The sequence below is a fragment of the Dermacentor silvarum genome, chromosome 1 (genome assembly GCF_013339745.2).
Source record: "Dermacentor silvarum isolate Dsil-2018 chromosome 1, BIME_Dsil_1.4, whole genome shotgun sequence".
NCBI lineage: Eukaryota > Metazoa > Arthropoda > Arachnida > Ixodida > Ixodidae > Dermacentor > Dermacentor silvarum.
Window position 1 is genome coordinate 190,513,090 of NC_051154.1, and position 513,368 is coordinate 191,026,457.

At 46.5% G+C, this 513,368-nt stretch overlaps 1 protein-coding gene and 2 long non-coding RNA genes across 6 annotated transcripts; 1 reads left to right on the plus strand and 2 right to left on the minus strand.

The window, feature by feature from the left end:
- Window positions 1–5,423: 5,423 nt before the first annotated feature.
- LOC119436549 (E3 ubiquitin-protein ligase UBR4-like) lies at window positions 5,424–471,088 on the plus strand. Of its 4 annotated transcripts, XM_037703422.2 has the most exons (72): window positions 5,424–5,578; window positions 12,256–12,353; window positions 35,660–35,763; window positions 57,081–57,219; window positions 60,103–60,290; window positions 63,659–63,840; window positions 81,787–82,054; window positions 85,024–85,083; window positions 85,379–85,575; window positions 98,769–99,030; window positions 103,538–103,658; window positions 113,842–113,997; window positions 114,084–114,271; window positions 114,368–114,447; window positions 114,531–114,604; window positions 121,785–121,903; window positions 122,499–122,591; window positions 133,047–133,182; window positions 134,281–134,404; window positions 136,350–136,452; window positions 141,265–141,409; window positions 165,145–165,224; window positions 169,475–169,612; window positions 175,199–175,381; window positions 186,770–186,892; window positions 191,381–191,515; window positions 193,052–193,143; window positions 197,345–199,292; window positions 199,539–199,568; window positions 211,722–211,892; window positions 213,057–213,239; window positions 218,717–218,785; window positions 237,934–238,023; window positions 246,019–246,111; window positions 246,867–247,154; window positions 253,145–253,564; window positions 255,330–255,467; window positions 259,919–260,188; window positions 266,130–266,381; window positions 277,914–278,134; window positions 289,929–290,136; window positions 300,285–300,486; window positions 303,586–303,782; window positions 313,198–313,405; window positions 318,040–318,377; window positions 318,459–318,656; window positions 323,961–323,999; window positions 331,788–332,078; window positions 350,512–350,808; window positions 356,737–356,970; window positions 360,378–360,773; window positions 363,245–363,721; window positions 371,478–372,332; window positions 383,801–384,031; window positions 385,329–385,573; window positions 392,463–392,852; window positions 395,631–395,803; window positions 404,262–404,635; window positions 408,255–408,495; window positions 411,923–412,485; window positions 416,911–417,201; window positions 419,872–420,165; window positions 430,145–430,368; window positions 433,220–433,369; window positions 435,751–435,949; window positions 442,771–443,009; window positions 446,196–446,321; window positions 446,841–447,035; window positions 456,533–456,617; window positions 462,554–462,787; window positions 464,888–465,047; window positions 470,971–471,088. In XM_037703422.2, exons 1-72 carry the CDS (start codon window positions 5,460–5,462, stop codon window positions 471,033–471,035), a joined length of 16,299 nt encoding a protein of 5,432 aa, XP_037559350.1. In that variant the 5' UTR covers window positions 5,424–5,459; the 3' UTR covers window positions 471,036–471,088. The 4 variants fall into 4 exon arrangements, with proteins under 4 accessions (XP_037559350.1, XP_037559352.1, XP_037559353.1 ...); XM_037703424.2 differs by lacking the exon at window positions 323,961–323,999; XM_037703425.2 differs by lacking the exon at window positions 113,842–113,997.
- Window positions 449,602–451,858, minus strand: LOC125941436 (uncharacterized). Its single transcript, XR_007464288.1, has 3 exons — window positions 451,370–451,858; window positions 451,124–451,306; window positions 449,602–450,847 (listed from the first exon to the last, which is right to left on the minus strand). It is a non-coding gene; the product is annotated as an uncharacterized LOC125941436 (long non-coding RNA).
- An 11,083-nt stretch (window positions 471,089–482,171) lies between the features above and the next one.
- On the minus strand, window positions 482,172–483,480 carry LOC125941428 (uncharacterized). Its single transcript, XR_007464272.1, has 2 exons — window positions 483,314–483,480; window positions 482,172–482,305 (listed from the first exon to the last, which is right to left on the minus strand). It is a non-coding gene; the product is annotated as an uncharacterized LOC125941428 (long non-coding RNA).
- Window positions 483,481–513,368: the final 29,888 nt, after the last annotated feature.

Genomic DNA, 513,368 nt, shown 5'->3' on the forward strand with positions numbered 1-513,368 from the left:
ACAACAACAACAAAAAATCCCGAACAACACGAGACACGTATCTGAGAGAGAAATTCGAGATACGGACCTCCTTTTTTTTTTTTTGTCAATGCGCGAGTCTTAATCAAATCAGAATTGCGTCGCAAGCGATTCTCAACTGTAATGCGGGCGGGTTGGCAAAGATCAAGGTTGCCGAAGATGACTTAATTTTGCCCCCGAAAGCCGTGACGCAAAGGCTGAACGCCGCTAATGTTTGCGCTTGGGCGCCACTTCACAAAAGCGCGGAATGACATCTGACTGTAAATGCCAACCGAAAGAGCCCGCCGCTTAGTGTTGTCTAAATGCACTCGGCGAAACGAGTACCACATTTTTAAAGCACAGAAGCGGTTCTAACAAAAAATAAGAAACTCACGCGAACGACATAAAAACAAAGGTGAATCAAAATTATATACTGGCACTTACAACTAACGCGTACAATACAAAAACCAAGTCATAATCGAAATTAAGAATTTAGGCTTTTCCTAACCTAGATATACGAACAATAACAAACAAATGAAAACACTGACGTTTTCTCTACCTGAGAGTTCAGGAATCAGGCCTCAGTAAATTAATGATCAACAAACTAAAACATGTCGGTGTCTCGCGAAAAGAAAGGACCAAAGCAATAAAAAATGCGCTCTTGGCATATCCACCCTTTCCTACGCTCAACACGCGACTCAACTTTAACGCAAAGAAACACACCAAACAAAATGATTACTAAAAGGACAAATAATAAAATCGGCTTTCAAAGTACCATGTTCACAATCACTTGGTGCTCGCAAGCACACCCTTTCAGACGCGCTCGAGCGGGTCGCCCATTCTTGAGCGTACGCGTTGTCCACTCGCGACACCAGAACAAGGCTGATTTGCCGGTAGCCGTGACTTTCAAACTGCTGCCTCTAAACACTCGGGGAGGGGCGCATCCACGGACCCGCGAGCGCGCGGTCCCTTTGTCCGCTAGGGCGTCGCCTTTCCTTCCCCCAGGAAGGGAGCGGCCATTGAAGCAGACTTTCGAGCATACCCGACGCTTCGCTACGTTGTTCTGCTTACAATTCATTGATATCGCTGAGAACCGACGGAATTTGCTGCGTCTGAATTTCCGCGAAATCCTGCCTTTACCGACGCGTGTCACGCCTATTACAGAACGCAGCAGCCGCCTAAGCTTCGGGTTCACCATGCTCCGCTTTTTCCTAACGGCTTGGCAGTTGGAGCATTTGACCTGGCTCGTATCGCCGCCCGAGTCCGACTTTCTCGGCTTGCGCCTTCGTCGTTTGCCCTCGGCGCGGCTCGCAAAGCTCGCGGTCTCGGCACTCGTACTCGCAGGTGCCCTGCCTTCTCGTCGCAACGACATAGCTCCGGGCGGCAAAACCAAGCTAGCCTCGTGGTCGTCGCTAGATGTCTGCACTTCTAACAGAACATAACTGCATCCGACGCCATCTGAGCTAGCCGGCTTGCCCTGCGGTCTCTCCTTGACTAGCCTGAGCGTATCGCTGCCTTCTAAATCAAAAGAGCCACTGTCGGCCACTTTTCCCAAAGCGGCCTCTCTAGACGGCGAAACAACATCGTGTTCGTGCCTGTCACCTAGCGTGTGCGCCAATGGCACCACATCGTCTCCTGGGCTAGTAACCATTTCACTAGGCGGTCTGTCTTCGACAAGCTCGGTCTTGTCGCTACCGCCTTGGCCTTCGCAGTCGGCCTGACTTATAGCTTCAAAATGCCTCAACAGAGCCATCTTTGCCTCATCGTAGTCCCGCCTCTCCTCATCAAGCAGGCGTTCCAGAACACACGAGAGTCTACGAGGAAGCAACAGGATCAACCGCTCGGACCAGAGGTGCTGGTTGACACCTTCTTTCTCGCAAACCTTTTCAAAGTCCGCAAGAAAAGTAACAATGCTATCGCCCGCCTTGAAACTACAAAGATGGTATCGCGCTGTGCGCCATATCCATGTTTGATTCTGTCGACGGCTCTCTCGTCTTGCCCTTTCCTCGGGACTTACGTGCTCTTTCGCTTCAAGCTCGCGCCTCTCACGTCGCTCGCGTTCCTTTGCCTCCAGCTTTCGCTCAACAATCATCTCCCAAGCCTCTTCGGCTTCCTCGGTCGTCACGTCCTCCGCTCGCATCACGTCGAGAATCGCTTTCCTTGCCTTTTCGGAGCCGGCGGAAATGCCCAACTCCTCGCAAATTTGAATGAGGTCCTCTTCTTCTTTCTGGGGTTTTACGTGCCAAAACCAGTTCTGATTATGAGGCACGCCGTAGTGGAGGGCTCCGGAATAATTTCGACCACCTGGGGTTCTTTAACGTGCACTACAACGCAAGCACACGGGCGTTTTTGCATTTCGCCTCCATCGAAATGCGGCCGCCGCGGCCGGGATTCGATCCCACGATCTCGAGCTCAGCAGCGCAACGCCTTAGCTGACTGAGCTACCCCGGCGGGTTGAATGAGGTCCTGAACTTGGAATTCCTCCATCGCGATCTCGTTCCTCGTGTTGCTGCCCACAAAATTTACCTTACTTCAAACTAGAATCCACTATTTAAAGAAGGCAAATTAATAAATCATAGTCTACCAAAAGCAAAACACTCTACTAACATCTGCCTGTGCTAGAGAGGTCTGGCGACATGAAAAGCAAACATCGGGCACTCACCCAGCCAAAGTGGTTGACGCCGGTCGGCCTGGTAGCTGCCATGGAGCGGTGTAGCAGTCGTCTTCGGTCCTCGTATCTCGCAGCTTGCCATCCGCTGTTCAGATACTGGTTCGCCAATCCCATAGCTGCCATCCACTATTGCGACTTCGGGGTGGAGGACGAGAGACGGAGTCTTGAAGCAGGCGAAGATGAGATTAAAACTTTATACAATATGTACAAATATGTACAGATATAGCAGGAATAGCAGGTAATAGCTGGTAATAGCTGCCATTAGCTGGTGATAGCTGGTCAAAGCAGTAAGAGCGCACCAGACCGACGGGGCGGCCGGTGGCGACTCTCTCCTTAACAATGGGCCAGTTCCTCCTTAAATCCCCTTGGCGGCGGCTCCTCGTCGACAGGAGGAAGAGGGGACGGTTGCTGACGTCACTCGCGTCGCATTGTGTCGTCGCGTCACCCTGGCGACTCGTCGACAGGACCCCGAGGTGGCGATGATGGCCGGGGCTGCTTGCACGTCGGCAGGACACAGACGGGGCAGTTGCCGAGGTCCCCCCGCGCCGTATTGTGTCGTCGCGTCCCCTTGGCGACTCGTTGACCGGATCAAGACGGGGCGGTTGCTGAGGCACCCGCGTCGCATTGTGTCGCCACGTCCCGTTGGCGACTAGTCGGCAGGACCCAGAGGGACGGGTGGCGATGATGGCAGGTGCTATGGCACAACAATGGATAACGACCAGATGTTCATGCTCGAGGCTGTCCGATACCACCTTCTGAGCTTTTGCCATTGCGTCAACCATGCACTTCCCTGACTGGGCCTCCACCCTCACCCGCCCGTCTGCCTTCACTGTTGTAAGGACGCCCTCCTTAACCCTAGCTACGTTGGAGTCCCCCACCACTAGGACCCTTCGCTCTACACGTTTGCCTCCCGCCTGCGATTGTCGTCCTCCAGTTCGCGCTAGCTGGTTCTCCACCCGCCGTGCGCCACTGACACGTGACGATGTGCTCCCTGCCGTTCGTCCCTTCCCACCCGAAGCCTGCCGCACTACCTCGCTGTAGAGTTGTGGAACCGCCGTGTTGCCGTCGGCTCTCGCCTGCTGTTCAACGGCCCCTAGGCGTCCCTCCCTGCTCTCATGGCATGCCTCTGCCTGAGTCTCCGCGCTGTCCCCGCCGCCCGCCTGAGCTGACCCGGGATTACGCGCCGCCTGTACCATTAGCGCCTCCACCCGCTCTTCCAGCACGGCCCGCTTTTCCCGTTCTTCTTGTAGCTCGCCAGCTAACTCGCCGATCCGAGTTTCGAGCTCAATTCGCCGCTCTCGCTCCACCTTCAGCTCACTTTTGAGCTCTTCCACACTGGCTGCCCATTCCCCTTCCATCCGCCGCACAGCTCCCTTAAATCCTTCACACGACCTGCACGCGAAGTTAGCCTCCTCAGCGTCGGGTAAACTGGCGAAGTGCGTCTCGTCCAAATAACACCAACGTTTGCACTCCTCGCACTGCACCAGCTCGTCATCACCCCTGTCCTTCCTAGCCTGCCGCACCATTGTCCACCCGTCCACCTAACAGGTGCGTCCACCGACAGGTGGCGCTCACACTGGGAAGTCGCTAAAGAAGTCGCCCAGTGTGAGCGCCACCTGTCGGTAAAATCGGGAGATAGGCGCGACAACGGCATATGACCTCTGAGATGGGAACATTTCGGAGGCGATGGTAGACGGCTTGTACTTTAGTGCCTAGAATATACTTGTACTGCTTGTCTGTTTCGCTGCAGTTCGGAGGACATGGGAAGTAAAAAAAATACAACGTGCTCCTGTCTTCCATTGCGCTGCCTCTCGCACTTTCCGGACGCACACACACATAGACTTAGGTGCCCTATGTATGCGAAATTCAAAGTGTAATCTCTACTTAGATTTAGGTGCACGCTAAAGAACCCCAGGTGGTCCAAATTTCCGGAGTCCCCCACTACGGCGTGCCTCATAATCAGAACTGGTTTTGGCACGTAAAACCCCCCAATTTAATTTTAATTTTAAAGCGTAATGGAATAGCGTCCTGCACGTAAACTACGCTATCACGCTATACTAAAACTCTCTGCAAAGTTCGTTTGCGGAACGGTAACGCTATTTCCATTAACCCCGCTATTACGCTAACGTTAAACTAAAACCGTCTATCGTCTGCGCGATTCTTTTAAATTTCCTTGTTCATATCAATATATCAAGTTCTTTATTATTGTATTTCATTATTACTCCATTGTACTATACTTTATCCTATGAATCTTCTGGTAATCAGATTTTTTCCCCTGCTGCGAAGGAAATGGGAGGAAATGTTATCGTCTGCTGGATGTACTCGTTGTTTTCCTTTCTTGCACCGCTCTTCCTACTGTATCTCGTGATTGAAATGAGAAGCAATCATTCGCAAATTTTGTTTTATTTTTTTATTTTCGTGAATTTATGCATTTACAAGCAATGTAAAGTTGTAAACGATCTGTGGCTGCCGAAATAGCGGCACAAGCGCTGGAACAGATCGCAGAAGCAGACGACAGCGAACAGGTTATAGCTAGCGTCACTCTGCTAGTATGTTCTATCACTAGCGGAAAAATGGGTGAACTAGACCATGCGTGCTGGAGCAGAGAGATCTGTGCAGGTCTGGAGTTCAGTAGGTCGTGCTGTAGACACCTATACCGAAACCGCATTTAAGCCATAGCCATAGTTATGAATAAATACTGGTGAAGCCAAAGCCAATGCCAGAGCCGTCAGCTGTCGATGTGGAATTTGGGTTAGAGAGTTCTTCACACCGGTTTGAGAGTCGGATAAACATGGCGTCCGCTTCGTCGGGCCCTGACTGGTTTTCGAACGCAATTGCAATATTAAGTTCAAGTCAGACTTCACTCAACAAATCTGACCTTCAGATAATTGTAAAGTCTGTCATACAAAGGTAAGTGAATTTTTCTATTATAAGGCTGTGTGTGGTTTCCTGGCACGTCGCAAGCGCGAACGCAGAATGATAAGGCGTTTCTGTTGGCGCATGTTTCTTTTCTTTTTCATCGCTGCAAAATTTAGCTCGCGCAGTGTAGCTCCAAAAATAGGATATGAATAGAGTTTGCACGTGTTTTCCTTTCACAGAGTGATTAGAAAGGTATTGACTTGCTGCGCGTTCTGTGGTAAAAAAAAAAAAAAAAAGGTGCTGAAACCTGAGCAGTAGCAGCTTATAGTAAACAGCTTTCAACGTGATCCGTTACTCGTCAGCGTTGCGTTTACCTTTATAGAAATGTTCGCGTAAAACTTAGATAGTCTAACTGCTGCCGAAGTTCTCCTGCGCCGGTTGTGCTATGGTTCGTCGTGAAAGCAATGGTTACCCGGCGACTGCGTTCCATTATACTTATCTGCATGTTTGCTCCTGTTAAAAATTTTTCCATTTTGGTATTGTAAAACACTAGCAAATGCGCAGCTACTGCTTTTGTTATTGCTCCCTCCAAGACGTCTTCTAATGCAGCGGACTTCTCTCGTTCACCTTCTTGTGAAGTGCTTTCGTCTGTCAATACTGTAAAACAGTTGTCAATTTTCTTTGCTTCTAATGTTTCCATAGGCCATGACTATACATACTTGCCTGTCCTGTTACTCCTATTATTTTTTGGATATTTATGCGTTTTGTTCTGCTTGGACTAACGTTATAAAAATTAGGGACATCGGCTCCTGTTTCCTCCTCAACCCTCATGCAGAAACCATTATTGCCACTGTTGTTGGCAGAACAGTTGTTGGTAGTATTTTATGCAACTGTCATTCTGGCCGTTGCTGGTGATGTTAAGCCGGCGCACAGCGGAGATCACTTGCTCCCGCGCTTTCCGAAATAATATTAGGTGCGTGTGGAAGGATTAAAATTAACGTTGTGTTTAAAGGTACGTCGGACAGACTTTCTCCCGTCTATGGCGCTCGTGCTGACTCAGTCATGCTGGATTATACCTTTCTCGCGCCTTACGGCGCTCTACCTTCAAAATAACAACTGATTTTCCTGGGAGAGCAGTAGGGGCTATAGTAGAGACCGGGCCTGCTCTCCTGGAGCAGTGTCTTCGCTCGTGCCAGGCTTTTCGTATGCTGCTCTCCGGGACTTTTCAAAAACATTTTTGATGGACCCCTTTCAGTTAAATAAACGTCCTTCCTTCTGCAAAAAACGTGCAGAAATCGGTAGACTGGAGCCGCGGAGCTAGTGAAATGGAAGCAAAGCAGGTATGTCCGACATATCTTTAGCCTGGCACGAGCAAAAGATACTGCTCTAGGAGAGAAGGTCCGGTCGCTACTACAACCCCTACTGCTCCCCCAGGAAAATCAGTGATGTTATACCTTTGTCACATGAGCACGCAAAAACTCTTTTACGCAAGTGGTCTTTTACCAAGTTGAAAGACTTTTTAATAAAGAGGTGTTTCGCAGCAGACACACGGCGCCGACGATCCCATTTTAGTGCTTATGGACACACTACCGAAAGCGTGGCGCTAGCGTTCAAAACAAAATCGGCCAAAATACACTGATGTATAACGAAATATAAAGTGAAAACTTATTGTATTACACGTTTTTCAAATAAATTTGACAATGCCAGATTAAGAAACATTAATGTAAAGATTTATTGTAGTAGTTTAATACCTCTGTCACACGAGCACGCAAAAACTATTTTAATTAAAAGACTTTTTAATGAAAAGGTGTTGCGCAGCAGACACACGGCACCGACGATCTCATTTTAGTGTTTCCTTCTGGAAACACTACCGAAAGCGTGGCGCTAGCGTTCAAAACAAAATCGGCCAAAATTGTGGGTGCATTGTTGACAAGACAGCAGTTCCAATCTGTATTTTAAAAGCTTATATTTTGTCTTTTATTAGAATTTTCTCCAGGCACCACGATAAATATATTGGTCTGGCCAAGTTTTTGTATCTTGGTGTCTTGAGAATGTTGCTACTATTGGTGGTACCTCTGGCCTATGGGCATTTCCGAGCCTCATAGACCTTGATCTGCATTGAGTTTTTATAAAGTATGCGCTCTGCTTGTCAAGTCAGTTGACCTCCTGTGCACTGTCTGGTGCTAGATGCATCTGAAGCAGTAACCTCTAGCCTACAAATGTGGTGTGACACAATAAAGACAATATAGGAGGCAACCTTGTAACATGAATTTCATTTGCTTGCTACGAATGTTATGGGGTCTGCATTATTGTGTTCATGTCAGGCTAGTGATAAATTTGCATGATGTAGACTACAAATATCAGCTTACAAGTTCATGCATTAAGTAAGCAAATCCTATATGTATGATTCTATGGTTATTTACACAAACTAGTGTCCTGACTTATTGTCTCGCCCCTGTTTTTTCCCCTCAAAATATCAATTTCCCAGCATGCACCATGCTGCCCACCCCTGTAGAATTCCTTATTTCTGCACATTGAACTACCCTTGGTGACTTATGCAGAAAAAGTTATGCTTAGTTGTCTAAGAACACACACACAAGCTGAAGTTTCTGCCTCTGCAAGTGATGCTGCAGCAATTGCAGTGCTTAAAAACAGTTGTGAAGCCACCTGTGATACATTTTACTCGTATGGTGATGGATTTGGAGGTTTAACAAATGATTTCTGGTGCAGTATTCAGCCGATTGTCAAGCATCTGGGCAATTCATTATGTCTGCATTATGTTGAAGTTTTCTTTTTTTTTTCCTCTTACAACACAGGCATGCATTGCCCACCCAATTATTGGTGCAAATTATGGGTATTATGAGAGCGAGTTGTCTGATACTAAGCTCTTGTTAATTCTCATATTCATATTAGGTGACAGTGGCAGCCTTCAATCATCTTTGAGAATGCTACTGGCAATTGTCAAATTTTAATTTGACTTTAACGGAATGATAATGAAGTGTGTCCTTGACATTGGCTTCCTAGCAGCCTGCATTTATTCTGAGGCATGATCATTAGTGCTTATGTGACACAGGTATAGCTTGTATTGTGGCATTGAGTCCTGCCCCCATTTATTTTTCTGTACATGCAGATGACTTGTTAGTGAATCTTGTATGTTGCCAACTGGAGGCTAGCTGTACATGGCGGCTGACCCTAGACAGCCAGGTGCAGGTTGCATTAGCCACTTCGCAACACATTCAGGGACATTTACAAGGGATATGAATGCATTGTTAGCTTCATAAATGTGATGTTTCTAGCTGCTACAGATAGTGAGGCATTCTCTGTAAGGACCACTGCAACACAAAGCTACTGTTCGAGACACCGTAGAAATTCATTTTCTTTAATCTGAAGACCACATGCTGTGATGTTCCATATAACAGTGAATATCAGTATACATTACGTAATCACTCCCAAAAGTTTTTCTTGCAGGAAAAGAAAAAATAGCAAAATAAATCCTAGTGAGTAACTCCAGGTGATGTATGCACTCCATGCTACAACACAAGGTTATAGATGCTGGAACTCATTCGCATGAGGGTAAATGTGCACAGTGTGTTAATAGTGGTGTAGACAAGTGAATAACTGAGGGAAGATGGCTTCGTCACACTTAGTGTGCAAACAATCAAATGTGGCTTTTATTTACTTTTAAATTTTTTTATGATTTACTTGTTTATTTTGCTCCCTGTTTGACAGGAAAAGCCTATGAAACAGGAGTACAAGGTTCACTCTTAAACGGAATGCACAAGCACATGGCATGTACTTTGTAGGTGTTGCAGTTGCCGAGTTGTATCAATACGTTGTGCAGACAGGCAGGCAGAAAAGAACCTGTGCCATCTGCCACAGTTCTGTAGAGCCAGAGGCTTCCAGACTAGGCACAAAGAACATTCAGTCATGCCACACCCGTGAAAATTCACACGAAGAGGACTGTATGTGAGATACATTCACAGCGTAATGAAACTTTTTCTTTCTGTTGCATTTGTACTCGGCTGCTGTTCTAGCTGCCACTCTCATTTCTTGGCATGGCTTGTTTTAACAGTAGACACATATGAGAAGAAAGTCTGTTGGCTATCGTTGAGAATGCACTATAACTTTACTGAGAAAGTGTTCACTCAAGTGAATGTTAACTCATGTAAAGTGTGCCTACATGAGCTCCCTAATATGGCATTGCACTGCTGAGCTAGAGCTTGTAGGTTCTATCCCGGACGTAGTGGCTGCATTTCGATGGGGGTGAAAATGCAAAAATGCTCGTGTACTTGGATTTAGGTGCACTTTGTGCATCTGTGACTGCATCGCCTTCCAGGGCGGCTCAAGTTAACAAAACTGGTTGTAATGTTTCTTCACAGGAGCACGAAAAATCAATGCTCATGAAATCGCACTCATACTAATGTCGTCTTTCTCTTGCTGCTTTCGGGACACATGCTCACGTCACACACGCACACAGTTGTTTGACATACACAAAACCATTGGTTCATTTGGTAACGCATTGCAGAACCCCAAACTGGGCTGTATAGCTACCTGCCTGCAAAATGCTTTGCATAACACCGATTCCCGCGGTGCGTGATATCTGCATAATTTTTAATAAATTTTTCCATGTCGTCCTTTAATACAAAATATTTCTTACTGGCCTTGCACACTTGTTTAGAAAAGAAGATGGATGACAATGTGAGGAATAGAATTTATCAGGTAGCAGTTTGGTCTTTGGTTAGTTTTGATAAGCTATTATGTTTTATGCTCATAGCTTATATATTGTTACGGTGGCCCGTGACAATATTTTACACAGTTTACAGTGACCCAATTAAGCCTCTTTGCAGTCACATTACATTTACCATTTGCAGCCCATAATACATAGACAATTTATTACCCTATGTCATGGTGCCCTTGTGCCATTGAATACCATACATCATCGTGGATCACGACCATTTTTTGATGATAAATCAGTATTAATTTTTTTACGTGATGTTATGTTATAAGTCCATTAGATTCGAAGTACATACTCTCACCAGAGGCCACCAGAGGCTGCTGCTGATATAGTAGCGTCTTGTATGGCACATGTAGCCAGGCCCTTGTGCTATATAACACTGCATAACACTATAATATAACACTATATATCATTGTTGAGGGATTAGTGCTACTTACAGTGACATATTTTAGCTTGGCTGTCGTTTTAGCGCACAGTGAAAAGATTTAGCTTGGCTTTGACAATTTAGTGTTCCTGTACCTATTGTGATTTTACCACAGACCCATCCTAACATACTTTATTGACCCTTTTCGCAGCGCTCCCGTGGGCGCTGCCATGTTTGATCACTTGGTGACGCGTCCATTGCTTGCCTCAGCCGCCTCCGTTGCCTCCGCGTTTACAATGCAAGCGTGTGACGCTGGCGCGGCGTCACGCGCGCCGAAACCGCTGTTTCGCAGGTTGATTCTATTCATTAATATGTGAATCACTATTTTTGCAGCGAACTACCGCACACGTCTTCCCTTTATCGTTACACATTTTGCGGTATGAATTAAGCACAGTGCATTAGCGCACACGCAGTTGCATTTTCGACAGCTGATTGCACAGTAGAAAGGTAGATGCAGTAATGGTTTCGTATTCGTGCGCATTCGCTGAGGCAACGTATGGCGCGCGGCCGAAAGCGCCATCTCGTTCCTGTAGAGCAAACTGCTCCGCGAAAAGGGTCAATAAGATAGAAAAAGAAGACTTGAGAAGGGGCAAATGCGAATACCAGCAAACTCTTAGCTTGGCAGAATTCATGCTGCCTACGATTTGAGTTTCAAATGATTGTCATTGGGCATGTAAAATCTCATGTTCTGTGAAACAAGGTGAAGGGAGTTTCATCAAATTACCCACTTGAATTATAATTTATATATAATATAATTATCCACTTGATATAATTACCCACTTGAAAGTAGCACAGAGTAAACTTGCATGTCTAGCTACTTTCAAAGTGGATGACCATTTTCTTTTTCACAATGAAGCATTGTAGCTAAAGGGCCTCTCACATTGCTAACAACGGTAGTGCATTGACCATGGGGTGGGGATAATGTCTGCAAAGTACAGTCGAGTGCCTCTACAACGAATGCGTCAACAATGAAATGATTTGTATGATGAAGGAATAATTCTGTCCTGGTTGTATTGTGAGCTGTGCAATGCATGACCTTTACAACGAAGTGACCTGTGTTACGAATGATTTCTGAGGCCCCAAGCACTTCGTTAAAGATATTCAACTTTATTACGCTGATGTTGCTAAAAGTTTTAATAACAACCTGTGAGTCCTTCTTGGAAGAGCCAATCTTCCTGCTACCACAGGTGACATCACAGCTCATAGCTCCATGGTATAGGTGCCAACTTAAGCTCATAAGGAACCAACAGCCACTCATGGATTACCATGAAACACGGTGTGCTTAACTACCACTGGAAATGTACTTTGCAGAAAGAAAGGATGAGGGAGAGAAAAAGCAACTGGAAGGTTGGTAACGGGCCATCTTGAACAGCACCACTTAGGGCAGAGACGAGCAAAGAGAGCATGGTACAGCTTATGTCCCATGTTCTTTTTGCTCCTCCCTGACCTATGTGGTGCTGTTGACGATGAGAAGTTATGCCATTAATAAGCTTCTGATTGATGTGCACTTTGTATGAAATTGTCGCATATGTTCCAGGATACTTTGTTGATGTTCTTTTCTTATTTCAGTGAAAGTGTGCTTGTGGTGGAAGATGAGGAGACCAGAGAGTTTCGTGAAGCTTTTGTTGCTCTCAGTGCCCACTTCATTGGCACTAGTGCAACTTCATGTGAGTACAGGTTGCCACTATTTAAAGCCAGCCTAAATCATATTTGGTTGGTTCTATAGAAGATATGTGCTGGTGGATAACTCGATCTGCCGAGCAGACTGGCAGCTTGTGTTTGTTCTCTTTGATTTCTTCGCTTGTGAGTGTTCTCTATGAGGTCTCTTCGATTTGGCTGCACTTTCTGCATTAGTTCATGGAGTGCAGCACTTTTGTCCCCGATTTGACAGGGCAGTGTGTACCGCTTGCACTATGTTCATGTTCACTTCGTGCAATACCACTTCAGCACAAATTCATTGTTCTGCTACACTCACTTTTTTGGAAGTGGAGGCATCGTGCATACTCTTAGGAGACGACATGGTGCAGTGCTAGTTGATTTAAGGTGCGCATCAAATCAAATAGGATTTTATTCTTCTTCAGTTGGTACTTGAGTTTTCATTTCCTGTCCACCCTAAGCACAGCGTGCTTGTTGGTTGTTCAGGCAGCACGGTGAATCACCGAATGTGTACCACAAAACAATGAAGTAAGGCACACTAGTACATATGTTGCATAATATTGACCCTTTTCGCGGTGATCCCGTGGGCGCTGCCATGTTTGATCACGTGGTGACGTGTCCATTGCTTGCCTCAACTGCCTCCGTGTTTACAATGGATGTGTATGACACCGGTTTCGGCTTAGCAAACCTCTCTTTCAGGAGATGAAGCTTTGGCCACAGATTCAGAGAACATGCAAAATGCTTTTGGAGCTGATTAACCTATGTCCAAATGGCACGAGCGCCGTATATGGTGCTTGTTCTAAAAGCGGGGCTAAATATGTATACCAAACTATCCAAACTTTCCACTCATGAAGTGAATCGGGATTAGCGTGTTTTGCTCTTCATTCTTTATTTGGTAAATGTTTTGAAGCATAAACTTGGACACATTGGCTTACTAACTGAGTGAACAATCGTGGTGTCGGCGCACACAAGCAAACATGAATAGATCACACTGAATGACCGCAGACAACGACTGTCAACGCTGGCAGCAAGCGCAGGTTCGCGCGGTCTATCGCTTCAACGGAAACTGAGCGCTGAAATGCGACAGGCTAAAAAAAAGATACCTATCCGAGCCGTTTGCACTGAACAGGAATGATGGAAGAATGACATGGAAATTGGCAAACTGTTTAATGGGCCGGGTCAAACAGGCTATGATTTAGGAGCTCATCGACAAAAACTATCCGAAGAACTGCAGTCATTGTGAGAACTGTTCAACGAGACGTTCGTTAACGCAACAGATAAGCTGCGCATTGCTCATGGTACGAATCGTCTAGAATATAAGCCAATACTTTCATGCGCACAGACAGCGTACCTTCCTGAGATAACAGAAGCATAGCATCCATTGCGATAGCAAATTAGTAGAGCTATTCGGAGTAGGGATAGTAGTTTTATCGGCTGCATAAACTTGGACACATTGGCTTACTAACTGAATGAACAATCGTGGTGTCAGCGCACACAAGCAAACATGAATAGATCACACTGAATGACTGCAGACAACGACTGTCAAAACCCTGGCAGCAAGCGCAGGTTCGCGCGGTCTATCGCTTCAACGGAAACTGAGCGGCGAATGCACAGTGCATACAAAGGTCAGAGCCGTGTGGAGATAAGAGACGGTGCGGGCGACCGGCACCGCCGGGCAAAGTGCAGAGGAGTTGTTGGCAGAGAAGAAGCTGCCCTCCCTCCCGCGCTGCCTTCCCGATTTCATGCTTTCGCGTGGGAGATTGAGTGGCCAGTTCCCCTTGTGCTCGGTTGCAAGATGAGCACTTGGTGAAGCAGCACAGCGTCACCCTGCCTCCCTCCCTCCCTCCCTCCCATACCCCCACGGCCTTTCGCACGACGGTCGCGTTTGCTTTCCGCCGTGCGTTTCCTCTCTGTGATAGCGTGCCTCCCCCGCGTGCTTTCGCTCGCGCATACGGCGCGCGGCGACCATTTTATCGCCCTTGGAATCTATACGGAACCTCACGGCGATGGCGACGGCAGAAATCCGGTTGAAGTGTTCATATAATTGCTATCGCAATAAAAAAAACGATGCTAGCACTGCGCACTACCTCACTCAAACGCTGCTTTCCAGCGACTGACGCTATAGGCACCGGGCAGCCGTTGTAAGGCGCCAGCGGCGCGCCGGCGATATGCTGGCGAACAGCGCCGCGAACGGCACCTGTCAGAGCACTGGCATGTGAAGCAGACGACGGGACGAAGGCGCCCGGTGCTTCCAGTGATTTGGCACTGCCGGCTTTAAGGGCTGACGCACCGGAAAACACATTTTCGTGTGTCTGCTTTTGAGAAAGGTCGTCGCTTGTACGAGGCAGATCACATTCGTGGCATCAAGTAGTATATAAAGCAGAAAACGAGCGCAAATTGCGATGCAAATGCACCACGCGAACGGAGCTCACCGCGGCAAGATAACACGTGTAACTCCAGCAGTTATATTCCAGATGTTATTTTGCTCTGCGCGTTAACATTCTCGCGTATTTAATCATGTAAATAGGCGAAGAACACAAAAATTATGGAGAGAAAAAAAAAGGAGACATACGTCTTCCTTATTCTGTTTCTTGAGCTGCTTCGCCGATCGGACATGTGTCAGTCGTTCTCTGTCCGTTGTAGTTCTTTTATCTTTGCAATGCTTCCCCATTCTTAATTGCTTATAAACTAGCCCAATCTTCAGTTACGGTCCATTTTATATAGCTTAGCGCGACGGGAGCCGTCGGTGGCGGCGTGTGTGAACACGCCACTGCGTTGTCGTTCGCCGTCGATGCACAGCACAGTCATGTGCCGGACTCAACCAGAGTTTGGAATTGCTACGAAGGAAAATGTACATTAAAAGAAAGACTGATACACTGATAAGACGGCAAAATAACTACAAATCTGAGTGTTCGCCTTCGGTGCCCAAGCTCTGGAGCCGTTACACTGTGGAGGCGAAGACAGGCAAGTGGGACACGAAGCTCTTATGAACGGCTCTTTTATTAGCGTTAGAACAACTAGACCATAGCAAATCAGCGTCGGAAATGTACCAGTGCCCAGCGATTGAAGCGCTGGCAGCGCGCGGCTGCCGCCGTTTTTTTTTTTTTTTTCTCGCCACAGGTGAGCGCCGTGGGACCAAATGCAGTCATAATGCGTTACTAAGGTTCTGGCTTTCACTCTACACCACAATGCATCAGTTTGGCGTCCCCAGCGCTTACAGTCAGTGCAAAAAGCGCTGGCGACCATGCGATTCGAGTATCGCGTTATTGCTGAGCACTGCATACGCTGTTGCCTACAAACCGCACATATACAGACTTTCCCCCTGAAAAACGCGATGCCGCGATGAACAACGATTGAATTTAATGGCCTAAACAGTTTCAATCATGTTTCAGTAACTGTTGGTGCACCCAAAAACGCAACATGTTTGATCAGACTTGGTTTCAAGGCGGCGCCTGCTGCGCGCGGCCCGGCCGCCACATGCCATACATTCGCGGCGCAGCCGCATGAAGGCGCCACCGGTCCAAATTCATCCCGCGCCCGGTGCCTATTGGCAGGCGGGAAAACATTCGCGCATGCGCCTGAAGGTTCAAGGTCGGCTGGTGCAAGCGCGCTTGTTTCATATCCATCAGGTGTTCGCAAAAAAAATTAAGGTCAGATACTTTTCTAACAGACCTCGTATAGAGCCGCAAGCTTTTCAAGCATGATATCTCCTCCATCTTTAATTAAATCAACTGTTATTTCATCGTGCATGTATAGTGCACATATATTCAAGTGTGCGCCCATTCACTTATTCTTGACATGTTGGCAAAAGAGTGGGTGTAAGTTTCCGTGCTGGTTGGGGTAGATGTGTGTAGATACTGTGTGTGAAACCTACTACGACAGGAAGCGGCGCTACTCCCGTTATCATTGTTTAACGAGCGGTACTCACTCTTGCCGACGTACCAGGGCTGAAGCCCTTTCTTTGAAGGTTAGCAATACAACGGTGGCGGATGAGCAAATTTTTGTATCCTCGGGGAAAGCCGTACATCTAGAAGTGCCGGAACATACGGACAGTTGCAGCAGCGGTCCGTGAACTTGGCCTCCACATATTCATTACATTCGTTAATATGCCAGTCACTATTTTTGCAGCCAACTACTGCACACGTCTTCAATCCACATGATTCAAACCAGCTTGAATGGAGCAAAGTGCGTTAGCGAAAACTCAGTTGCATTTCCGACAGCTGATCGCACAGAAGCAAGGTAGAAGCGGTAATGGTTTCGTATTAGTGCGCGGTCGGTGAGGAGATGTATGGCGCGCCACCGTAAGCACCATCTCGTTTCTCTAGAATAAACTGCTCTGCGAAAAGGGTCAATACAAAATTATGTACATATGATACAAATACAAATACAATACAAATACAATACAAAATTATGAGCAGTTATGAATACATCTTGAGCAAAAATTAAGCTAAGTAAATAGATAAATAAAGGACATCATAATACAGTGCAGTCCACTTATAACGATACCACATATAACGATATATCGGTTATAACGATGAGTCGACCTAAGAGTATCAACTTATGCATTAATGATTAGGGCTATGAGGAAAAAAACCCCATATATAACGATATATTATTCACCGCATATCGGATATAACAATAAATCTTGCTTCTGGGCAACGTTTTTCATCCAGAATAATTGCGAAATTTGGGTTCCTAAGTTGGGGGGCCTGTTCCTAAGACGGGGCAAAAGTTTGCCTACGTGAGTTCCTATTTTCCGCCATTACCGCGCAGCACATCCCACCCGCGCGCCGATTGCGAATGAAAGCCAAGGAGAGCATCGCAAGTTGGCGCAGCATGCACAAGATGGCGCCAGCTGCTTTGCGTCGGCGGTGGTCGCGCGAGCGTTCAGAGGAGAGGGGGGAAGAAAGTGATAAGCGAGCGGTGCCTGCGCGGCCTATGCTGCCTTTACAATCTCGCGCTCTCAGCGAGCACGGAAATTCGCTGTGGAAGGAGCGGGAGGTGCGCCGACAAAGCGCCAAGCCATGTCTCTCGAAACGAAGCTGCAAATTTAGCAAGACTCGAAGAAGTACGAGCTCGCGTAGTTGATATCGACAATTATGAAAACCGTTAGCGCCATGGTCACGAAGGCTAGAAGCAGTGGCCATGCCGATCAATGGAAAAAGCGGGCTTTGTGCGCCAGGACGAAACCCTCATGGGTGAAACTAACACGGTGGAAGCCGCTGACATTACCAAACTGTGGGAGCACGTCGCTACTGACGATGAAATAGGTGGTGCTTCTATGGAGGAGTTTCTAAGTGCAGGTAGTGCTGCCTCGTTCTGCGAAGAGATCTCCGCCGGGGCGATCATTGTCCCGACAGACGGCGGCGTTGTGCGACAGAGGCGACGACAGCGGCGACGACAGCAGCGGCATTGACGACGAGATTGACAATGGCCCGTCATTGACACCGACCCCGATGTTCAACCAAAGTGCAATGTCGTCGATCGAGTAGTCATTGATTTGACGCACGCTAAATTATAGCCGCCAGTGTTCGCGCAGCAGCTGGACGCGATGCACACGGCGGTTGTGAATCCGAAACTTCTGCGAAAGCAAGCGCAAATTTCTATTTCAGCGCGCCTAACGATTGAGACGCTATTTAGAGGTATAAATAAACGTTTTGTTTTTCCCAGCCTACTTTCTACAACGTAAATTTTTTTACCACAAGTGGCAAATTTGGTTTCGGGACTAACATGCATATATTCGTTTTTTTTTTAACGGCAGTCCAGATATAGCGATGATCGGTTATAACGATCGGATTTTTCGTTCTTGATATCGTTATAAGTGGACTGCACTGTAACTTGAAATGAGCCATATCACAACAACTCACAGGACATCTAAAGTGCAAACAAAGAAAGCAACCTTCAACATGCAAGAGGCCATCAGTTATTTATCTGCAAAGATGAACACCATTTCCTTATTGATTTAGTCATTGTTCATTTAGTTTTGAAATTGTCAAACGCTTCGCCAAGCTCATTAAATATCCGTTGCACGTAATATCCCCTTATCTTTTTCCCATAATGTGTAAAGCATCGTGGCTTAATGTACGTTTGTCTTTCTTAAGGCGACGTCTGCTGCAGCATAGTTTCATAGGTTATACTGTTTACTATTCTTTTAATTATGTGATTTATGGCTCCCATTTTGTAATCAGAACAAGTTCCATACAATGTAATACTGTAGGTTATATAATAGATTCAGCCAGTGCCATGTATATGATGCGCCTTGAGTACAGCCGCCCATTTTTTTAACCTGAACCCGCGAGCGTCGACCACCGAGCTGATCAGCGCCACAGAGCGGAGCGCGGCGTTGAAATGAATGAGAATATGCGCATGCGTGCTTTGAGCAGTTCTGGGCAGCTGTCATCTGCTAGGCTTTTCTGGGAACCGGACACCACGCCCGCTTTTTTTTAGCACCGCGGTCGTCATTCTTTTATTTTTTTTTTCTATTCTGAACGCTGCTATTCAGTTGTAACGGAAAGGTCAAGTGGTCGTGCTTCCGATGGATGAAATATGATTGTGCCCACTAACTACGCTGCATCCGCGTCAGCATTTTTAGACCGGAGTGGTTAAGCTTTTTAGTTATGTCATGCGGAGTCGACAAGAGACTCATCAGCGGCTGACGCGCGCTCTGGCTCTCTTTGCCTTCTTCTTCATGGTCTTAGTTCATGCTTATTCAAGCCAATTAAGCCTACCCGTTCTAACGTCATGCTAATTAAGCTATTTGATGTCATATACATGCTAACTAAAATCGCAGTAATGAGGTCATCACTAATTAGATCATTGCTAATTATGATCAAGTTAATTACGATCTTACTGTTAGATCCTTGCTAATTAAAACCATGCTAATTAGGGCCTTGCTATCGAGGACCTTGCTATTTCAGAACTTTTCAATTAAGATCACTGTAATTAAAATTATGCTAATTAGGATCATGTTAATTAGAAGCTTGCTTATAAGCTAGGTGAGCCACAAGCTCCGTGGTTAGTCCCGTTTTGCAGTACTAGTGCAAGCTGCTTACATTTTTACATCCGTTATCGCTTTTTGCTGTGTCTTCTAAATATCGCTGAAAAAAGAATGGAAAGTGCAACATGATCCGACCTTCCTTTGCTTTGTTTGCTGAAAAGTGTGAGCTGATAAGCGAGATATTCCGATCCTACGTCATTGGTATATCGCACTTCGCGGTTATAACGCCCTTCACCTGCCTTCTCAAGAATATGGTTTGCGTAGTATTAATGATGATGATGATGATGATTAAGGATGATGAGGTTAGAAAATTCGCAGGCGCAAGTTGGAATACGCTAGCGCAAGACAGGGGTAATTGGAGATCGCAGGGAGAGGCCTTCGTCCTGCAGTGGACATAAATATAGGCTGATGATGATGGTGATGAATGATGGTCTCCTCAGGTCCCTGAGGAAAAGAGAGTAGCTGCAGTACGGATGTCGTTGAGTGGCACATCCCAAAGAAATATCGCGAGGGTTTTCGACTTGCATCTAGCTACTGTAAACAGAATAATTTGTGCGTTCAGAGATGAAGGGCGCATATGTGATGCGGCAAGGAACTGCGTGCGGAGGACGACAGCAGAAGAGGATGCTGCATTAATCCAAGTAGCCGAGGCTAATTCATTCATGACTGCTGGACAAATTAGAGATGTGGTTGGCCTGGATGTCAGCGAAGAGTTGGTCAGAAAACGGCTCTTGAAAGGCGGTCTGAAAAGTCGATGTGCTGCCCGAAAGCCGCTTCTTTCGGACGTAGCAAGAGCAAAAAGACTGGCTTTTGCCAAGGCTCATCTTCACTGGACGGTAGATGAATGGCGAAATGTCGTTTTCACCGACGAGTCTACAATCTGCACGCAGTGGGACCAACACCACAGAGTATACAGACCAGGCCTGACAAGGTTCATTTCTTCCTATTATAAATATGTGGTTAGTTTCTGGCCGTTTCTGCTTTCACAGTATTATTCCTGCAAGTCTTTTTTGTTATTGCTATTTTCGCAGTGCGTTCGTGGTATAAGTTATCGCAGTTTTAAATTTACTGATTGTTCCCCACTTTTGTAGGTATGCCCCCCTATACGTTCAGCAAGTAAGAGCCAGTGAACGCAAAAGTGTCAACATTTGGGGGGCAGTAACGAAAGAGGGTCTTGGACTACTACACTGAATAGAGGGCTGATTTTGTGCAGACTCCTACTTAAGCATCATAGAACAGGAGCTCCTGCCTCATGTCCTTGACGGTCCTTTTCCTGACGGCTGTTTCATATTGCAGCAGGACTTGTCCCCCGTGCACACGTCTCGCGCTGCCAAAGATCGCCTGGAAGAACTCTGCATCATGGTTGCTGACTGACCGCCACTGGGAGCGGATATGAATATTATTGAAAACGGTGTGGGGCATAATGAAGAGTAACCTTTCAAAAAAGGGACTTCACAACGCAGGCTGCGACGAACTATAGCGCAGTGTTCAAGCCAAATGGGACCTCTTGAAAATGGACCGCGACCTCATACCAGCGCTGTACGACTCTCTTCTGCGACGCGTGGCAGCAGTTGTTCAGGCTGGTGGAGCCTTTAGCAGCTACTGAAAGACAAGCAAGCTGCGACACGAAGTCCCCAATTTTTCAAGCAGGTGAAATGATAAAAATCTCCAATACGCCGTGGCACCACTTCCAGCTAGGGCATCCTTATTGAGGCTTTGTTTTCCCTTTTTATTTGCTATCAAGAAAAGCAATAAACTTGTTTCTTGTAAGACAGTGACAAAGCGTCTGTGCTATTCTTTGGAAGACGGTTGTTTCTAATCAGCTCGGCTTGCAGTGACAGATATCTTTTATGCCTCAGAAAAGCGCTGCGTGAACCACAGAAAAAAAAAAATGGGAAGCTTGCAGTAGTGCTGCAAGGCGGGGCTAACCACGGAGCGTGTGGCTCACCTAGCTTATTAGCTAGCTTTTAATTAACACGATCCTAATTAGCATAATTTTAATTACAGTGATCTTAATTGAAAAGTTCTGAAATAGCAAGGCCCTAATTAGCATGGTTCTAATTAACAGGGGGCTAATTAGCAAGGATCTAACAGTAAGGTCGTAATTAACTTGATCATAATTAGCGATGACCTCATTACCATGATTTTAGTTAGTGTGTATATGACATCAAATAGCTTAATTAGCATGACGTTAGAACGGGTAGGCTTAATTGGCTTGAATAAGCATGGAACTAAGACCATGAAGAAGGCGAAGAGAGCCAGAGAGCACGCCGGCCGCTGATGAGTCTCTTTTCGACTCCACATGATATAACTAAAAGCTTAACCACTCCGGTGTAAAAATGCTGCTGTGGATGCAGCGTAGTTAGCGGGTGTAATCATATTTCATCCATCGGAAGCACGACCACTTGACCTTTCCGTTACAACTGAATGGCAGCGTTCAGAATAGAAAAAAAAAATAATGATAGCGGTGCTAAAAAAATGCGAGCGTGGTGTCCGGTTCCCGGAAAAGCCTAGCAGGCGACAGCTGCCCAGAAAATCTCAAAGCGCGCATGCGCATATTCTCGTTCATTTCAACGCCGCGCTCCGCTCTGTGGCGCTGATCAGCTCGGCGGTCGACACTCGCGTGTTTAGGTTTTAAAAAATGGGCGGCTGTACATCGAAGTTTTACCTCTTAAGTTGTACATCATTGCAGACACAGCTCTAAACCTGTTACATATATACTGCACATGATCATTCCATGTTATATGCTCATCAGATATTATTCTTAGATGCTTTATCGCATGTTCAAATGGTATTACATTACTTGTGCCCCGGATGACAATGTGAGCCATGTAAAAAGAGGCTCATTTAGGAGCATTTGTTTGTGTAAACAGGTAAGCTTTGTTTTTTGCTGATTTAATTATATTGAATTTTGCGTCAGCCAGTCTATATTACTCTGTACATATCCCGTTGAAACATTTTGCACCCTAAATCAAGATCAGTGAATCCTAGTGCTAATGCTGTGTCATCTGCATATTGGAAGACTCTTGATCCTAATTTCAAAAAACCCAGTTCAGAGACATAGATATTATAAATAGTAATGGGGCCAGAGTACTTCATTGGGGAGCACCAAATTTTATTGCTTTACACTGTATTCGTCCTCAATTCTAACACACTGTGATCTGTCTGTAAAATATCCCTCAAGGAATTGATGAAATTGGCCCCCTGAAACCTATGTTGTCCAACTTTTGCAACAATCAGGCGTGATCAATGGTATCAAAGGCCTTGGATAGGTCTAAAAACAGTGCTAGCATAATGTGGTTGTTTTCAATTGCAGTGTTATCGTAATCCGAGAATTCTTCTAAGAGTGTAGTTGTGTTCTGGTCCTTTGTGAACCCATATTGTGCCGGGTTGTTTAATGAATATTTCTCGCAGAAAAACTGCATAACGGATGCCATGTGTTTTTCCAAAATATGTGCCAGGGCAGATATAATAGAAATCGATCTGTATTTTGCGCAATCACTTTTCTTTCCGCTTTTGTACATAGTCCTCACTATCGAAATTTTCAGTTCTTTGGGCATCATTCCGGTCTCTAATAATCCATTTAGTATTTTGAGAATCACTCCTTTTAGTTTGTTGAAGTTGTAATAAAGATCTCGTACACGGATCTTATCAAAACCTGGTGGTTTGAACACCTTCATTCTACCTATGATATTCCATAGCTATGCTTCTGTTATCTCAGGAAGGTACGCTGTCTATGCGCATGAAAGTATTGGCTTTTATTCTAGACGATTCGTACCATGAGCAATGCGCAGCTTATCTGTTGTGTGAACGAAAGTCTCGTTGAACAGTTCTCACAATGACTGTCTTTCTTCGGATAGTTTTTGTCGATGACCTCCTAAATCATAGCCTGTTTGACCCGGCCCATTAAACAGTTTGCCAATTTCCATGTCATTCTTCCATCATTCCTGTTCAGTGCAAACGGCTGGGATAGGTATCTTTTTTTTAGCCTGTCGCGTTTTGGCTGTTACAAGATTTCGCAATATGCGAAATTCCTGCCTAAGTGCAGTAAAGTGCGGTATTTTCAGGCTCCTTTCTACAGTTCTGCCAAGCTTTATGATATTCTCCATGATATTCTGCGTTATCCAGTTGTCTAGTTTTCTTTGCTTAATTTCGACAGCTTTGGATAACGTTGTGTATATAAGGTGGAACTTTTGATAAATTTATTCTATAGCCTCATGTGATCCAGAGATAATATAGAATTCCAGTTTGTGTTCTGAATAGCTTTGTTTATATTCCTGTTGTCTAAAATGTTCCTGATTCTAGGTCTGATGTTCGCATTGTCTTTGTGGTTGCAAGTTTCTTTCATGGTTACTAGTGCCACAAAGTAGTGATCTGCAAGTTTCAATTTAATTACTCCTGGTGAACAGTGTTTATTTGCTATGTAGACGATTATATGGTCAATGCACGATGTAGTTATCTTGGAACCTAAAAATTCCTCTCTTCTAAGTTATTAATAAGATTAACTAAGCTAAATTCAGCCAGTAGGTCTAAATAGTCTCTAACTACCCTCTTTGAGTGTTACATTACATCTACCATATTTTCCGGCCTATAAGTCGCACCTTTGTATAAGATGCACCCCCCTCAAAACAGCAGTTTTTCCGAGAAAAAAAGTATATAAGACACACCTGTTTGCTCGGTAAGCGATTTAAAAAAAAAAGTTTCGCTCCATGAACACTGGTCACGCGCAAGCGTATGGGTGCCGTATATTTCCACTCCAGGCGCATTTCTGTCATCGTTGCCGCGATGTTCCGTATAAAGTCCAAGGGCGATAACAGCATCCCCGCGCGCCGTATGCTGTATGTGCGAGTGAAAGCGTCCGATGGTGAGCCGAGTCGCGGACAAGGGAGGAAAGTGGGAAGGCAGCGCAGGAAAAAGGGTGGAGGGCTTGTACTCTGGTAGCAACTGCGTAGTTTGCTCAGCAGCGCGCGCCGTATCTTGACACTGCATATGCGACGAATTTGGGGTCGGCCGACTCGCGGTCGGCCTGCCACCGCCAGAGTTGCTGCTCCATCCTTCTCGGTGCTCGAGAACTCGATCACGAGAAGAACGTACCCGGTACCTCGATAGCGCGCACAGAACCCGTAGCAATTAAGTCAACCAACGCGCGCGCTTCACGTGGCCATAACATCGAATCCGATGTTGACGGCACTTTTCCCGAAAAAAAAAATGTGCATAAGTTGCACTGTTCTATAAGACGCACGACGAAAAATTCAGGAAAAAATGCATCTTATACACCAGAAAGTACTGTATATTTAGATCTCCCGCTAAAATAAACTGCTTCTCGTTCATATATATATTTTTTAGGAGGGAGGTTAGTTCGAGGAATAAAGAAAATTCTTGCTGGGTGGTCTGTATATTGCAAATGCAGTATAAGTTGTATCCATCTTGCTAAGGGAGACAACCACCATTTCTGTGTTTTCTATGGATAACTGAATTTCATATGACAACCAGGCTCACCAATACGACCACCCCTCCTCCTTTTCTGTTTTCCCCTCGCCAAGCCGTAACGAGAGTACCCAGGAAGGCTGTAAATGTTTTGTCGAGTTGCATTTACATCATACCTGCCAAGTCTCCCGGATCACCCGGGAGGCTCCCGGATTTCGACCGTTGTACGGTTGGCACGAAAATCTCCCGGAAATTGCAGTTGTGTCCCGTTTCTATCCGCGTCCAGCGCTTTGTGAGGCCACATTGGCAAAATCAATCTAACCCAATCCAATCCAGTTGGAAGTTTATTGCAGTAGCGCACCCAGGATCTCTGCCAGGGGGGGGGGGGGTTGACAGTTTGCCAATACCATCTAAACAGCACTAATTTCGATTTATTTACGGGACATTGCCAAAAAATGTGCTTTTTGCGAGTGCGCAGACGATTGCGCATCTTACATTTTAGTTGCAGTACTCAAATGCGTAAGGAAAGAAAAGGGGTTAAACAAAAGGGGGGGTTAAGTCGGCCTCGGGGGGGGGGGGGGGGGTTCCAACCCCCGAATCCCCCTCCGTCGGTGCGCCACTGGTTCATTGTGCAAAAAAATGTTAAGAAAGTAGTAGGGAAACCCTATACATGTGCTATTTCGTTAACCGCAGAGCTGCTCCTTACGCTGACGGGGTTGTTGGGTGCCCTAGTGGTCCTAGCCTCATTAAGCTAGCGAGCGAATGCCGCGTTCCGCAACTAGCAACACTAGACTCTGCATCGTTCTCCTCAGCGTCAGCTGCTCTGGCATTGCGTAGGTCTACGGTCAGTAATGGCTTTAAAAGCAAGGAGCGCTAGCTCAAAAAGTGTCAAGTATTTTAACGTAGTGCTCAGCCGAAGTGATATTGGGTATTTTGTTGATACCACAGAGGCAATGCTGAGTGTGCGGCAATTTAACATCGGGAAAAATACGAGGACGTAGTGCCGCTCATTCATGTGTCGCTCGTCTAAGACGCTGGAAAACGTCATCCTCGCAAAATGTGAAAGAAATGGAATTTCTTACAATCAAACATTATCTGAAGAATTTTTGAACACAAACCGTGGTTGCTTAGTGGCTTTGGCATTGCGCTGCTAAGCATGAGTTAGTGGGATCAAATCTCGGTCGCGGCGGCTGCATTTAGTTGAGGGCGAAATGCAAAAACGCCCGTGTGCCGTCCATAGGGTGCACGTTCAAAAACCCCAGGTGGTCGAAAATAACATGGAGTCCCCCAATATGGCGTGCCTCATAATCAGATGGTGGTTGTGGGACGTAAGACCCGAGAACTTCATTAAATTTTAAAGAATTTTTTAAGACAGAAGTAGCGACAACGAAATGCTTGCAAAAGTGAGACGTTGATGTTCATGTGGTCATTTGTATATCTGTAAATAAAATTGTAATGAAGTTCTCTTGTCAGTACTTGAAAATATAGACGTGGGGGGGGGGGGGGTGTAACCGACTGACCCCTCCCCCCGGTTACAAGATCTCCTGAATTTAGTTTCTTCGAACTGCGCAGGTATGCTACATTAACCTCTGTGAAGACGATTACATCTTCTCTATTCTGCCGAATGTTTACATAAGCACATAACTGGGCCCAGTTTTTCCTTATGCTTTGTATGTTTCTATGTAATAAAGTTAGCTCCTGTTTCAACTGTTCTTCCTTAATGAACTGATTTGCATGAGAATCCCACTCATAAAAAGACATCAACTCTGCTATTCGTTTATTTTTTCCAAATCGTTTTCTGTTGCAATGAACATAGCAGGACTTCCTTCTTCCTACCTAGCAAAAATTCTACCATTGCGCATCCAGACAAATTTATTAGCCCTGCCGTTTGCCCCTCTGTCTGCACTGCCAAAACAACTTCTTTTGCGCTTGTGTCAAGTTTTTGGCTATGTATATGCCATCAGACTAAAGTGCATATTTCTTTGAAGTCCACAGGTTGCGATCAGCCAATTCCTTAAATCTGACAATGATTGGCGGTATCTTATTTATCTATTTATTCAAGTTACCCCTAAAGGGGGGGTGGGGGGGCCGGCCTCTGGTTGAGGGTATTACATAGGGGGGTTTTTGTACAAATAGATTTATAGTAGTTCGAATATGATTCCAAGAAAGCTCTAACAGTGCAAGTGGTTACAAAATTCATAAAAATAAATAATAAAAAATAATACAGCAGAATAGGTACAAAAAATGGATATAACTAGTGCATATATATTTACACGTTACATAAATAACACACACGGGTAATAGCTCTAGTTATTGGTCGTTTAAGGAGAACGAATAAAGAACATAGTCAAGCAAAGGGGCAAAGTTCGATATTGAATAAAGTACAGAGTAAAAGTATTAATTACAGTAATTTGAATAAAAGTGCAAAATACATTAAACGCTTTCCTTGTTACAATATAGAAAAAAAAACAGCTAATTAATACACACTGAGAACAAAACCAGTGGAATATTAATCAGGGATGGTTGCCTGTACGTTATCGTGAATGAGGTCTTGAAATTACTGGTGTTTCTGTAGCGATGTGTGATGGCAACTGGTTCCAATCCTTTGATGTGCGTGGTATGAAAGATTCAGCGTAGTGTTTAGAGCGGCACATTGTTTTTACTTTGTTAGGATGGTCTCGGCGAGGAAAGATAGCTGCTGGTTGCAGGAAAAAGTCATCATGGAGGGATGTGTGATGATAAAGTTTGTGGAAAAGTGATAAGCAAGCAAGTTTACAGCGATCCAAAAGTTCTTGCACTTGAGTGCAATTTTTTAAAGCAGTGACACTAGCGAAAGGTGAGTATTCAGAGTAGGTGAAGCAAACAGCATGGTTTTGAAGGGCTTCGATGTCGTTAATAATGCAGTGTTTATAAGGATCCCAGATGGCAGATGCATATTAAATTTTAGGTCGCATTAACGTGGTGTAAGCAAGTTTACGAAGGTGAATAGGCTAATGTTACGTTTAAGACGGCCGAGAGAACAATTAGTGGAACCAAGGGTTGTGTTGATATGGTAATCCCATAATAAGTCAGATTGTAAAATGAAGGCCAAGGTACTTGTGCGTTGATGTTAGTTCAATGGAGCTATTGTTTAATTTGTAAGACGATGGTACACGGCAAACACGGTTCGTAAATGACATAGCCTTTGTTTTACTGTGGTTAAGTGGCATTAGCCAGGATGAGCACCATGAACTTATCGTGTTAAGGTCGAATTGTAATGTCAGCTGGTCGATGATGGAGGATACATTACGATATATGATGCAATCGTCGGTGAACAGTCTAATTCTGGATGACAATGTAGATGGAAGATAATTAACATAGATTAAAAATAGTAACGGCCCAATCACACTGCCCTGGGGGACACCAGAAGTGACGTGTCCTAAAGATGAGGTAGTGTCATTAACAAAGGTGGATTGCACGCGAGATAAGAAATCTTTTATCCATGCTAGAGCGTTAGGGTGAATGTTAAGCTCTTCCAATTTGGTCAGTAGCCGGTGCTGTGGGACGCAGTCAAAAGCCTTTGAGTAGTCTAGAAAAATTGCATCTACTTGCAAACCCGCGTCTATAGTGTGGGGTCTCACATGTGCTCTTGGGACAAAGGAACGACAACACAGTAGTGCAAACAATCAAAAGGGCATTTATTGCACCTTTCATACACTAATGCACACTAGCCGAATTACAACCAATAGAACATTCACATGCGCACGACAAATCAAGTAAGTCCGACTCACCGCGACCCGATAGCAAGCGAATACGTTCGCCCCATGCAATGACACCATCGCCTAGTCGTTCACGTGTACGGTCACGCGAACGGTGGTGCGTTCGAACGATCCGTGTTCGTCCATACCGGTGCCCCGCTCCGAGCCACGTGAGACGTCTCGCGAAGCGTGGATCGGCGTACGCGCGGGACGTCCGCGTCGCTCACAGATCCCCACCCAAAGAGGAAGCGCCGTTGACCCCTTTCTCCCAAGTCACCCCGCCGCCCGGTGGCGCCAGCATCGCGACACTCGTGCCATCTCTCGCAATGCGCCGCAACCACCACGACCGCCGTCAAGCTACGCGGCGAAGCCGTATTATGGGAGCCATGCGGGGAAAACAACATCAGGGGACGCGTGAGAGTCGCGCATCCCCACAATAGAAGAATGAATATCATGAATGAAGCCAGCAAGTTGCGTGTCACAAGAATATCCTCTTCAAAAACTGTGCTGGTACAGTCAAGTCTCATTAATTCAAACATGCTTAATTCGAACTTCCGGTTTATTCAAACTGACACTGCGGTCCCATCAAAGTTATGTCAATTGCAATGGGCAAAAACGCCTGGTAATTTGAACGCGCAAGCATTTGTGATGGTTAATTCGAACATACCGCGCTCCAACAATAGACAGTAGTTTTAGTTTAGCGTGTTTACTGTATTAGTGAGCCTACTAGAATAGCGGGATCGAAATGCGCATATGCAGAACGCTAAACGACTCATACCGTTTAGCGTACGCACACTATTTCTCAGATTTCTCAACCACGTTCTCCTTTCTGCTTCCTCTATTTTCTGGTCACGTGTTGACCTTGAACCCTGCGGTCAAGACGGAAGTAGCAGCGGAGGCCTAGTTTGGCCAACAAAACTGCCCACGCCGGCCAACGCTCGCTTCCCGATAACGGCAGAAAACGAAACTTAAGGGAGCGTGCTAGGCTGGCGCCGGCACGCACGGAGACAGTCAAAGGTGGGGGAGTTGAGAGGGAAGGCGAGGGGAGCCACCGAAGTGGCGGAGTTGCCGAGGAAGGACAAGTGGTTCGGCATGAGTAAAGGAAAGGTTGGGGCAATCTTCTGCAGCCCTTGAGGGCTTGAGGGAGCATGGCTCAGCGCCAAGTTTCCGAGGCTGTATCCGTGTCCCTCCTCCCCCACCTTTGACGGTCTCCGCGTGTGCCCGACGCCATGCCGGCACCGTCGGCCCCGCCGGCCCAGCGCCAGTTTAGCCCGCTCCCTGAAGTTTCGTTTTCTGCCGTTATCGGGAAGCGAGTGTTGGCTGGCGTGGGCAGGTTCGTGGTCCTCGCTCGCTGTCTGCTTGACGCGCCACGATATTTCACGACTCGCACCGTTCGCGCATCGTGCTATGGTGCACGAATACTTCAAGAATAACTCCTTCTTTTAATTCGAATGTCTTTTACTTCCAGCAAATTTTCGGGCCCCTTCGAGTTCGAATTATCGAGATTCGGCTGTATTTGAATATGTCATGTTATTCGAGGTAGTGAATGACCGGAGAATGTATAATGTGTTCTAGAAGTTTACAGACAGTACTGGTTAGGGAAATGGGACGATAGTTGGCAGGAGAACACCGATCACCGGACTTAAATATCGGGATAACTTTAGCTATTTTCCAGTCATTTGGAATGGAACCAGGTGCTAATGATTGTGTAAAAAGTGCACAGAACAGTGGACATACACCAAAGGATAGACATATTTTTCAGTATTTTATTGTGGAAACCAATGTGATCTGAAAAAGATGAAACTTTTAGTTTGTTTAGTAAAGAAAATATCCCAGCTTCAGTGATGGTTATCTTGGGCATATGCATAGCGGTAAAAAAATTTAAGCCAGGGCATGAGGCGATGTCTGCGTTAGTAAAAACTGATACAAAGGTATCGTTAAAAATTTGCATGCATTCTTCAGAAAAAAACATTATCATCCCCTGTGATGCTAATATGAACAATTTCGTTCGGGTTAATGATGCGCCAGAATCTGCAAGGGTTATTAAATAAGTAAGCTTAGATGACAGGTCGTTGTTAAAAAAATGGCATTGTGTGGTTCTGAGCAACAACTGATATTCTTTATCGCATGCTTTGTAACGCTACCATGAAGCAGAAAGTTGGTGCTTGTTTGCTTGCCTGTACAATCTGTTTTTCTTATTGTTAAGACGCCATAGTTTAAGATTAAACCATGGTGCATTATTGCGTTTTTTTATGGATAATACTGGTATGAACTTACCTAGTAGGTTAGCTAAAACATTCTGAAGTAAATTCCAGTTTTCTTCAGCAGTGCGCATTAAGTGGCCAGCGAGGAAACGGTCTGAAAAACGAGAGTTCAGAATTGATTGCTTTCAATTGATTATCTTGAGAATTGATTCTTTCTTCTCTTTTAGCCTGTGAATGGCTTTCAATGAGTGATGTTCGAGTGTCTGTATTTCCAGCTTGGCACTCCGCCCCACTAGAACCTTATACAGATCTTTGCCGTGTTTGTACTGAACGCCATGTAGCTCGGATGTTTTTCTGCCTTGAGTACTGTTCAGCACTCTCAATGCTTTCCTTCAGCCTTGCAATTTCATTGTCTTTTTCTGCCATCTTTCGCTTCATCCCTGCTGATGTTATCTTTAATTCTGAAATGTCCTTTCCTTGCTTGCGGTGGTGGCCATAATTTCGTCATATTTGTGCGACAGCAGTTCCATAGATTTTTCTATTCCTTCTGTTGTGGTGCTCCGTATGTCTACTTTTTTTTCCCCATCTCTTCCAGTTAGCCCAAGACTGCTACCATTTTTTGGCCAATGTCCTCAATCAGTTTTGTAACATGATTCATTCAATTTATCTTTCCTCCCATCCTTCCACTCTAAGTTCCACGTCACTGATTTCCGTTTCTTCCTCGAGATTCCTGCTTTTTACAACTATTACACATCCAGCTGGAAAACAGCACAGAAAACAGACAAACAAGAACCTAACAGTTGCAAGCCATAAGGAAATGGTCACGGGAAACCTGTTTTGTTCAAACTGCAACAAAACTTAACGTTTGCTACAGTAAACGCATTGCCATACCGGTTTGAAGTGGTTCTTTTTACGAAACTGCCCGCTGCAACATCTCAGCGTCAGCTCTCCCAGATGTCAGCCATATTTGGTAGAGCTGACGGAACAAAGTAAGCGCTCAACTTGCTTGCTGTCCTCAAAAAATGCATATGCCCGCTCCGGAAAATGCATCTTTTTTCGCTCTTGAATAAATTATGTAATTCGCATTAATGTTTAAGTGTTTTTCTTTTTTTTTTCAATATTCAACAAAGTTCTTCATTTAAGAAAGCAGTTTTCATGTCCCATTGAATTTGATAAATTGAGGTTTTAACTATTTATTTTACTAACTCATGCTGTAAGCCTTTTCCGGATTCTTCCAGGTAATTGGTGCGAATACAGTGCAGTGATCACAACATGAATAAAAATGCAGACAAGACAAAGTACTGAGTAGATGTGAACAATTGCCTGTAATGAGAGAGTAATCCCTGATCAACTTTCACATAGCAGCATCATGGCAACATGATGGCACAGCACAACACTACAGCATATTACGTCAGAGTTCATGCTGCAGTTACAAAAATAACTTTGTGAACAAACACAAGTAACATGCACAGCATTAGCAGCCATATTTGGCAACAAAGCATTCCACATTTCAATTGACTTAGGAAGAAAGGAGTGACCAGCCGTGATTGCTTAGTGGCTATGGTGTTGGGCTGCTAAGCACGAAGTCGTTGGGTCAAATCCTGGCCACGGCTGCCGCATTGCGATGGGGGCGAAATGAGAAAACACCCGTGTACTTAGATTTAGGCGCACATTAAATATCCCCAGGTAGTCAAAATTAACCTGGAGTCCCCCATTATGACATGCCTCATAATCAGATTGCAGTTTTGGTGCATAAAACCCCAGAAATTCGATTCTCTGTGCTTGAACACCGGTCTGGAGATTTAAGATAGGCGATGGTTTTTGTTACCATGATAGAGTAAAAAAAATGATCAAGGTCAGGATGCGTGCTCTAATGGGCAGTATAGTCACACTGATGTGATGCAAGTATTTGGAGTATATAAATTAAAGTGCTAATAATTATTTACTTTTTCTAAATGTTTAACAAGCTACACTTGGTTAGGCTTCTATAATTTATATTGGCTGTATTTGATAAGATTGTACTGTGGATTTCTAAGCAGATAGTTTGACATGGGGGGGGTACCCTTGGTAATAGCAGAGAAAACAGCTGCTTGAAAGCAGTGCCACATATTTAGTTCGTTTGCCCATCCCCTTGTAAGTTCCATGGAATTGACTTCCAAATAATTAAATTTTTACTGTTTGCATCACATTTTGAAAAGGTATTGTTGAAAATGAGCACTTCTTTTTTTGTTGGGAGGAGTGATGTTTGTCTTGTTAACATTAATTGTCATGTCTCAAGTTGTACACCATTGAACATTTTTATCCAGTGAAGAATTCAGCCTTTTCTGTCCCCAGCGTTGGGCACAATGGTGTAGATCATGTAGTCATTGGCTAGTAATCTAATTGTAACCCCAGGGTCAACACATATATGAATGTCAATTATATACACTTCTAAAAAAAGTGTGATGTGACCTTAGTTATATGGAATTTCTCATATAATACTCGGAATATAGGTACAGTGATAACTGTTATTTGCACTGTATGCTGACAGCAGTACATGGAAATGAGCATCCAAAAGGTGATAAGTGTACTCATATGTAACATAACTACATAAGTTACATGTAAAAAAAAATGCAGGATACAAAAGGTCACATATAACAAGAAACAATATGAAACCTTTAAATGGTATAAAGTACACCTGCACATAAAATTTGATGTAGGGAGTTGGTGTGTGGCACACATTTTTTCCCATAATTGTGGTTCTTGTGCAAGTAATGTACCATGTATCTGTGGGGTCTGTGTTATAACTGCTGCAGTTTGATGACTGGTCATTAGGTGTTCACTTTTTTTTTTTTCCATTGAACCGTTTGTCAATCCTTTTATCAGTGCAATGATAAAAGGATTGGACACATTGTATACCGAGGCCTTGGAAACGATGTTCTGTATGGTCAAAAAACAAAAAAATTAAGGATACCAGACAGCTTTCTGTTTAAATAGTACTTTACTGATTTTAAGCTAACACATTGTGTTGCCTGAGGCAAGTTGACTGTTTTAGTGAGGAACCTGTTCTAAAGTAGCAATTTCACATTCACCATCAAAAGAAATCACAGTTTGGTAATTGGTTAGTGCTCCCACAATATTAACAATCTTGATGGCAATAAGATTGTCATTATTACAAAGTGAGTGTACTTTATTATTTATGGAAACTTTATACCACTTCATAATTTCATAAAACACAACATTTAAGGCCAAACTATACATAGAATTGCCGGCGTGCGGAAAGCTCGCGCATGCGCAGATAGTGCAGGACAGATCGTATGTGTCGAAGCACGGCGCGAGCCCAGATATCTTCTCCAGACAAATATTTGTGCTCTGGCTGCCTCGCAAAAATACGAAACAATGTCTACCAAGGTGAAAATAGTGAGCCAAGTGGGCGTGTGTGCGTCTTGTAGGTTCAAACCGCCATTACTTACAAGGTGTGGCAAATTCAAGGCGCGTGGGCACGAGCAGTCACACGACAGCTAGTGTACATGTAGTTTGGCCTTTAGTTGTCGGGCTATTAATATGGATGCGAAAATAGCGAAATTTTAAATTGGTGCCTGCATTGTATCAAATACAGAATTTGTTTCTATTTTTAAAAAGCAACAAGGTAGTGAGGTGGATAGGGCCAAAGGCTTAATAATTCATCCATTCCCTATATGGCTGTCATACTGTTCATTAATAATAAAGGAGTGGTAGGTCAATAGTCACCACAATCTGAATTTGGAATGTGTAGTTGTGGAATGGTGCAAAATTAAATGTTGCTATTATCCTATGGAAAAAAAGCAATTGTTACTGAAACCAGACAATCTGTTATTGTTAGAAGTAATTTTTACCATGGGGAAAAAAACTTAATTATGTGTTGAGATAATAAATCGCCAGACAGCCTTGAAGCATGCTATTCATTGCTACATAATTTCAAGTTGTAAGGAAGGTTAGGTAGGTACAACTTTATTCTACAAAAGGTGTCGTTCAAGGGGGGAGGTAGTCTGTCAGGTCATGCCTGCCAGCCACCTCCCCGGCTCTGTCCATGGCCCGGAGCTGATTCTTCAGGCTGGTCCCGGCGAGGATATTATTCCATGCCCGGGATGAGGGAGCGGCCATGAGAGAGTTGGGGGGGGGGGGGGGGGGCGGTCCTTCCGGCAGTCCCAGATAATGTGGTTGAGAGTGGCGATCTCTCCACATAGCTTACAGTGGGGGTCGATTAGCTCCGGGTATATGTAGGAGAGGATCTGGGGGGCAAGGAAACGAATGCATTTGTAGGCGACACTAGGTGATTTCTTGACACTTAGTCAATTTAGGGTGAAGTGGTGGTGTCGCTGTATGAGGTCAAATGTTCCTTATTCGAGTCCTCCGGGTCGGAGGCCTGTCCCAAGAATATCGTGCTTCACATGTGCAGTGGCATTGTATCTTCCAGTCTCTTAGCAAAATAAAATACTCATATTTGTGGCTGAGTTGGTTAAACTGTGGCCACCTTTTCCAAGGAAATTTGCCTCATCCGGGCTTCTGTATATCCAGATTTGTATATTAGGGGATAAATAGATATTTAGAAATATTGAATATCAAATTGCCAAATCAGATGTAAATAAACAGGAGTCAACAGTTGCTATTAGAGCACTGACGTTCATTAACCATAGCAATATATCAGCCAATGTTAATATTAAATAAAGGCTTGCTGTTTCCTATGTGGCTAATTTCAGCAGATCTTTTTTTCTATACAAAAGATATTGAAGTTCCTTTGATTGTTACAAAGGACTGGTAACTCTAGTTTCAAATAGTGCAGAGTGTTGCATTGTCGCATTAGTTTTTCCAGGCAGTTAGCACTTGCCGCATCTGTTTAAAAGTAGGTGCATTCTGATAATTTTTGAATAAATAATGCTTGTCATACTTTTTAAATTGTTCAGCTGCAGTAATGGTGAATTTTTCTCTTTCAGTGTCGCGGAGTCAGATAACAACTGCAGCCCAGGCTTGCAGCATTCTCCTGCGGATGCTGCTGAGGTGGCTGAAGGCACACAGGGAGAATTCTCTTCTGCAGCAAGTAAGTTTTTCTGCATGTCTTCACTTACGCACATTACAGCCACTCTATTTTTTAGGCCTATACAGTAAAATACCACTTGAACGAACGGCAGTTAAGCAAACTACAGTGGAACCCCGGTTTTACGTCCCCCGGTGTTACGACGACCCGCATTTTACGACGGATTAGTCCTGTCCCGGTGAAAACCCCATAGACGCAATGCATTAAAAACCTCAATTATCCGACGCGATTTTACGCCGAACCCGCGTTAAGGCTGTTTCACATGGTGCGATTTTGCACTGCGATTTTCGCAGATGCGAAATTCGCAACGGCCATTTCACATAGTGCGATGTCAACAATGGGCGCGTTAAGTTAAGGCGCTCGAGCGCACTCTAGCCAGCAGAGCGCGCTCTTTTAAACTTAACGGCTAAAAAGCGACTTCCGGTGCGTGATTACGGAGCGCGCTCTGCGCGCTCCATCCTGGAGACGGTGCGCGAGAGCGCGCGCCTGCTACGACTTCCGGAAAAATGACGTATTTCCGACTCTTTCCACTTATACAAGCCGTGCTCCTTGCCCACTCGTTCCTGCCGCCGCTGCGCAGCCTGGCGTCTGCTCTAAGGCATGATCGGGAACTTCGCGTGTTGGCGCGGTTTGAGCTTATCACGAACCGAAAATGACGGCCCGATCATTACTTGCCAGACGCTCAGGTACGTAACCGAAGAGTCGCAGTTTGGCGCCTTCTCATCGCTACGTTCATGTGTATGACTTCTTCAGGTCCTCATGTTATCATGGAAGATGTTGGGGCACTGCTCTTTGAATTATGTGTCCGTGTCTCTGGGCACAAGGTTGATCACATAATCCTGGATGCGTCGGATCATAAGGCTTTCCGTCCTCTTACGATTGGCAATGAGTCATCAGTCAGCATACCGCGGAGCAGAAATAAATCCTATGATAGGGTACCTCTGAGAACAGCACGAACAGCTTGCATCGTATACATAAGCCACTGCCGCTGCGTCCGTCGCCGCACGTCAAGTTCTTCTAGCTCTTCATCGTCTATCAAGGATTGCAGGAGGGTGTTTATCGGCGGCGCCATCTTCAAAAAGCGCGCGCAACACGATAGCGGTCGCGGAAGCAACATAACATACGCCAGACGGCGCGTTCGTGCGTTCGAAAGCAGTCGGCGAAAATCGTCGTTAAGTTAAGCTCCGACGGCGTCGCACTCGAGCGCACTCGAGCGTGCTCCTTTGGAGTTCGGAGTGCGCTAACTTAACGCACCCAATGCGATTATGCGACGCCCAGGGTTGCTTGCTGCCAGATTTTGTCGCACACGCCGCATAAATTCGTTTAATGTAATGAAAAAGACGTTCGCGTTATAATATAATTGACCTCTCTTTATTAGGACCAAATAATACTTGCGTTTTGTAATTTATAAACGCTTCAAAGTTTAGTTTGTTTTGGAGTGCGCAACAGCGGTTTGTGAAGTTCAATACGAAGAGAAATGGCGGACGTAAACAGCTGTTCGCAGGTGGTCGTTCAGCGTTGTGTGCTGTCTCGTGTGTGTTTTATGCCTGTGTCGTTCTACCTGCGGTTAAACAAATTACAAGAGGACCTATCAACAAGCCCCTATAGCTGTTGTCATCGCATATGCAGTATTCGGAATTAGCTGCAGCGGAGTCGTCATGTCAACGCAGAGACCCTCGCGCTACCCGTGATTATCGTCAGCTTCTGAAAAACGGATGTGTGTGTATTGCTCGTGATTGCGCATTAGCGGTTCCTGCTCCTAGCAATATTCTTGCACCAAACTTAGCAGCAAGCACCAACCCAAAAGCTCACGTCTGCCCCTGAACAAAGCCGCAAATGATCTGTGCAATGGAATTTGTGTTGTGAACGTTTATCTTAGCGCCAGCCTGGCTCGTCCGTCTCGGCGCCTGTGCTGTAATTATTCATACAAGTGCTCTCTGAATATTTCGAAAGGCGTAAAAGCCGACACCACATTTTTTTTTAGGAGCTGCAGTCACTTGTGTACGTAGTATCGTATCATTCTGGCAGACATGGGCGTCGTCTATTTTCTCGTCCTGTTTCTTGCGCTGTTAGTGTGCTGTGAATCTGTATCAAGAAGCTTAAGTTAATATGCTGCAGTACGTAGCGCAGCCGCGTAGCCACATGGCTAACATTAAAATACCTTGTTAGGAGTACGTTTGTTTAATAACAAAATCGAACGCTAAAATTTTGTATTCATGGTGGCAAGTGTAAGGTAAGAAGCTATCGAAACTATCCGCTAATGGCACGCGTGTGCTTCTACCTGCTTCAGCACGTTATCCTTAAAGTGAGGCTGAATACCCCTGATAACCAAAAACATATGCAACTGGAACAGGTGCTATGATTCCTTTCCTGGAAATGAAAGCCAGCATCCCAGTCTGATAAGCTAGTCATGTACTTAACCTATATTAGACCAATGTTAGAGCATGCTAACTGGAGCTATTTCAAACTGGGTTATTTGACCAAAATAAGAAAGTGCAAGGAAAGTGTCAAGGTACAGTCTAATCTGGTATTCCCGAACCGATTGTATTAGCAAAACTTTATGCCTCCCTGAATTGCCTGCATTAACCCAATGCTGAAAACAGGGGAAGCTGATTCCCTTTCTTGCTGTTGAAAAGCTGCTAGAATCTCAATAACAGACTACTTATGTTCTGAGAAAAAGTGAGGGGCACTGACAATATCTAATCTTTTGTATGAGCCTTCACCTTGAACGAAAATGGAATAAAAATATTTACCTTTGCAAGCCTCAGAATCCAAATATTCTCAAAATTTTGAGGAGCCACATTAAATTTTTGAGATACAGACAATAAAAAGTGTGCCTAAGTACAAGTGCACACTGAACACACTTGAGTGGTTGAGTGGCCAGCTGCGAATTCAAAAGCGTCCGTAGCTGCTACCTCGAGGTAACTGCTAGGTTGCACGTGTGTTTCTCCTATAGCCCATGTACCTGGCAAGGGGAATGGTTATACGTAGTCTCTGTGCTTTTTCTTTTTTTTTTTTTCAATAGGTGGTGGCTAGCTGATTCCATCTGTTTATGTATTTATCATTTGTGTGCATCTTACGTACATGTGTTTGTGTCATGTTCTGATTGTTATACGTGCAGTGATTCAAGCATCTTTTTTTTTAATATATTGCACTACAGTCATTTATTCAACTTTGTGTTGAAATGTAATGGCTAGGACAGCCAGCAGGATTGGCAAAAAATATAATGCAGATCCAATGCACTTGCTTGAATCGACATGAGGCAAAGCTTTCACGCTTGAAAGCTTTGAACTCTAGAAAACTAACTGCAGTGTTTACAGTTGTCCTTATTTCACCCGATGCAACACATACTCATAGACAATGTTTGCTTATTCACCGCACAGGTCACATAATGTAATGTATATATAGCACGGTGAACTCACTCAAACGTCGGCTCACTAAGACTTCGAACTAACCGTGAGTCTGAGTTCGTTTGAGCCTGACTGAGTAGAATTTTGGTGAATACGAGTAAGAGCAAGCTCAGTTGAGTAAACTTTTAGTGAATATTGTCATGTGGTAGTCAGGGAAAGCTGATACAAGTATAATTTTAGTGAATATGAGTCAAAGCAAGCTCGGCAAGTAGATTTTTGGTGAATATGACTCAGTGCAAGCTCACTTGAGTAGAATTTTGATGAATATAAGTCAGAGCAAGCTTGGCTAAGTAGATATTTGGTGAATATGACTCGGTGCAAGCTTGCCTGAGTAGAATCTTTGTGAATATTAGTCAGATCAAGCTCGGCCAAGTACAATTTTGGTGAATATGAGTCGGAGCAAGCTTGGATAAGTAGAATTTTGGTGAATAGGACTGAGCAAGCTCGATTGAGTAATGATGGGATATGGTTATACGAGTTTATGCAGTAATACATGTAAGTGCAGACTCATTAGCAACATTGCCTCCATTTTGATGGGCAATACCTACGCCTCGTGATGAGTCTGCACACTTTATGAGCTGTGGACATGCAAGACCCACCCACACTTGAAAAGATACTATCATTCACACGAAGGAATGCAACCGGCTAACTTCACTGCACAATTTTGATCTGCTTTTGTTTAATGTGTTATCTACTACTTATAAAAACCAGATGTCTGCCTGCTTTTCGCATTATTGCATGTGTTTTACAGGAAGCAGAGACAGAGAAGCAAGAAAAGGCAAGGATGTTTATGGCTAAGTAGTTTCTTAGAGTACTGCGATATGTTACAACCAGCATAAGCAAAAGTAATTCGATGCACTGAAGTAAGCGAAATGTGCAATTACCTTTTAATGTGAGGGTTAATACAGATGCAGTAAGGATACAAAGTCTGTAACACACTGAGGTTTATTGGTTTTTTTATTCAGGAGAAAAATGATGCATCAGAAAAATTAGAAAAAAACTGTTTAAATATTGCTTCGAAAATAAATTGGCAATACTGCTTATTCCCAGTCAAAGCGTGAAATATGCTATTGTAGAACATTCATTACGATATCCAGTTTGCACGTTCGCTTTGCGTCTCGCAGCGGAAGCAACAGAACCTTGAAATGAGATAATTCATTGGGGAAAATGCGCATGAAAGCCCTAACCAACCGACGGCAACTAAATGGTCGCGCGTATAGCGTGACCTATTGACCACAGTATTTGTCCGTAGTTGCATATTCTTTAAATTGTTCCGTCCGTAAAAGCATACCGCGATAAAACTGTGGCGTTTTCGTATATCGCGAGTTGTCTCCAGAACCAGAAAATTGGGACGACATCCGAAGGCCATGCCTTCCCGTGAGGGACACCTGTAGTGTTTACTAACTCGCAGCGCGTGTGAATAACGGAAAATCACGCAAAAGTACGTACTATCAGCACCCGAAGCCAACCTAAAAAAACAGCGTCGCCAGATTAGCAACGTAGCGTGTCAACAAACTCGTAGAAATCACAGAACCGAATCTGACCTACGAGTTTTTATCTGCACTGTTCGCGTGTCGGTGCTGATGTTACGTACCGATTGCGCAATCCAAGGCTCCACTCAATTAGTTGCACTGTTCGAGGCTTGTTGATCCAATATTTATAGAGAAAAAAGTATCTATAAACGTTGCGTTGAGCGACCGCCGCCATTTTCCAAAACAGACCGCGAAATACCTCTCGGCGCAATTTCGGCGGAAAAATCGCAGCGATTGCTGCGACGTTGCGACGCTGCGACCAACCGGTTGGTCGCAGCCGAAATTCGCAGAATCGGCCCTGCGACTGCGATTTTCGTCGCATGCGACGGAAATCGCACTTCCGGTGCGATAATCGCAGTGCAAAATCGCAGTGCAAAATCGCACCATGTGAAACGGCCTTTACACGACGATCCACGCGGAACGGGGGGGGGGACCGAACGGCGAACAAGAGGGAAATGATGCAGGCGTCTTTCGTCGCGACGGCTCTTTCAGGAGGGCACGCAATCGCGGAGGGCACCCCATCGCAAGCCGAGCGCCCAGAAAACCGGTTCATTCCGGCTTTCCGCTGCCGTTCGTTTTTCCCCTCGTCCTCCTAGCGGCCGTAGAGTCGGTGGAGTGGCGAGGTTGTGGTATTCCCCCATTCGCTGTACCCTTTCTGAACTCTCTCTCCCGCTCTCGTCGCGTAGACGCCGCCGGGGAAGCGTTTCTTTCTTTGTGAGCACCCGTTTGAAAACAACGTGGTCGTCGCTCGTGTTGTCCGCGATCGTCTCGACACGCACGGCTGTTCGTGGAGCGCAGTGTCGCAGAGCACAATTGCGAACTCGTTTAGGCATTGTGGCTTTGTGCGAGAGACTGCCTCCACTGCTGACGCCTCCACCGCTGGCGACTCCACATCCTTGATGGAGGAGAATGCAAGCACCGTCGACGACGACGACTTCGAGCGCCTGCACCCATCTACAACCTTCGCCGAGTTCGTGGAGGCCGACGACGACGTTGCCGTCTGCAGCGAACTGTCGCTGGACGATGCAATCGCGGAGGCATTGCCCGATGCCGACACTGCGACATCAGACGAGGACGACGCCGCCGCTGCCGACGCCGCAGATGTTGCCGTCCCTACGTCATTTGCCGATATGCTACGGCACATAGATGGCATAAGGAGCTACGTTTGTACACGCGAAGCCACGGAGGACGTTCTTTCGGACGTTGCCAAACTTGAGGGGAAGCTTTTGCGGTTGGGCTCCAAGAAAGTGCAAAAGAAGCTCACGGATTTTTTTTAAGTGTGTGGTAGTTTGCGCAGAAGTTTCTCGCTATTACGTCGTGCTAAACAGTGTTTTTTGTACGCATAAATTTCTGTGTTCGGATTTTACGACGCCCGCATTTTACGACGCTTTTCCGCGGTCCCGAGAACGTCGTATAATCGGGGTTTCACTGTATTCAGTTGTACGAACTTATTTTTAAATCTCCCGCCGAAGCGCCATTGGTCCCAATGCTAACGCATTTCAGTTAAACGAAATATAGTGCATAGCGCATTTCAGTTATACGAACATATTTTGCGACACCATCCAATGCCTCCCACGTCATATTGATCGTAAGTGCAACCGCACTTTCTGTAGCATAGCTTTACCGTGGCCTTTGCGATAAGTTCCGCCAGTGGCCACCGGTGCCCATTGCGGAGGCCATTATTTTACTCTGATAGCGGCGCTTCATACCGCACAACGAACAGTCGGACCCCTTTGGCTTTGAACTGGATTGGCTGGCTACGTACGTATTTTCGTAACCAAACGGAGCCACAGTCGCAGTGACAGCTGCAGCCTTCGCCCTGCAACCTCGTGCTCGTTATGAGTGTCAAACGGAAGCGTCAAGCAATTGTGGCCGCATCGGAGAGTGCGCAGCTCGGGCCCGCGCGCAAGAGACTGTGCACTGGATATTTCAGTAAAGTAGACAACGCTGTTGCCACATGGCCAAAGAATTTATGATCCAGAAACGTTCCAGTTTCAGGACCCATGATTCAAGAGAAGGCTGTTGAATTCGCAGCACTTTTCGATGTCACTGGCTTTGACGCAAGCAGTGGATGGTTGCATCGTTTTCGGGCGCGTTATGGAATCGCATGGAAACAGGTGTGTGGGGAGGCAAGCTGTGCAGACATCGCTGCTGCAAGTACGTGGCGAGAAGAGAAATTCCGCGACGTGATCAGCCACTACAGCCCGGACGATGTGTACAACACAGATGAGACCGGTGCATTTTACCAACTGCAGTCCTAAGTGCACAAGTGCAGCAAAAGATTACTGCATTCTTCAAAACAGGCTAAATAAGCAGAAATTCACATTCAGGTAAGCAGCATTACAAATGAAAGGGTTCAAATTTCATTTCAACAACTAATGTTTTCTTTAGCTCCTGATAACAAGTTGCAACATAGCTATTTCAGTTCAGCGAACTTTCACTTTAACAAACTTTTTCCTGGGGTCCCTTGATGTTCGTTCAAGGGAGGTTTCACTGTATACAGCCATGTTCCATCTATGCTTTGTAGTTCATTGTTCCATTAAATACTCGTAATCACTTGCATGGCACTCTTTGGCCAGACCTGGCCCTTGTGTCATTAAACACCACTTATCATCATCATCTGCATGTCCTTAGGGGACCTATTCACTGCATAGATCATGTTATGCTCTGTGAGCACCTAGAATGGCAGATAATGTTTTGGTAAACTTGCCATGTGTTGGGAACACAGCCTGAACATTTGTGTAGTGGCATACAATTTGGTTGCACCAAATGGCTGTCAGCAGCTGTACAAAGAAATGCTGTAGAGTCTGAAGTACTTTTGGTAATAAAGGACATGACACGCAGTAGGGTGAACATACAAAAAGTTATTGTTTTTTTTTTTTTTTGCACAATGCGAGCTAGCCAAAATACATACACAGATCGGAACATGCTGATTTGTTATAACGTCAAGGAATCAAGGAACTTTGACTCAACACACAAGGATAGAGCAAATAATGTTTGCCCATATTTGACACTACCGCCTAAGTCATTCATGTGTGCGGTCCCATGGAAGCGTGTCCAAGCGATTGTGTTCGCTGGTGCCGGTCTTTGAAGGTGCGTGGGAATCCTTTCGTGAGCTAGTCCTGTGAAGTGTTCTGACGAACGTGAGATCTATCGGCACATGCCAATGTCCCGCAGCCAAAAAGGAGGAAGAAAGTTTCTCTTGCAATTATCCTTGCCATCAGATGGTACTTGCATCGGAGCACTCGTGCCATCTCTAATTGTAGATGCCACACTGACTCCCAAGATTACATGTCACATGGTGAAGCTAAACATTGCAAGACGTGAGAGCCGTGTGGGGAAGACAGGACTTTAGGGGACGTGAGAGAGTCAAGCACCTGCATAATGCATGAAGCATTTATTTACATGAGCGCACATTAGCCCATATAGGGGGAAGTCTGAGGAATGCAAATTGTTTGCAAGCATTAAAAGTTAGTACAGTCGAAGCAATTTATAATAATGCTGATTTTAAAATGTTTTAAAATTTTGGTAATATACTCGAAATTGTTAATTGCCCGCTAGGGGAGCGTTCTCCCACAATCATTTTTCAAATTGGTTCCTTATTGGCAGAGATAGAAATATTTGAAGTGTCACGAACCCATGATTTCAGGAGGCGAGCTTCACTGCCAACGTTGACACTCTCGCCAGTTGCTCCATCTAGACTCTGCAAGCAAAATTCCTTCCCTGCGTTCTCCCATACTGGAGCCGGAGGATTGCATCACATACACATCATTGTCCCTACCTTCTTTTTCCTCTTTTTTTTTTTTATTGCGTTTTTGCTGCGTGGCGCTCTTCCAGTGACGGTCTTGTGTATGAGCCTATGAACTGTTGCGCTTGTTTGGTTTCACTCTGAACATGATCTTGCGAGCTGTGAACGAGAACGCCTGCGTTGTCTGGCTGCTTCTGCGAACTGGATCTCTCCGGGTGCGCACATTTGCAGAGGCCAGCCCGGCTCATGGACCCTAACCACGATACACTGCGTCGTCGTACCGCTCGCACCAGATTAGCGTTATTATAAGTCAGTGCCACATAAACAATGAGGTAGATGTGAGTGCATCAAAGAGTATGACCATGTGCTGTAGTTCTCTGCGCGTGTGACTGCACGATGTAGGAACAAGCAGACAAAACGGAAGTAGTACATTTCTCTTGCTGCTGTGTGAAATAAAACAGACATGCAGACATTTGGTTTGTTTGTTTTATTATTTGTCTAAACTTCAATTCGTCTATTGAAGCCACAGGTCAAACAAATAACTGCTGTTTCCTTGAATAATTCTCAGTCATGTGTCACTGGGAGTGACGGCACCGCACTGCTAAGTAAGCACACTTGTTAAATGATATCGACTCTTCTGCTGGGAGCGGGGCGGGGCCTGCGAGGAGAAGGGAACACTGTGTTTGGTTTGAAATTTCAGCTGTTTTCGCAGCGCATAGCAGTGTAAGACTTTGCAGACACAATCGTTAGCGCGCATTGTATGCACTGTGCTTGTCAGCTCAAAATAGCCAGACCGGGTGTGGGGCCCCTTTACAATATATCGGATATAACAACCAGCAGCCGATGTTAAGAATAATAGAGAGGTGCTGACATTCTCCCCACAAAGCGCGCGAGAGTGCCGCCCGCTTGCGTCCAGATTATGTTCAGCTCGGTCGGTGCCGTCATAGAGGGCGCTTTAGAATGCGGTCCCAGCCTTGGCAGCAAGGTGCCTGCTGCTGCTGCTGCTGTGTCTGCTTGCTTGCATGTGCGGCCGCGCTGTTTTGAAGGCACGCATTTTGTTCGCATGCGTTTCATGAGCTTGTGCTTGGGTATTTTCGCCACGGGCCCTCGACAAAGGTGGCAGTGGCCTTCTGAGGGGGTTTGAAATGGGTAGAAAGTGATTCGTTCTGAACTGCAATTCTGAATACCGGACTTGTGCAGAGCGTGTGCCTTTATTCAAAGCGCCATCCCACAGCGGTTGTCCAGAGCAGTGGCGCCGTGAAAATCTGAAGGCAGACCAAACTCTAATGCCTACCGACCATGTCTGCAAGCATTTTTCAGAGGATATGATATCGACGGCATATTACGCGGAGCTCGATAAAAGGGTGCTACTTGACGCGCCAAAGAGCCCTGTTCTGTCTGCAAATGCAGTTCCCACCTTATTTCCGAACTGTCCAAAGAACCTCACACGGTCAAATAAACCTTGAAAGCCGCTGCGGAAGATAGAACCTCCTGTATGCCACAAAAACTGCTGTGTGCGACGGTAGTTTATGCAAATTTTGCTGCATGTACAGTATAGACCACTTATAACGTAACCGCTTATAGTGCACGACCGGATATAGTGCGGTCTTTTCAGACTCCCGTTAATTTTCCCATAGCACTTCCATGTATTGTGAGGGTGAGGCTGGGGCGAGATGCTTGAGGCTTGACACGAAGGCAGTAACATCGACGCAGGTCGACGTCTTTATTAATGTTGGCAAGGCACACGGTACAATACAAGGGCTAGCGCGCGCCAGCGCGACTCAACACAACAGTCCTTCATGGCAGCGAGGCAGACACTCACTCAGCTCTCCTCTCCAAGCTAAAGGCAGGGAAAGCAGGGGAGAACGCCAGACAGGTGCTGCCATCTGTCGGGCGGCTGGCGAAGTGGACGTGGCAGTCTCGAAGGCACCTCACATCCGGCCCCACTTTTATGATCAAAGTCCTCTTTGATTACAATTGTGAAGTAAGGCTGGGCAAAGGGGAGAAAACGCTAAACATGGACAACAGGCAATGTATGGCAATACTAGGCATGAATGGCGAAACAGGAAAACAGAGGCATATGACAGGCAAATAGCAACAGACGAGGCAAGGCAATAAATGTTCTACATGGATTAAAGTCAAAATCAGGCAAAGACAAACTGTATAAAGAAATTGCAAGGGGCACAAGCACAGCACTTTCAAAGGTCCACTTCATAGTCCTGAAGATGGGTGGGCAGTCTGCGCTGTCTGGCTGGACACTGATCGTTCAGCGGCAAAGCAGATGCAGTTTCTGAGCTATGCGACACACTGACGGTTGATTGCTGCAGGCTGGGCGGTTCGCACTGCTGAGAGCAATAAGGCAAATCTTGTTCAGAGGACGAAGACAAAGTTGACGCTGTGTCTTCCAGGCACATTACAGGCAGTGGCGGCACATAACGTTTGAGTTGTGAAATGTGCACTGTTCTTGGCTGAGCAGAGTGCCTGGTGGACGGACTTGAAACCTGGATGGCCCTAAATGTCGCAGGCGTAAGAGGTTCTGCTAGGCGGTAGATGCCTCTGAAGCGAGGGGACAGTTTCTCAAGCCCTAGAAGCACAGGTTGTTGGCGACGGATCTACACAAAATCGCCCACACCGAATGTATGCGGACAATGTGTTCTGTCATAGATGTGCTTCCCAGGATCTTGAGCTTCGCAGTTAGCCATGGCTTCAGTATGATGTGCTTGGACATCCAGAAGACGATCTGTGAGCGAGGAGTTGCTCACTGGCCGGTAGCGTTCCGCTGGTAGCCTTGGGATGTACCCGTAGAGTAGCTCAAATGGACTAAAGCCAGTGCTTGCATTGAGTGTAGTGTTTACAGCGAATGCTGCTTCCTTTAACTTAGTTACGCATGACTGATTTCTGGGGAGGCCTTGTGGAGGACAGATAATAATGAGCCCTTGCTGCTTACACAACTGGAGAAGAAAAAGTACAGCACTAGCAATGCAAAAAGAGAGGCAAGTCGACATGGACTTCGGCTGTACGGCACGGCATCGGGCACTAAGTTTATGCAATGTTCCACACCTTTGAAATGGCCCATGTCATCCTCATCATGAGCAAATGTGAGATGATGATCTGAAAGGGCCGTAGCCAGAGCTACTTGCTGCATCTCTGATAAGTCCTTTGCCACAAAAGCGGGAGGACGATCAGGATGAATTGTTATGGCTACTGTACCTTCTGGAGCAACAGTGGCTTGTTCTGGCAGGCTTTTGCACAAAGGCTTCCAAAGGGGCTCCATTCCTGGGAGAGGTGCTTCTTGGAGACAGCATGAACATGGCACTTCAGTACATTGAACTAGGAATGACTGCCGAAGAATTACTGCACATGAGGCACGTGGATACAGCTTCTGGTGCGCTTGTATGACTGTACCAGAGGCCAGATGGTGGATTTCGGCTGGATTTGGAGGTGCGAACACAAGTCTTGTATTGCTGGCACGAAACCAATCTTCACCCAGTGTCACTGGAAAGACATTATTGCTGATCACAGCGGCTTCCACTAGAGCTGTTATGGGGCCCACTGTAATCTTCAATCTTCAGGCAGACCGTGCCTTCGGGATGCACACTCGATCCACCAACAACGATTAGGGGTTCGTGTGTCCAGGGCATCAGTGGAAGATTCTTGATTGCAGACTTGGTCACTATACAGTAAAAGCTCGATGATACGATCACGGCTAATACGAATTTCCGGATGATACGAATTTTTCTGTGGTCCCGGCCGAGCCCCATTACTTTGTCAACGTGCTAGAGAACGGTTGTTACGAATCGATTTTCAGCCTGCGTCGGTTGATACGAATAAACGCCGCCCCACCGACGGCCGCGAAAGAGAACAGCGCGCAGTCACGCGCTTTCTCTCCTTCTGTTTTGGTGCGGAGGCGCGGCGCCGGACAGCGCGGACTCCGCGACTGGGCGCGAAGAGTTTGAAGCGGTGGCGCTTTTGGTGCTTTTGTACTTTTTCTCCTTTTCTGCGAGCCGTCAGATGGAGTGGCTGCTGCGCTTCGGGCCGCATTCTTCGTGTTTGCGCCATTTTGCTTAGTCGCAGCGAGCTATGTTTCGCAAGCGGAAAGCACTCTCCTTTAAAGAGAAATTAGACATTCTTCGAAAGGTCGATGAGGATCCCAAGAGGAAGCAGACGGAGTTGGCTAAGGAGCTAGGCCTCGCAACGTCAACACTGAGCACAATTGTTGCACAGCGAGACTATCATGAAAAACGTGCTTTCGTTCAACGTCAACGCGAAGCAAGCGAATTCGAACACGCTTATTTCGAACATACCGCGCACCGACAATGCTCTTAGCAGCGCGCCAAATCACGCGGCGGCGCCTCCGACCGGCATTGCTCCGACACCGCCATAGAGCAAAAGCTCAGGAGAGACCCCTCAATGCCGCGCGCGAAGGAACGGGGAAAAAAAAAAGAACCCGCGGCGGAAATTTTCTTCTCTCTCAAATTGCAAGGTCGCCGTTTCTGCATCGCGCCGGAACAAGCGTGTACGTGCCGACTAGGGTTCTAGACAACCGTATTCTAGCACACACTAGTGCCGACGTCTCAGCCACGCGGATAAAATGGCAGTGAACCCTTCTCCTCTATTTTCTAGTCACATGTTGACCTTGCACGCTGCGGCAGCAGCGCAGAGGGAAGCAGCGGCGAAGGCACAGTCGGGCCAACGAAACTGCCACGCCCGCAAACGCTCGCTTCCCGATAACGGCAGAAAACGAAACTTCAGGGGGCGGCTAAAATAATCTGGCGCCAGCACGGCGGCGGGCGCGCACGGAGTCGAAGGTGAGAGAGCTACGAGGGAGTTGAGAGAGAGGGCGAGGGGAGCCACCGAAGCGGCGGAGTTGACGCGGCCAAATCCGCTTCCCTGCCGCCCTCCTCCCTCACCTTCGACGACGGTCTCCGCGCGCACCCGTGTGCTGGCGCCGCCCACTCGCTCCCTGAAGCTTCGTTTTCTGTCGTTATCGGGAAGCGACCGTTAGCCGGCGTGGGCAGTTTCGTGGCCCGCGCTTGCTATGCGCTTGCGCGCCGCGATATTTTCATGACTCGCACCGTTCGTGCATCGTGCTATGGTGCACGAATACTTCAAAAATACGTCCTTTTAATTCGAACAAATTTTCGGGCCCCGTCGAGTTCGAATTATCGAGATTCGACAGTAGTTTTAATTGTGTTTCGATGATACGAATTTCGACTAATACGAATATTTTTCGTGACCCCGTGAGATTCGTATCATCGAGCTTTTACTGTAGTTATCTTAAACCCTGTGTCCGGGAAGGCGTCGTAGGAGCCCAAGATTACAATGTCAGCTGTAAAGAAGGAACACTTCAGATGGGAGCCATGGACGTCTTCAAAAGGGCTTGTGTGCAACGCAGGGGCTGCTGCATGAAGTGATGTTGACGCTGTGGCTGGCTGCTGTGTGACGTTCTCTTGCTTTGTTGGGCACTTTGATGCTAGGTGGCCCTTTTCGTGACACTTGAAGCAAACAGCTTCGCACAATGACTGTCCTGGGCGAAACGCAGGGACACCATAACGCTGTGACAGAGCCGAGTACCGAGCTTCCTGCTCGGCAGGCGGTAGATCTGCTATGCGACGGCTATGTGGAGGACTGGCAGGGCGAGACGGGGGCACACGACTTTCCCTGAAGCTACCGACTGTTGGAGGTGCCACTGAAGGCAGTAATGATGCAGAAGAAACTTGTCTCAAAGGCATAATCCCGTTATTTTGACTGCGAAGAGTCTGGTCAGGACGATCAGTCAGGTTGCTTGCGATCTGCATATGGATAGGATAGGAATAAACTTTATATGTCCAACGGTTATGGCTGTTGGTGCCCGGGGCTAGGCTGCCAGCGGTCCATCGCCGGAGAAAAATCTCTCGAGATCCTCGGCAATAGCCCTGGCCTGACTATGCAAATGCATATGCTATGCATATGTTGCATAGCCCTATCAAGCTGCGTGCATATATCAGTAAAGCTGGATACTGACGACGGGCCTGCTATGCTTGGTGCGGTTCCCGCGCACTGAATGCCGTGCAGGAGATATTCCACCTTCTGAGGCTCTGTCAGTGGCGCTGGACATTTCTCGATTACTCGAAGCATAGGCATAGTCGCGAAGTGACTGAGAGCTGGACTGTACATGGGACATAATTTGCTGCTGCCATTGCAGGAGAGTCAGCTCGTCGGCGAATGCGTCCAGGAAAGCTTTACGCCACGTATCCCAAGTAGGGAACTGCGGGCCAAGAGTCAGGTGCCAGTTTTTTGCAGTGCCTCTCAACTTGCTTGCGGCGATGAGGCGGGTTGTTTCTGGCGACCACGAAGTTAGCTGCTGCGTTCGTTGAATCTCCTCAATCCACAAACGCGCACTTTGCTTGTGGCAGTTCTCGAACAATGGCAGGGTAGACGATACGTCGGCCATGGTTTTCACTTACAGCTGTGGCAAGGAAGGGGCCTGGTACTGCGGTGACATTGGCGAAAATGTCGTCCCAAATGGTGGCTGGGGGTATCGTGGAGCCGTTGCAAAGCTGGGTGTTGTTACAAAAGGCTGCGGTTCCTGTGGCGGCAAAAAAACTTCATGCGCTGGCATGGCTGTATCGTCGCAAACGAGCAGCGGCGTTGGGTAGGACCACGGTGGCGGTGGGACGTATGAAGTGGGCGCATGCACTTGCGACGTTGCACCTGGAATTGCTTGACAAACTGTCGGAGTAAGGGGCGAGGCAGGGAATTGCACTCCGGTCGAGGAAACTGGCGCTGAGGCCGGTCTCGGTGCTTTCGGAATCGCTGCACGAGCTTCCTCCAGGCACGCTGTCAAACGTTGAATCAGGTCGTCTCTTGACCCGGTAACGTCTATTCCGCGGCGAATGAGCTGGTGCTGAAGCATGCGACGGTGGCAGCGTCGACTTTGGCCCAATTCAATCCCGGCATGGCGCTTACTTGGCGGGAGCAAGGAGGCAGACAATGGTGGCGACTAGGCGGGCCTGGCGGGAGCAGCGGCACGGCGTGAGCGAACGGCGAGGCGAGATTCTTGATCGACTGCGCCAAATGTGAGGGCGAGGCTGGGGCGAGATGCTTGAGGCTTGACACGAAGGCAGTAACGTCGACGCAGGTCGACGTCTTTATTAATGTTGGCAAGGCATACGGTGCAATACAAGGGCTAGCGCGCGCCAGCGTGACTCTACACAACAGTCCTTCTTGGCAGCAGGGCAGACACTCGGCTCTCCTCTCCAAGCTAAAGGCGGGAAAGACGTGGGAGTCTCAGAGGCACCTCACAGTATACACGTATCGCTTATAGTGCAGTTGCGGGAAACGAAATACCGGTTACAGTGCGGCTGCCTGGGAGTACGGAAGTCAACGGAGACGGCGAACGCTCCCCTCAAACGGGCATCCCAAGGAGTGCTCAAGGAAGAAAGAGAGACGAAGTGGAGGAGAAGGGCACGTGGTGCGAACGAACAGCCAGTGAGGCTGAAGCCAGAATCTTGAGTGCGAGTCGTGAAATATCACGGCGCGCATAGCAAGCGAGGGCCATGAAACTGCCAACGCTGGCCAACGCGCGCTTCACGATAACGGCAGTAAACGAAACTTCAGGGAGCGGGCGGCGCCGGCACAGCACGGCGAAGGGCGCACGCGGAGACCGTGGAATGTGAGGGAGGAGGGCGACAGGGGCGGATTTCGCCTCAACTCCGCCGCTTCGGTGGCTCCCCTCGCCCTCCCTCGTAGCTCCCTCACTTTCGACTGTCACCGTGCACGCCTGCCGGCCGGCCCTACGCCAGCTCCCCGAAGTTTCGTTTTCTGCCGTTATAGGGAAGCGGGCGTTTGCCGGCGTGGGCAGTTTCGCTGGCCAGCCTGGGACAGCGCCACTGCTTCCCGCTTCACCATAGCCGCGCATGCAAGGTCAACACGTGACTAGAAAGTAGAGAAAGCATAAAGGAGAAAGAAGGGTTCACTGCCATTTTCTACGCGTGGCTACGGTAGCGTGGCTGAGACGTCGGCACGTACACGCATCTTCCAGCGCAACGCAGCCTCTTTTTCACCCTCTCTCAGCGCCATTTGAGAGAGGGTGAAATTTCGACCGTGTTTTTTTTTTTTTTTTTTTTTCGCGCGCGACATTGAGGGGTCTCTCCTAAGCTTTTACTCTATGGCGGTGCCGGAGCAATGCCGGTCGGAGGCGCCGCCGCGTGATTTGGTTCGAATTAACGAGATTCGACTGTACATTGAATGCAAACGGTCTAGCCGCATTCCTCAACAGTCGCATACGCGTGGCGGCTCGGTGCACATGTTTTGCATATGTGCGGGCATTGAAAACTGTTGCTTTGGTTATAGTGCGGTACCGCTTATAGTGCGGATATTCGTGACTCCGGCGACTTACGTTACATGCGGTCTACACTGTATATGATATATACTGGGTGTCTTAACTATCATGCACCAAGATTTAAAAATATGCATATGTCACGTAGCTGGACAGAACCAAGGTAATGTTGTCTGCCGTCACTTGGAGCTACTCAGATTATTTTCTTGCATTCTGCCTAATTGCATAATTATTTTCATAAGTGATTAATCAACTTTTCTAATGCTATAATTAGATGCATAATTAGGCCACAAACTCCGTGAACGGTGCACTCGTGGGTGTGCAGCGAGCGAGTGAGCAGGCCAGCCAGATAGTATGGACGCGCATGCGCACTGCGACACTCTCGACTGCAGGCATCGAGCCGCCAGCGCATGCACATGGCCACGGGCTCGCATGGTCTCCAAACTTACAAGCACAACTCTACAATCAACTTTTGTATGTGTTCTAACCGAAATAAACTGCTTACTGCAATGCTCCCAAGTAGCGTTACTGGTTATAACAATTAAATCCAGATACTGGGTTTGTCCATCGAAAGGAAAAAGGAAACATCCTTGAGAAAAAAAACCTTGGAGGACTCTTGAGCTTCGCCTTTAACAGTGGAACGCGATAGCATTCAAAGATCCCTGACTGCTTCTCGCGCTTCCCGGCAACTGCAGCTTATGTAACCGTAATGTTTACTGGGAAACGCTGGTGGTGAACGCTATGAACAAAGGCGAGCTTTTTGGTAGAAATGCGGCCTCTTGCGTGAGCCAATCCTGGAGGCAGTGCACAGCTGCGGCAAATAAAATTTTGGATCATTTTCATGTTTGTTATTGTTTCACACTTTTAATATTTCAGTTTCAGAAGATTTAACATAAAAGGCATGCACTGTCGGTGTTTTGTTTCATGATATTTGTTTGTGGGTTGTCATTCTCAAAATTCTGAGGACTAACTTTGTCAAGAACATGAGAAGGTATCAGCAACTTTTGTGATAGAATGGTGTGGCAATATAACCCGCATATACCGCATGTCTCATAGCAAGGCGTGGCATATTGCGCCAAAACCGCAATATATGTTGAAATTGCGCAACGCTGCGCCAAAATGCCCGACCTGCCGCGAAATTTCTCGGTTACGCTACCTAAATATACGAAGTGTGTTCAAAAAGAAACCAAACTTTTGCTATAACATCTTTATTGCTTATTATACAACAATTTAAGCACTCCCCCCCCCTCAAAGTAGTCCCCTCTACTGGAAATGCAGTGTTTCCCTTGTTTGTTCTATTTTAGGAAAGCCTCCTGCAATGCATTTTCTGGGATGGCGTGCAGGTCTCTTGTCGCATTGTCCTGAATCTCCTCTATGGTTTGGAAACGATGTCCTTTCAACAAGGTTTTATATTTGAGAAACAGGAAAACGCCAGCTGGGGCTAGGTCCGAATCATACGGTGGATGGGGCACAACAGGAGTGTGATGTTTCACTAGATAGCTGCTGTCAAGGACCTGCGCATTGTCATGATGCAATTCAGGCCTCTTACAGCGCACAGCATCCCTCAAACGCAGCCACTGCAAAGACGGCACCTTCGTTCAATATCATAGCCAAAAACCCATGTCTAATCGCCTGTTAGGATGTTCTTAAGGAAGTTTTCATTGTCGTTGGCAGTGGCTAGCAGTTCCTGGCTTAATTCAACATGGGTCTGTTTCTGATTGTCTGTCACCAAACGTGGCATGAATTTTTCACTGACACGACACATCTCAAGTTTGTCATTCAAAATTTCATGGCATGACCCTACGCTGATGCTCACTTCGTCAGCAACTTCTCGAACAGTTAAACGACGATTTCCACGAATCGCTGCACGAACTCTCTCAACAGGTTCATCATCTGTTGACGTGGAAAGTCGTCCAGGCTTGGGATCGTTCACAACCGACATTCTGCTGTGATCATAATGCCTAAACCACTCGTAGCATTGCTTGAGACTCATGCAGTCCTCCCCGTATACTTAGCTAAGCAATTGAGATGTCTCTGTGAAAGTCTTGCCAAGTTTGTAGCAAAATTTCAAACACACACACGTTGTTCTTCAAGCTCTTTCATTGCCACTTTGGCACTAATCTGACAAACAGCTTGTGTACGTGCTCACCTCAGCGGCTGTAGCTTGCCAACTAACAATCAGAGCGAAATGTGGCAAATGACAGTTTGTTGTCTAAACCTGCCACTACGTGCGCTCAGTAGACGTAGCGCACTCCCTCTGCCGGTTGGCGCGCTGTTTTGAAAATTTGGTTTCTTTTTGACCACACCTCGTATATACGGAAATTTTCGCTCACGGCCGACACCCACGCTGACACAGGATTTTCTGCTACACAGGGCCCTTAACACTGTTGCCAGGGGTGCAACAGCTGCGCCAATTGCGCCATTTTAATACAATTTCGTATTTTTGTGCTGAGCTGCGCCAAAACCGCAATATATGTTGAAATTGCGCAACGCTGCGCCAAAATGCCCGACCTGCCGCGAAATTTCTCGGTTACGCTAGTTTTAGCGAGAAATAAAGGCCGCGTTTGCAACTTGCAGCTTGACATGCCATTACAGTACCAGTAGTAGCCACTGTACCAGTAGCGCAGACGAGATCCAAACTGGAGTGCCTAGACGAGACATTTGAATGTTTGGTGGTGAGCGTCGAAGTATATTTTCGCTGCTGGTTGCAGGGCGGCGTGCTGTATATGCAGTAAAATCTCGCGGAGACGCGGAGTGCGCGCGTTGCTTGCAGTAACGAAAGCAGTTCGCCATTGCCGCGTTGGCTCAACAAGATCCTCGCCATATCTGTGCCATAGTTTCTCACTATATTACTCTATTATCTGTGCACGCAGTCACGAGCGGAGCGAGTACGAATACTCCACGGGAAACTTGCTTGTACGGTACAGCAAGCGACCCGGCACAGACGGCGTGAGCTTGCTTTGTAGGCGATGCAATGCACAAAACTAGCAAGGGTTCGGTTCCATGCAGCAGCAGACACCGCGTTAATGAAACGGTGCCGATTTTCGCTCTACACCGGCGAAACACCAAAAAATTGTCACAGTCGCTGCATGTTTAGACTACCGCCTGAGCGTCGCGACATATCATCAGAAAAAAACAAAACTAAAGGGAACCACTCGCGAAGAAATGCATGTGTACTTTCTGCGTGTTTGGTGGAAAAAGTTGCGTGCAGTGCACAGCTGGGGTGCGATCAAGGTCGTTGTTCGTAGCACGCGTTCAATTTCACCGGGCGCGGCCTAGGTCAACCGTGCACGGCGAAACTGAACGCGCGCTCCCAACAACGATCTCCGATCGCGCCCCTGCCATCACCTACGCTGCTAATGTGAATTACCGTATATACTTGCGTAATGAACGCACTTTTTTTTTCCTCCAGAAATCCAATGCAAAGTTGGATGGTGCGTTTATTATGCGGGGTAAATTTTATGGCGTTTTATGAGTAAGCGTTTGTGAAACTGCCCCAAATTTGGGATGTAGTGCTCCAAAATGGTGTTTTTTTTTTTTTTCCCATAACCTGCTCTAAATTTGGATTTTCCTGCTCCAAAAATTGCTCCAAATCCTATTTTGGCTGTTGCACCACTGCGCGTTAAAAAGCTAGCTGCCACGCACCCCACACAGCACGCCTTCGTCGCATCGCCCTACGCATTGCCGGCCTCGCATGCCTCTCGGCGGTCTCTCTTCCACCTCTCCAATGTCGGTGCAGTTGACTTGTGTATTGGAGAGGTGGAAGGGACAGGGGCGCAGGCGGCTGGTGATGTGTAGGGCAATGCGACGAAGGTGTGCCTTCCCCATGTAGCATGCAGGTGGGTGCAGCGGGGAGCCTTTTTTCTTTTTTTCCTTTTCCTTGATTTTGTATTCCTTTTCTTTCTGGCGCACACTCAGTAGCCAGATTTGTTATAGCCAGTAATGTGGCATGGCAACATTGTAGTAAGTGGTTTATTTTGCCATAGAACACACACAAAAGTACTGTGCCAGGGCTTACTCATTGTTACTACCGAATATTGTTAAAACAGGTAATGCAGCAAGTTGATTTGACTGTACCTGTTTTTGTCTAAATAAAATTTTTACATGTTTGTCCTCTCCGCTTTCTTCCCAACAATTATCGGTTATAACAATGGGATTTCCTTGGCACTTGAATATTCTTATTAGTTTGACTGTATGAAGATTTATTATGCAAATTAAGTTTTCATAATGATGTCAAAGATTTTTATACATCAATTTTCTTAGCACAGTTGAAGTATATCTTCAATTGATGTTTTTTCTACCACTTTCAGAGCCAAATTATGGTACTTATTGGTGGCCTGTCTCTCTCAAATGCGGGTACGCCATCCAAGTCTGAGTTGAGTTCTCTTTCCTCTGTGCTCAAGTCTGCCCAGCTTCCTCCCAGCTTGACATCAAAACCAGATGGGACTGGTAAGCTACCTTGAGTGTGCATTAGAATCTGTGGGAGGAACTTTCTCCCTGCTTACGACTGCTGATAGATGCAGCATTTAGCACTTTGCGTATTCACCCACCTTAGTGGCTATTGCGTTCTGAGCGATGTATGTGAGAATTGTTGCATTCGATGCGGCCACGGTTGCCGTGGATCTAACAGACCTTGCGTGCGCCAACGAAAGGCCATAGCCACTGAGGCACTGCATTCTTTACATCAAGGGTAGAGATGCACATATACTGATATTTGAATTGGATACTAATAGCTCTAATTGATTTTTTTACTTTTAAATGCCTATTACTTTTGCTACAAGTAATTTATACTATTTAATAGTTATCCATTGCAGCCTCAAACATACAAATGCATCTCAATCACAACATTATGGTAATTTTGACATGAGTCGCATCAAAGCTACTTCTTTGAATGCAAAAACTCACATGACGTGCTCCACACTTTCAGTGGCACTTATGTGGTCTGGTGCAGCTTTGTTAGTCGTGTTCAGCTCAAACAGCGTCCAAATAACAAAAACACAGTAGGTGTGGCAGTAACCTAGATGAGCTGTGACAATGTTAATTTAGATTACAAATGAAAGTGGAATTGTGTGCTAGAAACGAAGGTATGAGTGTGCAGCCGGCATTGTACCATCTTGCGTAGGCTGTGCAATGAGTGTGCTGAGCACAAAGCACACTTATAAGCCTTCTTTATTCGAAGCAACATTTTGATTGTTAGACAGAGGTAATGCACTCCCAGTTTTTGCTGTGGCAGAAGTCTGTAGTGACACAAAACTGTGTCGGCTGGCTTAAAAATTTTGCCTGGCCAAAATGCATGCAAGAACATGCAGTGCAGCTCGTCCTTTGCATTTTATTGTGCAGTCATTTTTGGAATGTTGCATTAGTCATGTTGCATCATGTAAATAAAGTTTTTAAATGTTTCCACAGGATAATATTGTCTGTTTTTTTTTTTGCAGCTCAATGCTACCACAATTTTAATAATGGCTACATTACAGCTAAGTCTATACAGCTAAGTCTCAACAATAAAAAGGCATACATTTGGCATAAAAGTGGTTATACAGTGCAGTCCACATATAACGATACCACATATAACGATATGTTGATTATAACAATGAGTCGATTTAAGAGTATCAACTTATGCATTAGTGCTATGAGAAAAATATTATACATAACGATATGTTATTCACCGCATATCGGATAGAAGGATTAAAATTTTGCTTTTGGGCGGCACTTTTAATGTAGAATAATTGTGAAATTTGCATTCCTACATTGCCCTTAACTGAGACGGGGCGAAAAGTTTGCCTACGCGAGTTCGTATCTGCCGCCATTACCGTGCAGCACATCCCGCCCGCGTGTGATTGTAAAAGCCACGGAGAGCATCGCAAGTTGGTGCAGCGTGCACAAGATGGCGCCAGCTTCGTCGCCGGCAGTCGTGCGAGCGTCCATAGAAGAGGAGGGGGGCGGAAAAAAGCGATAAGCGAGGGGCAACTGTGCCCCTTCCCGCTCTATCTCTCAACGAGCGCGGAATTGTGCCGCGGAAGCAGCGGGGAGGACTAGCCGCTTCAGACGAAACTGCAAGTTTTGCAAGACTCGAAGAAGTACGAGCTCGTGCAATCGATATCGACGATTATGAATACCGGGAACGCCAGAATCATGAAGGCTACAAGCAGTGGCCATGCCGATCAAAGGAAAAGGCGGGCTTTGTGCACCACGATGATACCCCCATGGGTGAAACTAACATGGTGGAAGCCGCTGACAGAGTTAGATTAGGGGGCCCCAACGCTTACATCCCCATAATCTAAAACTCTATTATCGAACTCTGGGAGCGCGTCGCTACTGACGATGTAATAAGTGATGCTTCGATGGAGGAGTTTCTGAGTGCAGATAGGGCTGCCTTGTTCTGCGAAGAGATCTCCGACGGGGCGATCGTTGTCGCGACAGATGGCAGCGTTGTGCGATGGAGGCGACGACAGCAGCAGCGACGCCGAGATTGACAATTTGACACCAACCCTGATGTTCAACCAAAGTGCAACGTCGCCGATCGAGTCACTCATTGAATTCATGCACGCTAAATTATAGCCGCCAGTGTTCACGCAGCAGATACGCGATGCACACGGCGGTTGTGAATCCGAAACTTCCGCGAAAGCAAGTGCAGATTTCTATTTCAGTACACCTAACGAATGAGACGCTATTTAGAGGTATAAATAAGTTTTATTTTTCACAACCTGCTTTCTACAACGTCTATTTTTTTTTATCGCAACTGGCAGTTTCGGTTTCGAGACTGCAAAGGTATATTCGGCATTTTTTTTCGGCAGTCCTGATATAGCGATGATTGGTTATAACGATCTGATTTCTCGTTCTTCTCGATATCATTATAAGTGAACTGCACTGTATTGAGAATTTTGTCAAGTTCTGGTTTCAGTGCTTCAAGAATCTAAAAAACTTTGTATTCTTGCACACTTATTTTGACTTTTGAGATCATGTAGAAGAGCCGTCTTTTTGCGTGTTATGAGCTTAACATGTGATTTAGCACACAGGCATGGGAAAGAAATTTAAGCTGGAGTATGGGCCGCACCTAGTGTCTGAAGCTGCTGTCAGATGGCACTGTACATATAATCTTCGCAGGAGAACCACAGAATAAAGACAAAAATAATGAGTTGGGTGGCATCAGCCGTCTTGTTTTCAGAGGATGCTTGAATACCCATCCATCTGCAGCCAGTGCTAGACTTGCTATCTTTTGAACTTATCTGTACACTTGGTCTTACGTATACCGTAATTACGGGTTGACTAGTTATGGTAAAGGTAGAATCAATTCCACTGGTTGATGGGGAACCATGAACCTCCCTTCAATAGAACGGCGTCGAGATGACACACGAGAGCTGCGGCAGCTGTGGCTGAACCCTAGCAGCAGCATCCTGGAGCAGCTGTCCACCCCACTGCTGGAAAACCCCTTGGGGCCCAAGTCGGATGCTAGCACGGATCTCGACAAGGACTTGGACCTCAGTGCCAGTCACATCATCGACCCTGGAATGGAAGCTAAGGTGGCTCTTACCACTGTACACTTTTCTGCAGCAAACATTTGGGAACTGAAGCCATTGCATATCCTTAGGCCTGTTTTCTGTTATACTCACAATGTGTCTGTGAAGTGCAGTATGAAGAACTTTTACTTGGAGGAAAGGGCACACTGGCATGCAGTTTTAATACACCCTGCAACACTTTTTAAAGTTGCCATTACACCATAGTTGCGATGCAACTCTTTTCTCATTGTGTTCATTCTATATCAAATGACCACTCTGAAGGATGAGGTGATGTGGTGGTCTAGATTCTCTAATGAATTTTTTTTATTTACTTGCCAATTTCTTGCTAGTCTGGCAACTCTGGTACATTCATGGATTTTGACATAAATTGCAACCCTCTAATTGTGTTGTCTGCTGTTGCGGCTCAAAATGTTTCTTTCCCTTTAGCTGCATTGGAGTAGTCATGACTTGTTGTTCGCATGACATGAAATGCAAACAGCACTCTGCCAAAAATAACTACCATACCAACTTAGCATACCCAAGTTATACTTCACTGTTAATTATGGCACACAGAGAAGCAAGCACTGTTGGGTGTTACTGGTGGTTACAAACCATTGTTGACACTGCTGGTGCTTTCTGCCTTTAGTGCACGCGCTCTGCAAGTAACAAATAGTTTATTTCACAGCATCATGACCAATGCTGAAGTCAAACGTTGCTTGTCTTCACTAGAATTGCTTACTGTGCTGCTAGAAACAACTGCTTGCCTGTGCACAAACTCAATGGGTGTGCTAAGCCTGACGTTAGCATGATGGAGATGGGAGCGAAAGTGTGTGCATATGCAGCTGTAGTTCGTATGTTTGAGCATCAGAAGCTTGTTTCAATTTATTTCTAGCACAAGTAGATAAAAATGCTGGCATTCAGGCATAGTTAATTTTTTGCAATGTGTTGCTCAGCAGTTGATCTCCCTGAGGATGGTTCTATAGAGATCAACAGTGTGTTTTTGTTGGCATTGTTGTTACAACAGCTGGCCAAACTTTGACTTCAACTTGTAGGCCATATAGACATCATTGTCGGTGTACTATTGCAGATTGGTATTCCAGTTACTGTCTGCAAACAACATGACTGATTGTTCACATCAGCAATGTGTTGGCATTAATGTTATGCTTGCCCAGAGTAAGTGTGGCCATACAAGGCTAGCACAGTCACACTTGGCAGCTGCTGAAAAAACAAACTGCTGAAATAATCACGTTTGTTGACAAACTGTTTACATGCTGTGACAGCAGGGGGTAATGTGCATTATAGAGGTTTTGTGCGGCCTCCTGTATCCTGCACCCAATGTGTATTACAAAATGCATTCTTGTAAAAATGCCAGGTTTTTGGGCATTTGGTTAGTCATTGCAAGATGGACAACAAACTAATGAGGTGGGAGAGGCGCTTATTTCTCTCTTCTGTTACTTCTAAGTAGGGGTGTGGGAATGCCGAATAGTAGACTTAAATCGAATATCAAATTGAATCAAGAAAGAAAAGCCAAATATCAGAAAATGTTGCACAAAATTGAATGCTTAAAAATTTTGGGCAAGAACATATGGGGCTGCACATGCTCGGGAGTCTCCTAGCATTGCATAACAAGAATGTAGCAAGCAGTGGCATAGCCAGGAGGTGGCCCACCAGGCACGTGCACCCCCCTCCCCTCCTGGAATTTTTGTGTTATGCTCGCTTCCCAGTGCTCCTCTCCCCTTCCTCCCCCTCCGCAGTCAGGTGGGTGCAACCCCTCCCTAAAATAAAATTTCTGGCTATGCCACTGGTAACAAGCTATCAGTAACTTGGGTACTATCAGCATCAAATCAAATGTAAACAGCAGAGTGCATGGCCGAAGCATAGCTGAAGGTATAGTATACGCCATCCAGTCATCATCATTGACGCACACATCTGGTTTGACAGCAGTGCTATCATGCTCCCCCTATACTGTGATGTTTTCGTTTCTGTTGTGGTTCTCTTATACTTGCAGCAACTGTATTGCAGTGTAAAGTTTAAGGCAATAGATCCATTTCAATATAACTAAACAGCACAATCGCTTGCATCGAACAGCCTCAATAGAGCAAGGAACTGTGCATGGCATTGGAGCCCCCCCACATAAGGGCACACACTAAAAGGCATCACTCAACTTCAGGCTAATAATACTAAGCCAGTATAGACAGCATGGAGAAAAGATTGTTTATTGAGAGCAACAAGTCTTCTCATGTTAGTGAAGCAGAGCTATTTGTCAAATTTATTACAATAAGCATGATGTATTATCGAACTACACCATGCAGGCGCATGTTGGAATCAGTTAGCGCAAGACAGGGGTATTTGGAGATCGCAAAGAGAGGCCTTCGTCCTGCATTGGACATAAATATAGGCTGATGATGTTGATGATTATCTATACATGGTAAAATGTATAACAGCAGGAGTCCCAGAGTTCAAAAACAAAAAAACTAAGACCTTGAATAATTTCAAATATATGGATTAATTATAAAAAAGAACGAGAGCAGTAATGAATGTGGCCATGTGGTCAAGCATTGCTGACATGAATGGAATGTTAGTTTGAATGTAAAGTCGAACCGGGATATATAGATCCCACATATAACGAAATATTGTATATAACGAACAGCTGTAAAATTCCCTTAAAAATTTTGCATAAAATTTTTATTTGTTTTATTGAATTACTTATATATCAAATTTTTGGGATCTCCTTGAGATTTGATATATCCGGGTTCGACTGTAGTACAGTCAATGTCAGATTTTTCGGACTCCCTAGGGGCTGTGAAAGTGTCCAAAAAAATGGACACTTTCTCAATGAAAAACACACCACCGAACAGCAAGAAACTTGGTAGTGAACGTCAAAGTAGCTAGGCCTAGCATTGCTGCGGTGGAGGCTATGACTTCCAGCAGATCTGTGTGTGAGAGCGGCATTGGTGGTTTCAATTAATGCTGTTTCAGACCTGCGGTCATGGCAAAAAGTCCGGAAAATTGGACGGTGAAGGTTTTTTGCATCCGAAATTTCAGACGTTCTTATACATTGACTCTATGGGGTACATGGCGGTGCCGCACAGGTGTCCGAATTATCGAGCACATTCAAAAGATCTGTACTGCATTAAGGTAGTGCTACACTGCAATGTTGGCATCATTGGTGCAGTGTCATATGTTGAAGCTTCTGATTAAACACTGCATTGAATTTCCTGATTAAACAAGGATTTCAGCTCAAATATGCTGTATTGGTTATCTCAAATCAATCCTATATAAAAAAAAGAAGTATTGATGCATCTGGTGTTGCTAGCTTCGACTGTTTTTCTGCATTAGCTCTTATATGCTGCTGTTGCTGATCTTTGGCTATGTGCCATGCTTGCATGCAGAACTTTTTGCTGGCCAAAAATGTGGCAAGCTTGCAACGAGAGCGAGCAGGTGACATCCTTCTTGACGTGTGCCTGGCCCTACCCTCCGTGGTGCAGTACACGCAAGGCTTAGAAGATGTACTTCTCTCAGGCGGCACTATGATGCTTGACTGCCTGACAAGCAGCATTGTGTTGTCTGGATCGTAAGTTTGGTCTTTTCTTTTATTGGTGTTTGACGTTAAATTTTATATCTTTGGTTGCTTTTTGTCCTTCTGGTATTGGTGACACTGTACATCAGGACCAGTATGTTTTAATTCTTTGTCCAGTATCTGTTATTTTAAATGGGGTATTCTTGCCAATTTAAGTCAGTGTGAGAGGCAATGGTATAAAGCTGTTGAAGTAAAGTTTGTGAATCTGACAATTCTTGTTACCCATACTGGTACCCAAATTTTGTGCATTCAATCGGGTATGTAATTTGAACCACCCCTAAGTAGACAATTTCCGTGGATAGAGTGTGAAATTGTGAAAGGGGGGTCTCAGGCGAGCTTTGTAGTTGCATGTGGCACGTGGAGTTAAAAAGCAGAATGTAAAGATAGCTTTCCTTCTTTTCGAAGAGAGGGCTCTTCTTTACCATTTTCTGTATTGCCAGCCGATTACCAGCTGACGTCTGGTGGTAGGAGCCCATAGACACCAGCCATAGGGTGATAATTTTGACCATGAATTACTGCGTTGCTTGAGGTCCTGTACACATGCACACACTTCCAGATGAGCTGCAGGTTACTAGGAAGCGGGGAGGCGCTACTAGTTGTGAATGCATTCCATCGATTAGGACACCGCTCCTTCATCTCCTGCAGGGGTGTCTGCGTCAGCAGGCGTTTGGTGTGTTGCGACACCACGGACCTGAGCACACAGGGGTCAGACCCTCCCGCGCTTAACCATGCGAGGCCTAGCCGTGTCCGGGAAAAAGGGGATCCTGGCGGTTGAGCCGATGCCGGGAGTTTGAATCTTTATGGCCCTTCGGCAGAGGCAACACACCTCTATGACCTCTGCTTATACAGTAGAACCCCGCTGTTACGTTCCCGGGTGCTACGTTTTCCCGGCTGTTACGTCGTTTTTGGCCGGTCCCGGCACAGCTCCCATAGAACCCAATGCATTGGTAACCCCGCTGTTGCGCCACAACTGTGGGACTGTTCCCGCATCATACGTTGCGAACTGCCACCTCGCGCCGGTCCCAGCAGCCATTTTGACTTCATGTCGCTTGGCTTGGTGGCTTGACGATGGCATTGGCCACCCAAAGATCCACGGGCGTCACCTATGGCGTATTGTCGGTTTTCGCCAGCAAAGTAGGGCCCTTGATATAGAATAAATGGTCACGGCCTATGGTGAAACACAACTGTATTTACATTATGTACAGTAATTGGATCGAATGCTGTCCATGGTGGACGCTGTCTCTTTCTTCTACTTTGTTGTCTTCGTGCGTCCGTGCTCCCGCGTGCTGTGCAGTTGGCTTCTTCTTTTTCTTTAGCTCTTCGAAGAAGGGTAAATATTCAATATCCTCTGCACCCCGGAAAGGTGCCCAGTTCGAGTCTGTTAGAGTGAAGAATGTTCAATTGGGTACAGAAGTTGGACGGGTCGGTGTATTACAGAGCCGTTTGGAAGCTTCACGAACAAGTTCTGATATTTTCATCACGTCCTCGATGTACTTCTTGGATTCGTCCCGTCTTCCATAGTTGACGTGGTGCATTTTCTTTGTAAAGAAGCACAAGATCACCAGCTTTCAGATTGTTCGAAGCTTGAACATTGGTATAGTGCGCTGAGCGCAGGCTAAGAAGATATTCTCTCCTCCATATTCTCCAAAAGTGCTCCAGTAACTGCTTGCGATGAAGCCACTTTCTTGTGACCGTACATCTTGGCCCTGAAGTATCGACATCTTCTTTGTGGTAAGGAAGGCTTGTTAGTCGTTTACCGGTTAAGAAATGACCCGGAGTAAGTATTTCCAATTCTGCTGGTGATGTTGACAAGTAAGTGAGAGGCCTGGAGTTTACTACTGCCTCTACTTCCTACAGTACCGTCGTTAATTCTTCTGGCGTAAGCTTTGCCTTGCCAAGGATCTTCCGGAGGCTGGTTTTCACAGTTCTTATCAATCTCTCCCAGAAGCCGCCCCACCATGCAGCTCTTTCTGTGATGAATTTCCATTCTATTCTTCTTTGAGAGCAATAGTCTTGAAGCTCTCCACTGAACAATACTCTTGCCAAGGAGGCGATTTCCTTTGACGCTTTCTTGAAAGCCTGCACGTTGTCTGTGTATATTACATCAGGCAATCCACGACGTGATAAAAATCGCCGAAACGTGAGCAGGAAGCTTTCTGCTGACAGTCCGGTGGTTAATTCAAGGTGTACTGCTCTTGTGACGGCACAAGTAAATAACACTATGTAGACCTTCGACGTACTGTCTTTCATATAGAGAGGTCCAGCAAAATCGATTCCAACCGCTTGAAAGGGATCAGATCGGCGTGCTCTTTCACTTGGTAATGGAACAACAGGTGCGCTGCTGGGCTTAATTTAAGCGTGTTTTGATGCAAGGCGTTGCATCCTCTGATGACTTTCTTTACAGTTTGTCTTCCGCGGGGTACCCAAAATTTCTCTAAGCTCGGCAAGGGTGTCTAGCAGACCACCGGGGAGTGTACGCTTATGGCAGTCTCTTATGACAAGTTTTGTCAGTTGGTGAAGCGGAGGCAACAAGATAGGATGTTTAACTTTTTCTGCTTCCTGTGAGAATTGCAGTCGTCCACTTACACGCAACCGTCCTTCCATGTCGAGAAAAGGATGAAGCATTCTCAGGTCTGAATTGCGATTCAGCTGTAGTTCATTTTCAAAGCTTGCTACTGTTTCAAAAGGCACCCTTGTCATGCGCCATTCCTCTATTTCAGGATCTGGTTTTCTCTTAGAAGGTATATCCTTGAACCATAGGAATCTCAACACATCTCTGTCTTCTATTTTTACGCTAACCTGGAGAAAGGCTTTCTCTATGTCAGCCGTTAGAGCAATACAGTTCATACAAAAACGTATGAGAACAACAACCAAGTCGGCTAGTAGCTTTGGTCCTTTCTCTAGATGGTCATTGAGGGACAATGAATCAGGATCGTGAGAGGATGCGTCAAAAACTACTCGTACTCGAGTAGTTGTAGGCTCACTTCGCACAACAGCGTGATGCGGCATGTAGTAGACCTTCGAGGGTTGCGCTTTAATTTGGCTAGGTACTCTCTCGGCGGGACCCATCTTCATATAGTTCCTGATGGTGGTATCATATTCTACGGCAAACTCTGGATTGTTCATTTTCTTTCCAAGACACATCAGTCGCTTCCGAGCTTGCAATCGGTTATCTTCTAGTTGTCCACAGCTTTCTTTACACGGAAGGGCTACTTGGTAGCGACCGTTGACGAAGGCAATATCGTGATCGAATTTTTCTAGCACAATATTAGGTTCTTTATTTGAAGTGTTGTCGACTGGCGTAATCCCGATGCTCTCTAACTCCCAGAACTTCCGAAGTAGATCGTCGATAGAGTCGGTAGATGCACTTACTCGCAATACGCATGTGTTGAGTGCTGCTTCCAAAGAGGTGTTAAACAAAAGTGGTCCTTGTAACATCCAGCCAAATGCAGAACCCAGCGCCACTAAGTCTGCCTGGCCATGGTATCGTTTCATTTCTCCGGACATGAATTGCCATAGCTGGTCAGCACCAATTAAAAGGCTAATACCAGGAACAGCTGCCATGCCTGGTAACAACAGCTTATCAGCAATGAGGTGTCCGTCGCTTTCAATGGTTGTAACAAAGTCATGCTCGAGTGGTACTTGAACAACATCCTTGCATACGAATGGTACTTCAATGGACTGTAACACGTATTCCCGAGTGGCATACTGACTGTGAAGTTTTAGTTCGACAAGGCGATATTGGATGGTAACCGAGCTTGTCTGTCCAAAAGTATTTAGCTGTAAATTCACAGATCCCAGTTCTTTCAAGCCAAGTGTCTTGGATACGTCTTCACGAATGAATGTGCGCTGGCTTCCGCTGTCTACAATTCCACGAATGTAGGCCCTCTGCTTTTTACCGATAATCCATGCCTGAAATGTCTGCATTAAAACCTCAGCATCCACGAACGATCGTACGAGAGCTGGTATGAGGACTGTTCGCAGTTACGAGACTTCCTTGTTCCGTCTTCTTAGGTTTCCACTTGGGATCGCACATTGAGGAGACGTGTCTTCCTCTGCATGTTCCACACTTGACTTTTCGATAACACTCTTTGGCAAGATGTTCTCTCACGGTGCATCGATAACATCAGTTCTATGTAGCCAATTTCTTCAACTTTTCTTCATGGTTCATTCTGCTGTCACAAACCAGAGTTGAGTGATTTGAAGACCCACAGAAGAGACAGTCCTTGTCTTTAACTTTCGAGGAAGATTGCATGACAGCTGCTGTTGGTAAGTTGGAGTGCAAGTTTCTTCTCTCCTTAGGTGGTTTAGCGCATTTCTTTCCTTTAAAGTCATGAACTCCACTTCTTTCTCGGCTTTCAACTTCCACGCGAAGATAGGTCAAAAGTTCTTGCAACTCCTCATCGGCTGTCGCTGTCGTTGAATCTTGCTGTTGTACAGAGCCTGAACTGTCGATAGCAGACGGTGATGACTTTGCACTGGCTTCTTTTCGGTAATAGCCAATGACGATGTCTGCTGGCAATGCCTTCAACAGAATGTCTGTCATCATAGTTGCATAGCTGGCAGGACTGATGTTTAGACCTTTCAGGCCTCTGATATGGCATTGCACATAATCCAATAGCCTTCGAAGACTGTATACATCTTCTGAGGAAGCAACTGCTGGTAGTGTGCGCAGACGGCGTAGATGCTCCTGCACAATGCGATGCTTATCGCCAAAACGACTCTTTAGAATTTCGATGGCATCGTCGTAGCACTCGCCTGTCACTTGTAGACCAGAAATTGAAGCTGCTGCTGTACCGCTAAGAAGATTCTTCAGATATTGAAATCGTTCTCCTTTCGTGAGATTTTCGTTTTCATGCACAGACGCCTTGAATTGCTCCCAAAAAGCAGGCCAGTGATAAAGCTGTCTGTCGTATGTTTGCAACTGTAGAATTGGAAGCTTGATTGATTCGCGCGGCGCGATCATCGACTGCTTTTGATGAACCTGCAGCTGCGGAAGGGGCCGCCGTAGAACACTGATTTTTACGGAGTAGCCTCTCCCGAGCCTTCAGCTCCCCCAACATTCCTCGCGCAGCATCTTGATAAGTCAACACAGTTTCAAATTCTGTCGCAAACTCGTCCTCAGGGATAGCTTCTTCTAGATCGGCGTTAAGCTTGTCCAAGTCCTCATTATTTGCATGTAGTCGTTCGATCAAAGATTAAATCTTTGCACTGTCAGCGCTTTCAATCACAGCTTTCGCTTCATTGATGAGACGCGTATTCATCTGGCGTCGCACCGTTCGCTTTTCTTTAAGGACCTTGAGGCAGTTCATCTTGTGTTTCAACAATGTGTGACCTCGCTCACCTTCTCAGATTGACGCTGAGTTGGTGTCTTGTCACGGCGAAGGGTAACGGCGGATGGTTCAGTCAGGTCATACCGACTGGCTTTCGGAGGAGGTTTCCGCTGTCCTTTCAACGTGCTGTCTTTGCTTTCAATGTTCCCAATGAGCACTCCAGACGTGTAGAGTCCCAGCGAGCACTCCTGGGGGGTTTTGGCACCAGAATATAGAATAAATGGTCACGGCCTATGGTGAAACACAACTGTGTTTACATTATGTACAATAATTGGATCGAATGCTGTCCATGGCGGACGCTGTCTCTTTCTTCTACTTTGTTGTTTTCGTGCGTCCGTGCTCCCGCGTGCTGTGCAGATGGCTTCTTCTTTTTCTTTAGCTCTTCGAAGAAGGGTAAAAATTCAATACTTGAGATTCAAATTTGCTATCTAATGATGGTGTCTATGATGCGTTGTGGCCCTAAAATTGGTTTGGCTCATAGATATTCCGTATAAAAGTCCAAAGGTGATAACGCTGTCGCCGCGCGCCGTATGCTGTATGTGCGAGGGGAGCCAACGAACGCGTCAAAATCTCGCGCGCGCAAGAAAGGCAGGGAGGAAACGCGCCTTTCGAGGGAGCGAGGGGGGGAGGATAGCGGGCCTTGTACTCTGGCATCAACGGTGTACTGCGCGGCCGTGCGCGGTCACGCCGGCCGTATCTTGAAGACGATCTGCGTGGCCATGTAGGTGCGTCGGCGGCTCGCAGCTTTGTGCGTGCTGTGTGTTCTCGGCGCTCAGTTTGCGTTGAAGTGATAGACAACAGCACGAAGGACACTTTGCTCGCTTCTGCAGCGGTGCTTCCTCACGCCAGCGTTTGACAGCGCGTGTCCGCGCTCATCGAGTGTGATGTGTTCATGTTTGCCTGTGGGCGCTGATACTATGCTTGTGAATATAGTTAATAAGCGAATGTTTACAAGTTTATATGGACAATAAAACTACTATCCTTACTTTGTATAGCTGTCTACTAATTTGCTATAGCAATCGATTCTTCGGCTTTCAGGCGAAACTACGACGTTTTTTCACCTGTAAGAATTAAAAATAATATTGTGTGCAGTTCACCACTATTATCATTTCTCAATTTTTCCTCTTTCTCGGCTCTTGCATTTCCCGGCTCTTACAGTCCCGTGAAAAACGTATCAGCAGGGTTCTACTGTATTAGGTTATACAGTAGAGAACCCACTTATAACAATATTCAAGTGCCACGAAAATTTCATTGTTATAACTGCTAATTGTTATAACCGGTTTGCATGAAAAAAAATCAAATTAGGAGAATGGCAGAGCTGTTGTGAGAAAACTATAATGGTGGGGAGGCCAGTGTCCCTCCCCACCACCTTCCTTCATCCGGCTGCTGATGGTGTTGACTCGTTTAACTGTGTAACTCTGCTTCCTGGGCACACTCATCGCGCAATGTTCAAATTTCAAAAAGTACCGTGAGAACACGCTCTCCTTTTATTGCTGCGATCACTGGCACAATAGGACCCAGATACAAAGTTACCAAAATGGTGAGTGGCATCCTCCTACTTGAGCTCCCCGCAGACTCCGGCATAGGCCCAGCCCACAAAGAGTCTGGCCGTGGTTGTCACCAGCCCCCTTGGCGATAGCAGCCGGCGTTGCTTCGCCGTATCTGAAGGAGGCCCCATTCACCTGTGGGTTGGTGGGCTCCAGTCTCGTTTCTCAAGGTGGGGCTTTCAAAGCAAACACACCGCTCACAAGAGCAGCAGTCCAGCACCCGCAAGAGGCGATGGACATATCTCCCAGCCAGTTGGCACAACCAGCGTCTAAGGAGCGGTAGGATTCACTTGACCGCTCCAAAAACACACCGTGCATCATGGTGCCCAGAAAGGGCCCTGTGAGCTAATCTTTCCTTTCCTAAACACACAGTATAACACTCCTTCAAAATGGATACACAAATTCTACAGTGGAATGTGAAGAGGTCTTCTCCACAATCTTGATGACATTAATGAACTCTTACACAGACTTAATCCAAAGGTGCTGTGTGTTCAGGAAACACATTTAAAAGCTACACAGGCAAATTTTCTCTGGCCATATCCTATTTTTCGCAAAGACCGTGGCTAGGTTAGCACCTGATGTGGCAGTGTAGCCATAGTTGTCGACAACACTTGCCCCTTGGTACGCCCCTTGAGGCAGTTGCAGTGCAAGCAGTTCTGTTTAATAAATTGGTTGCCGCCTGCTCCATGTACATACCTCCCAGCTATCACTTGAGCACAACAGAATTCTATGGCCTTATTGACCGGCTTTCTGAACCTTATCTTCTCGTCAGGGGCTTTAATGCTCACAACAATCTGTGGAGAGACTCCTGGTATGACACGAGGGGTCGACTGATCGAAAACTTTGTCGTGACCTCTGGTGTGTGCCTGTTTAACAAGAAAAAGCCCACCTACTACAATCTTGCACATAATTCTCATTTTTCAATCGATCTAGCACTTCGATCTCCCATGCTTTTTTTCAGAACTAGAATGGAGCGTATTCAAAAATCCGTTTGGGAGTGTCCACTTCTCGATTACACTGATTCTAAAACAGCAACAAGATCTCCTCCACATGTCTCTCGATGGAAACTAGGCTCCGCTGATTCAAATAATTTTAAAGAATCTGTGTACTGATCATGAGATTTTATAAGCGCTTTTAGCATTGAAGACGCAATCGCGTGTTTTATCACTTTCTTTATAGACGCTGCAGAAAAGTTCATTCCGCAAACAAATGGCCCGTCATGCAAGGGATGTATTCCCTGGTGGAACGATGAGTGCAGAAATGCATGAAGGAAACAAAACAAAGCTTGGGGCACACTGTGTTGATACCCAAATAGGGAGAATCTTATCGTATTTAAACATGTTAAATCAAAGGGAAGGCGGATGCGACGACAGGCTAGGAGAGCAAGCTGGTAGTGGTTTCTCTCCAGAATTAATTCTTATACACAAGAAACAAAAGTATGGAATGGGCTCGGAAGGCTAAAGGAGCAACCAACCCATCTGTTGCCCCTGGTAAATGACCAAGGGAAAAGTTTAAAAGATCAAATAAACGTTTCGAACATGTGTCTATAGTCTGATGCAAGTCAAGAGAACTGCGGCTTTTCCCTGTCAAAGGACCCCCTTCCAGCCAATGGTGTCACGGTGTCAACGTGACGTCAGTCACGTTTCTGTCGCGCCGAGGTCACGATAAAAAAAAAGTCGCGGCCAATGACACGTTTCTTTCACGGCGCGGTCGCGAAAAAAAAAAGCGTGTTCTTTCGCGCTTACAATCTTTTATCAAAATGGCCACCTCCGCTGTTCGCGTCTGCCCATCAGCGTCGTCAGTGAGATCGTGCTCCCTCAAGCTGACTTTAGTGCCATTCAGTCATATCCCAAGGTGAATTCCGTGAAAAGCCTCGTTTGTGGGTTACGGGCAGTGCTTATAACACACTCGGTAACAACGATCGCTCTGACGTTTTGTCTTCTGCGTCACCGCTCGGCACCATCGAGAAACAGCTGCAGTTTACTGGAATTCAACTCACGGCTCCAATTGACAAATAAGCACTTTCACCTCATGTGTAGTAACGGGCAAATAAAGAATTTGAGCTTAGATTTTATTTTTGCTCAAAATAAATGCGTCCATCGGAACTACTTATGCGTGCGGTTGCACTCGGGGAGACCTGGCTCCAACAACGCTACTCGTAGGTGTAAGGCGGTCGGCCACGACGTCACGTTCAAGCAGTGACACCATTGGCTGGAAGGGGGTCCTTTGACGAGGAAAAGCCGCATTTCTCTTGACTTGTATTGGACTATAGCTCCAGACACTATTCAGAATCATTCCTGAAAAACAGTTAATCATTGACATAACGAACTTCATTGTAACGAAATTCTCAATATAACAACGTACTTTACTTTTTCTAAACTTCTTTTCCATAGAATACCATGTATTTCGAACCTCAATAAAGCGAAGTGTTTTTATATGCGATTTCAATTTACCAAAGTTTTCCTGCTGCTGCGATAGACTATCGTGGCAAGAAATGGAAACTGCCACGAGCACGGGTGCTCAAATGGTTGAATTATATTTGGTTGGTTGTGCACGCGCGGCTCAAATCGCGCGCCGTGCGTGAGAGCCGTCGCTGAAATGGGGCAGCGTCTTTGCTGGCAACGGCGAATTCAGCTGGTCATGGCCTCTTAAATCCTTGCTGAATTGTCGCGCTGTGCACTGCCTGATCTCGGAGGTCTTAATTTGTGAGTGGGGTGCCCCCTTGAGCAGACGCACTAGGGGGCACACGTATCAGTTAAGTGTATTGCGCATTGTACGCCATGTATACTTCTGTATTCCGAGTGTGCATTGCGTCAGTGCCCGATTTGGTGTTTTATAGCGCATCTCTTAAGTGGATGTTCCTGCGTTAAGCATCGCCGCATCTCTCGGCGTCCCTCGTAACCGAGTGAACGAGCACAGCGAAAGATCAAAGTCAACGCGGAGCGCAGTGGGAGGTGAAAGAAAACGTGAGGCAGAACGCGGAGGGGCAGCGGAGGGCAGACGGCTGAGTTGCCCGAGTTGCTGCCGCTGTGTTGCCGCCTCGTGGGCGATCTCATCTGCGCTTCCAAGAGGGATGGGGAGGGCTATGCTCGTCCGCGACGTCAGCTGCTGAGGTCATTCTGTGGTACCAGTGTGTGTGACCGGGATCACTGTTCCTGCAAGGGGTGATGGGGAGTGGCTACGAGTAAGGCTGGATGTGACATTCCCTTAGGTGTGGTCGCCGCTGACATTGGTGGCAGGACTTCGCTGTGACAAAGGGCTGCTCTCGTCGGTGGTGGAACGAAAGTGTGCGAAGAAAAGCACAAACTGTTTAATAAAATATGCAATTCTTGTGCTTTTGATACATTAACTATTGTGCTCTGCAAGGATAAAACCAATAGCTGATCATTTTTTCATATCTTTTCATTAAGCGAGAGAAGGCTGACAACGTATGTATAGATTTTTAATACCCTTAAGGTGAATAATAATCAAAGGGAGGCGCAAGAAAAGAAGAAATATAACAGCTAAACAAGAACTTATTTTTAAAAATAGAGCATACTACAAGGTGAAAATGCGCAAAGCACACGAAAATATAGTGAAAAATTCAAGGATGTTACAAAATGCACAATCGAAAACATAAGGCGGCATTGTAATGTTCAATGAATTTTTAAAAGAAGGATTAAAAACTGTGAATCTTCTAAGTGTTATTCGAAAAGTGGCAATAACAAATGACTGAAACAAAATTAAGAGCTATTTTTCCTCTTTATGAATGATTAAGGCTCATTATGCAAGATTTGGCCCTCAGTACGAATTATAGTATGCCAGCTGAGAGCCGAATTCTATACATGTTGTTATACTAATTATGATGTGCCTGAGAGCTTGAAATTGATTAAATGCTCTCCACTGCATTCGCGACCTGAATCTGTGCAGCGGTGTTTCCTAGTATCTCGGCCGTTTTTTAAGCTGAATGCGTCTGCCATAATCTACTCTACATTGAAATTTTCATAATCATATAGGGTCTCGCCGCAAGAAATGCAAGCAAAAAAAAAATAATAAATCACGGCTACACGAGACTGTACGCCGAGCGCGCCTCCGACGCAATTCTGCAATAGCACATTTGCTTCCCAACCTACGAAAACCTTTCAGTTTTCTCTGCTGGCCAGGAAAACGGTCAGTCAAAGTCAACGTTTATAGAACCTTCATCAAAGCTACTCTTTTTGTCGTTGCAAGCGGTCGCAAGGTGCATTTAATCAGTGAGCAACGTTGACCCTTGTCGCCATGCACTTGACGCGAGCCTGCGCCAACCGAGCTCCCATTACAAGTGCCGAACAGTCCTGAGATATTAACTGCATGACTGTCTGAAGGGGGAAATTATTGCTTGGCTAGGCAATTCAATATTTGCACGCGGATAGTTGCAACTGCAAGTGAGCCGCCGCCTTCGCTCGTATTCTGTCGTCTGGTACATAGAGCCTGTTGCTGTGGTCGCGCCACCTGTACCGGAAGTCGTTCTTGCGCCGCTTCGCGAGTACAGCTGAGGCGGAGAGTTTGGCAACTGAAACAGGTTCTATAAACGTTGATCATCACAGCCCACAGCTTCCGCCACCACCCCCAGGGGGCACCACATACTCTTCCCCCCCCCCCCCCCTCCCCATGGATGGATGTCTGCAGCTGCCACCACGCCCAGAGGGCACCACGTACTCCCCTCCCTGTGGATGGATGTCCTCACAGCATGTATAGAGCTGCGCTCAAAAAATTGGCCGCCAATCCACCCTGTGAAGGTGGTTGGAAAGCGAAGCTTTTTACGCCACCCTCACGGTGACTGCGGCACACTTGATATTTTGTACGTCAATGGGGACGTTGACGACTTGGCCCTTTATCCCAAACTGTCCGCCTCCGTGAGAGAGACGTCGGATTGACATTAACGGAATCCTAGGTGCCACCAGACGTTCCTCTACTATGTTTAGCGGAGGCAGATGTGCGGGGATCGGAGGATATACATATCCGTTAGTCTTGGAGAGTTGAGGCACTTTACCTTCGAGTAACGAGTCTTTGCAGGCACCACACACTTTAAAGTTCGCAACGTCTGCTCCCGAGAAGTTACTCGATAACACGCCGAGTGCACTTTTCTTCTTCGCTGCATTCCTAACGTTTGCGATGCACGTTAGATCGTGTTGAAACCACAGTCGATCGCACACGGAGCAAGTGAACCCAAACTCTACGTCGAGAAATTTCTTCTTAAATTTAGAATTAGCTCCCTTGAACTTGGCCAAATGATCAGTGTGGTACTTGCGCCGTTTCGCAGCGTTCTCCGCTTCGCACCTCGTCGTCCTTGTGGCGGGCGCTCCTCTTGCGTTCGGCATCTCTGACGACGTATGTTGGGTCCTGCTGCCTGGCCTGACGCACACGTTCCGCTTAGCGGCATATGCTGGGTCCTGCTGCCTGGCATGACGCATACGTTCGGCATCTTGTGCGAGAGCTGCTGGGTTTTGCCTACGACGCTGTTGAGCGAGACGATTTTGTTCTTTCCGCCGAGCCTTATATTCACGCTCTTCTTCTGCCGTCTTTACTTTCCATGGTCTACCCATAGTGGGGTAGTCTAGAAAATGAACCGAAGCAGTTACTAGGCTGGAAGGGTTTCGAATGACGTCAACCCTCTTTCAAGCAGCTGCATAAGCTTTGCAACAGCTGCAATCTAATCTTACGGACCGCGCCGAGCCTGTTTCCGTTGTTTGCCCGCAGCCCTTATCATCCATTATGTTGGCTCATCACTTTGAAGCTTGTTTTTTGTGGTTTTTCTTGCGAAAACGAGTGCTTAGTTGTACGCTGAATGCCTGAATTCAAGTAAGCTATACTGCTATACCTGCAATTGTTAGCGGTTCGTCGGGATCGTTTTTTGATTACAACGACGGACACGACAGAACCCTTGGCTGGTAGAGGTACAAAGCTTCGCTTTAATTTCGTATTAGGGAGTATCGTAATTGTTGGTGAATTTTTTTGTGGACGATTATCCCAGCCTCGTGTGAAAATAACACTGGTAAACATGAGCAGTGGTACTAGTACTAAGTGCAAGACCCTCTCGCATGAGGACAAGGCAGCCATCTTGGAAGCGATCTCGAGTGGAGAGAAGAAAAAGGATGTCGCCGTTTGTCTCGGAATACCGCAGAGCTTGCTCTCCGTGATTTTGAAGACGAAAGATGCGATCCTCGACTTGCTGAAGAAAGGTACTAATTCTCAGCGAAAGCGATTAAAAGCATCAACATACGTAAATGTGGACAAAGCCATCTTTGTGCGGTTCGTGTCAACGCATGCGCAGAATGTTCCTTTAAGTGGGGCTGTCCTTCAGCAAAAGGTGAAAAATTTCATGTGTATGCTTGGCTGCGACGATTTCAAAGTGAGTAGCGGATGGCTGCACTGATTTAAGGCTCGGCACGCTATTGTCTGGAAGGTAGTGAGCAGAGAGTTCGCATCGGCCGATGTGTCGGAATCTGCTGCCTGGATCCAAAATAAAATGCTCCAATTTCTGGAGTGGTATGAGCCGGCAGAGGTTTACAATGCTGATAAAACAGGTTTATTTTATCAAATGCTTCCTAGCCGGACTTAGGCCCTGAAAGGTGACCACTGCAACGGAGTCAAACATAGCAAGCTCCGCACTAGCGTCCTGCTGTGTGTTAACATGGATGGCAGCGACAAGCACATACCACTTATAAAGTAGTGAGAAGCCACGTTGTTTCAAGAAGTCAAAACAGTTGGAGATATGCTACACTTTCAACAAGAAGGCATGGATGACGCGCAAGATCTTTCATGGCTGGCTGCAGAGATTCAGCGAGGAAGCAAGGAGTGCTGGCCACCATGTATGCCTCCTTTTGGATAACTGTGCCGCTCACTGCGTAAAGGAGATCGAGCTGACGCATGTGGAATTGAAATTCCTTTCCCTCGAACTGCACGTCGTTCATACAGCTGGTCGACCAGGGCATCATTAACAGCGTGAAATGTGCATACCACCGGCGCTTGATTGACAAGCTCCTTGTGGATCTCCAATTGAAACGCCCAACCAAAGTGGACCTTTACCAAGCATTGGAAATCTGTCTGCATCTTGGAAGGCTGCATCTCGACAGAAGATAGAGAATTGTTTTAGAAAAGCTCGATTTCAAAAAGAGGTCGTCTGTGATATGTGAAGTGCGCGAGGCGATGCAAACATGGTGCGTGGGATGGCCGGGGAGCAAAAGACGATGACAAAGATGAAGTGCGGCATGAGTTTGGCTGAAGCGCGCCGAGCGTCGTGAGCGTCGCAAGGAAAAAAAAGCAACATCTAAAGAAAAATCCACGAGAGACTAGGAGAAAATAAGAGAAGAACGGAAGAGCGGGTACGTGCCACGGTTTAAGATCATCATCATGATCATCAAGGGGGAAGACACGTTGGCGGTTGGAACAAGTGAAGGCGGCTAGGGTGCAGAGGTGTGAGCTTGACGGGTGCTTGGACCTGGGCTCACGAGGCCTCTACCTGGCCGACTCTGCACTTGCCGACGACCTGGCGTCTTCCCACAGCAGGCTGCGGCTTGCTCGACAGTGAGCGCTCTCCGGAAGCTGGACGACGAGGCGTGGAAGAGTGGGCTGCCAGGTGACTGGGCCTGGATGCCTAGGCCTTTCACTCGATCACAGCGCACCTGCTGGAGAAGCTCGAGACGACAGTGTCTGACCTCGTCTTAACGGCAAGACCTTGGTTGAGCCAGCGTCACATCGGCCGTTCGAGACTTGCTCCCTTCCTCTGACCCCAGGCTTCATTTTGCTGGTGCCATCTCAACATGGACTTCTGGACCATCATCCCCGCCTATAACTGGTGAAAGCTTTACTTCCACGCGTCTCCGCTTGCTTTGTTACCCCTAGGTATCTTATTGAACTCTAACTTTGTTCTTGAACTTATCCGTGTATCTCGTGCTATAACTGCCATTGTAGTTTCTTTGATTTGTTATTCGTAGTCCGTGTTTATAAGAGAGTGTTATTTTCTATTGATAAATTTATCCTTGCGTGTGGTTTGCTGCCAGCCTTGTCTTTTATTGGAAGCACCAAGGCGCAACACCTTGGATGTGTTTTCTATCACACTCTAAAGAACCTAATTATCACGTTGTCACAACATGTCTTACAGAAGATAACAGCAGTGAATAAGGCGCAAGGGCATTGCGTGCGCTTGAGGGCACGCAAAAAGACCAGGAAGCCCTCCAGTTCGGGCCACACACGCTGAGATCGGGCTGCACACGCGACCCTTCCAAACGGTTTTGTGACCGATACACTAGGGCAGGGCGCATGCACCATTACGCCGTGAAAAAGGCGGATTCGTTCTGGTCTGGGTATTGAACCCGGGGCAAACTCCTTTTAGAAGTGGGAGGATGGTTATATTGCTAGTTATACAGTCAAACCTTGATATAACTCTAATATAACGAAATTCTCGATATTGCGAAGTATTTAACATTTTATAACTTGTCCATAGAAGACTATGTATTTTGAACCTCAATATAACAAAATGTGTTTATACCCGATTTCAATAAAACGAAATTTCACTGCCGCTGTGAGGGAATACCGAGACAATAAATGAAAACCGCAGACGCAGGTGGTGAAATGGCTGATGTACAAGCTGCTACCATCGAAAGCAGCTCTCAAATCATGAAAACCGCAGACGCAGGTGGATCATGTGCTTTGGATCATGTGCTGTGCGAACATAAGCAACCACCAAAGTGGAGCAGCGTCATGTTCCGTATGAAGTTTAAGTGCGATGAGATCCTATCACGCCCAATGTGCTGTATGCTTTGGGTGCGAGTGACAGCATGCGAGGGTGAGCCGGGAAGGATGGTGGCTTGACGAGCACCATCTTCTCATTTCGAGCATGGAGAAAGAGGGGGAAGGGAAGCAAGCTCATGGTAATCAAGCGTGCGCAAGGGCGGGAGGGTCAGGTTGGTGCATATCTGTTCTAGCATGGCTGTGGCAGCCCATGCGCCCTATTTTAGAATCTTCCACTTGTGCAAAGACTAGGCACTGTCTTCCCCCGCATTTAGTCCTGGAGGTTGTGTAATCTTGAGTTTCGGAGATGTGTTGCTGCGAGAGGCAGATGAAGCATTTGCTCCCCGTTCCTGTCGCTTTTCATGATAGCGTCGTCTTCCTGTGGGTGACACTATCAGCCATGGCGACGAAGTTGACATGAAAGTGTGGCTGGCTTCGCTTTGTACTGCCAATTTGAAGATATCACCGATATGACATGAAACCATGTTTTTTGTCGCCGACTCTCGCATTCAACAAAATTTTTTTCTCATTTAAACTTGCTTTTAATGCGTTCACATTTTTTGGGTACTTCACGCACTTTCCGGGGGCTATATCATCTATCTATCTATCTATCTATCTACCTTATCTATGTTTGCACCTAACTGGTTTCCCACCTGCTTGGCTCACTGGATAGTCTTTAGTGCTGAGGTAACAGGGTCCAAAAGCAACCATCTAACCAACTTGAGTCACTCGGTATGTGCTAATGTGTACATATGTGCTGCTCTTCAACAAACCTTTCGCACTGACATGGGTCACTATAGATGTGAGACTGAGTAGGCACCCCTGTTCGAAAAAACTCTTTGATGCTGACTTGGAGCACTGGATATGTGCCACTAGGTCTGTGCTGGTCTTCAATGAACATCTTTGATGCCAACCTGGATCACTGGGTATGTGCCAGTAGGTGTCTGCTCATCTTCTTGTCTCGGAGGCTACGCACGGACTTCTCGGCAGTGCCACTAGATGGCGCAGTGTGTCCAGAAAAAAAGTGCGAGAGAGGAACTCGGTTGCTGCATGATGCGTTTCTCAGCGTTCACATGCACCGGCGTGCCATGCACACGCTTCGTGGCGGTGGGGCTAATTGGCGCCAAAGTGTTCTTGGGAAGTGTGAGAGAAATATTGCTGCAGTGCAAGCCTCATGTGTGACTCGTTTCGATGGTGGCGATACATGTGTTACTATATCGATTCAATGCTAAACGTATTACCGTCGATAGCCATCGTGAGATGGATTCCGCCGCATTTTTGTTTTTCCGATTGCCCGATAACTCTGAATATTTTGCAGCCTCTTCCGTGTAAGATCAATCGATAACTAAACAAAAAGTTAAAGAAAAAAGTAAAAAAAAAGCCGATGTGCTTTGTAGCCTCGGGTTCTCTCAAGCCGCCTTTGTGCGTAAGGCTTAGGCTTGACAGCCAACTCTCTTTCGCATGCCTTGTCCGGCCGGGCTTCGGCGGTACCAGGACAAGCAGAAACACGACAACACATGATATAACGAGCACAACAATGTTTATTGCTCCAGAGGATTCCATGGAAGCAGGCTAGTTACGACTACGACGTTTGCCGGGGTCGTTTGTTGGGGCAAACAATAGCAGGGCGTGACAAAGGATGGGAACGAGATGTTTACCTGAGCTCCTTTCTTCGTCGTGGCTCGCACTCTCCCCCCATAGTGGCGTTCGCCGGTCGCGCCGATCTCGACCGCCCCGCCTTGTTCTTGGCTCGGTCTAATGGGCGCGGGGCTCCACGTACATGTCACCGCTACGTTTCCAACCGGTTTCCAAGAGGGTTGCGCCACCACACGGAAAGCTATCTGGCTCCCCTCACGGGAAGAGGGGGAAAAGGCGTCTGCTCTCCTCACTTCCGTGGCATGCGTAAGGGCGCAGGAAAATATGAACCTTCATAATTCCCACAGCTTGACCCGCAGATCAGATTTAGATGATCGAGTGGGCTCGCCGCTATCATAGTGCAGAGTGTTACTTGTTTGGCTGGGCATAGGTTTGCCCAATAAACAGTTAGTTTCATGACTTGTATTGTGCTACTGTGGTTCTTCACACTCACTACAAAGTGACAGTATTGTGTCTCAGGAGAGCCCAGGCCATAATTCATTTATATTGAGAAGCAGACTGTGATAGTTCAGAAAGAGAACGCTTGCAACGTTGTAAGCTGTGTGTGAAGCAGCCATTTAAGCATCCTATTTGATGAACTACTAACACCTGTGGAAGTTGAACCAGTGGCGGTGGTGTTAGTAAGATACTATGTTTTATGCCATTATTTTCAGGAAAGCATTGTTTGCAGACATAGCTCTAGTGTGCAAATGCCTGGGTCTTCCCGTGTTGGAGCCACTGGGTGAAGTGCGGCTGCAGCGGCTCGTGCGGCTGGCCCTGGGGTGTGGACACATGGCAGTGGCCGTGACACAGGCTGTGTGTGTATTGGGCGTGTCCTCGTCTGGAGGGAGCAGCCAGCCTGCTTCGGGCACTACCAAAGGAGTTCCGTGCTGGGATGATGAAGGGCACCTGGCACTTGCTGCCCGGGTCGTTGAGGCCTGTGTTAGTGAACCTTTTATTCTTTCTGTATGTTGTAGTGGGCCATAAAGTTGCCGTCTGTAAATTCATCCCGCATGAAGCAGGTTATGCCATCTCATTGCCTAGACCACAGGCCTTTTGTGCAGTACAATAGGTGACTTATTTTTCAGAAAAGGTGCGATATTAGTTAAAAATATGTGTGGGTCATCGCAGAAGTTTTTTAGGCATGGATGCCACTTAAAAGCAGATTCTTCTCGCAGCCTAAGCACGCTTTCATGCCAATGTTTTAGCGAAGCTACACCATGGCCGGTATTTTGTAGCGATGCCTTTAAAGTAATAATGCCTTTTCGCGCTCATCGCGCTTTGTCAGTGGTCAGAGCGACGGTCCGCTCGCGTTATCAACGTTGATATCGTGAGCGGACCTTCGCTCTGACCACTGACAAAGCGCGATAAGCGCGAAAAGGCATTATTACTTTAAAGGCATCGCTATAAAATACCGGCCCATGAATGCATTGGGTATGTGCCGCTTTTTAATGAACCTCCCACCAACTTGGGTCACTGAGTATGGGCCACTGAGTTACTCAAAAATTTAATATTTGTACTAAGACTTGAAAATTCAACCTCGTAGTTCTTCAAGCAGATTTTAAATATGTCATTAGTTTTTGTGTAGCTGCTATAGTTCTTGAGTTATGCCCTACACATTGGCAAAATATAGGGATATTACGGGCGCTTTGTTATGTATTAAATTTTTAGAAAACGCATTGGACTGTAGTATATTTAGCTTTTTGTACACTGCAAAGTGCCGATATCAAAACAGTGTGTACAATTACTAGAACTATTACAAAATAATTTGGACACTTTAACTAATTTTTTCACAATCCCATGAAAGTAACCTTGTACACACATAATTGTCCTATACTAATGTAATTTGGCATACATACGATATCAGCACTGTACAGATATGTACAGTGCTGATATCTACTCGAAATTGCAATATCTCCCAGCAGTATTTTCAAAAGTACAAAATTATATTTCAGGGAACTGAGAAAAAAAAAATTGGTGGAAATGTTATAATACTTGTGCATAGTTCCAGTAATTGTACACGTTGTTTAGCTAGATATCAGCACTTTGTAATCTACAAAGAGCTAAACAAGCTATAGCACAATGCTTTTTGTGAAAATTTAGTACGTAAAAAAGGGCCCATAGTGATGACTATATCTTGCCATTGTGCATCACGTAATTCAAAAACTAACAGCTACACAAGAACTAATGACATATTTGAAGTCTGCATAGAAAACTAATTGACTGAATTTTGAAACCTCTAGTATAAATATTGAAACAATAAAAAAAAGTTGTTTCAAGGAGCGTATCCCCTCAACTTGTGTGCAACTTGTGTTGCGTGGATCTCCCCTCCATGATTCCTGTGCCATAGAAGCGCTCTTTCAACAATGGAACTTAAGAAATAAACTTAGTGGGAATGAGACGTACTGCCTTAAAGCAAGCCACTGTGTGCAAGCCACTGTGTGCTTGACCATTGCTGACTCCTGTTTATCAACCACTCTATCCTTTCTGCTCGAAAGCCCTTTACCTCCACAGCTTTTCTGCGAGCATGACATAGAGTAGGACGGACCCGACAGCGCTTGTGCTCCTAGTGACTTGGTTTCTGTTCAAAATAGCTCTACATGGCACTGTTCATTCAAAAATATTGAGCAAGCAAAATTCCACAAGCATTTTTAAATTTTGTTATTATCCAAGCTATTTCTACATATTCTATCAGATTACACTAGCTAGATACATTTTTATTCACTCTAGCTGCTGATGCTTTGGCAAGAAGGTACATTTAATATTTAGTGTGTAGTCTTTCAGAAACATGTACCCTTGGAATTTAATCTGATGCCTGGCTTTCTTTTTTTCTCTACTATTTAATACTATTCACTTTGAATTTTATTAAAGTGGCAGTTTTTGTTTCTCACGGTAATGTAATTCCTTAGGTTAAGCCCAAATGTTTTGTCTATCCCAAACTTGGGCATCTCAGAATCGTGAATTTTGAGTTCGAAGCGAATTCGAAGTGAATTCGTTGAATCGAAGTGAATTGGGACATATATTTTTTAATGAAATATCGAATAGCTTTGTGCAAAATTGTATGCATAGGAGCTGCTGCATTTTAAAATTATTTACTTGTTCTGTCGAAGGACAGGGTAGGTTTTAACCAATGCACACTTCTTCAGGTACTTCACCAACTGCTCTGTGCACGTTTTCTCCTGATGCTTGTGTGTGCCTGGCTTGTGCAACTTGAGTTGCTTAGTGGAAATTTCGGTCACTTGTAGCAACATGCGAGAGGAAATTTACGTGATTACCGGGTTCAAACGCAATGTAAGATGTGGTAACATTACAGTATGGCGATGTACCAAATGACCGCAAAACCGCAACGTAGCAGCCGGGAAACCGTTATAGGGGGAATGTATCAGTGGAGCTTCACTATATTAGACTTCTCAGTGCTCATTCTGTGGCCGGAGACTGCATGTGCACACATGTGTAAATAGCGCATACTAGTCTAATACTAGGCTTCGTTACAGTGCCCCATGTGCAATGAAACAGCACTTATGAATGGGACAAATGGAGACTCTGTCTTCGCATAAGTATGTACCAACCAGCCCAAGTTACCACACTGTTGACTTACAGTGCCCCCTTTCTACTTTTTATGTCCTTCGCCGCATAGCACAACTGTATTGTGGCAGAGCCGAATGTGAGGAATTGATAATTATGTAATGCAAAAAAGACCCAATTGTCGACTTTGGCAACGCTTCAAAAAGTCTAATATTACATTTAAAAACATTTTTTGAAATAAATATAGAATAGCACAATATTCGAAACTACTGTTTGGAAATTCGAATATTCGCATGACGCTACTCAAATTGTATGCCTAAGAATGTTTCAAATATAATTGTTTTTTTTTTTTTGTGCGTAAAGGGGTTACTTTGACTTCTTTTCAGCTTGACATCTACAATATTATTGCATCTACCATGAGATCGTCAACAAGAGCTGGAGGTCATGTAAGTGAGCCTTTTCATGTGACATGGACGTAAAGTTAAATAAGAGTTGGCATGCATTGATTGTAAAAGTATTTGTGTAGAAAACATGACATACTGTGGAAAGAGTATGCCTGCTGTGTGTGTAGCTATTAAATGATTATTCTGAAAAACTAAAAGTACAAGGGAAAAAATTGGGTTATTTTTAGGGAGCCTTAGACAGCATGGTTACTGTTTGCCGTTTGGCGTTCAGTACGACTGCTCCGCAGTGCAGTGCATCTATAACTGATCCTATTTTGCTGCTTACTGGTGTGCTCAGGTGCTGCAGAACTTGCACGTGTTGACATCATGGCTGCTGCTCAGAGGCTTGCAAGTGATTTTGAGCTTGAACACATTCCTCGATCGAGGTATTTGCAAGGAAGGTGCAGGAGCCAAAAGTAGCCGAGGACCCTTGGACCAAACGCCTACCAGGACCAGGGACCAGTCAAGTGGCCTCAAACAGAACCTTCTGCGCATGTGAGTGGAGTACTCATCACTGCCGTACACAAGCTGACTTGTTTTGTAATATTGTTTCGCGAAGGACCAGTCAGTAAGACAACCAACTATTTACAGGTTGTATTTACAACAGCGGTTGCAGCGCTGACGGGTTAAACTCGCAGCGCGAGCCCAGCTCCTTCTTCCTCTTCTTTTCTCGAGTGATGGCGCCCGCGCGCATCGTTCAAACAACCAAATACCAGACGCGTGTAGCATAATCCCCCGGCGGCAGAAGCAACGTCCCGGAGCGTCTAAATGTCATCACTGGGAGGGTAATACTGCTTCAGTCGTGTAACGTGCACGATATCACTGGACTGGGGAGCAGTTGGGACATCAGGGGCCATCTCGTAGGGGACGGGAGTCACGGCACGAAGCACTCGGTAGGGGCCCGTGTAACGAGACAGCAGTTTTTCGACAGGCCGACCTGACGCGACGGAGACCATAAAAGCACCAAAGAACCAGGCGGGAAGTGCACGTCTCGGTGCACGTCTCGGTATCTTCACCTGCAGTGGTAGTTCATTCCAGGGAAGTGGGAAGGAAGCGCGCTGTCTTCCGTTGTGCGCAACGCTGTTGGGGGTGAGGCGGGGGGAGGGGGCACATTCTACTCCAGGCCGCTTTATCTTGAAAACCATCTGCGTTGAGGACACAGTCCGCCGTGCACTGTGTTTTCGCACCATAGTTCGCGTTGATGCGAGACGCAGCACAAAGGTCAATTCGCTCGCTGCTGCTGCAGTGCTTCCTCACCCCAGCGTTCTGACATCGAGTTTCCGTGGTCATTGAGTGAGATGTGTTCATGTTTGCTTGTGCATGTGTGACACTATGCTTGTTAATTTAGTCAGTATGCCTATGTTTGCAAGTTTATACAGCCGATAAAACTACTATCCTTACTTTGTATAGGTGTCCACTAATTTGCTATCCCAGTCAGTGCTTCGCCTTTTGGGTCAAACTGCTACTTTTATTATCATTTGCGAATTGCTGCCGCAGTTCCGGGAGCAGGTCCCGGAACTGGGAACGAGTCAAGGCTAAAAAAGAAAGCTCAATTTTTAAATCTTTTTTTTAGGGGTGTGCAAATACCAAAATGTTCGAATACTTAAAGGGACCCTGAAACGATTTTGACGATTTTGTACAAACGTACTGAGTCATTAGGGTAGGTCCTTCTGATCATTAATTGGTGCATCTGAGTGCTCCACGTAAAGCGTATAATTTATTATAAAGTTTTAAAAAGTACATTGCTACCGATCGCAGCACGCCGATCGGCTGAGTTTTTAGCCGCCCTAACCAGGTGAGGCGATTTGGCCACATGACGTCAGTACGGCAAGCTATCCGATTGGATGCACAGGGCTTTGTACAAACGTACTGTATAAACGATTGGATGCACAGGGGTTTTGTACAAACGTCCTTCTGATCATTAATTGACGCATCTAAGTGCTCATTAGCTATTCGATTGGCTGCCCAGGGCGCGTCATCGATAATTTTTCCAACATTATAGTTAACAAATGTTATTTGTAATAGTTGAAATGTTATTTAATTTGTTTCTGTGAAAAGAAAGTAGCACAAAGAGAATGCACAAGGACAACGTATCACTACAACCTTGAAAACATTTCCGGTACACAGCAAGTGTCGTCTACTTGTGTTAGAATGTGCTCCGTATTGAATCGAGTGGCGCGGTTTGTGTTGGTCTCTGTCTTTTCGCGAGCACCATGGTTCACCCTTGTGTTGCGGGCTACAAACATAGCGATCGACGACATGTCAAGCTGCGACATCCTGTCCTTCTGCAAGGCAAACATGCGAGTGAAGTGGCTGCAGCGCTGGTTGTCGATATCTGATCTGCGCCAGCATCTACACATTTGCAGCCGTCACTTCACACCGAAGGATTACTACGTATATACCACTGTAGTGTTTCGTGTGTCCGGTATTCGGGTAAACGAAAGCACCAGATGACTGCACCTGGGCGTTTTACGGGATGAGCAGAGGTGCAAATGTGAATGGCCTGGACAGTGCAGCCACCTGGTGACACAGAGCTCAACCAAACACAGAACTAATGTAGCAGTAATCAAGTGTATTCTGCTTTGCTGCTGCTGTACGTTTTGGCAGGAGCGTAATCGTGAAAACAATGCTTTTCGAAATGTTTAATATGTTTTACATTTTACACTTGGTTACACCAATATTAGCTATTTGTTTGGCTGGTTAAGCTCTGCGCCAGCAGGTGCCTAGACCATGCAGACCGATCAGGCCGCTCAAGTACGTCTGCATTGAAGCTCCTTCATTACAGCAATAGTAGTACACGCTCGGCGCTGCTACAAAGCGCTCACAACACACGCTGCTTGAAGAGCTTTCGCTTGTGATCGACGGCCAGGCTGCTAGCAGAGAGATTGGAGAGGCTTCGCATGCTGGCTCCAAGGCAACTGGCAGTAGACGTCACGACGTCGCATCATGACGCAGAGCCAGTGAAGTTCGCTCGGCAAGTGAGTTGAGGAGGAAAAGCATGGCTATGGAGGAGGGTAACTTGTAATCGTCCGTAGGTCTCTTAATATGAGATGCTTCACACAAATTGTGGTGCGAATGTTTTACTGTAGCTGTACCCTACGCATCTAATCTACTGAATTTGTCCGAACCGTTTCAGGGGCCCTTTAAGCTTTGTTGGGTTTGAGACTCGTGGTCTATCCGAGTTCGACGTAAGACTGCGGGTCTTGCCTACGCAGCCGCTGCTACCAGTTGTTGGGGTTGACGACGGATTTGAAGGCAGGAACATGTTCTCATTGAGAACGAAGAGTACAAGGTTTATTTACACTATTTACATCACGAGTATGAGAACGAGACGGTATGTCTCATCAGTCTAGCTTGACTGGGTCGGAGCATACTACATCGAAGCACTCGCTACATCTCAGGGCCGATGGGAGAGCACTCGGCAGATGGGAGAGCACTCTCGATGGCCCCGAAAGTCTCCCTTAAAACCCCTCTGTCCAAGCTGTGGTCCCACCATCCTCCAATCGGAGCGTCGAAAGTCACCGATGGTCTGCGTAGAGGGCGAGGGTGCGCATAATCCCCCGGTGCCCTCGTTGCCGGACCACATTCGGAGAAGTGCCCTCGGGCACACACTGCTCACTTCCCCACAAAAGGGAGGGGACACTCGTGGACAGGTGGCTTCGCACCTGACTTGAACTGACGCCTCTGTTCCTGGAATGGGCCAGCTGGTCTGTCGAGCGGCCGTGAGAACGCGTCTACTTTTCCAAGAGCCTCCTCTTCCTATAGTGTCGAGACACGTACTCTTTGTACAAGGTGTAGAGACATGGTGGCGCCGCTGATCTTTTCCCGGCGGGACGGCTTTTCAGCCTCCCGCTGGTCGCCGAACGTAACAGCTTCGAATATTGAATCGAATATTGAAGAATGATATGCACATGCATTTATTTGCAAGCTGGGTTAATTTGATATGTTGGAACATTGCAATTACATTGTGAATGTTACAAAGCTAGACTAGTAAGCTGTTATACTAAAACATTGTGTATTTGGCTCTTGTTAACTTGGAAAATTTAGTAATTCCCACTAGCTGTCTTTGCCAGCCTGTGCCTTATTATACCGCATCAAATGCCCGTAAACTCGGAGGCATATCACCCTGGGCTACTCATCACTCATCGCACTTGCTGTCAAGCAATAAACTCAGAATTGAGGGTGGCGCTAAAAAAGTAAAAAAAAAAGGTGCACCCTCGCTGTGGGCAAACCTGGGCCCCTTGCTACTGAGAGGCTGGCTTTCCCGCAAAGTTTAGACGTTCAGTGGCTAAGTGTGCTTTACAGGTGAAATTTCGCCACCAGCACAAAATTATCACAAACTTCGCACAATGTCGCCCCAATATTCTTAGATAGAAACAAATGCTAAGAACGGTGTTTGCTCCCGCACAGCCAACAATATGTTCGATTTCATTAGAATATTCGTATCCAACCGAATATTGAACCATTTTTGAATATCTATTTTTCAAATCGAATTCGAATATTAAAAATTAATATTAGAAAATATTCAAGTATTCGCGGACCCCAGGGAGTTTGCGGTCCCCCATTTGAGAACCACTGTTAAATAATACATCTAAGATGTACAAAAGTGATGTATGATACACCTCTCTAAAATATTCCGCTAATTTGTGAGTAGCACTTTTGCAAAACCCTCGTTAACACTGTAATAATTCCATGTAAGCTGTAAATTCGTATGTAAAATTTGTTCATTTCAGATGCTATAACATATATATAGACGCAATTTACAGAACCACACTATGTTTTTTGGTGCAGAGTTATGGTTTTGTAAACTTCGTGTTTCTATATTTTTTTCTGACTTATCAATTTTCGGAATAAAATTGAGGTCCTAAATCAAAATTCTGCTTCCTAGAGTTGCTGGAGTTTAACTCTTTAAGGAGAACACATTTTTATTCGAATAGGTCCAGCATGTGTCTCATGATAGCATTTCTGCGTTTTACTTGTATTTGAATAGCAAAGTTGGACTTGATCCCAAGCTAAAGCTTCCTCTCAACCGCAAAATATTTATTTAAAGGGTTCCTGAACCACCCCTCGGACTTGGCAAAAAAACACAATCCGCAGATAGCACACACTGCTGTGAACATCTCAGCCAAATGTTGCAATCATGCGCGGCGCGTGGAGCTCGCAAGAGGTGCATGAAGTGACTTTTTCTTAAATGCTCTTTTCAGCAGAAGCCTGCTCCTCACTCTTTTCGGGACGCTTTATTTCGTAATATAGCCGATTCCGATGCGCAGCTGCTATTGGCCAGTAGCTGACATCAATCAAGAAAGGTGTTTGGATCAGTGCGCTTCCTTCTACTGTTACTGTCTATATTTATTGATGCAATTTGAAGGGGCCCTGAACCACTATTTATCGAAGTGGAGGAAGACATTTGAAGTGAAAATAGGCTATTTCAGGAATACTTTGCTGCAAAAAGTACTTCAATGCATTCAGCAGAAGCGGAGTTATTGGCAATCAAATACGACCTCCACTGTGCTCCCCTTCCTCCTTCAATGCCTTGCACTACAAAGGCTACGGTGGAGTGGGGCGGGGCCACAATGCTCCGGCTTCGAAATGTCACTGTGGCGCGCCGCTCAAATTTCATTTTGGATGTTAACGTAGACGACACAACTTCCGATTTTTGTGCCTACGATGCACTAAACGTAAGCCAAACGCCAATGTCCACAGCGAGTTAACCTAGACGGACTTCCGATTTTGGTGCCTATGACTCGCTGAACGTAAGCCAAACGCGGTTGTCCACAGCGAGCAGCCAGTAGACTTGTGGCGGCCTCCCGCGGCGACCAATCACAGCCGTGTATTGGAATGTGCTTTATTACGTAATAGAGCACACAGAAGAGAGTGAGGATCATGGCATCTGTTAAAATGAGATCGTTTGAGAGAAAGGTGACTTGCGCTCTGCTTGCGAGCTCCAAGCACCGCCTACGACAGCAAAACTTGGCTGAGATGTTCACAGCAGCGTATGCTACCTGTGGATTATGTTATTTCACCGAGCCTGAGGAGTGGTTCAAGGCCCCTTTAATAAATGGGCTGCAGTAAGAGAAGATCTGCGTTTGAATTTCGTTAATTACACGCTTCCGGAAGAAGCCAACTATCATCTGCTCACACTCGGCCACGGCCACCCGCCTAGGAATTAAGCTTTGGCTACCCTGCTTATTGGTGTCATAGCCGTCAGGTCTCGCTAATTTTTGTTAGCTTTGAACACTCAACTAGCCTCGAACCACGCAAAGCTTAAGGTCAGACCACACGCACGCTTGCCAGTGCACACTCACTCCTGGTCACTCCTGATCCCTTCTGGTTAGACGCCTTAGAAGGCTTCGCTTCGCATTGAGCTATTGATAGGGCTTCAAAATGTGCAAGTTGGATGTGGCTACTATCCATCTGTCAAGCTGGTGCAAGACAAAGCCAGTCCGCACCACGTAGCACGACCAGACTAGAGCATATGAGCGTGAGCGCACACTCAAGCCCTGTCATGCACAAAGCAAATGCTGCCATATGCACTACAGTTGCATGTAGCTGTGAACGGTTGCGTAGCGTAGGTACCGCGGCCACCGTGGGGTGCCACATCAAGTCCGCTTGCTCAGTGCACTGTGGCTTTCTGAGGACAATCGCGTTTGACGCGTCATAAGCGCCAAAATTGGAAGTAGTGGCATCTACGGGAACATCCAAAATCAAATTTGAACTGCACTCCACAGTGATGTTCAGCAGGTGAAGCGTTCTGGGCACGCCTCGCTCTGCCGTAGCCTTTGCAGTGCAAGGCGTTGAAGAAGGAATGGAAGCACCGCTAATAAGCTCATACGTGACCTTTGATTGCCAATAATTCCGCTTCTGCTGAACGCATTGAAGTAGTTTTTATGGCAAAGTATTTCTGAAATAGCCTAAACTTCAAATGCATTTCTTGACTTTCTATAAATAGTGGTTCAGGGCCCCTTTAAGGTGATTTCTGACCAAGTATTCATGAAGTACAGTGGAACCTTAATTGTTGACCCTTTTCGCGGCGATCCCGATGTTTTATCACTTGGTCACGCGTCCAGGCCTCAACTGCCTCCGTATTTACAATGGATGTGTATGATGCCGGTGCGGCTTAGCAAACCTCTGTTTCAGGAGATATCATAGACTGTGACTGGGTAGACGACACGAAGCTTTGGTCACAGCTTCAGAGAACATGCAAAAGCGCTTTCGGAGCTGGTTAAGCTTTGTCCAAATGGCACGAGCAGTGTATATGGTGCTTCTTCTAAAAGCGGGGCTAAATATGTATTCCAAGCTATCCAATCTTTCTGCTCATGAATTGAATCAGAATTGGTGTGTTTTGCATTTCGTTCTGTATTTGGCAAATATTTTGGAGCAGCGGCTTGTCATGTTTCAGACTCAGTAAAGTTCCTCGGGGTGGTCACTATCCAATTATTTTCGGCCTAATTGCTGGCGGGTGTTCTCAGTTCCATTAAATTTGTTCTTGCTGCTCACAAGGCTTGAAACATAGCTGTTCTATACATTGTAATACCTTGTACCAAAGACGTATTATCGCTAGTAACTCGCTTACTCTTGTAGACCGTCACGAAACATTAAGCTTCGACCATTCGTGTATCTATTGTTGTAGTACAGTCATTTATTATGTGTATATAGTGCGCATATGTTCAAGTGTGCGCCCATTCACTTATTCTAGACACGTTGGTGAAAGAGTGGGCATAAGTTTCTGTGCAAATTAGGGTAGACGTGTGTAGATACTGGGTGCGAAACCTACTATGACAGGAAGCGGCGCTCCTCCCTTTATTATTGTTTAACATGCATTACTCACTCTTGCCAACGTACCGGGGCTAAATCCCTTTTTTTTGGTTTCGTACTCGTGCGTGGTCGCTGAGGTGACGTACAGCGTGCCTCCGAAAACGCCATATCGTTTCTTTAGAACAAAATGCTCTGCGAAAGGGTCAATACGTCCTCCGGTATGCGACAATCTGCATTTTATGACAAATTAGTTTGGTCACGGCAAAGTGCCCATGGAAATAATGTATTAAAAACCTTGATTATATGACACAATTTTATGCCGACCCCGCCTTGTACAAACGCCTCTCTGGTACCGTCGGAAAGAAAAAAAAAAAAGGCTAAGCAGACGCAGGCTGGCATGTGTGGGGATGCCCGACTCCCACGCATCCCCGATGTTGTTTTCCCCACATGGCTCCCGTCTCCTGTATACCAGTTTCCCCGCATGGCGTTACAGCGGCAGCGTATTACGAGAGATGGCGCTAGTGTTGCGCGCTAATGCCACCTAATGGCGGGCTTACTTTTCTTTTCGGGTTGGGGTCAGTGAGCGATGCGGACGTCCCGTGCGCGCGCCGATCCACGCTTCGCGAGACCGTCTCGCTTGGCTAGGAGCAGGGTACCGGTATGGACGAACACGGATCGTTTGAACATGCCACCGTTCGCGTGACTGTACACGGGAACGACTAGGCGATGATGTCATAGCATGGGGTGAACATATTCACTCGCTATCCGGTCGCGGTAAGTCGGACTTCCTTGAATTGTCGCGCGCCCATGTGAATGTTCTATTGGTAGTAATTCGGCTAGCGTGCAATACTGTACAAAAGGTGCAATAAATGCCTTTTGATTGTTTACACTACTGTGTCGTCATTCCTTTGTCCCAAGAGCATGCGTCAGACCCCACATCTGGCTGCCCAACGTGGACCTCTTGGGGCATCGGACGATAATTTTGACAGTTTTGCTCGGTTCGAGACAACCTTTCTTTGAACCGAAGCGTATTCCTAGCGTGGATTTAGATTGCTAGCGTCAGCGGCGTGCTTTCTTGAGCGAGGCGACGGTTGCTGTAGCATGTTTGAACTTTTCAACATGCTAAGCCTTTTCGCGAGTGTTTTGTTGAAGTACACTCGTCGGTACGAGAGCCACGTGGTCTGCATCCTAGGAAAGCGAGGCCTAGCGCTCGCGGAGCATTGGCAAGCCTGAAGCGAGTCAGTACGGAAGCCTCGTGGGTGGTCCGAATTTCTTATGTAAATAGCTTCTTCCATCTCTTTGACTTCGGAAGTCGCGGCTCAGGGAGCCGGGTGGCCGCTGGCCTCAGGTGCCGCTACGGGCTGACTGGTATTGCGGCCTGGCACCGGGCGCTCCGACACAGTCTAGGATGGTGGGCTCCGTCAACTTGGATGCTGTGTGCACCGAGCGGGGTAGGACCACCTCACAGAGCTAACGTCTCCTCGTGGCTGCCTGTTCTTGTTCCCATTTTGGGTGTTGTTTTTTGTTTTTGGATGCCGGTTGTTGTCAGCGTAGCGACGCATTAGATCTAAGGCTTTACAAAGCCACCTGTCGCACGTTGATTGACACAACCTGGTGGACCATGGTGTTGAGGTGTCGTACTTTGCTTCCCCTCATTCTAGTTAGCCTTGCACGAATTGAAATTACTCGTTCGACTCAAGAAAGCGAGCTTTGTTCACATGAACTTAGCATCTGAATAGATGCCTGAAATTTTGCTAGCCGAATTGAACATCGTACCACGTGGGCGATGCGTATGCCGAATTCCTCTCCCTTGCACTACTTTAGTGTTTGTCGAGTGCATAGAGTGTACGCAGCTTGAGCAGAGTCACCCCTGGTTTGCTGTCACCTGCACATCGTCTGTGCTGCTGCCCCGGATGACAATCGAGCTACCCCAGGCGATGCAGATGCCTGTGACCAGTTTGGCGCAGCGATTTCGTCGGCCGCCTGTGTCCGGCTCGCCTCCCTCGGTGGCTGGGAAAAGAGCCGGCAGTCACCAACTGCTACTGTGGCTCTCGCCAGCAGGGCGCGTCGGCGCGAGCGACACTTGCTCGTGCCAACTTCTGCGCCGCCATTTCCGGAGTTCTGGCCTGGAGTCAGGCCATCGAGTCTGCAGAGTTGCTGCTGTGACCAACAGACGCCAGCGGTGTACCCCAGAGACAATGTCGGAGCACATGTGAATTGTGGATAGCGCGTGGACATTTCCTCAGCGTGGCCACTGCTGCATGTACTAACTTTTGTTCGCGACCACGCATTGATAGACCATGTGACATGTTTCGCCAGAGTATGTGTAGTGATTTAAGGTTGGGGGGATGTGGGGATGCACGACTTTCACGCATCCCTGATGTTGTTTTCCCTGCATGGCTCCCATATCCTGTAATCCGGTTTCGCCGCGTGGCGTTACGGTGGCAGCGTATTACGAGAGATGGCGTTAGTGTTGTGCGCTAACGCAACCTAACGGCGAGGTTACTTGGGCACAAAAGGTCAGACTCTTCCTCTTCGGGTTGGGGTCAATGGGCGATGCGGACGTCCCGCGCGTGCGCCGATCCACGTTTCGCGAGACTCTCGCGTGGCTAGGAGCAGGGCACCGGTATGGACGAACACGGATCGTTCGAACATGCCACCGTTCGCGTGACCGTACACGTGAACGACTAGGTGATGGTGTCATAGCATGAGGCGAACATATTCGCTCGCTATCTGGTCGCGGTCAGTCGGACTTCCTTGATTTGTCGCGTGCCCATGTCAATGTTCTATGCGTAGTAATTCGGCTAGCGTGCAATAGTGTATGAAAGGAGCAATAAATGCCTTTTGATTGTTTACACTACTGTGTTCTTCCTTTGTCCCAAGAACATGTATCAGACCCCACACATGTGAGCACACTGCAGCCGGCTGATGATGGGTGTGCAATACCGTATTTACCGGAATGTAACGTGAGGGGCGACTTTCCAGTCACGCAAAATAAAAATAAAGCCGTGAATGTAACGCGAGATGAACGAAAAAAGAAATGGTACCTTTATTCGAGGATTCACACTTTAGAATCTAGTTCTCTTCACTCATCATCGTCATCTGTAGAGGAGACGGAGCTTTCCTTGGACCACTTTCGTAAATAGTTTCGCGCGAAATTTCGTTTGACTTGGCACTGAAAGCGTCCCTGGGGAACAAGTGTTTCTAGCGCTGTCCTAAGCACATTATCAGCGCCAAAACCCTTACAAGCAGAGTCTCGCGAAAGCAAAACTATCTCCAAAAGTGATCGCCCGAGAATCAAGTCATCGTCCGTGCCGTCGAGCTTGTTTGAGATTTAAGTACTTAAGAAACCGCACAACCATTTCAATCGTGGTAAGTACCAGGGCACTTCAAGTTACTGAGTCTTTCGGACTGGCCTCGCATTTAAGAGGGCCTGCCGCTGGTCCCGCCATCCGCAAATCATCCACTCGTTGACGTCGAGAAACCGAGCCGCGGCAGACTTTCTCGGCCGTCGTACCGAATGTGCTGTGTCGCCATAACGTCGCGAATAAATGGAGTCCAACCGCAAAAGGCCGTAGGGTATTGCAGCATCGTAACCAGTCACAAGAACAGCGAAAACAGCGTCGATTGCAACCAAAAACAAGTTCCGACTTCGGTCTACTTGTCTATAGATTGGGTTGAGACGTAAAGTTACAGGTTGCTAACGTAACGCTAAAAATTGCGGGATTTAAAACATTTGTTTCAAAATGGTCAATTTTGCCATTATTCGGTCGAGTTCAAACAACGAAAATCATGAAAAATATGCGCGTTACAATCGAATAAATGCGGTAATGTTTTTTATAACTTAATTTATCTTTCTTGGAGCAATGAAGGTTTGTGCCGTGGGCTCGTTCAGGCGTTCTGTACCCATTTTTTGGGTAAGACTGAGCGTCACTGCCTATATTCTTAGCTTTTCGATTATATGACGGTTTTGTGTGGCCCCCTGACAGTCGTACAATCGAGGTTCCACTGTACATATATACTATATAGGACACACATTCGAACTAAGAGCCCTGAACAACACTTTTTCTGAGCGACTGTTGCAGAGAACGGAGACAGTAGTAGAAAGTTAATTCATAGAAAATGCTTGCCTAACTGTTCCTTTTACACATAATTATTAGTGCCTACATTTGATGCACCAAGTTTCACGTCAAGAACTTTGTAATGCAAGGCTGTCAGAACGGGCTTCACGCGCTCGCCATCGCGCTTGTGCCTCCCGGAAGTCGCGTGACAGCCGCTGATGCGGGGGACAAATGAAGATATGCCGAATAGTTGACCTCCTGGTGAAATCAAAGTTAACTGATGGGTGCTAGTAAACCACTGAAGGGAGGTTTCTGTTTTGAACTTGCTGTTCTTGCAAATTGTTATCCTAAAATGCATTTGGTAGTGATCTAGAGCAAACAAACAATGTTAAAGGGCTGTGAAGTTTTTTAAACAGTTTCTTGCAAACTTCACAAACACTTGCTGATGTCTGCAGGTAGGTTATTTAATAATGACATACCCAGGGAAGCGCCTTGAATTCTGAGTGACAAGATTACAGCAGTATGCATGTCGAGAAAAAAATGCAGCGGGTATATGGGGCTGTCTAAGGTTTCCGGCTCGAGGAGACACAGCTCCCCGCCGTGGGCGAGTTCAGGGAGGGGCATGAGCACTCTTACCCCCCCCTCTGTGATCGACACTTATGGTACTGTGTATATATCATTGTAAATGAGCTGGCCAATGTCATTGTCCATTGTTAATATTAGAATGGTGGTATTAATTGAAGCAAATTTAATTTTATGCTTACCTACAGACTGTTTATTTCACTTTATAAATAATGTAAACCTTCCACTGGACAAAGATGAGACTGTTTGTTGCATCTGCCTCCACATATGACCTCTGCATGAGCCCTGCATGCACATTACAGAAAATGTAAGGGAAAGAAGAACCAAGAAATCATTCCCACAGTTGCTTTTGAGTGGCGATTACACAAGCACTGTTTTCACATTACTCATCACCACTCAATTTGGGAAAATCTGTGTTCACTGCACTTGGTGGTTCAACCAGATTAAATAACGTGCAGGCAGATGCTTCCAGTTTAATGGGCATTTGATCCCAGAAAATAATGCATAAGCTTGCTGGCATGAATCACGGAGCTCTGGCTTTTCTGATCTCTGGTTCCATTTTTCTACCTGGCTGAAATCTGCGTGCTTTTGCTATAAGTGCCTTATTTGGTTGCTTTTAAATGGATTGGTTGGTCAAAATTTTGGATAGTTTTAAACAGGGTGTTGCAGATTGGGTAAGTTGGTAACTTTGCATCTTGAATGTGTTTACAGTGTACACATACTTCAGAAAAACTGAATAGTATATACATTGGCAAAAAAGAACGAAACAAGGCACGGGACTGATAGTTTATATATCAGTCACTCTCCTTATATACCAGCCCCTTGCCTTATTTCCTTCAACATTATTTTGCCAGTGTATATATTCAGTTTCTGATAAAAAATACAACTAGTTGGACCGCATTTCGGTGGGGGTGCAATGCAGAAATACTCATGTATTGTACATTGGGTGCATGTTAAAGAACCCCTGGTGGTCAAAATTAACCCGGAGTCCCCCACTACGGGGTGCCTTATAATCAAATCGTGGTTTTTGCTCGTAAAACCCAGAATTTAATTTTTTAAATTTTAGCACTAGTTGGAAGTCGGCACTCTTTCACTCTGTCGCTTTTCCTAAGTATGTATGTGTGCACTGTTTCAAGTTTAAACCAATGTGGACATCCCCCACAAAGTCAAATTGGTTAGTTGCAGTCTGCTGTATGCAGTCTTGGGCTTTCGTAGCAATATCTGTCATTCAGTTCATGCTGCTTTTATCAGAGCTTCACTCAGACTTGCTTATTCTTTCTTGGGCTGCAGCCAGCAGGGCTTTGGAGTCTTGCCCGTAGCACTTGCCAACCAGGTGCTGTCACTTCTGACCAGCGTGTTTGGTGAGCTCCGGCTGGAAGCCGGTGCGGCACCTGAAGAGAGCGACCGGGAGGCCAGCCGTGCAGATGAGCGCATCCTCACTTTCCTGGGCAATATCAATACACCTTTCTCTGCATGGAAATGTGTCAGGGTGCTCATGCAGCTAAACCTACCTGCCCTGCTCTTCGACCTCGTCTCAGTTTCTTACCGCAAGGTAGGGCATGCTTCTGATTTGAAAAGTTGGTAGCTCCTTATACCACAGGATGGTTTGCACCATCATGTTCAAATTTTCTTTGCATGAGCAAAATGCAAGTGTTCTTCCCAAACATTTTGCAGGGATGGACATCTTGCAATGGCAGGGGAAGGGGCTACACTTCCTGAAATAAGTTCTGTTTTGTTTATTGCGATAGCAATTATACACTCAAGGCACAGCTGCCGTCATGCTGTCACAGTATTGATACGCATGCGCGGCCCGCATGTAGAGGACTTTGGGGTCTCAGAGACGTGCAGTGTATTTGGCAGCAAAAGCGACGAAGCTAAGTGGATGCACCATCATACACTGCTCAGTTGGCGCTACCAGAGCCAGGGCAGCATTCGGGCTTCTGCGGCTGGCATGAGGGTTGCGTGCACACGCATTGGCATTCCTGCTGAGCAGCTGTGTACCCGCCGTGGTTGCTTAGTGGCTATGGTGTTGGGCTGCTAAGCACAAGGTCGCGGGATCGAATCATGGACACGGCGGCCGCATTTCGATAGGGATGAAATGCGAAAACACCTGTGTACTTAGATTTAGGTGCACATTAAAGATCCCCAGGTGGTCCAAATTATTCCGGAGTCCCCCACTATGGCATGTCTCATAATCATATTGTGGTTTTGGCACGTAAAACCCCATAATTTCTTTTTGGAGCAGCTGTGTGCATATACACCATGGTGCAGACTATACTGGTCCGAGTAGAACGGACAGTAAGTGTCAAGGTAAATCTGTGTAGAATCCTTTCATAGGGCACTCACAAATGCCGACAGTTTTTTGTTGGTCTCATCTCATGCACCATTGAAGCGCGACGCCTGTAGGGTCGGAGCCAGTGTTGTTCATCGCACCAGCATTGTGACACCTGTTATCTACCAGGGCGTTGTCCCTGATACACAGCAACATTTGTCTCGCATGCTGCATTGTGCCATGTTGCCTCCGAATGTTGTTAGAACACATTGTGAGGAGCTTGAGCACAGCACAAAACCTTGCTATCACTTACAATGCTTTGCCTTCAAGTGAAACTGCAATTTTTTTATTTCTTTTTTCGATACCACTCTGCTATTTTGAATGGTACATTAAACAATACATATAAGACATCAACATTGAAGCATCATCATCATCATCAGCCTATATTTATTTCCACTGCAGGACGAAGGCCTCTCCCTGCGATCTCCAATTACCCCTTTCTTGCGCTAGTGTATTCCAACTTGCGCCTGCGAATTTCGTAACTTCATCATCCCACCTGGTTTTCTGCCGTCCTCGACTGCGCTTCCCTTCTCTTGGTATCCATTCTGTAATCCTAATGGTCCACCGGTTATCCATCCTACGCATTACATGGCCTGCCCAGCTCCATTTCTTCTGCTTAATGTCAACTAGAATATTGTCTATCCCCGTTTGTTCTCTGATCCATACCGCTCTCTTCCTGTCTCTTAAGGTTACTCCTTAGATTTTTCGTTCCATCGCTCTTTGTGCGGTCCTTAACTTGTTCTCAAGCTTCTTTGTTAACCTCCAAGTTTCTGCCCCATATGTTAGCACCAGTAGAATGCAATGATTGTACACTTTTCTTTTCAACGACAGTGGTAAGCTCCCGGTCAGGATTTGGCAATGCCTGCCGTATGCACTCCAACCCAATTTTATTCTTCTGTAAATTTCTTTCTCATGATCAGGGTCCCCTGTGATTAATTGACCTAGATAAACGTATTCCTTTACAGACTCTAGATGCTGACTGGCGATCCTGAATTCTTGTTCCCTTGCCAGGCTATTGAACATTATCTTTGTCTTCTGCATATTCATCTTCAACCCAATTCTTACACTTTCTCGATTAAGGTCCTCAACCATTTGCTCTAATTCGTCTCCATTGTTGCTGAATAGGACAATGTCATCTGCAAACCGAAGGTTGCTGAGATATTCGCCGTCGATCCTCACTGCTAAGCCTGCCCAGTCTAAGAGCTTGAATACTTCTTCTAAGCATGCAGTGAATAGCATTGGAGAGATTGTGTCTCCTTGCCTGCACCCCTTTCTTGATTGGTAACTTTCTACTTTTCTTGTGGAGAATGAAGGTAGCTGTGGAATCCTTGTAGATATTTAATATATTCACGTACGCCTCCTGTACTCCTTAATTGCGCAATGCCTCTATGACTGCTTTTATCTCTACTGAATCAAATGCCTTTTCATAATCTATGAAAGCCATATAGAGAGGTTGATTGTACTCCACAGATTTCTCGATTACCTGATTGATGACATGGATATGATCCATCGTAGAATAACCCTTCCTGAAGCCAGCCTGTTCTCTTGGTTGGCTGAAGTCAAGTGTTGCCCTGATTCTATTGGAAATTATCTTAGTGAATATTTTATACAATACTGAAAGCAAGCTAATGGGTCTGTAATTCTTCAATTCTTTAACGTCTCTCTTCTTATGGATTAGTATAATGTTGGCGTTCTTCCAGCTCTCTGGTACACTTTAAGTTGTGAGGCATTGCATATAAAGGGCCGCAAGCTTTTCAAGCATGATATCTCCTCCATCTTTGATTAAATGTACTGTTATTCCATCTTCTCCAGCCGCTTTTCCCCTGGTCATGTCTTTCAAGGCCCTTCTAACTTTATCGCTAGTTATAGAAGGAGCTTCTGTATCCGGTTCATCACTATTTCGAATGAAAGTAGCTTGGCTGTTTTGGGAACTGTACAGGTCAGTATAGAATTCTTCCGCTGCTTTTACTATGTCATCGAAATTGCTGATGATATTACCATTTTATCTTTCAGTGCATACATCTTGCCTTGTCCTATGCCAAGCTTTCTTCTTACTGATTTCATGCTGCGTCCATATTTTACGGCTTCCTCAATCTTTCCCACGTTATAATTTCGAATATCCCTTACTTTCTTCTTGTTGATCAGTTTTGACAGTTCAGCAAATTCTGATATCTTGAGTTCGAAGCTTTCATGTTTTGTCGTTTCTTTATTAGGTCCTTTGTTTCTTGGGAGAGCTTCCCTACTGGTTGCCTTGGTGCCTTACCTCCCACTTCAATTGCTGCTTCTGAGATCAGCCTAGTTACAGTTTCGTTCATTACCTCTATGTTATCTTCATCTTCTTGTTCTAAAGCTGCATATTTGTTTGCGAGCACCAGCCTGAATTGAAGCATAAGGATGGCTTATTTTAGTGTAGAGTGAGTACAAGAAAGCATGACATACATTTATGAGAGGAGCTATTACACTCTTGACTTCTCACTAGCTATAGTTGTGACATTCCTGTGCACAAAATAAAATGCCATCATGCGTGTGGCTTTGTTTATAGTGAATTGGGCTTATCACAGCAACAGCAGGGTTGCCTCATGCTTCACGTGCTCATCAGGGTGCATCTGCACACACTGCATGCCAATGTGCACAGCATGTTTCATGTCTAAAAAATAGTTACTGTGGTCCAGCATTTTCATAGCTTGCAGAGACTAACGTGCAATGGTGGAACAGCTGCGCCAAGTGCACCAAATTGCACAAAGAGTTAACCTTTGCGCCATCCTGCTCCAAAACTGCATTTTATCTGAAAATTGCGCGGAGTCTGCGCCAAATGAAGCATAAGAACGAAAACCTCCTCCCATCGATGCTGCCTCAGTAGTGAAAATGAAACCAAAACCTAAAGCATACCATCATCGTCATAATCTTGAACAGAGCTGCCTTAGCCACGGATATAGCTAATGCCCACAGTTCTCTGTTTGCTGTTTTTGTGCTCTTCTTGCATTTCTCTCCAGTGGATGTTTCATTGTAAAGTAAAACCTCGGTGATACGATCCCATTTTGTACGATTTTCAGCGCCAACGTTCACGATCAAGAATGCAAGAAATAACCCAATACAGTTTTGCTTTCTTTTTTTACCGGCTAATACGTTCCTGGAAAACACAATCTTTTGGCTCCACTGTTTAGTATAACATCAAACTGCAATCGTGTGATATCTCTTCCGGCCGCTAGATCCGACATGAACAAGGAAAAAGTCAGAGGCATACACAATCAAGAGCGGTCGCCCAGCGTGCAACAAACTGGGCAGGTTTTTCATTATTCAACCTATCTGAGAACCGCACCGTCGTGTGGTTGCAATCAATGACAGCGCAGCTGGGGTGTGATATTTGCTGCTGTCGCCTCCGCAGAGGGTGCCTTCGGGCCGGTTTCTCGCTGCTCCTATCACCCCGGTCGAGGTGTTCGCCTGTATCGCCACTCACGGCGTCATAAAATATAGGTACAATTTGTTTCTGACACGAAGTAGTTACCGTATATACTCGTGTAATGGCCGCACTTATTTCCCGCAATTTTTACAAGGTGCGGTTTTGCAAGGTATCTGCAATTGTTTCATGGAACTCTACTCTATTCAAAAATGCTATATGTAGGCATAGTGGTCATTGCACAGAAGTGGCCCATAGTGCACATCTTTAACTGTAGTGTTGTCGTGTATGGTCTATATGTGCTGCTCTTATCCATTTTTTTAATTGCAGGCAGGAATGCTGAAGAGGATTCAGAAGCACCCAACAGATGGCGACAACTTCAGCACTTCAGATTCAAACACATTCTATGAAGAAGACTTCAGCACATCAGATGATAGCAGTGCTGATGAAGGTGATTGTTGTGAAAAAAAAACGTTACCTGTTGTTTTTGTTTTGTTCCTTATTCTAAAGAATTCAAACCTACAGTCGAGCCTTGTTATAGTGAACATGGATACCGTATTTACTCAAATCTAGGCCGGCTCCGATTCTAAGCCGACCCTTTTAATGTCCGAAGCCAGAAAAAAAAAAAAAAACTTACCTCGAATGTAGGCCGAACAAAAAAGCGAGGACCGGGTTCATAAAATGAAAACAGCATTTATTGAATATGAAAGTGCCGAGCTCATTCTACTTCATCATAGCTTGTCGCTATCTTCCTTATCGCTACCATTTTCAAACAGTGCACTATATTCAGTACCATCAAGCGCATTAGAGATGCTGCACTTTTTGAAGGAGTGCACGATCAAAGTTCCTGGGCAAATGTCATCCTCCTTGCGGTGCACGCAAAAAGCTTCTCCCGTTGCCCCCTCCAACGACAGACGTTTTTCTCATCGATGCAGAAGTCCCGCCCGGCTTGAACGTTTGACGATGCCTCTGCAGCTAGCAAAACTGTTAGTTAGAAAGCGACACTATAGAGGCATCGCCTGTTCGGTGCCATTACGATAACACCATGCCGCGCGCCGATGCTACACCATACCGATACTACCGATACGACACAGGTCAAAATGGCGGCGTCGCCCGTGTACTTCAGTTGGCTACTGGCGCGGCTAGTAGCGGCTGCGAAACTGACTTCTAGATGGCGCTAACTATGCATCATATTTATCTGTTTCAGTTAAAAACTGTCGCGTTTTTGAAATTCTCGAATCTATGCTGACCCTAGAGTTTCGTATATGATTATTTGAAAAAAAAAACTATCGGCCTAGATTCGAATAAATACGGTATATTAAATTCCCCAGTGCTGGAATAGGCACATACTGGATACACATGTCAGGCTTCTCCACAGCACACCAGCCAGAAGTGCTGGTGCAACAGCTGTGTGCAACTCCCTGATGTATGAATCCAGCGTGCTGTAGGCTCCATGGTGTGCATACCACATACCAGTATTGCAGCATGATGGTTCAGCTATGGCCTCTAAGATTGTACCATCAAATGTAGAAGACCTTGGTAGAATTACTGTACTGACTGTATCACCAACACACTTGGTAGTGGTGTGTCATCTTTTGTGGGTTGCCATGTCTAGCACATAGTCTCCTCAGCAAATGCTGCCTGGCATGCTGATTTTCTGGTCATTGCTGCAGCAACCACTGTAGCTATGCAGGCATAATGCCAAGGAACAGAGCTCCTGTTCCTATGGTATGGATGTACAGCTTAACTGCCAGAAAAAAATACTTTGGTTGGTGCCTCATGACACTGTGTGGGCTACAGGAATGTTCAGCACAAGTTGAAATGTGAAGTACTCAGCCGTATGATCCCTGATATAGAAAAATTACCAATCAGCTATGGGTGCAGGATCAGCTTCAATCAATCAATCAAAAAATTTATTTCCTGATATGCAAACTGCAGTATTTACTACCATCAGGGCCCTTAGCAGTCATGGATAGACACCGGCTCTTGCATGAATGTCATGCAAGGTACTGTGAACTGAATACGGATGGAGCAATGTTGAACCACACTCAGTGCAAATGTTGCCGATAACTCTTTACTTATGGTCAAACAGAGCTGGAAACTCTGAGCACACATTAACATTTGCAGTTGCTGTAACCAGCAGCATTCAAGCACAAAACCGTAATACTGAGTATGTTGGGCTCATTAACCCCTTTGCTTTCACTCGTTCGGTTCTCCGCCGCGCTAGGTGTTCCACATTGCATTTTCCTGCTTCGTTCAGAAAATCGTTCTAAAATCTGCTTCATGCATTTCATTTACAAAATGTCTGGCTAATTTTGTTCACAATAAGCTTCCACTTCAGAAGCAGCAAAAGAAAAGAAAAAAAGTATAAGATGAGTATAAAAAAAGGCATCTAGGGAGGCAGCGCAGCTTTGCGTTTTTTTCAATCAGAATGCCTCTTAAACTTTCTGACGTGGCCCTTGAAAACTAAGCAGTGCTGAAATAGAAGAGCCCACTCAAAAGCCTGTATGCTTTTTTTGAACCTGGTTCTCTAGTTGTAACGGCTACAACAGAGCAGAGTTTGGCAAACGGGAAGCTTTCCATTGTGTTGTTATCAGCTCCTGCTGAAAGTGTGGACAGGTATGTCCATCTAGTGTGCGAAACCCAAAACAACTAGAAAATAGCCTGCAGTGTGCTGCCATCTATGAAAAACTTGTCAAAACATCCACTCTAAACGTGGCCGGCACATGGCCGGAAGTTTGGCCTCTTCTGGCCTGGCCAGCTCAGCGCCAGCTGCGAAAGCAAATGGGTTTTAAATATTGTATTGCATGCAGTTGTCGCCGCTAGTTTGACTGGCAAGTGAAGCATTCACAAAAGGGACGAGTGTTGCATTGCATAGTCTCTAGCTCACTTCATCGCCCACATAGGGCTCCTTCTATTTCCATGCCAACTGCTGATAAAAGCTTATCAATCTCTGGTGAAGTTTATGTAAATTGAGTAAACCCATATCATAACGAAATCATTGGGACAGGAAATGAACTTTGTGTAAGTGGTACAGTAAAAGCTCGATGATACGATCACGGCTAATACGAATTTCCGGATTATACGAATTTTTCTGTGGTCCCGGCCGAGCCCCATTACTTTGCAACGTGCTAGAGAACGGTTGTGTTACGAATCGATTTTCAGCCTGCGTCGGTTGATACGAATAAACGCCGCCCCACCGACGGCCGCTAAAGAGAACAGCGCGCAGTCACGCGCTTTCTCTCCTTCTCTTTTGGTGCTGAGGCGCGGCGCCGGACAACGCGGAATCCGCGACTGGGCGCGAAGAGTTTGAAGCGGTGGCGCTTCAAAAAATAAATGCTTTTTACGTACATGTGCCTGAGTGAGTTCACCTCTGACTCTTTAATTTAGCTACAGTCGAATCTCGTTAATTCGAACACGCTTATTTCGAACATACCGTGTACCGACAATGCTCTTAGCAGCGCGCCAAATAACGCGGCGGCGCCTCCGACCGGCATTGCTCCAACACCGCCATAGAGCAAAAGCTCAGGAGAGACCCCTCAATGCCGCACGCGAAGGAACGGGGGAAAAAAAAAAAAGAACCCGCGGCAGAAATTTCCCCATCTCTCAAATTGCAAGGTCGCCGTTTCTGCATCGCGCCGGAACAAGCGTGTACGTGCCGACTAGAGTGTTCTAGACAACCGTATTCTAGCACACACTAGTGCCGACGTCTCAGCCACGCGGATAAAATGGCAGTGAACCCTTCTCCTCTATTTTCTGGTCACATGTTGACCTTGCACGCTGCGGCAGCAGCGCAGAGGGAAGCAGCGGTGGAGGCACAGTAGGGCCAACGAAACTGCCACGCTCGCTTCCTGATAACGGCAGAAAACAAAACTTCAGGGGGCTGCTAAAATAAGCTGGCGCCAGCACGGCGGCGGGCGCGCACGGAGATGTGCGCACGGAGTCGAAGGTGAGAGAGCTACGAGGGAGTTGAGAGGGAGGGCGAGGGGAGCCACCGAAGCGGCGGAGTTGACGCGGCCTAATCCACTTCCCTGCCGCCCTCCTCCCTCACCTTCGACGGTCTCCGCGCGCACCCGTGTGCCGGCGCCGCCCGCTCGCTCCCTGAAGCTTCGTTTTCTGTCGTTATCGGGAAGCGACCGTTAGCCGGCGTGGGCAGTTTCGTGGCCCGCGCTTCCTATGCGCTTGAGCGCCGCGATATTTCACGACTCGCACCGTTCGTGCATCGTGCTATGGTGCACGAATACTTCAAAAATACGTCCTTTTAATTCGAACAAATTTTCTGGCCCCTTCGAGTTCGAATTATCGAGATTCGACAGTAGATTTAATTGTGTTTCGATGATACGAATTTCGGCTAATACGAATATTTTTCGTGACCCCGTGAGATTCGTATCATCGAGCTTTTACTGTATTTTGCTAAAAGCCGAGGCTCTTATAGTAGAGCCATAGTAATACGGGAAGTGCTCTCTAACAGTCCAGAGGCTTATAAAATGTACTTTCAAGAACATATAGAAACGAGAACAAATTAAAGCAAATTAAAACGCATTATTTTGTTCCTGTCTCCAAGACTTCGCATGATGTCAGCTTGTACAAAATTACACTCGTGTCACTTGTAAAAGGGGTTCTACTTTACAATTTCTTGTTCATGTTTCATTTGTCCTCAATGGTACATACAAACTGCGTTCAGTAGGAGCGACATGATTCCAACGTGAGTCTGATGTTTATCAGCAGCTGCCTTGTTTATCGGTTATGATTATGTGATGCAACTGAAGTCCCAAGAAGCTGCCACCACGTAACAGAGTGGCCTTCGCAGTGCTCTTTGCCTGTCTGGGTTGACACAAAGAAAAGCAAAGGGTCATTGTGTACGCTGCACCAAGCTGCCTCGTGTGGATTTGCGGAAACTTTTTATGATTATTTTAATAAACGTTCTAACAACAACAACACTTTATACTAAGTGACGTCTGGCACGTCTCAACTTTGAATAATTTGGTATAAAAGGCATGCACTGTGGTTGGGACCTCGTAGAACTTTGAATAAGGAGATTTTGTTTTAAGGAGCGTTCACTGTAATTTGGACTATATCGAAGTAATTTGCTTGATTTGTACTGTTCACTACTGGTTTTGGCATGTAAAACCCCAGAAAGAAGAATGTACTGTTCACTATAATGAGGTTCCACTATAGGTTCAGCTATAAGCAGTTTTTTTCACATGCATCCTTTTCTGTTCAAAGGAGGAAGGTCTAGACTAAAACACATGAAGAAAAGCATGTTCCTATATGCATTTGAGATTGACACCAGCAAGCTTGTGGCTGCTCGTGGCAGTGTTAATTTGTTTATGCAAATATGTGTAGCTAGTGCAATCAACCATTAAAGGGAACTCTGGTATGTGGGCATACATTGGGCCTCTTCGATTTATGGGGCCCGGATAGTCCGCAGACAGCCCGAGGATTCTTTTGGACAGAGCTACATCTTGGGTCATGGGTGTCAGCGATTTGGCTTACCTACAAGCACAGCTGTCTTCTGACTGCAACGTCAGCTGTTGCAGTGTCTGGCTCGTGCAGTACTAGTACTGTCTAATGGAATAACTGTAATAATGTATTTGGCATTCAGAGGAACCAAAGCAAATGTGATGGCCTTTTCAGGAGCTTGTCACGTGTGCATTTTACATTCTCTAAATACCGTGTTTACTCATGTAAGGCCTGCACTTTTTTTTTTTTTTCTCTGATGATATTGCTGTGCAGAATAACACAGCCATTAGCAGCCGACTATGAACACTTCTCTTCAGTCGTCCTCGTCACTTCTGCTTGTCGTTTGGCGAGCTTGGCTCATCGGCGCTCTTCCAAAGCTAGTCGTCCTCCGTGCCATTCATTATTGTTTGAAATTCCAGTCACCTTGCTCTTGACAACAGCCTTGAACAAAACCGCACGCCATGTGTTCAAAATTCACATGCACACTTCTTCAGCGATGCAATTTTAATGCGGCCAAAAGCACAATGCCAGCAAAACCGGCTAAACAATGCACCTCAGCACAGCTGACAAGGATGAAGCACACTGGATCTATCCCATGTGATAGTGATAGCGACCCTTTGAGATACAGTGACAATGCTATTGCAGGCAGCATAGTTTCCTATAGCAGGACAGTAACTAGTGCCATCTATACTCAAAGCAATTTGCAGTGCATCGAAAGCTATGAGGCGTGCTAAGGCACAATCATATGCTCTGTGTACACCGCATAATACACAACAGAATGTAGTTCCATGCTTCGCAGTCGGTTATAGTACGGGTACATAGGTTTCTTATGGTCAAGTGCTACCTTAGTGTTTGTATTGTCCTTCAAGAACCTTGCTGATTGTTGACCACGTTTATAATATCCATGGGAAAGCCTTCCAAATGAGCAGTAAAATGAACTGTAAAAAGGGGCACAGTTAACTAATACTTCACCGTTAACTTAAGAAAGAAGTCAGCTCACGGACTTCTTTGCTGTGACACGGTTGGTGTTGCGCTGTGATTGTCACAACACATTTGCTCCAATACTGATCATCTAAAAAAACTGTGGCACAGAGTCAGCAGGACGGCGCTTGTATATCCTATCTGCTACACATTCGGGCCCAGGGCTTCTCATTCAAACAGCAACCAAACAGAAAATTTCACTGGTAGAACCAAAAAATTAAAAAAAAAATGTTTGTTTTTGTTTTTCTGCAAGCTTCAATGTTAATGAAACTAGACGAAAAAAATTAAACTGCATGAAAAGGCACAACTGACACTCATATTCCATGTCCAAACGTATGCATGGAAGAATTGTGCTGTTAACGGATTGGTGAATGTGCTGTGAACTGCCTTACTAGCAGTGGAGCTGGCGCTGCTGTCTTGCTCCGTGGTTCTGTCCTTTCTGCTTTAGTGGAGTGCCCTGCAAATGTGCCTTGAATGCATTTGCCAAAGTGAATGTTTCCTTGGGGTATCTGACATGTTTAATGCTGCTTTGGTCGGGGTGCATGGTAGAACTATGTGCAGAGCATGGTGTAAGATATATACTCTTAAGGTGGGGACACTGCTCGGCTTGCTTGCGAGACGCAATCGACTAAAAGTAGCAACGGCGCGCATCTATCGGCTCAGTGACAGCAGCGGATACCTATCGGCGGAACGACGCAACTTCACTTAAAACGCAGGTTAGAGCTTGCGTGGACAAGGAACTCGCGCGTGCCCTCTCCCCCACGCTGTCCACTGTGTGGATGCGCGACTCTCACGCGTCCCCTGATGTTGTTTTCCCGGCGTGGCTCCCGTGGTCCGGCTTCTCCGCGTGGCTAACGGCGGCGGTCGGTGTGGTTGCGGCGCATTGCGAAAGATGGCGCGAGTGTCGCGATTCTAGCGCTGCCGAACGGCGGGGTGACTTGGGAGAAAAAAGGTCGAAGGCGCTCCTCTTTGGCTGGGGATCGGCGGCCAACACGCACGCACGAACGCTTCGCGCGTGCGCCGGCCCGCTTCGCGCGACCGTCGCGCGAGGCTAAGAGCAGGACACCGGTATGGATGAACACGGATCGTTCGAGCGCGCCACTGTTCGCGTGACCGTACACGTGAACGACTACGCGATGGTGTCATGGCATGGGGCGAACGTATTCGCTCGCTGTCGAGTCGCGGTGAGTCGGACATCCTTGATTTGTCGCGCGCCCATGTGAATGTTCTATTGGTTGTAATTCGGCTAGTGTGTGTTAGTGTATGTAAGGTGCAATAAATGCCCCTTTACTTGTTTGCACTACTGTGTTGTTGTTCCTTTGTCCCAAGAGCACATGTGAGACCCTACACCACCACTCACCACGTGGTGACCTACTTTCACGCGTCACTCAATCATTTCGGATTTCCCGCAAAGCGCAGGTTGCTATGCCGACGGGAGCTAAGACCTTTTCTACGTTGAACTTGCGTCATCCCACCGATAAGTATCTGCTGCGGTCACCAGGCTGATCGGCGCGCGCCTTTGCTACTTTGCCTAGTCGATTGCTTCTCGAAAGTGCCCTCACCTAAAGAGTATATATCTTGCACCATGGTGCAGAGCAATCCGTTGCTTCAGTGTGGTCCCACTCTGGGAGTGGCTGTGAAAGCTTTGCTTACATCAATTCCCACAGTTGGTGGGGTCTGCATTATCAAGTTTAATGCGTTTGTGAATGGTGCTGCATATGCGCTAATTATTTGTACACGTCTGTCATGTCACTTGATTGTGGACATTCGGGCCATAGCTTCCTGTAGGCTGTGGTCAGGTGCACCACTTATTGCTGCATTGTCTGCTCCACATCTCCTCCATTCTCCTCAGAGAAAGCACAGATATGTCCCGGAATGATGCAATCTGCACATTGGCTCCTCTGATTGGCTCACGTGCCCTGTAGCTTTCATTGCACTGCAAGTTGATTTTGAGCCTGAGTATAGTAGTGGCTTGCGTAATAATTAAGATGTGGGCGATGCCTCCGTGATCGCAATGGCTCACCGGTGTTATCTTGGAGGCGACGCATGCATATACCCACATAATGCATAGGCAAAAAGTTTTATCCAAATTTTCACCCTCCAACACGGGGATGCGAGTCGTGCATGAGGCCAAGTCTTACATGTGTAAATATGGTAATTGGGACTTGTTACAGCTGTGCTGAACAGTTCTTGGCCTGACCCAGAGTGACATAGTACTACCATGGAACTAGTAGAATGTTTGATGCAGTCACCACAGCGTTGAATGCACTTGTTTATTTTCAAAAATTGCACCAAAAATGCACCAATCTGCGGTCCAACACAATGCCGAATTGACTCATGTGCCTACATGGCACAATGAAAAAACTTTAGCATCATCACACGCTCCTGACTGTATTTGTAGACTGCCGGCGACTGCCAAAATCAGGTAGCTTGCAAACTCCACACGTTGTTGCGCTGTGATGACACGTTTGGGATTGTGCATTTCGGAACACAATAAAAACTGTTAGCTCAGCTTATCAGTGTTTTGTGAGCAACCCAGTGAAGTACAGCCGTCTTGTGATTTCATACAGTGCTCGTCACTGAATAGAAGTATAAACAACAAAATCAGTTTCATTGCACTGGTGTTCAGACCCACTGTGGTTGCTTAGTGGCTTCGGCATTGTGCTGCTAAGCACGAAGTCGCTGGATCAAATCCGGGCTGCGGTGGCTGCATTACGATGGGGCGAAATGCAAAAATGTCCTCATAGTTTGCATTGGGTTCTCATTAAAAAACCGGATGTGGTCAAAATTAATCCGTAGTCTCTTACTACAGCATGCCTCAATCATATTGTGGTTTTGGCACGTAAATCTGAACAATTTCATTAAATTTTTAATGCTGGCATCCAGGAATGAGTGTTGCACGAAATAAACGGCTTCTCGCCACTCTGCTGGCAAGTTCAAGAAATGCCAGCAAGCCAAGCAATCGTTAAAAAGAATGAGAGCTGAACCAAAGCCCATAAGGTGACTGCGCATATCAAGCAGGTTATTATGACTGTGGTTACACTGTGCAGCATTTACTGAAAGCCATGCACTCTGCTATTCAGGTTTTATTCTGGTGTGATAATAAAATGACACTCAGCCAAAGCAAAGCATGTTGTGCACACACAATATGGGAGTCAGTGGCAATCGAGTGGCTGCTACTTGGCCTTTGAGGCCTTCAGTACACATAATGGAACCGTCCATTCTCTCGAGGCCATGGCTGCTGAGGCAGCATGGCTGGTTTGGCACACCAGATGGCCGGAAATTTGCAGTAGTATTGAATTTCAAGGGGAATTGCAATTTTCACTGCATTCATTAGTTCATTATAACCTCCTTCATTTTAATGTTTTCCTTTGCACAATTTCTTGATGTAGTGCGACAGGCCTTGTCATTAAAGTATTACGTTATGAGACCGTGCATATTTTTCTTGCACATTAGTTTTTGCGACGTGGCAAATAAATGGTGTCATGAACTTGGAAATTTCTTTTGCAGGAAATTTATGTTGAATGAAGCCTCAGTGTTCAATGCCTGCAAATTGTTCAGTCATTGCTTACATGGCTCAGTCCATTTACCATTGCGTCCCAATCAAGCTTTGAGAAGCCGCCCTTTGAGTCTGAGTAAGAAAACAACGCAAGCGAAATATGTGAAATTAAGTCAGGCTGAGAACTGTTTTTGCACCCCTGTATTTCTTTTCTTTTTCTTTTTTGTGCACACAGTCGTTCAGTGTCGTCACACCCACATGCCTGTAATGTAGACATACAAGTGCAAAGGCAGTCTGCAGTATAAAGCAAGCAGACAGTTAAAGTACAAAGAAAAGGAAATTTGGTGTGTTCATCATGGCTGGGCCTAGTAAAGATTTGTTCACCTGGCCATGATAGGTTAATTATAGCATACGTGGGGAAAAAAAGGGGGGGGGGGGGGTTGAAATGAAGTGACAAGGCGATGCTTCTTGTTATGTGATGAGCTTGCAGTTCACTCTACAACCAAATGTATGGAGCTAAAGCTCTTAGAATACAAATTGCATTTATTAGGCCTCAAGACCAGGAAAAGCAGCATGTAGTCTTTGGAAGTGTGCAAACTAACGTCCTGCGGAAACGCAAACTACAGACGAGAGCGCATGGAGCCTACCTCAATATGGCCGCATACTTGCGCGTCTCTTTATCACCTGCTAGCTGCTGGACCAAAAACCTCCGGGCAACTTGGTGAGTCCTCAGGGCGTCCGAGGCCTTCGCTCCGAAAAAAACAAGCGCATTCCAGCAACCCTCGGACTGGTGCGCGGTGCCACCCGAGAAAAACGAACGCCGGACTGGCGTCTCGGGAAGTCCGCGGTGAGTCCGGGACTGATAATCGAAGAGGCCCCCAGTAAGTATGGCATGCACATGACATCCTCAAGTTTGGTTGCGCTGTAATGCAGATGATGACAGCGAGCCCATCCTGGGCCACTGGTATGAACTGACAACTGCCCCACGAGAACATAGCCCCGGCCCAGGTCCACTGCAGCCGAAGGGGGTTCCTGAGGCGGAGGTGACAGAGAACAGGGGTGTCCGCTGCTCCCTGGCTGATGGCCGGCCGCTCATTCCAGACAAGGAGGAACCACATGGAGTAAGCTTTTTTCCACCAGCATTAGAGAGATGTCATTCCACTCACGTTCGGTTCATAACATGCTCCACATGCATTGCTTTCTTCTTGACATTTTAGTATATCCAGTTGTCAACAAAAGTTCTCAACTTTGTGAATGCCTACCTAGTCAACTTTGAGCCAGTACAGGCATATCTCAAGTGAGTTTACACTCTTCTCTCTTAATGCCTCTTTTCTTGAGTAAAAGTATTTGTGAGAACAAATCTTGGATGTTTTTTCTCAGATCTGGAATAGGCACGCCACAGATGGTTATCCTTGCGGGTATTATCAAGGACTTGGATCGGGAGACATGCAAGAGTGAGCTGGTTTTTATTCTCTGTTAAAAGCTGATTGTATTGGATGTTGTGCTGTTGAGACAGATTCTGCATGACGACAGCAATACCCTCCTGTGACCCTAACACAATATGGGATATAATCGCTCTTCAAGGTGGTTTTTATTGTCTACTGTTATGTTATGAGCTTGAAAAACTACTTTGGAATTTAAGTACCATGGTTAGATGCCAAGCGTTGCGTCTCCATGTATGTGAAAAAAAAAAAAAAACTATGTCCATCATCTCATGTTTGCTGTGGTAAAAACTGCATTTCATTGCTTAAACGCAGAGAGGAAGATGGAACTACGTGTAGTGCATTGCCATGTTGCTGCTGCGTCCGGTATTTTCACGCAATCTCGGTGATTTTGAAGGCGGCTTTTGGCCGTCAATTGAGTGTAAAATTTCTCGAATGCGGATGGCAAGAATATGAGGAAACCACTTCGTTACAGTTACACATGCACCGTGCTTCATACCCAGAATGAATATTTTGTGTAATTACTTTCGAATGAATTTTGAAAAAATTTTGAAGTCAATGTGCGATGTATTGTACAAGGGGTCTTAGGAACATATAATTGGCCGCAATGTTAATTAGGCCAATGTTGTTAAAGTGCACTATTATGTATGCTACAAAAGTAATTTAATCAAAAGCAGCAAAATTTTTTGTCAGGTTACAAAAGCCTTTATCCTCAGCTGTCATGCTCGTCATGTACCCAATAAAACCAAGCACTGGGGTCTTAACAATGTGCTGGATTAAAAGACATTCACTACCCACCGTGGTGGCGTAGTAGCTATGGCATTGCGCTACTAAGCTCGAGGGCACAGGATCAAATCCCAGCCGTGGCAGCCGTCTTTTGATTGGGGTGAAATACAAAAATGCCCGTGTACCATGCATTGGGTGCACGTTAAAGGGCAGCTGAATCACTTTTCAAAAAAAGTGAGCTTTCAATGAATTATTATACTTTTTCACTCCCTGAATACGGAAAGCATAGTTTAACAGGCCAGAAGTTGCCACTAGTTGCTTAATTTAGCAAAAACAAGCCGTAGCATCTGCAGGAGACACCGCGGGTCGTTTAACGGGCTCTGATGGCGAAGACGATCGTGACATCATCTTAGGTATCGGCGAGGAGTGTCTTTCACTGCTACGCTCAGCACGTGAAGGGGGCGGAGCTTCAACCAAATTTTAAACCGTGATTGCAGCACTGCTACATGCTTAATCAAGAAAATAACTTGCATAATCAAGAAAATAACTGCCAGAGTTTAATTATACTGTGTTAGACTTCCATACCCCCGTAAATCTTCCAATTCTAAAACCTCTTCAAGATCTCTTCAGCTTCCCTTTAAAGAACCCCAGGTGGTCAAAATTGATTCAGAGTCCCTCGCTACATGCCTCATTAGCAAATCATGGCTTTGGCACTTAAAACCCCAGAATTTAATTTTTAATTTAAAAGACAATCATTAACTTAATTGCCTTGCTGACATTTGTATGTAAAAATTTGCAGCAAAATATGTCGATATATCTGTGTGTTCTCGTTTAGGCTTTCGAGCTTTTTTCTCTTCTCTGGCAAGAGGTGTCACTAGGGTAAAATAGTGCAAAATTGGCTTGAAAGGTGACCAAAAAAGGAATATCAATACATGTGCATATTTGTATAATTAATTATATTATAATAACAATTATATTATGAATTGTTTATTTATTTAGGCAATGTGTACAGTGCGTGCAGAATTGAGAATTGCTTTGATAAGTTGAGCAAAAAATAAAACAGACGTGGTCTTGCTGGAAATAAGCTAAAGATGTATCCTTTTACGATCCTCTCACTTTGCAAATTTTATTAGCCCAAGAATGTGCTGCAACACTTCCCTCATTTTTTTCTTTAATAGATATAGCTGTTGACTAGTAATCACAGTACAATACCTCTGTCTTCGACGTGTGACATGCAGTTATAACATCCATTAATCTGACTGTTTCAAAACAGGCATTCGTTACAGTATTGCTTCATGGGTTCAAGTGACATAATGGCATAATATTATTTGGTAGCATCACAGATGACTGGTACATAACCCCAGTCATCCCACTGTAGTGGACTCAGGCCACACTGTGCTTCCGAAAACCGATTGTGTTTAAGGGATACTAAAAATAAATATCCCCATCAGGTGCCGATTCTGTGTATTGAAAATTTAGTTTCACAAAAATTTCTTGCATCTTCAGAATCATGAAAAGTGTACTGCTGCAAAATGGATTAAAAACATTTAACTCTTCAATTAGTGTTTAAGTTTATATATTGTGGACTCAATGCAAGAACTCTCTACAGGAATATCAGATATGAGAACATCAACTATTTCATGTGTAGCATGCTTGGAAACCACTCATCCAGCCGCTTGAAATGTATGCTGGATGTAAAAAATTCTGAAAAAGGTAAAAAAGTGAACTCTCTACAACATTATAACATGCTGATACTAGAGCAGGCACCCTGATGTCTACCTTCGTCTTACTAAAGCACCTAATTCATATTATTCCAACTTGCAGCACAGGTCCAATCAGAACTGTTTCAGAATGTTTGCGACACATTTTAAATTTCATTAGTTTCATCAGTACTATTGCTTTTGATGCACTATTTTGGCATGCCCAATTGTGCACACAGTGCCTCAAGGAGGTCTAAGTTAAACTAAATTGGTTCTTTACACTTCTGGAGCACCAAGACTGTCAGTCTTACTATGAGCAACTGACTTGGTAAACCAAAGAAAATGCAATAATGGGACTGGTGGCCATGCCACCAGTCCAAACCAGGGGATTATTCTGTAAATGTCCACCTAGTGGACATGTCCATTTCGTCTGCTGCTGAAGTTCTGATTGGCTGGGCAGTGGTACGTGTCAGGAGACAGGCACACCCAGCCAATGAGCACTTCAGCAGCAGACGAAATGGACATGTTCACTAGGTGGACACTAGGTGTAACAGGGTGCGTACAGGTCCTTGAAATCTTTGAAAACCCTCTAAATTGAAAAGTGCGTTTTCAAGGCCCTTGAAAGTCCTGGATGTTTTTTCCTTCTTTGAAAATCCTTGGATTTCATGAGCAATGCACTCTGATATCGACATTGCAACCTCCTTTCTGTGGTAGATCGGCGTGGAACTCCCCATTTCAGAAACAATACGCTGGTGCGAGCACACATGGTTCTGTTTTGCAGAACTGCGCGGAAAAAATAAAAGGCTTCACCGCGTCAAACCGCGAACGGAGCGAGAGACCCGTGCCGCGCTTCGGTGCTGGCTCGGTTGGTAGTGTTTACGCTGCTTTCCTCACCCTATCGTTCGTTTCATTCCTCGCCCGTCGGTTTGCCTTGTCCCACTTTCACTCTTGCACGCGCGAGGTGAAGCTAAAGAGAGCTATCGTGGAGCAACTTTACCACTGATGCTCAGTGCTTTTGGGTGGCGGTTCGTTATATTATTTATGATAATGTAAATGCAATAACATTACTGTATTTCCCCTTCTAGAAGTCGCACCTTTGTTTAAGACGCACCCCCCTCAAAACGGCAGTTAAAAAAAAACATATATAAGTTGCCTGTTCTTTCGGTAAGCTATTAAAAACGTTAGTGACATTTCGCTCCGTGAACGCGGGTCACGCGCAAGCGTAAGTATGCCATATATTTCCACTCCAGGTGCATTTCTGCCGTCGTGGTTGCCGCGATGTTCCGTATAAAGTCCAAGGGCGATAACATCGTCCCCCCGCGTCATATGCTCTATGTGCGAGTGAAAGCGTGCGACGTAGAGCTGAATCGCGCACAAGGGAGGAAGGCGGGAGGGCAGCCCGGGAGCGAAGGGGGGAGGGGGGCTGCCTGTACTTTCGTAGCAATTGCGTAGTTTGCGCAGCGGCGCGTGCCATATCTTGACAGCGATCTGCAGGTGCGACGACTTCGGGGTCGGCCTACCGCCGTTTGCGTTGCTGCTCCATCCTTCTCGCGCGGCGCTCGGGAACTTGATCACGAGAACACGGCACCTCGATAGTGCGCACAGAGCCCGTAGCAATTAAGTGAACGAATGCGCTTCGTGTGACCATAACATCGGATCCGATTTGGACAGCAGTTTAAAAAAAAAAAAAGATGTACTACATAGGTCGCACCGTTCTATAAGACGCACTGACGAAAAATTAAGAAAAAAAAAGCATCTTATACACTGGAAAGTATGGTATGCTGAATGTTTTGGAAATGTTTGATCAGCCAACCCAGCTAATGCTGCAGAAGCCTGAGCATCCATTGTGAGTGTTCATTGTATTAACTTTTAATATTGTGGACTTGAGAAAGGATCAAGACAAGGCATGCTTTTCAAAATTGCAATATAGTACATTTATTTGTTATAATATAATGTGTGTAGCAAGACTACACCGAATGATTAGGAAATGTTCAGTAAACTTGCCCAGTTAATACTGAAGTCAGAGTAGCTGTTGGGAGCATTCATTGTGTTTTGTTAACTGTTTTTTTTTTGGTATTCATGTGAACTTGCAAAGTGATCAAGGCGAGACATTATTAACATCATTGGGATATACATTTATTTCTTCTTATTCTAGTGCAATAACCCTATGGTGAATGTTTTGAATATTTTTGGTGAACTTTATCTAGCCTATACCGGAGAAATCTCAGCCGCTGTTTTAAGCGCTCATTTTCTGTTGTGATCTTGAGAAGCTCGAGTTCGGCTGGAATAAATGGTTCCTTATAAGTGGTGGACCGTACTCTCAGCAGCTTTGAACCTCGCTGCTCGGACTGCACTTCCGTGCACCAAACATTTTTGCTGTCTTGGGCTTCGTTGCCAGCATCGCATGCGACTAAGAAGCTGAAGGCCACGAAATTAATCAAAGAAAGATGAGAAAATAATCTCAAAGATAGTGCAAGCCGAAGAACAGCTCGCCAGCAAATGTCTGCCGAAGCAGATGGAGCTAGGATCTGTGAGGCGAGCAGACGCGCGGCCAATGGCAACTGCGCTTTAGTGCGCGGGATTTGAATGCGCCACTCTGGCCAATCAGCGTTCCGCATCTCACCGCGGGAAAACGGCAACCACGCCTCGATCACGCCGCTGACGCCATTTTGCAAGGCGGCAAATGAGAAAGAACTTACGTTCAAAACAACACCAAGATGGCGCCAGCCAGCCATGTGCGCTGGGAATGGGGTGCACGTGAAGTTCGGATTTATTTTGCCATTTGTGCGAGATTTGTAAGCCACAGTTTCCTCAATAGTGTTGTTCTTTTGGTACTTTGCCGTAGAATTAGGTGCTAACAATTACAGAATAGGTCGTTTACGAGACATAGAACCCAAAATTAAGGTTTTCCAAAAATCTACATTGTTGCAATTTGTCACTGGTGCCCCAACTTTGTTCAATGCATTCTATTTCTTCGTTCAATGCATTCTTGATTTGGTGCAAGATGTAACTAGAGCAGTGGTGCCACATGGTATGCTGTGCATGACTAGTGGATGCCCAAAGGCTGCATTGCACAGTGTTGCGACTCGGGGTCAAGGACGAGAGATGAACTCTTGTAGCAGACGAAAAGGAGATTGAAAGCTTTATACATTATGTACAGATATAGCAGGTAATAGCATACAAGTAGCAGTAAGAGCACATCAGACCGACGGGGCAGCTGGCGGCGACTCCCTCTCAACAATAGTCCGGTTCTGCCTTAAATCCCCTTTTCGGCTCCTCGTCGGCAGGAACGAGGCGGGGCAGATGCTGACGTTACCTGTGTCGCATTCCTATTTCGTTGCGGGATTAGTCTAGGTGCTCAGAAGAACGTGGGGGGGCAGATGCGGTGTATGTCAACTGTTCTTTATTCAGAGCGATAAAGTATACAAGTACACTACAATGTCTGTAAGCATATCATCTGTGTGTTAAATTTTTCCTGTACTGCTTTGAATAAAAATGAGTTGATAGCACATTTCTCTTGCTCGTGTATCTCCTGTCCCTTTGTATGAACTGATCACCATGTTGTGCACTAAAACATCAAAGATAGTACTGTCATTCAATCCACATTTGAAAGAAACCTTCAGTCACTAGGCAGTATTAGGCCTGCACCCATAGAGACCAGCTGTATAATGCATTGGAAGTACCATATTTACTCAAATCTAATTTGACCTCAAAAGCGATATTCAGAAATCAGAAGGTGTTAAACTTTTCGTGTTTGTAAGAGAACTGAAAGAGGAACAAAACTGAAATGCTGTATATTCTTGCCTGTTCCATGGCAGTCTATAATGTTTTAGGGGATTGTGCATGACACATTTAAAGCTCAATTCGTGATACAAGCCCACTTACCATTGTCATTAACATTGTCAGGTGATTGCTTGTCACCTCATTACTTGCGCAATGGGCTGTCCTCGGTTCTCTGCATTGCTTTTGTAATGCAGCACTTTAGAGAAGGTCATGAAGTCAGCAGGGATGGTTTTACACAAATCCACTATCTAGTTCACCACCTATATTTAGCGATATGTGGTTGGTGGTACTTACGGTACAGGCCAGGTTTAACAGGTGCGCTACGTACCTCGGTCAGCCTTTTAATTTAGTGACAGCCACAGTTCTCTAACGGATTGAAAAGGGGGACATGTGCAAAAAATGTGTTCAGTTTCCTGCAGCTTTGGGTTCCTCGACTATACAAAGATGCGAGCAAAAGTTCAGCCACGTCTGTGCAGTAATAAAGCGTGAAGTCATATCTTTAGATGGTGGTGCCTCGGATAAAAGAAATTTGCCCTTGACCACCATTTTGGAAGTGCATTCGCAATGCAAGGAAAGTGCTTAGCATGAAATGGCTACCGTCATTGTAAAGTTTGTTTTCCTCTTGTTCTATAACCATCAAGGGTACAATAGGATCTGTGCAAAGGCTGATGATGTCAAAAGCAACCAATTTTTATTAAAATTGAGCCAGCGGTCCGAAAGTTCACTTTCATGGGCTGTGTCCCCGCATGAATACGCTTACTTGAATCCTTGAACTGCAACCTCGATTCTAAGCAGACCCCCCCCCATGAGTTTTTACCAAGTCCTGCAAAAAAAAAATCGGCTGAAGTTTGAATAAATATGGTACTTGAAAGCAAGTCTCCAGACATTAGAGCAGTTGAGTAATGCTTTGTGTCATGACATCTACATGTTTGGCCAAAACGTATAACAAATCCCAACTGTAATGTATGTGTTGCATTGTGCAGGCACAATTGGTCTTTTGTTTGGAGCTTCTCTGGGCCAACTGTATGAGGACTTCTCAAGAGCACTGGCCAGGTTCATCCATAATGTATTGGCCACTGGATTGTTGGATGATATCTACCAGGTAAACTGTCATGTTTGTTGCTGGGTTATAGAGAAGTATTATGCAACATTCTGTAAGATTTTTCCTATGGCTGCAAATTGCCGGCCAGATAGCTGAGCATGGCACTTAAAAAAGAAATTGAGCAAGCCAAGCCTTGCACACTACAATGAAGGAAGAACAGTATGTCGGAATGTGCACTTTGCAATGTGCCTAATTCTAGCATGACCACCCTCTAGTGTATGCTGTAATTGACGCAGAGTGGCCAGTGTAGAATTTAACATGTTATTTATGTATGCCTGTTTTGATTCTAGTTTGTACTTACCAACATTTCAAATAAAGCCAATTCTTGTAAACTGTACCCATGAATAAACTGAACAGCTTTAGGACTTTTTTTGGACAGTTTATTGTATTTTTCTTCATCATGAACGAAAGACTAGGTAAAGTAACTACAGATTGATAATACAAGTATTGAAAATTTAATATTGAAAGAAAAAAAATATTTTAACACTTCCTGTGTTTTATGCCTCAAATGTGAAACTCTGCATGGTTAATAGCTTTTTGCTTGATCCTAATGGCTTGCTTGTGTTTGCTTAAATACTTTTTTTTCTGTGCATAGGATGGCTTGTTGACCCATCTAAATATCAACCCGTGGATTCAGAAAGAATGGCCATTGCAGATCTACTGGCGTACATTGTCGGTGCTGGCGCAGGCAAGTATCAGTGTGCTGTGCTAAAACTGCCTAGAGACTGGAAGCCTGTGAGAATTGGACTGGTCGAGTACGATAGGCATATCTAATGTAGCTCCACAATAATGGGCACTATTTAAAATTGTTTGCTTTCGAAATCTCTGAAATATCTTTACTTTGCCGTGAAAAAAATTTTTCACATATACAGGTGGACCCCCGGATACAGTTAAACCTCGATATAATGAACTTCAATATACCAAAAATCTTGATATAACGAAGTATTTAATTTTTCATAACTACTTGTCTATAGAACACCATGTATTTAGAACCTCGATCTAACTAAGTGTGTTTATACGCGATTTCAATATAACGAAGTTTCATTGCCACCGCAGATGAATACAAAGAGAATAAACGGAAACTTCTGTGGACGCAGGTGGTCAAATGATTGAATTGCAAGCAGCTGCTTCCGAACGCACCTCTCAAATCTCGTGCCACACAACAAGAGCGACCGCCGAAATTCTGTATAAAGTCCAAGTGCGATAAGATGCTATTGCGCCCCGCGGATTGTGTGCTTTAGGTGCGAGTGAAAGCATGTGAGGGTGAGACAGGAAAGATGGCGGCTTCATGAGTGCCACCTTCCCGCGCAAGTGAAGGGAAAGAGGGAGAGGGGAGCGCAATTAAGCGCGGGCACCTCGATTTCTGGCGCGCGTCATGGCCGTGGCTGCGCATGGCTGTAAGCGCGGCTGAGCGCACACGCAGCCGCACACCCCCTGTTTTAGAGGTAATCTGCGGCGTGTGAAAAAAGTGGGCGTGCCGAGACGGGCTTGGCATTGTGTAAGCTGTCTTCCCACGCATTTAGTATTGGAGAAGGTTGCATAATCTCAAGTTTCAGAGACCTGTTAAAGCAAGAGGCAGACGAAGCATTCGCTCCCCCTGCCAGCAGTTTTCATGATAGCGGCGTTACACTGCGGGTGACGCTATCAGCCGAGGGGGGGGGGGGGGGTGGAATGTTCGCGAAAGCGTGGCTGGCTTTGCTTAATTTGTACCGCCGATGTGAAGATATTGTCGACGTGGCATGAAATCATATCATTCGTTGCCAACTACCAAATTGAACAACAGAATTGTTGTCTCATTCAGATTTGCTTTTTTTTTGATTGCCTGATAATTCGCGGCCCCTTCCCGTGTACGAAAAATCGATCGGCGACTGTACTTATTTGCATAAAAGGTCAAATTTCCATACAACTAAGCAAATTGCCGATTTTACCGGCTTCGCTATATTGAGGCTTAACTGTATATCGAACCAGGTATATCGAATTATTGTCTATGTCGGAACAATTGTAACATCCCCTTGAAAATCCCATGCAAAAGTATAGCGCTGTACTATGTGTGTATCGAAATGCCGTTCACCGCCACATTCAATATATTGAACATTGCGTGGCGCGGCGCCCCTGCAAGTGTGCTTCTCCTAACTGGTACACAATCACTTCTTGCACTGTCGGAAATATTTAATGCGACAAATTTGAAACATAACTATTTTGGCAGGGGCTCTCAACAAGACATTGAATCTGATGGGCTGTACATGTATGGAGGAAAAAGCACGGTATGTGTGCAAGTTTTGCTGGCTGCACACATGGATGGCTTGATTATGCAAACCGTGGCCATCCGTTATTGGCTAGAGCAGATTGCCCCTCTGCTTCAAGAATGCGAATGACCTCTTGGTCCTGTACGTGTTCGACAAGAAAGTGTGGATGACACTCAATCCTTTCACTGAGTATAGCTCTGGGCATGGGTGTCAAACTGGAACTAAACTGCGCTGCCGAGATCGGCCATGTAGGCCAGGGTTTTGCGTGAACGGCATTTGACGTTTACGCGGGCGGGCAAAACGAATCCGACCCCAACCCCGACTTGGATAGATTTTTACATTAGTGTTTGGATTTAACAAAACAGCTGCACGCCACATACGCACTTCGCCGAAGGACCATCGCGGCACTGGCGCACAAGACTCACATACACTGTGCAATTCGGTCTCTGCTGACCGTGTTTTCATTGTTCTTTCTACAGTTACATGTGAATGGACTCGGATATTCTGCAAGCTGAAAGCCACTTTCAAATCTAAGGGTGTCTGTGTAGTGTCAGCAGTCGCCTATCATTGCAGCGGCTATCGGGAAAGGGCCGAGAAAAATGGGATTGTGAGGCATCGGAGCGCTAAGTGGCACACAAGAAGAGACAGGTGGACTTAGGGCAGTCAAGATGCGAGTAACACGAGGACAACTGGTTCCAACGAAAAGTTGATTCAGATACCGAAACTCAACACAACAGTCTGCATGGATTACCCCTTGGCTACGTATGATGATTGGCCGTTTAAGTGGTGTATGCACGGCCTGGCACGGGCATATCCATACAGGCTGGTTTGCTTCCTGCTCTGCATAGAAACGTGAAAAAAGCACTCCAAGGCACACGAGACGCACTGTGGTTTCTTGTGTGGGTGACGTAGGTTTTTAGGGTTAACATTGCGATCAGCATGTGAGAGTACTCTACAGTGCAAGCAATTTAATTGTGACATTTGTGCACAAAAAAGTTAACATTCTTGAGTTCAGCACGGTCTTGAAGAAGCAAATTGGTAAATTCCTGCATTTCACAATCTTGGGAAACTGTCCGAGACGTGCGGAGATCTGTCAAATATGCTTCAGATAGGCATATTTTATATATCGAATTATCTATGTAGTATCTAGCTATTTCATGATCTCCTTCGAGTTTGATATATCCATGTTCAGCTGTATACAATGTTCTCTAAAGGACCCTCAAACGATTTTGGCAGTTGGGTACAAATCCACTCAGTGGATTTGTACCCAGTGATGATCAGAAGGGTAGACCCTTCTGATCATCAAGGGACAGATTTAATTGCTCTGCATAAGGCATGTAATTTATTAAGTTTGTGAGGGTCTCGTATTTCACAATAGTATCAACCATCGTGGATTTGGGCTTAGCAGACTGCAGGGCCTCGTCAGCTGTCGCCTCGTGTAAACTAGTGCGCCACTCGGCCTGCAAAGAACGCTGAGCTGTGCACTGCACGAAGCACAATATTGCCCTAAGTTAACTAAAACAGGTTCATTTGCCTCTGGTGACGCCCAACACTGCACGAACACCCTGTCCCCGTGCGGCCCTGGAAACGGAGGCTCCCATGCCATGTGCGAAAGTACAGAAAGGCACCGCTAGCATGTTGCTCTGGGAAGATGGCTCCTTGCAACATGACGTTAAGGGAAGAGTGTCCCAGCGGCTATGCTGCACACCCCCACGATGACCAGTGGGCCTGCTCGTAAGAGCATAGGGCAATCTCCTTTGACTCCATTAAGATCAGCTCAGCATAGTGCAGTCGAATCTCGATAATTCGAACTCAAAGGGGCCCAGAAATTTGTTCGAATTAAAAGAAGTTCGAATTATAGAAAGGACGTATTGTTGAAGTATTCGAGCACCATAGCACGATGCACAAACAAGTCGTGAAATATTGCGGCGCGCAACTGCCCACGCTGGCCAACACTCGGTTCCCGATAACGGCAGCAAACGAAACTTCAGGGAGTGGACGGTGCCAAATGGCAGCGTGCGGGCGTGCACAGAGACCGTCGAAGGTGACGGAGGAGGGCGGCAGGGAAGCGGAGGGCAACTCCGCCGCTTCGGTGGCAGTGGCTTCGGTGGCTCCCCTCGCCCTCTCTCTCAGCTCCCTCGCAGCTCCCTCCTCTTCGACTGTCTCCGTGCGCGCCAGGCGCCGCCGGTACAGCCAGCTGGCACTCCCTGTTTTCTGCCGTTATCGTGAAGCGAGCCTTTGCCGGCGTGGGTGCCGGCGCTGCGGGTCCAGCCGGTCCGGCGGCAGCTTAACCCGCTCCCTGAAGTTTCGTTGTCTGTCGTTATCGGGGAAGCGAGCGTTTGCCGGCGTTCGTGCCGGCGCCGCCGGTCCACCAGCTTAACCCACTCCCTGAAATTTCGTTGTCTGTCATTATCGGGAAGCGAGCGTTTGCCGGCGAGGGTGCCGGCGCCGCCGGTCTGCCAGCTTAACCCACTCCCTGAAGTTTCGTTGTCTGTCGTTATCGGGGAGCGAGCGTTTGCCGGCGTGAGCAATTTCATTGGCCGGACTGGGCCTCCGCCGCTGCATTAAGGAGTCTCTCCTAAGCTTTTGCTCTATGGCGGTGTCGGAGCAATGCCGGTCGGAGGTGCCGCCGCGTTGTTTCGCGCGCTGCTGAGAGCATTGTCGGTTTGCGGTATGTTCGAATTAACAGTCGCAAGTGCTTTTGCGTTCGAATTACCGAGAATTTTGCTTATTGAAATGCACATAACTTCGACGGTACCACAGCGTCAGTTCGAATAAACCGGCAGTTTGAATTAATTAAGCATGTTCGAATTAACGAGATTCAACTGTATGACCACACACAAGTGCCGTATATGGAAGAAGGAAGTCGCGTGGGGACAATAAAGTGAAGATGATGATGTACGTGCATCGGTTGCATCATTCTTCTATGTTCTTCTGAATACAACACATTGGCGATGAGGATTCAGCCCATGCAAGGGCAAGTTTGCTGGTGATTTCCCCTGCTAGGTGACCACAATGAGCGTTCCGGGATTACAACAGCCACTGCCCTTCCTGCGTTCACCTGATCATTCGGCTGTCCCATGAGACCAGTGGAAGCAGGCCTTTGAGACGTGTATGGTGGCTTCCGGAGCTTGTGGGTTCTTGGTGTCTCACAGGAGACCAACCACCGCGGGTTCGAGCTTAGCGAGCCACAGGGCCGCGTCAGCCGTCGCCTCCAGCACCGCTCGCGCGCGAGCTCAGAGGCCACAAGGGGCTACCGAGCGACGCACGCAAAAACACAGTAAAGCCCTGAGTTGACGGAAACCGTTTACTGAAACCGTTGGCACCAGCACTGCACAAACGTCCGCGCGGCGGGGAGCCAAAGGGGTCCCGCACCAGGGCGAAAATACAACAGGCGCCTATAGCACGTCGCGGCGAGAGCACAGGCTCAAGCTGGGACACGCGGCTAGGAAAAGTCCCGGCGGCTATGCTACTTGCTCTGGCGATAACCAATGGGTCAACTCGCGAGAGCACGGGCAATATCCTTCGGCTTAGGCTTTCGGCAAGTGCGACTCGGCGGGGTACGACCTCACGCGAGCACTAATGGCACCGCTCGTCGGCTTAGCGTCGGGAAAGGATCAGCACAAAGTACGCGCTCCCCGCACGGGAAAAGGCACCGTGCGCGAGCTCCAGTCCTAGTCACAAAGGTGTCGGCGGACGAGAGGAAAGCATGAACGTACCGTGCGCTGGTCCCGGAGAGAAGTCCCGAGCAACGCTCCGCCGCTAGCAGCCGAAAAACCGGCCGCCTCGTGACGTCAGCGCCCCTGCCCTCAGCCCAACCGCCGCGTGCGCAGCGCCACCAGCGGGAACTGGTTATGCGGAGGACGGGCGAAACCGGGGGACGGAGAAAACCGGGGGACGGCAGAACAGGTGTTAGCCCGCGCCATGACGCCGGCGCAACACTCAATCCCCACATGCTTCCGAGCTTCCAGCCGAATGCCGCACAGCAATTCCGCTCACTTGTCCTGGCAGGGAGGGGCAGCGGATTTTCTCTACACTGAAGTCAGCGGACTTGCCGTCGGGCTCTGGTACGGCTACTACCGCTACTCCTGCTGCCGGCCCTTCGTATGCAGGTGACACCTTGTCGATGAAGGACGCATATGACTCTGCAATCTCCTTGCTTTCTGACCATTTCAAGCGTTCAGTCAACTCATCGCGGCTCGACAGCAGTTCGGTCGCCGTGCTCAACATGCAGGCGAGACAGTGGAAAAATACATCGCTCCTTTAAAAAGCCTCATTGCCGACTGTAATTTTGGAAGGCTTACTGATGAAATGCTACGTGATCAGCTTGTCTCGAAAGCGACAAATCATTTACGTGAGCGGTTGCTTTTTGAAGGCTCCTCACTGACGCTCTCATGAGCTCTCACGATCGCAAATCAGTATGAACAGGCCGTGAGTCAAGCTAAGGAATCTTGCGATGATGCCTCAGTTCATCCCGTTAAAGAAGCACAAAGTTTCTCTCAATCATCAGACCAGACAGATCAACAAGTTCGTTGTGACAAGTGCAAAGCCAAAGCTTGCAGGCATCCAATACAAGGTGCCATGAACTTTGAGCATGCTATCGGTGTGGAGCGACTGACCGTCTTACAAATAGCCCTGCATGTAAGGCACGCCCTGCATGTAAGGCACGCCCTGCATGTAAGGCTCATATGAGCAGATATGTGTGTTTTATTCTGCGTTTTGACATTCTTTCATATCAGCGCCTTTCCCCCATTTTTTGACGCTAACAACGATCTGTGGCTGTAGATGCTGATGTAACCAATAAAGTGCATCGCTTTGCTAAATCCAACGCGGAAGGCTGCGCACTCGAAAACATCTTATTTATGCGAAATCTCTAAAGAATGTGTAAAAAGAATTACAAAAAAAGCGAGGTGCAAGTGCAGGAGTTAGCGACAACAAACTCCAAAGCAGCCGCGACGGCAGAGGGAACTCAGCGTGCCTTTATCGGCCGCACTGTAAAAAAAAGAGCACACTCAGGCCTGCTCACCCTACATGTATATAGCTGGTGAGTGCTACATGGCTTCCAGGAACGACATGCTGCCCCGCAGAAGCCATTAATAATTATTCGCGATCCACGAAACGCACAACTGATGCGTACTTAACACGGGCGCAGGTTCACAAATCAACGAAAGCCCCAGCACCCTTCCAAAACGTTTCCAGCGGCGCGCGGCAGAGGGCAGCACAGGAAAATGAAAAAGGCGGTTTGTAACGCGCAACCGTTTTCCGTTTTCGTCGAAGCACTCATCTTTCGAATGTCACACCAGGTACATGATGCGTGGACGCGTGTCGTTTCGCACAAGTGCGAGGCATCGGAAATGAAGAGCAAGCATCATGATGGCGTCGTAGCGTCGTATAGTGTTACAGTAGAACCCCGCTGTTACGTTCCCGGGGGCTGCGTTTTCCCAGCTGTTACGTCGTTTTCGGCCGGTCCCGGCACAGCTCCCATAGAACCCAATGCATTGGTAACCCCGCTGTTGCGTCGCAACTGTGGGACTGTACCCGCATCATACGTTGCGTACTGCCACCCCGCGCCGGCCCGAGCGGCCATTTTGACTTTTCATGTCACTTGGCTTGGTGGCTTGACGATGGCATTGGCCGCCCAAAGTGCTGGGGGCGACAACTATGACGTATTTTCGGTTTCCGCCAGCAAAAGTATAGCCCTTGAGATCCGTGTTTGCTATAAAGATGGTGTCTTGACGCGTTCTGGCCCTAAAATTGGTTTTGGCTCATAGATATTCGGTATCAAGTCGAAGGGCGATAACGCAGTCGCCGCGCGCTGTATGCTGTATGTGCGAGTGCAAACGTGGGAGGGGAGCCGACAACCGCGTCTGAAATCTCGCGCGCGGATGAAAAGCAGGGAGGAAGCGCGCCTTCTTCCGTTGCGCTCGAGGCACCGGTGAGGGAGCGAGAGGGGAGGGATAGCGGGGCGGCGTTGTACTGTACTCTGGCATCAACTGCGTACTGCACGGCGGCGCGCAGTCACGCGGGCCGTATCTTGAAAGTGATCTGCATTGGGGCAGAGTCTAGCAGTGTAGGTGCGTCGGCGGCTCGTAGGTTTGTGCGTGCTGTGTGTTCTTGGCGCTCAGTTTGCGTTGAAGCGACAGACAACAGCACGAAGGTCACTTCGCTCACTTCTCCAGCGGCGCTTCCACACGCCACCAGCGTTTGACAGCGCGTGTCTGCGCTCATCGAGTGTGATGTGTCACAGCATGTACCAGCGCATCGGCAACATCAACTGGAAAAGAAGACAGTGCCGGCTTGGCGGGCTAGACCAGCTGCAGCAAGCGGCAGGATCAGGTTTGAATGAAGGGAGGGGGAAAGGTCACGCCCGCAGTGGCAAGATCGCCGGGTCGAGGGATGCAGGCCCGCCTCGCACACGTGCGCTCGCTTCGCGTTCCATCGTGGCGGAGAAGGTGCTTCCGGTTGCTGCTTTCGCAAAAATGACAAAATTTGGGGCGAAATCTCTAGTTTGTCGGAAGGGGAACGAGTTTTTCGGGCTGTTTGATTTTTTTGGACAATTTTCTGGTCCGTGCGACGTCCGGAAAATCGGTCGGCGACTATTTAGATGTTTTCTCAAACCACTCTCGTACTTCTGCATGAGAATGCGGATCATCTGCTACAGCTGTTACCTGTACATGAGCATTTTAGTATTTGCGCACGCTTGTGAGGGAAGGAGTGGAAAGCAGTAACTTCTGAAAAATTGCTTTGTGGTAGTTTTGTGAGGCTGCACCGAGGCGAGAGGTGAGGAAGAATGTGTCAAAGGTTAGCAATAGTTCAGTGGTGAGGCAGTCAATTTGGTTTGAAGGGGTTCCTGTATGAACGAAGGAGTTCTCATAGGTGTAGAGATATATTCTTTGGCACTAGAAACATGAATGGTGCAAACGCTGCGTTGTGCTCATCTTGCACTGTAGGTGTGTGTAGAGAGTAAAATGCAGTGACCGCACACTGTAAAAAATGCGACTGCTGCATGTAAACTTCATTTTGAGGCCATAATTTTTACGCTATACAACCTAAACATTTACAAATGTCTGCACTGTGGAGAACTTGTATCATTATACCAACCACTTGGGGAATGCCCCTACACACCGAACACCCCTCTCATTACCAACCCTACACACACAGTGGGAGGCTGTGCTGTCCAGGTCCGCGATTGGAGATCGTTGCTCGGAGGACGCGTTCGGTTACGTCACCCACGATTGGCCTAGGCCATGCCGACGTTGTCAGCTGCGAGGCGCGGCCACGTTTTTGGTGACGTCAAAATGATGACACGCTCCTTTTAATCGTTTTGAAACCGAGCACGTTGTCTGCTAGGAGCAGAACGCGATGACATATGTGAAGTTCGAGCGGTCATGCGCTTGTTACGAGACTGGCTTCGCATGGCACATCTGGTGGATTGGATCCAAACGGCGGCTGCGGCTATGGAATGGCATGTTCGGATCCAATCCATAGTCTAATTTGAGAAAATGATGCTTGCAATGGGAGCTTCGGTTGTTGCGTTGACGTTGCTTGAGGAGGGAGCAGAGTGGTTGGAGGTGCAAAATACGTTTTAAGAGACGGGAGAAATAGTTTCTAGAAACGAACTGTGTGTTAATTGTGCGGCGAATTCGACCGCATCACCAGGTGCCAACAAGCCAGAGGAATGTTGTTGTTGCTCTTGAAAGTGCCACTGTTCCCATCGCTCCTTTTTTTCCTTCTTTTTTTTTTTTTTTTGTGCATGACACCACTTAGCGTCCACGCAGAGAAACTAATAGTTATAAATTGTAGAAGTCATATGTATTACTATTTGAGGACGTGTTGAAGCTTGAGAAGAAAAAATATATTTTTTATATAAATATTTTATTCATTGGAAGGCGACAATACTTCGTTTTGTAGTACATTGTCTGCAAGCAGACAATCGAGGCACGTAAACCTATGGGTAGGTCACTGCTTGCCGATAGGCTACTCTCTCCCTCCCGTTCTCCCAAATTTTGCATACTGCCCACTTTGTGACATTGCATCAACTGAACAGAACGCGTTTCGAACAATGATCTCCGATCGCGCTCCAGCTCGGACTCGTGTGACCAGCACAGACTGGTTTGGCGAACCCGGCAGACTGGTCAGGCCGCAGAAGTCCTGAGCTTACGACCCCCCCCCCCTCCCCCCATTGGTGCAAGTAGAAAGAAGCATTTGTTTTCTTTTTCCCGAATAAAGTTTGTTCCTCCTCCTCCTCCTCCTTGGCACTAGAAACATGAATGGTACAAACGCTGTGCTGCGGTGTGTGTAGTGCCTGCAGTGCACACACCTGCAGTGCGCAACACTGCAGGTGTGTGTAGAGAGTGATTACACACTGATGAAAGTGCAAGTACTGCATGTTATCTTCATTTTGAGGCCATCATTACTACAGTAATGAGAAAATTGTGGTAAATATGCAGGAGCACACTCGGTTCAAACCAACCGGAAATAGATAACTCATGTCACTGCCCAACATTGTGCACATGGAAGCAGGACATAGCCATGTCTGCACGGAATAAGAGTTGAGGGGCAACACTGGCTTGAGAGAAGTATAATGTTTAACCACTTGTTGCTCTTTTAATATTACGTGCTGATCCAATTCTTGTGAGAAAGCATTCCGTTAAAGGTACTGTTTGGGGGGAGCTCTTAGATACGACAAAAATTCTTTTATGGATCATTTTATCAAGTGTCGCAGGATTTGCCTGAAAATTGTTCCTTGGAAATATTTTACAATTTATGTAGTGAATGACATTTACATTTGATGTGTTTCATAGTTTCAACAGAATGCAATAGATAGTGGCAATGATAGTGTGTGCTTTGCATTTTGAAAAACTTGACAATGCAAAATATTGTCTGTATGCCCTCAGGTTCTTTTGCTGAGACAGCAAAAAGACAAGGATGACCTGAGGAGTGAGAATGACACAGCTTGCATACTCATCTTTCGCCTGGTGCTCAACACCATGCAGAAGGCCATCCTTTCATCGCACGTGGACGAGAGTGAAGGCATGTGCTTTATGAGCTTGCCCTCCATCACTTAGTTTCTTGAAACTAGCATATGTGTTAAGCCGTAGACATATAGCACATAACAATTGTTGCGCTCTGATATCTCTCAACTTAATTATTTTTTTTAATAAGCTGTTGTATTTTAAATATGTGACAGGGGTCTGAGAAATTGTGCAAGCTGTTCAAGTAATGTTTATGCATTTGCGCATTGTGTGTGGATGTTTCAATTGTTACCACTGAACAGCAGCAGTGCTACGCATCATTACATACCTTTGGTTCCGACTACTGTGTAGAATTTGTTCACTGTAGTTTAAATGTTGTAATGCTTTTCTGGGAAAGCTACCTTCTTTAGAAAAACCCATAGGTTTTTCAGCTTCACCTAACTTATTAACTATGTCTGTGCTGAATTTCTTTTAAGAACACCAAAACTTTTCTATTTATTTCATGACCTATTCATTGTGCACGGCTTTCGTAATTGTAATACCAGCAGTACATTAGTTATTTTCTCTTGTCTGTTGCTTTCAGTTTATTCATGTTTTAGAGTTGACAGAAAAGCATGGCCACACAAAAAGGCTAAATGAGGCTTGACATTTCTTGGAACAAAAGTGAGGACTTGCAGCACTGAGGACTCTCAGTGCGATGCATCATTTATGGTCCTACAAGGATACGAAATTGCAGAGAGGCAGGCAGCAAAATGTTTTCATCTATCCACGTTGACATGAGAGAGGCCACCAGAAACTCTGCTCTACTCTTGCAATCATCAGTACCAAGCTGAAGCTTGAAACATGAATCGCTGGAGCTTTCCAGACCTACTTTTGCACTTACGGTGAAAAAATATCCAAAACAACATGTTTCTGGCGTTCAAAAGGCTGGCCATCAAGTAGACAGGCCACTTTGATGTCTGATTCGTGTTGTTAGATTCCCATTGATGCCGCACAAGTTATTTTGCAAGTAAACAGCACATTTTCCACACCTCCTATGCCACATATTCAAATTCGTAAAAGAATTTCCACCACAAAATGGGCATTACAAGTGTACTATTTGCATATTTTGATTTATAGTATATGACTATACCTGCATTCTTTCTTGTCTTTTCAGACATGAATGTGGAGCACACCCAGCTGCTGCTTTTTTTGTTTCACAACCTCCAGCTAATGCAGAAGAAAGTGGTACTACTGAGTGTTGCCAAGACAATAATTAATGTGGCCCCAGTGTCCCAGAGGTAGGAAATATGTCATTTCTATTGCATTTCTTTGGCCTGTTCCCCATTTGTTGCTTTGAAGTCCCTCTGAGGAAACTTCGTCAACTTGAAGTGTTGGCATTGTCATGGAATTTCGTATCCTGGCACATCATTGCTTGCCCCATTGTGCTTCCCCCTGTGCATGTGTGTTTGTGTATTATGAGAGCCCATGCTGTTTTTCATACATGTTTTGCATAAGTGCAGGGCTTGAAAATCGTTGTTTTGGTTATAGTGCGGTACCGCTTATAGTGCAGATATTCGCGTCTCCGGCGACTTACGTTATAAGGGTTCTACGCTGTATTCGCCCATCCCTACCTTATGTGATTGGACTTTTTCTACATCTTGTTTTAATTCGACCCACTAGATAACTAGGTCAATTCTATCCATACAATCAAGATTGAAATAACTGGAGTTGACTGTATTGCTATAGAGGAGACATACATGTGCAGTCCCTAGTTAATTTTTCTTTGTCTAAGAAAGCACATGCTTGTTGGCTTATTCCAGCGCATGCAACGGTGCTTGAACCCTTTTGCATATCCTTTTCGGGTTTTAGATCCCTTCAGTTATCATTTGTGCAGACATTGTTATTTTAAACTCACATGTGATGTGTGTTAAAGGCAAACTGTTTATTTCAGGACGAGCTTGCTAAATATTCTGCGGGATTATTGGCAATAAACCATACAAATAATATGCTTGAACCTCAATATGACGACTGAATGAATGAAAGACTTTATTCAAAAGGAAAAAAGGGAATCGGTCATAGTCTTATGGGTGGGGCCCTCCATCCAGGGCTCCACTGGCCTCCGCCGCCCGCCGGACTTGATAGTTGCACTCCCAGGTCCGAACTGGCAAGCTGTGCCTCCCACTGCTCCGTACTAAGTATTGTACAATTGCCTAAACTAGAGTTCACGTCTCTGGGCTTCCGTGCGCATCCTCACGAAACGTGGTAGAGTGTCGGCCTACCTCCGCACCACGGACATTTAGCCGGGTAAAGCGCTGGATGTATAGTGTGCAATTTTAACAGATGCGGATATACGTCCGTCTGTATCCTTCTTAGGCCAGTCGCCTCTTCTCCACTTGAAAAGCTGGTGAGCAAGAATCTCTCTGGCTAGAATTGGAACGGGCGACGATTGGGAACGTCCGACGTTCGGGAACGAATCTCGGTGGCACCGGTACCCAAAAACATGCACCACGACTACCACGAGGCCAGACGTACAGGCCAGACGTCTAATGGCTCCATAAACAATTCAGAACCGACTCCAGTGCCATGTACATCGACGCAGCCAGCTACGATAGGCACCGCCATGTAATCACAGCCGTAAACAACGATTTGCAATTAATCACTAGCGCTTCCTTGCGAACCACCTCGGCTACGAAGGCAGAGGCCACGGGTATAGTCCTAGCTGTGTGGTTTCAGGAGCGTATGAGAGTGTCATCCGTAATATTATCGAACTCGCAGGAAGCCTGCCGGCTCTTCATGGCCGGTAGAATACCTGCTGCAGCTTTAAGGCTGCTCAAACCCACACCGAACCAATGCCACAGGTTGATTTGGTGCCCAGGCCACGCCGGGCTCGAGGGTAACTTCGCCCAATATGACGAAGTAAATCTAAAATTTTTCACACCGATATCAGCATGTATAACAAATATTGAATATAGTGAAAGCATGTCAGATGCGGCTTCGCTAAAATGAGGTTTCACTATATATCTTTGAATCAGGCTAACTTGCAGAAAAATTTGGCAGAAGGAGTAAAAAATTTTTCTTTGAATACAACTTTGGGGTTAAAAGGTTAAAATGTGGTAGGATTGCCTCAGAGAGTTTGAAGGGCAGGAGATGCCATCATATTATCTTGGAAGTTTCATGATTTGAAATTTTAAGGAGCTTTATCTTTTTTTCTATACTTGCTCTCTTCTTTCTCTTTGGCTGCAGCCCATTGAAAGACATCCAAATTATCTACATTGCAAGACTTCTGCACATCTTTGAGTACCTAATCAAGAACTTGTATGATGCTCCAGCCTCCCTCGTGGACCAGGTGAGGAACAGAGATGGGCTGTATTTAAAGCATACCATTTTTCTTTCTTTTTTTTAATCTAAAAACTATAGTGTTTACGTGCATGTGGTCAAAGAGGTGGACAGTGAACTTGTCCAGCTTATTTTACATTGGTGCACTTTCTTCCCTACACTCCCAGTTCCACTAGAGATCTTTTCCCACTTGATGTTCCTTTGGTTACCTGCCAGGGTGGCTTAGTGGCTACTGCATAGCACTGCTAAGCTCAAGGTCACAGGTTTGATTCCCAGCTGCGGTGGCCACATTTCGATGAAGGCAAAATGCAAAAAAGTTTGTGTACTTAGATTTGGGTGAACGTTAAAGAACCCTATGTGAATCGAGATTTCCTCCATTACGGTGTCCCTCATAATGAGATCATAGTTTTGGCACGTGAAACTCCAGAATTTTTGTTTCTTTAGTTATATTGTGTGAATTAATTAAATTCTAGGGTTTTACGTGCCAGAACCGCAATCTGATTGTGAAGCACACTGTAGTTAAAGGGTTTCGTAATATTTTGACGAAACACGCAGAAAAGAGGGATACAGATGTGCTTCGTCTAAGCGCTGGTCATGTGTCTCATGTTCTTCTAAACGCTGGGCATGCGTGTGCTTTGTGTAAGCATTGGTCTTCCAGAATCTTAACTATGCTACACCAACCGGCTGAAGTTATGTGATATCACAACTATGAGGAGCAGTGACAACTGGTCGGTGCAGTATTCGTTGCCAGGTTAAATTTTAAGTTTAGCGTGACAGCCAGATCAAATTTGTCGCAGTTTTATGAGCTCACACATTAGAAAAAAATGTTTAGTGGCACTAGCTGCGCCTTGTCTTGTTTTCTTGTTTTGATAAATTCTCTGTGGTGTTCTGTACCTTGTTGTCATCCAGCAATGGTCGTCTACAGTTGTCTTTCTTGGACACTCGGGGGGGTGACCAATTGGACAGTTGTCGGGATATGGGGGATGCCAACTGCCCTCTGCCTCGACACACCGAGCCCCGCGGTTGGCGCATGCCTGCGCATCAACCGCGGTCTGGTACAAGCTCGAGGAAACAATAGACGACAACCACGTGTACACTCGGACAGCATTTATTACGACTGCAACTAACACTTCGAGCAGGCCAGCTAGCTATAGTTGACATCGCTGAGGGTTCCGTCGAAGAGAATAATACACTAGGTAAAGAAGGGCTTCCGACTTACCAACTGGGGAATACGGGGGGGCCTCGGCGATTGCCGCGGCAAGAACGCGGTTGACTAACCACGTGCGGGAATATGGGAGTGGCGGCGGAGACGTCCGCCGTCGCCGCTTGCTGGGGACCAAAGAGACCCGGGCGATGTCCGCAGGATCTCACATGACCCACCCGGTGGCGCTGCTAGCGCTTGCGATTCCCGTGCGCCGCCTGCGCAAGGAAAGTTTCCCCTCTCCCAACTCTCCCTGGCGCGCATGCGTCTGCCGCGACGTTCGCTGCGCGTGCGGCGGTCATGGGACCCGAGGGTTCCCACATCCCTCCACCCTTCAATATTGCCCTACGGTGGAGAAATCGCTGGAACGACGGCATTGACAAAGTATCTGGGCAGATGCGATGGTAAACTCCGGCAGGAAATGTCCGAATCCACGTTGATAGGCAGCACAGTCCTGTGTGGTGGCCGCCCACATGTGGCAGCCGTCACAGTGGTTGACGATGACGGGAACTGAAGATGGCTTGCCCTCAAGATGCCCGCCGCAATGTCCCCTCGGGAACAGTGGGTCAGGACTTTCTTGAAGCGGCGCGCGCGCCTGCTCGATGAACCTCGCACCGACGCATCCTCGTGGGAGTGTATGATGGTGGGCTTCCCTCATTGTGGCAGCCATGTGCTGCTGCATCGGGCCGCGAACAGGGAGGGGCCAAGACAGCAGGCAGGGACGTAGACCATAGCAGCAATTGCAAGTCGAGGTGGCTTCACTCGTTCTGCGAAGTCGCTCAAATGCACTCCGCAAACACTTAGAATTAACGCAGTAGAGGCCGCCGCAGCGTCTGCCGTCTGACACGATGCTGAACCACCCGTCTACCGCATAGCTTTATGCGGCAACTAGAAAAAAAAACAATCCAGTTCGTTTGAATGAAGTTATTCGCTTTGACCGAATTTTTCCAGTCCGATACAGCGCGGAAGTGGGCGATGCTCATGTGAACAAAGCGCTCTCTGGTCCCCCGAGATTTCGGTTATTCCGCCCGCAAAATATTGAGTTCATCTGAAAAAAAGTTTTGTATTTCGAACGAGGTTTCTCCGCTCGGGCGAGTGTAGTAGAACTAGCGAATCCGGTTGCACCCGCTAAATGTCACGGCATGGTCGTCTTCGAACATGCGACCGGCAGCTCCGCAGAGCCTTAGGCCTAATCGCGTCCATGACGGATACCAATGCCACAAAAGACCCATAAAGGGTTCCAATGAGCCGCCGCGAGGAGATGCAGGCCTAGCTAAGTGGTCCCCGCTCCCTGCTCAACACGTAGCTTCCGAGCAGACTCCTGGGACTGCGCCCCACTGACGTCCTAGCCAGCGTTTCCGGCGCCCAGCTCCCAGAGCCAAAGATACAGAAAGGAGGCTATTTACATATGTACAGGGAAAATCGACCACCGTGTCGGCTGCTGCACTCACTCGCTTCGGGCGTACTCTTAGGAGAGAACTCGCTGCAAATATCAGCGTCTACACGAGTTCGGTGACACTAGTGCTGCGTTAACTCGCACTCAAGAAAGCACATGCCCAATCTAGCTAGCAATCACGCCTTCGGTTGAGGCCTAACGCTGGTCCGGACAAAGCCTTCAGGCTTCCTCGCATCCGAACCAATCGTCGTCCCGTTTTCCAAGAGCTTGCCCCACGTTGGGAACGCCAAAATGTCGGGATATGGGGGATGCCAACGGCCCTCTGCCTCGACACATCGAACCTCGTGGTTGGTGCATGCCTGCGCATCAACCGCGGTCCGGTAGAAGCTCGAGGAAACAATATACGACAACCACGTGTACACTGGGACAGCATTTATTACGACTGCAACTAACACTTCGAGCAGGCAAGCTAGCTATAGTTGACATCGCTGAGGGTTCCCTCGAAGAGAATAATACACTAGGTAAAGAAGGGCTTCCGACTTACCAACTGGGGAATACGGGGGGGCCACGGCAATCCGCGGCAAGAATGCGGTTGACTAACCATGTGCGGGAATACGGGAGTGGCGGCGGAGACTTCCGCTGTCGCCGCTTGCTGGGGACTAAAGAGACCCGGGCGACGTCCGCGGGATCTCACGTGACCCACCCGATGGCGCTGCTAGCGCTTGCAATTCCCGTGCGCCACCCGCGAAAGGAAAGTTTCCCCTCTCCCAACTCTCCCTGGCGCGCATGCGTCTGCCGCGACGTTCGCTGCGCGTGCGGCGGTCATGGGACCCGAGGGTTCCCACACAGTAAAAAAAAAGAACTTCAAATGAAAAGTATTTGATGCGTTTTTACAGTTGCCAGCAGTACGGAAAATTTGTTTGCAGAGTGTTGCTTAATGTTGTGCTTCAGTCTGTGTAAAATTTTGGGATGGTCTTGTGGCATTGCAGGGGCATTTCACATTTGCCCACCGTACAGCCCAACGTGCACCACATGCTATTGCAATGCAGGCCATGCCGTCAAGTGCAAATGTTGCATGCGACCTTGACTGCACACCGCCGGCTGTTTAGGCACTGTTGCACAAATTCAGCATGAATTTTTCTGGCTACATGCGAGCTTAACGTGTTCCCTCCAGTAAGTGCACAGATGAACTGGTAGGCACCCTCACAGTAGTTGCCGCCTGGTAACCTAAACACCAATTCTGCATTGCCCTCAGTCTAGCCCAGGCATGCGACTTCAGGCCCGATCACTCAGTCCTACGAACATATTGGCATAGTATCATCCAGACATCTTGCTGCTTTTTCATGCTGTGGTTACAAGTGGAAGGTCACAGTTGAATATGTTTGGCATTGATGCAGCGAGCAATACTTGGCACCAAACCACTCTTGAAGCTTTCGCAACCAACTGTTGTTTCCTTGTTATGTTGAAGCATAACACAGGTGTTAGAAAGCAACACGAGCCGTAAGAGCAATGAAATTGCAAGAATAAACTGCCTATCTAGCTTCAGGCGCAGAGTAAGTGGTGCCATGTGGTGTTGTTTTCTGTGCAAGAACAGCAGCATTGCAAGTCACCAATGTTGGAGTTGACACCCAGTTGAGCTACGTGGAACATTGCCTGTGTCACTCTGTCTAGCCCTGTGCGGCACAGCTTCTGCTGCAGAAAGAACAACAAAATGGAAGTTGATGGTTGATGGATGGAAGGGGCAGAAGGAGCAGTATTTAATTGCCGATAACTCTGCTCCTACAAGGTGCATTAGGAAACTTCTTATTAGAAACGCTCCATTAGGTGATGTTCTTAGTTCCAGATGTTTTCTACACCTTTCTTAGATGGTGTTGCAAGGCTCCTTGAGGCTTTGTTTTTGTTGAAGACAGCACTATGAGACTTATCTGTGCTTTATAAGGAATAAGGGTTGATGGCAGAGGTCTTAGCCAATGCTGCTTGTGCCACTTTTAAATTGTACCTTACTATAAATCTGTTTTGCATTGTTCTTTGAAAATCGGTGTTTGTTTAATGTTAGGTTTCTTGTGGCTATTGTTTAGATTTGAGGTTGCAGGCTTTTTTTCTTCTTTTCTTCTCATTCTGTGTTGATACCCAGTGATACATTTAGACTGTCTGAACTAACAATGCCACCACAACAATACTGTAATGGTAACCGATTATCTTAGTGAAGCCCATGACTTTTACAGGTGCAAGGAAATTTGTTCAACATCCATGGCGCTGCTTCTGTGAACCCCGACGCTGAGAATACCAAGCAGCATGGGAAGCTGTTTTTTCCTTGCAAAGAAGTTGAGGACAACTTTGCCAAGAACTCTCTCTCAGATGTGGTGCAAGGTAAGTTCTGAAAATGCCAATACCATTTACTGTAGATAAAGTGTTGTCTTATTGTGTTATCTGCATGAAAAGTCATTCATGAGCTTTTATCTACAGGGAGCCAACCTCCACAAGTCGTAGCAATAAACATTGAATACACATAAACCTCATGTCACGTTAGCTTGTGGCCAAACAGACATAACCTTTGATCGTTCAAACCACAAGAAACACAATGAAAAGATAATCTGGCACCCTCAAATCACTGGTCTTCCTGAACTTTGCGTTGTGCTTTCAAGCCTAGTTAACTCTTTCTTTACTGCGCCTATAGAAATCGATCAATTTGATTGACAGTTTTTCTACACGTTAAAGATTTCCGTTGAAATTCTTCTACAGTGTAGACCGCTTATAACGTAAGTCGCCGGAGTTGCGAATATCCGCACTATAAGCAGTACCGCACTATAACCAAAGCAAAAATTTTCAAGGCCCGCACATATGCAATACATGTGCACCGAGCTGCCACGCTTATGCGACAGTCGAGGAATGCGGCTAGAACGTTTGCATTCAATTTACAGTCGGAATCTCGTTAATTCGAACCAAATCACGCAGCGGCGCCTCCGACCGGCATTGTTCCGGCACCGCCATAGAGTAAAAGCTTAGAGAGACCCCTCAATGTCGCGCGCGAACAAAACAAAAAAAAAAGGAAAGAAAAAAAACGCGGCGAAAGTTTCACCCTCTCTCAATGGCAAGGTCGCCGATTCTGCGTTGCGCCGGAACATGCGTGTACGTGCCGACGTCTCAGCCACGCTACCGTAGCCACGCGTAGAAAATGGCAGTGAACCCTTCTTTCTCCTTTATCCTTCCTCTACTTTCTAGTCACGTGTTGACTTTGCACGCTGCGGCTACGGCGCAGAGGGAAGCAGCGGTGCTGTCCCAGGCCGGCCAACGAAACTGCCCACCCCGGCAAATGCCCGCTTCTCGATAACGGCAGAAAACGACACTTCGGGGAGCTGGCGCCGGGCTGGCTGGAGCGGCGGCGCCTGCACGGCAGCGGGCGCGCACGGTGACAGTCGAAAGTGAGGGAGCTACAAGGGAGGGCGAGGGGAGCCACCAAAGCGGTGGAATTGCAGCGGCGAAATCCGCTTCCTTACCACCCTTCTCCCTCACATTCCACGGTCTCCAAGTGCGCCCTTCGCCGTGCCGTGCCGTGCCGGCGCCGCCCGCTCCCTACAGTTTCGTTTACTGCCGTTATCGTGAAGCGAGCGTTGGCGGGCGTTGGAAGTTTCGTGGCCCTCGCTCACTATGCACGCCGTGGTATTTCACGACTCGCACTCAAGATTCTGGTTTCAGCCTCACTGGCTGTTAGTTTGCACCACGTGCCCTTCTCCTCCACTTCGTCTCTTTCTTCCTTGAGCTCTCCTTGGGGCGCCCGTTTGAGGGGAGCGTTCGCCGTCTCCGCTGACTTCCGTACTCCCAGGCAGCCGCACTGTAACCGGTATTTCGTTTCCCGCAACTGCACTATAAGCGATACGTGTATACATGGAGTGCTACGGGAAAATTAACGGGAGTCTGAAAACACCGCACTTTATCCGGTCCTGCACTATAAGCGGTTACGTTATAAGTGGTTTATACTGTACTAGCAAATCATGCATCGTCTAAAATGATGCCTGACCTGTAACTATTTGTCAGGTTTGACAGTTTTTGGCAGATTTGGGAACCAGGAAAAATAAAACCTCGACTGGAGGTATCGTCCCAACTAGCCTCCAGTGTTCCTAGCAGTTCTTCAATAAAAAGGGGCAATATTTGTGCTTTGGTTGACTCGGCAACATAGTTTTTAAATGACAGCAGCAGTGAAGACATAGAAGCTTCTCTTGGGTTGCCAATTTTCCAATCTTACATATAGGCTGTTGTAGCGATGTCTCAGACAACGGTAGATCCTTATGAGTGCGCATTATTTTGATAATTGTGTTCTACTAAGGTCAAGTACAACTTTATTTTTCTCACTGTGGGTTGCTTTTATCTATCAGCGTGTGCACAAATTATTACGAGCAATCCATTTCGTAGTGGGGTTTTTTCTACCACAAGAACACGCAGTCAACTTCAGACCGACCTATGGCCATAACTTTACTAGCTGTCTAATCTCTTGCACTTTGAACACTGCCATTGCAAGTGCCCTTATTCATTACTGTACAATATTGTGCAACACTCCTCATTACTGTGCAGTATTATACAGGAACTGAATAAAGCATGTGGAAGCTCCAGCACCAGTTGAATGCACAGTAGATCCACCTTGCTTGCACAGAAAAGCTGATCAAACGCAGTAACCAAGTATGAGGAGGCTTTTGCATCATCCCTGACCTGACAAACATTTCTTCGCAAGCCTAAAGAATGCAGTAAAAAACAAACCACATGCCTACTGCAATGAGTAAAAAACATGCAGCACAGTCACAGTGTAAGCTGCAGGAGCTGCTTCCTCGTAGCTCGTCGCCGTGGCAAAATCATTCGTTTTTTCTTTTTCTTTTTTTTTTTTTTAGCACAAACCACACTGTCCGCCCGGCTGCGACAGCGAGCTACGGTTTGTGCTGCTGTCCGCACAGCGGTCTGTTGTGCCTGACGTTGCCTTGCTGCAGCCATGCACGTAGCTCTACGCTTTGCTTCTTCAGCATCAGTCCGCACTTTGCGAGAAGGCGCCATTACTTGCATCGAAGAGTCATGGCAGTCTGTGTAGTGATATCAAGGCTATGAAACTACCTCGCAATCAGTATGCGCAGTTTACATGGTGTAATACCTGGTGTTACAGTATGCAACTGCAACTTGTGCACGCAGCTAGATAGCTGCACACGAGACACCTTGTGCTTCACAAGAGCTTCCTTTTGAAGCTGCTTGTGAAGCTGCTTGTGAGCACTGTAGGATTCGGAAGTCTTGGTCTCGGAGTCTGGCGTCAACTGAGGGTCGCTCCTAGCTTATGTCACCGGTGCGTCACATAACAGGTAGCGGGCCTATGCTACCAGGGCGTCACACAGAGGCTAAGCGGGCCCACGCCATAGCCCGAGCAGACTTGACTAAGGGTTGCTTCATTCATGAACAGTACGAGGTCAAGAGTTAAAGGAAACGGAGCAGAGGATTTATTGACACAGAAAAGGCATACTAATTTGCATAACAAGGGGATACTCGTACTGACCAGACTACGGCGCGCAGTACATCGTAGCATGTCAGCGCGCTATTACATCTGAGTCGACTACATCGTTCTAGGAGAACACTCTCCAGATGAGCCGAAAAGGTTCGCTTAAATGCACTTTGTCCTCCCTAGATCCCTAGGCCATGGAAACCTGCGGTCACACCTTCCTCCAACCGGAGCGTCCAAAGTCGCCGAAAGCTCCGTCTTGAAGACAAGGGTGCGGATAAACACTCTGGCACCTTTGTTCTCTGAACACACTTGGAAAAGTAGCCTGGGGCGCACACGGCTCACGGTCACAGAGAACGAAGGGAACACTCATAGATGGGACGTGTCATGTTTGACCCAATCTCGTGCATCTCGATTCCTGGGATGGCCCAGCCATTAGCGGGTTCGTCTGTCGAACGGCCTTGGCGGCTAGCTGCGGCCACAACAAAATGGCTTCTAATGCACTTTCCCAGGCATTCCTTGGTCCCAGCATCGTGGTTGGCGGCCGGGTGACATCCAGCAACCGCAGTATTTGTTGAAACATGTCTCACCATGGTGTCGCCGCTGGTCTTTCCCATGAGACGTGTTTTCAGCTTCACGAAAAGATCACAAGCTCTCGAATAAAAAATAGTGGCTGTGCTTGCAGTTTCGAAATGTACAACGGCGCATTTCGTTCTTTAGACGAACGTTTCTAACTAAAGTTTGCTGCTAGGTGCTAGGAAGCACCAGGAACAAAAATGACACTGAAAATTTGTTTTTCGGACCATCGTGCTCCCAAATTGCAACTGCTGATGCCAGCTGCAATGCGGCTGTTTTCTTTAGCGTTTTAAGGGCGAGTCCATATATAACAAACTATGGATATGACGGCCGCTTTTTGCAGAACTATCGAGTTCGTTATAAATGGGTTTGACTGTATCAGAAAATTTAACAAAAATTTTTGTGCTTCCAAATTTTTTTCGCTGCAAATCCTCAGGAGGCTAATCACATAACTTAACAAGAATCTTGCTAGCTATCAGTAACTATGAATTGAGATGCATAGTATGCTCTACTTTTATTAAAGGGAAAACCAAAATTAGTATGCCAGGGCTTATAACTCAGTTTGTATAGGAAGGTCTGGAAAATATTTTTTTATCGATGGAATGTCCCTCAAATAGAATTAAGTATTTTTTTTCCCTCTGAAGCTGAAGAAATAGCAAAGTTGCCATAATTACCAATGGGGTTTTCAGTTTAATAATGGGCAATACTGTGCTTAATGGCAATCTTTTATTGCTTAGAAATTATTGCTTTCCAGTTTTCTTCCAGAAAACAGGAGAGCTTTTTCATCTATATGGCAGGTGGTTTCTGTGGGTTATCGTTAAGCTCGTTATAAGGACGATCTGTGCGACAGACATAGGCGGGGAATGCGCATCACGTCACTCGGCATTGCTGTGCGCTGTCTTCAGCATCGCACGTGTTGACCACGGTGGGCGCTGACGACCACGGCAAGCTCGCGCAAATTTTTTCATCTGCATCCATCTGCCATCTGTGTAAATGCGTCTGCAGTCGGGAGTCAGTGCGCTGTCGCGTATTTTCGAGCCGTCCGTCTGTATGCATATGTATGTTCTGTTAAGTTGTTTCAACGCCGTACGTGTCGACTAGGGTCTCATTACTTGATGTGCCCGGTAGAATCGGCACCAAGGTATTTCTAGGGATATTTGGGCGATAATATAACTGCACGTTACAATTGGAGAGACACGGTACGATTCTGCGTCTGATATGGCATCCGGTGGGTACGATTGTATCGGACGCCGAATCGTACCGTGTGTCTACTTTTATTGCGATAGCAATTATATGGACACTCAAGGTGCATTTCTGCTGTCAGCGCCGACGATCGGGGCTTAATCTCCCGCGTTCAAGGGAGGAAAGCCGGGAGGAAACACACTGTATTCCGTTGCATGCATGGCGTTAAAGAGGGGAGGGAGGGGGGCGGCGCAGCAACTGCGCATTGCGTGGCTGCGCGCGCCCTATCTTAACAGCAATGTGCGTCAGGGGCTGAGTCTAGTTGCAACGGCGGCTTATACCATTGTGTGCTCCATTCTCGCTGCCCAGTTTGCATTGAAGTGATACACAGCACGAAGGTAACTTCGCTTGCTGTTGCTGCCGCGCTTCCTCATGCCAGCATTTTGAGAATGGACGTCCGCAGTCATCAAGTGTGATGTGTTTGTTTTCCTGTGCGTGCTGACGTCATGCTTGTTAATTTACATAGTTAGCGAATGTTTCCAAGTTTATAGGGCTGATAAATGGTTCGCCTTTCAGACAAAATAGCTGTGTGCTATTGTGCAACGACTAATATCATATTGTGTTGAGATACTGAAGAATATTTGTGCTCCTACATAGAAATATACATGCATGTTTTCATACTAATACATGCACACAGATACGAGACATTTTGAGGTGTGGTGTTTTAATTGTTTGAGTTTTTTGGTATTGCAAGATTTGTAGTTGGTACTTTGGAACAAGGCATGTAGAGAAAGTTTATATGTGGCAGTAATAATAGAAGTTGAGTTATTTTATCTCTGTTTCCTCTGATTGGTAATTTTTTTCTTTATAATCAGTCATTTTTTTACATTAGCAAATTTTCTACCATACGCTTATTTCTCATTTCACACTAGTGTAGTTGCCTTGCATTTCCTTTACCCTTGAAAACACAATGGTGCATCCTGTAGCCAAATTTTCACTGCAGCAAAATACTAATAAAAGATTGACAGTGTCTCAAATGTTATCCCTAAGATGACTTGAAGGCGAAAGCCCAAGTCCCTGATGCCTTTAATTCGCTTTGTCTACTTCGCTTAGTCATCCTTTTAATTCGCTTATTCATAGAAGACCATGACCCACACACCATCAGAATTGTTGCGTGAGCATTTGCATGTAGGTAAGACACGATGCCAGGTTGGTGTAGTAAGTCACTGAGAAATCTGACCTCAATGGAGCATTTCTTGATGTGTTTTTACTTTGCTTACTCATAGAAGACGATGATGACGGTGACCCACACAGCATCAGAATTGTGTGAGCGTTTGCATATAGGAAAGACATGATGCCGGGTTGATGTAGCAAGTCACTACACCAACCCGGCATTGCGTCTTTACTCTTTGCGCCGTCGGCCATTTTTGTACGATTTCGTGTGGACACTGTTTTCGCTCAAGGATGTTGAAGGATGACTGAACGATCAGACATACTACAGTATAGACCACTTATAACGTAACCGCTTATAGTGCAGGACCGGATATAGTGCGGTCTTTTCAGACTCCCGTTAATTTTCCCATAGCACTCCATGTATACAGGTATCGCTTATATTGCAGTTGCGGGAAACTAAATACCGATTACAGTGCGGCTGCCTGGGAGTACGGAAGTCAGCGGAGACGGCGAATGCTCCCCTCAAACGGGCGCCCCAAGGAGTGCTTGAGGAAGAAAGAGAGACAAAGTGGAGGAGAAGGGCACGTGGTGCGAACGAACAGCCAGTGAGGCTGAAACCAGAATCTTGAGTGCGAGTTGTGAAATATCACGGCGCGCATAGCGAGCGAGGGCCACGAAACTGCCAACGCCGGCCAACGCTCGCTTCACAATAACGGCAGTAAACGAAACTTCAGGGAGCGGGCGGCGCCGGCACGGCACGGCGAAGGGCGCACGCGGAGACCGTGAGGGAGGAGAGCGGCAGGGAAGTGGATTCGCCTCTGCAACTCCGCCGCTTCGGTGGCTTCCCTCGTCCTCCCTCGTAGCTCCCTCACTTTCGACTGTCACCATGCGAGCCCGCTGCCGTGCAGGCGCCGCCGCTCCACCAGCCCGGCGCCAGCTCCCCGAAGTGTCGTTTTCTGCCGTTATCGGGAAGCGGGCATTTGCCGGCGTGGGGGAGCAGTTTCGTTGGCCCGTCTGGGACAGCGCCGCTGCTTCCCTCTGCGCCGTAGCCGCACCGTGCAAGGGCAACACGAGACTAGAAAGTAGAGGAAGCATATAGGAGAAAGAAGGGTTAACTGCCATTTTCTACGCGTGGCTATGGTAGCGTGGCTATGGTAGCGTGGCTGAGACGTCGGCGCGTACACGCATGTTCCGGCGCAACGCAGGAATCGGCGACCTTGCCATTGTGAGAGAGGGTGAAATTTCCGCCGCGTTTTTTTTTTTTTTTCGTTCTTTTTTTGTTTTGTGCGCGCGCGACATTGAGGGGTCTCTCCTAAGCTTTTACTCTATGGCGGGGCCGGAGCAATCTCGGTCGGAGGCGCCGCCGCGTGATTTGGTTCGAATTAACGAGATTCGACTGTAAATTGAATGCAAACGTTCTCGCCGCATTCCTCGACTGCCGCATACGCGCGGCTGCTCGGTGCACATGTTTTGCATGTGCGGGCCTTGAAAATTGTTGCTTTGGTTATAGTGCGGTACCGCTTATAGTGCGGATATTCACGACTCCGGTGACTTACGTTATAAGCGGTCTACACTGTATAAGGTTAATGAAGTTGATGCTGGAAAATGATTCTGCGGAAGCTCACAAGGTGGAGGAAATACAGAAAGCCAGTTGGTATGGAGTCAACATGAAAGACGGGAAGGTGTGCAGACCTGGACACGGTTGTCTGGTTCTCTTCTCTTGTGTTCGTGTCTGCATGCCTTCCCTTCTTTCAAGGTGGAGGAAGGTTCATGAAAGAGAAAATTGTCGTCTACCTTACTGTAGTACGAAGCTACAAATTAAATTCTTTTTGAACAGCCAGTTTTATTTGAGTGTGATAAGTGAGCAGCTGTACAAAAAATGAAATCCAGGGTTTGACAGAATCCTGTCTGGTCAGGAAGAGGCATGATGAAAAAAGGGAACACCGACCAAGAAAAACTTTTTCTTGTTCAGTTTCCCCTTTTTTTTTTTTTTTTGTCCTGTACAAAAAATATGTTGTGTCAAAGCCTGCACAAAATAGCGCACAATTCATTTTTTTTTTTTTTTTCACTTTATGAGTGCATTGCTTAGCTGCAACAGGATGTTTGTACCGCATTTATTCACTTGCCATGCAGCTGATGGAATTTAATTACCCCCGCTTATCCGTAGATCACAGGCTGACCTGCGGCCAGTAAGTACACAGTTGAAATTGAAGAGACTGTTCAGCTCACTTGCGTTTTCTCTATGGCTTCTGCTGCCAAATGTTGCCTTCAACTACATTTCTTCTTTTAGATTCCAAGATATATTTTTTCTGAAGTTATTTTGTATATTTTGCATTTAACTATGCATTAAAAACTAATTACTGGCTGTTGTGATTGCATTGAAAAGTGCTGTCATGATTGCTTGGCTTTCCAAATTCTAGCTAAGTAGACCAGTGTTGCTTAGAATCAGATTTTTGAAACATCATGCAAGAGGTCTCCCTCCTGGCTGATAAGTACACTGGAGTACAAAGTAGCAGGTGGGGGATAAAGCTGGCCGTCTGTGTAGCTATTACTGTATGTTTTATGTCGTTCACCAGCAAATGAACTTGCATTATTACATGCAGGGGCATCAGAAGTGATGGCTGCCGTCACTGCCATTCACTTTTTATTTATTTTTTTGTTTCTAAAGCATTGCCACCAAGTTTGCTCCACTGGTGGCACTCTGCATTTTAAACGTCTGATTATTTAAATTGGCATAAACTGTTGATGTTTTGCAGTAGTGAGCAGTGAGGTGTCTCGCCCCCCCCCCCCCCCACCCCCTCTCTTACATTTTTTTTTTTTTTCAGCTTAAACTTCTTATCCCTGACAAGAGGCATTTTTTTTTTCTTTTCTTTTTCTTCTACATAGTAAGCGATAAATCTAATGGGCCAGATTTTTTGTACCATGACGCGTCTGTTGAATAAGTTGATCTGCACTTTGGCCTGCTGTTGGATTATGTTTTTGTCTTCAGTAAAAATTAAGGAGTACATTTTCTGATAACATAATTTCTGAATGTATTTGTGATAAATGAGATCACAATGGCTACAAAACTTTCTATGAGATGTTCAAAAGCACTCACCATCAGCAGCAAGTTTGGAATGGAAACCATTACATAATAGAGCAGTGCAGAGTAGTACAGTCAACCCTACCTATTGTAAACCTGGGTATGTCAGATTATTGCTGGTGTCAAAGGATCTCCCTAATAAATATACCACATAACAGTACTGTATTTGCAGAAATATACCAAAGAGGGCTTTTGAGAATTTATGTTACATTATGATTATAATGCAAACAAACAATTTTTAATGCAGCTGTAGCCATGGGCTTCAGAAAGAAAATTTTAGCCCACTGCAGTGCATGATATGCTGCAGCAATGCCCACCAATGCTTATGTAGGTATGTTTTGGTATAAGTATCAACCTATTGGTCTGTGCTAAAATGTTTCAGCACAACTGGAACATTTATGGGCAGGTGGGCTGATTGAATCTCCTGGCCCCATCTCCTCTTTTGTGCTCACTTTATCACAGATCTGCATGCATGTACTCCCCCTAAAGTATTGGAAGTTGTCTTTTCTGCAAAGCTGTCAACTAACTGGTAGTTAAGCTCACTGCATCTTCTAGCAATAAATCTCGGGGGAAGAAAAACCATAATTGAAGCATTGTCCCAGATATATGATAAATGCAAAATGTTTCCCAAGCTAGTTGTTATAGAAAAAAATGTTATATTTGTAGAAAAGTGTGTATCCACATTATATGCCTATTATATGCCACATTATATGCCACAGGCACATTTGGTGTAATGAACAACTGGTCCCTCCAAAGTGAACTTTTTTTTTTTCTTAGCATTGTAGCATTGCCATGATTATGTTTTACGTAGCTCTTGTGGCTGGAGTAGCTGGGCTCTTAGGCGCAGAGGTGCTATAATTGAAAACTGCTTTTGTGATGGCATGGAACCAGTTGATGTTTTTATGCAAACTTTGAGTTTGTGGGGTCTCACACATGTGCTCTTGGGACAAAGGAACGACAACACAGTAGTGCAAACAATCAAAAGGGCATTTATTGCACCTTTCATACACTAATGCACACTAGCCGAATTACAACCAATAGAACATTCAGACGGGCACGCGACAAATCAAGGAAGTCCGACTCACCGCGACCTGATAGCGAGCGAATACATTCGCCCCATGCTATGACACCATCGCCTAGTCGTTCACGTGTACAGTCACGCGAACGGTGGCGCGCTCGAACGATCCGTGTTCGTCCATACCAGTGTGCTGCTCTTAGCCTCGCGCGACGGTCGCGCGAAGCGGGCCGGGCACGCGCGAAGCGTTCGTGCGTGTTCGCCGCCGATCCCAATCCAAAGAGGAAGCCCCTTTGACCTTTTTCTCCCAAGTCACCCCGCCGTTCGGTGGCGTTAGCATCGCGACACTCGCGCCATCTCTCGCACTACGCCGCAACCACCACGACCGCCACTGGCACTTAGCCCCGCGGTGAAGCCGGATTACAGGAGACGCGTGAGAGTCGCGCATCCCCACAAGTTACTTTTATGCATTTGGCTATGGAGAAAGAATTTATTGGGAGGCGAAACAGTGCTTGCTTTGATGTCCCAATAAAGTCGAGGTGGAGGGCACAGCGCTTGCGGCGCACCCTCCGTCGTTCAAGTTGGTTGGTGGAGAACGGGAAAGCGCACGCAGCCACACTTGCCACAGAGGCTCGCTGGTTCAAGGTGACACCCTCGCTAGATGCTTCTACGCGTGAACAGAGGCGCTCATTTCTTGCGCCTCTTCCCCAGCTCCAAATGCCTTTAAAGATTTACGAAACAAGTGCATGGTTTACAGAGCAACTATACATGAGATTTTGTTTTGAATGGGAAATGTAGTATTTGGTAAGGGGACCTTAATATTTTGCACTGCTTATGTACATTGTGATGGCAATGGTTTTCAGGGGCAAAGTACAACTTATTTGCCTTGGTTACTAAATTATCTTCGATTACAGCATAAAAAGTCACGTATCCGTTGTTCTAAGGAATGGTACAGTCAAATCTTGTTAATTCGAACACGCGCAATTCGAACTTCTGGTTTATTCGAACTAATGCTGTGGTCCTGTCAAAGTTATGTGTATTCCAATGAGAGAAAACGCCCGGTTAATTCGAACATACCACGCTCCGACAATGGTATCAGCACCGTGCCCAATCAGGCAGCGATGCCTCCGACCAGCATTGCTCTGACCCCGCTATAGCGAGAAAAGCTTAAGAGAATCCCTCAACGTCGCACGTGCAAAGAAAAAAAAATGTCAAATTTTATCCTCCCTCAAATGGCAAGGTCTCCGTTACTGCGTTGCACCGTAATGCCCAGCCACACTGGAGGAAAAACACGCGCCGCCGGAGGGATCGGTCTAGGGCTGATTTTACGCGGCTCAAGCGAGCCAGGAGCAGAGGAAACCAATAAGAGCGGCCCCTTCAGTGACGTATGCGCAGGAAACATGTCATGCGGACCTGCCCGACCGCTCTGTTCATACTCGCATCTGGTTCAGCCGGACCACTTGTTTCACACTATCATCTGCTCATGTCAGCTCTCGCTTGTGCTTGTTTTGGTTGGCTTGGTTTGGTCGCGTTAGCTCTTGTTTTGATTGTCATGGCTTGCGATTGTTTTTTTACAATGACGAGTCTAAACCGAGACGTCCCAGTGGAAAGGGCTTTTGAAGACAGTGCGCCATATTCGATTCTGTACCACAAGACGGACCCTGAATACAAGGATGCGAAGGCGCACCCAGTACCTCATTCTCATTATCTTTCGAACGTGGCGATGCCGCAACAAAAGGGAGCACACCAACATGATTAGGATTAGTGGCAATGACTTCATCATCGACGACCCGCCCCTCCTTGTAACTCCGCACCCCTCACCCTCCTTCGACGGTCTCCGTTCCGGCACCAGCTTAGCCTGCTCCCTGTAGTTTCGTTTTCTGCCGTTATCGGGAAAGCGAGCCTTGGCCGGCATGGGCAGTTTCATGGTCCTCGCTCGCAGTGTGCTTGCACGCCGCAATATTTCACGACTCTCACCGTTCGTGCATCGTGTTATGGTGCACGAATACTTCAATAACAAGTCCTTCTTTTAACTCGAATTTTGGGCCCCTTTGAGTTCGAATTATGGAGATTCGATGGTACTTACTCTAGGGGCTTTATTATGTTTTCTTTTTACAAGTGGTACTTATTGCCATTTCTGTGTGCCTTAGATGATTGAAAGAATTGTTAATGGCCAGTGCCTCGAATCATTAACTCCTGTGATAGTATAGCTTCATGAGAAGCTTAGGGTGTTTTACAACAATCCGTACAACGCTGGTACAAAGGTGAAGTCCATTGAATGTGCTCTGCCTACTTCTGTAGTATCCTATGACCAAGTTTCTACACAAACTGATCCATTTTCTTCGTTCTTGCTTGCAGTCTAATTAGGCATAGCGCAAAAAAGAAGTGACTTTTGTCCGAAGCTTCTTCAGCCTGCAATGCACCACATTGCTGGTCGAAGTCTAGAATATTTCAGCACCAACCTATTATGAGCCTTCTTGGTAACTGCATCAGCACGTCCATTCAGAAGTCCTTGTCCCATGCAGAAACACTACCTTGAGAATATTTAAAGCACGAGCACATCTGACAGTGGACTAGCACAACCGATGTGAAGGAGAAAAAAAAAAACAATATTGCATCTTGATCTTCGACAAATGCATAAACAAAAGAAAAAAGAAAAAAAAAGAATCGCACTATAAGGCTCGTCAAAACAGCTACCTTGCTGACAAACCCATCAGTCATTCACTAGCCTCGACAACTTCTGTTCGTGTGCGTAGCCACTGTTGCAGTTTGGCACAACACATTACCGCTCCATCTACAAATGGCACGGATAAAGCGCACGTCTTTGTGGTAGCATGAAAAGTATGTGCTGATTGTGAGAAACCGGTGCTGCCGGCAAAATGCAGAAGCCAGCTAGAACAAGAGATAAAAAGCCTGCAAACCGCGGAGATAACCATGACAGTTTGCTCGTTGGAGCACATCGCGCACTAATCAGTGTTATGCCTCCCAATGTCACCAATGCACGCACACCGCATGCAAGCGAGTGAATTCGTGGTGTCTGCAGACGTCTTCTGCTCAGGGACACCGCTGGTAGCTCTTTCAGGGGCAGCACGGGATGTTATTCGGGCAGTATTAAGCAATTACTACTGCTAAAATGTCTATCACTTCTGTTTATTGACATTATTGAATGAAATCTGGAAAAATTCACAAAATATGGTACGGCACCGCAATTTTTTGTATGTTGATCCATAGAAGAGCAAGTAAACAATGGGAACATGCCTACGGCATAATCTGTTGGGCTACGTCAAAAACTCCTTTTTCTACTCGCCCAACCGTGACGCTATCGGGCTACTCGCATGTGCTGCTGTGGCCAGACAGATTCCCTTCCTAAAATACTCTGTGGCCTTTGCCACATTCTTGCTTTTTGTGTGGATGAATTTTGATAGCTGTGTCTTGTGTGCACTTGAGGTCTATCCAAATAAGTAGAATCACTTATGGGTGTTTCATGTGATATACAGAAGTGCTAGTGCCTTGCGTTTGAGCATCAGCATGCGATACACTGCTGTTGCATCTTGTACCACAGCATGACACGTTGAGCCCAGTGTGAACGTAGGACAGCGTGATCAATTCAAGTAGTATGTTCATCATTTAAGTTCATGTAAGGGTCACCTCCACAACTCAAAATGGTGTGACGTCTGTAAGTCACACCATTCTATAAGACGCACCGACAAAATAATTCAGAAAAAAAATGTGTCTTATACACCAGAAAATACGGTAGTTAGTTCTATTTTATATTTCTGGATTAACTCTGTGTTTAGACAGACTTCAGACCTGAAATGATGATGCCATAAAGATTCATTAACTGTGGAGCACAGCATCTGATTGAAATTGTTATCCGTTTTCTCAGAAGCCTTTGATTAGGGAGAGCGGCATGCCATATACAGTAGAAGAGCGTTCACATGATATTGTTTTGTACGATTTCCCGGCACTAGCGTTCGCAATTGAGGACACTACAAATTACCCTGTACGGTTACGCTTCTTTTTTACCTAGTAATACGTTCCCGGAAAACAATCTTTTGGCATCGATGTTCAGTGCATCACCAAACTACAATCATTTGATACGTTTTCCGGTTGCTACATGAAATGCATTTCCGGCATGAAATGCATGTAACATGAATGACGTCATTACATAAATAGTATGAATAACATGGTGCTGTTGTCATTTCCTTACCTCATTATACAGGGTGTTTCAGCGAACACATTCAAAATTTATTTAAGGTTGCCTGTGGCAGATAGCCCAATTCTAGTTAATGAGCTGGTCAACTCGAAGAGGCGGACATTACTTACACAAAAAACTGAAATGCATAATCGACTAATCAACAAAAATTCACTAAGTCAGTTTTTAACTAATTACCTCATGGCCCATGTTGCAATTTACTAATTGTAGCCTTGGAGTTCGCAAGGCGGGTCCACTTGGAACGAATTCTCGGGATGACACCAGTTTCAACATAATAATTCCCAAACATAGCAGAGAAATGCATTGGCGTTCCAGTTAGTTTCTTAACAAAACATTGCTTTATGAATTGAGGCACAAAATTAACTGGAACCGCTCCTCCACCAGAATGTTACGTGTCGAAAGACACACACGAAAGAGGCTATTTACACTATATTTACACTTGAACCAGACAGCCAGGCCGACACTTGCTCGTGCCAAGAGCCCAGGCTGACTTCTTCATCTTTCTCACAGCGACTCGTCTCTTGAGCATCTCGATGATAACGTAATAATGTCTCAGGCAGGGCCCGGGACCCCCCTCCCTTCCTCCATCCGCTAAGGTCTGTGGAGAATGTGGCAGTGTCATGGGAAAATCTGAATAACCACAGCAAGTGCAAAAAATCAATCAGTGGTGGACATATTGCAATAGGACCGATACTTTATCAAGTTGGCTGGAGGGCAAGGTTTCTATTTTTTTTTTTTTTTTGCATTTATTGACGCCTATTTGTCACCGGTGCTATCATATGGGGCAGAAACTTTGGAGGTTAACAAAGAAGACCGAGAACAAGTTAAGGACCGCTCAAACAGCAATGGAACGAAAAATGTTAGGCCTAACATTAAGAGACTGGAAAAGAGCGGTGTGGATCAGAGAACAAACGGGGATAGCCGATATTCTAGTTGACATTAAGCAGAAGAAATGGAGCTGGGCAGGCCATGTAATGTGTAGGGTAGATAACCGGCGGACCATTAGAGTCACAGAGTGGGTGCCAAGAGAAGGGAAGTGCAGTCGAGGACGGCAGAAAACAAGGTGGGATGATGAAGTTAGGAAATTTGCAGGCCCAAGTTGGAATCGGTTAGCACAAGACTCACAAGCATTGGAGATAGCAGGGAGAGGCCTTCGTCCTACAGTGCACATAAATATAGGCTGATGATGATGATGGTGATTTGTCACTGTGTGCACTTCCGTGGCACATGATTTCTCACTATAAGTGCTATATACAGTAAAACCCCGGTGATACGAACCCGGCTGGTACGAATTTCGGTGTGATACGAATTCGTAACATTCCCCGGCCGAAATACATTGCTCACAATACGAAAAAAATCGGCTGTTCCGAACGTGTTGCCGCGCCGCTACGGATCATACGAACGCGTGAGCAACAGCGGCGGCGGCCGAGCCGGCGGGGCCACCGGGACAGACAAGCCGGCACAGCGGGATCTGGGCGGGATCCATAGTCGCGAAGCAACCCACTACGTCACGCGGCTGCGCAATCTCATTGGGCCCCATGTCGAGCGGACCGGACCACATCACAGCCTAGCCGATGCTTAGCGAGAAATTAGACGAGGACCAATGCTGCAACGACGACCGCGGCGCAGCCTCGACGGCCCTACACTCGACTTGCTCAGGCGTTCAGTGGCGTGCGAAAACATTCTCAAGATCACGTGCGCGCACTTATACGCCTTTCAGAAGGCGATCGTTGACGATTTGGACAAGAAGAAAACGTCCCGTTGATACGTTTTTCAAGGGACCGCGAAAAAAAAAAAGAGAGAGAAAAAAAGCCGCAGTTTCGCCCGAAATTAAGGTGAAGCAACGGTAACGCAGCAGCAGCTGCGAGCGAATTGACCTTTGCGCCGTCTCTCGCTTCAACGCGAACTAAACGTCGAAGGCACAGCGCATACCAAGCTACTGGCGGTAGGCGCACTTTGTCAACATCGCAGATCATTTTGACAATAAGGTCCGCGCGGGCGCGCACTATGCGCACGTCGCAGATCGCTTTCAGGATACGGCAGTAACGGCACCGGCGCGGGTGCGTCGTATCTGCAACGTGCCGGTCGCTTGTTGCTACTTACACCGCGCACCGACAATGCTCTCAGCAGCGCGCCAAATCACATGGCGGCACCTCCGACCGTCATTGCTCCGACACCGCCAGAGAGCAAAAGCTTAGACGAGACGAGAGGAAAAAAAAAAAGAACCGCGGCGTCACGCCACGGTCGCCGTTTCTGCGTGGCGCTGGAACACGCGTGTACGTGCCGACGTCTCAGCCAACGCTGCGGCTGCAGCGCAGAGGTAAGCAACGGCGGAGGCCCAGTTCGGCCAACGCTCGCTTCAACGGCAGAAACCGAAACTTCAGGGAGCGTAAGGGAGCGGGCTAAGCGGTGCCGGGCCGGCGGGAGCGGCGGACGCGCACGGAGACAGTCGAAGGGCTACGAGGGTGATGAGAGGAAGGGCGAGGGGAGCCACCGAAGCGACAGAGTTGCAGAGGCCAAATCCGCTTCCCAGCCGCCCTCCTTCGCCACCTGCGACGGTCCGCGCGCGCGCCCGTCGCCTCTTCACAACCACAATCTCGTTCTCCCGCCGTGCCTGCGCCGCCCGCTCCCTGAAGTTTCGTTTTCTGCCGTTATCGCGAAGCGAGCGCGGGCAGTTCCGTGGCCCTCGCTCGATATGTGCTTGCGCGCCGCGATATTTCACGAATCGCGCCGTTCGTACGTCGTGCTATGGTGCACTAATATTTCAAAAATAAGTCCTTTTAATTCGAACAAATTTTTGGGCCCCTGCGAGTTCGAATTATCGAGATTCGACTATACATGGAAGTCAGTGGGATTTAGGTCGGGACCGCGAAACGCGACGTAGCAGCCGGGAAAACGCAGCGGCGAGGAAGGTATCAATGGGATTCCACTATTAGAAATCTTTTCTGGTAAAAATAAATTCATTTTTCTTGATATTGTGTATGTTTCGATGATACGAATTTCGGGTGATACGAATATTTCACGCGACCCCGCGAGATTTGTATCACCGAGGTTTTACTGTATTTGCAGTTGCTTCGTGATCTATTTGTGGTATCTAGACGCTTTTGATTAATGTTTTACATCTGTTGTGTGTAGTTTAGAAACAATTATTTTATATAATTATGGTGACACAACTGTGAGGGCACAGCTGCTCAATAGGCCTTTGCGTATGGACAATTTTATGCTGCCCGGACATGGAGGAGGAGGAAGAACTTTATTAAAAACACCAGTCAATGAACGTCACGAGAGAAATCCTTCTCCCCCGTCGCCCCCTAGCCATCGGCCAGAATATCTTAAGACACAGCAGCAGCAAGGGCTTGAGCGATGATGTCCTGCTGGACGTTGGTGTCTGGGCTGCGGAGCAAAGCCTCCCAGGATTCTAGAGTGCGCGAGCTATCATGCTTAGACGGACATGTGCACACTATATGAACCAGATTTGCAGCCTCATCACAGAATTTGCACTTTAAACCGAATACTCCTGGATGCCACTTGCTGTAGAGTACGAGGTTGGGAAAAACCCCCGTCTCTAATTCCCTCCACATAACCTCATCTTTCTTACTGAGTGTTCTGTCTGCCCGGACATGGAAAAAGAGAAAATATGACAACGGGACTAGGAAATAGACATGAACACATAAGCTACACAACACATACGCTATTCCATCTATAATCTATGCCTGCGAGGACAACTACAAAAATAGCTTCCTTCAATTGGGCGGCTGTACATATCAACTTGTGGACATGAGTTTAGTGGATGAAGCGCTTTGACAGATAAGTATGTAGCAGATGAAAGGGATAGCTTAGCCAATGACAACTTGGGAGGAACGAGCTCTTCATTGAAGTGCAGAATTAACTGTGAATTCAGGTTCAATCTGCATTTATCTTACCCTTTTTGTATAATATGAAAATGGAGCAGCAGTTTGAAGAAAAATGTTGCATCCTAGTACAATACATAACGAATGCAATTTTTCAGAAAGTACTAACTCGTACAGCGTCATTTTCCGATAACTGCTTGTGGAGCTTCCTCTTTGCATCAGAGCAGCAAGTTACTGCTCCAGAGCATTGTTTCCTTGCTTCATAAGCATGTTTCTGCTCTGGACTGCAATTTATCTGCTCCAAAAAGGTGAATGACATGACCTTAATGGATTAAATGACTTAACATGCATTTTTTTTAACTGGATATATTCATAATATGCATGTTATGTCATGCATGTCATAACATGATTGGCATGAATTCCATGAGTGAATATCATGGCTTGTCTGTCAAGCCATGACATGATTTCTATGAATGTCATGACATGCATGAGAAGAATGCTATAAATTGATGTCATGCATGCATGGCACAACATTATTACCATGACATGAACTTATGCCGACCCAGAGGACTAAGTTGTCTACTAACTTGCGCCATCTTCGTGATGTCGTGATGGTCATTGCCTCGTCATTCCAGCTTCGTAATCCGACTCGCCTCTGATCCTTCATGCTACCTGCGTTCAAGCCAGATGGCCTGCGTATGATCTCGGCAGCAGGATACCGGGAGGTGATTGCATCTGTTCAAACAGTGATTGAAAAGCAAGTTCCCCACGAGTGTTGATTTCCTAACGCCGGACAGCAATGCGCCACCTCCTCGTTCCTCCCTAAGCTCATACCGGACTTGCCCTTGTCTTCTTACCGGATTGCTTACTCAAGACCTGGTGCACCGAATTTCACTATCGCAGCGTCGTCGCGGCTTGGCCAAGGCAAGCAGTGCACCACACCACTCGTCTGAATGGCTATAAGTAGACACAGGCTTCAATTTGTGCTACAATTCTACCATCAAGTGATACCATATGCTGCCGTCCATCATCATTTAGTTTCTGCATGTCTTACCCACTTCTCACCTCCATGCTGCACGTTCACATAAATTCAATCGTTTGTAGAAATCATGCAATTGTCGGTATCGTGGTCTTGCTGCTGTCTTCACACACATGCACTCTCGCATTAATTCTAGTTCACTGCGCTCTCGTCACATAAACAAATACTAAATTTACACTAACACATTGGTCAACCTGGTAACACTTTGCCGAACCCCAAACAATGCTGCATAGCCAGCTGCCTGCAAAATGCTTCGCATAACGTCGATTCCCACATTGAGTGGGATCTGCACAATTTTCTTTTTGTTTAGTGTCTCTTTAAGCACCAAACATACTGTCAATCATTAAATCTGGTTTTGCAGTTACATCTTTTCATATCAGCCAAGTTATCTATGATATTCTGTAATGCAGTTAACTGCTTCAAATAAACCCTCCTTGCATGAAATATTGCTTAACTGCTAATTTTAGTGTTTATCGTTAAACAGGATCTGTCTATATTCAGTTTTCATTTTTCAAAAAACCATTACGTGGTTGTTTTGGGGAAATGTCATAAATCAGTAATTATTGATCAAAATAAAATCTCCAATACATGCGTAGACCATTTAAAATTAACGTACTCATCTAATTTGAAGCTTCCATACCCTCTTTGTACATATCAATTTATAGTCTTGAAAAAAAAAATGTTTGATGGAACTAAAAAGGATATTGCCGCATATATCAATTTATAGTCTTGGAAAAACATTTCGATGGAACTGATAAGGACATTGCCAAAAAATATAGTGCAAAGTCAAGTTAGAACCTCATGCAATATTTTTTAAATGCCCACTGGTTCATCTCCTCATTCGTTCTATGTAAATTTTTCATCACAACCATACAATGATGTACAAGTAGGGTCAAAAGCTTACAGGATGCGAGGTCTGAAAAAAAAAAGGGGGGGGGGGAAGGAATTGCGTGAGTCTTGTCACGCAACCTGGATTTCAAATGTGCTTTGTGTACTCGTGTACCTAGCATAGTATTGTGCTGTTCTGATTATTACTTGGTTACAATGGCTGCTGGTCTGACATTTGACTTTTTTGTGGAACCCACATCTTCTAAACTTTTGACTCTGCCTGTACCATGACCCCACAGTACTAAAGCTCTTCTAGGGGAGAGTCCAAGTTTCTCCAAACTTTCATGGCTCCTGACGGAAATGAGCTGAGTGAAATCATGGGCTTACATTCCTTGTGTGCTCTGGCTGGCAAAAAAAAAAAAAATTGCTCAGCAGTTCTGCCTTCTTTAAGTACATCAGAGAAAAAGTAAAATGCAGGATTGCATCTTAAAAAAAAATGTTTTCTGCTAACTTGATGAAAAACAATAAATGCAAGGTCAAAAGGTCATTTGGTTGCCTGGAAATTTCTTTGAACTATTTTTTCTTAATGTATATATATAATGTTATATTTTTTCTTAATGTAAAATTTAGCTTTAATAGCAAGGTCACAAAGATAAAGTTAACTTTATTGGTATGTATTGTCTACCATAAAAAGTTTCAAGGCTATAGTGCCCATGGTTGAACCAAGTGCTGGGCCATATAGTAGTGCTGCGGTCACCGATGTGCAGCTGTTTTGAGGTTATAAAGAGCAAGGAGAAGTATTGTGTTGGCTTTCCATCTCTCCAGCGTAGGTGATGTAACTGCAGCTGTTCATATCTTCACTTGAAGGTAATGATGTCTTGACGATTGTGTGCTGCACAACTCCCCATCATACATTTGGTATTGTGGCTAAATGAGGGTGCTTCATGGAGCACCTGCTGCAAAGTAGCTGATGAATTAGCTCCACAGAATATTGGGATGTAATTTATGGTGTTCCTTTTGCCTTTTCTTTAAATGGTCAGAATATTCTTGCTGTTCTCTTTGAGGCTTCTTCTGTGATACAGTTTACTCTAAAATGCCTCATTTTGTGAAAGTTACTAATTGAAACACCATTTTGAAAGTTAATTCAATATTGGATCCTTTTCTTGTATCCTCTCTGAATACAGAATCACAAATAGGTCAGGAAAATATGTAGAGAAAGTTACTAAAACATTTCTTGTTTTGAAAAAAACTTGCGAAATTCAACCTGATGTTTAATTTAATTATATCCTGACTAGTCAGGTCAGTGTATGTTCTGTTTTATTGTGATAGCAGTTATACAGACACTTGAAGTGCGTTCACACTGTGAGCGTCGTCGTCGTGCTATCGTAGTATCTGCAGCACATGTGTGGCCTGCACGTCGAGAGTTGGGAGGGTCTCCGAAGCATCAAATGATGCAAAGTGCATTGCGCTGCAAAAACTATGAAACAAAGTGGACGCACCATCATGCTCCACTCAATCAGCCCTGCAGCAGAGCCAGGGCAGCGTTATGCATTCTATTGCTGGCATGAGAGTGCACTAGTGTGCACACACACTAGTGTTCCTGCTGAGCATCTGTGCACATACCAAATTGTGTTTCATACAGTGGTCCGAGTAGAACGCGCACTAAACTTTTAGCTTAAACGATCTAATTCTTTAATTCAGTGCTTAGAAACCCTGGTGGTTTTCTATTGGTCTTAAGTCTTGCAACGCCTGCAACATTGCTAGTGATGCTCCACATCACGGCAGAATTGTGGGAAGCGTGGTAGCTGCCAGTGTGCTGTTTCTGCTGTGCAGCATTAGTTGCCTAGCACACCACCTTGCGCCAACACGTTGCCCCTGCGTATTGTTAGAACATTGTTCAAGAAGTTTGAGTGCAACGATAAACTACCTCTTGCTTTCAATGGGCACAACTGCTATTTTTTTTCTTTTTTATTTGTCGTAAAAGTTGCATCTCTTTTATTGTTGTTGGTATTGTGTTGCAGCAAATCTCAGCTCTGCACATGTGCTAGTCTCTGAACATTAGATGTGCTGGACTCACATTGAGAATGGAGCTATAAACTTGTGCTAACTGACCTTAACAACTCGCTACCATCAGCAGCTGGCAGAGTCTAGCTAATTGAGTCATTTGAAAATAATTTAATTGCATGTGGGGGTAGACAGAGGTTCTACCTGCAACTTAACTTTAAAAAAAAAAAAAAAAGATATGTGTGAACAGGGCACACACTGAGACAGCATGGCACAAATCATAAAAGCTTCCAGTGCCGGCCAAAATTTTATTATCCAGTGTATGATAAACATCTAAGAATCAATTTTGCTGACAAAAGAAAGGGAAAACCTGCAAGTCGAGCCTTCAAAAATGGCTATAATTTGTCCAGGCTGTCATATGAAATGTATGTGACATGTTAAATTTTGTCTGCATATAATGCAATTGAAAATGTAATAAATTGTTACACTAGTGAGAAAGACGTCATCTTCATACAGAAAATAATATAAAAGTAGCAGAACTATTAATAGGTATTTATATTTTGCCACAGAAATAGCAATATGTAAAAAAAACTTGCAAAATGCTTGAGAGTAACACAAATTATGTGGTATATGGATCGGGGTCTATCAGAGCCAGAATAATTGCAAATGGACTGTGTTTTCACATTTGTTCACCATAGCTCAAGTGCTGAACAGCTATGTGTTGAACTGAAATGTTTTTCAGATAATGCCTTTAGCGATGCCTTGGGCTAGAAACATGTCTCACTGTAGAAAACATTGATACCTTTGATATGAGATGCAGTGGTTGCCCAGTGAGTTTGTGCCTTCTCCTCGTGTTTACATATAAAAGTAAGATTATTGAAGCATCTTGACAACATAATTTGTTGTACTTCTCTATTAGTCTAGCTTCTCGTTCCATATCCATGTGGCTGTGGTCTATCAGTCATGTTGTGACATGATGGCAACACCCTGTACCAGTAACAGTATTCACTTTTTGTTTCCAGTTTGAATTGTACTGGAGATCTAACAAATTCTAGTTCAGCTTCTAAAGTCCTTTTTATCTACCATCTAACAGAACAAAGTACTAAAGTATAAAATACAACAGTGTGGAATTTGTTCTTTTGGACAGCCGCTTTTTGGTCTACTGCTGCTGGTGTGACCACACTCATGTGGCAGCTCCTGCCATTAAAGCAGTACTTCACGTGAATAGTTCATTTTCAGCATGGTTATTTTTGATACCTTCAGGATCCAGACAGGGCATCGCAGAATATTTAGATTGCAGTGCACTGGGAACAATATGAAAATATATAATGCTTAAATACTCAATATGCAAATCAGTGACCATACAGAATGGTGACTTCAGTGACCATACAGAATGGTGACTTTAAGTCATGCAGAAAGGTCAGCAGTTAGGATTGGTGCGTTTCTTGACTGTTTTGAAAGCTCCCTTTCGCGGTTGCTCCCTGTTACAGTTGCCAGAAGGGTCACGACTTCTTTAATGTTTTTCTGTTGGAAACCATGCTTTCTTCGTAATAACCTAGTACAGCTGCTTCTGTTCAATGCCGTGCCAGTTGGTGTGGTGAAAGGTACAATTTTCTTTAATGGTTTAATGAATTTTGCCTAATGTGAAATGTGAATGGTGTATGCACAGGTTCACACATCAAGCCAAAGTTTTACCACCTCATGATTCTGGAATCTGGCACACAGGATGTCCCAAAACTGGATGGTTTTGTAAGTCAAGCATTCTGTACATTGAACTCTTTCTGTTGCTCTGTATTACCAGTTTTCTTTAATGTCTGTACCTATCTTGGAATATCTCGTCCACACTATGGGTGAGCTAGCGCCCTGCTGAGAACTAGGTCCGACTGAGTGCATCATTGACTAAGGAACAATTTTCGTTGGGCAGAGGAAGGAGGCTTACTTTTGCCGAAGTCTTCATGCGGCCAATGATTGAAGGCAGTGCATTGCTTTAAAGGCATATTGAGCAGGAGATGTTTATGTTGCAGCCATCTAAATTTGCAATTTATAGGGACCAATTCATTAGTCCTGCATATTAAGTAGTTTTGGTAGTGTTGCAAAAATGTGGGCAAAAAGAAAATGTGGGCAAAAAGGAAGCTACGATGTTACATACCTTTTACGTGCAGCTGATAAAAGCTTTCTAGTTGAGTGTTCCTAATCGTAAAAATTAGCAATGTGATGCGTGAATAGTTAATGAAATTACTGACCATAGTTCCTAAACAGTCAGTTGAAGACATACGTAACAAGGGTGGCACTTCACAAACCATTTCTGATGACTGATTTGGTGAGTGACAGAGAGGATTAGGAGCAACCACACATTAGCATGAAAAGCATTGAAGGACTTGGGTATAAATCAGGGTGTCTACCAACTGGGAAAACAGAAGCAAGAAGCCGTGCCACTTTGCATATTAGCTCATCTGAATGAGCTGTTCTTAGCTTGTATTTTAGTGAAGAGTGTTTTTCCTGTGTAGGAATCAAAATTGGTTGTGCTGCTGTAGCAGCTTATTGGCTTGATATTTAAGTCCATTGGAATTTTGCAGTTTAAGTTGGAAAGTCTCTCCCAAGTGGAACAAACTGTGGAAACAATTTGACTTCAGCTGTGTCATGGAAAAAAATTAAGGAAGCTGAGTACTTCAAGTATTGTTAAATTACTGCTTTGAACTTTTGTAGACCTTTTTTATGCAGTCATTCATGTTCTTTAGAATTGCGCATGTAGCCATCCAGCATCCCACTTTACTAGTGTGTCATCAGTTCAGCAGTGGTAGAACAGCTGCGCCAATTGCGCCAAATTGCTCTGTGCCATCCTGCGCCAAAGAAAGCAAAAGAATGAAGGCCTCGTTCCCATTGATTCTGCCACACTGGTAAAACTCAAACCAAAGACTAAAGCGTGCTATCATCATCATTATCCTGGAAGTCAATGGAGTGGCCATAGCCGATGTCGTTTTTGCTCCATTCACTGTTTTCACCAGTTTTCTCTCCCTTGTTGCTTTTCACTTCAGCATAGGTTTCTACGTACTGCCACTGTGCGGTTATTTGTGCTGTTTGTGCTGCAGTTGGTTACCCCTCATACTAGCGTGCCACGAAGCTTGCTCTAGGAGGCTGTTGGATCAAAAAGAAGCCTTGTATAATATCCAGTTGCACATTGTTTGGCATAGTTCTTGATGCAGTGACACTTTATAAATGTCTTGTAATATGCGTACTCCATCACTGACAAATAATTAGCATATTAGGGGAACTTTTCTCCAACCTTGCACGATCAGAAGAGCAGATTCCAGAGTTGTAATATAAAATGCTTTCATGTGATCCAGGGCACAGTTATGCAAGAGAGATTTTGCATGTTAGCTCAACTGTAACTTCGGTTAGGAGTGCACGTCCATGGGCGTCGTCTTCCTTATATGCCCTTATTCCGCAATCATATGTTTTTCTTGCTCGCTTGAAATGTCATGGACACACAAATGCCTGTTGCAAGTTGAAATGGTAGAAGCTGCTTTATACCGATATGCGCACAGGGAAGTCGTTCAGTTACATATTATAGAAACTAATACGGTAAGTTTTATTTCAAATGCCTCATTGATTTACATACAGCTGGCTCCATTATAGTTATTGGCTATTTCAGTTGAAATTGAGACCATCTGGTGTATAGATTGTTCTCCACTGCAACCAAAATGGTTTATGCTGTGCCACATCAGCATTCTGCCTGCACCAGGATGTTTGCCAAAGGTCAAATGGCTGTTCCACCACTGGTTCAGTTATTACACACGGAATTAGTGTCCAAGTGCCATTTTATAGCTTTGATAGTACTAAAATAAAGAGTACTGTTTGGCTTCCTATGCTAAGTATCACTGAGTGAATTATGTTCTTAATGTGTAAAGTGTGTTGTTACTGCCATGAAGGGTGCAGTAAAGGCCAAATGCACTGGTATGTTGGTGCTACCACTCTGACAACTAGCGCCACCTGCGGTGTTTATTGCCGTAATCAGGTTGGGCCCTTCCAAGGCACACGGACTCAACGGCAGCACAGGGGGAACAACGCCTGTTGCTTTAACATCATTGTATGCTGCAAAAGGACCATCTTAACCGTGTGTGTTGCCTGCGCACGATAGTGATATCCATGATGAAAAAAAAAAAAAAATGGCCAATGCTCCAGGCCACATGTATATTCGATGTAACTGAAAAATGCACGGCATAAGTGAATAGCGGAGACACACTTAGTAGTAAGCACCGTTTTTACTAATATTATTATTCCAAACACATGCTTTCTACACATTTACTTTTTAGTTACCATTCCAAAAAACTATGCACAGTGCAAGCTGCAGACAAAACACAGAATGTTACACATGCAAACCTGCTACATTGACACCAGTCTGTGTTTAGCTGCCATGTGTCATGCGTAAGGTCGCTGTGTGTTGAATAGCTGCAGGCAATACAGCTGGCAAAGGAGTGTACGATAAGCTACCAATGAATCATTTTTCGGATAGTAACCAGCAATACTTCTTTCCTGGAGAACTTTTCACGTGCCAGTTCGTGGCATTGTCATTTTTAAGCAAACATGGTGGTAGATCATAGTTTGTGGGGGTCTTCCCCAACCCGTAGCGCGTGTAATTGCAGCTACGCAGGGTTCGGGCGAATAAGGCAACAAGCGAGTCAACTCAACGACGTTTATTGCTGTGGGCAATAAAACACACTTGCAGAGGGAAGTCCGCTCTGTATAATAAGTAATAAAATAGGCTTGCCTCGTTGCGTGTGGTAGTCACGCAAACGAGGTCACTCACGGCTTTCAGCAGGTAAATCCGTACGGGCAGGTAAATCAAGCAAGGCCAGAGAGCCGGGGGTCTCTCGGTCGCGCTCTTTTATGCCTTTTTACCTTTCCGCGAGGGGAGTGTCCTCCTCGCCCGCCGGATACTTCCCCTCTTCCGAGAGGCGAGCGAGAACTGGGAGAGGGCAAAGTGCATTTCTCCCGTGTCCGCCCGGCTCCCGCAGCGCGCTGTGCGCGTACGAGATTTCCACCCGGCTGCCGCCGCGTGCGCTCCGTGCGCCAACGACGGGCGAGCGCCCGCGGGAGAAGGTGGCAGCGTGTGCTCCCCACAAGTTGAGAGCCAATTCTTAGATCACAGCCTATTAAAACATGTCTTGGAACATGAACATAGTCGAATTAACAAAAGGACGTGGTACTTTGATGTGCTTCAGAATTCGCACTGCAGAGCAAAATTAAAATGTCACTTGAAGGAAATGCATAAAACACCTAAAATGTGAGCCATTTCACCATCACGAAGAAATGCTGTCCATTTTAGCGGCACATGAAAACGATTAATAAAGAGGTGTTGACTTTCACTAACTTCCATGAGGTTAATATCGTAGTTTGCTTAGTAAACGGGAAACAAAACTGGTCCCACTGGTTTGCTTATGAACTGCTTGTTTGTATAATTTTTCTAGTTGAGTTTGAGTTTATGTTCATAAACTTGTACAGGCTGTGAAGACAGATTTGGGGATAAAGCTGCTCGCGATGGCTTGACAATATGTAAATGCCTCCCGAGTGGTACTAGAAAGACTGACGTCGGCAGCTTTGACCAAGTGCTGCCACCTGTCGTGCGACTTTATGGAAAAATTAGCCACATTCAATATTTTCCCTACTGCACTACTTGAGCTTTTGTGGTACTATGCAGGTGAGAGTACATAGCTATGATTTCTTTTTCTTTTTGAGGAATTTAGCTTGCACAACATGTTGGCCCCAACTGATTTTCACTGCTACTTTGGACAGGTGGTGCTGGGTGTTTGTGTCAAAGGCAAAGCGCATGAAGCCTATAATGAAGTCACCATGCTTTACATTCTAATGCCACAGCTGAAAACCAGCTGAATTTTCATATTCCAGATTTTTGCTTAAAAACTCTAGATGCAGTAGTTCAGGGAAAACATCTAACCAATAGTCAGTCTTATTTTTTTCTCTTGTTCACTTTACATATGCAGGCCTGCAGCTTTCTTCTAGCATCACCAGATGCACTCAATTACTCTGACCTCTATGGAGCTGTGCTTTCACTTTTGTGGATCGGAGCTCAGTGTGATGCAGTGGAACGGCCTTCTGATAGTCCTAAGCTCTCATATCTGGTAAGGGTAACTTTCAATTCTAAAAAAGGAATTTTTTTTAAGAAAAAAAATTTATGTTTGGGACTTTGCAACGTGTCGTGGTGGTTTTAAAGGGACTGACAACCAATCTTTAATTTGTTTCGTAGATTCAGTGCTTTCAATGTGCATATTGCATGTTTGAGGTTCATTAGACTCACTCTAAAGTCTATTCAGGTGAATGAGTTAAGCTGAGCAGTTTAGAGAACTTTTAGTTCTCCATAGATTCAATACACTTTTGTTAATTGAACTTCTGTTAATATGAGCAAATTTCCCAGCTCCCTTCGTGTTTCTCCTGAAGATGCACTAAAAGAAAAAGTTAGTCCTCCTGTATTGATAGATTATTGTCCCAAGGACCTTGGTATATGTTCTGCACTAAGAGTTACCTTAGCTGCTGGTCACGATTTTGATTCCCAGCTGCCACATCTGCATTCTGATGGAGGCGGAATGCAAAAGTGCTTACGTACCGTCCTTTGGGTCAAAATTAATCCAGAGCCCTCTAGTGTGGCATCTTTTATAGTCCACTGTGCGATTTCAGGATGTTAAACTCCCAAATTTGATTCAGCATTGGTGGCAAAAAAGTTGCTAATTGAAATAACGCACTTTGATGAGCTAGTTGGTACACGACTTTGAAGGCAAACAGCGCTAAAAACTGGATTTATACCAGTGTGTGGCCGAACTAAATCAGTCTTGTATCCTTCTGTTTAATCACGTTCTTTAGCGCGGTTTGCTTTCGCACTAATTGAAGATGATACATCTCCTGGAGACAGCAGATTGTTTGAGAAAATTAATAGCAGTGCATCATCCACATGTAAGCGCAGCATAAGAATCTTGCATTGAGCCAGTTATCTCCGCCACAGTACTCTGTCGGGCATTGCCACCCTTACTTTAGTCAAGGCCACATATGGAGGGCACGACAAGTGCTGGCAGAGTAGAGAGAATAGTTTTGTAAAAACCTTTTAAAATTGGCCAAACTGTATATTGTTACTTGTTGAAATGCAATGTAGGTTGTTGATTTTTTATTCAGTGTTTGACTACTGTTTAACATATGCGGCATGAAACTTAATCCAAAGCTGGATTCATGTATTCAGACTGATGGCACTATTCCTGTTTTATGTGAACATCACCTTCTTTTGCCAGTAAAAATTGGTTCATGGAAAAAAATTACGATTCAGATATTCTAGCTTGACCTGATGTTTCCTTTTAGTAAGGGTGTGCGAATATAAAGCATTTGAACGAATAGAAAATATTTCTTTTCGATCCGTTGCTTGAATCGAATAGTTAATATTTGAAAACAGAATATTTTTCTAATAGTTTTAGAATAATCAGCACCGATGAGCAAGCGGGGGGGGCTCGATAAAGGAAAAATTTAAACATAAGAGTGGTTCATTTTTCTTGCCTCCCTCCTTGTACTACCAGAAACTAACGCATAGCCCAAGTTTTTATACCACTGTGGGCACAGTATTATTTTCTAGGCGATTTTATTGCTTAATGTGTGTGGCACCTATGCTCATGTCCCTCCAATCTGTTGTTATTGTCATATGGTTAGGGGCTTGGTTCATCTATCACATTTGTTGGGGTACGCTCTGCGTGAGGCTAGGGCTGAAGGCAAGCTCCCAATCTAGCCAAACACAGTCGTTCCGTCGTACTCCCCAAGCTGGAGCGTGTGTAAGTGCAGCTACGTTGGGTTTGAGCGAATAAGGCGACCAGCGGTATCAACTCAACAATATTTATTGCTGTTAGCAATAAGGCATGCTGGCGAAGGGAAGTCCACTCTATAATAAGTAATAAACAGGCTTGCCTTGTTGTCTGTGGTAGTCAGGCAAACAAGGTCACTCAAGGGTTGCAGCAGGTATATCCTTATATCCTTATCTGACAGGTTCGAGTTTGGGGCGCCACCAAGAGGGAGTCTCCCGCAGTGGCACTCTTTTATACCTTTTTACCTTTTGCGAGGGGAGTGTCCTTCTCGCACGTCGAATACCTTTTCTTTTCCCGCGAGCCAGGCGGGAAGGGTACGCATATTGCGAGAGGCGAGGGCGAACTGGGAGAGGGCAAAGTGCCTCTCTCGCGTGTCTACACTGGCTCCTGCCGCGTCCGCAACATGCGAACGTGATGTGAGTACGCGGGAGAAGATGGGCACATATGCTTCCCACACCTTCTATCGCAAAGCTTTCTGTTGAGCATGCTCTCAACAACGTTCTAGTACTACTCGCTTTGCTCATGAAGCTGCCTGCCTATTTGCTTAACGCTATGGCTAATTTTAATGCCTGACTTTTCTGGTGACAAAGTACCACCTTAGATACTATAGTCTGCTACTATAAATAACTTATTTCACTGCACAGTGACCAAATAACACCTCAAATACACTATTGTCACTTTACTGTAGGAGCTTATTTCAGTTCAAAACTTCGATTTCTTTGTGTTGTTGGTTGAAATTATGAATGCTTCTAGTAAAATTTTGCGAAAGCACTGTATTGAGAGGGGTTGTCTTATTATTCAAGAAGTATTCGATTTGGTGGTGCCACTATTCGATTCGGTTTTAGATGTTATTATTTGCACACCCCTACCTTTTAGTATCCCTTAAAAGGGTGTTTAACACACTTCTGGTTTTGTCTAAAGAAAATTTAACATTTTTGTTACTTGTTTTCCTGGTGACTATTTGTCAATTTACTGGTTTCATTGATGGTACTTGGTCTAAGGCAATGTAAGTGACGTGACTTTTTAATGTCAATAGCATTCTTAACATATTCTAGCCTCTCGAGGGTCTAGAGTCTGGCAGCCTTGATGTCATTAGGTAGCATGCGAGGGTTTCTTAGCCACGTGCCTGCTCTCCCAAGATCACGTGTTACATAACGCCATTGGGCTAGCTAAAAAGGATGTTCCACATCCCCCCACTATGGTTCTGAGTGGTGCTGGCTAACACTCCTAGGGCTAGATCTAGTAAACATAAATACCCAAGTTAGTGGACGAATCGATGGCCATCGGCCGTAGCGCAATTGGTAGTGCAACGCACGTGTAAAGCGGAGCTTGAATGTTCGGCTCCCGCCAGCAACAAGTTATCTTTTCATCCACTTTCAATTCCCTTTTCTTAATTATTTTTTACATTCCAGTTTCACCCAAACTTAATATTCCCGGATGGTTTCCGTGGCTTCATTGTCTGTTGGCTTTATGTGGTCATGATTAAGAAAATCGAGGCCCTTGGTTGCCCTTTTTCTCTCGTCTAGCCTCTTTATGCCACTCAGTGAAAAAAAAAAAATTCTTAAGAACTTCTTTGGTGCTGGGCGGAATCAAACCCACGGCACACGGGTTCCTCAGGCACAGCAGCCTGACAATTTCACACTACGCCATGAATGCGGGCAGGCAACAACGGATTAATTCTCACCATCGCATTGGCATGCCACACCTCTCAAATGTCACGCAGAAGGAGAGGGGGACTTGGCACATGCTGCTAGATGGCACAGAGTGTCCTGAGGGAAGCACAAGAAAGAGATGAGCACTGCTTCAGTTCTCCCTCATACGTGATGCGTTCCGGTGGTGGAAATATGTGTGTCACTATATTGCTTGAAAGCTAATCGCATTAACATAGACAGTCCTTGTGGGATGGATTCTGCCACAATTTTTTTTTTTTTTTTGCTTAAGTTTTAAAAAAAATGCAATTCCGGGGTGTTACGTGCCAAAACAACACTATGATTATGAGACTCGCCATAGTGGGAGACTCGAGATTACTTTTGACACCACCTGGAGCTTTTTAACGTGCACCCAATGCATGGTACACAGGCGTTTTTGCATTTTGCCCCCAATCGAAAAGCAGCCACTGGACGGAACTTGATACAGCACCCTCGAGCAGTTTTTTGTTTCTGATGCAAGTTGTGCGACCCGTATAGTTCCATTTGTGTGTGCACATCGTACATATGTGTATGTGTCATTGATCTGAAATAGTAACCTTTTCTTCACCTAAAACTGTATTAAAACAAAAAATTCAATGTACTACTTCTTTGTACTTCCAGCTAAATATGCTAGACTCATAAAGGAACACATTATGTGCTGTTGTTTTGCTGTTTCTGCAGGAGAAGCAGTGTTTTTTAATATAGTCATTAGCAAGTTTTGTTTAAAAGCAAGTTGGGTTTCAATAATGAATGCATCTTATTTTGAAGCAAGTTCGAAGAATAAAATCTGTAAAGGAAACAGCTCCAGGTACCTGACAGCATTCTTGGCAACATCAGAAAGATCCATAAAATATTACTCATATTTATGACAGTATATATATATACACACATACAGGGTGTCCCAGCTGTCACGCAGCACGATTTAAAAAGAGGAACGGCATTACGTGAAGCAAACCTAGTGCCTATTGTTTCCAGTACAGTGGAGTAGCCGCCAGTATTTTTTTCGTTACTGAGATTTAATTAATTGTAATTAATTATCTAACTTGAAGTACTGTCCTAATTATCAAAGTGTCAATGAAAAAGTTGTGGAGCAACATGAAAAACTCCTGATAAAGCTTTCTGTTGCTCAATACGTGCTATATAAAAGTGTTTTTCCGAGCATGAAAGAAGCCCGCGAATACACGCAAAGTGCCTCGAGCGGCCAGTCGTGCGGCAATTCTTTGTGTATTTGCGGGCTTCTTTCACACTCGGAAAAACACATTTATGTAGCACGTATTGAGCAACAGAAAGCTGTATCGGGAGTTTTTCATGTTGCTCTACAACTTTTCCATTCACACTTTGATAATTAAGACAGTACTTCTCGAGTTAGATAATTAATTACAATTAAATAAATCTCAGTAACGAAAAAATGACTGGCAGCTACTCCACTGTACTGGAAACAACACGCACTAGGTTGGCTTCGCATAACGTCGTTCCTCTTTTTTTAAATTGTGCTGCGTGATAGCTGGGACACCCTGTATATACACACACACACATGCCGGGTGCTCAGAATTAAGCTTTAAAGAATTTTTAAAAATTGCCTGTGGCAGGTAGCATAATTCCTAGCGTTGAGCTGGGTTATTCGAAGAGGCGGACATTAGTAGCGCGAGAAATCGACACACATATTCAACTAATTAACAAAAATTGACTAATAAACTTCTTAGTTAATTACTTTACGACACATATTGCAATTTACGAATTGTATCCGGCGAGTTTGCAAGACGCATCCACTTGCAATTAATTTCTTGGATGACCCCAGTTTCAAGATATTTCCCAAAGTGTGGGATGAAATACATGGCCGTTCCAGTTACTTTTGTGCTTCAATGTATAAAAAGCATTTTCGTAAAAAAGTGGAATAGTGCATTTTTACGGCGAGTTTGATGGCGGATATCTCCAAACTGGTGTCATTCTGGAAATTCCAAGTGGATATGCCTGACAAGCTCATCGGCTACAATTCGTAAATTGTCATGTGTCGAAAAGTAATTAACTAAGAAGTTAATTAGTGAATTTTTGTTAATTAGTTGAATATGTGTTTAGATTTCTCGTGCTACTAATTTCCCCCTTTCTGTCTACTGTGCTTTGTTCATGCTATCTTACAATGTGCATAATATGATTGATAACAGCACATTTGTCTTGTTGGACATAGGGTACAGCAGCAGTGCAGTACTGCTTCGGTGCGGTGTGGCGCTTGTTGCTGAGCCTGCCACCTTCCATTCAACTGTCAGAGGCTTTGGCAACAGGCAATGCAATGCTTGACCTTCCCCAGATCTTGCATGCCATTGTCTGGGTTTCGAGATTTGGGCATAAGAACTTCAATGTCTGGATCAAGGTATGAATGTTACCGTTTTTCTTTTCCTTGACGTCAGTGTCTGTTTCTGATTGTCTTTGTTTGTAGCTGCTTGCTTGTTCTGTTGTCTCTAGTAACAGTTGCCGACCGATAATTCGAACTCAGTGGAGACTGCATAAAAGTCCAAATAAGCGGGAATCTGAAATAACAGATAATATTTGTATTTGATAATAATATTTGTATGCAGGGATGGAACTGCTGCACTAATTATGCCATCTTGCGCCAAACCACCGAGCTGCGCCAACTTGCGCCAAAGCACTAACTTCGAATGAAGTCGCTAAAATTTACGGGATGTAAGTGTTCAGTGGCAACCACATAGCCATATGCTGGCTAGCATTTAGCCATAAAGCCACGCTAAAGCAATCCATTCCAGCATTGGCGTCTTTGGAGTGTGAGCGTGTTTGGTGGCGCATTGTAATTTAGCCGCATGAAAATGAAAATCGTTTGTGCTATACAATACATTAGGAATGTTTTATATAAGTCTTGCGCGTTTGGCATAATGTGCGGACCAGCTAAAGACGATTTGAACTGGCGCTCTCTTTATGGGGCATTCGGGAAAGAAAGCCGCGCTTGCAGTTGAATGTATAAGTCGTGCAGTTTGTCGTTGTACATTTTAGGGCTCGCCTGTATGCCTTATTAGTAAATCCGCATCGATTAATAGGGAACGCCATGAGTGTAACGCAAAAAAATATTTTGCACGTGCACCATGTCAGGTTACCGGGATGGTAGTGCGGCACGCTGACAAACGAGCTGCTGCTTTCGAGAAACTTCTTGACCAGAAATATCTAATGGCAACCGTAATCGTCACTCAAGTTTGCACTCTGAGTACTCTATATTCTGCACAACCACACCATACAAAATCGGACTTTTGCAGCAGCAAAACACATTATAGGATATAAAGTTTTGGTTTTAGTGAACCATAATGGCCGAATGGGGGTCGGGTCGTAAAGGGTCGGAGAGTACGCGAACGACAGAAATTGCGTTCGTGGCAATGTTGTTCACGATGCGAGTTGCGCAGATGGTCCGAAAAATTTAGGACACCATTGTTTGGCCTACAAAATATTGGTCACCGTTTTACATTGACTGTATGGGGCAGCCCTAATAATCGAGCTTGTGCAAAATATCGGTCAGCAATGCTGATCGGAAAACCCCTGAACACTTTTTTTTTTTCTTTATTCTCTTCATAAATGTCAGAATTTTCTTTTTTTCTTGTTGCCAAGTTATGTGGAATAATGGCAAACATGCAATGACCAACAAAGTAACTTCCCATTTATTCGGTGGTACTTTGCTATGCCAACTGAATGTCACCAAGGATTTCAAAAATAACTAAGGGCATCGGTGTTCACTCTATGTTGATGGGTGTTGTTCATGGTTGTCACAGTCAGTATTTTTTGTTCATTGTGCGCGAATACGTATAATTAGTGAACGATTTAAACATACTAAATCGACGAAATGTCAGTGAAAAAGTTGCAGAATATGTTGAAACATGAGTGATAACTGCATTTAAAGCCACCTAAGATATGCAATAATTATCTAATATCCTTCGTTATCCAATATTGATGTAATTAATGTTAGCTAATTAAACCTAAATATTAGTTACTTGTGCACAACGAAAAAAAAATACTCTTAACCCTTTGTTTAACAGGCGTTGAACATAGTGCAAGTAACAAAAACTGGTATTTTTAGGCTGTTTTTGTTCAAAGTATGTCGGGATGCGTGACTCATGCTTCCCCTGATGTTATTTTCCCCGCATGGCTCGCGTATTCTGTAATCCGGCTTCCCCGCATAGCTAAGCGGCGGTCAGCGTAGATGTTACGAGAGATGGCGCGGGTGTTGCGCTGCTAACGCCACCTAACGGTGGGGTTACTCGGCACACGAGGGAGCAGAGTCTTGCTTTTCGGCGTGGAGTCGGCGAGCAGCACGCACGGACGCGTCGCGTGTGCGCTAGCCCGCTTCACGGGCCCATCCAGAGAAGGCTCAGGAGCACGGCACCAGAATGGACGAACACAGATCGTTCGAACTCGCCACCGTTCGCGTGACCGTACACTTGAACGACTAGGCAATGGTGTCTAGCATGGGGCAAACGTATTCACTCGCTATCCAGTCGCGGTGAGTCGGACTTCCTCGATTTGTCGCGCGCATGTAAATGTTCTATGGGTAGTAATTCGGCTACCACGCATTAGTGTATTGAAAGGTGCAATAAATGCCCTTTTGATTGTTTGCACTACTGTGTTGTCATTCCTTTATCCCAAAAGCACGTGTGAGACCTCACATCTGGCTGCCCAACGTGGACCTCTTGGGGCATCGGGCGATAATTTTGACAGTTTTGCTCGATTCGAGACCTTTGCTTGAACCAAAGCGTATTCCTAGCGTGGATTTTGATCGCTAGCGTCGGCGGCGTGCTTTTTTGAGCCAGGCAATGGTTGCTGTAGCATGTTTGAACTTATCAACATGCTAAACCTTTTCACGAGTGCGTTGAACACTCGTCGGTACGAGAGTCACGTGGTCTGCATCCTGGGAGAGCGAGGCTTAGCGCCCGCGGAGCCTTGGCAAGCCTGAAGCAAGTGAGTATGGAAGCCTCGTGGGTGGTCCGAATTTCTTATGTGAATAGCTTATTCTTTCTCTTTGACTTCGGAAGTCGCGGCTGTGGGAGCCTGGTGGCCACGGGCCACGGGTGCAGGCTACGGGCTGTCTGGTGTTGCGGCCTGGCACCAGGCGTTCCGACGTCGTCTGGGACGGCGGGTGCTGTCAACTTGGATGCTGTGTGCACCGAGTTGGATAGGACCACCTCACAGAGCTAGCGTCTCCTCGCGGCTGCCTGTTCTTTTGCCTAATTTAGGTGGTTTTGGATGCCGGTTGTTGTCAGGGTAGCGACGCATTAGGCCTAAGGCTTTACGAAGCCGCCTGTCGCACTTGGAGGGACACAACCTGATGGACCGTGGCGTTGAGGCGTCGCACATTGCTTCCCTCATTCTAGTTTGCCTCGCACAAATTGAAATTACTCGTTCGACTCAAGAAAGCGAGCTTTATTCACGTGAACTTAGGATCTGAATAGCCGCCTGAAATTTTGCTAGCCGAAGTGAACATCGTGATACGTGGGCGATGCGCATGCCGAATTCCTCTCCGTTGCACTAGTTTAGTGTTTGTCAAGTGTACGCAAGGTGAGCGGAGCCACCCTGGTTTGCTGTCACCTGCACATCGTCTGCGCTGCTGCCCCGGACTACAATCGAGCCACCCCAGGCGACGAAGATGCCTGTGGCCAGTTCGGCACAACGACTTCGGCGGCCGCCAGTGTCCAGCTCGCAACCTTCGGTGGCTGGGAAAAGAGCTGGCAGTCACCAACGGCCACTGCGGCTCTCATCAGCAGGGCGCGTCGGTATGAGCGATGCTTGCTTGTGCAGACTTCTGCGTCGCCGTTTCCGGAATCCTAGGCTGGAGTCGTGCCGTCGAGTCTGCAGAGCTGCTGCTGTGACCAACGGACGCCAGTGGTATACCCCAATGTCGGCGCGCATGTTGTGGATAACGCATGGACATTTCCTCGGCGCGGCCACTGCCACATGTACCAACTTTTGTTCACGACGCACACGTTGATAGACCGTGTGACATGTTTCTCCAGAGTAGGTATAGCGATTTAAGGTTGGGGGGATGTGCGACTCTCACGCATCCGCTGATGTTATTTTCCCCGCATGATTCGCGTCTCCTGTAATCTGGCTTTCCCGCGTAGCTAAGCGCCGGCAGCGGTTGGCTTAGATGTTACGAGAATTGGCACGGGTGTTGCGCTGCTAACGCCGCCTAACGGCGGGGTTACTTGGGCGCAAAAGGCAGAACGCGCTTCCTCTTCGGCATAAAGCAGCGCGCACAGACTCTTCGAGCGTGCGCCGGCCCACTTCGCGGAACCGTCCTGAGAAGTCATAGGAGCACGACACCGGAATGAACGAACACGGATCGTTCTAACTCGCCTCGTTTGCGTGACCGTACACGTGAACGACTAGGCGGTGGTGTCTAGCATGGGGCGAAAGTATTCGCTCGCTATCCGGTCGTGGTGAGTCGGACTTCCTCGATTTGTCGCGCGCCCATGTGAATGTTCAATGGGTAGTAATTCGGCTAGCATGCATTAGTGTATGAAAGGTGCAATAAATGCCCTTTTGATTGTTTGCACTACTGTGTTGTGGTTCTTTTGTCCCAAAAGCACGTGTGAGACCCCACAAATATCAGCCAGAAAAAAAACGCACAGGAATACATATACATTTTATAGAAGTTTTATTACTGCCACATATGTGGCATTCAGGAATGAGAAGTTGAAAATATGAAAACCGGTCTTGATTTCTGGCGGCTCTCAGGAGGCATGGAAATTTTCAATGCACTTGATCTTTTCAGTTTGTACGCACAAGACCGCATTTTTTGCCGAAAATTCGGGTGTGCCTTGTACATGAGCTCAACTTGCACATTTGGGTGTTTTTTGAGCCACTTTCACTGAGGAGTGGCCAACATTGTCATGCCTCACAGACAGCTCTACGTGATGAGCTCTCTTTGATACTGCAGCGGTACCTGAGACTGGTGCCTTTGGTGAAGATGCCGCTGAAGGAACTATGACGGGTGAAATATCAGTACATTCATTGGTCGATTCGGGCATGCCGTTTTGAGAGCACATCAAATCAAGTACAACTGTTCGACTCAAAAATGAGGAACTCAATAATGTCATGATCAACAAGCATCAGAAACATCTTGAACGGGCTTCTCTCTTTCTCCCAGCCATCTGCTGGCCTTAGAACGCTCTGTTCTTCACCGCAGTTGGTGTTGATGTCCTTTTTTACTCAGTGCCATTATTTTTTCTGCTTGTTCTTCTGAGTCGATGTTACCTGCATTTCTTGCTCACGGTCTGTGAAGCTTTCGCTGTCACTGCACAACTCTCTTTGTGGCAGAGTGTACTCTGTACTCTTCGTCACGGTCAGTTCTCTCCAAGTTTTCATTGTTGCTTCCACTTGGATATTGAGACTCAAAGATAATTGCTTGGATTTGCTCCTCTGTAATGCGCTGCCTGCATAATCAAAAGTTTTTAAAAATGTTAATGTACACTAAAATAACCGCTAACAACAAGCACAAAATATATTTACTGCAAACTAATGAAAAAGACAGAACTACACAGCACGAGAAACAGCGTTACACTCATTGTTTATCCGCCAAACTGGACCTCGTGGTCCTGAGTGCCACAAACGTGTATGCAAAAAATAAGCAACAACAAGTGGTGTAATAATAAAACTACCTTGGCGCATTCCACATGCTTCATAGAAGATGATGTTGGTGTTTTGAACTTTATATTACAAGAAATAAACACAGATAAGCAAGAAAAAGCCGCACACTCAGTCTTTGCAGGCCACACGTGGAATCCATGTTTGCAAGACAAGAAACGCCCTTCTGTAGTACCCGTAGCGTCATCTAGAAATTGTAAATGGAAGCATCGACTTCCATGTTAATGGCAGCTAGGAAATAGGGGTTATGCGATTGAATTTTTAAGATAGGAAAATTCTTAGCAGAACTGCCACAGACGTGGCACCTGGGATACAAAGGGTTAACTGGCATTCACAAAAACCTGTCAACATACAATGGGGGCTGTTTTCATAAATCCCTTGGTGATTTTCTTTTTCTTGACCACATTTAGTTGGCACGTCCGGTAAGCAACTTCGTAGTGGAATCTGAGGAACGCATATGGATTTCCTTTGTCGGGTGTATTACATTTTGTTCCTTTAGTGAACTTTCCTCCACCTTGCAGGCTTTGCAGAACTGATTTGCCGTACCCGCCGTGGTTGCTCAGTAGCTACGGTGTTGGGCTGCTGAGCACGTGGTCGCGGGATCGAATCCCGGCCACGGCGGCCGCATTTCGATGGGGGCGAAATGCGAAAACACCCGTGTACTTAGATTTAGGTGCACGTTACAGAACCACAGGTGGTCCGAATTTTCGGAGTCCCCCACTACGCTATGCCTCATAATCAGATTGTGGTTTTGGCACATAAAACCCCATAAATTAATTAAGAACTGATTTGCCGTAACTAGGGATGGGCGAATATTCGGTATTGTCGAATATTCGATCGAATAATTCTATATTCGTTATTCGTTTCAATTCGAATTCACGTATTCGATATTTTCGAATTATTCGGCGCTCCCAAATAGACAGCCAAAACCCACGGACGGCCGGTACACATCTCGGAGGCTATGCTTCACATCAAGGCTTCCATACTTCAACCATGAATCTCGAAGGCTATACGTTTTTGCATTAAAGAGCCGGAGATGTGCCACGTAAAAGAGTAGAAACAGCGCTAGCGTACAACCGAAATGAAGCGGCGGAGTCCGTATCGCCATAGTCATCAGTGAAAATCGTACATGAATGAGAGCAACGACGGAACGCTTCAGGCCTATTTGTGCCTTTATTGCGTTTACCGCGGCGCATAACGCGTTGGCCGCGGGATTTCATAGTCGCCATCCATGATCGCGTCGATAGCTGCCGCGGTTTCTTCCGCAGCAGTTGCGGCAAAAAGTAGTTTCGTTTTCATTCAATACGCACGTCAGCTATGCGCGTGCCTAAAAAGCTGCATAGTGGCCATCCATGATGGCATAGATAGCGGCCTTGATTTTGTCTGCAGTTGTTGCAGCGAACGGTAGTTCGTTCTGACTCGGTGCGTGCGTTGGCCGCGTAGGGTACGGCCACGCTAGCGGCAAAAACGCGCGTGTCAGTGCCTTGCCACGAAGTCCACCGTGGTACAGTGTACTAGAAGGGAGCAGTGGGCTTACTCGGCCGCTCCTCTGACGCAGTCAGCATCGCATCCAAGAGGTGGCGCCACAGGCAACTTCAATGGAAGCTTTGCTTGCAGAAGCTTTCATTTTCCTTGCGTTTCTGTCGGTTTCAGTTCGAAGCAGTTCACACGCTTATTTCTTTTTAATTTTGGCATACTTGAGAGTCTTTACATATCTTTTGTTTAGGCCACATGATATTTGCCATAATAGTACCTTGTACTTAGATTTAGGTGCACATTAAAAAACACCAGGTGGTCCAAATTTCTGGTGTCCCCCACTATGGCTTGCCTCATAATCATACTGTGGTTTTGGCACGTAAAACCCCATAATTTAATTTAATTTTAGTACCTTGAGGTTAATACAGACTGCAACTCTTGGGCAATTTGCTGCCTATCCTAACTCTTAGATCTTTTGTGCAAAGAGCTCGTCGCTGACGAATTTCGCTTATGCGGAAGGGGCCTTCGAATTTTCCGAATTATCGGGTAATCGTAAAAAAATTTTGAACGATAATTTTGAATTAAAGTGGCGGTGACCAAATACACGGTTTCATGCCGTGTCGACCTAATGTAAAATGTTGTCAGACAGAAAACAGTGCGCGCATACTTCACAGCTGGGTTCAAAAAAAAAAAAAACAATCAGGCATGCTTACCAGATTTGTGCCTTTGCTTAGCCGAAATGAATTTGTATATATGGCTTAAATACATTGTTCCACTTTAGTTGTTCCATGCTTCACAGTAGCCTTCTGCGTTTATTATTAACCATCATTATGCCGGCACACATTTGTTAAATCAAATCAAGTTTATTTTTTCCATAAAGAAATAGAGGGAAGCCTGAACAAAAAGTGAAAACTAGTTCACTTGACAAAGGCTCAGGCCTATTCTTATGTACAGCTATATAAGGGTCAGCAAAATGAAGATAACAGGGCTGTTGCTGACACAAAGCTTTTATTTGCAAGAAGTACAGCAAGCCATTGTTTCATGCACTTCAACTCATGTGCAACGGCAACAACAGCTGCTTTCCTGCCTTGTCACAGTTAATTCCTTTCACATAAAAATGCAGACGTGTGACAATGTAAAAACTAATTATTTTACCTGGGAGGCTAAGAGCGTGCACATTGCAGCCAACTTCGAGGGAAAGCTTACTCTTAACAACTGCCAGCATATCTATAAAGCTGTCAGAGTGTAGCTCACTCTGACAGAATCATTCTGTGAAAATATCCTCTAGCTTTTTCAGGAAGCCGTACAGCTTACTGGAAGGATAAAGGAGGCCTCCTCGGTGACAGAAGTTTGTTAGCCGGGCAAGTTGAAAACTTTCGCCTGGTGGCGTCATAGTAAGCAGCTTTATGCATTCTTGGCATTTTGTGCTGGCATTGACAATACACTTTCGCGCAACATAGCCCGCAATGTGGTAAGTGAGCCTCAAGTCGCTTCTGGCCACGTGCTGGTTATGGTCGTTTGAAACCCGCAAGCCCGTACAATGCTGGGGTACCACGTTTTGTGTGGCCTCTGTGGCAGTAGCGCTAGCAGCAGTTTGAGTGCACTCATTTCTGTCACCTGATGCTTCGAGAGAGTCAACTTCCAGTAAGGAGGCCAGTGTACCTTCCTCGCAGTTTCCTTCACTAACTGACCTAACTAGACCATAAAAAGAAAGACAATTCACAGTGATCAGGAACTGCGTTGGAGTTGAGCACAAAACGTGGCTCGAAATGGAGCTCGCATACTGCGCTCGTGTCGTCCAGGGGCTTGACAGCTGTGTGGAGGTTCTTTTTCCACTCTTTCCGCCTATTTTTATCCTTCGGGACACCAAACAAGGACAACTTTGGCCCATCCTTCACCTAAACATAGCCTGGTTGGCACCCATGCACGTAACAGTGGTTTTGTCGATGCCGCGGCATGGCTCGGTTACTGCAAGGCATACTAATCTCTTGCAGGCTATGTGCGAAAAAGAACACTCAAGGAAAAAAAAAAAAAAACCACGCGACGACGTCCACAGAAAAAACAACGCAGCTCAGCAACTCCAACTAATATGATCGGGTACTGGGCGGGCACTGGGCAGCTGCGCCGTCGCACCCACGTTCCATTGAAACCGACGCCAGCGCCGCCGCTTGGGCTATCGGAGAAGCTCATATCGGCGACATTCGTGGAGCCACTGCATCGCATAGCCTCCGCCGGAGAGTAAGCCCACTGCCCCCTTCTAGTACACTGTAACCGTGGCAAGCGTGTCTCGCCGCGCGGCAGCGCGATAAGATCTCGCGCGCTCTCGGAACGAGTAATCACCGTGTGCGGAAAGGGCACGATCGGACAGCGTCCACAAATCCCTCCATGTAACCGCGAGAGACGATAATCGCCGATTGGAAAGCCGGTGTGGAGCGGCGGCGGTCTGGTTACCATGGCTCCCTGACGTCAGCCTCGACGCTCTTGATTGTTTATTCATCGCGCGGCACGCCGTAAAACCCCCGATTCCTGCCGCTTTTGCCGCACGCGGCATGACGCGTTGCCGCTCGTGGCATGGACGCGCGCGTTCTTGCCGCTAGCGTGGCCGTGTACCACCGCAAAGTCGCCGTTCATAATCACGTTGATAGCGGCCGCAGTTGCAACAAGCAGTTGTTTCGGTTTGACTCTGTGCAAAGCTGTCAAGGATGAAGAGCATCGGCTACATCGCGATGGACGTGCAATCTGCTGGCGGTCAGCTTACTGGCGAAAAAATAATCGGGATGTGCAAAGCCTGTCGCAAATAATGGCGCGCGCCGCGGCCGTTCTGCGAAGGAAGTCGCGAGGCCCCGATAGCCGCTGCAAGAGCCAATCAGTCAGGAGATGACAAGAATTGCAGCTTCCGCACTGCTTTTGTGCAAAATAGCAAAAGGATTTGCTCATCCATTACACTAATAAAATCGGGCTGACGTAGTAAGCATTTGCTTATTGTTTTCTGGATACCCTGATAATTCGGCATTCGGTTAATTTGGACATTTTTTTTTTTTTTTCAGTCCCGTGAAATTAGAATTAACTAGGTTTTACTGTAATATGTTATATATACTATTTGAACTATTTCATTCAAAATTATTCGACCATATCACTATTCACTTTGAATTAACTTCGAACCTCAAAATCACTATTCGCCCATCCTTAGCCGTAATCTAGTAGTGTTCTGCAAAGTCTTTTTGCAAAGTCAAATAAAGAGCATTTTTTCTTCACTGGTCTGTATTTCAGTCATGTTAATCCTTACCTAGCATGCTCCAAAACAAACAATTCCTGCTCCAAACCTGCTCCAATGGTCCAAATTTGCTGCTCCCAGAGCTGCTCCAAAACACCCTTGGCCGCTTCCATCCCTGTGTATGTGTCTGCACAGTTTTATGCATTATAGTATGGAAGTTGTTTTGGGGCAACAAGGAACAGTGAAGTATTGTTAGCACTGCTTAAAATTAAGGCTTCTTGCTGCCAGGCTCTGCATCTGAAAGGAAATAGAAAGTCAGTGATTCCAGTCCTGCGCCAACTGCGCCAAAGTGCGCCAAATGGGATTTACAGCGCCATCCTGATACAATCGACGAAAATTGCGCCTAATGCGCCAAATAGTCTCGGATCTGACGGCGTCTTATTGCCAACAATTGCACCACCGGGGAATTAAAACGTGCAATGTGATGATAGGGCGAGCCTTAGTTGCAACCTTAGTTGCGAACAGGAGACGAAACAGCACTAGTGCGTGCGTCCGGATCACCTTTTGGACTTTATACGGAACATCTATGCGCCATAACCAATTTTAGGACCCCAACGCGTCATTGACACCATCTTTAGATAGCAAATACGGATTTCAAAAGCCATGCTTTTGCTAGTGTAAACCGAAAATACGTCGTAGGTGTCGCCTCCGGCACTTTGGGCGACCAATCCCATCGTCAAGCCACGAAGCCAAGCGACATGAAAAGTCAAAATTGCCGCTCGGGCTGGTGCGGGGTGGCAGTTCGCAACGCATGATGCGGTAACAGTCCCACAGTTGCGATGCATTGCATCCTTTTTAGAGGTATGCCACGACCGGCCGAAAACGACGTAACAGCCGGGAAAACGCAGCACCCGAGAACATAACAGCGGAGTTCTACTGTATCTTGTTTGAAGCGCAATAATAACTGCATGCCGCCAATGTGTCCATCATATCCGTTTCTGGATATCCCAAATGACATCTGGGAAAACTGGCAATATATGAAACAATATCAATTTGTGTGTGTGTGTCGCATGCACAGAAGAGCATTTTTTTTCTCCACGAGATCTGCAATGGATGGAAATGTTTACCAAGCTTCTCGTAAGAACGTACGAATTAAGTCCTTGAATGTAAATTGCAACTCGCTTTTTCGAAATACTACTTCAGGATGTGAAAAATCAGCTGCTCCCAAATGCCAAATTGCCTGCTCCAAAGTGCTCCAAAATGAAATTTCTGGTGCTCCAAAAATTGCTCCAAATCAGAAGTCTGCAGTAGCATCACTGGAAAGTGGTAACACAAAGCAAATGCTGAGCAAACTGCACGTATCATTGTCTATAGTTTCTTGAAGATACTACTTATTCTTCCTCTCTGCAGCAGCCCCCTTTTTTGTTCCAGGATTCTCTAGTGAAGCAAGGCATGACACAACAGCGGGCAGAATCCACTGTGCATCAAGTCACAACAAATGCCAGCCAGCTTCTGTTTGATGTGAGAGTGTTCAAGCAGCTGGCCAGCAAGCAGGCAAGCATTACTAGACGTTCTTGTTTTCCTCTCGCTCTCTCTTAGACAGGCTCTTTTCCTGCATTTTTGTTGAACTTCTGTTGACACGTGAATGGTAACTAGGCCCAAATAGGTTCACTTATTTGGACCTCCTGATAAATTTGGTGGGACTAACTAGGCGGTGTTTCAACATGCACCTTAAGGAAGACAAGCGTACACTGAAAAGCAAATGAATAACTTAGCAATGCATGGTTGTGACTGCAGATGTGCCACAGAATTAGAGTGGCCACCAGTTTTATACCACTGCCCCAATCAACGCATACAAGAAATAAGTTAAGCTTATCACATACAAAGAGCAAGATCAAGCTGTGTAATCCAGTCCTCTGGAACGAACAACAGTAGAACATCATTTCTACGTTCTTGTGTATTATGATTTCCCAATGCTAACATTAGCAATCAAGAATAGGGGTGTGCAAATACTCGAATATTACCGAATCAAATCGAATAGTTGCGACATTTGCTTTGCCGTGACCCTCCCGACTTAACCCCTCAAGTGTTTTATTTTTTGGAAAATTTTCTAACCAAAAGTGCCTTTTTTTTTTATTGCTGATTATGAATCCATACTGTACTAAAAAGCAACTATGTGTGGAATCTCGATGATACGAATCTCACAGGGTCACGAAAAATATTCGTATTAGCCGAAATTCGTATCATCGAAACGCAATTAAAACTAGCCAAATTGTAGACGTGGGGATCAGATCGCGAAAATCGCAAGAAAAATCTATTTTTGAAAACCACCCGTTTCGGTGTCTGCAACGCCTAATCTACGCTGCATCAAAATGGTTTGTTCGAAAACGCACTAAAAGTGCCAGAGAAAGATTAATTCTTCAGTGCGCAGGGTGAGAAAACAGCTTTAAATCGCGCAAAATCACTGCAGTTCACGAAGACATATCTCGTATTTCCCGCCACCGAGTGCCGCCATCTTGGTATCGTTCGAAAGCTCAAAATTTCGCCGTTCCGCTTCTCAATTCGTCCGTAGTCGCCATCTTGTAACAAACGCACAAACACAAAAGAAGCACGGATCTGCGATAGGTAGTCACATGGGCCCTCCGTTGAAAGCGGGCTTTTAATTGGCTGCCTTGCTGAAAGGCATCTCTCCATTGGTTGCTGCTGTGACAGGGGCAAGATGGCAACCGCAGTTGTCTGCTTCGTAAACCACGCTGGCGTCTTCACTTGGCACGCATAATTCGGATTACTGAGAGCTCCCAGGTTAGTGATGGATTGTCGCTCGTTGGAGAAGAAATTTTGGATGAAGCACGCCTTCGGAATACGGAAGCGCAAGCCTCCTACGGCAAGAAAAATACGTCAATTAGCGGGAGAAGCGGAGGAGCGCCCGACTGAACGTGCTGCGCTACCTTGCACCATGGATTACGTGCCACGCTATCTTGCACCTTGTGACTCTGGCAGCGAAACTGACAATCGCCCTGTGCCATCGGCACCGATAACGCAGTCGACGGAAGACGCGCCAACGGAGGCTCCAGCGCCTCGGCGTACGGCCGCGCGAATCAGCCGAGATCGTATCTTGGTAGACATAGCTCTCTGCGACCAGACAAAATGGCGCAAACACAAAGAACGCAGCCCGAAGTATAGCAGCCACTCCGTCCGGCCGATGGCACACGTAAAAGGAGGAAAAGCACAAAAGCAACAAAACCACCACCGCTTCAAACTCTTCGTGCCCAGTCGTGGCCTTTGCGCTGTCCGGCGCCGCGTCCGCGCCTCCACACCAAAAGAGAAAGGGAGAAAGCGCATGACTGTGCGCTGTTCTCTTTTTGGGCCGTCAGTGGGGTGGCGTTTATTCGTATCAACCGACGCGGGTCAAAAATCTATTCGTAACAACCGTTCTCTAGCATGTTGCAAAGTAATGGGGCTCGGCTGGGACCACAGAAAAATTTGTATCATCCGGAAATTCGTATTAGCCGTGATCGTATCATCGAGATTCCATTGTACTCGATGTTGAAAAAATATTTGCACCACATACTAAGTCAAATCAACCCAATACAGTTTATTTCTGAACATTACATTGGAAACTAGCTGCCTGCTGCTAATAAAAAATACAAACCGCATTAAGAAATCAGTTGCAAACGCTTCATCATTCTTTCACGTAGGCTAATCAACCTAATCAATCTACCCATTTTTGAGGTGGCAGTGTCAACTGGAACGAGAGTATTTTAGCTTTTCAGCCACGCTGCTATTAGTTTCTTTGACCACTAGTGTAATCAGCTCATAGTCGAGAAACTGCTGTACAGTATAGACCACTTATAACGTAACCACTTATAGTGCAGGACCGGATATAGTGCGGTCTTTTCAGACTCCTGTTAATTTTCCCATAGCACTCCATGTATACACGTATCGCTTATAGTGCAGTTGCGGGAAACAAAATACCGGTTACAGTGCGGCTGCCTGGGAGTACGGAAGTCAGCGGAGACGGCGAACACTCACCTCAAACGGGCGCCCCAAAGAGTGCTCGAGGAAGAAAGAGAGACGAAGTGGAGGAGAAGGGCACGTGTTGTGAATGAACAGCCAGTGAGGCTGAAACCAGAACCTTGAGTGCGAGTTGTGAAATATCACGGCGCGCATAGTGAGCGAGGGCCACGAAACTGCCAGCACCGGCCAACGCTCGCTTCACGATAACGGCAGTAAACGAACCTTCAGGGAGCAGGCGGCGCCAGCACAGCACGGCGAAGGGCACACGCGGAGACCATGGAATGTGAGGGAGGAGAGCGGCAGGGAAGCGAATTTCGCCTCGGCAACTCCGCCGCTTCGCTGGCTCCCCTTGCCCTCACTCGTAGCTCCCTCACTTTCGACTGTCACTGTGCGCGCCCGCCGCCGTGCAGGCGCCGCTGCTCCAGCCGGCCCGGCGCCAGCTCCCCGAAGTTTCGTTTTCTGCCGTTATCGGGAAGTTGGCGTTTGCCGGCGTGGGCAGTTTCGTTGGCCGGCCTGGGAGAGCACCGCTGCTTCCCTCTGTGCCGTAGCCGCAGCGTGCAAGGTCAACACGCGACTAGAAAGTAGAGGAAGCATAAAGGAGAAAGAAGGGTTCACTGCGATTTTCTACGTGTGGCTACGGTAGCGTAGCTGAGACGTCGGCACAGTCGGCACGTGCACGCATGTTCCGGCGCAATGCAGACTCGGTGACCTTGCCATTTGAAAGAGGGTGAAATTTTCGCCGCGTTTTTTTTTTTTTTTTTGCGTGCGACATTGAGGGGTCTCTCCTAAGCTTTTACTCCATGGCAGTGCCGGAGCAATGCCGGTCGGAGGCCCCGCCGTGTGAATTATTTCGAATTAACGAGATTCAACTGTAAATTGAATGCAAACGGTCTAGCCGCATTCCTCGACTGTCGCATACGCGAGGCGGCTCTGTGCACATGTTTTGCATATGTGCAGGCCTTAAAAATTGTTGCTTTGTTTATGGTGCGGTACCGCTTATAGAGCGGATATTCGCGACTCCGGCGACTTACGTTATAAGCGGTCTACACTGTATTTACTCCAGACGGTCATCTGGCCGTATCAGATTGAAAATCTTGCCTGGAATGGCCAAAAATGCAAACCGAGGAGGCTTCACGCCAGGATTGTCGACATCAAGCTACGCCCATTGACGAGCACTCGCAATGTTCGCTTCAGAGGTGTTCTCATCATCACCAGAAGTATTGCTTAATTCAGCGTCATCGCTGTCTTCTTCACTTCCGGGCGCAAGATAAACATCGGTATCCGAATTATCTTCATTGGAAAAAGATGACGAAGATGAAAACCTTATCTTTTGAATTGAGAGGCCAGCTATGCATCTCTCGCCGCCACCTGACAGCATGTTTGCAAAAAAAAAAAAAAACGGCACTACTGTTACAGGAGAAACCGAAATGTTCTAGTGCTTCCATCTGGTTGGCGACATGCGATCTAAGCCATAGACGAGCGCTTCTCGTTCTGAACACTCAAGAGGAGAACCCATTCTGGTGTCGCCAAAATAGTTTGGGGACACTTTGGCTAGGACGAGTTCTGCTCATCCGAAACACTTAAGGGGTTAAAAATGACAGTTAGGAAATTACGCCGAACCTGACAATAAAGAAGCCGGCAGATCCCACGCCCTGTGGGAATCGATGTTATGCGAAGCAGTGTGCGGGGAGCCTACCAAGTTAATGAAACGACCATGAGAGCACCAAGACGTAGGTGGCTGCCTCATGACCTACATGACATGCATGTCATGGCCTATCATTTATGTTCGTCATACACTCTTGTCATACCGTGCCAATTTCGGTACCTACCAAGTTAACGAAACGACCTTGAGAGCACCGACGTAGACGGCTGTTTCATGACCTACATGACAGGCATGTCATGACATTCATTTCATGAAATATCATTTATGCCTTTCATATAAACACTGTTCCTTTTTTCTGCGCGTCTTGTTTTGCGGGACAATCGAGGTAACCAGTGCACTCACTATGCTCATACTCGTTACAGCTGGGTCAAGGACCAGCCGACCTGTCGGGCCCTGTCAGTCGCACTGAGCTGCCACATCTCATGGACTTGTTTGTACTGGAGGCCCTTATTGCAAAGCTGCAGGTCTCCTTGGATTTCACCCTCTTGAAGCCTACGGTGGGTGCAGCCTGTGTACTGCAGAAGTGTGAAGGCGTTAGGAAAACTAGTGCACTGTGCTACAAATGAAAATTAAAATAGAGAAGCTGTATAGTACCATCCTTTATTCGACAGTCAGTATGTTTTGCCACTTACTGGCAACATTTGCATGAGAAGGGACACATGCAAATTGATAGTCACTGTCAGACAATGTTCTTTTGCTAGTCACAAAGGCTTCAGGTACATGCCTACAATGTTCGTGAACTTCATTAAATCAAAACTTGGGAATAAAGTTGCTTTGCTATTTTACTCATTATATTACAACCTGGCAGTGAAAAAAGTTTGTTATGACACTGATATTGCTAAATTGGGGTTTGTTATACTAGGTTTAACACTATATGATGTACTGCATTGTAAACATGTAGTTCCACCTTTCATACATAAAAGGGAATGTATGCAAAGTTTCTTCGTCGCACAACAATGTTAAATGGGCAAAAGTCTACGCAGTACATAAAGACTGGCTAGTATTACTAAGGTTGCTACTTGGGCCTGTTGGTGTACCATTCGAACATATAACATTGTGTGTAAAAGACACGGACAAAAGCAAGGAACAAAGATACACACACAGATTCACACACAGCGCAAAGACACACACATTTGCTCTGTGTGTATATCTTCATTTTTTGCTTTTACCTGTGTCTTTTATGTGTAACATTATACGTTTCAATATTACAGCACAAGGGGAACAAACTTGATTCATAGGTATTGAGACTCGATACAAAAATGTGTCTCGGGACTTGTTTTATTATAAGTATTTTCCCTGTATGCAAGATGAATCAGGGAAACTAAGGTGTTTAATTATTGCTAGTAACAACAATGTGAAGCTAACAATAAAGCTACGGAAAGCTCCCGCTGGCGCAAGGCCCCCGCCCCCCCTGCCTGCTTTCATTTCGCTTTGCCTTTTTATTCCTGCATTTTCAATTTAAAAACTGTTCATTTCTGCTATGCTTTGCCTGGCTTTGTCTTTCCTAAGTATGTTTATTTTTTTGCCCGTCGTCACTGCTTGTCACATACGGCTGTTTGCTGGTTATAGTGATATCGGCTGCTCAATGCGACGGAGAAAAGATCAGAATCAAGAAGAAAATTTTCAATACAGCACCTCTTTTACTGTTGGTTATTCTTTTGGGGGGGGGGGGGGGGGGGGATTGGAATACAAGATTAGATGCAAGCTGCACTTGCAGCCAGTGTCCATTTGTCATGCGGAGGATGAAGAAGCCCCAACGAAGTTGCAGCTGCCAAAGTCACTGAGTGTATTGGACGCATTTTCCACGGCCGGCTAGCCTAATTTTTTTCTTTTACATTCAAACTTCTGCATGTCAACATAATTTTAGATGCAAAGTTCTCAAGGGGCATTTCTTAGGAGGATAGAATTTACCTTCTTCACATTAAAGCTGTCATTGTAGTCATGTTGTTTAGCAGTGTGTGGCTTGTGTGTGTGCTTTTTTTAAGAACAGTTTGTAAAATATGTTGACCTTTTGTTTTTGTATTTTCCTTCAGAATGAAAATCACAGCCGGGATGTGAAGGAGTTTTCATGGGAGATCTTTCCAATTCTTCTTCGTCTCGTCAAGCTCTACAACACATGCATCAGGTGCGGGGATATACTTTGCCTTGTTAGAACTTATCCCCATACAGACTGGCATATTTAGTGACATTTTGAGCTAGTGCACTTCTCTACAGCGAGTGTCACTTAGGCAGCATGCTGCTAGACGGGAAAGGAAAGTGTCCTTTGGAATTGATGGCAGTTTCGATCGGTAAATCAGCTGGCACATTATATATTGTTATTTTTAGGAAATATTTACGAAATAACATTGCCATGATCAATCTTCACGAGTGAAGATGAGATGGCATTGCAAGGAACACCCAAGAGATGTGTTGTGCATGTAAAAGTTCTGAGGTGTAAAGCGTTAGCACCTAAAAAATAAGATGGCTGTTATTGCCAGAGGAAAAAATGGTGGTTTATATCAGTGTGGACACCTCTAACATTTTAAATCACAAAGATGTCAGAATCACAAAAAAGTCATTTTAGAATGAGTGCTGACCCAGCATTGAGTATTTGTTAGTATATATTTTTGAAGCACCACTATCGAAGCTACACACTTTGACGTAGTGAAGGGAGTTCGATGAACGCACTCGCTGGCGAATGTGTTCTTCAGCTAGTGTCGTTAAACCTTTCCATCTGCGAATTACACCAATGGCAAAATGTACTCACTCAAAGTAATGAATTTGCCTAACACAGCAGTATTACCTTGCCTTGTCAATTAGCACTCACCACCTGGTCCCAGAAAGTCTATGCGTTACAATGTGGCATGAAATTCTCAATAACTTTTTTTTTCTTCTGATTGCTGAAAAATGAAATAATTTCAGTGGGCTATGTGTTTCCATTTGAACAAGTGTTAGTTGCAGCTACTGTAATACAGTTGAACCCACTTATAACATTATTCAAGTGCCAAGAAAAATCCCAATTTTATGTTCAATAATTGTTATAACCAGGTTCCATGAATAAAAGCAGAGGGGACAAATATACAAACATTTTAATTAGACGGAAGGAAGTGCAGCCGGGAACCCACTTATAACGACACTGGTTTTAACAATACAGGCGAACCCACTTATAATGATAATGTTACGCGAAAGATGAGTCAGTTAAACCAGAAACTATTTACAGATTATATTTACAGCAGCGGTTGCAGTGCTGCCACAGCGTGGCCACAGCGATCCACCTGTTCCCAGAGGTAGATAGAGGAAAAGGGCAAGGGGCATGTGTGCCTATCCGCCCTCTCCCCCTAGTGCTCGCGTCTCCTCTCTATCCTTGTTGCAGCTGCTCATGGCTGTTCATGTGCAGGCCACGTGCCGCATCTTGGAGGTAATCTACGACGAGTGCAAAGGCCGAGTAGAGATGTTTGGTGCCTTCACGCACATTTTGTTCCTGCACTTCTAGTGTTAGCTGTCACGTAATTTCAAGTTTCCAAGGTATGGTGCGAAGCGTTCGCTCATGTTACAACAGTGATTGTTCATGTTCATCGAGTGATCTTTGCCTTAGCGCGCGTGACACCGATAAAACTATGAACCTTTCTTCATGTAGTTGTCTCTTTGCTATCGCCATCAATGCTCTTGCCTTTCTGGTGAAACTGCGACATTTCTTCTTTTTTTTTTCTCTCAGAACGAAAATCCGTATCTTTTTGCACTTCGCCATCTGATGATCGTTGCGGGCACTAAGTGCGGTCAGCCTTGGCGTCCAAGATTTACGGCGCTGTGAGCCATGCCGCTGCATTGATCTCTGCACGATCTGCACCGCGAACGCTGATGCTCATAACCACGCTGTTATGTCTCGACCTTCTTGCGATTTGTTTATAAGCGAGTACTGACAAGATACAGTATAGACCACTTATAACGTAACCTCTTATAGTGCAGGACAGGATATAGTGCGGTCTTTTCAGAATCCCGTTAATTTTCCCATAACACTCTATTTATACATGTATCGCTTATAGTACAGTTGCGGGAAACGAAATACCGGTTACAGTGCAGCTGCCTGGGAGTACGGAAGTCAGCGGAGACGGCGAACGCTCCCCTCAAACGGGCACCCCAAGGAGCGCTCGAGGAAGAAAGAGAGACAAAGTGGAGGAGAAGGGCACGTGGTGCGAATGAACAGCCAGTGAGGCTGAAACCAGAATCTTGAGTGCGAGTCGTGAAATATCACGGCACGCATAGCGAGCGAGGGCCACGAAACTGCCAAGGCCAGCCAACGCTCGCTTCACAATAACGGCAGTAAATGAAATTTCAGGGAGCGGGCGGTGCCGGCACGGCACGGCGAAGGGTGCACACAGAGACCGTGGAATGTGAGGGAGGAGGGCGTCAGGGAAGCTGATTTCGCCTCGGCAACTCTGCTGCTTCGGTTGCTCCCCTCACCCTCCCTCATACCTCCCTCACTTTCGACTGTCACTGTGCGCGCCCGCCGCCGTGCAGGCGCCGCCGCTACAGCCGGCCCAGCGCCAGCTCCCGGAAGTTTCGTTTTCGGCCGTTATCGGGAAGCGGGCGTTGGCCGGCCGGGGACAGCGCCGCTGCTTCCCACTGCGCCGTAGCCGCAGCGTGCAAGGTCAACACGTGACTAGAAAGTAGAGGAAGCATAAAGGAGAAAGAAGGGTTCACTGCCATTTTGTACGCATGGCTACGGTAGCGAGGCTGAGACGTCGGCACGTACACACATGTTTCGGCGCAACGAAACATGCGTTTTTTTTTTTTTTTTTTTTTTTCGCGCGCGACATTGAGCGGTCTCTCCTAAGCATTTACTCTATGGCGGTGCTGGCGCAATGCTGGTCGGAGGCGCCGCCACGTGATTTGGTTCGAATTAACGAGATTCGACTGTAAATTGAATGCAAATGTTCTAGCCGCATTCCTCGACTGTCTCATATGCGTGGCGGCTCGGTGCACATGTTTTGCATATGTGCGGGCCTTGAAAATTGTTGCTTTGGTTATAGTGCGGTACAGTAAAAGCTCGATGATACGATCACGGCTAATACGAATTTCCGGATGATACGAATTTTTCTGTGGTCCCGGCCGAGCCCCATTACTTTGCAACGTGCTAGAGAACGGTTGTTACGAATCGATTTTCAGCCTGCATCGGTTGATATGAATAAACGCCGCCCCACCGACTGCCGCGAAAGAGAACAGCGCGCAGTCACGCGCTTTCTCTCCTTCTCTTTTGGTGCGGAGGCGCGGCGCCGGACAGCGATGTGCCGATGTCTCAGCCACGCGGATAAAATGGCAGTGAACCCTTCTCCTCTATTTTCTAGTCACATGTTTACCTTGCACGCTGCAGCAGCGCAGAGGGAAGCAGCGGCGGAGGCACAGTCGGGCCAACGAAACTGCCACGTCCGCAAACGCTCGCTTCCCGATAACGGCAGAAAACGAAACTTCAGGGGGCGGCTAAAATAAGCGGGCGCCAGCACGGCGGCGGGCGCGCACAGAGATGTGCGCACGGAGTCGAAGGTGAGAAAGCTACGAGGGAGTTGAGAGGGAGGGCGAGGGGAGCCACCGAAGCGTCGGAGTTGACACCGCCAAATCCGCTTACCTGCCGCCCTCCTCCCTCACCGTCGACGGTCTCCGCGCGCACCCGTGTGCCGGCGCTGCCCGCTCGCTCCCTGAAGCTTCGTTTTCTGTCGTTATCAGGAAGCGACCGTTAGCCGGCGTGGGCAGTATCGTGGCCCGCGCTTGCTATGCGCTTGCGCGCCGCGATATTTCACGACTCGCACCGTTCGTGCATCGTGCTATGAGGCACGAATACTTCAAAAATACGTCTTTTTAATTCGAACAAATTTTCGGGCCCCTTCGAGTTCGAATTATCGAGATTCGACAGTAGTTTTAATTGTGTTTCGATGATACGAATTTCGGCTAATACGAATATTTTTCGTGACCCCGTGAGATTCGTATCATCGAGCTTTTACTGTACCGCTTATAGTGCGGATATTCGCGACTCCGGCGACTTACGTTATAAGCTGTCTACACTGTACTATCCACCAGGAATGCCCTGGGACTTCGAGAAATGTTTTTTCTACTGAAACTTTAAAACCTCAAATTAACGAAATGAGCAATGTAATGAAGTTTTCCGCTGCAAGCACAACTTCGTTATACCGAGGTCAACTGTATTTAGGTGCAGTTTGGAATGATAATTGCATTTTTGTAGATCACCCTTGTTAAGACAAACATATTTTGATGAACTGCATTTGAGAGCTCCTATTCCTAACTTCCTGCTTTTCTTGCCCCCCCCCCCCCCGTCTCTTCTTGTTTCTTTAAAGGTGGGGTCTTCTGCTTCAGGCCATAGAGTTGTCACCAACAGGGCGCTCGGAAACAAGCCTGCGTGCTATGGATGTCGTGCTGCGAATGACCTCGCGACGCTGCTCTCAGGTGTCCAGCACCGTTGCTGCCATTGTGTCGCATCTGCCACCGCAAGTGGACAGCACCCTTGATTTCTGGAATGCAATGGCAGTGAATGTCTGCAACTGGAGAAATGACTTTGCCAATGACAGCCTTCCATCAGAGAGCTACATTGCAGCTGTGCAGGTTGCTCATTTCTCCCCTTTGTCCGCAAACTCCACATTCCTGATCAACTCCAGCTTGAAGCGCATACTTCAGTGCATTGTACGCTTTGCTCAAGATGTCTACAGCTGGTCTGCGGAAGGCAAATTTTCTAATGACCTTTTGCGGGCCATGCTGCCGCTGCTTCTAGACGCTACCACAGAGTCACAGACTGACTTTGTAATGCTGGCTCTTGAAGGCATCATTGGGTCATCAGACACGGAAGAGTTTGCACAACATGTTTATGAAGAGATGCTGGCAAACTGTTATGAGCTGGTTATCAATTATTCTCATAAGGAAAGTGAACTCAACGAATTAGTGTTTCATGAGTGCCTAAAGTTTATGGAGAGCCTCTTGGACAAGCAGCCTGGCAAAAAAGCCCTGGAAAAATTTTTTTGTGATAAAGACATCTGGAATATCTTCTTGTCTGCAGCAGAAGGAAACCTAAGTCCTGCATATGGAACTCGCGTTCTCAAGTTTTTCAGCAAGCTTTTCACGCAAATTGACAAGAATCCAGGGGACCCAAGCCTTGAAAGGTTAAATGCAACACTCTCCAGAATGAATCGGTTGAATGAACTAGATTTGAAATCTCTCCAGAATTGGCTGAGCAAAGTTGTAACTGGTTCCAAGGGAGCAAACTTCAGTGAGGATTGTAGTCCTGTTCAAGAAAACCGGCTTCTGCTTCAGAACCTGACAACTTATATTGTCAAAGAAAACAACAAGGTGTCAACTCAAGTGGCTGGATCTTTCTTAACTGCACTGATTGAGATTGGAACCCAGCTTCTGTCTCCAGCATCCGAAGGCATTGGCTTCTCTGACCTCATGGTTGTCATGTCCACTTTGGCTAGCGCAGGTTCTGGCTGTGGCCATCTGCAGCTTTTCAGGGCAGCAACAGAGTGGCTTGAGACCTGCAAGAAGTATTTGTCCCAGAAGGATGTGCTCGAGAAACTGGAGGACAATATCAGTAGTGGGCGGCACCAGGTCATTATGAACTCTGCTTGCTACTTACTATCATACGTAGCTGACTTAGTGGGCTCTCTCAAGCTTCTTGCTGAGAGACCGCTCATTGTTGGCCGGTGTGGAGCTGCCAGCCCACCACTGGATGGGGATGCACAACACCCAGAAGCGGACTCAGATTGGGCTGATGAGCTAGGCCCTGAGGATGATGAATCTGGTGGTGAGGATTCTGATGAAGACTCTCTTTGCAACAAGCTGTGCACTTTCACGATGACCCAGAAAGAATTCATGAATCAGCACTGGTACCACTGCCACACATGCCGTATGGTGGATGGTGTAGGTGTATGCACCATCTGTGCAAAGGTGTGCCACAAGGACCATGATGTCACATATGCCAAGTTTGGCTCCTTCTTCTGTGACTGTGGTGCCAAAGAAGATGGCAGCTGCCAGGCTCTAGTCAAACGCAACCCACAGATATCATCAGATACGGGCCCTGTGTCTGCATCTACGACAGCAGCATTTTCACTTCCGTCAGAGAATGTGCTGCCCAGCTCAATACGTCGTAGGGTCTCATCACCTGTCCAAGGCCCTGGCTCTGGAGCTGGTTCAAGTGCTCTTGATGCCCGCCCACCTGTGGGTACATCAGCAGACTCTAAAAAGGCTACTGAAGAGACTCTGAAACACCGGCAGCAGATGGCAAAGAAGTTGGAGGTAAGATGCATTCAAGCACAGAATATTCTTCTGTATTGTGATTTCGCAGAGCATTGTTATATATCTTGTATGGTGTACTAGCTCTGCTTCTTTATATTGAACCTTCGTGTTATAGCGCAGTGTCAGTACCCCAGTGGAGCTAAACAAGGCAGCTAAGCCTGTCTTGCACATGCTTTATAATAAAATATTATTGCTTTAACAATTGAATTATTTTAAATAAACCCGCTGAAATTTGTTTCTTTCCAGGCATTTCGAGGAGCCCTTGTTGAGCACATGGTAAGTCTTCCTATCCCGTATTTATAGCCATTTTGTTTGCACTAGTTCTCTGTGAAAGTTGTTTGCAAGTTGTAAAAGTAAATTAGTAGGATGAAAAATTTCAGTGCCAACACCATAGGTTTAGTGCTGGGAGGCACTGATGTGCCATAGTTTCTTGGGCAACCTTGACAGCATATTGGCCAGCAGCAATTCCTTTCCTGGAACAAATTGAAGTGAATAATCATGCTTCAACAAGCGTAAAAAAAAAAGTCACAGGCCTGCGCGGCACACGCAGCACAGTCGCAGCGTAAGCAGGTTCAGCGGCGCAAGATTAGCTCCAATTTCGGCACCACGCACAACAAGGTCTTCGCGGCAAAGTGTCTTCGCATCGATTATGACGAGAATGATCTGAACTGTCCAGCCGGCGTCGGCGGCGAGCTGCGGCTTCTAATGCTCTCTGCACAGCAGTCTCCTGAGCCCGATGATGCCTGGTTGTAGCCGCGCACGTAGCTCTACGATTCACTTCTTCAGCAGCGGTTCGTACCTTGCAAGGAGACGTCATAACGTAGAGGTGCCCAGAATACGTGGCGCACAGCTAACATCGGGATAGCGTTGATTGCGCGCCTCGTCTGAATCGCATCTCGTCGCACGCGGTGGTTGCAGGCACGTTAACTAGATGGCGCCAACATACTGGCGGAGGCTCGGGTCGTCTGCGCTGCGTGCCTGCCTGTGCGCGCAGGCGCAGAGGCGTAGGGCGCGTAGAAAGGGAATTTTTCTTCCGCGTGATAGCAAGCGCTTGCGTGGCTCAGTGGTAAAGTATCCGACTAACACACAGCAGGCCTGGGTTCGATCCCGGCGGAGAGCAGGTACTTTTTTTTCGCATTTCCAGCAATAGCGGCTACGGGGCGGCGGCGGCATCATCGCGACCAGAAACGGCTATTGGAATGAGCCCATAACAGCTTTCGCTGTAAAACATTGAAGCCTTAGTGGCATATCGCCAATTCCTTTCGACGCAATCCGCCTTTTGCATTTCCCGAGTGCGCATGCGCTGTACCCTAGCGGCGAGTGGCGAAAATGTTTTGTATGGCGTCGGTGGTTCATGCAGCTGACGATGCACGCTTGTGCAATAGCGCGTGCAGCCTGTAGCATAGTCGACAAGGACACAAACTTGTATATTGTCGGCACAGTGCCAACGACGCAGTATTTCCACGGTGTTTCTGTAGATACTTCAGCTGTTCACAACTATATTCGGTTAATGTCCGGTACAACACAGTATATGCCGACACGACACCGATATCTATAAGAAGTCGACCTCACACAGGTGCCAACATTTGGCCGGCTGTAGTTGGCAGACTGTGTCAGTCGGAGGCCTATATTGTCAGTATGACGAAGAAGTGACCGATGACAGCTAGTCATCGTATAGTGTGATAGGCTTCCATGCCAACGCCTACGACAAAACCAGTGTGCTGATCGCCGTGCGAGCGGCCACCGATTGAGAACATTGCACCGCCAACACGAATGTCGCAATGACTGCGCTTGTGTATGCATTTATTGACACTCAAATTGAGTTTACGCGTGCTTCCTAAGCTTAAATTCACGATTTCCAGCCCTCCACATCGAATTTGAGGTGGTGTCGATCTCGTTCAGCGCTTCATTAGACCTAACACAGCCTACGAGATCGTCGGCTACCGGCAGACTTGAAATATAGACGAAGGAAACTGTTTTTATAGTTCGGTCCTGATCATACCGGCTTGATGTGAACCACGTGTAGCATAGTACGATGCACACACAAACAGTGGGAAGCGGCGACAGGGTGCAGTGCCAACACCACGGTACATCACCGTTCTTGATCGAAGGCTGTCAGTCGCACTCGCCAGCTCTTCCATGAACGAAGTGCAACTACGTAGATTGGTAGATCTGTGTGCATTGTTATCCTGCCAATTAGTTACCGAAAACACAATTTGCTTCTTGTTCTAAACAGGCATCAAGTGATGGCCCTTTCGATACTGCAGCGTAAGTAACATCGCTCGTTGCCACGCGAGTACAGCAGGTATCGGCGCTTTCGATGTGCCCATGACGCTCATACCTTCTCGTCTCCATGTGATACAACGCTTCTAATATGCGCATGAGAAGTGTTCATATATGCTTTCAGCATTTCGTCATTATTTCGTGTGAGCGGTGCATGATTTCTACTCTGCTTGAAGCGAACAACGAGCTGTGGCCGTACACGTGCCGATGTAAACAAATGCACCGTTCTTGTGTTGCATAAATACCCTGCGCACAGTATCGCCCCTTCAAAGAGCTATGACCACTATGGTCAAGACTGAGCTATAAAAGCAATTTTTATGATCCTATCAGCTTATGTTCAGTGCAGGTTGGCAAATGCATGAACTCGGCTGCTGCGATACGGCTAACCTCCGCTGAGCGGAATCGATCCCAGCTTGAACTTGATGTGGGCGGCTGGTGAGTCTTCAGGTTCGTGCATTTCAACTTCCGAAGCATGTTTGGATTCATATTGCGTACGACTAAATAGGAAAAATACGAATTCAAGCGTAGGCGCTGTGGCAATCGTGTTACGGTGCGATGTATTCGTTCAGAGGCACATCGCACGGTGACCTTTTTTTTTTTTTCGGCGTAGCTGCACGAAATCTCATCATCATATTTCGACGACTTGCGGAGTCGCACCAGAGTCGTTGCTGGCCTCGGCGCCCTGTCAAGGAAGCGGCCAGTCACACAAAACGAAAATTACGACTGCCAAATGCACAAAACCATTTCAGTTCTGTCACGAATTTCGGCGCTGCAGAAATGGACAGAGACAGAAAGCAAATATGTAGAAGAACATTTATCTCAAACAGAAAAATTGTAATGAAGAAAAACAAACAGCACACACGACACACTCCAAAAACTAGCTATACAAATAAGTGAACAAACAAGCCTTCACTACATATTAGTCCTCCGCTCGACTAACTCACGCGAAGTCACAAACAAAGGAACGTTCTGACCGTCGCCAGTCGTGTCTGACTCCGGCTTAGCGTGGCAAAAGACGTTGGCCTGCGTGGTTCCAACGCAGCATGAGCGTCAACCTCCGTCGAAAGCGATGATGTTGCGTTCTTGCACCAAGACCCGTGTGGCACAGGTCGCCGTCTGGGCCAGTTGGCCTTTGTGCCGCTGACGTGGCCTTGGCGATTGCTTTCGTGGCACAGGACAGCAACCGGTTACGGCAGCGTGGGGCTGGACCAGGGCCGCGGAACACAGCCATGGCGACACAGTCGGGGCTCAGGAGCTGGCGTTGTCGCTGGCCAACTCACGAAAGTTCTGTCTCCAGTCTCCGGTCTGTGGTCCCCGAAGCTGCTGCCTCCCGTCTCCAGAGCACAGCTGGAGATGCAACTGCTTCTCGACGTCAGCAATGCTAGCTCATCTCCGCCTGCGTCTCCTTTTTCTTCATTTCTTGTTTTTTCTCTCGCGCTTCACGTGCTTCTCGCCTGTGGGTCCCTTCTCTGTTTCTTTGGCCAGCGTCTTCGTCTTTTTCACATTATCACATGTCTTGCCGGTGACAAGTTTGCTTCTTGCAGCGTGCCTCTGAGTCCTGCGGCGCGCCGACGCCGTACATTTTGTTTCTCGCTGAGCCCGCTAGGTGGCACTACAGTGCAATGCAAAAGGCGGATTGCTAGGGGTGAGCGGTGGTCCGTCTCGACAATAATTATTCGGCCGTAAACAAAATAGGGAAATTTTTCATGCCCAAATGTTATCCCCATTGCTTCTTTTTCTATTTGCGAGTACCTTTGCTCCGTCTCAGTCATGATACGTGATGTGTAGGCGACAGGTCACCAGCTATCTCCATGACGCCGCAACAGTCCTACCCCTAGCCCATTTTATTGCGATAGCAATTATATGGACACTCCAAAGCAGATTTCTGCCGTTGCCGTCGCCGTCACCGTGAGGTTCCGTATGACGTCAAAGGCGATGAAATTGTCGCCACGCGCCGAACGCTGTATGTGGGAGAGAAAGGGCGCGAGGGACGCGCGCTTTCACAGGGAGTGAACGCACGGCGGAGAACAAACGCACGTTCGGCGCCATGCTCCCTTAAGGGCTGGAGAATTCAGCGTCTCTTTCCTCCTTTACAAACACCATATATGTAGAGCAAATGCGACTTCTTCAGACACGCGAAAGGCCGTGGGGGGGGAAGGGAAGGGAGGCGACGTTTAGCTGCGGCACAAAATGCCTATTTATAAAAAAGATGAGGCGAGAAGGTGGTAAAGACTTCCGACGCTGCTCGACGAGTGTCCCGTTCTGATCTCGTCGAAAACCTCCGAGCCGCCCCCAGAGGCTCCGGCAACAGTCACCAACGCCGCGCGCATTTTGTGCGAATGCGGGCAAAACGCCAACGGCGTCGACAACAGTTCTGTGTGTTGCCGGTGCTGCTGCATGTCCAAGTTTGTACAGCTGATAAAACTGCTATCCTTACTCCGTATAGCTCTCTACAAATTTGCTATCGCAATTGATGCTTCGCCTTTCGGGTGAAACAGCGACACCTTTTTCGATGCGTCTGAGCTGATTTTTGTTTCCTTAGCAAGATCAAAAGTTGCCAGCACAGGTGTGCTGCTTAAAATTGTGCAAATAGTAGCCCATTCGGCGGCATGCTTGTCTTTTTTTATAAACCTCGCAACAACTTGGTCTTTTCAGCAAGATGAGGAGTATACTTCCCGAAATAATTGGCCACACCAAGCATTCGCTGAACCGCCGTCTTCTCAACCAGGCTCGGCATTTCGCCGATTGATGCAATGAATGCGGGATTCGGTTTTATCCCGTCTTGGCTGATAATGTCACCCAGGAACTCAACCTCGTTTGGTTGCATTGAACGTCAATCCTGCCTGCTTTGCTAGTTCCAGTGCCCCATAAAAGCGCTTGTCATGTTCTTCCCGGGTGGCGCCCCATACCAAGACGTCATCACACGTGCACGCCTGGTGTTCGATCAAAAATCAAGCTCAACGTCTTCTGAAACACTTGTGGCGCTGAAGCGATCCCAAACGGCAGTCTTAGAAAACGGTAACGCCTAAAAGGTGTAGCAAATGTCCAAATGGTTGATGTGGCCGGATCCAACGGAACCTGATGAAACCCTGAGTTGCATCAAGGCATGAGAAGTATTTAGCGCCTGCAAGTTCTGCCTCAGTATCGTCTCGTTTCGGCATCTGATAGTGCTCTTGCTTCAGGCACTTGTTAATGTTTCTAGGGTCCATACAGACGCGGAGTTTGCCATCTTTTTTTCGGACAATGACCAGCAGACTCACCCAATCTGTTGGCTCATTGACTCATTGAATGATGTTGGCCTCTTCTATGCGCTGCAGCTCCTCTCGCAGTGGTTCTTGCAGTGCCAAGGGGACACATTACGCCTTTTGTATTACTGGGATGGCATCTTCACGCAGAACCGTCCAGTATGGGCGGGCTACACAGTCGGTACCTTGAAAAAGGTGCGAGAATTCGTGTGGTAATTTGTCAGAATTTTTGATATCCACTGCATCGACCGAACGAACCTCAATCCCATCGCCTCCATTGCCTGTAGTCCATGTATCGCCTGTTTGCCCTTCTTCACTATGAAGAATGTGAAGGTGCTGGACGTCATTTCGTTCATGACCACTGGTAGGGTCGCCACGCCAAAGTGTTTAATTACATCTCCACTGTAGGACCGAAGAATGGAGCTGCATGGTTTCAGTTCTGTCTGTGCTTTGCATTTGCGAAAGACAGAATAAGGCAGCAAGTTTGCCTGGGACCCAGTGTCTACCTTCAAAGCAACATTCTGGTTTGCCACTTTGGCTGCAGCTGTCCAGTCAGCCGTCCTTTCGACCGTGCACACCCTGACATTGAGGATGTCGAAGTTTTCCTCGTTGTGAACTACTGCACTGACTGCAGGCTCTTTCTGGCAGCAGGTCGCGAAATGATTAGCCCCTTTGCACGCACAACATGTCTTCCCGAATGCCAGACATTTGTTCCGCTCGTGCGTTCGGTTGCACGTGCCACATCTGAACCGGTGACGTTTCACTGACGCCACATGTCGTTCAGTTTAGCTCCACATCTCACTTTCGATAACAGACACATCAGCAGCTTTGCAGATCTGTTCTGCTTTTAGCAGCGTGAGGTCTTTCACTTTGAGCATTTTCTCACGTAACCAGATTATTTCTGCCGAATCCAAGCTGGTCACGGATTATCGAGTCGCTCAATGTTGAGAAGTTGCAGCTCTGGGCAAGCTTCCGCAGTTCGCGTAGAAATTGTTCAAACGGTTCTCCTTCTGCTTGACTCCTTGAACGAAATGCGTACCTCTCGTAGGCTTCATTCTGCTGCTCCTGACACGCTTCATACTTGCTCACAACCATTGCCTAATCATCTTTGCTTTCTTCCGCTGTAAAAGTGAAGTTGTTAAAAACCTCAAGAGCATCATCCCCAGCCACACTCAGCAGCAATGCCGTCTTAGCAGCTTCCGTCCTTGATTCGTTACCTTCAGGAAGAACTCAAACTTCTGTTTCAACAACGGCCACTTGTTTGCGATGTTCCCGGGCAGAAGTAGCTGGTCGAGCTGCTTCAGTAGCTCCATTTGTCCTGACGTGTTGGTGCGACACCCCTTCATTTGTTCAAGTGACTGCTTGAAAGGCCAACGGTTGGCCCACCTCTGACACCAAGTAACAGTCAGCTGATGCAGGAACAGAAAAGAACCTTTATTAATACAAGCTGTTTGTTTATATAGAGTCTGGCCCCTGCAGGCACGTGTTGGCATCAACAGCAGAAATCAGTGTGGGGTGGGGCTGGTACGAACAGCGCATGCATATCTTGTACGATACACCACGGGAGTATGTATCAACAGAATAGCAAGTACGCTCTGAGTATACAACGCGGCACAGATGAACACATCTTGAGGGACATTCTGCCTTCTTATTGGCTGAGGAGTCCTGCAGCTTCCACAGTGCTGCAAGGAACTACACTCAGATAAAGTATAGGTACTGCACGCCATAAACGGCGTCTTGACGTAAATGAAGTGTCAGGCACACAGAAGTCTCTTATTTTTTAATGCAAATGGTCGCAAGTCACCAGCGCTGCAGAGTGGTTTTCGATTTTCGATATACCAATCATAGTGCTAAGCCTAATGTTGCGCAATTTTGCGCAACAGCGTTTGTGAGCATAAATGAAAAGTGCTAAGCACGGACACCATGAGCCCACAAATCGCACCATGATGAGTCTTGTGCGCCACTGCCACGTGGGTCTCTCGCACAGACTACCGAAAGGCGCATGGGGTGTGCAATGGCTTCATTAAACTAACATGCAATACAAAATTCCTTCCCTAAATCGAGAAATTATAGAAGTGAACGGGGAAAAGCAGGATCAGGTCGGATTCGTTCTGACTGCTCAAGGAACCCTAAAAGGACGTTCGTCGAGCCCCTGTGTTCTGTGGAACCGAGTTTGAGAACCCCTGTGGCTGACATGTGTGACATGCATTTCAACTATGGAAGGCAATGCTTTTTGGATGGATGGATGGATGGATGGATGGATGAAAAAACTTTATTGTGGTCCATTTGGTCGCGCTTGTTTCCTAGCCCGAAGCGGGCCGCTCCCATGTATCGGCCCCTTCGCGGACCTGTTGGACTGCCCATAGCTGTTCATCTAATGTGAGACTGCGTAGAGCTGCGTCCCACCGCTCTTCAATGTTGTCCTTGTCGCTGCATAACGCGGAGCAACACCAGACCATATGACTACATATAATTTCCGCTCTACATGTAATTCTACATGTAATTTCCGCTCCAAAAAGCATGCTTTTTGGAGCGAAGTAAATTATATGTAGGAATACTCACACAAAAGGCCATTTGTCGTAAATGGTCTTAGTTTGTGGGGTCTCACACGTGCTCTTGGGACAAAGGAACGACAACACAGTAGTGTAAACAATCAAAAGGGCATTTATTGCACCTTTCATACACTCATACATGCTAGCTGAATTACTATACATAGAGCATTCACATGGGCGCACGACAAATCGGGAAAGTCCAACTCACCGCGACCGGATAGCGAGTGAATATGTTCGCCCCATGCTATGACACCATCACCTAGTCGTTCACGTGTACAGTCACGCGAACGGTGGCATGTCCGAACGATCTGTGTTCGTCCATACCGGTGCCCTGCTCCTAGCCACCCGAGACGGGTCTCGCAAAGCATGGATCGGCACATGCGCAGGACGTTTGCATCGCTCACTGACCCCAACCCGAAGAGGAACAGCCTTCATCCTTTTTCGCCCACGTAACCCCCTGCTGTCAGGTGGCGTTAGCAGCACAACACTAGCACTATCTTTCGTAATATGCTGCAACTTGTGGGGGTCTTCCCCAACCCGTAGCGCGTATAATCGCAGCTACGTAGGGTTCGGGCAAATAAGGCAACAAGCGAGTCAACTCAACAACGTTTATTGCTGCGGGCAATGAAACACTTGCAGAGGGAAGTCCGCTATGTATAATAAGTAATAAATAGTCTTGCCTCATCGCGTGTGATAGTCACGCAAGCGAGGTCACTCACGGGTTGCAGCGGGTATATCCGTAGGGCACGGTGTAAGAGGCAACTTAGGTGAGCGAGCGCGGTCGGTGGGCGCGCTGCGGTAATGTTCTGCTTCCAGATAGCGCCCGACAGATGGCGCGAGAAACTGATGCCCTTTGGCTCTGCCTCCCGCATGCCCTGTGCCTGCGTCCCGTTCACGGTGTAGAACCGCTCTGCCGAGGGCAACAAAATTTTCCTACGTTCACACTTGGTCTCGAAGCAGGCGGAAGCGGCAAAAACTTCGAAAAATCCGCCCGCCTAGGCGGCAAAGCAGGCGGAAAACCAGGCGGCGAGCAAAATCGGTCTCAGATTGATTTTTTCGCCATGGCGAAGCGGAAACGCGCCGGAAAGTCTTTCCGCTCGACCAGAAGCTCGACCAGTCGCGGGGCGCTTTTTTCGTTGCGCGGTGCTTTTCTCGTCGCGACAATAGATTGGGAGCATAGGTCTCACGTAGGACGCGCAGGCTTCGGCGAGCCCCAACACAAGGGCCAGCCTGGGTTTTAGCTTTGGTGTACTGGAGGCGCCGCCAATAATACGAAATGAGGAAATGTTATTACAACCTGTAAATAAAACCTATTAAAGAAATATAATCACACCTAGCCACCAACCTGTGACTCAGCGCTACTGTGCCCGTGTGAGGAGAGTTACGGAACGCCAATGAGGAATTTACCGAAGGTCGCAGATGACACGCGAAGTTGCGCGAAATGAACTTTTGATGACGGGTGGGACAATGAATGAACGTACCGCTCAAAATGGTGCGATAATGAGCGCCACCACGCCGACAAACGTACGCAGACTAGATGGATGTGGGTGAAAGCGGCCGCGGCGGTAGCAAAACAAATGTGAACAACTTGGATATTCGCGGAAAAGATTTTCCGGCCGCTTAGGGCTTTCCGCCCGCTTGCCGCCTTCCAAGTGTGAATGTACACTGCGCTGTCAAAGACCTACGAGTGGCTTGTACGTATTGTGAGGCCTAGTCAATGAATTATTGTTCATAATGGGTTGCCCAAATTGCAATCCACGTGCAGTGAGAAACAAATTAGGTTGAGGAACAATTGCCGACGTGTGGTTCACTTTGGCTGGAGACTGCATATAACTGATTAATTTTTCTTAACGTAAGCCGAATCCTGAGCAATACGTTGGAATTGACATTAAGTTACAGGATCATGGAACAGCTTCTGGTGCGACCGCGCTCTGTCGCAATCGCGTGATTATACAAGTTAACTTTTTTTTTTGTTTCTTTTTTTTTTAATGACGTATGTGATGTTTTTTCATCAACTTTACCTGACAAAACACGGCGCGCAGCAACAACGTGCCATGAACAAAGCTGCAATCGGTTAGTGCTGTCTGAGAGCGCGAAGCGAGTGGGCGGGCACCAGTTTCTGGCGCCCTCTCTTGACGAGCGGAGAAAGAACTCTAAGCCTGCCGCAGTGGCTCTCGCCTAGCGCGTGCCGTTCAGTCACCTAAGCTACTTCTTACCTTGCCATAGGGGCAGGTCAGGTGTAGCGAGGTCAGAGAGCCCCGGGGGTCTCTCAGTCACGCTCTTTTCTACCTTTTTACCTTTTCGCGAGGGGAATGTCCTCCTCGCCCGTCGAATACTTTCCCTCTTCCCGCGCGGGTACGTGCGTCGCGAGAGGCGAGCGAGAACCGGGAGAGGGCAAAGTGCATCTCTCCCGTGTCCGCCCGGCTCCCGCCGCGTGCGCTACGTGCGCAAGTGACGGCGAGTGCCCGCGGGAGAAGGTGGCAGCGTGTGCTCCCCACAAACTCTGCGCCGTAAAGCTACACGGCGAAGCCAGATTACAGGAGACGGGAGCCTTGCGGGGAAAACAACATCAGGGGACGCATGAGAGTCGCGCATCCCTACAAGTTCATTGTCGAACTCCTGCAAACCGATATGTGGGTGCTTATGCTGATACTATGCTCCAAAGCTGGACAAAAAACTTCTACAGAGTATTCCTGTACAAATGACTGAAGTAGGTGCTATAGTTCCATGTTTACCTGAGCGAAAAGAGAGTTGGTACCTCATGGCACATCCACGCTACACCCACCATGAAGTGTGATTACGGAGTTGAAATGCAGAAACTCTCGTGTACTTAAATTTAGGTGCATGTGAAAGAACTCAAGTGGTGGTCAAAATTAATCCAGGAGTCCCCCACTACAACATGCTTCATAATCAGATCATGGTATTGGCACGTAAAAACCTAGCTTATTTTTTTTTTCCCCTCTGTTAGCACTACCATTTCTTGTAACTGCAGAACTATGACAAACCAGTTACCACTGGCAGCATGTTATGCAGGAAAAACATGTCGGAAAACATAATACAACCTTATGTTTCCACATTTTATGGCTTCTTCATTAACGCCACACGTCATCTGCCCAGTTATACTTGCAATAACTTACATCTTTGTGTATGATGGCGCTGTAAAATAGGAATTTGAAATACATTTAATTGTGGAGTGCCATCTTCAGGTGACGCTGGCTGGGCATGTTTGAGGGACATTATCTTTTTTTTCTTTCATTTTTTTTTTAATATAAAAAGTATGTATACAAATGTGCAATTGTTCTGCATGATACTCACCACTGTGGCTCAGTGGCTGTGGCCATTAAGCTGCAGTTTTATATTATAAATGCTTATGCTTTAGGTGTTATGGTAGTTTTGCAAAAAAAAAGCCATTGGCAGATACTGGTAGTTTTTTCCCCAGAAATTTCTGTTCCAGAATTGAAAATTTGTTTAATCTCTCATCAAAATAAAATTCGTCCTAAACATCATTTAAGATTTCACAGTCAAAATCACTTGTGTGTTGCAATAATTGCACTTATTGATAGACTTTCATAATACATGATAATTTCGTAATTCATAAATTCATAATTTCATGATACACGTGACAGCCAAGTGCATTAGACATATGCAATTTTCCTCAATACATACAGCATTTGTTTTTTGTAATATTGTTACTTGGAAGCTTGATCAATATCTTTGATCACATATTAGATCTTCAAAACAACAAAACACAGGTTTGATGGTATTGTGTTTATAGTACCTGGTCAAGTCAACTATTTGTTTTAAGTATTTATGTACTCTAGTAAATATGCCACAGATACAGTATCTGCAAAGTCTGGTGTGTGTGTGTGTGTGTGTGTGTGTGTGTGTGTGTGTGTGTGTGTGTGTGTGTGTGTGTGTGTGTGTGTGTGTGTGTGTGTGTGTGTGTGTGTGTGTGTGTGTGTGTGTGTGTGCACGCGCATCAGGTCACAATGGCTTGCTGGTTTTACAGTTTTCATAACTGTCATTTAAGCTCAAGTCACACATTGTGATAGTCTTTAAATTTTTATTAGCTTAATTGTCGCCTGCTGGTAATCAATCATTTCCTGATATCACTGCTTGTAGCAGTGATATCCTCCACAACACAGTGGCAGTGTGAATACTAAGATATGCACACATGTATAATTACCATGCTTCAAGTGTTCATCTAGTATATATAATTTACTGTTTTGTTTGTGACAAGGTCTTGTCTGATCATTTTGAATTTGATCTCTCATAAACTTGAACCTTTTTTCCTCATATACTTTTTAGTTGTAACAATACCTGAGCAAAGAATATGACCTCTTCTTCAGGTTTCTACAAACCTGGTTGGCACTGTTCTGGAGTTGATCCAGTTTCTCATGCCTGCCATTGTGGAGACATATAACCGAAACTCACCCATTGGCAGCTCAACTCGAGCACAGAAGGCACTTGCTGAGCTCCACACACAAGAAAAGCTGTTTGAACATGTTGACCAGCTTATGGTAAGGCTTGTTTACAGTTTGTTGTTTTTGTTGCCTGTTTACAGTAATAGAACTGTTGCTACATTTGCTCCTAACTGCTATAAAGATTGTTCTTGCTACGTGCTACTATAAAAACCTCCTTTTGGCAATAATTGCACCATGTCTGCTCCAAAGACTCCTGCTGGAAGCCTGGTGGCAATGATGGGAAAACGAAATCAGAGCTTGTACTTTAGCTGCTGTGTAGCCTATGTGGAGTGGCACATTGGTATTTCCGGTTATAAACCTTCTTCGCATATTTAGTAACGAGAACTTTCGAAGTGGTTTGCATTGTCTCCAGCCTCTTGAGTGTGATGGTGCTACTAAGCCACTAACTGCTTGCAGCAGTAAAGGTCACCCATGAGCAATAGCAGCAACTAAATGTGGAGGCATCAGTAGGGAGTGCAAAATGGGAACAAAGCTGCGGTGATTATGATGTGCCTTGAAAAATTCTCAATTGAGGAGAATCTCCCAAATCAAAATCAAATCAGCAGAAAGGATGCTGTACTATACTGAATTCCTCATTTCTGAAGGGATGGAGGCAAAATGTTTCTCTGACATTTAGAAGTGTCAGACACTGTTGCAGGGCCAGAAGAGGTTCTCAGAAGCGTGGAGTCTCTCCAAATTAAGAAATAAAACCATATAGTACTAACTTTGCATGCAAGGTTAGATTCCACCTTCTGTACATAATTCGTCATTTCGTTATTGCCACAGTCTTCTAAACAGCATGCTACATGGTGCATATTAAAACTTTGTAACTCATCACATGCTGTCTTTAATTAACCTTATTTTATAATTGCTTCTAAATGCTAGTGTATACAATTTTTATGCCCAGATAGCTTTTTAACTCTTTTTTGCATGCTGTCCTCTACGGTAGACAAATTTCAGTGATTTTTGGAGAAAGTTTCGGAGATTTTGGAAAACATTCTCTAAAATGTGTTTTGCAAGAACATATTTTTACAAACCAAATTGAATACTGTATGTAGCAGGTCTGTAGGCAGAACATATTGGCATCAGATGAGTCTTTTGCATTAGTACTGTAAATTTATGTAGGAATGAGGAAATTGTGAGGTACTGTAATTTCAAACAAGTATTGCAGTTTTTATATTTTGTATGAGCAACTCATCTAGCATTCTTCTTTCACTGCAGGTGCCAACTCTGGGCTCTCAAGAAGGTGCCTTTGAAAATGTGCGGATGAACTTCTCTGGGGAGCAAGGACAGACCATAAGACAGCTTCTGAGTGCTCACATGATTCGACGAGTAGCCATGTGCTGCCTGGCGTCGCCTCAAGGAAAGCGCCAGCACTTGGCCGTCAGTCATGAAAAGGGAAAGGTTGGCTTTTTGGTTTTACTATTTCTTTTTTCTTTTCTTGATGACCACCATGTTTCGACCCCACTCTCACCTTTCTGTTAAACACTTTCTACTGATGTAAGAGCAGTACTATGAAAGAGCCTTGTATTTATGTCTTAATGGCAGGCAAGACACATTTTTTTATAATCCAGGCTGTCCATCACGTTGGCAGCTGCAGTTACATTATTGTTACATTACTTGTTACTTTATTTCCAGCACAGTACTCTAAATGGCTGTGACTGTGTATGTAATAACTAGAGACAAAATGGCAAAACTTTAGGCAAAATGCACATGCTGTGAGTCCTACCTTATAAGTTTAATATCACCGCCACGCTCTGCCTACTTAATGTCACCGTGGCGCGCAATTCAAATTTGATTTTGGATGTTCACGTACACGAGCACTATTTTAGATTTTAGAGCCTACGACGCGCCAAATGCAGTTGTCCTTAGCGAGCCGCAGTGCACTCAGCCAGTGGACTAGTCGCAGCACCCCGCTGCGGCTGCGCTATCTACGCTATGTAGCAGACCGCAGCTACATGCAACTGCAGCATTTGCTTTGTGCAGGACTTTGCTTGAATGCACGCTGCAGCTCATATGCTCCGGTCTCGCTGTGCTATGTTGTACTGACCGGCTTTGTCCTGCACCAGCTTGACTGATGAATATTAGCCACATCCAACTTGCACATTTTGAAACGCTATCAATAGCTCAATATAAAGCGAAGTCTGTCAAGGCGTTTAACCAGGAGCAGCCACAGGAGTGAGCGCACGCTGCAAGCATGCGTGTGGTCTGACCTTAAGTTTCACGTATTTCGAGGCTAGTTGAGTGGTCAAAACTACCCGAAATTAGCAAGATCCAACGGCTACGACACCAGTAAGCAGGGTGGCCAAATTTGATTCCTACGCAGGCAGCCGCGGCCAAGTGTAAGCCGCCGATAGTCGCTTCTTTCCGAAGTATGTAATTATTATAATAAATTCGAAAGCAGATTTTTGCTCATTTCAGCCTGTTTATTAAACTGCGTCAATAAATATACATAGTAACAATAGGAAGAAGTGCACTGATGCAAAAACCCTTCTTGATTGACGTCAGCTATTTGCCAATAGCAGCCGCATATGGGAATTTGCTATACAGTTAAACCTGCTTATAACGAACCTCCATAGAACGAATTCCTGGATATAATGAAGTTTTTCTATTTCCCGCCGTTACTCCATAGAAGCACATGTATTTGAGACCTCTACGTAACGAAGTGGCAGCGGGAGACTCCCTCGATATAACGAATTTTCCCCTCCAACAACCTAGAGGTTTCGCCCCAAATTTTGTCATTCTTGCGCGAGCAGCAACCGGAAGCACCTTCTCCACCGCGACAAAATGCGAAGCAAGCGCCCGTGTGCGTGCGTGCGTGTGCGAGGCGGGCTTGCATCCCTCGACCCGGCTATCTTGCCGCCGCGGACGTGACCTTTCCCCCTCCCTTCATTTAAACCTGATCCTGCAGCTGGCCTAGCCCGCCAAGCCGGCACTCTCTCCTTTTCCAGTTGATGTTGCCAAGGCACTGGTACACGCTGTGACACATCACACTCGATGAGTGCGGACACGCGCTGTCACACGCTGGCGGCGTGTGGAAGCGCCGCTGGAGAAGCGAGCAAAGTGACCTTCGTGCTGTTGTCTATCGCTTCAACGCAAACTGAGCGCCGAGAACACACAGCACACACAAAGCTACGAGCCACCGACGCACCTACACTGCTAGACTCTGCCCCAACGCAGATTGCTTTCAAGATACGGCCCGCGCGACCGCGCGCGTTATCGTCTCTGGACTTTATACGGAATGTCTATGAGCCAAAACCAATTTTAGGGCCACAACGCATCATAGACACCATCTTTATATAGCAAATCAAATCTTTATATAGCGGATCTCAAGGGCCATACTTTTGCTGGCGGAAACCAAAAATACGTCATAGTTGTCGCCCCCGACACTTTGGGCGGCCAGTGCCATCATCAAGTCACCAAGCCACGCGACATGAAAAGTCAAAATGGCTGCTCGGGCCGGCACGGGGTGGCAGTTCGCAACGTATGATGCGGGAACGGTCCCACAGTTGCGACGCAACAGCGGGGTTACCAATGCATCGGGTTCTATGGGAGCTGTGCCGGGACCGGCCCAAAACGACGTAACAGCCGGGAAAACGAAGCCCCCGGAAACGTAACAGTGGGGTTCTACTGTAACACTATATGACGCTACGACGCCCTCGTGACGCTCGCTCTTCGTTTTTCGATGCCTTGCGCTTGTGCAAAACGACACGCGTCCACGCATCCGGTACCTGGTGTGACATTCCAAGGATGAGTGCTTCGACGAAAACAGAAAACGGATGTGCGTTACACAATTGAGAGCGCGTTAGAACCGAGTAAATACGGTAAGCGTTTCTTTTTCGAATTTTCGTGCCGAACCTGCATATAACGAAATCCTCTTTATAATGAAGTTTTTCGGGAATTTGTCAATTTCGTTATATCCAGGTTTAACTGTATGTATTATGAAATAAAGGGTCCAAAAAAGAGTGAGGCGCAGGCTTCTGTTGAAAAGAGAATGTTTGAGAAAAGGTTAACTTCACACTCTGCTTATGAGCTGCACATGCCTCTCACGACTGCAAAATTTGGCGGAAATGTTCACAGCAGCGTATGCTATCCGTGGACTGTATTTTTTCACCAAGCCCGAAGGGTGCTTCAGAACCCCTTTAAGCACTGTAATAAGTAGGCTTATGCGAATAGTCAATGATTACAATTATTCTATTGAATATTATTCTATTCGATATTCGCTTCAACTTGAATTTCAGTATTCGAAGTTGTTGAAGTATTCAAAACGAACAAATATAACGTTTTCTTACAAGAATATACAAAAACCTGGAAATCTTGAGATGGTGCTTGTTTGTTACTGCTTTCACAACTTTTCTTGTGGTGTCTAGTCCCACTAAATTTCAGATAAATGTTGTAACCTATGCAACTTGCCTTATTCCATTTTATTGAGAAAATAAGGTGAATTTAACAAAACAGGAGTTTAGTAGGCTACTTTCTTTAGAAAATATAATTTATCCTTAGATGCACAGTGGTAGCTCTTATTTATTGAGCGTATACATGCCTAAATAACAGTATTTGGGGCCTATATATGCCTTAAATGACAGCCTTAGTACTAAGACTGTTATAGGCACCTAAAGCAGCATTTCTTAGTGCCCAAAGTTCCGGTTTCTACTACTAATTAACCATGGAGCGTAAGACAATAGACATCAGAGAGACACTAAATAAAAAAATAATTTTGTCTGTATTAGTAAATTACCCTACTACAATATCAATAAAGGCACTTTTATTATGAGAAGAGGCTTGGCAAGCCAGAAAAGGCACAAGAATAGATTTGGGTGGCGACATCACCTTAAATTTCCCTGGCCAGCTCACTGTGATGTCGTGGATATTGAGGGGATCTGCTCATGCCTAGTTATCTTTCCGTACCGCACCCATTGGGCATCATTAGCCCGCTATTGATGATTTGAAACGCCGCTTTCGAGAACTTCCGCGTCACTCATGGACAAACAGCGCCATCGGACGTGAAGGAGGAGAACTATATTTTTGTTTTGGAAGCAGTTCGCTTTTTTCCCGCCAGGTGTTAATTCTTGGAACGCGGTCCGAAGCTTTGCAATCATCAAGTAAAAAGCAAGAATGGCTGCCTCCGAGAGTGGCGCGTGCGCTTCGAAAGATCGCAGATCTCGTGATTCTGCTGCGTCTGCGGCTGATTTTATTGATGGATCGAGCAGCAGCGAGTCTGAGGATGCGGCTTTTTCATCAGACTTTTGACTTTGAGACCGATGATGACGCAAACCAGCCTGGAACATTGGCAACTGCAGCCCGGCACGCCCAACTGTAGTGCTTGCAGTTAACTTCTTTTGCGGAATACCTGTTCAATAAAATTTTTTAATTTTTTGGGAGATAGTGCCTGTTAGACAATACTTTTGTATATCTTATAATCTTCATTATTTTTTTCTCAGTAGATACAAGCGTGTCTTTACAAACTTGGTAAATTTTATCCCACAATCATGATTCTGGCAATTGATATCTTTTTATCACATCTCATTAATAAAGTGTTTATGCGTGACAAATGCATTCATTCTGCTTTTTGTTTATGTATTGCATAAAAGATAGAGTGCAGTAGTTCCCTCAGAAAAACAAATGTGGCGTAACCTACAAAGCACCTATTTTCTCATGATGGTGAAAGAGTTAAAATTTTGTTGATAATGGTGGAGAACATTGTGTTTTAAAATATTCAGAGACTGGACTTCACAAGTTTCATGAACTTTTACTGAGCCACAACTTCCAAAATGTGAAAAATACTTCGGGATCCAGGACGTCACACTGATGCACTGGCACTGTAAAAATAATGAAACTTTGCTCTTCATTTGAACTCCCAGTGCCAACAGTGCAATGCTCTTTTTAGAGCGAGAATGGGCTAATTGTGCCCTTCTATAGTTGCAGATAATCTTCTGGTGCACCACATCAAAAAATGTGAAGCTTTTATAGACGGGATATAAATACCAGAAAAAAAATGATTTTCTACTTAAATGTGCAAAATACATTGTGAGTAAGCATATTCAACAATTTTTTCAGCAATTAGGAGGAAACGCCATGCAGAAAACTGTAATTGGTCTTCACCCCAACTTTGTTTGAAATTTGTACAGACAACACTCATGATATATGAAACGTAGGTGTAAATTTGATTTGCTTCACATCGTGTGGGACACCACTGCAGCCCAAAGGTCCTCGGACCGTGCAAAAAAAAAAACGTAAGGCGTGTGCCAAACTTCTTGTACCTCATCCTTTGTTCTTGCTCTAAATCAAGAAATAGTGTTTGCAGCCTGTGACTCAGTGTTGCCTGAAGGCATTTAGCCAGAAACTTCGTCCTCAATACCGAAACTGGGCCAAAAAAAGATTGTTCCTGATATGTTACCTCTTGGCAACATTTCATAAAGGGTTAACGCTTTTATCTCCTGCCTTGTCTGTACAGTCGTACATAAATTTAGTGTCCGTATCTAGTAAAGTGGGAGAAGATGATCCATAAGGAGGGCAAAAGGAAGGTGGACGATGGACTTATTGTGTTGCTGCTGTGTTTGGGTAATGTGTGAAATGCATTGCAAGGTAGGAGAGTTGGTACTGATATGTTTTTTCATGGTATTACACTTTTACTCCACGGTATTGCACAGTATTACATTCACTGTGCGGAGTCCAATGTTTCCACACATCTGTCGTAATATAACAGTGTTATGTAAGAACGTCGCCCACATTTTTTGTAGAGTGCCACAGACAAAAACAGAGCTTTTGTCATCATGCTTTGATGACAGCTGGAACAGATGTCAAACATTTTTGTTCATGGGCCTTTCCTTTAGCTGTCTCATTCTTCACATTCATCTAATCAATGTTTCATTTTTGTTTAGATAACGCTGCTTCAGCTCTCAGCACTTCTCAAGCAGGCAGATTCCAGCAAACGCAAGTTAACCATCACTGTAAGTTTGACTTCTTTCTCAGCCATTATGTGTGCAAAATTATTATGTATTATGCAAGGCAGTGCGCATTGCAGGGAACTACTACTTTCTTTGTTTATTAAAAGCCCCTTGAAGCAGTCCCTTCTTGTTTCTGTGGTGTCCATATGGCTGCTCGATCAATTCTACTTGTTGCTTTGCTTAGTGCTGTTTTAGGACTTCACAAAGTTCTGACTACGAGCCTGGCCACAGGTAGGTCAGGCTGGTTGTCCAGTTTATCATAGGTATTACTGAAGGCTTGTTGCTATTAGGGGGGTGATTTGCTTTGGATGGCCGAGCAAATGTTTTACATTTCAACCCTTGTAAAGTCTTCATTTCATCACTCGAGGTAAATTTTTTAAGTTAGCTACAACGACTGTATTTTCCGGTGTATAAGTCAAACTTTCTTTTTTTTTCTTCAATTTTTGTCGGTGCGTCTTCTAGAATAGTACGACTTATATATGTTTTTGTTTTTTTTCCGGAAAGACTGTTGCAAAAATTAGATTGGGTGCTACTATGGCCACGTGAAGTGCGCTGGGTTGTGTACGCGCTATGGAGATAACGGGTTCTTCTCGTGATCGAGTTGCTGAGCGTCGTGCGAGGACGACGGAGCAGCAACGCAAGCAGTGGCAGACCGACCGCAAGTCTGCAGATTCCGTCTGCAGATCACTTTCAAGATACGGCGTGCGCCACTATGCAGTTGTGAACAGAGTACAAGCCACCCCTCCTTCCTGCGCTGCCTTCCCGCTTTCCTCCCTTGTGTGCGATTCGGCGTACCGTCGCACGCTTTCACTCACACATACAGCATACAGTGCGCAGGGGACCATGTTATCACCCTTGGACTTAATACGGAACATAGCGGCAACCACGACGGCAGAAGCACGCGCGGAGTGTCCGTATCATTGCTATCGCAATTGTATAGGAAATATATGGCACCCATAATACGCTTGTGCGTGATCAGCGTTGAAACGTCACTAATTTTTTTAAATCGCTTACGGAATGAACAGGTGCATCTTATACACCGGTGTGACTTACATACGTTTTTTCCGGAAAAACTGTTGTTTTGAGTGGGGTGCGACTTATACAAAGGTGCGACTTGCAGACTGGAAAATATGGTAGTGTTAATTTGACCCCTATGAGAGTGCAAGAATATAATTATCTGTTCGCGCACATAAAAATGAAGGGCTGCAAACATTCTAACATATAATTATATGTAGAGCAGTGGCGTAGCCAGAAATTTTGTTCGGGGGGGGCTTAGGTTGCAGCGCGGCCTCCTCCTTATAGAATTTGTCGAGGGATAAAATGCATGAATAATAACTGCATTGCCAATTCCATTGTATAATAGATGCTGCAAACGAATTATTGAACGCTATGCACTGTCCGTTAAAAATATGTATGTGTTCATAAAAGAATATATTCGTATGCCCCAAAAATTGTGGCAGAAATAACTGACAGTAATGCTTCCGCATTTTTTTGTCTAATTAATAAGTAAAGAAAACATTACATGAACTTTAAAACTATTGACCCTTTTCGCGGAGCAGTTTGTTTTAGAGAAACGAGATGGCGCTCACGGCGGCGCGCCATACCTCTCCTCAGCGACCGCGCACGAATACATTACCGCTTCTACCTTGCTTCTGTGCTATCAGCTGTCGGAAATGCAATTGAGTTTTCGCTAACACACTGTGCTCCAATAACGCTAGATTGAATAATGTGGATTGAAGACGTGTGCAGTAGTTGGCTGCAAAAATGGTGACTGGCATGTTAAGGAATAGAATGAATCTGTGTGGCGAAATTCGCGGACCGCTGCTGCAACTGTCCCAAAGTGTTACCGGCACTTCGTGATGTACGGATTTCCTCGAGGATACAGAAATTTGCTCATCCGCCAGCCTTGTATCGCTAACCTTCAAAGAAAGGGCTTCATCTCCAGAACGTCGGCAAGAGTGAGTACTACTCGTTAAACAATGACAAAGGGAGTAGCGCCGCTTCCTGTCATAGTAAGTTTCGCGCATGTTATCTATACACATCTGTCCCGAATGGCAGGAAAACTTACGCCCACTCTATCGCCGACGTATCAAGAATAAGCGAATGGATGCACACTTGAATATATGCGCACTGTGTACACACAATAAATGACGGACTTCACATATGGCGCACCAATGGTCAAAGCTGAATGTTTCGTGACGGTCCACAAGAGTAAGCAAGTTACTAGCTGTAATATATATTTGCTACAAGGTATTACAATGCACAAAACAGCTACGTTTCAAGCCTTGTGCGCAGCAAGAACAAATCTATCAGATTCAGAACTGAGCACACCCGCGAGTGATTAGGCAGAAAATAATCAGATAGTGGCCGCACCGAGGAACTTCACTGAGTCAGAAACTGACAAGCCACTGCTTCAAAATATTTGCCGAATAAAGAACAAAGAGCTAAACACACTAATGCTGACTGAATTCATAATCGGAAAGCTTGGAATGCATATTTATCCCCGCTTTTAGAAGAAGCACCATATACACTGCTTGCGCCGTTTGGACATAGCTTAATCAGCTCCGAAAGCGCTTTTGCATGTTCTCTGAAGCTGTGATCAAAGCTTCGTGTCGTCCACCTAGTCACCGTCTACGATATCTCCGAAAACAGAGGTTTTCTAAGCCGTGCCGGCGTCATACACTTTCATTGCAAACAAGGAGGCAACGGAGGCAGTTGAGGCAAGCAATGGACGCGTCACCACGTGATCAAATATGGCAGCGCCCACGGGATCGCCGCGAAAAGGGTCAATATCAGTTCGAAACCAGCAAAGCAGTGCATGCAGCTTATATGAAAAACGCAAAGGCCATGAAATGAATAAGTTGAGGAAAAATATTTTGATGAATCTTTGTCATTCAATAACCTTGTTTACATTTTTCTACATGTGCAACGGCCAGGAAGAAACCTCAATGACGCTATCCCTCGTTGCAATCGATTGCGCAGGAGCAGCTGTAACTCGTCGTGTATTGTAATTACAACGAGATAATACTCGCAGCAGTGAGTACAAATAAAAAGTGGGAGTTCTGCAAAATATATATTAGAAATGCGAAGATAGAATGGAATATACAAATGCGAAGATACAACTCGCTTAAGGGCAAAAAAAGAGTCGCTGGAAACAAAGTTCACTGCTTGTATACACAAAACCTCTCAATAAGATATTTAAAAATACGTATGAGTCTCCAATAAATCTACGTATTTAAGCAAACGTCAGTGTATATAATGCGTCAAATAAGACAAATAAACATGTTGCTCAGTCACAGATAGTAACTTTGCGCACAGAAATACAGATGATCTAGGCAAGAACATAACTATGATCCCAGAAATCGTGTTATGTACTTGGGCCATGCAGCGGTCGCGACATCGCCATGTGGGTAGAATAATAGAGGAATAATGCATAAATCAGTACGAAAATGTGTAATTTAACTGCCTCCACAACGTCAACAATTATTCTGCACCCAAAATTAAAGGAGGGTATTCCTTCGTTTCAAAAAAGAAATAAAAGCATGTAGCTGAAAATGAAAGAAAAGAACAAACGAAGGCCACAGATGATGCGGTAAGTTGAACTACCCAATATCCGAGTGTGTTTTTGGCGAACGCCGCGTGGGCGGGGCTTTCAATGATCAAGGTCGGTCAAAATTGGTTATTGGTATTCTCGTAATTTTTGTATTCGCGTGAAAATTTCTGCGGTTTTAAAAGCTAATGAACAGTCATACGTTTTCATAATTAAGAACTTATGAACCTGAAGGAACAGTGCTTTTTACTTGCATTGATTTTTGCTGCTTCGCTATCTAAAGGACAAACTTCTCTCGGCGGGAAAGTTGAGCGAAGCGGTCAATGACTTCGGACACGTTGATGCCGACGTCTCTGTGAGTGTATAGAAGCGCCAGCCTAACCATGCGTTCCAAAGACATTGTAGAGCGCAAGTAGTTTTTAGTAAACTCTTGCTAAAAAAATATTCTCTCTGCGCTGGCAGTGGTCACTGGAAGGGTGACTAGAAGCTGCAGCAGTATTTACACATTTACATAGAACCTGCTGTCGCAATGAGAGATGGGCATCTATTCCGGTATTAAAACATAAAACGCTCCCTTGATGTCGTTGGCATACTTGTTTAGGTACCTTGCAGAAACAGTGGGCTGTTCGATTCCAGCGATGTCCGTCGTTTCGTCAGGAAGTATGGAGAAGCAGCCTGCTTTTGAATCTAGGCTTTCTTTGATAATGTCACCACAAATTTCTATTTGGTTTTGTGCGTCTGGGCTTAAATACGAGGCATTACTGGGGCAACTTTCCAAATGGTTCTTCAGATATGTATCACCACAATCAGCTCACATGCAAAGAAGCACTCTGAAAATGCCTGAATTTTCAGCAGGGGCATTGCTTAAACCCATAGGGCCACTGTATCTGTGGCATGGAGAGCCAGACCTTGTCGCCCGCAAAAAAAAAAAAAAAAATCTCAATAATAGGTTGTTTGCTTTCTTCTGTTTTCTCATATTTTACTTTGCCTGCCCTGGTCCAGCTGATCCATCACATTGGGCACGCTTCCTGAAAATGTTTGGAGAAAAGTATCAGCTGCTAGCTGACAGTCCCGGTGATATTTAGTATTTTCGTGTGTGTGGAAGATTGCGAGCGCGTGCTTCTATTTCTGGAACGGCTAGGGCAGGAGGGCTCCAGTGCGCGCATTTTGGCCCAAGTTTATAAGAACATTAACCACATAAAGTTCTAGAATTGAAAATCTTTTAAAGCATGCCTTTGGAAATGTCAGCGCACCTTTCGCGTCAAAAGTTTATGAGAACTTTACACCCATAAAGTTTCGTAATTGAAATCCATGCGCTCCGTATATTCCGCGGCCGCTGCGAGATGCCGCAACGCGTGCGCTCGCTATCGAAAAGCCGTTGAAAGTTTGTGCTCGGATGGCGCTCCTTGCGTTATGTGACTCCAGGTGCATGGACATTGTCGCGAAATCTAGCCCGAGTTCGCAATGTTCGTGCGGAAATGTATTTTCGAGCGTGAAAAAGACATTGTAGGCAGAATCCAGAATGATTCCCGGCGTCGGTGGTAGTTTTGGTCGGCGGTGCATGCCAGCACGAAAAAATTTCAGGGGGGGGCTGAAGCCCCATCAGCCCCCCCCCCCTGGCTACGCGCCTGATGTAGAGGTAAGGACGAGATGAGATGTGACAGAATACATGTCCTTGCCTCCGTCCTTGTCTGCTTGTGCTTTATGTACTTGCAATGACACATTAGTTAGTCCACTGATATGTGCTATCAACATACCATCGCTTTATTTGCTAAGATAATTCACGATTCTAAACTGCCATTCACCCTTTTAAAAATTCTTGAGGTAGCTTGCCGCACAATATGACAATGCTCCTCTTGTGCATTGGCCTCATGCGAGAACAGCACATGCAGTCTTACATCAACCTGCTGCTGCAGATGCAACCATAGAATATTTTCAACAAAATCGTTGTGGCTCTTGTCATCTGCCAGTCACTGCCATTGACGGTGCACAGAATGCCATCACTTTTACAAGACCATGAACTCCCACTTCATTGTTGACATTGACAATATCTTCAAAAAAGGTGGGGCTGCCTTGAGTAGGTCAGAAATTGGTGTCATCAGTTGAAGATATTTCTTTACATCAGCAGCATCTTCGTGTGTCATTTAGATAAACTCCCTATTGCAGTTCTCCCCTTCTGTTGTTTTTCTTTCTTTTCTTTTATCTCTCAGCAAATGTCGCACACATATGCCCAGACCTGTTTTCACTTAAAAGAAGTGTAAATATGGTGGCTGTTACAGTTAGACAGGCAGGAAAGAATCATTCTTGCCAAATGTAAGAATGACTCTTTTTGTTTTACGTGTTTGTGTTGAGAATTAAGCTAAATCACTGTGCACACATTCTTTATCAATGTCTTTACTAGAAGCACACTGTTCAGGTCGCATCTTTGTACAGTAGAACCCCGCTGATACGTTTTTCACAGGACCGTAAAAAAAAACGTAAGAACCGGGAAACAGGAAAAATTTTGAAATGGGAGTATTGTTGAACTGGACACAATATTATTTTAATTCTTACGTGTGAAAAAAAGTCGTAGTTTTGCCCAACAGCCGAAGTATCAATTGCGATAGCAAATTAGTAGACAGCTATACAAAGTAAGAATAGTAGTTTTATCGTCCATATAAACTTTTAAACATTCGCTTATTAACTATATTAACAAGCATGGTGTCAGCGCCCACAGGCAAACATGAACACATCACACTTGTTGTGCGCGGACACGCGCTGTCAAATGTTGGCGTGAGGAATTTAAGCGCCGCTGCAGAAGCGAGTGAAGTGACCTTCGTGCTGTTTATCGCTTCAACGCAAACTGAGCGCCGAGAACACACAGCACGCACAAAGCTACGAGCTGCCGACACACCTACACTGCGTAGACTCTGCCCCCAACGCAGATAGCTTTCAAGATACGGCCACCGCACAGTACGCAGTTGATGCCAGAGCACAACGCTGCTCGCTATTCCTCCCCCCTCGCTCCCTCGCTGGTGCCTCGAGCGCAATGGAAGACGCGCTTCCTCCCTGCTTTTCTTTCTATCCTGCATGAGATTTAGACGCGGTCTTCGGCTCCCCTCGCACGCTTTCACTCGCACATACAGCATACGGCGCGGCGACGGCGTTATTGCCCTTGGACTTTATACAGAACATCTATGAGCCAAAACCAATTTTAGGGCCGCAACGTGTCATAGACACCATCTTTAGATAGCAAATACGGATCTCAGGGGCCATACTTTTGCTGGCGGAAACCGAAAATATGTCATAAGTGTCGCCTCCGGCACTTTGGGCGGCCAATGCCATCGTCAAGCAACCAAGCCAAGCGACATGAAAAGTCAAAATGGCCACTCGGGCAGGTGCGTGGTGGCAGTTCGCAACGTATGATGCGGGAACGGTCCCACAGTTGCGATGTAACAGCGGGGTTACCAATGCATTGGGTTCTATGGGAGCTGTGCCGGGAGCGGCTGAAAACGACGTAACAGCCGGGAAAATGCAGCAACCGGGAACGTAACATCGGGGTTGTACTGTATAATATACGCCTATTTTATTTGATGGGTGCTATTCAACATAACTTTGTGCGCATGTATTCTCATCACAAAATGCCATAATTGGAGCATTGCAAGATCCTTTGCCATGATGCTTGGCCTTGAATCATGTGAGCATGCACTGGGAAAGAATGTGTGGAAGCTTGTCTATGCACATCTCACAATGCTACAACGTTTTTTCATTTGGGTGCACTCGGCTTTCTGAAAAACAGTTCTGATGTGCTGCCCACTCCAGCAGAAAAAAAAATTCAAAGGGCACCCCACAAAAATGCAGAGGAGATAATGTCATTTAGTCATACATTGCAGGCTTCGTTTTTTGTTGCACTGCAGGAGTTTTTCACAGCTCTAATTTTCTATTGCATATGCAACAACAGATAGCTTAAGCTTCACTATATTGATTCCAAGGGTGGCTTGGAGGCTGCATGTTGCAGCGCGTAGCAGGTGTCAGTCGAAGGAGACAGTCGAAGGTGAGGGAGCTACGAGAGAGTTGAGAGGAAGGGCGAGAGGAACCACTGAAGCCACTGCCACCGAAGTGGCAGAATTGCTGAGACCAAATCTGCTTCCCTGCCGCCCTCCTCCCTCACCTTTGATAATCTCCGTGCACGCCCGTCGCAATGCCGGCGCCGTCGGCCCGGCGTCAGCTTAGCCTGCTCCATTAAGTTTAGTTTTCTCCCGTTATCGGGAAACGAGCGTTGGCCGGCGTGGGCAGTATCGTAGTCCTGACTCGCTGTGTGCTTGCGTGCTGTGATATTTCACTACTCGCACCCTTCGTACATCTTGCTATGGTGCATGAATACTTCAAGAATAAGTCCTTCTTTTAATTAGAACTTCTTTTAATTCGAACAAATTTTCGGACCCCTTCGAGTTCGAATCGTTGAGATTTGACTGTACTCATATCCCCCAAAATTACCTGCCATTCTCATGATTTCCAAGAGTAGTGGCATATGTTGTGCACTCTCCACATGCGGCCTGCTAGCTGACATATTAGTTCTCTGAACACTACTGTCACAGTTTCATTGTTAAAAAAAAAAAAGGGTAGGGGGGGGTTTAGTGTCTTTCATTATTACAGATACTGTACAGTTATGAGCAGCATTGTTTGTGACATTGGCGTGCTTTTACCTGCACAGACAACATCAACCAATAATGCCTGGTTTGAGATAGTTTGCATCCGAGCGTACACAGCCACACTGGTGGGATTGCCTACGCCAGTGAAGGCACTGCAGGGCACTGGAACGAAAGCAGAGATAAAACATATCTTGGCACATGCTGCTCTGAAATTTGCATTTGCATGCATTCAGTGTTGAACTTGTCTTAAAGCATGAAATTTAACTGCAATGATCAGGCTCATCCCTTTCTTCATGCTATTCAACATAGTATCAGGTGATATTGGTTCCTGACACACTAGTTGACGGCAATGTTTTGAAGATCCAGCTGTCGGCAATGGTGACAGGTTGCCAAGTTCTGTGCTGAAAGTAATGCATGTTGTACACAGAACAATAATAATAGTTTGGTAGAGCGGAGCCAAAAGTGATTGCTCTACTTCGAAGTTTCTGCACACAACTTTCAGGTCACTATGCATCAAGACTTGTCTCTGCTTTTGTTTCAAGGCTCTGCAGTGCCTTCACTAGAGATCACTTGACTGCAGCTGCGGAAGCCACGGTGATCGGCAAGGTGAAAAACGTGTAGGCAGTCCCATCAGTGTGGCTGCGCATGCTCGTATGTAAGCTATCTCAAACGAGCTGTTATCAGTAGGCACTGCTGATGACTGTACAGTAGCGTAGAAAAAAGAAAAAAAAAGCAGTCTTGTTAGTAGCTTCGTTAAAGTTACATAGTCATTAAGGGGGGACATGGGTCTCGGACTAAAATTTTGTAGAATATTTATTCTTTGACGTATAGTGCTGAAAACTTTTATATATATGTAATGTTATGTGCTTATTACGAATATAAGGCCAATTTTCATTTATCTCTTTTGGTTCAAATTTCACACAAGTTTCCTTTAATTATCTTCCAGAAAGATTTGCCAATTATGTGTTTTCTAGATATCACTAAATAGGGCATCAGTGGCTTCTGTATGATTCAAGGAGTGCAACAAAACCAACCTTGTTGGTCTGCCGCACCTAGAACACGAGTTACGAGGTATTGAATTAGTCACCAGAAAAACTTTTTCGAGTTTCAAGCTTTGAAGTCTCGCAACTCTTGTTCTAGGTAAGGCAGAGCAATAAGATTCATTTTGTTGCACTCCTTGAATCGTACAGAAACCATTAATACCCTGTTTAGTGATATCTAAGGAACACATAATTGGCAAATCTTTCCGGAAGATAATTAAAGAAAGCTTGCATAAAATTTCAAACCAAAAGACATATACGAAAACGGACCTTATATTGGAAATAAGCACATAACATTACATATATGTACAAGTTTTCAGCACTATACGTCAAAGAATAAAGATTCTACAAAATTTTTAGTCCAAGACCCAGGTCCCCCCTTAATTGGGTGAGTTGATGATTCATCATCTTGGAAAGGGAGTGCTAACGGATGGGACCACAAGAAAGTAAGGCAAAAGACAAAGTTCTGATTCGCAACTGAAATTTCTGATTCGCAACTGAAATTTTTTATTCAAGGAACACACTTACATAAAGAACCCACAGGCACCACGTGACAGTAGCGTGAAACAAATCGAAACAGTGAAGATATTTCACCTATCTACACACACATGCCACAGACACAGGCACACGGCAGCCTTCAGGACAGGATGGTAACATCACCAAAAGCAACCAAGATTCCTTTAAGCAATATTGGCTACAAACGAAGCGGCGCAGTCCGCATCGCCGTGGTCCTCAGCGGCAATCGCACGCGGCACGTGACTGACAGCAACGCCGAAGCGCTTCGTGCCTAATTGTGCCTTTAAAGCCTTTATTCTTGCGTTTATCGCCGCGCGTAACACCGCGTTGGCGGCTCGCCACGTGCCTCCGTAAGTGCGTAGTCGCTATCTCTGATCGCGTCGATAACCACCGCAGTTTCGTCCGCAGAAGTTGCGGCAAATAGTAGTTTCTTTTTCACTCGATGCGCGCGTCGGCTGCGTGCCTTCACAACTGCGTAGTCGCCTCCCGTGGCAGCGTCGATAGCGACCGCAGTTTCGTCCGCACTTCTTGCAGCGAAAGGTAGTTTCGTTTTGACTTGGTGCGTGCGTCAGCCGCCTGCCTTCTGAACCGCAAGATCGCCGTCCATGATCGCGTCGACAGCGGCCGCGGTTTCGTCGACAGCGGTTGCGGCAAGCAGTAGTTTCGCTTTTACTCAGTGCAAAGCTGTCGAAGATAAAAAGCACCGGCTACATCGCGATGGACGGACAATTTGTTGGCGAGCAGCTGAGTGGCGAAAAAATAATCGGGATGTGCGCCCGTTGGTGCAAAGCGCGTCTCAGATGAAAACGCGCGCCGCGAAGGATGTCGCGAGGCCTTCGCCGCTGCTAGCGCTAATCAGTCATGAGATGAAGAGAATTTCAGCTTCCGCACTGGTCTTGTGCTAAATAGAAACAAGATTTGACGATTCATTGAGTAAATAAAAGCGTGTGGACGTAGTGCAGCATTTGTTTGTTTTCTTGATACCCTCGATAATTCGGTTAAATCGGGGGGGGGGGTTCCTTGGCACTTTGTGGAGCTTAGCAGGGTTCCCTGAGATGAACGTACCTGAGACTGAGAACCCCTGGCGTAAAGGAAGCTTGTTTGCTAGAGATGTTCTTTGATTATTGTTGTCTAAATAAGAAATTTTTCCACTGTTCGGTTTTGTTTCATGCTGCTGGGGGGTCACATGGTGCCTGTGGGTTTTTTATGCAGTGGAATCTCGTTGATACGATTCTGCATAATATGTTTTTCGGGATAATATGTTTCTATTTCTTTTCCATTTAATACAATTTAGGTGGATAATATGATTTATTTTCCGATTCCCGTGAAGATCATATCAACAAGATCCCACGGTACAGTATAGACCACTTATAACGTAACCGCTTATAGTGCAGGACCGGATATAGTGCGGTTTTTTCAGACTCCCGTTAATTTTCCCATAGCACTCTATGTATACACGTATCGTTTATAGTGCAGTTGCGGGAAACGAAATACCGGTTACAGTGCGGCTGCCTGGGAGTACGGAAGTCAGCGGAGACGGCAAACGCTCCCCTCAAACGGGCGCCCCAAGGAGTGCTCGAGGAAGGAAGAGAGACGAAGTGGAGGAGAAGGGCACGAGGTGCGAACGAACAGCCAGTGAGGCTGAAACCAGAATCTTGAGTGCGAGTCATGAAATATCGCGGCGCGCATAACGAGCGAGGGCCACGAAACTGCCAACGCTCGCTTCACAATAACGGCAGTAAACGAAACTTCAGGGAGCGGGTGCACGCGGAGAGCGGGTGCACGCACCCTTCACGGCGAAGGGCACACGCGGAGACCGTGGAATGTGAGGGAGTGTTATGTGTGTTACGCCTTACTTTCTTGCGGCCCCATCCGCTAGTGCTGCCTTGCCAAAATGAAGGTTGCGCAGGTTAAATTTTCCTTTTTTTTTTTTCCTTTTCTTTTACGAACTTTTAACATCCCAAAGAAACACAAGGGCTATGAGAGATGCTGTTGTGGATGGCTCCAGATTAATTTTGACCATGAGTTTTTTGTAATGTGCACCGAGAACTTGCTACATAAACATTTTTGCTTCTCTCCTCACTGGAGTGCAGTCGCCAAAGCCAGGAATGCGATTCCCAGCCTCATGCTCAGCAGCAGAATGCCAAAACCACTGAGCCACTGCAGCAGAAAAAAAAAAAGTGGGGGATCAATGGGATTCATGTGATAGTAATGCATCAGCATTAGTTTTGCCCCATTTTGCCTCATTTGCGCATAATGATGCAATAAAAAAAGGAGGCTGCACTCGCAGCGCGTTGCTTTCTCCTCTCCCCTCCAGCCATGCTGCATCTGTGCTCGCCTCTCTGCAGCACGCTTTCTCTTGTGACGTCAGGTATCTCCTCCCCTTTCACCTGTGTTAGCCTTCTTTCCTCTTTTTTGCCACACACAAGCCAACTTACTGATTTTCGCTTGCATGAGTGCTCTAACGCTAACGCATTAAAAAGTGCATTGTTACTGAGCCTATAAAATTCAGTATACGTAGATGAACATTCTTAGATAAAATTTAGCCAAGTTTTGTGGGTGATTAACAAATTCAAGTTCACTGGCTTTTCTTCCTCTGAAGACCTGATGAGCAAGGGTAGATATAAAAGACTGAAGATAGGTATGTGCCCTCGAGGATGAACGACCATCTTTCTTTATCACTTTACATTGTTAATGGATGATTTTTTACCTTTACTTTCAATGAAAAATGTCTCGCTTATATGACATTGCACCACTAGCTGTTTGAGCCATGCCTTGCACACACATATTCACCTTTATTAAAGCATGAGCGTGTCCACTTGAATCAAATAAAAGGCACGGCGCAACTGCCTCACAGTTTCCTGGCATTTGAGACCAATAACAGGCCTTTCAATTTGATAGGTCACTGTTTACACTACTTTAGGCTTATAGCTGCACCAGTGAACTTAGCTGTGCACGGTGGAAATGAGCCCTGTCCTTCACATAGGCTGAGGATATATGGACATGCATTAGCTGCATTAAGCATGCCTTGTCTGCACTTATTGTCAGGTTTGCTTCGAAATCAAATCGGACACAGATCTGGTTGTCATGGTTAGCTCTCAGAAACATTGGACATGTTGCCATTAATGGAAGCTCCTTTACGTAGTTCCCTTCAAGAAACTCGCTTGCTTTCACTATTGTTTCTATTAGTGGAAGCAGACACAAGTTTCTTTTGAGGTTTAGGAAGACACCAAAACTAGACGAGAGAAAGATATGTTGAATTGGAGGCAGCACTATCAGTGATTGTTCTTTGGCCCCTTAAGAGCTGTTTTTTTAGTCATGCAGAAAGGGACTGACAGAGAACATAGGTATTTCTTTTCCTTCCTTTACATTTGCCTTACATATTGACACATGTGACATTCCTGACTTTTATTAGTTCTCTCTCTGGGGTGCTTTTTCTTGTGTTGATATTAGATAGTTATAGCAAGTCTGGTATTTCGGTAAACGCAGACGAGTTAAGCGTTTTGCCAGATGGGTGGAGGTGTAAACGTGAGCAGCCTGCATGGTGCCAACCACCTGATTGTGCTGAGCACAACCAGCCAAACAGTTTAGGCAAGCGTAAAACATTTTAAACATTTAAGAAGACATGCTCACGATTACGCTGCTGCCAAAAATTTACACAAGCAGCAAAGTAGAATACACTTGTTTACTGCTATATTAGCTCTGTAATTGTCCGGTTGAGCTCTGCACCACCAGATGTTTAAGCCTTCGCCCAGGGGCGTAGCCAGAAATTTTTTTCGTGGGGGGGGGGGGGGGGGGCAAGCTTCTGCTTTCCTCTATGTCACATGATCAATAATAAATATTGGTAGTTTAAGCAGACTCTATACATGTATATCAAAGACATGGGACCGCCCCCCCCCCCCCCTTGTGTGTGCATGTGCTTGTGAAGAAATTCAGGAAAAAATAAAGTAAGCTCAGTAAATACAGTAATACGACAGGTACCGTGGGCGTTTGGAGCGATGGTCTCTCATCACGCCACTGAATGGACCAGTCTTCGAAAACGCATCATTGAGACGACCTGTGCGATCGTAGAAGACATCATTAATTGTTAATTTCCGTCAAGCGTAGATGGCGTCGTCCTCGTCGGGGCGAAGTGCGTTTCACAAGTCAAGGACGCGTGAAAATGCACATGTGACCAGGCTATACCTACTTCCATAGCAATAGCTTGTTCGCGCTGGAAAACTTCAATACGCACAAAAACGCGTAAGGCTTTTTTTTTTTTTTTTTTTTTTTTTTTTTTTTCCCGAAGCTTTCGGCGCCCTGCTCCCTCATACGAGAGGGTTGCATCTCCTGCGGCAAGTGCATGGGCCGCTGTGTCTTCCGCTGTGCGCGAGCGTGCAGCCGTCAATTGCCTTTACGTCAACAGATTCAGAATTGTACAGAATATTTCACCGCACAGCATAGATATGGCATGTGTACGCATTTTAAGTAGTGCGTGCAACTCGTTTCTGCTTCACTTACGCCGGTGCAAACAGGAAGCGGCCTTGTACCTCACAGAATCTCGACTGATTGGTGTACTAGTGATGCAGGAATGAACTCCGGTCTTGTTCAGTGCATAGTGCACATATTCAATTTCTCAGGACGCGTGAACTCCGACGAGAACTCTCAGCGCCTGCAACAAGAGTTTACTTACGCTGTACTGCGCACAGCAGTAATTCATGCTTGTCGGCTGTGTGTTTCATGCATTCTGTTGCGAGTCGGAATTTCACTGCTGTCATCAACCCCTTCGTGTGTACATTGCTGGTTTGGGATTACACAACAAAACAGCAACTACCAGCCTTCCGTAATTGCTGGTTTGGGATTCAACGACACAACAGTAATTACCAGCCTTCCGTAGGGGCGCAATCGCAAACAAGAGACGTTTCTCGCGCAGACTAAGCCTACGTTCACACTTGGGAAGCGGCAAGCGGGCGGAAAGGCCAAAGCGGCCGGAAAATTTTTTCCGCGCCTGTGCAAGTTGTTCACATTTGTTTTGCTACCGCCGCGGCCGCCGCTGCCGTTTTCGTCCAGATCCATCTCGTCTGCGTACGTTTGTCGGCGTGGTGGCGCTCATTATTGCATTATTTCGAGCAGTATGTTCATTCTTTGACCCACGTACCGTCATCAAAAGTGATCATTTTACGCAACTTCGCGTGTCATCTGCGACCTCCGATAAATTCCTCGTTGGCGTTCCGTAATTCTCCTCACACGGGCGCGTTAGCGCTGAGTCACAGGTTGGTGCCTAGGCCTGATAATATTTCTTTAATAGCCTTTATCTAGAAGTTGTAATAACATTTCATCATTTCGTATTGTCGGCGCCTCCAGGACACCAAAGGGGCAACGGGAACACCACAGCTAAAACCCGGGCTGGCCCTTGTGTTGGGGCTCGCCAAAGCCTGCGCGTCCTCCGTGAGAGCTACGCTCCCAATCTATCGTCGCAACGAGAAAAGCACCCCGCGACTTCTGCAACATACCGTACACGTGCGAGGAGAATTATGGAGCGCCAACAAGGAATCTGCCTAACTATTGTCATTGTCTGCCGTGGAAGTGGAAGAAGAAATGGCTATTATACTTCTACCTACTTCAGTACAATGCGTTGGCGGGCTAGTTGGTGCGAATCCATAATTACTTGTTTAGCGCAAAAACAACGGACACGTGAAAGACGACAGGACAAGGCGCTACTCTCAACTGACATCATTTCATTGTATCCCTCCTTTATATAGAGCAGAAACAAGAAGAACATGCGCAGTGAGCACCATGCGCGGCAACCACCACAACATCTGATTGCCAGAGTGCACTCATGACACATAATCCAAAAAACCATATTCAGCGCTGTACAAGCTTAAGGAAGGCACACTAATGCAATGCGAACCCAGTGACTGTATGAAAAAAGCTTCCGATAATTCTCGGGCGGTGGTATCACGGCTCTTTTTCAAAATCGTAGTGTCATGGAACATAGCTTTGCACCTGCATATTTTGCAATGTTGAGCTAAATGGGAACCTGTGCCTGTCGGTATAGTTCGCTCGTGTTCTCTAAGGCGCTCGTTAACACAGCGGCCTGACTGCCCTACGTACACTTTGCCACATGACAACGGAATCTTATATACTACACCGACGCTACAATCTACAATCTTCTCGTGGTTCTTTTCACAAACTGGTTTCTTACTTGTTTTTGAAATACGGCTGCACAACAATGACAATTTCTGAGGAGCAGAAAACACTACTGGGACATTGTGTCTAGTGGCGACATTCTTTAGATTGTGAGCCACTCTATGGCAATACGGCACAACTTCAGGCCTCTTCTTTTGAGTAACACAGTTGCTTTTGTGACACTTCCCTTTCAATCTCTGAAGCAATACCTCAGAGACCGAGGTCACCATCACACCTGGGTACCCCGCCGCCTTCAGCCTATTTAACTGTGCAATGAAACTCTGGTTCGCATTGCATTAGTGTGCCTTCCTTAAGCTTGTACAGCGCTGAATATGGTTTTTTGGATTATGTGTCATGAGTGCACTCTGGCGATCAGATGTTGTGGTGGTTGCCGCGCATGGTGCTCACTGCGCATGTTCTTCTTGTTTCTGCTCTATATAAAGGAGGGATACAATAAAATGATGTCAGTTGAGAGTAGCGCCTTGTCCTGTCGTCTTTCACGTGTCCGTTGTTTTTGCGCTAAACAAGTAATTATGGATTCTACCTACTTGTTTTCTAGAAATGGACAATGAATAAACGGAAGACGCGGACACCTCGGAAACGGCGGTGGTGGGTTCGCCTGGCTTTGCAAAATCGCGAGAAGTTGGGTCCACGTCAAGGCTTCGTTGCCGCATCTCCGGTCGCGCGATGTTGAATACTATCACGAGTATTGCTGACAGTATGTTTTAGTGCCACTCTTGTCGTAGAGCAGGGGCTGGTTCTTGATCGCGTCGATCAGCATTACAGCCTACACTTTTGGTGCCATGTTCAATTTTACGACCGGTTGTTTACATGCGAGTGTAGCTTCCAGTGAAGCAGAACGACTTTCCGCCGCGTTTCCGCTTCGCCATGGCAAAAAAATCGGCCCTCGATCGATTTGGCTCACAGCCTGTTTTTCTGCCTGTTTTGCCGCCTAGGCGGGTGGATTTTTGAAAGATTTTGCCGCTTCCGACAGCTTCGAGACCAAGTGTGAACGTAGCCCAAGATCCTGAGCGAGCGCGGCCTAACCGGCACCTGAAGGGAAGCGGCGGAAATGTATACCGGAGATTTCGACCGCCTGGGGTCTTGAACGTGCACCTAAATCTAAGTAAATGGGCCTCGAGCGTTTTCGCCATCATCTAAAATGCGGCTGCCACATTTGTTGATTCATTTGTTGCGCATTTCTTGCTTCAGAATGCGGCCGCCACGTTCTCGCCGAAAACTTCACAGAGTGTCAAAGCCTTGAAAAACACCGTGACAGTTTTTTTCCATATGCAGACATGATTCGCTGTAAATTACCAACCCAAACGGAAGCGCCCAGGAATGAAATGGTGATAGTAGCACCGGTTTCATGAATTATGTCAGCGCGAAGTGACGAGAACAAAGGGTGGGTAAGTGGGGGGGGGGGGTTGAACCCCCCAACCCCCCCCCCCCCCCCTGGCTACGCCCCTGCCTCCGCCCATCTGGCAAAACGTTCAGTCAACCTGTATTTGCCAGAATACCGGACATGCTAAAACTCTCTATTTTGTCTATCTTTTTGTTTCTTGTGCTTGTCATTATCTCTGTGTACCGTACAAGTGTCATATATCCTACCAGATAGCCCAATGAAATGGGTTAGCTTGCTAGTGGAATTATTTTGGTCTCACAGACCCTTTACCAAGCTGAACCTTATTCTGACTAACAATGGAGTGTACCAGAGCTTAGATTTTACCTGAACTTATTTTTATTGTATAAAAAAGAGCATTCATTACAGCCCATTTTTTAGTAACTCTTACTAGTCATGCACTGCACTAGTAGCACATTGCTGGTGATATCTCTGTTGCCACAGCAAGGATAATGTGCTTGTGGCATCTGCCATTTAAAACATTTCATATGATGCAACAACATTTAGGAAACTACGTGAAAGCATCCTGCAAGGCCAGATTATACAAGGCGTTCATTTGTAAGTTTTCCAAAGATTTAGAAATTGCCTGGGGCAGATAGCATCATGCTTGTCCTTGAGCTGGATTATTCGAAGAGGCGGACATTACTAGCACAAGAAATTGAAACACATATTCAACTATAATTAACAAAAATATCAGTAATTATCGTCCGCAGCCCGCTTCTGGCTGACCAACTCTGGGCTGTCCAGCAGGCCCGCGGTGTGCCCGAGAGGCTTGGCCTGTCAGTCCCTACATGGGAGCGGCCCGCTTCGTGACGAGTCATGATTTGCAGGACTCAATAAAGTTTATTCCATCCATTCATCACTAATTTTCTCTTTAATTACTCTACGACACATATTGCAGTTTACGAATTGTAGCCAGTCAGTTTGCAAGACTTGTCTGCTTGAAATGACTCTAGAATTACATCAGTTTAAACATATTTTTCAAAGCGTGGGATGAAATACATGGACGTTCCAGTTACTTTTGTGCTTCGATGCATAAAAGAGTGTTTCTTTTAATAAAGCAAGTGGAACAACAGTGCATTCTTACGGCAAGTTTGATGGCGCATATCTCCAAACTGGTGTCATTCTGGAAATTCATTCCAAGTGCATACGCCTTACAAACTCACCGGCTACAATTCGAAAATTGCCATATGTACCTTAAACTAATTAAGAAATTAATTGGTGAATTTTTGGTAATTAGTTGAATATGTGTTTCAGTTTCTCGTGCAAGTAATGTCCACCTGTTTGAATAATCCAGCTCAAGGACTAGAATTAGGTTAGCTGCAATAGGCAAATTTTAGGAATTCCATAAAATTTAAAAATGGTCACCCCAAATAATGATTGCTTAGGCTTTTGGCTAAAGTACCGACCCCCCCCCCCCTCCCTCGTCAGAAAATCTCCCGGATTTGAGTTCTCCGAACCTGGCAGGTATGGTTTGAGTTTATTGCTTCTTGATTCGAACTCGGTACATTTTCAAAGAACAACAAAGAAAGGAAAAGGGGGGGTTTGGGAACAAAGATTAGACCTATCGTGATAGATACAAAGTCACCTTTTTGCGCAGTAGCACTGATGGCATGTTGTTTCACATGTCTCCTTTTTTTTTTATCAAAAAGGCTCCAAATATGTCTCTCCTCATGGTAGTTTCGCACAATGCAACCTCTGTCGAAATCTGGATGACACTTGCACTTGCTACAATGCTACAATGCATGGCGAGATTGCTTCCAATCGAACCCTTCAAAGAAAATGTGTTTATATAATGACCTCTATGGCCATCCTTAAGTTAGTGTTCTGTATTCTATTTTCAGAGACTGGCATCAGCTCCTGTTCCATTTACAGTGCTCTCAATCACTGGCAACCCATGCAACGAAGACTTTTTGGCAGTATGTGGACTAAAGGTACAACAGAAATGCTCCCTTGGTCTTTTTTTCTCATTTGTTGTCACTTAATTTCATTCGCATAAGTTGCACTGTCTCCAATAAAAGGGTAAACTGCAAGCAATGCTACTTCAGACTAGCAGTACAGTCGTTCCCAGAGATATCAAACTCAGGTATATCAAATTATTGTCTATATCGCATAGTTGTAAAATCCCCTTGAAAATTCCATGCAAAGGTATACCAATGTACTAAGTGCACATCGAACTCCCCAAATATTTAATGCCAACAAATTTGAAATGGCACTGTTTTCGCAGATGCTGTCAAACAAGATATTGAATCTGAAAGCATGGAGGAAAAATAAGCAAGGTGCTCCAATTTAGCTCGCTGCACATATGATTAGCTCGTGCAAATTGCGGCCATTGGCAAGAGCAGATCGCCACTCCGCTTCAAGAATGTGAAACATCCTATAGCGTTTCACAAGAAAGCGTGGATGACACTCAACCTTTTCACTGGGTGGCACTGCACATGGGATGCCGAACTGGAAATGCTGAGCCGTGTGGTTTGTCTTCTTGTAAACACAGGCTTTCCGGGAACAGCATTTTAGGATTCCGCGAGTAGCCTAAATTAATCCTACCCCAAGTTCCACTTGGACAGATCTTTACGTTAGTTTGAATTTAACAAAACTACTGCATGCCACATCCGCACTATGCAAAAGGACCCGTGGCACGCAGCCGTGGCACGCAAGACTCGTTGCTGTGCAATTCGCGCGTGCCCACCTTGAATTCATTTCATTCATACATGCACAGTTTAATGTCAGTGGGAATGGCCTTGAATCTCTTGGAAAAGTTGAATGGCACTTTTGAAACTAACAGCGTGTATGTAGTGTCGGCAGTCACCAATGCAGGAGATGGAGAAGGTCCAGAGAAGGGCCGAGAACGAAGGGAGTGCATACTGCCCGCGAGGCATCGGAGTGCTGAGTGACATGCAAGAGACATGCAGATTTTTAGGATAGTTGAGAAGTGAGGACGACTGCTTCCAACACAAAATCTGCTCCGAAACACAGCACAACATTCCACCTGGCTCGTTGCCCAGGTATGACAATCAGCCATTTAAATGCTGCATATTGTAACACACGCAGATAGGCACATTCACGCGCAATTTGCAGTACAAGTGTGCTGATGGCAGCATACTTGTACTGTACCATACAGGCTAATTTGCATCCGCAGTGCATCTATTTCGACCTTTTCTTGAATAAAAATGCACAACATGCACTTCGACGCGCTCGAGACGCACCGTGGTCTTGTGTCTGGGCGACACGGGCTTTTAGGGTTGGCATTGCAAAGACCATTCCACAGCGCAACTAACTTGCAACGTTCATAAGCAAAAACTAAGCCAACTTTTGTGCGATTGACATTGTCTTGGAAAAGCAAAATGGTAAGTTCTGGCTGTTCACGATATCAGGAAACTGACGGAGAGCTAAGAAAAGCTACAGATAGTCATATTTTATATTTTGAATTATTAATATATCGAACTATTTCGCGATTCCCTTCCAGTTTGATATATTTGGTATTGACTGCAGCAGCCAAGGAATACTAGTAATATATGGGTCTGTGCATGTGTGTGATTATAATGCAAAGAAGTGATGTGTAATGCAGCCATAGCTATAGACTTCTATTACAATCTTATACTTAGCATTATGCACACTAGTTAGCATAGCATTGCCTATTCGCAAGGTGCCACACAGCAATGAAACGCCACAAGGATTATTAGCAGACTGTATGGGCACATTTTCCCATGTGGCTGGTTTGGGTTGTGCCAACATCTTGTGTGCTCTGTACTCTTCTTTACCTCTTTGGCATGTGCAGTGGTCATGTGCTACGTGCCCTAATGGGCCAGATGGGTTGTCCCTCGACGAGATGAGTCTCCATTCTTCCCGCAAAATCTGCAGTAAAAGAAGGAATGGGTGTTGAGACTATGGATCAGCAAGCCTGTGATGGCGCCAATGAGAGTTGTGGGGTCTCACACGTGCTCTTGAGACAAAGGAACGACAACTGCAAACAATCAAAAGGGCATTTATTGCACCTTTTACACACTAATGCCTGCTAGCCAAATTACTACCCATAGAACAAACGCATGGGCGCCTGGCAAATCGAGGAAGTCCGACTCACCGTGACCGGATAGCGAGCGAATACATTGGCCCATGCTAGACACCACCGCGTAGTCGTTCATGTGTATGATCACGCGAACGGTGGCGAGTTCAAACAATCCGTGTTCATCCATTCCGGTGTCGTGCTCCTAAGCCTTCTCAGAACGGTCCCGCGCGAAGCGTCCCTGCGTGCTGCTCGCCGACTCCATGCCGAAGAGGAAGACCCTGCTCCCTGGTGCACCCAAGTAACCCTGCCATTAGGTGGCGTTAGCAGCGCAACACCCGCGCCATCTCTCGTAACATCTACGCCGACCGCAGACTGTGCTTAGCTACGCGGGGAAGCCGGATTACAGGAGACGCGAGAGCCATGCGGGGAAAACAACATCAGGGGACGCGTGAGAGTCGCGCATCCCCACAGAGTCTGCAGTGCACATTTCACTTCCAGTCACTTCTTCCCTTGCATAGTTTATGACTTATGTGCCTTTCTGGGAGGGAGTGGCACAAACTTTTTTTACCTTTATTTATTGTCAACACACCAGTTGTTTGATTTTTATCAATCAAATTAAGCAAAGGTTCTTGCAGTATATTTATAAAACTCGTGCATACTATCAATTGTTCAACACATTCTTACGGTATACTACAACGAACCTATTGTGTAGTGATATTAAGTACCTTTGGAAAGCTTAACATTTCTTACAAACTCCCTTAAAGACCTTGAGGCATTGAAGCAAAAAATATTCTCCAAGACACTGCAGTTTTTGTAAAGGTAATATTAGTCATATTGCATGTTCATTGCAATACATTTGTCCGGAGCAGAAGTGGGCAAAAAAGCATTTGAAATATTGACTGTTCATACAGCGAAGGGTACTACGAACACAGGTGAATGATTTTTTATCACCTGCAGGATGTTTATGCTTGGTGGTGCAACAATTAAATCCTAACATATTTAGGCTTTAAGAACGAAGTGGACCTGTAAAAGCCCTAATGGAGAAACAAGGATGAAACAGATTTCAAACTTTCTGCCGATCCCAGCATAGTGCAGGATGTGGAAGTGTTAGGTAGGGTAAAGTGCAGTGACCATGGGTTAATCAGATCTAGGATTTCTCTCAATTTGAAGAGAGAAAGAATAAAATTAGTCAGGAAGAAGCAGGCCAACCTAGACGCTGTAAGTGCAAAAGCAGACCAATTCAGGCTGGTGCTCGCAAACAAATATGCAGCTTTAGAACAGAAAGATGAAGATAACACAGAGGCATTGAATGAAGCTGTAACTAGGCTGATTTCAGAAGCAACAATTGAAGTGGGAGGTAAGGCACCAAGGCAACCAGTTGATAAGCTCTCCCAAGCAACAAACGACCTAATAAAGAAATGACAAAGCATGAAAACGTCCAACTCAAGAGACGAGATAGAATTTGCTGTACTGTCAAAACTGATCAACCAAAAGAAAGTAAGGGATATTCAAGTTTATAATGAGGGAAAGATTGAGGAAGCAGTAAAATGTGGAGGCAGCATGAAATCAGCGAGAAGAAAGCTTGGCATAGGACAAGGCAAGATGTATGCACTGAAAGATAAGCCGGGTAATATCAGCAATTTCGATGACATTGTAAAAGCAGCAGAAGAATTCTATACGCACTTGTTCAGTACTCAGAGCAGCCAAGCTACTTTCATTCGAAGTAGTCATGAACAGGATAGAGAGCTCCTTCTATAACTAGTGATAAAGTTAGAAGGGTCTTGCAAGACATGACCCAGGGAAAAGCTGCTGGAAAAGATGGAATAACAGTCGATTTAATAAAAGGAGATATCATGCTTGAAAAGCTTGCGGCCCTCTATACGCAATGCTTCACGACTTCAAGTGTACCAGAGAGCTGGAAGAACACCAACGTTATGCTAATCCATAAGAAGGGAGACGTTAAAGAATTGAAGAATTATAGACCCATTAGCTTGCTTTCAGTATTGTATAAAATATTCACCAAGATAATTTCCAATAGAATCAGGGCAACACTTGAATTCAGTCAACCAAGAGAACAGCCTGGCTGAGGAGGGGATATTCTACGATTGATCACATCCATGTCATCAATCAGGTAATCGAGAAATTTGCGGAGTATAATCAACCTCTCTATATGGCTTTCATAGATAATGAAAAGGCATTTGATTCAGTAGAGATACCAGCAGTCATAGAATCAAGGAGTACAAAAGGCTTACGTAAATGTCTTAGAAAATATCTACAAAGATTCCACAGCTACCTTGCTTCTCCAGTAGAAAAGTAGAAAGTTACCTATCAAGAAAGGTATCTCCAATGCTATTCACTGCTTGCTTAGAAGTATTCAAGCCATTAGACTGGGAAAGATTAGGAGTGAGGATCAACAGAGAATAGGTCAACGGCGAATATCTCTACAGCCTTCGGTTTGTAGACATTGTCCTCTTCAACAACACTGGGGACGAATTACAACAAATGATTGAGGACCTTAATCGAGGAAGTGTAAGAGTGGGGGTTCAAGATTAATACGCAGAAGACAAAGGTAATGTTCAACAGCCTGGCTAGAGAACAAAATTCAGGATCACCAGTCAACCTCTAGAGTCTGTAAAGGAGTACATTTATCTAGGTCAATCACTCACAGCGGACCCTGATCACGAGAAGGAAATTTACAGATGAATAAAAATGGGTTTGAGTGCATACGGCAGGCATTGCCAGATCCTGACTGGGAGCTTACCACTGTCATTGAAAAGAACAGTGTACAATCATTGCATCCTACCAGGGCTAAAATATAGGGCAGAAACTTGGAGGTTAACAAAGAAGCTCGAGAACAAGTTAAGGACCGCACAAAGAACGATGGAACGAAAAATGTTAGGCCTAACGTTAACAGGCAGAGCGGTGTGGATCAGAGAGTAGACGGGGATAGCCGATATTCTAATTTACATTAAGAGAAAAAAATGGAGCTGGGCAGGCCATGTAATCCATGGACCATTAGAGTTAGAATGGGTGCCAAGAGAAGGGAAGTGCAGTCGGGGAGGGCAAAAAACTAGGTAGGAGGATGAAATTAGGAAATTTGCAGGTGTAAATTGGAATCAGGTAGCGCAAGGGGAGGGGTAATTGGAGATCACAAGGAGAGGCCTCTGTCCTGCTTCATAAAAAACGACCAACAGCGCAAGGCGCAGGACATAAGAATGAGACAGACAAAGCACGATTTCAGCCCTTTGCCGGTCTCCTTCTTATGTCCTGTGTCTTGCACTGTTTCTCGTTTTTTATACAACATGTACCAACCAGCCCAAATTCGCACTTCATTGCTTCATGTTTAAAAGTATTGCAGATAGTTCAGAGAAAAAATGCTATTACTTGTCGTACGTTTAAAATTACAGCTTATTTATTTTTTCTCTTCTGTGGGACAAAGCTTGGGTAAGGCATGAGGGGTAGGGGAAGTATTCTCTTCTCCATCCTCCCTTGAAATTTGCTTGTGGCACCATCACAGCTCATCAAATGATGTGGCAGGTTTTTAATTAATGCTTATTTGCCTTCGGTTTGGTATCTAATCCTAGTTATTTCTGTTTCGATGTGGCTCATAATGTCATTTAATGAAAGCAGCTTCGTGTATACCTAAGGCAAGATGTCGCCCATTTGTCACGAAGTGGTACAACATGCGTTCGATTCCTCCTCCTTGCCATACTCCTCCTGAGAGCCGCCTTGGTTTACCTTGCACACCACCTATAAGTTGCCGACCTTGCGAAGATTGCCTATCGCCTATAACGTTAAACCCACTTATAACGTGCGGGGATGCGCGACTCTCGCGCGTTTCCTGTAATCCGGCTTTACCGCGTGGCTAAGTGCCAGCGGCGATCGTGGTGGTTGCGGCGCATTGCGAGAGATGGCGCGAGTGTCGCGATGCTAACGCCACCGAACGGCGGGGTGACTTGGGAGAAAAAGGTCAAAGGTGCTTCCTCTTTAGCTTGGGATCGGCGACCAACACGCACGAACGCTTCGCGCGTGCGCCGGCCCGCTTCGCGCGACCGTCGTGCGAGGCTAAAAGCAGGACACTGGTATGGACGAACATGGATCATTCGAGCATGCCACCGTTCACGTGACTGTACACTTTAGCGACTAGGCGATGGTGTCATAGCATGGGGCGAACGTATTCGCTCGCTATCGGGTCACGGTGAGTCGGACTTCTTTGATTTGTCGCGCGCCAGTGTGAATGTTCTATTGGTTGTAATTCGGCTAGTGTGCATTAGTGTATGAAAGGTTCAATAAATGCCCTTTTGATAGTTTGCACTACTGCGTTGTTGTTCCTTTGTCCCAAGAGCATGTGTGAGACCCCACAAACGATACCACTTTTAACAATATATCGGTTATAACAATGAGAAGCTGCTGCACCGTCAACTTTTGTATGTATTCTAAGGTGAAATAACCAGTTACTACAAGGCCCCGTGCCGCATTATTGGTTATAACGATGAAGTCTGGCTACTGGGTGTCTGTGCCAAAAGAGAATGGAAAGCAAAATTCCTGAAAAAAAAGATGGCCCGCTGCATGCTTCCGTGCGCTGTTTTCCAGCCTCGCGCGTCTCTCTCCCATCGTCCTTCCGCCCCTCCGAAGACGAATGGGCTGCGCCCATATCTTTATGCCGCACCACCCTCCGAAACACGAATGGACCGTGCCAAATGCGCTGATAGCGCTCGCTGTGATTGCTTGCTGGCTGCTCGTATGGCTCGTACTGCACAGTTCTGCCTACAGATTAATGCGGGTGTCGCACGGCGTACTTCTGATCGTGATCAAGCCCGATCCGGATCAAATTTCTTGGTCATGATTGACCCCTTTGCGCAAGCAGCGCGAGGGAGCCAGTCGTAGTAGAAAATTTTGATCCGGATTGGGCTTAATCCATGCCATGTCTCGTTTACTACGCTGCGTCGTCTTCTTACCTCTCCACCTATTCTTTCAAAATTGCGCCATGTGACACCGGTATAAGTCGTTCCGGACCACGTGATTTCTCAGCCGCTTTTGACTCGCCGCAGGAACGGAAGATGGCAGTTCCACACGCGGATCATCGGCAATGCACAGCGTTGCTAGTGAATATAAAGCGCATTGCTATAGATTTGAAGACGATGTACTTCTAACCGATGCGTCGATCGTCGCGAACATATTTGCATCGGATAGCGATGGTGGCAGCGATGACGCGGTAAGGTGGGCTGCCTCAACGTTGTCCTCGCAGGAGGCCCTGCAGATGATTCAGTCCCTCCGGGGTTTCGTTTTTGCGAGGGACCTTCGCGAGAAAAGGATGTCGGGAAACTTCGCGTAAAGTAAGCAAAGCTGACGGACATGCGTTTTCTCGTGCAAGCCAGATGCTTGTGGCGATCTTGCCCCAGCTTTTCCTCTGGATTTCTCAAGCTCGGACTGCCGCGGCAACCTTCTCGCATTTTTAAAATGCCCCTATTGAGGCCACCAAAACGATGCCAAGGCGAACACCCCACGTCACTTGCCGCCCGTGACCCCGCTTTGAAGTTGTTATAGCAGTGCCATTATTGAATGCCGACAGCCGCGGCAAACAGTTAAACAAGTCAACAAAATCAGCAGCCGGATGGAGGAAGGTGACGGGGAGGGGCACTGGTCTCCCCTGCATTATAGTTTTCTCAGAACAGCTATACAAACCCCCTACTTTTATTTCTTTTTTCATGCAACCCAGTTAGAACAATGGAATTTTCGTGGCACTTGAATATTGTTATTAGTGGGTTAGACTGTAATGCCATGCTAAAAGATTCTATCAGGACGGCATGTGCTGCCTATAGGGGCCACATGCTACATCAGTGCAAGCGTAGTACTCGCAAGACTCAAACAGCGTGCTCATATTTATGAGGTGTTCCTTTGTTGCCTTTTCTTTTTTGTTTAGGACTGCCATGTGCTGACCTTCAGTAGCAGTGGATCGGTATCTGAGCATCTTGTTCTTCATCCTCAACTTGAGACAGGCAACTACATCATAAAGGTAACACAATTTACAATAGGTTTTCGGACACTGCAATGTAGTTAAGTATTCTGGAACAGCAGAGCAAGAACTTGGCAGGGTCGCGGGATCGAATCCCTGCCACGGTGGCTGCATTTCGATGAGGGCAAAATGCGATAACACCACTGTGATTATACACTTTTGTAGAGCACGTGCCTACAGGCCCTTGTGTTCAAGGGTCCTGCTGAGGCATTAGTGCTTCTGACACCCATACATTTTAGTATATCACCCCCTCTTTGCGTATCTCTTATGTCCATCGCACGTCTCGCACCTCAGGTGTCATTATTATAGTTTTAATACATATATATTTTATGCACTTAGTAGCAATTGATTTTAGGCCTCTATTCAACCATGTTACATCTACCCTTCGAAAGTCACAGTTCATGCACCACTGACAACCCATTACCGCAGCCTTGGCGCGCTTTGGCCACACCTTGCCCTTGTGCCAATCACATCCAGTAATCATTGTCGCACTTTTAAAAAATTCTTGTTGTAGGACACTTCCTGGTCAGTGCTCTGCAACTTCTAGAGTATAAGGAAAATTTACGACGAGGCCTGGTGAGGGGCCCTTTATAGAAAACTTGCGTTTGTGTTGGCCATGATGAGGGAAAGGGTAAGGGACTGTACTATATCTCTTAGCCACTTGTATGTAAGCATGCTTATTTGGTGCATTTGGTTACTGCATGCGTTGAATGCAGTGTTGAAGACTTAGTTGCTCTTTTCTCTTATGCTTGTAGGCCATGTGGCTGCCGGGCTCCCAAACAGAGCTTGCCTTGGTGACCGCAGATTTTGTCAAGGTGTACGACTTGTCAGTAGATGCCCTGAGTGCTCAGTTCTTTTTCCTTTTGCCAACGGGGCGACTACGGGACTGTTGTTTTGTCTGTCCCGAGGAAGGGCCTCGGCATCTGCTGCTCATGTCATCAGCTGGCTACGTCTACTGCCAGCCTCTGATTGAGGAGAGCTCGGCACGTCATGGACCCTTCTACGTCACAAGTGTTCTCGACATCCAGCATCCTGACATCAAGGTGAATATGTGATGACCATATGTGATAGTTTGCAACATTGTGCATGGCACCATGAAAGCAAAGTAAGGCTTGTGAAATAGTCTTGCTCTGTGGGGTTTAAGTCATAAGGTGAAGCATTAGGCACCCATTACAATTCGAGTTGTGCTGCATGTAAAGTTCCATGAGACCGTATGCAAAATTTCACTAGCATGATTCTACACACATCTGAATAGGCACCAGCCTGACTGCCCACATCTTGTTTCTACTTAAAGCGTGTGGCTTGTTGTTCCAAATAAGATGAGGGGAGAAGGTTGCTTGCAGAATTCTGTATAATTCATATTCCATGCATGTAACAATGCCAGACAAAATGTTTATTATTTGACGCTAAGCTGTCAACTGTCTTCAAGTACTAGTTGAAATGGTGGAGAAAAGAGTATAGCTTCGTAGGTGTCCAAAGCTTCGGCAGAGCCATTTGTTTGGTTGCACTGGTGGCCCCATGCTTTGTTGAGTTTTCAGTGATGCCTGATACTAATTTCCTGGAGCATCAACAGCCTTTTATTCCTTCAACTGCCTCATAGAAAATTCTGAATAGGTTACCTAAGTATCGGCTCTTGTTACAGCGATAAAGTGTGAGTGCGACCCATGACTGACTCTTCTTCATCTCTACACATCATCATCACTTGTACAAATTCCTTATCTTCATTTATCATCATCAGCCGCCCATCATGTTATTCGTCGTAGCTCGAGCTCGGCTGGAATAAACGGTTCCTTATATTATATACAGTTCAGACCACTTATAACACAACTACTTATTGTGCAGGACTGGATATAGCACGGTCTTTTCTGACTCCCTCCCATAATTTCCATGTGTACACATATTGCCTATAGTGAGCTGTGCAAGGCGAAAAACCGATTATAATGTGGCTTCCAGAAAAACCCGCAGACTAGTGTGGCAGCAAGCACGCTTCCCAACGAGGTGTACTGGCCAAGGGGAGACGAGAATTGTGACGAGAGCAATGCTTAAGCAATGCAGAGGTGGAGAAGCATAGCAAACAAACAAGGAACGAAAAAAACTCACCATGGCAGTGTGCTGTATGTCATGGTATGTGCTTCACAAATTGCGGGGTTAGCCAAGGTGATGGAAAAGCCTCTGCTCTGGCCAATTGTCAGTGGTGTGTGTTCCGCACAGAATGCATGCACATTGCCGCTTGTGTGGAAAAGTAAGTGCTGTCGCCGACCAATATTTTTGTCGCCGACCAATATTTTGCTGACGGGGTCGCAAAAATGTCCAAATAAGCTGGCAGGCCGAAAAAAAGATGTATTGAGACAGTAAAAAGCACCCCAGAAAGATTTACTGAAGTAATACGTATTCGAAATTTTATGATAGTCGAGGCCTTGGGTGCATTCCGCATTTGCCCGTCATTATTTGCATGGTTGCAAAGTGCAGGTATTGTGCGACCTTGACACCGCAACACTGTCGTTCAGGCTGTGTTCGGGAATTTCAGATCAGAGCTTTGTCTACTTGCGAGTGTTCACCAATTCCTATCACTACACGTACATACAAGCTTGGTAAGCATTCACTGTAGTTACCGGCCGATCACCTGCAAACCCAAACTACACTTCATGCACACTACCATGAATTCAACCGTGCGCGTGATCGCTCATGCCCGATCTTCATGTACAGTAAAAGCTCAATGATACGAATCTCACGGGGTCACGAAAAATATTCGTATTAGCTGAAATTCGTATCATCGAAACACAATTAAAAATACTGTCGAATCTCGATAATTCGAACTTGAAGGGGCCCGAAATTTTTTTCGAATTAAAAGGACGTATTTTTGAAGTATTCGTGCACTATAGCACGATGCACGAATGGTGCGAGTCGTGAAATATCGCGGCGCGCAAGCGCATAGCAAGCGCGGGCCACGAAAATGCCCACGCCGGCTAATGGTCGCTTCCCGATAACGACAGAAAACGAAGCTTCAGGGAGCGAGCGGGCGGGTGGCGCCGGCACACGGGTGCGCGCGGAGACCGTCGAAGGTGAGGGAGGAGGGCGGCAGGGAAGCGGATTTGGCCGCGTCAACTCCGCCGCTTCGGTGGCTCCCCTCGCCCTCCCTCTCAACTCCCTCGTAGCTCTCTCACCTTCGACTCCGTGCGCGCCCGCCGCCGTGCTGGCGCCAGCTTATTTTAGCCGCCCCCTGAAGTTTCGTTTTCTGCCGTTATCGGGAGGCGAGCGTTTGCGGGCGTGGCAGTTTCGTTGGCCCGACTGTGCCTCCGCCGCTGCTTGCCTCTGCGCTGCTGCCGCAGCGTGCAAGGTCAACATGTGACTAGAAAATAGAGGAGAAGGGTTCACTGCCATTTTATCCGCGTGGCTGAACGTCGGCACTAGTGTGTGCTAGAATACGGTTGTCTAGAACACTCTAGTCGGCACATACACACTTGTTCCGGCGCGATGCAGAAACGGCGACCTTGCAATTTGAGAGAGGGGGAAATTTCCGCCGCTGGTTTTTTTTTTCCCGTTCCTTCGCGCGCGGCATTGAGGGGTCTCTCCTGAGCTTTTGCTCTATGGCGGTGTCGGAGCAATGCCGGTCGGAGGCGCCGCCGCATTATTTGGCGCGCTGCTAAGAGCATTGTCGGTGCACAATATGTTCGAAATAAGTGTGTTCGAATTAACGAGATTCGACTGTAGCTAAATTAAAGAGTCAGAGGTGAACTCACTCAGGCACATGTACGTAAAAAGCATTTATTTCTTGAAGCGCCACCGCTTCAAACTCTTCGCGCCCAGTCGCAGAGTCCGCGCTGTCCGGCGCCGCGCCTCCGCACCAAGAGAGAAGGAGAGAAAGCGCGTGACTGCGCGCTGTTCTCTTTCGCGGCCGTCGGTGGGGCGGCGTTTATTCGTATCAACCGACGCAGGCTGAAAATCGATTCGTAACAACCGTTCTCTAGCACGTTGCAAAGTAATGGGGCTCGGCCGGGACCACAGAAAAATTCGTATCATCCGGAAATTCGTATTAGCCGTGATCGTATCATCGAGCTTTTACTGTAATCGTCTGTGGGTACGACCATATCTAGGGTGAGCTTCCCGCAATGACATGCCGCCAGACACCCTCACCAACTAAGCACAATCAGCGCCCTTATCAGGAATCTGCAACCATAGTTGCGGTTTGGTGCTAAGTTGACGAAACTCCTCGCAAAGACTCTATGGCACTCGGAAAAGGAGAAGCCACCTTGACAACGAAAGTTATCACGGGTGACAGCCTGAATGGTGACAACTTTCTGTCATATTATCGACATTGCGCACACACATCACTGTTTAAAAACTAGCAAGACACGTACAGTACGGCATCTGAAATTTCGTTTGCCATTCTGAATCGGTGGTGGTGATGCCACGGGGAAGTCCAAATAATCAGATAGGTCCAAAAAATAAGGCGTCCAAGGACCTCTACTTTCTTGTACACTACAGAACTTTTGTTTTTCTGTTAGTTTGTCCGCTTCAATGCAAAGATCGTGGGTCCTTGGACATCAACCTGTCATTGTTAATTAGTTTTGAAGGGGCACAAAAAGGAAAAAAACAATTTGAGTTGTCTTAGCACAAAAATACCCTACTACAATACCAAGAAAGTCACTTTTACTGGGAGAAGAAGCTTGGTAAACCAGAAAAGGCAAAAGAACGAAAGACTGGTGGCGACGACGCCTTGGAAGTTCCCGCACCAGTCAGCCTTGACGGCGTCTGCTCCTGCCTAGTTTAGTATTTATCCGTAAAGATCGAGTTCATTGTATTATTAATGGTCCAAATATTGAACTTAGCAAGTTTTAAGAACTTTAACTGTGCCACAAACACAGATATTTTCATGTGTTTTTTCTACTTAAAATTTTATGGTGGATCAGGCTGCGGGAGCATTTTGCGTTGGCCCATTGGCCCATTGTGTGTCATCACAATGCTGTTGCGAAGTGCAACTTAGACTACACAATGTCAGCAATCTATGCTGCATTGCGCAAATTCAGCTTGATGCTTTCCGTCTGCACGCGAGCTTAACCCATTCCATTCTGTAAGTGCATAGACAAACTTGGTAGGCATGCTCGCTGCTTTCTGGTCCTCAGTCTAGCCTGCGTGCCTGATCTAGGGCCCAATCACTGATAAGTGGCAAACTTCCCGCGATGGTTTGCCGTGCACCACCATGCCTTCCTTGGCGGGCGCTGTTTCACCAGGTGTCAGCCGTCAAAGTTACTTTAGTGCCACGATGCAAATCTAGTCACAGTGGCCAGTAAACTGTAAGGCCGCTACGAATAAACCATTTGAATAATATATTTCGATGTCTAGCAAGTGCAGAAATAAGTAGGCGATGTTTACCCCATGCTATGACACCATCGCCAAGTCATTCACGTGTACGGTCACGCGAGCGGCGGCGAGTTCGAACGATCCGTGTTCGTCCATACTGGTGTCCTGCTCCTAAGCCTTCTCTGGATGGTCCCGTGAAGCGAGCCGGCGCACGCACGAATAGTCCGTGCGTCCTGCTCGCCAACCCCCAACCCAAGAGGAAGTGCCTTCGTCCTTTTGCGCCCAAGTAACTTTGCCGTAATGCCACGCGGCGAAGCTGGATTACAGGAGATGGGAGCCATGCGGGGACGGGGATGCGCAAGAGTCGCGCATCCCCACAACTTCTGAGATTGCATTGGCAATGGTGCAATCTCGGAGGCCACGAGCCAGCTGAGCCAAGCCGGCACAGCAGCGTTCGCCTGCTTCCTCGATCACACAATGAAGCGCTGTGTTGTGTCGTGCTGCTCGACCACGACGGATATGTCGCAGTTTGCAAGCTGTTGTCTTCGAACCCATCGCTTTTTCTCCGGTTTCACAGTGAGCCAAGCATAAAGTAAAAGCAAAAGACCATCGCATTGGAATGGAAGGCAGCTATTGTAAAGGCTGTCGCCTCATGTGCAGAGTCGCATGTTGGTCACACTGAAGATACTTTTGCTGTTTTAATAAAATTTCATCGCACACATGGCATTTTAGTGGTTCCACATTCCGCAAGCCGTCTTCTTATTTCCACGAGTACAATTTTGCTCATTGGGCATATATATTGCAGTAAAGGGCAATAATGAATATAATGAAGTAATGGATATAACAAAGTAATTCTGGCTCGCTTTTCAACTTGGTTATAATGAAGTTCAAGTGTATTTGTATGTATGTAGTAAAAGAGAATGTGTAAACATCATTTTGTCTCTTCTCAAATGCACTTATCGAATGCATCACTTTCTTGCTTGAGTTTCCTTAAAAGGACGGAGTACCGAGTCAGTCACCATCCTTTCAATGACATGTCCAGGCTTTGCAACAATGCTGGATTACTTTTATCACTTTATGCATAGTAATAGCAGCAGAAGAAATGCTACTTTTATGTTAATCTGTTTAGATATTATGGCTGCACAGCTAAGGTCCATATTTTTAATCCTTCAGGACAAATTGCCATGGTATCTCTCATTTGATAATGTTGTTGCCACACCAATGAGTGCAGAATTTCCTCAGCTTTCTGCATTGTGCTCGCTCTTTCACACATACAGTACAAAAATGCTATGAATGCTGAATGTTCAGAGGCAGAAGCAAAACTCAGGAGCAAGTCATAAGGCAGACGCCAGTTTCGGCTTGGCAGTCCAAGCAACTGATGCATGCTGACAGCGATGCGAAGTTTGCAATCGGGGTAGGTAGGCACTATGGTATTTGTCACATGGTGTTTGGCAGTATTTTTTACCGCTTAGTTCTGGCTAAAGCTAGCGTTAGGTTTATCTTTTGTAGTATGCCCACTTTCATTTGTGCCAAAGATCTCGATGGAAAGATTGTTGTTCTGAATGCCTTCAAGGAAGCATATTTGAATGCCAGCCTGAATGTGCAACAAAGGGACATATTTTGGCAAATCCCCGCAATCACACATTGGTCCTGTACCTTATTTTAGTCTATGTATTGTGTGCAGACACTAACAATTGTGTGTTTCTTTTTCCTCCCCCTTATTATTGCACAGGACTCTGTAGGCACAGTGGCCGGTGGTGGTGTGTCCATCTACTACTCACACGTGCTGCAGCTGCTGTTCCTGAGCTACGCCAATGGAAAAAGTTTTATGGCCTGCATGCCGCAAATCACTTCAGAAATAACTGACCCTGTGCTGATCCAGCTGAAGCCAGCAGTCAGCAGTAATGGCGGCTCAGGGGGCACCACTGCCACCAACACAGGAAGCAGTGCACCCACAGGTACAACCACCACAACCACCACCTCGACAAGCAATGCAACTGGGGGCAGCAGCAATACCTCAAGCAAGCCCACACCCCAGCCTCTATGCCAGTGGTCTGAGGTGCCCAATCACCCTGGCCTTATCCTAGCACTCATGCAGTTCTCCAATAACCCCTTAGTGCTTATGATCAAGCCTGGCACTGTCCTTGTCCAGGTGAGCATGCCATTACATGTTACTCAATGTTTTTCAAACATTGCACTTCATTTTTTAAGCATGTAAGCGCGTATTTGAAAACCTTCTGCGCATTTTTGCCGAGTTGTAACAGTTGCCGAGTTTTGCCGAGTTGCCGAGTTGTAATATGTAACACCTAAGGTGTTCCAACAACTTTGATGTTATACCTCCATAAAAAAAAAAAAAACTTGAATATCATGCAGTCTTACATTAACAGCCGAGTGGGCTATAGAGATAAGAGCCAACTCTGTACAGACACGTGATATGTTGGGATTTATTTTTAGATTACGAGGAACAGAAATATGCTCACTAGCACTACCTTATTGATTAAAATTCCATGCTACACAAGCTGGTTCACTGAGAGCTAACATTGTCTTCAGCATGAGGAATGTTTGCACATGGATGTGCTCAGCTCTCAGTTGTGCAGTAGAGAAACTGTAGGCTCAGAAATTAAGACATTTCCAATGTTTGCTTCATGTCTACACTCAGCCTAGTGTTGTATGATTTGTGATGGCCTTCACTGTCCTGCATAAGTAACTGCAGATATAGTGCTCTCAAGTCACGGGGACGTTGGATTTGGACAAACTGTTGTAATTAAATAATTCAAAATTAATTTTGTAAGCACTTCTCTGGGTGCCCTCCATGTCGCCGACGGAACGAGAATGAAAGGAAAACGGTGGCTGCCACACCAACTAGGCAACAGCGCTGCGTCTCGATGCCATATGTTCGAGGCGTCAGAGAGACATTAGCTCGTGTGCTGCAAGAGGCAAGGGTTGACGTCGCTCACAAGGCTCTCTCTATGGTCGGTAGCCTCTTCCCTCATCCAAAAGACAGCGTTCCTGTCGAAAGGGCGTAGGGCGTTGTGTACAAGATTACCTGCAGTGAATGCCCAGTATTGTATATTGGTGAGACTGAAAGCTTCCCGGGAGGAATTCGTCAATGCAAGAATGACCTTCGCCACCTAAACGGAGAAAGCAGGGCTGTGGCAGAACACTGCGAGCTTTTTGATCACCGGATTAGCCCCGCGGTGCTGTCGTCTTGGAGAGAGAAAACAACCACCGGCAGTGGCTCCTTTTGGAATCCTGGCACATCCAGAAGACGCCAGGTAACATCAACTGTTCGTCAGGAACACTTCCCGCCGTTTACGCTCAAGGTCTACAGAAAGAGTCTCCACCCCTGTCAAAGTGCCAAAAACGCATGCAAGCATTGCTGCGCCTCACGCCATCTCGCCCCTGAAGAAGGAGCCGGTCAGGCTCCGAAAGTTTGGGTTTTTAAAATAAATGTTGGTTGGAGTTTTCCTTCTCTTTAATTAGTTGGTCCCCAACCAGGCTGATATCTGCCGAATGCTTATCTTTGATTGTATGAGCTACACACCTTTAGTTGGCATTATGCAGTTGTCACTGATATGGCTGTATTAGAAGAGAAAATCTAGTTATATTTTTAAGACATTTCTTGTCATCTTGTATGTGTTATTCCTTATAGTTGGCACAGATTTTATAATTGGACATCTAAAGTGGATCAAGGAGGCAATGTCCTGATTGCCGGAGTCTTCATTCTGGTCAGTCAGTCGGTTATGCTACCAGAGTTCTTCATCCCTTTGGTTGAATCACTATGGTCCCATGAGCCTCTGACACACAGCTCGTCTAGTAAACATGTTTGCACCTGCACCAATTATAAAGAACTGTTTTGAGCTCGTTGGTCTGAGTCCTGTAGTATTACCTAAGCTCTTCATTTCTTTGTTCCACAGGAGATCAAGATCTTGACTGCAAAATCCAAAATCACAGACCTGGTTGCTATTCGGCACCCAACATCTAGTGGCGAGATGCGCACTACCTTGATCCTGCTTTGTGAAGATGGCAGCTTACGCATCTATATGGCCTCTCAGGTATACAGTAAAACGTCATTTATTTAGTACTCAATAAATGGAAAATCTGGTGAACTCTTGCATATGGCATGGTCCTGTTAAACATGTACTATAGAGACATATGGCATAAGATACTGGTTAATTTGACACTATTTGGGAGCACATACGTTATTGGGACACACTGTGTATGCAATGCAGTGTTTCAGGGAAGGCAGGCAAACATGCGTCGACAATGTGGTCTGCAACATTGTGACTTTGTCAGATCATGGCAGGGCCAATACAATCCAGGGCATTTTGCACTGCAGAATTACAGCATGTGAAAGACATGTTAGGAAGGACATGAATAGTGGTTTTTGTGCCTCGTGGCTCAATCCTGGGCCACTTGCGCTCACACACAACGCAGCTCTCTTGAACTGTCTGCACTGTTACCTGCGTTGGTTAGTTCCCATGCCTCGGGATTGAGACATCATGTGCAAAAGCTACTACAGTTGAACCCGTTTATAACGAACTCGAGAGTTCTGCAAAAAAGTGGTTCTGGTATCAGTAGTTTGTTATATGTGGACTCGTCCTTCAAAATGCAAAAAAATGACACTAGCTGGTGTTGGCAGTTACGATTCGACACCACTTTGGTCCGAAAGTAGGTTTTTCAGTACCTTCATTTTTGTTCCCAGCACTCTTCCTCATTTAACTGCAAGTTTACGTTGAAGACATCTAAAGAAAGAAATGCGGCATCATAGCCCCTTCGAAACAGCGTCTGGCCGGTTCTGATCACCTGCCATTTGGAAACCATGACCGCACCTGCCAGCATTTTTTCAAGAGCTTGGGATATATTTTACGATCAGTGGGAGACGAGTGAATTCTGCTTACGATAGCGAAACGTTCTAGTTGCCTGGAAGCGGAAAGTAATGCAGCATGCCGGCATTTTGCGAAGATGCTGCCATTGCGGCTGCGGCATTGGGTACACGCGCACCAATAGCTATGAAGTGTCGGGATAAGGAAGGGATGCCAACGGCCCTCTGCGGTTGGCGCATGCCTGCGCATCAACCGCGGTCCGGTACAAGCTCGAGGAAACAATAGACGACAACCACGTGTACACTCGGAAAGCATTTATTACGACTGCAACTAACACTTCGAGCAGGCCAGCTAGCTATAGTTGACATCGCTGAGGGTTCCCTCGAAGAGAATAATACACTAGGTAAAGAAGGGCTTCCGACTTACCAACTGGGGGAATACGGACGGCTGCGGCGTTTGCTGCGGCAAGAACGTGGTTGACTAACCACGTGCGGGAATACGGGAGCGACGGCGGAGACTTCCGCCGTCGCCGCTTGCTGGAGACCAAAGAGACCCGGGCGATATCTGCGGGATCTCACGTGACCCACCCAGTGGCGCTGATAGCGCTTGCGATTCCCGCGCGCCGCCCGCGGAAGGAAAGTTTCCCCTCTCCCAACTCTCCCTGGCACGCATGCGCTTCACGCGACGTTCGCTGCCCGTGCGGCTGTTATGGGACCCGAGGATTCCCACAGAAGTTACGTTTATTATCGCGCTTCGGGCGAAAAAATGCGAAGTTCGAAAGGCAGAATGCCATTGCGAACCATTATCAGCAACAATGTAAACGAACTGTCAACGAACCGTAAACACCGACTCTTTGCAACTTTGCAGGGCAGTGGCATGTCATACTGCATTATTGCCGACTCAGGCCGCGTGAATATCGATAGCAACGCTTGAGCAGCTGTTGGTTCAAATCGGGCCAAGTCATCCAAATAGTGTACCTAACCTAGTGAACGCAGTTCCGCATGGAGAACTGTGCTAGAGTGAGTGTCGCCCCTGTAGCTTCCGAGATGGTGTGCGCACGGTGAACTTTGTGCTAGTGTGCTGCCGTGATTGCCTCCAAGATCGGAGGCCACGGCCGCAGCACACTGTACTGCTTTGCCCGAAACATAGCCTCCTATGTACACTTCTGTGCCTGCCGGATCGGCGAACCAATGGGAAGCAGCTGACGTTTGAACTATTGCGGTGGCACCACTTACATAGGGTTATCTTGAGCACACTTCTAACATTTTTGGTGCTCGGTGCTGACAGAAATAAAGCATGTGGATGAATAAAAGAGAAGCAGCACACTTCTTGCTGAATAATTAGCAAAGCAATAAAAAGCGGCCGCCGTTGGAACTTCTGCCTTTATGTAGGAGTCACTGGCGTGCGATTTGAGTTTGCGATGTCGTACTATGCGCTCGTCACGCTCCTTTATCTCCATTTAGACACAAAAATGTATCAACAAAATAAGAGTGATTGTGGTGCTTTTGATAAGGACGTACATAGTGTTCTTTCTTTTTTTTTTTTTTCCAGTCGGGCAGGTCATGATGAGCGATTGGCGTACATTAACCATTTTAGAATCTTCACATTGTACGATCCTCGGCAGATGCCCCACTCATCTGAGCCGTTTACATTTAAGCTTTGGAACATGTGTTTATTCATTTTTATATACAATATAAAAGTGCTTCCCTCCTCATAGTAATTACGAAATAAAATTGTGTGACTGTAGTGCTGACATGCTGGTTACATACCAGCAATAATGCCTTATACAAGGTCGATCCGCGACGTTCTTCACTTCGTGCACTTCTGGTCAGCACTTCCTTGCTAGCTGAGCTCTGTTCACTAAAGGCCTGTTTTCTGAAGAGAAAGACACTAAATATTCAGCCGGCTTGGTGACGTTCTCACTGGCATTTGTCGGGATAAGGGGGGATGCCAATGGGCCCTCTGCCTCGACACACCGAGTCCCACGGTTGGCGCATGCCTGCCCATCAACCGCGGTCCGGTACAAGCTCGAGGAAACAATAGACAACAGCCACGTGTACACTTAGAAAGCATTTACTACCACTGCAACTAACACTTCGAGCAGGCCAGCTAGCTATAGTTGACATCGCTGAGGGTTCCCTCGAAGAGAATAATACACTAGGTAAAGAAGAGCTTCCCACTTACCAACTAGGGAATACGGGTGGCCACGGCGTTTGCCGCAGCAAGAACGCGGTTCACTAACCACGTACGGGAAAACGGGAGCGGCTGCAGAGACTTCCGCTATCGCCGCTTGCTGGGGACCAAAGAGACCCGGGCGATGTCGGAAAGATCTCACGTGACCCACCTGGTGGCACTGATAGCACTTGCCCGCGGAAGGAAAGTTTCCCCTCTCCCAACTCTCCCTGGCGCGCATGCGCCTGATGCGATGTTCGCTGCGCGTGCGGCGTTCATGGGACCGGAGGATTGCCACACATTATACTGCAAGTTATGCTGCTGTCCGCCAACATAAATAACAGTTCTCAAGCATTTCTTGCGTTGATGCGGTAAACTGTAGAGGTATATAAATGTGTAAACACAAGGTGGTCATAACTGTAAGTTCATAACTATGGGAGATGTGTGGCGCTGTTAAAAAAATTGAGTAGATGTGCAAAACTACAGTGAACAGCTTTTTGTGCCATACTTTCACTTCACTGCTGATTTGCCGTTGCTTTGTGAGCTGTGACATGGTGAGGGCAGCTATATATACCACTTCTCTTCTTTCACTTCCCTTCTGTGAACTTTTTATGGAATTAGGAACTACTGCGCAAAGTACAAAGGGTGACCCATGCTAGCCATTGCTGCTCGTGCTTGCATTTCGTCAATATAGAGGAGGCCCCTGGTTTCATACCACTATAGCGGTGTCTCCTTTCCTTTGAAGTTTTGTACTTCTTCGTCATCATAATTGTATACAAGTTTGTTGATGATAATTTCTTGTTGCTATAGGGGGTATATGGCTCGACGTGAATCAGGAGAACCGCGGTTGTCTTAACGCCCGTGTTGCCTGCACTGTTTGACTTATAACTTTAAATATTTTTATGACAATGGTTTGAAGTCTTTGTGAATGTCACTCGTGCCAGTTACTACTGATGCATAGTTACTGAGCAGGGGCTTCATGAACTGTGAGCACACAAGCGTCGCGAAATCCTGGCAGTGCTGGTCATCGCCCATTGAACCCTGGAGAAGGGAGCCCGGGTAAACCCATATTCAGTAGTGATGCCAAGGGCCTTCGGAGATTCGGTGCCTACTGCAGTGCGCTGTGTCCATCCCATATGCACCAGTACCCCTCACCACTCCTAAAAAGAATACCTAGCTGGTAATAAAACTAATATAACTGAAATACTTTACCAAGAGAAAAATAAAATGGCTTATAAGATGCATTACGCTTGTCTGTAATTTGTAGCAAAGTGGGCCATTACTGCCTGGGCCAGTAACTTCACCTACATGGTGTGTCTGTGATGTTTGTCATAGGTCAATGTTTTAATATTCACTTTTAATGAAAACCACCTTTACAATTAATTTTTTTATTACATATTTCATAAAGTGTTGATTACTAGACCATTCTGTACTCTTCACATTTGTAAGCTTGCTTCTCTGCATACCAAAAAACTTGGACCAAAACAAATCTGAGGCATGCTTTACAGGAACAGACAGGCTACTGGCTGACCCCAGCATTCCAGCCTGCAACCATTGTGGGGCTGGCAGGGACAGCAATTTCTGGCCCCCCCTCAGGGGCAGCTGGAGTCAGTAGTGCAGCACCTCGTCCATCCAGAAGAAAAAAGTCAATACGAGGCCGGGTGGGACCAAGCACAGTGCCAGTGTCCTTTCCTGTGGACTTCTTTGAACACTGCACATCCATTCAGGATGTGGAATTTGGTGGGAATGACCTGCTTCAGATCTACAATGCACAACAGGTGAATGTCTTAAAATTGTGCACTAGCGTGTGCATGCTGGACAGCTGTAGTGGAGCTTTCCTTATGCAGCACTTGCACTCTCAGTGGCACATACTTGGGTGAGGAGGAAAACTAGTGTGTGGTACAATCTGGAATGCCACTTTCCTCCTTTCGCTGAACTTGCAGCGGCAACTGATATACTGCACAGAAATTTTGATTTCAAATGGTATAGAGCCGACTGGCGAAATAATTTATATTCAATTTTAGAATTGCTAATGTATTAGAATGCCAGCACAGCCTCCAAGAACCACATGTGGCCACACCATAATGTACCTCAAAACTCGTGGCATTGCAACAATGTTTAGGTTAATTATGGTGGACGTTTTCTTTTTCGTTTGTAATGTGAACATTTTTTATGCAGCACACTACAGTAAAAGCTCGTTAATTCGGATTTCACGGGACCGAAAAAAATGTCCGAATTAACCGAATGTCGAATTATCGAGGGTATCAAGAAAACAATAAACAAATGCTTCCTACGTCAACACGCTCTTATTTGCAGTATGAATCAGCAAATTCTGTTTCTATTTTGCATGAACACAATGCAGAAGCTGCAATTCTCGTCATCTCACGACTTCCTTCACATCGCGGCCGCGGCGCGCGTCATCTGAGACGTGCTTTTCACTAGCGCGCGCACATCCCGTTTATTTTTTCGCCTATGTCGCCGGGTCGCCACCCATCGCGATATAGACGGTGCGCCTCTTCCTCTTCACAACCACAATCTCTCTCTCTTCATCCTCGACAGCTTTGTACTGAGGAAAAACGAAACTTTTTGGCTCAACCGCGGCCGCTGTTAACGCGATCATGCACGGCAACCTTGCGGTTCTGAAGGCGCCCGGCCGACGCACGCAGAGTCAAACCGAAACTACCGTTTGCTGCAACTGCGGACGAAACCGCTGTCGATATCGACGCGATCATGCATGGCGACTACTACCGAGTTATGAAGGCACGCAGCCGACGTGCGTACCGAGTCAAAACGAAACTACTTTTTGCCGCAACCGCTGCGGTTGAAACCGCGGCCGCTATCAATGCGATCACGGATTGCGACTACGCAGTTTTGAAGGCACTCGGCCAACGCGGCACTATGCGCGCTGGCAAACGCAATAAAAGCTTTAAAGGCTCAAATAGGCATGAAGCGTTCTGGCGTTGCTGTCATTCCCGTACGATTTCCACTGATGGCTGTGGCGATGCGAACTCCGTCGCTTCGTTTCGGTGGACGCTAACGCCGTTATGGTAGAGTGCACTCTAGTTATGGCTTGTTTGCGTCGCACATTTGCGGCGCTCCGCGCTCGCCGAGCACCGAGAGTTGTCTGAATTAACCAATGTGCAGCCAAATACGTCCGAATTAACGAGAGTTTCATTGCATTAAATAATGCAAACGCCTGCCAGGACCAAAGGACATGTCCGAATTAACCGATTTTCCGAATTAACGAGGGTCGAATTAACGAGCTTTTACTGTATCATGGCTGCTGCAGCAGCATGTGACACACAAATTAGCAGTATCCAGCAGTGCAGTGCATCTTGCCACCAGTCATCATGTCACCACTTGGTGAATGGCATCCTGCAAAATGCTACAGGCACAGCAATAATTGAGTACATACATAGTGTCTCTGTCTTACAATAGAAACCTTGCAACTTGTTTTCTTTCAGGCCATTAATGAGTGACCGAAAAACTAAGCCTAACTGTGCTAAATGAACAGATAACTTCCGTGTGGAGAGCCCTACATAACTTCAAGAGGCCCATGTGTGCATGCAGTGCAGCACACTTAGTGACATGTCAGTCTTGATGCTGTAGACACACATTCATTGCACACACTTATTGTGTCAAGTAGAAGTCAGGGGTGAGGTAAGTACTATATACACATAACTGTTGTAGAAATTTCTTCAGGTGAGTGCATGCAAAAGAAATTATATGGGCTGTTGTTTGCCTGTAGTTTTGTTCGGAATTCACTGTTGAGAATTTAAAAAAAAAATTTAACAGGGAAGTTGTTTAAGCCAGCCATAATTTGTGGTGCGTATCAAGAAACTACCAAGAAAGAAAATAAAATAAACTTTCTTGCCAAGGTGGGATTCCAACCCGCATACCCCCGGTCCCAAAGCGAGCGTCGTAACCACTAGGCTATTAGCCACGCTTGCAGAACATGCATTTATGCGAACCATATGATTGCATTCGAGCATCGTCGTCTTCGTCCACAGCTGGCGCGTTCGTACGCTCGTGCTCTGCGAGGTGAAGAGGTTTTGCGCTCTATGAGACAGAGAGAGAGAGATGCGTTCATGGAGCGGATCTCCTGGAACGCGGTGTCAGGGTTGCAAGCTGCGCTATACAACGTGCAGTGACGGCCGTAAGCTCAAGACACGCAAAAGGAAATTATCATCAAGAGTAATAAGATTAAATGTTCGCGCGCACTTCAGGAAAATGCTGGGCTACGATCGCCCAGCTTGCGCGTTGCGTGGCCAAGTGCAAGGTTATTTTTTGTGGCTGCAAATTTAATCAGAGAAACAATAATTTCCATGTGCTGTTAGTGTCTCATGTTGCACCTTGCCGCTGCATTTTTTTTTTGTGTACTATAGATGACAATACCTTTGAAGGGGCAGTGATTTCCATGAATGCTGTCTTTTCTTCAAATTTTGTATCCTATCTAAGCGAAATTTCATGCTTCATTTTTTTAACCTGTGTAATGTGATACCACTTCCATGGTACTACAGTCAAACCTTGTTAATACGTAGTTGGCTGGGAACGATGTTTAGGTACGCACTAAACAATGTACGAATTAACCAACAGTGCCAGTTTAGCGGCTATTTACCGGCCAGAAAAGAACTAAGTCACAATGCTCTCAAACACACGGACTCGGACAGGCTTTATTTGCAGGTAGGCAGCAAAATATTGCAAAAAAAAAAGATGCCGTCATCACAGCATGGACGGCATCTTCGAACTCGATAAGCCCGCTAGCCAGTTTATCCAGGAGGCCCCGCTTACTAACTAAATTAACAAGCTCGATGTAACGCATGCACAGGTAAACATGGAACGCGTCTCGCTCGATGACCGTGGAAATTCGCTCTCGGAACGCTGGAGTGAGGAGGCGCGGCAGGAGCAGCGAGTGTGCCGTCTCTCTATTCAACGCGAACTAGGCGTCGAAAGCACAGCAAATACGAAGCTACCAGCACTAGTTGCACTTTGTCTGCAGATCACTTTGAAGATGAGGCCCGCGCGAGCACATACTTTTTCCACGTCGCAGATCGCTTTCAAGATACGGCCGCCGCCGCCAAAGTAAACTTCTCTCTTTCTCGCCTGGCTCGCCGTGCCTCGCACGCGACAGAAGCGCGCTTCCGTCCCGCCTTACACCCTCACAAGCTTTCACTCACACATACAGTGTACGGCGTGCGGCGACGATGTTGCCGTGTTTGTACTTCATACGAAACCTCAAAGTGACATCCACGGTGACGCAGAAATGCGCTTGACAATAAAATGTGCTTCTGCACGGTTACTACTTGAATTGGATTCGATGGCAACAACGAATTCGCACCCCCCTACCGGCAGCATCTCTGCGTTACTGGGAGCTAATCTCGAAGGTCATGCTTTTGTGCGCTGCAATAAGCAACAGCTGTATGAGTAGGAAATACGTCATGGTGGCCATGTTTTAAGTTCACTACCTCTGGTTACTGTTGTCCGGGCTTCGCAACTCAAGAATCGAACGTCTTTGCACATGAGATTTTGCCGTTTTTGTGCCTGTGTAGAACAAGGAAGAAAAATAGTACGCACTAACCGTTTGGTGGGCAATGAGTGACTACTGCTTAAGAGGTCAGCCAATACATGGGGTTCAATGGGGGCTGGGTGGGGGAATCTTCGCGACTACATTTAAACCGAAATTACACATTAAGCGGGTACGTATTAACGAGGTTTAACTGTAAATGTATTGTTGGATTTAGTAAATATTTCTTTCGCATACTCAGTCCAGCCACTCTAGCTCCTCTGCCATATCATTGCCCTTAATTTACATTAAGCAAATCCAGCTTTTTTTTTTTTTTTCAAGAAATTAAGTACCGTATTTTTCGGTTATAAGTCGCGGTCGTCTGCTGAATTTTTCGGCTATGCGTCTTATAGAATGGTGCGACTTATGTACGTTATGGCCATGCGAAGCGCGCTGGGTTGACCTCCTCTGCCACTTAATTGCTATGGGTTCTGTGCGCGCTATCGAGGTACCAGGTTCTTCTCGTGATTGAGTTGCCGAGCCCCATGTGAGAAGGACGGAGCAGCAATGCAAGTGGTGGCAGGCCGACCGCGAGTCGACCGACCCCGAAGTCGTCGCATCCGCACATTGCTTTCGAGATATGGCGCGCTGCTCTGCAAACTACGCAGTTGCTACCAGAGTAGAAGCTGCCCCTTCCCTCCACGCTTCCTTCCCGGTTTCCTCCCTTGTGCGCAATTCGGCTCACTATCACACACTTTCACTCGCACATACAGCATACGGAGCACAGGGACGATGTTATCGCCCTTGGACTTTATACGGAACACTGCGTCGACCACAACGGCAGAAATGCGCCTGGAGTGTCCATATCGTTGCTATCGCAATTATATAGGAATGGCACACATACGCTTGCATGTGACCCACGTTCACTGAGTGAAACGTTACTAATTTTTTTAAAATCGCTTACCGAACGAACAGGTACGTCTTGTACACCGGTGCAACTTATATACGTTTCTTTTTTTTTTTTTTTCGGAAAAACTGCCGTTTTGAGGGGGGTGCGACTTATACAAAGCTGCGGCTTATAGCCTGGAAATACGGTATTCACAACTTGTTTAGCTTTTTATACCACTATTTGTAACTATTTTGTTCGAATTGAATTTGGCACTTGAGCCAGAAAATATATTCCCGAGCACAGGCTTTGTTTATTTGGTATGTCGCAAATTCACGACTACCAGTGTTCGAGGGTTAAAGATGCAATGAAAATAAAAAGACAGGTACAAAAGAAGATGCAAGAAGTGATCAACCGTTGTCGAACAAGGGATGTCTCTGGAATCGGCATTCTGACAAGGAGAGTCTGACAAGGAGACTTGTCTTTGTTGCAATAAGTTGCTTCATCCAGCAACTTAACAAAGAACCACTTGACTACTTTAACTTATGTTAGACACCTTGTTAAGGAAATGACCCACTGTACCGAACAATTTATTCACTTGAGCATGGACGTTCCAACAAGAGAAGCAGGCCTGAAATTCATGTGGAAAGCCAGTAAAATGTGATATCTTCTTACTAATTCATATTTTATATGGCTAGAAGACTCTGCTTGCAGCCAGCATGTGCCAGTCAGAAGTCTATCATACGGCTTTGTTTATGCCATGAGAGGATGATAAGTTTCGAAACCTCGTGATTTTTTAATTTAAAAAAGTTGGAGCTTGTTGAATGCAACCTTTCTCGGCCTGTGCATATCACACAGTAGCAATAACATTTTCCCTAGCAGGCTTGAATATTTCAAAATAATGTTTGTTCACAAAGCTAGCAAGAAATTTGCAAAAGACTTGGCTCACAGCCTCTGTCACGTGGCAGCTGGACCTGTCCAGACACTAGACAGCACTGATTTTCAACCTGACCTTACTTAGTAACATCTCATTAGAGGATTTTGTCTATCAATACGAAGCGTATATGTTTGGTCATGAGTGTCAGTGACAAGGAATGGCATTGCATGCACATGAGCAGGTTGGGTAAGCAACCTAATGTGATTGCCTTGCCTGGAATGTGTGAAATGAGCAAAAGCAAGTTTGCATAAAGGAAGTCCACTAACTTGGCAAGACCACCCGTTGGATGGTTCAATAGTAGTAGGGCTTAGCTCTACGCATTGGTTTTTTTTTTTTTTTTTTTTGTGTCCTGAAACACTGAAAGTCATGAATTAAATGGGGGCTTTCGTGCAGGTGAAGCACCGGCTGAACACAACAGGCATGTACGTGGCCTGCACTAAGCCTGGTGGTTTAACACTCGAGATCACGAACACTGATCCCACCTTGGTCATGGTGGGTGTGCGAGTGCTGGTGGGATCACAGGATGTGCAGCGGGCACCTTCAACAGTGGAGCTATTTGGGCGCTCCCATCCGCTGGTGCTGACGCGATCACGCTGGTATGACCTCCCTTTCACCCGTGAGGAGTCACTAAGTGCTGATAAGAAGGTGAGAATTCAGACTAGTTGGTGCTTATTCATTCTGGCAGAGACAGCAGTGAAATATGACCACAGCCGTCACTCATAAATAAACATTTTTTAGTAAACTCGGCATATACCATACAATTTCATATATAAGACAAGGTTTTCCAAAAGTCTTTGGCACATCCAGTTAGTTTTTCGTATTTGGGTACCAAAGTTCTTAGGTGTGTTTTTACAGTGAAGGTGTTCATACTGCTAGAATCATTCTGTGCATCTGGCGAAAGCATGAACAATAAATATTCACAACAATTGCAAGTGAACTAAGTCAAATTTTGAGGAAATTTTGTCAACATACATTAGAAACTGGGTATCATCTACATTGGAAGCTATGAAGATTTGGTTTGTTGTGGGAATCGCAAGGAATTAAAACCTGATGTAGTAGCTACAGCACCTTGCTACCGAGTGCAAGGTCAGATCTAATTCCTGGCCACCGCATCTGAATTACAATGGTGGTGGAATGCAAATATGCTTGTGTACCAAGAATTGGGTGCACGTTAAAGGACGCCAGGGGGTTAAAATTATTCTTGAGCCCTCCACTATGGCGAGTTTCATTAAATTGAGATATCAGTCTCATTAATAGCTGATAACACTCATAGGGATGTTTTGAAAGAATTGTTGTGGGAACTAAAAGTCTGATCAGAATTAAACATTGAAGGAATGGCGTGGGTGCATTTGTGGGGTCTCACATATGCTCTTGGGACAAAGGAACGACAACACAGTGGTGCAAACAATCACAAGGGCATTTATTGCGCCTTTCATACACCAATGCACACGAGCCGAATTACTACCAATAGAACATTCACATGGGCGCGCGACAAATCAAGGAAGTCCGACTCACCGCTACCCGATAGCGAGCGAATATGTTCGCCCCATGCTGTGACACCATCGCCTAGTCATTCACGTGTGCGGTCACGCGAACGGTGGCACGTTCGAACGATCCGTGTTAGTCCATACTGGTGCCCCGCTCGGAGCCATGCGAGACGTCTTGCGAAGCGTGGATCGGCGCACGCACGGGATGTCCGCGCCGCTGACTGATCCCAACCAAAAGAGAGAGCGCCTTCGACCTTTTTCTCCTAAGTCACCCCGCCGTTCGGTGGCGTTAGCATCGCGACACTCGCGCCATCTCTCGCAACGCGCCGCAACCACTACGACCGCCTCCGGCGCCCAGCCACGCGGTGAAGCTGGACCACAGGAGACGCGTGAGAGTCGCGCATCCCCACACATTGTAGAACACATCAGAGAAGTTACAAAGATGTGTAATAATGGCAGATTTACATGAAAATTATTTGATTTGCACAAATTGGAACACGTCTCATAAATCACTGATAACCTAAAACAGTAGCCATGTAAAAACTAAAAGTTGGAATGGATTAAAGCTTTGCAGGGGATTTGCCAAGCACCTATGGGAAAAATTAAGCTGTTTGGGATAAATGATAAGAACAGCCGCCATGGCAGCTCAATGGTTAGAGCGTAGCACGCCTAATAAAAAAGATGTGGGTTCAGCTCCCAACTGTAGCAAGTAGTTTTTTCATCCACTTTCATTTCTCTTTACCTCCTCATTTCTGCGTTTAAATTAAAATTACTTTCCAGATGATTTCCTCTGATTCATTGTCAGTTGGTTTCATGTCCATGCATTTGACAACAAAGGCGTGCACATCAGTGCAAGGGTGACTGTACTACCCACACACTTTTGTACTACCTATGTTACACCACCGAGGGCTACTTCATCTCAGTGTTGCCAGGTCCGACGTGGCGGCGTAGCTAAAAGCTAGAGAAGTTCAAAAGTGCAAAAAGTGCAAAATATTTCGTAGCCAAATATAGCCATCTTTATTTGCAATTTTATTTGTGTATACATTTTCATATTCGGCTACGGCAATATTTTTTTGCAATACCCGTCGTAACAAAATGTCTGTGCCGCCGTGACGGTCGCCCTTATACATCAACAACAGCGACATCATGCTTGCACAGAACACTTTTTGGTTGGCCCCGGAAGGTCTTAAGTTCCAGCGAATCGCTGCAGAGGGCGAAATCAGTGCTTTTATTTTATGACAGGTAGTAGTAAGTTATTTTTAGTTAATAATAGTAATAATAACTATGAACTGATTTTTAGCTGTCGTGAACAGAAAATAATGTTCAGCTTTATTGATCTCTCACGTTATCTCTGCCTACGGTGTAGAAGTTCAGCTGTCCAGCGATCTGCGACGGCGACTTGCTTGCGGCTTCTTTTTTGATGAGCTAAAACAAGTCTTTCTCGCTATGATATCTCGCGTTATTTGTCTCATCGTCCACTCTTGTTTTCTCGTTTTTTGTGTTTATTTTCAATTAGCTTGGCCCAGATTAGCTGGGATACACACTACCTATATAGTGTCAATTTACATCAACCTGGCCGCCATCCTAGGTCTTTAGTACGCCAAGAACATGCGTTAAGAAAAGGGACAGGGAACAGAGGCCACTCACTGTCTGTATCGGTGTAAGGGGAGCTTTAAAAGATTACTGCGCAAACCAGCACACTGGTGTAAGAAGCGCGCAGTCGTTTTCGGCGACGAGCACGTCCCGAACTAACTCGCTCAAAGTGGTAAAAGCCGCGACGGCGCACAAAGAGCAATGGTAAACAACAAATTGATAACAGTGGTAATGGTGGGAAAATCGGTTACTGTCAAAAAGCAAACCCTGTTGATGGCTAATAAAGTTTTAGAATAGGGGCCTCTAAAGTGTGGGGCCCCAAAGAGCTTTGCGGGTGTTAGCATTGGGGCATGCAGGAATGATGAGTTTTGGAATAGGCGTTTTGCGTTTGCGGATAGCGTGTTGCGTTTGCAGCATCACTACGGCGTCAAAAAGAAAAACTGTTATAAATATTAAAATAAAATACACCATTTTATGATAAGAAAAGTAATTTAGACTTTCGTGTTTTCGCCTTCATTTACAATTTAGAACTTATTCAATTAGCAGCGTGCAGCTTGTTGCGCTTAGTTTTGACTAACCAACTTTACGTACTTTCACCCAACCAAGTCAATCTATGATAGGCCTACGAGCCATGAAATCGGCAATTGAATTCGGAATCAGCGGCGTATAATAGATCAATCTTGATTACACATGTTAGTTAAGAGAAAGCGATAACCGCAATCACTTCTAGCTTACAAACTTCACGCGTTACCACGAATCGAGCCCAGTTTTGTGCTAGGTTAGAGCCGTCGCTTCGGTGGGCGCCGCCATTTTTGTTGACGAAAGCTTTTGGGGTAGCTTTTGGGGTTCCCACTAAATCGATGAAATAACGTGCCCGACGCAAAACCAAAACACGGTTTCCGTCGTGCGCATGCGCAGCGGCTGCGACGCAATTTCTTTGGTGCCCCAATACATTTGAGGCCCCTATTCTAAAACTCTAATAATTGGTGGGGTTTTACGTGCCAAAACCGCGATATGATTGGGAGGCATGGCGCAGCCGGGGACTCCAGATTATTTTTGGCCACCTCGGTTTCTTTAACGTACACATAAGTACACGGGTGTTCCTGCATTTCGCCTTGATCGAAATGCGGCCGCCGTGGCCGGGAATCAAACCCGCGTCATCGAGCCAGCAGCACGACACCTCACAAGCTAAGCTAACACGGTGGGTGAAGTTCATGTGGCGTGGTGCACTGACGTGATCGTGGCAAACATGTTTCGATATTGGCAAAACGAGTATCTGCATCCATGACGTTACGGGCAAACCATCTAGAAGTAAAAGCACCAGAACCCACCTTTGGGTCGGGGTCTTGCTCCCATTCTTTTTTATACGTTCTCGCATACTTGGCCCACTTCCCCTTGTTTGGATTCTCCTCCCTGAGGAGGATCCGATCTTACGTCCAACCTATCGAAATGAATCTCGAATCTAAGCACGGAAGAAAATTTCATCTAGCAAGAAAAGGGAAATGGCAGCAAAGCTTCGCGCCAGAAACGTGGGGTAGGTCGAAAGCTGTGCCCGGCGTGATACTTCATCCAGAATACATGGCGATGAACACACTGGAGCGTGTCATCCACCCGTGCTTCCCTTCTTTCATGTTGGCGCCATGATCGCCCGACGGCCTCGACCTTATGTTATTGCTCTCCCTTCCTGAGCATAGCCATGTTAGTACAGTGTACTGTGAAAAACCCATTACTCCCAGGTTCATCCCGATGCCAGGGGATCGGATGCCTATAACAGTCAAGCAGGGTGTAAGTTTAAGTGCATCAAAGATCAAAGCCGCCGGCTCAGACAACAGCGCAGAGAGGGAAGGAAAGGCGGAGGAGGGGTCATTTCGCGCACGCACATACGCACAGCCACGCGGCCGGCTCCGCCAGCTAAAACACAGCCTTCGAGATTTGCTTCTACCCGATCAGAGCCACCGCTGGAGCGTGGATTAGGGCGCCACTTATAGCCCAAACACAGCCAAGCCGCAGATTTTCAGTAGCCCAAATATAGCCATATAGCCAACTCGTCCATGTCGACGCCAAAAAAATTTTCCCGTAGCCCAATTTGGCTATATATAGCCAAACCTGGCAACACTGCTTCATCTCATTTGGTGGAATTGGAGGAATTTTTCTCTTAAGGTTGAAGTTATGTTTTCTCCTTTGAAAGAAACATCATGCTTGTTTACAGTGTTACGCAAAATCCTATCTGTACCTTAATGTCAGCACAGGTTCTCATCAGTTGTCCATCCCTTTTAGGTTAAGCTGATTCTGGGGAGGTGGAGGTGGTCTGACACTGTCTGTTGTACAGTTTGTTGATGTGTATGAATGACTAACATGTGATTTATTATACATACCAGTCTAGTTATAGTAATTACACTCACTGTAGAAGGCCAAACGAAGAATGACTTTTTCTAATAATGTATCTGCCTTCCCTAGAATTTATGCAATGACATACTGCCATTCTGGATTCATTAGTGTATAGAGTAAATGGTAAAGAAGCACCTTCCATCATCTTTTGTTGCCAGTCAAAGCTTTTGTGCATCTGCATTCAGTCGGAAGAAAGAATGTATAACCAAAATATCATACGTCTTTGTTATTAATGTGTGGAGGCAGTTGAGGAGACGAAGGCACTGCAGCCACGATTTATTGGAGCCGGCCAGCCATTGGACCGTTGGTTTCAGGGAGTAGTAGGAGGATGTGACCACTTGGGATGGGCGCGTTAACATCCGGGATTTGAACTGGATAGCGTGAATGTTCCAGAGGAAGTAGTGCAGTACCTCGTCAACAAGACAGACGAATCGCCCATTCAGCGGGAATAGGTCGCCTCCCTGCTGCAGCAACAAGTGATGACCGTCACCTTGACTACCGCGCTGGTAGGCTTAGGGGTGCCAGGGGCTGTGTCGTGGCCACCTGCCGTGAGTTGCACGCCGTACGTGGCAACAGAGCTGCCGAATTCTCGGGTTTCAATGACCTACAGCCGCCGGAGGTGCTCCTCAAACGTTTAGAAAATGTTTGCCTCATGTCGGGAATTGACTCTGCCAAAAGGCTCAGTAACGTGGTGCTGGCCGCCTTGGAGGGCAGCGCTAAGCTGTGGTGACGTCTTTTTGCGCACACAATCGACACGGACACAGTGAAAGGGGGACACACGAGCGCTTCACTGTGTCCGTGTCGATTATGTGCGCAAAAAGATTTCACTATGAATTCGTACCAACTCGCCCAACTATCAGTTCTGTGGTGACGCTTTGTCGGCGTTTTCACCACATGGCAAGAATTCACGCAAGCGTTCCGTGCGGAGTTCACTTCAATCGATTCGAAACGCCGGCTGAAGGAAGAGCTCCAACAATGCACTCAGCACCCAGAGGAGAACCTGAAGGAGTTAATCTACGTGATATTGGCATACTACGACCGCATCGGCGAAAGAGTACCAAAAGAAGAAAAGGTCCAGCGGATTCTCCACCAAATGCACCCACAGCTACAAGGCCTCGCAGAAGGGTCAACATTTACAACCTTGAGGGAGCTCGCGACGGAGGTGGATGACTTGATGGAAAGAGCGTGGCACCGATGGCAGTACAAACCACCGCCGCCACCAACAAATCAGGTTGCAAGGGATCTGGCATTCCAACATCGCAGGGCAGCCACTAACGCTCTCAGACCGCGGCCCATGTCGGCGGCTGCCACCGTGAGCACAACTACGTCTGTCACAATGTCTCCGGCATACCACTGGCCACTACACCCCACAGTGGTGCAACTGTCCTATCTCCATGATCAAATTCATCCAGCCCCCACCGTCCCTATGCTGACGTCGCTTATCGCCCACGCCTCGCAACCGGCCGCTCATTGGCAGCGGCCCAACACACAAGTCCACTGCCTGCGCTGCGGAGGGATCGGCCATGTTGCCTGCCAATGCACCACAGGTAGGCAAAATGTGCCGCCCAGGTGTTTTCAGTGCCATCAACTGGGGCACGTGCGGGCTGAATTCCCAGAGAATCGGTACTCGGGAAACATGCGTTGGTAGATGCTATGCCGGTGGGCATCTACAATGGTGCGCTCCAGGTTGCCGCCACTGCTGGTAGAAAGGAACCCCTTCTCGACATCCACATTGTAGCAACAACATTCCAGGTGCTCGTGGACATGGGGTCCAGCGTCAGCCTTCTGGGACAACAAGCGATGGCGGCCGCTGAAGCCACAGGAGCCAGTCAGAAAAGAGAGGTACGCACGCTCCGCCTGGTCATGGGCTTGTCTCAGTCTACTACCTCGCTCCAATGCAAGATCCACTGGGCAGCAGGCTTCGCCGGCAGCGTTTTCTGTTTGTGCCCGAACTCTTTAAGGACATTGTACTCGGGAGGGACTTCCTGACAGTGACTGGATTATCACTTCACATTGCACTTGGAGGTTGGACAATTGGGACTGAACCGCAGTGCATGGTACCCTTCGTCAAAGAAGAGCAGCAGGTTAAAAGGGAGCTAGATAGCGAAGAATCCTACGACCTTCAAGCAATCTTTGCCGAGCAACCTGAGTGTATGGTCAACTCCGAAGTCCCAACTGTGAATGACCCTGCTCACGTTGCGGCTCAGGTGAATGTAGACCCGTGTCTAGCGCAAGTGCTTGAGATCTTCAGCCCAGTTATTACAACTACCCACGGGCGCACGACGTTTCCTGAACATCGAATTGACACTGGGGACAGCTTATCTGTATGTTGCAAGCTTCACCCTGTCAATGCTAAAAAACAGGACATTATGGATAACTGCATCCGTGACTTCCTAGAACAAGAACTCCTACGCCCAAGCACCAGTCAGTGGACCAGTGCTCCCGTTTTGGTTCCAAAAAAGTCTGGCGGCTTCCGTCTCGCCATTGATTATCACCCACTGAATAGCCGAACAATGGTGCCTGTTTACCCCATGCCCAGGACTGACTGGCTCTTGGCACAGCTGGGTCAGGCACAATGATTTTCGAATTTTGATCTTTCACAAGGCTTTTTCCAAATCCCAGTGTGCGAACAAGATATCCCCAAAACCACATTTATCTGCCACCAGGGCACCTTCGAATTCACTAGATGACAGGCAGGCCAGCAACCTTCCAAACATTGATGGACAGAGTTCTGGAGAGTGGTATAAATCATAAATTAGCAATGGCATTCCTCAACAACGTCCTGGTTTATTCAGACACTCTGGACAACCACGTCGAACACATCTGATGTGTACTAGAGCAGATCAGAGCTACAGGGCTCACCATTAACCCAGACAAGATCCAACTCTGCCGCCATTCACTCAAGTTCCTTGGACATGTCATTTCACCTGGGCAGTGTAGACCTAATGAAGGCAAAGTGCTTGCTGTGTTGCATTACTCTCGACTAGCAACAGTCACACAGCTGCAAGCCTTCCTTGGCCTGGCGGGGTATTATCGAAGCTTTATACCTTGGATTTTCTCTCACAGCCCACCCCCTCACGACTCTTTTGAAGAAAGATGCACCCTGGCAGTAGACCAACCAGCAAGAGTGCGCATTCCAGAGACTGAAGCAATCCCTGGCCCATGATGCCGTGGTGAACCTCCCTGACCTCAACCGGCCCTTTTTGGTGGAGACAGATGCCAGTGCTATTGGAATAGCAGCTGTGCTACTCTAGGCAAGCCCTGAGGAATTCAGACCCGTGTCATTTATAACCAGGGTCCTCACCGACGTAGAAAAACGGTACGCTGTTCAGGAATGGGAGTGCCTGGCAGTGGTCTGGGCAGTCGATAAATTCAGGCCTTACTTCAAATTCACAAAATTCGAAATCCGTTGTGACCATTCTTCTCTGTCATGGATGTTTCAGACAAATCAAGCTTCACCAAGAGTCAAGCGGTGGGTCCTTAGGCTGCAAGGCCTTAACTGCAATATCAAACACATAAGGGGACTTGCCAAGATTCCAGCAGATGCCCTTAGCAGAGCTCCCTTGAACTGTCCAGACAACCCAAGCCAGATGTTCCCGATTACCGTTCAAGAGCCTGAGCAACACATTACGTTCAAGACAGTTGCCCCTCTGTCTTTGACAGATGATGTCCATTTTCTCCACAACAGTATAGACTGCTTATAACGTAACCGCTTATAGTGCAGGACCGGACATAATGCAGTCTTTTCAGACTCCCGTTAATTTTCCCATACGTAGCACTCTATGTATACACGTATCGCTTATAGTGCAAGCAGTTGCGGGACACGAAATACCGGTTACAGTGCGGATGCCTGGAAGTTCGGCAGTCAACCTAGATGGCAAACGCTCCCCTCAAGCCACAAATACCGTATTTACTCGAATCTGACGCACACTTTTTTTCCGATAAAACAGGTCCAAAAATTGCGTGCACGTTAGAATCGAGTACGACCCCAAATCTGCGTTATCATATAGCCGTCGGCATTTCAACATGCCCGCTGGTACAGGACGGGACGGGAGGTAAGGAGGGGAGGCAACGTTTAGCTGCGGCACCAAATGCGTATTTATATAAAAATGTTGTGAGGCGAGAAGGTGGTAAAGACTAAGACTTCGGAGGCTGCTCTACGAGTGCCCTGTCCTGATCTCGTCGAAAACCTCCGAGCCACCCCCAGAGGCACCAGCAGCAGTCACCAACGCTGTGCGTGTTCGGTGCGAACGCAGGCAAAGCGCCGATGGCGTCAACAATAGTTCTGTGCGTTGCTGGTGCTGCTGCATGTCCAAGTTTATACAGCTGATAAAACTACTATCCTTACTCCGTATAGCTCTCTACTAATTTGCTATCGCAATTGATGCTTCGCCTTTTGGGTGAAACTGCAACATTTTTTTTAACATGCTTACTTAAAGAGTGACGGCATCAGGCAACATGGTGTCAGCCCGTCTTGATATAAAAGAAAGTTCCATTTCACTCAGGGAATTCAGCAAAATCATTCGAGGAAAACCTGGAAAACTCGGGGAATCTGAAAATATCAACTTGGTAGACACCCTGTTAAAGCAATTTGAGACGGGGAAAGTCCGCCGCGCGCCATGTTTTCGACGCTTATAGGTCGCATTGAAGCAAGGCATGATAGCACGAAGGTCAATTCGCTCGCCCCGCGCTTCGTCACTCAAGCGTTTTGACAGTTCGTTTTCGCGGTCAATGAGCGAGGTGTGTTCATGTTTGCTTGGGCGCGTGTGACACCGTGCTTGTTCATTTATTTAGTAAGCAAATACGGAACCTAGAGCACGGTGACAGCGACGGCAGAAATGCGCCTGGAGTGTCCATTATTGAATAAAATAGTTGTTTTGGTTATAGTGCGGTATAGCTTATAGGTGTGTAAGGACTGACCAGCTGACAGCGTGTTATGAGTGCCGACTGGACATGCCCGTGACGGGTTCACATTCTACAGGGAGGGGGGACATGTTAGGACTGTGGCGGAGACAACAATCGCGAGGCCGAGAGATGGCGCCACCATACAGGGCAACATCGTCATCCCCGACACGGAGCAGTGAGGGGGCCAAGGGGAGAGAATAAAGAGTTGTACTCGTTCGAGATGTGGTGTGCACGTTTCCTCCCTGACATGGTGCAGTATCCATTGCGTCGCACCACCATACTATCATAAGGCACCTCCACATCCTTGAATTTTTGCTCCAAGTGCTTTCTCATCACAGTTGTCACAATCCATGGCCACTGCCACCTGTGTTTATGTGCACTCATTGCATGAAGCAGGCTGTAAGATATGTACTTGCAGTCTCATGGAGTAGCTCCCACACAGAGCTGTACTGTCTTCTGCACAATGTCGACAGCCCAGTGCATCAGTGTGACAGACCATTTTTTCTATCTAGGCACACCACCGAAACACTGACTCTTAGCCGTTTAGTCATTTTTTCTCTATATTTGATACCTGGTGAGCAGAAGGCATGGATACTTAAGTTTTGTTCATCCTTCGTTGGATTTCTTGATTCCATTTGTGACACATCTTTAGTGAATTTGGAAGTTCTTCTGGTTATACATGTACACCCGTGAGCAAAAGTATACGGACAAGGGATTGCGCGATAAATCCAATATTTACAACTGCCTGCGAATGCAACATCAAATTGAGGGTTGCAGTTCAATCTTGACATTGCAAACTTTGCAGTGCACTCGTCAATTTTAGTTTTTGCATGTTAATTACAAAGCAATTCTGTTTCTTCGCCAAACCTGTGGTCCGCATACTTTTGCTCACGGGTGTACAGACATCAGTTGCAATGATATCTGTGAGAGGGATCATGCCTCATAATCAGATCGTGGTTTTCGCACGTAAAACCACATAATTTTATATCTGAGAGGGATTGTGATAGCATACTGCAAAAATTGTATGCAAAGTAAGTGCAGCCTTAAGAAAATTAAGCGATTTCACATTTTCTTTTTTACCAATTCGATGAAGTCTTTAAACATACCTACAACTTGTGACAGGCTTCTACACAATCTGATAACCTAATACGGAGATGTTTCCTTTTTTTATTTTTTGATATACATTTAGAACATTGTGGCACAATAAATTAGGAGAAAGAGTGGGAGCATTTTCTGAGCACTTGCATCACCAATACAGGCATTTGGAGAAAACCAATAAGACAGAAGAGTAGTAAAAAATGTTTGATAGAGCCAGAATAGAGGAAGCAAACGGGAGGGCTGAAGTGCCAGGTGAACAATAATAGCGACTTGTGAGTACTATGGAGTACTCTCCATAGTACTCACAAAACCATAAAACCAATAATGTAGCTAAGAAATGGTAAAGGGCCAATACTGTTGTACTTGTCATCGATTAAGGCGTATATATTTTGCATGTGATAAATGTCACATCTACCTTTTCCATTACAAGATTTCACTATAGAATGTTTTCCTGTGCCATTTTGCAAAATTTTTTTGTGCTAATTTAAATGAAATGATTCCTTCTTGAATATTATGAATTTTACTTCTTTTATCATTTTCAGAAATCCTTCTATAGAAACCGTTGTTTCAGGCCATGTTCCAACCTATAGCAATTTCTTTAAGCCACTGAGAAGTGTGCTCAATGTGTAGGATTTTTTGTTTATGAAGCTTTAAAATAATCATCACTGTCTGCTACATATAATCTGTTGTGTTCTGTGTCATGCAGATAAGCCTATTCTTTGGACCAAGTAGTGACCCATCTTGTGTGACCATGGTGGATTCTGTCAAAGTGTATGGCAAGTCAAAGGAATCTTTTGGTTGGCCTGAGGAAAGCGAAGAGTTTGCAACAGGGGTAGGTGTCGCAGCACAGTCCACTGCAGTAGGAGCTGTTGGAATCGACTCTGATGGAATCCCATCTGCACCATTACCCCTGACAGCTCTTGACAGGCAAGTAATTCTTCAATTTGGTCTGTCCTTGTAACAGAGTTCGTACACCTCCTTGAAACCCTTGAAAAGCAGTGAATTTAGAAAAACATATTCAAAGGCCCTTAAAACTCCTTGAAAATGTGCTCTTTGATTTTCTTGAAAACTGATTATACAAAGTAATAAACTCTGCATCGGCGCTACGCTGTGGACACACTCTATAGGGAAATGATCCTTTATATTGGGGGGTATCCAGACGTGCTCTTGGGACAAAGGAACGACAAAACAGTAGTGCAAACAATCAAAAGGGCATTTATCGCACCTTTCATACACTAATGCACGCTAGCCGAATTGCTACCCATAGAACATTCACATGGGCGCGCGACAAATCAAGGAAGTCCGACTCACCGCGACCGGATACTGAGCGAATATGTTCGCCCCATGCTATGACACCATTGCCTTATCGTTCACGTGTACGGTCACGCGAACGATAGCACGTTAGAAAGATCTGAGTTTGTCCATACTGGTGCCGTGCTCCAAGCCACGCAAGACGGTCTCGCGAAGCGGGCCGGCGCATGCACGAAGCGTTCGTGAGTGTTGGCCGCCGATCCCAAGCCAAAAGAGGAAGCGCCTTTGACCTTTTTCTCCCCAAGTCACCCCGCCGTTCGGTGGCGTTAGCATCGCGACACTCGCGCCATCTCTCGCAATACGCCGCAATCACCACGACCGCCGCCGGCACTTAGCCATGCGGTGAAGCCGGATTACAGGAGACGTGTGAGAGTCGCGCATCCTCACATCTGCTACACGTGAAGCCGATGCCAAGCCCGCCATTGCAACCGTCGCCATCACCAGCGCCCACCGACGAGGAAAGCGAGATGCCCTGACGAAATTTTGAAGCTTCTCCCTTCTGCGTCGCCCGCCGCGTTCAGTCACTTAGTCGCCAACGGCACGTGCGTTTAGATCCATGCTGCAGGCCAAGATGTGGTTGTGTGTTATTTGGAGTGCTTCGTTAAACGTGCCTGCATGTGCTTTTGTGGTCTTCAGTGATAAATGGCTCCGTCAGTCTCCGGGTGAAAGTGTCTGACTTTGGAGCAGAAAGTTCTGTTGATAAAAGAAGTGGAAAAAGGTGGCTGGCAGAAAACTGACATCGCGAAGGAATTCGGCATACTGCCGTCTGCTTTATCAACTATGTTGAAGAACAAGGACGCTGTGCTGGATGGCTTTGAAAAGAGCTTCTCGGTGAAGAGAAAGAGGAATCGCGATTTGAAATTGTGGGGATGCGCGACTCTCACGCATCCCCTGATGTTGTTTTCCCCGCATGGCTCCCGTCTCCTGTAATCCGGCTTTGCCGCGTGGCTTTACGGTCGGTGTGTTTGCGGCACATTGCGAGAGATGGCGCGAGTGTCGCGATGCTAACGCCACCTAATGGTGGGGTTACTTGGGCACAAAAGGTCTAAGGCGCTTCCTCTTGGCTGGGGGGTCGGCAAGTAGCGCGCACGAACTGTTCGTGCGTGCGCTGGCCCGCTTCGCGGGACCGTCCCGAGAAGGCTTAGGAGCAGGACACCGGTATGGACGAGCACGGATCGTTCGAACGCACCACCGTTCGCGTGACCATACACCATGAACGATTAGGCGTTGGTATCATAGCATGGGGCGAACATATTCGCTCGCTATCCGGTCGCGGTGAAGTCGGACTTCCTTGATTTGTCGCGTGCCCATGTGAATGTTCTATGGGTAGTAATTCAGCTAGCGTGTATTAGTGCTTGAAAGGTGCAATAAATGCCCTCTTGATTGTTTACACTACTGTGTTGTCGTTCCTTTGTCCCAAGAGCACGTGTAAGACCCCACATAATACCCCAAAGTGGAAGGTGCACTTCTACAGTGGCTGAAGAAAGCCAGGAAGCAAATCTCCCCGTACATCGACCTGCACTTATTGAAAAAGCCAAAGCTCTTGCCCTCCAAATGGGCCATAAAGATTTCAAGTGCAGCAATGGCTGGCTTGAGCGGTTCAGGAAACGATGCGGCGTGACCTCGAAGTGTATCGTTGACGAAAGCCCAGCCGTGACACAGTAGACGTATGGCGCCAACATCGGCTCCAAGCTCTACTTGAAAAGTATGAAGACGGGCATCTACGACCTAGATTAGGCTGCATTTTTCTACAAGATGCTACCGAATCGCATGTTCACTACCACTGGCAGATCCTTACTGGAGGAAAACAGAGCAAGGAGCGTTTAACGGTGCTGTTTGATGCCAATGCAACAGGCGAGGACAAGCCTCCCTTCTTGATAGTGGGGAAGGCGGAGAAGCCCCAGTGCTTCCGAAATGCAACTATTCCCAAGGAATGAATCTCCATAAGTAACAAGCCAGCATGGACGACTACTGATATTTTTCAAGACTATGTGCGCCTTCTGGATAGACGGTTCGACACGAAGAACTGGCAAGTGCTTTTCATAATTGACAATTGTCCGAGCCACGGCAAGATCGACAACCTCAAGGCGATCGCTGTGGAATTTTGCCTGCAAACACAACCACGGTACTGCAACCAGTGGATCAGGGCATCTTTGAGACCACCCGGAAGCTGTACCGCAAGGCACTTTTGCAGCCCATGCTCATAGCGTATGATGCCAGCAAGAGGTACAAGATTGATTTGCTTGATACGATCCATCTGCTAAACTTTTCATGAAAATAACTCGCACCTTCGAAGGTTGCCAACTGCTTTGCGCACGGCGGCTTTTCCCACACCGTTGTCAGCAACCCTGACGATCAGCCTGATGATGACCGGACTTGCAGCGATCCTACGAGGCTGTTATAAAAGTGGGGGTCAAGAGGTAAAAGGCGACTTCGAGACATTCGTGTTGGCTGACGCTGCTGCTCCCGTGGTCGCCCTGACGAGGACGAAGAGCCAGCGGATGAAGAGCCCTGTGAAGTGCCAACTATGGTGCAGATGCGGGAGTACCTATGCCTGCTTTGAAATAAGGTTGAATGCATGGGCGGCGACCATGGCCTCGTGCAATGCTTCGTCAAATTAGAGCAGGGGTTGCTCGCGCCCGGTAAGAACTTGAAACAGCCAAAGCTCACTGCTGTTTTTGCAGCTGAATAAAGTTTTGCTTCACTGAATACATTGTATTTAGACTTCCTCGCAGTTGTGGTGCAATTAAAGCTCAACTGCTTTAGCTTTTCTCGAGTGGTCGCTTATATCGAACTACCGCTTATAACGAACTTTTTCGCCGTCCCGCTGATGTCATTATAACGAGGGATTACTGTACTACTGCTGCAATAAAGGGCCTTTAGTGTAAACGTGAGCGGCCTGAGCAGACTGCACGGTGCAGCCACCTGGTGACGGAGAGCTTGACCAGCCAAACACAGAGCTAATATTGCTGTAGCCAAGTTGAAAAGATTTTAAGTATTTAAAAAGACAATGTGTTCACGATTATGTTGCTGCTGAAAATTTACACCAGCAGCAAAGTACAATACACTTAGGGCGCTATTGGAGATCTTTGTTCGTCTTGCATTCCATTCAGTTGCTGCAACATCACAAAGTGGCAATATGCAAAATTTGTGACAATGGAAGGCAGAGAGCAGCCAACTGGCACGCAGTGAACTCCCCGGTCGACGAACGTCTGGGGAGTTCGTCATTTTTGGTTGACGTCAAAATGACTACTTGCTCCAGTCAATCATTTTGATTACGAGCACGTCTCCTAGGAGCACAATGCGACGAGAGATGTGAAGTTCGAGCGGTCATCCGCTCGCTACGAGACTGGGTTTGCATGGCACGTCTGGTGGATTGGATCCAAACGGCAGCTGCAGCTACGAAATGGTTCACTGTCACCTTCTACTTGGGAGGCGGAGAGTTGCGTACATGCGCTACTCTCGATGGAGGAGAGACACGACCGGCAGCACAGCAAACGAGGATTCAATATGTACAGGGACGGTAAAGGCACAAGGCACACAAAACTCAAACCATAACTCAACCAAAATGCTTACTCAATATAAAATGCAAAACTCCGACTAAATACACAACTACCAAAAAATGCTCACGTAAACAAGGAACGACTAACACTCTTATCTTGGTTTCGGAGCCTAGCTCCGCCTTAAAGTCTCTAAGTCAGTCTTAGCCCTGATTCGTCAAAGCCTGGCCACCCTGGCCCCGGCCTAACTGCGTCGGAATATAGAAGTGCGGGTTCTTAAAGACCATCGGTTTGAAGTTATTGTTGAGTCCGTGCCGGGGCTCGTCCGAAGCGTTGCGGGTGCTGTAAGTGCCGACGCCTCGCGGTTCCGTCGACCTGGCTGAGTACGTGGCTGGTGCCCCGGTAGCTGCCGCTGACGTGTCACTCGCCGGGTTAGGCCTCACGACTTGTTCGTTCGAGGTGTCGCTGATGCCGTAAGTGCCGACGACTTGCGGTTCCGTTGACCTCGCCGAGTGCGTGGCTGGTGCCCCGGTATCTGCTGCTGACATGTCACTTGCTGGGTTAGGCTTCTCGAAGCGTTCTTCGCCTTACGTCGATCGGCATGGCGACCCGGTAGCACGGTGATTATCGGCTGAACGGGCTTGGCCGAGGAAGAGGGATTCTCGAGAAGAAGACTGGAACCACCGTGAGCAGCAGCGGCCGGTCGCAGGAGCTTCACCCGGACGTCTCTGAGGACTACAGCTACGCCTGGGCCTTGCCAGCGTCACGAGCTTCGTGGCTGGGTCTTCTGCTCTCCCGTCGTCAGAGCATGGCTGACGAAGCGACCTTCCAGCTCAAGAGCCACGTCGATAATGCTGCTTCGATGCTTCTCTCTCGCGGGTTACACTTCGGCTCGCGTGTCTCGAGCGCTCGCGCCGTTCGGAACGCTCCGCGAACTTCGTCGTCGTCTTTTTCGTATACCGCCGGCGACCTCTTACATGTGACATAGCCCCCTCTTCAAGAGTTTTTTCCAAAAAAACTGCTTACTCTTGGCCTTCAGGTGATGACTATGACTCCTCGTTGTGACATTGGTGCTGGTTCATGTGAAGACTTGATGCGCTACACAACACCACACTGTTGCGCACAATTCACCAGATGCACTGTTCACTATGTTTAAGAGTTCACTTTATGTCCAGATGCACTGTTCACCACGTTTAAGAGTTCACTTTATGTACTACACCTATGTATTCACCTTAGTCCCATCCACATTATATTTCACAGTCTCAATTCTCAATCGCCCTACTCATGAAGTCCGCTCCCACATTCTGTCTGCCTTTCATATATTGTATATGGAAGCAATACTCTTGTAAGGTGAGGCTCCATCTCATTAACCTACCATTTGTCAGTTTAGCTTTGCTCAAAAACTGTAGGGGTTGGTGGTCTGTTTGCACCCGAAATTGTTTGCCGAATAGATATATGTGAAACTTTTTCACATCCCAAACGAGAGCTAGGCATTCCTTTTCTACTGTAGAATAATTTTGTTCAGCCTTATTTAGTCGCCTACTAGCAAAAAACACAGGATGGAGCTTTTCTTCTTTTTCTTGCAAGAGTACTGCTCCTAACGCCTTGTCTGATGCGTCTGTGCAAAGCACGAACTCTTTCTGTGTGTCCGGTGCTAGAAGAACAGGCGGATGTGCCAAACTGTTCTTTAACATCTCAAAGGCCTCCTGATGTCTATTTCCCCATTCTACTATGTTGCTCGCTCCCTTTTTGTTGATTCTATCAGAGGGCCTGCCACTTCAGCGTAATGTGGGATGAACTCTCTATAGAACCCTGTCAATCCTAGAAACGATTGCACCTGTTTCTTAGTCCGTGGTCTACATACCACTTGAATCTTCTCCAGCGTATCCTCCCTAGGTTCGACCATGCCCATTCCTAACTCGTTCCCTAAGAATTCTACAGCGGCATAGCCCAACTCACATTTGGTGGGTTTGATTGTCAATCCTGCATCCTTTATTCTTATTAATAACTGCTCCAGGGCCAGTAAATGTTCTTCCCACGTGTCTGTGGCAACTATAATGTCGTCAATATAATGCTCGACATGCGGCACACCGTTCAACACTTGTCTCATCAACCTCGTAAACACAGCTGCTGCAGTTTTCAGTCCGAACGGCATATATCTAAATTGGAATAATGCCTTCGAACACGAGAATGCAGTTTTTCTTTTGGACGTTTCTTCCATCGGTATTTGCCAATACCCTTTTGCCAGGTCGAGCTTTGAGAAAAACTTCTTCGCTACCCTTGCCACCACTACATCTATTCTGGGTATTGGTTCCGCGTCAGTTTTTAACACGTTATTCAGGCGTCTGAAATCCACGCATACTCTGTTGGAGCCATCTGCTTTTTTGACCACCACTAGAGGTGCGTTATAGGGAGAGTTTGTCCTTTCAATGATGCCTTGTTTCAGCATCTCTTCAATCTCCCTCTCTATGGTTTCCTGCATTGCCAGCGGTAGAGGGTATTGCTTTACATGTACTGGCTCCTCTGTGGAACAGTGTAGCCCACACTGTACTGCATCCGTCCGCCCCGGTAAATCTGAAAACACTTCTTCAAAGTTGTGTATTAGTGCTTTCAGTTCTTTTGTTTGTTTGTTTGTTTGTTTGTTTGTTAGGGCTGGATTTAACTTGCCACTCTCCACACCCATAGTCTTCTTATTAACATACGTTTGTACCTCGCCGTGGTCATTCTCCTCTGCAATTACCATACAAACACTAGCCCTTGCGTCATCTTCCCCTTTTCCAGTTTCTTCTCTATCTTCATATTTTCTCAGCATGTTAATATGGAACACCTTTCTATGACCCTGCACCTCAATTTCATAATCCAACTCGTTCTTCTTCTGCGTCACCGTGAAAGGTCCCTTCCATTGCATCAGTATCTTATTATGGTCTGTGGGGAGCAGCACTAACACCTTATCTCCCGTTTCTAATCTTCTAGACACAGCTTTGCAGTCGTAATAGTTCTTCTGAATATGCTTAGCCTGTGCTAACTTCTCATGGGCTAACTTACATGTCTCCTCCAACCTGTTCCTCAGCTCTAGTACATAGGTGTAGGTCGTCTTTTCCTCACTACCCAGTTCTTCTTTAGTCCACAACTCCTTAAGAATAGTTATCGGCCCTCTGACTGCTCTGCCATAAATCATCTTGAATGGAGAAAACCCTATGCTGGTTTGTGGTACCTCTCGGTACACAAACAAGAGCGCTGGCAAGTATCTGTCCCAGTCTTTTGGCCTCTCCTGACACATCCTTCTGATCATTGTTTTCAATGTCCCGTTAAACCTTTCCACTAACCCATTGGCCATTGGGTGATAGGGGGTAGTTAGCTTTTGATCTATGGACAGCAGCCTATTTATCTCCTTCATAACTTCCAATGTAATGTTAGAGCACCTGTCACTTAAAATCTCCCTTGGAACGCCGTACCGGGAAAACATCTCTAATAATGCTTCGGCCACCTGAATCGTATCTACCGTCTTAAGTGCTACCGCATCAGGATACCTAGTGGCAACGTCCACCAACGTGAGCACATATCTGTTACCTTTCCCGGACGTGGGACTAATAGGTCCTACGATATCAATCGCTACACGGTGGAATGGTAGCTCAACAATGGGCATCTTTCCAAGCGGTGCCTTTCCTACACGACCCTTCGCCACCGTCTTTTGACATTCATCACAGGACCTGACGTATCTCATCACATTGCTCTGTACCCCAATCCAGAAGAACTCCTCTGTAATCCTCGCCAACGTGCTCCCTATCCCTTGATGTCCTGCCATCACACTGTCATGGCCTATCTTCATTACTGTCTCTCTCAGTTCCTTTGGGACCATCAACTGCTGAACCTCGCTTCCCGAACTGAACACACACCTCCGGTACAATAAATCGTTCTTCTTGAGAAACTCCACCACGTTTCGACTTCTTTTCCTTCGTACTATTTCTCCTATCTTCTGTACGCACTTCTGCAACGACTCGTCTTTCTCCTGTAATTCCTTGAATCCAGCCGCCGTTATGCTCAACCCCTTAATGTTCGTGACCGGCGATGGTGTTAAGGGTTTAGTATTCTTAATCATAGCTCACGTTTGTACTGCCGCCGCTACCTCTACCTAAGGTGTCTCTTCTTCTAGCGATTCTGGCTTTTCCCTCTTCTCTAAATACTCTGTCCTCTTCCATTAGGGTCTGGGTCATCCGCCCTTCTCACCCCTGATACATTCCCCAAAATCAAGTCAAACAGAGGATCTTTTACACACCTAGCTGTGACCAATCTCGTAAAAAATGGTGTCGACACTTGAATTTGCGCGTCTGGCGAATACTTGACGGACCTGTACGCCAAAATGACTGGTTTGAAATAGCCGGTCATGTTCTCGGATGGTACCAGGCTCTCCCTAACCAAGACTGTGTTCGCCCCCGTGTCCCTCAATACCGTGGCCCTGTGTCCTTGAACTTCTTCCTCCACCATGGGCATGTTCTTTTCTCTCGTCCCATCCTCTTTACCTTTCATCGTACATGCAGCTTTGTCCATGTATCCTGATCTACATTCGTGCGCCCCATGACCTCTCTTTTGACATAGCTGGCAAACCACTGGTGGATCACGTCGACTATCCTTCACCCGACAGTTCATTACTATATGTCCCAGCCGGTTACAAAGAAAACATTTTTGTGACTTCTCTTGCCTGTTCATTGCGCCCCGATTCCTCGTCTCTCCTACTGCTACCATCGGCGCGTCCTTGCCACTCTTTCCTAAATTCCTTAGTCCCTGTGCCTCTACGAACTGATCTGAATGCGCCGCCATTTCCTCTACTGTTTTTAATTTCCTCTCTTTGAGGAATATCGCCAGAGTGTCGCTGCACCTGGCGAGAAATTGTTCTCCTACGACCCTGTCCCGCACCCCTTCATATGTCTTGTTGGCCTCTGACAACTCCATCCATCTTTCAAAGTAGTTTGTCAATCTACAAGCAAACTGTTTTCCAGTTTCCGAGTCTTCCAGCTTGCATGATCTGAACTTTTCGCGGAAACCCTCAGCGGTTAGCCAGAATCTTTGTAATAAAGTGTTCTCCACCTTGTCATAGTCTAAACTCTCTTCGGAGGGCATCCGTCCGAACACACTTAAAGCCTCACCAACTAGACACAGGCTTAAGGCGCTAGCCCACTCATTCCTTGCCCAGCCTTGCCCGACCGCTATTCTCTCAAAGCGATGCAAATACGCATCTAAATCATCTCTACGCTCATCAAACGGAGCCATCAATTTCCTGAGGCAAATCTGTTTTGGCCTGGGCGAAGTCGAGTTGGATGACGCCGATCCGGGTGAATTCGTGCCGTCACGAGCGCCCGCGCCCATCTCCGCTAGTTTTACCTTAAGTTCCAAAATTTCTTTTTCGCTTTTCTGCTGTCTTTCCTTCTCTTGTTGCGTGTACCTAAAAAATGCCATCGCCTCATCCTTCGACATATTCAAATCCTTCGCTATCGCCGCCAAACTTTCCCACTCCATCTCTGCTACTCTCAAGTATTGGTGACTAGGCTGTATCAATCCTGGCAGGCTCGCCAATATTTTGTCACCTTCTACTTGGGAGGCGGAGAGTTGCGTACATGCGCTGCTCTCGATGGCGGAGAGACACGACCGACAGCACAGCAAACGAAGATTTAATATGTACAGGGACGGTAAAGGCACAAGGCACACAAAACTCAAACCATAACTCAACCAAAATGCTTACTCAATATAAAATACAAAACTCCGACTAAATACACAACTACCAAAAAATGCTCACGTAAACAAGGAACGACTAACACTCTTATCTTGGTTTCGGAGCCTAGCTCCGCCTTAAAGTCTCTAAGTCAGTCTTAGCCCTGACTCGTCAAAGCCTGGCCACCCTGGCCCCGGCCTAACTGCGTCGGAATATAGAAGTGCGGGTTCTTGAAGACCATCGGTTTGAAGTTCTTGTTGAGTCCGTGTCGGGGCTCGTCCGAAGCGTTGCGGGTGCTGTAAGTGCCGACGCCTCGCGGTTCCGTCGACCTGGCCGAGTACGTGGCCGGTGCCCCGGTAGCTGCCACTGACGTGTCACTCGCCGGGTTAGGCCTCACGACTTGTTCGTTCGGGGTGTCACTGATGTCGTAAGTGCGGACGACTCGCGGTTCCGTTGACCTGGCCGAGTGCGTGGCTGGTGCCCTGGTATCTGCCGCCGACGTGTCACTTGCCGGGTTAGGCTTCGCGAAGCGTTCTTCGCCTTACGTCGATCGGCATGGCGACCCGGTAGCACGGTGATTATCGGTTGAACGGGCTTGGCAGAGGAAGAGGGATTCTCGAGAAGAAGACCGGAACCACCGTGAGCAGCAACGGCCGGTCGCAGGAGCTTCGCCCGGATGTCTCCAAGGACTACAGCTACGCCTGGGCCTTGCCAGCATCACGAGCTTCGTGGCCGGGTCTTCCGCTCTCCCGTCATCAGAGCATGGCTGACAAAGCGACCTTCCAGCTCAAGAGCCACGTCGATAATGCTGCTTCGATGCTTCTGCCTCGCAGATTACACCTCGGCTCGCGTACCTCGAGCGCTCGCGCCGTTCGGAACGCTCCGCGAACTTCGTCGTCGTCTTTTTCGTATACCGCCGACGACCTCTTACATGTGACATTCACCACTTACCGATTGGCTGCTCTTTCCCTCCTGTTCTAAAAAAATTTTGCATACTGCCACTTTGTGACGTTGCAGCAACTGAACAGAACGCATTTCGAACAAAGATCTCCAATCGCGCCCTTGGTTACTGCTATATTAGCCCTGTGTTTGGTTGAGCTCTGTGCCACGAGGTGGCTGCACCCTGCAGTTCGCTCATGTTTGTGCTTCTGCCCATCTGGCAAAACACCCAGTCTACCTGCTTTTACAGGAATGGCCTACACTCTAAGACTCTGCTGTGGTTGTAATCCTGCGGACTGAAGTGACGGCCACAATTGCATATATGCTGATGCCGATCGAATACTGACAGCGCTCTGCACTGCAGCCACTCCGCTCGCAATTTTCCTTGCAGAGGGATACAACGTCGCAACTTTACATATCACCAATCGCTAGATTTTCAGCCCACAACATAACATCCATGGTGCTTGTGGAAAGCAAGTTCGAGACCAATACTGACCGCACAACGTGCATCAACACTGGGCACGTTGTCACACAAGCAGACGACACTTGCTGTGTGCCGGAAGTGCTTGAGGGTAGTGATAAAGTGTTGGTGTTTTTCTTTTTTTTTTTTGGGGGGGGGGGGACAAATTATTCAACATACCAACTATTACGAACAACATTTGTGCACCGTAAGGTTGGAAAAAATTATTGATGGTACCTGGGTAGCCAATCGAATAGCCCGTCCAACTAACATCAATTCGGCTAACTGTGTCAATTGTGAGGGGGCGGCTGAATACTCGAGGGAGCGGCACCGCTTGCATCAGTAGCGTTGCACATTTTTAAAACCTTATAATAAATTGCACGCTTTACACAGAGTGCCTAAATGCATCACTTAATGATCAGAAGGACCTACCCTAATGAATAGGTATGTTTGTACCAGATTGTCAAAATCATTGCAGGGTCCCTTTAACAAAGCAAAAAAGAAAGAAAAATTGTGTCCAAAGCACAATGTAAGATATATAATCTTAAGGTGGAGATGCTTGTCTGCTTGCTTGCTTGCGAGGCAATACCAACCGGATAAAGTATAGCAATGGCGCACGTCCATTGGCTCGATGGCGGCAGCGGATGCCTATCGGCGAAGTTATAGATGTTCCTTTTCCTTTATTTTTTTGTTCATAATTTTCTCATGTAGGAGTTCGTAATAAGCCAGCCTTAGCAAACTGTTTTAAGTGTGTGTGTGTGCTGCAACACCTAAGGGCCTTCGTGGCTTCCTTTTCTTTAACAGGCTGACAAGCAGTTGCTTGGAGATGTTGGATGACTGCTTCTCAGTGAGCTCGCTATCAGAGGAGTGGCTGTCTGGGAATGCTAAAGGGACTGCCTTGGAGGTGGCCACCCGCCTGCTAACCTTGCCCACTCCACCAGCTGTACACCAGCAAGTTCGTGCGCTCCTGGCTGCTTTGCACCCCAGCCGCACTGCCTACACCAGCCACAGGGTGTGTTGGGCTCCTTATGTTTTTTTCTCTTGGATTTGGCTTGGAAAGGCTAGGCAAGAGGGGGTGTGTGTGTAAACTTTATTTAAAGAGGTTCGGAGGCTCGACTTAAGCCGAGGCGGGCCGCTCCCACGTTGGCACTGTCAGGCCAAGCCCTTCAGCGACATCATGGGCCCTCTGGACAGCCCTTAGTTGGTCTTGAAGCAATGGGCTTTGTATTCTTTTTTGCCATTGAGTCCATTCTTCCAGGAGGCTGGGAAGAGTTGCGGAGCACCCCGCGAGCATATGTTTGATTTCAATGATGCCATTACAATCATTACATTCCATCCTAATCTCCCTCTCTGGATATATTTTGTTAATGTGGTACGGCGTGGGGTATGTACCCGTTTGCAATAAGCGCAGCGAGACTGCCTGAGCCCTGTTTAGTTTTAAGTGTGGCAATGGGAATTGCCTGCGTCCTAGATAGTAGTGTTTGGTTATCTCATTATAAGTTATTAAATGATCTCTATATTCCCCGGCCTGATGGTGAACGGCTCGGTTATGACTGTCACGGTTAGCAAGTCCTCGTGCCAAGTCATGCGCAACCTCGTTGAGGTTTACCCGAGTCTCGTCCACTTTCCCCATATGTGCAGGAAACCATCGGATTTCTGTTCTCCTAATCCTAATGTTTTCAAATAGTTTAGCTGCAACTCCAGCTACGTAGCCTTTATCAAAACTTTTTATAGCTGCTTTTGAATCACTGTAAATGAAGGCCCACTTATTACTCCTGATGGCTAGAGCAATTGCCACTTGTTCCGCCACCATGGGTTCCTTGGTAAAAATAGTGATAGCGTCTTGCACATTTCCTTGAGAATTTGATACAATGGCCGTATAGGCTTCTTTACCTTTCACCCAGGCAGCATCAACTATAGCTGCCGATTGGTTCTGCTGTTCTATCTCCTGCAAGAGTGCTTTAGCTCTTGCTTTTCTCCTTTTGATATTATATTCTGGATGCATGTTTCTGGGGAGAGGGTTGGTTCTGATCCTATCCCTAACTTCAGTATTTAATTCCACTTCAGCCTCTATCTAGAGGTGGTGCCAGGATTTTTTAGTGTTGGGGGCATGGCATGATTCTCCACTCCATTGGGGGTATGGGATTATTTTGTCATGTTCATTGAGAGCTCTAGTCATCACTGCCCAAGTTTACCAGTATGGAATTGGTCAGCTGCAAGTGCATCAAGTGTGCTTTAAGCACAACGCTGCTACTTCAAGCATTGCAAGGATGGTAAGCATGCCTGTCATGGGCTCTTGAAGAATATATGTCTCTTTTGTAATACAATACTCTCATGCACTTTCAACTGATTTTGTTTAAGCCTGGCACCTCTCCCTGAAAAAATTTACTGCAATCAACTGTGCCACCACCACATTAACCCATTATGAATCATGATAAAACTACCTGTACGATTTTCATCAATGTTTGTGAATAATGAAAAAATAACACAAATATCACATCTTCAAAAAATGATAGAGTATTATTTATTGGTTCTGAAGTTACAGTTGTATACTACATCTAGTACACTAGGTAAATGGGGGTTCAATGGCCAAGGCACTTATCATTGCGCTCCACCTCCTCCTTGTATTAAATTTTTTGAAGCACCCGTTTTCGAGGCACAAAGTCGCCGTGCACTTCTCGCATCTCTATCATGCTTGGGTGTGACATAACCGACATCGCAGCTGCATTCCAATGTTTTCGGGGTAGGGACCGTGACCACCTGTCATGAGTGTCCAGACACACATATACCAGTGACACTCGGCAAGCACGGCAACGGCAATGCCGAGATCGTGAGTGTGGCTAAAGTGTTCGTACTAATGCTATTGCAATGAAACCCTTTTGGCGAAATATTGTTGCAGGCTTTGCGAACCTACACTATCCTCAGACGTCATTCACAGCGAAAGCATGGTGTTGTCGTCGTCACTTTCCTATCATGATGTCAATGTCCTCTTCAATGTTTTCTGCACTCTCAACTGCATCTAGAGCATTGCGCAAGCGAAAAACCAGCTTCCTCTCGAATAAAAACTGTTTCCATTCTTGAACACACATTAAAAAAGTATTGTTTTGTAACTGCTAATGCCCTGTGTACTATTGGCAGCGAGATAGAGCAGAGTCGACACCTGGCGGGCTCTTGCTGAACCACAGATATTGTGGATTGTGCCCCGCTTCGTCTCCTAGGAACTACCTGTTTACATGTGCGTGTACGGCGTGAATAGCTTTAAAGGCTGCTGCTTCCATGGCTGTAGCAGTCATAAATGCTGGTCTGCATTTTTTTACAGTGCACAAAAGCATTTAGTGTTGCGCTATCATCTTAACTTTGTGCTGTAGTAAGATCAGTGAATGCCCGTGTCAAGCGCCCAATGTGCGATTGTCGCACCCTCCGCTCACCACAGTCATATCAATTTTATTATCACTTCATGTTTCGAGAACATCACAAAAAAAAGTTTTAGCTTGCTTTAATGGTAGCAGTGAGAATGGAATGAGAATGGAAGTGATAGCAGTGAGACGTGAATACCGCGTTAGTGCCTCATCACGGTGTGTTAATCACTCCAAAAACTCTGTGATACCACGAAACATGAACGGGGTGGTATGAACATCACTCAGCAGTAGAAAAAAGAGTTGCAAGCGTGATTCATATCATATTGCGTCATATGCTTTATATTTTAGCTGTATTAGGATAACTGCAATAATCGCATGACTCTCGCTTAGTGGTTACACGTCCAGAGATGTTCTTTTAATGTGTGGCTCTGATGCCACTACAGCGAATTTTGCCTCACAATTGAGTTGTGTGCTTTTGTACTTTGACTCACTGCTACATAAGGTAAGCTATAATATGGCATTAAACGAAGATCATATGTGACACAGCAGTTTCTTGACAGAGGACGTTGTAACACTGAGTTGAAACGCGGCTATTATAATTTTCTTTCGCTCTTCATTGTAGTCTGGTTAGCTTGATGCAAGACAGTGGCCACTGTTAGCTGAAATAAAATTACCAATGATTTTAGCTCCTCAAATAATTAGAATTTTGTCACATCACTGTCGTGCGTGTAACCATGCAAGGGCGATAAAAATAATCTTGTCTGAAGCAACCTGATGATCCTACTAACTTACTGTCACAGTGGCCAAGCTTGCCTAATTGCATTCATTAAGTGTTTGCATTTCACAGCGAATAAATAAAAAAGAATAATAAAAGGAGCTGTAGAGTGCACATCAATTGGTGGTGTAGAGTGCGTATTAACCTGCTACTTTACCTTCGTTGTACAGGAATACAGACTTTTTTAAACCAATGCAAGGTTCATAGAGAATGCGGTATTAATAATTGACGCAACAATATTAACAGAGTAGGCGGAATGCAAGCAAAACATACACATAAAGCCCGAGAAAGTAACGAGACAGAGATTGTGTGGGTGAGTGCCAGTCCTCCATTGAATGACAGTTTGCGAGTTTTATGTTGCTCCACAATTTTCTCATTGATACTCTTCACCTAATTGTAGCATTTGAGAAGTTGATTAATTAGGCAGAATGCAAAAAATAATTTGAGTATCTCCAAGCAATGCCAAACAACATTACCTTGATGTTCTGTCCAGCTACGTGGCATTTGCATATTTTTAAATCTTGGTGCATGATAGCTGGGACACCTTATATAAAGTAGGCAAGCAGAAATAAGTAAAGGGGGGGGGGGGGGGGGCGTGGTAATTAAAATTATGATTACTTATTTATGAACCAAACTTGATAAAAATTAGCATGCTTGTTTAGTTTCTTCTCCTGATTCTAAAAATACAGTTATTTTTTTCTGTAGGCTCATTATTTCGTTGCATAATTATGAAAACAATGTCTTTTGTTCTTACTACAATAGACAAAAACGGCTGCATAAAAATAGACAAATGACATATGGACCAATAGCAGAAAGCACAAGCTTCACAACATAGGAAGCACTTTTATGATTGCATCAATACAGTTAAACCTGCATATAACGAAATTGACAAATTCCCGAAAAACTTCGTTATAAAGAGGATTTCAGTATATGCAGGTTCGGCACGAAAATTCGAAAAAGAAACGCTAACCGTATTTACTCGATTCTAACTCGCCCTCAATTGTAACGCGCACCCGTTTTCCATTTTCATCGAAACACTCATCCTTGGAATGTCACACCAGGTACCGGATGCGTGGACGCATGTCATTTCGCACAAGCGCGAGGCATCGGAAACGAAGAGCGAGTGTCACGATGACGTCGTAGCGTCGTATAGTGTTACAGTAGAACCCCGCTGTTACGTTCCGGGGGCTGCGTTTCCCCGGCTGTTACGTTGTTTTCGGCCGGTCCAGGCACAGCTCCCATAGAACCCAATGCATTGGCACGGCCGCTGGATAAAAAAAAAAAAAAAAAAAAAAAAAGGTGCGGCCTGCCGCGTCGGGCACGCTGCTATGGGAGCGAACGTGACGGCCGTAGTTGCATTGTCGGCCGCTTGGCTGTGCCGAACGGCGCTAGCTGAGGGGGATGGAACGCTTCGGCTTGCACGCGCGACGGCGTTCCAAGCGCGTTCCTGACGCCTTTGCTATGCCGATGCCAGACAACAGACCCCGGCGTGTGGCGCCGCTGCGGATCACACCGTTTTCGATGCACGCGGCAGGCCGCACCTTTTTTTTTTTATCCAGCGGCCGTGGCATTGGTAACCCCGCAGTTGCGTCGCAACTGTGGGATCGTTCCCGCATCATGCATTGTGAACTGCCACCCCGCGCCGGCCCGAGCGGCCATTTTGACTTTTAATGTCGCTTGGCTTGGTGGCTTCACAATGGCATTGGCCGCCCAAAGTGCCGGAGGCGACAACTATGACGTATTTTCGGTTTCCGCCAGCAAAAGTATGGCCCTAGAGATCCGTATTTGCTATATAAAGAAGGTGTCTATGACGAGTTGTGGCCCAAAAAATGGTTTTGGCCCCTAGATCTTCCGTATAAAGTTCAAGGGCGATAACGCAGTCGCCGCGCGCCATATGCTGTATGTGCGAGTGAAATCGTGCGAGGGGAGCCGACGACCGCGTCTAAATCTCGCGCGCGCAAGAGAAGCAGGGAGGAAGCGCGCCTTCTTCCGTTGTGCTCGAGGCGCCGGCGAGGGAGGAGGGATAGCGGGGCGGCGTTGTTTTGTACTCTGGCATCAACTGCGTACTGCACGGCTATCGGTTATCGATCACCATAACAATTTTTCTTCTGCTCACGGTAAAGTGACAGTCCAGTAGGCGCACATACTCCTCAAATAACTTAAGAGGTCATCCAGGCTTTGGTGGTGTTGCGATAGAACACACCTGACGGAAGTCGGCCACTTCGCGGCCTTGCCAATAACGAGGAGCGGCAGCTTTTTCGTCCCTGCCTTGTTGGCCGCAAGTGCACCAAAGCCTCCTCAACATCTGGGTAACTTGAGCCCCTTAAACGACAATGCTTGAGCTTGGACAGTGCACCATTGAGCACCTTCTCTCGTGCTGTCCAAATACCACAAACAGTACTCAGTGGCAGGCCTTTCTCCCGTGCCAACACTGACTTCTTTGCTCCATGTTGGATGCAGTGGCGCACCGACGGGGGGGCGTTTCGGGGGTTGTAACCCCCCCCCCCCCCCTTTTTTGTTTAACCCTTCTTTCCTTGCGCCTTTGAGTACTGTCTAAGATGTAAGACGCGCAATTGTCTGCACACTCGCAAACTTGCGCAAAAATCGAATTTTTTGACAATTTCTCGTGAAGAAATTGAAATTAGTGCTGTTTAGATGGTATTGGCAAACTGCCAACCCCCCCCCCCCCCCCCTGTCAGAGATCCTGGGTGCGCTACTGGTTGGATGGCATTGATGATCTCCAGTTTTACAGCGAAGCTGTATATGGCTAGGTTCTGTCAGATTGCATCTGCGGACAAACGACGTGTAAAACAACAAAGTGGGCCGATCCTGGTGATAGTGCAGAAAGGGTCCAAGCTCAATAACGCATACCCCTATCATGTGAGCCGATCCTGGTGATAGTGCAGAAAGAGTCCAAGCTCATTGGCACATACTCCTGTGGGCTCAGGGGACCTGTAAGGCACCCTTGAACTACCCTTGTCACACGCGGGACCACAAGAGGCAAAAACAATGCGCCAGAGCGATGAACACTGTGGCCCGAACACTAATCTATGACGATGCATGTCGAAACATCACTGATGAAACATAATAGTCTACCAACCAATAGCTGTCTCATTCTGTCTTGACATAGCCGTTTCCCTAGCGATGTCATCAGTTGCCTCTTGGACTCGGTGTCGCTCGGTCCGAAGAGGAAGAGCGTGCCTTTAAGTTTAACAGCGTGAATGGGTGTGAAAGTGACGAGAAGCCTAACTCGCAGCGGCCCAACGTGCTGCGGCCAATGGTGAAAGGTGGTGTGAACCTAGTCACCTAAACTCACTTTCACTTGCACATACAGCATACAGCGATGCAACAAAGGTATGTGTTGCGTCTTTTCAACCATTTCATTAACATAACCACCAAATTAAAAATTTTTAAATATAATTAAACAAAACCAACAGCTTCGCTGGTCTTCCATCTTCACATAGTGGAAGGGCTCTGAATTTTTATTTTTTTTCTTTGATGCTCATCATGCAATACTTTACTCGCCTGTTCACCATTCTGCGGTCCTGTGGTCCACAGATCACTGTCGCGAATATCAGGCAGTCCTGTCACGATCACGCCGCGTCCGCAGATCACTTTCGTGAAGTTCAGCACGCGTGCATTATGGCTGGCCAAAAAAAAAAAACGTACATGTGCGCACTTCCGTGGCTGCTCTGACTGCTTTCGCCGGATCACGCGAGAGCACTCGCAGGCAATGGGATCTCGCTAGGTCGCTTCGCCGTGGCCTCCAAGATTACTAGTCCGAGATTGTGCGTGGCAAGGCTCGGAGGCTAGGCTCTGCAATGGCCATGGAGATCCATGCATATGCATGCAACATGTCACTCGCACTTGGCGCGCTTCATGCAGAATCGATTGGCCAAACCAGCGCGAGACTGCAACAGAAGAGTGTGATGGGCATTTGACAAGAAGTGACTCATACACATTAACAGGCAGGTACACAATGTACTGCTATGGCTTAAGCGGATACTAAACGCATTAAATTAAAGGGTGACCAAGTCGAGGATTCATCTCAACTACATTTAATAAGAAACCACGGCCTAAGTGGGTACAATTTACCGAGATTCCACTGTACATCCATTCAAAACACCAGTGGTCAGGCTACAATTTTATATATCACAGTATATATTGCGACAACTACGTCCTGAAATAAAATGTTAAAACATAAAAGCACTGACAGTGAGCACAGTCTAGTGGTAAGGAAAGAGATGTGAAGCATTCTTTTCCTACCTCTGTACACTTTGTGAGAGCTGCTACTGGGTGCTGTCTGGCTCCGTAGTATCACAGAGCCACAGGCGACACCACTTGCCACAGAGCGCATGCACATATCATCTAACCTGGAGGAGGAAGCAGTTAGCATGAAGCACTGTGCCGAGCAAGAGAGATTGCAGTAGGCCGCAAAAAAAGGGGCGTAGAGTGAGATCGTCGAGTGGAACGGAAGTGCGAGGCAGGGTGTTGATGAGTGACGTTTCCATGTGAACATCACAAAGATGAGTTGGTAGAAAACTGTCAAGTTTGCAGTAAACTGAGCCATTCTCAGATTATGTACTCAAATGCTTTGCATAACATTGATTACCACAGTGCGCGTCGTCTGAATAATGTTTTGTGTTCGCTATTTCACAAGCTACATCTCTAGTAGCTTAATGTCCATGTTGCGAGTTTCCTGATATGGCATTGGCCTGCAAAGGAAGCATTGACCTATCGTAGTCTCACAAGCTTCACAGAGAGCAACCTTGTGCTAACCCGAGCTCAGCAATGAAATCTGTAATCTTGTATAATGCTTGTAAATTTTCATTACATAGATCCACATAGTACACTCGAACCTCATTAAAGCGAAACGGGATATAATGAAATAATGAATACAGTTAAACCTGCTTGTAACGAACCCCCATATAACGAATTCCTGGATATAACGAAGTTTTTCGATTCCCCGCCGTTACTCCATAGAAGCACATGTATTTGAGACCTCTACGTGACGAAGTGGCAGCGGAAGACCCCCTTGAAATAACGAATTTTCCCTGCCAACAACCTAGAGATTTCGCCCCAAATTTTGTCATTTTTGCGCGAGCAGCAACTGGAAGCACCTTCTCCGCCGCGATGGATTGCGAAGCCCTCGCACACTTGGCGCACTTGAATTCACGGCGACTGCAAGGCAAGAGCGAGCGCACGTGTGCGTGCGTGCGAGCGAGCGCGAGGTGGGCCTGCATCCCTCTACCTGGCGATCTTGCCGCCGCGGGCGTGACCTTTCCCCCTCGCTTCATTCAAACCTGATCCAGCCGCTTGCTGCAGCTGGCCTAGCCTGCCAAGCTGGCACTCTCCTTTTCCAGTTGATGTTGCCGAAGGGGGGAAAAAAATCCTTTTTTTTTTTTTTCAACGCGCTGTTAGCGCCACTTTTTGGTTACTGTGGAAGTCTGCTACTGTCTGTTACCCTTTCACTTACTTACCGTATTTATTCAAATCTAACGCTCACAAAACGGGTGCATGTTACAGTCGAGGGCGCGTTAGAATCGAGTACTGTATTTTCCGGTCTATAAGTCGCACCTTTATACAAGACACACCCCCCTCAAAATGGCAGTTTTTCCTGAAAAAAACTTATAAGTCGCACCGGTGTATAGGACGCGCCTGTTCGTTCGGTAAGCGATTTAAAAAAAATTACAGTGATGTTTCACTCCGTGAACGTGGGTTACGCGATAGCAATGATGCGGACACTCCAGCCATATTTCTGCCGTCGTGGTAGCCGCGATGTTTCGTATAAAGTCCAAGGGCAATAACATCGTCCCTGCGCGCCCTATGCAGTATGTGCAAGTGAAAGCGTGCGACGGTGAGCCGCATCGCGCACAAGGGAGGGAAACAGGAAGGCAGCGCGGGAGGAAGGTGGGGGGGGGGCGGCTTGTACTTTAGTAGCAACTGTGTAGTTTGCGCAGCGGCGCGCGCCGTATCTTGACAGCGATCTGCAGATGCGATGACTTCTGGGTCGGTTGACTCGCGGTCGGCCTGCCGCCACTTGCGTTGCTGCTCCGTCCTTCTCGCACGACGCTCGGCAACTCGAACACGAGAAGAACCCGGTATCTCGGTGGCGCGCACTGAACCCGTAGCAGTTAAGTCAATCGGCGCACTTCGCATGGCCATAACATCGAATCCGATTTTGATGGCAGTTCTTACGAAAAAAAAGTACACAAGTCACACCGTTCTATATGATGCACCGACGAAAAATTCAGAAAAAAAAAATGCGTCTTATACACCGGAAAGTACAGTAAATACGGTAAGCGTTTCTTTTTCAAATTTTCGTGCCCAACCTGCATATAACAAAATCCTTTTTATAACGAAGTTTTTTTTGGAATTTGTCAATTTCGTTATATCCAGGCTTAACTGTATAACGAAGTAAATGAAATTCCCCTTGAAATCCCCATAGAGATCCATGTATTTAACACCTCGTTTCAACGAAGTGAAATTGTTCTGCCAGTCGATACAACAAACTAAATTCATCTCTGAAACCAAAATATACCCGATCGTTGCCCGCCGAGTACAGCGCTTTCCGCGGGGTTCAGCACTCGTTCACCGCATCAGTTCAAAACACTCGCGTCCCTGCTACGCATACGTCATCGAGCAACGCTGGTCTTTCTCACTACCGTGCGTAGCTGCACACCTGCATACAAGCCACAGTTCACTATCGTACTTCTCCACTGACCTCTCTCCATTGGGCGTGCCTGGCTGCTCGGCTACGCGCGGCGGTGCAAAATATTGGCCATATATTGCAGTAAATGGCAATAATGGATATAACAAAGTAATGGGTATAACGAAGTAATTTCTGCTTCAACTTCGTTGTAACGAGGTTTGAGTGTAGATGAAAGAAAGTGTTTTCAGCCATGTTATGTTGGTGTTATCTTTTGGTTCTGATTTACTAATTATTGTCATGTATTTAATGCTGTAAACTGCCAAGCTTGTGCTTTGAAACATTGTGCTCAGACTGAGCTCCACTTCTTTCTACAGGATCAAGCTCTCTTGAGCTATGTCCTGGAATGCCTGAACAATAGTAGCAAAGAGAAGCCACCGTTCCAAGATCTTGATGGTGAAGCCTTTTACCGATTGGTGGCAATTGCCCGTGGTGTGGCTTGTGCTCGGCCAGCCAATCTTGTGCAGTTTGCCGAGTCCCATGAAGTCAGCACAGGCCCTGTAGAAGGCCTTGAAGAAAGTGAGTGCCAGCTTGGATCTTTTTTATTTATTACTCCTACCTGTATGGTGTAGTACAATGGCTACACAAATGCACAAGTTGAAGAAGTTTCCTGTGACATAAAACATGCCAAAAACCTGTGATGTAGGCAGTGTATTTGGCACATTCTGCAAGTCATTGCCACCTACACTTTTATCATGTCACTTTTTACTGCCATAAATGCAAAAACTTGTTTTGCTTGTCTGGGTATTGCATGCTAGCATAGTCACTGAAAAAGGATGTTGCCATCTATGGCAAAAGCGTGAGTAGTTTCTCAACTCTCAATAGACAGTAAGTAGCTTTACCAAGAAGTAGCACACTTGCCTTGAAGAAAGTGAACTTTCTAGAAGGTGAAAAATTGTGCTGCGGTTGTCAGCATGAACACATCACCACTTTTACTCCAAGCAGTGCTTCTCAGCAGTCCCAATCTGAAGTGTGTAAAAATGCAGTGCAGGTGCATTCTGCCACACCAGATCCTGATAAAGCACTACAAGAACATTTGAGAGTTTTGGCTCAGTTTTACAGTCCGCTTCTCTTAGATCAGTATTTTATTTATTCCAGAAAATTTACAGTACCATACAGGCATTATTGCAGGCGGGGAATACAGGTGCAGTCGACGCTCGTTGCAATGTACCGTGATAATCCCGTGAAAAAGGTGTTATATTTGAAGTTCGTTGTATCCAAATTTAGGGTCACAATATGTTGTGAAATTCCGAAACTTTACATATGCCGTTGTCTAACATATAAGCCATAGCAAGAATGATAAGTGCATTGAAATTAAAATAATTATGGATAAACAGGTTAATGCGGTACTTGTACAACCATGCGGCACGGCATCTTCCTGCAACCATGAGTACGCGTGGACCCCGTATTCCACAGCAGCGCTGCCCTTTATTCAGTCACATTTCTTTCTCTGTAATTCCATAACAAATGAAATGATGCAACATGTTTTTTTTTCCCCCAGATTACATTAAGGTCACTAGACTTAATTCGGGAAAATTTATTTTTTTAATTCCACTAATTTAACAAATGGCCCAATCTTATGCAGTTCTCATGAATTTTTTTAATGCTACCTAGGGCAAGGATATTTACCGCAAATTTAGTTACTTTCATGGAAATAGTATTTAAAAATGGTGTTCTTCAAAGTTAGAGAGAAAAAAAATCGACTTTGACCGATATTGTGCAATGTTCCGTTATCACATTTTTTTTTTTTTCTCCCTATCATAGCGGTCATACTTTGTGAAAATTAGGATCGATGTTATTGACCCTTACTGTATCACTAAATATGTTTTAGAGCCATAGCCACAACACTTTTACTTTGGGAGCTAACCAAAAATGCGGATTTAGCAAAATTTGCAAAAAGTGCTTCTGACTGATCAGGCTCTTGCTTGTTTTGTTCGTCAAAAGTATTTTTTTGCTTGCAATAATAAGCTCGATCTCATTTTTCTTGACACTCTGGCAGCAAAATAAATTTTTTGGGTCAAAATTAAAAATGGTTACCGGACATTATCCGGTGGAACTTATCTGAGCACACCTACCAGTGTTCTCAAACAATTGACCCCTTCTAGTAGCACCAACCTACCGTGACCACCTCCCCCCCTCGCATCCTTAATAAGCCCTGTAAACAGTTACTATAGTCAGTAACGCAGATACATTTACGTTTTAATTTATTTAAAATACCGTAACCACAGCAGAGAAAGCTGCTAAAATACTGAATTTTTTTTTGACAAGGATTGATTTAAGAATGTATTTTAATGAGAAGGGTGTATTTGCTTTTTTGATACAACCATATCTGCTGAACCCCAATTCTGCATTTTCAGGGAGCCAAAACTGGCTGCGGTTGGGAGGCCGTGATCGGTGAAGTTCTCTTTGCGACGAACGAAAGTTTAGATCGCCATCTGTCTTGTGGCCAAAACTAATATTACACTCTGCATAATAAATATAATTTCAGTGGTGATATACATATGCTTAAATTACTCTTACAAGAAAATAGCGTTGAAAGAGTATGGGAGCCAAGACTGAAAATTCATTTCTGTTCTGGCAAGCAGAGTGTAAATATAGTTGGGCCCTCCATGAACCCTAGAAAAAGGCTCATGACCCATTTGGGCTTCATGACCCACAGCTTGTGAAACGCTCATCTAGGCTAACCACTTTGCTAGTTCATCCTGTGGCACAGCAATTTCCGGAACACCGAAAACTTGACAAGATTTCATTGTCGGTAGCTTGGCATGTAAAAGATTTTCGAATGAGCTTCATGATCAAGGACTAAAAGCAGCGCATCATGACAATGGCAATGATTCTGGCTCTGATGGTAGGCTTTTGCCAATGCAGTTCGTTTTGTATCTGATTGCACCACGCAAACATTTGTTGGACCAGTTTTCTTAAGAAAAAATAGCCTGTTGGAATTGGGTAAATGATTTATTGTAGCTGCCATTTTCACTTTAAACCCTACTGTGGGCAGGCCAAGAAACAGGCACTTTCAGTGGAAGATAATGTGTCCTCGATGCTGTTCCAGAGTGTTGCGAAGACAGACAGTGCAGCCATTGGTATCAGGTACATTCATCCCGACTAGTCAACTTCTATTTATCTGGTGAGGGCCAATTTCAGCATTGAAATAACGAAAGATTTAGTGCATAGAAATGTGTGGGGGCCGGCTGGGATGTTTGATCAAGATCAAATTAACCAAAAAATTGAATTAGCAGGAGTTGAATTTTTCCAGTTTGCGGTCAAACTGTCTTCAATGCAATGCTTCAATTCAATTCCTGCCCAGTAAACTTTTGTACAGCCAGCAAAGCATACACAGTCACCTGCAGAGTTGGTGGTGCTCGAAGGTGGGAGTGCCATCATCAGACATTCGGTTGCTGATAGGTGGGCTCATTTCGTGGATTTTGTTTGTTTGTGCTGCATTGCAAAGCAATTGACTGATGATTGCGCATTTAAGTTAACCAATGATTACTCACCATGCAGCTCATTGGACAGAAATGTGCTTCACAGATGTGTGCTGTGCATGTCAGTATTGGGCAGGGTTTAGCACTGGCTTGTTTTGTCGTGGTCTGCAAAACAAGGGGTTGTTCTGTGCAGTGAACAAGGAGGAGGTGCTTGAGGAACGTGGCTTGCCACTCAAGGTACACATAGCAACGAACACTGTGCCACCTCCAGAGAACAGCCACTTCCTGAGCGTCTTGACAGAGGCATTCTGGCATCTGCACCGGCAGCGGCCTCAGAATCCTGCCCTGGCCCCCATCTCCAAACATGGCCTAGTCCACGTTGAAGCCACTGTTAGTTTCCACAACTTTTTTTCCTCAGTGACCCATTGTTGCACAACATCAAATTAAATAGGGCTGTGTTAATACTCAAAATCACTGAATCGAATAGTAAATGTTTGAATAATTCAATTTGCAGCATAAAAACATTTTTAATAATGCCCTGCCTCATACTACGCTTGGAGGTGATCAGATTTGCTCGACTTTGTGCAAGACTGACGTTGTCTCCGTATACAGTCGACAAGAGCGTCACCGCGTTGGCGATCTCTGCTAGATCGAAGAAACGACCCCGTTATTTCGCACGTGGCTTCCGTGATCAGCTTCGGCACCGCGTCATTGGCTCCGGCCTTCCCATTCGGCAGGACTTTGAATAAAGTTGATTTCATTCATTCATGTCCATTCGGCGCGTAGCCCAGTGGAGAACTGTAATCTTGCTAACTCTGTAACGGCTCAGCAACGGCGCGCTGCTGGAGCTGATCACGGAGGCCACACTTCGTGCCACTTTGCTCTCGCGAAGGCACAGGAGGTGGAGCCGATCGCACAAATGCGAAGCCGCACACCACATGCAAAATAGCAACCGAACTTCAAAAAAATATTAATAAACGGATTTCAAAAAGGGATTACGACAATAGTGCTGACCGAATAAAAGAAAAAAATTGCCGTCACCTAGAGCATTTTGTCAGCTAAGGTAGAGCGGGTATAGCCTCCGAGACTGGAAGATGGCACGCGCTCTCATGAGTTTCCCAATCTTGAAGGCTATACAGCGGGCCACTGGAAACCAAGCCTGGGCAAGCCAGCGGAAAATCCAACATGGTGGCCTTCAAAAACGGGTACCACGGCTTAATGAGCGATTTAGTCCGGAAAATTGAACTTAGGAGCCTCAATTCTTCCGAAAAATTGGTCGCGGAAATGCATTAGCTCTATGGAAACCCTGACGGTGCATTTATGAAGTCCAGAATATCCAGCAAGTCCGAATTTTGGAGTCCAAAAATTCGGGCGGCGACTGTATTGGATTTTTTTAATATTAGTATATTCAGTGTAGAGACCAGCACAGTGCCGCATATTGCGTGAGCTGTGGAGCCTCTCATGCTCGATGCCACGCAAGCGAGGACGCTAAGCATAGCATGTTGCAGACAGGCTGCCTAGTCTGACGCGGTAGCGGACTTTGCCTCTGTGAGCGCTTCTGCCCTTCTGCATGCGCTCTCCGACGTCAGCCCAATGCAGGGATCCGCACACACAGTGCCCAAACACGTCACAATTCACAGAATGGCATTGTGTCGATTAGGGCCGCCTTTGTCGGTACAAGCTTCAATCTGGCCGGTCAGGCCAATTGAAACAATAACTTGATACGGAACATCCACAAAAGCAGCTCGTATTTCGAAAAGCGCAAAAGCATGTGCGAAGGTCAGGCTGATTAGCCTCTAGAAAGTGTGCAGATCATATTTGATACACAGAGATGACCTAAACACCGCTTCAACTGCCGTCAATCTACCCCATGCGCATGATCTCGAGACATACCGCTGTGGGGTCTCACACGGGCTCTTGGGACAAAGGAATGACAACACAGTAGTGCAAACAAACAAAAGGGCATTTATTGCACCTTTCATACACTAATACACGCTAGCCGAATTACTACCCGTGGAACATTCACATGGGCGTGCGACAAATCAAGGAAGTCCGACTCACCGCGACCGGATAGCAAGCCCTATGCTATGACACCATCGCCTAGTCGTTCACATGTACAATCACGTGAACGGTGGCATGTTCGAACGATCCGTGTTCGTTCATACCGGTGCCCAGCTCCTAGCCACGCGAGACGGTCTTGCGAAGCGTGGATCGGCGCATGCGCAGGACGTCTGCGTAGCTCACTGACCCCAACTCGAAGAGCAAGCGCCTTCGACCTTTTTGCGCCCAAGTAACCCCGCCGTTAGCTGCGCGACACTCGCGCCATCTCTCGCAGTGCCCTGCAACCACACCGACCGTAAAGCCACGCGGCGAAGCCGGATTACAGGAGACGGGAGCCATGCGGGGAAAACAACATCAGGGGATGCGTGAGAGTCTCGCATCCCCACACCGCTGATGAGCCACCCGTACGAACATACAGTGCAGTCCACTTATAACGATACCACATATATCCCAATGGGCATGAAAGTCCGGTAGACATCTACTGGTCTGCCAGTTTTGGACATACGAATGTCCACAAAAATCCACCGGATTTACTACGGACGTCCATAGTACACTTATGCACAAAAAAATTGGCAGTCCATCGAACATCCGATGGCTGCCAGAACCGTAAATTTGGATGTTACAGGGACATGCAAAACCATGCACTTGGGTGTTTTTAGTACATCCATCGGACATTCACAGGAACACAGTTATTGAAACTTCAGCAGCAACGTACGAGGTTGCAAATTTGGGGCGCTTGAACTGTGGGCACTGTTTTTTGTTTCTTGTGGAAGCATGCAATTTTGGCACGAAAAATTCTGTGAATTCACGATCAAGACTTTATCTGATTTCCGTTGCAGATGTCGCTTGCACCATACGCAGTGCGCAGAAACTATTGAGAAATAATCAAATAGGTGATGTCCTATGAATGTCCCTCTGTCGTCTGAAGCATAACGTCCGCATAAAATCCAGGGCAGATGTCCTTAGGACATTCGAAATTTAAAAAAAAACGAAGTTCAAAATAGCCAGAACACAACATCCCTGGGTAATCCTGGGGATAATCAGCTCTGGACATGGACGTCCGGATATAATTTGGATCTCCACCGGATTTTCATGGCCCATTGGGTATAACAATATATTGGTTATAACGATGAGTCGACCTGAGAGTATCAACTTATGCATTAGGGCTATGAGAAAAAAACCCCCATATACAGTTAAACCTGCTTATAACAAACCTCCATATAACAAATTCCTCGATATATTGCCCGCCATTACTCCTTCGAAGCACATGTATTTGAGATCTCTACGTAGCGAAGTGGCAGTGGGAGAGCCCCCTCGAAACAACGAATTTTCCCCGCCGACAACCTAGAGATTTCACCCCAAATTTTGTCATTTTTGCGCGAGCAGCAACCGGAACCACCTTCTCTGCCGCGACGGAATGCAAAGTGGCGGTGTCGCGCTTGGCACGCTCGAATTCACGGCTACTGCGAGGCGAGAGCAAGTGCATGTGTGCGTGCGTGCGAGCGTGCGCGAGGCGGGCCTGCATCCCTCGACCCGGCGATCTTGCCGGCGCGGGCGAGACCCTTCCCCCTCCCTTCATTCAAACCTGATCCCACCGCTTGCTGCAGCTGGCCTAGCCCGCTGCGCTACCATATCGCCATCGGCATTTCAATATGGCCGCCTTCTACGCACTTCGAGCCTAGCTCCCGTAGCTTCGACCATGTGCTGTAGTACGTGTAGTGAGGCATTAGTCTACCAATTTAGTTAAACAGCGAACGTTTACAAGTTTATACGGCTGATAAAACTGCTATCCTTACTTCGTATAGCTGTCTGCTAATTTGCTGTCAAAATCGATGCTTGACCTTTCGGGCGAAACTGGGACTTTTTTGTTCATCGTAACTTTAGTGTATTGGGAGTAAATCTTGAGCGATAGTTGTATTTCGGCACTGTAAAAGATTTTTTTCCCTCTCTTTTTGGTCACGGAAAACGGGTGCGCATTACAATCGAGGGCGTGTTAGAATCGAGTAAATACGATAAATGTTTATTTTTCGAATTTTAGTGCCGAACCTGCGTATAACGAAATCCTCTTATAACAAAATTTTTCGTGAATTTGTCAATTTCGTTTAACTGTATAATGATATATTATTCACCAGATATTGGATGTAACGATCAAACTTTTTCTTCTGGGCAGCGTTTTTCATGCAGAATAATCGTGAAATTTGTGTTCCTAAGCTGCCCCTAATCGAGTCAGGGCGAAAGTTTGCCTACGCTAGTTCGTATCTGCCACCATTACCGCACAGTGCATCCCGCCCACGCGCCGATTGCGAACGAAAGTCACAGAAAGCATCGCAAGTTGGCGCAGCGTGCAGAAAATGGCGCCAGCTGCTTTGTGTCCGCGTCGCCGGCGGTCATGTGAGCGTCCAGAAAAGAGGAGGGGGGGGGGGGGAGAAAGCTGTGCTGCCTTTACAATCTCCCTCTCTCAGCAAGCGCGGAAATTCGCCGCGGAAGGAGCAGGCGTTGCACCGACAAAACGCAAAATCGAGACGAAGCTGCAAATTTTGCAAGACTCGAAGAAGTACGAGCTCGCACAGTCAATGATATCGACGATTGTGAAAACCGGGAGTGCTACGATTATGAAGGCTAAAAGCAGTTGCCATGCCGATAACGGAAAAAGCGGGCTTTGTGCGCCAGGACGGAACCCTCATGGGTGAAACTAACACGGTGGAAGCCGCTGACATTATCGAACTCTGGGAGCATGTCGCTACTGACGATGAAATAGGTGGTGCTTTAATGGAGGAGTTTTTAAGTGCAGGTGGTGCTGCCTTGTTCTGTGAAAAGATCTCCGCTGGGGCGATTGTTGTCTCGACAGACGGCGGTGTTGTGTGACAGAGGCGACTACAACAGCGGCAGTGCCGATGAGATTGACAATGGCCCGTCATTGACACCGACCCCGATGTTCAACCAAAGTGCAGTGTCGTCTATCAAGTCGCTCATTGATTTCATGCACGCTAAATTATAGCCGCCAGTGTTCGTGCAGCAGCTGGACGCGATACACACGGCGGTTGTGAATCCGAAACTTCTGCGAAAGCAAGCGCACATTTCTATTTCAGCGCGCCTAACGATTGAGACGCGATGTAGAGGTATAAATAAATGTTTTGTTTTTCACAGCCTACTTTCTACAATGTCAATTTTTTATTGCAAGTGACAAATTTGGTTTCGGGACTACAAAAATGTATATACGTATTTTTTTTTACGGCAGTTCGGATATAGCGATGATCGGTTATAACGATCGGATTTTTCTTTCTTCTTGATATTGTTATAAGTGGACTGCACTGCATTAGCGGCAAGCATTCTGCAACAACTTAACAATGAAGAGGTGTCTGCTCTTACTGTTGGCCCCATCCACAGTCCACCCGAACCGCGCCAATGATGACTACACGCGGAACAGGGATTGAATCATGCGGTGCGCGGTCTACACTTTCGTCTGTCCCGCAAATTGGCCTTACGGTAACCCAACTACTGTAAAGATGGGAAAGTCCTGTATTTTGGAGGAAAACTGAAAAGCAAAACTTTCTATGCAGTAAAAGATTACCATAAAACACAAATTCACTATTAAACTGAGAACCTCATAGGTAATCTGCAGAGCCAAAATACAGCAACACGATGAGAACATCACCACGCTCATGCCGGTGCTTGCAAATCTCCTGCAAGGATGTGCCGATGTCTTATTTACTACACTATCTCTGGACTTTGGTCATCATTGCTTCAACCATAGAAGTTAAGGGGGGACACTGTACTTGAGAGAGAAATGTCTAATTTTTTGTATCTATTAAAAAACAAACTTGACAGTATGATTGAGTTTTTTATGCTGATTTCAAAAATGTGATTATTTTTTTTGTAAGTCAATTAGTATTGGAGATAATTAAAATTAATTATCTATTGTTTGAAGGTGGAATAACAACAGAAAATTCTTATTAGAGAGCTACTATTGGTACATTTCTAGATACTAAAAAGCATAAGCTTCACAATGGTAGGAGTACTTTTTTGATATGATGATTTTTAGCCGAGCTGTAGCAGTTTGAGTTTCAATGTTGCAGACACACCCACATTATGCTCCAATTTAGTGGAAAATTAAAAAAATTTAGAGACGTTTTTTGAAAATTCACTCCTACAATTGTGTGCTCTACAGATAGAGCTACATGTCACAACAAAAATAGCAGAGCTAGCTGCTCTGAAGGCAGAGTTATTGTTTCTTCAAGTTTGCAATTTCATCAAAATTTTGATTTTGAGAAATCAGTGAAAAACAAAACAAGTCTAATTTGAGCCAGCTGAAGCAAAAATTGTAGAATATTTACAATGATTTGCAATTTTAATATTGTCAGTAGGCACCAGGCATATAGTCCTTCTGGTTGGAATCGCCTAAATGCCGTTTTTTCAGTGCCCGCTGCATGCTCTCTGCAGAGACGCGCTTGGAAGCTGATGCTGTTGCTCTGCGGTGGTCCTTTTCTGCCATGCGTTTAGTGACTAGGAGTCCAGGATTGATCTTCAGTTCCTTCAGGATTGCTGATGAGGCTGCTTCATTTCCTGCATTGAATTTCAATACAGCCTCAGCCACAGCACCTTGCACAGAAAACAACGATGCATGGCGCTCTTTTGGTGAATGCGCCCATACAACGGAGTGGAGACTCTCATTGCTGTTCTGCGTTTTACCCCTCTGGCACCGCTTGAGAAGCTTCTCATCCGACAAACGTTCGTAGATGGGAGAAAGGGCCTTGCAGACATGTGGTGGCAAATTATATCGATGCTTGGGGATTGGCTCGCCTTTTGCTTGGGCTGCATTTTGCCGACACCACGAGTTTTGGCCTGTTGGGCACAAACTGTGATTTGACACTTGGTCATTAGAGGTGACATGGTGATAGGTGGCCATGACAGCTTTGTGCATGGCCTTTATGTCACCTTTGTTTGACTTCAAAGCCCAGCCGTAGTATGAAGTAAGCTTGGCAACCAGTTCACCAGTCAGTTTTCCCCTGCCACCAAGGCTTTCAGTTCCGGTCCCCTTTTGCTTGGAAATCAGGTTACGCAGCGCAGTTCCCATTCTTTTCTCAACGTGGTTGACACAGTCTTCCTTGCTGATGGGAATATAGCCATACACTTTGGCTTCCTGTAGGGCGAGGAAGGTGCGGCTGTCGCCGTCCGAGAGTATTGTGGTATACCTGAGGTTGTGTTTTTTCAGTGATCTTTCGAAGAGCATTAGTCCAGCTTCAACTTCCATTTCTCCAGATTTTTTGCTTGAGTTTTTTTGGCATACATGCCTCTCCTTCCACGACTGATACGTTGGATCTCCTTCTTTCGGTCCCCGTTCGCACGCCGCGCAAAAATTGCTCAGAACAACGTAGTCAAGGACCAACCCCGTAAAAAGATCGATGACGGCGCCGACGCAGATATGTGAGGAATGGCCACGCGTCATCCAGGACCCATCATAGGAAACGGCTATGTTTCCTGGGTCGCCGAGCTTCAGTTCGTTGTACAGATTGCGCACAGCGAGCGCGCTCTCGGACATGCATTTATCGGCAGCTGCAGTCGCAGCGGACGTCAGCTTTGACTTCTGGTGCGCCTGCCATGTCTTGGTGTGCATGTCGCGGGTAGACACATTCATGATCGCGAAAATGTCATTCAGCGCCGTTTGCTGATTGCCAGTGCTTTTCATAGCGCGCGCGGCAAGAATGTTCACGACGAATGGGTTGCACGTCGTTCCGCTGTTCGCGCGCGGCGAGCTCCACACCGACACGCTATCACCGCAGATCTCGCACGAGACAACCATCTTTATCGCGAGGCCGTAATCGCGTTCACCTTTGCTCATCGACGCATCGCCACCACACACTTTGCACTTGAAAAACGACAACAGAGCGTTTATAGCGTCAAGGCTCACCACGGCGAAGCGCGTATTCATCACATCCGAGCCTTCCGCGGCGGCGTCCGAGGCCGCGGCGGCGTCGGCAGCACGAACGAGAAGCTCCGATTTTCGCTTCGTAGCTGGCGTTGATGCAAGATTACGGAGTTTTTCCTCCGCATCCTTCTCAATCTTCAACAAATCAGCGGGCTCCAACATGACGGTGTCGTGCCGAAACGTCTGTCGAACACGGCCGCTGTCGGAGCCGCTTCCACCGGCTAGGCCTATTCCACAGTCCTCGGCGGAGTCTTCGGTGGCACTTGGCTCGGGAAGCAAACTGTCATCGATGACTTCCGACGGTGATCCGCGCCTCTTTTGAAAGTTGAAAAACTTTCGTTTCTTCTTTGGTCCGCTGAATTTGTGCTTCGTAGCAAACTTTGGCGATGAGTTCGGCATGGTTGCGTTCCTACCGCGATGTCAATAGTCCGCACGCTCAAGCAGCCGACAGTCGACAGCGGGAATCAGCCAATGGCGGGCGCGCTCACTGTCACGTGCGTTCGTAGACGAATAGGATCGCGTATCGGGACCGACTTTTCTCCGGCTTTTTCTTAGTGGCCGCTTAGCGTATGTAGCAGCGGTGGCGCGAAATATAAAGAAGAAACGCGGCTCTTTCAAACGAGACCAAGATGGCCGCGATCAGAAACATAGAACGGCAGCTGCGCGTTTCGGAAAAATGCCAATTTTTGCGCGTCAATTGACGAATATTCTGGTCACACACGTCACCTAAAACACTACTGCGGCTAAAATATCAATCCAAGGTGCATAAAAATTTGCCAGGTTATGTATCAGTTACTGCAGAATCCAATTTTAGGGTAAAAAAAAAGTGATTTTTCCGCGATTTTTCGGTTTCTAAGACCCGTGTCCCTCCTTAAAGAAACACCGCTACATATTTGGCTTCAATTTCTATGGCCAGTAAGCTGCAGTAATATACTGGATGATCATGGAGATTTTTTAATGTGCTGCAAATACTGGCCTAAAGTGTATATTAGCTGGTGTCCCAATGGGCATGCAAAGAGTGTGACATTAGTTACTGGATATCACAAACATCTGACATCTGGATGAGAATATAATGCAGTTGACTTGAAACTATTTAGTGTGCACAAGAGTATCACAACTAGTTTGCACCTGTGTTGAAAATTTCTTCGATTACTCTTAATGGTAAGCCTAAAACTAGCATGGCTCTGGAAATTGATTAGCCAGTCAAAAGCGAAAGGGTGTGCTGACCATATTTTCTTTCTGAGGTAGACACGGACATCTGTGAGAAATTTGCCATGCCAGTGCCACTGCATATGAATTCCATGCAAAAACATATCCAATTTCTTGTTTACTGCACTGTTAAACTGCTACTACTGATCATAATGATGAACCCAATCAGACAAGCTCCGCTTTGATTTGGCTGTCACTTGAGGCTCACAGTCTGATGTGTGTTCCTACTTACGTGTTTTCATTGCCTCTTGAGCACAAACCACACATGCCCAGTGTGAGGGCCAACAAGGTGTTCATGCAGCAATAATTTGGTGCTGTATTTTCATTATCGCTTCCACGTGGGTTATTGTCATGGGCTATGCCAAACTATTTGTGATGTGCGACGACCTATCTAAACAAGAACTGCTGTGCAAAATTGCTTTACTAAATGGGAAAAAGAAATTTTTTTAATAATGCATGATCTTGTATAAAAATGCTATAGAAAAAGTTAAATTCATTAGGCTGAAATTTTTATTAGAGCAAGCTTAATTAGCTCATGGTTTGACTGTTACAGCATTGTCTCTGTGTGGTGACTGTTGCCGATTGCCTTACTCCACTCCCTGAAAATAGGTGCAAGCCTTGGTTGAGGTGATGTACGCATTTGTGGCCTTGGACATGGAGAATGTTGGCTTGGTGGCAAAGCTGTTTGCCCGGCTGCTGCTCTGTGAGGACACAGTAGTAAGCTTCGCTGCTAAGCAGGCCATCATTCGGGTGCTGCGGCCCAAAACACGGAAGCGCAAGGTTTTCATTCCTCGTAACGCCCAGTGCAGCACACCTGGTAAGTTCATTCTTATAGAAAACTGATTTTGGTCGTCAAAATTCAGGAAAGCCCTTGTGTTGCCTAACCTTCTGTGGAGGGGATTCAGTATTGAGGGATTAGCCTGTTAACACTTTGATAATGCTCAGACATGAGCATATTGTCAACAACACTTTAATGTTTGTGATATATGGTGCAAGAACGGAAATGGTGTTCTCAGCTGGTTTTGAGCATCATGTCACTCAACTATTATGTTCATACAAACACATGCACATACAGGCTGCAGTGTGTCTCCACGTGTTCGACTATAATTCGTGTAGTCTGACATGCGCTTGGCAACAAAGGACACAGCACGCAGTAGTGTGAGCATATATAAAGGATATTTATTGCTCCTTTTATACAACAATGCCAGTTAGCGGAAATGCATGCAAGGATGGAAACGCATTGAGGAATCGAAGTTATCGCCATGCAAGGTTAACACTTTCCTGCCCGCGGGAATAGCAGAAGTTCTTGGGTAGTCTAGTAAATACTTCCTATCGTAGAGCATGCTTGTTACTAAAGTGTATAGTATCAAATTGAAGATAATGAAATTTTCTTTTTGACGGTACTATTCTCAAACATGTTTATTAAAAACATTTTGAACAAAAAATGTCTAAACAAAAATATTATAGAAAAAAAAAAGAAAGTTAATCGAAAACTGTTTTTGTTCCTTCACACAAAAAACGTTTAAAAATTTTCAGAATATACATTTCAAACGCAAAGGACTTGGGCAATATTCCAGCATATATCCTCTATGTAAAAAATTTCTTTATATATAAAAGAAAATGTTAACCCTAGTGACTGGCCCTAGCGTGATGCTAAGGTCGACTCCTGGCTGTCTTTTCGTGGGAAACTTGACTCGCTGCGCGGCCGCCGGCAAATGATCCCGACCGAAGGTTGTTAACACCCTGTAGATAAAAACTGTCACCTTTAGAACATCCACAATATCTTTATCTCGGCGTATAACAGCTTTGAAGTGGTTCGGTGAAGAAAGCATTTAGAAATCTGACAAACCGACGTCTTCCACGTCAGTGCTGCTTCCCAACTTGAAAAACACGCGCAGATGCACTGGAATCAGTAGAAATGGGACATTTCCGTGCTTGAGGGGCGCGCGGTGCCGATGCCATCTTGGAAACTATGACCACTCATTACGTCGATGAGCCTATCTCCTCCCCCCCCCCCCCCTAACACACACGTACGCTAGCTTCACGTACGCCCCTGTAGCGTTAACGTTACCGTCAGCCTGAAGCCATCGCAGTGCCGGTAACATAAGTAGCCACCACTCAGTTTGGCAACATAAGTAGCCACCACTCAGGCTAGACTTGGCGCCTCTGCAGCACAATGAAAGGGGTACGGAAGGAAAGAAGGGTAAGACCTCACTGAAGAGAGCAAAGCATTGGCTATCTTGTGAGTAGTGGATGCAGTGTAAGCTTTTGCTTTCATTCTTGTGATGAAAGTCAGACGTGGCCACACCATACGACGTAGGTGGTGTGGTGAGAAGTGAGGGAGATCGACACAGAGTCGAGTGCCGAGTTTGGTTGGTTCAATTATCGCTTCTGCTGAGCGCTCGGTCGACCCTTCCTTTCTTTTGCTAGTTTCTCAAATGCACGTGCTGTCTGGAGTGCTCCCGATATCTTAGAACGTTCCTCCACTCAACACACTACTTCGACTAAATGTGGGTAGTGTGGGGTCTCACATGTGCTCTTGTGACAAAGGAACGACAACACAGTAGTGCAAACAATCAAAAGGGCATTTATTCCACCTTTCATACATTAATACATACTAGCCAAATTGCTACCAATAAAAGATTCACATGGGCGCGCGACAAATCAAGTAAGTCCGACTCACCGCGACCCGATAGCGAACGAATACGTTCGCCCCATGCTATGACACCATCGCCTAGTCGTTCACGTGTACGGTCACGCGAACGGTGGCGCGCTCGAACGATCCGTGTTCGTCCATACCGGTGTCCTGCTCTTAGCCTCGCGCGACAGTCTTGCGAAGCGGGCCGGCGCACGCGCGAAGCGTTCGTGCGTGTTCGTCGCCGATCCCAAGCCAAAGAGAGGAAGCGCCTTTGACCTTTTGCACCCAAGTCACCCCGCCGTTCGGTGGCGCTAGCATCGCGACACTCGCGCCCTCTCTCGCAATGCACCGCAACCACACCGACTGCCGCCGTTAGCCACGCAGAGAAGCCGGACCACGGGAGCCACGCCGGGAAAACATCAGGGGACGCGTGAGAGTCGCGCATCCGCACAGTATCAACCAGGCCCCTTGGCAGAAGTGTCGTGTTATCAGTTCAGGAGGGAGGGGCACTGTGCTCAACTCAGTGGAATGGAGGAAGAGGTTTGGGTCGAGGATCGTTTGGCGAATATGGGGGTGTGCGTTGACGCTGTTTCTTTTATCTCGATGTCACAGCTTGCACTCACTGGGCTACATATTTACGCTTGTGACAATTTGTATCGCAATTAGTACTCCTCATGCATCTGTGAAGCATCCAGTCCTTCAAAATGCTTAGTGTCCAGCGCTACCCTGGAAAACGGTCAGGTGAGGCAGACTTTCAGCAGTGCCTTCGTGTATCATAGTTAGGCTAGCCATCATGTTACTTTAGGATTTTTTACGCAGAATTCAGGCAGCATCCTGTTTCGCTGATGAAACAATCTTGGCGAGCATGTCGCATAGCATCACCAAAAAATTTTTAAACTCCAGCGAACAGCTACTATATCTATGGTGTTTCTTTTTTTTATTTAGTTTTAGGATCTATTCAGATCAATTTTATTCTCTTGTGAGGTACAGTCACAAGCAAAACCACAGATTCTGCGAAACATATTTTAAAGCCTAGGCATGCAGGTTGAAATCAAGTACTACAACTTACCTGCGCACTAAGACAATTCCAGGTTCTGTGGTTCTGCTAGACAAAATTCTAATTTTTTGCTGATGCTGTGGTCTCTTGACTTTTGCTCGCGATTCTACTTCCAGCTCGTCACTCGGAGCGCACTTCATGCTAATTTTATGCTCGTTTTTATTGTTGATTTGTGGAAATCGTGATGCATAGAGGGACTTTGTTGTATCCTCCAGTCTACTTTATATCATATTACTTCAAGGATTTCACTTACCATCCTAGCATATGTGCTATACTGTAATAAACCTGTCTTATTTTATTATATATTCATGGCAAAGTTAGTGTCTACAATGTTATACCACTAAATTTCAATGTGCCATTTACGAAGAAAAACCTTTCTGATATTTCGTTGTGACTGTGTGATTTTGCATTTGCAAATGTCGAAATCCACTTGCTTATACGTCCTATGAGACTATTTTCTACAGTTGTGCGCATATTATTATGGATGATTATAAAAGCAAAAGCTGGAAAGAGGGAGTGCAGGGATGAACGCATCCAGGCGCTGCAGGCTGCACCCTGCGCCGCATACTCTAGCGATGACACTGCCTCAGATGGCTGACTTTATTAGCATGCCTGCTTTAGATGAGCTTTAATTCACGTGGAAGAGAAAATAATGTTTTTACACAAATATCTAATAATGAAGATCGAAGTTATACAACCACAGCATGGCCTGCTGTAGCTGTCATATATGCAACATCCTCAATTGTAAAAGCAATAAAAAAAAACTTTTGAGATGTTTCTAGTTCTTTTGAAGAAGGAGTTGTGTCAAATCACTGTAAGACCAATCCTATTTTTATAGGTGGGAGGTAACCTTGGCGACACATTGAAGCATTTCTAATGCTCGTTTCAGCATGAAGTTTGGGTGATATATTCTTTGTTAGTTGAAGCATTTCATTGTATCAAACATTTTTTAAAAAAACACCATTATAAAGGTTTCAGCTTACCACTCCCCCTTTAATCCCGAAATTTGATTTGATTTGATTTTAGCCATTGGCTGTGTAATCTAACATATCCATGTCAATAGCTGGCTAAAAATGTAGTGTGACCTGTTCATGGCAAAATAGCAGTTTTATAACACAGATATTGATTCCCAATTTCAATTTATATATTTTCAATGCTGCTTAAATCCAGTATTAATGAAGCAAATAATATAAATTCAGAAGACGAAGTGAAGAAAAATGTCACCGCAGCCAAGAAGTAGAATTCTTGACAGATAACTAGGGGGAAAAATCTAGAATACAGCCACAGGGCCACCTAGCCAGTGTGTCTGTACTCCTGCCTGCCACTGTGTAACGTTGCTTCACTGCATTTTCTAGTGTATAAAAGATAAAGGAACGTGTCCAAAGGTGCCAATCACCACTATTTTCTTGTACTTCTGCATGAGAATGGAAGGGGGCGGGATAAAGGACTTCGATCACCAGTGGTGGTAGCTCTGACTGCTGCTGCCCAGCCATCGTTCATGACCCTGTTGTTGCTAATAATTGTTTACATCCCCCACTACAGAACTAGGCATTTTTTAAACGTAGCAAAAAATTTGCATATAATAGTATGGAATTCAGATATAAATTTTCGGATTTAGTGGCCAGAAGAGCATCAGAAAGCCACTAGTAACTCAATTTTTCTTGGAAGCCTTACGGTCTCCTTCATAACACTGAAAACATCATTGGCATACTGTGATAAATCAACACTAGAGCTGCCCATGTGTCCCACTGTGCAGGTGAGGCAGCCACTGACCACACAGATGGAGGTAAAGCATCAACATCGGGGGCAACAGGTGTGTCGCAGTCCCTGTCGGGCACTCCACAGCCGCTGGTGTCTATGCCAGGCAGCTCATCATCAACGCTGGGTGGCCTCGAAGTGCAGCCACAGGCCTCCCTGGAATCTCAGGCAGATGTGGAGTCACATTTTGAGATGCTCGAGAACATGGATGCTGTGGTCCTCTTAGGGGGGGCCGGTGGTGCCGGGGCAGGGGGTGCATTCCCACCGCTGCTGGATATTCCACCTGATGCTGACGATGAAACCATGGTGGAACTGGCCATCGCCCTCAGCCTTCAAGTGGGTTGCAGTTTGCTTTGTGTTGTTGTGTGCTGTGACATCCATAGCATGTATACCTTTCTTGGCTTTAACCATGTTCAGGACCAACCTGGCCAGTCTGAAGACCTGAATCTGGGGGCTCTGGGCAGTGCTGGGGGGTCACAAGGGCCAAGTCAGCGGGCGTCTTCTCTTGAAGGTGGTCACTATTCGGACACAACAGCCTCGGCCGGCGCTAGTGATGATGAAGGAAGCACAGCCGCCACTGATGGCTCCACACTGCGCACATCGCCTGCTGAACAGGTCTGCACTAGCCACTAGATTGACAGCATCTGTTTAGTTTGGACAGATGCATTAGTGCATTATACTTAATGCACTTATACATCTATTACACACACCAGAATTTCAAGTGCAAGTGCAAACCAGGTTTGCAGCCTTTACACAATTTTTTTAGGGTGTGTGAGTATTGAATAGTAGATTTCAAGTCGAATATCACATTTACTCTAAAAGACAAGGCCAACTATTATATTGAATATCATAAAATATAACACATGGTTTAGTGCTTACAAATTTTGTACAAGCAAACGAGGTGCTGCACATGCACAGGATCTATACTGTCATTGCACAACAAGGTCTGGAAGATATTTTTTATCATTATAATTTCTATTGAATAGAATCAAATGCTTTTTTTCCCTCTGAAGCTGAAGAAATGGTGAAGTTATGTTATTCTGAATACCAAAGAGGTTTTGAGTTTAATACTGGGCCATACCGTGTTTTATAGCAGCCTTTTTCTTAGGCGGTTTTGCTTCCCAGTTTTCCTCCAGAAAACAGAAGAGCTGTCCCACTTTTATGGCATGTGGGTTCCATAGATTATTGTCAGGTCAGTAAGACCATCTGCACAATAGACGAAAGTGTGGACCGCACATCACACGACTTCAGGTCATCGCTCTGTGAGCAGCCATTGTTGGCGCAGTAGGGCTCGATTACAGCTGTGGCTTTGACTGTAAAGAGCAGGTGCCATTTCACTCCCAGGTTCAGTGTCGTTTGCTACCTGTCTAAGGTTCTTAAAATATGAGGGCCACAAAAAGTTTGTCTGATGGGCTCCACTCCATCCGCGTCCACCCACCGTCTGTACGAATGCATCTGCAGCCGGACGATGAGTGCGCTAGTCAGATGCTAGTTTTGTGACAGGTTGCTCAAAGCTACAAGAAGAGACCGATGCATGTCTATAAACATTGTCCAGAACGAGAGGCCGCCGTACAGTGTGGCGCAAAGATGGCGATGGCAACCATGAATAACATTGGCACCATCCCTAACGCTCATTTCGTTGGGGAGTTAGTTTGTCGGCTTTTCGAGTGTCATCCAACCGCTGCGAATAGATCTGCATTAATTCGGCACCTAACCATAACTTAGTCACCGACATCTGATTAAGCAGCGCTGATTAGGCCTAGGCAGTGTGGCCATAGCAATAAATCGCCTCTGGCCGATATGCAAACAGGCCACAAGCTGTTGCAGAAAGCGTGCCCCTAGAATGTTCATACGGGTAACTCATCAGTGATTGGTCCCGAGATCACATGTACGGATTAGATAGATGTCCGTTTAAGTGGCGTTGGGTCTAAAGGCAGCAACTGCTGCAAGTGTGCATAGCAAGCTGGTCTGTGCTTAACTCTTTCCCTACCATGGGGAAAATAGGTGTTTTTTGTATGTTACGGCAGATGTTTTTTTTTTCTGAAGGAACTACTGTACTCAATATTTAATGTCATACATAAAACAGAAAGCAAAATGAATGCACTTTTCACACATAGAAGTTTTATTAACGAGATGTATGTCATAAAAAAGATATAAATTGTTAAAATCAAGATTGTGCGATATAATTGAATAAAGTTTGTAAAGGCACGCTTGTATCTACTAAGAAAAAAAATATTACGAAAATTATGAGATATACAAAATGTATTGCCGTCTATTAGGCACTATCTCCGAAAAAATCAAAATTTTTCATTGAACAGGTATTCCACTACAAAAATTTAACTGTAAGCACTACAGTTAGGCGTGCCGGGCTGCGGCCGCCGATGTTCCGAGCTGGTTTACGTCGTCGTCGCTTTCAGACTCAAATTCCAACGAAAAGTCAGCTCCCTCGCACTCATGGCTATTCAATGTATCGATAAGATCAGCCGCAGAGGCAGCGGAATTGCGATATCTGCCATCTCCCAAAGCGCGCGTGCCGTTTCCGGAACTGGACATTTTTGCGTTCTGCTTTGACGATCGCGAAACTTCGGAGCGCACTTAGAAATCACCGCCTGGCAAGAAAAAAGCGAACTGCTTAGGAAACAAAAATATAGTTTTGTCTCTTTCACATCCAATGGCGCAATGTGTCCACGAGTGGCGCAGAAGGTCTTGAAAGCAGCATTTCAAACCATCGATTGAGGGCTAACGATGTCCAATGGGCACAGTACGGATAGAGTTAAGCTCACATGCCGGCAGCGAGATTCAAACTGCGCACGTGTATGAATCTATATTCATGAACACATCTATTTGATACTATCTGCATGCCTTCCAGTTGCTTTTTAGCCTGATCTTCATGCATGCTTTAGTAATTTACATACACGCTGCTTTTGCCGCTGTTCCCTTGGTCCAAATTGCATATGTGAATTGTTTTGATAGGTCCTTTCATCCTGGACGAACCTATCAACAGAGATTGTGCACCGTGGAAAGGCTGCCTGCGCCTAGGTACCAATCACAGCCGGGTCTTTCACCGTATATATTGAATATTAGAAAAATCTAACAGTGCACATTCAGTTCGCAAATCGAATTATGCGAATGTTTACTATTCAATTCACATTTGTAATTCGAGTATTCGCACAACCTTAGAAAAATCTAACAGTGCACATTCAGTTCGCAAATCGAATTATGCGAATGTTTACTATTCAATTCACATTTGTAATTCGAGTATTCGCACAACCCTACAGTCAATTATTTCATTGTGGTGCAACTTCACTGTAACACAGTGCTCATTGCCATGATGCTGCACCACATATGAAACTGAGTAGCAGTGAGATGAAAGTGGTGATTACTGAACATACAAAACTGTGTTTTTTCTGGGATTCTGGTTTGTGCTGAGGCGAGATGGTGTCAAAAAGTTCCTAGGCTACTTTTGCAACACCTCAACAGATGGCAGCACAAGGCTGCATGCAGTCACAGATAGCACTAACCCTGATAAGTCAGGTTGCCAAAGAAAATCATCCGGTCTCTATCATGAGTGGAGTAACTGCTCTCATGCTGACCATGCATTTTACAATGTCTGCAATCTTTATTATGAACTGCAAGTCACAAGAGAGCAAACATGACGTTCTTCATGAAGCTGGTCAAACCAGCAGCTTCGTAGCTTTAGTACCTTCCCGCAAAAATGGGCAAAAGTAGGACCAGAATTCTAAATATTGCTTAATTTTGATCACATTATGAGGAAAATTAATAAAGGTACATGAATGAAATTTTGCTTCATAAATATAAATTCCTTGAGCTCTAATTTATCCAAAATTTAGCTTCCTTGAGCGTGTAGTTGCTGGGCTGTTTACAACAGAAGTTGCAATATTTTGGCAATCGTCAAAAGCAAATTATTCGAAAAGTAAAAATTGCGCATTATTTTGCTGCGTCTGGCAAATAGATAAATATGTCCTAAAGCTACAGCCCAAGCCACAATGCAGTAAATGCGGTAGTTTGTTTTAAATATGGTCACAACTGAGACACAGTTCGCAAAAACCATGTATCTCATGCTTGTTCTTGAACATTTATTTCTAAATCACATTAATCAATTTCTTTATATTATATATCGTTGGAATCTACAAGAATTAAACTTTTTATGGTATATACAACTTTATATCCTAAGTAGAAGAGCCGCCACGGTTGCTCCAAAAGCACTGAGAACGGGGGCCTCGTGCCGCCGGAGTAAGACCGCTACCTTAAGAGCAGAAGGAATACCGTGAACTCTGTTAGCGTGCCATGAATGATCTGTCCTCAATGTCGATGATCATTGTTGGGGTCTAAACTTGGGTGTATGGGTATGATCCTGAGGCAAAGCAACGGTCTTCGCGAAAGAGAGCCCATGATCTCCCTAACCAAAAAAGGCAAGGCAGAGCAGCAGCTCGACAATGTGCATGCTTAGTCTTTTTTGACATTCGCAGCATCTTGCATTGTGAATTCCCCTTGAATTACCAGACCATTAACAGCGAATGCTACTCTTAAGTTCTTGGGTGTCTAAGGGAGGAGATTTAGCAAAAACAGCCCGATCTGTGGCATGTGAGAAACTGGATCTGTGCAATGACAATGAGTGCTGTCATAGAGCTCTCCTCACACATTTCTCAACACAAACAACATGGTTTCTATGCCCACCTTACCAGATTTGGCTTTCTGTTGACTTCGCTCTCTTCCCAAAATAAAAAAATTTTGAAGGTCACTGTTTTTACGCATATGCTGAAATCGTGCGAAAAGCAGAAGTTGCTCAATATGCTTTAGAAAGACTTCCAGGATACATTCCAAAAGTGGCACGGATGCTGAGGGATGCTGCACTGTTATTATGATACTGAGAGAAGTATTTCAAAGGTGATAGTGTTTAAATGTAGATAAATTACCTTCTTGTAAACCAAGAGCCAGTCTCAACTTTTTGATACTACGTCGTAATTGTGTGTAGCTGCATTTATAAAGATTTGAGCATTTTTGGCTGCACTGTGTGCACACAGTATTAAAGACATGAAATTAATTTCTACCATAATTGCAGTCTATGTGTCACATGGTATAAATGCACATATTTATGTAGCTGCATGACTGGTGCCTGCTGCACATTAGCTGGAAAACAAAGCAACCCACTTCAAAGTGGGAGTTACATGATTGGGGCCAAACGCTTAGCACTTTCAGTTTTGCCCGTTGTTCTTTAAATTGAAGGCTTTCACTATCACTGCTCTTGCCTAATACCACTGATACTGGAGATGGTTTGCATCTGCTTTGAAATTGTGATTCTCAGTCCCTTGGCCTAGGAATCACTATGCATTGCTGAATTCTCCTGCAGTTCACATAAATGGCTTGATAACATCTTGTAATGCATATGCTGTATCAACAACCTCAGCTCAAGGTATCTCAAGCATGTTCTGACAGAAAAGTTTGTCTTCTGTCCTTTGCCCATGGGAACAGTGATGTCGAAGAAGTTTCTGCGCCGATTTTCATCTCCTCAGTGACTGCAGCAAGCCTTCCATGGCAAATGCAAATGGCCTGCATTCAATTAAGCTTTACAAAATATATGGCCAAGGCACATAAGCTATTCCTGTAAAGGCCGACATGCTTAAAGCTATCAAGCAATTGTACAAGCATTGGGGGGGGAACCTTGTGATATGAGAAATATGGCATGAGTACACAGTAAGTATTAGTGTGCATTAACCAACAGCTCACTTATCTCCGTTTAAAAAAAAAGTTAATATAACAGGTAATGCATTCTTAAATGTGCACATATAACTTTTTATATTACCGTTCATTAAAAAAAATGTTTTCTCCCATAGCCATGCTTTTCCATGAACACGCTATAGCTAACAGCCTTTTAAAACTTCCTGTTCCCTGCTGCAGTGCTCCCTGCCGATGCATCGACTCGTCGTGCTTTCCCTGGTGCGTGTGCATGTGTGTGCAGTGTGCTATGTCGTGCTTTCCCTGGTGCGTGTGCATGTGTGTGCAGTGTGCTACTATGTGAGAAACCTTGCTGCTTTCTGGAAACATAACGCCTGCTGCTTTGAGGAAGGAGTCATTTGTTACTTCTCTGCACAGCATGACAATTCCGAGGTAGCCATGCTGTTATTTATGTGCAGCTCCTTGTGCTGTGACGCTTTGCTGTATGCTTGTGTCAGTTTGCAGACTGCACCCTACGCTGCACGTACTACTCCCTATACTTCAGCTGTGCATTTGTGTTGTGAGGTGTCTTTGTGCCTTTGCCATCTTTCACAGCCCCTTCTGGCTATGCATGTGGTGCATGACCACGACATGTTCCTAGTTTAGTGCTAAATGAATGTAGTGCCTTTTCTTGCTAGTACTTTCTTTTTAATGGGCTATGCATGCATGCCAACTTGGTCCAACCCTTTCACAGCTCAAGGAGGTGTCAAAGCAGTAGCTTACATGGGCTATTCCCTGTAAAGTGTGTGCAGACTATTTATAACGCTGCTGAATTTCATGCCACATAGCTACTGTGCAAGCTAGCTGTGATGGCTGGGTAGAATCGCATGGAGATGTTCATTTTAACAGGGCTGGTGACAATAGGTACTACAGTAGAACCTCGTTATAGTGAAGTCATTTGGACCTGAAAAAATCTTCACTATATCAGCATCTTCGCTATAGCCATTCTTCAACATTTTGTCTTCCTGTAACTATGACAAAATGTTATAAGCACAATTCGTTGATTTTCATTCAAGAGAGTGAAACTATGCTCTTTATTGAAACGCAGATTACACATCTTTGGATGTATGGTGTTAAATCAAGGTTGTCTATACAATGTTTCCTGGTCATGTCAGAATTTTCTCAAGCTGCTTAAACTGATTATAATAACCACCCTTGTCTCTCGTGCCTTCATCATCATCATCAGCCTATATTTATGTCCATTGCAGGACAAAGGCCTCTCCCTGCGATCTCCAATTACCCCTGTCTTGCGCTAGCCGATTCGGCGGCCGCATTTCGATGGGGGTGAAATGCGAAAACACCCGTCTACTTCGATTTAGGTGCACATTAAAGAAGCCCAGGTGGTCTAAATTTTCCGGAGTCCCCCACTACGGCGTACCTCATAATCAGATTGTGCTTTTGGCATGTAAAATGCCATAATTTAATTTAATTTTTTTTTTCTTGAAGCCACTGTGTCTTTCTCAAGGCTGCATGGCACTTTTGTTACCATGAAAGATGCAGACCAATGGAAAGGAGGGGTTGCTATCCTTATGCATATTGCTGCTACCACAATTTAAAGGGACACTAAAGAGAAAAATTATTTACCTCTATTAGTAAATTGCCATTCTACAATGCCAAAAATGGCACTCTTACAGCAAGAAGAGAATTGGTTAGCCAGAAAATATGCAAAACAAAGACAGTTGGCGCCAGTTCCTGCTCTAGCTTGCTGTGATAGTGTGAATTTTTACGGCAGTAAGAAGTAGGGTAGCTGCTAAGCCGAGTTGACTTCTTTATTGGTAAAATGGACTGCAGCGTGGTTCTCAAGATCAGTGACAAATTTCGAAAGTCATTGATGCCTTAGCGGAGTCAGGGCCTGTGGCTTATTGACGAAGGCGTACGCTCCCGAGCGTTTAGGGGCTAGCAGCGCCCTGCCAGGTCCGTGACAAAACCCTGAAACTCACATATGTGTGGTCGACAGAACAGAAATTGGCCAGGAGGTTCGTGCTAGACGAGCTGACCTGCGTCTGAGAGCTGGACCTTGTGAATAATTTGGCATTCAGGTCTTTCCTCCGGAGCGATGCGAAGGACGTATGCACCCGTCAAATTTTGAGAACATTTACTGAGCCAACACAGCCCAAATAAAAAAAAAAAGACTTTTCGTACCATTTTAGCATGTCCTTTTAACAGGTGCATCGTAATATTGAAACATGGTGACGACCCGATAAAAACTCAAGGCAGCCAACACACACACAAATTGTCATTGTTACTCAAAACGGTGAAAGTCGTAGTTATTGTGCTTCCTTTTCTTTTCTTTTTTTTTCGTCGGCACAATTATCCACATTGTTACGGATATAGTAAAAAATGTAGCCTTTTCTTTATATCATTTCTTCACCATAGCCGTCTTCGCTGTGTCACAGGTAAAATTACATAGATGCTTATGGGAATGTAATAGGAGCTGGCATTTCTTTTCACTATAGCCATCAGTTCACTATATGTGGATTCACTATAACGAGGTTCTTCTGGATCATTAATGAAGTGCAAATGGGAGACTATGAAGTATAACGTTTCTACAAGTGCGATTTCACGCCTTTATACATCCACTCTTTAAATATGTTGTAGGCTCCAAGCTTAGTGTAGAAGCCAAAGCAATGCCAACATTGGACAAAGTGGCAAAAGCAAGAATGGAAGAATGCGTTGTTAGCCCTAATTTGTTTGCATTTTCTTTGGTTTCAATAGTACATTTGTGATGCCTTAGCGGCTTTAGTACATTTCAGTCTTCTGCTGGCATAGGCATCACCTACACTTAAGCCAGAGCTGGGATGGTTGAATCACTGGTGTCTGCTATGAGTGGACTTCCCAGAACAGAAAATGTTTCCTGACATGGCATCAGCCACACTGTGAGACAAGATGGTGCATTTTGTTGTATACATTATTCCTTAGGTGCGTCGTGAACTATCGTAAATTGAGCAGTCAATTTCCAGTGTTCTATTTTAGTTAAGTTAGAGACTTGTTGAAACTACATTTTAACTGCAGGCTTGTCATAAGTGGTTATACAGTGGAATCTTGTTAATTCGAACCTGCTTAATTCGAACTTCCAGTACTTTGAACTTACACTGGACAAATTATGTGCATTTCAGTGTGTGTAAATGGCCAGTAATTTGAACATGTTCGTAAGTGTTTGCAACGGTTAATTCACTGTGCCGCCGGCCATGCTCTCAACAGCGCGAACTCGCACGGCGGCACCTCAGACTTGTCAGTGCAGCCGCGCAGTGACTGCTGCTCACGTCTCCAGTTGCAATTGCCATATTTTGGAGCACCAGAAATTCTTAAAATTCAACAGTTAGGTTGGGGTGTGTGTGATATGTGAATTTTGCCTGTAGGTGGGGCTTTACAGCAGCAAAATATTGGCCTAAAATTGTGGCTTCAGGCAGCACATGCCATGCTGCCATGAAGCCACACTTTTGGAACTAGTCTCTCATGTGTTAACTCAGTGCATATGTGCTGCCTAATTCAACGCTGCACGTAAGTCCTCCATTCTATGAGCTTCTTTTAATTCGAGCAAATTTTCAGGCCCCTTTGAGTTCAAATTATCGTGATTCAACTGTATTTCTGCATCTTGTCTCGGAGTGTGGCAACAGGCTCACTGTGAGACAAGATGGTGCGTTACGTTGTACACAGCTAAATGTAAACATGGTACGCAATATCCTTCAGGCATCTTGTGAACTATTGCAAATTAAACAGTCAGGTATTAAGGTTCTGTTAGCTGATTTATGGGTTTGTTAAAACTATATTTTAACTGCAGCCATGTCATAAGTGGGTATAATTCTGGAATGGCTAGCTGCAGAAAGCTGTCCCACAGCCAAGAAAGCAATGTTTGACCAAGACCTGATGTCATCAAAAATGTGGGAAGAGCTGAATGTGTGTAACGTACATAGAAACATTTAGAACTCATTAAAGAGAGATGAAAGCTTAAAGCACATCATTGAATTGAATATTGGTGCAGTGGTGAACAGTGGTGCGGCATTATGCCACCTGCTCCAGAAACATCATCGTTGCTGTTAATCATAGGGGTGTGCGAATATTCGAAACTTTCGAATAACGCAACGAATAGTGTCATATTCGATTTGGTCTTCGAACTGAATAGTCACTATTCGTAAAGGTGAATATTTTTCTAATACATTTCGAATATTTCAAAACGTCAACTGTGCCCAAATAAACGTAAAATTGAAGCAAAAGTAAGGTACATTTTTTACTACCACTGTCATAGTATAGACATAAAACATGAGAACTTGAATAGTGGAGCAGGCTACGCCACTTAGGTAGCCAGACTTCACAGGCTGTACAGTGATCATCCGCCCTCTCTGAAGAGTCTGTGCATGCAAAGAAACAACTTGTTTGCTCCTAATGTTTCATTTGTGCTTTTAAAGAACAACAGCGCTTCATGACGAACTATGTAATGAGATAAATTTGCTAAATTTAAGAATACTAGGATGTCAATGTTCTTTTATAATAATTGTGATAGCGGCTGGTCATTATTCGATAACTATTCGAAAACTTTTCGATATTTGATTCAGTCTCAAATATGACTATTCACACACCCCTAGTTAATCATGATTTGCCCTTATCCAAAAATTGTTCCTGCAGGGTAACTGTCACTTCCAATACTGGTAATTTGTACTGTGGCAATGCATGCTTATACTGTGATAGCTTCTAGTCAAAAAGTTGCCTTCCAAAATATGTAGTTCGAAAAGACAGAAAAAGCTGTTACAGTCTATTGTCACTGCTGGAGAATGTTGTATGCATCCAAATATTGCAGCACTCCTGAATTGAGTATTGAGGATCCTGGCCCTAGCACTCCACAGTATATCAAGCATGTATTGACATGTGTATGATTAACAGCTACGTTCACAAAGGTGCCTTGACTTGTTTCTTCTCCACAGCTGAAGTAGACACTAGACTTCAATAATGCTCCTCAGTAATTCCTAAGCTATGAGTTTTTAAGTGGGTGCTCTAGGCATCTACTCAAAGGCACTAGAGGAGAAGCACATTTCTCATTAATTCGTAATAGCCCTAAAAGAATGATTATCAAAGAACAGTGACTACTACTGTGCGAGGGATAGTGCTGTTCCCTACTCAAAGGACTTGAGGTGGGGCACGTTTCAAGGATCATTTGTGAATTTATGACTTAGTGTTGAAAGGAAGAATATGCACGTAGGGTAAGCCGTTTGCAGGCTAGAAGAATTTCATTGTGCTGCCTGCTTTTGGAAATGTACCGTATTTTCCTGTCTATAAGTCGCACCTTTGTATAAGACACACCCCCCTCAAAACAGCAGTTTTTCCGGAAAAAAAAGCGTATATGAGACGCACCTGTTTGTTCGGTAAGCGATTTAAAAAAATTATAGTGACGTGTCACTCTGTGAACGCAGGTCACGCGCAAGCATATGTGTGCCATATATTTCCACTCCAGGCGTATTTCTGCCGTCGTGGTTGCCGCGATGTTCCGTGTAAAGTCCAAGGGCGATAAAATCGTCCCCACATGCTGTATGCTGTATGCGCGAGTGAAGTGTCCGACAGTGAGCCGAATCGCGCACAAGGGAGGAAAGCGGGAAGGCAGCGTGGGAGGGGGGGGGGGATTGTACTCTGGTAGCAACTGCATAGTTAGCGCAGCGGCGCGCGCCGTATCTTGAAAGCAATCTGCAGATGCGAAGAATTCGGGGTCGGCCGACCCGCGGTCGGCCTGCCGTCGCTTGCGTTGCTGCTCCGTCCTTCTTACACGGCGCTCGGGAACTCGATCACGAGAAGAACGTACCCGCTACCTCGATAGCGCGCACAGAACTCGTTAACCAGCGCGCTTCGCGTGGCCATAACATCGAATCCGATTGTGACGGCAGTTTTTCAAAAAAAAAAACCTGCAAAAGTCGCTCACCATTTTATAAGACGCACCGACGAAAAATTCAGAAAAAGAACGTGTCTTATACACCGGAAAGTACGGTAATGAACTTTCCATTTTATAGTTGAACCGCAATATAATGAACACAGATATAACGAATTATTGGATATAACCAACTGAATCTAAAATTTGGTTGACGATGCTTTATTTTAGTGAGTGTTATATCAAAGCAAATATTTGTTCACTCGGCAGTTCAAAAAAATTTATTTTTTGGTAGCAAAAATGACAAATACAGTAGAACCTCCTTCATAGGTCTTGGAAAAAATGTGAGAAAATGTGAGAAAAAACGTACTAACAGGGAAAACGTACAATTCGAAGTCATTAAAAAAAATTGGCCGAGCCAATTGCAGTTTGCAGTTGACATCTACGTAATGTGAAGCGTTGCGCGAACCATTGCAGCATGTGACGCCAACACGCGTTGTCGTTGTTATGGCTTCAGCAAGTTTGCATTTACGCTTCTCGATTTTCGGCCCGAGTCAGCAGCCTCTTCGGGCAGGGCATTTTTGCAGGAAGTCTTCAAGTGCCCACTTTCAAGAATCTTTGAGGCCTGAGGCGCCAAAGCACGCAGAGCTGGTGGGGACCAAGCAGCCTGGGAGACACGTCGTTATCACATATTGCGTCGTGTTTAAGACAGCGGTGGGAAGCTGAAACGAGATCGAGCTGGTAGGCGACGGCAGAATACAATGCCGCCAGAGCGAAACATGGTGCTCACTTCGCGCTGCCTGCAGCAGGAACGATGGTGCATTTATCGCCTAATAAAAGCGTGGAGTATGTTTCCAACGGCACTAAACCACACTCTTTGTGAAGCAGATAGGTGAAAATGATTATCGCAATATGGTTAGTGGCAATATCTGAATGCAATGCACGACAACCCGTGAGATTTACTGGTGCTGTGGAAGGGGAAACTGAGTGTGCCATCATTTTCATGCGACACGAGCAGGCAAGTACTGCAGGGAAGCTGTTGGGCAGGCGCTTACTGCTCTCAATCACGCGTGCCTCATGCTTTCCCTTGTTCACATGGGGTCTAGTGGCTGGAAAACGTATCATACGATCGCAGTTTGACGATGTACTGAATGTTGGATCCAAAAAAATTTTTTTTCCTGGAACGCATTAACTGCTAAAAAAGAAGCTTAACTGTATTGGGTGATTTTTTGTGTTTTTGATCGCTAATGTTGATGCCGGGGAATTGTAAGAAACGGGATTGTATCAACGAGGTTCTACTGTACTCAGCAAGAGCTTTGGGATCCTATGAGACACTGCACCGAATTTTGTATTGGCCTATAAGTAGCTTTGGGATGCCCAGCAATTGCTAAGTCTACTTCGGCAGCGCATTGTGCGTGCAGGTGTTTCCTCATTCTCCTTGCGCTGATGTATCATGCTTGGAACTCCAGGTGCAGTGGGCGTTCCCCACAGTTGCAGCCTCTGTGCTGCACCTGTAAAACCAGTTGTAGGCAGGTGTTTGATGGTTACGCCAAGCATCCTCTCCCTCATTCTCTCTCATACACAGTAGCTGATGCATCCAATAATTGAGCGCAGCATGTGTGTAGGATGTTTTTTCTGTCTCACTGTGCTCACGAGTAGTTCATTGTACTCTAGATGGCATTACGTGTTCTATATTAGACATGGCAATGGGGAGGTTCACATCATAATTGTGCTGCATAAGACCGGGTGCTTTGAGGATATAAGTCAATCTGCTTCTGATGGTCCTTTATTGGTTCCTAACATCGGAAGTGAAGTACACACAAACCAAAACATCCAAGAATTTAATCATTCATCACATGCATTAACATAAATTCGCAGAATGTGTGGAATCAGCAGAAATATTTTTATCATTATCAGTATGGTATCACATCTTTTTATTGTATGTTTAAATGAATATTGAATATAATGGAATCATTTTCATGTTAGATGCAACCTTCATTATAATGAGGTTCAAGTTTATTTGTTGCATTCATGTTTGTTTGTTGATTATGTGTGCACATATATTAAAACAGTTTAGATAATTTAGCATTAACTGTGTAGAGCCATTGTTATGAATGGTTTCTGCTTTTTTTTTTTTTTTCCTCATTGTGCCCACATAGCAAGGTGGCAGTGGTGCTGGCTCGGAGAGTGGTGGCAGTGGGGCTGATTCAATGACAGGCGAGCCTAATGTCAGTGGGCGCAGCAGTGCCTATGGAGACAATGCATTGCCTGAGGGAGGCCTGGCACGCTCAGAGACAAGCTCAGTGGGGCTTCCGCCCACACTGCCTCAAGAGGACCCTGACACAGCCTGGGGTCTGCATGCCCTGCGTTGTGCCTTACTGGACCGGCTGCTACGTTTCCTGCCACAACTGCGCAGTGTGGGTGGAGTACGTGCCATACCATTCATGCAGGTCAGTGGTCGTCTTCAGCCCTGCTAATGTTTATGAGGGGGAAAAAAAGACCCAGAAAAGTGTGCAAAACAAGAATTGATTAACAGTAATTAACATATTGACAGTCAACCAGACAATGAAATACAAATGCTGCATAATAAAGAACAAAATTATAATTGCTATTTTTGCCCCGCAGTGTACACATCTATAACAGCAGTAGCAAAAATATAATAGAGAATGTGCAAGACATTATCAAACAGGGCTTTACATAAAGGATAAAACAAAAAGTGCTGTTAAAGAGGCCCTGAAACGATTTTGTACAAACGTACTGAGTCGTAATGACCATTAAGTTACACATTTAAGTGCTCTGCGTAAAGCGTGTAATTGTTATAAGGTTTTAAAAATGAGCTTCACTACCAATCGCAGCAGCACCGCTCCCCTGAGTTTTCAGACTTCGTTAGCCTGATTGATATCAGTTGGGCGAGCTATCGGATTGGCCGCCCAGGTTGTGTCATCGATTATATTTCTAACTTGATATTGAAAAAGTTTTGCCAAAAACAGTTCGAATGTTAGTTAACTTGTTTCTGTAAAAAAAAAAAAAAAAAACTAGCCGAAAGCGATGGCCTGCATGGTGTAGCCACCTGGTAGCACAGAGCTCAAACAGAGTTAATATAGCACTAATCAAGTGTATTCGACTTTGCTGCTGTTGTAAATTTTCGGCAGGAGCTTAATCATGAACACATTGTTTTCTTTAAATGTTTAAAGTACGTTAGACTTGTTTGCCGCAATATTATCTCTGTGGTTGGCTGGTTAAGTTCTGCGCCACCAGATGACTGCACCATGCAAGCCGCTCAGGCCGATCACGTCTACGCTGATGCCCCTTTATAACAGCAGTAATAGTTTAGTTTACGCCTCCACCCATCTGTCGAAACACCCAGCTCGCCTGCATTTACCGGAATGCCAGACGTTTCGCGCTGCGACAGAACGCGTGCTACGCATGATGCTTGGATAGCTCTGACACATGGGTCAGTGTAGTGGTCAAAGCCCCCGCACTGACGCTTTATCTCTGTGTCAACTACATTCCCAATTTACAGGGTACTCAGGCACAAGTTTACTGCACAGCTCTTTGAATAAAATAAAATCGACGAGAAGTTCAAGAGGGCAGAAATAGCAGTGTGCCATGCAGATGAGGAAAGTTAAAATATAACTTCTGGAACAGGCTTCGTCGTGCGATTCTCCGTCTAACTGTTAAAGGGGTTAGCTCAAGAAATAATATGAGAAACGCTGAGATATTTATCATATTTTGATTATATAAACCAGGCAGCACGATTTTGATCTGACTCAAGAGAGCTAATATGGTTATCCTGGTAGGGAATCCATATAGGCAAGGTAAATTCAAGTTTGCTCCTAACGAATGTTTCATATGCTATTTTTCTAATTGCAGGAGGGGAAAGGGATAGCATTATTTTTACAGGGGTGGGACTCCTGCACCAAACTGCGCCAAACACAGAAAATTGACCGAAATTGCACCACGCTGCGCCAGAACGGCTTCGGCAGCGGCTGCAAACAGCGAGCGGATTGGTTCTCCGAAAAAGAGTGCAGCCGTTCACATTCCGCACACCGCACGAGGCGCCTCCCGCACAGTTTCTTGTAATTTTCGCGATTAGTTAAACCTGGATATAACGAAATTGACAAATTCCCGAAAAACTTCGTTATAAAGAGGATTTCGTTATATGCAGGTTCGGCACGAAAATTCTAAAAATAAACGTTTACCGTATTTACTCGATTCTAACGCGCCCTCAATTGTAACGCGCACCCGTTTTCTGTTTTCGTCGAAGCACTGATGCTCGGATTGTCACACCAGGCACCGGATGCGTGGACGCGTGTCGTTTCGCACAAGCGCGAGGCATCGGAAACGAAGAGCGAGCGTCACGATGGCGTCGTAGCGTCATATAGTGTTACAGTAAAACCTCGCTGTTACGTTCCCGGGGGCTGCGTTTTCCCGGCTGTTACGTCGTTTTCGACCGGTCCCGGCACAGCTCCCTTAGAACTCAATGCAATGAACTCAATGCAACCCCGCTGTTGCGTCGCAACTGTGGGACCGTTCCCGCATCATACGTTGCGAACTGCCACCCCGCGCCGGCCCGAGTGGCCATTTTGACTTTTCATGTCGCTTGGCTGGGTGGCTTGACGATGGCATTGGCTGCCCAAAGTGCCGGGGGCGACAACTATGACGTATTTTCGGTTTCCGCCAGCAAAAGTATGGCCCTTGAGATCCGTATTTGCTATATAAAGATGGTGTCCATGACACGTTGTGGCCCTAAAATTGGTTTGTGTCATAGATATTCCGTATATAAGGGTACGACCACACTAACGGCAAAAAACGCGCGCGTCATGCAGCGAGCGGCAAGTTGCCGCGCGTCAGCGCCTTGCCGCGAGGCCACCGTGGCACGCGCCGTGCGGCAGCGCGATAAGATCTCCCGCGCTCTCCGAACGGGCGAGCAACACCGCGAGCGCTCGTTGTTTCTTGCGAGAGACGACGACGATCGTCGATTGAAAACCCGGCGCGGACCAGCGGCGTTCCGGTTGTGATGGCTCCGTGACGTCACCCTCGTCGCTCTTGATTGGTTTTCATCTCGCGGCACGCGGCATTTGCCGCAGAACCCATTTCGCGCGGCACGCCGCAAGACCCCCGATTCCTGCCGCTCTGGCCGCGCGGGGCATGACGTGTTGCCGCGCGTTTTTGCTGCGTGTTTTTGCGCGCTAGCGTGGCCGTGCCCTAAAGTCCAAGGGCGATAACGCAGTCGCCGCGCGCCGTATGCTGTATGTGCGAGTGAAAACGTGCGAGAGGAGCCGACGACCGCGTCTAAATCTCGCGCGCGCAAGAAAAGCAGGGAGGAAGCGTGCCTTCTTCCGTTGCGCTCGAGGCACCGGCGAGGGAGCGAGGGGGGAGGGATAGCGGGGCGGCGCGCGGTCGCGCCGGCCGTACCTTGAATGTGCTCCCTTCCGGGTAGCAGAAAATAGCATCTTTTACACTCTCTGAACCACTATATATATATATATCTTGAAAGCGATCTGCGTTGGGGCAGAGTCTAGCAGTGTAGGTGCGTCGGCGGCTCGTAGCTTTCTGCGTGCTGTGTGTTCTCGGCGCTCAGTTTGCGTTGAAGCGATAGACAACAGCACGAAGCTGTTGTCTAACTAGCAGCAGCAACGCTCGCCTCTGCCTCTCCAGCGGCGCTTCCACACGCCGCCAGCGTTTGACAGCGCGTGTCCGCACTTATCGAGTCTGATGTACCACAGCGTGTACCAGCGCGTCGGCCACATCAGCTGGAAAAGGAGAGAGTGCCGGCTTGGCGGGCTAGGCCAGCTGCAGCAAGCGGCAGGATCAGATTTGAATGAAGGGAAGGGGGAAAGGTCACGCCCACGGCGGCAAGATCGCCGGGTCGAGGGATGCAGGGCCGCCTCGCACACGTGCGCTCGCTTCGCATTCCATCGCAGCGGAGAAGGTGCTTCCGGTTGCTGCTCGCGCAAAAATGACAAAATTTGGGGCGAAATCTCTAGGTGGTCGGGGGGGAAAATTCGTTATATCGAGGGGGGTCTCCCGCTGCCACTTCGTTATGTAGAGGTCTCAAATACATGTGCTTCTATGGAGTAACGGCGGGGAATCGAAAAACTTCGTTATATCCAGGAATTCGTTATATGGAGGTTCGTTATAAGCAGGTTTAACTGTATAACACTGGACTTTTCGACGCTTCCGGCAAGTGGCCGGCGTGTGCACGGTCACTCCTGGCTGTCATTGCTGCTTTCGGAGCGGCCAGAGCGGTTGTATTTACAGTGAATTAGAATACGGTTGAGTGGGACGAGCGGCGCGGCAGCAGCAGCGAGCAAATTGACCTTCTCGCTTCAACACGAACGAAGCGGCGAAAACACAACGCACACGAAGCTATCATAGCTCACATTCTGTCCGCATCGCAGATCGCTTTCAAGATGGGGCCCGTGCGGCCACGCCATACGCGGCAGCCGCCCTAAGTAGAACCCCCCCCTCCTTCCCCTCCCCTGGTGCCTTGCGCTCGACGGAAGACAGCGCTTCTTCCCCGCTTTCCGCCCTTGCGCGCGCGAGGCTGAGCCGCCATCGTCGGCAAACCCTCGCACGCTTTCACTCGCACATACAGCATACGGCACGCGGCGATGATGTTACCGCCCCTGGGCTTTATATGGAACATCACGCCGACGACGATGGAAGAAATGCGCCTGGAGGGTCCATTTAATTGGTATCACATTAAAACATATTGGAGTAGTTTTACGTTATATCAGCCCAGGATTGATTGCGTCTCTGAGTCTGCGGTGATATAGGGCAACCCAGAAGTTATGTTACCGCGTCGAATGGACCGCATAATTTGAGAACACTTTCCGCTATCATCACGAGTGTCTGTGCGGGAATATATAGTTAGATCGTAGTGCCACCGATCTTTTCAGCTTTACAGGATAGCCTGCGCCGGGCTGCCGCTCGACCCACTCTTCTATATTGTAGTATGCTATAGCTACAAAGCGCGCTTTGATTGCGCGCTTCGTTTTGGTTTATTCTGTGTTTTTTCGTGGTTTCGAAGTGAGCTGTCATATTCCATTATTCCACCAAAATTCAGAGTGGTCTGCTCCAAACTGTTTGAAAGTGAGTATTTATCTGCTCCAAATTGCTCCAATATAAATTTTAGTGTGCTCCAATCTGCTCCAAAAGGCAATTTTGTCTGCTCCAAACTGCTCTAAAAGGCAATTTTACTTGCTCCAAAAATTGCTCCAAAGTGACTTTGGGCAGTCCCACCCCTGTTTTTAGGTAACCAAGTGACCTTGAGGCATCTGCTACAAGTTTTGAAATATGTTCGGACCAGGACAATTTACTTTTTATGAGAACGCCTAGATAGCGGCAGGAATCCACTTGATATATGTTTTTAAAGATGAGGTTCAGATCATGTTGCAGTAATGTTTTATCCATGCTGTTTGAGATTCGGTGGTGAACAACGCAATCATCTGCAAAAAAGGCGAATAAACAATGTTATTCCAGATGGAAAGTCGTTTAGTATTAAGATAAGAAAAAGAAGCAGGCCAAGGACTGATCCATGAGGAACCCTGGAAAGCATTTCTGTTTCCATGGACACCTCACCACCGAAGGCACTGAGTGCGTGCTGCTAAAAAACATTTTATCTATGATAATATAAGCGGGTCAAGGTTTAGGCAGTAGAGTTTAGTCTTGAGGCAGTGGTGAGCTATGCGATCGAATGCCTTTGAAAAATCACTGTAGATGGCATCAATCTGAAAAGAGGAATCAAAGTTTAAGTGAAGGCCAGTGGTGAATTTGGACAACTGTGTCTCACACGATTACCCAGGGCGAAATCTGTGCTGGTCTCGGAAAAAGAATTTTCTTTTGAATGATGGGTAACATGTGAGTTTGATTATGATGTGCTCAGACAGTTCACAAGCAATGCATGTTAGCGATATGGGACGATAATTGGACAGGTCAGAATGATTGCCTCTTTTGAAAACCGGATTTTTTTTTACAATCTTAGTCATTACGAATTCTACGAAGGGACTGGGTGAATATTATTTGCAAGATGTGAATTGTGACTGTGTTAGTACTTTTGAGAAACTTAACAGGGATATTGTTGGGTCTTGAAGCACTTGAAGTTTTAAAGTTGTCGAATGAGGTTCGCAATTGCCTGAGGTGTGATGGCAACCGGCAGCATCACGCTGAAACATTGTCTAGGTGGTACTGGTACATCCTGGGCAGCATTAGAGGTAAAAACTGATGAAAAATAGGAGTTCATGACGTTAGCTCGCTGATCAAATAGAACGTCTGAGCCATTCGGATAGACGAGTATAACGTTATGCGACTGATTATTTGGTTTTCCAATATTTCAAAATTTTTTATGGTTTACTTTAAGAATGTTTTTGAGAACCTCAGGGTGAAATTTTTTTCGAATGTCTCGGACGGCAATTTGAATATTTCTCCCATTTCATTGCTGAACTTCTTGTGAGCTGCTTGAACCAACCTATTTTTCTTTCGTGGTAATGTTTTCAGTCAGTTAGAATACCACGGCTTGCCTGCGTTGCCGCAAATGTACACCAGAGGGGCGTATTTGTCATTTTGAATTTTCTGTTTGAACAGCACCCAGTTTTCGTTAACAGATCTAGAAAGGGCCAACTGGTGAAGGTGTGTATAAAACGATTCTAGTTTTGAGTTAATGGCTGAGAGTTATGTGCCCCTACTGGAACATTCGCCCCATAGTCTACCTGGGCTGTGGTTTAGCAGTGAGTACTTCAAGAAACATACAAAATGATAGTAACAGTGTAAAGGCCATTCACTGTTTACTTTGACAAGTGTCCAAACTGTTATTTGCAGATACATTGTGTAACTGGTTGGAGTCATTAAGGAGGACCATTAGATTTACAGAATGGATACCAAGAGAAGGGAAGCGCAGTCGAGGACGGCAGAAAACTAGGTGGAGTGATGAAGTTAGGAAATTTGCTGGCGCAAGTTGGAACCGTCTAGCATAAGACAGGGGTAATTGGAGATCACAGGGAGAGGCCTTCGTCCTGCAGTGGACATAAATATAGGCTGATGATGATGATGTGCGCCTGATTTGTTTGTTAGATGCAGTTTCTGCCCCCGAACTAAAAACGTTTCACTTTATAATAACTGCATGCTGTACAAACCACAGGATGTTGAAAACAGATTTTCCAGTTCAGCCTTCTTCGGTCAGGATTCTCCGACGCGCCCTCCCGTTTTGTGGAAATCGTATCCCCACAGATATAAATTTTTTTATTTTTTTTTCCTAATGCACCATTCGATATTACTCCTTTCCAGGGCAAAAAGGTGGTGTTACTGTTGAACCCACTTATAACGATACCGGTTTTAACAATATATTGGTTATAAAAATGAGAAGCTGCTGCACAGTCAACTTTTGTATGTTTTCTATGGTGAAATAATCTGCTTGCTACAATGCCCCCATGCAGCATTATTGGTTATAACGATGGAGTCTCGCTACTGGGTGTCCGTGCCAAAAGGGAATGAAATGTGCACTCCTTGAAAAGAAAAAAAGAAATTTAAGCCGTTGCACGCCGCCGCGTGCTGTTTTCCATCCTTCTCCGCATCGCCAGCCTCGCGCTTCTCTGCCCCGTTGCCTTCCACCCCTCCGAACACGTATGGGCTGCGCCCATAGCTCTAGGCTGCGCTACTCCGAAACACGAATGGACCGTGCCAACTGCGCTGATAGCGCTGGGCTGGCAGAGCGCCGCAAATGCGACGAAATAGAGCTAAAATGGCGTTAGCGTCCACCGAAACGAGCGATCAGTGAAAATCGTACTGGAATGACAGCAACACCGGAACGCTTCGTGCCTATTTAGTGCTTTGCGGTTTCCTTCGTGCCTTGCGGTTACCATCGCGCATAGCACTGCGTTGGCCGATAGCCTTCATGACTGCGTAGTCGCCATCCATGATCGCATCGATAGCGGCCGCGATTTCGTTCGCAGTTGCAGCAAACAGTAGTTTCGTTTTGATTCAGTGCGTGTGTCGGCCGCGGGCCTTCTGAACCGCAAGGTTGCCATCTATGATCGAGACAACAGCGGCCGCGGTTGCGGCAAATAGGTTCGTTTTTACTTACTGCAAAGCTGTCGAGGATGAAGAGCATCTACATCGCGATGGGTGGCGACCTGGCGACACAGGCGAAAAAATAATCAGGATGTGCGCGCAGTAGTGAAAAGCGTGTTTCAGATGAAGACGCGCACCGCGGCCGCACTGTCAAAGAAGTCGCGAGGTCTTCGGTGCTGCGAGCGCTGATCACTCACGAGATGACAAGAATTGCAGCTTCCCACACTGCTTTTGTGCAAAATAGAAATAGGATTCTGCTGATTCATTCTGTAAATAAAAGCGTGTTGACGTAGAAAGCATTGGTTTCTTTTCTTGATACCCTTGATAATTCGGACATTTTTTCAGTTCCGTGGAATCCGAATTAACGAGGTTTTACTATAGCAGTGCCATTCTTGAACGCTGATAGCCTCAACTTGTTATGCGCGATTAGAGTTAAATGGGTAAATTAGTCAACACAACCAGCAGCCAGATGGAGGAAGGTGGTGGGGAGGTGCACTGGCCTCCCCACCATTGTAGTTTTCTCACAACTCTGCCATTCACATTTTTTTTTTTTCATGCAACCCGGTTATAACAATGGAATTTTCGTGGCACTTGAGTATTTATAAGTATGTTCGACTGTATTGTCAAAGGGAAATCTTAGAAGTATGGTATGTTAATGATTGTCGCTACCAACACTTTACACCAACGGTTCAGTAGAATATGCAAGTTGCAGTATTAATTTTGCACACTCTCTGGTTAGACACTGCGTCACCAGATGTCGCTGCCACCATTGTTGCTGCTTTTTTCACATTTTAGTGAAAGTGAAGCAACACTGGTCGGACGTCGATTCGCGGCGCGAGCTGTAGCTTTTTTAGGCGGGCCCCAGGCATTCAGGAAGCAGGATTAAGTATTGAATGTAACGAAACACCAGTAAAGGGCAGAATTAGACGACCAAGAGTCAAGAAAAGACGCAGAAAGGATAAGAATAGAGAAGGTAAAATTTGCTACATTAACATGCAGGGTGGTCGCAAGCAGGAAGAATGGCTGGAAATTCAAATGCAGCTGAATGATGAAGGGATTAACGTGTACGCCTTGACCGAAACGCATCTACGGGATTTGGAGCAGCTGCCTGTTAGTGATAATTTTGTATGGGAAGGGTGCAACAGAATGACCGAGTCAAGGAAAGGCGGAGGCATACTAATTAGGCGAGGTCTGAAGGGGCGAAGAGTAAACGAGACATGTAAAAAGCATTTATGGATTAGCGGCACGTGGCAAGGTAAAAAGATGTAGCTGGGAATAGCTTACCTATGGACAGGTAGTGATAGCAGAGAAAAAAGTAAGGAATTGGTTGATTGCATTAGAAGCGATAATAATGAGTTCAGTGAATCGGGCCAGGTGATATTAGTGGGAGATATTAACGCGCACATGGACTATTTAGACGGATATACTGATTACAACGGCTCTCTAGTGCTGGATCTGTGTGATGAACAGAACCTTGTATTGTAGTTAACAAGGAGAATAAGTGTCATGGACGTGGCAATGCGGAAACAGGCAGTCATGTATCGACTACGCCTTTGTCTCAGAAATGGTCTACGAACAACTAGACCAAATGAAAATAAATGAAAATGGAAAAAAATAGCCTGAGAAGCGATCATAGACGTTTAGCATTAAAGTTTGGGCGAGATACCAACGCAGAACATGAACCAATAGCCTCAGAATTTTTAAAAATGAAAGACGAGCTAATAACAGAGATCGGAAACTACATAGAGAAGAAAATTGAGGCTTTTCCTACAGCAGTCTGGGAATATAAGGAACTGGTGGACGTTATGCAGCATGAAATAAGGCAGACATGGCAAAACAATTATTGGATTGGAAAGAGGAAACCACATAAGTGGTGGAACAAGGAAATAAAACAAGCTATAGAAGAGCATAAAGAAGCATCTAGGGCTCATCGAGAAGCCAAAAAGTTGGGATTATAAGAAAAAGAGGTGCTCCTTAGATGAAATACATACCGAGAAAAGAAAAGGATGGTGAGTGAGCTCGTGCAAGAGAAAATTAAATGCGCAATTGAACGTTGGGTGCATAACATTCACAAAAGAGACAGAGGTGCCTCAAAAAGATTCTGGAACCATATAAAAGCACTCGGAGCTCCAACTAAAAACTTGCAAACGGCTATAAAGGATGAAGACGGTAACATCTACAAAGGAGATGATGCGCTGTGGTACATCACAGATGTTATTAGGGATAACTTCGGCACGAGAAAAAGCGTAGTTCAGACAACAGATCCAGCAACAGCAGAGAGGCCTGAGAGATCAAAATTTAGCATAGAAAGCTTTTATTTGAAAAAGGCAGCAGAAAATGTCCCTAACAACACGGCAGCAGGACCCGATAAAATCGCAATATTGCTAATCAAAAACCTCGGTCCAAAAAGCAAGGCACTGCTGACTAATGCCATAGAGCAAGTGATTAGAACAAAGAAAATTTCTATTGAATGGCGTGAAAGCAAGATGAACCTCATCTACAAAGGCAAAGGAGATAGGGATAAGACGAACTCGTACAGGCCAGTTACAGTAGCGTCAGTGATATATAGCATGGCAATGCAATCCATAAAATTAGAACTGTCGAAGTGGGTGGAGAAAAACGATGTATTGGGGGAACAACAGAATGGGTTCAGACCAGGCAGACGCTTAGACAATAAAATGTTTGTACTAACTCAGTGCATAGAGATCTCAGTAGCTTAGAAAAGACCTTTATCGATAGCATTTCTAGATATTAAAGGAGCTTATGACAACATAAACAGGGAATTGTTATGGGATATTCTTCAGCACGAAGGCATAGATGACGATTTCGTGGAGCTGCTGAGGAGATATATAAGACAACCAAGTACAAGTGGTATGGGAAGGTCGAAAAGGTAATGAAATGGTGGGAATTCACTAAGGCTTGAAGCAAGGATGTCCTCTGTCACCATTGTTGTTCATGCTTTACGTTAAGGGTATAGAAAAACGGCTGGAAAGCAACGAATTAGGTTTTGATTTATCCTAAATGCGTAATGGACAAATGGTGCAACAGAAGGTCCCTGGACTGATGTACGCAGACGACATCATGCTACTAGCGGACAATAAAAAAGATTTACAGATACTTGCGAATATCTGTGGGAATGCAACGACAAATCTAGGCCTTGGGTTTAGAACAGAGAAATCAGGAATTATGATCTTTAATGAAGAGACAAGTAACTTCGTGGTGACAATTCAACAGCAAGTAATACCCATAGTGAAGCAATATAAGTACCTCGGTGTACACATAAACGAAGGAAAGAATTACTCAAGCAACCACCAAGATAATCTGAAAATAAAGGGGAAGCGGAATGGCAGCAATAATGAAACACAGAGCACTGTGGGGCCACAATAAGTATGAGGTGGTGCGTGGAATCTGGAAAGGAGTAATGGTGCCAGCGCTAACATTCGCAAATGCCATTATATGCTTAAAATCGGATATATTGGCGGGTTTGGAAGTTAACCAAAGATCAGTAGGCCGGTTGGCTTTGGGAGCCCACGGTAATACCACAAATGAGGCAGTGCAGGGTGACATGGGTTGGGCCTCTTTTGAAGTCAGAGAAGCACAGAGCAACATTAGTTTTGAAGAAAGGCTCAGGAACATAGATGAAAATAAATGGGCGGCTAAAGTGCACAAGTATCTGTACATGAAAAGCGTGGACACTGAATGGAGGAAAAGGTCAAGTAAGTTGGAAACCAAGTACACGATAATCGAAACTGGAAATAGACAACCAGGAGTCATCAGAAAAAAAGTGAGAGACCATGAATTGGATGCAAAGAATGGAAACAGAAAGGACAATGGAGATTTACAAGAATGAGAAGAAAGAAATTAGAAGGGAAAATCTGTACGATAACACAAAGGGCAGTGCCTTGCTATTTGAGGCTCGAGCCGGTTGCCTAAGGACCAAAACATACTGTAGCAAATATTCGGAACTAGATGAGGCATGTGTATGCTACAGTAAAGATCCAGAGACCACTCAGCACATCCTAATAGAATGCGACGGTATCCACCCAGCGAAAACCGTAGGTAAGGTGCAACTCCCAGAAGCACTTGGGTTTAAAGTGGAAGGAAACATCAACAGATCAGTCGTAGAGATAAGCAAGAGACGATTAGAGTACTGGTGGAAAAGAGGCAGGGAAAAGATAGATACGACCGGATCTCTTAAAATCATAGGTAGCGGTACAAGGTTAATTTTTGAAAAAAGAAAAAGAATGAGAGGTATACAGAAATGCTAGATAAAGAACATGTATTGACCCTTTTCACGGTGATCCCGTGGGCGCTGCCATGTTTGATCACGTGGTGACGCGTCCATTGCTTGCCTCAACTGCCTCCGTTGCCTCCTTGTTTACAATGGAAGTGTATGACGCCGGTGCGGCTTAGAAAACCTCTGTTTTCGGAGATATTGTAGACGGTGACTAGGTGGACGACACGAAGCTTTCATCACAGCTTCAGAGAACATGCAAAAGCGCTTTTGGAGCTGATTAAGCTATGTCCAAATGTTGCAAGCAGCGTATATGGTGTTTGTTCTAAAAGCGGGGCTAAATATGTATTCCAAGCTATCCAAAACATTCAGATTATGAATTCAGTCAGGATTAGTGTGTCTTGCTCTTTGTTCTTTATTCGGCAAATATTTTGAAGCAGTGGCTTGTCAGTTTCTGACTCAGTGAAGCTCCTCTGTGCGGCCACTATCTGATTATTTTCTACCTAATCGCTCGCGGGTGTGCTCAGTTCCAATAGATTTGTTCTTGCTGCACACAAGGCTTGAAACGTAGCTGTTTTGTACATTGTAATATCTTGTAGCAAATATATGTTACAGTTAGTAACTCGCTTACTCTTGTGGACCGTCACGAAGCATTCAGTTTCGACCATTCGTGCACCATATGTGTAGTCCGTCATTTAATGTGCGTATTCAGTGCACATATATTCTAGTGTGCGCCCATTCACTTATTCTTGATACGTCGGCGATAGAGTGGGCGTAAGTTTTCCTGCCACTTGGGACAGATGTGTATAGATAACGTGTGCGAAACTTACTATGACAGGAAGCGGCGCTACTCCCTTTGTCATTGTTTAACGAGTGGTACTCACTCTTGCCAACGTTCTGGTGATGAAGCCCTTTCTTTGAAGGTTAGCGATAAAAGGCTGGCAGATGAGCAAATTTCTGTATCCTCAAGGAAAGCTGTACATCACGAAGTGCCGGTAACACGTTCGGACAGTTGCGGCAGCGGTCCGCGAACTTGGCCACACAGATTCATTCCATTCCTTAACATGCCAGTCACTATTTTTGCAGCCAACTACTGCACAAGTCTTCAATCCACATGATTGAATCTAGCGTGATTGGAGCAGAGTGTGTTAGGGAAAACTCAGTTGCATTTCCGACAGCTTATCGCACAGAAGCAAGGTAGAAGCGGTAATGGTTTCGTATTCGTGCGCGGTCGCTGAGGAGAGGTATGGCGTGCCACCGTGAGCGCCATCTCGTTTCTCTAAAACAAACTGCTCCGCGAAAAGGGTCAGTAGTATACCTGATTAAATCAAGCAGGCTAGGTGACAATTTTTCGCTGCCCCGTTTCAAAGGGGATGCCAATAAATCATCATCATCTGCCGTACACCACTCTGGTTACCCGATTAACCGCAAATGGTAAGAAGTTTGCAGATGCGCTAAAACGCCAGGATCATACTTGCTTAGGGAACTTCTGCCCAGCGAAGCGTTATGATGATATAGCAATGCACAGGTTTCCCACCGAATTTGCACCATACTAGCAGACAAAACAGGGCAGGAGCATAGATGGCATGGTAGATGGTGCAGCAGTATGCATCACAGGTCTGTGCACTCATGTGACCATTGCTGCTTCTAAGCATGCGTCATACATCACGGGTCACAAAGCACTTTTCGAAAACAAAATAGCTACTAGTCAATAGCTACAGCACAAAAAGGCGGCTGTGGCGAAGCTGGCCGCTTTTTATTTATTTATTTATTTATTTATTTATTTATTTATTTCCAGCACAGGCGCCCAGTAGCCCAAGATAATATTGTTATAGCCAATAATGCAGCATGGAAACATTGAAGTGAGTGGTTTATTTTACCATAGAATACACACAAAAGATGAGGGTGCAGCAGCTGCTCATTGTTACATCCAAGTATTATTAAAGCTGGTAATGCTATAAGTTGGTTCTACTGTACTTCTTTCTGTCTAGTTAAACTGTTTGAATGTTTGTCCAAAATGTTTGAATGTTTGTCCCCTCTGAAATTTTTTGTGCAACCCAGGTTTATCAATTATCAGTTATAACAATGGGATTTTCTTGGCACTTGAATATTGTTATAAGTGGGTTCAACTTATTGACACACTTGTAGCTAACCACTGCGAAAACTGATTGGCAAGGACTGCATTGAAGTTTTGAGCTTAAGTTTGTCCAACTTTTTTGTTTTGACATCACTCATGTTCCACCCGCCGTGGTGGCATAGTGGTTAGGGCATTGCGCTGCTAAGACCGAAGGTGCGGGATCAAATCCCAGCCGTGACGGCCGCATTTTGATGGAGGCAAAATGAAAAAATGCCTGTGTACCTTGCAGGTGAATGTTAAAGAACACCAGGGGGTCGAAATCAATCTGTAGTCTCCCTGCTACGGCGTGCCTCGTAATCATATTGTGGGTTCGGCATGTAGAACCCCACAATTTAATTTAATAATTCTTGGAGAGGGTTTTCAGCTGCAATATTACGGCTGTAGTATAAGTAATAAGTTGATAACGTTAGTTGGGCCCACATGAAAATACTTTTTACAGTGTAGACCCCTTATAACGTAAGTCGCCGGAGTTGCGAATATCCACACTATAAGTGGTACCGCACTATAACCAAAACAACTATTTTATTGCGATAATGGACACTCCAGGCGCGTTTCTGCCACCGCTGTCATTGTGCTCTAGGTTCCGTATTCGCTTCCTAAATAAATTAACAAGCACGGTGCCGCGCGCACCATTGCGCACACAAGCAAACATGAACACATCTCGCTCGTTGACCATGGAAACAAACTGTCAAAACGCTCGAGTGACGAAGCGCAGCGAGCGAATTGACCTTCGGGCTATCATGCCTCTCGCTTCAACGCGAACTATAAGCGGCGAAAGCACGGCGCGCGGCAGACTTTCCCCCTCGCAGATTGCTTTCAAGATAGGGCCAAGGTGATCGTATCGCCGAAGTAGATCGTCGCAGATTACGTCCTGCTTCAGTCCACTGAAACCGTTCCGCATTGCTTTGCTGGCGAAAATAGTCTACTTCTGTTTGCGCCAGTCCCGAACGCAAGTTTCGGATTCTCCGAACGCCCGTGATGCGGCCCGATTTCCGTCCCGTTTCCGCACACATGATCACTTTCCTTTTAAATGCGGCATCATGATGAACTCGGTACTTCATGCTGATAGAGCAGACGCAGAGAACGTGAAGACAGACAGCAGACTATTGCCTAAGCACGTGTACTGCAGCACATGGAGGAAGTTACGGTAGCTAGGCTCGAGAGTAGCTAGGCTTGACGCGCGTGCGAGGCGGCCATTTTGAAATGCCAACGGCTATATGGTAACACAGATTTCGGGTCGCACTCAATTCTAACGCGCACGCAATTTTTGGACCTGTTTTATCGGAAAAAAAGTGCGCGCTAAATTCCAGTAAATACGGCATTTGTGGCTTGAGGGGAGCGTTTTCAGTCTAGGTTCACTGCCGAACTTCCAGGCAGCCACACTGTAACCAGTATTTCGTGTCCCGCAACTGCACTATAAGCGATACGCATATACATATAGTGCTATGGGAGAATTAACGGGAGTCTGAAAAGGACCGTATTATATCCAGTCCTGCACTATAAGCAGTTTAAGTGGTCTATACTGTATCTCCTCCGTGGCCATCATATGTCCTTACAGCAGCGATTTTCGCCCGAAATAATGTGGTTGACTGTGAAATAATGTGAATGGCTTTCATGTCGCTAGTAAATTTAGAAGGCTGCATTCTCCACTCTTGCAAGCATAATGCTTTTAAGGTATGGACAGCTTCATTCTGGCCTCCAAACTAAGAGCAGCACTTGCTGCACCTAATAAAGGTGTTCCAGAGGACAGGATTCTTTTCTGAACGTTCTATAGGAGCCTTCTCGTAAAGTAACTGGCTGTGAACATGGAGGACATGCACTTCAGCTTCCTTGCTGAAGCATCCTATGGGAAGCGCATGCAGTCTTCGCACAGAGAAAAACTGCTTACAATAGCCACAAAACTTGTCTATTGGATTACCATCACTCATTTCTATAGTGCTGGTTGGACAATGCAGATTATCTTCCACAATTATTGTGCGAATTCTTGAATAAGTCAATCAAAAGACTGTACATATTAGTTTTGGCAGATTGTATCGTTAGGTATGGCAGGTATGATATGCAACGTTTTGCTTGTTTTCTTATGTTCCCCACAGTTTTTTTCCGAGGTCATAAAAAATGTCAGGTTGAGGAAAAAGGCCCCAAGTTTCTCTGAAAAATTGCCAGACGGCCCTATGGCCCTACCAAGCAGCTGAAATGCTGAAAAAAACCCTACATGTAAAGTAATTACCGTATAGTTCGCAACATTTATTACTACCATATTATCCGGTGTACAAGTCATGCCCCCCTAAAGACAGCCACTTTTCCAGAAAAGTGAATATGTAAGTGTCGCATTTTTGTATAAGACGCACATGTTGACGCATTGCGGGTTCGCACGCACGTATCCACGTCGCAAAATGCCGCGCTTACTCGTTTCTACACACCGCTGATGTACTGGAGATTTTGGCCACCCAAGACATGAGGCAGCCGATACCAAAGGTGAGCTAAAAGCAATATTGGGCAAGCATCTCGCTCTCCAAACGTTCATTTGCGCTCTCGCTATCTCTGCCTTTGTCAGCGGTTGTCCGCACGGCAAGGCAGGAGTGCAAATTGAACATCGCCTACTCAGTGATGTGGGAGCCAAAACAAACGTTCGAAAAGTGAGATGCTTACGCGGTCTCACACCATCGGCAATATAATGGAGGAAGGGCCAAAACAGTACATCCTATTTCACACCGTCTGCACATGCATAGGCGCATAGAATGCGAGCTTGCGCGCGTCGACAAGCATGCGTGCTTTGAGTGCTGCCGTGTAACACCTGCCACCTTCAGTAAACTCCATATATAAGTCACATTGTTCTACAATACACACTGAAAAAAAACTTTGGGAAGAAACCATGTCCTATACACCGGAAAATATGGTACTTCCGTCTGCTGTAAAATGCTTGAACATGTGGTTTACTCTCGACCACTAAGTACAGCATAGACCGCTTATAACGTATATCACCGGAGTCATGAATTTCCGCACTTTTGAGCGATACTGCACTATAACCAAAACAAGATTTTTCAAAGGCGTGTATGCTCAAAACATTGACGCTGCACTAAGCTGCAATTTTGGCCGCTGACTCCCGATGAGACGACGCTGGTTAGGCCAAGCGGGCGGGGGTGTGACGGGAAGCTCACCCTTGATATAAGTTTGTAGATGAATACACGATCTCGCACGCGATCACACACACAGGCTTCACTAACAGCTGCGCGCATGAAGGGGGGTTCACGGGCGATCAGCTGGCAACTACTGCAAAAACTACTTGCAAAAGTTAATATAGGAACGTACAGCGAAAGCTCTATTGTGGGCAATGTTCCGAAATTATGAACATGTAGAACACAGTTTAAACTGACAGCCTCACAGAATCAAGGTCGCATGCGCAATATCTGCACTTCCCGACGACGTTCAAACGCGAAATGCACGCTTGGCCTCGACCAATTTTTCCGTGTGGCTGGAGCTTGTGGGGTCTTAAACATGCCTTTGCAAAGGAACAACACAGTAGTGCAAACAAGAAAAAAGGCATTTATTTCGCCTTTTATACACCAGTCTAGCCAGCAGAATTACAATCAATCGTACATGCCAAGCGGTGCTGATGAATCGACGAAGCCCAACTCGCCATGACAGGATATCGAGCAAATATGTTTGCCCCCATACTGGACATCAATACCTAATCGTTTGCGTCACAAGAACGCTGCCGTGTTGGAACGATCGTGTTTGTACATCCCGGTGTTCTGCTCCGAAGCATTCCTCGGGACGGTCTGGAAGTGTGCCAGCCGGTGTGCGAAACGTCTGCACACTCTGGCGACCCCAAGCCAAAGAGGAAGAGGCTAATCCCTTTTGTGCCCAAAGTTGTTAGATGGTGTCAGCAGCGCAACACTCGCGCCATCCCTTGTACTATTCTGCAACCACACCAACCTGCGGAGGCGCTTAGCTACATGGTGAAGCCGCATGAAGGAGATGCAAGAGCCATGTGCCTGCTGAGCTAGCACGCTGCCACTGCTTCTATTTTATTCCCTCCGTTCCTTGTTTGTTCACGCGCTCCTCGTCTCATCCTCCTCCACATCGCCTTAATCGCTCTCCCCTCTGCCAGCGCACCTCGTTGACAAGCACGCTTGCTGTGTTGCTCATCTGCAGGATTTTTCGGCAACCGCATTATAACCGGTATTTCGTCTCGCGCGGCTGCACTATAAGCGGTATGAATATACCTTTAGTTGTATGGGAAGGTAAACAGGAGTCAGAAAAGACCGCATTATATCCGGTCCTGCACTATAAGTAGTTACATCATAAGTGGTCCGAGCTGTACATCTGAATTTGTTTGGGAATTCGTACTGTTTTACAAGAACTGTGCTTGTTTACTTTTGCATTATGAACACTTAATGTTTAACATTTCTGGTGCAATCAAATGCCTTTGTGCTTGCAGGTAGTGCTAATGCTCAGCTCAGATTTGGACAGCGAGGATGAAAGAGATCGTGCAACCCTGGACAATCTGCTGAGCAGCTTGATTGGTGAGCTAGACCGAAATGTGGCCCGCGTAGTGGAAAGGAGCCCATCCTCTGAGGAACAGCTCATTGTCATGCGCCTACTCAGTATCATGATGTCACGCATCAAAAGCTCAGCCAAGGCATCTGGCCCCAGCGACCCTACTTGCCAGAACTACTGCAGCACTTCAGCTGCAGTGGCCCTACATGCCAGTGGCATCGTGGACCACTGCCTACAGGTAGGCTTGCTTCTCATGTTTGGTCTTAGTGGTAGTGCGGAAGAGTACGATGTCATGATATAATTTCCTAAGCACTCTTTTTCGTCTACTTGAAATGGAACTCGGAAGGGTGTTCGTCTCTTGGTGCCATTTGAATTCATAATTTCATAAACTAAACCGTTTCAATAGGCACGAGTGAATGAACGGTGTGCTTATGCGCACAGTCATCGTGCACTGAACTCACTTCTGCCGCTGTTATGAACGTTTTTATTAAGTGCATAGCCTCATGAATGTACATGAGAAATGGGATTTCGTGCAAAAAATAAATACATCTAAAGTAATGAACTTAGTAAAACTGGCATTTTATTGCCTTATCGAAATTTCAATATATTGTGAATCGACTCTTTATGCAAATCAATACAGTCGCCAATGGACTTTTTTTTTTTTTTACGCTGAACGGTCCGGTCCGACTGCCGTAAAAGGCAGTCGGAAAAAACAAATTTTAATGAGAAAAAATACAGTGGAACCTCCATTATACGTCCCCCGGTAATGCGACGACCCGCATTTTGCGACGAATTGGTTTGGTCACAGCAAAGCTCCCTTAGAAATAATGTATTAAAAACCTCGATTATATGACACAATTTGACGCTGACCCCACCTTGTACGACGCATCCCTGGTACTGTCCGAGAAAAAAAAAAAAAAAAGAGCCCTAAGCAGACGCAGGCTGGCGCGTGGGAGCACACTGCAGTTGGCTGATAACGGGTGTGCAATACACGACATGTGATGCGAGGGGCGACTTTTCACTCGCGCGAAATAAAAAATAAAAATAAAACCGCGAATGTAATGCGAGATGAACGGAAAAAAGAAAATGGTACCGTTATTTGAGAAATCGCAATTCGGAAACTAGGGGTGCGATCTTGGTACGCGTTCCAAAATGGAACGGACCACCTCCGTTCCATTTTGGAACGCGTACAAGATCGCGCCCTAGTTCACTCATCGTCGTCTGTAGAGGAGATGGAGCTTTGCTTGTGCAGTATTCTCGGGCGATCACTTTCATAGTTTCACTTTTGCGAAATTTCATGTGACACGGCACTGAAAGCGTTCTCGACAAGCGTTTTCTGGTGCTGTCATAAGCTCACTATCAGCGCCAAGAGAGCTGTTCGCTGTATACTTCGAGGGGTTCGGTGCTGGGACGAGCCTTGCGAAAGCTAAACTATCTCCAAAAGTGATTGCCTGAGAATAGTCAAGCTTGTTTGAGATTTAGGTACTTATAAGACTGGCACAATTATTTCGTTCGGGGTCAGTACCAGGCCACTTCAAGTTGCACAGAGCCTTCCCAACTGGCCTCACATTTAAGCTGGTCCCGCCATTCGCAAATCGTCGACTCGTTGACGTCGAAGCACCAAGCCGTGGTGGACTTTCCCAGCTTCTCGGCCATTAAAATTGCTCGTCTCTTGAAGCGACCGTCATACTGAATGCACTGCCTTGCCTTAATGCCGCGAATGAACGGAGTCGAACTGCAAAAGGCCGTAGGGTATTGCAGCACCATAACCAGTCACAGGCACAGCAAAAACAGCGTCGATTCCAACCAAAAACAAGTTCAAACTTTGGTCGACTTGTCTATGGATTGGATCGACATGTAAGGTTACAGGTTGCCAACATAACGCTAAAAATCGTGGGATTTAGAATATTTGTTTTAAAATGGTTAATTTTGCCTTTATTCGACTGTAACGCCAGGGTCGAGTTGAAGCAACGTAATTTATGAAGAAACCTCGCGTTACCAATCGAATAAGGGCGGTAATTTTTTAATAATTTAGTCTGCCTTCCATGGAGCAGTGCAGATTCGTGCGGCGGACTTATTCAGGCGTCCTGTACCCGTTTTTCGGCAAGACTGAGCATCACTATCTATATTCTTAGTTTTTCGATTATACGATGCCCGGAATATATGACGGTTTTGCGTGGTCCCCTCAGTCATATAATCAGGCTTACACTTTATAGATATATTTTTTTTTTATTATAGCGCCGTGCTGTCAGCGCACTTGTGCAGTGAATTGCGCGTGAACGTGCCCAGCCACGTGTCTGTTACAGTACCAACAATATGTCGTTTAAACGGCCGATCGTCATACATGAGCAACGAACCAGGCAGACTGCTGTGTCGGTTATCGGAACTGACTTCCTGTTGGAACCAGTCATCATCGCTTCTCGACCACCCTAAAAGGTCTGCTTATCTCTTCTTCTATGCTGCAATGCGCTTTGACGCCTCGCAGTCAGACGTCCTTTCATTCTCGGTCCTTCCGGCACCTGCATCGGAGACTGCCGACACTACACACACTGTTTCGAAAGTGGCTTTCACCTTGTAGAACATCAGAGTCCATTCCCTATCACGTGTAACCGTGCGAGCAAGTATGAAACACGTTCAGCGCAGACCCGCTAATCGCACAGCAACGAGTCTTGCGTGTAAGTGCCAGTGTGGATATGGCGTGCGGTGTTTTTTGTTAAATTCAAATGTAATGTAAAGATCCATAAATATCCGTAAAGGTTGGAGTCTGAATCATTTTGCGCGTTTGCGGAATCCCAAAATGCCGTTCGCGGAAAGCCTTTGTCTTCAACAAGATAAACCTGGAGGTGCAACACCTCCAGTTCGCCTTCCCATCCCCAGCCCCACTCAGTGAAAAGATTGAGTGTCATCCACACTTACTTGTGGAACGCGTATCAGACTGGGAGGCCTTTTGCGTTATTGGAGCAATGTGGTCATATCTCTTCCCGATAACAAATGGCCACAGTTTGCACAAGCCATCCATATGCGCAACGAGCAAAACTGAGAGCACCCTGCTAATTTTTCCACCATGGCATGTGCTGCCCTTCAGATTCAATCTCTTGTTTGACAGCATCTGCCAAAACAGTGCCGTTTCAAATTTTTCTTCAGGCACTGTTGTACACACACTGCACAACATAAGATGAGCCAAACAGGCAGGTAGCAGGCTCTATGTTGCACCAGCACAAGTGGCTGTAAAAAAATATGCACTAGTTTAACTAAAGGTAAAATGATGCTTCCCATTGATCACTCACGGCAAATGGCCTGAATTGCGCATGAACTGGAGATGTATTCAACGGGTCCCCACAATTTTGACCAGTCTTATGATGCCCCGTTTATTCTGCATCACCGTGATGCAAACTGCTATTTGCATGTCACTTCATAAGAACTTGCACTAAATGCCGGTGGTCACTAGGGACCATGTGATGGGCATATACATGATGTATTAAAGTAAGTCTTGCCAGTTCCCTGTTGTGGGATCTCAAATGTGCTTTTGGGACAAAATAACAACACAGTAGTAAAAAAAATCAAAAGGGCATTTATTGCACCTTTCATACACTAATGCCTGCTAGCCGAATTACTACCCATAGAACATGCCGATGGGTGCGCAACAAATGCAGGATGTTCGACTCCCCGTGACCGAATAGCAAGTTGTCACACACCCCGTGAACGAGGTGCCAATGCCGGACCAAATTTCAAAGCCGACTTATCAGCTTCCGAAAATAATCCCACGGAAGCAAGGACAATTAGTAAAGGGCGCTCTGGTGTACCAGCGAACGCCGGTTGCTGTCCAAAGACCGAGTCAGAGCCCAGAGTTGTCAAAACACAACAAAATATATTCTTCACACAAGGCAGTTACACACACATGTGCACACTTGGGCTAAACACATCACAATACAATTCAGATGGGTATTCACAAAACACAGGAAACTACTTCACGACAAGTACTAAGAGTCGAACACGTAAAGTACAAAATGAATAGGAACACTAGGTGTCCAATCATATTCACCCGTGCTGGTCTTGAGCGTAGCTCGAGGCAAATCTCGAAGAAGGAACTTCTTCCGGAAATGGCAAACGCTTGATGAACTTGTCGACTAGCTTGCCGGGGAATCTCCTTCTTCCACAGACGATCAGTCTTCACGTTACATCTCTTCACCGGCGCAGTCCGATTCCTGCACGGTGCTTTTATAGCTTTGACCGGGGATTCTGGAACCTTCCTATAGGAGTTGTGATCCCTTAGCACGAACAAAGCCTGGGAATCTTCTAGTCAATTCTCGCATCTTCGATCTTCGACCGCCGCCGCCGGAGCGTCGTCAAGGGGGGTGGTGACTCATCCTGTTGGCACGCACTTACGCTGTGTGGGGTCTCACACATGTGCTCTTGGGACAAAGGAACGACAACACAGTACTGCAAACAATCAAAAGGGCATTTATTGCACCTTTCATACACTAATGCACACTAGCAGAATTACAACCAATAGAACATTCACATGGGCGCGCGACAAATCAAGGAAGTCCGACTCACCGCGATCCGATAGCGAGCGAATATGTTCGGCCCATGCTGCGACACCATCGCCTAGTCATTCACGTGTGCGGTCACGCGAATGGTGGCGCGTTCGAACGATCCGTGTTCGTCCATACCGGTGCCCCGCTCCGAGCCACCCGAGACGTCTCGCGAAGCGTGGATCGGCGCACGCGCGGGACTTCCGCGTCGCTCACCGATCCCAACCCAAAGAGCAAGCGCCCTCGACCTTTCTCCCCCAAGTTACCCCGCCGTTCGGCGGCGTTAGCATCGCGACACTCGCGCCATCTCCCGCAATGCGCCGCAACCACCATGACCGCCGCCGGGCTTAGCCACGCGGAGAAGCCGGACTACAGGAGACATGCGGGGAAAACAACATCAGGGGACGTGTGAGAGTCGCGCATCCCCACAGCTGTTGTTATCTTTCTCTCTCTCTCGACTCGCCGGGTGAGAAGGTGTCTCGGCACGCACGCTCTTTCTCTCTCTTTCTGGTTACTGTCACCTTCGCGTAACTGGTGGCTGCTTCGCGTCAGCTGTGAAAAGGCGGATGCGCTCTCCCCCTCTGTTGAAGCTGCCGCAGGGCCGGCGTGCTTCTTTCGCTGGCACAATTGTGTGACACACGGCGCGCACTTTGATTACGCGCGTTTTTATGACACGAGTGAATATGTTCGCTCTTGTGCTGGACACCAACGCCTAAACGTTCGCGTGTCACGCGAACGGTGTCCCATTTGAATCATCGTGTTCATCCATTCCGGTGTCCTGCTCCTAAAGCCTTTTGCAGGACGGTCCCGCGAACCTCTGGCAAGCGCGTGAAAGGTCCACACAGCTTCCCAACCCTAAGCCAAAGAGGGCCCTTTTGCGCCTGAGTAACCCCGTCGTAAGTGGCATTAACAGCGTAACGCTCGCGCCATCTCTCGTACCAGTCTGTAATTCACCCCAACTGCCACTTAGCTGTGCGGAGAAGCCGGATTACAGGAGATGAGAGAGCCATGCGGGGAAAATGTCAGAGGACGTGTGTGAGTCAAGTGTCCCCACACTGTTGAACACTTTGTGAATTATGGAGGGGATAATCTTAAATTTTGCTGTCTGTCCCAGTCATAGAAATTTATAAGAGATCCGGGAGCCTTCAGTTTTACTTTGGCAAATCAGTTCTGCAAGAACCCCGCAAGGTGGAGGACAGCATGAAAGAAATAATCGTGAAAGGGAAACTGAAAGGGAAAGCTTCAACGCTTTCTTTCTGAGAAATCTGTATAGGTTTCCTTTGTAGCTTCATGCTACAGTTTGATGAATGATAATTTTTTCTTTTAGTTTGACCTTACAGTATCAGCTTATTTTTCTGTATTTAAATATGGATGTCTCAAACTTTGTTGCTATTCCTTAAATTTGGTATATCCGGGCTTGTCTCCGCAGCATGGCATTGTTAATCTTTCACTGAACTGTTGGGGTTTAACTATGGTATAAGAATGCTAGTGACTTTATACTGTAAGCGGATGCACATTGTGCAAGTAGACACAACAATGTACACAGCCTTCTTGCGCAGTGCTGCCTTATGTACAATAAATAAATAAATGTAACTGAATGTGCTGCAATTTTACTCAATATTGATGTGCAGGTTCTGGGTACTCTGCTGGAGCACTGGAAGGCAGTGCAGAATGCTGATGCTGATTCATCTGGAGGCAGTTCAAGTGGAAACACTGGGCCTCCACTGCTGAAACCGCACCCTTCTTCTCCTCCCCCAGACATGTCTCCATTCTTTTTGCGTCAGTATGTCAAGGGACATGCTAACGACGTGTTTGAGGCTTACCCCCAACTTTTGACAGAGATGGCCCTACGCCTGCCATACCAGGTAATATGCAGGGTTGATTCAGTTTGTTTTCTGTTTTAAAGGGTTTGTTTTGAAAAGCTACCAAATGGTAGCATTATCTAGTGGCATTATCTTGTAGAGAAACTTTTGAACCTTGATGCTATCTGTTAAAATGGACTAACAGTCGTTGAGAACATGCATTGAGACTATGGTGCACATGAAAAGATGACACTTCACATTGTTTAAAACAAGCATGATTTTTGACAGTAAGAAATTATATTTTTAAATTGCTCCAGAATGTCACTGAGTGGGCCCAACCAGCCCACTCCCATATCCCTCTTCCTCTATTTTCTCTCTCTCCCTCATATAATACACACACACACACCTCTCTCTCCACACTGCCCACTTTCTCACCCCGCTCCTATATTTTGTGGAGACGCTGCTTTTTTTTTTTCTCTCTCCTTTTTTACATTGCTTGGGTATCTCACCCTACTGCCCGAACGCAACAGCCGGCGTGACCCCCCACCGGGAAGCTTTCAGGAAGGGGTGGGGCTAAAGTAAGCGGGCTAAATTAAGCGAAAATGTGCTTTCGAATTTCAATATTTACGTACTTCCGGAAGAAGCCAACTATCGTCTGTTCACACTCGGCCGCAGCTGCTCGCGTAGGAATTAAACCTCGGCCACCTTGCTTATCGCTGTCGTAGCCGTCGGGTCGCGATAATTTCGACTAGTTTTGAACGCTCAACTAGCCTCGAATCGCGCGAAACTTAAGGTCAGACCACATGCATGCTTGCCAGCATGTGCTCACTCCTGGCCGCTCCTGGTTAGACGCCTTGGCACACTTCGCTTCGTAATGAGCTCTTGATAGTGCTCAAAAAATGCACAAGTTGGATGTGACTTTTCGTCGGTCAAGCTGGTGCAGGACAAAGCCGGTCCACACCACATAGCACGGCTAGACTGGAGCATATTAGTGCGAACACGCACTCAAGCCCTGTCGTTTACAAAGCAAACGCTGCGCATCTGCACTATAGTTGCATGTAGCTCATGGAGGTGGGTTTGCACAAGGCTCACCCTACGAGCGACGGTCAGGAAAGGGCTCGACGCTCCTCCACTCCGCAATGCACAAAGGCACTACAGCAGGGATCGTCGACTCTCCGCCATGATGCAGAGAAGGCTCCGCAGTCAGATCGCCAACACACACAGCTTTATTCACCCAAGATACAGCGCAGTGCGACAGTTGGGGCGCTTACGGGCAAAGGCTTACCGCAAAACCAATCGAGTACATGCGCACGCTGCACTAGGGCTAACTGGGTAGCAATCCACCAAGCACGAGAACGAGGAGTCGCGAGAGCAAAGGTCCCACGTAGCCACCTCATCGCAGGTCTGTGAGCATCTGCCGTGGCGATGAAGCACTCTGCAAAAGAGAGCTCGGGTGGAGAGGGTGCCCGTGGGCCGCCATTCGGGAGGCCAATCAGGGCACATCCCGGTGATGTATGCTCGCGCAGTGTCTTGTCCTCATGTGAGAGAAGCACAGTTTGCGCGGTAAATTAGCTCAGCGCCCTAGTCATGTCTGCCATATTGCAATTGCGGCAGTGGTTCCCGGCGATCGAGCTAAGCACGACATGCGAGCTGGGGGACGAGGCGCGGGAAGGCACCTCAATTCCCACAAGTTGCAGTCTGCTACATAACGTAGATACCGCGGCTGCTGCGACGAGTCTGCTGGCTGAGCACACTGTGGCTCGCTGAGGACAACCACATTTGGCGCATTGTATACTCCAAAATCGGTAGTGGCGTATACATGAACATCCAAAATCAAATTTGAATGGTGTGCCAAGGTGACATTCAGTAGGCGGAGCCATGCCTAGCTCCTCCGTAGCCTTCACAGTGCAAGTTATTGAAGAAGAAGCGGAAGCACCACGAAGGAGATGTTAGATAGCCGATAACTCCACTTCTGTTGAACGCGTTGAAGTACTTTTTATGACCAAGTATTTCTGAAATAGCCTGTTTTAACTTCTAATGCATTTCTCGACTTCGATAAAAAGAGGTGCAGGGCCCCTTTAATCCGCATAAAGTGTATGGAAAGAGCATGTCATGGGTTGAACTGTGGGTTGACTCCTTTATGAAAAGTGTGAATGAATGTGTTTATGATGTGCAGCATTTATGACTGTATTTCAGGAGTTCAGCAATGTTAAAACGTAAGGAAATATTATACAGTAGCATCTCATTCATACGTTTATGAAAAGAATGCAAGAAAAAAAACGTACTAACCAGGAAAACATACAATCAAAATCCACTAAAGAATTTGGCAGACTCAACTGCAGTTGACATCTACGTAATACAAAGTGTTGCTCAAACCGTTGCCGCATGAGACACTTGACGCACGCCAGTGGGGCCTTTGCAGCCCAAGACGTGCATTGTCGTTTTTGTTGTTTCAGCAAGCTTATGTTTGTGCTCCTCGAATTCGTCCTGGGTCAACAGTCTCTTTGGGCGAAGCATCTTGAAGAGAAGTTTTGATGTGCCCACTCAGTGAGAGACTCACATCGTCCTGGTTGGGCCCGAGAGGCCTAAGGCGAGCTTTGTTGTTTTTCTATTGCATACCGTTTTAAGGCAGCAGCAGGAAATTGAAACTTAACTGAGCTGGTGGGCAACGCCAGAATACGATGCTGCCAGAGGAAAACATGACGCTCACTTCATGCCGCCTGCAGCAGCGAATGGTGCTGCATTTGGGTTATGGTCTATTAAATGCGTGCAGTACTCTTCCACCGTCACTACGCCACATGCGCGGTCAGACTGCTTGATAAATGAAGGTGCTTATCACGATAAGGTTGGTGGCAGCAGCTGTGGACGCAATGTGCGACAACCCGCATGATTAGCCAATAGGAAACTGACTGCGTGTCGGCATTCTCATGTGACAGGGGCGAGCGAATACTGCGGGGAAGCTGCTGTGGTGGGCGTCTGCTGCTCTCGATAGTGCGTGCCTCGCACCTTTTCTTCTTTGTGTGGGATCTAGCAACTGGAAAACGTATCATATGATTGCAGTTTGGTGATGTACTGAAAGTTGGTGCCGAAAGATAGTTTTTTCCAGGAACGTATTAACCGGTAAAAGAGAAGCGGAACTGTATTGGGTCATTTTTTGTGTTCTCGATCGCAAATGTTGGCACTGGGAAATCGTACGAAACGGGATCATATTGGCAAGGTTCTACTGTGCCTGTTGCTTAGTCTCCTTATAACCACTACCACTATTGATTGTCATAAAAATTCTCAGTCCAATTATGAAAATTATTCATACCACTTTATAATGTTGGCAGCAAGATTAAAATGAGTTTACGAGACGTGCACTGCTGTCATTTTTATCACTCATGTGCTGTGCCACTGCAGTTAATTTGCTATCAACAGACTTTTTGTTAGGCAGGTTGCTGATGTTTATGGTGGTCTGTTTTCATGCACAGGTGAAGAAGGTGTGGGCAGTGGTGCCCCCTGGCTGCGTAGCACCCAGTTTTGGTTCCACATGGTATTCATACCTGTGCGAGTACATGATGGTGCAGCAAACACCCTTCATCCGGCGTCAAGTGCGGAAGCTGCTGCTCTTCCTGTGTGGCTCCAAGGAGAAGTACAGGCAGCTGCGTGACCTCCATGCCCTTGAGTCACATCTAGCAGGTGCCCGCACTGTGTGTGGGGCCAGTGGGACCACCACACCTTCAATGGGCACAGCTGCACTGCCTTATGATGCCCTTATCTTGATGGTGGAGCATCTCAAGGCATGCGCCGAAGTGGCTACTTCACGAACTGCTAACTGGCAGCGCTACTGCCAGCATGACAACACAGTCCTGCCCTTCCTCTTTCAGGTAAAGTAATGCAATCTGCCAGTGTTTCTGAAAACTTCAGAATCGAGATTTAGATGGGGTTGAAACTGTTCATGTTGGTACAGGACTCTGCTCAAAGCTTTTTATGTTAGGCGCTCAGAGCACTTACCTTATTTTCTAGTGTGCAAGGTTTTGCAGTATAGAACACTTATAATGTAACCGCTTATAGTGCAGGACCGGATATAACACGGTCTTTTCAGACTCCCGTTAATTTTCCCATAGCACTCTGTATACGTGTATCGCTTATAGTGCAGTTGCGGGACACGAAATATCGGTTACAGTGCGGCTGCCTGGAAGTTCGGCAGTCGACCTAGACGGCAAACACTCCCCTCAAGTCACAAATACCGTATTTACTCGAATCTAACGCGCACTTTTTTTTTTTTCGATAAAACAGGTCCAAAAATTGTGTGCGCGTTAGAATTGAGTGCGACCCTAAATCTGCGTTACCATATAGTCGTAGGCATTTCAAAATGGCCACCTCGCACGCGCGTCGAGCCTAGCTACTCTTGAGCCTAGCTACCGTAGCTTCCTCCGTGTGCTGCCTTACACGTGTTTAGGCAATAGTCTACCGTCTGTCTTCACGTTCTCTGCGTCTGCTCTATCAGCATGAAGTACCGAGTTCATCATGATGCCGCATTTAAAAGGAAAGTGATCATGTGGGCGGAGTCGGACGGAAATCGGGCCGCATCACGGTCGTTCGGAGAATCCGAAACTTGCGTTCGGGACTGGTGCAAACAGATGGAGAGGATTTTCGCCAGCGAAGCAATGCGGAACAGTTTAATTGGACCGAAGCAGGACGTAATCTGCGACGATCCACTACGGCGATACGATCGCCTTGGCCCTATCTTGAAAGCAATGTGCGACGGGGAAAGTCCGCCACGCGCTATGTTTTCGCCGCTTATAGGTCGCATTGAAGCGAGAGGCATGATGGCGCGAAGGTCAATTCACTCGCCGCGCTTCGTCACTCGAGCGTTTCGACGGTTCGTTTCCGCGGTCAACGAGCGAGATGTGTTCATGTTTGCTTCTGTGCGTGACACCGTTCTTGTTAATTTATTTAGTAAGCGAATACGGAACCTAGAGCACAGTGACAGCGACGGCAGAAATGCACCTGGAGTGTCGATTAGCGCAATAAAATAGTTGTTTTGGTTATAGTACGAACATTCGCGACTCCGGTGACTTACGTTATAAGCGGTCTACACTGTATGTATGCATGTAAGTATTGCGGGGTCTTAAGCGTGCTCTTGAGACAAAGAAATGACAACACAGTAGAGCAAGCAATCAAAAGGGCATTTATTGCACCTTTTATATGACAATGCCAATTAGCCGAAGTAGGGCAAGCAATCAAAAGGGCATTTATTGCACCTTTTATATGGCAATGCCAGTTAGCCGAATTACAACTAATGGAACATGCTGATGGGCACTGACGAATCGAGGAAGTCCGACACATCACAACAGGATATTGAGTAAATATGTTTGCCCCGTGCCGAACACTAACGCCTTATCTGTCGTTCACGTGTATAGTTCACATGTACATTAACGTGGACTAAAATGAGTTCCACCCCTTTGCAGTAATCTTTGCTTTAAAGGATCCTTCACCAGGCTACATAGCAAACTTCGGTTATACGCTGGAAGTTGTTACGTGCCATAAAGGAAGCGTTCTGCCACAAGAATTTTTGAAATTGCTTTATTAATAGCAGAGGTAGAAATATTTGAAGTGTCGTAAGCGCATGATTTCAGGAGGCAAGCTTTACCAACTTTGACACTCTCTTCATTTGCGCCATCTAGCCTGCACAAGCAAAATTGATACCCTCGATAAATGGACTTTTTTGCTCTCGTGAGAAACCAGTTTCATGAGATTTTACTGTACTCTGGTAGGAAGTAATCTTCCCACTGCCCTATTGTGTTTGCTGGTGAATTGTCGTTCCAGCCTTATTTTAGCTAGCGTACATTCTTCGCTGGTGCCGGCGTAACAGAGCCTGCTTCCCATGCATCATGTTATGTCATGCGCTCTGCATACATTACCTGAAGAATGGGCACTTCTGTTGTTTGCTCAGCATCTCTTCCCTACAGCATACAAAGTGCTCAGGTATTTTCACCTGGCAGATTTACTTTCGATGCTTCTAGCTATCGGACTTTGGGACATACATGGTTCCACGCCCACCTGAGCAAGGCGACCCTTTATGGCAAACCTAATTCACTATAGCCATGATGGTTCAGCAGGCTTCACAGGAGCTATCGCCCATCAGCCGCAATTGTAATCCTGGTGCTGTAATCAGAGGGGAAACAAGCTACCTGTCTCACTTTTATACCTTAGCTGTCCGATACTGGGTATGTTAGCCCAAACCCCCATAACCTGTAATTCAATCTCATTTATTGTGAAGAAGTGTTAGTTGATCTTTACATTACTCATCTTTACAATACCTTCAGTTGTCTTATTCTATACCACTATCCAGGTGAGCTTCCTGCTGGATGAAGGAGTGGCCTCTATCATCCTGCAGCTGCTTCAATGTGCACTATGTGGTACAGCTTCATTGCAGCAACCCACCCAACATCAGCAGGGAGCAAATAAGCCACATGCCTCCTCTGGTTCACCATTCAAGCAGCCACACCGCCGTGAGCGGGACACATCAGAGGAGCCCGATGAAGTTGAGAATTCAGATGAGGCTCAGTGTGCAGCTCTGGCACAGCAAGTACATAGTTCTGTGGAGCGCTCCCTGTTGGGCCAGTTTGTGCGTGCATTCCTGCTTGAGTGCAACTCTACAGCTGTGCGATGGCAGGCACACTCGCTTCTTCATCAGCTACATAGGCACTCGCAGCCGTCACATCGGGAGGCCCTGCTGACACTGATGTGGGAGCTCTGGCCACACCTTCCCTCATATGGACGAAAGGCAGCACAGTTCGTGGACCTCTTAGGCTACTTTACACTCAAGGTGAGCCTACTGATAATCTGCTTTTATTTAGGAGCTAGAAGACTGCCTGCAAACTTATCCTCGTGCATGGTTCCTCCTGGTCTTGATTGGAAAGCACGTTAGGTGAAAGGTTATGCATGTGCTCAAGCTGTTGGAAAACAAACACATGTGATTGCAGGAATGTGGTGCCATTTCACTTTACTTTCTGGTGTTGACCTCTGCCACTACAACCATTGTTACCCTAGCCCAACGTGTTTCCCTGTAGGCGGTCAGAATAAAAGGGGTGTTTCGGTACATAACCTATGTGAAAAATCCCTATGGCATTGTATTCGGCCTGTGGTGAACATGTAATATGCCATTGATATATTCTGGTCTACTTGAAAACATACTGGAAATCATAATGTCTTCTTTATTGTTATTTTAGGTTCTTTTAACATGTAGTCGCTGACTGATTTTCCGGACCTCGCATGGGCCGCAAAATAGTCAAAAAAATTGAACAGTCCGAAACACTCGTTCACCCCAAACAAAAAAAATTTATTAGGCTTAGAGTGGAATAAAAAAAATCTCTTATAATGCCCTGCCTCATAATACACGTGGAGGCGATCAGATTTGCTTGGATTTTCGCAAGACTGCCGTCGTCTCCGTATACAGTCGACAAGAGCGTCACCGCGTTGGCGATCTCTGTTAGTGGAGGTCGCCATGGAGATTGAAGAAACAAGCCCCATTACTTCTCACCACTTGGCTCTCACAAAGGCACAGGAAGTGGCACCGATCACACAAATGCGAACCCGCACAAGCACACACAAAGATGCGACGTCTCCGAGACACACACACCCCTTGTGCAAAATAGCAACCAAAACATTAGACAAAAAAAGTGCCGTCCCCTAGAGCGTTCTGTCAGCTAAGGAAGAGCAGGCATGGCCTCCGAGATTAGAGGATGGCGCGCACTCTGGGCTTCTTCGATTTTCGGAGTTCTGGCAGCTACACAGCCAGCTAGTTCCAGTTCGGATATGATCACTCCAGGATGCCTGCTCGTATAGCGATCACGTCAGCCACCGGCGACATTCGACATCATTTGACAAGACACGAAAAAGCAGAATATCGGGTACGTCTAGTTATGTGTGTAAAATTTAGTACATGCTTGAATTTGATTTCAGAAAGTTTGTTTCGGCTGATGGTGCTCCTCTTAATTCTGCTCCTGTGCTGAAGGAGCTGTGGCTGCGGATGCCGCGTGAAAACGCACGCTGCCTGTAACCCGCCAAAAGCTTCACACAAAAAATAGTATTGGTCGATCATGAGAGCAATAATAAAACCTGAATAAAGCTAATGTACGTGTGGTCATTTCTCATCTCAGCTAGTGCATTCCTTTAACATCAACGGCCTATATATATACAGTTAAACCTGGATATAACGAAATTGACAAATTCCCGAAAAACTTTGTTATAAAGAGGATTTCGGTATATGCAGGTTCGGCACGAAAATTCTAAAAAGCAACTCTTACTGTATTTACTCCGTTCTAACGCGCCCTCAATTGTAACGCGCACCCGTTTTCCGTTTTCGTCGAAGCACTCATCCTTGGAATGTCACACCAGGTACCAGATGCGTGGACGCGTGTCGTTTCACACAAGCGCGAAGCATCGGAAATGAAGAGCGAGCGTCATGATGGCGTCGTAGCGTCGTATAGTGTTACAGTAGAACCCCGCTGTTACGTTCCGGGGGGCTGCGTTTTCCCGGCTGTTACGTCGTTTTCGGCCGGTCCCAGCACAGCTCCCATAGAACCCAATGCATTGGTAACCCCGCTGTTGCGTCGCAACTGTGGGACCATTCCCGCATCGTACATTGCGAACTGCCACCCGCGAGCGGCCATTTTGACTTTTCATGTTGCTTGGCTTGGTGGTTTGACGATGGCATTGGCCGCCGAAAGTGCCGGGGGCGACAACTATGACGTATTTTCGGTTTCCGCCAGCAAAAGTATGGCCCTTGAGATTTGTAATTGCTATGTAAAGATGGTGTCTATGACGCATTGTGGCCCTAAAATTGGTTTTGGCTCATAGATATTCGGTATAAAGTCCAAGGGCGATAACGCCTTTGCTACGCGCCGTATGCTGTATGTGCGAGTGAAAGCGTGCGAGGGTAGCCGACGACCACGCGCGCGCAAGAAAGAAAAGCAGGGAGGAAGTGCGCCTTCTTCCGTTGCGCTTGAGGCACCAGCGAGGGAGCGAGGGGGGAGGGATAGCGAGGTGGCGTTGTACTGTACTCTGGCATCAACTGCGTACTGCGCGGCGGATAGCGGTCGCACGGGCCGTATCTTGAGTGCGATCTGCGTTGGGGCAGAGCCTAGCAGTTTAGGTGCATCGGCGGCTTGTAGCTTTGTGCGTTCTGTGTGTTTTCGGCGCCCAGTTTGCGTTGAAGCGATAGACAACAGCAGGAAGGTCACTTCACTCGCTTCTCCTGCGGCGCTTCCACACGCCGCCAGCGTTTGACAGCGCGTGTCCACGCTCATCGAGTGTGATGTGTCACAGCGTCTGCCAGTGCGTCGGCAACATCAACTGGAAAAGGAGAGTGCCGGCTTAACGGGCTAGCTCAGCTGCAGCAAGCGGCAGGATCAGGTTTGAATGAAGGGAGGGGGAAAGGTCACGCCCGCGGCGGCAAGATCGCCGGGTCGAGGGATGCAGGCTCGCCTCGCACACGCACGCACGCACACATGCGATCGCTTCTCATTCTGTCACGGCGGAGAGGGTGCTTCCGGTTGCTGCTTGCGCAAAAATGACAAAATTTGGGGCGAAATCTCGTAGGTTGTCGGAGGGGAAAATTCGTTATATTGAGGGGGTCTCCCGCTGCCACTTTGTTACATAGAGGTCTCAAATACATGTGCTTCTATGGAGTAACGGCGGGGAATAGAAAAACTTCGTTATATCCAGGAATTCGTTATATGGAGGTTCGTTATAAGCAGGTTTAACTGTAGTTAGAACGCTTTGGTTTCGAGCAGCCACCCAAGATACGACGGAGCAAACACGGGTTAGCTGTGATGCCTACGCTAACTGCAGAAAAAAAACATATCGCCGCATATACGCGAGCAATGTGAAAAGGGATACCACCAGAAAATGACATAAACCGAAAAGGCACCACAATGTGCGGGAATGAGTGTCTACAACTTCGACAACTTGCGCAGAGCACGATGAAGATACCATGCAAGCATGATCGAGAGCGCAGCGCGCTGTTCACTTCTGAGAAGAAGCATTCACGGGACACAAACAAAAGAAAGCTTCAAATGGTTCGCCGCCGCTCGTACGCCACCGCCTCGCAAGGCGGAACGGTACGTTAGAATCCTAGTAAGATAGCGCTAAAAGCAATGCAATCAGTGGTCCACGCACCGTGCCGATATTGGGAATCACTCCGACAAGTACGCGAGTCCAAAAGCACGCCAGGCGGGGTGGCGCGCGCCAACGTTCGACGCAATCCAGTTGGCTGAGTGAGGTAAAAGTCCTCAAGCGCCCGCGTTGCAATTCATCAAGTCCCCACAAAAATGGCGGCAAGCACTCATTGCCTCTATTTGTCGTCTGCTAGCCAGAGAACTTCCAGAGAGCTGCTAGAGGGAAAAATCGTCCTGGCTGGTTCTGGAAACCCGCGGGTAGCCAGAAGCTTCCAGCCCGAGTAAAACGAATGCGCGGCGGAAGTGCGTCACGCGGTGGGCGGAGCAACCCTAGAAAAACGAAGGCGCTCTGCCTGGCTCTAGCAGCCCGCGGGTAGCCAGAAGTGGAAAATCGAAGTAGCCCTCTATTGAAAGCGTGTGCCTCCCAATCTTGGAGGCTGTAGAGTGGACCACTGGAAGCCAAACCAGCAGAAAATTCAACATGGCAGCCTCCAGAATTGAATAGCGTGGCTCGGAATGAGCGATTTAGTCTGGAAAATTGAACTTTGGGCCTAATTTTGCCCGAAAAATTGGTCGTGAAAATGTATTAGCTCTATGGGAACCCTGACAGTACATTTATGAAGTCCGGAATATCCAACAAGTCCGAATTTTTTTAGTGCAAAAAATCCGTCGGCGACTGTATACACTATTTTGAACTCGCAATATCACAGAACACAGCACAATGGACATGTGGTTCAGGTTTTTGCATAGCAACTGCTCTCTGCCGTTATAGTAGTTACCTGGTTTTTAAGCATTAGGTGCTTCTGCTCTATTGTAGATATTCTTTGGATATTCACCCAGCTGTGCACTCTCAGTAGTGTTCAGCAATTATGCTATCATTCTAGTACCACACCATCACCTGTGTATCCTTCAGTCTGTAACATGTAAGGCTAGCATGCTCTGGCATAGGTTGTGTTTTCATGGTAAAGCATGTTGTAGGCATTCAATTTCCCTTTTAGAAACATCAACAGTGCCCAGTCCTCATACCATGCTCTGTCACATTCAGGTGATTACATATATTTTCTGAACACAGCTTCCTGCCTGCTTTGCACAGCAGCCTGTTTCAGTGAATATGAAATGCACACTGGGTTCCGTAATCGGGCTTCAGCCACACAAATTACCACAATTTGCTCTGCCAAGGAGATACCTCACTACATCGCTAAAAGCGAAGTTTTGTTGTATATAGTACTTTCACAGTAAAAGAAATCTGATGATTCCTTGCGCTAAGTGCAAATGAATGAGGTAGAACTGGCCCGGTGTTCATATTAATGAACATCATATTGATTAACCCTTTCTGGTCCTACATTTTGACTTAACAACCGGTCCGGTCCAAAACTATTTCGCTAGTTTTAAGTGGCGTGAGAAAATTATATGTACAAATGCCTTCTAGGATATTATTTCTTTGTCTTTTCGTGTGTGTTCCAGTCCATCATCGGTACTTGGAAGATATATTACTGTTCGGTACCCAGGATTTCTGTTGCATTTCTGTTATCCAGAGTGTCTGCTGCATGTCTTGCACCCATTAGCTGAGGTTTCGTCTGATGGAGGAATATAATTTTCCTCTTCACTAAAGTTGTTGTCCTTTTCGCTGAAACCACGGAGAATTGTTTCCGTAAAATGTGCGCGTTGAAGTCACTGCCATGCTCAGTAGTGGCGAAAAAGACAACTCAAGCTGATTGTGTTTTCACGCCATTTTGATTGTTTACTTTGGTGCTGCCATACCTATAGGGAACATGATAAAATAGAATTGCACACTTGTGCGAGCATCCAAAAGATGGTACTATATGTTCATCAAGACAAAGAATGCACTCAGTTTAAAAGACCTTGGCAGGTGCCTCCCGACAGTAGACCGGAATGGCCACTCTTTGATGGCGGGTGGCTCCCGGCAATGCACCGCGAAGGGTTAATAGGTGCGGTAGACTTCCATTAATTCGACTGCGGTTAATTCGGTTGTACGATTAATGCAATCCCGGCCGAAGGTCCCAGTGGTGCTTATACATTTCTATGGGCCTAAACTTTCATTCCTGATCCTGATCCTAAAATTGGCATTCGCCAGATAATTCACTTTACCAGCCAGCATGTATGCACATTACCCCTATGATAACCCTAATAGCGATCCCTGTAGTGGCAGCATATCTCGACGGAGCTTAAGGGACAATGAATGCACTGAACACAAGTAATCTCCCAATGAAAACGCCTATTTTCGGCCTTCCCTAGGAAGATTTTTAAGTAGTAACGAGAGTCCACCATGTCTTATTAGGGCGTTTACCTGACTCTAACACACACCTTTTAACAGCAAAGCTGTTTAAGCCAGCCATAATTTGTGGTTCGTATCAAGAAACTAAAATCAGCAATGAAGAAAGAAATGAAAGGAAATAAACTTTGTTGCTGAGGCGGGATTCAAGTCCGCGTATTCACGGTCCCAAGGCGAGCGGCGTAACCACTAGGCTATACAGCCACGCTTGCAGAATGTGCATTCATGCAAACCTTATGATTGCGTTCGAGCATTGTCGTCTTCGTCCACAGCTGGCACGTTCGCACGCGCTCGTGCCAATGCTCTGCGAGGTAAAAAAGAGGTTTTGCGCACTATGCTCGGGAGAGATAGATAGAAAATAAGAGCGAGAGAGAGAGAGAGACGAATTCACGGAACGGGTCTGCTGGAACGCGTTGTCGACATTGCAGCGTGGTGGAACATGGTGTCGGCATTGGAACGTGGCATTGGTGTTGCAAGCCGCGCTAAGCAACGCACAGTGACGGCCATAAGTCCAAGACGTGCGAAAAGACCTTATCATCATGAGTAATGAGATAAAAAGTACGCGGTGCACTTTCTGAAAATGCTGGGTTACAATCGCACAGCTTCGCTGTTTCAAGCATTGCGCGGCCGAGTGCAAGGTTAAGCATGTTTTTGTTTTTTGTTTTTTTCCCTAGTAAATTAGTTGCCTGCGCGGTGCAATTGGATACAAAACGAAAACCGCATTCGTATGCTTTACTGCACAACATGGCTGTACTGCGGCGAAGCTGACAAACTGGACCCTTGCCCACTTTTCTTGCTAAAGAATCGGACGCGTGAGAGATTCCTACTTTGTTTAAGAGCGTTAATGTCATTTCTTCGTTAGTTTTCTACTTAGGACACACAAAAAGCAGGAGTGCACGTTTGATTTGGGGGAGTGTTAGAGTGGGGCAAATACTACCAAATCAATCAGCAGTTTTTTTTTTTTTTTCTGCATCTTGTTTAATTCGACCTGCCAGATAATTCGATCAGTTTCGTTGGTCTTTTCAGGGTCGAATTAATGGAAGTCGACTGTATTAGTTCGCCATGCGTATGTGCCTGAGATATGTGCCTGAAATGGTCAGGCACTTACTCTTTCTTTACCATGGGTAAAATAGCTGTTTTTTGTAGATTACGCCAGATTTCGTTTTCTGAAGGAAGCACTGCACTCAATATTTTATGTAATACATAAACAAAGAGCAGAATGAATGCACTTTTCATGCATAAAGGTTTTATTACTGAGATGTATGTCATAAAAAAGATACAAATTGACGAAATCAAGATTTTGGGTTCAAATCGAACAAAGTTTATATAACAAAGACCAGCTTGCATCTACTAAGAAAAAAATGGAACGAAAATTTAACTGCAAGCACTACAGTAGGGCGTGCTGGGCTGCGGCCACCAATGTTTCCGGGCTGGTTTGGATCATCGTCGCTCTCAGAGCCAAAGTCCGCGAAAAAGCAGCATCCTAAGACTCGCTCATGCACGATCCCTCAATAAAATTGGCTGCAGATATAGCGGAATCACAAGATCTGTGATCTTTTGAAGCGTGCGGGCCGCTCTTGGAGGCGCCCATTTTTCTTTCTACTCTGACGATTGCGAAACCTTGGAGCGCATTAAGAAATTACTGTCTGGCAGGAAAAAAGCGAGCTGCTTAGAAAACAAAGATATAGTTCTCCATGTCCGATGGCGCAATGTGTCCGTGAGTGGCGTAGAAGGTCTCAAAAGCGGCGTATCAAACCATCGATAGCGGGTGGCCATTTTGGCTTTCTACTTTGATGATCGCAAAACGGTGCGCATTCAAAAATCACTGCCTCGTGGGAAAAAAAGTGAACTGCTTAGAAAACTAATATATAGTTCTCCTTGACGTTCGATAGCGCAGTGTGTCCGTGAGCAGCGCGGAAGGTTTCGAAAGTGGTGTTTCAAACCATAGATAGTGGGCTAACGATGCCCAATGGGCACGATACAGAAAGAATTAAGTGTCTAGAACATTTTGTTATTCTTTTTTTCTCTGAAGGACAATTGTGCAACATGCTCAATTTGTATGGCAGGCTTCCTTATAATGAAGGGTGCAATGTTCCTGGGAATGTTTACAGGCCCCACAGCCTGAGCGGGAGTTCACTGAAAAGGCACTGGCTGTGCTGCATCAGCAAAACCAGCTCCTGTGCAACCACCCCAACTCCAGCCTATACAACTCTTTACGAGGCCTAGTGGAAATGGATGGCTACTACCTGGAAAGCGAGCCTTGCCTTGTTTGCAACAACCCCGAGGTGGCTTACGCAAACATCAAACTGTCGGCCATAAAGGTGGACTCGCGCTTCACTACTTCTACCCAAATCGTCAAGCTGGTTGGCTCACACACAGTGTCACGCATTGTGCTGCGCATTGGAGACCTGAAGCGTAGCAAAATGGTGCGAGCTATTAATATCTACTACAACAATCGGTCAGTACAGTCGGTCGTGGAGCTGAAGAACAGACCTGCCATGTGGCATCGTGCCAAACGCTGTTCCTTGGCTGCAGGCCAGACTGAGCTCAAAATGGACTTCCCACTGCCCATTGTGGCATGCAACCTTATGATCGAGTATGCAGACTTCTATGAAAATGTGCAGGCATCATCAGAGACACTGCAGTGTCCACGCTGCAGTGCCTCTGTGCCAGCTAGCCCCGGTGTGTGTGCCAACTGTGGAGAGAATGTGTTTCAGTGCCACAAGTGCCGTGCTATTAATTATGACGAGAAGGACCCATTCCTGTGCAATTCCTGTGGTTTCTGCAAGTATGCGAAATTTGACTACACCCTGACTGCCAAGCCTTGCTGTGCTGTTGACCCCATTGAGGGTGAGGAGGACCGCAAAAAGGCTGTGGCCTCCATCAATGCACTACTTGAGAAGGCCGACAAAGTGTACCGACAGCTTATGGCCCACAAGCCGACGTTGGAGCTACTGCTTCTCAAGGTAAATGACCTGGAAGGGGTCCGCCAGCATGAAAATGTTTGTTTCATCTTTTTCCTTAGAATTCTTTGTATTGTGAGCTTTATTAAGAGCTCAGACTTAATGTTCATTAGCAGTTATATGATCTGAAACGGCATTCCGAGCAGTTTTCAAGCTGACCACCTCTCAATTCATGAGTTGGTATGCATGATTTCTCTCTGTGCATGTGTATAAAGACATCACACTTGAGGACCTACTGCTGCTTTGCTAACAGAAGCCGCATGCTTAGCCTTTGTGCATTGTTTTTATAGGGATATGAACAAACTGTGTGAGTGGTAATTGTGGTTTATTAATAAGCAAAGCAGTTGTCATGGTTATTTTTGTTAATGTGATCATTTATTCATATTCCTTATGTCGATAAGATTCGAAGGCCTTCTTCTCTCTTACAATATATGCTGAAAATGTTGTTAATGAATAACCGATAGATCTAAGAAGTTGTCAGAGTTAGATCTACCTACTGCAGTGGGTAGGATATTGTACATGTGTAAGCACAATATCACTCATGAGATTTCTCGGTAGGGGTGAAATGCAAACTCGTATACTGTGCATTGGGAGTGCATTAACGAACCCCAGGTGGTCAATTAATCCCAAGTCCCCCACTATGGCATGACTCTATATCAGATCATGCTGATACTTTGGAGCTTTATGTTGACCTTTTAGTATGGCCCTTGTAGTCTGTAGTGTTGCCTGGGGAAGCTGGTACTATTAATAATTTATTGTTTATAAGTGATTGAATGTTGAACAAAAATAATCTTAGAGCCTCTTGAATAGGCCCTGCAACACTTTAAAGCCACCAATTTTGCTCTAGGCTTTCTCTTATCATGGTAATTAATGCATGCAAACCCAACTTAACGTTGCCAAAACTTCAAAATACAAGAAAAAAGAGAGCAACCCTCAAGTCGAATTTTCACGGCTTTGGGTGCCACATTTCACTTTGCCGTGACGTCGTGGAGTGGCACCAATAGCCGCAAAGCATCGATGTTACGTAAAGGAAGTTGGCAGCCTGTTGATGGCATACCCATGGCCTCAGTGGTTGGGCAGCACGCGGTGAGATCTCAGAAGCCATGGTGTCACTTCTCTGGTTACAAAAGCTTCTGCGAGGCGGCTGTTGGCGTGCCATGTGCTTGGCATGTTGATGCATCATTTCCATGGTTGCAACACCTCGCCCGTGGCTGTGTGATAATCAGGTGATACTCAAAAGAGTTGTAAAGCTCCTTTACAACTCTCTGCCTTTTTTTTTTTTTTTTTTTTGCATTACTCGTAATATCGTGCGAACATAAATCACCCCATACATTTTCAAGTGATCCTTGTGCCACTCATTAATGTCCCGTCTGTTGCACAAAGGGCACGAAATTGCCGCACCATGAGGCTGCTAACAGTGCTGCCCAACAACCTTTCTCAGGAACATTTCAAGGCCCCTTAAGCTGGTTTTAGAGTCAATAGCACTAGGTTGCATCGTAATGAGCTCAGTAAGAGAGTGTAACACGACAGCAGCAAGAATTGTAGAGGTGAAGAGAGAGATGGCCCAGCTACTCAAAGGCACAGCAGAGGCCCAGTGAACTCTAGAGGGTCAGCGGATGAGAGTGACTGCGAAACAAGATGTGTGTTAGTGATGCTGGTTTCACTAGTAGTGCATAGAATTTTTACTTTGCTAAGACTCTTGAACAAAAAATGTCTTGTGACAACAAAGAATGGCTTTTTATATGTGTGGGATGTGTGTGGCCACCTCCGGACACACATGCCCCATGTGGCACTGGTGAATGCTCAATTTGACGAATTGACCGTGGTAGGTCACGGTGTAATGATTGCTGTAGAAAACAAAGTTGTTTTCATAGAGTGGGGAATTTCAGTACAGATTCATTTGCCATGACTGACATTACAATCCCTCTGCGTGATTGCATAGAGGTGGCTCAGAAAATTTACCCTTTCTATACTGGTTGGCTTTTAATTTTATAATTGAATACTTTCAAGGGAAGGGAGTGAAGGGTTTTTGTTGTTTGCTATTGCACAAGCTTTTAAATTTAATGATTTAATACATATGACTAGCAACTACCAGCATTTAGCTGTTGCACATTACAGCTCTTACAACAAGTGCATTTTGTGGTAGTAAGAGAGGCTTAAATAGAAAAATAGTTGCAAATAAAACTAAACTCATATTGTTACGGGGAGGCAAACACAACAAAAAAACGTATTTAAAGCATATTTACAAGGCGATCAAGCGTCAACCATATGGCCGAGAGCGCGCGCCAGATCATCAGCGTCTTCTTTATCGATGCTCCTCTAGATGAATCATACCGTGACATGACCCCGGCTGCTCAAGCACCGTCACGGTGCTTGCTATAATCCAGGCGAGTGGTAAGGTTTCAGGCGGAATACGTGAACAACGTCAGTAGGTGATGAAACGGTTGGCGAGGAAGACTCGAGCGGGCCAATCTCATATGTGACGTCTGTTACACGGCGTAAGACACGGTAGGGTCCGGAGTACCGCGAACGCAATTTTTCTGAGAGTCCAACACGCTGAGTCGGAGTCCATAGAAGCACAAGGGCACCCGGAGTATAGATAATGTCGCGATGACGGGAGTCGTAGCGGTGCTTCTGGTGGCCTTGCGATGTAGTAAGGCGACGGCGAGCAATTTGGCGTGCCTCATCAGCTCGGGAAATGGCATCACGAGCATACTCAGTTGGCAAATGGACGGCATCGGCGATAATAGTGTCAAAAGGTGGTAACGTTGGGTCGCGACCAAACAGAAGATAAAAGGGTGAAAAACCAGCAGTATCATGACGGGAGGAATTATAAGCGAATGTAACGAAGGGCAACGCAACATCCCAGTCTTGATGGTCAGATGAGACATACATAGAAAGCATGTCAGTAAGCGTCCGGTTGATGCGCTCAGTCAAGCCGTTAGTTTGCGGGTGGTAAGCCGTCGTAAATTTGTGTTTTGTCGCGCAGGAGTGAAGCAGGTCATCGATAACTCTGGAGAGAAATTAACGGCCACGGTCTGTGAGGAGTTGACAAGGGGCTCCGTGATGTAAGATGACATCGTGTAGCAGGAAATCAGCGACGTCCGTAGCACAACTGGTAGGGAGAGCGCGTGTAATTGCGTAGCGGGTGGAGTGGTCTGTAGCAACGGCAATCCATTTGTATCCAGAAGTAGAGGTCGGGAAAGAACCGAGGAGGTCAAGGCCAACTCGGAAGAAGGGGTCAGATGGGACGTCAAGGGGCTGAAGGAGGCCAGCAGGAGGCTGAGGTGGTTTCTTTCGGCGTTGGCAGGGTTCACAAGCAGCTACGTAGCGACGAACGGAGCGGTAAAGACCGGGCCAAAAGAAGCAACGCCGAACGCGATCGTAGGTCCGGGAAACTCCAAGGTGACCAGCGGTCGGGGCGTCATGTAGCTGGCCGAGAACACTCAAGCACAGATGCGTAGGAACGACGAGCAACAGTTCGCGTCCGTCCAGGTGGACGTTGTAGCGATATAACGTGTCATCTTTAAGCGCGAAGAGGCAAAGGGAAGGATCAGGCGCTGCGGAATCCAGCTTCTGAATAAGCTCATTTAAAATGGGATCACGGCTGTTCATCACGGATGTGGCTTAAAGCGGAGAGCGAGAGAACACATGCAGGGCGTGTCATCGGAGGCTTCAGGCGGATCCACGGGATTACGGGACAAAGAGTCAGCATCCCAGTGTAATCGGCCAGATTTATAAGAAACAGAGTAAGTGTATTCTTGGAGCCGGAGTGCCCAGCGACCAAGACGCCCAGTGGGATCCTTAAGCGACGAAAGCCAGCAAAGTGCGTGGTGATCGGTAGTCACAGTGAAATGCTGGCCATGTAAATAGGGGCGGAATTTTCCCACCGCCCAAACGAGAGCAAGACACTCCCGTTCTGTAATAGAGTAGTTCTGTTCGGCTAAGGAAAGGAGACGGCTGACATAGGCGACAACACGGGCATGCCCATTCTGATGCTGGACTAAAACAGCGCCGATTCCGTAGCCATTGGCATCGGTGCGGAGTTCTGTTGGAGCGCAGCTGTCGAAATGAGCCAGGACAGGTGGTGTAGTGAGCGACGTGATGAGGGTAGAGAAGGCGGCAGCCTGTGCAGCACCCCAAAAAAAACGAGACGCCTTTCTTCAGTAAGTTTGTGAGAGGGCGTGCGATTTCCGCGAAATTCTTCACGAAACGACGGAAGTAGGAGCACAGTCCCAGAAAGCTACGAACTTCCTTTGTGCAAGTCGGAACGGGGAACTGCTGCACAGCTCGAACTTTGTCAGGGTCGGGGCAAATACCGGCTGAGTCGACGAGATGACCGAGCATGATAAGTTGCTGACGTCTGAAGTGGCACTTAGATGAATTAAGTTGCAGGCCGGCTTTGCGAAAAACAGAAAGGATAGAAGAAAGTCGGTCGAGATGCGTTTCAAAGTTCGGTGAAAATACAATGACGTCATCAAGATAACACAGGCAAATGGCCCATTTAAAACCGTGTAAGAGGGTGTTCATCATGCGTTCGAAGGTGGCCGGGGCGTTGCATAAGCCGAAAGGCATGACTTTAAACTGATAAAGGCCGTCAGGGGTAACAAAAGCGGTCTTCTCACGGTCCATGTCATCAACGGCAATCTGCCAGTACCCTGACCGAAGGTCGATTGAAGAAAAATACTTGGCGCCGTGAAGGCAATCCAGGGCGTCGTCTATGCGTGGGAGCGGGTACACGTCTTTTTTGGTGGTCTTGTTGAGATGCCGGCAGTCCACGCAAAATCGCCAACTGTCATCTTTCTTTTTAACAAGAATCACAGGAGAAGCCCAAGGGCTGCAGGACGGCTCAATTATATCTTTGGCAAGCATCTTGTCGACCTCCTTTTGAATTATGCGGCGCTCAGCTGGAGAGATGCGGTATGGCCGTCGGTGGATCGGATGGGCATCGCCAGTGTTTATGCGGTGCTTGACAGCGCAGGTTTGACCCAGAGGATGGTCGCAAAGGTCAAAGACGTCCCTATAAGAGAAGAGGAGGCGAAGGAGATCGTCAGCGTGATGGGGCGAAAGGTCGGGAGCAATCATTTTCTTCAGGTCGGGAGGAGACATCTGGCGAAGAAGACGGGATATCGGTGGTGTGCGAGCGACCAGCATCAGGAGGAGACAAGGTCGAGATAATGTAATCGTAGGAGGGCGTCAGCATAGCGAGTGAAATGCCTTGTGGGAGCACTTGTGAACACAGTCCGAAATTAATCACAGGAAGACACGTAAGATTGTCCCGTATAGTTATCACAGTGTGAGGCAAACCAACATTGTGCGTCAACAGAACGGCGGTGATGGGAGCGAGCACATAATCACTGTCGGGGACTGGTGGAGAGGGCGTCACAGCAACACAAGTCACGGCTTGCGGCGGCAAACGGACGTGCTCAGCAGAACAGAGCCGACTCTTGATTGGTCCGGGTTGATCAATTACACTTGGTAGGTCAAGCTGCACAGTACCAGCGGAACAATCGATGAGGGCGGAGTGGGCGGACAAAAAGTCAAGACCGAGGATGACGTCATGGAACAGCAGACGAGAACGGTGAACAAAACAGAAGTTTGACGGCCGGCAACACTGACACGTGCGGTACAAAGGCCAGCTACGGCAGACGTACCACCGTCGGCCACACGGACAACACGTGATGGGGCAGGGGTCATAACTTTCTTCAACTGCCGGCGGAGGTGAGAACTCATAACATAAATATGGGTGCCGGTGTCAATCAAAGTAGTAGCAGGTAGGCCATCCACTTCAACGTCGATCAAGTTCTGATTGGTAGGGAGCGTCAACAGAGGAATTGGAGAGCAGGTCGGAATAGCAGCATCACCTCTAGGAGCTGCAGCCGTTAGTTTCCCGAAGGAAAACGCCGGGAGTAAGACGGGGACGGGGAACGGCGTGGTGGGGGTGACCGAGAAGGTCGGCGTCGTGGAGAGGGCGAGCGGCAGTAATGGGCGGTGGTAGTAGTGGTCTCGGCAGATGTTTCTTGGTCAGGTTTGCTTGGTACCTGGTGCTGGCTTCGGGGTGGATAGCAGAAGCTGGATGAGCTGGGTCGAGAAGAGGAGGGCCAAGGACTTCAGCAATATCGCGAAATGTGTCCAACACGTCCACATCGAAAGCAAATTGGCTTGTCGTCAGGCGTCCGCCACACATTCGGATCGCGATAATTCGGAGTGGGATAACGGCGTTGGAGGGGGTTGAAGGTGGCTGAAGGGTAACTGTCAGGGTGGTTCACAGAGCAGATGGTTTGAAGGCCCACATTTGCCAGTTCTTGACGAACAACGGATTGTATAAGGGATATCGTAGGTGGGGCATCACAGGGCTCTCCTCGCATTAAATGTGCGGGCGATACGGCTTCAATTTCGCGTTGAACAATTTGGGTGATGGTCTCCGATGTTGAAGGCTGAGTCGGCATACGAACATCCTCACACGTTGAGGTCACTGCCGTGTTCGGAAGGCGGGCGAATTGGCGGGTGATACGTCGGCTTTTAGCATCTTCGAAGCGTCGGCATTCAGTAATAATCTCGTTGACTGTCGAAGAGTTTTTAAAGACGATCAGGTTAAACGCATCGTCCTGCGATCCCTTTCAGCAGGTGCGCAACCTTATCGGCTTCTGTCATCTTGGCGTCAACCTTCCGGCAAAGGGTCAGCACATCCTGAATGTACGTCAAGTACGACTCGGTAGGCGTCTGCACACGCGAGGCAAGTTCTTGCTTGGCAGCACGCTGGCAGCCTGCAGGTTGGCCAAACAACTCGCGAAGTTTAGCATACATACGCTCCAGCTTGTGAGCTCCTCTTCGTTGTTATCGAACCAGGCCTTCACCGTTCCCTTTAGATAAAATGTGACATTCGCCAACATCATGGTCGGGTCCCACCTGTAATGTGCGCTTACGGCATTCGTAGAGTCGAATCCATTTGTCGACGTCGTCGCCAGCAGTACCGGAAAAGGTCCCAGGGTCACGGAGTGGAGCCAGGACAACGGTTGGCATGGCAGCCGCCGCTGACGCAGTTTCACCGCTGGTGGACATGCCTAGAGCGGCGACTTGGCGGCCGCTGCGGAGCTCCGTCTTGCGTTATGCCCCCAGCACTTCCACCAAGATGTTACGGGGAGGCAAACACAACAGAAAAACGTATTTACAGTATATTTACAAGGCGATCAAGCGTCAACCATATGGCCGAGAGCGTGCGCCAGATCATCAGCGTCTTCTTTATCGATGCTCCTCTAGATGAATCATACCATGACAATATTATAGTAAGGCTAGTGTCATGAGCCACAAAATGAAGAAAGAAAGAAGAAGAAAAAGCAGAAGATAAGAAGAGAACAAGAAGACACGAGGAGTTGGTGGCAGAAATAAAGAAAAAAGAAGTTAGAAAATAAGAGCGGCTGAATAAAAGGAATGCAATATGAAAAGTAGAAGAAGAAGCGCAAAAGTGCACGCCAACGGGAGAAGGGACACGTAGCAAAAGAGAGCAGCCCAGCTACGCTCTGGGACGACGAGGGGCAGAAGGAGCTGGTGGCCGGACAGGACGGGTGGATCGCGGAGACGGCGGCAACCCAGTGGAAGCTGTTCTTCGGCTGTCGCGGCCACGACCCGCGAGCTGAGTGGACGTCCCACCGGAAGCCGCAGCTACAGGCTGACGGCGCCGCTTCTCGGATTCCCTGCGGCTACGATCCGCAGGCTAGCGGAGTTGACCGGGCGGTCCAGGCGCCTCGGCCACCCCACCGTTCTGACCCCCGAACCAGGCCAACCGTGGACCGAACGTCGGACACAGCGACTTCGAGTCTACGACGCATCGGCGGGCCCAACGACGTGTCGCCGGAAGCCGCGACGACGAGGTGACGTGGCCACGTCGAGGGACTTAATGTAAATATTTGGACTTATGAATTTTGATATCTGAGGACTCTGGGGAATTTCCAGAATTTACTCGTGCTGTATATTGTTTGTTTCGTGCTGTTTTCTTTGTCGTTAGTTTTTTTTTCATTATAAATGTTGGTCCTAAACGTACGACTTGTCCCTGTCTGTCTTTAGTCCACCGAAATCCGTGACAATTTGGCGAGCCTGCCAGGATATGACATATGACATATGCCCACCTTCAAGAGTTTTTCCATTTGAAAAACTGCTTCTTCCTCCTTGTATCGTCGCCTTCATACGTTGTTCCAGCACTAACACTTGATGGCTTTCACCATTTTCGTCATTTGCACCAATCTGTACACTCACCGAACCTCACTTCACGCGTTCACTTCACTGCACACACCAGAGTTCACGATTTAACACGAAAAAGTCATTGTCGCACTCTACTGTATCACAGCACTACTATACCACTTGTTTCTGTAGCACCCAGTGGTCCACTGCTTCACACCAACACTTACACCACTTAACCAACATTACTAAACTTACTACATCACTAAACACCGCTCCTATAACACTGCTCACAGTTACTAATGAGCCTTCACATGACTACACTCATCCACTCCGCCACTATATAATCTGCAACAGCGCAAAATACTCTCCGTGGTTTTCGCCACGTAAGTCCCTTGTAGAAAAATTCTGCATTTTTACACACCATTATCTGAAGTATGCTCTTGTGATTTCATCTTTCACAATGCTGTCATCATATGAGTCCCTTTAGGAGCACTGTTCTTCTATCCATATTTATGCATGCCGTCGTAACAATCTCAACTCCCAATGCAGACATTTCTTTCATTTCACCCAACAAATATCTTGATAACATACATCCGAACCTAAATGCAGGGTACCCTCTGACTCTTTCCGACTAACCTATTTTACGTCCTAAACAGCAGTGGTATTCCCAATCAGCTTAATTATCTATCCGAACCGCAAAAGAATCCGCGTCCTCTCCCTATTGGAATTCCGTTTGATACCCTCAATGTTGTCGAAATGACTTTCTCTTGCGTCGCTGTCGAGACCGCCTAGGGTGCCTACTTCTCTTCTTAGTTCTTCTCTTTCCTGTGCCTGCACGGTTCCTTCCTGGCTTTGAAAGTCGCCCGTGTAGTTCAAGTTTCGCTTCCTTTTTAATTGATGGACAATGTTTCCTGAACTCATGTTTGTTCATGCGCCATCTCGCTCTCAGCAGTCTCCTCATCTTCCGTCTGTACTTTCGGGATGTCTGCCTTCTTGAGCGATTAGTGGAGCTGCTGGTTTGGTCCTTGAACTTGAAAAAGTCACTTTTGAAAACCTTTTTCTTCTTTTGGGGACATGCTTGGGATCTGCAGTTAAATACACGTCGCTCTTGCTCTGAAACTTTGCGACGTTCTTCGAAGTCATCATCTTCAGATGCTCTGCTACTTCTCACCCCAAATTTAACTCCCCCTCTCATGGTTGCTTTGCAATGAGCAATGCCATAAAGAGTCGCCCATCGGTGCTTTCTTCGTGTCTTCTTCTTGGGTGATGATTTCGTCTTTTTCTTTCCCTCGAAGCAATTTTTCGATCTGCTCTTTCTCTTATGCTTCTTTCTTTTCTCTTTCTCAGTTTTCTCTACTTGCTCTATCCCTCTGTCTACTGTCATCGCTTCCTCAATGCGCCCTTCTTTCTCGCCACTCGTAAAACTTGTGCAACTGTGGTCGTCTGCATCAGAAACGTCTTGCATGCTGGACACTAGCTTGTGCTCACGGGGATTTCTGCGGCGGAAAGTCATCATCTCTTGAAAAGCTTTGCCGCGGTCAAGCACTCTCCCTTCCTGCGCGACATCTCCAATTGCTCTGCTCTCAACACACACCGTATGCGGCGTTGCGGTATTCCCCCTCTCGTCAGTGTCCTTCGTTTCTGGGAACTGTTCGCCCTCATGAGCACGACCCTCTGGCATGTACACTGCACTACCGAAAACACACTCTTCATTCGGGTGTTGTACCATTTGCTCTCTAGTACAATGGAATTCGGTGGTATGGTCATTCTCAGCCTTACAGCGGTAGCTATTCTGTAGCAACAGTTCACTTGTGCAAGGCTTCTCTTCAGGCATGATATGACTGCTATGCATTGTTTTGACTACCTCTGGCATCTCAATCTCCCTCTCCTGGAACTGTCCCCTCTTCTCATATGCTTGCCGAAGTGTCTCAAGTTCTAAAGACCGAGCGGCATGGACACGGTTCATTACATCCTCAATTAGTTTAAGGCCCTGCTCCTTGCTGAGCTTCTTCTCGCGAACAGTTGCTAATATGCTGTCCCAATCCATCTCCAGACCACCAAAAATCTGTGACAGGGCCGGAAATGGTGGAATATCCTGGCAGGCTCGCCAAATTGTCACGGATTTCGGTGGACTAAAGACAGACAGGGACAAGTCGTACGTTTAGGACCAACATTTATAATTGAAAAAAACTAACGACAAAGAAAACAGCACGAAACAAACAATATACAGCACGAGTAAATTCTGGAAATTCCCCAGAGTCCTCAGATATCAAAATTCATAAGTCCAAATATTTACATTAAGTCCCTCGACGTGGCCACGTCACCTCGTCGTCGCGGCTTCCGGCGACACGTCGTTGGGCCCGCCGATGCGTCGTAGACTCGAAGTCGCTGTGTCCGACGTTCGGTCCACGGTTGGCCTGGTTCGGGGGTCAGGACGGTGGGGTGGCCGAGGCGCCTGGACCGCCCGGTCAACTCCGCTAGCCTGCGGATCGTAGCCGCAGGGAATCCGAGAAGCGGCGCCGTCAGCCTGTAGCTGCGGCTTCCGGTGGGACGTCCACTCAGCTCGCGGGTCGTGGCCGCGACAGCCGAAGAACAGCTTCCACTGGGTTGCCGCCGTCTCCGCGATCCACCCGTCCTGTCCGGCCACCAGCTCCTTCTGCCCCTCGTCGTCCCAGAGCGTAGCTGGGCTGCTCTCTTTTGCTACGTGTCCCTTCTCCCGTTGGCCACGTAGCTGCGCGTGCACTTTTGCGCTTCTTCTTCTACTTTTCATATTGCATTCCTTTTATTCAGCCGCTCTTATTTTCTAACTTCTTTTTTCTTTATTTCTGCCACCAACTCCTCGTGTCTTCTTGTTCTCTTCTTATCTTCTGCTTTTTCTTCTTCTTTCTTTCTTCATTTTGTGGCTCATGACAGCTAGTCTCCCCTTATCAGATCAAACTACGGTAACTTCTGACTGCCCATTGTCATTTAATAGATTAAGCCTCTCACACAAGTGATATTTGAAGCAGTCCGTAGAACAAAATAAAAGCTTACGCTTAGAAATCTTGAATAATTTACCTAAGCTACCTCTTCTGATATTCCTGTGATACGCCTCTTGACATGTACAGCAGTTTCTCTGCAAATTTCATTTGGATGTTCCTGTCATCATTTTGACTAACATTTTATTGGGCATCTACCACTGCACTGTCTGCATTTATAAAATGAAGAATGCAGTGTTAGTGTGCAGTTTCCATGTTGGCCCTTTTTAAAACTAATGCTTGTGTGGGCTTGGGCATATTGTTTGATAACTGCAGGTTCAGGAGCAGGGCCTGGTAGACAGGGCTCTGGAAGAGGAGGCTGCTGCTGCAGCAGGCACAGCAGCAGGCACAGCCAGCACTGCAACGACCTCAGCTACACCAGCCAGCACTGGTTCTGCATCAGGATCGACATCCAGCATGGTGAATCGATCCATACAGCAACTTGCCCAGAAGTACTGCTCCGAGTGCAAAGCCTCTTTTGATGAGCTGAGCAAGATTGTTCAGAAGGTAAATTCAAGTTGAATTCAAACAATTCTTGAACCCGGGATGGGTTAGAACAAACTCTTTGAGAGTCAGCATTTCTAACAAATGTGCGTACGTCGATGGTCAATTTTTTTTTTTTGGTGACATTTCACAAAGTGCAACTTGGCTTAATGTTTATTAACAAAAAAAAACTGTGCAATTGAATAATAAGTCATCGTGGTCAGGGGATCAAACCCAGGACCAACGTCTCTTCGGTTGGTTGCTCTACTATCTCGTGTGTTTGTGTGCATGTGGATGCGTACATGTGCGCGTGTGCGTGCAGTTACAGGCTTCAAAAAAAAAAAATCAAGTTGTGCCAGCCAGTTCAACTCATTGTGTGTGCTGTTAATTTGGTCTATACAGCTTTTAATTTCTCTAGTTTTTAAATGTGACAAGCCACCGAAAATTGAAATTTACAGTAACAGTGTTCAATATCAGTATCACCGAGTATTGACCCGCCACAGTGGCTTCGTGCAGCTAAGCACGAGGTTTCGGGTTTGATTCCTGGCCACAGCAGTTCTATTCTGATAGAGGCAAAATGCAAAAATGCTTATGTACCGTGCATTGGGTGCACATTATTAAAGAACCGCAGCATCCCTCATAACCCGCTATGAAGTTTTGGGACATTGAAGGGACACTAAAGCAAAACAATAAATCAACTTAGACTGTAAAAGTGTTCTTTGAAAACTCTGCTGTCATTAATTACACTGCAGTAGCTCAATTATTAGAAGAGAAAATCAAGCTCAAGGTTAATTTTTTTTAATTTCGACCTGGAAACCCCAATCTCAGCACTTCAGTGTGACGTCACGACTTCTAGAGAAATTTTTATTTGGGCCACGTTGGCTCAGTAAAAGTTTGCAAAACTTGCCATATTCACTTTTGGGTTTCTATAGAACACAATGTAGTGAATCTTTACCGCTAAAGAATTAACTGTGACCTAGAAGACGCTGTCAAAATCGGGAACTTCAAGGTGGCGTCGCCACTCATGTTCTTTGTTTTTCGTTTCTTTCTGGCTGACCAAGCGGCTTCTCGCGGTAAGAGTGGTGCTTTCGGTATTGAAAGGTAATCTACTGTTACAGAAGAAATCATTTTTCCCTTTAGTGTCCCTTTAAACCCTACAATTTAAACAAATTGGTTGCTGTTAAAGCTGTGCATAATTAAGGTATGTGCATCTCATGCTTCACTTGCTGTGCTTTATGCTGTTCGTATGATAAAGCAGCATCTATTCAAGCTGAAAGGCACTGCAGCCAAGCCCTTTCTTTTTTTTCCTCCCTTTTTTCAGATCTTGGCTTCACGAAAGGAACTTGTTGAGTATGAGCACAAGCAGAAGGACAGCAGAAAAGCGCAAGCAGCAACGCCAACTTCGACTGCTGTACAGCCGGCGCGAAGCGAATTACCGTCACCAGGCAGCTTCAACTTACCAGCAAGCAATAAGCAGTCGTCTGGGAGATGTTACGGATGTGCCAGTGCTGCAGTGGATCACTGCATCACCCTACTTAGAGCTTTGGCTACCAGTGTGCCATACAGGTAAAACTGAAGCTGATTTCATGAAGGGAACTGTAAGGCTGTCCTTGTTGCCACTTAGTGAAGGGAACTTATAGCGAAACTTTGTTTATTGCTCTTATATTTCTCTGCATTTCTCAGAATTTGAGCTTCCACAGGGAGGCTTCGTCAGATGTTGTTCCATTGACCCTTGACAACAGGCTGCCATTTACTGCGCATCTTCAGAGACATCCACGTTTGTTAAAAAATTGCACTTCCTGAAGGGAGGGACGCTGAAGTACTACTTCAAAAGGTTTCATTTGGAGTGCAATTTAAATTGTCTGGCCTTCAGAATTAATATATTCAGTGTTCAGCTGCCTGGAAATGTCACTTATTATGAAAAAGTGCACAGCTGCCGTGGGCAATCTCATTGGCCCTTGTCGCATGCAATTGGTTCAACACTTAGTGGCATCCTCATGGGGACCTGTGTTAGCTCAGCCGAGGAAATCAAACTCGTGTCCCAGCAGCTTTACAGCTGTGATGTACAGGGCCACAGAAGCCATACTGAAGCTTTCAACCCTGCACAAAAACTGGAGATTAATGTTTTAACAGCAGAGCTGTTTGAACCGGCCGTAATGTATGCGTAGCAACCACCTTATGGAGCGTCACACGCTATGCTCGGGAGAGACAGAGAGAGTGTGCGCATCGCACGCTACGCTCGGGAGAGAGAGAGAAAATGAGAGTGAGAGAGAGTGCGCATCACGAGCTATGCTCGGGAGAGAAGGTAGATGAGAGCGAGAGAGAGAAACAAATTGTAGCAGCACCGAGGCAACGCGCAGAGGTGCTGCCGACGCCATCTGTGCTTCTCCGTTTCCCCGCATTAGCGCCGAACGCTCGCGGTGTCCGTGACTGCAGCAGGCGCCTCTGGTGGTGGCTCGAGTGAGTTCCCACCAGCTGCGCGCCGCCCGTACACTGTACATAGCTTTCGCACCACTTCCCCTACGTCTGCTCGAACTGCAAGTGCTTCGCCAGGCGTTCCCCGATGCCACGGACCACGAGGAAATGCTTATACACTTCGTATAACTTAGCATCACTTGGTATTACTTCGTATAGCCAGGACCAGCTAGGAACCGATCAGCTCCGCTGTGTCTTTAGCCTTGCGCCACTAGTGCTAGCTACCCCGGATATTTTGTGCGTATAATTTTCTGCAAGTGATATCTCGCACAGTGGAAAGCTCACGGCAGCTGAAGCAACAGTGCAGCCTCTAATTGCCAAAGCCAGCTTTGCTTAGGCACGTTGGGAACATCAGCTGGCGGATACACACTGCCAGCTTCTCTTAGTTTTCAAATGCATAACAAGAAGAAAAGGTGCACATTATATTGCTTTTATTGGATTTCTTTCTACAGCTTTCTAAACTGTATACAGTATAGACCACTTATAACAATAACCGCTTATTGTGCAGGATCGGATACAATACGGTCTTTTCAGACTCGCATTAATTTTCCCATAGCACTCTATGTATACGTGTATCGCTTATAGTGCAGTTGCAGGACACGAAATAGCGGTTGCAGTACGGCTGCCTGGAAGTTCGGCAGTCAACCTAAATGACAAACGCTCCTCTGAAGCCGCGAAGCATTTGACGAGGACAACTTCTCTGGCAGTTGCGACAAGTTCCTGGGATGTGCCATCTACTAGCAAGATATAATAGCCAAGCTTACAGTAACTAAACATGTGTCATGCTCAAAGTTTTTCGTTTCTTTAAAGAGATAGGGTCAACCTATATTCAAATTATAATTTTTGATTTCGAGGCAAGTATAATACTATGTAGGGGTTGACCTTTGATCGTGTTCGACCTATTTTCAAGTAAATACGGTACTTTTTCCTGAATGCCCTGTTCATATAAAGATTGCTGTTCACGTAGTAACATTGCAGTGAACCGATGTGACATTATCTGCCACTGCAGCAGCTGTGCTTTGTTTCTCGAGCAAGGCTCATTGCTTAACAAATTCTAAAACATCATTGCTTACGATAAACCAACAGCGTGCAACATACAACTATAATTCAGGAAGCAAATGCAGTACAATACAAAGACGAGCCGCAGAAAGAGCATGCCAGTTACTTGACACTGTGTGTAGCGGGTACTAACATGACCATAAGTAAATGTTGACTAACTTGTCAATTCAGAATATTACGTAAAACGCCAGAAAGAAGAAGAAGAAGAATTCAGAATATGATAGACTTGAAGAAGGAACACCCCCTTATGTGTACATGAATGAGGGAGTCATTTCTTAATGCATGCATTAAGACATTTTGGTATAACCTCATTAAACAGCTCTACTTGTGTTATCATTCTCTGCCACCATTTTAGAATTTGCAGACGTTAAACTACATGTGATGCCATGTCTTTAGGTACATGGAGCACTAAATATTTTTAAAATTTGGTACAGTAGACTGCCGTTTATTCGACACTGATTAATTTGATCACGACTGAAGGTCCCGGCTGGCACCCATGCTAAACTTTCATTATCTCAATCCTAAAATTGGCCTAAGCCATATACAGTATAGACCACTTATAACGTAACCGCTTATAATGCAGGACCGGATATAGTACGGTCTTTTCAGACTCCCATTAATTTTCCCATAGCACTCCATTTATGCGCATACCACTTACAGTGCAGCGGCGTGGGATGAAATACTGCTTATATTACGGCTTCCGCAGGAAAATCTCGCTGACAAGGGCGGTAGCGAGCACGCTTCTCAACGAGGTGCGCCCACGCATGGGAGAGGAGATCAATGAGGGCAATGCGGAAGAGGAGCATGAGTCCAAGGGCGATCGTCGCCGCGCACCGTATGTGCGAGTGAAAGCGTGCGGGGTCGCGCACCTTCACGGAGTGCAAACGCACAGCTGAGAGCAAACGCGACATCCATCGCGCGAAAGGCCGTTGGGGTATGGGAGGGAGGGAGGGGGGGGGGGGGGGGGCGACGCCGTGTTGCGACACCAAATGCGTATCTTGCAACCAAGCGCAAGTGGAACTGGCGACGCAATCTCCCATGCGAAAGGAGCAAAGCGGGAAGGCAGCACGAGGGAGAGGCGGCTTCTACTCTGTCAACAAATGCGTTCGCGCCTGTGCCGGCTGTCGGTGTTGTCGGGCGCACCGTATCTTGAAAGTTATCTCCACACGGCTCTGACTTTTGTATGCGCTGTGCTTACGCCGCTCAGTTTCCGTTGAAGTGATAGACCGCACGAACCTTCGCTCGCTGCGGCGGCCGCGTTTCCTCACGCCTGCGTTTTGACAGTGGTTGTCTGCGGTCATCGAGTCTATTCATGCTTCCTTGTGTGCGTTGACACCACCCTTGTTAATTCAGTTAGTAAGCGAATGTGTCAAGTTTATGCAGCCGATAAAACTACTATCCCTACTTCTTATTGCTCTCTACTAATTTGCTCTCGCAATTGATGCTTTGCCTGGCGAAACTGAGACATTCTTTTTAAATTATTACTTTGTTTGCTTCATGCAAAGATCATGTGGTACTTGGACTTGATCTTTAACCTTTTAACGTTCGTAAATTTAAACGGATGCAAAACTCCCAGTAGCACGCTTCGATTCTTGGATACGCGCGGCTGCTTGGTCTACATGTTTTGCATATGTGCAGGGCTTGAAAATTGTTGTTTTGGTTATAGTGCGGTACCACTTATAGTGCAGATATTCACGACTCCGGGGACTTACGTTATAAGCGGTCTACACTGTATTTAGAAGTTTGCAGTCAGCCTGCAAGCGTATAACCCCTGTGGTGACCCCAATAGCCACGACTTTAGTGGAGCATGTCTCAGCACAGCTTAGGGAACAGTGAATGGGTTGAACACTTATCATCTATCGAAAACGCCTACTTTCAGCCTGCCCTAGGAATATTTTCAAGTAATAATGGTAACTTACAATTTCCTTTTACAGTATTTATCCACTTCTTATGCACATATTTTTAAATACTTTAAAATGCCATGCCACTAAGCTGACTTTAGGAAACCGGCTGTCATTGTGCAATGCATATTAGATTCTTGCCAATTTTTCTTGCTAAAAAATTGGTGAACATTATATTTATAGTTTGTTTGGGAGCTTTAACGTCATTTCATTTCTACATAACTTTTTTTTTTCCTTTGGGCTCTTAGAAGGCCAGTGCGTATTTGATTCAGGGGCATGTTGGTATTGGGTAAATACTGCCAAATTAATCAGCGGTGTGTTTCGGCATTTTTTCTGCGCCTTGTCTAATTCGACCTGCTGGATCATTCGATCCATTTCGTCGGTCCCAGCAGGATTAAATTAGCGGTAGTTGCTGTATAGCAGATTTCTCGCAGGACTAATCGTTTAATTCGCAGGTCTTTTGCGAAAGTTCTCTCTGCATTTAAGTTGGTCAAAGGGTTTCTTCTCACCAGATAGTTGGGTTGTGGTGTTGAGGAAGAGATTCTAATCAAACTCAGCCTCCAAGAAAGTGTCATAGTAATAATGCCATAATAACGGATGCAAAATTTTGCTTGCACTAAATATAAGTGCAATTCATTGCGTATAGCGAACTAACAACAAACATGAAAGCTCACATTTATTTTTTTGCACGATATATCAAGCAATGATGCATCTTAATATACTAACTGGAAACATCAGATTTTATACAGAATTGATAGAAAGACAGCACCTTAATTTTTTACTTACTCCTGCTCTAACAGAGTTGTGGCTACATAAAACAATTAAAGTTGTCTTTTATGCAGTAAACATCTAAAATAGGGCACATGTATGGATTTGATTGGACAAAGTTTACAGCACCAGATCGGTAATCTTTAAAAAATTTACAAGGCTCAGGTGTGGCTGTGCCCAGTGCACTAAGATGAATTTAACTGACCAAATTTTGAAACTTTGCCTGGAGGTATTAACAAATATACACTGCTTACCTTATGATAAAGTGTATTTTGCTAGGGCAGAGTCTTTCATTTCAATGTTCAGCCACTGTTTATGATGCAGGAAGTCTTGTTTTCCTTAACAAATTGAAAATGATATCCTTTTTCTGGTTTTCTGCTGCATTTAATACTCAGCAGTGAGGCAGTCTGCCCACAAAGGAAACTAGAAAAAGCCAGTATGCACTGGTAGGGTGTACATGCACGTACACATCATATAATAAGTTTCATATGTGTTTGTGAAATAAGCTCTCGATGGGACAGCAAAGCGATTACATGAGAGAGGAAAGACAGAGGGAACGACAGAGGTTTGCCGGTGCATAGACCGGCTGGTTGCCCATATCATAAGAGCGGTAGCACTATGCTAACATTCTAGTCGCAAGGTACTGTAGTAGTCAGTATCATGAAAGAGGTCTGAGCAGAGTATGGTGCCACTGTTAGGCTCGAAATACTTTTTTTACTGTCACAATCTACTAAGCTGCAAGCTTCTGTTTTCGCTGTGCAGTGGTGGACATTGCGACCACTGGTTTTCATGCAGCCATACACCACACAGGAAGACATTATTGCAATCAACGCTCTGCAGCACATCTCTAGCTTGCTGCATACACTGTGAACAAAAAAAAATATCCGCAGTTCCGCCCAAAACCCAAATCAAGTTTTGATAGCAAATTAATAAACAGATATACAAAGTATAGTAGTTTTATCGGCTGTATGAACTTGTAAACATTCGTTTACTAACTACAGTGGAACCCCGTTGATACGTTCCTCAGTGCTGCGTTTTCCCGGCTGCTACGTCGCATTTTCGCGGTCCCGACCTAACTCCCGTTGACTTCCATGTATTATGTTCCCCCTTGATATGTCGCCAATCTATAATGTTCCTGCATCTTACGTTGCATCTTACGTTGCATTTTAACGTAGCGGCCACTTAAATTTAGCGGTGCAGCCAGCTTGTACGTTGCAACAATCGACTGAAGTTTGCATTAAGCTACCAAAATTTGCAGTAAGCTACCAAAGTTGCAGTAAGTGACCCAACGTTACAGTAAGTGACAAAAGTTTGCAGTAAGCGACCACAGTTTGCAATAAGCAGCCTAAGTTGCACTAGCCAGGCGCTGCACATGCCAGGTGAAGCACCTAAAGCAAAGTGTGCATCAGTTAAAGCCTACCGGGAACCACACACACTGAGGCAGATCCACCGAGTGTAGCGTTAGATTTATTTTGGAACTGGCAAGGGTCTTATATAAGTAGCATAATCGCTGGTTCTCTCACGTCAGCTTCACCACAATGGATACATGTTTTGGGGTGAAGCATAAGTAAAATATTGTGGTCAAGCATAGTAAGAGTTGAAAGGGGCCACTGTCGCAAAACTTTGTATATGTTCCCTTAATTATACACATGCACACGCACCGAGGACGGTGCTTGGTCGCTAGGTCAAGGTACGAGCATTGAGACGTCTAATAACCGTACTGGCAGCAATTCACAACTGTTTCTGACATAGCTGTGGCGGTTTGTGGCCTTCCTCACAGTTACGTTTTCCCGGCTGTTAATTTTTTTTTTTTTTTTTTCGCGGTCCCTTGAAAAACGTATCAACGGGGTTTTACTGTAAATTAACAAGTATGGTGTCACACGCACACAGGCAAACATGAGCACATCTCACTAGATGACTGCGGACTTTTGCTGTCAAAACACTTGCATGAGGAAGGGTGTCAGCAGCAGCGAGCAAGTTGCCCTTCGTGCTGCTTCTCGCTTCAATGTAGACTAAGCGGCGAGAACATAGTGCACATGAAGCCACCAGCCCTCGGTGCACCTAGACTCTGTAGCCACTGCAAGTGGCTTTCAAGATAGGGCCCATAAAGCCGCTCTCAGCTGCGCCATACCCAGCCGCCACTTAAGTGAAATGGCCAGTTGAGCATAACAGATATATGTTTGTAGCTTTTCTGCTGTTCTTGTAGGCCATCTATCAGCTTTGCCCTTTGTTTTGTTCTGGTGTGTATGCAGGCAACTTCTGTGTGAGCGGGGCTTGATAGGGGAGCTGGTGGAGCACAACCTTCGTCAGGGCTGGTCACAGGTTGGCCAGTTGGTGTGCCTGTTAACACGGGACAATCCCCAAGCCACTGACCACCTTAATGGACTGCTGATGGAGCGCATCTCGCTTGCTCTATTGCGTGGTGGGCAGGCGCCTTCCTTACCCCAGCAGCCCTGCCTAGCTCTAGTGCCTGCTGTTACCACGCCGCCTACCCCAACGCAAAGAGACGACAGTGAGGCAATGTCAACACCACCACCAGTTGTAGTTGGTGTCCCTGACTTGCCAGCTGCAGTGCGTCACGAGGTGGCCTTGTTGGCTTTGTCACTCCAGAAGGAGGACTCGTGCTGGGAGCAGCGGCTAAGGTACACACATGAGTCCTTGTTTCTTTTGGATATCTGCAGTAACATACCCTGTCCTGGCTTTCTGGTAGTCGGGAGTAAAAAAATTGTTTTCAGCCATTCTCTGTGTTGTTTTGCTTATTTTCACAAGTTATGATAGCACTATTACAGTGGTTACAAAAACCAGTTGAAGTAAGCTTAATGAATGCTTAAGTGTTAATAGCACCTACCATTGTTAACAGCTTGAACAGCAAGTAAACCCTCGTAATAGAGAGCAGTTGTTTGTGTTTATGAATGCCAAAAATGCCATTGTGAATGCTAACACTCTCCATCATTTTTGAGCTTTGATTTCCTTCTGCGGCCTACTCTCTTGCACGAACAAGATGTATCTTCTCTGCCAGCCCGCATGCTCTACATGCTTTTTCCTTGCCCAATAAGCCCTATAATATGAGGGGCATACCACTAGAACAACACCAGTGATGCGTGTCAAACGAGCTACAGATGGCTGTGGTGTGATTGCTGTGGTAATTTTGCCAAACTGCGCCAAGATACCAACCCTGCTACATCTTGCCACATTGAGGCAAAATTTGGGCATTTTACACCCAAGTTTCACAAACCATGGCTGGTATAATGTAAGGATTCCTTTTGCATAAATCTCTTCCTTTCTTATCACCGACTGCTCACGACCGGGCGATTCTGGTGATAAGATACTAGGTGGAGTGCACCACTCTCACCACTCATGAAGTGTGAAAAGGAAAAGAATTGGTATAAGAGTTTTTACATTACTCTGGGTGATATTTAAAAAGTCGAACAGTAAAGAAATGCCATCATTAAGTCTTGCGTGACAATAGGCCTTTTCTATTTTCCACTTCTGGCTACCTAAATTTAGATGGTCTCTAGCTACCCATGGGCTGCCAAAGCCACCAAAAAAGTTTAGGTCCGGCATCTTTCTGGAAGTTCTCCGGATCCTAGCAGGCGACAAAACAAATAACACATGTGGCCAACTTTTGGAGGCTTGGCGTATTGCAACACAATCCTTCCATTTAAAAGCTGTATTGAATGACTATCACAGTTCTATTTTATCTTCTTTCATTTTATTTCTTCCTGCCATTTTGAACTGAGCAAAAAGAATCCTTACATTATACCAGCCATAGCTTCTGCAGACTGGCCCACTTACAGCGGACTGTCGCCTTTATGGAGCACAGATGTCATTCCACCCAGTGTACCCCATCATCACCTCCTCGTATGTTTTGTTGGGAATAGTGCATTGTATGCACAATATTCACACTGGTTCATTCTTCAGATATGTTTCACTTCTTCCAAATACTGTCAGCTGTTTGCCGTCAGCTGTCTCCCACCATGCAAGAATGTATTTGTTGTAATCGTTGACTTCTTTTTGTGATCATTTGTTATAATGCACATGTTTGTGCAGTCTTTTGTGCCTCTGTATGCATGTTTGAACAGGAGCACGGTGGGTCTCGTACATTAATCCCATTTCATCTCTCACAGTTTCTCTTCTACTGCTTCAGCTTTTTACATTAAATTTTTTAGAAGCATATCTGGTGTTATTTCTCTATATACAGTATAAAACTAAAACTACAGCATCGCCAACTCTATAGCAAACTTGTCGGCAATTCAATACACAGCGGGAGTTAAGAGCTGGGCGAGATAGCTTTCATCCGACAAGACAAACACTGCAGAAGGCAGGATTAGAGATATAACTGCGTAATCTGTCCTGTTGGCACATGGTAGACCATAACAATGCATATAAATGCTGTGCACACAGTTCTACTGTCTTTGGTACGCCCTTGGCTTCCTTAGCTCTCATTCGAGCTCTAAGTGTCAGTCCTCTTCAGAGATGCAAGAATGGCATTTGATCTCAATGAAATTGTCATCTCATCAAGTGAATTGCATTCAAAAGCAAAGCACAGTATTTTAACTGCAAGTGGGTAGCTCGGGGTCACTATGCACATCCCAGTGTACTATGTGACTATGAGGTGACCACGTTCCCCCTCTACCACAAACAGACCTGATTGCCTCAGGTACCCAGTTCACATGACTCTTACTGGCTCCCGTCCGGCAGCCAGCAGGCTGCTCGAATGCGGTAAATAGAGGAGCCCCCATTACCCATGTATTGCTTTGAACAACACTACGCAACCATGACTACAAACAGCACTACACAGCCACGGCTACAAAGAGCCCCTACTACTTATTACACAACACCCACAAAGCAGTGCTGAAATGCTGGAATGTGCAGCCAGCTGCAGGGGCACTTGGCTGTCTGCTGATGAAAGCCCTTAGACAAGCTGCACAATGCATTTTTTGTGCGTGTGTGTGTGTGTCTTCGAGTATTAATTACTTTGTCAAAAGCATCAAACCGTGCATGGCTTCCTCTGGCAAGATCTATCTTGCAAATGCTGTCATTTAGCAGGCCATTCACTCTGCTTTACAAATTTACACAAAGAAGTGTCCTGCAGTTGCTTAGCATTAAAAAGTAAGTGTACAGATTGCTGGAGTTTTCTTTCTCGCAACATAAGAAGATTCAGATTCCGTATGCACGTGTCCATTTTACTATAATTTTGTCAGCCGCATGCTCTCCTTTGTGTAAGAAATAAGTGCTCCATTTAGCGTAATGTTACAAGCGGGGTGTTAGCTTTTTAATTGTTCATTTTACAAGCATGCACTACTGTGTTTTCATTGCTTTTTCTGACTACTTCGTATGGTCAGAGCGAGAGAAAAAAAAGCTATAGATTTGTAAGCTGTGTTTCATCACCCTGTGAACGCATTCATTTGTTCGTGCAGGTGTGTGATGCGGCTATTTCTAATGGGCATCAGTTCACAAAGTCCCATTGTGATGGAGAGTATCACACTGCCTTGTCTTAAGATACTGCAAGCAATCGTCAAACCAGACCCACCCATCACTAAACGCAACAAAGACAAGTCGATTGAGGAACTGGCAACTGTGCGGCCCTCTGGTGAGTGAAAATTGTTGCACTGTATTAACATAAGGGCACTATGATCTGGACCATCACGTACAGTCAAACCTTGTTAATACATAGTTCGCCGGGAACGACGTTTAGGTACACACTAAACGATGTATGAATTAACTGCCAGTGCCTGTTTAGCGGGTACTTACCGGCCGGAAAAGAACTACGTCACGATGCTCTCAAACACACGCACTCAGGCAGGCTTTATTTGCGGGTAGGTGGCAAAAAATCGGTAATCTTCACTTGCCGCCGTGGTGGCCTTGCCGCGACGACATCATCTTGGCACTCGATAAGACCACGAGCCTGTTTGTCCATGAGGCCCCGCGTACTAACCAAATTAACAAACACGGTGTAACGCGTGCACAGTTTAACATGAACCCATCTCGCTCGTTGACCACGGAAATTTGCTGTCAAAATGCCGGAGTAAGGAGGTTTGGCAGCAGCAGCGAGCATACCGCCTCTCGCTTCAACATGGACTAGACATTGAAAGCACAGCGCATACGGAGCAACCGGCACTAGTTGCACTTTGTCTGCAGATCACTTTGAAGATGAGGCCCGCGCGGGCGCGCATTTTTTCCTTGTCGCAGATCGCTTTCAGGATACGGCAGCCGCTGCCAAAGTAAACCAGTCCCTTTCTCGCCTCCCCCGCCGTGCATCGCGTGCGACAGATGCGCGCTTCCGCCGCGCCTTTCTCCCTCGCGTGCGCAAGAGTCGACTAAACCTCGCAAGCTTTCACTCGCACATAAGTGTACGGCGCGCAGCGACGATGTTGTCATGTTTGGACTTTATACGGAACCTCAAAGCGACATCCACTGTGACGGCAGTGATGTGCTTCACAATAAAGTGTGCTTCTGCGCGGTGCAGGGGGATGACATCAAATTCGCATCCCCTACCGGCAGCTTCTCCCCGTTACCAGGAGCTAATCTCGAAGGCCATACTTTTGTGCGCGGCAATCGGCAACAGCTGCATGAGCAGGAAATACGTCATGGTGGCCATGTTTTAAGTTCACTATCACTGGCGACTGTCCAGGTGTCGCAACTCGAGAATCGAACGTCTGCGCACATGAGATTTTGCCGATTTTGTGCCTGTGCATGTAGAACAAGAAAGAAAAATGGTAGTACGCACTTACCGTTTGGTGGGCAATGAGCGACTACAGCTTAATATGCGCCATCGAACTCGCTGGAAAAATGCATTGTTATTCCACTTACTTTTTTACCAAAATGCTGCTTATACATAGACGCACAAAACTAACTTGTTTCGCACAAAACGAACCATATAGTTCGTCCCACACTTTGGGAAATATCTCGAAACTGGTGTCATCCTAGAAATTCATTTCAAGTGTATGCGTCTTGCAAACTCACCAGGGACAATCCGTAAATTGGAGTATTTGTTGTAAAGTAATTAACTAAGAAGTTTAGTAGTCAATTTTTGTTAATTAGTTGAATATGTGTTTCGATTTCTCTTACTACTAATGTCCGCCTGTTCGAATAACCCAGCTCAACGATAAGAATTATGCTACCTGCCACAGGCGATTTTTAAAAATACCGTAAAGCTTAATTTTGAACACCCGGTACTGTACATAATATGTACATTTATATTATTTATTTATTTCTTTACTTATTGATTCACTTATTTATTGTGAGCCTTTGATCGATTACTTAATCGCAACTAATCAGTTGTTGATTTCTATGCAGAACATATAAATTCAAGAAACACTGCATCTTGAATGAATTAATGAACTTTATTTCTCGTCCAAGCGAGGGGAGACTGGGACTAAAGGCACGAAAGGCCTGACAGAGGTCCCAGCCCCTACAGCTACAACAGCGGTGATAATCAATGCAAATGAATACATATAGGTACAATGTGCACACATCTAGCAGGAGAGATCAGAATTTTAGTAACAATTACAACATTTGTTCATTGGATTGAGTAAACCACATAAAACATTAGCACAAATGGTATCTATGTGAACTTTTTGTTATGTTATACATGCATACATACAGATGTGAAAGAAACAAAATATCAATAATTAGTGAAAGCAATGTCATCGGCGAGGAGCTTTCAGAAGAGCTAGAATTTAACAGTTCTTCTATTTTGTTTAATATTTCTGTCGAGTGATATAGGAATGCTTGTTTTCTATTAATTTGTTCTTGATTTTGGTACGTGTCTAGTATTCCGGCATAGTGGGTAACGAGATATTTCATCACTTTCTGTTTTGGTGAACAATTTTCGTTTATGTATAGTGGACCAGAAACTTCTTGTTATATATTCTGTCCGCTCGAAGAAGGGAATAACGCTGGAATAATGGAGCTGTTTCAAGGTCTACGAAATGGCCATGGTATTTGCAGTATATACGAAGGTTTCGTTTCTGTAAAAGAATTGTTATAGTTTGTTTTTGAAGTTGTTCCCCAAACCAAGACCCCGTAGCAGAGTTTAGAGTAAAGGAGAGCATTGTATAACTGTTGTTTGAGCCATAGGAATCAGCTGGGTTATCCTATCAATGATACTGACAGATTTAGAAAGGTCAGCGCAAAGCATCCTTGTATGTGAACCCCCAGATAAATATTCATCAAACCATATGCCTAAGAATTTTTGTTCTTGGACATATTTAATTGCCGTTCTATTGAAATAAATGTTAATGTCATTGGGTATGTTCTTGTTACGAGCTCTGAATAAAATGTATGTTGTCTTTGCAGTATTTAATTCTAGACCATTTTCTCTCAGCCAAACTGACAAGCGATTTAGATACACATTAACGATAACAGTAAGTTCGGAAGTGTCAGTGGATCTAAAAAACACGTTGGTATCGTCGGCATCCATTGCTAAGTCGGGTGAGTCAGGTATTCGTACAATATTGTTTACATAAATTAAGAACAATTAGTGGGCCCAGTTTTGAGCCCTGAGGTACACCCTGTTTTATGGGTAAAATGTCAGAAGCAATAGAGTTTATCTGAACAAATTGGTTTCGATTCGTTAAATAACTTCTTATTAAATCATTGGCGACGCCAAGTGTCCCGTAAATTTCTAGTTTATGTATTAATATTTTATGATCGATCAAGTCGAAAGCCTTCCGTAAATCTAAAACCTTCTGTTTTTCAATGTTCTCAATTATTTTATCTTTGAAATCTAGAAGGGCTTGCTCTGCTGACCTATTTTTTTTTTTTGGAAACTGTATTGGTACTTAAAGATTACATTATGTTTAGTCAAGAAAGACCACAGCCTGTCAACCACGACACTTTCAGAAAGTTTTGTAAATATATTTAAGACTGATATATGCCAGTAATTTGAGACTTGATCTTTTGCACCACCTTTATGGATTGGTGTTATCCGAGTGGTTTTTGCGCATCAAGAAAAATTCCTGAACATATTGACAAATTAACAATGTAAGCTAGAACGACACTTATTTCGCCTGAGTCATATTTAATTGGCTCTGGCCAAATTCTGTCAAGTCCTGCCGAGGCTGTACTCTTCATTTTATCTATCAGCTTTTGCCTTTCAACACTATCTGTGGATTGCAGAAAGATAGAGCTGGTCACCGGCGGGATATCGATTGCATGAACCACGCTTCTTTTGCCTCTTCTCGAAGCACATCATCTAGCTTGTACAAAATGTTCGTTCATGCTCATCATTTGACTTTTGTTCAGCAATTGTATCTGATGCGCTACTCGACTTTCTACTCGTCATTTTATTCGCAGCGTTCCATATCAATTTTGGTTCATTGCGTATGTAAGAAAACAGTTGTTGATAGTAATCTTGTTTGGCTTTCTTCAGTTTGCTTTGTACGTGATTCCTGAAATTTTTGAATGTCGCAAACTGTTCTTGATCATGTGTTTTTATAAAAAGGTGGTACATCCTATTTTTCTTCTTTATGTCGTTAAACAAATGACAGTTTATCCGCAGTTTTTGTACTTTATTAATTATGCTTTGTTCATATTGTAGCGGAAAAGCTGATTTATAAGAACTTTGTATGCTTGAAAGAAAGATGTTAAAAGCTGTATTAACATCACTTTCATTGTAGACCACCTGCCAGTCTATAGCTACAAATTATTCCCGAAAGTGTTCTAAAGAAAAATAATTTATTATTCAGCGATAACAAGGTGCATGGGTAGAGTGATTGTTGTTATTGAAATTGGTAAAAGAAAATATGCGTAAATGGTCACTTATAGCACTTGCAAGAAAGCCAGCAAATACTTCATCTTCATTTAAGTTTGTAACACAGATGTCAATCGAAGTGGCACTATTCTCTGTAACTCTGGTTGGGCGTAGCAAGCTAGAAGGGATTTCAGTTCCCATGCCCACGTGTCATGTGAGCTCATGTCTATATTTATATCTCCCATGATTATCACAGGTTCATTGCTTGAACAGGCATGTGATAGCAACATGTCTAAAAGATTGCAAAACTTTTCGTTGTCGCCAGTAGGAGGTCTATATATTACCGATGCCGTAGCCTTTCCTAAATCTACAATAAGGCATTCTAAATAATTCTTGCACTACATAATTGTTTGAAATGGGCTGTGGAATGAAGTCGTGGCTCCAGAGCAGGTGGCATTTACAAAACTAGGTTTTGATTGTCACTGCCAAAACTTAAACATGTTGTTGCTGGTAGTTAATACTTAATGGGACTGTGAATAAAATTGTCATGAAAAAATTGTCACGATAAGTGTTAGCTAGAATATCTATCCATTTTGCTGCATATTTTGAAGGCATATTTCTAAGAAGTTGTGCAAGGCAGGATATTGCTAGTAGGGTATGCTTTGTGTGCTAGACTGCTTGAATTTTGTGTGGCGATAAGCTCCACAAATTGTCATATGGTACAAATTTTCTAATTCCAGGCAGAGTACCAGTCATTCACACAATTTTGCACCTATGATGCAAGAACAAATACACCATCTCTCAATCTCTACTATAACTAAAAAAAACCACGAGGACATCTAAAGACTGGATAACAAATATAACATATATATAGCTTCATTGGATATCGTACTTATGACAGTAAAGTACATAACTCATGAAACTAGTAAATGTGTAGTCCTTGGTGAATTTTTGAGTGTCTTAAAAAGCAGTAAGCCTAGCCCCGGGCACCAACAGCAATAACCGTTGGACAAATAAAGTTTATTCCTATTCTATCCTGGGCAGTTAAATGCGAGTTGATGCAAAATGTGCTGAATATTATGAATGCCGAAATCAAGGCTCTCTAATAAAGTTACGCTGGGTTCCTAGCCATTGTGGGGTCTCACACATGCTCTTGGGACAAAGGAACGACAACACAGTAGTGCAAACAATCAAAAGGGCATTTATTGTACCTTTCATACACTAATGCACACTAGCCGAATTACAACCAATAGAACATTCACATGGGCGCGCGACAAATGAAGTAAGTCCGACTCACCGCGACTCGATAGTGAGCGAATACATTCGCCCCATGCAATGACACCATCGCCTAGTCGTTCACGTGTACGGTCACGCGAATCGAGTGATCTGTGTTCGTCCATACCGGTGCCCCGCTCCGAGCCACGCGAGACGTCTCGCGAAGCGTGGATCGGCGCACGCGCGAGACGTCCGCGTCGCTCACTGATCCCAGCCCAAAGAGGAACAACCTTCTCCCTTTTGCGCCCACCTAACCCCCCGCCGTCAGGTGGCGTTAGCAGCGCAACACTAGCGCCATCTCTCGCAATACGGTGCAACTCCGCCGCCATAAAGCTACGCAGCGAAGCCGGATTATGGGAGCCATGCGGGGAAAACAATATCAGGGGACGCGTGAGAGTCGCGCATCCCCACACCATACAGGTATATCCTAAAATTAAGGAGTAGATGCATTTTCTACCACTGCAAAAGACCTACAGATAAGTTTGCCCGCTACCTTGTCAACATTACAGAATACACTCAAAAAGAGAATTTATCTTCCAAGCTCAGCGGGGCCAACATATAGCTAACACAAATGACTCGGTGAAACTTGCATTAAGAGAATGGAAAAGCTATCAACACAGAGAACATTTCTGTGAGTAATTCTCTGCCTTCTTGGAATGGGGGGCACCAAATTGACGCACGGCTTCCTTCTAATAAATGAACAGCTGCCCATATTCCCATCTCATCAAGAACCTTCAACACTTGTGTGCATTGTAGGATGCAGGGGTTGTGTGGTCTCAGAGTCTGGCGTCAACTGAGGATCACTCTCTAGCCTACGCAGCCAGAGCGTCTCATAACAGGTAGCTGGCTTAAGCTATCAGGGCGTCATACGGAGGCTTAGTGGACCCACGCTGTCATCCGAGCCTTCTTGACAAGGGTTGTTCCTTAGTGATGAGTACAAGGTCGAGAGGTAGGGGAAACGGAACAGGGTGTTTATTTGCATAGGAGAGGCAAACTTATGTACAAAACAAGGGATATTCGTACTGGCTAGAGCACGGAGCAGAGCACATTGTTCTCGTAGCATGAGCTACCGTATTTTCCAGTCTATAAGTCGCACCTTTGTATAAGTCGCACCGCCCTTAAAACGGCAGTTGTTCCAGAAAAAAAAAATGTATTTAAGTCGCACCAGTTTACAGTGACATTTTGCTTTGTGACATTTCACTTCGTGAACGCAGGTGACATGCAAGCATGTGGGTGCCATTCGTATATAATTGTGATAGCAATGATATGGACACTCTAGGCGCATTTCTGCCATCGTGGTCACCGCGATGTTCCGTATAAAGTCCAAGGGAAATAACATCGTCCTCGCGTGCCGTATGCTGTATGTGCAAGTGAAAGCGTGCGACGGTGAGCCGAATCGCGCACAAGGAAGTAAAGCAGGAAGGCAGTGCGGGAGGGAGAGGGGGTGGCTTGTGCTCTGGTGGCAACTGCATAGTTAGGGCAGCTGAGTGCGCTGTATCTTGAAAGCAATCTGCAGATGCGACAACTTCGGGGTTCGACTCGCGGTCGGCCTGCCGCTGCCTGTGTTGCTGCTCTGTCCTTCTTGCACGGCACTCAGCAACTTGATCACGGGACAAACCCGGTACCTCCATTACGTGCACACAACCTATAGCAACTGCCATAGGAGGTCAACCCCGGGCGCTTCGCGTGGCCATAGCATCCAATCCGATTTTGACAGCAGTTTTTCCGAAAAAAACTAAACAAAATGTATATCAATCGCACCATTCTATAAGACACGCCGACACAAAATTTAAGGGAAAAAATGCAGCTTATATACCGGAAAATATGGCACATGTCCGAGCTGACTACATCGTTCTGGGAGAGCACACGCTACATCCGTCTGGGAAAGCACACCAAAGGAGCCGAACAAGTCCGCGTAAATTCACCTTGATCCCTAGGCCAGGGAAATCTGTGATCACACCTTCCTCCAACCGGAGCGTCCAAAGTCATTGAAGGCTCTGCTTTGAGGGCGAGGGTGCGCATAAACTCTCCGGCATCTTTTTTCATTGAACACAATTTGAGAAATACCCCAGGCGTGTCCAGTTCTCTGCACCAGAGAAAGAAGGGGACTCTCGTAGACGGGGTGTCACGCTTGACTCAATTGGCGCGTCTTGGCTCCTGCGATGGCCTAGCAATTAGCTGGTTCGTCTGTCGATCGGCTTTGGCAGCCAGCAGCGGCCGTAACGAAGCAGCTTAGAACGCCTTTTACTGGAGTTTCTCGGTCCCAGCCCCGAGGTCGGCAACCAAGTGGCATCCATTAACCGCGCAGCCGTCAAACGTGCCTTGGTGTCACCACTGGTCTAGCTGTCAGATACGATGTATTGTAGGCTTCACAAAGCTGATTCATCTCAGGAAAGCAGGACAGGTTCGAAGGTCGCTCCCCCGCTGGCCAATGGTAACAGCATCCTGATTTCCTGCCCTTGATATGAAAAGAAAAATGGAGGTTTTAACCTATTGTACAAGTACTGAACATTGTCCCATTCAGCACTTTTGCTCAATGTTGAACCCCTCGTTCTCCTTAAAAAGTGCATTTAAGTACTTAAGTGCAACAGGTATTTTTCATGAACTGTAGCAAAATGTAATCTGAGCGGAAATCTTGAGCTTCCTATCTCCTGCTATAACAACTTATCATCTGTTCCTGGCTAATTATTGCTGTATTGACTTTTGTGGGGAAAAAAAATGAACAGAAAACAAAGCATGACATCCAACTTCCCAGTGGTCATAACCTTAAATGACTTAAAATCTGTCATAAAGTCAAATGGGGTGTACTGTGAACTTGAACATACATGAAAGTGAGAGGAATCCATCATTTGCATTTAGACTATCATAAAATCAGTGGGCCAGATTTCCAAAGCATTTTATTTGCAGCAGCTCTTTGTCATTTACCAGTAATATCTTCATTATCATCTCATTTGCTATCACGATTGACCAGCACCATTCTCATGAACCACTCCTGTGCCTTAACGGTTTCTGATGCTTGTTTAATCATGCTGATATAATGCTGTTAAAAGTAGGCATGGGGTCATGCACACATCTGCAGGCATGTGTGTTGCTGTGGACCTTAAGGGCTGGCTGGATGGAGATCCACTGCAGACATACAGTGCCTGGAAGAGCCGATGCCTGGGGCGACCTGCTGACACCCTTTCACTTGGTGGTGGCAAGCGGCAACGGCGCGAGGACGTGCGGGCCCGCTTTCTGGTGGAGAAATATGGTTTGCGCTGGCGCCAGCTAGCTCGTCGAGGTGGCTCCTCCCTTCGCCTGCTCATGTTCCTCCAGCCATCACAGCAGTCGACTCAAAGTCAGCCACGCCGACCCCGCTCTCTCCAGTCGAACTGGCTGCGCCAGGTTCTGTTCAACCCGTCTTGCCGCCAGGCACGCACTGTAGCCTGCACTTTGGTTAAAGCCCTCTGCCAGGTGAGTGCAACAGTCCTGGCACACCCTGACTGTAGTGTAAAGGGGATAGTTATCAAGTGTGCATGAACGATCGAGAAATAACATTTTGAAAATATTTTACTGCAATAGCAGTTAAGAGCTCGAAATTGCTTTTGCCGTGTCTGTGTTTTCCATTATGCTGTCGAAGTTGGCTGTCATCGTCAAGTTGTCATCGTTATATTGTACCATTGTCAGACCATGTTCCTAATCCCAAGCTTCACCCTTGCCATAGGGCGAAGAAAAACAAAGCTTAGCCATCACTGTGATTCGAAGTCATGTTTTCCTCCAAGTCCCAGTCTGCAAGTAAGAGCTTGAGTGTGATTGCAGCATACTTTTAAAAGTGCATCAAGAAAAAAAAAGCAGGTCATGCTGTTGTGGTACATACACTGCGAAACAGCTGCCATTTGCATTGAAATTGCCTCATGTAGACTATATTAATCGCAGTACACCTGGATATATGACTAAGTGAATTTTGTTACGAGTACCGTACTTTCCGGTGTATAAGATGCGGTTTTTTCTGAATTTTTTGTTGGTGCGTCTTATAGAACGACTTATGTAGGTTCCCTTTTTTTTTTCGGAAGAACTGCCGTCAAAATCGGATGCGGCCACGTGAAGCGCGCTATCGAGGTGGCGGGTACGTTCTTCTCGTGATCGAGTTCCCGGGCGCCTTGCGAGAAGGACGGAGCAGCAACGCAAGCGGCGGCAGGCCGGCAGGCCGACCGCGAGTCGGCCGACATCTGCAGATCGCTGTCAAGGCCTGGGTCGCTGCGCAAACTACGCAGTTGCTACCAGAGTACAAGACCCCCCTCCCTCCCGCGCTGCCTTCCCGCTTTCCTTCCTTGTGCGCGATTCGGCTCACCGTGGGACGCTATCACTCGCACATACAGCATACGGCGTGCGAGGACGATGCTATCGCCCTTGGACTTTATACGGAACATCGCGGCAACCACGACGGCAGAAATGCGCCTGCAGTGGAAATATATAGGCACCCATACGCTTGCGCTTGACCCGCGTTCACGGAGTGAAACGTCACTGTAATTTTTTTTTAATTGTTTACCGAACGAACAGGTGCGTCTTATACACCGGTGCGACTTATATACGTTTTTTGCCGGAAAAACTGCCGTTTTGAGGGGGTACGTCTTATACAAACGTGCGACTTATAGACCGGAAAATACGGTATGTTAATCTGCTTTTTCTTGCAGAATTGACCTTCACAGAAGTGAAGGATTTACCCTCACAGAAGGAAACTTTTTTTTTTTAATGAGCTCCCGCATGTTGTTGCCATTTCCGCTTCATTGTTCGCAGATACAAAGCACACGGGCGGTATTCTCAAACCCGCCGCGGTGGCTCAGTTAGCTAAGGCATTGTGCTGCTGAGCACGAGATCGCAGGATCGAATCCCAGCCGCGGCGGCTGCATTTCGATGGAGGCAAAATGCAAAAACGCCCATGTGCTTGCGTTGTAGTGCACGTTCAAGAACCTCAGGTGGTCAAAATTAATCCGGAGCCCTCCACTACGGCGTGCCTCATAATCAGAACTGGTTTCGGCACGTAAAACCCCAGAAAGAAGAAGGTATTCTCAAGCGATCACTTTTAGAGATAATGCTATCACTTTCACGAGATTTTACTTGGCTCTGCATCAGCCTTGTTGAAGTACAGTGTGGACCGCTTATAACGTAAGTTGCCGGAGTCGCGAATATCTGCACTATAACTATAAGCGATACTGCACTATAACCAAAGCAATGATTTTCAAGGCCTGCACATATTCAAAACATGTAGACCAAGCAGCTATTCGTATCCACGAATCGAAGCATGCAACCGAGCATTTTGCATTCATTTAAATTTACGAACATTGAAAGGTTAATGTCCAAGTACCCGCGGTTTTCGCATAAAGCAGGCAAAGTAATAATTATAAAAAAAACGACAATGGCAACCAAAACCTTTTACAAGTTTAGCGCTTGCCGTGCACAAAAAATGTGCGAACGCGGCAGGAAAAACCGCAGCAAGCAATCCATGACCTCCACGTTACGTCCTTATTGCTCCGCTTGCCAGTGGTGACCCCAGGCTGCTCCAACAGATGATGCTGCAGTAGACTGGAGTGCTCCAGGACTCCAGGCCGTCATCACACAGAGCCACTGTTTTCTTTGCCGGGCAACATGCTGCCCTTGGCAACATGCTGCCCTATTCCAGTACACCATACACCAGTTGTAAAGCACCATCTAAAGAGAATTCTGCCACAAGAATTTTTAAAAGGGTTACTTCATAGCCGAGATAGAAGCTGTAAAATGTCACAAAGCAATGGTGTGAGGATGTGAGCTACACTCCCCGGAGCAGCAAAGGCTCTTTCCTATCAGCTCAACCAGCAATCAAAAGCAACATTCCTCTCCTGCCTTCTACCATTTCAGAGCCAAGGGCCTACCTTCTGTTTAGTCACGACCCTTGCCCTGCAACCCCTGGCTCTCTCTTTCTCACCCCCTCTCCCCTTTTTTTTCCTGTTGCGTGGCACATTTCCAGAGACAGTTCTGCGTGTCGTGCATTTCACAATAATACTCGAGTTATTCACACTGCTGCTGGCTATTTGTGTAGTGCAGGGGCCATGCATGTGATGCAGAAGCACTGCTCATGAGATGTCATCTCACTGGCAGACCGAAGTGGCTCTTTTGAGACCAAGGGCTCCTCACATCGACTTGTGCTTAAATTTTCAGCTGTCTTGCGGCGTACATTGGGGTAATACTTCGCAGGCATGATTGCCTCCGCATGATCTATACATAGGGTTGTTTGTTTCCAGGTTTAAATTTGTTTAAATTTGGGGGGTAAAAATCGGGCACTGTTTTTCAAGCTGATAATTGGGGAGAAATGTGGTTTTTTGTGTAACTATTTCGAAATTCAGGTTTTTTCGGTTTAAACTTACAAATGTGCTAATTGCCTAATGCATGGGTTCTCAACGTGAGTTCCGTGGAACCCTGGGATTCCACAGGCCCCTGCTCGGGGTTCCGCGAGCCACTGATAATTTTTTCCTCGTTCTGCGCTCACCATGTGGCTAAGATGGCGAACGGGAGGTGCATTTGATCCAAAGAACCTTCTTGGCGCTTCTTGGAGCTTAACAGGGTTCCCTGGAACGAACATGCTTGAGAACCCCTGGTTCACCAATGCCTATTGTCACTTTTCTTCAGCCGGTCTCCTTAGAATGTCACGGTGAGTTACTAACTCAGAGTTAGGCGCGCTCGTTGGGCGGTTGGTTGAGAGCCGTGCAGCGTTCACAGTGCTGCACGCCGCTTGTGAAATGAACTATAGGTCACTGGAGTTCACTTAAGCCAACAGGATCTAACTTCGTTGTCCCGAGGTAGGCTAGCTAGCGCCGGTGCACCGCAAGCTCCGTGCAGCATAAAAAAAAAAAAAAAAATGTTGGTATGTGGTTTTGGAATTCGGGGAGAAATTGGGTTTAACCCAATTCTCCTGAAACATGTTCGGGGTGTAAAAATCTGGTAAAATCGGGTTTTACCCAAAAACAAACAACCCTGTCTATACACTGTGTTTGTCTGTTTGTGATGCCCAAACCTGGCGAAGGGCCCTTTAAAGAGTGTTTACTTAAATGTGTTTCAGGTCCCATCACGGTGCCGGGAAATGCTGGACCTGCTGACAACATATTTGGATGACCTAGGCACAGCTGGTGAGAGTGGAGCAAAGTTCCTGGCCCTCTACCAGAGCCTTATTGGGCCTGACCACTGGAAGCACTACCTGGCCATCAAAGGCCTACTTCCGCACCTTGGTGACCTTATCACCTCCGAAATTGAGCAGCTCACCCTGCTTGAGGAGACTACGCTCAATGCTGACCTTTCCCAGGGTAAGTGCTTCTGGGTTATTTAGTTATTCACTTTGTTTGTTTGTTTGTTTGTTTGTTTGTTTGTTTGTTTGTTTTTCACCACAATTACTCCCATGTCTTCAGCAGCCCATAAGCAACTATGCACATTCATACATTTGCAAACCTTTTTTCTTCTTTCACGCTTTTTCACCAGAGAAAAACACAGACTCCAGAACTGGAGCTTGTGCCAATAATATGGGGGGTGACTGAAAACTTATCAACCTATCAATAAAAGGTGATCAGGCTATTTTTGTTCATGGCTATTTTTCAACGTAGTCGCCTTACAGTGCCACACACTTTTGCCGCTGATGCTGCACGCCTATTTTCTCTTCCTTGTAGGATGTTACATCCTGCATGTCAAAAATGTCCTCCATCACAGCCATGACGTCATCATCTGATGGAAAGTAGGTTCCAGCTAAGTGTTGCTTGAGCTTAGGGAAAGGAATAAAGTTCGAGGAAGCCATATCTGGCGAGTACTGAAGGCCTGGAGGCTGTTCGAAGCCACAGAAGTCGATGGCAGGCATTGCAATGGTGGACTTGTGCAATGGTGTTTTGTCTTGGTGGAAAAGGACATGCTTCTTTAACATTACAAGCCATTTGCCTTGATGACCTCCCACAAAAGCTTCATTTGGGCAATATATTATCACTATTCTCTGTTTCACCCTTTTTAAGATACTCAATTAGGACAACCCTCGCATCCCAAAAAACAGAGAGAGACATCACCTTGCCAGCTTATCGGACTGATGTGATTTTTTTGCTGTGCGGAGGAGGGGTGTTTCCATTGTTTCGACTGCACCTTGGACTCTGGCTGAAAGTGATGTGCGCATGCTTCATCCATGGTAACAAAACATTCGAGAAAAGCCTCGGGATCTGCCTCAAGGACGGTCAAGTTTGATGCAGACATGACGTGTCTTTGACGTTTGTTTTCAGCAGTGAACATTTTCTGTGCAGTCAACACCTTGTGCATGACCGTTCGTGCATCGTGCTATGGTGCTCGGATACTTCAAAAATACGTCATTTCTTTAATTCAAACTTCTTTTAATTCGAATAAATTTCCGGCCGCCCCTTCTAGTTCGAATTATCGAGATTCAACTGTAGTAGGAAATAATTGAAAACTCATGATAACATTATTATTCTTTATGGGCTTTATGGGTTATAAATTGTACAGGGAAATACTACAGTATAGACCACTTATAATTTAACCGCTTATAGTGCAGGACCTGATATAGTGCAGTCTTTTCAGACTCCCGTTAATTTTCCCATAGCACTCAATGTTGTCGGGATATGGGGGGGTGCCAACGGCCCTCTGCCTCGACACACCGAGCCCCGCGGTTGGCGCATGCCTGCGCATCAACCGCGGTCCGGCACAAGCTCGAGGAAACAATAGACGACAACCACGTGTACACTCGGAAAGCATTTATTACGACTGCAACTAACACTTCGAGCTGGCCAGCTAGCTATAGTTGACATCGCTGAGGGTTCCCTCGAAGAGAATAATACACTAGGCAAAGAAGGGCTTCCGACTTACCAACTGGGGAATACGGGGGGGCCGCGGCGTTTGCTGCGGCAAGAACGCGGTTGACTAACCACGTGCGGAATACGGGAGCGGCGGCGGAGACTTCCGCCATCGCCGCTTGCTGGGGACCAAAGAGACCCGGGCGATATCAGCGGGATCTCACGTGACCCACCCGGTGGCGCTGATAGCGCTTGCGATTCCCGCGCGCCGCCCGCGGAAGGAAAGTTTCCCCTCTCCCTGGCACGCATGCGCTTGACGCGACGTTCGCTGCCCGTGCGGCGATTATGGGACCCGAGGATTCCCACAATGTATACACGTATCGCTTATAGTGCAGTTGCGGGAAACGAAATACCGGTTACAGTGCGGATGCCTGGGAGTACGGAAGTCAGCGGAGGACGGCGAACGCTTCCCTCAAACAGACGCCCCAAGGAGTGCTCGAGGAAGAAAGAGAGACGAAGTGAAGGAGAAGGGCACGTGGTGCGAACGAACAGCCAATGAGGCTGAAACCAGAATCTTGAGTGCGAGTCGTGAAATATCAAGGCGCACATAGCGAGCGAGGGCCACGAAACTGCCAAAGCCGGCCAACGCTCGCTTCACGATAACGGCAGTAAACGAAGCTTCAGGGAGCGGGCTGCACCGGCACAGCACGGCGAAGGGCGCACGCGGAGACCGTGGAATGTGAGGGAAGAGGGCGGCAGGGAAGCGGATTTCGCCTCCGCAACTCCGCCGCTTCGGTGGCTCCCCTCGCCCTCCCTCGTAGCTCCCTCACTTTCGACTGTCACCGTGCGCGCCCGCTACCGTACAGGCGCTGCCGCTCCAGCTGGCACAGCGCCAGCTCCCCGAAGTTTTGCTTTCTGCCGTTATCGGGAAGCGGGCGTTTGCCGGCGTGGGCAGTTTCGTTGGCCGGCCTGGGACACCGCCGCTGCTTCCCTCTGCACCATAGCCGCAGCGTGCAAGGTCAACATGTGACCAGAAAGTAGAGGAAGCATAAAGGAGAAAGAAGGGTTCACTGCCATTTTCAACGCGTGGCTACGGTAGCGTGGCTGAGACGTCGGCACGTACACGCATGTTCCGGCGCAACACAGAATCGGCGACCTTGCCATTTGAGAGAGGGTGAAATTTCCGCCGCATTTGTTTTTCTTTTTGTTTTGTTCGCGCATGACATTGAGGGGCTCTCCTAAGCTTTTACTCTATGGCTCTGCCGGAGTAATGCCGGTCGGAGGCGCCGCTGCGTGAATTATTTCGAATTAACGAGATTCGACTGTAAATTGAATGCAAACGTTCTAGCCGCATTCCTCGACTGTCGCATATACGTGGCGGCTCGGTGCACATGTTTTGAATATGTGCGGGCCTTGAAAATTGTTGCTTTGGTTATAGTGCGGATATTCGCGACTCCGGCGACTTACGTTATAAGCGGTCTACACTGTACTGGGAAAACTTAGTTGAGGTAAAGACGGCCCATATAAGTAGTTTATGCTTGAGGGAAACATGGTGTACTACAGTCTACAAGTTTTTCATAAGGAATGGAACATGTCATTGTGTTTTTCTTTTCACATATTTTACTGCAATGGCAGTACAATACGGAGAAAATTTATCTGCATACCATTTTCAGCTCATAGCTCTAAGCATCCTATGCAGGCTTAAGCCAGTTTACGCCATTTGTTTAGGAGTTTCAGACCTTTTAAAATATTGTGCACAAAGATGTTTCATGTGCCAACTCCCTGATCCAGCATTGCACAAACTAGGCGCGATAGATCTGAAAGCAGTTACGCTAAGCTATAATTGTTAGTGGCATTTATAGAGAGAAGTTTCACATGAAATATGTGCACTTGTTTTAGTTGACTTTTGTGGTTTGCTCAAGCAGAGATTGACGAACAATGCCTGTATATGCAGGTTTTGCCCTGAAGATGCTCACGGAGCTGCTTTCATCCTTCATCGAAGTGGACTCAGTCCGGCAGCAATACAAGTCACGTCTTGTTGGCTGCGTGCTCAATGGCTACTTGTCTCTGCGGAAGCTAGTGGTTCAGCGCACGAAGTTAATAGACGAGACACAAGAAAAATTGTTAACGCTACTAGAAGAGATGACAACAGGCACCGAGTCAGAGACTGAGGCATTCATGGCAGTTTGTGTTGCAACACTAGGACGTTATGGGCTGGAGGATCTGCGAACACCTGTGTTCATCTTTGAGCGGCTCTGCTCATTGATCCACCCTGAGGAGAATGAGCTAGGCGAGTTCCTGGTGACTCTCGAGAAAGACCCGCAGCAGGAGGACTTCCTCCAGGGGCGCATGCTGGGCAACCCATACAGCTCAAATGAACCTGGCATGGGGCCACTGATGCGTGACCTCAAGAACAAGGTGTGCCAGGACTGCGAGTTGGTGGCCTTGCTCGAGGATGATAATGGCATGGAGCTGCTTGTCTGCAACAAGATAATGAGCCTTGATCTGCCTGTCAAGGTACATCACTTCCTTCTTCCCCTCTCTCTCTGTCTGCTTTATAGTTGCACATAATGCACCTACGTAGCTACTAGTATTAGGCTCTAGCTTTGCTGGGAGTGGCCTTCGTCCTACAGTGGAAATAAAATAGGCTGATGATAATTATGATGATGAGCTACCACACGAGCAGTTTTTTATGGGTCACAGCAAAACAATAGATAGAATGGCATTTTAATGTCAGCTGAACTTCCTCTGGAGCAGTGTGGACTAAAATTAGTTTAAAGCGAACCTCTTTTTGCCTACTTCTCCATGATTTGGCATGTCGTGGGGGTGGTGGTGGTTGTCATCTGTTTAACTGCGTAGAAGCTGTCACTATTGGGGATATGAACACTTTCGCGAGGTTTCACGTGGCTCAGCAGAGGAAGCATCAGCGTATACAGCCAACATCATCTCTGGCACTGTGTCAAGCTTGCTATCTTTCCACAGCGTCAGGAGCACTTTCAGCTGCCTACTTTCTCACATCTGGGGTCGAGTCGCGCAATATCTCACAAAGGTGCTATTCAAAAGTGATCACTCAAGAATATCGCCCCTAAATAAAGCTTCCATTTTGCTCTGCAAGGTACGCCGCCGTGGCTGATTACTGTTACGAGACTTGTTTGTTGCGAAAATCCACTGCACATTTTTTATGACAGGTCATGGATAATGACAGGTCTTGGGACAAAGGGACGACAACACAGTAGTGCAAAAAAACAAAGGGGAATTTATTGCACCTTTCATACACTAATGCACGCTAGCCGAATTACTACCAATAGAACATTCACATGGGCGCGCGTCAAATCAGGGAAGTCCGACTCACCACGACCGGATAGCGAGCGAATATGTTCTCCTCATATGACACCATGGCCTAGTCGTTCACGTGTACGGTCACGCGAATGGTGGCATGTTCGAACGATCCGTGTTCATCCATACCGGTGCCCTGCTCCTAGCCACGCAAGACGGTCTCGCGAAGCGTGGATCGGCGCACACGCGGGACATCCACATCGCTCACCGATCCCAACCCGAAGAGCAAGCGCCTTCGACCTTTTGCTCCCAAGTCACCCCGCTGTTCGGTGGCGTTAGCATCGCGACACTCGTGCCATCTCTCGCAATGCGCCGCAATCACTACGACCGCCGCCGGCGCTTAGCCATGCGGAGAAGCCGGATTACAGGAGACGCGAGCTATGCGGGGAAAATAACATCAGGGGACGCGTGAGAGTCGCGCATCCCCACATGTTCTATTTAAAAGGCGAATATTCCATGATAGCATTGTCTGTTGCTTGCTTTTCTTCCTGTCTTGCATTTTGCTGTTAGCAATGGGCCGTTATTCCAGTTAGTTATACGGCCGGTTTTAAGTCAAAGGCTGTGGAGTATGTGTGGAGCATAGGAATCAGGCTGCCAGAAGGAATTTTGCTGATCAAGCTCGCATATTCTACTGGTGGGAGCAGCAGAACAAGCTGCTCATTAGGAATCGGACACGTCATACCTTCCGGGGGCTGAAGACCGGAAATCTGTCACTGTTTGCAAATAGTGAACTATATATTTACTGCAAACCGAAGTCTGCTCCGGTAGCTGATAGAATTATGTATTCAATGATGAATGCCTTCATCCTGACACAAAACTAGTACTTCTGGCTCTTTTCAATAATATCTGGGTGGCAGGACACCTTCCTTTGGCATGGAAAGAGGCTATTGTAGTCCCTGTCTTTATAGAGGAGATTTATGTCACACTACCTTTTACATATGCCAGTGGTGCTCACTGCCGAATTGTCACGTCGGGGACCGGGCTTAGTCAGGCTGCAGTTAAACAGCGTTTTCCCGCCACCCCCTTTCTCTTTTTGAGATGAATAAAATTTTGGTTAATTTTCATTTCATTTTAAACAGGGAAAGGACCAATGCTTAGTGCCATGCTACCGTCCTATTGCATTAATGAGTTGCCTCTGCAAGTTATTCGAAAAGATGATTGATCGTCAATTATTACTCATTCTTGAAACAAACAAATTACTCGACCCATGTCAGTGTAGATTTCGAGAAGGCCAATTCAAAACCAATCATCTCGTAAGGATTGAAGCGTACATTCGCGAGGCTTTCGCTCACAATTTTTTCTGACCCTGTTCCTTGACATGGAAAAGGCCTATGACACTACTTGGCATTATGGAATTTTACGAGGCCACTGAGAAATGGGTATCCGTGGCAATATGCTTAATGTAATAGAAAGTTATTCTCAAAGCATACATTCCAGGTTAGAATTGACAATGCCTTGTCCAGGCCATTTATCCAGGAAACTGGAGAATTATCCAGGATTTTCAGAATTAACAAAAGTTGAATTACAAGCTTATACTCTATAACGCATACTTTTGACTGTTCGGCAATGGTAAACGAGGCTTACCAGCTAAGGATGCTGAGACCATGTTAAGCAGGTGCTTTTCTGGGGGCAGTCAGGAAGAAAAAGCAGTCATGCACTCAGGCCTTTGTCTGTTTATTTGATTTCATAAGAATAGCTGCTAGAAATAAGTTGACAGAATTGCCCAGGTAAAGACTGGTTCTGACTTTGCCATAGGTAGGTTCCTCCCTCACCTCGTTTGGGCCTCTGTAATAAAAAAAAATAGTGTCTGATGGTGGAATCTGAAGCGTTCTACAAACATTAATAGGGAACTCGGTTCAGCCAGCGTGGGAATGATGGGCATTACATTGATGTGCCTAAACTTCATCCTCCTTGTTTCAAGTGACTTTGTGATTTTGCAAATTGATCATTTTCAACAGAATGAGTCATGCACCTTGACAACAAAATGACCTGTATCACAAAGGAATAATACTGTCCCGGTTCTATTGTGGGCTGTGCATTGCGCAACCTTTACAATGAAGTGACCTGTATAACGAATGATATTGAAGGCCCTAAGTACTTCGTTATAAAGGCCTTCGACTTTATTGAGTTACAAATGCAACAATTCGCAATGATTACGCATGTGCGCAGAGACATTTGCTTGCTGTGGTTAGAACACTACGAGTGCTTAAAGATTTAGAAAGATAAACACTAAGAAAGATCATCCGTAGGCACAAGCACAAACATTAAGCAAATCCATGTACTAACCATCATTCCCATGATAGCTGAGTGATCACCAGCACCAGTGTTCTCTCCAGTAAGCTTTAAGCCCAAACCGTATGGGAGAGATTTTGTGCGCGACGGCGACGGATCACTCGTTCTTGCCGCTCAATCACTCGGTTCTGGAAATCTAGAATTCGTCGCTAGGGGGGGTCGCCCGGAAGTGCTATGTGCGACTAGCCAATAGCGTGAAGCCGGAACAGGATGTACTTCAGTCAAGTACTACTGATTGTCGTACGGAACGAGCGACCAACGAAATTTTTATACGTGCAAGGATAAGAACCTAGTGCAAGACCTTTAGTAATATTTATGCTGCTCTTTACAGTAAAACACATCAACTTAAATTAATAAAGCACGCGTCACGCTAGTTTTGGCATGTATTTGCGCTGCCCTCGTACTGGCAAAAACTGGGGAGATGTCGCTCAAAGTCGTCGCTCGCAGACTTGTAGGCGACGAGCGAACACGACAGCCATCTCCATCGCGTCGCTTGTCGCTGTCGCGCGCAAGATCATGTGCATGCGGTTTATACTTTATAGGAAACTCCATGGTGGCATAAAACTAGGGTGCCGCATCACAAGAGCCTGATGCTTCGAAGTGGTGATTTTGCTGCTCTGAGCTGTTCCAAAATACTACAGACCATTTCCATCCCTGAACAGTGTTGCTGCATTGAATGTTGAATGTAGTGTGTTTTTGTTTCTTTTTCTCTATTGAGTTTTTTTTTGTATTTTGAAGTTTTAGTTAGTGCATATTGTGTTTTTTGAGGAGAGTGCTATGTGAACATTTCTGTATTGGTGCCTTCTGATGTCTTTGTTATAAAGGGCAGGGGGGCTAGTCAAGCTGCCATAATGCAGCTTTTATCCTGCTATCCTCTCCCACTTACTATGTTCTATCGACCAAAAAAGTTTACGGACCATGGGATCTCAGAAAACGCTAAATATCCGAGCAGCTTTTAAAAGTAGCCAGTAAAACCGTACATCGCAATGTTGTTCGCATATACCAGTAGAGGCTGGAAATGGGAATACCAGGCTGCGTTTTGAGGCTGCAGAGATATTCAGCTTTTTGTCAGATCCCTTGCTCCGTAAACTTTTTTGGTCGATAGTGCATTCTGGCATGTACCAATGTGGTGAAAATAAATCAACTCATCTTGTGAATAGGCTCCACTCTGTTTATGTATTGTTGATCTGCATTAGACTAGTGTTTTTTACTAAAACGGGGATACCTGTATGGTGTGTATAGCATTTATTAATTCTGAAGTTTTATGTGCCGAAACCATGATCTGACTATGAGGCACGTACACCATTTATGCAGGAAGTCTACCGCAAGGTGTGGTGTCCTGAGAATGGCGAGTCTGAGGCAATGCGAGTAGTGTACCGCATGCGGGGGCTGTTGGGAGATGCAACAGAAGAATTCGTGGAATCTCTGGAGGCAAAGGCTGGTGGTCCCCAGGTGGACGAGGAGCAGGTGTACCGACTGGCACGTGTCATGGGCACATGTGGAGGCCTTGAGGCCATGCTCGAGCGTCTTGCTGCCATCGATGACCTGGCACGTGGACGACCACTGCTCACTGTCCTTCTCAAGCTATTTGGCCTCTGTGTAAAGGTCTGTATCTTTGTTTTTGCGTGTAAATTGGGGTACTGATGACCAACCAGTATTGCCATGTTGACCGTTTTTCGCCTTGAAGGAGTTTATTCCTGACAAAAGCGATTGTGACCCCATTATGCGATTGATGCACAGTGGAAAGCCTGGAAGGAGTTATGGCAGTGTTGGTTCAATATGCCATTCTGTAACACCTACTGTTTACGCATTATTTGTTTTCTATGAACAAGGCATTGCCACAAACGTTTTCTTCTACTGAAACTTCAGGTTAAGATCATAGTAAATATCAGGTCCTTCCGTTCATTTTTTCTCTTTCATGCGTGGACATTGAGCACTCATCTGTTCCGTTGACTCATTGCTGCTGAACATGGCAGGCCTTGGTTTGCTGCCAAAGCCTTGGGTCCAAAAATGATGCACTTACACTTCTCTTTGTAAAATAAGCCGTATTTACAATATTATTTACAGCAAGGCATGTTTACACAAGAATGAACTTTCAAATGGTTGGTCTCACTAGACCAGAGTTGTTCTCCGCGGTGCCACCAGGGCATGCTCCTGCCCACAGCTGCTGGCCTGTCTGTCAAACCCTACCACTGCGTCACATCATTTTACATTTGCGCAAGGGCATGTAAGTGGTGTAGCCTCTTAAAATGCCATGTGAAGACACGGAGGGCATTTTCAGGGCAAGCCATAATGACCAAGTACTTCCCCCCTTTTCCGCTGCCCAGTGGCACACAACAGGGCCTAAAATTATTTTAATATTGAAGTTTTGACAGTTCCACAATATGAAGTAATGTTTTCTCTCATGTTTCTTATTCTGTATATATTTGTTTCAGATTGAGCGTACCCAAGTGGCTCAAAGACTCGTGTTTCCGTTTTGTCGAAGTCCCAGAACGGAAGTATCAAAAGAAATAAAAAAAAAAAGAATGCAACCTAAACATCTCTTAATGCAAGTAACTAGCAAATAGTTCATGCAGTAATGTTATAGAGAGAAGCAATAAATTAAAATCAAATCTTAAATATACTTGCAAATTATTCTTGCACACAGTGGTGGTGCTCGTAGCGCCTCTACATCTGACGTAGTCAGCGCAGCAGATGTGCCCACATGATCACTCATGCCACGTCACACCAATGGCAGCGCCAGCCTTTCCACTGGTGGCACTCACCCCCAATGCAAGCGCAAAATGCAATAACAAGAACACCTTTTAGTTATTATACAACTTGTGAAAAAAAAAAAACATTATAAATAGTAGTTAAATTGAGATATCACACAATGTCATCATCAATCACTAAACAGCATTATACGTGGTTAATACAGTTGAACCTCGATAGACGAATTATTGGATATAAAGAACTATATGTAAAATTTAGTAGGTCATGCTTTAATTCAATGGAGTATTCTCCTACTACTATAACGAAATTCTTCTCTGGTGCCCCGACCTTGAACCTGACTAGTCACATTACAGATACTTGCGGCAATCTGTCGGTGACCTCATTGCCTGAATATCACGCGTAACCTATTTCACCTATCAGCTATTTAAAGAGTGGACTTTCCCTCTACAAGTGTTGCTTATTGCTCGCAGTAAGAAATATTGTTAGAGCTGACACCGCTGGTTGCCTTATTTGTCCGAACCCAACATAGTTGCGATTATATGAGCTATGGGACGACTGTGTGTGGCTAGATCTGGAGCTTGCCTTCAACCCTAGCTGCACGCAGAGCGTACCCCCCAGATTTCTCGGGGCACTTATCTGCCGACAGGTTGAAAAGCCGGTTCACGTCTCTGCAGCAGCTCGCTTCTTCAAGGGCAAGGTTTGCAATCGACAGTGGTTTCTCATTTCTCTGATTGAACCAGGCGAGCAAAGATGGGAATTTGTTTTATCAGCCTTTTCATAAGTTGGAGTTTTTGCTTGATTCTTGTTGCACTAGGCACATGCTGGCCACACATGGAGTGTAAACCTAGCAACAGGTGATAAACAGTCCCTAGTTGGTGAAGCAGTCTGGTACCTTGTGAGCTTATTTTTGGCATTTGCACATACCAATCATTATCTCAACTGTCTGAGACAATTCCTTCACTGCACTGAGCATAAAAGGAGGACGCCAGACACTTCTTCACGTAGTAATGTTATTTTGAGTCCATGTGACCTTGTTTCCCACCACTAAAGTGCCAAAGCCACCTTTCATGGCAAAGGCCCATTGGACTACTATGCAGACTAAGCAGTGTTTTCTTTCTGCAAAATTTTATTGAAAACAAAGCAGTAGAAAGTGCTGCATCTTTAGAATTGCTAGAGTAATAATGCAGGTCACTGCATATGTGGTTGTTTTACAGGCATTCACAGAGTGTGAATTTAATTTACAATGTGCAAATAACCAAGTTGAACGAATTCAAAATGGCACAGCCACTAGCCGCAAGGCTGCTGTGGGCAGGCAGTGCACAAGGGTATACAGCTGGTGAACGCATGTGTAGTGAGCATTGGGTTGGCTAACTTGATGTACTGACATTGAGGAGAAGTGCCATTCTCCATGGCCTTATGAAATGATGCTCACAGCTCCGTATTGCACTCCTACTCTATGGTATGGTGTAAATAAACCCTATGCAAGCATCATGCCATGCCATGCACTGCAGAAGTCTGTTCATTAAAAAAAATGTATGTGCCTGACTTTACTGTTTTTTCCAGGTTCGGAGCAACCGTCTGCATCTTCTGGAGTCATCATTGCATGCAGTTGCACGTCTCTTGGGAGCACTGCGGCTACTGCTGGGGGCACAGGAGGCCGCACTTGCAGAGCAGTTGCTGGCAACGCTGGAGGCTGTACTGGCTGAGGGAGCTGCCCATGTTCCTCCTCGGCTTCCTGAGGGCGTTACACGGGATGACATAACCTTCCTTCTGGCCCAAGTGGGCACTGGCAGGCCCAGTCCCCGTCTGCTGCAACTGCTCATGCGTGTTGTGCCCTTCTTAACCCTCACTGATGAGGTGCGTCCTCTTATCTCCATCACAGATAAAAGCCAATTTGTATGCTACTATATTTTCACTTGGCTGACCCAGGATAAGATATAGTCAGTCAACTTAACCTCTTCTAGCTTGTTGTCACGATTTCGCAACATACCAAGTCTGAGCTCATAAATTCAAATGGGACGCTTGTGGGGTTTAAAACATGCCCTTGGGACAAAGGAACGACAATGCAGTTGTGCAAATAATTACAAGGGCATTTATTGCACCTTGCTCAATGACCTGTGTCAGCTAGCCAAAAACTACTAATAAAACATGCCAATGGCTGCTGACAAATTGAGGAAGACCGACTCACCGCGACAGGATATCGAGCGAATATGTTCGACCCCATGCTAGACTCCAACGCCTAATCGTTCATGCGTACAGTCACATGAACAGCGGCGCGTTCGAACGATGATGTTCGTCCATCCCGGTGCCCCACCCCGAAGCCTTGCTCAGGATGGGCCCGCAAAACGTACCGACGTCCACACACACCGCCAACCCCCAAGCCAGAGGGGAAGTGGCTACTCCCTTTCGCTCCCGAGTAACCCCGCTGTTAGGTCGTGTTAGTAGCGCAACAATCGTGCCATCTCTTGTGCTTTTCTGCAACTACACCAACCGGCGGCGGCACTTAGCTACATGGTGAAGCCAGATTACATGAGATGCGAGAGCCATGCAGGAAAAACAATGTAAGGGGGCGCAAGAGAGTCAAGCGTCCCCACATGCTCAAGCGAGAAAATCCTGTTTTTGATGTTGTGTGGGGTTGGCCAGCAAAAATGCGTCAGTGTGTACTTGTCTCAGACTCGGAAAACAACACTTTGCTCATGGTGCTTTCAGCGAGGGTGAACACTCCCAAGAAATTCATGCGGCTGCATTCATTCGGCCCAAGGCTAGATATAACACTCTCAAGGTTAGGTCTAGTAAATATAAATACTAGGGGTGTGCGAATACTGAGCAGATCATAATGATTCAGACACCAAAGTTTACTTCGTATCTGGAAGCAATAGCGACAGTGAGGGCTTTGAAATTAGCAGTTCGTGAGATGTAGAAAACTGCACAGAAGATACTACCATATACACTCATGTAAGGGCCACACTTTTTTTCCGCGATTTTTGATGGGGTGCGGCCCTTCCACGGAAGTGTGAAATGTTTGTTTAATTTTTGATCCACGTATGGAAAAGCCTATTTAATTGTGCCATATATACCTAACGATGGGATGTTTGGCGTCTAGCTGCGGACATCCTTGCTAGATGTTTTCATCGATATCGCTGCTCGGGTCATCCGCACATTCATGTATCCAATCGTCCTCCTCAGTGCCATCCATGGCATTGGAAATCCCGGTGACCTTAAAACTTTGCAATAATGTCCGTGGACACCGCACGCCACGCGTTTAAAATCCAAAAGCAGACCAGCTGAAGTGACGCCCTCCTTAGTCATCCGGTCAGCGTTTTCTTGTGGTGGCCCGCTTCCATCCATTCTGAGTACTGGCATCTGAATTCTGCATTCAACAGTCTATTAATAGACACATCGAGTGGTTGCAGCGCTGCGTGCTTGTTAAACCGCCGGGGATGACCGCCAGATGTGTACGAGCTTCTGCAAGACCTCACAGAGCCTTCACGCGCTCTGTGAGGTGGCCACGAAAGCTGTCCAATACGAGCAGGGCCGGTTAGCCCACACCGTTTTCACTCAGTCCACCACTAGTTCATCAGACATCCAGCCTTTTTCTTGTACTCTGATGATGATTCCATTCGGGAAGCTCGCTTTGGGTAGCGTCTTTCACTTAAACAATACATACGGGGGGAGCTTCCTTCCGTCCGCTGTGACAGATAGCATTACAGTGCAACGCTGATGCTCGGCACCGGTTGTGCGCACAAGGACACTCTTCGCGCCGGTTTGGTTGACCGTCGTGTTCTCAGGAGCATTGAACCAAATAGGCATTTGGTGCGTGTTTCCTATCTGGTCTACGTGGTACTTGTGCTCCGCTTGCAGCGCGTTAACAAAGCGGTACCCCGCAGGGGCGTCTGCGTTAGCAGGCGTTTGGTGTGTTGCGCCACCACGTACCCGAGCACACGAGGTTCGGACCCTCCCGCGTGTAGCCGTGCGTGGCTTAGCCGTGTCTGGGGAAAGGGGGATCCTGGGGGTTGAGCTGATGCCGGGTGTTTGGACCTTAAGGCCCCCCGGCGGAGGCAACACACCTCTTCGGCCTCTGCTTCACATAGACGGCACCCCTGGGCTGACCCACCCAGGGGAAATCGGCAGTTGCCTTTTCCTATCCTCCTCTTAAATCTTCGTCTTTCTCTCTCACTTTCAATCTATCCTGTTTTCTTTTCACTTCCTTTTACTTCCAATTTCCCAGGCAGCTAGGGTTAACCTTGTGTGGGTAGCCAACCTTGGATATTCCATATTTGGTTATAGTGGTGGCGTACAGTTGGCGTTTGCAGGACCTGTCCTTTACAGATTCTGCAGCGTCCCCTTGTTGGGCTCCATGGTGGGTGGCTGGCGCCACTGCCGAAACAAATTCCACATACATGGATAGTTCATTTCCCGCACTTCCTGATCGCCGCCAGAAACGGGGGCGCACCGAAGCATTTCAATTTTTTGGCCAAAAAAACAGAAATCTTTCCGCGCTTTCACGTTATTCATAGTGATAAGCCAGACAAGAGCGTAAGAGTTGCATCACCTTTTCTCGTTGCGAAATGTTTGACCGAGACCATAGGACCAGGCTACAAGGCCACAAAGTTGGCAAGTGGAGATCTCCTGTTGGAACTCCGCGACAAAAAACAACATGAAAAGTTACATACCCTAGTGTCTTTTGGCGAAATACCAATAACAGTGACCCCGCACCGCACGATGAACACCACTCGTGGTGTCGTCTCAGATGATGATCTTATGGACCTAACCGAAGCTGAACTTCTAGAGGGCTGGAAAGATGAAAATGTGATCAACGTAAAACGGATTAAGATGAGGCGAGATGGCAAAGAGATCCAAACGAAACACATTATTCTCACATTCGGTACAAGTGTTCTGCCAGAGACCATAGAGACAGGATACATAAAGATCAAAGTCAGGCCCTACATTCCGAACCCTCTCCGTTGCTTTAAGTGTCAAAGATTTGGCCACAGTTCACAGAACTGCCGTGGCCGCCTCACCTGTGCGAAATGTGCCCACGAACATGCGTCCGAATCCTGTGAAAACAAACTGCAATGTGTCAACTGCGACGGCGAGCATGCCGCCTACTCGCGGTCCTGCCCGTCGTGGAAGAAGGAAAAAGAAATCGTTACAATCAAGGTCAAAGAAAATATTTCGTTCAAAGAGGCACGAAGGCGGGTATCATACCTGCCAAAGAACACCTTTGCCGAAGTGGCGCGTCAGGGGGCAGCGTCGCAACGGCTTCCGGCGGCTGTCCGGCCCACACACAGTGAGCCGGCAGTGAAGCCATCCGCCCCCTCTGCGGCTGCAGCTAGCGCTGCTCCGCCAACTCACAAGAAGGGGCCATCGACCTCTGGGCTGGTGGCCTCCAGGGCCTCGTCCCTCGAGGCGAGGCCTCCCCGTCAAAGCAACCGCTCGCAAGAGCGCGTGTCCAGCGCCTCACAAGAGGCGATGGACACAACAACCGGCCAGACGGCGCCATCAGCGCCTAAGGAGCCGCGAGAATCTCGCGATCGCTCCAAAAAAGAAAAAGCCCGCATCACAGGGCCCGACAAGGGCTCTGTAAGTTAAGTTAGTCCCTTTTACACACAGCACAAAAAACCCACTTTCAACATGAAACATGAACGTCAGAGGACTCCTACACAACCTCGATGACGTGAAAGAAATCCTACACAGGTTTAATCCTAAGGTGCTGTGTGTTCAAGAGACACACCTTAAATCTACACAATCCAACTTTCTCCGGCAATACGCCATTTTTCGGAAAGACCGAGACGGCGCTCTTGCGTCGTCCGGTGGTGTAGCAATAGTTGTAGACAAGTCCGTAGCTTGTCAACATGTACCCCTGCAGACGGCCCTTGAGGCAGTGTCAATCCGGGCAATTCTTTTTAATAAATTGGTCACTGTATGTTCTATATACATACCCCCACGCTATATTCTCGGAAAAACTGAGTTTTATAATCTTGTTCATCAGCTTCCAGAACCCTACATAATTGTGGGTGATTTTAACGCTCACAACACGCTGTGGGGAGATTCCCGATGTGACCCAAGAGGTCGTCTTATAGAAAACTTTCTTCTGAACTCTGGTGCGTGTCTCTTCAATGGGAAGGAGCCAACATATTACAATCTTTATAATAATTCTTACTCATCAATAGACCTGTCGATTGGCTCTGCCTCTCTTTTCCCCGATTTAAAATGGCGTGTGCTCAAAGATCCTCTTGGAAGTGACCACTTCCCAGTGGCACTAGACTTGTTGAAACAACATGACTCCCCTCCGCATGACCCTCGTTGGAAACTTGCCTCAGCGGACTGGAAGTGTTTTAAAGAATCCACATACTTATCACGAGATTTTATAAGTAATTTTAGCATAGATCATGCTGTATTATATTTTACCGCTTTTATTATTGACGCCGCAGAAAAGTTCATCCCTCAAACAAAAGGTCGTTCATGCGGAAGACGAGTTCCCTGGTGGAACGAGGACTGCAGGCAAGCTCGGAAAAAGCAAAACAAAGCCTGGGGCATTCTGCGCCGATACCCAACTGCAGAAAACCTTCTTCAATTCAAACTATCTAAATCACAGGGAAGGCGCACGCGACGGCAGGCTAGGAGAGCAAGCTGGGAGAGGTTTCTGTCAGGGATAAATTCGTATACCCAAGAAACAAAAGTGTGGAATGCGCTCAGAAGGCTAAAGGGGCAGGAACCGCATCCGCTGCCTTTGGTAAATAATCAAGGAAACAGGTTGGAAGACCAGGCAGACGCTCTCGGAACACATTTTCAGTATGTATCTAGCTCCGCGCACTATACACATACATTCCTTAAACACAAAGAAATAGAAGAACGGAAGACACTGGACCGGAAATGCAGAGGCAACGAACTATACAACTGTCCATTCAACATTGCCGAGCTTAAAGCAGCATTGAACGCCTGCAAAAGCTCTGCGCCGGGAGCAGACAGGATTATGTATGACATGATCAAGAACATGCACACGGACACACAGATAACATTGCTCGCACTTCTTAATCACATTTGGGCAGCCGGGCACCTTCCAGCGGCATGGAAGGAAGCTATCGTTGTCCCAGTTTTGAAACAGGGTAAAGACCCATCCTTGGTAACAAGCTACCGTCCGATAGCACTTACAAGCTGCTTATGTAAGCTTTTCGAAAAAATGATAAATCGCCGTCTTTTGCATTTCCTAGAATCAAACAACATGCTTGATCCCTACCAGTGTGGATTTCGAGAGGGCCGGTCCACAACCGACCATCTTGTGCGCATTGAAGCAAACATACGCGATTCATTTGCTCATAAACAATATTTCTTGTCAGTTTTTCTCGACATGGAAAAGGCCTACGATACCACATGGCGCTATGGCATTATCAGAGACTTATCAGGAATGGGTATTCGTGGCAACATGCTTAGCATAATTGAAAGTTATCTCTCACACCGTACTTTTCGAGTTAGAATTGGTGATGCCCTCTCTAGGCCATTTACACAGGAAACTGGGGTACCGCAGGGTGGTGTACTTAGCTGTACCCTTTTTATTGTTAAAATGAACTCTTTACGTTCGTTTATCCCACAGAGTATGTTTTACTCAGTATATGTTGATGATCTGCAGATTGGATTTAAATCGTGTAACATCGCAGTCTGCGAGCGACACGTTCAGTTCGGATTGAACAAAGTCTCAGCATGGGCAAATCAGAACGGCTTCAAGCTGAATCCACAGAAAAGCTCCTGTGTCCTCTTTACACGGAAGAGGGGCCTTGTCCCAGAGCCGAGTATCCAGCTCCATGGTCAGCGCTTACCTCTGAACACACAGCATAAATTTCTTGGTGTCTTACTTGACTTTAAACTTACATTCATTCCACATATAAAGTATTTGAAAGCCAAATGTTTGAAAACAATGAACATTCTTAAAATTCTTGCATACACGACATGGGGCAGTGACAGGGGCTGCTTAATGAACTTGTACAGGAGCCTCATTCGGTCACGTCTGGACTATGGGTCTGTGGTCTATCACTCTGCCGCTCCAAGTGCATTGAAGATTTTAGATCCTGTTCACCATTTAGGCATTCGCCTAGCCACAGGCGCCTTCAGAACAAGTCCTATACAGAGTTTATACGTAGAATCAAATGAGTGGTCACTCCACCTGCAAAGAACATATATAAGCTTCACATATTTCCTCAAAGTGCAATCCCATCCTGAACACCCGTGTTATAATACCGTTAACGATTTGACGTCTGCCACGCTATTTCAAAACCGACCTTCAATGAGAAAACCTTTTACACTACACGTGAGGGAGTTGAGCGAGGAAATGAATGTCCCACTAGATGTGCACCCACTGATGGCACCAGCAAGGCTGTCACCACCATGGCTGTGGCAAATGATAAACTGCGACACGTCATTTGTCGAAGTTACAAAGCACGCTCCAGCGGAACACATCAGAATGCACTTCCGAGAACTTCAAATAAAATACTCATGCCCAGAATTTTATACTGACGCATCAAAGTCCAATGCTGGCGTGTCTTATGCAGCAATTGGTCCATCTTTCTCAGAATCTGATGTATTGCACCCCGAAACAAGTATCTTTTCTGCGGAGGCATGCGCTATAATGTCGGCTGTAAAACACATAAAGGCATTAAAACTCGAAAAAGCTGTCATATTTACAGACTCTCTAAGCGTAGTAAGAGCTTTAGTGTCTCTACGGAAACATAAAAACCCAATAATCAATTACCTTTACTCATATCTGTGTACTATGTACGCATCTAACCAATATATCGTAATATGTTGGGTGCCAGGGCACAGAGGCATAGTGGGCAATACGCTTGCAGACGAACTTGCTACGTCCATAACTAGGAGAGCCTGCACCTCTACCGTAGCAATCCCTCCCACAGACTTGAAGCCTTTCCTGCGCAATAAGCTGAGAAACTTTTGGCAATCCATCTGGGACCGTGAAATCTCTAATAAACTTCATTTAATCAAGCCGCACCTCCGAAACTGGCCTTCGGTAACGAAATCGCGACAAATTGATGTCGTGCTTTGTCGACTGCGAATAGGACATCTGTACGGCACTCATTCTTACCTGCTGGCTGGTGGTGAACCTCCACTCTGTGGTAGGTGTGGTGAGAGGCTGACTGTTCTCCACGTCTTGGTGGAGTGTCGGCAACTAGAGGCTGAAAGAAATAAGCACTTTCCTATAGCACACCGATACCACATTCCCCTTCATCCGGTATTGTTTCTTGGAGCAGATCCAATTTTTGACCATAGATCAGTTTTACAATTTTTACGAGATGTCGACTTATTGCGCGTTATAAGTCCACGTGATTCGTAGCGCGTCCTCTCAACGGAGGCTGCTGCTACGATAGTTGTGACCTGTATGGCACATGCCTCCAGGTCCTTGTGCTTAAGGGCCCTGGTGAGGCACTAGTGCTACATCTTTTAGTATATCACCTCTTCTTAATACATCGTTTCTTCGTAACATGTCATGCATCATCGTCAACTTTTAATGTATATATAATTGCGGACCTTTCAACGAATCTTTTAGGCCTCTATACAGCCATGTTTTATCCACATCTTAATATTAACTATTCTTCCACCAATAGTAGCCTATTACCGTAGCCTTGGCGCTCTTTGGCCACATCTGGCCCTTGCGCCAATAAACCCCAATCATCATCATCATCAACAAAGCGGTGAAACTTGATCACTTTGTCATCGTACTCGCATGAAAGTCTTTGGCAGAACATGATACTTAGTAGCGCAAAACTCGAAATAAAATACAACAGTGAAAGGTGAGAGGAAAGGAAAGACGAGCGCTACACTCACAAGTGTTTATTCCGAAGCAGGGCATCATATATACAGGGTGTCCCAGCTATCACGCAGCACGATTTAAAAAAAGAGGAACGGCGTTACGCGAAGCAAACCTAGTGCGTATTGTTTGCAGTGCAGTGAAGTAGCCGCCAGTAATTTTTTAGTTGCTGAGATTTAATTAGCTAATTGTAATTAATTATCTAACTTGAAGTACTGCCCTAATTATCAAAGTGTCAATGAGAAAATTGTAGAGCAACATGAAAAACCCCCGATACAGCTTTCTGTTGCTCAATACGTGCTACATAAAAGTGTTTTTCCGAGCGTTAAAGGAGCCCCCGAATACACGCAAAATGCCGTCCCTCGAGCCGGCTACCGAGCGAGGGTAGCCGGCTTTTAAAAGCCGCTCAATCTGATTTTCAAATCTTGTCTTGATCCTGTGAACACACGATTTCATAAGTGCAGAAGTGCAGACCCCAGGCAAGTTGTTGCGATCCCTCATTTAATAATACGGCGGCCGCATAAATGTGTTGGCTGGTGTGAGCTAGGCACTGAGGAACACACCTCGTGCTGCTAAAATGGGCCTATTAAAGACCTGATGCTATTTCTGACGGCCCTTTTCCCCCCCGCTTCACTTAAGTGTAGAAATTTCCCAGTATAAATGCATTCTAGTAAACAGACTCGGACACTACAATTTTGCAATGTTAAAAATTGGTGAGCAATTGCGGACAAACTTACAGTAAGAGCTTTAGTCATGTTCCTGAAATTTTCATTGATGTTTAATTTTTAGGTATTTGTTTAGCCAACAGCATTATTTTGGGAACATGAAAAATCATTTGTGTTTTACAAGAACTGGTTTTTATTCAACAGAAAACTGAAGACTGACCTATAGTTCTCAAGCTTCTGAGTCCAAAAATGGCATTGAAATTCAGCATTTATCAGTGCTAGCCTTTGTTTATTTTGGGAAAGTAGCTAATGAGTTAGCCAGAAGCGTTGATTAGTCAGGGACATTGTGAGGCCAAAGGGAAGTCCTAAAGTCTTCCCCACTTTTTTCTGGTGCCATATTTCATACTTCTCATTTTCCATGCTTATTACCTTGTGCAAAGCCCCTCCCCCCCTTGTCACTCAGATCGGGCACTAGGGGAGACTGATGAGCAATGAATATAAAGAAAATAATCCTTAACCCTTGATGGGTGAGTGGCAACACACGAGAACAATTTCTTTCCGAGTTCTGGTATTTAGTGCAGTTCTTGGCTAAATGTCTTCAGCCAATGCTGAATGACAGGCAGCAGGCGTCATTTGTTGGTTTAGAGCAGGAACAGAAGATGAGAAAGAAGCTCGGCATGCGACTCGCTTTCTCTTGAAAGCGCAGTCAGAGGAGACAGACATATGCAATATCTCCGGCTGCAGTGGTGTCACGCAAGTGATGTAAAGCAAATGAAATGTACACCCATGGTTCACAAATGAAAAGAGCTGTCTGTAAAAATTACAAACGAAACAATTGGTGGCCTGGAGTGAAGCCCACTTCCAGTTTTCGGCCTGGTGTTTCTCCTTCCTATTGGTAAAAAAGTTTCCGCAAAGTATGTTTTCTTATAGTTGATTACACTTATTCTCAGTGTGTTTTGCACATTTAGATAGAAAATATTCATTTTAGGGGGCTTATTTATGTCTCGTCTTTAGAGGGTTAATTACAAAATACAGCCTCTGGTTGCTACTATTCTTCATTGACATTACTTCTGGCAACTTTCCAATATCTGCTCTCATCCTCTCATTTGTGCTCAAGGGTGACATTCTGTGGACATAATAGCATTTCCCCACTACTAACCACTAATTGTAGTTTACGTTGGCTAAATCAGAAAATGTAGATCAGAAAAGAGCTTTCTCCTATTTCTCACGTTTTTTGGGAAGTTGTTGTTCTATTCCTAGCCAGAATTGTATGAGTTCGATGGCTCTTTCCTCCATCCTTTCCTCTCCCTCCTTTTTTTGAAAAGAATAAGCAGCCGCTTTAAATGCTTCCCAGGCCAAGATGGACGTCCTCATCAACCACTTCAAGCGGCAGCTCAATTTCATTCGCTTTGATGTGGAGCACACACCAGAGGACGATGTCCAGCTAGAGTGTTTCTGCAACCTAAGTGCTGGCATTGAACGCAATGACAATGGCAATCGGCTCAAAGACCTCCTTGTTGCCCGTGGCATCGTAGAGGGCGCCATTCAGTACCTGCTCGTGTATGCACCGCCTGCCAAGTAAGCATCGATAATTTTTTTTTGCCATCTTGTTCCTGATTAACAGTAGCTAGTTTCAAAAGATGTAGATTCCCCCCTCTCACCCTTTTTTTTTTTTTGTCCCTCTCTTTGTGTTGTTGAACCATTGGCAAAATTTTTATTACTCCAGGCTGTTTGTCTACAGCACACATGTCAGTGCTTTTCAAGCTTCATGGTGTCTGTTTGTCTACAGCACACATGTCAGTGCTTTTCAAGCTTCATGGTGTCTTCAGGTACCTTGAAATAGTTACATAGGAATTTGCTATCTTTGTGCTGCATCTTCATTAAAGGGACATTAAAGAGAACTATTAAGTTAAGGCAGTTCAGTAGATTGCAGTTCTGGGGTACCATATATATAGATAACATTTACCATGAGCAAAGGCTAACCAGACGAGACACCAAAACAAAAGGCTGGTGGTGATGTTCTGAGATTGTGCACAGGCTTTGTGTGATGTGATAAGTTTTGAAAGTTGCCTGTTCAGGGTTACATTATTCTCTTTTCGTGCCTCTTTGGCCCTTTGGGGGTCTCATTTTTTCATGAAATGCGTCCTCTCAGGATCACATTTTTATTGCAAATTCAAATTCTTCAGAGTCTCTTATATTGAGAAAAAACAAGTACACTTAAACCTCAGTGTAACAAAGCAGATAAAACTGACAATTCGCTTCGTTATATTAAAGCTTCGTTGTATTGAAATTCGACCTTTTATGCAAATAAGTAGTCGCCAAAAATTTTTCTTATACGGAAGCGAGCCACACAATTTTCAGAAATATCGGACAATCTGAAAAGGCAAGCTTGAATGACAAAAAAAAAATTAATATTGTTGAATTTGAGAGTTGGCAATGCAAGACATGGTTTCATGCCGTGTCAATGATACGTTAACATCGGCAGTATGAAACGAAGACAGCCATTCTTTCACGTCTGCACGTCCCCCGCGGCTGGTAGCATCATTCGCAGTGGGACGATGTTGTCATGAAAAGCGCCGCCAGCGGGGAGCAAATGCTTCGTCTGCCTCGCGCTTTAAAGGGCCCTTCACTAGGCCACATAGCAAATTTTGGTTATACGCTGAAAGTTGTTACGTGCCCTCTTGGTAGTGTTCTACCACAAGAATGTTTCAAATTGGTTCAATAATAGCTTAGATAGAAATATTTCAGTGCCGCAAACTCATGATTTCAGGAGGCGCGCGCCACTGCCAAAAGAGACACTCTCTCCACTTGCCCTGTCTAGCCTCGGCAAGCGAAATTCCTTCCCTACGTTCTCCCCTGCCGAAGCTGGAGAATCACGTGACGCATATGTCACGTGCCCACCTCTTTATTTTCGCTTCTTTACTGCGCAGTGCAGTTCCAGCAGACGAAACGGAAGTACATCTCTCTTGATGGGGTGTGAAGTAAAACAAAAACACGCAGACATTCAGTTTGTGTGTTTTATTATTTCTCTAAAATTTAATTCGTCTATTGAGGCAACAGATTACACTAATAACAGATGTTGCCTTGAATAATTCTCGAAGTGTCATGTGTCGATATGAGCGATGTCACAGCATATACATGTTTGTTAGCTCACTTGCTGATGTACGTCACCCCCTGTTTTAGAGCGCAGTGCCCGTGAGAAGGGCAAGCGGTATTTAGTTTGAAATCTCAGCTCTTTCCGCGGCGCGTAGCGATGTAATTCTTAGCAGACACGATCGTGAGCACGCATTGTATGCACTGTGCTTGTCAGCTCAAAATGGCCAGATCTGTGAGGGGCCCTTTAAGATGTCTCCGAAACTTGAGATTACGCAACCTCCAACCACTTTGCCCACTCTTTGCACACATGGCAGATTGCCTCTAAAATAGGGCCTGTATGCGAGCTGCATCAGCACTCAGCCGCGCAGACAGCCATGCAAAGCCACAACTGCGTTAAAAAGGAGATGCACGGCAGCCTGCCCTCCCCCCCCCTCTCTTTCAAGATTTTCAAGCAATAACCGTCACTCACAATGCCTGGAGTGGGGCAGTCGGATACAAAACCGAAAACCGCCATCACGGCATTGATATGCTTTACTGCATAACACAAATTCACTGGGGAATGTTGACTTCAAAAAGACCGTGCAGCGAAGCTGACTTTAAAAAAACCACTCGCCATTGCAACACAGATCTTTCTTGCTAAAAAATCGGGTGCGCATTAGATTTCTACTTTGTTTAGCGGCTTAAATGTAATTGAATCGGCAGTGTATTTTGGCATTTTTAATGCCTCTTGTTTAATTCGAATTGGATAATTCAGTGAATTTTGTCGGTCCTGTCAGGGTCAAATTAACAGAAGTAGACTTGCTCCTAAACCACCACGGTTCAAAGCAAAAAATAAGTTCTGGGACCCTTGGCAGAACAATAAGAAATCTTTTTAGAAGTCACAGGAGGTTGCAGCACCTCCGGAGCATCACTAGGCAGTGCTTCATTCTGAAAAAGCACATACTTTTAAACGTTTAGTCACCGCCATATGTGTATGTCAGTGATCTGGTTAGGTTAGCATAAATTGAAGCACAAACAAGAAAAATTGCATCAGTACACCTGTTACACGTAATTACACAGAAGTGCAACCTGCAATCACTCTGTAACCAACATCTGAGCATGGTGTAGTTCCAGACCTATGTATTAAAGCCGAAATTAAGCCACAGTTGTAAATGCAAGTTAACCTGGAATCACAACAATACACTTTGGTTATGTTTTACTTGTGTACATTTGAATTTGTTCTGATGGTGCTTGGTCACTGCAGAACTTTGAAGTGCCTTGTGTTTATTTGGACTTCAAGATGATATACCCATTGCCATGTCAATGTATTATGTGTTTTGTTGTGCACTTGTAGGAGTTCTCTGCTGTCAGCCTCAGAAAATTGGAAGGAGTTTACATCCAAGCCAGCACTGAAGTATGTCCTCCGCATCTTGACAGGCCTTAGCAGTGGACATGAGAAAACGCAGGTCCTAGTCAGTACAGAATGCATCCCTATCATTCATCGGTATGTACACGAACATCCTACTCATTACATGCTGAACAGTTCCCCTGTGTGTTGTAAAGTATACTCATTAGTGGGATTACAAAGTCATGTTATTAAAAGAAAGCAACTTTGTACTTCAAAGCTGCCGTCTGGTTAAACCCAAATTACAGCAGCAACACCACCACCGCATACTTATTTTAGGCCCTGGGGTAAGGTTAGCAGGTGGTGTCATGTAGGTTGTTAGAAATGTAAAGCATGTGCTTGTTGCCTCCTAGTCTCCAAGCCACTTTTTCTTAATTTTGTTTTCTAGGCACTCTCTGCTATGCCAACTGTCCTGGTACAGCCAAAACCATCTAACATTCTGTCAACATCATTTCTGCCCACGCCCACAGGGGCATTTGTGTCAGCAGGTGTTTGGTGTCTTGTGACGCCTTGGACCCGAACACATGGGGGTTGGACCCTCTTGCGCTTAACTTTGCATGGCTTAGCCATGTCCAGGGAAAACGGGATCTGGGGGGTTGAGCCGATGCCAGAAGTTTAGACCTTTATGGCCCCTCTTTGGAGACCACACACCCCCTTTTTTACCTCTGCTTCACGTAGACTGCATCCCCGGACTGGCCCACCCGGGGGAAATTGGTAGTTGCCTTTTCCTGTCCTACTCTCTATCCTTAGTCTTTCTCTCTCACTTTCAATATTTTCTGTCTTTTTTTCTCTTCTGAATTTCTGATCTTCCAGGCAACTAGGGTTAACCTTGTGTGAGACAACCAACCTTAATTGGTTATAACATACAGTATAGACCACTTATAATGTAACCGCTTATAGTGCAGGACCGGATATAATACAGTCTTTTCAGACTCCCGTTAAGTTTCCCATAGCACTCTATGTATACGCGTATCGCTTATTGTGCACTTGCGGGACACAAAATACCGGTTACAGTGTGGCTGCCTGGAAGTTCGGCAGTCAACCTAGACGGCAAACGCTCCCCTCCAGCCACAAATACCGTATTTACTCGAATCTAACGAGCACTTCTTTTCCGATAAAACAGGTCCAAAAATTGCGTGTGCGATAGAATCGAGTAAGACCCTAAATCTGCGTTACCATATAGCCGTTGGCATTTCAAAATGGCTGCCTCGCACGCGCGTCGAGCCTAGCTACTCTCGAGCCTAGCTACCGTAGCTTCCTCCATGTGCTGCAGTACACGGGCTTAGGCAATAGTCTACCGTCTATCTTCATGTTCTCTGCGTCTGCTCAATCAGCATGAAGTACCGAGTTCATCATGATGCCGCATTTAAAAGGAAAGTGTTCATGTGTGCGGAGACAGACGAAAATCGGACCGCATCACGGGCGTTCCGAAAATCCGAAACTTGCGTTCGGGACTGGCGCAAACAGAAGGAGAGGATTTTCACCAGCAAAGCAATGCGGAAGTAATGCTTGTACTTTTTTTCCTTCTCTTGTTCTATAGCAATGGTAATATAACAATCAACAGTTTGCTGCATGGATGTGTCCTGTGTTTATTTGTGTAATTACTCTGTTGTGGGACATGTTGGTGCATTTGGACTAATTTTTTCGTGGTGGGAAACGAGGGCGCTAAAAGATGCCTTCTATATAGAATGAGATCTGAGAATAAGGACGTAGTTTTCATGATGAGAACATGGCTTCATGTGCAGAACACCACCATGTACTGGCAATGTATGCGTGCATGCTCCAAGTCATGCTGGCATAAAGCTGTATGATCACCATTCTTTGGCCACAGTACTCCAAACAGACCATTCTTGTTTCACATGTCACAGTCAGCTTGCAAAAACTTCTCTGTTCCTACTTATGTTTTAAGTATTGCTGCGATAAATGGTAAAATGCACCCACTATGAGTGCGAACAATGTGTTCAGCCAAAAAATGGTGAAGCAGTACGTTGTACACATCACTTTCATGTAGGCTTTTCTCACGAGAGCTTCCAAATGCTATGCCATTTGCAAAAGCTTTTGAATATAGAAACTGCCGTACAAACTTATGTAAATTGAGAAAAGTGTAGAAATGAAGGGTGGGTGGGAGGTCAAGTTCAATTTGGGCACCCACAGAACCAAGAATTGTTGCGAGTAGAACACTTAAGTACCCCAGTTTGGTAACCCAATTTTAAAAGCACATGCATAAGCAGTGCAAGAGTCATTTTCTCTTATTGAGTAATTTTCTTTGCTTAAATGCTCCATTAATCCTTGTTTAGTTGCCAGATATGCAAGATCTAAAGTGAGAAATTTCACAGCGAAATAGTTTGTGGCACATATTTTTTCCCTGCGCATACTTGTGTTTTATGCATGCCTAGTCTCTGTGTTTCACTGTGTGGGCTGTTGTGTTACTTAACACAAATTTCCGTGTTAAATATGTGCTGTTATTTTCTAATGTGCAGCCTGGAACAGGTGTCAAGCGATGAGCATGTTGGCTCACTGGCAGAAAATCTTATGGAGGCCTTGAAAGAGAATCCCAATGTGGCACAGAAGATTGAAGAGGTCCGCAAACAGACAAGAGATGAGAAGAAGCGGCTCGCAATGGCCATGCGTGAGAAGCAGCTAGGCGAGCTAGGCATGCACACGAATGAGAAGGGCCAAGTAAGTTGTGGCTCTTGAACTGCATGAATCTAGTGAATGCTGTTACTGCTACTGGGCATGAAAGTATTCAAGTCCATTGTCCGCATTTTGCCCCCCCCCCCCCCTTCCCCTCCCTCCCCCCTTTTTCTTTTTGCCATATAATCCCTTGTGTAGGGGCCACGCCCGTGTGTAGGGGCCGCACGCGTGTAAGAGCTGCACCCCCTACTAGGCAGCCAAAAATTTTCTCAAACAGAAATTTGAACCTAGAAGCAATCGCATTCAGTGTGCTGATGCCACGCATGCACATCAGAGAATTTTCGTGCTGCCATTGAATGTTGAGAGCTGCACTTTGACCTCCTTACATCTGGGACGCAGCCACGACCAGCTCCTCCATGTTCCTCCGAGACAGTGCGCAAGTCGCCGGCGCCATCTTTTCTTTGTGCATTTAGTTTTCTCAGCCAGTTCCTTTGGCTCATCTGTCAGCTGCCGGAAGTCTGCAACAAGGAGGGAGCATTTGATGGCGTACAGTGCTGGCATCTTTTCATGGCATCGATGGCAAGGAAGATTACTTAATCCACGAATGTGCTGGCAAACTGAGCGTAAGCAGCAGTGGCAGCGATAGCTAAGGCGTGTAGTTAAGTGCGCAGCATGCTTGAATGAAGGAATAAATTTATTAGGAAAAAGATACCGTTCGCTTTTGTGATGGTGGCTGATCGCGGGGGATTACGGCATATTCAGGGGTTATGCACTTGAGAAAGGAGCCTGCGCCCTAAATTCCTGTTGAAATCCTCGTGAGCACAAAAAAGGAGGCTTGGGCCACTCCCATGGCAACCAGTTCCCGTGTGGCACCCCAAATGCACCTATTTAGGTGGGGACGCCTTTGGGTTGGGGACAAGCAACCCTTTCCAAGCGTTGAGGTCTCATAATGGCCGAGCACCAGGCCGGGAGTGCGCTTATACCTATTTTACCGGTGGGTACCCGGCGACAGCACTTGCCGCCCACAGCCGCAACGGATGCTCTTCAACAATGCCGTCTGTGGTTGGACAAGAGATGCCCAGAGACAACTTGTGAAATATCGATTGGGCCCCTTTTGAAGATGTGAACCCCCACGAGAGCCAAGCACCAGGCCAGGGACAACTCTACCCATTAGAAAAAAAACAGTGGGTTTCCGACAGCATCGGGATTTGAACTCGGTACCTCCGGCATACGTGGCACATGCTCTACCACCAGGCCACTGCTGCGGTTCAACATGTACGGAGATGCCTGTTGCACTCAAAAAGTCCCTGCCGAGAACAATTTCCCTACATAGGTCTGGCGCACACAGGAAGCACTGGTTGTGGCTGCTCGTAGCCCACTGGACCTTGCGCTTTAGGGGTGTGGTAGAATGGGACCAACCTGTTGCCAGGCAGAGTGCACGCACCTGTGTCCTGAGCTTGGCGCCTGTCTCCTCTGCTACCTTTGACCCCGATATTCCAAGTGAGCTCGTGCTTGAGCCTGTATCCAATAGGGCTTGGAACGTAGTCTTCCCGATCCGCGCCTCCAGGAGGGGCTCCTTCCTGCCGGCTGAAACCGCAACCTGCAGCGCAGTCACGTAGGTGCCCGCTGGGGTGGCACCTACCGCCTCCCGTTTCCCGGACACTGTGATCGGAATTGCCCAATTCTGTTGCATTCGTAGCAGCGGGGCAGGGCAGTATGCCGACCTGCGGGGCAATCGCGAGCTAGGTAACCCACATCTCCGCAGCAGTAGCAGGTAAATCCCCCAGAGTTGCGCGGTTGGTATCCCTGTGACGGCACTGCGAGAGGTGGCCTTATAGCACGAGCAGTCAGTCCATGCAGCTGGTCTTGTTGCTGGGATGGCTGTGTCACCACGGGATGCAAGGGAAAGTAGGATGCCACTGGCTGAGACAGAAATTGCGTGACAGACACATCTATCGACACTCTGGGATGCATTCTGGGCAGGCCAGTCACGTTCACAGCTGACTGGAAGGCAAGGTCCCTCGTCACTTGGTCTGTCGGAGGCGGCGGCGCCTTGTACTGCAGCTCCCTCCAAGCAAGCTCCATGAGGCTGTTAGCTGCCTTAGCCAACTCCGTGAAGTGGGTAAACTGTTTGCCTTCTACCAAGTCTTGGAGTTGCGGGTCCCTTTGCCGCAGCACACGGTTCACCTTTTCCATTTCCGAAGCTTCACCACCGATCCGGTCATAATAGGCCGCGATCGTGTGAATAAATTGTTTTAAATTTTCTTCTGGGTGCTGCATGCGGAACTCAAGTTCTTGTCTCAAATGGCACTTCGCGTCAATTCGAAGAGAATTCCACAATGAAGGCCGCCGTAAATTCCTCTCACGACGTAAACATGGTCACAAATCGCCACCACAACTTCATGCTGCCCTCCAGAACAGCGGGCACAATGTGGGTAAGTCTTTTGTCGGCGGTGACACCAGTGACCAAACAAAACGTCTATGGCCAGTCCAAAAACACCTTGGAGGACTGGATGTTGTTGAATCCACTGTATTTTGGAAGCTGACCTCCAGTGGAGTGGCGTCACCTGACGGTTGAACCACCGCCACTGCTGTCACAGAACCTGCCGGCACTGCCTCTGCTGCAATCAGTCTTTGTCGAACTGCTGCCGCGGTTTGTTCACGTTGCATGGCGGAGCGGTTGGTCTGCCCCAGCAGATGCTGCAGCAACTCTTTGGGCACATTCACCACCTCCAGGTCCATTTCAAAGCCAGACGAGCACCCACTTGTGACAAACGACAGGCCAACACGTTCGTCGCAAACATTCCCTTTATTAGCGCACTCCGCCACTCTTCCAGCACACCGTTCACATGCTGTTCTTCAGCGCACACCATATGCAACACGCATCGCGCACCTGCGTCTTCCGTCCTCTGTCGCTGCCGCTCTCGTGCCACCTAGACCTTCCCCTGGCAGCTACAGTCAACCACACTTTGCCTCGCCTCACCTGGAGCTCTCGGTCTGCTTACACCGCCACTCTCTCCTCACAAGTTTCCACCGCTCAGCTCTTTTGTATACATTCTCACAACCAATGTAGGCAATTAATAGGCATTCTCCTCTTACTCTTGGTCATGTTTCCAGCATAAGCACATGGCTGTATCTGTGCATGTAATAGCCACCACTTCATCAAGCATAACCATCACAGACAGATATATATACAGCGTTGGAATCGCCACTTTGTAGTGTTGTTTGGCTGTAACGTAGGCATTGGCAATACATGTTTATGCCTGTTTCTGTGGAGTTTTTCATATGATTAATGAGTGTGAATAAATGTTTAAAACATAGCAGCATAAAGGGTGGCCTTCACAAAGCTTTAGACGAGTGGCAAATGCCAGCATGCTGATGGAGAAGTAAAGTGGAGAATATTACTTCTGGGGAAGGTGAAAAGTGTGCAAATGATACCGTGCATGCCAGTGTGGGTCCACTGTTGGCCCTTTTCTCGACGAAGCTCACTTGCATACACTAGTCCGGCAGTGTTTAGTGCAAGAGAATGAACGTAGCAGGTGATGTGATATGTAGAATGCAGAATTTCTGCAGGGAAGAGCAAAGGGAAGGGTATTAAGCCAAGGTGCTGCAGTGTTATTACACAGGACAAAAGGAAAGGCAAGGACAGCTCTAAAGAATGGAGCATTACACATCCTTTACCTTTTGTAGAGGGCAAAAATATTACCTTCACTGCAGCCACACTCAAAGATAAGCTAGCAAGACAATGATCACTTTCTGAGGCAAGAAACACAGGCAGTGATCACCTTTCTCTTTTGTAAACAAATGGGAGCTTTTCATAAGCTCCATGCCATTTCCACCACCAAGTGTGGCCTTTTGTTCCAATTCATGTTCCATTTACCGTATTTTCCGGTCTATAACTCGCACCTTTGTATAAGACGCACCCCCCTCAAAACGGCAATTTTTCCAGAAAAAAAATGTATATTAGTCGCACCCGTGTATAAGACGCACCTGTTTGTTCGGTAAGCGATTAAAAAAAAAGTGACGTTTCACTCCGTGAATGCGGGTCGCGCGCAAGCGTATGGGTGCCATATATTTCAACTCCAGGTGCATTTCTGTCGTGGTCGCCGCGATAAACCGTATAAATTCGTCCAAGGACGTTAACATCGTCCCCGCGCACCGTATGCTGTATGTGCGAGGGAAAGCGTGCGAAGGTGAGCTGAATCGCACACAAGGGTGGAAAGCAGCGCGGAAGGGGGGGAGGGGGGCAGCTTGTACTTTGGTAGCAACTGCGTAGTTTGCACAGCGATCTGCAGATGCGACGACTTCGGGGTCGGTCGACTTGTGGTCATCCTGCTGCCACTTGCATTGCTGCTCCGTCCTTATCACACGGCGCTCGGGAACTCGATCACGAGAAGAACCCGGCACCTTGATAGCGGGCACAGAACCCGTAGCACTTAAGTCAACCAGCGCGTTTCGCGTGGCTATATCATCGAATCCGATTTTGACGGCAGTTTTCCCGAAAAAAAAAAAACGTACATAAGTCGCACGCCGTTCTATAAGACGCACTGACGAAAAATTCAGAAAAAGATGCGTCTTATACACCTAAAAATACGGTAGTTAGAGATTTTACTGCATGTAACTTGGTAAACTTTTAGTGATACTGTCAAAAAGGTGAATCCAGTGTATGTCAAGCTACATTTAGCTTACTTGTTCTTTATGGTTGCTGCTAGTTAACATGCTTAAATTTTCTAATTAAGTGTGACACATCCAAATTAGTTTTCCCATGAGTTACTGTATTTACTCACATAATGAATGCACATTTTTTTAAATTGATGCAAAGGATGATGGTGCATTCATTATGCAAGGTAAAATTCTTATTTTTTTTCTGCAGCCACCACTAAGCCTAATCTCTGGTGCTACTGAACCAGCTACTAATGAATCAAACATAGACGTAAGTTACGGGTACAGGCTTAGTCTTTTATTTTCTCACCTTGAAAACGCTCATTCTGAATCGGAATCTGTGCTCGAGGAATCCACACTTTCAGGTACCCCTTCGGCTATTTCAACTGCAATAGTCTTATCCCATAACAGCACAGCCCTCTCTCCAAAAGCTTTTGATGCGTTTGTGACGCACAAGGGCCGGGGCAAGCGAGCCCAAGACACGCGATGAGGAGCCACGGTTCTCGGAGGCCAAGCACGGGATCAACAGTAGTTGACGGAGCGGATTAGAGGTGGCGCGAGTGCGGGGAAGACAGCGGCGAGAGTGAGTGTGTGCGGGGGACAGAGAGGTGAATGGGGGAACGTGAGTGGTGTGGTGCGTTGGGTTGGAGTGGATAATAAAGGATAAGTTCGGGACGAACGTGTGGCGTGTCGTCGATCGTGACACGTTCAAGCACTGTTTCTTCAACCTGCAGCCACTCTTTGGTCCGCAGAAAGTCTGGTGTGACTTGCTGGCAGCCTTCAGCTTTTCATGCTGCCGTTTCCAATGGCGGATGCCATACTTCAATGCCAAAGTTTCTTCCCGATGCGCCGTTGCAATTCTCCAAAGCATACTCAAGAGCTTTAAGCTTAAAGCCGGGGGTGTAGCTTGCGTACCGCCCCAATGCGACATGCACCGGCAGTCTGATCACTCTACGCACATTTAAACACGACGAACAGCCCGATTGAACTGACAGTTAAAACATGGAGGAATATTACTGGCTTTCTGCCGACTGCACTAGTAATGTTAGGGAACATCCTGTATCTGGTCAGCCATCATTATCATCAGTCAAAATCAAAACCAGGCCACCCTTTGCAGTGCCAAGTTGCAGGTGTGATCGTTACATGCAGGATAAAAAATGTGAATTATTAGTGACCAATTTGAGGGGGGGCCTGCGTTCATTACACAAATGCATTCAATATACGAGTAGATGCAGTATGAATCGGAACCTTATCTCTTCTCAATAAAAATATCTGTTTAATCCCTTAGCTGCCATGAGTAACTTCAAAAACTTGAGAAATGCGGACTTTTTATAAAACCTGCATTTATGTGGCCTTTTCTTTTTCCTGAAAGACATGGTACCAGGAATGCCTGTAGCACTTTTACTGGTATTGTTGAAAAAAAATAGCAACATTCGTGCATTATTTTTGTGTCAAAATTATAAGGTATTGCAACCCTTGTCATGACGAGTTAACTCGTCGTCGACAGTTAAGGGTTTAAATGATTGTATTTGTTATGTTATAATAAAGATATTATACTGTTAGAAATATTTATGGCATATCTAAGTTTCTCATGTTTTACGTCGGTTTCCAACCTTACCATACAACTTACCTCAAAATGGGGGCGGAATGCAAAAACGCTTGTGTATCATGCATTGGGTTCACGTTAAAGAACCCTAGGTTGTCAAAATTAATCTGCGAGCCCCCCACAACAGCATGCCTCATGATCGATCATATTGTGGTTTTGGCACTGAATACCCCAGAATTAAACATTTTTATAACCACTTAACTCGCTGTCCGTAGTGGTTCCAGCACACTTGCACTAACTCTGTGTTGTACAGGATGTTGCTGGCTGACATTTGTGCTCTTATTGCTCCATCCATATAATGTGACTCTATCTTGATTAGTATAGCCTCTCTGACTTTTAGCCAGTTTTGCTGATAATCAGGCACCATTACAAGCCAGAATGATCATATGCCATGTCATAACTCTGTTGCAAAAGAGAGCCTCGGTCATGGAAGCCATACTTACATAAGCAGTGTAGAAGTGAGTTGGTGCTGTCGGTGATTTGGGTGATAGCCCACTGCGGGGGGGGGGGGAGGGAGGGAGGGAGGGAGGGGGGGGGGGGGGGGTATCTTCAGAATGTTCCCAGCAGGCCTGCTGTGCTAACTTATTCTTGACTGCAGGTGACAGCCAAAAGCTCAATTCTGAAACAAATGGAGGACTTGGGTGAAGAGGCAGGACTTGTGTGCATAATCTGTCGTGAGGGCTACAAGTTCCAACCCAGCAAGCTGCTTGGTATTTACACCTTTACCAAACGCTGTAATCTGGATGACTTTGAAGCCAAGCCTCGCAAGACACCTGGCTACACGACAGTCACTCACTTCAATATAGTCCATGTTGACTGCCACATGGCTGCCGTCAGGTAGGTTGAATCTGCCATATTGTACATGTGCTAGTGTTCGCATTGGCAGCCATTGTGCCATGGTGTTCGCATTGGCAGCACAACATTGCGGAATCGAATCCCGGCCACAGCGGCCGCATTTTGATGCGGGTGAAATGCCTTGTTGCATTGTCGCATTGTTGCGACCTTGACCTCAAAGTTCCAGTATTGTACTGCGTGTCCCAGCTAACGTTAGCCTAGCTGTTTAATATACTGGTACAATATGATTATGACACCTACAGTGTTCAGTCATCAGACTCCTTCTGCACCCTGGATAATTTGTGTGTGCTAAATAAATTACTTGGCTAATTAGAGAAGAATAATTATTTAGGTTTTTTTTTTCGTTGAGGGCGTGACTTCCAATGGGAAAGCTGTTATTACATCTTAAAACACCCCATTCAGTCGTTTTCAGTGTGTGATGGCCTGGGTAATTATTTTTTTCCTCACTTTACTCATGCATTTGACATATAAAAAGTGACGCATGATTGCACACCTGCACACCACGACACCAGTAGCTCCAGAAGTGATTGGAAGGAACTAACTCCACTCATTACCTTAATTGGCAACCCAAAGAGAGGAGGAGAATGGGCAACCAGGAGAGAGGAAGCTTAAACACACTGGGATGAGGAGGGGATAGGGTTTCCTAGGAGATAACAAAACTGGATAGCGGAAACATTTGCCTTGAGATGTGGCTTCATGGCATCACGGTGTGCACTGCTGCAAAATTCACATACAGTGTAGACCGCTTATAACGTAAGTCGCCGGAGTCGTGAATATCTGCGCTATAAGCGGTACTGCACTGTAACCAAAACAACAATTTTCAAGCCCTGCACGTATGCAAAACATGTAGACCAAGCAGCCGCGCGTATCTGAGAATATAAGCGTGTGACTGGGAGTTTTCCATCCGTTTAAATTTACGAACGTTGAAAGGTTAATGTCCAAGTACCCACGATCTTCGCATGAAGCAGACAAAGTAATAACTAAAAACAAAATGTCTCAGTTTCGCCCGAAAGGCAAAGCATCAATTGCGATAGCAAATTAGTAGAGAGCTATAAGGAGCAGGGATAGTAGTTTTATCGGCTGCATAAACTTGACACATTCGCTTACTAACTGAATTAACAAGCGTGGTGTCAACGCGCACAAGCAAACATGAATAGACTCGATGACCGCAGACAATCACTGTCAAAACGCGGGCGTGGGGAAACGCGGCCGCGTTCGTGCGGTCTAATGCTTCAACAGAAACTGAGCGGCCTAAGCACAGCGCATACAAAGGTCAGAGCCGTGTGGAGATCGCTTTCAAGATACGGTGCGCACGACAACACCAACAGCCGGCACTGGCGCGAACGCATTTGTTGGCAGAGTAGAAGCTGCCTCTCCCCCCCCCCTCCCTCCCTCCCTCCCTCCCTCCCGTGCTGCCTTCCCGCTTTGCTCCTTTCGCGTGGGAGATTGCGTCGCCAGTTACCCTTGCGCCCGGTTGCAAGATGCGCATTTGGTGCCGCAGCGTAGCGTTGCCCCCCCTCCCTCCGATACCCCCACGGCCTTCCGCGCGATGGAAGTCGCATTTGCTCTCCACTGTGCGTTCGCTCTCCGTGAAGGCGCGCGTCCCCCGCGTGCTTTCACTCGCACATACGGCCGCGGCGACAATTTTATCGCCCTTGGACTCATGCTCCCCCTCCGCATTGCCCTCGTTGATCTCCTCTCCCATCGGTGGGCGCACCACGTTGACAAGCGTGCTCGCTACCGCCCTTGTCGGTGAGATTTTCCCACGAAAGCTGCATTATAACCAGTAGTTCGTCTCACGCGGCTGCACTGTAAGCGGTTTGCGTATACATGGAGTGCTATGGGAAAATTAACGGGAGTCTGAAAAGACCGTACTATATCCGGTCCTGCACTATAAGCGGTTACGTTATAAGTGGTCTATACTGTATAACTCGCACCCCGGCTTCAAAATTTTTGGTGTGGGTTGTACGTGCGAACTAATGGTATGAGGCTCAAGCAGAGCTGAAATGCAATCTGTGTGGCCTGCTGCTTCTCCGGTTGACCTAGAAAACACTACTGAAAACATCATGACTGCATTTTTGCGACCTCACGCTCTGCAGCTTGTTTATACAGTAGACTCCCATGAAAGTGAATGCTGTAAAATTAAATCTCTTGACAAGCGATACAGTCATAAACTTCTGTTTATCTGTATTTCTGATAAAGGTCAACAGATTTCCAAAGCCCTTTCATGTTCACCCTAAAAAAGCCTGCAGTGTCTGCGTGACAGCGTGTGTGTGTACAGCCAGCTGCAAAAAAAAAGTTTTCGTAGCCCAGAATTTGTGAAAAAGTTATTCCCTTGTAACTTCACCACTCGGACTTGAATTTTGGTGAACAATGTAGTGATGGTACTGGGAAGTGTGCTGCACCTTTTTGTTACAGGGCAGATGCATTGCCAGCGACGAAATTTCATTTTCTCTTGGATTCTTTGAAGGGGGGGGGGGGGGGGGGGAGTACATACAGGGTATCAGGATCAGTGCCTATTTTAAATTTCTACTAATTATAACATTCACATTGTCTTTGGTGGAACTACTTTTATTTCACACACTGAAGATGCACAGTTTTTACACTGTCACGTAGGCTCTAGCCTTATCCAATAGCAAGGGGGATGCTTCATGGCAGAACTAGGTTGTGCTGACTTCCAACACCCTGACAAATGTGGCAAGCTTGGGCAAGTTGGTAATTCATGATGAAACTAAGTACCACACAGAAGAAAAGCACAAGAGACAGTGCAGAAGTCAGCACTGTGTTTGTTTCTTTGTGTTCTCATCTTCCATGCAGTGCTTAGTTTTTGCCTACAGTTATCCACTAGTTACATAAACCTTAGTGGAATGTTCTTGAGGACATCTGAGATTAGCAGTTGATGCACACTTTGGAGTTTATTTGATAAGCTTCTCCTTTCACTCCTCCCCCAAGTAAATGCAATACAGTGTTGAATATATGAAGTAACATAGTTATATGAGAAGTTATATGAGAAGTAACATAGTCACTGACTTTCCAGACAATACTCTATGTGTGCTTTACTTTGCCCACATTTCTTTACATAAGTACTTCTAGGAAGAGATAATTATGTGCAAATTTATTAACCCTAGAACTGAGTATGGAAGCTGTACACATGATTGATCCATACAGGCATGCTAGAGGCCGTGATGAATGGGAGAGTGCAGCATTACAAAATGCTAACACCAAGTGCAACGGTCTTCTTCCCCTTTGGGGCCCACAAGTTCCTGAGTCACAATTTGCCAGCTGTCTTGCCAGGTGAGTTTTCATAATTTGTTTATGCACCTTTTCGTCAGTATAGCTATATTAGCACAGTGTTCCTTCCCCACCGCCAGTTTCTTCTTAGATGTATTCATTGTAGCATCCAGTGGAGACAAAAGTCTGTAGCATGGCTTGCCTTGAGTCATGGCATGTGTCTGTGTTATTCTAGCTAGGCCTTTTCCTGCCCATTTTTATAGTATCTTAGGTTTACATGTACGTTGTATGTGTTATCTATTTTCATCTTAAAGAGCCTGCATATGTTTTTTCCTATCCTCTGTAATAGCTTGCTTTATTACATTTTATGGTGTAACTGAGGGCCGTATTTTCTAATGATTCATTTCATTTTCACTTTTTTTGCCCTTTCTGATTGGCTCAAACATCACTGAGCCTCTATTGTCATTTGGATCGGCCAATCTGCACAAGAATGGAAATTGAAATGAATTAGAAAATATGGCCCCGCGTTGCTTACAAGCAGTATCTGGCATGTCGCTGATGGGTCTTTTTGCCTCATGGCAGGCACAACACATACATCCAGGACTGCACAGGTCACCTGGATGTTGGCTACATGTCAACACTACATGACCTGAAGCTTCTGTTGAGCCGCTTTGCCTTTGAGCGCTCCTTCAGCGAAGACAGTGGTGGTGGTGGGCCCCAGAGCAACATGCATCTCATCCCCTACCTTCTTCACATGGTTCTCTATGTCATAAACACGTATGTATTTAATATTATCAATCTTTAACCACTACATAATAATATATCCATCTAAAATAATTTAGAATTACAAATGCCAATGCCAAATAGTGGTGCGGCATCATTTAGTAAATCAATAATTGAACGAGTATAAATAAGTAGGAATTTTCAAGGAAACATTGTTAAAAAAAAGTAGGGAGATTAACATACATAATGAATTATCTGATTTAATAAAGTAAATACGTACTAGAAAATGTTTCTCACCAAAATCAGCATTCAACGAATGTACACATTATAACTAGGGTTGTGTGAATATTCGAAACAAATTGAATATATTGATAGCTGTGTGGAAGCAAACACGGTTTTTTGTGTTTGTCTCTACTTAATCTGAGAATGTCTGATTCTGTGCCAAATTTTATGATAATTTCGTGCTGCTGGCAAAATTTTGCCTGTAAAGCGTGCTCAGCTACTGGACAGCCAAGTTGTGCAGGAAAGTGAGCCTCTCAGTAGCAAGGGGGCACAGGTTTGCAGACAGCCAGGATGCACTTAGAGTGTAACAAAAGCGCATGGGGGCTACTGCACGAAAGAATCCAACTGCAATAAGAATGATCCTATGATCTTCCGAGAGTACAGGTCCAATGGGCCAACTCTCAGCAGCGATGTCGCCCAATCTTAAGCTTATTGCTTTACAGCAAATGCAAGACGGGGGGTAATTGGAGATTGAAGGGAGGAGAGGCCTTCGTCCTGAAGTGGACTTAAAGGGCAACTCCGGCGATTTTTTGACCATGTCGAGCTAATAAAATATTTAGGTTCCCGAGACCCTCCTGTGACGCACCTGATAGGATAATTGTTCTGCAAAGTCGAAAATAATTTTAAATAAGCAAAAAAGCGCAAAAACGAAACTGAAACCTGAGCAAGCAGCCGAGCGAACCTCTGCGTGTGACGTCACGAATGTATCCCCAGCAGGGAAGGTGTGCAATGCATGCCGGTCTCGCCCGCGGGTTGAACGAAACCGGCAAAGAGCAGACGCTCAGCTTATTTGTGACCGCGCCGGACCTTCGGGTGACGTTGTATGTAAGCTGCACCACCTATTCAGATCTGTCAAACAGTGACAGTTATAATTCAGAAGAATTCAATAGCCACGAATCGCCGTCCTCCACCACTAGAGCCAGCACCCATGCGCAACATATCGCGCTGCGACATGAAGACCAAGGGTAGCCCTAACCACTGATATACGTGCCGCTTGCTATTTTAGGTGTTTTACCCCTCTAAGGGAACCGCTTCGCATGCTCACTGTAAGATGTGGAGCACGACTTTCCGCATTTGTATCCCACATGAACGCCGCTGACAGTCCAAAGCACCGACCGGTGCATTTGTTTACATCGGCATGTACAGCGACCACTCGTACGTCGTTCGCTTGAGATAGCCGCTCATCGGTGACATCAATTAATGTCAGAACATATCAAAACACGTAGATTTTGTGCATGTAAGCACCGTTACATCACTCTGGATCGCGCTGATACGTGCTACCACACACCTTCGGAAACAGCGAGCGGGAGACCGTAGTAGGGAAGCGTTGTGCAGCCTGCTTATCATTCTTCGTATTCTCTTCATGCACACAATTAGTGCTCCGTAAAGTAGACACAGATTGGGACATTGCGCGTATGAACGTTCATTTAGAGAATGTATAGTTTTCTCGCGGAAACGCAGATGCCATGAAGTATGACATCGTTGGCAGCTGAACGAGACGGTTGTTTACACATGCTGTATCGAAGGGGCCTCCGCTTGCTGCCCATTTGGGATACGAGGCAAACAGTGCACCTCTAAGCTAAATAATGAGTCAGCATAACAATAGGTAATAATACACCCATGGATTTGCGTAGTCACATTTGATTTAGGGAAGCGCCGGCGAGTGCGACCGGCCGCATTCGAGAACGGCAACGTATACGGATGTTGATTGCGCGTCGTGTTGTCGCTTCTAGCTTTTTGCGTGTGCACTGTACGAAATGAGGAATGGTTTATTTCAAATCCGTATGGTCAAAACTGAACTACAGAAGCAGCTTTCATCGTCCTAATAGCTTAATTAGCTTCATATCAGTGGGTCTGGTCCGTCAGCAGCAGACGCACGAACTCGGCCACTGTGATAGGCTTAACCTTGGCTGAACGCGATCGGGATCGGCTTAAACTGTGTTTGCGGATGGCGAGGGCTGAAGTTCGTGCAGCCAACAAAGCAACACCGCTTGCCACCCCGCATCACTTGCCCGTCCACAGGGAATGCAACTTCTCACGGCAGCAACATCTCACGCCAAGCTTACGATCGTCGACTCCTGCTCTCGTCGCTGTCGTCTGCATGATCCCGGCATGCTCTGCGTGGACCATTCCTGACGTCATACACAATGTGGCCTATAACTGAGGAGGGGGTAAGGTAGGGTGCTCGAGGCAATAGATTAAATTCATTTGTAAAAATCTGTGCAACTCTCAAGCCTGCTTTTTTTTAGGACATGACGGAGGTATTCAGAGGAACAGACCCAGCGAATTTCATCGACATCCGTTGACATCGAAAAATCGCCGGAGTTGCCCTTTAAATATAGGCTTGATGATGATGGTGAATAAGGCACAGGTTGGTGAGAACAGCCAGCTAGTAGGAATTGCTTAATTTCCCAAGTTAACATGAGTCAAATACAATCTTTTAGTATAATGACTTACTATCATTTTTTTACTGTTGACAATGTAATTGTGTTGTTCCAACACGTTAAAATACCCAAACTTCCTAATAAATGCATGGGCACATCATTATTCAATATTCGGTTCAGTATTCATAGCTACATATTCGTATTTGATTTTTAATGAAATAATTTGATATTTGCACACCCCTACTTGTAACAAATATCAGATATGATGAAAGTATTTTGTTGTCGGGTGTGACTTCGTTACAGGAGACTTCTGTTAATTCGACTCTCGTCAATTTGATTTTTCGGCTGATTCAATCCAGACCGAAGGTTCCATACAGTGTCCATGCATTTCTGTGGACTCAAACTTTAGTTGTTTCAGTCGTAAAATTTGTTGTTGCCAGATAATTCGAACTTGGGCCAGTCTGCACGCATGCCCCTGACCCCTATGGTGACTCCAGGAGCGACCCCTTTAGTGGCAGCATCTGACGGCGAAGCTTAGAGGACAGTGAATGCGTTGAAGACACGTTATCTCCCGTCAAAAATTTTCGGCCTGCTCTAAAGAGATTTTCAAGCGATAACCATAGCTCTCAATGTCTGATTATGGTATTTAGCCTATTGTAATGCGTGCCTGCGTTTTTCTTTTTAAGATTGTTGGGCCGAGAATTGCCTTCACGGTGCAATACGGATACGAAACAAAAATCACTTTCGCGGCGTCTGTATGCTTTACCGCATAACACAGATGTATATATTGCGGCCAAGCTGACTTTAGAAAATCGGCCGCCCTTGTGCAACAGATATTAGACCATTGCCCATTTTTCTTGCTAAAAAATCGGGTGAGCGTTAGATTTATACTTTATTCAGTAGCTGTAATGTCATTCCTATGTTAGTTTTTCACTTTGGAAACATTGACCTAATTACCTTTGGTTACGCGTTTCTGTCGGGGGCATGTTAGAATCGGGCAAGTACTGCCAAATGAATCAGCTGTGTGTTTTGGTGTTTTCTGCATCTTGTTTAAAGGACTACTGACGCCAAAATTTTAAACTCAAGATGTTAATGTTCGATTCTTCGATTCTCCTGCATACATACGTGCATCTGACTGAGTATTAATGGCTGATGTTGCCTAGAACATATTTTAACATGGTTATAAATTAAGTGGGAATGCTCTATCTGAGTTGAAATCGAGGGTTCAACGGAAGCCCGTCTGGTCGGGATGAAACATGAAGCAACAAAATGACAGACACCGACCAAAAGAAAAGCTAAAAACTAATAAAAACTGAATAAAAGACGTTTCGGCTTCGCTACGGAAGCCTTGTTCACAATCACAATCTTCGGTGATTGTGAACAAGGCTTCCGTAGCGAAGCCGAAACGTCTTTTATTCAGTTTTTATTATTTTTTAGCTTTTCTTTTGGTCGGTGTCTGTCATTTTGTTGCTTCACCTCTATCTGAGTTGGCTGCACATCGCAACATTGTTATCAATATAACACATTTAGTGGCTGCTCAGCATCTGTGATGGTTTGCTGGCTCCGTGAATATTGTTGACATCATAGATCGGGATACTTGCACGGAGCACAACAGGATGCTGCTTGCTCGCTTCCGTGTAGGGCTGTTCATCTGCTATACTTGCACGGAGCACAACAGGATGCTGCTTGCTCGCTTCCGTGTAGGGCTGTTCATCTGCTCACAAGAGACACACGGTACAATCCGGCATCCGACTTGTACCAACTACCGCACACAACTAATTTCAAGTCCAGCAGGATGTGGCTATATATCGGACGACGTACAAACAACCGACCTGCGCAGACTGTGAAATCTGCAACAGAGGGTCGCCAGCAGCGGTCTATCACCACAGCCAAGGCATTCGTGTCTATCGCCGCTCATGGAGGCTTAAAAATCGACTACAGTTTGTTTCTGACACAAAATAGTGACTAAGGGAATAAGCTTATGTTCGAAGTGTGCCTGTTCTGCAAAGCAGCGAGCTGTACTAAAGCACGGGCGCTATCGGGAGATGCGATGCGAGAGAATTTCGCTTCACTGACAGACCGCACACACTCTGTGACCGTCTCAGCAAGGTAGTTCACATGGCTTGCTCTTCGTATTCTTGGCATCAGGAAAACAAAGTGAATTTATTAAAGCATGACATAATTGTGCGAACGTTAATAGTGTTGGCAAAAATAAGTGCTCTATTGATGAGCAGCTGTGGGATGGATCGCAAGTGCCATAGGCTACGGTGGCCAGCAAATATGCCTGACTCAATCGGCAGCTGTCATCGGAGCTGTACATCTTTGAACGGCACGCCTTTGTGAACTGTTTGTCACTCGTGCAGTGACGTGCTTTTATTGACAGTGTTCATGCAAAACGAAGGAGCGTCATGTAAAGAGGGTGAAGTCGACTATGGCTCTGACCCCGACAACATTATGTAACACGCTTGCCACTACCAGACGAATTCTGCAACTGCGAGCTCCTCAACGCCACAAATTTTTGAGCCCACAAGATAACGTGTTCGGTCACTTGCGACGCTAGTTCTTATGGTTTTGGGCGTGTGTTTTGAAGTGACGTTAAAATTTATCTTAACGTGCTAGCTTTAATGATACATCACGTTGGAGCATTTATTGTTTCATTCTGTGATTATCAAACACGAACCTACTCATTAGAACGTAAGTCACAAACAAAAATTGGGCTGTCAGTGGTCCTTTTATTTGACCTGCCAGATAATTTTATAAATTTTGTCGGTACTGTTGGGGTCAAATTAATGTCAGTCAGCTGTATAATGAGGTTCCACTGCAATCTCTGATTGTTTCTCAGGTAGCACCTACAGGATCTCGCAGAAGGAAGGCACCTTGTGCAAGGGCTACTTTAGTGTGGCATCAAGTTGCATCAAGAACTGCTACTGTGCTTAGATACACCCATAGGATATTTTAAACAGAATCCCTGTTTCCCTCATCATTAGTGCTAACCATGCTGCAGGTCACTGTGCAGTGTCATTGCTTGTCACTTTACCGCAGACCTCCCTTCACTGTGGCAGGCTAGGTGAACTTGGGACAACATACGAATAGCCCTCTCAGAGTAGTGGCACATGTTCTCCAATAATTGCCCAGAGCAAGCAGAATGTTTCATTTATATACTCTATTTCTGGCTTAATGAAAATGCTGTTTCTTAAACATTATATATAGAATTAGACATGTTCAGCTAAAAGGAAAGAATGCTGAATACAGCATGGCAAATTTATTTTTGAAAGATCAGTTCTAACAGAAAAATGCCAGCACTCATTTAAGTGAGTAACACACATGCGCGATACCTACGCGGATTACATGTATAAATATGTTGTTATGAAAATAAAAATTAAGTGCAGTAATTGCTTTCTTTTGGTATGGCTGATTGAGGCAGCGCAAGTAATCTGAACTTTTGACTCAGGTGTAGTGATCACATGGTTACTTGGCAATACTGTCACCAAATCTTGGAGTATCACAGTCATACTCAGCTGGTGTTTATAACGTTGCATATGCTTCACAACAGTGCCATCTCTAACCCACCATTCTTGCTTTATTTTTGCATCTTGCTACAGTAATATTGCACTGATAAAAAGGGCAAAAGGCAGCCATCGCACAATGCCCTAACGAGAAATATCCCTGAAAGGGCTGGAAAAAAACTTTCATTTAAGCTGCAATGCCCAAACACAATTAATTCCACATCAAGAAAAATTAGAGCAATTTCTTCACCGTTATTTCTAGTCATGGAGAGACATTTGTACAAAAAATATTGAAGTAATTTGAGTTAGAACTTAATTAGTATAGTAAATAATTCATTAGTAATTTGTTTGCTGAACTCTCCACAACTGAAAGCTCACTCCAGCATATAACGATATTGTTGGCTATCAGTTAAGTTTGCCATGCTTAAATCAGAGTTTTGAGGCATCACTCATTGTAGTGCATGTGATACATTGGGCATTAGAGGGTTAAATAAATACTGAGAAATACTGGCACTCCCCTTATGGTAAAAATAGTGATCACAAAAAATTACACCATCAGGGGAACCCTGAGTAGTGTGCGAAGCAGCCATGGGGTCGACTCAAGGTAGTTTTATTAGCTGTATAAACTTCGACATGTAGCAGCACCAGCAACGTGCAAAACTGTTGTCGATGCCGTCGGCGTTTTGCCCGCGTTTGCACCGAACGCGTGCGGCGTTGGTGACTGTTGCCGGTGCCTCTGGGGTGCCTACCGTCGCGCCTCTAACCTAAGCTGCTTCGCATTATCGCACACGGAGCCGCAGGTGTTGCCATTCGTTGCGCAATCCGGAGAGGAGGAGCGTTGGAGAGGAGAGGAGGAATGCCGAGAGGGAGAGGAGGGGGAGGAGTATATGCATGCACAGTACGGGTGTGGACGCCGCACGGCGGATTCAGGGAGGGACACAGCCTCGAGCATAAGATGCTTCGCATCTAAAACCAGCAAGCTTTCAGCAAGCATTCGATGAACTTGCCGTGACCCTTTGAAAGGTGGCAAATCATGCCAAACCAGATAATAAAACAACGTGTTCGCCATCAGTGCCGGCTATGGCAGAGCGGTGATTGAGTCACATGATGTGCAGTCCTTTCGTCTGTTGCGCAGATAGGCCTTACGATAACCCACTGCCGTAACATTGGGATAACCGTACTATATTTTGAAGAAAAAACTCTAATGCAAGACTTTCTATTTAATAAATAAAAGATTGCCACAAAGCAAAAGTCCAGTATTAAACTAAGAACCTCATTGGTATTCAGTACAACAGAACGTCAATAATTCATTAGTTTCAAAGGAAAAGAAGCACTTGATTCTATTCAAGAGGAATTCAACAGACCTTCATATACACTAGAACTGAGCTATAACAGTGCTGGCATACTAATTTGGTGTGCCCTTTATTAACAGTTGACCATACTGTGCGTCTTGATTCTTAGGTAACTACGTTACTGACAGCTTGCTACATTCTTGTTATACAGTGCTACGAGACTCCCGAGCATGTGCAGCTTTGTATTTTCTTGCCCAAAATTTGTAAGCATGAAATTTTGTTTAATTTTTTAATGTTCAATATTCGATTCGATATTCTGCTTTTTCTTTTCATCTTGATTCGATTCAATTTGAAAACTTCCATTCGGTATTTGCACTACCCAACTAGGTACCACTCTTCACCTAAGCATTTGGAAAGGAGCTACCTGATTCCTCGCCGGCCTGAACCTACGAATCACTCTGGTTCCAGCTTTGGTCTACCCCCTCCCCCCCTCCCGTACTGCCCTTTGGGTGCATCGGAGATCCTGCTCCACCTGCTCTAATATAATTTCAGGTGCTCTACTGAGGCCTCCATTTGCTGGTTACATGTGCTCTCCTGGAGCAGTAGTTGTAAAGAAATCCACTCCATCGGGATGCTACCTGCAGCATCGCTCTTCTTGATGGAACTTTAGCAGTCGTTATTGTTTTGGCTGGACAGAACGCTAGACACTTTGTTTTAAAGCGAAGCTTTCTTTGCCTCTTGCTTCAACTTTTACACTGCTGCTATTGCTGTCTTGCACGCTGCTTCGGGGGGGTGGTTCAGAGCGTGCATATACATGGCAAGAGCGTGGCAGAGAGGAAAGGCGACGCAAGAAATTAGTTTGTACCTTTTCATCGCATCGGCACAATACCCTCTTGACAGCTGTAATTATCCATGACTCCCTGCAATAGCATTGCAGAAGCTGCAGTGCTTACCTTTGTACTAACTTGCAACAGTCCCTAGGGGACTTAGATAGAATGGTAGAGAGGAGGTAGGCAAAGGAGGCATAGAATGGGTAGAACCGACGCAGTCACGAAATGAGTGAATAACAGTCCTGCCATTCTTCACTCGCTGCTCCCATACATGTGGGAGGGCGTGAGGTGGAAAAGACGACGTAACAAGGCAAGAAAACGCTACTACTAGTTCCGAATGTGGTCGCAGACAAACTGAATAAATTTAAGTTAGAAGTATGGTATGGTAGGTTTCTGCTATTTCTGATAAACACCGTGCAAATTTGTCAAGCAGACAACTGATGCAGGGCATGCAGACACAAAGCCGCATTAAAGCACTGTAGCGTCTAGGCGACACTACGGAAGCTGGCCTCGCGTCAAATGAAGACTTCTGTGCCCGCAGCGGTAGCTTTGCGGCACGGCATAGCTCAAGGTCATCGCGGGTTCGCTTCTGACCGTGGCAACCACATTTTGACGGGGGCGAAATACAAACACGTTCGTCTGCTTAGATTTAGGTGCACTTTAAAGAACCCCAGGGGGTTAAAATTCATTCATATTAATTAATTCGGCTTGCCTCATAATCTGTAGCACGTACAGCCCTGTATTTCCATTATAGTTTATCGCTTCTGCCACAATGCGATGTGCCGTGTGAAGCGATGACCATGCTAACCTTCTTGCAGGATATGAATAATGGCGCACAACAATGCCTCAAGCAAACATGTCTCGCCGTGTGTTCTGTGGGCCACACAAACAGTTGTGATGCACGTAAGGTAACGTTTAGCATGAGCTCGACACTCTAGTATTGCACTAAATGTTGAAAAAATAAACATTTTGCGACATCACCGCTAATTATTTTCAGTCAAAGCAAACAGCACAGAAAGCTTCACTTACATCAATACCCACAGTGTGTGGGATCCACACGATGGTTTTACAATTGCTGCAGAGTTTTTTTTTTTTTTTAATTACAATTATTGCTTTCTAATTTGCTGTTCAGCTACATGTGATATGTGGTGGCCGTGTACATTGTGTACTTAAATGGTACTACAGAACAGAGAACCAATCATATATATATATATATATATGTGTGTGTGTGTGTGTTTTTTTTTTTTTTTTTTTAAGGACGAGGTGTGTAGCGAGAGAGGAGAAGAACCTTTCGAACTTCCTGGAGATGTCACCTGAACGCCAGATTGAAAACTGTTATGAGGTGAGACAACAAAAACACAGCTTTTTTTTTTCCTGTTTTTTTTTTTTTTTTTACAGATGCCATATTGCAGCTGTTGCTTTGGAATAATATGAGCATATTTTTCTTTACCATGCACTACAAGTGAATGATATGCCTTTAACAAAAGATTACTTGAAAATGGTGTTTTATTTTTCTTCGTAAAATGTAAAAACATGTTTCTGCTGTTTTCTTATTAGTAATGCATTCGGTACAGATTTAATTATGATAAACCTTATTATGACAAAAGTCAATGGGGAGGTGTATTTGAGCGGAAACAGCGCAAAATTTCTCGTGTCTCATTTTGTGCTGTTTCCGCTCAAATCATGAACCAACCAGCTCAAATGCGTACGCTTCTTGGGGGAGTGTACTTTTTTTGCTAGAAACATTGTTTACTATAGCAATACAATGTTCAAGTGCCAAGAAAATTCCATTGCTATAACTGATAATTGTTGTAACTGAGTTGCACAAAAAAAGAAAAAAGAGGTTGCTGACATCAAACATTTTGATTAGACAGAAAGAAGTACAGTCAAACGCACTTATAACCGCAGGGTCCTTGTGAACTTTTGTATGTGTTCTTTGGCAAAATAAACTGCTTACTACAATGTTCCTATTAATTTGGCTACTGAGTGTCTACGCTGATAGGGAAAAAAAATGCAAAATGCAGAAAAATAAACGTGAGCCACTACACTTGCCGTGTGTGGCGCACAGCACCTGTCACACCGTCACCACATTACGAGCCTCCTGCGCCTCTCTCTTGGAGGTGTGTGTATAAGGGAGACAGGAGAAAGGCACAGGAGGCTCGTGGTGTGGCGAAGGCATGCCAGGTACACAGGTGGGTACGGGCCTTTGTACAGATCCTTTTCCAGGATTTTCGGTGGCACAGACACCCAATAGCCAAATTTAATTTTTATAACCAATAACACAGCATGAGAACGTAGTAGTAGGTGGTTTATTTTGCCATAGAACACACACAAAAGTTCACGGTGCCAGAGCTGCTCCTTGTTATATCTGATATACAGTAAAACCTCGGTAATTCGACCCTTGGTAATTCGGAAAATCGGATAATTCGGACTCGTCGTCTGGTACCGGCAGGCATATGCATTATTCAATGCAATCAAACACTCGTTAATTCAGACAAATTTGACCGCACATCGGTTAATTTGCACAACTTTCGAAGCTCGGCAAGCGAGAAGTGCCGCAAATGTGCGATGCAAAAGAGCAAAAACTGCGCTAGCGTCCCACCAAAACAAAGCGGCGGAGTCCACATCGCCATAGTCGTCAGCGGAAATCGTACCTGAATGACAGCAACACAGGAACGCTTTGTGCCTATTTGTGCCTTTAAAGCGTTTATTTTTGTATTTACCGCCACACATAACACCGTGTTGGCCCCAGGCTTTCATAATTGCGTAATCGCCATCCATGATCGCGTCGATAGCAGCCATGGTTTCTTTCGCAGCGGTGGCGGCAAACAGTAGTTTCATTTTGACTTGGTACGTGCATCAGCCGCGTGCCTAAAAGACAGCGTAGTCACCATCTATGATCGCATCAATAGCGACCGCGGTTTCATCTGCAGTTGTTGCACCGAACGGTAGTTTCGTTCTGACTCGGTGCATGCGTCGTTCACGTGCCTTCAGCACCGCAAAGTCGCCATTCATAATCGCATCGATAGCCGCCGTGGTTTGCCCCGCAGCGGTTGCGGCTAACAGTTGTTTCATTTTGACTCTGCAAAGCTGTTGAGGGTTAAGAGCACCGGCTACATCGCGACGGACGGGCGATCTGTTGGCAATCAGCTCACTGGCGAAAAAATAATCAGGATGTGCGTGCGGTAGTGCAAAGCGTGTCGCAAATGAAGGCGCTCGCCGTGGCCGTGCTGCAAAGGAAGTCTCAAAGCCTCGATCGCCGCTGCGGGAGCCACTTAGTCACCAAATGACTAGAATTGCAGCTTCGCACTGCTTTTGTATAAAATAGCAACAGGATTTGCTCCTTTCTTCCCTAAATAAAAGCGTGTTGACGTAGTAAGCATTTGCTTATTGTTTTTTGGATATCTCGATAATTCAACATTCGGTTTATTCGGACATTTTTTTTCGGTCCCGTGAAATCTGAATTAACAAGATTTTACTATTGCTAAAACTGGTATTTTTATAAATGTATTCAACTGTATACCATATGAGGCAGGGAAAAAGTGAATCTTTTTACATCGCTTTGATTTTTCACAGTAACCTTAGTACAAAGGCCGTGCTGCATCTTCTCAGTTTTTCTAAAAGAAAAATTTATATTTCCCATCTTGTTAATGATGACAGCTCACTATGTGTCGACCCGCAGTGGTAGCTTAGTGGATATGGTGTTGTGCTGCTGAGTTCGAGGTCGCGGGTTTAATCCCAGCCGTCACAGCCGCATTTCAATAGAGGCGAAACAAAACAACCCTCATGCATTGGGTGCATGGTGAAGAACCCCAGATGATCAATATTAACCCGGAGTCGCCCACTATGGCGTGCGTGCCTCCTTATGAGATAGTGGTTTTAGCATGTAAAACTCCAGAATTAAATTTAATTTACAGCTGAACTTCTATATAACAAAGTCTGTAATATCAGCAATTTGATTTGTTATATTAAAATTCGACCTTTTGTGCAAATAATGCCGATGGATTTTTCTTATATGGAAGCGGCTGCAAAAAGTTCCGCATTAGCTAGCAATTATAAAAAGTAGATTTGAATGGAAAAAAGAACTCATTTTGTTGAATTTGAAAGTTGGCGACAAAAGATACTCTTTCATGCATTGTTGCCGATACCTTCACATCAGCGGTACACAGCAAAGCCAATCACATTTTCGCATTCACTCCACCTCTGCAACTGATAGTGTCGCCCACAGTGGGATGATGCTATCATGAAAAGCACCGGCAGTGGGGAGCGAATGCTTCCTCTGCCCCTGCCTTGAATGCTTCTCTGAAACTCAAGATTATGCAGCCTACAGTACTAAATGCACGGGAAGACAGTACACAATGCCTGGTCATCTCAGCTCACCCAGTCCATGCACACGCAGCAGATTACCTCTGCAACACGGCACGCGGGCTGCATGTATGCCCAGCCGCATTGACGTGTGGCGCGCAGCGCTAAAAAAGGAGACTTGCACCAACCTGCCCTTCGCGATGCGTGGCTTTCCTTTGGGATAAAAAAACTCGCACATCTGCCAACACTGTATCGCTAACCTACAGAGAAAGGACTTCAATTCTGTAACGTCTGCAAGAGTGAGTACCGCTCGCTACATACTGACAAACAAGTAGCACCGTTTCCTGGCATTGTAAGTTCCTCGCATGTTATCAACGCACATCCACCCCAACACACTCTCAAACTTATGCCAACTCTATTGCTCACGTATCAAGAATAAGTGAATGGAATTGATGCGCTGAAGCGTGGGTGACGACTACACCGACAGCACATGAATGTTCGAATCTGAACGTTTCGTGATGGCCCAGAAAGTTAATGAGTGAGTAGCAATAACACGTATTTGGTACAAGCTATTACAAAGCATATAACATCTACATTCCAAGCCTTAATTCTGCGCAACAAGAACAAATTAGCCGCGACTGATCACACCCTCGAGCGATTAGGCAGAAAATTAACAATCAGATAGTGACCGCACCGAGGAACGTTACTGAGTCGGAAATATAACAAGCCGCTGCTTCAAAGTGATTGGCAAATAAAAAAAATGAAGAGCAAGAAACACTATAATTTTGATTTAATTTAGATGCGAGAAGTTTCGACAGCTTGGAATACATTTATAGAACTGCTTCTAGTACTAGCACCGTATACGCTGCTTGCACCGTTCTGACAAAGCGTAATGAGCTCAGAAAGCGCTTACATGTCCTCTAAAGCTGTGACCAAAGCTTCGTGTTGTCCACCCAATCACCGTCTACGAGATCCACGAAAACTTAAGTTTGCTGAGCCGCACTGGCGTCATGCTCATCCATTGTAAACACGCAGGCAACGGGGGCAGCTGAGGCAACCAATGGACGAGTCACCACATGATCAAACATGGCAGCGCCCATAGGTTCACTGTGAAAAAGGTCTATATTGAGGTTTAACTGTAGCATGCATGCCAAAGGTCCACTATATCAAGTGCCTGTAACAAGTGTGTAAACTAATACCACCTTGGTGAAACTTTGGTGGCAGGACCGAATTGTCAAACTATGCTGCATTGAAGTGTGCATGGCACAACAGGGAATGCTACATTCAACAGTGATATTCAACATTGGCAAATTGCAGCATGCTGTAGACATCATTCAATGGGCCACATCATGTGGGATAAATGCTTGCTCTTTGCCTGACAGCAAATAATTCAGGTATTCAACTGCCACATTCAACATTTACTAGCATTCAACATCTTCTCAAAGCAATATAATCAACAAAACTAGCCGGACTATGCAAAAACAACAGTGGCTGAGGCAGAATATGTTTATTTATTTCATATGAAGCTGAAGAAATGTGATAATAAATGTGATTCAGCAACACAGAGAAGTACAAAGAGAATGGCTTCAAATACCTTGCAGTTGGAAACGAGAAATGCAATCCTGCTTGCCAAATACAGTTAAACCTGCTTATAATGAACCTCCATATAATGAATTCCTGGATATAACGAAGTTTTTCTATTCCCCGCCGTTACTCCACAGAAGCACATGTATTTGAGACCTTTATGTAACGAAGTGGCAGCGGGAGACCCCCTCGAAATAACGAATTTTCCTTGCTGACAACCTAGAGATTTCGCCCCAAATTTTGTCATTTTTGCACAAGCAGCAACCGGAAGCACCTTCTCCGCCGCGACAGAATGCGAAACGGCGGCAGCGTGCTTGGCGCACTCGACTTCACGGTGACTGCGAGGCGAGAGCGAGCGCACGTGAGCGTGCACGAGGCGGGCCTGCATCCCTCGACCCGGCGATGTTGCTGCCGCGGGCATGACCTTTCCCCCTCCCTTCATCGCCATCGGCATTTCAATATGGCACCTCCTACGCACTTCGAGCCTAGCTCCCGTAGCTTCGACCATGTGCTGTAGTACGTGTGCTTAGGCATTATACCAATTTAGTTAAACAGCGAATGTTTACAAGTTTATACGGCCGATAAAACTACTATCCTTACTTCGTATAGCTGTCTGCTAATTTACTGTCGCAAGCGATGCTTCGCCTTTCGGGCGAAACGGGGACTGGGACTTTTTCCTCTCTTTTGGTCACGGAAAACGGATGCACGTTACAATCGAGGGCGCGTTAGAATCGAGTAAGTACAGTAAGCATTTCTTTTTAGAATTTTTGTGCCGATCCTGCATATAACGAAATCCTCTTTATAACGAAGTTTTTCGGGAATTTGTCAATTTCGTTATATCTAGGTTTAACTGTAACACAAGGCTTATTCCCATGAATGCGATAGTTGGCCTTCACCTAGGTTCCCTCTGGATTTTCTTTTCACCTTGTGGGTTTCAGCAGAACTAATTGCACTAACTTTTATCTCCATGGCAATGTCATTCACAATGTTCACCTTGTTTTTTTGTTTTTCCTGTCCTGTGTTGGTTGTTCTTTCCTCTCCCTACTTATTTTATGGAGCATCAGAATCCACAGGTAATAAATTTGCAATTGTGCAAGAGTTTGTGGACAGCCATCTCCTGCTTTAAAACAAAAATGAGGCTCAGCATATTGGCCTTTTCCTGCTGCAGTCTTTTTCAAAGATGTAATAGCTATCCCACGTGTGGATTTTAATTGAAATAAGAACTGCAAACATTCAAGACCCAGTGCTTCGCTTTATTTTGTATCTTATTTTCTAGCTCGTGTATTCCTGAAAATAAACCTCTGCTGAACAGTTCCTTTCAGTACAAAGTTTATTGCTGATTGCTGCAACTTGACTGTGCTCTGAGAACCTCTTTCTTGTATACCACAGAGTGAGGGTCCATGCTACTGGACAACCATGGCCCTGGCAGTGTGGTCCCATAACCGGTGGCGATGTGGCCGTATTGCGCTGGTGCGACGTATGGTGGTACTGGCACATGCACGACATCTGAGCCCGCAAGGCTGCTCAGCACTTGCTGACACAGTACCCCACGAATTTGCTGTCTACCGGCCCTACCTCTGCTACCTAGCCATGGTGGATGGATTGTACAACACCATGTTCAAGGCACGCTCTCTCATTCTCTTTTTGTAAAATGCCATAGAATGTGCAAAGAGCAGCTATGCTGAGGGATGTCTCCTGTGAATGCACTTTCCAAGTAGTTTTTCAGAGCTTCCCTGTTATTCAGGCTTTTCTATGACACTGCCACATACCCCTATGAAACAGTGTAGAAGGGCAAGCAATTTTTCAGATTTCACACTGTATCTTGCTTGATTTTTTTACATCACGTGCATACACAATGTCATAGGTGTAGCAGCCATGGAAGAGTTGCTATAATTCTAGTTATCACCCATATGATCTTTCATTGGCAAAACATATTTTCAGCTTTACAAGTCTGATTTGGCTACTGAGGCTAGTATTGAGGCATTGGTCAACCGAGCAACTAGCAAACAATTTTATTTGTGGACTAGCTTTCTAGGACAGCAAAGCAGTGTGATTTAAATGGTGCAGTTATGTGGAAAGTTGAAAGTGGCTTATTCAGTAGCAAAGATACATGCAAGAATGTAAGCTTTACTGACTATATAGGTGTCTCATTTCACGCTGCATTCGTTAGACATTGCATTCATGCTTGGTGAGCCAGCAGAAATTTAGTAAAGGCAAGTAGGGCTATAACCGACATCCTTAGAGTGGTTACCAGGTTGAACGAAAAAAGCCAATATAACCAAAACCCTCCAAAGTGAATTATTTAAACATAACCGCCAGTGACACACAATCAAGGTGACACACATCTGCATTTGGCAGCGTCGCACATGACAATGTGTTAAGTGAACATGAAATGCTTGCAACTCGATTGGGCAAGTTAATACGAATTCATAGCGCTTGTGCTTCGTGTTTCGTTGTTCCTGTTTCCCTCGTTAATTTTGTGCTATCTGCCACCATGACATGCACGACTGTAAAAAAATTTTAAGTGAGCTGTTATTGCACTAGAGTGAAAGACAAATCAGAAACGTATTAATGTGCTTATCATTTTGGTTGCAGTGTAAAAAGCAGTGCTTGTTCCCTTGAATTTTTGACTGCCTGATTCAGACATGTTCAGTCTTTTTTGTGTCTGTAAAGTCAGTCAACTGCTGTACAGTGCAGTCCATTGTTGAAAGGTACACGAGTGTAAAGCACGTGACTTTTCCCTCTGGCAAGCGTACCACTCCCTGTCCTAGTAGCAGATTGCTTGTGGTTGATGGCGCTGGTACCTTTCTCCACACCCGTGTCAGTGCATTGACATAGGTTTAGCTACATCAATGCTAAAGCTACTTGCAGCTACAGCGTCAGCAGAGTGAGAGCCACACATTAGAGTGTTCCCTTTAAGAGTGGACCGCACTTTACATATAAAACTACGTTCCTTACATAATTTAACACCTTTTTTTTTTTCTCTCTCTCTCTCTTTCTCTTTAGCTAAATGAATCGTAAATATGGACTTGGAGAGAGAACAAACATTATTCAAAAGAGCACACAAGCGTAGGTTGCTCCTCCGCTATTCAGTGGTTGGTCCCCTCAGTCCAGGAGTCCAGTGGCCTTAGCTGCCCTCGCTCGGTTGATGAGGTTGAGCCGGTCCGTTGAGTCGGAGCTGAACAGCGCTGCCTCCCATTGCCGTGTGGTGGGGTGTGTTATGGGTGTGAGCTGTGGTGTGTTTGCACAAGCCCATACCATGTGGTTAAGTGTTGTGCATTGATCGCAGTGTGGACATTTATAGGATTACAGCGCAGGGTGTATAGGGTGGTAGAGACTCAAATGTGGATATGTGTTTGTTTGGAGTTTTCGCCATATTACGGCTTCCTCTCACGTCATAGCATAGTGAGGCAGCAGCGGCGGTAGGGCTTCCCAGTAGGAAGGTTAGTGGTCTTACTGGGAAGCCCTGGGATGTTTAAACCCCCTGTGGTCTAGTGGTGCCTGTAGAAATCATGAAGCTTTGCAAGGGGGTATCTCACATTGACATAAACTATAATCAACACTAATCTTCAAAATCAAGTGCCACTCTCTGATAACGTGGGTCAACTTTTGCTATAGATAAGAATGGTTCTCCCTAAAGTTGACAGGAGTGCTATTGCTGAAGTTCTATTAAGCCTTTTTAATATGTCATTAAATATTTACATGATTTGTTCACATTTCCAGAGGGTGTCCTGTAGCAGTGATGATGGCTGGTCAGTGGCATTGGCTGATTATATCCGCCACAATGACCAGCAGCACCTAGAACTTGGGGACAAGCTACTGAGGAATTTTGAAGAGCAAGTGCTGACGTGCCAGTCATTCATGGAATATTGTGATGTCATGGGTGAGCACTATAGGCATTCTTGTCAACACAGCTTGCTCCATATTGATGTAGCAGATGGCATGTTTGTCTGATAGGCTAAAGTATTATGGTGAATGAAGCTTTCCTTAACTGCACGACATACATGCAGTATGTGGGGGTATTCACCAACCCGTAGCGCGTGCAATCACAGCTACGTAGGGTTGCGAATAATACCCGTGCCACACGGGCAAAGTAAAGTGCACTTTCAGCGAGTGCACTTCGCGGCTAGTGTCATTCGCAGGCTGCCACACGGGAACGCTTAGTGACACTCACTGCAGAGTGCACTCGCCGGCGAGTGTGTTCGGTGAACTCACTTCGCGGCGGCGAAGTGTGTAGCCTCGTTAGCAATGCTTAGGAAGATACATAAAGTGATATTGGAAGAAGAGTCAGGAGCAATTTTAATAACATTGTTTTAAATTTCTTACCTTCCAAGATAATAAAATGCACCACACCACAAAAAAAAAAAAAAAAACTAGGACAGCAAAAGAACTACTCTCGCTCTCGGGCTATTCACGACCACGCCGGATAATGACTGCGCAGTTGTTTGGCGGATCGAGTCGTTTTGCCTGTTGCTGGTCAAGTTGCTGTCGTTGCCAGCGCTTATAAAGGTGGATTGTAAATGTTGTTTTTAACAATAATAAACTGTTTTCGTGCACACATTTTTATATTAGTAAACATATGCTTTCCCGTCTGACTCCCGGTTGCCATGAACATCAATTTGAAAGAACACTTTTCTTTCTCGTGTAGCAGCGCACCGCCAAAGTGACACTCAGCGCGCTGAAGTGCACTCTCTCAACTTGCTTTGCCCGTGTGGCACGGGTATTAGGCAACAAGCGATTTAACTCAACGTTTATTGCTGCGGGCAATAAAGTACACTTGCAGAGGGAAGTCCGCTCTGTATAATAAGTAATAAATAGGCTTGCCTCATTGCATGTAGAAGTCACGCAAGGATCGTCTTGACATATACATCCTGTGGGCTGTCAGCCCGGAGATGGGAAAAGGCATTGGAGGAATATCAATTGCAAGTACTGGTCAATGCAGTGGGAGAGAGCATTGTAACAACATTTTATTTGCTTCTATCTCCACTATTACCAAATGCTCTTTAAAAAATTGTTGATAGAATGCTGACTGCACGTCACTTTCCAACTTCCACTCTTTAACAAAAATTTCCAACAGGGCGTGGTGAGAGGCCCTTTAAGTGTGTAATTTTGCACGGTATTGGTTCACTGGTAGTTGTTTTCACAAGAGCACTAATCTGAAATGTTCATCATGGTTCACTGAGAGAAAAAGGACAGTAGTTTGCATCCACATAATGATCAGCAGACTGGTCATGTGCCACTGTCATGGGCCATTTAAACCCCCATTTTGGATTCCTTCATGTCAACAAGGGGATAGTCGTACTTGCCTGTTAGTGATTGGCATCTTTACAAAGAATTCATTAGAAATCCAGATAATGATTACAAGGTTGAAAAGCATAGTGTTTTATTTCGCGTAGTAATGAGACTAAAAATCAACAGTGTGCTGGTATGTGTATTTTAGGTAGAGAAGTGCAACTAAATCAGTATCGTTATAGTACAAGTGAGAGGTCTCTGATACTTCAGAGCAGTGACTTCAATTTGAGGCAGCACACAGACCTTTGTCACACTGATGCAAAAGGCCCTTCATCACTTCCTACCACATCTGTCACTCAGTTCATCTGTCTCCAACTTCTAGCACACCCATCATCCACTGTTTGCTTTTTCATTTCTTTATTTGGCATGTAAAACTTCGGAATTATTCTTAAAATTTTTAATGTTAATTCAGTTTATGGTAAATTTACTGAAAGTGAGCGAAACTGCACACAACAAATTTTGACCACCTGTGTAGCCATATAGCATATTCAATAGCAGGCGTAGTGAATGATTGCCATGCCGCAATGTTGGCTGTGTATGCCTTGCCAGTTGCGAATTTGTGCCTTTCTTGTGTCTGTCTTTTTTGTCCACATGCTAAGTGTATGCTTGTGTAAAGCTACAAGTAGAACCAGCTAGCACAGCAACATCTTTTTTTAAGCCACTTTCTGCTGTCAGGAAGGAAGCGTGCACACCGCGTCTCGAACAAGTACAACCCTTTATTCTCTCTGCTCGGCCTCCCCACGTCTACGTGCTCACGATGTCGCTCCGTCCAGTGGCACCATCTCTCGGCTCTGTATCGATGATGATGATGTCGCTCTGTCCGGTGGCGCCATCTCTCGGCCTTGCGGTGTTTGTCTCCCCCCCCCGTAGAACGTGAACCCGTCGCGGGCATGTCCAGTCAGGGTTCATAATACGTGGTCAACTGGTCAGCATGGGCTATCCCGCGACGGTGCCTTGTCGTTGGGTCTGTCAGCATGAAGTCGTTAGCACCAATATTCCTTGTAATCCTATAAGGACCTGAACATCTTGGTGCGAGCTTCGATGATACGCCTGTTGCTGCATTACTTAAAGTATGGCTGTCCAGGAGAACAAGGTCGCCTGGTTTCAGGGTAACTGGCCGCCTGTGGTGGTCGTAATATGCCTTTTGTTTCGCCTGAGCGGCAGTTTGCTGTCCGTGAGTAAATTCAAAGGCCTGGGCAAGGCACTGGCGAACTTCTTCGGAAAAGGCATGGTAAGCCGCGGCAGGCGGTTCAACGTTGTCCTTGGTGCCAGGTGGTTCCCATGGTGTGCGCAGCTCTCGACCATAACACAGGAAGGCAGGCGTGTAGCCTGTCACAACACTCTCTGCAGTGCGGAGAGCAAAGGCAATTTCGGGGATGTGAGAGTCCCACTCCCTGTGGTTTGTGCAGTAGGCCCGGTGGCATTCCTTAACTCTACCGTTATGGCGTTCTACCATCTGTCCAGCGGGGGGCGGTAAGGCACGGTATGACGGTCTTTTATGTCCCATTGCTTCAGGAGGCCCTTCCAAAGCGTACTGACAAATGGGCACCCGTTGTTGCTGGAAATTGCTACTGGTACTCCATGCCGACAGAAGACTTGCCGCATACAATCAACAATGTTTTGGCTGGTAGCAGCTGTTAGAGGAAACAATTCAATGAACTTTGTGAACTTGTCAACCACCACCAGCAGGTACTGGTGGTGCCGTGGTGTGAGCGGTAACGGTCCAATGACATCTACACTAAGTTCCTCCATCGGTGCAGTAGCCCACCGGCTGCTCATAAGGCCCGCTGGCTTTTGGCGATTTGCCTTGGAGCGCTGGCAAATTTTGCAGCATCTGAAATATTTAGATACATCTGCTCGCATACCCAGCCATACGAAATGAGAAGAAACACGCTGCAATGTCTTGAAAAAATCCGCATCTGCACTCGTGGGGTAGTCATGTGCCATTTTCAGCCCCAGAGTCTGCAAGCGCTCTGGTAGCCAAGGCACCTTTTGGTTTCCTCTGTGCTGAACGAGCAACCCAGTAGACTACAGTTCTGTCGAAGCAGCAAAGTCCTTAATTAGGCGTGATAGTGGGTCATTCTCTGGGAGCGTTGTACCTTGCATGACACTTTTCAGCTTGGCAGTACAGTGGATCACGACCTTGCTCCTCAATCAGGCATTCTATATCATTGAGGAGAGCCACATCGTCTGTCACAGACAGGGGGGCAACTGTCTCGAACGTAATGTGTTGCTCAGGCTCTTGAACGGTAATCGGGAACAGACTTTCGGGTAGAGTCTGGCTTGGGTTGTCTGGACAGTTCAAGGGGGCTCTGCTAAGGGCATCTGCTGGAATGTTGGCAAGTCCCCTCCTGTGTTTGATCTTGCATTTAAGGTCTTGCAGCCTAGGGACCCACTGCTTGACTCTTGGTGAGGCTTGATTTGTTTAAAACATCCATGAGAGAGAAGAATGGTCACAATGGATTTCGAATTCTGTGAATTCGAGGTAAGGTCTGAATTTATCGACTGCCCAGACCACTGCCAGGCACTCCCATTCCTGAACAGTGTACTGTTTTTCTGCCTCGGTGAGGACCCTGCTTATGAACGACACGGGTCTGAGTTCCTCGGGGCTTGCCTGGAGTAGCACAGCAGCTATTCCGATACCACTGGCATCTGTTTCCACCACAAAGGGCTGGTTGAAGTCAGGCATGTTCACCACGGTATCATTGGCCAGGGACTGCTTCAGACTCTGGAATGCGCACTCTTGCTGGTTGGTCCACTGCCAGGGTGCATCTTTCTTCAAAATGCTGGTGAGGGGGTGGGCTTTGAGAGCAAATCGAGGTATGAAGCTTCGATAATACCCCGCCAGGCCAAGGAAAGCTTGCAGTTGTTTGACTGTTGCTGGTCGAGGGTAGTGCAACACAGCAAGCACTTTGCCTTTGTCAGGTCTACACTGCCCAGGTGAAATAATATGTCGAGTGGTGGCAGAGTTGGATTTTGTCTGGGTTAATGGTGAGGCCTGCGGCTCTGATACGCTCGAGTACACATTGGATGTGTTCCACGTGGTTGTCCAGAGTGTCTGAATACACCAGGACGTCGTCGAGGAATGCCATTGCAAATTTATGATTTATACCATCCAAAACTTTGTCCATCAATGTTTGGAAGGTTGCTGGCCCACCTGCCTCTCCGAAAGGCATCCTAGTGAATTTGAAGGTGCCCTGGTGGCAGATAAATGCGGTTTGATGTTGCATGATGATGTCGCTCTGTCTGGTGGCGCCATCTCTCGGCCTTGCGGTGGTTGTCTCCGCCACACAGTCCTTACACTGCCTACTGCAAGTATGCTTGCAGCTGCATCATCTTCTCTCGTTTGCAAACATTTAGCACTTGATGTAGAATTTAATTCCAGTGCTAGCATATTCAATCCGAATGCTGACACAGTTAATGTGTGTGGCAACCATCTCTTAGAGTACTTGTAGCTGTAGTGTTCACTGTTTGCCACGGAACCACAATCTTTTGCTGACATCATTGTGCATGCTTGTCTGATAGCCATGATGAGGTTGCATTGGGTAAGATGTGTGCACCATTGGTATTCAAATAAAGTGTTAGGCTGACAGTTTATCACTCATGAACCTCATCAGCTTAAATTTTTCTCTTGGACCGAATTAGCTGCTAGCAGCTACCTTATCAATATTAATATTTGTGATAACATAACAATTACATTAAAGCTCATAAAGTAGAAATCTAACGTGCACCCGATTATTTACCAAGAAAAATGGGCAAGGGTCTAATGTGTCTTGCACAGTGGTGACTCGTTTCCTTAATTCAGCTTTGCCACACTGTTTTTAAAGTCAGCTTTGCCGCAATATATTCATATTCTGCAGTAAAGCATATGAACACCATGAAGGCAATTTTGTTATCGTGTCCTATTGCATCGCGCAGGCAATTTTCGGTCCAAAAAATAAAAAAATAAAAGCATGTTAGAATCAGGTAAATACTGTAATCGGACATTGTGAGCTATGGCTAGTGCTTAAAGAACTTTCTAAGGCAGGCCAAAAAGTAGTGTTTTCGAGGGGAGATTGACGTGTGTTCACCGCATTCACTGTCCCCTAGGCACATTCCACTAAATGGGTCGCTATTGCAGTCACTGTAAGGGTCAGGCACGTGCGTGCTGACTGGTCAAGTTCAAATTATCCGGCGACGGTTAATTTTGGGATAGAAGTAACGAAAGTTTGGGCCCATAGAAATGCATGGGCGCTGGCTGAGCCCTTCGGTCAGGATAGGATTAACTGAAAAATTTAATTAATCGGAGTCGAATTAACGGAAGGTTACTGTAGTCGCATTGTTAGATTTTTAGCTTTGACACTAAGCAGCATGGCTTCAGGGTTATTTCAACTGGTGTTTGAATTGAACTAAGAGAATATGGTAGTTCCTCATTCTTTTAACCATGTTTTGTTTTTTCCTGTTGCAGTGTTCAAGTGTTCTGTGCTGGCAGTAAATGTCATTTGACGTGCATTTTCCTCTTTCTTTTTTTCCAGGTCTTCTGTGTGAAATTCCCAACCCAGATGCCTTCTTGCTAGAATCACTTCAGCTAAGGGTCTGATTCAAGTTTTATTATTGAAGGACTATTTAAATAAAGATGCTTGCTTGAACTTTCCCACTGCCTCGTGTTCTAGACTGCTTTGCTTCTTATGGTACTTGCTGCCTGATATATCTGCACATTTAGTCATTCTCTGCATGTCAGCTTTCCACTGAAGTTTTGCAATGTTAGTTACTGGGCACAGAAAGTCTAGGCAGTGTATTATACTGCATGACACTGTGTCTACATAATGCATGACACTTGAAGCAGGACATTAAAACTCTTTCATTACCGTTGGAAAATGTCCCACGTTTTGTAGGTTTTCGTAATTATTTTTTGTAGTACACATTATCATGGTTAGTCTCATGCTATATATCAATACAAAGCTAAATAAACGTATTTTTTAACGATGATACTTTTAAAAATAAATATTAAGGTGTAACCAGTAATAATATACATGAAAAACAAGATTCATTGAAAATTGCACAGAACATTTCCAATGTGATGCTCATAACACGAAAGGAGAAAAAAAGAAAAATGTGAAATATACAAAATGTTTACAAATCAATTGTCTATAAAAGAGTAAAGTTTGAATTGTCTAGCTCATAAATCATACGAGTTAATTTTTTTTTTTTTTCTGCATAGTAGAAAGTGCCTTCTCCCATCAGATGCCACAATTATATTTTTTTTCCACTACAAATTTTTCAAACGCAATACTGCAATAGATATCAGTGAAGAAAGAATAAATGAGCTGTTGAACCATGGGTACTTTAGAAATTTATGCTAAATTGTAACTCGGAAAAAAAATCTCAAATACGAAACATAACTCTGAACACTGCACCAAAACAGCGTAAGGTATACTTTACCATAAAAACAAATCGTTAATTGTGTAAGCAACTAATATAGCGTCATATTACAGTGTTAAGTAGTATCAACAAAATCTAGAACTATATCTCAAAGCTCTAAGATGTGGGAAAAAAGATCAATTCCTAAGGTTGGCATGGCACTGGGCAACACAGTTTTTGGCTGTAGTGAAGCACAAGCAAACATTGCAGGTTCGACAGATGACATTTGTTTTATGGTGAAGTTCCTTGTCTTGATAGGACTTTTTGCATCTTCTCCGCTTTTATAATCTTGCTTGCTTTCTCTCGCTTGCCCGTGTACACATAAAATTGTATGGTGTAGTCTGTCTGAGGGTCAGTGAGCACCCACAACTTGAACCCCCATAGGACTGCTTCTTCAGGATTTGCGTCCACGCATACTTATTTGTGTTCACGCAAATCCTATTTATTACCTCTGCTGTGAAAAACATCACAAAAACGTCAATCGCTTTTGTGAGCTGCTTTGCTTCACTGCGCAGCATCATTCTGAGGCCTGGTTCTCTTCTTGGGCTAAACATCACTCCCTGCTAGGCTGATGGCAACAGATCTCCACCATATACTGTAGAGACACTGTAAATAAGAGATATAATATTGCCAACATCCTTACGACATCTCAAGTGTCCTAAAAAATCTGTCGCCTGTCAAGTGCTAGAAAACGGAACTTACTGCCGAACAGCTGACGACGATCAGGGCTTGTTTTGCGAGTTCCTGTCGTCCGAACTAAAATCCGACGATCAGATATCATCCTCAGAGTCACTGCTGCTAGAAACTGCAGAATAATCACTTGCAGACACGATAGAATTGCCAGAAGGGCGTTGTTCGCACAAGGGGCCGGCGGCCGGATCGTCTGCGATCTTTGTGAAAAAAACAAGTGAACCGCCGTTAAAAATCGCCGCCGCACGGGGAAAAAAAAAAACTACGCAGGAAATCAAAGATTAGTGCTTAGAAAATGCGCTAGATGGCGCAGCTAGTCCATAGGAGCGCCAATATTTTTTAATTTTCGCGCCTATGGGTCACCGGTGACCCAAGTTCTATAGGCACGGTAACGAAAGAGTTTAAAGTAACAGTTGCTCCCTGATGGGCACTATACCCTTTTGTGCAGCATTCTTGTAAAAAAAAAAGGTGGTATCTTCTTACAGTTCAGTAACATACACTTTTAGTATGTCAAATGGGAAGTTGTAGAAGTCAAAATTTGCTTTACAGTTTTATTGATTAGCAGCATTGCCTTCTGCAGTTATGCAAGGTGTAGCTCCTATCAAACTAACAGTGAGTGTCCAGCATACTTGTAAGAGCACATAGTGTTCTAAGCATACTGCTTACAAGGTGAATAACCTTAAAGCTGAGAAGTATTTCCAATGTCTATAATCTTTCTGCTGCTCAGGATGAATTGCAATGATGGTGGGTGCTCAAACATGGCACCCAGGGCCGTGATTTTGTAGCGATGCCTTATGACTTATTCTGTACTAGTCTTATCATCCACCGCTCACAGCCGGCTGTTCGCGTTGATAACGCGAGCGGACCGTCGCTCTGACCACTGACAAAGCGCGATAAGCGCGAAAAGGCATTATTACCGGAAAGGCATCGCTACAAAGTACCGGCCCAGATCACCTTCCTACAAAGTTCCTTGACCTACCGGGATCACGTCTGCATTGGACAAGCTTTTTGCTACATTCTAGTCCCAAGTTTTGTCTTGAATCTTTTTACCTGTAAAAATAAAATGCTTGAAGGTAATCTTGCAAGTAAAATATCTGAGTATTCCTTGCCCTACCTTCAAATGAATGTGCTGGTGACAGCCATGCTGATATGTTTTGAGGTCTTGTTTATGAGACTGTGTCATAGGTCGGATATAAAATGTGCTGATGGTGTAAAGTTAAGAAAACTACATCTACTCTCTTGCAGAGGTATGTGTGCCATTTGTTAAGTCTATTCAATGACACGTACCATTCCATGATGGACAGTGAAATGAAATATTAAGAGTCAACATTGCAGACGTGTGGTTTTTTTTGCTGAGGATGATGACACAAGGCAGATTCCTCATTATTGCTCAAGTGCAGTCGGACTGCAGGCACATTCCAAGCTCTCTGGTCACAAATTCAGTGAACCATCTGTCTTGCAGTACGTGAGCATTTAAGTCACTGGTGATGACAGGCAGCAAGTTCCTGTACAATATGAATTCAAAACGGTGAAGGATAAATAGTGTGACATCTTTGAATATGTCATGTGATATGTACACTGACACAACCACCACCCCTTGCTCATTTTGACTGTTCATGCATCTCTACAACTTCGTGTTGGTAGCAGTGGTTCATGCTGTTCCACCGATCTTCTGCCATCACTATTATACTTCCCATAGCCCAGCGGAGCATGTGGAGAGAGAGAGAGATAAATGAGATGCGAAAGGCAGGGAGGTTAACCGGAAGGTAAATATCCAGTTTGCTACCCTACACTGGGGAAGGGGTAAGGGGAGACAGAAAGATAAAGAAAAATGCACACACTTAGAGAGGGAGATTAAAAAAAAGAAAGAAAAGAAAACACACACACGACACCACTATCTCGCGCGATTCTCTACTCACCACTTACACGGACATCCTCCAGTACTACCGACTCGGGAGATGCATATATCCTCCCGCACACCGTGATCTAACAAGGCACGAGGCCGTCCAATGGCGCAAACTACAAACCGGTAGCTTCCCACACCCCCTCTTATACAGTAAAATCTTTCCGCAACAAATAACGCCTCGGTGCAAACACTGCTCAGCTCCGGCCACTCTCATACACATGGCGTGGACTTGTACGCACGACAACACAGACAAAACAAACACCCCAGAATCGTGGGAGTCCCTCCTGCGTAGCTCCGAGCCAGCAGACCAACGTCGGCTCATCCAGCGTGCGGTGGAGGCCGCGGAATCCCAAGGGATCCCCGCCGACCTCCTCTAAGCCAGCGCAACCGGTCCTTGGACTGGTCCCCTCTTTTTGGGCGAAATAAAGAATTCACCACCACCACACACACGCAAAGGAACTCAGGAGCGTCACAGTCGTTCAAGCATGTGGGAGTTCTGCTGCACAAATCCTATGGTAAAAGTGTTGTCATCCTTTAGAAAATGTGTCAATGTACCCCTCCACTTGAAATCTCTCCTGTGCGCCATGCTGATCCTTCAACATGTTAGCACACTCTTGCCCATATTTTTTACTCCTCTTTAAAAAATTGTGCCCGGCATTTTCACTTTGATTTCCTCCTTGCGAATTGCCTGCAATCTGCCCTTTTCATTTTCCTGTGCTGCCCTCTGCCGCACGCTGCTGGAAACGTTTTGGAAGGGTGCCGGGGTTTTCTACGGTTGATTTGTGAACCTGCGCCGATGTTGAGTGCGCATCGGTTGTGTGTTTCGTGGATCACGAATAATTATTAATGGCTTCTCCGAGGTAGCATGTCGTCTCTGGAAGCCTTGTAGCACTCACCAACTACAGTTAAACCTGCTTATGATGAACCTCTATATAACGAATTCCTGGATATAACAAAGTTTTTCTATTTCCCGCCGTTACTCCATAGAAGCACATGTATTTGAGACCTCTACGTAACGAAGTGGCAGAGGAAGACCCCCTCGAAATAACGAATTTTCCCCGCCGACAACCTAGAGATTTCGCCCCAAATTTTGTCATTTTTGCGCGAGCAGCAATCGGAAGGACCTCCGCCGCGACGGAATGCGAAGCGGCGGCGTCGTGCTTGGCGCGCTCGAATTCACGGCGACTGCAAGGCGAGAGCGAGCGCACGTGTGTGTGCGTGCGTGCGCGAGGCGGGCCTGCATCCCTCGACCCGCGGCGATCTTGCGGCCGCGGGCGTGACCTTTCCCCCTCCCTTCATTCAAACCTGATCCCGCCGCTTGCTGCAGCTGGCCTGGCCTGCCAAGCTGGCACTCTCCTTTTCCAATTGATGTTGCCGACGAAAAAAAAAACGTTCTTTTCCTTTTTTTTTTTTCAACGCGCTGGGAGCGCCACTCTTTGGTTACTGCGCAAGTCTCTGCACTTCACTTCAGTAACCTGACACTAGGTGACACTATAGGGCTGCGCGCGCTAAAATCCCTTGATGTAGGAAAGTACCGCCACTCTTTGTACTCTGCCGCCAGCGCGCGACCTCCTCGCCCCTCGCGAGTCCCCTCCGCGGCAGACGGTCTTGCGCCCGTTTTCCTGCACGATGATTGGTCTCCCTTCCATTGCCCTTGGAAACGAGCGGAGCTTGCGTTTTGCTTGTGTTTTGCTTTTTCGTTCGTGCCATTTTGCGCCTCAGCTCGGCTGGCTCGGCGTATAGAGAACGTCGCACGCTAACATTGCACGCTGTTCCGTGCATTGTCTGCTGGCGCTATGCCGTGCTGCTGCGCATGTAACTGCAGCAAGAAGCGTGAGGATGGCTATGCAGTTTTTACAATACCGCAAGGAAAGCGTCATGGCTTGCGCAAGAAGCAGTGGCGGCACAACATTGGCCGGAAGAACTTTGTTCCGACAAGGAACAGTGTTGTTTGCGAGATAAGGCGCCTTTCTTATTGCTTGTATCAAAGCATCTCCTAATGCTGCATTTTTTCAATTCTTCCGGTCTGCTCATTAGCGTTTTTGCTGCGGCAATTTGTACGTTGCATAAAAATTGGGTTCTCCTCAAAATGGTGAATATTCTGCTGGGACTCCATCACCTCGCACGTCGTCAACTTTTATTCAATCGGAAATGGCATATTTGTACAATAGCATTGTTTCTCATTGTTAATATTATATGATACTCTTCTACGTTATCTGTATCTTGTCAAATAACGTTTTTTTGCGCGTGCACGAAAATAAAGCATCTTACTGACCATTCTTTTTGTTTTTTGTGTGATAAATGTTTTTCTGATGTCTAATCAAAATCATGATTTTAACTATCCGCCTACTACACAATTTAACTATATGTTGGTGTGAACTATCAAAATATCTTTTCCAGAGGCGTTTCTTTTGCCTAAAAATATAGAATGCCTTCTCCCATAGGTTGTGGGTTCTTGGTGTCTCACAGGAGACCAACCACCGCGGGTTCGAGCTTAGCTAGCAACAGGGCCGCGTCAGCCGTCGCCTCCAGCACCGCTCGCGCGCGAGCTCAGAGGCCGCAAGGGGCTACTGAGGGACGCACGCAAAAACACAGTAAAGCCCTGAGTTGACGGAAACCGTTTACTGAAACCGTCGGCACCAGCACTGCACAAACGCCCGCACGGAGGGGAGCCAAAGGGGTCCCGCACCAGGGCGAAAATACAATAACAGGCGCCTATAGCACGTCGCGGCGAGAGCACAGGCTCAAGCTGGGACACGCCGCTAGGAAAAGTCCCGGCGGCTATGCTACTTGCTCTGGCGATAACCAATGGGTCAACTCGCGAGAGCACGGGCAATATCCTTCGGCTTAGGCTTTCGGCAAGTGCGGCTCGGCGGGGTACGACCTCGCGCGAGCACTAATGGCACCGCTCGTCGGCTTAGCGTCGGGAAAGGATCAGCACAAAGTACGCGCTCCCCGCACGGGCAAAGGCACCGTGCGCGAGCTCCAGTCCTAGTCACAAAGGTGTCGGCGGACGAGAGGAAAGCATGAACGTACCGTGCGCTGGTCCCGGAGAGAAGTCCCGAGGCACGCTACGCCGCTAGCAGCCGACCACCCGGCCGCGTAGTGACGTCAGCGCCCCGCCCTCACCGCCAACCGCCGCGTGCGCAGCGCCACCGCGGGAACCGGTTAGGCGACGCGGGCGGGGAAGGAGGCCAGCGGGGAACGATGGCGAGGGATGGCAGAGCAGTGAAGCCCGCGCAATCATGTCGGCGCAACCCTCAATCCCCACAAGGTATACCGATTATTTTTTAAGCTTCATTGACACCGACGCCTAAAGAATAATCTGTAAATACCTTTCCTCAGATTCTGTTATTGTGGGTGATGAGTGGCTGCCGGCACCGTTTCATCGCACTGAAATTGCGCAACCGTCCTATTCAATGCAGAAACCACAGCGCAAAAACTACTTTGACGAGACAAACACATGGACGGACGATGCTCTCGCCAGTAATTCATTATAAGGCACACTGAATATAATACCTGCGGTGCACATGCGCGCACATACAAGAAAAAACTGCCAAACATAGAGCCATCTGCCACAAGCAATACTAGATCAGATGCAAAAAGTAAAGCAGCGTATCGTGTGGCAGAAAAAATAACTGGAGTATAGAACTCGCCTCAAAGCTCCTTTTACATCAGTGTGTCTCATTCATACGGCTTTAAGATAAAACCAACCTCCTCATAAACGTTGCCTTCAGCATTCCCCATGCTGTTATCACCATTTTTCAAAATATTCTACGCCACTGGGGCGCGCAACTGGCCCAAAACAATGCGCCTCCATCGAATTCTGCGGCCCGTCCGCGGGAGCCAAGACGCAATAGCGTGCCGTGCGCAGCGCGCGCAGCCGGCGGGCGAGGAGAATTGAGGAGGAAAGCGCGCGCGCGGAGGAGAGTGTCGCTGCTTTCAAGATCAAGGGGTTTTAGCGCGCGCTAAAGTCCCTATATAAGAAAAGTACCGCCATCCTTTGATAAACGCCGCTTATCTCTCTCCTGTATCTCCGATTGGACGATGATAGCGCGCGCTTTTCACTTTTTTATATTCTCTTTTTTTCCGCCTCAGAGCCATGTTGATAGTCCTCTGCGCAGTCGCCGGCGGCGGCGCGCGTTCGGCCTGAAAGCTTCAACGTGGACTTTCTAGGTGCGCCACCGTCGACTTGGCTTTCGCAAGCAAAAAGAAAAAAGCAAGCGCTTTAGGAGAGGAGGTGGCGGAGGAAAGAGTAGATGGCGGTACTTAGCGCGCGCGCTAACGTAACCGGCGGCTTCCGACGTGCCCCAACGAGCCAGGCTCCTGACCCATTCGCGCGTTGGACGCGCCGACTGCGCCAACCCACAATGCCATTTCGCGCGAAGAAATAAAGGCGCCCACGCTACAGTGTACAGTGTACCCACGCCGCTTCGCCAACGGTCGCAGACAGCGGCGCGCGGGCTTGGGATCGTTCTGCGCATGCTCTGAAGATAACAGCCGACAGCGCGGGCGGCCGTCGTAAGTAAAGTACCTATATAAGAAAAGTACCGCCATCCTTTGATAAACGCCGCTTCTCTCTCTCCTGCATCTCGGATTGGACGACGATAGCGCGCGCTTTTCACTTCTTTATATTTTCTTTTTTTCCGCCTCAGAGCCATGTTGAAAGTCCTCTGCGCAGCCGCAGTCGCCGCGGCGGCACGCGCCCGGCCTGAAAGCTTCAACGTGGACTAAGGTCCCTGTATTTTTCAACATAGAGGGACCTTAACGTGGACTTTCTAGGTGCGCCACCATCGACTTGGCTTTCAAGCAAAAAGTAAAGAAAAAAGCAAGCGCTTTAGGAGAGGAGGCGGCGGAGGAAAGAGTAGATGGCGGTACTTTTCTTATATAGGGATTTTAGTCGTAAGGCGCCAGCGGCAAGGTCGATCCACATAGGTCGCGAAGCTTCGGGCGAAAAGCGGTTCAGAACCAATTGTCACCGACATCAGCATGGGTGGTTATGGGAGCAGCGATTGAAGCGCGACTATGTTTGGAGGGAATAAAAACTGGGAAAGAAAAAAAAAAGCGTTTTTAAATTAAAGCGAGACGCAGTTAGATTCATTCAACGAAAATAAAATTCCTAATTCATTTTATGTATGCATGGCGAGAAAAGATACAACTGTATTTTACTAGATCATTATCAATATATACATGGCTTGCACCGACGTCACTTCCGCCAATGCTGGGTTAGGTTTCCGCCATACCGGAGCACCCGGAGCACCACCATATGGCACCACGCTGTTAGTCGTATGCGAATGGCACTGTTTTGCAATGGCTATTTGCGCAGTTGTTGGGTGTTTCAAGCGCAGTAAAAGCAGCTCGAGGAAGGAGTCGGCAAACACGAACCTTTTTCGGCTTCCGAAGGTTGTGGAATGGCAAGACGAACGAACGAAAGCACTTAGCTCGAAGCGGCGCAGCCTGTGGCTTGCGCGTATCAAGCGTGCGATCTCAAGGGCGATCTCCCAAGCATTCGAGTGTGCGGCGCCCACTTCGTAACAGCTAAGCCTGCGCAATATTACATAATGCGCACTTAACGCTGCACTAGAATCACATTTGTTTGCATTTGTAGGAAGACCGTCCAAGCTCTAGCTGTGAAGAAACGAACCCGGACTGGGCGCCAACGCTTTTGCTAGGCTACAAAGCAAATAATGAAGGCACTGCGCGCTACGAGCGTGCTGCAAGGCGATGGTTTAAACGAACGACTCCCGAGGTTGACGCAGTGACCGCTGCACCGGCAAGAGCTTTTGGAGTCGGCGAAACGCCACCCGAAAACCGCTACGACGACGGTGACGACGACCGCACATACACAGACAGCCCGTTGAAAACTGTTGAAATCAAAACATACATGTAAACAATGCAGAAATATCGATCCAAATAAAGCATGGAAAGTACGCACATCATTCTCCCAGCCACAAAACACTCGCGCAAGCTGCATATCCTGTTTGAAAATTTTCAGACCCTAGCACATAAACTCCGCTTTTACGTGATTGTTAAATGGACAGTATCAGTTCGTTTCTTCTCTGCACCAAGCTCCAATCTTGCGTGTCTCCTGCACGCACCACTGACTAACCAGGGAATGCCTCTGAATGTTATAAACAAAATGCGGCATGGAAAACGGGGGCTGCAGCCTACATCTCCTAGTAGGAGCACCTTTTCTCTTTGCAGCCGCTTCGCCGACAGTGTTTTCACCCAACCGCTTGTGAAGTAGTTGTGGGATTCAAGCGATTTATAAGCCTTCATTTCCTCCAGTGTCGCGAAGCTTGAAGAGAAAACTAGGCAGTTTACAATGCATCCGTGTGAGACCTCGGGGAAAGCGCTAACGTCCATCGTCGTATCCGCACTCAGTCGCAACGTGTACGGGTCCACATCGTCGCACAGTTTCACTTTTTCTTGATATCGTGCACGCGCCGAACCGATCAGTCCAGCGTAAAATGCCTCGTTAAACGCAGGCCTACTGTAAACGGGTGGCATTTCTCGCGAGGAGCGGTGAAATACGCTTAGAAAACACAGTGAGACCGCATAAGCGCACGCGATCAGATGCGAAGGCGGCGCGCGCGGTGCTCCGGCATGGCGCGGACGCAGCGGCGCGGGCGGACGTGACGTCACGTGCAAGCCATGTATACCTTTTTTCAGTGCCCACCGTGAGAGCGCCCATCGATAGCGGCGGGCGTTGACGCCGCTATCGCTTGCAATGCCATGCAACTCTTGGAGTGCGTGGAAAGGGGCACTCGTAAAGTTCACCTGTTACAATACGCCCCCGTCACACGTGTGGTGTTGCATGTCGACGTTTGTCTGAATTAGGTGACGCGGGTAGTTTTATTGTTTCTTAACCTGTGCAGTCAAAAGTAGTGAGTTGCGACCGTCAGATACTTGTTTACTTTAGTTGTTGTCGTGCAACAGCGCTGGCCGACGGACTTGGCGTCCGACGAAAGGACGATCACTACGCAATCTACGCCCAAAGTGTTCGTCGGCCTCCAAAGAAAGTATGTTGTGTGCAGCGATGCGATTTCGACACCCGTACGGCTGATCTTTTCCGCCATCGCTTTTCGCGCTGAAAACTCGGAACGCCCATGAAGTCGAACGGCGGGGCATTTGAATATACAGCTCTAATGGCAGGCCTCCGAAAACAAATTTCGCGCCTTTGAGAACAAAATGACGTCACTTCTGTTTTTGACGGATATGACGTCAAATTATTTTTTCTTCCGCCGGAAGTGTTCCCTCCTCACACAGATGGCGCTAAGCCCCATGAACCGCCGGTAAGCAACCATGTTTTGAACGTATGGGCTTCTATGGAAGCTTCACTACCAGGTATATCTACCTTGCCAGCGGCGCGCCGGCGATATGCTGGCGAACAGCAGCTGTCAGAGCACTGGCACATAGAGAAAGGAATTCAACAAGAGGGGACACTCCCATAGGGCCCAGCGGCCGAATTGACTGCAGCGTGCCAAGCGGTCGGTGTCGATCACTTACATCACTTCCGGTTTCGGTTTTGGGCGCGCGTATTTTGAACGCAAGCTAGCACGCCGGCTGCGCCCCCCCCCCCCCCTTTTCCTTTTTTTTTTTTTTTTTTTGCTCTTCGTGCAGAATCGGTTTATTATTTAGTAAAAATGATTGCGAACGATCTCGTAAAGTCCCATCGAATCTGTGCCACGTGCAATTTCACAAAGTAGACGCAAGACCTTTTGTTCAATGAGGAAATATTTATTTTGCTCTATATAAAAGCTCGTTCCGCGCTTTTTGTGCGTTCATCCAACGTTGTGACACCAGCAGATAAGGCAGTAGTTCCTGTATGAAGCTCCACCGGACGGCACCAGCTGAAAAATAAAGTAAATTACAAGCATGTTACATTTGCAAGCAAGTAACAGCATGTTACAAGCATGAGTCATTTTGGTATTTAGACATAGGAATACTGCGTGTAGAGGCGAAACGTGCGAAAGCGGTGAATGGGCGGCCTTACAAAAAGCAATTCGCTTTTACATACATGGCGTAGAAAATACCCGACTCATCCCAAACATATATGAAAACATCTGATTTCCAAGCGTTCCCCCATTTTTGGGAATTATTTCCTGCACTTTGGCAGCACAATTACACAAGCGACTTCGCGTTTCCAAAACTTGGCCTCGGGCGACGCGACGGTACGCTACATACATAGAGACGGACGCAACAGGCTCTCAAGACAAATGCGTGGGTGCAATGCCTTTTTTCAGTCCTTTAGAAGACGTAATTTTCGAATTACAAGTTTCTGATATGTTCGTCGTTCGCGCGTTCTGCCGGCGCCAGCAGAACACCCCGTGTTATCACTCATGGCAATCGGCCATAGCGTTTTCAACAGGCGTGAGTACCGAAAGAAGGTATATGTTGTTGCGGAGCCACAAAAAACGTCACAGACTTGTCCCTCTAAGATTCATTACACGCCAAACTTTATCACCACGGCCGAGCTGCTTATCGCTAACTGCGTCACAGCGCGCTGTGCGGCCAGCGTGCCTCAAAAGTACCCCAGAAAGTAACGAAATTACTTTTCAGTAATGCCTGGCGTCAGAAAAAGCGGCACAAACATCTCCTAGCAAGATGAACTAGACTACACACCACGGCTGAGTTCTCGCTAACTGCGACACGGCGCCCTGTGTGGCCAGTGTGGCTCAAAAACCGAAATAAGTTACAATAGTCCCATAGGATGCGTCGGAAACATGTCTCAGCACGATTCATTAACTCAAATTAACTGCGCCAGGATGGCCGAGCTGTTTTTCGCTAACTGCGTCTTAAGTGTCGGTCCCGTGCCGTAAGCCTAATTGCGTCGTAGACTGTGAAACAAGATTTCTCACCTTGCCGTAGTCCAATAGTGCAGTGGTGTCTTGTCCCAGTGCAGAAGGAACGCAAGAATATCCCGAGAGCCCAATAAACCAGGTTACACTTAAAAAAGAAAAAAAGGAGACAGACGGGTCGCCGCGCGCGAGCGCTCAAACGCGCGCGCAGCCATCCTCGCTGGCTTCGGGGGAGTGTCTGGCGGATGACGCATGTAACTGGCGCGTCACTGACCTGTGGCTAGGTAAGGCAAGGAAAATAAGTCACAAAGCTTAAGTTCATTTATACGCAAAACGTTTTAGTTTTCGCGGGAAAGAATTAAAAAAATAAATAAATGCCTGTTAACTTAAGTTCACTTTCTTTTTTTTTTTCGATGCTCGCGGCAGCTAACGTTCGGTGTCAAAAGTACAGCGTGACGTATGGTGACGTGTTTCCTGTTGCCAGTTTTTGCCGAGTGTCCCCTCTTGTTGAATTTCTTTCTCTATGACTGGCATGTGAAGCAGACGACGGGACGACGACGCTCGGTGCTTCCAGTGATTTGGCACTGCGGGTTTTAAGGGCTGACGCACCGGAAAACGCATTTTCGTGTGTCTGCTTTTGAGAAAGGTAGTCACTTGCACGAAGCAGATCACATTTGTGGCATCAGGTAGTATATAAAGCAGAAAACGAGCGCAAATTGCGATGCAAGTGCACCACGCGAACGGAGCTCACCGCGGCAAGCTAAGACGTGGAACTCCAGCAGTTATATTCCAGATGTTATTTTGCTGTGCGCGTTAACATTCTCGCGTATTTAATCATGTAAATAGGCGAAGAACACAAAAATTATGGACAGAAAAAAAAAGGAGACATACGTCTTCCTTATTCTGTTTCTTGATGCTGCTTCGCCGATCGTACATGTGTCAGTAAGTTCTCGTTCTCTGTCCGTTGTAGTTCATCTTTGCAATGCTTCCCCATTCTTAATTGATTATAAACTAGCCCAATCTTCAGTCACGGCCGATTTTATATAGCTTAGCGTGACGGGAGCCGTCGGTGGCGGCGAGTGTGAACATACGCCTCTGCATTGGCGTTGGCAGTCGATGCACAGCACAGTCATGTGCCGGACGCAACCAGATTTGGGAATTGCTAGGAAGGCAAATGTACATTAAAAGGAAGATTGATACACTGATAAGACGGCAAAATGACTACAAATCTGAGTGTTCGCCTTCGGTTCCCAAGCTCCGGAGCCGTTACACTGCGGAGGCGAAGACAGGCAAGTGGGTACACGAAGCTCTTGTGTACGAGCGAAGCTCTTGCGTATAAAAGGCTCTTTTATTAACGTTAGAACAACTAGACTATACCAAATCAGCGTCGGAAATGTACAGTGCCCAGCGATTGAAGCGCTGGCAGCGCGCGGCTGCCGCCGTTTTTTTTTTTTTTTTCTTTTCGAGCCACAGGTGCGCGCCATGGGACCAAATGCAGTCATAATGCGTTACGAAGGTTCTCGCTTTCACTCTATACCACAATGCATCAGTTTGGTGTCCCCAGCGCTTACAGTCAGTGCAAAAAGCGCTGGCGACCATGCAATTCGAGTATCGCGTTTCAAATGTGAGCACTGAACGCGCTGTTGCCTATATAACAGACCGCACATATACAGACTTTCCGCCTGAAAACGCGATGCCGCGATGAACAACGATTGAATTGAATGGCCTAACCAGCTTCAGTCATGTTTCAGTAACTGTTGGTGCACCCAAAAACGCAACATGTTTGATCAGACGTTGTTTCACGGCAGCGCCAGCTGCGCGCGGCCCGGCCGCCACATGCCATTACTTTCGCGGCGCCGCCGCATGAAGGCGCCACCGGTCCAAATTCATCCCGCGCCCGGGCTGGCGCAGCGCTTACGCAGCGCAACTGGCGTAGCGTGACTAAAGTTCTTATATAGGGACTTTAAGCGTGACTGGCCGCAAACGACGCTGGCCCGCGCGCCGATAACGTCGGACCAGGGGCCGGAAACTCCCCATGGGACGCTCGGCCCCATGCCGATACTTTAGCCGATACGCAGCGGCAGCGCCGCTTCCACAACTGGCGGCTGCCGGATATCCTACTGGAAATAATTCACAAGCAAAACAATGCCTCCATGACGTCATTGATTAGGTCAGTAGCTAGAGAGAGAGGGCGCGCAGCCGGGAGGAGGAGGGTTGCCGCTGAAGCCCTCCTTTCCCATTTCACATGCAAGCTGACTGTGCATAGAGTAACACACCAGGAAAAGAGAGGACACTTCCATAGCATAGAGTTTCTCACTATAGTGTGGAACTCTATGTTCCATAGGCCCTGCGGCCAATTTTGGTTCGCAGTGCACCTAGCGGGTGTGTGGAATCTACACAGACTCAGAGATTGGGACGGCAGAAAGACCATGAGAAAGACTGATCTCGAATTTCTATCTTCTGGTGACTAGAAAAATTACACGGCCTCCAAGATCGCTTCCGTGCGAGTGCTCGTCCCAGAGCCTATATTTCGATTTTTTTTTAACGCGTTGCTTGCATGCATCGAGTAGCTTCGTGTAAGCTGTACCGACAGAGCAGCGAGCACACGATGCCACTGTGTGTTTATGCAGACATTTTAAATAAGCATGACAAGTGTTGGAATGGACGAATCATTTTATTTTCAAGTCATATTCTCAGTAAGCACATACACACTTTTTTTTTAAGTGCGAATGCACTTTTTAAGCGACCCCGAAAACTCCGCCGGCATCCGCGCTCCTCCTCCTCTCCCCTAGCAACGGCGCGAGGAGCGGAGAGGAGCGTCTCTAGCAACGGCGCAGCGACGTCACGCCCCACGTGACTGCGCGCGCTCCGCCCTCCGCTCCGTGGCTGCGCGCGCCCCGCGCCGGCTCCGCACTGCTCTCCGCGCCGTGACGTCACGGCGCGTTGTGCAGCTGGCGCCTCCGCGCCGTGGCTGCGCGCGCCGCGCCGGCTCCTCGCACCCTCTCCGCGCCGTGACGTCACGGCGCCATGCAGCTGGTGTGCCTCTCCCCCGTTAGGTTTGCACTCACCCTCGGCCGCCGCCTCTCCCCTCGCGCTGACAGCTCCCTCCTCGCCCGGTAACAGCCCCTCGTGTGCGTACTCTCCCCACCGGAGTTCGCCCTGACTGTCGAAGAGAGAGGTTGTGTTGCGTCTCGCTCCGACGACCTCGCCTCGCCAGTCGCGCCTAGCTCTTCTCCCGTGCGGTCGTGCCTGCACATCGCCCCGGCGTGTGCTGCACGAGCCGCGTGGCTCACCATCGTCGGCGACGTCACCTGCAGCCACGCACGATTCGCGCGTCCCAACGTGCAACCTCGTGTGTTCCCTGCGGGCTTGCATCGTGCGACGAGTGGATTTACTTCAGTGTTGTGCTCCGCGAGTGGCGTGCCCAACCCGACATCTGTGCCGCGTCCCCGGCTGTGCCGCCTCGTGCGCGCATCGCGTGGTCGGTGCTGTGCGCGCGACGTGCGTGTAGTGTGTTTGCCCCCTGTGACGCGCGGTTCGCGTGTTGACTGCGGAGCCGAGCGGCATGGAGGGCTTCCGCGGGCCAGGAGAGCGCCCGCCGCGCGCGGGCCATCGTCGAAGTGCGAGCGCGTCTCTCGCGACCCTTGTGCCCGTGACGCTACAAGCGCTACAAGCGTCGCGTGAGCGAGGCGAACTAGAGGTGCGCGCCGCCGAGATCGTGGACGCGTGGATAAAGAAACAGGCCACCACCACCCAAGCAGCTGCCGCCGCGGCCGCGCCCGCCGTCACCGAGACACACGTGGCGCCGGCTATACCTTCCCCGCAGGCGAGCCTTCCCCCCTCGGAGCAGGACGCCGCCATTGCTGCCATGGCGAGCACCCCGCTGCCCCCATCCGACGACGAGGAGGCCATGGACTCCTCCTCCTCGCGCAAACGCATGCGCGAAGCAGAGAGCGAGGAGGAGGAGCAAACCGGTCGCCGTAAGCTGCCGCCGCCGACCGCCCCACCTTGCCCGGAGAGCAGGGACGACGGCGACGCCATCTCCCGGCGCCCGGGGGACTCAGCCGCCTCCTCGTCACCGCCCGCGGCACGAGATGGCGCCCCCGCCGATCCGCCGGCGGGGGCGCCATCCAGGAAGCATCCAGGGAACACAGATATTCAAAGCAGAGGGGTGAACCAGAAGCTGATGTAGGCAGAAAATGGAACAACTTCTTAAACTGTAGAAGGGAAGCATCCAATTTGATCAATGAGAAGATCAGAAGAAAGGGGAGCCAATGGTTGTCAGAAGTAAACAAAAAGGATAGAAAAGCAGCGAAGAAATTTTGGAAACATCTCAACTCCTTGAGTAATAAGACTAGCCTAGAGCAGAGGTTTATAGTTACAGCTCAAGGTGTTCGACTAGAGGGAGATGAGGCAATGGAACATATAAGAACAATGATGACCGAAAAATTTAAAGAACGAAACATAGCATGTGCTCAATCAGGTGAGGATGGACTAGTCAGTGCAGTGGCTCCACTGGCACAAAGCGAGTGGGAAAGGGCAGAGAAGAGGGTTCCTAGTAGCACGTCGACAGGTCCTGATGGCATCCCAATTATGTTGATAAAGACATTGGGCCCAAAATCTAAGAAAGCATTAAGAGAGGCAGTGAGCAAAATGATAATGGACGGTAAAGCCCCTGACGGGTGGAGACTGAGCAGGATGAGCATGATATATAAGGGAAAGGGGGACAAAGCCGACATAAACAACTACCGTCCCATAACAGTGACGTCAGTGGTTTACAGGGTGGTGATGCAGATTATAAAGGACAGACTGCAGGCATGGGTGGAGAGCGAGGAGGTGCTGGGGGAACTACAAAATGGGTTCCGAAAACAAAGAAGGTTAGAAGATAATCTGTTCTCATTGACACAGTGTATTGAAATAGCAGAAAAGGAACACAGGCCCCTATGGCTTGCCTTTCTGGATATCAAGGGAGCCTATGACAGTGTAATCCAAAAGGATTTGTGGGACATACTGGGCACTCTAGAGGTGGAAGATGGAGTAAGAAATCTTTTAAAAGATATCTATAAAAGTAACAGGGTGCTTATAAAATGGGAAAACAAGGTATCTGGACCTATAGAGATACAGCAGGGGCTTAGGCAGGGGTGCCCTCTGTCACCTCTGTTGTTCATGCTGTATTTACAAGGATTAGAGAAAAAAATAGAGAGGAGCGGACTTGGCTTCAACCTTTCCTATTTCAAGCAGGGAGAATGGATTAAACAGTCATTACCAGGACTGATGTATGCAGATGACATTGTACTTATGGCTGACAGCAAGGAAGACTTGCAGAGATTAGTGGACATCTGTGGTAAAGAGGGAGATAGTTTAGGTTTGAAGTTTAGTAAAGAAAAATCGGCAGTCATGACTTTTAATGATAATCAGGGCAGCGAGCATAAGATACAAGAGGTTACGCTGGAGGTGGTGGATAAGTACAAATATCTTGGAGTGTGGATAAACACTGGGGCTGAGTACCTAACGGAACATGAAAAATATGTGACGGCTAAAGGTAGCAGAAATGCAGCTGTGATGAAAAATAGGGCACTGTGGAATTACAATAGGTACGAAGTGGTGAGAGGGATTTGGAAAGGGGTGATGGTCCCTAGTTTGACTTTCGGCAATGCGGTCCTGTGCATGAGATCAGAGGTTCGAGCAAGGTTGGAAGTTAAGCAGCGAGGGGTAGGTAGACTGGCTCTGGGAGCACACGGAAATACACCAAATCAGGGGGTACAGGGTGACATGGGATGGACGTCATTCGAGGGCAGGGAAGCCAGCAGCAAGATAGAATTTGAGGAGCGATTGAGAGAGATGGCAGAAAAGCGGTGGGCAAGGAGAGTTTTCAGTTATTTGTACATGAGGAATGTTGATACAAAATGGAGGAAGCTGACCAGAAAACTGTCAATCAAATATTTGGACTGCAGGAGGGGTGCAAACCAGGAAACAGCGGTTAAGAAAAAGGTTAAGGAAACAGAGAGGGGTCTGTGGAAAACAGGGATGCAGACGAAATCAGCACTGGGCACATACCGAACTTTCAAGCAAGAAATTGCCAAAGAAAATATCTACGATAATTCTAGGGGAAGCTCTTTGTTGTTTGAAGCCAGGACGGGAGTATTGCGGACTAAGATGTACCGAGTCAAGTACCAAGGTATAGACACGTTGTGCTGTGCGTGTGGAGAAGAAGAGGAAACGGCTGAACACCTCATACTTTTCTGTAAGGGGCTTAACCCTACAGTGCAAGGCAACGGGGCTGATTTTTTCAAAGCATTGGGGTTTAGGGACAGTGAAGGCAAAATAGACTTTAAGCGGGTAGAAATAACCAAACAGAGGTTATCTGATTGGTGGATAAAATTAAGGCAGGGGTGAAATTTCACCCACCACAAAGTACAAATTATGTTAATAGCCATGGCTAGGCGGCGTATGCCACCACCCGATTTAAAGGGTTCAGCCTCATCCATCCATCCATCCATCGGCTGCGCCGGCTCTCCTGCTCCCCTCGAGCACCAGCGCCGCCCCTCGGACGCCCGGCGAGTCGTCCGCTGCCTCCTTCGCGCTCTCCCCGAGGGAGGGCGCGCGCATCAACACGGTCGCTCCTCCGGCTGCCGGTGAGGCTGGCGCGAGCCCTGCTGCGTCGTCTGCTACGGCGGATGCTCGTGACGCGCCCGAGTCTGTGCCGTTGGGGCTCGCGCACGATCCCCGAGCAGACACAGCCCCAGCCGGGCCGACGCAGCACGGCCTCGCCCACCCAGCGGCGAGGTTCCTGAAGGATCCCCCCCACCACACTCTACCGAGGCAGGAGGGGAAAAACAAGAAGAAGCAGAAGAAGGCGGGGAAAAGCTCTGCACTCAAACAGGCTTCCCCCCCTGCTGCCCCTCCGGCCCCGAGGCCCACTCTGGCGGGCTCCGGCACACCCACAGCAAAGGCTGCTGCACAGGAGGCCCCATCCACCCATGCACCACCAGCTGAGGGCTTCATGCTGGTGCTGTCCAAGGCCGATCGCCGCCGCGCAAGGGCACCAGTGAGTGCTGCCATCCCGGTGGACCCCGCGGTCATTGGCACGGCCCTCTTCCGCCCATCTGTGGTGGGTGGCACTTTCAGAGGAGCACCACGCCTCTCTCTTGCGGCGGTGCTCTCAGCGCGGCCAGGTGTTGCCGCTGTGAGAGTCAATCACAGGCGCAACATCGTGGCCGCCGACGCCACCACCCAGAGGTGCTTGGAGGAGCTGCTGGCCACCATGGAGCTCCGGGGAATACCGGTGACTGCCCGGCAGCCTGCCGAGCGAGGCAGGAGCACTGGTTTTGTCCACGGCGCCGACGGCATCCCCGCAGACGCGGACCTGCTGGGGGCCATCGAGTCGGGAGTCCCAGTGCTGGCTGCTACCAGGGAGGCCGACACCATCACCATCCGGTTCGCGGGGCCGGTCCCCCCTGAGCATGTGAGCCTCTACAAGCTCCGGTTCAGGGTGCGGCCGTCCAGACCGCGTCCACTGCAGTGCCAGCAGTGTGGCCGCTTTGGGCACGTGGCTGCCTCCTGCGACTCGCCATCCAGCTGCCGTCATTGTGGGAGGTCTCACGAGCAGGGTGACAGCTGCCCCAACGCGGCCCACTGCCGCAACTGCGGTGGCCACCACCCCGCAAATACTCCTGCCTGCCCCAGGTGGCAGGAGGAACGCAGGGTGGCCACCATCTTGGCAACTGCCCCTGCTCCCCTCTCCCGCCGGGCAGTCCGCGCTGGTGTCCGGGAGGAGAACCTGCAGGCCAAGGCCACCTCAACGCCTGTGCAGGGCCTGTCTTATGCACAGGCACTGGCCGGCCTCCCACAGGCGCCCCAGCCGAAGGCAGCCCCCCCCCGGACGGCCCCCCACACCGGCCCCACGGAAGCAGCGACGCCAGCCGCCCGCCACCCCTGGGAGCGAGCCCACCACAGCCCCAGCATCACTGGCAATGCCTGGCCCGGACCCTCGGGACCAGATCATTGCCAGCCTGCAGCTCGCCCTGAAGGCCATCGGGGAGATGCTGCCTGCCGAGAGCCCCCTCCGAGCCATCTGCCTGCAGGCAGTGGCAGTCCCGACCACAGTCAACCAGCATGGCTGATCCCTCACCAGCCACAGCTGGGAAATGCCGTCGCCGCCCGAGTGTTCTCCAATGGAACACCAACTCACTGCGGCGGCGGCATGCAGAGCTGTGCGCGCACCTTCCTGCGGTGTGATTTCGACGTCCTCGCACTGCAGGAGGTGTACACTGTGGCCGAGGACCTGCGGCTGCCGGGATACACGGGCTACTCTGGCGCCACCACCTGCTCGACGCAGAGATGCACGGACGCTCCCTGCCTGGAGGGTGCCCACAAGAAGGGGAAGCCGAGGACTGCCATCTACGTCCGCAGCAGCCTGGCCCACTCGGTGACTCCAGTGTCGGACGTCGTGGGCGGCGCCATGGAGTGCTGTGCTGTCACGGTACGCCTTGACAGACAGGACACGACCGTGGCGAGCGTCTACGTTCGTCCTGGACAACAGTGGGACCCCTCCAGCCTGGTGCGGCTTGCAGCACGCCTCGGCGGACATGCAGTCCTGTGCGGTGACTTCAACGCCCACCACACCGACTGGGGCAGCCGCAGGTGCACCCGCCGAGGCAGGGACCTCTGCAACGCCATCAGCCGAGCAGGCCTGGTGGTACTCAACAAAGGAGGACCCACGTACGTCCGCCGTGGGGTGAGCACAGCCATCGACCTCTCCCTTACCACCGAGCAGCGCTCCTATGACTGGGCTACAACTCCCGACACTTGGGGATCTGATCACTTCCCCATCTTGATCACCCCCGGGTGTGGGAGAAGGCCGAGGTCACGAACATACCACGTCACAGACTGGTCCCTGTTCAGGAAGCGCTGCAGTGAGTTGGAAGATGGCTGTGACCTCCTGAGTGCCATCATGGAGTGCGCCCAGGCAGCCACAGTCCAGTGCTCTGCTCTGCCCGATACTCCTGCCCCGGATCTGCTCCTGCTCAACCTCCGTGCGTCCAGGCGACGCGTGGAGCGCCGAGCAATCCGGACGGGCAGTGCAGAGCACTGGACCGAATACAGGAGAGCGGATGCCCGCTGCAGACGACAGGCCAGGCGCAGAAGGAGCCAGAGCTGGGGGAGCCTCTGCGCCACCATCGAGAACCGCTCCAAGGGCCCCCTGGCCTGGCGCCTCCTAAAGTCCCTGACCGGCAGGAAGGTCAACCGCCACCCCGTCCTCGCGGTGGCTATCTCGCTGGGCATCAGCGAGGCGGCCCTGGCGGAGTTGCTAGCGGACCACTTCGCCCCCCCGGCTGCCCTCGCTGCGGCCATCCTGCCGGTCGGACTTCCCCCTGCCAACCCGCCTACCTGCCTGCTGGAGCTGCATCCGGAGTGGGCGACCAGCCAGATCGCGGCCATCTGCCAGGACCCACTGACTCTCCACGAGCTGCAGACGGCCCTGAGGAGGGGCAAGCGTCGCAGTGCACCGGGAGCAGACGGAGTGACACTCCAGATGCTCCGCAACCTGGCCACCAGTGAGCAACGACGCCTGCTCGACTGCTACAACAACATCTGGTGGTCAGGACAGGTGCCGGAGGCCTGGCGCACAGCCATCGTGGCCCCCATTCTGAAGAGCAATAAGCCGGCTAACGAGCTGTCCTCATACCGACCGGTCTCTCTCACCTCCGCTGCCTGCAAGGTGATGGAGGCCATTGCTCTGGCACGGCTCGAATGGGTGGCCCGCGCCTGCGGGTTCCTCGCGGACCAGCAGACAGGCTTCCGGCGCCGAAGGTGCACTGCGGACTCCATCGCAGACGTCGTCTCCACCCTGGAGGACGCCAGGGCCAGCGGAGACCTCGCCATGCTCCTCCTCATCGACGTCAAGGGGGCGTTCGATGGCCTCCCACATGCGGTCGTCCAGCAGGCTCTGGACCTCCTGGGCATTGGCGGCAACCTGCGGCGGTTCCTGTCATCGTTCCTGAACGACCGCACCCTCAGGGTCCGCGTGGGCCATGCAAGGAGCACTCCCCGTCCGGTCGCAGCAGGCGTACCACAAGGGTCAGTGGTGAGCCCGTTTCTCTTCAACCTCGCCCTGGCCCGGTTGCTTGCTGCACTGCCGACCGACCCTCACTACAAGGTGGAGTGCTCCATCTACGCGGATGACATCGCCCTGTGAGTGCGGGGACCGCCGCAGTCAAGCCGCCACGTGTGCCTGGCCCTCCAGAGAGCCCTGGACACCACGGCCGCCTACCTGGGAAGCATCGGACTCTCGGTTTCGACGGGGAAGACGGTGGCCCTCCTCGTCCACCCGAGAGCAGCGGCACGGCGCTCAGCTCCCCGGCTGCAGCTGGAAGGCGTGCGCATCCCATGGAGTACGACTGTGTCGTACCTTGGGCTGCGCATCGACCACCGGCTAACCTGGCTACCGGCAGTCGGGGCCGTGCAGACCCAGACCATCAGGGTCCGCAAGGCCGTGTCGCAGCTCCTTGCCCATGGAGAGGGCTGCTCGGTGAAGTGGGCCCTGCGGCTCTACGAGGCGGCGGCCACATCACGCCTGCGGTACGCCCTCCCGCTGGTGGCGCTGCCGCCACGCCGCCTCGAAAAGTTGGAGCTGCAGCACCGGGCGGCCATCCGACTCTGCCTGGGCGTCCCCCGGAGCTCCCAGATTGCCGCTACCCTTGCGGAGGCTGGAGCATGGCCCCTGTCGCTCCTCTTCCTGCAGCAGGGGCTGAGGCACGTCGACCGCCTCCACCATGCTCCTGATGGCAGAGGCCTGCTGCGTCGCCTCCAGTCCCGGCCTTCCTCAAGGATGGGTCAGCTGTGCCGCCTCTACGAGGAGGTGGTTGGCAACCCACCGCCGAATGCGGTACAGCTGCCCCCACCGCAGAGGCCTCCTGTCCCCATCGCCACGGAGCTGCCCGGGATTTCGAAGAGGCGCTCGCCCGCTTGCGCCCTGCAGCAGACGGCCGCCTGCCTCCTGGACGAGACCCTCGGAGACCACCTCCTGGTGTACGTCGACGGTTCGGTGGTACCGGACACCGGCTCTGCCACGGCGGCCTGCACGGCACCAGCCCTGCAGAAGAGCAGGCAGTGTCGACTGCCCAGACACGCCAGCTCGACTGCAGCGGAGGTGGCAGGCCTCCACCTGGCCGTCGACCTACTCTCCGAGGAGCTTCCTGGGGTACCAGCGACCATCCTCTGCGACTCCAAGGCAGCCCTCCTCGGCCTGCAGAGGCCAGAAAGCGCCAGCCTTGGAGTCGCACTGCTGTCTACCCGGCTGACAGCGCTGCAGGACGCAGGCCACCCGGTGTCCCTGCACTGGATCCCCGCCCACGTAGGGATCCCGGGCAACGAGGCAGCCGACACCCTGGCGAAGGACGCCCACCACACCACTGTGCCCCTCAGTCGGGCCGTGACGGAGGGCGACTTCACAGGACTGAGGCTGCGGCGACACCTGGCGACCCACCACCCAGACAAACGGGTGGCACTGGGATGCCCCCCACGACCACTCCCCCAGCGAGGCCTGGCTCGCAGGGAGACCTCGCTCCTTCTCCGGCTCCGCATCGGCTGCAGCTGGACGGCAGCACGCAGCTATCGACTGGGACGAGCGACGTCCCCGGCTTGCAGCTCCTGCGGGGAGCCGGAGACGATCGAACATCTCCTGCTGGCCTGCCCGGCGTACCTCCAGCAGCGGGGCCCACTCCTGCAGGAGTTCCGCCGCCTGGGCCTCCCCTCTGGCAAGGAGGAAGATCTCCTCTTCCCCGGCCGACACCACCTTTCTGCACTTCGAGGCGTCGTGGAGTTCCTTGACTCGTCAGGGCTCTCCGCACGCCTCTAAGGACATTTCTACAAGCGGGAAGGCCTCACGGCCTCCCACCCCACCCCGGGCCTGACCGGCCTGGCACAACACCCCTGCAGACTCTGCAGCACACCAAGGCCTTCCATCTCGGCCTGATACGTGCCGCCTATGCCTGCCGGTTTTGCTTCGCCCAGCCATGGCGACTCCACTCTATCCCTTCTTTCGCTCCCACTTACCCCTCCCCGTTGGCGCTGAGCCGTGCTCCCTCAAGGGCTGCAGAAGATAGCGCCAACCTTTCCCTTTCCCTCAAGAACCACTTATCATCTCCCCACCGCTCACCCCATCTCCAACCGCCTGGCGTGTTTCGCTCCGCCGTCACGTGTTGTGTGTGTGGCGCCGGCGCGTCAGTCGTGCTCTCTCGCTGCCGTCTCCTTCGCTCGGCTCTGTAGTTTAGTCGCGCGCGCCCCCTCATAGCATCCCCCCGTGCTTCCCACTTCCTCATACTCCCCTTCGGGGAAATTCGGGTTTTTTTAGCAACGTTCGATGAACGCAAGCGCAGAAAGATGGTTGCGCTGCAAAGTTCTAGGCATGCCAATACAGGTGCCATATGTTGAGAATAAATTTCACAAAAGGAATAAACAGGCGATATTATGAAAAACCCCACAGAGAAGTAAAACTGCAGAAGATAGCATTAGCATTCAAGAGGAAAACAACGCTCGTCCTTTGAAGCCTAACGTTTCTTATTAAGTGGTAGTTTCCGGCTGCATAGCAAACGAGGAATGAAGGCTGCTCACTGCAGTTGTCAGCCAACCACGCTCTCTCCCTGTCCTGCCGTTGTTACTGCACCACGCAACACAGTAGAAATTCCCGTAGTACTTGACTATGGACGGCATGACCTGAAAAAAAAAAAGTACTGGTTATGTCACCTCTCCCACCTTAGCACAAATTTTCACTTACGCACTTCACATCTCCCTTTCGCGAAAAGCGTCACTTACAATTGTCGCAGCTAAAAAAAAATAAATAAAGCAACCTTCGGTGCCATGCATGCGCTACTGAGGCAGGAGTGTTTATTCAGAATACGTCGTAGCCAGAACTTACAAAACATTCTTCTCAATCCGCAAGTTCTCTCTAATTGCACTCGTAACAAAGGCTTCAAGCAATCTGCTTAGGCCACTAATAACGATCCTAAGCATAACTGCACTCTTTCACACAATTGCACACACACGCATTGAATTCAGACTACGTATGCCGGCGTGTGCCGACTCACTTTCTCGCGCCAAGAAACGATTTTCTCGCAAACGTGCTGCGCAGCATTCCAAATTGCTGTTTCTTACATAATGTGAAGCAATCCACGAACATCATGCGCGAAGTAAAGAATAAAAGCTAGCTCTCTGCGCCGAACAGCACAATGCGACAAATGTCAACTTACGGCTGAAGTGACAAATACATAAGCAATTTGCAAAGTAATGAAGTAAAAAAAAAAAAACGTAATGAAGGCCTTCTTACCAAGCAGCAGCCAAGCAGACAGACGATCTGGCAGCCGAACTACGTAGCCGAACCCAGCAAAGACCACGCAGACGTTATCGCACATCTTTTGTAGCGTCGCCTTGCCTGATCACACTATATATGGCCGATATTTTGTAGCGATGCGTTATGCTTTATTCTATATACTAGTCTTATCATCCACCGCTCACGGCCGGCTGATCCCGTTGATAACGTCTACGTCTACAGCCATAGATTTTCTCACTATATTAGTGTTACAGTGAGAAACTCTATGTCTACAGCCACATAGACAAGTAGGCGTATAGTGCACTAGAAAAGTTACTACAGTAGATAACTGGTACGCGCGTTCCCTTGGAGACAGGGAGTGTTGTATTGCCCTCCAGCGGGCGACATGAAGCTGCGTAGCTCGGCCGCTTTTAGGCTGGAGTGGCCACTCATGTAATCCGTACGTTATGGCACGTACACACTAGCGGCAAAACGCGCGCGGCGCGCCGCCGGCGGCAAAACGCAGCAGCGGCAGGGCGGCCACACGAACCGGCGGCGCGCCGCTACTACTAAGTGGTTCATTTGGAAAGGAAAGCATAGAGAAAGAAAAAAAAAACTTTTTTTTCTTTCTCTATGAGGAAAGGTTGGCGCTATCTTCTGCAGCCCTTGAGGGAGTAAAGCCCCTATATTTATAAAAGTAGCGCCATTCTTAGATCTTGCCGCCACCGCGCTCACCCCGGCGCTTCCTCCTCGCCCTCTCTTAGCCGCCTCCTGTCGCCCCAGCCTCCTCCGCTCCCCCATTGGCCAATCCGTGTCACGTGGAAGTTCGCGTCGCGCTTTTGTACATTTTTTTCTTTCCCGCGCGCTCCGACTGCCATTCTCGGGCCTGTACGACGAAAGTGCAGTACGCACAAACGGATCAAACGTGTTATGGACAAGAACTTCGTTGTGATGGCATGCTGCTGCGCCTTAAGTTGCCGCAACCGACAAGGCGAGGGCAAAAGGCTTTTTTTGTTTACCATCCGGCGTGCGCAAACGCTTGCTGCACACTTGATATTTGCGCCGTCTCGCATCGTCGCGTTGCTACTTCCAAAACGGCATTATTAAGACCAGTTACTGACTGACGAAGCAAAATTGCGCCTTAAAAACGTCTCCGCAGGGCGCGATCGAAGTTTTCCTCGGATTTCCTCTGGTAGCGCGTTAGCTGTCGTCTGCCACGGCAGGCCCGACGCAGGCGGCGCCACTGTCGATATCGCGCCTCGATCGCGCTGGTCGCGCCGAGCGCGATAGTGGAACGGAGGAGGAGGGAAGTGGATGGCGCTACTTTTATAAATATACGGGCTTTATGAGGGAGCACGGCTCAGCGCCATCGCGCCGCTGCGGCAATTACGTGACAGACTAGACTCCTCTCCCCTTCTCGAACTATCCTCGAACTATCGAGCTGACGCGTGCAGATGATAGTGCGAAACGAGAAACAAGCGGTCGGGTGGGTCCGCATGGCACCATTTCCCGCGCGCACGTCACGGAAGCGGGCCGCTCTCATTGGTCTCCTTCATCCGCGGCACGCGGCAAACCGCGAAAAATCGGTCCAGGAGCGATCCATGCCGCGGCAAGAAAAACCCGTTTCGCGGCTGCTTTCGCGGCGCGCGTTTTGCCGCTAGTGTGTACGTGGCATTACTCTATGGACTGTGTTCGTGCGTGGTTCCTGCTCTGTTGCAGGTCCGCTGGCCGTGCGGGGACATTGGCCAAATCGCGGAGCAGAACCCGCTGAAGTGTGTCATGTATTAGGAAGTGCTTTCTTCCTACCAGGTTTACCTTGCAAGCTGCTATTCATTTTCTAAACCACTGGGACATTGCTCGTACGCACTAGTGCCAAGCAATTATAATGAATATGCAATGGGGATGTTTGCCTAGCAGCACTCGATCTGGCGTTTGAACGGTAGACTGAAACAAGTCAAAAGGGAGCTATGGCGAAGCAGGCGAGCAAGCGTTGCTTGTCTTCTTCTTCCTTCACCAGCACCATGGCCCAGTCCCTTCAGTACAATCACTCCCCACCAAAAGAGGAGCCATCCTGGCGACCTAGGGGCAGGAGAAGACAGGGGGGTCGTGGCACTGCTTTAGGCGGGAGACGTGGACAATTTCCTGGCCGCGACGACGCTGGTCGGAAGACGCGTCCATCGGCTCGATGAGGTAGTTGACTGCGGATGTTTGTCGCAGTACCCGATAGGGACCATGGTACTTGGAATGCAGCTTGGAGGAAAGGCCCGGTGGAGTAGACGGCACCCACAACCAGACCAGCGAGCCGGGAGTAAAGGACGTAGCTGTAGTGGACGTGTCGTGGCGATGCTTTTGGCGCCACTGGTCCTGGGATGTGAACGAGCGAGCGAGCTGGCGACATTCTTCCGCGTATGCAGCAGCTCGGGAAACAGTCGTCGACTCCGAAGCATCCGGCCGGTAGGGTAGAATTGTGTCCATTGTGCATGAAGGTTCGTGTCCGTAAAGAAGAAAGAAAGGTGAAAATCCAGTGGTGCTTTGCGTTGCTGAGGTGTGATGCAAAATCGGTAGAAAAAACTACAATGTCATCTAAGTAGCAAATGCACGTGTTCCACTTCAGGCCTCGGAGAATGGTGTCCATCATTCGTTCGAAAGTGGCAGGCGCGTTGCAGAGGCCAAAGGGCATGACGGTAAATTCATATAGGCCATTAGGTGTTACAAAGGCTGTCTTTTGGCGATCGGCCTCTGCCATCGGCACTTGCCAGTACCCGGAGCGCAGATCCAGTGAAGAAAGGAATTCCGCACCCTGTAGGCTGTCCAAGGCATCGTCGGTGCGCGGCAGAGGGTAGACATCTTTGCGCGTTATGCGGTTAAGGCGGCGATAGTCGACGCAGAACCTTATGGAGCCGTCTTTCTTTTTAACGAGGACAACCGGAGATGCCCAGGGACTGTTAGAGGGCTGGATGATGCCACGCTGCAGCATGTCGTCAACCTGCTGGTCGATGATCCGGCGTTCAGCGGCCGACACACGATACGGACGCTGGCGCAAAGGGGTTTGTTGACCGGTGTCGATATGGTGAACGACTGCTGACGCTCGACCCAAAGACGGTTGGCCAATGTCGAAGGAGGCCCGAAAACGCTGGAGGAGCTGGATAATTTCCTCGTGCTGGACAGGTGTGAGTGCCGAGTCGACGGCATGAGCAAAGACGTCCACAGGGGCATCGGTCGCGCCAGGAGGAGTGACGGCGCAAAGCGGAAGTGGTGCCGCATCGTCAAACATGGTGGCTGGGAGGGTGCAGTCGAAATATTCAGAGCTCCCCAAGCACTCGCCGCCGAGTATGGATGAAGGGCACGCGGAGGGATTGCACACGTAAAGGGCAGCAGAACCGCCGCAAAAAGTGACGATAGCAAAAGGAAGCAGAAGGTTCCGACGGCTCGCACAAGAGGTCACGATGGCGTCGTATTGTGTTCCAGTAGAACCCCGCTGTTACGTTGCCGGGTACTGCGTTTTCCCGGCTGTTACGTCGTTTTCGGCCAGTCCCGGCACAGCTCCCATAGAACCCAATGCATTGGTAACCCCGCTGTTGCGTCGCAACTGTGGGACCGGTCCCGCATCATACGTTGCGAACTGCCACCCAGCGCCGGCCCGAGCGGCCATTTTGACTTTTCATGCCGCTTGGCTTGGTGGCTTGACGATGGCATTGGCCGCCCAACGTGCAGGGGACGACAACTATGACGTATTTTCGGTTTCCGCCAGTAAAAGTATGGCCTTTGAGATCCGTATTTGCTATCTAAAGATGGTGTCTATGACGCGTTGTGGCCCTAAACTTGGTTTTGGCTCATAGATGTTCCGGCGATAACGCACTCGCCGCGCGCCGTATGCTGTATGTGCGAGTGAAAACGTGCGAGGTGGAGCCGACGACCGCGGCTAAATCTCGCGCGCGCAAGAAAGAAAAGCAGGGAGGAAGCGCGCCTTCTTCCGTTGCACTCGAGCACGGTGTAAGAACGTGCTTATTCTTACACCGTTCGCTCGAGGCACCGGCGAGGGAGTGAGGGGGGAGGCATAGGGGGCGGCGTTGTACTGTACTCTTTAAAGCCCCTCTATATAAAAATTAGCGACACTCTCCTCCTTCGCCTTCCCTCCTCCTCGTTTCTCCTCTTTCGCGCTCCTATCTCGACCGTGGCGCCGCCTACACCGCTTGAGACACGTGCACTTGTTTATCTTTCACCATTGACCGCTTTTCACCGGCTAACAAATGTTAAACGTAATCGCTCGGGGCAGGACGCGCCTGCGTGTATCGGAAGTTTCTCGAACGTTATCGATGCGTCTATCCGTTGTCACCGACGCTCATGTAATCTGATTGTTTGAGTGTTGCGAATTGTGTAGTACTTTCTGGAAGATACGCGGGCACCAGGGATTACTGTCGAACCTTCGACGACTCATGTATAAAAGCCGACGCGTTTCGCCGCTGATCAGATTTCGACGATCGCCGACTGTGTTTGCCGCTATCGTTGTGCTCCCCGCCAGTCGGCAGACGCTTTTCGGGCGAAAATGGCGATGGAGCACGATCGTAAACAAACGCCCGGCGGCGCGACGGCCCACGTGATGCCATTAGGCAAATACCGACGCGGCGTCCGCCTCGGACAGGACGTGCCAGGAGGAGGCGGCATTCTTCAAAGCGTGTCGGTACTTTTTATATAGAGGGGTTTTAGTACTCTTGCATCAACTGCGTACTGCGCGGCGGCGCGCGGTCGCGCGTGCCGTATCTTGAAAGCGATCTGCGTTGGGGCCACGGTGTAAGACATATACTCATTAGGGGCTCTATTCTGGACACGCATGGCGGCTGCACGGCCGCCATTATCCGCCATCTTGGCTGTCTCATTGGCTGTCCAGAGGTCACGTGTTTCGAAATTTGTGCCGGGAAACGGAAGTTTTGCAAAATGCAATTTTGCGTTTTCGTCAGAATGACGAAGCGTGACGTGGAGCTGCAAGTTTTATCGACTAATACTTTTTTGTGGTCCTTGGCACCTATATTGCGACTTTAGCGCTTTAAAAAGAAAGTGGACGGTAGCGTGCAGAAGCTCGTACAATGCATCTGCAATTTCGCGAATATGTGGTGGCTAGAGTGTACTAGACAATGCTCGAGTGGGCCGAACGGCGCTCTGCCGCTGAGGCGCCGCGTGTGGAAAACTAGTGCGAGGGCGCTGCTTGCGAACTGGATTGGGGCGGGGACGCGCTCCGCGGCATATTCAACGTACTTTCGCTGCGGGCGCAGAGGCCGATTGCGCGTAGTACGCTCTTAAAATAGTGCTTTATTTCAACTGCAAATTTATGTTTACACCATTTTGCCAAACATATATATTTGAGGCATGGATTATACAACGCGACGTCTTCAATTTTGGTGTCGTTGTCAAGCGAGTCGTCTGCTAGCGAGCGCGGGACGCCCAGTTTTTCTCGCAGAACCTCTGCGCAGTACATTTTTTTTTTAATGTTTTAGTTGCTTCGGTGTGCCCATGACTCTTGACGGCCGCTCCCAAATGTAGTTTTAGCCAGGTGAACTGCTGTTTTTACCACTGTCCTCTAAAAGTAACTGCTATCTCCGCACCATGAAGGCTACGTTGAAAATTTTATTAATGATACCGTGTCATTTTACGCGCGCTTCTTGTTGCTGGATATTTATCAGGGACAATGATTGAAGAAAACAATATTAGAGTGAAATAAACCAGGTTTATTAACTGCATGGCGCGAAGAATGACCAATGTGTTTCTAGGTAATTAAATCAAAGGGTACATAGACATATATAAAAATTAAATTATGGAGTTATGGGTATAAATGGTGAATATATATAGACATATATATTCACGATATATATGTAAGGGAAAAAATAACAAATCGTCTAAATGCAATAATTGAAAAAGTGAGAACTCCCGACCGGAATAAGCGCACGTGTTCTGCAGTAACAAACACATTATATATGAATACTGCAAATAAAACTCGCATTCGCAGAAATAATAGTCATAGCAGGCAAAACATATATATATATATATATATATATATATATATATATATATGTGTGTGTGTGTGTGTGTGTGTGTGTGTGTGTGTGTGTGTGTGTGTGTGTGTGTGTGTGTGTGTGTGTGTGTGTGTGTGTGTGTGTGTGTGTGTGTGTGTGTGTGTGTGTGTGTGTGTGTGTGTGTACGACACCGAATAGTCGTTCCCGTTCGAATGTAACGCATAACAACACTATTGAAGTCTCAAAGGTGAGTGACTGCATGCAAGTGAGGACTGTTATTTCGAATGATTGTGCTGCCGGAGAGTCGTGGCTGTTGCGCAGAGGCGCAGTTCCTGAGAGAATTAACGGACGGGTGGTAATAAGTCCTGCTTAACAAGTTCCTAGCTCTCGATCAATATAAACGCCCCGTTTTAGGGCAGCCCGTAAATCTGATAACTTGATTCAGACAAGGTTTTTTGACAGTCTCACCATGTTTTCAACCCATTAAAACTGAGTGCCCCGCGTGGTGCCAAACTTATCTTCAACGAACGCAACAGATCTGCTCATATCTCTACGTGTATGTGAGACATGCCGTTCCTTTAATTGTTTCATTATGGTCGTTATGATAGTGCACCGAATAACTGAAAGCAGCCGTTTATAATATACAAGCTGCTGAGTTAAGCGGTCATACATTTGGGAACGGCATTACATTTATGCATGAAATGTAGGATAAGCGTAACATGTTTTTCTCGGAAATCAGACTCGAGAATAATTTATGTTGTTGACACCCTCAGAAATAAGCCGAAGAACGCAGCCACCTGCTCTTTTTTCTTTTTTTAATAATAAGCAAATTCTTGGGTTTTACGTGGCAAAACCACGATATGATTAAGCACCCGGTTTATATAGTTTTTGCCACCTGGGGTTCTTTAACGTGCACCTAAATAGAAGTACACGAGTCTTTTTCCATTTCGTTCCCATCGAATTCCGCGACCTGGATTGAACCCGCGAGCTCAAGACTTTTCTTTTTCTTTTCTTTTTTTGAAGCATCGACTGGAAAAAAAAATTCACGTACGGTTTACGGCCAAAGATTAGCATATAGAATGGCCGCTTTAGGCTATGGGACCAAATATCTTTGTACGCATTTTTTATATTATTGTCTAATAAAATTCCCCTTTGATTTGATTTAATTAACTAAAATAGTTTTCGGCGCTCGAGGTCCGACTGCAATAAATGACCCCGGCCGTACCAATTACTCCGCATTCTGTTACGCGAGAGAGGCAGAAATTTGAATTAAATGTTGTGCTGCAGCTTTTTTTTTTTTTCTCTATAACAGTACTTCCCGTAAATCTGACGACAAGGCGCTGGATGGGGCAGCTATGTTTTATTTGTTTGAAGCGGCAAGCAGGAAGGTTGCATATGTTTCTCCTTCTGCGTTTCGCAGGACCTACTGATGAAAAATTTTTATGCGCAACAATGCACACGAGAGATACATGCTGCTTGAAGAACGAGAAAAATATTTTTTTCTCCGAAGGGAACCGTGCAATAACATAGTAGAATGAAAGCCGACACTGCGGCCGCAATGCACGCGCAATGACCGAGCGGTATTAAAAAATAATAAAAAATAAATAAAGAAGAGAAAGGAAAGGAATTTATTCTTAAGGCATAAATAGATGTCATATGCAATTATGAACCTCATTTGATCGGTCTGAACGCAAATACCAGCGCGCGAAGTAGTACGAATGACCCTGCCGAGCAGTATCGCCAGCAGTTTCCAACGGCGCGACCTTGAGGCGGCCCAATCCACTTCGACCGCAGCGCCGCCCCAGTATTTTTCCACGTCGGGCGCCTCACTGCAAAGCATGCGCCGCCCCAGCCGCTCGTCCCACTCGACCACATTCTAGTACACTCTATTTCCCCGGGGCCGCGGTGGCTTCGTCAGCTAAGGCGTTGCGCTGCTGAGCACGAGATCGCAGGATCGAATCCCGGTCGCGGCGGCCGCATTTCGATGGAGGCGAAATGCAAAAACGCCCGTGTGCTTGCGTTCTAGTGCACGTTAAAGAACCCCAGGTGGTCAAAATTAATCCGGAGCCCTCCACTACGGCGTGCCTCATAATCAGAACTGGTTTTGGCACGTAAAACCCCAGAAAGAAGAGGCTCTATTCTGGACACGCATGGCGGCTGCACGGCCGCCATTATCCGCCATGTTGACTATCTGATTGGCTCTCGAGAGGTCACGTGCTTTGAAATTTGTGTCGGGAAACGGATTTGCGAAATGCAATTTTGCGTTTTCATCAGAACGACGAAACGTGCACGACGCTGCAAATTTTATCGACTAATACTTATTTGTGGTCCTTGGCACCTATATTGCGACTTTAGCGCTTTAAAAAGAAAGTGGACGGTAGCGTGCAGAAGCCCGTGCAATGCATCTGCAATTTCGCGAATATGTGGTGGCGTTCCAAGATAGCCGGCATGTCAGCTTGTTCATTGGCTGAAGGAATATCCCCTGAGGAGCGTCACAGGAAGGGCCGTTTCGTAAACGTCAATTTGACGTTGCGTGACGTTGCGCTGGGCCGCCATTGCAGATATTTTCCGCCATAATTTGTGGTGCGACGAGCCGCGCGAATTATGGTAATGAGCGGCCATATGCAATGACAGTGGAGATGCATGCGTATCGCCGCATTTTCCCTGTCATTTCGGGCCATAAAAATATTTTGTTCACAACGCGTGCTCATAGCATTTGCATCGCTCTCGGGTGGTGTTGGCATTTGTGTTTTGCACTATCATTTTGATTAAAAACACGTTTATTTGAAATAATATTGGTTAAAACTAGCAAACTTTCTGCGACTTTTTGCACTTTTCACTATTGCTTTTGTATTGTAATCAATATTAATGACTTTTCGCGACATCAAAGGCTATGACAACGGTGACTTTTTAATTTATAAAAAGAAATGTACGCAAGACGGCGTCTTGAAGTTTCCTCTCGCGTTGCGAGTAAGCAGCGAAGTGAACAAGAGATGGCAGTGCCTGTGCTTGCGTCGCGCAAGCGGATACCTGTGGCGCACGCAACGCTATTAGACAGTTTTAGTTACACGTACGTAGAGGCTTTGCGTACGCAGACTTCTACGTGTAAGCAGTGCGCATGCGCAGAACGTAACGGCCGCGCGCTGGTCTCACGGACGTACGTGAGATTCGATTTTTTACGTGTGTTTCTTGCGCACGTAGACAGCTTCGCGCGGGGGTTTCGCGAGATCACGAACAAGCGATAGCGTGCTGAGCGCGCGCACATGGCTTGCATGGAAACACGGCGACAGGATGACTGGTCATATATTTCATTCCATCTCAACGATGACAGCAGATAACGCTTGCACAACACACTTCCGGGCATTGCGGAGACGATGACCGGCACGCATCAATTCACATCACTGGCTTCACTGAAATACTCATCTTCAATTGAATTATTCATATTTACCGATAGATGTAGCTACCTGGTGCGTCGCGCACGTGTAGCTAAAAGCGTTTCAGATGGCGTGCACGTAAGGTACGTAGACTGTTCACGGTTGCGTACGTGAAGTCTCCACGTACGTGTAACTAAAACTGTCTATTGATGATATTCGGCCGCTTCTCAGCCAGACGAGTCGGGCTGAGTCGCTTGCGGTTCACGAGATAGCGATAACGCAGCCTAGAACGTGCGCTGATCATCACTGGCAGGTCGCGTATGTTGTCTCAAGCAAGCGCGTGGGCGCCAATATACGATGACTCATTCAGTTTCCCGAGGACACGCATCCTAGCTAATGAAGCAGACGACAGCCTGCGCGCATGCAGACGACGGAAGCGAGAAACGATTTTGATTGAATAATCGTACGCTTTGAGCTAGCTGCTTTATTTTTACTGGGGAGGAAAACAGTTTTCTTAACAGCCACGCTAGGTTCAATGCCTACATTACATTTTCTTAGGGGAAACGTCAAATTTGCGTCACGTTCAGAAAGCGCATCGGGGGAGCGACTAAATCCCCATCAGAACACACCAGTGTTGCCAGATCTCGTCTTGTGCGGTTCCCTAGATTTGCGAGGTGGCGATGTCCTTAGTGAAGTCACGCGACTGCGTGCTGCGCTCGCCTCATACGTGCGTGCGCCAGATTTCAACGTGTGTGCACGCAGGAGATGAACGTGGGCGCAAGGTTTACACTTGCAGCTTATTCTGAAGAGAAATGAAACTATGTTTCATTTATTCATGAGAAATATAAGTTAGCACGTGTTACGACGGGGTAAGTGCTATGACCAGTCGAGGCCAGCTATAGGCGACTGGTCATGGCCGTCTGGTGTTGAGCGATCGGGCCGTGACGAGACGCTCTCTCGACTCGTTCTTAACGCATTTTATGCGGTGACAAACGCGCTGACGATCTACAGGTGCATTGCAATAGTCGATTTACGTTTTCGACCTGCCACGCGGACTTCCCGTAGCTCTAACCGGCAACAGCTCACAGATTAAAAAAAAAAAAAAAAAAAAAAAAAAAAAAAAAAAAAAAACGGACAAGATCATGTTTCTAACGTGACTTTTTGGAATCGTGAGGTTAGTGGGCGCACAGATGTGAACGAACAGATTGCGCAATTTGAGAACACACACGGAGCCTGAACCTTTACCGCGGAGCGACCTAAATTTCTTGTCAAATAAACACACACACAGGTTAATGCGAATAACCGATTCCTTATCGCGCACAATCGACCACTTACATACACAAAAAGGGTCAACAATCGTCGCCACCAAGACGATTCATCCAAATGATCGCATATGCCACACAAGACATAAGGCATCGCCGAAGATGAAGTTGTTGACAGTCCTAACAATCTCCCCGTGAATTCATGTGAGCGCTCGCGAGATAACGCAATCCTGGCTAAAACAAACAAACAAACACAGAAATTATTATAAACAGAACAATGCGCATAGACGGGTCCATCATTAATCATATGGGCAGCAGCGAAAAAATATGCACAGCGAGTTTCACTTCGCCTGTTCAAGTGGTCGACTTGACTAGGGAATTTCGGCCTCCATTCTGGGTACATGAAAAAGCTAATTTTAGGGAGCGGCCCAGAGTTGCCAGCATGATGTTTTATATACCGCTAACCTTGGGCGATGTTGCGGTCGGTATTTAGTCTCGCGCGCAAATCGGGGCTATCGGCGCCATTTTTGAAAGCGTCGCGCCATAGAGAAAGAAATTCCTTTCTCTATGGTCGCGCCTACGTCACGCCTCGAAAAAAATGGCGGAATGTCCAGAATAGCGGCTTAGGTGAGGACACTCGCCAGACTCGATCGACCAGATAAAGTAGCAAAGGCGCGCGCCGACCGACCCGGTGACGGCAGCGGATACCTATCGGCAGTACGACGCAACTTCAACACAGAAAACTTTTTATTGGTTTAATCTCCCGTTGTTATAGCAACCGGCGGTTCGCGGGAAATCCGAAATGACTGAGTGACGCGCGAAAGTAGGTCACCGGGAGAGAGGGCATGAGCGCGTTCCTTGTCGGCACAAGCTCTCGCCCGCGTTCTAACTAAAGTTGCGTCGTTCCGCCGATAGGTATCCGCTGCCGTCACCGCCCCGATAGAAGCGCGCCCTTGCTACTTTATCTGGTCGATCGCGTCTAGCCAGCAAGCCGAGAAGTGTCCCCACCTAAAGAGTATATATCTTACACTGTGGTTGGGGCAGAGTCTAGGTAGTGTAGGTGCGTCGGCGGCTCGTAGATTTGTGCGTGATGTGTGTTCTCGGCGCTCAGTTTGCGTTGAAGCGATAGACAACAGCACAAAGGTCACTTCGCTCGCTTCTGCAGCGGCGCTTCCACACGCCGCCAGCGTTTGACAGCGCGTGTCCGCGCTCATCGAGTGTGATGTGTCAGAGCGTCTGCCAGCGCGTCGGCAACATCAAATGGAAAAGGAGAGTGCGGGCTTGGCGGGCTAGGCCAGCTGCAGCAAGCGGCAGGATCAGGTTTGAATGAAGGGAGGGGTAAGGTCACGCCCGCGGCGGCAAGATCGCCGGGTCGAGGGATGCAGGCCTGCCTCGCACACGCTCGCACACGTGCGCTCGCTTCGCATTCCGTCGCGGCGGAGAAGGTGCTTCCGGTTGCTGCTCGCGCAAAAATGACAAAATTTGGGGCGAAATCTCTAGGTTGTCGGCGGGAAAAATTCGTTATTTCGAGGGGGTCTCCCGCTGCCACTTCGTTCCGTAGAGGTCTCAAATACATGTGCTTCTATGGAGTAACGGCGGGGAATAGAAAAACTTCGTTATATCCAGGAATTCGTTATATGTAGGTTCGTTATAAGCAGGTTTAACTGTATTACAGATTGGAACTGCTTTTCCCCAGCGCAGATGCGCCTGCAGGCAATGGACCTCGTGAAAAAGTTTCCTTCTGATCTGGCTGGTGCATTTCCCGAGGAGCTTGAACAGTTTATTTTATTTGCGAGCACCGAAGGCTGTTCTTCTTTGGCAGACATGCTGAAGCCTGAAACTTCTAATTCGTGAAAAGCTTGAAGGTTCATTCCCAGATGTTCATGTTGCTGTTCAAATTTTTTTGTGCTTGATGGTCACAAATTGCACTGGCAAACGATCATTCAACAAGCTGAAATTGATCAAGAACAGGCTTTGATCAACGATGACTGACAGCCGCCTCAGCAATTTGTCGCTGCTGAGTGTCGAGACTGAGATTCTTAGGAGGGTCAATGTTGAAGATCTCATCAACAAACTGTCCCAGCAAAAGGCATGAGAATGCTTGTAGAAACGTACATGAAAGATAAATAAAAAGAGAAAACATGTTAATAAATATACACGCCCCATTTCAAAGGTTGAATTTCAGCGAAATGTGTAACCTATTTTTTACACTGTGTTGACGTAGAAATTTTTTTTATGTAAATTTATTCCGCAATTTAATAGCAGAAAAGGCATGTGCAATATGAATGTGTTTCCTTCTCTTATAAAAGTAGATATTGCTTGCAAAAATGTAAATGTATTACCTGTTTAAAAGTGAACGATCAGTGCATAAATGAAAATATGTATGATTGTTTATCCTAGAGGGTTATTAACATTTTTGTGAAAGTTTGGTATCGATGTCATGTTCTATAGGTGCCACCTTTTCTAAAACATTTAGCTCCCCGCATGATGAAAACATTTGAATAATAAGCCATTTAAATTATTTGTTGTGCTCAGTCGGCATACACAGTATACACGGCATACACAGTCGGCATACTCAGTTGGCATACACTGTTTGTATGGAAACGCTGCCTTAGGAGAGCTGAAATTTGTATTGCTGGATGAAATCACAAAATAGCCAGATGATTGGTAGCGTATTTACTGTAAGGATGTGCGAACAGTTTTTGAAAAAGGTCCACCTGTCTACTTCGGCAGTGCTCACACACAGGCAACCAAAATGTGCGCTGCCAAATTAGTGAAGCAGATAGAGGAAGTCATTTTTCACGAATGCGCTTCCCAATTTTCGAGGGAAGATGTCTATTGAAACAAGGGTAAACTGCGCTAAAGGTTAAGAGGAATGGAAGAAACACGTACGCCACTTAGACTGGACTTGTAAGTGTCGTATGTATTTCTTCCTTTTGTGTCAGCTTCTCGCACAGTTTGCCCTTCTTCCAGTATGAACCAACTAACCCGACAGATCTTTAAGCTGTCTATGTCTCTTTGTCTCATAGCATAGTTCAATTCCAATGATATCCACTTGCTCTGCGAGAAAGTAGATGCCCTGGCGATGTTCATAAACATTCCGGATATTCTTCGAGTAAATACGTCATGTGTTCTTAGTAGCGAATTCTAAAAAGTGTCAAGTCTTTAGAATGTCAAGAGGGTAAGGTGGGAGTGGAGGTGAGAGGTGCCCCCTTGTTTTTTTGAACCGGGCCCTCAGCACTGTTAATCCGGCCCTGGTAAAACTCCATAATTTTTTTACTCCCTTCATTTTGGCCAGATGACATTCCGCATGACACATGCTGACCAACTTTTCTGATGCATCCCAAGTTCCTATGATTGGCTCTTGCGAATAAAAATGAGAAACTATCTCAACACATTTAACTCCACTTTTCACCACACACATTTGCTTTGCAAAATTTAGCTGCATTACACGGCCAGCATAATGTTGCAACATGTAAAACTGTAAATTTTCCCTATAGTTTGACAGCTTATACCACCTCACAAAATTTGTAAGCTTAGTAGTGCACCTTGGCATAAGTTCACAAGTGCAGATTCACCATGTTCTCCTGTAGTTAGTAATGAGCGCTTGTATATTTACTATGTCTCATCGCTTTCAGTTTGTCCCGATATGTTCATGCAGGAAACCACAGAGTTTCCTACAAAAATTACTAGCAGGAAATCTGGTGCTATACTCTGTTTCAGTAGTTCCTCTCAGCACTGTGGAAGCTACTGGTTCCCTCAACCAATTAGGAGGCTGTACACGTCTACACCTTGTCTTCTAGCGGCGGCCACAGCAGCATCTACGAAGACTCTGCAACTGTGCAGCGAGATCAGCAATTGTGATAGTAGCGGTGAATTTCGTTCCGACATCGATAAGGCATGCATATTCGAGATACAGAGCAGAAGGAGGAGCTTTTCATAAGAAGCACTTGGACAGTGTGTTATATTGCACTCATCGCACAGGATGGTGGTGCCTTTTGGAACATCCACTTGCACAGGATCCTTATACTTTTCCTGCATTCTTTCTGCACTGTTCCAAGCACTGCCAGCTGCTTCATTCCTTTGACATAAAAAAGCAGCTTAGGACGATACTGCACAGAGCGAGCCTGCATACGCTATATTATAGGCAAAGGACGAAGCACTACCCAGCAGGGAGCCAATTTTGTCAACTAGAAATAAAAAAACCCCGCTAGTCGACCCTAAAAAACTAAAACCCACGATACAAGCATCCAAAATCCCCCAAGAACCCACTAAATGCAGATGTCAATCAGGATCGCGTTCAAAATATGTTTTATGGCATCTATGTAAAACTCGGTCGTAAAAAAATTGCACTGGACTGAAAAGTCTTTCTTTGGGTTCATAATGGAATAAAAGATATAAATTATCAATATTAATAAGCATTTTTTTGTGCAGCTGTGAAGTGCACAAACATATTGCGAAACGAAAATAAAAAAGAAAAGAAGATATGCTTCTGTGAACTACAATCACTGTCCGGAAAACAGGCTGAACTACCATGTAGTGATAAAGATTACAGAAAAATGTCCTCTGTTTCATCTGTCGCACGTCCTGTGTGTATTTGTTTGCCGGCATGGCTGGGTCTGTGCCATCGTCCCGATCTCGCGTACAACTTCCTTGGGCAGCGTATAACTGAAGCAGCATTTATTGTTACTTCAGAGACTAGCCAGCACAGTAAAGATGGGAGAAATGCAAAGCACACTGTTTGTGGAAAATGATGATTATTAACTCTTGCCTCAAAGGGGCATGGATAAGCTGCATGTCAGTGACACGTAAATCACAAATTATTATCAGAAAATTTTAAGTTTTTGTACTGCCAAAAAAGAAGGCACTGTTACAAGAAAACCGCTGAAGAACCCGTTGCCAGCAAGAGCACACATTTTCCCGCTAAGCAGCACAAAAAACTATTAGTTTAGCAGAAAAAAAAAATGCTAATTTGGCAGCACTGCAGTGCTGCGGCTGTGCTGACTAAACATATGAATGCAGCCAGTGTCAAAATTGCTTGTGCTATTTAAATGCAAATTAATATATAAACGACAGCATTGCCTTTTCTTTTTGCAATTTTTTTGCTTACTTTAATATAACTCAAGGGAACACCACAAATAAGTTCCCTTTCAAGCTACCCTTACATGCCATGTGCCACACACACACACACACACACACACACACACACACACACACAAAAAAAAAGATCGCTGACAGCAAGAGAATGAAGGTCTCATCTCTGGCAATATTGATACAAAGTATGGATGCTAGTACAGCCCAGTCTTGGGGTCTTGAGGCTCAAAAGGTGAGGCCACAGCCTTATGAGGAACTCCATCTCGACCATGACGTCGCAATAGACGGACTGCATTCACTTGCGAGCCGGGAATTTAGGAAAAACTCCTTCCACGAAAACTTGCTGCACCTGTTCTCCATATTTTTGCACTTCGGGAAGTACAGGCTCAAGAAAAGAGGCACTGCAATGGTTAACTATGCAGATAGATCAGAAAAACGGTAACCTTCAGATGAACTTCAAGGATCCTTGAGATTCCTTTGTATGCAACAATGTTGCGTGGCACAGCCTATGCCCTGGAAGATGAACAATTGAAGCTGTGTGCCTCATTAGTATATAATCTTCCACTTTTTACTTTTTTATATTATTTTCTAAATAAGGCAAAAGAAATGTACAGTGATCTGTTTAATTTTATGGAAAAAAAAAAAGATGTGTAAACATTTTTGTATATCATGAAAGTTTAGTTACTTCATGTGGATGTATTCAAAGCAGTTTAATGCTTTGTCTTCATTGCAATGATACGCTCTACACTCTTGCATTGAAAACTGGTTCTTTGCAAAGATGCAGGTAACTTGTAGAGGGGGCACTTTTCTGGGACAATTGCATGATTTATGCCATCGTACCTCATAGAACCAAATACGTCTGATGCCCACATCAGACATACCATATTACTGGTGACTATAATGTCCAGGTTGCACATACAAAGGCATATTCTGCCTTCATGAGCACGACAGCCACCTGACGTTCGATACCCGGATGCTACATTTACATCTTGGACCCCTTCACAGCTTGGTACAGAAGACAGCTGTCGACTACAGAGAGGTCTAGCATATACAGTAGACTTCCGTTAA

What these genes read in the sequence shown, in the direction of transcription:
- LOC119436549 (XM_037703422.2), top strand. Translation starts at nt 5,460, where the DNA reads ATGGCGTCCGCTTCGTCGGGCCCTGACTGGTTTTCGAACGCAATTGCA. An exon ending in TCTCAGTTTCTTACCGCAAG is followed by an intron (nt 99,031 to 103,537) that starts GTAGGGCATGCT and finishes TTTTAATTGCAG; the next exon opens with GCAGGAATGCTGAAGAGGAT. An exon ending in AGCAGCTGGCCAGCAAGCAG is followed by an intron (nt 186,893 to 191,380) that starts GCAAGCATTACT and finishes TACTCGTTACAG; the next exon opens with CTGGGTCAAGGACCAGCCGA.